Below are 576,716 nucleotides of genomic sequence, written 5' to 3' on the forward strand. Positions count from 1 at the left end.
AAGAATCTAGACCAGGAATCTGAATCTTTTGTCCAAACCAAGGGGAAGAAGTAGGAGTTATGGCACATGCCCCCCAAACTTCTAGAACCTGTAATACTGCCTTCTGGAGCTGAACCCAGGCAGTCTGCCATCTTCCATCAACAAAGCAGCAGCAGAAACAGAGCTCTGCCCAGGTTTAAATTGCCTGGCCCTCTAATATACTGTTTTCTACTGAAACATGAACTTCAGTATCAGTGTCTACTGCAAGACTGATTCATCTCTACATGCTTCTCCCATCATGGAAGTCAGTGCTACTGCAAAAGTGGATCACCCTGCATCAGTTTCAGCCGGCTAACCTCTCTGAATGAACGCACCATTGGACTTTCGATTCTGGACTCTGGATTCACACAAACCAATAATTCTAATTTTGTCTGCGGTCTCTACCCTGTACCTGCTACTTTCCCTCATCCTTCTTTTATTGTGTGAATTTACTGGGAGCTATACTGTGAACCCCCTTCCCATATTTTTGAGTGTGTAAAATAAACTAATGCTTTGATTTTACCCTATCTCCAGTTTGCTATGGGGTTATTAATAAAGGATTTGATCACTCCAAAAACTGAAGGGTTGGGGAAAATACACCACCACTCATAAAGGGGCAAATCAAAAATCAAAAACACCTTTCTGTTTATGGAGGGGTGTTGAGAGGAGAAATCAGGGCTGTTTTAAATCAAACCCCCTCCTATCTGTAATAATTGGCTGATATTTTGGGAAAATAGCAACACAGGATCAAGAGTAAGCCTTTCAGCCACTTGAGCCTGTTCCACCATTCAATTAGGCAATGGCTGATCTGAATCTTAACTTAATTTATTCACGTTGGCTCTACATCCCTTAACATCCTTGCCTAGTAAAAATCTATCAAGCTCTAGTTTAAAATTATGAATTGAGCTGGCAGCTACTGCTTTCTGTGACAAAGAACTCTTTGGGTGGCATTTTGGAGATGGAGTCTCACCCGCCAGTTGGAGAACCAGCAGGTGCCCTGCATTGTCACGGTTGGGAAAGGTCCACTGGAATTATTGCCTACTAGATGTTTAATTGGCCAGCATGAGGCTTTCCCTGGGTTTTAGGACCCCGGGGGACAGAAATCCTGCCCCTGAGAGTTGTAGGCCTATCAGAGACCAGCAGCTCTCCATTCCCCAGTGGCAGCTACCAGTAATACTGGTAATGCATCCACCTGAGGTCTAGAATCACTGAGGGATCCAGGCCACAGATGAGTAAGGCTGGGATGAGGGTTGCAGGGAGCAGCGTCACTTGCTGGGGTGGACGGGATTGGAAGAATATGAGATGGTGTCTCAGTAGGCCCCTCCCCCTTTCGATACTGGGTCCTTGGATCAAGCATTGAGTTCCTTTGAACAAGGGACACCCCCTAAAAGCCTGACAGGGTTTGCTTTTTAGGCTCCCTGCGTGGTGACTCCCCCACCCATCGCTGGTTGAGCATCAGCGGTGGTGCAATAACACTTAAAATGGACATATATTGCCCACTTAAGAACCTTAATTAAATTAACTGATAGGAAAACCATCCACAAGTTTTCCTGACCCAGACTTATTCGGTGGAGGCAAGAAGGCAGCAGGGTCCCCATCCTGTACCCTTCTGCCCAATTAAATGCCCCCTCTCCAAACTCACCACCAGGTGGTATTAAGTTCCACTCTTTGTGCATAAGTGTTTCCTAACATTTCTCCTGAGTGACCTGCCTCTGTTTTAATAATATTCCCCCTTGTCCCAGATTGCCTGCGGAAAATGTTTCTATCTATCCTATCAACCTATTTCAAAATCCTTAAAAACCTGAACCAAATCACCACTTCATTTTCCATGTTCCAGGGAATACAATCCTGCTTTTGTAAGCTCTTCTCATAATTGAACCCTTGTCACCCCAGTAACATTCTTGAAAATCTGTGCTGCACTCCGTCCGAGGCCCATTTATTTAATCTGAGGTGCAATGCACTAAACTGTACACAGTACTCCAGTTGCCAGGACCTCCACCTGCTCCTTCTAAGGTAAATGTTGGGGCAACACCTGTCAGTCAAGCCAATGACCGAGCGAGGACTCCCTACGCCAGGAGTTCCTGTTTCCAGGGCTCATTCAGAATCTGGTGTAGGCAGGGCCAAGGAGAGGAGGATGCAGACGGTACTAATCACCAGGTCCTGTTCCTCTAGGGGGCCCCGGGCTCATTGGCCAAGTATCCCGTCAATGTGGATGGTCGTTATCCAAACCAGCCAATTTGGCACATAGATAATCCTGATTGACAGGCTAATCAGCCAATGATTACTGTTGATCTGAACAATAGCAATCATTGCTTGGGTAGTAGGACGCGCCAGATTCCCCAGTCCTTCCTTGCCTATCTTGTGGACTTCAGTTTGAGTCTTGCTGTCATCGAGTGCTGCTTCCTTAATCTTCACTCTTCTGTCTTCAGATCTAGCTGGAGGCTGCTGGAGCGCAAGGTAAGAGATAAAGCATGTAGTGCCTCACATCTCTGGCCCTTGTCGACCCCCTCCAGCTACTACTCTTGATGCTAATACAGTATTCCTTCCACCACATGATATCATGTGAAAAATTCTGTCAGCTCCATCTCATCAATATCATGAGGCAGGTTCCAAACAATAATTGATGTCAGTCTGATTATCAGATTGTACAATGTATTTCTGTATCCTGTGGCTCATTTCACTGCGACCTGGCCTGGAGCCCCATGGTGGCACACTCTGCCATTCCCTAATTCACTGATCTGTTTTGTCTCTAGTTTGGATTGTGGTCTCAGGACTTTGACAACACGAAGTAGAATTCCAGTGGTGAGAACAATGGCACGAGCAAATAGATTCTTACTTATTCCTAAAGTCCTGGAATCCTCAGCTACAATGGGTGCTGGATAAGCTCGTGGAGAGGGTGAAGATTTTACCATAGGGTCTTCAGCAACTTTCACCTCCAAAACAGGCTCAGGCTTTACTTCATCCTTGGTGACACTGGTTCTGGTTCTGAATGCATACGTCTAAGGGTTCTATGTTCCCTCCTGACCTCAGTCCTCCCCTGATGGTGAGTACAAGTGTACATGTGCGTGAGTAAGAGAGTGAGAGTGAGAGCATATGTGTGTGTGTGTGTGTGTGTGTGTGTGTGTGTGTGCGTGTGTGCGTGAGCAAGTGTGAAAGAATATGAGAGTGTGTGAGAGTGAATTTGTGAGAGTATAATGTGTGAGTGTGAGACTGAGATAGTGTGAGTGTGAGAGAGTGTGTGGAAAAGTGTGTGTGAGAATGAGAGAGAGAGTGTGTGAGTGCGTGAGACCAAAACCTATCCACACATCGGGTGGGGAGAGGAGAAAAATCCAGGCTGAAAGGAAATTAGCTGCCAATCGCCAATTCTACATGAATTCCACCGAAGCCAGCTCGGTGTGTGCTTCACCAGATGTGAACGCAAGGTTGGTGTTAGTTAAACCCAACTCCTTAGCTCGGTCCCAGTCCCCTCCCCCTTCCCTGGTGACCAGACTATCTCTCTCAAGCTCTGCTTCCTAAACGCAAAGGCAAAAAAGACTTTATTAGTCATCCCTGCTGCTTGGCACTTTTTAATTGTCATTTTTGTTAATTACTCTTTTTTAAATGATCCATTTATTGCTTTGAAACTAATTTTTTTGACTCAAAAATACTGTATTTTTTTCTTCATGTTTAATTTTGTGCCAAGCCAGATCTCAGGCAGCTGCTGCTGGGTTTCTTGCTAAAGGGGAATGAAAGGCTCACAAGAAGATTGATTACTTTTTGGAGGGCTGGCAAAAGGGGTTATTTTTGTTCCAATAGAAATGGGAAGTGTTGGAAATGCTCAGCACATCTGGCAGGATCTGTGCAGAGAGAAACAAAGGTCAGTGACCCTTCATCAGAACTAATGTAGATCGTGGACCTGAAGTGTTGACCTTGTTTCCCTCTCCACAGATGCTCCCTGGCCTGCTGAGTATTTCCAGCTTTTTCTGTTTATATTTCAGATTTCCAGCATCTGTAGTACTTTTCTCTCCTATTATATGGTCCATACTGGGAATTTGTAACTATGGTTAGTTTCAATTTAAAATGAGAAAATATTTATCACTCAATGCAAAGTGCAATTTTTCTGTTTACAAAGCCCACTTGCGTGGATAGAAATAGCACTTTATTGTACGTGAATTAGCTAATACTAATTTACTGGAAGGTTTTGCCATTTTTAAACTTGGAAGTGAAACCAGGAGTCATGCAACAATAGAATATGTCACTGTTAGTTCAAGATATTTTCATTCATACATACGATTGCTGTTTGCGGTGCTTGGGAGGTTCAAGGCTTCTGGATGTTGCTGTCCGGGTATTGCACAGGGTCAGGTTCAAAGAAGTGGCGCTGGATGCAAAGTATGAACAACCAATTTGTGTGTAATTGTCTGAAAAAGATATGGTTGTAAAGTGCATCATGCTGAAACCTGAGCTTTCGATGGGTTTATAAATTGAGGCCATACAGTACAAAAGCCAAGAAGTTTTACTAAACCTATAGAAAACAGTTCAATCCCACATTATTATGGTTCCCAATTCTGGGCACCCGAGGGATGTGAGGGGGAACGGTTAAAAACAAAGAGGTGGTTGGGGGTGGGGGGTGGAATAAGGGGCCTGGAAACAGGAAAAGCACCATGGTCCATATTTTATCTCCCTGGCCCTGGGTGTAGGACTAGTGGCAAGTATACAGATGGAGATGAGGATTAGCAGCCTCCAAATTTGTGGGTGTCTGCCCCAGTTGTGGGTTTTGGCAGGGTAAGCACTGGAAGGCACCAGTGGGTGAAGTCTTTGTGTACTAGTCGGCATTACAGCCAACTGATTTTCAGGGACACTGAGTTTCAAAATCAAAGTCATTAATTTTAAACACAATAAGTAGGGATCCCAACATCAATTTCCCTGCTACTGCACTCAATATCTTTTTGAGACAGAGAAAACATTATAGACATGTATCTTGAGGAATCTACATAAATGCAGGAATTCACCAAGGTTCCTTCAACAGCACCTCCCAAACCCATGACCACTACCATCTAGAGGACAAGAGCAGCAGATAGATGGGAACACCACCACCTGCAAGTTCCCCTCTAAGTCACTCACTATCCTAACTTGGAAATGTATCACCGTTTCTTCACTGTCGCTGGGTCAAAATCCTGGAACTCCCTCCCTAACAGCACTGTGGATGTACCTACACCACATGGAATGCAGTGGTTCATGGCAGCTCACCACCACCTTCTCAGGGGCAATTGGGATGGGCATTAAACGCTGGCCCAGCCAGCGAAGCTCACATCCCGTGAATGAATAAAAAAAAATTATCAGAAGACTTACTGGAATCTGGTAAATAGACAAACATTCTTTCAAAAGCATATTCAGCAGTTTGCTAGTTCTAAATTTATACATTTATACACAAAGGGGAACTAATTATTAAAATAAACACATGCCACCACATTGTTTTCCTCACCTCTAATCCTAACAATTAAACTGCATCTGCCTATTTGCCATGAGTTACTTCTGTCTATTGTTGAATTTGCCAATGTACTCTATAAACCAGTACTGTCTTGTATGTCACTGCAAGTGAGCCAGATGGGATCATTTTCGAGATTTCTTTGCTGTCGCTGCTTAGTAAAACTTCAGATTTTACTCTTCAATCTGTGCCTATGAAGTAACTGATTTTATTCTCACTGACATGAAATGTTTTATAACCAGCTTTGCGGACTATAGTAATTACTTACTTTCTATTCTGTCTGATAGTAGGAGCTAATTTTCCAATAGCAGTGGTGACAGAGAATTTTGCCCATTGTAAGTCAATTTTGAAAATATGTTGATGTGCTATATCAATATGTATTGTGTACTATGTACTGAGACTATAACTCAGAAAAATACTCTATACTTTGGTTCAAATATACCCATCTTCCTGTTGCCTCTCAGAAAAATAAATGTTTATTCCACCTCATGTCCTGATCAGTCTGATGAGAATAAGGCAACTTACTCTCCACTCAACACTTCCGTAATTCTGTCAGTATGGCTGTCAAATGCAATAATATTAATTATTAAAGTGCTGAATGAGTTTGAGAAAGATGCACCAGGTACCTCAGAAACCATATGTCAGGAGATTACTAACAGGAGGGGACACAGTGGCTTTTTCGACAGTTCATGCTACATGTTGATTTTAAAGACATCAGATTGGTATTTATTAGGCCAGGTTTCAGATGAGCGAAAGGTACTTGTTGCATCCTGTGTGGACACCATGAGCAGCCTAAAGCAACTGATGTAGAAGCGGCTGTTCCTTGATTCGAGAATGATGCCTTCTCAGAGCTGCTTGTTTCTGCCATGGGTCTTCAAGTAACTGAACAAGCAGATTTTTGACTCAAGGATCTTTGGGCACATGGGGCAGGATATCCCATCAGGTATTGGGATCCAGAGCACAGGATTTGGTTCCTTTTCATTCTTTCTCTGCCACCATTCTGCCTCATCATTAAGGCGGTATGACTGAAAGCATGATACAGCTTGATGGATAAGTTGTTACCATTTTGAACAACTGGCAGTAAGCTCCTCCCAGTTGTTAATGTTGATGCTGCTGGGCTACAAGGAAAGCTTCAGAGTGCCTCTGAAGCTTTTTGTTTGTCCTCCCAGGATCCTTGGCCACTTGAGAGTTGAGAAAACGGGACCTGATGGAGGAGGCACCTTTAGGCCGTCCAGATAGCATTCAGTTTGCAGGAGTTTTGCCTGAACGTTTTTAGAGCTGACTTCAAGAAGGACACTAGCATTTGTTCAATAGTCCTTCCATTGAATCTGGAGGATATGGCAGAGGCAATGCTGATGCTCTAACCTCTATTGCAGTGCAGTGGTGCACATCTGACATCAGTGCGATCCTGTGGAAAGACTTTATGGAAATGCAGAGACCATGATGCATGTGCCATTGCCACAACACACTATACCGGAGCCACATAGCAGTACAGGAACATGCATAGCACAGGATTCTCTCATCACTGCTTTAAGTGGTGTCATTGACACTGTGGGAACCAAGCTACACAATTTGCCATTGCTAGGTTTGACAGACTGGTCAATCACTTGGATAGAGACAGGATGCCAGACTTCATCCAGAGACATGTACAGAATGCTCTTATGCAAACTGTTGACCATTCAACTGAGGTGCCCAGCACCATGGTTATAGCTGGCGGAGGAGTCAGTGATGCAGCTTCTTCTCAACATGGTCACATACCTTTTCATTCCAATCAGGCTTCTCAAATGAATGCGGAAGTAACCAAGAGCAGGCAGGTACAGCCACTACAACATCAGATGTGTATTTAACGGTTGCAGAGACATCGCTTAATCATACATTCAGAAGTTCAAGGCCATGACCAATGTTCCCTCCAGTTTTTTCTCTGTTGTTCATGGCTGGTTTGTTGCACTGCATGGTCCCCTTAAGACTGCAGTCACACTTGCATGTATCTTAAAGGGAATGTTGGTTGTGCACAGCTTGTTCGTTCCCTGCGTGGTAGGTTCCGGATTGCTGTGTAACTATGCAGCTAGTTGTAAGATGTGTGTAGTTCGTTAGGTCTCATGAAGAGGTTCTGAGTCTTATATACTTTAACAGTAAGTGTTTATTAACTACTTGTAACTATATATATATATATACACAGAATCACAGTGCAGAAGAGGCCCTTCGGCCCATTGAGTCTGCACCGACATGTGAGAAACACCTAACCTACCTCCTAGTCCCATTTACCAGCACTTGGCCCATAGCCTTGAATGTTATGACGTGCCAAGTGCTCATCCAAATACTTTTTAAAGGATGTTAGGCAACCACCCTCCCGGCAGTGCACTCCAGACCGTCACCACCCTCTGGGTAAAAAAGTTTTTCCTCACATCCCCCTAAACCTCCTGCCCCTTACATACAGTACAGTATATGCAGTATAATGTTTAAGCTAGGAACTGTCTCCATGCTTGCTTCTATACACATCTCTGTCCATTACAAGACTGCCTTCTAGACTTGGGTAATGTGTTCCTTTACATCACGGTGTGGGCAATACTGTACCCAATCTCACATTAACCCTGTCCAGGCCAGACCCTCATACCACATCTCCCCCAAGTCTTTATCTAATGTATTTACAATGCATTCCTGTTTACCCAACATATTTACATTACTTCTACTATCCCTTCTCCCCCTCTCAGGTCTCTATGTTTACAAGTTCAGGCAGTCTGGAGGCTTTATAGCTCTCCCAGATCTTGTCTTTACTACAGTTGGAGGAGTGGTAGACTCAGTTGTACTGGGTAAACTTTAATGAATAGGAGGTTGATTTGAATTTGGTCGTCTGGCATTTGGTCTGTTGATCTTAATTCTCTTTTCTCACGCCTTGGAGTTGAACCACTCCTCCTCAATTCCCCACCTGGCATTATCGACGGTCATTGGTTTATCCCATTCCTTATGGGGAGAACGAATTTGCAGCTCATCCATACTGCTCATTCTGTTTCTCTTCCTACATGTGGTTCGCTATGATGCACTTTGGGATAGAAGATGACTCTTCCTATTGTGTGGGTATGACTTATCAACAGATTAACTTTCTGTGCAACAATGTTCTCATTGGTTTGTTTCTTGCCTCAATAGGGTATGCTGCGGTCGATTGATGGATGCTTCTCTGATCCAGCATCGTCTGGCTAATGGTTGTACTAGCCAGAGGCGTCGTGTTGTCTTGAGGTATCTTACCAACAGATATCGGAGCCAGAGGTTAAGGCTCCTCTTGCTGGTAGTTCACCTTGTGGTTGTCTTCCACTCAAGGTGTCGTGGTAACCATCTGTGTGGTTGGCAGGTCTGACCAACGAGAAGCTTCTGGCACCTGCAAAGAAACTGGACAAACTAGCTCTGCAAAGAGTGAAGACAATTCAGAGCTGAAGTCCCAGTTGAGAGTCTCTTTTCTTTTGGGGCTCTCTTTTGGGTCAGTTCTGTGCAATTGATGACAGAAGTTGTTTTGATGTTTTCAGCCATTTTAAGATGATTCAGGGCAACACAGGCATCTCTGCTCAGAAGATTAAAAACACTGGTTACAGATGACGTACATGACTTCAAATATTTGTTGCCACCGTACCACAGTGGGTCCAGAATCATGCCCATAACTGGAAGTCGGATTCCTCCAGGCCCATAGAATAGTGTATCCATTGTTAGTACCTAGAGGTCTCTCACCCATGGTTCCAAGTCTAATATGCTGCTCTGGCAGTCAAGACACTGGCTCCACTTTAAAGTTTGAGAGATGACCATTAGCCGAGATGTCCACATTCCGGAATGAAAATCCCTGATCTTTGACCTCACCTAAAAAGCATGTTGTGTTTACCCTTGGTGTGGTACCGTGACGTCATGAATTGTCTTGAGATCATCTGTGCATCTGGTTATGTTAGCTTTGCATAGCTTTCCGAAGTGTCCTATGCGACTGCAATTAAACACTGTGCTGAGACTGTTGGACATTGATCAGCCTGTTGGGTCGCTTGGCTCCATTGCACTGGCATGGCCGCCCACCCTCTAGTGGTCAGTTAAGGTATTGCTTCCCTTGGCCTGCAGTGCCCCTGCCCTCTGCTGTTTTACTAGCTGGGTAGTGGGGGTTGCCCTGTACCACAGCTTGTTTTCGCCCCTTAAGACGGACCTGTGCTGTAAACAGATTTCAGTTTGCCTGCTAGTTTGAATGGCTTTTTCAAGGGTCAAAATTTCCTTAGCTTGAAGCATGGCTGAGGGTTCCTCATCCGCCACTCCAACAATAATTCTGTCCCCAACTAGTTCTAATTTCATGTCATTGTCATCACAGCCTTCAGCCATTCTGTGCGGCTCATTAATGAAGAAGTCAACACGTTCTTCTGGCTGTTCAACATGTTTGTTAAACTTTGCTCTTTAAAGGATCTTGATACTGCTCAAATTAAAATATGTCAAATGATTTTAAACTTCATCAGGTTTTGCTGATGATTAATTGATTACTTGTCCAGCTATTATATCATTGGCTATTAAACCCATTGTATAAAGCAATGTTCAGCTTCCATCTTTTTGTCTCGACCTGAAGCAATTGTGTATCAAAGGAACCTCTTTCTCCAAAATCACTGATGCTGTTTCTGGTCTTGGCCTTGGATGAGTCCATATTGGTCTGGTAAGGTAGATTTTTGATCCATGATCATTTAAAATTAAGAAATATGTACAGCTTTAAATCCTGTTAGGAAATCCAAGATGGCGCTGCCGTATGTTTCTTCTCTAGTATTTAGATGAACACTTGAAGCATCATAGCATCGAAGATTATGGGCCAAATGCTGGAAAATTGGATTAGAGTAGATAGGGGCTAGATGACCGGTACAAACACGATGGGTCGAAGGGCCTCTTTCTGTACTGTAAAATTCTATGACCCTATGACTTCCCAACGAGGTTTCCTACACTTGTCGGTTTTGGCAGGTCCTGCAGTAATGGCAGTGACGATTTCAGTGTTTTAAAATTTTTAGCATTTTAAAATTTTCAGCAGCCAATCCCTAGATCCACCTTTCTGGCTGTATAAAAACTTTGCAAAACTCAGACTGGCCAAGAACTTAAGACCAGCTAGGTCTTCTGACTCTGCAGTCTTTGGGTATTGAAGCTACACTTTCACAGGATTCACTGGAGTATTTCGCTGCTGTGTGGAGTTTTATTTCTGCCTTCTGCTTCCAATCCTGCTTTGGAGCTTTTCTCTGTCAATCTCCTTCTGCGCCTTCGCTTCTGGTGCTTTTCATCAGGTCAGGATGCTGCTTTTTTAATCTTCAAGGTTTTAAATTTCTTCTTCAGCTTCTGTGAGGCTCTGGGTTTTTCCAATAGCTGCCACCATGTTGTAAGATGTTGTGTGTAGTTCGGCAGGCCTCATGAAGAGATTCTGAGTCTTATATAGTTTAACAGTAAGTGTTCATTAACTACTTGTAACAATATACATATATACAGTATATGGCCTAAGCCAGGGGCTGTCTCCATGCTTGCCTCCTCACATATCTCTGTCCAGTACAAGACTGCCCTCTAGACTTGGGTCACGTGTTCCTTTACATTACAGTGTGGACGGTACTGTAACCAGTCCCATGTTAACCCTTTCAATACCAGACCCTTATACTACAAGCAGAAACTATGACCATGACCAACCCAACAAAAATACATCATTATTAGCCTCCACAGTTTTTTCTCCCACTTCGAACATTTTGATTAAGAAGTAGTACAAAGACACTTTATGGCAGGACCAAAGACAAATGAGAGAATAGAGTTTAACTGAAATGTGTTAGAATTCAGGCAGTGATTGCTGGTGCTGCAGCCTAGCCTTTATACTCTTACAACTTGTACGAATGGACCAAACGTATGGCTGCTAAATTTGCTGATGACACAAAGATAGATAGGAAAGTGAGTTGTAAGATGTCTGCAAAGGGACATAGATAGGTTAAGTGAGTGGACAAAAATTTGGCACATTGAGTATAATGTGGAAAATATAAACTTGCCCACTTTAGCAGGAAGAATCAAAAAGCAGCATATTATTTAAATGGAGAGAGATTGCAGAATTCTGAGATACGGAGGGATCTGGGTCTCTTGGTACATGAATCACAAAAAGTTAGTATGTAGGTACAGCAAGTGATTAGGAAGGCAAATGGAATGTTGTCGTTTATTGCAAAAGAAATGGAACATAAAAGTAGGGATGTTTTGCTACAGTTGTACAGTGTGTTGGTGAGTCCACATATGGAGTACTGTGTGCAGTTTTGGTCTCCTTATTTAAGAAAGCATATAAATGTGTTAGAAGCAGTTCAGAGAAGGTTCACTCGACTGATACCTGGGGTGGGGGGTACGGTTATGTTAGGAGAAAGGTTGGACAGGCTGGGCATCTAACCATTGGAGTTTAGAAGAATGAGAGGTAACCTTATTGAAACATATAAGATCCTGAGGGGACTTGACAGGGTGGATGCTGAAAAGATGTTTCTCCTTGTGGGAGAGACTAGAACTCAGGGATACAGTTTAAAAATGAAGGATCTCTCATTTAAGATGGAAATGAGAAGAATTTTTTTTCAGAAGGTCGTGAATCTTTGGAACTCTCTTCCCCAGCGAGCTGTGGAAACAGAGTCATTGAATATTTTTAAGGCCCAGGTAGATAGATTCTTGACTAACAAGCGAGTCAAAGGTTATCGGGGATGTGGAGTTGAGGCCACAATCAGATCAGCCATGATCTTATTGAATGACGGAGCAGGCTTGAGGGGTTGAATGGCCTACTCCTACTCCTAGTTTGTATGTTCAAATGTAAATGTTTACTAACAGAGACAAATATCACATATTGTGCACCTTTAATCCAACAACCGCAATTTCAGTTTGAGCATAGGTGAGTCTCCAATTAATGCACACAATATGAATACACTTAAACACCCAACTGATATACAATTAACAAAATTATCGTTGTAAATAACACTAAATGAATGCTGATCTTTTTAATATTCTCCTTCTTGTGGACTGTGATGTAGGGAGGGCTTTGGAAAGGTTGTAAGTGTTGAGAGGAGAGCAAAAGGCACCAGTTCAGCTTCAGCAGGGACAATGGGAGGGAACCTCCAAGAGTGGAAAGGGTGGTGTGCAGGGCGACTGAATTAGGCAGGAGCTGGAATTTTGATTTCCTGACAGCAGGTTGAGATGAAGAGATTAAGTCAGCGACAGGTTTGTTGATGCATGTCAGACCACACACCGTCCAGTGGTAGGATCCCACTCGTAATGTGTGCCATGAATACTCATTAGCATGAACCTTTCCTTATTTACAGTGTAACTTCAAGGTAGAGTCGGGGCACGCAAGAATCTTGTGCCACCAGGTTCACATTTGTTTAAAGGTGGTGTGCAACAGTCAATTTTCTGTGTTTGAGGTCAACAGTTTTCCTTGTTGAAATCTTTGGCAAAGGGGAGTGGAGCAGCAGAACGGCAGCTTGCATGGAGGCTCGGGATTGGCAAAGGTGAGTCAGTGGTGTGAGGGGGCAGTGTGGAGTGGAGCCAGAGGCATGGAGGAGTGGAAGAGGGAACCAAGGCAGGACAGAGGCCGGTTGTTAGGGGCGTGGAAGAGGGGAGGGCCTAGCATCCTGGGTGTGGTGGAAACAGTCAATCACGGTGAGAAAATGGGGGGACAAAGGGCAGTGTCAGTACTGTCCAAGTGTGTATCCATCTCAGGGTGTTGGCTGGCAGAGTCTTTACAAGGCTTTGAGTTCACCTATAACATTTCAATTATCCCTGCTGAGAGTGAATTCGGACAATGTCCTTCAAAATGTATGGAAGGGAGGGCAAGCTGAGCCTGCAAGTTCAGCCACGTCCCACAGAGTGACGACTATGACACTGGACACTAACATGAACAGTTAATGAGTGAACGCAAAAACACATTACTGTTTCTTCCACAATAAAGAAATGTCCCTAATTCCCATGTAGGCATCACTGTGTGCCAACCATGAGACATGCCAGTACATCTCTGACTAAGCTAGACTCAATAAATAACGATGAAGCACATATGAATAAAGTGAAACCAATATAATGTAAAATATTTGCAAGTGAAATTAAAATTTGAAAAATACCCATACCACCTTTGTGCTCTTAAGAAGTCTTATTTTAATGGCAGTAGAATTGGGCAGCAAAATGTGGCTGTGATGCAGAACCTCCCTGTTTGTCCAGGAGGCTCTTTTATAGCCTGCCCATACTGCTGCATTGCCAGCTAACAGCAAGTTTCACCATTAAAAGCTTCCCCTGCTGCTGGATTGTAAGTGCAATGCTTCCTCCGTGGAAAGAGTGGTGACTTTAATGGGGAGGCTCCTCCAGGAGAACAATCAAGGCTTCTTGGGGTTGCTCTCGGACCTGCAAGTCCTCACAGCGGCATTGACCTCAGCTGGTCAGTGTCAATGTGGGAGATGGATTGGGCACCCAGTATCCCAGCTAGGTGCCCATACATCAATGGTGAGCAGAGAGGTCTGAAGTGACCTCATGTTGGTGCAAGAGCTACCCATCATCTCTGCAGGCTCCTCTCAGGGCACTCTGGATGCAGGCAGCAGCTCCTCCACCCTTCTGCCATGGGATCCATGCCAGCTGTGCCGCTGGTCACTCCCTCCCAGGTGGGGCCTTCACAAGCTCCACCAGCCAGGGGACGTCCGCCAAGGTCATCAAGGCCAACAGGACACCAGGCTGTCTCCAATGCCAGCGCCAGCGAGGAGGGAGCACATAGATGCAGCACCCGAAAACATAAGCGTAAGGCACCTTAGGCACACCATGGGCTTCTCACTGGTGGTTTTTTGTTGCCCCGCTATTAGTTGATTATTAGTCAATGTGCAGCTCAACATATGTAAATAAGCTTTCTTTTCTGTTTTGTTTTATGAAATCATTAAATGCTTTAGTTCTGAACAAGGCCCATGGTGCTTCCTTACTTCTGCAGGCATACGGGTATCCATGAAGTTATGAGTAACTTGTTTGTCATTGAGCTTTATTGACAAGGAACATAGTTAATGTTCCTAACCAGGGAGATATTGCTCTCAGGTATCGAGTTATGGAGCCTGCAGCCCTGGCATGTGTTGAAGGCCCATATGTGGTGTGATGGTTGGAGGTTCATTGGATTAAAGCCTCCTGGGTGTCCCTGCCTCCTTTGAGGTTGCCCGGGTCAGCGTCTATCACCTCAGCATTCTCCTAAGCGTGCTCGTTCTCAGACTCGCTACTGGACTCATTGTGCACAGCCAGAGCATCTGCATCTACATTTTCTTCCTCCACTGCGTCCCTGCTTTCCAGCACCAGATTGCTTAAAGTGCAGCATGCAACCACCAACAGTGACACACGATCTGGTGGGTATTGCAATGCGTCCCCAAACGGTCCAGGCATCAGAAGCACATCTTGAGAAGACCGATGATTCTCTCTACCACAGCCCTTGTGGAGGTGTGGCTCCTATTGTACCACTGCTCAGCTTCTGTTCTTGGATGACGGAGAGGTGTCATGAGCACCTTTTGAAGGGATAGCCCTTGTTACCCAGCAGCCATCCATCCAGCCGGGCTGGAGCACTGAAGAGCCTTGGCACCTGGGAGTGACTGAGGATGTAGGTGTCATTGGAGCTGCCTGGGCACCTTGCACACATTGCAGAATGTACATCCTATGGTCACACACTATCTACACGTTCATGGAGTGGAATCCCTTCCTATTGACAAAGGCACCGTGCTGACCCGCTGACACCTTGATGGCCACATGTGTGCAGTCGATCACACCCTGGATGCAGGGGAAGTCAGCAATTGCTGTGAAGCCTCTGGCTCACTCTGCCTAGCAGGCCTCGTTCCAGCGGTAGCGAATGAAAGTCAATGTACACATGAACAGAGTATCTGTCACCAGCTTGACACAACTGTGGACAGCTGATTGGGAGACTTTGCAAAGATCACTCATTGACCCCTGGAAAGAGCCTGAAGCATAGAAGTTGAGGGCAGCTGGGACCTTCAACACCATCAGCAGTGGTGCCCACCCACACAATTGGAGCTGACCTCAGGGCCTATCATCTGAAAAATGGAGGTCACTGTCTCCCTTGAGAGATGGAGCCTCCTTCGACACTGCACCTCAGACATATTGAGGTAGCTGCTTCACCGCCTGTAAACCCTGGCAGCAGGAGAATGGCGTCTTCTAGGGCCCCTTCCACCTTGCACTTCCTGTTGACCCTGCGCCCCTTGTGCCTGCACCTGTCCTTCCAAAAGTGGCTCCCCTGGAGGCTGAATATGGACTCCTGGCCGCCTCCCACTTCTGGCCCTCTGTTCCTCCTCAGAGGAGGTGCTGCCAGTGGAGAGCACAACTCCCATTCCCAGGGTAAGGGAAGGTGCCTGAAACTTACAAGGCCCCAAGAATGATGTTATCTCAGAGTCCTGACCTGAAGCCTGTTAGTCCTGTACAAGCAGCCCTGAGAGGTTTGAAGTTTTCCAGTTCACACAAACAAGTAGCAGTAAGTTTAAAAAGTAAACGTCTAACAAATAGCACTCACGAGCCCACTCACCCCTCTTGTTCCACCCATGGATGTGGTTTTCAAAAATGTGGCCTACCCCCTGCCCCTTGCACCCATGCGATGCTCTGAAGATCGCACGGGCTCTGAAAAATCTCAGTCTATTAATGTCTCAAGGGCCTTAAGTGGCCCATTAATTAAGGGCTGGTGCGCATTGGAGCTCATAGCGCCCGCCCACCGAAATATCGTGATGGCGTGCAGTGACGTTGGGACACATGCCCGACATCACCGCGTGTCATTTTAATGTCGGCATGTTGGGCCCGCCCCCACACACCGATGTCAAAACTCTGGCCGTGGAGTTGACAGCACTTTTAGCACTACTCATCAAATCACCACTAGATTCAACTTTGCAAAGCGTAATCGGATATATATACCAGATTTCACACTGACTGTAAGGCAAAAGGAGTACTGGATGTCAAGCTTCAAACACATTACAAGGAGCAGCTCTTGGAGTATTATTGGAGGGGTTACTTCAGTGGCAATGTGACAAGCAAGGAAATAGAACGCCTATAAAAGCAAAATTTTCTGAGAACCCAGAAATGAGTAACATTCATAATCAAAAAAGAACATCTGGCCTGCCAAAAAAAGAAGCAGTACAAAAGCTTGTTTTCCTTCAAAATTTATGACCTGATAGGGATATTGTGAGAACATGTAGCTCTGAAGTATGTGAATCTTGTGAACGAATTTTATTCAGGAGAATGAGGATATAGTAATTAATAATGGCAGACCTATAGTAATGATCCTATAATGCTTCTCAAGCAGCAAACAAGCTGCTTAACTGAGATAAATGCTGAAAAGCTTGTTCATCCATTCGCGGACTAGTTTGTTGTTGATGGCTCAGTGGGATATGACAATTACCTAGTTTTCAAATCAGGTCTGGGTGCACAAGGAGTAGCTTTTAAAAGTGTCTCAGGACAGATTTTTATTGTACGAGGATGACCCCAAACTTATAAAATAGGCAGCAGATATGACAGTTGTCACAGAAAGAGTCAATACAGCTTGAGGTCCTGATAAAATTGCAATATTTAAATAGCTCAAAATTAAAATATGAAGATACTGTAAATTAGCAGCTCAGGATGTATATGCATTTGAAGAATAGGAATGCAAGAAATGGGAATGGCTATAGGCCGTGCAGCTCGTGCAGTCTGCAGCCATTCAGCATTGCCATCATTCAGTAAGATCCTGGCTGATCTTCCACATCAACTTCCCTTTTACGCACGATCACCATAATCCCTTGATTCACTTAGTTGCCAAAAATCTATCAATCCTGGTCTGAATATGCCCAATGTGCCCAATTTTAACTCTGTGCAACTGGATGCTTTTTGAGCGAATTAAAATCTTGCCCAATGGCTGAACATCCACTGATACCTGTTGTAAAAGATACATGAAAATCAATATTGTATTGACAAAAATATCAGCACAAATATAGCAAGGTAGTAAGAACAAAAATAGCAGTGTAATGGAAATTGTATTTTGCATGCACATTGAAAAAGTGGAGGTGCTGCATGAAGTACTTTTCATGAGCCAAATCATCATATCTCAATCCCCACTGCTGCTGTGTTGAAAAACTAAATTGTACAAAACTGATGACTGGAGTACAGGATATGAGTAGAATGGTCAAACCATAACCCAATAACACAGTGTCAGCAAGTTGCTGTAAATTTGTTAAGAGGGAGAATATAGAAGAACTGAGACTGCAGAGACTGAAGGAGAGCACAGATATCACTGATCTACTATGGCAGCAAATCCCAAGTTTGAAGCATTCACCAAAACAGAATCCTCTTGAAGCATTCACCAAAACAGAATCCTCACTTGAAATGGCATCAACTCAGATGTATGCACTGAAGGAGTAGTAGATAGTAATGTGGACGAATCATTGAGTGAATCACCAAGCACTGGTGAGGAAGGGTTAGTAGTGGTCATGGTTGATGCAGGACAGGTGGGGGAGTATCCTTCCTGAGTTGTTTACAGATGCAAGCTTACTAGGCAAACAGAAACTGCCATAGCAACAGGATTGATTGAAATGACGTAGGCCAGTCCAACACTCAGATATGTACTATTATCTCTTATGAAGTGAAGTAACAGAACACTAATTGTCTCCAATGCAATCTAACATTGAGCATATGGAAAATTCAGTGACATCTTCAGTAGCAGTTTCAATTATGTAGGCAATAGGTACAATAATGGCATTGCTCATGAATGTTTCCATTTCAGCACTGGAAGTTTTAGGGTTCAAATCCGAGATAGAGTCACAGCTACTTTCAATTCATTAGAAGAGCAGTCACAGGCAAACAAGAGGGAGGGACTTCACGAACTCATGGGTGCCCACTATCCTAGCTAAGATTAGCGGACCTCATTAGGAGCTGCTTTCAAGCACTGTAATGCAAGAAGTATTACAGTAGCAGCCACTGGCACTGATGTTAGCCCTTCACAACTGAAAATGCACAGAAAAGGAGACTCCTGACACTGGTACAAGAGCTTCAGCAGTAAGGGGAAGACCTTCCATGTTTGTTATAGCTTGCAGCCAAACACCAGTGCTACACCTACAATTCAAGAACATTTAGTACCAACAGCAGAGAAATGTTCACAAGCCCTACAAATTAAACAAACCACAAAACACAATAAACATGTACATCACTATCAATGTACAGCTGAATAATAATATTCACTTAGAGGGCAGTAGTGACTTGCACAGCCACTAGTAGCACACTGCAGATGGTGCGTCTTCCTTGCAGAGAGTGGTGGATTAGAACTGTGCACACCATGCAATTAGATGGCCTTGACCTTGAGATGGTCAGGGACCTGGGGTGGGATTTTTCAGCCCCGGTCGCCACCAGGATCATCCAGCCCTGCCAATAGTCAATGGACTTTTGGCTGGACCACCGAATCTCCCGCAGCAGGTCCAGCCATGACGGAACCAGAAAACCCCAGCCCCAGAGTGGAACCAGTTCCCGTAATCAACAGCTGCCACAGCACTTATCAGTCCAGACAGCTGAGCTCTCACAATCACATGCTCTGCTTCTGGATGAATGGTACAAAGAGGTCTTTTCCATTATTGATGAAGTCAGAGGTGGCATTAAGGTTGTGCAACCCACGAAAAAGCAGGCAGGGGCCCCAAATGCATTTACTTGCCGAACCAAATCTCTGTATAGGACCCCTGCAGGCCAGACATAAGCCCTGCTTACAGATCCTTATGGAGTGTGTAGGGGATACAGCTCAGTTACAGCCTGCCAGGTGAATGTGAACCTTCTCATGCTCTGCTGCTCCATGGCCAAGGAGCTGACTCTTTTGCTGTGTATAACTTTTTATTCAACTATACTTTTCTCAATAAAATTATCAAATAGAGGAAAAGGTAGTCATACAATCATGACTCAGCAGAAAGTAGAAGGATGGAGGACTGGTGCCAATGTAAGAGGGAAAGGAAAACAGTCAATGTAGGTTCTGTCTATGGAACTGAACTATTGTGTGACACCAAGAAATAGTTGAATGCACTGGACACAGCAAAGGCTATGCCCATGGCACTATCCCAGCTGTACTGCCAAAGACCAGTGTTCCAATACAAGCCACACCTCCGGTTCAGCTACAATGCTGTCACATACCTGACAATATGGGAAAGTACAAGCATGTCCTGTCAACAAAAACATGACAAGTCCAACAAGGCTAATTGCAATCCAGCAGCCAGCTCCCAATCATCAGCTAAGTGATGGAAGGAGTCGACGGAATACAGTGCTACCAAGTGACACTTACTCACCAATAATCTGTTCGCCGATGCTCAGTCTGGTTTCTCCTAGAACACGTGAGCTCCAGACTTCATTACAACCTTGGTCTAAACATAGACAAAAGAGCTGAATTCCAGAGGTGACAGTAACTACTTTACATTTAGGCATCATTTGGCTAAGAGTATATCGGAGAGCCCTAACAAAACTGAAGTCGATGGGAACCAAGGAGGAAAACTTGCAATTGGCAAGAGTCATAGCAGAATATGGTTGTGGTCGTTGGAGGCCAATCATCTCAGCCCCAGAACATTGTAACAGGAGTTCCTCAGGTCAACATCCTAGATCTTAACCATCTTCAGCAGCTTCATTAATAACCTTCCCTCCATTATGAGGTCAGAAGTGGAGCTGTTTACTGATGATGCACAGTGTTCAATCCCATCCACAATTATTCAAATAATGAAGCAGTCTGTGCCCAAATTCAGAAAGATGTGGACAACTCCCGGGCAGAGACTGATAAGCAACAAGTAATATGTGTCACTCAAAAGTCAAGCAATGACCATTTATAACAAGAAAGAGCATAACCACCTCTCACTGACATTCAACACCATTGTCATCTATGTTCTCCACAATCAACCATCTCGCCACGGACCAGAAATTGAACTGGATCAGCTACCTAAATGCTGTGGCTACAAAAGCAAGCCAGAGGCTGTGTATTCTGTGGTAAGTTCCTTTCCCAATTCTCAAAAGCCAGTCCACCATCTACAAGGCACAAGTCAGGAGTGTGATGGAATACTCACTCCTCACTTGCCTGGATAGGTGCAGTTCCACCAATACTCAAGAGCCTTGAAACTATCCAGGACAAAGCAGTACAGCTGACCAGCACGTCATTCAATAGTTAAAGGTCAACTCCCTTCACCATCAGTGCACGTAGGCTGCAATGTGTATGATCTACAGAATGCATGACAGCAACATGACAAAGTTTCTTTGCGGCACCTCTCAAATTCATGACCCCCACCACATATAACAAGATTGTCAGACTCAACTGGTGGGCCTAGTCCAACATGGTGACCCTTGGCTGTAAAATAAATGCAATCTATACAAACTTTGGAGCATGAAGTCCTGCATGAATATTTATTAGTCTTGGCAGCTGCCTGAAGTCAGCATTGGGTCAATTTAAATATGCAAAGAAGAGTCCTATATCTTTTCAGCACCTATTTGGCAAAATATGTGAGCATATTCTCTGACAATTTTTCCAGTCCTACAACAGTATAAACAGTAATTAAGGTATTGCTGAAGGAGTGCTTGTTAAATTTCTTTTATCTCCTTTCTGTGGAGTGTGGAGGGCCATTGCTGCTGATCCCAGTTCCACAATTTTACAGTGGGTAACTACCAGCCTTCCTGCATTTCCCTCATTCATGTATTGATGTTTGTGATTTTCCCTGACAACAATGCAATCCTCAGTCTCTGATCCCATATTCCCCATTCACCCATCAGTAAAATAACCTAACTTTATTAATGCACAGTTAGGTCCCAAGGTTCCACTCACTCCTTTACTAGCTGCACATCTCTAAGCATCACTCCCACTCAACATGTTGCTGTTGCTGTTCACATCTCTGCAGGAACTGTTAGGCCCCCTGCCCGCCCATCTCTCTTCCTGCTCCACCCACTGCTACCCCAATAACCCTGATCCAAAATTCCACTCTCTAGAGCATCATTCTCCCTGCCACCCTAATCCCAACATCCCAAAGCCCATGTCTCCTAGCACAGCCTCCCTATGTCTCAATCTCCAGATTCCCCATTTGCTTAGTCTCCTGATGTGCAGGCCCCTCACCCCCATCCCAATCTCTGTATCGCCCCCCCCACCGCCCCCGTGCTCCTGACAAACCACCCCCCATTCCAATCTGTGGCTTCTGATACCACTCACGCCCATCCCAATTTCTGGCTACTGATACCCCCACCCTCCACGTCCCAATCTCTGGTTCCTGACCCCATGCCCTATTCCAGTCCCTGATACCTGATTGCCTATGTCTTCTTCCCATCTTCTCGCCCACCACCCCCCACCCACCCGCATCACACCATCATTCCAATCTCTGATTCCCGACCCCACCCAGTTTCAATCTGTTTCCGTAACCCTACTTAGTCTTGATCTCTGTCTCTCAAATACCCTCCCACCCCAATAGCCCCCTCTATCTCTCACCACACACCATCAATCTCCTGCCTTCTAGTCTCTGGTTCTCTTGCAGCTCAACCTGGCTTAATATCACTCTCCCCTTCGCCAGCCGGTCCCATTTCCAGAAACTTTATGGGAGGGGAGATTGACGTCATGGAACACTGCACCTGGGCACTGCCTTTTAGGAGGGATTTGAAGGTATTGGAGGGACTGTAGAAGAGTTTATGAGAGTGATTTAAGGGATGAGAAACTTCAATTATGAAAATAGATTGGAGAAGTTGGGAGTCTGTTCCTTGAAGAATAAAAGGCTGAGAGGAGATTTGATAGAAGTATTCAAAATCGTGAGGAGCCTGGACAGAGCAGATAGGGATAAACTGTTCCCATTGGCGGAAGCGTTGAGAACGAGCGGGCATAGATTTAAGGTAATTGACAAATGAAGCAAAAGCAATATGAAAAAAAACTTTTTCACACAGGGTATGAAATGTACTGCCTGAGCGTGTGGTGGAGGCAGGTTCAATCGATGTATTCAAGAGGGAATTGGTGTTGGGCCAAATGGCCTCCTCCTGTACTGTAAAAATTCTGTGATTCTGTGAACAGGGGCCGATGCTACAGTGCAAAATTTAAAAGCACAGTTCTCCTGGGCTGTCAGAAGCAATACCCGGGAGATTTATACCTGATTTCAGGACACACGATTTTAAGCACAGCACACAGGGACTAGATGAAACTGAACCTTGGGCTGAAACTGTCTAAGAGCCATAAGCTTAACACTACTGATCTAACAGGACAAATTCATCAGATGCATTTGAACAGCATCACCTCCAAGTCATACACCATCCTGACTTGGACATATATTGCTGTTTCTTCACTGCTGCAGTGTCAAAATCCTGAAATTCTCCAACTGACAGCACTGTGGTAACACCTTACCCACATAGATTGATGTGGTTCAAGAAGACCCACCATCACCTGCCCACCTGCAACCAGGGATGGGAAGTAAGCACCAGATTCGGCACTGATGTCCATATCCCAAGAATGGCATTTCAAATATTAATAAACCATTTATTCAATCAATTAACAAGTATTTTGAGCTGAATGCTGCATCACCATTAGAGGTAAAAAGTGGTTGTTACTTCTTTTTAAATTCATTTCATTTGCAGCAAATAAAATTGCTAAAACTAGAATGACTATCACTTAGTACATATTTATGCAATATATTGTGCTGATTAAAGTTTATATTTATTTTGATATTCTGACTAGTTTGCTTTATTTTTATAAGTTTAATAGAATGCATACTAACATGAAGAGATCTTTTTTGTAGCTCACATAATGTTACTCTGTTATATAACTTCTGTTTGTCTTTCTATGTCCTAGAAAAACTTCAGCATATCCAACCTCTTTGTACAAGTTATGCTACTAATAGATTGAAGTTTTCTTTGTGAGCAGTGCCTCCATCTGTCGTTCACAAGCTTATCAATAATTAGCACTTAAAGGCCCTTTCACCACAAGATGAACTTCAACTAATATCTTCTGTCTGAATGGCAAATTTTCAATTGGCAAATTTTCAAAGGTTAGACATCAGAAGCTGCTAGAGGCAGGATGAAAGTGCAACAGGAAACAATTTCCTCTCTTCTATCAATCTTGTTTTCCTGCTATTAGAGTTTTCTTAAATTTGGTCATTTATTTTAATAGCACTTGTATCTATATTTTATATTATTATTTTGTAATGTTGTTAGTCTCAGTAGATTCCATCATATGTTTAGAAATTAGTTTTCACATTTTACTTCATACCAGAACATTTATTAAATGAACATTTTTCTTGCCATATACTTTTTGGCTTAGATTCGACATTCATAACTATCTTTCCCAAATTGACAACTTTTTTCTTGTACTCAATTTCTGCCATCTTGACATTGAGACACAGGGCAGAATTTTCCAGACCCACCGCCCCCCCACTGTGGCAGATTTAATGGCAGGCGGGAGGCAATGTGCGCTCCCACCCATCATGGCAGTTTGCCATTCCTGCCAGAGGTGAAAACACTTTGCATCCTATTAATGGATGCAGATGAAGGCCCAACTTGAATCATACCCCCCTGACCAATCATCCAAGTCACCAACTAGTTTCCACGCCGGTCCAGAATACGTATGGACCAATATGGCATGCAAATGTTCGACTTACATGCAAGAAGGCCTGGGGCAGCTGTGGACATCAGAAGGGAAGATAGAGTCCTCTAGTAGCCAGACCCTGGAACACCACGTGCAGCAGCAGGTGGGTTGAGCATCTACGACACAGACCTTCTGACTTCAGGAAGTCCACCTTCTATTTTAAACGGTGGATCAGTTGATGTCTGAGCGCCTTTTAAAAATGGTGCCCAGATATGATGGTGGGGCACGAGCCATCCAGCCCGCCCTGCCATGAAAAACATCGGGAAGCCCTGACTGCATAATTGACTAGGTAGCGTCATGCGATATGGCGCAAATTCCCAGTAGCCTTCGCGGACTTTCTGCCACCGGACTTAGTTCCGGAATGGAAAATTCCACCTATAAAATACAATCTGTAATTAAGACAATAATTACAGATTACTGCCAACCTTATATATTGGTGATAATTTCTGAGTTCACTAGCTATTTGAAAGTGTATTTTCAAACAAAATTGATTTGCCAATTATGCCATATACAGATAGTCCTAAGGCTTAAGTATACAGCTAAACTTTTGAATTAATTAACCTCATAAGCTGTGGTACGCAAACAGTGTATTTTATTACTGATAAACATAATTTTTAGAATGTTTCCATCGGTTTTGATCAATGTTTACTTCAAATCAGAAATGCTGAATAGAAAAGAAAACAAAGTTACAATGTTCTAATGAATTCTACTTCACCAAATAATTCTACCTTGCCAAAAAAGTCTCCCACTGTAGTGAGTTCTCTAGTAAATTTTCAAATTATCAGTTGTAAACAGTAGCATGGTTATAACAAGATCCTCTCCAAGGTTTTTATACTGCTCATTACGACTGAAGTAAATGATCTGTGAACCTCCTAAATGATTCATAAAATAACTGTCAGATATCAAGACTGGATGTTTGATGTGTATTATCGAATAAAAATTACATGGCAACTGCTAAGCTTCTTCCTATGACCACTCCCAGAAACTGGAATGCTGGGTCTATTCCTTTGCCTATTTCAATGTGAAACTATTGCAGTGTAATGGAATGGATCTTCATGAGAGTCCTAAGTGAAATTACTTAAGCAGTTTTAATCCTGTTCTCAGTGAACATAAATTCACATCACTAAACTGCCTACTCAGACAGCCGTAGAGGTGCATCGCCGAGGTCAGGGTCAAGATGCATCACTGAAGTGTGTACCTGCCCTGAAATTTGACTCATGCTATATCTAATCTGGCGGGGGGGGGGGGGGGGGGGGGGGGGGGGGGGGGGGGGGGGGGGGCGTCAGTTATTCAGTTGGCTAGGCAGCTAGCACTTGGGTGAGATTACACCTACATTGGAGGCTGTACAGCGAAGGCTCATTAAATTGGTCCCTGGGATGAGGGAGTTGTCCCAGATGAGAGGCTGAGTAAATTGGGCCTATATTCTGTGGAGTTCAGAAGAACAAGAGGTGATCTCATTGAAATCTACAAAATTCTGAAGGGGCTTGATAGGGTAGATGCTGAGAGACTGTTTCCACTGCTCAGGAAATCTAAAACAGTCTCAGAATAAGGGACCAATCATTTAGGACTGAGATGAGGAGAAATTACTTCACTCAAAGAGTTAAAAGCTTTGGAGTTTTGTACCCCAGAGGGTTGTGTTAGGTCCATCCCACCAACACTGGAATGAGCAGATTTTTGACCACTCAGGGAAGTAAGGGATTTGGGGAGCAGGCGGGAAAGTGGAGTTCAAGCCTCAAGACTAACCATGATTGTACTGAATGGCAGAGAAGGCTTGACTGGCCATATGGGCTACTCCTGCTCTTATTTCTTGTGTTCCTTGTGTTTAGATTAACAGCAAAAGCATGGAGTTTGAACTCTGTTCCAGGGACTCAGGGCCTACCTCCTCACCCTACCCATAGTAAAAAAAAATCACAGCACTTAGCCGTGACTTGGTGAATAATTGCCAAGGACCTGCCTTCGGGCAGAAAACTCAAAAGAAAATATTTAATCTAGGAGCGCTTGATACTCACACAAGGTGCAAACCCTGGAGGTTAAAACTTGCATCCTTCAACGAGCATTTTTATTACACTGGACATAAAAATTCAGAACCATATTTTTAAAGAATACAATTCTTGGATAATTTTGCTCATTAAAAATATCACATATCATCCTGGAACTCCTCACCTACCACCATCAGCAAAGCAATATCAGCAGAAGAACCACAGCACTTCAAGGAAAAGGCCTATTACTGCTGCCTTCAGGAACCTAGCAATGAATGCAGCCTCGCCAGCATCATCAACATCCTGAGAATAAATTTAGAAGGGACAATGTCCTAATGCATTAACCCTACCATGTAAGATTTCTGAAAACTGAAGCACATTCTCAATTTACTGACATTGATGCAGCTCCTGACAGCCCATGACTGTAACATTCTGCATTCAATATTGCTTCCTGACTGCAGGCCACTTAATTAATAATATATACATTATATAATGTATAGTTATGCAAATGTATTCAAAGCATGTATTTTACTAGGCAATTAACCAAATAGTATCAATATACACCTACAATAAAGACATTGGTTCCAATAGGGCCTCAAATGATTTTGCAAGCTCTTATTTTCTTAAAATATAGAAATAAGTGTAGAATTATATCTTAATATTTTGGCATTCCCCAATTCAGATAAACATCCTGGATAATTTTGAAAATCAAGAGCCTTTTCCTTTTGGACCCTTTTTACCACTAACCGAGGATTAATTCCACCTCAATAGTTTTACCTTAATTTATCCAAATAAAGAAATACTTCAGCTGGGAAAGTTATGGAACCATTCACCATTAGTAGTTTATATTACAGAATAAAACTGAAATTACCACTAACTGCTCTACAGAGTTTACATCATAAACACAAAAGTGTAGTTTAGTTCTCAGTTAAGATTTCTCAGTCATGAACTATTTTTTCACTGTAACACATTTACAATTATAAAAAATATTGTTTACCTGGCAACTAAAAAAATCTCCAACTATTCAACGTGGTGTTAGTTACTTTCTGCTAATTAAGGATTTTTTTCTCTCATATTGCTGAAGTATATAGTGGACAGGTATCAAAACCTGCAACATGAATGACTGCATCTGAGCACATTTCTGATTAAACTTCGTATGGCTATTATACAACGCTAAATTAAGTCCAGATGTATAACACGTTATAAATGCATGTTCATTGTCAATGTGCATATTTTTCATTAACAATGTTACATGCAACTTGAGTTCTTCATAAAATAAAATAGGATTGTATTTAATCATAGAAACATTTTACTAAACACTGGCTCAGTGTTTCAATATTTAAATTAAAAATATAGCTCTACATGTACACATATACACAACTTCATGGACCAAACCCTACTCTACTTAGAAATTAGTTTATAGCCTTGAAGATGAATATTAGCATTCCAAAAGTGTAATTGAGAATGCTCTTCATCAAGAGATGTGTTTAACATATACATTTTACCTTGACACCAGGTATTTTCCCTGTGACTGAAATAGATATGTTCATGCAAAGCAATGATGTTTACTTAAAAGGACAAAAACATACATCAACTGTGTTGATGAATTGTTTGGGTGAAACAAACAGTATGAGCCCTATGGGCAGAATTTTACACTGGTGGGATTATATGGTCCCTCCAAAGTCAATGGTTTTTTTAAATGGCTCGCCGCATATTGCAGCCCCATTCCCGCCATGACAATGCTGCAAAATTCCGCCTTATGTTTGGGCATTCTCCATAAGCTCCTAGGAACTTGACAGTGATGTTACTCTCATTTTTAATGAAAATCCTTTACATATTTCCACTATTTAGCAATTTTTGAATTATTTTTTATTTGTCAACTTAGCACTTGATGGTTATCAGTCCTTTCCAGTTTTAAGCCCGAGTGCATCACAGAAGACATATCCTCGGGGAGCATCTTGTTTTATTGAACTTAGGGTAAGTTTTGTTAATATTGGCTATAATTTCAGCCAATTATATTAGATTTCTATCTTCTCGGCAAATGTTTTTCCATTTTTAGATTATATGCATAAGTAACTTGCTCATTGTAGTCAAATGAAGCAGAAGATCTATTAAGGCCTACTGTGAAGAGACTTCATATATTCAAACAAAGTCAATGATTGCAGTAATTAATTTTAAAGAGGAATTGCATTGGTTCTCATACCGCAAGTAACAAAAAGTGTACACACCTGTAAGAAATCTACTAACGTTGTATGTAAGAATTCTAAAGTATACATATATTATCTTTAATTTAAATGTCTTATCAGTGAAACCAAGCTCATATTTTAGATCATGAAAGATGAGATCATTTAGTATGATATTCAAGCATTTATACAATTAAGAATGTTTTGCCTACCCTGAATAAGTTTAATGCCTCAGTTTTTATGTTGCAAAATTACGAGCAATGTCATCTTTCTTCCAGATTATTTTAACTATTCTGGTAAGAAAGATTCTATTAATCTGCAGGACATATTTAATGAGACTGCTACTCAGGCCTCTCCTATTCCATTCCTCTTTTCCTGGCCCTCTCTGCACTCGCCATCACACCCTGCTTTTATCTATGACACTTTTTGCTTTATTTGTCTGACTTTCTCCATCATTTTCACAGTCCTTGAACACTATGGCAGGTGCAATGTTGCATGACAGCTTCATCAACATCAGCCCTCTCTTACTGCACACCCAACCCCCTTCTAAACAATGCATTCTTGCTGAAAATAGGTCAAGTAATTTATTTCCCAAATGAAAAATACATAGAAATTCCAAAGTACAAAGGTTTTGATAAAATAAAAGGAGTGTGCAGTGCTAATTTACTAAGATAAGCATATTTCTTTTTTTATTCTTTCACAGGGTCTGGGCATCGCTGGCTAGGCCAACATTTATTGTCCAGTCCTAACTGCCCTTAAGAAGGTGGTGGTGAACCACCTTCTTGAACTGTTGCAGGCAATGTGGTGTAGGTAAACCCACAGTGCTATTAGGGAGTGCCAAGATATTCATCCAAATTATTAACTTAATTAATTGACTTAGCACCTTAAATAATTGCTTCTTTGACTAGTTTGCCATGAAGACTAACATCACTAACTGACTTATCACCTGGTAAAGTATTGTTGCCACTAGTCATTTGAGAGGTGCTGTAAATTCCTGCTTTGGGCAAATTCAGAAAACTGGGTGCAAACTGCACTTGAAATTGCCTTGAATAGGCTACTGTTCAAGTTCCTACTAAAATTAATTGTAATCACAAGTGAAAGTGTTTCCATTAACAGCGCAGTGTAACCGAACATAATCATTTTATTGCATTAAAAAATATTCATTGACTTATTTAAGAGTTATTTTTATTAAAACAGCTGATTTTCTTTTTAGAAAAGCATTTTAATAAGGGTGAAGTCCTCTATCAGTGACTACGCTGGCTTTAAATCACTAAAAATAACTAAAGAAAACTATACTGAATCATTTGTCAGTTTCATGGTGCCCATCATGAAGCTTTGCTGGTTCCCTAGCAAATTACATATTTTTAAATATGTAAAGCTTTTCAAAATATGCCTAATGATACCTTCAAGCCTAAAAAGCAAATCAATTTGAAGAGTCTCTTCGAATGACCACAATTCGCCATCCTCGTTATTTCGATCTGAGGGTGTGACCATGTTTGTGGGTGGGGTCAATTTCAGGCAAAATGACTATTAAACCGACACAGATCATGAAATACTGAACTACGTGTGACCTGGCTTAGGTTTAAAATTTCCCAATCTATTGTGCTGCTTCGGCCAACTTAACACGGATCGCACTGACAAAACCAGTACAAACTAGAGGAAACTCCGCCTTCACATTGACATATTTTCTGCGGGAAAGCAACATGTTTTTAACAAAACGTGTCCATTTGTAAAATAGAAATCATGCCCTCCTCCGAAGGAACTAAAGATGTGCAGTTATCTGTTGAATTATTCAATGGACCATCAATGGAATTGCAGTTTTATAAATATCTGATGACACTCATATGTTTTGCAATCATTCTTCTTTCAGCTCAGCTTTATTGAGAACGTTAACAAAATGAATATTCCGAATTATGGCCTGTTGATCCAAACCAAAAAAAAACACGGTCATTTTTCTCCCCCACACAAAAAGCAACTCAAATTTAGCATTTGTTTTGTTTGAAGCCTGCCCGTGCGTGTTATGAGAGGTAATTGTGCTAGAATTTTCTCGCTGCATCTCTCTGGATGACGATAGCATTTAAAATGTGATGGTTTCAACATTAAATAATGCACTTAACAAGCCCGCTTAAAAGAAAAAGGCGGTGAGGTCAAACACTATCCATCACGCCCAGTGTTAAAAGGCACATCATCCCAGCTGAGAATATCCTAAAATTAGAAAGACACGGTCCCACTTGATCCCAACTTTACACATTTACATTACCGCATGTCTCTCGGGAAACGCTGCCTTGTTCAAAAAATACTTCATTGCTTGTTTCGTAAGGAGACGTGTTAGATTTAATAATTGCTTTTGAAAGATATCATATTCGACATAGCAAAAGTAAATCGGCAAAGATTCACAATATTCAAACATCAATATAAATTCCTTCATACATGTTTTCTCGTCTTATTTATCCTATTTGGTCCCTGACCACGCCGACTTAGATAAACACCCAATGTTATTACTTCCAGGCTTCATGAATGGTTTCGTGCCAATTTGCCTAAATCATGAACCGAATCTGCAGAATCTTAACATTGCCTCAAAAACAGTGCACAAGAGAAGAGAATTATAGTATTTCACTGAAAACATACACCACACTAAGACAACCATACAGCTATGGCGAATAGCAACAATAAAATTCATCCATTACCTACAGACTGGGAGAAACATCTTCCATATTTGAGACAACTGAATTTGACAGTGGCGCTGAAAAAAACAAGGCGCTGTTTCACAACCTCGGGAACCTGACATCAAACGCGTGTCATCCCTGACCATTTTTTGCAAATATTTTGCCAACATAGTCATCCAAATGGTGGACAAAATGTACAACCGTGGCAGCTCATTCAGACTATCCGAGCGGCCATCTGACATCAATGGTGCTTCAGTGCTTAAACAAACCAAAATGACTGGAAGTTGCCAGCCTGGCTCACCACACCGGTAGAAAATATGTTTACCCTGCCCTGGTATGAAGCATCTGCCTCGCCAAGGTAAAGAGAGACAAGGATGGTCGCTGGGATTCAGAGCAAAATATTGATCAGTCTGCGGCACGATCGGCACGGGTCAGCGACAGGAAAACATCAATGTCCTTAATGAATATTCAATTCATTTGCATAAAGACAGTTGTTTCTGGGTTTTTTTCCTTACAGTTTGTGAAGCAACGCATGTCGAACAAGGCGTCGGTCAGCGGTGGCTGCTCAGGAAAGGGGGCAACAGACTGCAGCTGTCGCCATGTTTGATGGCTTCCCCATTTCAATCGCACAGTCGGTGCGTCTCCCTGCAATATCTCCGCCCCGTTTCATCCAGCATCGACTCGGCAGCTTCCCCATCCTACTACCCGCACACCCGCCCAAAAACACACACTAACACCCTCGATAAGTCACACAGGCAAGCTTTCATCCCTAATAACTTAAAAGTAGATTTATTTCCATCCATCATTAGACAGGAGAAACTCAGGTACATGAATTTGGTCATGAAAAGATTCAAATGCTTTAGTACGCATGATGTCATTTGTTGATAATCAAAACTATTGAGATTGTGATTTTTTTTTAGTTTTATTATTAGCTTGATTATTTCATGACCAAGTACCATACTATCATTGATTGAAATCCATTCTCTATACAACATAACTGTTAATCTATATGAATTTAATTTATTATTTAACTCCAATTCTATATGGCATATTGTATAATTTAACATTCAAAATGAGTCACTATTATGCTGTCGTTAGGTTAACAGTTAACTATAGATATTGTTTATTAACCTTGTTTAAAACTAGATACTTTATTGTTTCTTTATGCTATGATGAAAAGTTGTTCAAGTTTGCAAAAAAACAAGTGTGTTATTTAAAATAAACTATGTAAATCCTATGCATTGCATCCAATTATTGATATTACCTACTGAACTTACAAAAATATTCTATTTTTTGCCTCCGTATTTCCACTTTTCTGATTACAAGGCGCGATGCAACTGATTATTGTTATACATTACGATTTAATATTTAATAATATATTAATCCAATTATTGTCTGTCTTCCCAAAGAAAAAGACGGAAAGAGTATAAAATGCTATATGCTTACTTTTAATTTTGTGTAAATGACTTGCAGGCCCATCGTTCCATTAGTTATTTAAGTCGTTTTAAGATGTAAACCACTTTGCAATTTATATGCTGTAGTACTGAGGAACTCCAGGAAAATGCATCCCAAATGCAACAGAACTCTAACATGAGTTTATTTCTTTTAGATATAAAAACTTATGCGGTTATGGATTGTTGTCATGTTGCTTTTCTTTGACAATTACTTAACGGATATGGATACATTTTTTCTGGTATCTGCAAAATAGCTACAAGTTGAAATTTCCACCAGTGCTGTTACTTAGACTGTCCACAAGGGAAGCAGCGGCATTCTGAACTCATATCCAAATCATTCTCGAAAAGTCTCATTCAAGGGGGAAAACAACACCCAATTCCATAAAGCACTGATGAATGTACTGATTGTTTTACTGTCGAACTATATGCATTTCTGCTTTAACTGCATCGTATATTGCGTGTATTCGTGACAACTTGTTCTATTATTCCCTTCCTGCTTCGTAAAATTCTAATGCTGAATAAGCTCAACCCTAAGAACCACACACACCCAAAGCCAATCTGCAATGAAAGAAAATTAATCTTCCTTAATAAATGCCTAATCTTCCCTGTCCTGTTACCCCCTTCAACGGACTCACCATACTTCCCAATGTGTTTCTTCACGAAATTTACTGACGCAGGTTAGCTTCTGGTCTGCAATCTGTTAAAATTTTCTATGTGTCTATTTAATTTGTAAATCTGCCATCTTTAGCAAAGATGTACTGTCAATTTCATTTAGTCGACGATTGCATTTCATGCCAGTCTCTTCTTTAACATCCTGATCGCTTCCGGTCATTCATTCCTGGGTAACAATGACGCGGGATCCTCGAAGCTTTACACGCATCTCGTCCAACAGCCGTGAAGGAAATCTGCGTGTGATCTCCATGTCAACTCGTCTGGAACCTGCTTCATAAAATCCCTTATTGGTCCAAAGGACTGGGGGAGGATTGTTGAGTTACGTCCCAGTGACATAGAAGCCGTACGTCCGAGACATTTGGAGCAGGTTTCACTGTGTTCTGTGCTGAGTTGTTATCGTGGAGACGGTGCTGGTCCTGATGCTGGCGGCTGTTGGTGATGGTGAAGTGAAAACGAGATATATTTAAAAGGAATTACATTAATACACTGGGCGCCTTCTAACCCTACATCATTAGTCTTTGCAGAAGCATTGCAAACTCAAGTTCCAATATTTGTTTTAATAAGACTAACCCCTCCCACTTTTTTCAGTGCTCTAAAAGAAATTTGTTGTATCCTCCTCGAGGCATTTGTTCTAAAGATAGGTAGACCCAAGGGAAGCTGTGGAAAAATAAAAGCTACCTGACTCTGAGCCAGACAATGAGTAACAAAAATAAACAGAATCAAAACATTTATGAGTTGCAACAGCACACTCCCATCATTTGATGCTGACAGTACCTTTTTAAAGCATTATACAATTGAACAGTTCGAAATCATGAAATAAGAAGTGAAGAGTGCACTCAGCAGAGCTTATACCTCCACCCCACTTTGTTAACTCAATGCTATTACAATTATGCAGCTCTTCCTTGGGACTTTGCCCTGCCTGGTTGATGCTCTGTAACTACAAAGCTGAAAAAATAAATATTTTTATTGAGAACTTCCATCTCACTGAGGAGGCTACCGGCCAATCCATATCCAACAACCTGCTCTGAAAACTCTGCTCACATTTTGACAGCTGTGACAAATTCCACCACAGCAGCTGAGGCAATCCATAACTTTCTAAAACATCAACTCTCTTTAAAAAAAAATCAATTTGTTCTGTCTCCCAATGTTAAAGGATCCTTTATAAATTCCAGGATCTGGGTCTGGATCTGTATCTTCACCAAAAACTAATCAGTTCTTCCTTAGGCTATACCCTAGCTCTGTACCAGGTTTTGTTGAAATCTGTCAATTTGTTTTTGAGATATATTGTTTACAGACAGACTAACAGGGGTATAAATGTTATCTTTGCCCACCTTCAGTGGAGGATGTAATAAGGTAAGCCCTAGGTTTAAAAATATCTTCCTAAAGGCACACTTTCAGAAATATTTTGAACCTAATTTCTGTCATGCTTATGGAGAAGTAGGAGTCAGAAGGAACCCAGCATATTAATGTGATCTATTTGAACTATTTATTATTTTTACTTCATCCACTGCCAAACACTGCCACTATGAGGGCTACCACCATTCACCACCACAACAACCCAGCCAAGTATGCAGGAAAAGATTGAAATATTCCTATGCACAATAACATTTACATTATTATAAACACTGAAGTCAATATTCTTGTGCAGCTAAGAAGTCTCTTGCAGTTTCTATCGCTCCTAGGTGCTGGTACCCCTGTGGCTTCAGCAGAGAAAGATGAACACTGTTTATTCCCTTGCTCTGACAGTTTAGGTGCAAATAGTGGACATGCTCTGGATTTTGGAGCTCATGGGGGACTCTGTTAAAGACTGCACCAATTGCACTTGTGCAGGGACATATTTGATCACCAAGGCACAAGGCAGCATGTGGGGTTCTGTCTGGGGGAGGGCAGGGGGTCAGGGGATGAGAAATGCAAGTGCCTTGAGAAAAATCCCCACTTCTATGGCCCCTTTCTCTGTTTTTCCTCCCATGGTCCACCCACACTTCCCTTGTAGCCAAGAGCTGGAGAGCACGTTGCTGTCCTTCACTGAGGTACTGAATGGCCAAGGTGAGACTTTCCTTTATTCTAATTAAAGTGTCAGGCTGGTCATTGGGAAGAATAAGCATGCACTTGGTTGCCTGCTGCATTTGGCCACTCATTCCATGGAATTGGACATCATGACACTCATGGTAGAAATTGACTTCTCCAATCTTTCACTAAAGGTGTTCAGTGCCTCCGGAAATCTTGACAAAACCTAATGCATTTCCCAATGCTGCTGCAGAACTGTCCTCTTCATGGATGCTCAGCATGTGTGTCCAGCTGAGCAGAGTTTAGAGTGGCTTACATTCTCTGACGGGGACTCCCTACTGTGTTCCCTGTCTCCAGCACCTACTGCTGCTCACATGTGATGTGCAGCTCACCCTGTGGCAACCTAGCACCTTCCTTGGAGACCTCACCAACGTGTACTATATCTGCACTGGTGGAGAGTGCATGTGAGTCATTTGATAGTGCTTCGTCACTGCATGCATTCCTCTGAGGACTCCCTGCCACTTGTTCCAGCTCCTGCGTCACTCTTGAAGAACCTGTGTAATATAAAAGATATGAATTAGAACTGACATGAGGAAATGTTGAAAGTTAACACTGTGCAGATCTTCACATTCCAGTTAGTGGTGACAGCAGTTCAACGGGAGGGACTGTGATGCAACAGCTGGCAGTGTGATATCTAATTCTGTCACCAAGTATGTGGGAGACCCCCATCTCTCTATCAGCAATGTCTATTAAATCTCCCACCCTAATGATGACCAAGGCTTCCTCTTCTGCTGCAGTCAGAGTGGCCATAAATTTTGGGTTGGCATTGTTCCTTGTCTCTCACTGAGTTGTGCGTTTTCTTTTTCTGCAAGGAAAGTAGAGAGTTATCAGCGTGAGAAATGTAAAGTATGGAGTGAATAGAATGACAAGATTTGCCAAGGGTGACGGTGAGAGGTGGGTGTGAGATGACACTATGATGAGGGTGAGTGTGTGTTCATATGGGGATGTGAGGAGGTGCCTAGAGAAAGAGGATTGTGTGGAGCTGCATGGTGTGTTAGTCTGAGGGGTACAGCACAGGGGAATGTTGGGGAAGTGAGAATGTCAGGAATGGCACCTGCACTGGGGTACCTCTCTTCTCCTGCCATATGAGATCAATAAACTCTTGAGGCACTGTATCCAGGTTAGAGGAGACCATGCCTGCTTGTTCTATGAGGCTGACCTCTTCTTCCTGTCCAGGAGAAACAGCACTTTTCTGTGGGCCCTCCCAGCCTCCAGTATCACCTCCAGGGAAGAATCAGAGAATCAGGGAACAGCCTTCCCATGTCTCACTTCCATTCTTTTCCTTTTTGAAGTCTACGGGCAGAGTTTTACGGCATTGTTGCAGCGGGGGCAGGGCTGTTCAAAAGTCCATTGGCTTCGGAGCGACCGTAAAATCCCACTGGCGTAAAATTCCACCCTACAAAACCAATACAGGATTCAGCCACTCTGATACCTGCCAAGCCCCTTTAAATAGCATTGTTTCCATTGACAGGTGCCCACATTCTGATTAAACAGCTATGGCAAAGCTCACTCTAACAATAATTGCATTTGTGACTCACTGCTGCCTCCACCAACATCCCCCCCGCCCCCCCCACCCCCCCCCACCCTCCCTCCCTCACCACTGCAGGAAGATCAGTTTCACTGGGCTGAATTTTCTGGTTGGTGTGCAGCAGCGGGCCCAACACGCCGACATGTAAAATGATGCGGGCGTGCGTCCTGACATCGTCATGTGTCATCTTGATATTTTGTTCGGTGGGCATGCACTGGAGGCAACTGCGTGCCCACCGAAATGTCAACGGCCTATTAAGGCCATTAAGGAAGTAATTAAGGTAGTTCAGAACATTGCCCGCCCAACCTTAAGGTTGGCGGGCAGGCAAAAAGCCCAAGCAGCCTTCGCGCTTTTCAGGAAACCTCATCCACGGGCGGGATGAGGTTTCCTGAAGCTTTTATAAAATAAATACATAAATGTTCCCACCTTTACCAACACGTCCCAACTCATGTGCCTCAGGGAGATTGCTGTGCTCTTTTGTGCACAGGCCCCAACTCTCCCTCCTCTCCCCGCTTGCAAAGGTAGCACTGAGCACTACCGGCTGCGCATTACACTGGGTGGGCCTTAATTGGCCCGCCCGCGTAAAATAGAGGCACGCAGCTCATTGCAGGCAGCGGTCAGCTCCGCGACTGCCCCTGCCCACTCCCACCCAGCCCACCCGCCACAGGAAAAATCCAGGCAATTAAAATTCTGGCCAATATGTCCTTCTTGAAGTCTGATGCTTTGAACTGAATATAGTATTGGTGTAAATTTTCCAAAATTCGCTAGATTCTGGAAAGGTTGCATCAGACTGGAGGGTAGCAAATGTAACTCCTCTATTTCAAGAAGGGAGGGAGGCAGAAAAGAGGAAACTATAGGCCAGTTAGCTTGAAGTCTGTCATGGGGGCATTGGACACTTAGAAAATCTCAAGGTAATTGAGAAGAATCAATATGGTTTTGTGAAAAGAAAATCATGTTTAACCAATTTAATGGAGTTCTTTGAAGAAATAACATGCACTGTGGATAAAGGGGAGCCTGGAGATGTACTAAACTTGGATTTCCAGAAGGCGTTTGATAAATGGCCACTGCAAAGCTTATTGCAGAAAATAAAACTCATGGTGTAGGGGCTAACAATTAATATGGATAGAAGATTGGCTAACTGGCAGAAAACAGAGAGTATGCATAAATGGGTGTTTTTCTGATGGGCAAGATGTAACAAGTGGAGTCCCAAAGGGGTCTGTGCTGGGATCTCAACTTTTTACAATTTTTATCAATGACTTAGATGAGGGCAGCAAAGGCATGGTAGCTAAATTTGAGGATAACACAAAGATAGGTAGGAAAGTATATTGTGAAGCGGAATAGATATGGATAGGTTGAGTGAGCGTGCAAAAATCTGGAAGATGAAGTATAATGTAGGAAAATGTGAAGTTATTCACTTTGGCAGGAAAAATAAAAAAGCAGAATATAACTTAAATGGAGAATGACCGCAGAATTCTGAGGTGTAGTGGGATCCAGGTTTCTATTGCATGATTAACAAAATGTTAGTATACAAGTACATCAAGTAATTAAAAAGGCTAACGGAATGCTAGTCTTTATTACGAGAGGAATTGAACATGAAAGTAAGGATGTTATATGAGGCATTGGTGAGACCACATCTCAAATATTTTGGTCTCTTTATTTAAAGAATATACATGCATTGGAGATGGTTCAAAAGAGGTTTACTAGATTGATACTTGGAATGAGCGTGTTCTCTTATGTGGAAAGGTTGGACAGACTGGGTTTGTTTCCACTGGAGTTTAGAAGAATGAGGGGTGACTTGATTGAGGTATACAAGATCCTGAATGCTCTGGACAAGGTGGACATGGAAAGGATGTTTCCTCTTGTGGGTGAGTCCAGAACTAGGGGGCACTGTTTTAAAATTAGGGGACATAGATGAGGAGGAATCATTTCTCTCAGAGGGCCATGCGACTTTGGAACTCTGCTTCAGAAGGCAGTGGAGGCGGGGTCATTGAATATTTTTAAGATGGAGGTGGATAGATTCTTGTTAGGCAAGGGAATCAAAGGTTATCGGGGTTAGATAGGAATGTGAAATTCAAAAGGCAAACACATCAGCCATGATCTTATTGAATGCTTGAGGGGCCAAATGGCTTATTTCTGTTCCTATTTTGCCTGTTCGTATGTATTCCAGATGGTTTCAAACCAGAGGTTATACAACAGTAATAGAACTTCCGGTCCCTTGTATTCCAGTCCTCTTAAGATAAAAGGCCAGCATTCCATGAGCCTTTTAAATTATTTTTTGCACCAATACACTTGTTTTCAGTGCTTCTTGTACTTGGAACCCCAAATCTCTTTTCTCATCAACAGTCCCTATCTTCTCATCATTTAGAAAATATTTTGATCTGCCTTTCTTAATGGACGAACACACTCAGATTTGCCTACTCACCTAACCAATCAATGTCCTTTGCAACTTTATGCTTCTATCTTCACTACTTACTGTGCCACCTAACACAGTGTCATTAGCAAATGTGGACATAAGTCTCTCAATTCCTTCATCTAAGTGGAACCTTGTTGAATTCTTTCTGGAAGTTTATATAAGTGGCATCCAGAGATGCCACTTAATTGACCATACAAGTTACCTTCTCAAAAAAATCAGCTAGATTCATTGTATATGACTTCCCTTTAGAAATCCATGCTGGCCTTCTCTGGTTAGCTCATATTTGTCCAAATGCTCAGTTGCTCTGACCTCTATGACAGATTCGAGTAACTTCCCCACCATTTACATTAGGTCAATCAATCTATAATTTTCTAGTTTATCTCTCTTACATGTCTTAATTTGTGAAGTGACATTGGCAATTTTCCAATCCAAAAGAATAATTCTTGAATTGAGGGCTTTTTGGAAAGGTAATTATGTCTGAACAATTTCCTCACCAATAATGTTAATGCCCTTAGGTTTAAACCATTGAGTCCTGGAACTTTGTCTATCTTTAATACTATTTGGTTCTTCATCACCATGTTTTACTTACACAAAATCTATTTAGTACTTCCCATTGATTTCTCTGTTGTTTCCCTTCTAGCATTTTATCTTCATCCTCTACTGAGTAGACTGATACAACATAACTATTTAATACGCCTGCCATTTCCTGATTTCCAATTATAATATCACCTCTAATATAAAATAAAAACAGAAAATGCTGGTAAAACTCAGCAGGTCTGGCAGCATCTCCTGTTATGGCACAGCCAATGGTAAATGCTGAACTGTTCAAATCCCAAAGGGAAACTTGAAATAACTGTCACAACTTGTTTTGCAATTTGTATAAATTTTGAGAGGCGTGCTTTGAATTCAGTAGTAATACGACCACCAAATCTTATAAGTTTTTATAAAACTAGATTAGACATTTATTAACAAGAAAAATGATTTTTAAGCACATACATATGTCTACAAATTACTATTATAATAACTTCTAAATATCCTCCTTAATCTGATTCCCAGTTACACTTTTGTTAAAGCAACAGGAGGACACATAGATTTTAAAAGGCCCAGGCAAAGTGACACACAATACCCTGAACCAATTGAATTTGAAATGAGTTTTCTTAACTTCAGCTCTTTGAGAACAGCAGCTTGAGGCATAGATGCTGAAGGCTTTTCATACTTATTGAATTACACATGTAGAGCTCCTGCTCTTTAAGGTTATTGTTATGGCACAGTAGGTGGTAAATGCTAAGCTGCCCAAATCCCAAAGGGAAACTTGAAACAGCTGCCACAACTGTCTTGCAATTTGTATATTTATTTTGAGGTACATGCCTTGAATTCAGCAGTAATAAGACCACCGAGTCTTATCGGTTTTTCACAAAACTAAATTAGTGGTTGGCGGGCTAGTGAAAAAGCCAAGCAGCCTTTGCATTTTTTTGGAAACCTCATCCACAGGCAGGATGAGGTTTCCAAAAGCAAATAAAAATGAAGTAAAAGCTTTACTTTTTCATTAAAAATATGTCCCTGTTCATGTGACATGATGGGTCATGTTTCATTACATTTTTATGTTCTTTAATTTTTTAAATATCTCTTCAACCCCTGAGGCAGCTCCATGCCTGAGGGAGATTATGCAGTGCTCAGTCAAGTGCATGCGTGAAGTTCACACTAGGCCCACTCACCCTCCTCCCACCCCTGTACAACAGTGCTCAGTGCTGCCACTCTCGTATCATACTGAGCAGGCCTTAAATGGCCTGCCAGTGTGAAATTGTGGTGCAGTGCCAATCGCTTCCTAACTGTCCCCGCCCATTCCCACTGATCCCGCATACCAAGTGCAAAATTCTGCCCACTGTTCTTTAACTTCTTCTGGCTAGGAGTAACATTTCACCCTCTCTTTTGAATTCAAGCTACTCTGGTTTATTTAAAAATGCAAATGTTCCCTTTACACCACACATTCTAAAACTTCACCCATGTTTACCTATTTAGCATTTCAAACCTAGCTTCTCTTCTTACATCAAAGCTTTCAGACCAGCTGTCTTTAATTCAATCAAGTCCCCCCATACCCCCGTATGCACACAAACACGCGCACACACACACACACACACACACAGACACAGACCCCACTATTACTCTACACTAAATTCCAAATAACATTATGAAAATTATTATATCCTCTTTACAGTTATGTGCAGGCCTTGTATTTGACCAAGACTTTTTTTGGACAACTCCCACGGTTCATTCATAGTTTTATCAGTTAGTAGCTCTGCCCAGCTTGTTGTGCTCACTTTCTGCCTCATTTGTTCAAAGTCAGCCTTACTGATATGTAACTCATTGGTTCATGACTCACTTAACTCCTCAAACCTAATATTGAATTATATCATATTATAGCCAATGTTAGCGAAATGTTCCTTTACTGTTAAATTATTGACTACATGAGCACACTGCTCATTATTAACTCTAAGATGGCTTGATTTTTTTGTTGGTTCAAGAACGTATTGTTCTGGGAAATTGTTCTGAATACAATTGAGACATTTGTTGCTTTTGGGATTCGAGCTGTTCTGCTTCCTCCGATCTGTGTGAAATTTGAAACCTGGTCATTATATTACATTGCTGTTTTTGGTGCCTTTAGATGGTCATGAAAGGCACGATATAATTGTAAGTATTTCTATCTTTGATTGAGGGATAAATGTCTCCCCTGATCTTTTTAAATGGTAGTATGAGGTATTATATGTCCACCTGAGCAGAGTAGATGGGGTGTCAATTTAACATCCTATCTAAAAAATGGCACATATAACAATGCAGCATTCCCTCAATACTGAAATGAAGTGTCAGACTAGATTATATGTTCAAGTCCTGCAGCAATAATTAAGTTCATGACTTTCTGATTCAGAAGCAAGAGTGCTGTTATTGAATCAAGCTGATACCTGATAACATAATGTAAGCATGATACAATCCTTTGTCCATATAGGATCCGCTCCCTGGACACAAGCCACAGGCACTCTGCACAAATACGTGTTAAGGATCTACTACATGAACCAATAGAAGGTGGCAGTGCTACCTTCAAAATTACCACAATTCCTTTTTAATGCAAAGGATAAAAGTGTAGGCCAGAGTCAAGAATATTACCATACTGTTCACTTTTCATATTTCACAATTGTCAGAATGTTACTATTTTACAATTGTTCATGGCATAAGTTGATGGCCTAATCATAATTGATTGGATTTTAGAAGGACTGCAATTCTACGAGTCTTAATGGTCAATTGAAAGGAATTGAATGTTGAATTGATTAGATTTTTCTGTTGTTAATAAGTGATCGGAGTAATGTGGTCATGGAAACTCTGTCTTGTTTATTTGTAACAATACAACCACAAACCCAGCCTAATGGGCCAGCCTGATCCGGCAGCAGTCAATTACAAGCCATAGACCAGGGCAACAGAGACCAAGGTAAGGAATGCTTTGCTAGACATGCAGGTATCTCAAAACTAATAGTTCCATCAAACACATTTGCTAGGATGAAGGAAGGGGTTATCCCAAAAATCTGAACATCAGTGCTGAACATGAGCTGGACATAGGGCAATCTAATTATCAAATCAAGTGAGAAAAGAGGAATTGTCTCACCAGACAAGCAGGCATCAGGAGGAGCTTGCGAAAGGCAGGGGGATCAATATAAGAAGAGGATAGCCCAATGATCAGGGTGCAGTCAAGAACGGATAGTTAGTCAATCACCAGAAGATGCGGAGAGATGGGATGACAGTGGAGTGACTAACCGATGGAGTTTGTTCCCACACAGAAGCAAACTCAAAAGACCTGAGTAAGCAGATTGTTGTACTGCTAATTCGCTGAGTGACCACTAAAAGGGTTACTGTGTTTCACCAGAATACTTTGTTTTTGTCTGATTCATCATGGCCTGAACCTAAACTAATTGGGACCTTTTAAGGTCCTTACAAAGAGACTGTGCCGCCCTCCTCAGTTGAGATCTAATTGCCAGTGCTTGTCTCTGACGTGAATGGATGCTCAGACTGCTGCAATACAGGCCTTGAGCTGCTTTGTTCCCTCCTCAATGGAGATGCTCACAGAAGAGGTAGCTCAAGTCAGAGATGGAAATAGTGTCTGCCTTTGCACAAGCCACTCTTGTCATAGAGTATAAAAACTGGCAGATCTATAGCTCAAGAGGCTGGGAGAATTGTCTTAAATCTGTGCCATGGTTCCCGGCCATACTGCCAGTGGGAACAGTTACTCAGTTAGTTATTTACTCAATTAAAATTTGAATTTTAAGATTTTAAGAAGGGTCTTAAAGGAGGAAAGTGTGGTTGAGAGCTGAAGAGGTGTGGGTGAAGTCCAGAGCTTGGAGCTTAACTGAAGGCATGGCCACCAATGGTGGAGCAATTATGATTGGGATTGCATAAGAGGACAAATTTAGAGGTGTGCAGATATCTTGGAGGGTTGCGGGGTCAGTGGTGATTACAGATATAGGGAGGGGAAAAGTCACAAAGGTATTTGAAAACAAGGATAAGCATTTTAAAACCAAGACATTGCTTGACCAGGAGTCATTGCAGGCCAGCCAGCAGAGGAGTGTTAGGGGAATCAGACTTGCTGCAAATTAAGACAAAGACAGCAGAGTTTTGGATGATCTCAAGTTTATAGAGGGTAGAAAGTACATTGAAATAGTCGAGCCTAGAGGTAATAAAGGCATGGATGAGAGTTAAAGCAGGTGAGCTGAGACAGGGCCAAAGTCAAGCATGTTACGGAGGTGGAAATGGGTGGTCTTGGAGATGGCATGAACATAACATTGAAAGCTCACTTCAGGATCAAATGTGACACCAAGGTTGCAGACAAATTGGCTTAACCTCAGGCTGTTGCCAGGAAGAGGGATGGATTTGGTGGTTGGGAAACAGAGTTTGGAGTGGAGAACAAAATCGATGGCTTCAATCTTCCCAGTATTTAATTGGATTAAATTTCTGCTCATCTAGTATTGGATCTCAGATAAACAGTCAATTCAACAACAGCGGAGGAGTTGAGAGAGGTGGTGGTAAAGTAGAGCTGAGTGTGGTCAGTGTACATGTGAAAACTAACATCATGCCTTTGTTTGATGTCACCAAGGGGCAGCAAGTAGATGAGAAATAGGAGGGGCCAGATTGAACCTTGGGGGTCACCAGAGGTAACGGAGTGGGAACAGGAACACAAACCACTGCAAGTGATTCTCTGGCTATGGTTATTATATGAATATCAATGGAACGATGAGAGCAGTTCCACCTTGCTGGATGACAGTGGAGAGGCATTGGAGGAGGATGATATGGTCACCCCTGTCATAGGCTGCAGACAGGTCAAGAAGGATGGGGAGGAAAACATATCCCATTGTCACAGACACGTAGGATGTCAGGTACAGCCTGAAAATGAAGATAAAGTAATCTAGAAAGTGAGAATAAAAGAAAAATAGTAAAAAATAGTAGAAATAAATAAAAATATAATCATATGATGAAAGACAAAGCAATATTAGACTAAGATACGATTAATAGGTTAGTTTGATATTAAATATTTATGAAACTGTAGTATAGTTATTTTTTTGGTCAGGGGGAAGTTCCCAACATTGCTAAAATAGAATCATTGGGCTGTATTTAAATGTGCAGACACACTGGAAGTGCTGGGGGTGATGGGTAGTTTGGGGGAGGAGAGGTGGTCCTGGAGGTGGGGGAGCCTATAACGCTTCTGTCAATGATTTTTTTTTAAAGTAGTCACTTCATTTGTATTTTATTTCTGACTTTTCCATTCAGTCAGCATCAGCAGGCTTGATGACCACCTTTATAAAATGATCTCAAAGCCAATCTTTAAATGATCAATTCAAACATGCACATTGAACAAGTCGGAGTTGGAAGGAAGAGAGGAGGAAGGTCAGAAATGGAAGCAAGACAGTCAAAGGCTGCACCCTGGTTCACAGGTGCCTCCCTGGATGTGCTGCTGGGGACTGTGAGGACCCAAAGGGAGATACTCATCCTTACAAATGGGAAGAGAAAAGCTGCTAGGGAAACCAAGAAGATGGACTTGGGGTGACAAAAGCAGTTGGGTTTTCTCATGGTCTTTAAGACCCTAATGTCAGCATCAAATGGGGGCCTTCATTCGCAGCCTTCAAGCTCACCAGTTAAGGATGACAGGCAGGTTCTTGATTCAGCCAGCTCTAGAGCTTCAATAGCCCCCCAGGAGAGTTGGGTGCTGCTGAGGTAGGTTGGGTTCAGTGAGGGCACCTTAACAGCTCACAGGCTCAAGGTTAGTAAAATATTCCGAGGGGCCAAGGAAGTAGGCCCATTGGAGCATAAGGGAAGCCTCTCCAGGTAGATCATGTGGGCTGTGAATACAGTTTTTTTCTGCCTGTAGTTCCCTCTTTGTGGAATGGAACCTCCATTTCTGATGGACCCCTGGTTCTGCTGTAGGGAGGTTGCTTCCATAGAGCCTCTGAGTGACTGGGAGCTGCTCTGCCACTGGCAAAATGCCATCAAGGCTATAAATTTTCCCATAATTAGGGCCTTAACTATGTAAAGTAATACATATCTTTCACTCTTCCACATGTCTTTCATGCATCCAGCATGAGTTATCTGAGGCCATCAATAATGACTCCTCAGAGGGGCCCAATCTCTCTGACAGTGTATTATCACAGGATTTACACAGACTGTACACCAGCTCAGATACTCTCATTTTGCTAGGACCAGTTAGAGAGATAGTTGGGCTTTCACCTGATGACTCATACTTCAGAAGCTAGCAACAGCAGAAGTAGAGTCAAGGGCAGTAGTGGAAAGTTTGTATTGTAGGGCAAAGAACTCTAAGCTCTGCTCAGCTCAAAGGGGAAGCTATATCCCAAGAACCATCAATGAAAAGGAGGATTATTGAGCAGCAGCAGAAAGTGTGTGACATACTGACTGGTGTTCCAAGAACATTGTTCACTATTGCTGACAGATTGCAGGAAACTACCTCAATCATGAATGAGCCATTGCGATGATGTCTTCCTCCATGAATAGAATGGTCAACTGCATAGTGCATCAAACACAGCAATTGAAGAGCGCATGCAGTCCTTGAACAAGGACTTGAAGTCTGAATGCCACCTGAAATAAGATGAAAGATTCTCCAGCCTTGGCTCGGCAGCAAACCACTGACCTATCTGCAACAGGGTGCTCTCCAGCATGGTGGTAGTAGGGAAGTACAGCTGGGCAACAAGAGGGATGATGGTGAAAGGGGATATGGAAGTGGGGTTGTCGTTCAAAGCATTTCTCACCCATTGCTTCCACTCCAGTCAGTCAGTCAGTCAGTATCTGGCATGCTGCCTCATGTACCAATGGCCGAGTCTGTTCTTGTGCATGTGCATGTAAAGCAGTCTTTGAAAGCGATGTCATGGATTCCAAAACCCAGAGAATGTCATCCAAGAACAATTCAACAGTCAGGGCAGGGATGTGAGCAGCCTGCCTCAACCACTGCTGAAACCATAGGGGCTGGATCACAAAAAGCTATAGAAAAAGGAAGGACAAATATTTGTAGCTACATAAAAGTGTGCACATGGTGTGTTACACGTTTTGTATTATTAAGTATCCTTTCTTCTTTAATGCATCTGATGCACAAAATACCATGTTGGCTGTTAGTTGGCATCTTGTTTTTCATTTGTTGATGACGAATACAAACACCTGAATTTTCAGTGACCAGTTGATGCATGTGAAAGGAATGCTTGGTTATTTGCAGGAGTTTATTACATTAATGGCTTGGGTGGTGGGGTGGGGAAGGGAGTGCAGTGAGGAGGTGAGAAGTTGTTTTTGCAGGAGGTTGCAAGATAGGTGCACTGGTGGAACCTGGGAACCTCGAAATAATCATCACTTTGTGCAGCAAGGTACACCACTCATGATGCATTACCCTAATCATCTACAATCTCCTCAACTTAATGCTTGTCTTCCTCCTCTTTGGCATCCTCCAAAGAGACTTTGCTCTCTGCAGGTTCAAATTTCACTGTTGGGCAATGGTGTCTAGAGTGCAACACACCACAACCATTCTGGTGATCCTAGCTACTACTTACTGAAGAACATCTCCAGATCCGTCCAGCTACTTAAAGTGCATCTCTAGCATTCTGACTGCTTGATCAATGACATGGCTGGCTTTCATTGTAGCGATCATGGGCCTCATTCTTGGGTTTTAGAAAAAACAGCCAGTAAATCTGCTTCCAAGTGCGAAGATGTCTGGAAGGGTGGACTGCTGCATGACAAATGGGTCATGACATCTTCCTGGGAAACTTGCACAAATCTGCATAAAGATCTTTCTGTGGTGTCACACCAGCCATACATTGATGTTAATGAATACTCCAAGGTGATCCAAGGGTGCCTGACTTTCCATGTGTGTACCGCTGATGGTGCCCTCCACCTGTGTGAATTCAGCCAGAGCTGCAAATCCGAACACTCAATCATTCTGCATGGCGTAATCACAGGCAAAGTTGACTTTGCTTCAAACATGGACAAAATAGCTGAACCCCCGAGGTGAGGTGAGAGTGACTGCCCTTGACATCAAGGCAGCATTTGACCGAGCATGGCATCATGGAGCCCTAGCAAAACTGGTGTCAATGGGAATCAGGGGGAAAACTCTGCCTGTTGCAGTCATACCTAAGACAAAGGAAGATGGTCGTGTTTGTTGGAGGTCAATCATCTCAGTTCCAGGTCATCACTGCAGGAATTCCTCCTAGGCCCAACCATCTTCAACTGCTTCATCAATGACCTTCCTTCCATCATAAGGTCAAAAGTGGTTCGCTGATGATCACACAATGTTCAGCACCATTCACGACTCCTCAGATACTGAAGCAGTCCAAGCCCAAATGCAGCAAGAGCTGGACAAAGTCCAGGCTTGGGTTGACAAGTGGCAAGTAACATTCGCACCACGTAAGTGCCAAGCAATGATCATCTCCAACAAGAGAGAATTTAACCATCTCCCCTTGACATTCAATGGCATTGCCATTGCTGAATCCTCCACTATCAACATCCTTGGGGTTACAATTGACCAGAAACTGAACTGAACTAGCTATATAAATACTGTAGTTACAAGGGCAGGTCAGGGACTGGGAATCCTGGAAGTAATCACTTCCAGCGGCTCCCCACTCCACCCCAAAGCCTGTCCACCATCTACAAGGCACAAATCAGAAGTGTGATGGGATACTCCCCACTTGCCTGGATGGGTGCAGCTTCAACAACATTCAAGAAGCTCAACACCATCTAGGACAAAGTAGCTTGCTTGATTGGCACCCCACCCACAAACATTCACTCCCTCAAACACTGATGCACAGTGGCAACAATATGTACGATCTACATGATTCACTGCAGGGTCTCACCAAGACTACTCAGACAGTACCTTTCAAATGCATGACCACCACCAACTAGAAGGACAAGGGCAGCAGATACATGGGAACATCACCATCTGGAAGTTCCCCTCCAAGCCACACACCATCCTGATTTGAAAATGTATTACCATTCCTTCACTGCTGCTGGGTCAAAATCCTGGAACGCTCTCCCTAACAGCACTGTGGGTATAACTATACCACATGGGCTGCAGTTGTTCAAGAAGGCAGCTCACCACCACCTTCTCAAGTGCAATTAGGGATTGTCAATAAATGTTGGCCTAGCCAGCAAAGCCCAAATCCCATGAATGAATATTAAAAAAAAAATCACTGGCCCTGGCAAACACTTGTCAATGCATGTGTGTGTGGCAACTGGAAGATCCCACACCTGTCTTCAGCAGAACCATGGAAAGATGCAAAGGCAAAAAAACTGATGGTGCTGGTGACTTTGATAGCCACTGGTAAATGGAGCCACCAGGTCCAGCTGGCTGCAGGTCTGCTTCCAGTAGGCTGCAAATGTCTGTCACCACCTAATGCAACACCCAGGACTCTGGAGACACTGGTGTTCTGATATGTCAAGGAAGCGTCTTCTTTGCCTGGTTACTCTGTGTGCCAGTGATGGCCCCCTGCAAGTAGCTGCACACTGCTGTTCCCTTCTCATCTGTGAAGCTCCAGGTATGTGGCTAGTAGGCTGCTGCTAGCACTGTTGCTAGAGCTCATTGTTAATAGGATGTAACTTGGTTGGCAAAGTCAAAACTAAGACCAGAGCCTTTCTTTGCTGAGAGAGTTTATTGACTATGTTCAGTATCAACATCAGTATCAACACTCCTTACCTCTTCCCAGTGTCCCAGCCACCCACTATTTATATGTGTTCAAATGCTCATCACCTGTTTCCCTTAACAATGTAATTGACATTAACAAACCTTAACAACGTAATTGATAAGATATTGACACTCTTACCTTCGTGTTTAGATAAATCAGATCTCCAAACCTCCAGAGCGGTGAAGACCCCCTCAAAGTGTGCAAAGTAACCTGCCAGCAAAAAATTTTGAGCAAACTCTTTCCTGCAAGCAGGTCAGAAAGCAGGTGTGAGTACAGAGTGCTTATTGGCATATTTCCATGAAATTACTTTAACCCCTCAATCATTGGCTGTCTTGACACCTCGCTTTCCCTGGCAAGTTCCAAGAAGCTGGAGAATCCCCTAGAACCAAACTTAAAGTGATAAATTGGTATCAATATCACTCTAATTAAGCAATTAACATGTTAGTTATCATTGTCTCTCCCGAGGAGGTTGCACACATGCAGCCTTCCCATGCTGGAATGAAATGTAGAAGTGTGCAGGTTGGAACCAGCTTCCTGATGCGCTGTCAATATCAACAGTTTCAACTACCAGAAATGCTCCCAAACCCACATGGTCCTGCACAAAAAGGCCCAGCCAAAATTGTTTCTCATTACATTGTTATTATTCTGGATTCACATTTAAAGTGATTTACCTATCATTAAATATTTCTGCCTAATATGAAAATTTATAGTTTGAACAGCATTTTCTTTCAGTTATAAAAACAAAAAAAATGCGGATGCTGGAAATCCAAAACAAAAACAAAAACAGAATTACCTGGAAAAACTCAGCAGGTCTGGCAGCATCTTCTCCGCCGATGCTGCCAGACCTGCTGAGTTTTTCCAGGTAATTCTGTTTTTGTTTTTGTTTTCTTTCAGTTAGTTCATTAACCTTTTTTATCAACAGTTCTAATGCGTTATCAAGAGCAAATATATCCCCAATAAGTCTGAACATTTTTAAAAATTTTATTCACTATTTTCCCAAGAATTTGCTGCATTGCATCTGAACTCTTCATTCTGAGTGCCTCAGAATTATATTTAGATCCCATTTCATGTCCGAACTAATCGATGTCATAATTATTGCCCAAAAATATTTCCAGTGAACTGAGCAATTCCAAAACTGAAGCCATATGTCTGATTATAGTACTGGGCAACTTATAAAATAATTATGCTCACAAACAGTTCTTTAAACTTGATCTGTGAAGTTAGGATCTAATAATTGTGATTTATTTTAAGAGCGCCCCACACTCCAGTGTTATTTTGGAGTTAATACAGCTGGTTTGCTTCCTCCAGACAGTCTGGCCTTCTGACCTTGTTTAGGTTGATCCTACCCCTGCACAATAACACAGCGTCTATCCCAATCAGCTGTATTGATGCTACATGGATCTGTCTCTGTAGTTCAGTACCAGCTTGTCTCCTATTACATACACACCCTTTGGATGCATCAATATTAAAATTATTCTTCCTTATACACCATACTGCAATGATGATAAAACTCCAACTTTTTTTAATTCATCCAACATAGAACATCTGTCAATAAACATGCTACCCAGCTCTTTAGTTATTTTGTTTAGCTTTATCAAATCACCTCTGAATCTGCACTGCTTTAAAGTAAATAAATCAATATCATTGAGCCGATTGGAATACTGAGGTTCCTTAAGCTAGGAGTAATTCTTGTCACTTTCCTCTGAAGTTTAGTTATGTACGGCTGAAATATGTAACTAATACCCAATAGTTATGCATGGTTGGATGGCAGTGGTAATACTATTGCTATTGGTTCATCTCTGCTAGAAGAGAAGAAAACTGAGTGATGCTTCTGTTTATCAAATCTAAAAAAAAGCAGAAAGGTTTGTACTTATATAGCAACTTATAGCAACTTATATAGCAACTTATATAGCAACTTTCACAGGACGTTCCACAGTCAATAATGTACTTTTGGGCTGCACCCACCAGATGTGATTTCAGTGACGGGTGGGGGGGCAGCATGTAAAATAGGGCGGGTACCCATCTTCCTGCCCACTCCCATAAATTGGCAGCCTGCCTGCCATATTTAAATAAATAATTGGGAGTCATTGAGCTTGTTAACAAGCTAATTGACCCCCGATAATATGCTGCCCATGCCATAAAAACAATTGGTGTGGGCAGCCAGGCAGGAGTGTTGTAGGTCGCTTTATTAAAAAAGAGTGGGAAGGAAGTGGGGGTACCAACTTTGTCGGGGGGGAGTCTTTGTGCATCGGTGGGGGCAGCACTACCAAGATAGTATCCTCACATTCTTCCTACCTACCTGCTCTATAAAACACATCACCCCGACCACCCTGCCCTGCTTTCTAAAGTGCCCAAACCTTCCCTGCCCAGGACCCCGGACTTATTTAGCTCTGGGATCCGTGGACCACCTTCTTGTTCCTGTTTGCAGTCCCGGCAGTAACCACTAATGCGTTCTTGTCACTGTCGGGATTGCTGGAGCTTCCGGCCAATCCGATTGTTAATCTGCCAGCAGCTCCCAAGGGCAGGACTTCCTCCCCAGTGATGGGGGAGATCCCACACTGCCCAAATTCAGACCACCATGACTGCAGGGCAGGATGGCATGGAGCAGGTCAGCTCCACGTCGTCTTTGCTTCTGGTGGGGGGTGGGGGGTGCGTGGACAAGCTGTCCATATATTGCCCATTGTTGTAATATGGGAAAAACAGCAGTAAATTTGCATACAGCAAGCTTCCACAAAAAACAGTGTGATTTGATCAGATGATGTTTTTTTCTGTTGTTGATTGGGGGATTAATATTGGCCAGGACACCTGAGATAAACCCCTTGTTCTTATTTATAATAGTGCCATGGGATTTTCACATTCACCCAAAAGGGCAGAGAGGTGCCCTCTCCGCAGATGCTGTCAGACCTGCTGAGTTTTTCCAGGTACTTTTGTTTTTGTTCAGTAAATGTATCGCTTCCTCCTCATGAATTGTCACGCTGTGCAGGAAGAGTTCGAATGACCTCACCATCTCATCCAAAAAGATGGCACTTCCAACAATGCAGCACTCCCTCAGTACTGCACTGAAGTGTCAGCCTAGATTTTTACACACAAATCCTGGAATGGGACCGAAACCCACAACCTTGTGACCCAGAGGGGAGGGCCACTCCTGAACATATCAACATTAAAGAATACACATTTTTTGGCAAGATGCAACTGAACAATGCCACAATTAATGAAAAAGGAGAAGTACTGAGGATGGGGAGAAAGGGGTGAGCAGCAGAAAGGGCTATCAGGTTTGTTGATGCTTTAATGGAAAGCTTTGTAAAAGAAATATGTTAAGAAGAGATATTTTCAGTCTGAGAGCAAGAATGCCCATAACAGTGTGGTTTAAACTTAATGGGGGAAGGTGACAGATGCAGTAAATGTGAATGAAGATGACAGATGCAGTTCTGGTGAAGAGTCATACGGACTCAGGAAGTTGGCTGTGTTCCTCTCCGCAGATGCTGTCAGACCTGCTGAGTTTTTCCAGGTACTTTTGTTTTTGTTCAGTAAATGTATCGCTTCCTCCTCATGAATTGTCACGCTGTGCAGGAAGAGTTCGAATGACCTCACCATGTTGGTCACGGAAAATGAAGGTAATGTTCCCCATGAGCATTTGTAGGAATGGTAAAGGCATGATACACTTTCTTACATCTCCTAACATTTCAACCTCATTACCTTGGTGATAGGAAGACACCTTGAGAACTCACATTGAGTACCACAATGGGTTTTAATAATCTTGAAGGAGAAGTGTTTAAATGGAACCTCCTCCACCTGCAAGTCTGATACCAATGGTTATGCATGAAGACAGATGGTTGATAAGATTGGTTTTGTTAGTCACAATGCTTCAATTCTGTTGCATCATTCTGTTGAAATCATTGTTAATGGCAATGCATAAACTCAACATAGAAGACATAATGTAAGTGTTTATGCAGCAAAATAAGCTGTGCTTCCAACATCCCTGGGGATGACTTAGTGAATGAAGCCAAAATTCAGAAGATAGTTGGGATTATCCAAATTTGTAATTATTTCTCTTCCTTTAACCTCATATTATCTGCCCCAACAACAGCTCAAATACAGAAAGAAGTGTTAATTAGTCAAAAGGGTTTTCACTGGGTGTAGCATGCAGTGCTAGTGAGCATAAAGCTCAAAAGTAGAAGAAAGGAAGAATGTAATTCATTCGGTGAAGATAGGGAAACAATGAGTTTAAACTGAGGAGCCTCCAGTCAGGGATGGAGGAGGGGGCACAGAAGAGAGAGCAAGCTGGAGAGAGAAGAAAGCAGAGGAAGGGAAGAAGCATAGGGAAGAAGAGACAGCAGGGGATCTATCAAGTGATTAGTGGAGAACAGGAGATGGCAAACTGACAAATAATAATAGGGTAAGATAGAAGGAAGTAGGTCGAGATGAATTGAAAATTAAAAACAAGACACAGAGAATGTGTGAATAATTAATGCAGAGGGCTGAGTTGGAGAGCAGAAGCATGAGAACCTAACAAAGTCAGCAGGCTTCAGTGGCGCAAGAGTATAATGAAAGGAAAAGACAAGTAAGCAGCAGAGATGCAGCTGCGAAGCCAACGATGTATCAATGGAGAATTCCCATCCCAAGCATCAACCTGCTCCATTTCCATTCATGGAAGTGCTACTGTACCTGTTCTACATTATCAGTACCTACTGTCAGAGAGAAAATGAGAGCTGTTGTGTGAAGGTCTGAAGTTATTGATGATAGTATTAAGGTCAGAGTGTTGCAAAGTCAACCTAATGTTAATGGCAGAGAAACTCCTCGAGACAAAAATCTGAGATTGACATTTGGAGAAGCTTGGTCTAATTATGAAAGTAAGCATAGATTTGTTAAATGCAACTTGTATTTGACTAACTTGATCGCGTTCTTTGATGATGTAATGAAATGGTTCATGAGGGAGAATGGTTGCTTTGTGTACATGGGGCTGAATCGTCCCAGATTTGCACTAAGTGTGGTAATGGGTGGGAAAAAGAACGTTTTACCTGCTGATCGCAATGAAGGCCTTTCACACCGTTAAGTCCCAATCCTGCTTCATTAGTCATGCATTCATGGAAAACACGCTGTTTCGCTGGTGGGCGGCCTCCGATTCACCTGCCTTGTCATCACCTCGCTGCTTCTTCATACCAGGTGCCATATGTAAAGTGCAGCCACATGCACACTTCTCAGTGCTGCCAGCCCAGGACTGCTGCACAGAACACATGGTCCCAAAAGGCAAGAAGACTGCAGCCCTCTGATTCAGTGGCACATCCCTGGGATGCCTTCTAGATACCTTGGAACCCACCGCAATGTCCTCCACCCCCAACTCTGCCTGCAGGATGCCCATCAGTGTCACCACTCTGGCTTGGGAGGCGGTGGCAGAGGATGTCAGTGCCAACGCTGCACAGAAGAGATTTGCCATCCAGTTCAGAAAATGGATGAATGATCTCACCCGTGACACCAGGGTAAGGAAATTATCTCATCACTCTAAACTTACACGCTCACAAGCCCATCACACGTTCACTGACATCTCACTCACTGTCAGCGCAAGGGACATTGCCACTCACTCTCTCACACACACCCACCCTCACATGTCCATTTGGCCTCATCTCCTCTGGAAGCTGCCTCCTCAGCCCTCACCTTCTTGAGATCACTTGCACAGATCAACTTGTGTCCCCAAACACACCATGGGATACCCCACTTCCACAGTAATGCCACAGACCTGAAGCCTCTTCCCTTGCCTGAGGCCAATTCTCCCCCTTCCCCAAGCAAGCCCTAGCCCTGCAGCTGTTGAAAAGCCATCCCTGCCTTATAGCTGGTCTGGTGAGTAGACACCTGCCCGTAAGTCCCCCTAAAAATGATGAGATGCTACCTGCAAAGTCTGGCCCTGATGATCATGAGTGCTGCCCGAAGCAAGGTAGGCAAACAAACCTCAAAGTCTCGAGTGAAGTGCGGCTTGCCAGGTGCACATCGCTTATGTTCATTTGTGAAACACATCGGAGTACAATCACGCCGACATGCCCAGATGATCCAGTGTTGGGGGATTATTCCAGCAGGCATACAAAATGATGAGATGCAAATGCATTGAAATTAAGTTCCCAATGTTGGATGGTGGGAAAGGCAGCCTGCCATTGAAGGGCAGACTGGACAATCGCAAACTGGTTTCACGACGGCATAAAACCGATTTTTGGCTTTCTCCCTATATTGTCTGCTCATGCCCGCTATGACACCCAACGCCAACATGGGTGAAAAATTCCAGCCTTCATTTCACTGCTGGTGGATATATAGGCAGGTCCAGAGTGCAACAGGGTTTTGGTTATCTCCCTAATTTGACTTGCACACAAAAATCAAGACTCATACTCCAGTTCAGTACAGAGGGAATGCTGCACTGTTGGAAGTGCTGTCTTTCGGATAAGACGTTAAACCAGGCGGCATCTATCTCCTTATGTGGATGTAAAAGATCCTATGGCACGATTTTGAAGAATTTGGAGAGTTATCTGCTGTCCTGGCTAATATTTATTTCTCATCAACATCACAAAAGCAAATTATCTGGTCTTTATCATATTGCTGACTGTGCAAGCTTGCTATGCATACTTTGGTTGCCACGTTTCCTATATGACAACATTTCAAAATTACTTAATTGGCTGTAAAGCACCTTGGATGATCCTGAGGCTGTGAAAGGTGTTACATAAAAGCAAGTATTTCCAATGGGTATCGGGTATCTCCAATGTCACCTGCAAGTATCTTCTGCACAGAAGGTTGAGAGCAATGGTAACCTTCACTACCATTGGTAAGAGACTGCAGATGTTTGACCTACCTTCTCTCAACCTTCTGCACAGAAGATACTTGTTTCAAGGATCAGCAATGGAACTTGGTGGCGTCTCTCAAGCGGCAGTGCACTATTGTATATCCCAGGTCATTGTTGCCCTATTTATGAAAGCTGGGCAGTAAATACAATTTCAAACAGATGGAGCCTCACAGGCACAAAGGGCAGTGAGATTAGCTTCCATCACTGGATGTCCAAAGGCACAGGACATTATTAAATGTACAAATGCACTGAATGAGGAGCCAGATTCATCAAAAGGAAAGCTTCCACCCCCTAAATGTTCAGTTGGTATACAACCACAACAAGTGCTTTATACATGTTTGTGCTGACTATCCTGGCAGCTGCCATATTGCCTTCATCCTTTGCAATTCAGGCTGCCACAACCTTTCATTTGACTATCGAAATTCCATGGATTTCTGGGAAAAGGGGATATCCCTTGAAGAGATGGTTGCTCACACCTTCATGTGATCCCAAGACAGAGGTACAGAGGCACTACAACAAAACTACCTTCTCACAAGACCACCATTGAGCAGACCATCAGTCTTCTGAAGATGTAGTTCCATTACCTGTAATGATCAGGTGGTGCCCTGCAGTACACCTCTGCACAGATCTCATGCATCAGGGTAGTTTGCTGCACTCCCTATAACATGGCCCTTCAGAGAGATGTGAACCTTGATGAAGGTAAAGTGCTAGATCAACACAGTTCATCAGAGGAAGGAGAGGAGAAGGAAGATGCAAAGCAGAATAGTGCCCATGCAATGCAGAGAGGTGACCAGGGTCTGCTAATAAACCAAAGCTCTCATCAGGATGGTGTGAACAAGAGGACACATCTAACTGAGGCACATTTCACCTGAATGTTACTCATGCAGCAGGACTGCATGCTCTGGCACTCGCTTTGCTCTGATTGCGAGAACGCATACATTAAACGCAGAACTTTGAATAGCTCCATTCTTACTGCCAATGCGTGGCATACACCTCTCCAGCAGTCTCTGTTCCTCCATTCAAAGACCATTGCTTTCTTTCTCCACTTCTTCCCTCTTTTGCAGTTTTGCCAGTAAAAAAGTGGAAGCTCCCACATTTGGGATCATGGCTTAAGCTATAATGTTGTAATGTATAATGTATATGTATAATCTATAATGTGTAATATAATGTTAATTAACATCAATTAAATTAACAATTTAATTGAATTCTAACTTTTTTTTGAAAAAATACTTTATGCATAAAATATCTGAAAGAACGTTACAAAACATTTCTAAATCACCATCACAAAAAGTACAATCAGATTCAACTTTTACACATGGATCATGAGGTGCTTCAATATAATCAATGAATATTACAATCATTTGAATATGGTCATTACAGACAATTACACAAGCATAGTTGAAAGCCAACCAAGTGAACACCCAGTGCAAAGAATGACATGGTGGCTTTCGCTCTTGTACCCCTTTTACGTGGTGCTCCCCTTGTAGCCTCAGATAAAGTAGAGGCAAACGGCTCATGTATGCCTCAGCTTGCGGCTGAGGTACCCATGATGGCTATCCATTGAAGAGATGCCATCATAAGGCCCTGCTGTGTAGATGGTCCCTCAGTCAGAGGGGCCAAAGAGGCTGATGACGATAGTGCCCCAGGAAGGGTGGCACCCTAATCCTGTTTGGTGGCTGCCTCATCCCTTTGGTGCTTTGGATTGTTGGAATGGACTACCAGCTATCAGACAATTGACATCCTTTTCATGTGACTTTGTGCCATCAGCACCACTGACTGGTGAATGCTACAGCATGTCAGAGCACTGTTCCTGCATCCACTCAGAAAGCTGCCCCATATGTATCCCCATAAAGTTAGTCACTCTCTCAGTGGAGGAGTTAATGCACTAAAACTCTGAACCATAGCAGTTCACATAAGCTGAAAGAACTCTTCCATTCTCAACTCATGAGCCTGAACTGCTTCAGGGAACTCTGGCATGTGGGTGCCCAACTCATGCTGTTGGCCAAAGTAGAGCCAGATTGCTTGTGACTCCCATGCCCTTGCATCTTTGCTGGCTGAGCATGACTGTCTGCCCTCCATCCTCTGAGGGGGCTGCCCACAGCTGCCTCTGCCTCTCTCACTTGCTTCTGTTCACTCATGATGTGCTCTAAACCCAATGCCACCCTTTCTAATCACACTCGAGGGCCCATTGATCTGAGTGTAACTGCGCTGATGGAGGATGCCCTTATATGATGTGATGGTGCTGATGCTTTCATCTCCGCTGAGGACCCCAGTGATGTCACTGCAGCAATGGCATGTTCCCCCTCCACAATTGACTTTGTGGGAGACTTAAGAAGATCATGAGAACTCTTTTCTGGCAGCAGATTTCTTTGCAGAGCTGAGGCTTTCCAATGCAACTGCACTTTGGGCATGTTGTCAGGCTAGGGAGGAATGCACTGATTCCCTTCATCTAACAAATTCAATATCTCTTTATCCACTCCTACAGGTATTCCCATTTCTCCATCACCCACTTCCTCATGAGATGCCACCCTCACAATGTCAAAAGCCGCTTCCTCCAATTTAGTAAGGATGGTGAGCTGGGACACTCCTCCACTGTGCACGGCCTCTCCCAAGCATTGTACACCTCATATCCTGCAAGAACAAAAAAGCAATAAGGCAATGTGAGCCTCCCTCACTGATTCCAGCGGCTCATTTAAATAAGATGCTGTATTTATCAGTGCCATCAGTTCTTCGGTAGTGCTAGGGCTTTGAGCCTTGTTGACGGGTCAGCCATTACCCTGGGCATAAATTACTCCCATGTTCAGGAGCACCATGAACCCTCAGGCTGCTCAGCTGTTGTGTCTACTGATGGCTGCAGATCTGGAAGCCTGTCGTCTGGGTGTCATGCTGCACTCACTGTGCCAGAATGAAGAAGGTCGTTGAACTTCTTGTGGCAGTGCCAGGTTCTCCTCATAATTCTGTGGCTGCTCACATGTTCTGCCTGCTTGGTTAGGCTGCTGGCCTTCTCCTGCCACACTATGGGAACAAGATATTTCACTTAGCTCAGTACCAAATGCTGTCCTTGACAGCGATGCTCACATCCCATGAAAGAATAAAAAAGGAGCTCCAGCATTACCTCAAGAGTGGCATCACTGAACCTTTGGGCTGCCCTCGTAAGAGTATCTGGACTCTGCCTGTCCTGCAGCAGCTTCCTCCTATTGAAATGGCCACAATAGAGCTGTTGTCATCCCTTTAAATCAGCCCTGCGCTTTCAGCCTTCCACCTACTTCCCATGCCCTCAGCCCCCAATTGGCTGCCAAACCTGCCCACAATAGCTGAATAGAGCCAACTTCCTGCAACTGCTTTCTCCTTGGAGGGGGTTGGGCTGCGGAAATGGTGCTTTTCTTTAATTCATTCATGGGATGTGGGCGTCACTGTCTAGGCCAGCATTTATTGCGCATCCATAATTGCTCTTGAGAAGGTGGTGGTGAGCTGCCTTCTTGAACGTTGCAGTTCACAGTGGCGTTAGGGAGGGAGTTCCAGGATTTTGACCCAGAGAAAGTGAAAAGGTGGAGATATATTTCCAAGTCAGTTTAGTGAGTGGCTTGGAGAACTTCCAGGTGGTGGTGTTCCCATTCATCTTCTGGACCTTGACCTTCTAGATGGTAGTGGTCATAGGTTTGACGAGTTCATGCAGTGCATCTTGTAGATGGTGCACACTGCTGCCTTTGTGCATCGGTGGTAGAGGGAGTGGTTGTTTGTGGATGGGGTGCCAATCAAGTGGGCTGTTTTGTCTTGGATGGTGCCAAGATTCTTGAGTGTTGTTGGATCTGCACTCATCCAGGCAAGTGGAGGCTATTCCATCACACTCCTGACTTGTGCCTTGTAGATAATGGATGGGCTTTGGGGAATCAGGAGGTGAGCTACTCGCCACAGGATTCCTAGCCTCTGACCTGCTCCTGTAGCCACCATGTTTATACGACTAGTCCATATAAATGTTGATAGTGGGGGATTCAGCAATGGTAATGCCATTGAATGTCAAGGGGTGATGGTTGGGTTCTCTCTTGTTGGAGATGGTCATTGGCTGGCACTTGTGTGGCGCAAATGTTACTTGCCACTTGTCAGCCCAAGCCTGGATATTGTACAGGTCTTGCTGCATTTGGACATGCACTGTTTCAGCATTTGAAGAGTTACGAATGGTGTTGAACATTGTGCAATCATCAGCAAACTTCCCCATTTCTGACCTCAGGAAGGAAGGAAGGTCATTGATGAAACTACCCTGAGGACATTACCCTGAGGAACTCCTGCAGTGATGTCCTGGAACTGAGATGATTGACTCTAACAACCACAACCATCTTCTTTTGTGCTAGGTATGACTCCAGTCAGCGGAGAATTTTCTTCAGTTGACTTCAGTTTTACTAGACTCCTTGATACTACACTTGGTCAAATGCTGCCTTGACGTCAAAGGAAGTCACTCTCCCCTCACCACAGAAGTCCCAACCCCAAAATGGAAGTCCAGCACCAGGCGTAGGGGAGTAGTCTAAAAGTCTAAAAATCGAAGCAACTAAGGGATATGGGTCAAAGGTCGGTTGCAGATCAGCCGTGAATGGTTGAACAGGTTTAAGGGGCTAAATAGCCTACCCCTGTTCATATATACTATAGACATATCTCAATATAAGTGCGAGCCTAATTGTAAACTGTGTTGTTTTTCTACCTGGGTAATATCTCTGCTGTCTAAGGCAAATAAGTCAATGAATCCTGTGCCTCTATTCCTCTGTAGAGAATGCTCTTGTGATGTTTTAGTACATCAAAGACACTATATAAATCTAAGTTGTTGTTATTGTTGTTGTATACCTGGTCCAATTTTTACCTCCTGCACTTTCTACAAGAAATGACACAAAATAATGGCAAATCCATATTCTGTGGGTTGAGAGGTGTTCCCTGCTGTTGATTCTGTCAATGCTGTTATATTTCAAAATCTTGCCCTTTATTCAGTTAGCATCAAGAGCCATTTGTACATGTAGAACCACTGACTCCCTGAAAAACTGTGTTATGGCACAGCCGATGATAAATGTTGAGGTGGTCAAGTCCAAAAGGGAAACTTGAAGCAACTGTCACAACTGTTTTGCAATTTGTACAAATTTTGAGATGGATGTCTTGAAGACCACTGAGTCTTATAAGTTTCTTACAAAACTAAATTAAACCCTTATCAATAGAAAAAATGATTTTAAGTACACACATAGATTTACAAATTATTACAATGATAACTTCTAAATCTCCTAGTTAATCTAACTCCCAATTACATGTTCATTATGGCAACAGTAAGACGCATAGATTTTAAAAGACCCAGGCAAAGAAACACGATACCCTGAACAATCCAATTCAAAGTGAGTTTTCTTAACTTCAGTTCTTTGTAACAGCAGCTTGAGGCGTAGATGCTGAAGGCTTTTCACGCTCGTTAGATCTTAGAGTACCTTTCCTTGCACACAGCTTTTCTCCTTTATCCATATTTTCTCCTTTGAATGCAAATTCCCATTGTTTCACTATATCTTTGGGGCTTTACCTTTCTAATAATATAAATCTCTCATCGCACTAATTTTTTACACACTGTTTCTTAACTCTTCCTGGCTAGGTGAAACATTTCACCCCTTTCTTTGAATCAATCTAGTATGGTTTATTTAAAAATGCAAAGGTCCGCTTTACACCTATGTTTACCTACTTAACATTTCAAACCTAGCTTATCTTCTGACACATTAAAGCCTTCAGGCCTGATGCCTTTAATTCAATAAAGTCCCACACACACACATGCAGACCTAGACACAGACCCCACCAATAAATCCCAATAACACCATCACAATTATTATATCTTCCTGCCAACTGCATAAGTGTGTTTCCTGCTGAAGTTAGAGTTGGTGATTGGGAGGAGACCTGTGAATATCCACCTCCATTTCTCTTCCACCTGCACCCCCCCTCCACCCACCCCCGCAACTACCACCCCACCCGCCAAAACCGCCCGACAAAAAATTATGCATTGATTTTCTTGATTAACATGATCTGAACAAGCAATTTGTTAATTTCCGGGAACACATTTTAGGGTGGGAACACCAAACTAAGCACTACCAAAAAGCAAGGAATCTGGACTGTAATCTTCACTTTTTCATCAATATTAACATAGAGGAAAACGTTGTCTCTTGCAACTTAACAGGAATGACGGTGACACAACAACTAACTAAATTATCAGCAGTTACTTCCAGGATTCTTCAAATGAACTTAAAAGCTGTGAGGCATTTACTGTCAGTCAGACAAGAATAATTCCTAGGAGGGACAAATACCAGGACTTCCTTTTCCTCCTGCTGAATGAGAGATTTCAATGAGGCATCTCCTCAACAGCAAATAGAAAGGAAAGTTCCAAATTGGACTAACAGCATCAGTATCTGATGCCGCAATTTATCATTGAAAATTGCAAACAGGCATTTTTCCTACCATCCCCTCCTTAATTATTAGTTAAATTGACTGTCGGTAAGCATTACTGCTGATGATTAACATTGAGTAGAAGCTCTGACCGAGTGGTAATGAGCATACTCACCATCAATATTTTACTGCCACCATTAAACCTGGACAAAAGCCAATAGCAAAATCAGTGCCACTGAAGCATACAAAAAGTAGAGCATAAATAACAATTAATATTGTAACACTTGATTTTCATTAAAGATTGCAATGATTTGTGTGCAGTTAAATTACAAGAAAAAAATATATTTCATTGTCACCATAGTTGTAACGTTGACACAAATTTTGTGATATTCCCCAAAGAATTAATCATGCAAATGTTTTAAAATATCCAAATTGCAAACATTTATTTATGCAACAAGTTAATGAGAAAATTATGAAAATTGCATGTCTGCAGGACATTGTTATTTTCATAAAGATTACAATGGGAGTGATAATAATGGGTAGAATGTTTTCCTTGTTGGGCGGGCAGGCCTGGGAGCAGCTGTCGATCCGACTGCCACCCGCGGTCGGGCTCCGACCGCAATTTCACGCTGGTGGGCCAATTAAGGGCCGCCCAGCCTGAAATGTGGCTCTGCACTGGCCGGAAAGGGCCGAGAGGAGGCCTGTTGGCTGCCGGGTCCAATGCCAACCTGGCGGCTGGTTTATAAATGGCCTAGGCAGCCCCAGAAAGGCTGCCAGGGAAAGACGTTCGTCCGCCTTTGTAACGATGGACTTGAGTGCAGCCGCAAACTCCAGGTGGGTGGGCAGGCCGGGTGGGCACTCGGCCCCCTGCTTCTCTGGTGAGTGCCTCACTGACTTCCTGGAGGAGTTGGCTGCCAGGAGGGATACCGTTGTCCCCAGAGATGGGCGGAAGAAGCCACCGCACATCACAAAGAGTGCATGGGAGGAGGTGGCAGCCCTGGTTAGCAGCCATGATGTGGTGCAGCACACATGGGTGCAGTGCATGAAGCACTTCAATGACCTGCTGCACTCAGGAAGGGTGAGTACCGTGGTGGCATGAATCAGTTTGTCAGTGTGTTGAGGTGTGGCCATCCCCCCATGGACATCAGGGGTGCTAGAGCCTGAGTGTGAACTGTTAATGACATCGGAGCTGGCCAAGGGGGTGAACCCTGGCTGCTTGGACCGACTGTCTTGCGGTTGAGGGCCACGACTCAGATGTGCCCTGGGAGATGGTCCACAGCTGGAGTTGGCCAAGTAGCAATGGCACTGAACCTAGAAAGTGAACTAATCAATGCTCTTCTGTCCTTTCAGGGGAAGACAAGCCATAACCTAGCCGAGAGGGCACATACAGGCCCGTCCAACCTGCTGCTGCTCTCTCAGTTCAAACAGGATGCCCTAGAGCTGGAAAGCCGGCACGCTCCCTGTGCGACCGGATGTGGAGAGGTGGGTGTGCCAGACGAAGTGCACAGAGGTGAGACTTTTGGATTATGCAACCAATAGTGTAGTCTCCTCATTAATGGGAGCCTTGAAACTAGAGTCCCCAATGATCATTTAAAGACGATGGCACCATATTGCGGATCTCCACTGTCTCACCCGTGTGCCTGGCATGCACAGCGACAGTGTGATGACTTTAACGAATGACATTTCCTTCTCCCTTTTAGATTCGCCAGCAGGCATCTGATCTGCAGACCCCGAGAGGGCAACCTGATACTGGAGGACCACTGGGCGTCGCTTTCACCTGTGCCGAACCTGCTTTCGGAAGCAGGCACCAGCGCAGATACCACCACCTCGCTGGGCCTTAGAGTGGTTGCTAGTATCTTGGTGCACATTGGTGAGGGCACTTCACACTGGCTTGAGGTGCAGGTGGAGGCAGAGGGTGCCCAGGGCGCTGGCAGTCGGGGGATGATGAGCCTCTTGAGTTGTCCATTAAGCAGCAGATGCTGGATGTTGAGTGAGATATGCAGGAGGATCTGGCAGAGATCCATGAGTGTCTGCGTGCCATGGTCTCCGTGAAGGAGAAGTCCATGCGGAGCATGAGCAATGTGTTGATCGTCATGGGCAAGCGCATTGCCTCCTCCATTGAGAGAATGGTGGCTCTCAAGGAGAGGCAGATCCAGGTACAGAATCAGGGATTCCTGGAGTTGCGCTTGGACCTGCAAGCCCTCACACAGGCACTGACTTCAGGTGGTCAGTGTCCGTATGGTAGATGGATGAGGCACCCAGAACCCCAGCCAGGTGCCCATCCATGAATGGTGTGCATGGAGGTCCAGAGTGACTCCATGTTGGCGCACGAGCTGCCTGTTGTCTCTCAGGCTCCTCTCAGGGCATTCCGGATAACAGCAGCAGCTCCTCCACCTTTCCGCCTGTGACCGGGGCATCTGATGAGGCTGCAATGGCTGGGGAGATGCCAGGCATGTCACAGACCGCTCCCTCCCAGGCAGGGCCCGTATATGCTCCACTGGCCAGAGGACAACTGCCAAGTTCATCAACTCCATCAACACAGCAGAGTTAGCAGGCTGTCTCCAATGCTGGTGCCAACGAAGGGGGAGCACCCAGACAAAGCACTCGCAAACATAAGTTAAAGGCACCATGACCACAAAAGGTACAGGTCACGGGTGATTTTATATTCATTTATGTTTATTTTATCTATACTGGTCTTGGAATGAAGACCAGAGAAGTCTATGTAAATAGTTTGGAATTGTCCACATGAAATAAATTTTCTTTTTGTCGTCCTGGCCTGAGTGTGCTTCACCTTTTTATTTTATTGGTGCAGGGTACGCCAGTATGTAATGCTGGATATAAGTGGCTCTGAACTTTACTATACAGGCACTGACTGTTCTTTGTGTTCATATGAAAGCATCCTATCAGATATCTGGGATGGAGGCAGCAGCCCTGGCATGCGTTTGAAGCTGATCTTTGGTAACCGAGCTGAAGGAGTGTTGGTGTCCCTGCCTCCCTGCAGGTTACTGAGGTCTGGCTCCATGCCCTCAGTGTTCTCCTCACTGCTCATTTTCGGACACACTACTGGACTCAGCATCTGTGGCCTGTGCAGCTGCATCAAGATCCCATTTGCCATTGGGTCCCCCTTTGCCAGTGCCAGATTGAGGAGAGTGCAGCATGCAACCACGATGTGATACCCGCTCTTGGGGGAATTGTAGTGCTCCCCCTGAATGATCCAGGCATCGGAAGCACATCGTGAGAAGACCTATGGTCTTCTCTACCACCGCCCTTGTGGAGGCATGACTCAAATTCTAACGCTTCTCCACCTCTGTTCTTGGGTGGCAGAGAGGCATTATGAGCCACCTTTTCAACGGATAGCCCATATCACCCAGTAGCCATCCATCCAGTTGGGCTGGAGCACTGCAGAGCCTCAGCATCTGGGAGTGTCTGAGGATGTACATGTCATGGGAACTGCCAGTGTACCTTGCACAGACTTACAGAATCTGGATCCTGTAGTCACACATTGTCTGCATGTTCATAGAGTGGAAGCCCTTCCTGTTGATGAGTGCACCTGGCTGACCCGATGGTGCCTTGATGGCCACATGTGATCAGCTGATAGCACCCTGGAAGCAGGGGAACCAAGCAACCACTGCAAAGCCTCTGACTCGCTCAGCCTGGCTGGCCTCGTCCATAGAATAAAGAATAAAAGTCAGTACCCACCTGAACAGAGCTTCTGTCACCAGCTTGACGCAACTGTGTTCAGCTGATTTGGAAACTCCACAAAGATTCCCCACTGAGCCCTGGAAAGATCCTGAGGCATAGAAGTCGTGGGCCACTGTGATCTTCAGTGCCACTGGCATGGGATGTCCACCCACACAGTCGGTACTGATCTCAGGCCCGACCTTCTGGCAAATGGAGGTCACTGTCTTCCTTGAGAGGCAGAGCCATCTTCGGCATTGTACCTCCAACATATTGAGGTAGCTGCATCGCCGCCTGTAAACCCTGGCAGCATGATAGTGGCATCTTCTGCGTCGATGCAGCTACCTCAATATGTCCTTGGACTATCTGCTGGCCCTGCACCCCTTGTGCCTGCACCTCTCCTCCTACAGGTCCCTCCCCTGGAAGCTGTATTGGGACACCTGGCCTGCTCTCCCTTCTGCCCCTCTCTTCCTCAGAGGAGAAGGTGCCTCTAGCAGAGACCACAATCCCCATTACCAGGGTAAGGGAAGGCTGTCTGATACCTGGAAGGGCCCACATGGTCTGAATCCTTCAGGGGCCTGGCAGACGGCAATGGGTCCTGAAATGAGACCTGGAAATGCTAAGAATGAAGCCCTGAACAGAGATGAAGCAGTTAAATACCAATGAGCAAGCTATCTCCAAAACTGCTCATTACTCATACTAGCAATGCTGCTGACCCTCTTTATCCCGCCCTTGGATGAGGATTGTGAAAATGTCAGCTGGCTGCCTCCCTGTTTTTCCCATGCGACAAGAAAAAAAATTGCATGGGCAAGGAAAAATCACAGTCAATTGGACTGTTAAGGGCCTTAAGTGGCCTGTTAAATAATGGTGGGCACTGCTCCAGCACCCTTACATGCCCACTGAGTGAAATATTGCGCAAGTGCACGATAATGTAGGGACATTCATCCAATATCATCGCACACTATTTTACTCCTGTTTGGGTCGGACACACGCCCGCCTGCAGGATGAAAAATTCTGCCCAATATTTCAATAAAGAAAACCATGAGAGAAAATTGGCAAACAAATAACCTTATTAAATCCAACTTAAATGGAACTTTATTCATAAAAATGATGAGAAAAACAGTCTCCATCATATGAATTAAATATTGTGGTAAGGGATTATTTTTAATCTTTTATGTGCACAAACAAATACCTCCAATCCATTCTATGTATAATTGGTTTTCTGTGCAACAATGAAACAACAACTAAATACGTAGATTTAAATGCAAGAATTCAGCTTGATTTGTAATGTAATTAGCTGAATTCTAAATTGCGAAACGTTTGGGATGATATATCAGTTATGGTTTGGGATCATCATGAAATAGGCTTGAATTCCAGGTGAATTAGTGAAACTGGGATAAATCATTAATCTCTTTATGAGGAAGCCTGAGTTTAAGTGCCAGGTTCCATAGTTTTTGATTTATCCTGCCTTGCATAGGATGATCATACAATACCACTGCTGAAAGCTGTGAAAAAACTTTTGATACATATAATATTCAATGAAAAAGGAAGCATAGCAGCAGGCAGAACCAGCTGGAATAGTTTTGCAATGCATGGTTTTGTAACTTTCTTCAATGCAAGAGCAAACTAAACCTTTCAGGAAAGCAATTCTAAGGTGAATCCATCAATTATTACTTCATGATAACCTGATAGAGGTGTTTAAGGTGTATGTGATCGTACAGAGAAATAACATAAATAAATGTATTTAAAACTTCAGGAAATAGCAGATGGCAAGATTCAGTAACATTTGAGGAAGTTCATTTCAGGTTGAAGTCAGAGGGGAGATAAAGGGTTAAGGTGAATTCAGGATTAGGATATGCAACGGATAATCAGGTACTTCACAGAATTACAGAATCACAGTGCAGAAGAAGCCCTTCAGCCCATCGAGTCTGCACCGACACATGAGAAACACCTGACCTACCTACCTAATCCCATTTACCAGCACTTGGCCCATAGCCTTGAATGTTATGATGTGCCAAGTGCGCATTCAGAAACTTTTTAAAGGATATGAGGGAACCCACCTCCACCACCCTCCCAGGCAGTGCATTCTAGACCGTCACCTCTGGGTAAAAAAGTTTTTCCTCACATACCCCCTAAACCTCTACTCCTCACCTTGAACTTATGACCCCTTGAGACTGACCCTTCAACTAAGGGGAACAGCTGCTTCCTATCCACCCTGTCCATGCTCTTCATAATCTTGTACACCTCGATTAGGTTGCCCCTCAGTCTTCACTGCTCCAACGAAAACAACCCAAGTCTATCCAATATCTCTTCATATCTTAAATGTTTCATCCCAGGCAACATCTTGGTGAATCTCCTTTGCAATCCCTCCAGTGCAATCACATCCTTCTTATAATGTGGTGACCAGAACTGTACACAGTACTCCTCCTAAGGTTCTATACAACTCCAACATGACCTCCCTACTTTTGTAATCTATGCCTCAATTGATAAAGGCATGTGTCCCATATGCCTTTTTCACCACCCCACTAACATGCCCCTCTGCCTTCAGAGATCTATGGACATACATGCCAAGGTCCCTTTGTTCCTCAGAACTTCCTAGTGCCATGCTATTCATTGAATGCTTCCTTGTCAAATTACTCCTTCCAAAGTGTATCACTTTCAGGGTTAAATTCCATCTGCCGCTTATCTGCCCATTTGATTATCCAGTCTATATCTTCCTGTAGCCCAAGACACTCAACCTCACTGTTAACCACCCGGCCAATCTTTGTGTCATCCACAAACTTACTAATCCTAACCCCCACATAGTCATCTATGTCATTTATATAAATGACAAATAATAGGGGACTGAGCACAGATCCCTGCGGTACACCACTGGACACTGGCTTCTAGTCACTAAAACATCCTTCTGACATCACCCTCTGCCTCCTACAACTAAGCCAATTTTGAATCCACCTTATCAAATTACCCTGTATCCCATGTGCCTTTGCCTTCTTTATAAGTCCCCCATGTGGGACCTTGTCACAGACTTTGCTGAAATCCATATAAACTACATCAACTGCACTACCCTCATCTACACACCTGGTCACCTCCTCAAAAAATTCAATCAAATTTGTTAGGCATGACCTCCCTCTGACAAAGCCATGCTGACTATCCCTGATCAAACCTTGCCTCTCTAAGTGCAGATAGATACTCTCCTTCAGAAATTTCTCCAATAATTTCCCCTACCACTAACATGAGACGCACTGGCCTGTAGTTCCCTGGCTTATCTCCACAACCCTTCTTAAATAGCGGAACCACATTAGCTGTTCTCCAGTCCTCTGGCACCTCCCCAGTGGCCAGAGAGGAATTAAAAATTTGGGTCAGAGCCCCTGCGATCTCCTCCCTTGCCTCCCTCAGCAGTCTGGGACACAAATCATCCGGACCTGGAGGTTTGTCCACTTTTAAGCCTGCCAACACCTCCAATACCTTGTCACTCCCTATATCAATTTGCTTAAGAACCTCACAGTCTCTCTCCCCGAGTTCAATACCTTCATCCTCATTCTCTTGGGTGAAGACAGACGTGAAGTATTCATTCAACACCCTAGCGATGTCCTCTAGCTCCAGATTGCCCCCTTGGTCCCTTATGGGCCCTACTCTTTCCCTGGTTATCCTCTTCCCATTGATATACTTATAGAATATCTTGGAATTTTCCCTACTTTTACCAGCCAGAGCTTTCTCATATCCTCTCTTCCCTCTCCTAATTGCTTTCTTAAGCTCCACCCTGCACTCTCTGTACTTCATTAATGCCTCTGCTGATTTGCTTCCCTTGTACCTGCTAAAAGCCTCTCTTTTCCTTCTCATCGTAATCTGAATATCTCTGGTCATCCATGTTTCTTTGGGCTTGTTTCACTTCCTATCACCCTAGAGGGAACGTGTTGAGGCTGTATCCTCCCCATTTCCTTTTTGAACACCCCTCGCTGTTCCTCTGTAGATTTCCCCACAAGTAACTGTTCCCAGTCTAGCTTGGCCAGATCCTGCCTTATTTTATTAAAATCCACTCTCCCCCAATCCGAAACATTTTTTTGCAACTTAGCTTCTAGAGGAATCAAATGTCACTGGATGACAACACATGTACTTGTCCTTAATACTACTCCTTTTACCTTTCATAATAGAGTTTAACAAGGGAGGATTTGCTCCAATATAAAGGTTCAGGAGAAAAATTGAGAAGGACATGACAAAGTCTAGGGCAATAGCTTGGAGAAAAGGTGATTATGAGGGATTGAGAATAGTACTTTTCTATTCCAGAAAGCCAGTTGCTGAAGGATAGAACTGGAGCCCATAATACACACTTTTTGTAAGCATTTATATCTGGTTTTGCACATTAATTGTAGGAAGCTGATGGGAATTAATGGGGATTTACTTATGCCCCTATAAGTAGACACTGACTTAATTGCTGTTTGTTGGGTTAGGAGATGCTTGCTTGTAATCTGTAACTGTATAAATAATTGCATGTGAGAACGTGTAAAGTTTGGCTCCTGTTTTATCCTTCATTAACTGGCTTGCTAGATTTTTGGTTACAGCTAGGAGGAAGAGGTAGTATTAGCGACAAGCAATTAAGGGGCATAAGTAAATCCCTGTTAATTCCCACCAACTTCCTACAATTAATATACAATACCAGATTCCCTTTTTCCGTTTTTACATAAAGATTAGAAATTATATGTACAACTAAAATTTCAAAACAAATTAAATCAAATCCCTCCATATTCTGTATGAAGCATTACATTGCAATATATCCCTCCTCTAGGTATGCTATCAATTTATTTGTACATGAATTTCTTTTGGTAAAACAATTAGTTAGTTGAAGACTTGCATGCACCTATTTAATTTTAAATAATTCCTTTCTCTCCAGCATTTGTTTCAAGCCAGCAAGGTCAACAACAACAACCACAACAGCTTGTATTTATATTGCATCTTTAAAACATCACAAACTTTTAAATTTCAACATTTAAAAAGTTGGGGAGTTAGTGCCTCAAAATGGAAGTTCTCTCTCTGAGCAGAATTTTGCTCTTGGCACGCATGGGTGTGGGCGGGAAGCCAACCGCCACCTGTAATAGGCAACGAACCGTGATTTTACGTGGGAGGGCCAATTACGGAATGCCCAACATAAGACGTGGCTGCGGAATGAGTGCGAAGGGGCAGGTGGGAGTGAGTGCTCAATGTCCACCGGATCCAATGGCGACCCAACAGCCGATTCAAACGCGGCCTCGGCAGTCCTTGGGAGGCTGCCACCGAAGGATGTGGAAGTCGTGATGGACAGCGTTGCGGGTGGACACCGCAGGCGGGAGGGCAGGTCGGCAGGGCATTTGGCCCAGCGTTTCTCCGATGAGTGCCTTTCTGCCCTCCTGGAGGAGGTGGCAGCACGGAGAGAAACCTTTGTCCCCGAGAATGGGAGGAGGAGGCCCTCCACACCTCACCAAAGAGGCCTGGAAGAAGTTGATATCCAGGATCAGCAGCCACGATGTGGTGAGGCGCACATGGGTGCATTGTCAGAAATGCTTTGATGATCTCCTGCGATTGGGAAGGGTGAGTACCATGTTAGCATGAGTCACTTTGCAGAGCAGTTAAGAGCTGCCGATCCTGCTGTGGACCACAGAGATGTTAGAATGTGAGTAGAAAATGTCAATGAGGCAGCATCTGGCCAAGGGAGTGAGCCCTGGCTGCATGGACTGAGTGCCTTACAGCTCCAGAGTCATGAATGTGCTGAGCCCTGCGAGGTCTTCCTCAGGTGGGGTTGGCCAGGCTGCAATGGCACTGCAGATAGAGGGTGGACTAATCAATGCTCCTCTACCCTTTCAGGAGAAAACATCCCATAACAATGCAGAGAGGTCACAGATTGACGGGGTACTGCCATGCCTACTAATCCTCATTCATTATGAGCAGAAAGCCCTGAAGCTGGAGAGGCACCACGTGCCTAGGTCAAGCGGCTGGGGTGAGGTTGGGGTGCCAGAGGGAAGTAAGAGTGCAGTGCACTGAGGTGAGAATGTGGGTTTTTGCACCCATTCCAGTGTATGCTCTATATTGATGTCAGCCTCGAACCTGGGATCCTCACTGATAATGGAAAGACAAGCGCACCATGATGCACCCAGATCCCTGTCCCATGAGGCTGCCCGGCATGCACAGTAACAGTGTGACGACTTCAACTAATGACATGTCCTTGTTCTTCCTTTTAGGCTCACCAGAGCACGCCCAATATCAGGACGCTGAGGGACTGCCGCCGACGCCTGAGGGCACAGAAGTCATTAATGCACCAGTGTTACACCCTCTCAGCCAGGCAGACACCAGCGCAGATACCAACACTTCGGTGGGAATAAGATCGTCGGCTAGTATCTCGGTGCACATTGATGTAGGCACTTCACACTCGCTTGAGTTGCAGGTGGAGGCAGAGAGTGCCCAGGACGCCGACATTTGGAGGACTGCTTGGGATCAGAAACATGCGCAGTCAATGGCTGATGATGAGCCTCTGGAGTCGCCCATTAAGTGGCAGGTGCTGGATATCCAGTGGGGTGTGCGGGAGGATCTGGCGGTGATACATGAGGGAATGCATGCCATGGTCTCTATTGTGGAGGAGTCCTTGCGGAGCGTGAGCAATGCGTTGACCCTCATGGCTGAGCGCAATGGCTCCTCCATGGGGAAAGTGGTAACTCTTATGGAGAGGCTCCTCCAGGAGCTGAATTAGGGGTTCCTGGGGATGTGCTTGGGCCTGCAGCCCTCACACAGGCAATGACCTCAGGTGGTCAGTGTCAGTATTGGAGATGGATTGGGCACCCGATATCCCAGCTAGGTGACGGTCAATAAATGGTGTGCAGTGAGGTCCAGAGCAACCTCATGTTGGTACATGAGCTGTCTGTCTTCTCTGCGGACTCCTCTCAGGGTGCTTTGGATGAGGGCAGCAGCTCTTCTGCCCCTCTGCCAGTGACCGTGGCATCCGATGAGGCTTCTGCGACTGGGGAGATGCCAGCTGTGGCACTAAATGTTCCCTCCCAGGCTGGGCCAGCAGAGGCTATTCGGGCCAGAAAATGCCAACGCCATCAAGGCCAACAGGACAGCAGAGTGAGCAGGCTGTCTCCAATGCTGGTGCCAGTGAGGGGGGAGCACCTAGATGTAGCACCTGCAAGTGAAAAGTTAAAGCACCTTAATCACAACATGGCCTGATCACAGGTGATATTTGTTTCCTCCATTTTTCCATTCAGTGTTTATTGGTGTGATGGAAAACACTTGTCAATATTAATTTGTAGAATGTATGCCAGGCACCAGTTAAATGTTTTTTGTGCACCTGGCCTCTGGATGTTTCATTTGTTCTGCAGGTTCATGGTAAGCAATGATGTTATGATGGACACGTTTCTCCTTAAACCTTATTGCAAAGGCAAATAATGCATGTTGTTGACCAAGGAATTGGTCCTGTCAGGGATCGAGTATGGAATCTGCAGCCCTGGCATGTGCTGGTGGTTCTTATTTTGTAGGCTAGCTGAAGGAGCTTTGGATCAAAGCGTCCCAGGTGTTCCTGCCTCCCTGGAGGTTTCCCAGGTCAGTGTCTATGCCCTCAGCATTCTCCTGACCGTGCTCATCCTCAGAATCAATTTTGGACTCATTGTCTGTTGCCTGTGCAGCTGCATCAAGATCTTCTTCCTCCACTTAGAGCCCCCTTTCCAATGCCAGATTGTGGAGAGCACAGCACACAACCACTATCAGTGACACATGATATGTGGGGGTATTGGAGTGCACCTCCTGAATGATCCAGGCATTGGAAGCACATCTTGAAAGACCGATGGTTCTCTCTACCACCACCCTTGAGGAGGCATGGCTCCTGTCGTACCGCAGCTCGGCCTCTGTTCTTGGGTGCAGAGAGGGGTCATGAGCCACCTTTTGAGGGGATAGCCTCACCCAGCAGCCAACCATCCAGCTGAGCCGGAGCACTGAAGCGCCCCAGCACCTGGGAGTGTCTGAGGATGTAAGCATTGTGGGAGCTGCCTGGGCACATTGCACAGACTTGTAGAATCAGCATCCTGTGATCACACACTATCTGCACATTCATGGAGTGGAAGCCCTTCCTGTTGACGAAGGCACCGGGCTCACCTGCTGGCGCCTTGATGGCCACGTGTGTGCAGTCTATAGCACCCTGGATGCGGGGGAACCCAGCAATCACTGCAAAGCCTCTGGCTCACTCAGCCTGGCTGGCCTCATCCATACGGTAATGAATGAAAGTCAATGCACCCCTCAACAGAGTGTTTGTCACCAGCTTGACGCAGCTGTGGACAGCTGATTGGGAGACTCCACACAGATCCCCCACTGAGCCCTGGGAGGAACCAGAGGCATAGCAGTTGAGGGCCACCGTGACCTTCAGTGCCACTGACATGGGGTGTCCACGCACACAGTCGGAACTGATCTCAGGGCTGATCCTCTGACAAATGGAGGCCACTGTCTCCCTTGAGAGGCAGAGCCTCCTTTAGCATTGCACTTCAAACATATTGAGGTAGCTGCATCGCCACCTGTAAACCCTGACAGCAGGATACTGGCGTCTTCTGCGGCCCCTTCTGCCTTGGACTTCCTGTTGGCCCTGCACCCTTTGTGCCTGCACCTGTCCTCCCACAGCCTCCTTGGAGGCTGAATAGGGACACCTAGCCCTTCTGGCCCTCTCTTCCTCCTCAGAGGAGGTGCCTCCAGCAGAGAACACAATCCCCATTACCAGGGTAAGGGAAGGCTGTCTGATACCTGGAAGGTCCCAAGTGGTATGAATCCTCCAGGGCTTGGAAAAAAATACTGAGTCCTGAACTGAAGCCTCTTATTTCTGTCAATGCAGCTCTGAAGTGAAATGAAGATGTCCTGTTCACAGAAGCCACCAGAAGCAAGTTATATCCTAAACTACAAACTACTCACATTTACAAACCCACTGACCTCTCTTATCCTCCTGCCCGCGGATGAGGTTTTTGAAATTGTGGTCTCTTGCCTGCCTGTTTAGCCCATATGATGGCCTGAAATTCGCACAGGCTATGCAAAGTCTGAGACGATTGGTGTCTCAAGGGCCTTAACTGGCCACATAATTAATGGCGAGTGCGCCTCTGTCTTCATCGCCCGCCTGCCTACCAGAATATAGCAAGATTGTGCGTTAACGTCAGCATGCTCAGCCGATGTCAGCGCATTTTATTTCATACTCGGGAGTGTCGGGCACGCGCCCTCATGCCGAGCTAAAAATTCTGGCCTCTCTTTTTGTGTGTGTGTGTCTCTCTCTGTCTCTCTCTCAACTGATAGATGCTGCTTCTTTGGTGCTGGAGGGCACCACATCACTTTTAGGCGGGCTCAAGGGCAGGTCTTTACCTACCAGACAAGCCATAAGGTGGGGGTGACATTTCAATGGCTGAGGAGGCAGTCTCCAGAGGAGATGAGGCCAGATAGAGATCTGAGAGTGTGTGCAAGAGAGTGAATGTTAATGTTAGAGAGTGTGAGTGAATGAAGGAAAGGTCTCCTCTACATTGGAGAGACCAAACGTAAACTGGGCGACCGCTTTGCAGAACACCTGAGGTCTGTCCGCAAGAATGACCCAAACCTCCCTGTCGCTTGCCATTTTAACACTCCACCCTGCTCTCTTGCCCACATGTCTGTCCTTGGCTTGCTGCATTGTTCCAGTGAAGCCCAGCGCAAACTGGAGGAACAGCACCTCATCTTCCAACTAGGCACTTTACAGTCTTCCGGACTGAATATTGAATTCAACAACTTTAGGTCTTGAACACCCTCCTCCATCCCCACCCCCATTTCTGTTCCTTCCCCCTTCCTTTTGTTTTATCCATTAAATTATATAGATTTTTCTTTTCCCACCTATTTCCATTATTTTTAAATATTTTTAAATCTTTTCTGCACCCCCCCACCCCCACTAGAGCTATACCTTGAGTGCCCTACCATCCATTCTTAATTAGCACATTCGTTTAGATAATATCACCAACTTCAACACCTATGTGTTCTTTTGTTCTTTTGTCTGTGACATCTTTTGACGATCTACTTCTATCACTGCTTGTTTGTCCCTACAACTACACCATCCCCCTCTACTTCTCTCCCCCCACCCAACCACCCGCACCCCGCCACCCCCCACCCCCCACACACACACATCTTAAACCAGCTTATATTTCACCCCTTCCTTGGATTCACCTAGTTCTGTTGAAGGGTCAAGAGGACTCGAAACATCAACTCTTTTCTTCTCCGCCGATGCTGCCAGACCTGCTGAGTTTTTCCAGGTAATTCTGTTTTTGTTTTGGATTTCCAGCATCCGCAGTTTTTTGTTTTTATCAAAGCATTTAATTCCTGTTCTGATTGAGGTAGACTTGAGACCTGCCTCCTCACCCGAACCATAGCAAGAAAAATCACAACACTTATCTATGGTTCAATAAATGATCACCAAACATCTGTGTTTAGGGAGAGATTTGAAGAGGAAGAATTTTATTCTGGGCCCCATATTTTCAAATGAATGGACTTGAAAACATGCACTTCCATGCTTTAACACTAGTTTTTACATGTTTTATGTCTCCTGTTGGCATGTTTTATATCTGGTTCACACACGTTTGGTTAGGTATTTTAATGTTATTCTATATTCCAGAAAATTCTAAAATCCAGAAATGCCTTGGTCCAAAATATTCCGGACTGGACTGCTTCACAATGCATTATACAACCAGCTGAATTAGAATGCCCATTCCGAAAGTTAGCATGTAAAGTATCACTAAAATGACTAGCTTCATGTTCTTCGGCTTACCTAAGGATGGCAATATAAGTATGCATTTCTCCATGTTTAATGATTTTAATGTTTTATTTGCCTTTAAAACATTCTCTATTTTAGAATGTTTCATTGTTGTACTAAACTTCAATACATCAAAATTAGCATCGGGTCTAGTCTGGGCACTCAACCAATTCAATTGACCAATGGATCTTTCCAATTTCTCTGTCTCTTTTTTAGATATATCATCTTTCTGTGGTAATATAGCATGATTAATCGGAGTGGGAATAACGTTCTTCTAATAGAATAGTTGATTTAAAGTTATTCCGGATCTACACTGCTAATTATTTAAGTCAATGGTTGGGATTTTCCCGTCCCGCCTGCTGCAGGAATCATTGTGCATAGGATGGAAAATTTGATGGACCAGCAAAAGGACCGCTGACTTTGGGCAGGAATTTCCAGTTCCGCCAAATCCCACCTAATATACTTAAAAGCCCCACAAGCCTAAATCCCAATTTTAAATTCTAACTCAGTCTTAATAAGAACACATTTCATAAATTTTGCAACAACACCCCATAAGAAATCATCAACATGTTGTATGAAGGTGCCTGAATGTTTTTCCTGATGATACCAATTAAACATTGTGGGAGCTGCTTTTAATTGAACACAACTTATTTTCAGCAACCAGATCTCACCACATTTTGGAAGCATCAACCAGGCCATAGGTGCATTTGTCTCATTTCCATAGTGTTCCTTCTGCATCTACTGCCTATTTGGGCGGTTTCAAAAACAATTCTCTCTGAAAAGTATCACCCTGAAGAACAATGGCTTTTATGGTGGCTGATCTACATTCCCACGAACGTATGGCCAAATAAAGCAAAGTAAAAAAGACTAAAGATAGAGAATATGATGAAACCAAAAAGGAGGTTGTATGATGCATGACCAGTGAACTCTTCAATTGAGAGCCAAGTCAAATAAATAGGTTGAGAGAGTAAGTGAAAAGGAAATTAAAACTGGCAAAGTGAGAGTATGAAAAAACCATTGCAGTCAACATAAAATGAAATCCAAAAATCATTTTACCAGCATATAAATAGTAAAAATGGAGCAAGAGGTGGAATGGGTCCTTTTAGGGACAAAGCGGCTGATATATATATATATATATATATATATACTTAGAGCCCCAGGGCAAATCTTAAATACTTAATCAGTATTAACAGTTGTGTATGCATAATCGTCCCACACTGTGGCCACTGGCACACACGCAACTGATATTGATGCCTTTCTGTTTGGCAGCAGAAACATCAGAGGTGCATGTTCTCTCCAACAAGAGAGAATCCAACCATCGCCCCTTGATGTTCAATGGCTTTACCATCACTGAATCGTCCACTATCAATATCCTGGGGGTTACCATTGATCAGAAACTAAACTGGATTAGCTACATAAATACTGTGGCTACAAAAGCAGGTCAGAGGCTAGGAATCATGCAGTGAGTAATTCATCTCCTGACTCCACCATCTATGAGGCACAAGTCAGGAATGTGATGGAATACTCCCCACTTGCCTGAATGAGTGCAGCTCCCATAACACTCAAGAAGCTTGACACCATCCAGGACAAAGCAGCCTGTGGAGAAAGAAACAGAGTTAACCTCTGAGTTTTGAGTCTGCATGACTCTTCTTCAGAGCTCTGGTTCTATGATTCTTTTTTTAATTTACTCCCGAATACCAGGTTTCAATTTGCATCTCAAAACTTGGCTGTCTACTTGCAAATGACAAACTGATTCAAAGCACACATTCAGCAAGTGCTGCACCTAGTATTGTGGCAGGAATAAACACAGCCTAATCTTCTTATCTTCCCTAGATATGGGGACATGCCAAAAGGTTGGAGAGAGGCAACAGTGACACCTCATTATTCAAGAAAGGGTGTAAGGACAGTCCTAGTAACTGCAGGCAAGTTAGTTTAATATCAGTGGTGGGTAAGGTTTTAGAGACAATATTCAGAGAAAAAAGCAATTGACATTTAGAGAGGTTTGGGTTGATTAAGGATGGCCAGCACAGATTTGTAAGAGGCTGATAGGACTTGATTAATCTAATAGGATCCGGTCTCCTCTACATTGGAGAGACCAAACGTAAACAGGGCGATCGCTTTGCAGAACACCTGCGGTCTGTCCGCAAGAAAGACCCAAACCTCCCTGTCGCTTGCCATTTCAACACTCCACCCTGCTCTCTTGCCCACATGTCTATCCTTTGCTTGCTGCATTGTTCCAGTGAGGCCCAACGCAAACTGGAGGAACAGCACCTCATCTTCTGACTAGGCACTTTACAGCCTTCCAGACTGAATATTGAATTCAACAACTTTAGATCTTGAACTCCCTCCTCCATCCCCACCCCCTTTCCATTTCTTCCCCCTTCCTTTTGTTTTTTCCAATAATTTATATAGATTTTTCTTTTCCCACCTATTTCCGTTATTTTTAAATCTTGTATGCCGGGCTAGTCTTTACACCCCCACCCCCACTAGAGATGTACCTTGAGTGCCCTGCCATCCATTCTTAATTAGCACATGCGTTTAGATAATATCATCACCTTCAACACTTCTTTGTTCTATTGTCTGTGACATCTTTTGATTATCTGCTCCTATCACTGCTTGATTGTCCCTACAACCACACCACCCACCCCCACTTCTCTTCTCCGCCCCCCCCCCACCTTAAACCAGCATATATTTCACCCCTCTTCTAACATTCAATCAGTTCTGTCGAAGGGTCATGAGGACTCGAAACGTCAACTCTTTTCTTCTCCGCTGATGCTGCCAGACCTGCTGAGTTTTTCCAGGTAATTCTGTTTTTGTTTTGGATTTCCAGCATCCGCAGTTTTTTGTTTTTATTTTTGTTTTTATATATATTTATATATATATATATATATGCTGATGTAGCAGAAAAGGTTGATGAAGGGAATGCAATGGATGGTGTCTATATGGATTTTAAGAAAGCATTTAACAAAGTACCACATTAAAGACTGGTTAACAAAATTGTTGCTCATGGAATAGGAGGGTCAGTGTCGGCTTTGATTTAAAAAATGGCTTAAAGACAGAAAACAGCAAGTCATGGCAAATGGTTATTTTTCAAACTGGAGGACAATCTCTTATTTATATATATATAAAATATATTTTAAAAATGACTTGGATATTGGAATACAGCATAAAATTTCAAAATTTGCTGGTGATGCCAAACTTGGAGGTGTGGCAGAGAGTGAGGATGATACAAATAGACTGCAATAGGACATAGATAAGCTCACAGAATGGGCAGACAAGAGAATGATGGAATTTAATACAAGGAGGTGTAAGCTGATACATTTTGAATGAAGGGATAGAAAGAGGCAGCATCAATTTCATGGCATAGTTCTAAAGAGTGTGCAGGGAGAGAGGGACCTGGGGGGTGCATATTGTTATGACCAGGTTAGCAGGGGTGAACTAACCCCTCTCTTTGTCCCACTTCTGAGTTGGCCATAACAGAGCTTGAATTTAAAAAGGAGGGGATATTGCCAATTTAATATATATTTAATTGTGTATAGCTCGGTGAAAGGAATGAGCCATTAAGATCCTTAAGATAAGATCCTTAAGCTCACAAGTGAAGAGTTAGTTTTATTGCTAAAACTCACTGAGGTAAAGATGCAAAAATTATTAACAAAAGGTTTAAAATGTACAAACATGTCCAATTACCCCCAGTGCAAAAACAATACATACACACAACCAACTACCCTCCCACAAAGAATGCAAAAAAAAGTAAAAATCTGCAGATATTAAAAACTTGTCCAAGTAACAATAAAGTCAGAAAAATTATGTTCTCAGATTGCCCAGAGGCTGGTTTACACATCAACTGCAGGTACTTGGAGTTTCTCACTGCAGAAAGTGGTGTTGATTCAGGGAATTCCTTGAAATAGAATTTCTCCACAAATTCTGGAGAAAGGGTCATAAGCTCCATTTGCAATATAAATTATTCATATGGGTTACAGAATTAAAGAGTGTGTTGAAGGCAAAATAGTTAGTTTACTTTCTGTTTGGGAATGTCTCAAAGCATGCCACATTGTTATGAGGATGGGTTGTGGGGATTAGATGGTTCCTTTGTTTAATTTAGCTGGGGTTTTCTCGCAGGAAGCAGTTGCAGTTTTGATAAAAAGCAAAAACCGCGGATGCTGGAAATCCAAAAGAAAAATAAAAATAGCGGGAAAAACTCAACAGCATCTGGCAGCATCTGCGGAGAGGAACACAGTTAACGTTTCGAGTCCGTATGACTCTTCAACATAACTAAGTAAAAATAGAAAAGAGGTGAAATATAAGCTGGTTTAAGCGGTGGGGGGTGGGACAGGTAGAGCTGGATAGTGGGCCAGTGATAGATGGAGATAGCCAAAAGATGTCATAGACAAAAGGACAAAGAGGTGTTGAAGGTAGTGATATTATCTAAGGAATGTGCTAATTAAGGGTAGAAAGCAGGACAAGTAAGGTACACATAGCCTTAGTGGGGGTGGCGTGGGGTGAAGGGAAGGGATTGAAATAGGCTAAAAGGTAGAGATAAAACAATGGATGGAAATACATTTAAAAATAATGGAAATAGGTGGAAAAAGAAAAATCTATATGAACTATTGGAAAAAAGGGGGGATCAGAAAGGGGGTGGGGATGGAGGAGAGAGTTCATGATCTAAAATTGTTGAACTCAATATTCAATCTGGGAGTCTGTAAAGTGCCTAGTCGGAAGATGAGGTGATGTCCCTCCAGTTTGCGTTGAGCTTCACTGGAACAATGCAGCAGGCCAAGGACGGACGTAGGCATGAGAGCAGGGTGGAGGGTTGAAATAGCAAGCGACAGGGAGGTCTGGGTCATGCTTGCGGACAAACCGAAGGTGTTCTACAAAGCGGTCACCCAGTCTGTGTTTGGTCTCTCCAATATAGAGGAAACTGCATTGGGAGCAACGAATGCAGTAGACTAAATTGAGGGAAGTGCAAGTGAAATGCTGTTTCACTTGAAAGGAGTGTTTGGGCCCTTGGACGGTGAGGAGAGGGGAAATAAAGGGGCAGGTGTTGCACCTTCTGCGGTTGCAAGGGAAGGTGCCGTGAGAGGGGTAGAGGTATAGGGGGTGATGGAGGAGTGGACCAGGGTGTCCCGGAGGGAATGATCCCTGTGGAATGCCGTCGGGGGGGTGAAGGGAAGATGTGTTTGGTGGTGGCATCATGCTGGATTTGGCGGACATGGCGGAGGATGATCCTTTGAAGGCGGAGGCTGGTGGGGTGATAAGTGAGGGCAAGGGGGACCCTATCATGGTTCTGGGAGGGAGAGGAAGATGTGAGGGCGGATGTACGGGAGGTGGGCCGGACATGGTTGAGGGCCCTGTCAACCACCGTGGGTGGAAGTTTTGATCTGGTGTAGGCTGTAGCTCACTGGAGAAAGCAAAAGGAGATAAATGTTAGTCTAGCCTGCTCCTTAAGCTGAGAAAATACTAACATTAGGGCAGGCATTTTCCCGTTGGCGAGCGGGGGGGCAGGACCCACTCGCCGACACATAAAATGACGCGCGGTGATGTTGGGCAGGCCTGCCGAACTGTCAAAGATCTATTAAAGCCTGTTAAGAACTAATTAAAGTACTTAACTGAGCTGCCCCTCCAATCTTAAGGTTGGCGGGCAGGCAAAGAGCCCAGGCGGCCTTCGCATTTTTCATGAAACCTCATCCATGGGCAGGATGAGGTTTCATGAAGGATTTATTAAATAAATAAAAAAAATTGAAAAAATGAATTGTCATGTCCCAGCTCATGTGACATTGTCACATGAGGGGACATGTTTTAATTTTTTTTTTCCTTTTTTATATTAAAACCTTAAACTTATTTCCGTGAGGCACCTCCATGCCTCAGGGACTTTGCACTCTTTTGAGCGCATGCGTGAAATAGGCTTAATTGGCCCACCCACGTAAAATGGCAGCGCGTCCCTGATCAGAGGTGCCGATTGGGTTCGTACCCATCCCCCGCACAGCCCACCTGATGGGGGGAAATTTCTGCCCTATCATTCACTGCATGAAGTCCTGGTGAGGCCTTAAGCTCTGTTTGTTATTTGTGAGGGAGAAAGAAGCTGGAAGATTTGCCTTGTTTGAAACTAGAAGAAATCTTCAGTGGTCCTCGCAGAGCCTAGTGACAAAAAGCAATCAACTTGAACAGTTAGCTTGAAAAAAGCTGTACAGAAGCTGCGGTAGCAGACTAGGAAAAAGCAGTTTTGGCATTTCCATAGCCAGGAAAAGGAACTGAAGAGTCCACAGTCGCAAAGTCTCTAAAGTAAATTGGAGAATCACTTAGCGATGAAAACTAAGTTCATAGATTACCGAAAAATTGATTTGGAGGGGCTGAGAATAGAACTCGGGGAAAATAAGAAGGGCAACAATATTGGCAAACAACGATGTTGAGTAACAATGGAAAACATTTAAAATGTTATTCATATGAGTGCAGAAAAAATATATTCTGCTAAAAAGAAATAACAAACTAAACATTAGTGGGACTCTATGGTTGAATAAAGACATAAGGGAACAACTGAGAGTTTGGAAAGGGGCATACATTAAGCACATAGACAGCGGAGGAGTGTGCAGTAAGAAAGAATACAAAAAGATTAGGAGAGAAGTCAAAAAAAATTAGGAAGGCAAAGAGGAACTATTAACTTAAATTATCAAGGAGCATAAAACAAAATCGTAAAATATTTTGCAGGCAAATTAATAAAAAAAAGCAAGGCTGTGATGCGAATAGGAGCATCAAGGGATAGAAGGATACTACCACAGAGAACGACAGAGAGAAAGCAGAAATATGAACTAATTATTTTGCTTCAGTATTTACCAGGGATATGGAACGGGCAGACATGACATTGAATTATGAGATGAGTAATGAGATATGTGCATTTAAAATAAATATGGGGATGTGTCAAATAAACTAAACAAACTCAAAGAGGACAAAGTCCCTCATCTGGATGGATTGAATTCATACATTTTAAAAGAATCTAGGGAAGAGATAACAGATGCATTACTGCAAACATTTAATAATTCATTGGAAAAAAAAGTGTAGTGCCAGAGGACTGATAGACAGTTAATGTAATTCCTATATTTAAGAAGGGGGACAGAATACATCCAGGGAGTTATAGGCCAGTCAGACTAACATCATTGGTAGGAAAAGTAATGGCATTCTTACTAAACGAGACAGCAGAAGAAGATCTAGAAATGAGGAAGATAATAATGAATAGTCAACATGAATTTCAAAAAGGAAAATCTTACTTTATCAACCTTACTGAGATTTCTTGAGAAGGTAACAGAGAGAGTAGACAATGGCAATGCAGTAAATTTAATTTATCTGGATTTTCAAAAGGTCTATGAAAACACTCTGTCTGCTGCCAATGCAAGATGACCATGTAAGATGACCACCAACGCCTGTCTGTAAATGCGCATTTGGCTACACATGCGCAGGATCCTATGTCATCATTTGCAAGAGACATAATGTTAGCTGGAAGCCATTTACCCAGTTTCTGAGCCCTATGGCAGGTGAGCAGTTGGGGCGCAGCCTCCCCACAGTTTCTGGGGATCAGGTTGGAAAGGGAGAGGAGGCTTCTGATCCAGCCGGTGACGGCTGCAACTCATTTGCAGCTCCGGGGCTTATTCCGCCCAGCACTGCACATTTAAACACCAACATATAGGCAGATGATGAATGCAGGCTTAATTACACATCATCCCTTCCACACCACTGAGATGTGCTGCTGTGACAAGATGGTTTATTGAAAGAAAGGTGCCTTCCCAAAAAAATGGAGAAAGGCAAGAAAAATGTTAGGGAAATCAAATGGGATAAAGAAAACTGTGGGACCCCTGAGAGATTATGCTGATGACACTGTAATATTTGCAATTCCAGGGCCAGTGATCACTGCGCATGCGCATGCGCCTGCTGCACATTGTCCAGTATAATGATGGTGGATGTGCATGCAACTGCACATGCATGGCATTGGCAGCAATGCAGCCCTTTGAAAAAGTGCTCCATAATAGATGAATGAATAAGGTCAAAGAATGTGGAGTCAGTGGACAAATGCCAGAATGGGTTGTTAGCTGCCTTCAAGAAATAAAGCAGATAATGGGAGTAAAGGTCAGTTATTCAGAGTAGCAAAAGGTAGGATGTGGTTTTCCATAATGATCAGGACCACAATGCTAGGACCACTGCTGTTCACAATTCACTTTAACAATTTGGGCTTTGGAATCAGAAACACAATTTCTAAATTTGTGGATGACACCAAATTGGAGGGATTAGTCACTATTGAGAAGAACTGCATCAAATGATAGGAGGACATGAATAAACTTACAGAATGGGAAAATAATTGGCAAATGAAGTTCAACCAAATGTGAGGTACAACATTTTGGCAGGAAGATTAAGGCGGTCAATTATTACTTAGAAGGTGCAAATATAGGTGAGTAAGGCATCAAAGGAATCTTGGAATACAAATACATCAATCACTAAAAGTTGTGCCACAGATTAGCAAGGCCATAAAAAAAAAAGCAAACCAAGAACCAGGCTTTATTTCTGGGGGGGATCGAATTGACAAGTAGGGAAATTATGCTAAGCCTGCGTTGAACCTTGGTTAAACTTTGCTTAGTGTACTGTGTGCAGTTTTGCTTTCCATATTATAAAAAAGATATGGAGGCATTGGAGATGGTGCAGAGAAGATTTACAAGGATGATACCAGAAATGTGTGGGTCTACATAACAGGAAATGATCCACAGGCTGGGTCTTTTTTCTCTTGAAAAATCTCTTGGAAAAAGATTTTATTGCAGCAGATACACAGACAATGCTTCCTCTTGTGAGGAAGAGCATAGCTGGAGGTCATCAATATAAGATAGTCGCCAAAAAAATACAATAGGGAATTCAAAAGAAACGTTTTTACCCAAAGAATGGTGAAAATATGAAACTCATTATTACAGACAGTATAGATACATTTATGGGGACACTACAGAAGCAAATGCACGAGAAGGGAATAGATAGTTACAAAGGTAAGTTTAGATGAGGAAAGATGGGAGGAGCCTTGAATGGAGCATAAACACTGGTATAGACTAGTTGAACCGAATGTCCTGTTTCTCTGTTGTTTAACATACGTAACCCTATGTTTAGTCTGTGTCTATTTATCGGGGGGTGCAAGCAATGCCCAGTTCATGCCCAGCATCCGCGTACAATTAAATACAATTAACATACAATTCACAGTGTTGTAGAACAGCAATGAAAAACATTTGAAATGTTATTCAAAAGAGCCTAGGAAAAATATGTTCTGCTAAAAACTATGAAGAAATTAAACACTGATGAGAGACTAAAAGACTTAGGAAAAAACTGAGGGTAACAAAAGGGATGTAAACTAAGTATAAAGATAGCAGACGGGAGCAGGTCAAGGGGAATAAGGAGAGACAAGGAGAAAAGTCAGCGAAGAATTAGGAAAACAAAAAAAATGATATTAAATGATCAAGGAACTAAAACAAAATAGTAAACTATTCTACAGGCAACTTAATAAAAGTCCAGATGGGAATAGGTCTATTAAGGCACGGTCAGAATCACAGGAAGTGGGTGGAATTCTCCCATCTGAGACTAAGTCACATGGCGGGAGTGAGGATGGGGAGTGTTTCCCACTGCGGAGGTCGACAGGGAATCCTCCAGAATCTTGTGTCCCTGTCGTTATTAATTATGCAGTTGGGGATTTCCCAACATCTAGCGCAGTGGGGCGGGATGGATGGCGCATGCCCTGCCATCATATCCGGGTGCCATATTTACATGGCTAAAGGGAGGAGGAGGCTGAGCAGGGAAACTAACACTGCATCGGTGCAGGTGACAGATGCTGTAAGTGCTCAGGCTGTCCAGCGTAGGTCAGTCATACAATGCTGGAAAAGGATGAGTGACCTCATTCACTCCGCCAGATTAAGTAAAGCTTCAGCAGCTTGCACTAACCACAACGAAGCCAATGAATGCCAGGATATTTGGGCCTCAGTGGCAACAGCACAGTTGTGCCTCATTGCCACTGCAGTGCATCCACCCTGCGGGTGGAGTGACTACTGTGCCTCCTTCACCCTTCTACATAGAGAGATCGATGCTGTATGGAAGCGGGTGGAGGGGAATGGGCTCAGGCACAGGGGGCATCAGCAACTTCTGCAAATCAGATACCTATCTGAGCCTTATCCTTGCATGTAGATGGACTCAGCGCTCTGGAGGGAGCTTTCCCACAACCCCTTTGGACAACTTGCAGAGTATTAATGCCATCCCACACAATCCAATGAGTTATCTCTAAGAGTGGAAGTATGAGGAATGAGCATGAAATTGCTATGTACAGATAGATGCAACATACAATTCCTCTCAAACCCATCTATCTGTTGTCTTTGAGCAGGGGACGTTGAGGCAAAACTAGCGAGAATGAGAGAAGACGGGGGTGGGCGGCTCCCACATCTGAGGGCTCTCATGGAGTTTGAAGAGAGGGCAGCACATTCAGAAGGCAGGCATGGAGCATTACTGGGCAATTAGCATTGGGGAACTTGGACTTCAGCTGCCACCAGGAAAGGATCCATCCATGGTAAGGAAACCTGAGGACCAAGTATGCCTCCGTCTTGGAGGCAGCTCATGCTGTTACTCGCTCTCTCCTCTCTCATTTAAAGGTGCCACAAGAAAGAGACCAAGGCCTGAGGCACAGATCTCGCTGTCAGACCTCAGCAGAAGCCTTAGCCTGGAAGGGAGCCAGGAGAGCGGACAAGAGGAAAGATTTCCACCTATAGAGGCAACATAGCCAACACCAGCATCCTTCACCAGCCCAGAGACACACACCTCGGTGGGTATGAGCTCTAGCGTCGGTAGGGTTTCACACCCTGATGGTCACTGCATGGACACATGTCCACATCAGGACGAGGCAGGGTCAGCTGAGCTCACCAGTACCCAGAGGGCTGCTGGGGAAGAGGCATCTGCAAGGTCCAAGTCCGATGATGGGCCTCTAGAACTGGTCTTCCAACTAATGATGGAGAGTCAGGAAGAGGCAGGAAAACCAGACAGAGGTGTTGGAGGCCCTCAACAGGGTGGCATGTGAGTTGGAGGAAGTCATCCAACTGTGACTGATGAGGTGGTCCTGAGCTGTGCGTACGTTGAGGTCTCTATGGGGAGGGTGGCGGACTCCATGGAGATCCTAGTCCAGCAGGTTCTGCCAGAGATGCATGCAGACCTGTACTCCATCATGGTAGCCATGGGGGAGCTTCTGCAGTTGGCACACGAGAGGGCGACCTCCCTTTAAGTGCCCCTTCCCCTCAAGCAGTCAGGCCGTGGCCTTCAAACATCCAAAGGGAGGAGGATCGGCAACTGGAAACACCTGGGACAGCCACTTAGGATTCTCAGAGGTTGTCTGGACCTTCCGAATGCACTCTGACTGTGACCCCTTCAACCTCATCCTCTGTCACTGCAGAGGGACCAGCTAGCCCACAGGAGGGCAGTCAAAGGAAGCTGGGGCCCTCCAGGCCTCGGCCCTCCAGAGTCATCCAAGGCAAAAGGGCCAACTAGTCAGCAGGCTGCCTCCACCTCCCCGCTGTGGGGCAACATCTAGTAGAAGTAGTAGGCCATGGAAAATAAAGAAATTTTGATCACAACAAACTAAACAAAAGCTTTAAGCTGACTGAAGACATAATATGACTCATGCAAAAGGACATTTTTGACTCCGAACAGCAGTAACCACGTTATCTCTAAAGAGACGCTAATGTCCCTGTGACTGCAGGGATCAAATCCCCAGGTGCTAGACAAAGGCACTTCACACTTCTAAGATCCAGACCCCTGGCTAACTTTGACAATCTGTCTGTGAGGACAGAAGGACCCAGCGACCTCTGTTGAACGTATTAATGGGTGAAACATTAACCATCTCAGACATCTTTTGCCCAAACCAAGGTGGAGAAATGGGAGTCAGGTCACATGACACCTTCCAAGTTGCTGGAGCCTGTAATATAGCCTTGTGGAGCTGAAAAAGACAGACTGCCATTTTCCATCAAGCAGGCAGCAGCAGAAAAGGGCTCTGTGCAGCCTTTTGAATACCTGGCTCCCCACCTACACAGTTTTCTACTGGAACTTCTGAACTTCTGCACCAGCGCCTACAAGACTAATTCATCCCTACTGACCCTTCTCATCGTAGAATTCATCCCTCCTGGAAAAGTGAACTATCCAGCATCAGTCTTCAGTCGGCTGACTTGGAAAGAATACACCAGTGGATTTTGGGCTCTGGATTCTTGGGAAACAATCATTCTTACCTTCTCCGTGATCTTTACCCTATACCTCTTTCTTTCCTTTATGGCTCTTTCATTGTATGAATGGACCAGGGGTTATGTAGCAACAGCTCCTCCTGCATTTTGAGTGTGTGTAAAATAAACTAACCTTTTTAGTTCATCCTATCTTGAGTTTGTTGTGGGGTTATCAACAGAAGTTGGATCGCACCAAAACTGAGGGGTTGAGAAATACACCACAGCTTACAAATGGGGAAATGAAAAGTCAAGAATACTTCTCTGGTTGCGACAGGTGGTGAGGGGACAAATCAGGGTGGTTTAAATTAAATCCCCTCCAGTCCATAGCCAAGTATAATCACTTTCACTTCAATAATGTTTACTGCCTTGTTTCAGCGTGGTCCTTAAAGTTTACCAAACACCGCCCACCCTCCTTTCCTATGGACACCTGACCCCTCAGGTGAATCTGCAGCAAGTCAAGGGTCTTTGCAAGCCAGGTGCAAGCACTCTTTTCCGCATGCTGAGCCTTCATCCATCAAAGTCTCATATCCCAGGTCCCTAGCATGGTCAATAGTGCCTGCTGGTGTTACCTTTCAGTTGTCCAACTGAGATGACCTGCATCTCCGCCCACACACTGACCCAACTCCCATGCAGCACCTTGAGGCCTCCAACACAAGGCTCTGCTTAGTTTCTACTGGAGCAACAATAGTGGTTGTGACATTCTTCCTGTGCTCTGGCATCGTTTCCCCTCCCCCAGTCAACCACACCCTTTCCCCCATTACCATTGCACCTCCCCCACCGCCACCAGCATTACATTCGACTTCCCCACTGTTGCCCTCCAATCCACTTCCTTTTCCTTTTACAATGTCCAAGTCAACATACATGTATCCTTCCTCCCTGTGAATCCCACCCCCGTAACTATTGATCTGCTCCGCGTCTGTGTCTATCTACACATCCCTACCAACGACCCTCATGTGACACCATCATCCCCTCACCAAGGCCCGAACCAGAGAAATCCCTGTCAGACCTCAGCAGAAGCCCAAGACTGGAGAGGAGCCAGGGGAGAGGACAAGAGGGGAGATGTGCACTTGTAGAGGCATAGAGCAGACACCAGCACCCTCCATCAGCCCAGGGACATGCACCGCGGTAGGTATGAGCTCTAGTGTAGGAAGGGTCTCACTCTCTGGTGCTGACTGTACAGGCACGTGTCTGCAGCAGGAGAAGATGGGTCAACTGAGCTCACCGGGACTCAGAGAACTCTGGGGAAGAGGCATCTGCAAGATCCAAGTCCAATGTCAGGCCTCTGGAACCGGCCTTGCAACAGATGGTGGAGAGTCAACAACAGGCAGGGGAACATCATGCAAAGGTGTTCAGATGCCCTCAACAAGGTGGCACACGAGTCGGAGGAGGCCATCTGCCTGCTGGCTGATAGTGGTGCTAACCTGTGCATGCATTGAGGACTCCATGGCAAACTCCATGGAGCTTCTAGTCCAGCAGATTCTACCAGAGATGTGCGCAGACCTGCACTCCATCGCTGTAGCCATCGGGAAGCCTCTGCAGTGACTCCATGAGAGGGGGACAGGGCACTTCAACCTTCCTCCAGGTGCCCCTTCCCCTCAAGGAGTCAGGCAGGAGCCCTAGGGTAGCCAACGGAAGGAGTGCCAGCTGGACACCCCTGTGGCATCCACTCAGGAATCTCAATGGTGTCAGACCCTTCCTAATCCCCTTTGCCTGTGATCCCTTCAACATTGGCTTCTGTCATCACAGAGGCAGCAGTTGGCCGACAAGCCCCGCAGGCCTCGGCTTTCCAGAGAGCGGCCACCAAATTCATCCAAGGCAACAGGGACAACTAGTCAGCAGGCTGCCTCCATCACTGCTGCAGATGTCAGGGGAGTACCTAGAAGAAGTAGCAGGCCATGGAAAATCAAAAAATATTAAATCACAACTGGTTACATGGGTAAACAATTGAATGTTACAATTTGTAAATATAATCACTTTCGCTTCAATAATGTCTACTGCCTTGTTTCAGTGTGGTCCTTTAGGCTTACCAATTGAACACACCACCCACCACTCCCCCCTCCCCACCCTACCCTGCACCACACCTTTTCTCTTTCTGCGGACACCCAACGCCCCGAATGAGGCATCTGCAGGGAGTCAAGAGCATGTGCCAGGACCATTGCGAGCCATGTGCAAGCACTGCCCTGTGCAAGCTGAGTCTTTATCCTTCAAAGTCTCATGTGTCCCAGGTCCCTAGCATACATGCCGGGGTTCGCTTTCAGTTGTCCAGTTGAGATGACCTGCATCTCCACCAACAAACGAACCCAACTCCCATGCTGCATTTCGGGGTCTCCACCATGAGACTCTGCTTAGTTTTAACCTGACCGGCAATGGTGGTTATCACATTTTTCCTGCGCTCTGGCACCGTGTCCCCTCCCCCACTCACCTACACCCTATCCCCCATAACCATTGATCCCTCGGCATAATTTTTGACCTCCCCACCATTGCCCTTCAACCCTTTCCACTCTCCTTCGACGATGTTCAAATCAACATCCATGTATCTTTCCTCCCCAAGAATCCCACCTCCATAAGCATTGACCTGCCCACCCTTCTCTTGCCCACATCTCCCAGGTCCTCCGCATCCTCACTAGCAACCCTTGGCACTCCTTCATGCAACATCGTCGCACCCTCACCCTCCCACCCTCCAGGCTCCCCCCTCCCCTGTAACCCTCACTTTCCCTCATACCACAGCTACCCTTAATTTGCACCCCAGGATTCCACAATTGACTCCACTGACCTCCCCGCCCCTGTGAACCGCTTCACATCCAGCCCCTCCATGCCCCTTCACAACTTGACACCCCCCCATGCCCTTCACACCTCAACAACCCCCCCAAGCCCCTTCAAAAATGCACATAAAAGTACCCACCATGGCCCTTCCCACCCTCCCTCTGCGTTCCAAGTGCCGCCAAGTACCAACAAACGAACCCAACTCCCATGCTGCATTTTGGGGTGTCCACCACGAGACTTTGCTTAGTTTTAACCTGACCGACAATGGTGGTTATCACATTTTTCCTGCACTCTGGCACCGTGTCCGCTCCCCCACTCACCTACACCCTATCCCCCATAACCATTGATCCCTCGGCATAATTTTCGACCTCCCCACCATTGCCCTTCAAACCTCTCCACTTTCCTTCGACGATGTTCAAATCAACATCCATGTATCTTTCCCCCACAAAGAATCCCACCCCCATAAGCATTGACCTGCCCGCCCTTCTCTTGCCCACATCTCCCAGGTCCTCCGCATCCTCACTAGCAACCTTTGGCACTCCTTCATGCAACATCGTCGCACCCTCACCCTCCCACCCTCCAGGCTCCCCCCTCCCCTGTAACCCTCACCTTTCCCTCATACCACAGCTGCCCTTAATTTGCACCCCAGGATTCCACAATTGACTCACTGACCTCCCCGCTCCTGTGAACTGCTTCACATCCAGCACCCCCATGCCCCTTCACATCTTGACACCCCCCCATGCTCTTCACACCTCGACAACCCCCCCAAACCCCTTCAAAAGTGCTCATAAATGTACCCACCATGGACCTTCCCACCCTCCCTCTGCATTCTAAGTGCCGCCTTGCTACAGCCCTGTAATACCCTTTCCCCAGCATCCCCAACCACCCACACCCACCCTCCCAAGGTCTGAAATGCCCCAACACCTCTTCATTCCTCTCCACTCCTTTGCCCCACCCCCCGCAGACCCTCGCTGCCCAACAGTACCTTCTGCTGCCTTCCACCTACAGCTGGATAATCCGAACCCATGTCGAAGTCCCTGGAAGAAGGTCTGAAGCCTGAGTGAATTCCCTGGAAAGAGGTCCGAATCCTGAGTGAAATCCCTGGAAGAAGGTCCGAAGTCTGAGCGAAGTTGCTGCGCAGAGAATTCCCACCTTCTGGCAGCCACTTCACGGAGACCATCCACATGGTTGAAGCTCCATCTTCCCAGTGCTGCACATGTTGCTCCAAAGTTGATTGCAGAGGGCCTCCATCTTCTCCTCGGATCTCCACGAGCTGCCCAAGGCCTCCTTAAAGTAAGTCCCAACTTTTGCCTGCCATGTTGGTCAAGACGTGTTCTGGACTAGTGTGTTTTCCCGCTGGCGTCACAGATGATCGAGTATGGGGGGAGTATTCCATTTGGACCTTCATCTGCATCCCATTAGTGGGATGCAAATCAGAGTCACGTCATCCTCTGGCGGGAATTATGACCCGCCTTGACGGGCAGTAACGGAAGATCCCGCCGTCATTTCACGCCAGTGTGAAACCGACTTTTGGACCACCCACCGAATTTCCCACCCCTCCACCGCCTGCCGTTGATCCCGGCAACAGGGACAGGGGAAAGTTCTGCCATATGTTTCTAGTATTGTATCAAGAGTCTGCACTGCATTTTTTCTGTGAGTGAAATTTAAATTTGGTCTGTGAGGAGAAAGAGAGATTCTGAATGCTGGAGGTTACACCAGAGACCAACAGTTTTCAATTGTCATCATGCTAGAGTCTGAACATACAGTGAGATAAGTGCTAAGGACTTCTCTATTTGAAGGCTGTGATTCATGAGGGAGCCAGTGGCAGAATGTTGTATATTCTAAGCACTGACCTCCAACCAAATTGCTCCTCAGCATGGCACAGCCAATGAACGTCATGGTCATCAAAGCACTCAGCTTTCATGACACAGACTTATTTCAAGGTGTTACAGGGGACATAACAACATAAGTCAACCTTTTGTGCATTGTCATTATAAGATAACTGGTGTCTCATGTGACAGAGAAAGCTTCCATATCACCTTTCACATGGCCAATAGGCAACATCATGTGAGGGCATTGAGTGGGGTCCATTTTAACAATCCCTTCCTATCAAAAAAGCAGACACATGAGCAGTTGGAATGGATTGGGGACTTACCCACTCCTTTCCCACGCCATTCTGCCCAACTGCAATTATGAATTGCAAGTCATGCAGCCCACTTTAAGTGTGCAAATGGGGCTTTGATGATGTAATCAGGGCCTGATCTGCTATTTTAGTTTCAATCCTAAGCAGAGGAACAGTGGTGGTTACCCCAACAGGCAAAACCTGTCAGGAACGACAGCCAGGGCAAAAGAGTGTTTGTAGCATTTTTTAAGTTTCCTTGTGGGACATTTCTCCTGAGGTCAATAAGTTGGTAATGATACTTGACCATTAAAATTGACCAAGCCTCCTTGCAAACATACCCTGACAGGCCAGCCGCTAGTTTTCCTGTCCTCCTGCCCATTTTTTCAAATGGCAGGATTTCACAAAGCACAGGGCACCATTGATAACTCTATGGCTCTGTTATGGCACAGTGAATAGTAAATGCTGAGTTGTTCAAATTCCAAGGGGAAACTTGAAACAACTGCCACAGCTTATTTTTCAATTTGTATAAATTTCGAGATACGTGCCTTGAATTCAGTAGTAATAATTACTAAGTAATCAGTAATAATTAAGTCTTATAGGATTTTGCAAAACCAGACTAAATATTCATTAATAAGATAAATGATTTTAAATACATACATAGATCTACAAATTACTACTATGATAACTTGTATATCCCCTACTTAATCTGACTCCCAGTTACACTTTTGTTAAGGCAACAATAAGGCACATAGATTTTAAAAGACCCAGGCAAAGAAACATAATACCCTGAACGAGTTGAATTCAAAGTGAGCTTTCTTAACTTCAGTTCTTTGAAAACAGCAGCTTGAGACATAGATGCTGAAGGTTTTTCACACTTGTAAAATCTTAAAATGCCTTTGCTCCTTTATACATACTTTCCTCTTTGAATACAAATTCCCATTGTTTCACTATGTCTTTGGACTTTACCTTTCTGATGATAAAATCCTCTCATAGCAATAAGTTTTACCAGTAACCTTTGGGAAAAATAAACACAGTATTTCTAAACTTCACCTGGCTAAGTGACACATTTCACCCTTTCTTTGAAAACAAGGAAGTCTGGTTTATTTAAAAATGTAAACATCCTTTTACCTTACATTCTAACCTTACCCCATGTTTACATCAAAGCCTTCAGACCAGCTGCCTTTAATCCAATTAAGTCTCACAAATACAAATACACATACACTCACACACACTCACACACACACCACTATTACTCTATTTTACAATAAATTCCAAAAACATTATGAGAATTATATCTTCCTGACAGGCTCTTGCATACAGTAGTGCTGCAAACACAGTGGAGCTTGGTTACAATGAGAGATACGCAGCCACAAGAAGACATTGTGAGTATCCAGAGGGCTGCTTTAAATGTTTTGACAGGTTGAAAGCATGCTCCAATGCAATCCAGTTAGATCCTACCACATCACTATTGTTCACTGCATGCTGCACAACTCAGCTATGAAATCAAGAGAAATCACCCCATATTATATTTAGTAATGAATGATGAGCAAGATTTCATTAACAGCTTAATGGTATGTAAACGTTAATCTAGTTGCAATCATAATATGATTGCATTCAACATAATGTTTGACAGGGAGAAACATGAAACAGCTACTCAGATTGTAGATTTAGGTAAGGCTGATTTCAATGTGATGAAACAAAGACTGTCCACAGTAAACTTGGCAATTATTATTATCAGCAGGAGTTGTTAAAAAATTTAACGTGGTACAGAGTCAAGGGGCAAGAGCTCTGCTTGCCATAAAGGCAGCCATGGACAACTAAAGAGGTCAGAAACAAGAACAATGCAAATAAAAAATGCAAAGCGCTGCACAGATCTTGGTGACTGGGAAAGATACAAAGAACAGCAAAGGGAAGCAAAACAGATACTCAGAGCGATAAAAAGGGTATATGAAGAAAACTTTGAAAGGATATCAAAATCAATACAAAATAATTTACAATTAGAAAAACTAGGGTGGTCAGGAGCAAAGTGGACTCCTTAAAAATGGATAATGGTGATCTTGTCAATGAAAATAAGGAAATGGTGGACATGTGGAATAATTTGCATCAATATTTACAATGGAAGAAGAGCTCAGCAAGTCATATGCAAAGGAAGCTAATATTGAATCTGGGACAGGGACTCGCCCAAATTAACATAAGCAAAATAAGAATAATAAAAAAAAACAAAGGCACTAAAGAATGACAAAACCCCAGAACCAGGTGGTTTCCATTCCAGATTTTAACAGAAGTAGGTGAGAACTTTGCAGATATCCTAACTTTAATCTTCCAAAGTTCTCTCCATGTGGGAATCATTCTTTTAGATTGGAAAATTGTGCATGTCCCTCTGTTATTTAAGAAAAGTGAGCAAGACAAACCAGGTAATTCTGTTTTTGTTTTGGATTTCCAGCATCCGCAGTTTTTTGTTTTTAAGACAAACCAGGGATTTATTGACCAGTTAGCCAAACTTCTATTGTCAGGAAATTACAAGAATCTATGGGCGGAATCTTCCAGGCCCTCCTGGAGTGGAGAGGAAGATGGGAAGGCCAAAATTCAGGTTCCTGATGGCTGGTTCAACTTCTGGCATAATGATAGAAGAACCCTTTAAGTCAGTTGACCTTCCCGATGCTGATGGTTGGGAAGCTCTTTTGCATTCATTTGCATGTCATGCATGCTCATTAAAACCCAAGCCCGCCGGTATTACGTTCACAGTTGCAATCGTGTTAGTAATGAGCAAGAACAACATGCCTTCAGAAACCTGAGGTATGTAAGAGGCATGCACCAGGTGAGGTAGACTTCTTCTTGGACTTTGGAGTGAGTTGCCACTACCTTGCCCTCTTTCAGGAGCATTATTTGATTGGGTTCTGGTGTCAGTTGGTCCAAGGTGCGCAGAGGGTGCCCATGGGAGGGAGGTTGGAATCCATTGGGCAAGGATCAAGTAGGCTGGACAAGGGTGTCAGGAGCAGCAGGGAAGGGTGGAACTGAGCCCGGGCAAAGGTGCAAGGTCAACGGGAATGGGGGGGGAGGGTGTCCAGAGAAGGAAGCCAGGCTGCCAGGGCAAGGAGGGAGGCAATGAGGGAATGTGAAGGTGCAGGGACAAGGGATGGAGGGAAGGGCCTTGATTGTTGGGTCTGCGGGTGAGAGGAATTCTGGACAGGGATGGTGGTAGAGAGATGGTCCGAAAGGGCAGGGTTAGTGCTGTCTTTGGTGGGGTCCTGGAGATTGACCTGGGGGCACTGGGCAGTAAAGGGAATAGTCACAGTGAGAGGGTATAGTGGGATGCAGTAGGGTGGCAGATCCAGGATAATAGTTGGGTAGTTGAAGGTTTCGTGAGGGGGGGGTCAAGGGAATGGACAAAACAGGTGTCTTGGATAATTGGAAAGGTCACAGTCAGGATGGGCATGGGGATGGTGATGCGTGTATGCTCATAGGGGAGAAAACACATGCAGAGGGTGATAGTTTAGTAGGTTCAAGGGTAATGGGGGGAAGTTCAAGGGTGACAAAGGGGAGAGGAATGTTTATATTGGATGGGTCAAGGGTGATGAGGGAAAATTGTGGGTGACAGGGAAAGGGTAGAAATTGGTGGAGCATGTTTGAAACGTGACGTGCACCATTTTTTAAATGTCTCTTCAAAAACACAGTTGTTATGAAAGTGCAATCCTTCAAAATGGTAGAAGGTGCTTTTCAGATGGGTGGAATTCAAAGGTGAGCACAATTGACTGACTAAAAGGATACACTAATAATCACAAGGCAACTGGATGAGAACTATGTTCAGTTGTGTTCTCCTCTTTATGGTGAAACTCACACGACAGCAGGTTTGCTCCCTGACTCATGGGTCTTGTAACATCGAGATCCCAGCGAGGTCAGGAGCTGCAGTAATTTCATCTCATGGGATCATCCCCCAGTCCCTGGCATAAGTCTGGTGAACCTGGTTGCAATCTCTTTATGTGAGTTCTATCCTTCCAATGGTAAGGACATGAACAGGACAGACAATACTTCAGGTGAGGTCTCACCCAGGCTTTAGTCAACTGCTGCCAGAACTCTTTAATCTGATATTCAATCTTTTTTGCAATCAAGGGCAACTTGCCAGTTGCCTTCTAACTTGTTGGCTGCACCTGCATGTTAGCACATAGTTACTATTGAACAAGCCAGGTCAGTTTGGTCGTCCACACTTCTCATTATCTCACTGTCTAGAAAAGATTCTTATTTGCTATTCCTCAGACCACAGTGGAAAGCCTCATGCTTTTGACCCTCATACTTTAATTGCCATGTTCCTGGTCACTCAGTTGGCCTGTCTAACTCCCCTTGAGGCCTTTTCGCATCTTCCTCATATCTCACATCAAGACATCAGCAGGACCAACAATGACTTGACTGCAAATGCTGCACAGACAGCATTCTCAGAGGACACAAAATTGGGTGAACAATACCTGCTAGGTTGCCTGATGCGTGTCTGGGCTGCACATTCATGAATGATGGCCAAGGCTGAAACATACTCATGTCTGAATACTCAGTGATGACACAACTGATGATGTGCGACAATAAATTGTGTATTGTTAGAAACCCATCATTGGAATCTGATTGGGAATGAAATGCAATGCCTCCAATTCACTGTGATCATTGCAGCAACTAGCAGCATCATGAGAATACAGCAAACCTGAACACAGTGCAATTAAACATATATTTAGAAATGCAAACATATATACAGTGATTGGACACCTGAGCCACTTATGCACCTTCAAAAATTATTATCTTTTTTTTCTATTGCCATGCCTAGGTGCAGCCCCGATATCCATATCTGAGGTGGAGGCAGCCTGCGGACTGCTATGCCCTAAAGTGATAACTTTAATGGGCATTCTCTGCTGGCCCAAGGCCTAGAGGGCTCTGGCCTATTGAGGGTCTCTTGCACAGGTACCGGTGTGGTGCACCATTCCCCGCCTGGCCTGCTGGTGGCAATGGGGTGCTGGTAGTTTGAGGGGGGGCGGTGGGGGGGAGGTGGCAGGGCCACCCTTGGAATGCCCTGGAATGAAGCCAGCAGGGTGCCTGGCTGGTGTTCCTCCACTCTGTGGGTACCCAATGGCATGTTGCTGATTCCTTGAGGAGATGGTACACCTGGAGAGAGGTCGAGGTGCCTCGTCTTCTTCTCGTCTAGCCACTGCTGCACTGCACCCATGGTTGGAGCAACGGAGTGCAGGTCCCAACAGCCACTAGCAGCCACTATGTATTCTGATGAACCTGGGTCTCCAAGGCAGCTGCCAACCTTTCCCTGGAGGCAGCCAAGCACTTGCATGACACTGCCACAACATCAGACAGAATATGGATGGACTCCTCCAGCCTTCGATCCAGTCTGTGCATGACCTCTGGTATCTCTGCCTGATGTTCCCCTGCCTGTCTCTGCATCTCCAAGAGGTCTCTTATGGCCAAATCCAGAGGCTCATCATCTGCATGGGGCTCAGCAGGGGCTTGATCTCCACCTCCACAGCTGAGTGTCCTCAGCTTTCACTTCCTCTGCCAGCTGCAGGCCCATGTCAGTGACATGATCACCAGATATGTGTAACTGGGATTTCTTTGTCCTGTTTAAAGTATGCCACCTTTTTTGATTTCATCCTGTTCCATCTACACTTTGCTCAAAGCCTATTACATCTCAAACTTTTCATAGTTCTGATGAAAGGTCGCAGACCTGAAACATTAACTCTGTTTCTCCCTACAGATAGGCCCAACCTGCTGAGTTTTCGCAGTATTTTTTTGCTTTTATTTTAAACTCTAGCACAGGTGTGCGACCACTAACAATGCCGTGCAACATTCAGATTATTAATTAACTCACACACATTCAGCCCACATGATGCATCTAATGGGGATGTCTGCCATCCAATCTCCTGTATGACAACCTTCTGCAGTTGCAAATTTACAATGCTTCATGCCTCTATATGTGTGACTTTGCATTGAGTGGACAGTGGCAATTACCCTGGTGACATGAAGCAGATCATTCATCCTCTTGTGGCAGTGGAGCCAGGTACTCCTGTGGGCCCCACAGCCACTGACCTGTGCTGTTACCTCTGTCCAAGCTGCCTCGGTCTGGCGGGCTGGCTGCTATGGCCATCTCTGGGAAAGAAGACATCTTCCCTTTCCGGACTGCCTAGAGGAGGATCTGCAGTGAGGTGTCAATAAAACATGAGGCCACACGCTGTCTGGTGATAGACATCTATCTGCAGGGGTCAGGTGGCGGTGGGTGGGTGGTGGGGGGTGGGGGGGGGGGGTGGCTTTGGTGGTTGGGGGGGCGGGGTTGCTGGTGATGGTGTTCAACCTCCAAAGGTGGTGCTCGGTGACGAAGAGAAGATTTTCTTTGGTCACAGACAATGAATACCTGTCCCAGTGCTCTTTAGGTATGGCGCCTAGACCTTCAACGCTGTCAGTTGGGGGCTGGCATCGACTTTCTGCTCACCCCACTTCCAGATTCACTGCGTTTCACATTCATGAATAGATAATGAGCTGAGAGGCGTGTGATTGCAGAAGTTTATCACACCCACTAAGGAGCAGGCTCAATGCTGACTTCTGGCCCCATCTCCACACAAGCCTGAATTTTAACTTCGGCAGGCACGACCGATCAGCAGGCCCGGGAGTGGTTGGGAAACAGACCGCCGACTGCAATTGGCCCCCAACCACAATTTCAGCGGTGAAATGCTCAGTGCTGCCAGGGTGAGGAAAGAAAAGGGCGGGTGATGGCATCACTGTGGGCGCAGGCGAGCGCTGCTCGAGAGCTCCCTGAAGGCAATAAAATTCAGCCTTTAGAGCGAGGAACAGAAAACTTCACCCATTAATTAAGGACAGAGTGAATTAACGCCTTGAACATTTTCAGCTGATCAAAGTAAGCCAGGATGGATTTGTAAAGGGTAAGTCATGCCTGACAAATCTGATTTAATGTTTTGAGGAGGTAACTAAAGTAGTGCACAGGGGAATGTCAATGAATATTATTTATTATTTATAGGAACTTTTAGAAGATATTTGATGAAGTCCCTCAGATGAGACTGTTAGTTAAAGTTGAAGCACATGGAATTGAAGGCAAATTATCAACCTGTCTTTCTTTCTTATACTTTAGCCATGCAATAACCTCTTTAGACAACAGCTGGATTATTGTGAGCAGTTTTGGGTACCACATCTTGGGAAGAATGTATTGGCCTTGGAGGAAGTGCAGTGTAGACTTGCCAGAATGATTCCTGAACCCTAAGATGGAGCAAGATTACATAAAAAGATTGCATTTCCTGGACTAAAGGACATTAAAGGGTGATTTGAGTGAAATGTTCAAGATATTAAAGGGAATAGATAGAGTCATAGAGAGAAAAGATCTCCACTGATTGGGGAGCCTTGGATCAAGGAGCACAGTCTAAATATTGGAACCAGGGGCAAAATTTTGAGTTCAGCAAACGGGCGCTGTTGGCGGGCCTGGGAGAGGCTGGGAAACAGGCTGCCAACCATGATTGGCCCCCGATCGCGATTTCACGTTAGTGGGCCAATAAGGCTTGTCCAATCGTGAAACGCGGCTCCTCAATTGTCGGGAAGGGAAGGGTCCAATGGCGACCCGATGGCTGGTTTAAAAACATCCCAGGCAGCCCCTGGAAGGCTGCCACAGAAGAATATCTGTTCTGCATTAGCAAAGTGATGAAATATAGTGCAACTGGAGATACCAGGCAAGAGGGCAGGTTGGGTGGGCACTCGGCCCCCTGCTTTTCAAATGAGTGCCTTGCGGTCCTCCTGGAGGAGGTGGCCACTGCACCTCACCAAGAGGGAATGGGAGGAGGTGGCAGTCCTGGTTAACAGTCATGATGTGGTGCAGCGCACATGGGTGCAGCGCCGGAAGAGGTTCAATGACCTGCTGCGCTCAGGAAGGGTGGGTACCGTGTTGGCATGGGTCAGTGTGCAGAAGTGTTAAGATGTGGCCTTCCCCCGTGGACCTCAGGGGTGCTAGAGTGTGAGTGCCAACTGCCAATGGCAGCAAAGCTGGCCAAGGGATTGAACCCTGGCTGCTTGGACTGAGTGTCTTGCAGCTTGAGGGCCATGATTCAGGTGTGCCCTGTGAGGTGTTCCTCAGTTGGGGTTGGCCAGGCTGCAATGGCGCTGCAGGTAGAGAGCGGATTAATCAATGTTCTTCTGTCTTTTCAGGAGAAGACAAGCCATAACCAAGCAGAGGGATCATGTACAGGAGGAGGCCTGGAGAGCTGGCACACTCCACCTGCAACCGGGCGAGGACCTGTGGGGGTGCCAGACGAAAGTAAGGGTACAGTGCACAGAGGTGAGACTTACGGATTGTACAACCATTCTAGTTTAGTCTCTTCATTGATGGGAGCCTCAAAGCTGGAGTCCCCATTGATCATTGAAAGACGATGGCACCATGATGCAGATCTCCATTGTCCCACCAGGGTGCCTGACATGCACAGTGACAGTGTGATGACTTAAACTAATGACATGTCCTTGTTCTCCCTTTCAGATTCGCCAACATACACTCACTGTCTGGACTTCTGATGCCAGAGGACCACCGCATTCCATTTGCACCTGTGTCACACCTGCTCTTTGAACCAAGCACTGCCAAGGTCATCAAGGCCAACAAGACAGCAGAGTCAGCTGGCTGTCTCCAATGCCAGCGCCAGTGAGCGGAGGGAGGGAGGTGGGGGCAACAAGCAACAAGACATAGCAGTCATAAATGTAAGATAAAGGCACCATGAGCACAAGAGGGACAGTTCATGGGTGATTTTCTGTTCCTTTTTGTTGGTTTATATGCCTGCTGGTGTGGACATCAACACCAGTAATGGTAATGTCATTATGCTTTCAATGTGACAATAACATTAAATTTGCTTTGATTCTGGTGGCCTGAGTATGCTCTACCATTTTTCTTTCTGGTGCAGGGTATGCCAGTATGTAATGCTGGACCTGAGTCACTGGATATTTTATTGTACGGGCATTGAGTGGACTTTGGGTGCAAATGAAAGGGTCATTTCAGACATCCAGGATGGAGGTGGCAGCCCTGGCATGAGGTGCAAGCAGATCTTTGGCAGCCTAGCTGAAGGAGTGTTGGATCAAGGCGTCCCTGTTGTCCTTGGAAGTTACCTAGGTCTACCTGCATGCCCTCAGTGTTCTCCTCACCATTCTCCTCTTCTGACTCACTACTGGATTCATCATCTGTGGCCTGTGCAACTGCATCAAAATCCTCTTAGAACCATAGAACCATAGAACACTACAGCACAGAAAACAGGCCATTCAGCCCTTCTAGTCTGTGCCGAAATATTATTCCGCTAGTCCCATTGACCTGCACCTAGTCCATAACCCTCCAGACCTCTCCCATCCATGTATCTATCTAATTTATTCTTAAAACTTAAGAGTGAGCCCGCATTTACCACATCAGATGGTAGCTCGTTCCATACTCTCACCCCAATGTTCCCCCTAAACCTTTCCCCTTTCACCCTAAAGCCATGTCCTCTCGTGTTTATTTCTCCTAATCTAAGTGGAAAGAGTCTACTTGCATTTACTCTGTCTATACCCCTCATAATTTTGTAAACTTCTATCATATCACCCCTCATTCTTCTACGCTCCAAGGAATAAAGTCCTAACCTGTTTAATCTTTCCCTGTAACTCATCTCCTTAAGACCCAGCAACATGCTAGTAAATCTTCTCTGCACTCTCTCAATCTTACTGATATCCTTCCTGTAGTTAGGCGACCAGAACTGCACACAATATTCCAAAGTTGGCCTCACCAATGTCTTATACAACCTCACCATAACATCCCAACTCCTATACTCAATACTTTGATTTATGAAGGCCAGTATGCCAAAAGCTTTCTTTACAACCTTATCTACCTGTGACGCCACTTTCAGGGAACTATGTAACTGAACTCCCAGATCCCTTTGTTCCTCTGCACTCCTCAGTGCCCTACCATTTACTCTTCTTCCAATGGGAACACCCTTGCCAGTGTCAGATTGTGGACAGCATAGCATGTAGCCACTATCAGTGACACGCGCTCTGGGGGGGTACTGTAGTGCACCCCCTGAATCATCCAGCCATCGGAAGCACAACTTGAGAAGGCCTATGGCCCTCTTTACCACTGTCCTTGAGGAGGCATGACTCCCATTGTAACACGGCTCTGCCTCTGTTCTTGCGTGGCAGAGAGACGTCATGAGCCACCCTTTCAATGGATAGCCCTTTTTACCAAGCAGCCAACCATCCAGTTGGGCTGGAGCACTTAAGAGCTTCGGCACCTGCGAGTTTCTAAGGATGTAAGCTTCACAGGAGCTGCCAGCGTATCTTGCACAAACTTGCAGAATATGCATCACACTATCTTCACGTTCATGGAGTGGAATCCCTTCCTGTTGACGAAGGCATTGGCTGACCCGCTGGCGCCTTGATGGCCACATGTGTGCAGTTGATGATGCCCTGGGCATGATGGGAGGAACCCAGCAATCGCTGCAAAGCCTCTGGCTCACTCTGCCTGTCTGGCCTCATCGTCCAGTAAAAAATAAAGGTCAGTACCTACCAGAGCAGAGCTGCTTTCACCAGCTTGATGGAACCGTGGACAGCTGATTGTGAGATTCCACACAGATCCCCCACTGATCCCTGGAAAGAGCCGGAGGCATAGAAGCTGAGGGCCACTGTGACCTTCAGAGCCACTGGCATGGGATGTCCACCCACACAGTTGGAGCTGATCTCAGACCCAATCATCTGACAAATGGAGGTCACTGTCTCCCTGGAGAGGTGGAGCCTCCTTTGGCATTGCACCTCAGACATATTGAGGTAGCTGCATCGCTGCCTGTAAACCCTGGCAGCAGGATAGTTGTGTATTCAGCAGCCCCTTCTGCCTTGGACTTCCTACTGACCCTGCGCTCCTTGTGCCTGCACCTCTCTTCCCATAGGTCCCTCCCCTAGAGGCTGCATTGGGACACCTGGCCTCCTCTGCCTTCTGCCCCTCTCTTCCTCCTCAGATGAGGTGCCAACAGTGGAGATCACAATCCCCATTACCAGGGTAACAGAAAGCTGTCCACACAGTCTAAATCCTCTGGGGGCCTTGGAGACACCAATGAGTCCTGAAATGAAGCCTGGAAATGCTAAGAATGAAGCCCTAAACAGAGATGAAGCTGTCAAGTACCAATAAGCAACCAGCAGCAAACTATCTCCAAAACTCCTCATTACTCATACCGGCAATGCTGCCGACCCTTTTTATCCCAATCTTGGGTGAGGTTTAGCAAATTGTCGGCTGCCCACATGCCTGTTTTGCCCATGCAATGAGCTTAAAATCACATGGGCAATGTAAAATGCAGCTTAATTGCTTTTTTAATGGCCTTAACTGGCCTCGCAATTGATGGTGGGCGCGGCTCTAACTCTGACCCCCACTCATGCCCAAATTATATCGGGAAGCTCACCCTCGTGCCCGCCTGCTCAGCAAAAAATTCTGCCCCAGATCTTTCAGGAGTACAATTAGGAAACATGTCTACAGCTTGTACAACACAGTGTAGAAGTTCAGAGCTCTCTTCTGCAAACCTTCCTTGCATCATAAGGTCAGAAGTGGGGATGTTCACTGATGACTGCACCATGTTCAGCACCATTCATGACTCCTCAGATACTGAAACAGTCCATGTCCAAATGCAGCAAGGCCTGGACAATATCCAGGCTTGGGCTGACAAGTGGCAAATAACATTCAGGCCATACAAATCATACAAATGCCAGGCAATGACCATCTCCAACAAGAGAGAATTTAACCATCGCCCCTTGATATTTAGTGATATTACCATCGCTGAATCCCCCACTATCAACATTCTGGGGGTTACCATTGACCAGAAACTGAACTTGACTAGCCATATAAATAATGTGGCTACAAGAGCAGGTCAGAGGCTAGGAATCCTGCAATGAGTAACTCACCTCCTGACTTCCCAAAGCCTCTCCACCATCTACAAGACATAAGTCAGAAGTGTGATGGAATACACTCCACTTGCCTGGATGACTGCAGCTCCAACAACGTTCAAGAAGCTTGGCACCATCCATAACGAAGTAGCCCTCTTGAGTGGCACCCCTTCCACAGATATTCACTCCCTCCATCATGGATGCACAGTAGCAGCAGTGTGTACCATCTACAAGATGCACTGCAGGAATTCACCAAGGCTCCTTAGACAGCACCTTCCAAACCCATGACCACTACCATCTAGAGGGTCAAGGGCAGCAGATTTCCAAGTCACTCACCATCTTGACTTGGAAATACATTGCCGTTCCTTCATTGTCTCTGGGTCAAAATCCTGGAACTCCATCCCTAACAGCACTGTGGGTGTACCTACACCACATGGATTGCAGTGGTTCAAGTAGGCAGCTCACCATCACCTTCTCACGGGCAACTAAGGGTGGGCAATAAATGCTGGCCCAGCCAGCAAAGCCCACATCCCGCAAATGAATTTGAAAAAACAGTAATTGATGCGAGATCAATTGTTGATAAACTTAAAATTGAAATTGATAGGTTTTTGTTAACCAAGGGTATGAGAGAAAGGCAGCTGTATGGAATTAAGTCACAGATCAACCTTGGTCTCACTAAATGGTGCAACAGGCTTAAGAGGGTAAATGTCCTCCTCATATTCCTATGTTCCATGGAGGTATTCAAACAGGAATGGTAGCATTGTGGTTTTATTACAGGGAAAATAATTCAGAGGCCTGATTAATGACCTGGAGACATGAGTTCCCACAACAGCGCTGGAGAATTTAAGCTCAGTTAGTTTAATAAGTCTGGAATTTAAAAACTAGAATCTATAATGGTGACTATGTAACTCACGGATTTTTGTAAAATCTCATATGGCTCTTATGTTCTACATATGAATCCAGACAAAGTATTCTGGTTAACTCTTAACTGTCCTCAGAAATGGCCTAGCAAGCCACATAGTTGTCAAGTTGCAGTACCTCCTTCTCAATGGTGGCACCTTGCCAGTGAGACACACACTCTGAAAAAAATAAAAATAGGTGCTGGAAGATAACTCAATGTAAGAAAATGAAATAAAATTGAGCACCATGAATCTGTGGTTAAGCAACCTCTCAGCAGAGCTGATGGCTTCGGAATCATGGGACACAGAATGAAGCATATTCAGGAAATGCTGTATTTGCATCCAGACTCTGAGGTCAATCTCTGAGGATGCACAGCTGATAACTGTGACACTTGGAGTTTACAGTTTTCATTCATGGCAGCATCCACCTAAGAAGCAGCCAAGGATCATTCAGTGCTTCCGATTACACAGAGACATGGACTATAACTCTGGTAGTAATAGGGGAAAGAATCCCAGCGCCTGCTTAATAACCTCCAAGCCATGGTGGTCTCAGCACATGCTGCAACTTCAAGGTCTTTCAGGATCTGATAGCTACCGTTCAACCAGATATCCCACTGTTCAAGGTGGACATAAACTTAGGGCTCAGTGGATTGATGATGGCTGGTTTCCACCTGCCTGTAACTGTTATCAATCAAGGTGGCAACACATGGCAGGCCTCCAGTCTTTCCACCTAGAGCAGGAAGCAGTATAATATAGGAATTAACATTAGGCTACCCATGAATAACGCTCCAGAGATACTCCTCTGCCAGGAGCCAGCTGACATGATTGGAGGCTCATCTGAATCCCAATGACCCTTTTAACCCACCATGAGCAGCCAACCATCTATGCTGGCCCTCAGGTAGTACCAAGGAGAAGAACTATAATAAATGAAAACAGGACAGATGTAACCACCCAGTGGATGAAAAGTGTTATGAAAGAATAGTTTGACTTGTGTTCATTTATACTTTGTTTAAAGAAAATAGAATGTACACTTATGTTGTGCTTTATTATTCATGGAGATTAGAGTCACACAGGAAAGCGTGCATTTATTTGGTGCTGACTTATTCATCAGGTGATGATTAATGGCACGATCATGTTGGGACAATATTGGCTAATGGGCAAATAATCTTTGCAGTAAGTCATTCCCAGCTGCAGATATCACAACTGAAACTCTTCAGGCTCACAAACTCCTCAATTCCATCTGACTGAGCTGCTCTTGGCAAAAAGCTGTCTTGTGTTTCTCAGTCTAATTTACCTCTGGGAAAAAATTCTCCGAATGCAACTCAAGGTTTTATTATAGTGATAAATGGAGCATTTAAAGGAGAAATGATTTTTGTTTTCAAAAATGGAATAGCAGCCTTTGAGGTGCCATTTTTAAAATCTTATTTTAGTTTTTTCAGGGCTTCTATGATGCGCCAATAGTAGTGTAATGTAAAATTGTGGAAGGCTATTTGAAGATGATTTACTGAATTCTTACAATCCATTGTTTGAGAAAGACAGAGCATTAACACCCAGTGATAACTTGCACTCAGGTAAAGGTAGTTTGAGTTACAAAACATCTATAGCACATGATCAGGCTCATTTTGTCTGTGCAATTTGTGTATATTTCACATTAACCTTTCCCACTCAAACTACCTCTTCCCACCCTGCCCTGTTATCGCTTATGCATGCATCAAACCTCCCTTTAAATGCAACTTCAGCTGCTCTGTATGGCAGTAAGTTCCACATTCTCATCAACTATGTAAAGTTAACTGGCTGCAGCATCACAATCTGTGAGGGAGTGTTGATTACGTAAACAGATTTTAACTGATCGGAAAGAACATTAGTAAGGGTATTTGGAGGGTATTTCTGTCTCATTTTTTCAGTTACTTTTGTTTTTCCCTTATTGTTTGTTATAAAATTATTCAAACATTGCCATTTTGTAACTATCACCACACAGCTAAACAAAGGCAAAGGTTTTCAGGCCGCTTTGTGGACAGCTTTGAAGGTTGGGGAAGGAGGTAAAATCACATTGGGTGGTATCGCCACATCAAGAAACTGTTTTTATGAGGGTTAGACTGCTAGGATTTTTTGCTCTCGGGCGGGCTCACGCCCAACCCAAACAAGCGTAAAATGATTCGCGATGACGTCGAGCGAGCGTCCCAACATCATCGCACACTCTCACAATATTTCGGTCGGCGGGCACACGTGGGAGTCAGCAGTGTGCCCACCGACAATTAACAGGCTATTAAAGATCTAACTAAATGAAAATTTTCACTGCCCGTCCAACCTTACAGTTAGAGGGCAAGCGAAAAGGCCAAGCGACCTTTGGATATTTTGCAAAACCTCATCCATGGGCGGAATGGGGTTTCGATCAGTCATTTAAAAAATAATTTTTAATTTTCAAACTAATTTCTAACATGTCCCTGCTCAGAGTCACATGAGGGGACATGTTATTAACATTTTGAAAACTTTTATTTTTAATTTTCAAAACTCTTCATCTCCCTGAAGCAGCTCTGTGCCTCAGGGAGCTTTCCCTGCGCACACCCGCATGCACGCACAAACATCCGTGCTCGTCTTCCCCAACACCACACCCTCCCCCCACCCCCCACCCACAGGCAGCACTGGAGCGCGTGTTTCACGCTGAATGGGCCTTAACTGGCGCGCCAGCATGAAATTGCGGTCCGGCCTCAATCCCGGGCGGAAGTAGTTTTTACAGCCACTTCCGGGCCAGCCTACCAAGCCCACCCGACCACCAGAAAATCCTGGCGCAAGTCAAGTGGGAATGGCATGCTGAGAAAAGCTGCTTAAGGCAATTAAAGTGGCAATTTACCAGGATTTTAACAGCCTTTCCAGTTTTACACAAAGTGCACAGGGACCCATGGAGCATCAGACCCCGCTGGTACCTCTGGGTGGCAATGAGGTGACAGCTCAAGTCAGTGCTGCATCCAGCAGATGTCAGATGAGGCAGTGTGCCTTCACAGGAAGGCCAGGATAGCGGGGCCAGAATGTTTTAGAGAAAGGAGGGGGTGTTCCGATGCCAGGCTTGGAGCTGAGCCTCCATCCAGCTACTGGCATTGCGAGTGTATTGAAAGAGGATGAGAGGGGGTGGGGTGATTAAAGAACCAACTGGGAGGGGTGATCCTTGAAACCAGCAGTGTTTACCTGCCGTTGGCATTGTCCACTCAGGAGGCAGATCCTCCAGCAAGGGGGAGCCCACTAGAGAGAGGGAGCTGCAGCCACAGGACAACAGCAACCTTTTGGTCACCTGCTAGGGGCAGCCTCAGGGCATGGAAGCTGTAGAAGGCTGCAGAAGGAACTGTGAGCAGGCTCCAGCCCAGAGCAAAGGGTACCCTGTAGCAAGAGTGTACAAGACAAAGGATGAGCTACCTTCAATGGTAGAGCAGCAGTGTCGCTGGAGACTCCTCAATGGACATCACAGATCTTTGTACCATGATGACAGGCAAGCTGAGCCCCATAGGATGCTGGTGAAGCTCACCCAGGCCCTTAATTTCTACTCCTCCACTTAATTTCAGGAGCCCAGTGGAGACATGTGTGGCATCTCCCAGTCAGCGGTACATTATTCCATCAAGGAGATGATAAATGTCCTCTTCAAGGGGGCCAGCCAAGACATCCATTATCACACTGATCCAGACAGCCAGTCTGAGAGAGCCAAAGGATTTGGGCATCACTGGATTCCTCCAAGTGCAAGGCATGATAGACTTCACACATCTCGCCATCCCACAAGCCAACATCCTTCATTAACAGAGATTCCACTCCATTCACTGGTCTGCAACCACTAATGACAGATCCTACAGGTGTATGCATGTTACCTTGGAAGCAGCCACAGCACTTACATACTCAGGCACTCCTAGGTGCCCAAACTTTTCACTATTGCCCCCTCCACCCAACATCTTTATGGTTGCATTCTTGGCAATAACGGTTACCCTTTAAAGAGATGGCTACTGACTCCAGTGAGGAACCTTGGCACAGGAACAGAGTGAAAATATAACATCAGTCATGTGGTGACCTGAGCCACCATTGATCAGATCAGGCTCCTTTGCCAGTGCTCCCTGGTACTTCCACACAGTGAAAAAATATGACCACAAACACTATAGTCCGTCCCAAACAGCTCTTGGGGCAAGCCATGGTATTCCTGACCTTCCAAAGGGCCCCCAACAATAAATGGAAATGTCAATGAAATGAATAATGGCCTTATTATGCAAGTGGCAATACCTGTACTTTCTATTCACTCATGAAGCCCCAGTGCATCTACTGCTCTTTCTTAATTCTTTTATGAGGCAGGCTGCTGAGCTTGTTGCCCTGAGGCTGGGGTGACCTTGGCAGGCAATATCTGCTTGTTTGAGGCCTGGCAGGCCGCGGTATACCAGTGTTGGGGGGGGTGGGGGGTTGGGGTGCTCCTGCACAAGTTCAGGAGCCTCCTCTGTAATCATGGCAACTTGAGGCTGTGTGTATCACTGGCAGAGGGACTGAGAAACCACTGTCCACAGAATGAGTGCCCTGAAAGGAGCCACCAGATGTGGAAGGCATCATCTCCTCCCTCGCAAGGCACACTTGTCCCTCCCTGCTAACCTGAGATGGAAGAGGGGCTGTAGGAGACACCAGACACCTCGTCACCCTCTCACCTTGCCACTGCTGAATGGAGCTCATGGACAAAGCAATGTTTTCCTTGTCTCTGCATATCTCTGACATCCACTGACAGACCTTCAGGATCTGGCTTACCAGAAAAGTCACCAGTCTCTCAATGGAGAAGGCCAAACATGCAGACAAGAGAAAAATGGCAGCATTCATGGCCTGGATGGATTCCTCCATTTTCTGAGCTAGAACACACATAGCCCCTGGAATTTCCGTCTGACCTTCACACACCTCACGCTGAACTTCGAGCATCTTCTGCCTTACTGATGATTCCAGAGGCAAGTCCACAGTCTGGGACTCAGCATCGGTCTGGTTGCTCACACCCCTTTGAAAGCCAGTGACTTCAGCTGTCTCAGCCTCTGACAGCTGCGCAGGCCCATGTGTGATGTTCTCATCATGTTGTGAGCCCGCATTTAAATGCGAACACATACACACCGATGTGGAAGTATTTGCATTGGTGGAGTATTGGGGTGGGTGGAAATGATGTAACACTGCATCCTCTGAAGCACCTTCCTCCTGCTCAGAGATGGACAGCTGTCTGCAGGGGCACTGCTGCTCTCTGTTCCTGCGGCTGATCTGTGGAAGAGAACAGAAAGATCAAAGGATATTTCCCTTCCAAATATTATTCTCCAAAGTCACTTTGATGTACATACAGGGGAAGACACAGGAACAGCAAACCTCGTGCTGGCCCAAGCCTCCCTTGCGCCTGATCATGAAGCTATTCACCCTCTTGCAATTGTATTCCTACATCATCATCTGCAATGAAGCAGCCAACATGCTGTTTTGCCAACTCCAGAACCTCTTCTTCCATAGGCAGAATAGCAAGAAATGGCACCTTGCTGCCAGTTTGGGTTCTGTCTTTTACATTGTAGGCTCTCTTCTCCCTCAGTAACAAGGAAGAGAAATGTTAATTGCCCCACAATAACAGGCACAATGTTTAATCAGGTGGCACTCCAGCTGTTCACTTTGGGACCACTGGAATACAACTGTCATTAGATCACTTTGGAGCAATCTTGCAAGGGTCACCACCTCATAGGAGGCGTTCAGCCACTGACTGGGTGGGCGCTCCCTCCCCTACAGCTACACTCTCACACTTATCCATTTGTCAACCCCTAAGGGAACTGAGATGTGGGTTACTCACTTTGGCAGAATGGCAAAAGTCGTTGAAGTGCTTGTGGCACTGCAACCATGTTCTCCTGATGACCTTGTGGCTGTTGACCTCCTCTGCGATCTCTGTCCAGGCTTGTTTGATTAAGTAGGGGGATCTCCTCCTTCAGTCTCTGGGGAAGAGGACCATTCCTAAGTAGCCTGGGGGGGGTGGGGACGTACAGGGAATTATCACTGAACCTTGAGGTCACCCAGGATCTTCCTTCTGCCATGCCAACAAGTGTTTTGTTCCTCTGGCCTTCACTGTGCTTGCCTCACTAACAAAGCTCTTGGAACATCATTTTAAAAAACTTACTGTTGGGAAAAAAATAAATGGATATTTACAACATGATTTAGAAATGTGACAAAATAGTTAACATAACAATCCTGTGGATGTCACAATATGACACAACTTCTTGATGGTGGGGGTGGGGGTGGCAGGAAGACTGTGGTGAACGGGGGCATGTAGAAGGGAGAGAATGGAAAGAAATTTTAAAAATCTATTTCTGTTTCTGAGGTGGGACCAGGGAATTAAAGGTTCTTTTCCATTCTCTGGATCATTGCTTTCCCTGTATAGAAGAAGTTTGCTTGCTTACCAGGTCAGATGCAAGCTTAACAATCTTTCCAGGCTGAAAATGAAGATAAAAATGTAGCATGCCTTGATCAGAGAACTCCTCGGTGGTAATAGTGCTGCCCTAGTTCTTCCCACAGAAACTCAGCTACAAAGACTCACAAAGAAAGGACAGCAAAATAAGAAGATAGGTATGAGGCTGTGAAAGCTGGGCTGGCGAGAGTTGCCCATGAACTATGGATGTTGCATTTGCAATTAGACTTGAAGTTGAGGCTCAATGGACTCCAGAATATGATTGACTCCATCCAATGCTTGGTAAATAAATAAATAGTCACTTGATAGTACAGAACTTGAGTATTGCTGAGAAAAGAGACATGCTGTCGAAGCTTTTTGTCTTGCACTCATCAGGACAGATTCACAAGAATACCAAATGTCAAAGGGAACAACAATTAATACTGCATGAGAGGATGGTGTTGATTGATTGGCAAGTGGACTCTGATTGGTAGAATCATTGCCATGGAGAATGCACCAAGGAATAGTTAATTGCCAATGGTGAATCTGTCCAGATGAGGACTGAATAAACATGATTAAAATAAATTTAAAAAGTGAAGAGTTAATGGCAATAGTATGATTGATATGGTGTGACACTGTAGCATTACAAACAAATCATGATACAGGAACTAACAGTGATGTAAACAGGAGTCATGTGCCAGACACATTGGGGGTAAGTTAACCAAATTCATACAGTGGAAAATGGAAGGAATTGGGTTAGCTACCCAATTTACACCCTGCCCAATTTTTCAATCCTCAAAGGACCATTAGTCATGCAGGTGCCTGACTCAGACCTGCCTGATTTCCATCAGTTTAAAATTACCCCTAAAGCTTTTAATACATTAAACATAATAATAAAGACAACTCAGCTATGATTTTCACAGAATAATAGGAAGAGGTGTAGAATGTAATCCCAAAAGAATTGGTTAAATAGAAGTTCAGAATAACGTGTTATAAAAAGAATTCCTGACTGATTTACAGTTCACAAATCAGAACTGAGCATATTTTCCCCTTCGTTTTTTTCAAAACATTAAGGAAATTATCCACATTGCTGCCTAAGAGTGCAAAAACAATGCACCTCTAAGCCAGTTAGATTGCCCTTCTTCAAATGTTTTTAAACTGTTTTAGATACTAAAGCCACTTAGTAACTGTTATTTCTACTTTACCTCTGTCAGACATAAAACTAAAACATTTCAATACTAATTTTAACAGGTTTACTTTTTTTCAACATACCTATCAAGCTTCACTCATTTGGAATTATTTTCAGTTACTATGATTTAAAACTGTAACCCAGTTGGATATATCATAATTTTATAAGTCACCTTATGCTTAACAGATTTGTGATTTTCTTCTTAGAGACACATTGATCTTGCTCATATCAGTTTCCTGACCTTCTGTTTTACTGTGTACAAATTATATAATGTGGTCAACAATTTTATTTGGCTCAATTAATTTATCTACCTATGTATATTTGCACTGCTAAATATTGCAAACTTAAAGATGGTCAGAAGAATTCTAAATAGCTTTTACAATAGTGCCACCAACTGGTCTAAAACGCTTATGCAAACAATTATTTATTCAGCAGATTCTGTAACAATTCGAATTGTAACTCAGTAGCAGCATATTGGGTTCCCCAACCTCCTGCATTTGGTAGGAGTCCACTGGAAAGGATGATTGATCTCCCAAACATTGCTACTGGTGACTCTGAAGATATGGTCCTTGGATGTGTGCAGAACCCTGGCTTGCAAGCAACCTGTCTACCTGCAAGTCTGAAGCATTGATTTGCTACTGTTTCTGAATAGACGTCATTGGGGCCAACAGAAATCCCCTGGAAATAACCTGAGAAAGAAAAACACAAACTGGGGAAAGCAAAGAAAGATAAACCGACTTGAAACGTTAACTGTATTCCTCTCCGCAGATGCTGTCAGACCTGCTGAGTTTTTCCAGCTATTTTTGTTTTTAATTTTCGGGCTTCCTTCCTGTCCCTGAACTCCTTTTGCTGCCCTTAAAATTGAGGCTATGCAGGAAATAGCCTTTAAGTAGTCAATAAATAGGCCACTTAAGGGCCTCAACTGAGGTAAGGGCAGGCAGGGAGCTGGAGATTGAGAAACACAAACTGGGGAGGGAAAGAAAAAAAGACTGGGAGAGAGAGAAATATAAACTGGGGGAGGGAGAGAGACACACACACAAACTGGGAGAAAGAGGAAAAAAGCAACATAAACTGCAGGGGGAGGGTTCATACCAGTTCATGATGTCCATTGTTGTATAAAATCTGGCAAAACTAATGGTCTTCCAAAGAGCTGTGCCTACACTCACTTGGTTCCACATTTACTTATTCAATTGTTAAAAATGGCCTCCAAAAATAGCTTTCCTCTCTTTTATCACTGGAGTCATCAAGAATCTATCCTTGGTTCCTACATCTACCTGCTACTTATTGGTGACATCACCTGCAGACAGCAGGTCAGTATTTACATATATGCTGATGACAAGCAAATCTACCTCTCCACAAGCTTTTGCTCATTCTTTCCACCTGGTCTTGTTGTCAATCCACTTGTCGAACGTACAGACATGAGTGAACCACAACTTCCTTCACCCTCTGCAAACTTAAGCTCATCTGAAACTCAGCTACTTCTCCTATTCCAAATCACACTCACCTATCACTCCATTCTTTCTACAACTACAAAATTTCCATCCTTATGTTTAAATCCCTCATAATTCTGCCCTTGTTCCTTTTGACAGCTGTGTCCTCCTCCAGCCTTCGAAATCCTTCCGTCTCTCTGCTGCACCCAAATTATCCATCCCTTTGATCTTAACCTCTTATACATTTCTCTTCTACCTTCACTCCACCATGCCTTCTGCTACTTCACACTCCTCTTACCTCAAATTACCTCCGTAAGCCCCTCCACATTTCTATCTCCCTCTCCTCCTTAAAACCCATCTTTTTGACCAAGCTTTTGGACACCCTCCTAATATCTCCTTTTGTGGTTCACCTTTGTTAATTTTTTTCACATGTATCTATGAAGCACCTTGGGTCATTTTTTCTATGTTAAAGCTGGTATATAAATGCAAGTTTTCGAGTTGGAAAACATATAAGGAGTTAACAAAATTTAACAAAATATTAAAAAATGTCCCTGTTGCTACTATTAGCTTTTTATTTTGGCATTTCCCAATGTTGGACATTTAAAACCTAAAACAGGGACTAGTTTAATGTTATTCTGCCAACTATTGAATGCAAGAGAGATTCCCTAAAGGCATACGGTAGAAGTCATGTTTAAGGTAAAAATAGGGAGAGGAATTTAATGCAGCCTGTAAGAGGGCAAAATGTGGGGAGCAGGGGGGATTTAATTTGATGAGACTCAAAATCTCCATTTCCCGATGGTGGGTTGAGATGTAGAGATTAAGTCAGCGATATTGCGGTGGTCATTTAAAGGTGGCGTTCACCAGTTGTGTTTGTCATTTCGATCTGAGGTGAGAGGTTGTTCAAGTGGAAATCTGTAGCACAGGAGATGGGATAGGCAGTTTGGATGGAGTGGCAGAAGGGGCAAAGGCAATTTGTGGGTGGTGTGGGGTTGGGTCAGGGGCACCTATAGTGGCCAGAGGTCTTTGAGGAAGGTGGTGGTTGGGGTTAGGCCATGAAGGGGGAAAAGAGGGCTTTGAGGTAGGGAGTGGATGAGGTCAAGGTGTGGAAATGTGCAATAAAAAAGACTGTCATCTTGGGTGTGGTTGGGGGGAAGCAGTCAGTAAATGCCAAATGAAGAACCTAAAGGATGGGTTCTGTACTGCCCAATGTTGTGTTGAAGTGAGGAAGCTGTCTATCATGGGGAAGGATCACAGATACAGGCAGGTGTTCAATGCAGTACGAGGGCAGGTCCAGTCAGTGGTAGGGATAATGCAAGGTCTCAGAGGGATAGTCAAGGGATTGTAATGACATGTCAAGGATCCAAGGTCAGAGGAGGAATGTCAACAGTGAAGTGGGGTAAGGTCAATGGGAGAGATGGCATGTCCACTGTCACTGTCACTGAGTCAAGGAAGATGGTGAGAGCCTTGAGGGTGACAGACAGTAGGCACACAGTGTGTTCGGAGGGCTAATGAGGATGGGCTCAAACTCGAAAGTGACAGAGGGAGGGTGGATAGTGATGAGTTCCAATAGGGGGGTGATTCTGGTTCTGTTGTTGGTCTTTTCTCCAAATTCACTTTCAGCTGCAAGGAGTCCAGGCCTAGGTGGGAGGAGGCCAATGGAGGAGGGGGAGGCCAGTGGGAGGAGTTTTGGCAGTGGCCCGTGGAAGGATTAGAAAATCTCATTGCTCAGCAGCTAAATGAATAAAAGTCAGTGTACAAAGAGGTGCTCAAGGTGCTGACTTCTTTGCACAGTCAACTTGGTAGATTCACTATGAGTCTGATACGTTCAATATTCTTGCAGCTTCAGGAGCAGGAGGAGAGGATATAACAAAGGACAGCTATCACCAGCCTCAACAGAGGCCACAAGGCCAGCAGCAAGCAGTACCAGAGAGGGAGGCTGGTCAGGAGGCAGGCAGCCAGGGCAGGCATTGTAGAAGATAGGCACTGGCGTATAACAGCGCCTTCAGGTCAAGAACTAACTAATGTCTCAGAGGCAATGCCACGAAGCAGTCACAGGGATATGTGAGATCTTGCGGTAAGACCTGTGGCCTTGTGGATTTGATGGGAACCCCATTCTAGTGGCCCTCAAGGTGACTGCAGTGCTCAATTTTTTCACCAGGATTAATTAGATGAGCTTGAGGAGGGGGCCATGAATGTGCATGAACTTTGACTGGGTGTCAGGGCCATGAAGAGATGTTAGGTATAATAGAGACAATCTAATATACACCCAATTCATGCAGGAGTGAGGTAACTACATGACCATGTCCCATCACCAGAACTCCAATGCCTGCTTGGGATGTCTACCAAACCCTGTCAGCCTCCCTCCTGGAACTATCTCTGAACCTGCATCCTTTGCCAACTAGAAGAGCAAGAGGAGTGGTGCGTGCCTCACCATCGTATCCAGGCGCCATATTTAAAAGGCGCCTAGACATCAAATTCTTTGTCACATGCATTTGCCAGTGAATATTGGATCTCAGGACATCTGTTTTGTGTTTGAACATGTGTCTTTCAGCCAACCATGACTGAGAATTCAGGTCCTGCACCATTTTTACAGAGCATTGAGTGTACCTACAACAGTTCCAGTGGCTGGGAATTCGATTCTGGGCCTCAGTCCCAAGGTGGTGTTGGGTGGGATTGTTTCCTGCCATGGAGCCTGGTGGGAGTTTGCACCAAATTACACAATACTGGGCTCATTAGTTCTGCAGTCGGGAGTTTCCTGATGTATTGTGTGGCGGAGTGGGCAGGTGCCATATTTAAAAGGCGCCCGGACATCAAGTTCTTTGTCACGAACTCACCGTGGAAGGAGGAGATGATCTAGTGATCCCAGACATCTCTGGCCCCCAGATGCAGCGACACTTCCCTTAATGTGTTGCTCATGTAATGGGGGCTAGGAAGGGTATCCTGTAGCCCAAGGGTGGAAGAAGGAGGTCGAGCCGTGTGACCAACCCTGCATGGGAGGAAGTTGCCGGGGTTTCCACTGAAGGACTGCCCGTAGTGCCAAAAACGGATGAATGACGTCATCCATGCCACCAGGTTAAGAGACCCCTCAAATGTTCACACAACTCACTGAGCGGTAGGTGGGTCTCAGTGGCAAGGGCACCATCTGTGCAGCCCATGCATGAAAAAGCTACTCAACGTTATAAGTTGATTCCTCATAGCCCCACTGCAATCCATCCAGTCTGCAGGGGAGAGGCTACTGCGGGTCCCTGACCATTCCACACAGAGAGCTCAGATGCTGTCGGCAGAAGTGGCTGGGGGTGGGCGGGGCATCAAGAGAAGTGGGTTAGGCATTGAAGGCACCAGTAAGCACTGCTAATGACATGTCTCTGTGAGCCTTATCCTTCTATCTGCATAGACATACCCCTCTGGAGGGTGCTGCCCCAGAACCCTTGTGGGCAACCTGCAGTGCAACAATCACCACGCACACAATCCAGTAGGTTATTATCATGCGTTCCTCCAAGTTGGAGGCAGCTCATGCAGTCACTTGCTCTCTCCTTGCTCATTTACAGGTGTTGGGAAATAGATGTAGCTTAAGTAAGTTATATTGGTATTTGTAAGTGTTAGGAATGAATTTTAGCTTTAAAGTTTAAGTTTGATTTGTATTTCTGTATCTGTGTTCAGAAAGGTCAAATGGAGTTTAGTTTCACTTTAAAAAGGTACTTGCATTTTTAATTAGTTTTTTTTTAATGACTCGTAAGCTAAATTAAACAAACAGGAGTAGGAGAAAAAAACCAAAAATACCTGGAAAAGCTCAGCAGGTCTGACAGCGTCTGCGGAGAAGGATACAGTTCACCTTTCGAGTCCATATGACCCTTCATCAGAAGTAAGACATATGGAAATGAAATGAAATATAAGCTGGTAGAAGGGGGTGGGACAGGAGAACTCGATAGGGGGCCAGTGATAGGTGGAGGCTAAGATGTCATAGACAAAAGGACAAAGGGGTGTTGATAGTGGTGATATTATCTAAAGGATGTGCTAATGGGGACATTACGGGTAGCAAGCAGGACAAGCTAGTGGCAGATGGCTCTAGTGGGAGTGGGGTGGGGGGGAAGGGATCGAAATTGGCTAAAAGTTGGAGATGAAACAATAGATCGAAATAATTTTAAAAATAGGAGGGAAAAGAAAAAAAATATAGTTGTAAAAAAATTATAAATTATTGGGAAAAGGGGGATCAGAAAGGGGGTGGGGATGGAGGAGAGAGTTCATGATCTGAAATTGTTGAACTCAATATATTAAGTCCGGAAGACTGTAAAGTGCCTAGTCGGAAGATGAGGTGCTGTTCCTCCAGTTTGCGTTGAGCTTCACTGGAACAATGCAGCAGGCCAAGGATGGACATGTGGGCATGAGAGCAGGGTGGAGTGTTGAAATGGCCAGCAACAGGGAGGTCTGGGTCATGCTTGCAGACAGACTGAAGGTGTTCCACAAAGCAGTCACCCAGTCTGCATTTGGTCTCTCCAATGTAGAGGAGACCGCATTGGGAGCAGCGAATGCAGTAGAATAAATTGAGGGAAGTGCAAGTGAAATGCTGCTTCACTTGAAAGGAGTGTTTGGGCCGTTGGACGGTGAGGAGGGGGGACGTAAAGGGGCAGGCGTTGCATCTTCTGTGATTGCATGGGAAGGTGCCGTGGGAGGGGGTTGAGGTGTAGGGAGTGATGGAGAAGTGAACCAGGGTGTCCCGGAGGGAACAATCCCTGCGGAAAGAGTAGGAGAATTGGATTGTTACCTAGCAACAGGGTCCCTCTCACAGGCACACACAGAAGAGAAACAGCAGTTTTGTTTGGAAGCTGTTGGAGTTCAGTTGGTTTGAAGACAGCTGTGAAGCAGGAGCAGTCTAGAAGGGACAGACAGCCTGTCGCAAGCTAAAGAAAAACCCCAAAATCCAGGGGCGTGGAAGAGGGGAAAGTCCAAAGAAGACTTTCTAGTTAAAGGAAGAACAGGAACCTGGCAAAGGTCTGTTAAGTGAAGTTAAGAGTGAGGGGCAGAGAGAAAGGCTTCAAGCTTCAGACTTAAAGAGTCAAGAGCTGCAGAAAGTAGATTTAAAGCGAGAACAGTCTGCAAGAAGCAAGAAGGTCCAAAGAGACAACTGAAGGTCTATAACTCTTTGTTATTGGCATGTGAAGCAGTGGTACTGTTGAGGCTGAACTGGTGAGGGAGAGTGCATAGAAGACAGATTAAATGCATGTGGTGACCTGGGCAGAGGAACATCAGAAGGAGAGCTCGTAACCCTGGACGTGTACCTTTGTGGAAGACGTCTGAGAGAAAGTGTCGAATTGGGAGAAGATTCCAAGGCGGGTTCCTGGGGAGTGGAGATTGGAAGCTCTCATGTGAAAGACGGAGTTCGGTGTGACTGTTTGGCTCTTGGCGTGACAAGCGTCTGGGGGGAGTTGAGGAGAGATCCATAGTATCTGGTTGAGGTGGCATCTGTCACTTGGTTTCAGAGTGTGGTGTGTCTGACCACAAGGTGCCTCTTGGTTTGTATGGACTGTGTATTTACTATGAACATTAAAGTATAAGATAGCTTTTGTAACTTGTGTTATTCTTACAAATCTAAAGGTATAGGTGTGGGGGAAGGAGTATTGTAATATATTTAATCTTTTCTTGTTGAATAAATGTTTTATTCTTTTGATAAAAATTCATTAGCTGACTCTGGTTACTATTCAGTGGCCACTCTCCACGTATTTAGACAAACAAATAATAGTTAGGATCCATCAAGCTGGGTTCCACTCTGGGATCAGGCTTGTCTAGGGGTAACCTCAGCTGGGGATTGTAACATAGGAGCCAGCAGAAAGAGAGGCCAGAAGATGACCTGTCCAACAGTACCTCCAGCCCAAAGAAGACCGAGAACATTGAGGAGGAGGAAGAAGATGCACCTATAGAGCCATCACAGCAATCACCTGTATCCTCCAACGGCCCAGAGACACACACCTCAGTGGCTATTGGATCTAGTTTAGGCAGGGTCTCGCATTCTGGCGGTCACTGCACAGGTACATGTCCACAGTAGTAAGAGGCAGGTCAGCCAAACCTACCAGCACTCGGAGGACTGCTGGGAAAGAGGCATCTGCGACGAGCGAGTTGGAGGATGAGGCTCTGGGATTGGCCCTGCACGAGATGCTGGAGGTGCAGCCAGAGGCGGGGGAATATCAGGCAGAAGTGGTGGAGACCCTCAACAGAGTGGCACATGATGTGGAGGAGTCCGTCCACCTGCTCTCTGATGAAGTGGCACTGACATATGTGTGCATTGAGGTCTCCATGGGTAGGATGGCGAATGCCATGGAGAACCCCACTCAGCAGAATACCAAGTTTCTGTCAGAGATGCGTGCAGACCTGCACACCATTACTGTAGCCATAGATGAGATCTTGCTGTGACTAAGCGAGTGGGGGACAGGGCATCTCGACCTCCCTCCTGGTACCCCTTCTCCTCAAGGAGTCAGGCAGGGGCCCTTGGACACCCAAAGGGAGGAGAAGCAGCTTTTGGGCACCCCCGGGACCTCCAATAAGGACTCTCTTAAGGTGTCTGACCCCTCGGAAACCCCCTCACCGATGATCCCTCCAGCTTCATCCTCTGTGACCATAAAGGGAGCAGCTACCCCACAGCAGGACAGCCAAAGTAAGCTGCACACACCCCTGTGCACGTTCACAGCTGCACACACCCCCCGTGCCCGTTCATACCTGCACTCCCCTGTGCCCGTTCACACCTGTGCCCTCCCCCATGCCCATTCACACCTGCACACGCCCCCATGCCTGTTCAAACCTGCACACTCCCACCTCGCCTGTTCACACCTGCACACTCCCACCTCGCCTGTTCACACTTACACACTCCCCCATGCCTGTTCACACCTGCACACTCCCACCTCGCCTGTTCACACTTACACACTCCCCCATGCCTGTTCACACCTGCACACTCCCCCTTGCTCATTCACACCTGCACATTCCCCCAATGCCCGTTCATACCTGCACACTCCCCTGTGCCTGTTCACACCTGCACACACCCCCACTCACGTTAACACCTGCACTCTCCTGTGCCTGTTCACACCTGCATACACCCCCACTCACGTTCACCCCTGCACACTCCCCACATCCGCTAACACCTGCACACTCTCCCCATGCCCGTTAACACCTGCACACACACCCACGCCCATTCACAACCGCACACACCCCGTGCCTGTTCACACCTGCACACACCCCCAAGCCCGTTAACACCTGCACACACACCCACGCCCATTCACAACTGCACACACCCCGTGCCTGTTCACACCTGTACACACCCCCGTGCCTGTTCACACCTGTACACGCCCCCGTGCCTGTTCACACCTGTACACGCCCCCGTGCCTGTTCACACCTGTACACACCCCCGTGCCTGTTCACACCTGTACACGCCCCCGTGCCTGTTCACACCTGTACACGCCCCCGTGCCTGTTCACACCTGTATACGCCCCCGTGCCTGTTCAGACCTGTACACTCCCCCCATGCCCGTTCATACCTGCACACTCCCCCCACGCCCATTCACACCTGTACACACCCCCGTGCCTGTTCACACCTGTACACGCCCCCATGCCTGTTCAGACCTGCACACACCCCCTACGCACGTTCACACCTGCACACTCCCCCTTGCTCGTTCATACATGCGCACTCCCCCACTCCTGTTCACACCTGCACGCTCCCCTGTGCCTGTTCACACCTGCACACACCCCCACTCACGTTCACACCTGCACACTCGCCCAGACCCATTAACACCTGAACACTCCCCCACGCGTGTTCATAACTGCACACTCCCCCCATGCCCGTTAACACCTGCACACTCCCCCATGCCTGTTCATACCTGCACATACCCCGTGCCCATTCACACCAGCACACACCCCCGTGCCCATTCATACCTGCACTACCCCGTGCCCGTTCACACCTGCACACTCCCCGCACGCCCATTCACACCTGCACACTCCCCCACGCCCGTTCACACCTGCACACTGCCCTGTGCCCGTTCACACTTGCACATTCCCACTTGCTCGTTCATACATGCACACTCCCCCACTCCCATTCACACCTGCACACTGCCCTGTGCCCATTCACACTTGCACATTCCCACTTGCTCGTTCATACATGCACACTCCCCACTTCCGTTCACACCTGCACACTCCGCTGTGCCTGTTCACACCTGCACACACCCCTACTCACGTTCACATCTGCACACTCCCCCACACCCATTAACACCTGCACACTCCCCCACACGCATTCATAACTGCACACTCCCCCCATGCCCGTTAACACCTACACACTCCCCCATGCCTGTTCATACCTGCACATACCCCCACGCCCACTCACACCTGCACACATCCCCATGCCTGTTCACACCTGCACACACCCCCATGCCCGATCATACCTGCACACACCCCTGTGCCTGTTCACACCTGCACACTTCCCCCACACCCGTTCACAACTGCTCACTCCCCCATGCCCGTTCACACCTGCACACTCCCCCTATGCCTGTTCATACCTGCACATACCCCCACGCCCACTCACACCTGCACACATCCCCATGCCTGTTCACACCTGCACACACCCCCATGCCCGATCATACCTGCACACACCCCTGTGCCTGTTCACACCTGCACGCTTCCCCCACACCCGTTCACAACTGCTCACTCCCCCATGCCCGTTCACACCTGCACACTCCCCCTATGCCTGTTCACACCTGCACACTCCCCCTATGCCTGTTCACACCTGCACATGCCCCCCTTGCCCGTTCACACCTGCATACTCCCCCCACACCTGCCCACTCCCCCCACGCCAGTTCACACTTGCACACTCCCCCATGCCTGTTCACACCTGCACACTCCCTCCATACCTGTTCACACCTATACACTCCCCCTTGCTCATTCCCACCTGCACATTCCCCCCATGCCCGTTCACGCCTGTATACTCCCCCGTTCCTGTTCACACCTGCGCACTCCCCGTGCCCATTCACTCCTGCACACTCCCCTGTGCCCGTTCCCACCCGCACACTCCCCCACGCCCGTTCACACCTGTACACTCCCCCATGTCTGTTCACACCTGCACACACTCCTGTGCCCGTTCACACCTACACACTCCCCTGTGCCCATTCACACTTGCACACCCCCGTGCCCGTTCACACCCACACACTCTCCTGTGCCCGTTCACACCTACACACACCCTCATGCCCATTCACACCTGCACATTCCCCTGTGCCCATTCACACCTGCACAATTCCCCCTCATCCTGCCCAAACTCCACCATGGCCCTTTCCACCCTCCTGCTCCATAAACCACCTCACCCATTCCACAACCTCCACAACATCTCTCCCTTGCCTCAACCACTCCTGCCCCCATCAAGGCGTTCACGCCCACCCCAACTCTTCATTCCTCTCCTCTCTGTCTAATCCCTCCCAAGCACAGACCATCACTGCCAAACATTTCTTCATTCAGCTGACCATCTGCAGTGCGAAGGCCTACAGCCTAGAAGCTCCTGCAGGGCGAAGATCCACCTGGTTGATTATCTTGATTCTCCATCAATTCTGCTGCACGTGGTGTTCTAGGGTCCATGGTCATTGGAGGCCTCCATCTTCCCGTCTCCGCATGTTACCACACTGATCTGGACTTGTTCCGGACCCAATGTGATATTCTGCTGGTGGCACGGATAGTTGGGGGCGGGGGAGGCAAAATGGCTTCACACTGGCCCCTGGTGGGAATGGCGACCTGCCATGAGAGGTGGGGGTGCACATTCCTGCCAGCATTTCACGCTGATGGGAAACTGATTTTTCAGCTCCCGCCGCACTGCCCCCATACCTGCCATTACACCCACTGCTGTTGGAACTGGAACATCCCAGCCAGTATTCCTATTGAGAGTAATCTCAGACAATCTCCTTGACAATGCATATATGGGGTGGGTGGGGCGGGGCAAATGAGCCTGCATGTTCAACCGTGCCCTATAGACTGGCGAGTACGACACTGGCCACTAATATGCATATCCAATAAAGACTGAACGCAAACACATATCATTTCCTCCACAATTAAGGAAATGTCCTTAACTCCCCTGTAGCCATCAGTGCGATGCCAGTGCAACCACTAAGTGAACTGGACAGACGCCGGAGGTGGCAAGATTTGGGGGTGGGGGGGTAATTGACAAAAAACTGCCGGCTTTAAAAACGTCAGAACAGAAAGCCGACCGGAAGCCCATGAAGCTCAGTCCCATAACTCATCAACAGCAAAACAAAAACAGAATTACCTGGAAAAACTCAGCAGGTCTGGCAGCATCGGCGGAGAAGAAAAGAGTTGACGTTTCAAGTCCTCATGACCCTTCAAGTTCTGTCGAATGGTCATGAGGACTCGAAACGTCAACTCTTTTCTTCTCCGCCGATGCTGCCAGACCTGCTGAGTTTTTCCAGGTAATTCTGTTTTTGTTTTGGATTTCCAGCATCCGCAGTTTTTTTGTTTTTAACTCATCAACAGCAACCAAGGGGGAAAAAAAACTACAACTCCCATTAACACGAGGCATTGCCATGCGGTGACATCACATCCAACGCAGCACCGCCCAATGCCTCCTTAAACCAAAAGGAAGCCAGGAGGACTCCGGTTAACTGGGATCTTGGCAAGCTGTGATGGGATTGGTGGCGCGTCAATTTAATTGAGGGCTCAGCAGCCAGCAGCAAGTGTTAGTCCGCCTGCGATGGGTGTGAGTGGGGGTTTCAGACCACCACTTGTGATCGGGTCAATGATTTGTTTTTAAGGTTCACTGCAAATGTTCTCGCATTATTCCAATAAAGTTGTGACTGAAAGTTAAACAGCAGAGCTTTAACCCCCAGCCGGCTGTCTGCTTGTGCTTGTTCACACAGCAGGGAGTTGGAGTTCCTAACGTGAAGTCAGCCATCTATTACTAATTTAAATCCCAGAGGACCAACTTCACTTCACAACCAGAATTTTCCGAAGTGTTGAAAGTTGAGATTTCTCCAGTACAAAGTTTATCTGTGCCATGTTGTAACATTGCTTTTCTATTTTACAGCTAAGGACACAGCCAAAACCTACCGGTAGGTTTTCGGAAACAAAACATCTATTTCGGCGAGAGTGGGTGCAGTAAAGGGAACAAACTCGTGCTTGATTATGTACTTTAACATTTGCCTGCCAAACCAATAAATGCGTTTTCCCACCTGTTCGTATGAAATTCATGTACTTCTGTGTGTAATCTATTCGTCACAATGTCTGCTTTCTCGCACATGAATATTTAGAATCATAGAAAGTTTACAGCACAGAAAGAGGCCACTTGGCCCATTGTGCCTGTGCCAGCAGAAAAACAAGCCAGCCAGCCAGCCTAATCTCACTTTCCAGCATTTGGGCCATAGCCCTGCAGGTTACAGCACTTGAGGTGTATAATCTGGGCACCTTTTAAATCAGTTGAGGGCTTCTGCCTCAATTACCCTTTCAGGCAGTCAGTTCCAGACCCCTACCACCCTCTGGGTGAAAACATTTTTCCTCATCTCCCCTCTAATCTTTCTACCAATCACTTTAAATCTATGTCCTTACACTGATCTATCTGCTGAAGTAAATAGGCACTTCCTATCCAGTCTATCCAGGCCCCTAACAATTTTGTATATTTTCGGAGTTCTGTCGAAGGGTCATGAGGACTCGAAACGTCAACTCTTTTCTTCTCCGCCGATACTGCCAGACCTGCTGAGTTTTTCCAGGTAATTCTGTTTTTGTTTTTGTTTTGGATTTCCAGCATCCGCAGTTTTTTTGTTTTTAATTTTGTATATCTCAATTAAATCTCCCTTCAGCCTCCTCTGTGCAAAGAAGAACAACCCTAGCCTATCCAATCTTTCCTCATTGCTACAATTTTGCAGTCCTGGCAGCATCTTTGTGAATCTCCTCTATGTCGTCTCTAATGCAATTACATCATTTCTGTAATGAGGTGACCAGAACTGCACACAGTAATCAAGTACTAATATTTTATATAGTTCCAGCATTACCTCCTTGCTCTTATGTTCTATGTATTGGCTAATAAAGGAAACCTTCTTAACCAGCTTATTGACCTGTCCTGCTACCTTCAAATATCTGCGCACATTTCCCCCAACGTCTCTCATTTCCTCCATACCTCTCAGTATCCTCCCATTTACTATGTAATCCTTTCCCTTGTTTCACCTCCACAAATGCATCACATCACAGTTCTCTGGGTTGAATTTCATTTGCCCGTTTTCTGCCCAACTAATGAATCCATCAATGTCTTCCTGCAGTCTATAGCAATCCTCCTTGCTATTTACAGTGCAGCCAATTTTTGTGTCTCTGCAAACTATGTATATATAAAAACAGCTCAATAAAATGACTGGATATTTGGTATATGTGCAATTACATAATTAAACATTTCATGTGTAGGTTTATATAACTGCAAAAGATTGAGTGCTAGGGCTGCCATGCTGCCAACATCATTCACAAACATTACATGAGACACTGGACTAGAGGGCATGTTGGTGCAAGGTACTGATAAAAGCAGTGTTCAGTGTTATTCAGTGCAGGCAGTTTGTTTCTTTGGGTGGTTTTCTGGTAACATTTAACTTTGCAATATGTATAATACTTGTTATCATTTCAATTTTATTTAAATGGCTTGAATAAGGTTAGAAGTGGGGATGTTTGCTGATGATTGCACAATGTTCAGCACCATTTGCAACTCCTCAGATACTGAAACAGTCCATGCCCAAATGCAGCAAGACCTGGACAATATCCAGGCTTGGGCTGACAAGTGGCAAATAACATTCACGCCACACAAGTGTCAGGCAATGACAATCTCCAACAAATGAGAATCCAAACATCGCTCCTTGATGTTCAATGGCATTACCATCACTGAATCACCCACTATCAACATCCTGGAGGTTAGCATTGACCAGAAACTGAACTGGACTAGTCATATAAACATTGTGGCTACAAGAGCAGGTCAGAGGCTAGGAATCGTGTGACGAGTAACTCACCTCCTGACCCCCCAAAGCCTGTCCACTATCTACAAGGCACAAGTCAGGACTGTGATGGAATACTCCCCACTTGCCTGGATGAGTGCAGTTCCCATAACACTTGAGAAGCTTGACACCATCCAGGACAAAGCAGCCCGCTTGGTTGGCACGACACCCACAAACATGCACTCCCTCCACCACAGACACACAGTAGCAGCAGTGTGTACCATCTACAAGTTGCACCGCAGAAATTCACCCAAGGCTCCTTCGACAGCATTTTCTAAACCCATGACCACTGCCATCTAGGAGGACAAGGGCAGCAAATAGATGGGAACACCACCACCTGGAAGTTCCACTCCAAGTTACTCCCCATCCTGACCTGGAAATATATCGCTGTTCCTTCACTGTCAAAATCCTGGAACTCCCTCCCTAACAGCACTGTGGGTGTACCTACACCACATAGGCTGCAGCGGTTCAAGAAGGCAGCTTACCACCACCTTCTCAAGGGCAACTAGGGATGGGCAATAAATGCTGGCCCAGCCAGTGAAGCCCACATCCTGTGAATGAATTAAAAACTATGTTCAAATCCTTCTGCCTTTTAAAACTATTATTCTATTTCCATTCTTCCTTTCCTGTACTAAGGCCTTGAATGTGTGGTTGAGCTCCAGATCCATGCCCTTCACTTCCAAACTCACCATTAGAGCCTCGTGAATCACGATGCTGCCTCAAATGTCCCTAACTAAAATCACGACCAACATTCTCTATGACAAAGTGCATTACCTCACTTCATTACAGCCTTTGACATGATTGACCACATTATCCTTCTCCAACGTCCTCTCGTTCATTGTACAATGAAGTGAGACTGCCTTGCTTTGTTCTATACTTACCTGTATAGACCATCAATGATTTGTTTTCCCAGCCCAGCATCAGCATCTTGGAAGTCTCACAAGGATCCACCTTTAGCTCATCCTCTTACTCATCTACATGCTGCCTCTTTGCAATATTGTCTGAAGACGTGGGATCAGCTTTCAGATGAACAGTGATGATACCCAACCCTACATCAAGACCATTTATCTTAAAATCTCCAATGCCCCTGTGCTGCCAAGTTGCTTATCTGATACTCAATCTTGGATGAGCCACAATTTCTTCCGTTGAACACTGGGGAGCCCAAAGCATTATCTTTACAAACTCCATATCCTTGATGTGACTTGATTCCCTGTCCCTGGCCAATGTCTTGTTTAACCCTAAACTCAATTTTGAACCTACTCTGCCAGTAACAAATATTCAGTAAATGGGCACTAATGTCAGCAGTATAGTATACCCATTACACAATTGCTTTCTTAAGAGTTTCTTGTGCAAGTACTAATATATTCAAGACATTTGCCAGCCCATTAATCTTATTAAAACAAACAAATTAGGTGGGTATGAGGGTCATACTAACATCATTCATTCAGTGCATTAATTTCACTCAAAAGGAATAAGCATCACTCTAAGGGCACCTGGCTGATTGCCAGAAATTTAATTTTAAATGTATTCCTTTCCATTTTATTTTCAGATGCTAGGTTTTGTTGTTCTGGGGTAGCATTTAGTGCTCATAGCCCTCTGGTTTGATATCAGAGACCCAGCAAGAGAAAGAGACAGTTGTCCAGCAGCTTAGGTTGTTTACAAGATGTACCATCAAGTTCCATTGGTACACTACACAGTAGGTGTAATATATTAGGTGTAACTGCCTGGTAATTATAATGGAAATGTGCCTAATGAGGCTGAGATGTAGCAATAACTCCCAATCTGTTCTCTCCCACCCCCCCACTATTGCCCCAGGAACACATCAATACTCTCGAACCAAAATCAGCATTCACAGTAATGTTCCAGATCGAATAGTTCCACATCCCAACATTCCACCTGACTTTCACTCTCCCAATGTGATGTTCCCAAAGTCTGCAATTTGCCTCCACAACTTTTAAAACCAAGGCAGACCCTTCCCAATACTGCTACACTATACTACTCCACTGCTCCTGTCTCCCAAACCTCATGTTCTCCTCCAATTGCTGTCACACCACTGGATCACCCTCCCAACATGTGCAAACCATATCACTCCTCCGTCCCCACAACATCTCCTACCTACTTGCAATATCTTTCTTACCAACTTCGTTCAGATCCTGGACTTTAAAAAAGGTAAAACCTAAAATTGATTATATATCTAAACAAATTAATATTTACAATTGCTACAAAATGTAGACTTAATTATATAGTTTGTATCAAAAATACTACATAATACTAGCAATAAAATATAAATATATTACCATCCAATCACCATAAATAAGTCATGTTGATGAAACATTGTATATCACATTGATCAAAGCTAAATCCTCTAACTAAATATGCAGAAGACCAGGAGAGAGCTAAATAAAATTCAAAAAATTCCTTTGCATTACTTGCAGTTAAATAGCAACTAATGTTTATATAACCGGAATTTCTTCATAACATGTGCTTTATTGTATTTTGCAATATCCTAAAAATTTGTGTTTACATTAAGGTTAAAATTGTTGGCAAATGTACAGTAATAGGCATTCATGTCAGATGTAGCACATACATTACAAAATTCCTATCTAAAGATTTTTACTACTAATACATATAAACATATGTAGGAGTAAGATTGGTCATGTGGCCACTCAAGCCTGCTCCACATTCCGTCATATTGTGGCTCATTTCTACATAAACGCTACAACTGATCTTATCTCACATTCCTTGACACTTTTAGTGCCCAAAAATTGATTAATTTCATTTATGAATGAACTCAATGGCTGAACATCCACAGCCCTCTGAGGAAGATAATTCCAAAGATTCACAATCCTCATGTTAGCCCTAAGTGGCTGAACCCTTATTGTGTGACTCACAGTTCTTTGCTTTTCTCTCATAGTTCAAGATGTTCCACCTAGGAGAAACAGCCTCTCAGCATTTACTAGCACACTCAAAACATCTGACAGCCATTAATCTCATTGAAACTGACAAATTAGGTAGGCATGGGTATCATGCTAATGCATTGTTTATTCCATGTATTAATTCACTCAAATGAAATAAACATCACTGGAAGACACCTGTCTGAGTGCAGGAAATTTCATTTAAAAATGAGTGGCTGCTAATTTTATTTCCATATTTTAGGTTTTGCTGCACTATGGAGAAGTATTTGGTTCTCCACTTCCAGTGGCTTGACGTCAGATACCCAGCAAGTATAAGATGCGGTTGCCCAGGAAATTAGAGGGTATGCAAGATTTGCTGCCAAGTTTCACAGGTATAGTATACCAGTGGGTCTACCTTCTCAGGCACTGCTGCCTGGTAATAATCATGGAGATGTGCCTAAGGAGCTGGAGGTACTGCAGGTAGGTACAGATGTACCATCTCTTTTAGGATGTGCTCCAGGTAACAAGATACATCCATATGGCACTTTAGAGAACCATCAAAGCCCATGTGGTCTTCAGTTTTTTCTAGGTCTTGCCTTTTCTAGGACAGAACTAGGGATATATGCACAGTCAGGCATATTTCTGTGGAAGATGCATTAAAGATATGTTCTTCATCTGGGGTATTAAATTCAATTCTTTTGCCACTGACCAATGACTGCAATGTGGGAAGATATCACAATTCTACAAAATTGCTGGTTTTCCTAGATTCTATAGTGATCATTGATTGCGTCCATATTACCGTTCCAGCTCCAAACTGAAGAATCCTAATGTGCACAACCCCAGTGTAGAATGATCAAATCAATATCTCTTTCCTTGAAATTACTCATGAGGTTTTCCTTTTAAGGTGATCTGTACCATCTCTATTTGATGGGTGGGGGGGGGGGGGGGGGGGGGGGGGATGCTGGGGAATAAAGAATGGAAGCATAGCATCAGGGAGGCCAATGTTATTCCATGGACCCAAAACAATCATGCATACACAGCAAATTTTGGGAAAACACAGCAGGTCTGGCAGCATCTGTGGAGAGAGAAACAAGTTTCAGATCATGAATTATGCATATACCATGGCCTGAAAAAGGCATATGCACAAGAAAACTGCTGCTACAATGATAATTATGAAACATGCCAATCAGATTTTGAAGCAACATCTCAAATGTAGATCAATTGGGAACATCTTGCCTTATACAGCAATCCCAAAATACACTGTCATCTGCTGCAAGATCCATAACTTTACTCGACGAAAGACCTCAGCATGCAGGTGGTGTACGGAGTCAGAGATGAAGGACTAGCATCATTAACAGCAATACAAGAAAAGAAGGTGCACCGGGTATTAATTGTAGATGTTCTGATGAAGAGTCATGTTAAACTTGAAACGTTAACTCTGTTTCTCTCTCCACAGATGCTGCCAGACTTGCTGAGTTCTTCCCGCATTTTCTGTTTTTATTTTACATTAATTCTAGACATCTTTCAAATAGCGCCACATTTAATCACATCTGCCGGAAACTAGAAGCAATCATTTTTGCCCCTTTCTTCATTTTTTTCAAATTCTGGTTATTGCAGTTTTATCCTGGGTGCCAGTTATATTGTAACCAATAATAAATAAGCTTTCGACACAAATTTCAAATCAAATGCAGTGTAGGTAGTTGTACCTGCTGTCTAGTGTGAATGCTGGCAGTTTTTCACTTGGCGCTTGTGTTTAGCTTCAGATATATGACACTAAACCTATCACTCAATCTAACTGATTTCTAGGTGAAAAGATCAAGTGTGGTGTCAGCCTGCTGGGGTTCACTGGCAGATTGCTGATATTCAGGTGGCTTTAAATCTCTTGGAGCTGGGCATTAATGGGAAGTCCTGCCATGCCAGTCAGCACATTGTAGTTGATATGTAGCTTCCAATTCTGACCGAAACCGTTAAGAAATAATAACGCCATGACCAGAAATATAACTCCGTTTTAACATTGCTAATGTGGAAACTGCTCCTGATACTAGAAATTGTCCAACTCAAAAGCATAGATATGTCTAGCGCTGTTAACCGAAAAGTAAATTTGGATGGAAAAATACGACGATGTTTCTAGCAGAGTTCACACGTGAGGGAGGTGGGGTTAACTTCATTATCAATGTTCTTACATTGTAGTGGAATTAACCCCTGTGTTTAAAAGAAACATTGCTCCCACAGTATAAGTTTGGATGCTACTTTGTGAAAGAGAAACATTGTACTGCTCGCTGTCTTGGAATGATGAAGTTAGTAATTTTACATTGTATCCCTCACTTAGATCCGGGTGGCAGGGTCCGTTTAGAGGGGGCGGGTAAGGGAGGAGCTAAATTTCCTTATAAGGCTTTCATCCCGGCGTCCGTAAAACGCCTCCAACACAGCGGTTTAGCACGGCAGCTTCAACCACACAACCTTTTAAACTAAAAAAAACTCAAAGTATTCTTTCTTGTCTTCATGAAGGCACTCAACATGGGAGATGGAAATCAAGAGATGCAAGAAACCTACAGCGAGGTAAGGGGAAAATTTTCATTTTAAACACCCAATATTTGCATCTGCCATAAATACCACATAATACTATGTTGATCAGTGGTGTTGGATTGAAACAAACATTTACGGAAAAAAAACTTAATCTGTTAGCGCACAATTGAACGCTTCCGCAACGATTAATCCACAATTCAGAAACAAGTAAAATGTGAAGCATTGAGTAAAATATTGAATAGGCTGAACCAATTCAAATGCCAGTGTTCTGGAAAGTGTAATTCTGGTTTGTTTGCTAAAACATGAAAATGGGTGTGTAGAAACTGAAATAATTGGAATTCATGAATTCATCTTTTTGTTATTAATGAATTTTGCGCACCGGCTTTTCATAGGTGGTCGATGTGGATGATAAAAGAACGTTGGTTTTCAACGAGAACGCGACAGAAGGGGAGAAAAGCAACCTTTCATCAGCCAGCTTCAATTTCATAAACTCTATCATAGGCTCGGGGATCATTGGTAAATACGCCTGCTATTTATTTTACTTCTACTTTCATTAAAAGCCATTCATCCAAACAGCTAACAGCGAACAGAGTATATATACCTTTAGCCTGGAGTCAAGGCATCGGCGCCAGGAGTTTGATGCTGAGCAAACAATGCTCGAAGATTCCAAAATTAATAATTTATACCTTGTTTTTGTAAAAAAAAATCCAAGCGCTTTGAAGTGAGTGTTGAAAAGGTTTCAGTGGATTGATGCGTAGAGACAGAATGAGAAGTTGTCGAAGAGATCTACAAACCTACGTCATATGAATATTCAGTGAGACAGCAATTTTGCCATAGTTTCCCTAATGAAGGCATACATTAACAGTAGACAGCGGAGGGTTGTCGAAGTATAAACACTTCTTAGCAAAATTAAAACCCATGGGAGCAAGAGGGCAGTGACTAGCATGAATACAAAATTGGCTAATGGACAGAAATGAGAAAGTTGTGGTGAACAGTTGTTGGTGCTCAGTTTACACTACTTATGATAATACACAGACCTTGCTAAGGTCTGACAACAGGGCCTGGCATCCAATTGTCTTGGAACCCCTTTGACATTGGATCAAGTCCCTGCTCTGCTGAGACCCTGTGGTTGTCTGTGTGCAACGCCCACCCATCACAAAAAAAGTCATTTTCCACTCTCTTCTAAGAAGAAACATACAATGATGTTCCCCAGAGGTCAGTATTAAGACCATTGTTCTTTTGATATATAATGACGACCTGGATTTGGGTATACAGGATAAATCCAAAGTTTGCCGATGTTATGAAAATTCAGAAATGTAATAAACAATGAGGAAGATTGTAACAGACCTCAGGAAGTCATAGGCAGACTGGTAAAATGGGCCGATGCATGGCAGATCAAATTTAATGCAGAGATATGTAAAGTGATACATTTTGGTAAGAATAACAGAATAGTGAGGAATATATTAACTAAATGATGCAATTTCAAAAAGGGTGTGGGAGCTTAGAAACCGGGGGTGTATGTACACAAATCTTTAAAAGTGGAAGAACAAGTTGAGAATGATGTTTAAAAAAGGCGGATGGGCTCCTTGGCTGAAGTGTGACCTCAACAGAGCCCTGGGAGTTTGGTGAGTTAAGTGAACCTTAAATCTGTTTCTAAATATCTAATATTGTTAGCATTTAATATTTAACTGCAAATACTCTTTAAATTATAAATCTCATTCAGGGGTCCAAGCAGAGAGATAGAAGCCATCCATTAGTGTGCAGCTGTAGACAGTTAATTAAGGAAGCTAGCTTGAACTGTTTTTTTCTGTACCTGGGCTCAGCTAGTGCCTTTATTTTCAGTGCATCTAAATATTTCTGAAAGCAACCGAGCACTGGACTGTGACCTCAACTTAGCGCTGGGAGTTTGGTGAATTGAGGGAGGTGCTCGTTTGCTTTTTCTAACTTGTTCACCCTGTAGGAACTAGTTCTTGCTCGATTACAGGGGAAGAAGCTAGCTGTTTGGTGAGTATCTAGTATGTATCTGGTGAGTGGTTAAGGTCTATTCTATTCCTAACATTTAAAATAGTACAGGAATTTGTGGTAAGATTAATAGAATAGATAAAATAAATAATTGAACAAAATAATTAAGTACAAAACAAAAACAGAATTACCTGGAAAAACTCAGCAGGTCTGGCAGCATCGGCGGAGATGAAAAGAGTTGACGTTTTGAGTCCTCATGACCCTTCAACAGAACTAAGTAGAAATAGGAAAGGGGTGAAATATAAGCTGGTTTAAGGTGAGTGTGTGTGTGTGTGTGTGTGTGGCGGGGGGGCGGGGTTGGGTGGGGGGAGAGAATTGGAGGGGGGGGTGTGGTTGTAGGGACAAGCAAGCAGTGATAGAAGCAGATCATCAAAAGATGTCACAGACAACAGAACAAAAGAACACATAGGTGTTGAAGTTGGTGATATTATCTAAACGAATGCGCTAATTAAGAATGGATGGGGTAGGGCACTCAAGGTATAGCTCTAGTGGGGGTGGGGGGGAGCATAAAAGATTTAAAAATATTTAAAAATAATGGAAATAGGTGGGAAAAAGAAAAATCTATGTAATTTATTGGAAAAAAAACAAAAGGAAGGGGAAGAAACAGAAAGGGGGTGGGGATGAAGGAGGGAGTTCAGGACCTAAAGTTGTTGAATTCAACATTCAGTCCGGAAGGCTGTAAAGTGCCTAGTTGGAAGATGAGGTGTTGCTCCTCCAGTTTGTGTTGGGCTTCACTGAAACAATGCAGCAAGCCAAGGACAGACATGTGGGCAAGAGAGCAGGGTGGAGTGTTGAAATGGCAAGCGACAGGGAGGTTTGGGTCATTCTTGCGGACAGACCATAGGGGTTCTGCAAAACGTTCGCCCAGTTTACGTTTGGTCTCTCCACTGTAGAGGAGACCACATTGGGAGCAACGAATGCAGTAGACTAAGTTGGGGGAAATGCAAGTGAAATGTTGCTTCACTTGAAAGGAGTGTTTGGGCCCTTGGACGGTGAGGAGAGAGGAAGTGAAGGGGCAGGTGTTACATCTTTTGCGTGGGCATGGGGTGGTGCCATAGGTGGGGGTTGAGGAGTAGGGGGTGATGGAGGAGTGGACCAAGGTGTCCCGGAGGGAACGATCCCTACGGAATGCCGACAGGGGGGTGAAGGGAAGATGTGTTTGGTAGTGGCATCATGCTGGAGTTGGCGGAAATGGCGGAGGATGATCCTTTGAATGCGGAGGCTGGTGGGGTGATAAGTGAGGACAAGGGGGACCCTATCATATTTCTGGGAGGGAGGAGAAGGCATGAGGGCAGATGCGCGGGAGATGGGCCGGACACGGTTGAGGGCCCTGTCAACGACCGTGGGTGGAAAACCTCGGTTAAGGAAGAAGGAGGACATGTCAGAGGAACTGTTTTTGAAGGTAGCATCATCGGAACAGATGCAACGGAGGCGAAGGAACTGAGAGAATGGGATGGAGTCCTTACAGGAAGCGGGGTGTGAGGAGCTGTAGTCAAGGTAGCTGTGGGAGCCGGTAGGCTTGTAATGGATTTTGATGGACAATCTATCACCAGAGATTGAGACAGCGAGGTCAAGGAAGGGAAGGGAAGTGTCAGAGATGGACCACGTGAAAATGATGGAGGGGTGGAGATTGGAAGCAAAATTAATAAATTTTTCCAAGTCCCGACGAGAGCATGAAGCAGCACCGAAGTAATCATCGATGTACCGGAGAAAGAGTTGTGGAAGGGGGCCGGAGTAGGACTGGAACAAGGAATAATTAAGTAGTTGATTAAAACACATAAGGATGGCAGGACAGGTGATGTGTCACGGCATAACAGTGTGATCCAGGGAAAAATCATCTGCAATAAATGTCTGCAGCTTGAGCTCAGAGTCATTGAGTCATTACCAGACCAGGTAAGGACAGCAGATTTCCTTCCCTAAAGGACATTAGTGAACCAGATGGGGTTTTATAACAATCAACAATGGTTTTCATCAGGCTTTTAATTCCAGATATTTATTGAATTTAAATTGCACCATCTGCCATGGTGCGATGTAAACCCAATGCCCCAGGGCATTATCCTGGGTTACTAGAATACCAGTCCAGTGACAATACCACTATGCCACTGCCTCTCCAGCACAGAATTAGAGTTAGGATTAGAAATTAATGCTTGGCTCAAAGACAGGTCTGGGAGAAGTAGGTTCTGGTTTGTGGGGCACTGGCATCAGTACTGGGGAAAGTGGGAACCGTACCGTTGGGACTGTTTACACCTGAACAATGCTGGGATCAGCGTTCTAGAGAGCCGCATAACTAGGGAAGTAGAGAGAGATTTAAACTAAACAAGATGAGGTGGCTGCAGTGGAGGATCAAGCTTGGATAGATGAACCAAATCAAGGCAGGAGAGTAAAATAGTAATCTGGGAAATGAGGTTCAGAGAATGGCAGGAAGGAACAGAGAGAAAAATCATAAGAATGCACCAACAGTCAGGGCTAAATATTACAAAGAGAACACGAAGACAAAATTAAAGGCTCTGTACTTGCGTATAGCATTCATAACAAATGAGTTGATAGCATATATTGAAGTAAATAAATGTGATCTAATAGCCATTATGGAGATATGGTTGCAGAATGAGAAGGATTGGGTCCTGAATATTTTCAGGGGTATATGACATTCAAGAAGAATAGGAAGCTAGGTAAAGACGGAGGAGTAACATTGTTAATCAAAGGGGGCATTGGTGCAACAGTTAGAGATGACCTTGGTTCAGGAGATCAGCATGTAGAATCGGTTTGGGTGGAAATGAGGAATAGTAGGGGAAAGAAGTCACTAATGGGAGTGGTCTACAGGCCCCCTAACAGCATCCACAATGTAGGACAAAGTATACAAGAAGAAATATTAGGGCTTGTAATAAAGGGATGGCAATAATCATGGGTGATTTTAATCTACATATAAATTGGAAAAATCAGATTGCAGTAGGACCCTAGATGAGGAGTTCATAGAATACTTTCAAGATAGTTTCTTAGAGCAGCACATCCTGGAACCAACCAGAAAGCAGCATTAAACTTAAGGAAAGAGTATATAACTACGTAAAGATGAGTGGCAGGTCAGATGAATGATCAGAATATAAAGAACGGCAGAGAATGGCTAAAAGGTTAATCAGGAGAAAGAAATTAGAGTATGACAGGAAGCTAGTTAGAAATGTAAAAACAGAGAGCAAGAGTTCCAACAGATATTTAAAAAGGAAAAGAGTAAGTTAAGTGAGTGTTGGTCCTCTAGAGAGTGACAATGGGGTGTTAATAGTAGATAATAAGGAAATAGCGGATGAAATGAACAAATATTTTGCTTTTGTCTTCACTGTGGAAGATGCAAAAAACATTCCAGTAATTCCTGTAAATCAGGAGGTGGAAGAGAGAGAGGAACTTGGTGAAATTACAATCATTAGGGAAGTGGTTCTGAACAAACCGATGGAGCTGCGGGCTGACAACTCTCCAGGTCCTGATGGACTTCATCCTAGGGTCTTAAAACATGGCAAATGAGGTAGTAGATGCACTGGTGTTATTTTTCCAAAATTCGCTAGATTCTGGAAAGGTTCCATCTGACTGTTAAGTAGCAAATATAACCTTTCTATTCAAGAACGAAAGGAGGCAGAAAATAGGAAACTATAGGCCATTTAGCTTTACATTTGTCATGGAGAAGGGGTTAGAATTGATCATTAAGTAGATTATAGCTGTGTGCTTGGAAAAACTCAAGGGAATCAGGAAGAGTCAGCATGGTTTTGTGAAAGAGAAATCATGTTTAACCAATTTATTGGTGTACTTTGAAGGAGTACCATGCATTGTGGATAAAGGGGAACCTGTAAACATACTGTACGTGGATTTCCAGAACTTATTTGATAAAGTGCCACATCAAAGGTCATTGCGGAAAGTAAAAGCTCATGGTGTAGCAGGTAACATATATAAAAGATTGGTTGGCTGGCAGGAAACAGAGTATGCATAAATGGGTCTTTTTCTGATTGGTAGAATGTGACGAGTGGAGTTCTGCAGGCATCTTGTGCTGGGGCCTTAACTTTTTACAGTTTATATCAATGACTTAGATGAGGGAAGTGAAGACATGGTAGCTAAATTTGCAGATGACACAAAGGTAGTTAGGATAGTATGTTGTGAAGAGGACATAAGCAGGTTGCAGGCGGATAAAGATAGGTCAAGTGAGTGGGCAAAAATCTAACACATGGTGTATAATGTAGGAAAATGTAAAGTTGTTCACTTTGGCAGGAAGAATATAAAAGCAGAGTATTACTTAAATGGAGAACAGCTGCAGAATTCCAAGATGCAGAGAGATCAATGTGTCCTAGTGCATGAGTCACAAGAAGTTAATATGCAGTACAGTAAGTAATTAAGAAGGCTAATGGAATGCTATCCTTTATTAGGAGAGGAATTGAACATTAAAGTAAGGATATTATGCATCAGTTATACAGGGCATTAGTGAGACCACAACTCGAGTACTGTGTGCCGTTTTGATCTTCTTATTTAAGGAAAGATGTAAATGTGCTGGAGGTGGTTCAGAGGAGGTTTACTAGATTGATACCTGGAATGAGCAGGGTGTCTTATGAGGAAGGGTTGTACAGACTGGTTTGGTTCCACTGAAGTTTAGAAGAGTGAGGTGTAACTTGGTTGAAGTATATAAGATCCTGAATGCGCTCAACAAGGTGGGCGTGGGAAGGATGTTTCCTCTTGTGGGTGAGTCCAGAACCTGGGGGCATTGGTTTAAAATTAAGGGTCGCTCTTTTAGGGCATAGTTGAGGTGATTTTTTTTCTCACAAAGGGTTGTGCAACTCTGGAATTCTATGCCTCCAGAAGGTAATGGAGGCGAGGTCATTGAATATTTTTAAGGCAGAGGAAGATTGATTCTTGTTATGCAAGGGAATCAAAAGTTATCAGGGGTAGATGGGAATGTGAAATTTGAAACACAAACAAATCAAATGCTCATAAGGAGAACTTTGCAGGGTCGACAGGACTGGGTTTGCTGTTGTTGTTTCCAGTGCCTAGTTGAATGCCAGGTGGTCCGTCCGTCCTTTTTGTGGACTTTGTAGCTGTTTTGATACATCTGAGTGGCTTGCTATGCCCTTTCAGAGGGCAGTTAAGAGTCAACCACATTGCCGTACATCTGGAGTCACATGGAGGCCAGACCAGGTAAGGACCTAAAGGGCATTCCTTCCTTAAAGTGAACCAGATTGTTTTTTTACAACAATGACATTGGTTTTATAGTAACTATTACTGAAACTAGCTTTTTTATTCCAGATTTAACTAAATTTAAATTCTACCAGCCGCAGTGGTGGATTCAAACCCGCGTCCTCACAGCATTAGCCTGGGCCCCTGGATTACTAGTCCAGTGATGTTAGCACTATGCCATCAACTCGCCCTGTTGGAAGGAATAAATATTTGAACTTCTGCATGGGATGCCAATCAAGCAGACTGATTTTTACAATGCAGGCAGTAGAGAGGTTTTTGAAAGTCAAGAAGTAAGCCACACATTACAAAATACCCCGCCTCTAACCTGTTCTAATAGCCATGGTATTTATATGGCTGGTCCAGTTGAATTTTTGATCAATAGTGATAACCAGGATGTTGATGGTGGGGGATTCAATGGTGGTAATACCATTGAATGTCAAAGGGTAGTTGTTAGGCTCTTTTTGAAGATGCTTATTGCCTAGCAGTTCTGTGGCGTGAATGTTACTTGTCACCTTTCAGCCCACTTCTGAATACTCATCAGGTCTTACTGCATATGGGCATAGACTGCTTCAGTGCCTGAAGAATTTTGAATGGAAATCATCAGTGAACAGCCTCACCACTGTCCTTATGTTGGAGAGAACATTACTGAAGCAGCAGAAGGTTGTTGGGCCTAGGATGCTGCCCTGAGGAAATCCTGCAGTGATGCCTTAGGGCAAAGATGTTTGGTATCTAGCAACAACACCCATCTTCCTTTGTGTCAGATATGAGTCCAGTCAGTGGAAAGTTTTTCCTTGGTCCTCAACTACTTTTACAGAGGTCAGTCGTGTCACATTTGGTTGAATTGTGCCTTGATGTTAATTGCAGTCCTCCTAACCGCATCTCTAGAATTCAGCTCGTGTTAATATTTGGACCAAAGCCCTAATGAGGCCTGGTACTGCATGAACTTGGTGGAACCTAAGCTGAGCATCAATGACTGAGATGAGGAGAAATTTCTTTATCCAGAGAATGGTGAGCCTGTGGAATTCGCTACCACAAAGAGTAGTTGAGGCCAAAACATTGTGTGTTTTCAAGAAGGAGTTAGATATAGCTCTTGGGGTGAAAGGAATCAAAGGATATGGGAAGAAAGCGAGAGCAGGCTATTGAGTTGGATGACCAGCCATGATCATAATGAATGGCAGAGCAGGCTCGAAGGGCCGAATGGACCACTCCTCCTATATTCTGTGTTTCTATGATTCTAGGTTATTCGTAAGTGCTTAATAACACTGTTGAAAACCCCTTCCATTGCTTTGTTGATGATTGAGACTGTAACTCAGAAGGAAATTCCAGTAATACTGGTACCAGTTAGATCCAGTACTGAACTGGAGAATGGAAAACAGTTCTGAACTGGTGTTCCAGTAGAAAGTGCCAGTAATGCTGGTTATGGTGTCAGTAAAAATGATCATGGTGTCAGTAATACTGGTTATGGCACCAGTAATACTGGCAGACCAGTAGGTGGTATTACTAATGCTGGTCCAAACTGATTATATTTCCAGTTTATCTGGTGGCTTTCATTGCAGGTGCAATTATATGTATTGCTTATATGTTTACTCATTATATTTATTGCTGGTGCAGGCTCGAGCAAGCTTAAACTAATATCAAAAACTGGAAATACGCAGTTCCCTTCCAATGTATGTTTGTGTTGATGGAGGTGCTCAAGATTAATAAGTGTGATTCTGCAGATTTGGGGTTCCAGACAAAAAACTAGGAGTAAAAGTTTGCATGAAAACTGTGCTAATTTTATAGTGAAAAATGTCAACTAAACAAAATTGAAATTCGGAATTGACCCTGGGCAAAATAACTCTGAATAAAGGCTTCAGTCAAAGCTGCATGAATTTTATTGCTGAAAAAAGGGAACAAACACAAATAACTGCACATCATCACTACACTACACTGATTTCAGGCCGTGATACTGCAGATGGGGAAGGAAGAGGAAAAACATAAGCATCGGCTCATTGAAGTCGTTAAAGTCACAACTGAAGTCACAATTAAAATAGCAGCAACATCTATCGCAGGGAGAGATGAGACATTGAAACAGAAATAGATCAGAAATGTGGACATCTGCCTTTGACAGTGCTCATCTTCCTGGGTGAGAACAGGGGTTTTGCTGTGTGATGTGTGCTAGTGTTTGTAAAGCGTGGACTCACGCAATCATATACACAGCTGCCTCTGAGCACATCGGACCCCCATACAGCAGTAGCAGGGACTTAACAAATGAGGAGTTTGTCCTCTGGCCTGTGACGTTTGCCCACTGCTGCTCTCTGATCTCCAAAGCACCATGCAAAGGAAAAAAAATGAACATATCAGTAGCCAGCGTGCAAGATCTGTAAATATAGACTAAATTACTGTACATATACAGACTCTGAATGAATGCAGATGATGATATATATCATCACCTGTGACATCCATCACTTTTAAAGGTGAACCGGCACTGATTTTACCTGGAGTATTGAAATAATCATTCATTACCTTCCCATCCATTGGAGTGTAATGCCCTCCGTACATGCGCTTGCCTCCCCAACTGTCAAAATCGATGCGGGTGGGGCTTCAATCTGCGCAGGTCTGGGTGGGTTTCTCCGAGACGCATGGTCCCAGACTGCAAAGTCTTCACATGAGACTGCAATGGTCCTTGTGCTGCAACAGAAAGCAAGAAAAATAGTTAATCTTATTTGATTCATCTGCATTAAGATGGCTGTGCCATGTGACATATGGGTTGCCATTAAATAAACAAATATATTACTCTGCATGAAAGTAATGAGGAAATTCATCCTGAAGTCTGCAGTTGAGCCTCAACAGCTCCTCCAACATCTCCTGGAGACCTCGATTAATCACAGAAACCTCCTTCACCCTCCACTGGAGAGCTGCCTTCTCTGCCTCCAGCTACTGAATGGTCAGCAGCTCCGCCTGGTGCTGGGTGCATTCAGCAACAGCCTCCAGCTGCATTGGGGCCTGGGAAGTGCTAGCTTTATGTGTCCTTAATGCTAGCTGCTGATGCGTCAAGCTCCTCAGCTGCTTGCGTTGGGCGGCATCCATTTGGACATTCTTATCCTTCTGTCAGGAGAAAGAAATTAGATGTTAACAAGGTTGTTGGTATTTTTGACATGAGCAGGCATCCAAGTTCCAAGCACCATCCTCACATAATTGTCCATGCAGGTCTGTGAGAATACAATATTAACCAACACGATGAATAACAATGAGTAGCTAGCTGGTGGAGAATATGTACCCTGGCAACAGTAGATTTTCCAATGCCCACTTCACTTGAATGGTTGTCGACACTGCTGTCAGTCTCAACAGCAGTGTCCCAAGCCTTTGGGATTCAGAGGCGCCATGATGCCGTGTGCTCCTTGATGCCTTTGAGGGGCTCTGCAGACAGAGAAAGAATGCCTCAGTGTGCTTCAAAAACACATTTAATTTGCAATGGCCGGGAGCACAAATTGTCAGCTTTTTCATTGAGATTTACCTGCAAGCAAAAGGATCTGCACCTTAAAAAATATATCACCGTTTCCTGTCTTCCTTCCCTGAATCATAGTCGATGGAGCCGCCCACACTTGCATGGAGAGATGGATTGAATTGATTTAAGAAATTGATGTCAAAAAACAGCCCCCCACCCCCTCCACCCCAGTTGCAAAAAAAAAACTTCATTATCCCCACTCCACATCTCCTCTCAACCGCCCACCACCCCTAACTCCCGGCTTCACAGGCCATCTCCCAGCTTTTAAAATCTATTACCATGGCTCTTAAAATCTCTCACCATGCAGTTGTGAAATTTGAACAACCAGATCATTGTTAAATTCTCTTTCCCCCACCCGCCCTAACATTCAAGGCTATGGCCCAAGTGCTGGTAAATGGGATTAGGTCAAGTGTTTCTCACATGTCGGTGCAGACTCGATGGGCCAAAGGGCCTCTTCCGCAGTGTGTGATTCTGTGATTCTTTCCATATGACCCTTTGAAAATATCTCCTCCCCCCGGATTTTGCTTCTTCTTTGGCGCCAAGGTGACTTACCTGCGCCACTCTGTACCTTTACTTTACGAGGGAATAACTCCAAGTGTGCTCACCCTTGCTCATGGCCTTATTTTTAAACCCTGGTGACTGAAATGCAGGGTAACCAATCAGTGAGAAGCATTGGCTTCTAAGTAGGACAGAACTTGTGATTTTCACACATGGGGATGAAATAGATACCAAAAAATGGGAATGAAATCGGCGAGGGGATGACATCTGTGCCAAAAAAATGAAAAGCAATTAACTACCTGGTGCCATCTTGTAACTTGTGTTGGTAAAACTAGGAGTTCCACATTTGTGAAACTTCCACCTTGCTGCAATTAAGTTTAGCATTGCTGTTAATACTGACGGCACTTATTAAACATAAACTTTTAGAATTTAATTGCATGTGGACTTTTTGCCCCGACTTCATCCCGGGGGATCCCATCTCCTGGCCAGGCCTGTAGTGGGGATCCCCTGCCGGAGAGATTTCCCCAGTGTCAACCCGCTGAGACATGGGGATCCCCCAGCAGAGAAAGCAGTGGAGGGATTCCCTTCCGGCCACAGTTTCTCTCACCAGCCTGGGAATGCAGGGGTTTCACTCCAAGATGGAATTGGCATTAAAGGTAGATTAAGATTAAAATGGAAATTTGCTGAGTGCATTATTTTCCATATCCCACTTCAAATTTCAACATGGTTTATCGTGATAATCAAACATATCTTTAAATGTATTTCAATAATTTACATCATTGTATTTTGTGACATATATTTTAAATTAGGTTTTTCACGGAAAATTAGCATTAAGGCAGGTTTTCTGCACAGGCGTCAGGATCAAAGGGGGTCCCAAAGCCACACTTGCTGGAAGCCAGCCTGGCTATTTCCAGTGAGATGGCTCCCAAATGGCCAACTTCGAGCTTGATGTCCAATTAAGGACATCAGGCAGGCTTCCAGGACTGCTGTCCCAGTCACAGGGCTGGCAGCTCTGAACCCTCGGCATCAGCCGCCCAACCAAGCGAAGCAAGTGCTGCTTGCGGCAGAGGTGTCTTCTAAAGCAATATAAAAATTAAATTGTTTACAGGGACCTGGGAGACAGGCCCTGCTGATCCAGTGGCAGCGTTTGGAGTTGGTGAATGCTTCTTTATGGACTGGTGGACTGGAGCTTCTGGCTCTGACAACCACCCCCCCCCCCCCCCCCCCCCCCGCCCACCACCACCACCACCACCACCACCACCACCACCCCCCAAACGCCAGACCACCATAAGGAGGCCTTTTCCATTAAGTGGGAAAATGCTGGCTGGCTCTAAATTCCCACAATAAAAGTGTTCTTGTTCGAATCCAGAGAAGTTTGCCAAACTCAATAGCCTTGCATTGCCACTTCTTCAAACCACACATCACCCATCTGCCGGTTCCAACGAGATTGAATTTGACCAGCCATGGAGCTAAAGAGAAGACAAATTTGTACTTAAAGACAAAACATTATCTTGAGCCAGGTGGCAACATGCACAATTCCAGAATTGACTCTCTGGAGGTGGAAAGTGGCATGCCTGAAGGAAGAGCACATGCATAATGGTTATGGCCAGCCTGAACAGCAACATGGTGTGGCACAGCATGGGCTTGAAGAGGTAGACGTCCTTTCGCAGCAGCAGCAGGATGAGGTTCTGGATGATGATGCGCCAGACAGGGTGCATGGTGTCTCAGTGATATTGTCTGTTAAAGCAATGGGGATACAATCAGAGCGACAGCAGGATGCGGTTCTGGATGACGATGTACCAGACGGGGTACAAGGTGTCTCAGTGATATCCTCTCCTGAAGTGATGCACTCAGATCAACAGCGGGATGAAGTTCAGGATGGCAACATAGCACACCGGGTTCATGGAGCTTCAGAGACATTCTCCATAGATCTGGTAAGGCTTGAATCTCTGACACCAAGAATGACCATAGTAGCCTTGGAAGCTAAGTTAGCCATGGCTATTTCATGCTAATTATTCTTTTGAAAGGACCCCGAGGCGGAGGTGCACTGCATCACCAAGACGCTGTTGACGATCATGCAGCTTGTGAAGGGTCGGTCACAGAGGATCCAGGTACAGCTGTATGACTTCTAACGTGAATTAATCTCAGTTAAAATCTAAACACAGCCCCATCGATTGCAATGATTCATGCTATTGCCAAAACTGCCTGACCTCACCATTCATGACATTGTGGCCAAGATATGCCTGGGATGGTGTTCAAGAGTTTCCAACTTGCAACTTTCTGCAACAAAATCTCCATTTAGGTTCCTGAATTTGTGAATGTATCCTGAAATGAGCATTGAGAAGCTTCACACTGCTCTTGGACCCAGCTTCAAAGGAAGTTTTTAAAAAGCACTGGTACCGCAATATGTGATGGCAATCAGCCTTTAAGAGAAACTAAGGCAGCACCATTTTCCTGTCTTCATGAAACCATCTCCAACTCTGCTGTTTCACCTTCACCCACTGTTTTCCTTTGCAGGTACTGAATATACACACGGCTGTGAAGCCAAAGAGAGTCATCAAGATGAGGACAGCAAGGGGCCAGCAGGGCATTTATTCCATGAATCATTCAGTGGGCTACTCTTTCCCAGATGTCAATGTATGAAGGCAGAAGCAATGTTGTTGGTTCTAATGTTCACCATGTTTATCATCTGCTGCAGTGATTCATCTCTTGGAACTTGTAAATATGTGGGAGGTTGATATTTCACTCCACAAAGTAAATTCTCAAAAAAATCTTTTCCAGCAACGCAGTCAGCTCACAATTCCATTTCTATTGCCTGTGTTGCTATAGTTACGTCAGTTCTTTTGGAGCTCTTGAAGAAGAAGAGCTACCATGCCCCAATTGTGAGCAGCCACGTGTTGTTCAAAGCCTAACCAGTCGCAATTTGCTCGCCACTTCAGATCTCACCTCACAAGTGCAGACACTCTTCTGGAGAGATGAAATAAGAGAGAATCTGAAATATAGAGTAAACTGTAGAAATTTGGTAGAGGGAAATATCGAGGACATATGATGGAGCCTGTTACAAAAACATGTCTGAGGAAGACCAATCACTTAGTGATTGAAATAATTCCTCATACATAATCAATTCAGATGGGCTTCCAGTATTTAACTCTTTCAAATGCTCATTATGGCCTGTGTATTTAATCATCAGCAAGCTCCCCACAAAATTCAGAACCAGTAATCTTATTCCAGCTGGATTAAGGTTGTGAAAATGTGAACCTGAAATGGAATTATTCTTGGATAAAGTTGTCAATGGAATGAGGTGACCTTGGGAAGAAGGAGTTGAATGGAGTTGAGGGGTGGAAGTGATAACCAGCAGATTGTTTCCACATTGCCACTGCCTGGATTCTCCCACAGAATATAGTCAAAATTAATGGATACCATGGATGTGGCTTGTGCTGCCATCCTGGGAAGACAGTAGACTGGGTAGTGAAACACCTAATAGATGACTGTGAGTTTGAAGACAGGGCGGATAATGAAATACTTCATGACATGTCAAGGGCACTGGAAGAGGCAAGGGCAGTTTGAGATTTTAAGGGGCCTCGTACCTTTGTGAACTTGCCACATTTTCCATTATCTTGGGGATTTCCCACCAGACTTCATCAACTGCTGGGGGTTGTCAGACAGTTAAATGAACCCTGAAGTATAGCTGTGCTGAATGAGTGTCTGCATTTTATTAGACTGCCAAGTTTTGTAGCAAGGTCCTCGAGACTGTTAGCTGAAAAGAAATACTGGAAGGCCTCTGAATGATATTCTGTTGTTCTACAGCTTGCCATGTTTAAGCGGGATACTTTCAGATATTGATTTAAATCACTGGGTGTTGCTCGTACAGGCTTCTTTCCTCCTGTTAACAAAAATCAATTGCTTCTGATAAGGTAAGCAAATGTGATGTATTCATTTGTCAGCAGGAAGCAAATTCTGTATGGTGATGCTGCCATCACCTTTAATATTCACTTGTTGACACATTTTCCAAAAAACATGGAGTTGTGGGGGCCCTTGTGGACTCATTCATGCTTCCCCTTTGAGGCCAGCAATTGGTGGGTGAAGCAACAACTCAAAGGGCATAGGGGAATTATCTCTCAAGTGGTGCATAAGTTTCTCCTCATGCAAGATCTGCCACTCATGGTAGGTGAGTTTGCAAGCTCACCATTAGTTAGAAGATTCTGTTGTGCAAAACTAAGCCCAAAAGAGGGAGAGGAGGGTGTCCATGAAACCCTCGGAGAGGTAGACCATTTTGGCAAAGGTGATGTGCAGGCCTTCAATCCTCAAGAAGTAACAGCTTTATCTAGAAGCTATGCTGTTGCTAGGGATGAAATGGCTCCTAAATAACACAGAATGCACAAGGATAGGTTGTTATCTTGTACACCACAGTACAGAGCTGAAACTATGTAAAGAAATAACTTGCTTGGCTTTTCTGGCAACCAACAAATTGGACAGTTGCAAATCATCTTGACATTTCTAGGTGATGATCAAAGAACAATTGATACAAGACACTGCCCCATTCCAGCATCCGGGAACAGGGTGTATTGTGCATCTGAGGAGCTGTACAGGCATTTCTCCTGACATCCAATCAGTGCCAGCAGAAGCAGTTGTGGCCATCTGTGTTAAAATGGAGTTCAGTGATATTTGCCACATTTCATATTTTCCAAATTACATGGCTCTGAACTAGACCTCTGTTCGTTTGAACATTTTGGAACAGAGACCTAGTTGCTCTGTGCTGTGGGGTCCTACGTTCACATTTATAATCACGATGGAGAAATATGTTAATTAGGACGGCCAAGTTTTACAATGAAAGATGTACAAAAAACCTGGCGGGTGCAAGGGTTAATGCAATCCCAAGGAATTCTAATGGAATAAAAACAAAGTACATGATTGATGCTACTTATTGTCTTTGTTATGGTATGTTGCCAAGAAAAACAATAATACATCACTTCACAGGCAATCAGGGGTGTGGTCAGTGGGGGTGGGGGAGGTCAGGGTCAGGCGGTAAGTGGGGGTTTCAGGTGGTCGGAGGTTGGTCAGTGGGGGGGGGACCGGTGGTCAGGGTGGGTGCTCATAGGGGGGTGGTCACTGGGGGGGTCGGGTGGTCAGGGTGGGGTGGGGGGGGTCAGGTGGTCAGTGGGGGGGTCAGGTGGTTAGGAGGTTGGTCAGTGGATTAGTGGTTTGTGAGGGTTTGGGTGATCAATGGGGAGGAACAGGTGGTCAGTAGCGGGGTGGGTGTCAGGTAGTTAGTGGGGGGTGGGGTTAGGATGGTCAGTGGGGTAGCTAGGTAGTCAGAAAGCGTGGTCATTGGGGGGTTGAAAGGTCAGTGGGGGGGGGTTAGGTGGTTGGGGGTGTGATATGTTTGGGGATGATGATTTTGGAGGGTCGGGGGACTAAAGAGAGTGGAGGTCAGGTCAGTGGGAGTTCAAGGGGGGTGGTCAGTAAGGTCATCAGTGGGAAGGCTGGATAATCTTGGGGTGGGGTCTGGTGGTCAGTGGGTGATTCAGGTGGTCAGGTTAGGTAGTCAATGGGGGGGGTCAGGTGGTCAAGAAAGTGGTCAGTGGGGGGGGCAGATGGTACGGGGGTCAGGTGGTCAGTGGGGTCTCAGGTGGTATTGGGGATGGGGTTGGTGGGGTGGCTTGGGTGGTCAGTGGAGGTTGGCGGTCAGCGCATCTTTGGAGTACCTCTCAGTTACAATGTTCCGGAGCTTGGAAGTTACGGGCCAGAATATTTTGGATTCTGTTGAAGGGTAATTGATGTTGCCTGACCGACAGAGCAATTGCACCTTTTTCTGGTTTAATTCCAGATTTCTAGCATCTGCAGTTTTTAACATTCGTTCTGAACAAATAACAACGCCATTCTAATGTTTCCTTTCTAAAATGGAAACCTACAATAACCAAATGAACTAATGTTCAGTCTTATGTCCTGACATGCAGCCATAAATTTTTGGCGTACTTGGAAGGCTTTCCAAGTCATAATTATATTGGATATTCTCAAATGCCTTCTTTATTTGTGAGCAGTGCTTCATGCCCACTTCAGAATTCTTTTGCAAGGCAAAAATGCTCTCCCAATCTGCAATGCAGGCAATTTTGCTAAGTAGGTCAACTAAGTAAGTTATATTGGCCGCTATGCAAAATGCCATTTGTAAGTTAAACGAAAGGAGTTTTATGGATTTTTTAAATTCAACATTGCAGGGTGTGTCAGCCATTGCTCAGTGGGGAGCCACCTCACCTCTAAATCATATGGTTCTGGGTTCCTGTCTGGGGCTGACACTCCACTTCAGTACTGAGGGCGCATTGCACTGTTGGAGGTGCTGTTTTTTTGGATGAGATGTTAAACCGTAGCCCCATCTGCCTGCTTAGGTAGATTTTAATGGACCCTGTGGCACTATTTGAAGAACAAGGAAGTAATCCCTCATGTCCTGACCAAAATTTATCCCTCAATCAACATCACAAAGAAACACATTTGTTGGTCATTATCACATTGCTTGTGGGAGTTTACAGAGCACATGTCAGCTGCCACATTTCCTACATTACAACAATGACTACACTTCAAAAATATCTCATTGGTGTTTTGAGACGTCCAATATATGAAAAGTGCTATATAAACACAAGTTTTTTTCTTTCTTTTTAAATTGAAATATCTGTGTTTGAACTAAAAGCCTACAAAACATTCTGTGTTAGATTGCAATTGCCTTGTTCAAAATACTGAAAAATTCACATTTTTTTTCCAGAAAACAATTGAATTGGTGGACTGTAAAAACAAAATTCAGTACCATAGGAGGGTTGTGTTGCCTTTCATTCACCATGCCTGCATTAGAGCCAACCTCATAAGGGGGCATAGAAAGCTGGTCAGAGGATGGTGAGGGTGGAAGGTAAGGGGAATGGGGAGCATTATTAAGGGTGTTCAAAAATCTCCAGAAATTTTGATTTTTTTTTTGGTAATCAGCCAACTCCATCTTTTGAAAGAATGTGTCTTACATCACTTGATGGAATACAGATACAATGGGCTGGCTTTTATGGAGGCAAATTTGGCTGGTGTTTCCCTTGTGCCTTCATAAAATATGATGCAACTGGTCATCATCAAACAGAAGGTGAAGGGCTTCTGATGTTGGAAGCCCACCTTTGGAATTCAATTAATTTAAATATACTTAACTTTGTTATGAGCGCAATTCACTGCAATGTTACAAGGCTGTTCCATTTTACTGAGGTTGCGTGAGCAAAACGGTTTTGGGGAGAGGGAGGCTTTCCCAGCAGCATTTCATGAATAGCCTTGCAGCGGATAAAAAAAGGCTCAAATTGTTTGAACGGTGAGATGTTGGAATGCAGTAGGTGAATTTACTACTGAAGGTGAAAGTGGTGGGCTGTTATTTTCTTTGACAACTTAGTGCTTTTCAACAGGCAGAAAATCCATAAACAGGAGACTGGGAGGCAAGGGTGAAGGCTCAAACAGGAGTCCAGAGGTGACTGTCCCCATGAGGATTGTACATTCTGGATACGGCTCCTCCAGTGATGAGAAGGATAGGGGAAGAAGGCCCAGGAGAGCAGATGGTCAGGGCCCAGTGGAACATGAGGAATAGATTCTTGATGACAAGGGCTATCCACTGAAGAGATACCGAATTGCGTTACAATGAGAGTTGTGCATCGACCAAGGCCATCATTGAGCAAACCATTGGTCTACTCAAAATCAATTCACATACCTGGACCATGTAGGTATAACTCTACAATATGCCCCAGCTCAGGGCTCACTAACTGTCATGGTATGCTGCGCCCTACATAACCCGCCGAGCCAGAGAGGGGAGGCCCTGGAAATGGAGGATTTACTTGATTGAGCCACATCCTCTGATGACAAGTCAGGGAATATTCTGAGGATGAGCAATGGGAGCTAGGCCAGCCAGTGGCAAAAGTCAAGGGGCAACGGGCATTGGGTGTCAGAAAGACAGGGGAGTCTCTCATTCCCTGATGCTTCACTTGAGAATGTGGAAGACGTCCGTCAAAATGATGATCTTACAGACCTCCGCAATGTCACTGCAAGCTGTCATCACTACCAGGGCCTTTGTGCATATGTCAAATGCGAGGCAGACACTGAGGAAGGTCGCTGGGGCACATATGACTTCAACTACCTGGTTAGCAGTCCCTCAAGCTAGGTTGACTCCAGGGGCTCATCATTTAGCTGCCCTCTGAGACTCTTCCAACTGTCAGGAGCCTGGAATCAATCAGCCTCTGCGAGCTGGTCCAGAGCCTGTGATATGCTCGCACCAGTATGTGCTTCCCTCTCAGCAGATGCATGCAAACCCACCGAGGTGCCACTATCTGAGCTTGTGCTTTGCGCTGCGCAAGGATGGGATACCTCACCCTCTGAGGTTGCCAAGGCCAATGCCAGTCCCTCAGGGTTGGTGGTTGCAGGTGCCAATGGTTGACTTGTTGGAGAAAAAACAAAGATTAGCAATGACCACATCTTCATATATGGTCGCTTAACAGAATGCCACTTCTCGGATGCAAACCGTCACCATGGAACCCATTGAACAGGATTACACCCTCCCTTTTAGAGAAGGTACACCAGCATTCCTCCCTCTACAGTGCTCAAGCTGCAAGAATAACACTCCTTCACCCCTGCCCCCACCCAGCCCGTCTCTGTAATTTCTTCCCAGAGCGGGCTTGTGCCCCTCTGAATGAACATGTAAATCCTTCCAATATGCCTGTGCTAGGTGGTAAGAGCGGGAGTGTTTCCTTGTCAGCCAAAACTGTGTGGTAGCTGTAGGGCAACATCCTCCCCATGTTAAAAGATTCCACATACAAGCTCTTGCCACAGGCTCCATGGCAAGAATCCTTCTTGCTTTGAGGGAATAATAGAGAGAGGAATAAAAACAGAAAATGCAGGAGCAGGAAGTGACACTGATACAGTCATCGATGTACTGGAAAAAGAGTTGTGGGAGGGGCGTGACTATGACTGGAACAGGAAATGATCCACATACCCCACAAAGACAGGCATAACTGGGACACGTGCAGATACCCAGAGCTACACCTTGTATTTGAAGGAAGTGAGACAAGTGAAAGGAGAACTTGTTCAATGAGAGAACCAGTTCAGCCAGGCAGAGAAGATTGGTGGTGGATGTGGATTTTTTGGGCCTCTGTTCAAGGAACAAACGGAGAGCCCTCAGACTATCCTGGTGGGGGATGGATATGCAAAGGGCTTGGACATCCCATAGTGAAGAGGATGTGGTTAGGGCCAGGAAACTGGAAATTGCTGAAATGGTGTAGGGAGAGAATCATGGATATAAGTGGGAAGAGACTGGACAAGGGGAAAGAAAATAGAGTCAAGTTAAGAATGAATAAGTTTAGTGGGGCAGGAGTATGCTAAAACGATGGGTCTACCAGGACAGTCCTGTTTGTGGATTTTGGGAAGGAGGTAGAAGTGGGCTGTATGGGATTGAGGGGCTATGAGTTTGGAGGCTGTGGGTAGAAGATCTCCAGAGGAGATGAGATCAGTGATGGTCCTGGAAATAATGGCTTGATGTTAGATGCTGGGGCCTGATGCTCAGCCTCTGCAAATTAAAGGTCCTGCATGAGAGAGAATGATTTAAGACAGATTAGCACATGGTTCCAGAGACTTTGGTCTTGGAAAGGCAGAAGCAAAAGTGTTGTAATTGTTTTCTCAGGGTTCTGAAATGAGCTTAATACCATCATTTTAAAGTTAATCATTCCCTCTGGAACCAATTATTATGCTTCCTACTTTGTCCTGAGCTCACACCTGTAATGCACCATTGAGCATTCCGTTGTACCCTACAACAGCATTATTTGAGAAATTACCCAGTTAGTCTGGAAACTACCTCAGATCTATCGACCCCTTGACATAGAGGAAGGGATGCTTTTACAAGGAGATGCAGTTTTTCCCTTCCACCACGAGAATTTTGAGTGCTTCTTGCACAGATTGGAAACCAGGTGAATCCAGTATTCACCCATTCCCCTCCCCCACCTCCATGAAAGGCTTTCCTGAGCCCTTGGAATTTAAGGGTCTCTGCTTCTGTCTGTAAGTTCCTCAATTACTTTAATTAAATTAGTCAAGTATTATGGCCAGAATCTTTGGGTAGGCGTGGGGTGGTGGGCCCCGCTCGCCGATGTGTAATATGACACGCGGTGACATCGGGCATGCATCCTGACATCACCGCACATCATTCAGATCTTCAGTTCGGCAGGCGCGCAGCAGAGTTGGCAGCACACCCACTGAACTACCAAAGGCCTAATAAGGCCATTTAAATATCAATTTAAATATTTAACATAGCTGCCCATCCAGCCTTAAGAGTCCAGGTGGCCTTCGCGTTTATCATGAAACCTCATCCACGAGTGGGATAAGGTTTCATGAAGGTTTTTAAACTTCAGTTAAAAATTTTAATAAAATTCATAGACATGTCCCAGCTCATGTCTGAAATTTTTTTTCTCTATATTTAAATTTTTCAAAATGTAATTAAACTCACGAAAGAGCGCAAGCCCCGACTCAGCCTACTCCACCCTGCCCCCCCCCATCCCGCCCGCACAGGGGGCACTCAATGCTTCCGGGTGTTCATCACACTGGGCGGCCCTTAATTGGCCCTCCCACTTAAAATGGCGGCGCGCAGCCAATCGCGGGCGGTGATCAGCTGCATGTCTGCCCACGCCTGCTCCCGCTCAGCCCCCCGATGGGGAGAAAATTCTCCCCTATTAATCCCTTCAAAGACCCTTTATCCTTCTGTGCTTCTGGTATTTCTTCCTTAATATTCTCATATGCCTTCTTTAACTTTATTTTGGACATAATCTATTTATCTGCCAAAGTCTCGCTATTGCTTCAACCTCTTTTACTGCTGTTTAGGATGTATTTTATCTGTACCCTGCTCACCTCATTTGTCAGTATTCATAGCATCACAGAATAATACAGTTCAGAACAAGGCCATTCGGTCTGTCATGCCTGTGCTGGCTCCTTGAAGGAGCTTTAGTCCCACTCCCCCATTCTTTCCCCATAGCACTCCAAATTTGTTCCTTCTAGTACTTAACCAATTCCTTTTTGAAAGTTGTTATTAGATCTGTTTCCATCATCCTTTTAGGCCGTGTTTTCCAGTTCAGAATAACTTACTGCATAATTTTTTATTCCTTATGTTCTTTTACCAATTACCTTAAATTTGTTTCCTCTGGTTATTTAATGGTGCACTTTTTAGTTCATTGGTGGGATTGGAGCACCAATGACTAGGCCAGCACTTATTGCCCATCCCTAATTTCCCTTGAGAAAGTTATGGTGAGCAGCCTTCTTGAACCGCTGCAGTTCATTTGGTGTTTGTACTCCCACAGTTCATTAGGGAGGGAGTCCAAGGTTTTTCACCCATCGACAATGAAAGAGTAATAGTATAATTCCAGGTCAAGGTAGTGTGACTTGGAAGAGGACTTGCAGGTGGTGATGTTTGCAAGCGTCAGCTGCTTTTGTTCTTCTAGGTGGTAGAGGTTGCTGGTTTGTAAGGTGCTGTGAAAAGAGTATTGGCCAGTTGCTGCGGTTCATCTCATAGAAGGTACATGCTGCAGCCTTATGTGCTGGTGGTAGAAGTAATGAATGTCAAAAGTGGTGGATGGTGTGCCAAACAAACAAGCTGCTTTGTCTTGGCTGGTGTTGAGCTTCTCGAGTGTTGTTGGAGCTGCACTCAACCAGGAAAGTGGACAGCATTCTATCAGACTCCCAACTTGTGACTTGTAAATAGTGGACAGGCTTTCGGGAGTTAGGAGGTGAGTTACACGCTGCAGATTTCCCAGCCTCTGACCTGCTCTTGTAGCTATTGTATTTCTATCACTGGTCCAGTTAAGTCCCTGATTAATGGTGTTCCCCAGGATGTCAATGGTGGGACAGTCAGTGATCATAATATCATAGTATAATGTCATGGTTAGATTGGATCCTGTTGGAATTAATCATTGTCTGGCATTTATCCAGCATGAATGTTACTTGTCACTTATCAGTTCAAGCCTGAATGTTGTCCAGGTCTTGTTGTACGTGGGCACAGTCTGCTTCAGTCATTGGAAACAGTTTCTCCTTATTTACTCTGTCAGAATCTTTCATCATTTTGAATAAAATGATCTAATTTCTTCTTAACCTTCTCTGTTAAGGAGAATAATCACAGGTTCTGCAGTCTCTCCATGTTACCAGAGTCTTTCATCCCTGGTACCGTTCTACACCCTCACTAAGATCTTGACATCTTCCTAAAGTGTTGTGGCCAGAATTAGCCCCAGTACCCCAACTAAGGCCTAAACGGTGTTTTAGCACATTAGTTCACCATTACTTCTTTGATTTTATACTTTATGGTTCTATTAATAGAGCCAAGGTTCCTGTGTGTCTTAGCAACCTTCTGAATTTGTTCTCCCACCTTCAAAAACTTCTGAATGTGCACCTCAGGTTCTCTGTTTCTGCATGCCTTTTAAAATTGTACCAGGTTGCTTATATTGCCTATCCATCTTCTTCCAACAAATACATCACTTCACATTTGCCTGTATTAAAATTTCATCAGCTGTCTGTAACCATTTCCCAATCTGTCCTCCTGAAGTCTACCCCCTCACTGATTACTGTATTTTCAAGTTTTGTATCACCTGCAAACTTTGAAATAATGTCATGTATACCTAAGTCCAGGTCATTAATATACATCAAAAAGATCAGTGGTCCCAACACTGATCCCTGGGGGACACCACTGACAATTGCCTCCAGTCTGAAAAATAACTGTTGACCACTGCTCAATGCTTCCTGTTCCTTAGCCAATTACATATCCACAGAATCATAGTCTCTTTAAACCAATGGGCTTCAATATTTATATGATACTTTGTCATTTATTGCCCTTTAAAAGGCTATATCCACTGCCCTCATCAATCCTCTCAGAATCTCATCAAAAAACTCAATCTAGTTATTATTTTCTACTATTACTTTTTTTTTGACAGCCGATCCTTCTGATTAGTTTGGGTGAGGTGCCCTATATTTCTTTGCCGTTGAGAAGGTGGTGGTGAGCTGCCTTCTTCAGCCATGCACTCCACAGTGCTGTCAGGGAGGGGATTCCAGGATTTTGACCTAGCGACAGTGAAAGAACGGCAATATATTTCCAAGTCAAGTTGGTGAATGGCTTGAAGGGGAACTTCCAGGTGGTGGTGTTCCCATGCATCTGCTGCCCTTGTCCTTCTAGATGGTAGCAGTCATGGCTTTTGAAGGTGCTGTCTAAGGGGCCTTGGTGAGTTCCTGCAGTGCATCTTGTAGATGATACACATTATTGTCACTGTGTACCATCTACAAATTGCACTGGTGGTGGAGGGAGTGAATGTTTATAGAGGGGGTGCGAATCAAACTTTGTCTTGGATATCTCTATCCCACTAAAATAACTGATATAGTTCTTTTTATTTATCCTTCATGTCACAAGTTCATGATCATTGAGCCAACTATCCGGTCCTCTCTTGAGATCAACTCCATTGTCTACTTTTGCATCATATTGATCAATCCCTTCTCAACACTGAGTTGCTTCTTGAGCCAACTTATGCTGTTCATTTCATTTGGTATTGTATATTGTAACTGTAATAACCTGCTGCTTTAATCTGCATCACAATCTCCATTTTGTCAATACAGATTCCATATGTGTAGTATTATTACACCTTTAGGTTATGCTGTCATATCATTAGACATTGGGCAGTTACATAAGATGGTCAGACTGCGTAAGGGAATGGCTGACATGCTATCTAAAGCAGATCTAACTTGAAACAGTCTCCCCCACTCAGAGCTAGTCTATGATATTGCCTGCAAGGAATTATAGTGAGTGGAATATAGCATACGAACAAGAGGGGCAGAATTTTGCCTTAGGCGAGCAGGGGGGCGGGGCCCGCTCGCCAGTGCGTAAAATGATGCGGATTGACATTGGGGGGAACTCCCGATGTCATCCCGCTCCATTTAACTTCTCAGGAACGTGGGAGCACAGCAAAATCAGCTGTGGCCATTGACAGGTTCATTTAAACAATTAAAGGACCTGCCCGTCCAACCTTAAGAATGGCGGGTCGGCCAGGAGCCCCGGTGGGTTTCATAAAAAGCATGAAACCTCATTCACAGGTGGGATGGGGTTTCATGCAGGGTTTTAAAAAGCTTAATAAAATCTTACTGTAATTTATGAACATGTCCCATCTCATGTGACATTGTCACATGAAGGGGACATGTTAAGGATTTTTTTTTCTATTTTTTATCTTTTTAAAATTGTCAGCGATCTCCCTGAGGCTGCACTTAGCCTCAGGGAGATATGCGCTCTGTCCTGTGCTTGCACGAAAGATCGCACTCTCGCTTTTGGGGAACTTCCCCCCCGCTGCCCGCATAGGAAGCGCTTCCCATCAGATGTCACGCTGGGCGGGCCTTAATTGGCCCACCTGCCGGAGATTGGGTCAGGCTCGCCCGCCCAACAGGCCTGAGGGAAAGGAGCAGGAGCAGGCATTTAACCTTTAAATCCTGCTTCACCATTCAGCAGGATTATGGCTGATTTTCTACCTCAGTTCCATCTTCCCACACTCTCCCCATATCTGTTAATTACCTCAGTACCCAAAAATCTATCAACATCTGTTTTGAATATGCTCGACAACTGAGGCATCCACAACTCTCTGGGGTACAGAATTCCAAAGATACATTACACACAGTTCCCTGATCTAAATTATTAATATAGATCATAAATAATTGAGGCCCAAGCACTGACCCTTGTGGTGCACCACTAATTACAGCTAACCAACCAAAACATTTCCCATTTATTTCTACTCTCTGTTTTCTGCCCATTAACCAATTTTCAATCCATGCTAATATATTATTCTATTCTTAGCCCAGGGGCTAAGGTCAAGACTGGGGCCAGGAATCGAGGTCAGGCCTAGGAAATGGAATCAGGGATCGGTTCTGGGAATCATGGGTCTAGGGAATTGTGTGTTATTTGACCATGGGGCATCACAGCCAAATCCAATGCAGTGCTTTCTTTTTCTCTCAGCATCCAGATACAAGGGGCTAGGTTTTTGCCTTCGCAGTCTGACTGGTGATTTGGCAGGCTGGATCAGACACATTTAATAAAATCCAACTTATTTTCTTTCAACTTGAAATCAGACCGTGAAAGCGAAATTGCACCCTCAAGTTTCCAGCATGCGATGCTAGATAGAAATCAGGAGCCAACTTTACCCTTTCTAACCTTTTTATATAATTTGTTCAGAGGATGTGGATGTTGCTGGCTAGGCCAGCATTTATCCCTAATTGCCCTTGAGAAGGTGGTGGTGAGCTACCTACTTGAACCGCTGTAGTCCATGTGGTGTGGGCACACCCACAGTGTTGTTAGGGATGGAGTTCCAGGATTTTGATAAAGTGACATTGAAGGAACGGCAATATATTTCCAAGTCAGGATGGTGAGTGGCTTGGACAGAAACTTGCAGGCTCCGCCTGAGAGCACTAAGGCTGATTGCCCCACTGCTGATCCAGTTGCAAGCCAACTCAGTAAAGACTGGGTATTTGGTGTGGGGGGGAAGTGTGAGTCAAAACCTTGAACTTTCTCAGTTAATGTGACTCAGTTACTCAATGTATTAACCAATTGAAGCCTCAAGAGAGATTTAGAATTGATTTTAAGATAGAATCAATCAAGATTTTGAGGAACGTATATTTTTTCACAATGAAGTTGGGAAATACATTGATCACTAAAGTATTCCCCATAGATTCTACAACATTGTTCCTATATCCATATCATATGTGTTATAACTATATAACGGTTAAGGACAAATTAGATGAGTATTGAAATAGCATCTTTGTAAATTTGGTAATGTATGAATAATGTAGATTACACCATCAACATGTAATGATCCAATTTCTAACATGACAGTCATTTATCCTAATGTTTAAACCTAAATTGCTGGACTGAAATAAAGATAGTCCTAAACTTAAAGTGTTGGATTGCATTATAATACTTTTCCATAGAATAACATGAATGTAAATTGCTTTGGAAGTAATACAGGTTAATGATGCTATTCTTGAATATGCTTATTTTAAATGCTCAGAACAGTTACAGTGAGTGATTAGCAAGGGAAAATGGATTTTAGAGTAGAAGAAAAATTTGTTCACAGTGGAGATAAATTGTGGTTCATCCTTTATTTGCTATTTTTAAATATAGACTAAAACATCAGTTTTATTTTCAAAAACAGTTCTTGGATGTATTCATTTCCTAGTGCAAAATTAATTCACTACATTTTACATATGTTGTCAGGACTACCTTACTCGATGAAACAAGCAGGTTTCCCTTTAGGAATATTGCTCCTGTTTCTGGTTGCATATGTAACAGGTAATCTATTCTATGAATTATATTTTGAAGCAATATATTAATATTTAAAATATATTCCAAGTATAAATGATAACTGTTAAAGTTTAATGTGGCAAATATTTTAGATAAATGATAAATGTTCCATTCTTTTTAATAGATTATTCTATTATACTGCTGATTAAAGGAGGCAATGTGGCTGGAACAAGCACTTATCAATCTCTGGTGAACAAAGCTTTTGGTATAACAGGTTATGTGATCCTTTCATTCCTGCAGTTTCTGTATCCTTTCATTGGTAAGAATTTAATTTCGACATTATGTAACCTTTGAATTCCCTTCAAAGCCAGTAAAGATAACAACTGTATATATTTCCTGAAACGTTCAAATGCGGAATATTAAATAAGTAATTTTCTCTAACAAAATAGCTATAAAATGAAGTTTTGATTACACTACATTAATTATAAAGTATTGAATCATTACAACAAATAAAGTTAAGAGTTCAAATAGATATATTAAAAATTCTGAAAGGTTTCGAGAAGATAATTGAGGAAAAGATATTATCATAAGTAACAAAGTTTAGACCGTGTCATGCTGTACCTGAAGCAATTTTGGAAGCTTTTAAAAGGGAAGTGGATAAATATTCAAAAAAGGAAAACATTAAGATGTATGTGAAAAGTTTACGAGTAAGGGGACTAAGTGGATGGCTCTTTCAGAAAAGCAACACAGGTATGAGTGGCTGAATGACCCTCTTCTGTGATGTAGAATTCTATGATTCTAACATTAGATATAGAGTCCTATGTGAACTATTTGAGCACTCCAATGGATGACTCCCACTCTGGCCAAAGGAATTGTTTTAATAAAAAATACTGCAGAAATCAGACCACTTCCTAATTGGCCTTTATAATTGGTCTTTATAATTGTTTTAAAAGTAGAAAATCTGAAAACAGATGAATAATTCTGCTGACTCATCCCCTCTTTCCCTGCTCATAGGGACAGGTGTAGGCACCCCATCCATAAACATCCCTCCCCCACACCCCATCACCAATGAACAGTGGCAGCAGTGTTACATCAGTAAATTTCCCACTATCAATATCCTAGAGAGCACCACTAACCAGAAACTAAACTGTGGCTGGGTATGCTGCGATGAATGACTCATCTCCTGACCTTCCCACGCCTTTCCACTATTTGCATGGCACAAGTCAGAAGTGTGACGGAATATTCTCCACTTGCTTGGATGATTGAAGCTCTAACAGCACTCAAGAAGCTCAACATCATCCAGGGCAAACCAGCCTGTTTGATCAGCAGTCCCTCTACTACCTTAAACATTCACTTCATCCACCACCAGCACATCATGACTGCAAGTGTGCACTATCGACAAGATACACTGCAGCAACTCAGCAAAGTTTCTTCAACAGTATCTTTACCACCTAGATGGACAAGGGCAGGAGTCGCATAGACCCATCACTTCTAAGTTCCCCTCTAAGTCACATGCCAAATTGATTTGGAACCATATAATCATTCTTTCTCGTCATTGAGTAAAAATCCTGGAACTCCCTACCTAACCAGTGTGGGAATATCTTCAGTACAAGGACTAGTGGTCCTGGTGGGAACCAAAATGACTCAAACCCAAGCATCCAGCACAAAATCCACAAATATAACCAAGACTTTCCTATCACTATTTTTCAGTAATAATGTTGGTGAAAACCACCAGAACACGTCTAACTCTAAGAAAAATAGGACTGTACAGCACTGGAGAAGACCATACCCATAGTGGCTCATCTTTTCAGTCCCAATGTCCAGGAAATATTGATCCATTGCTCCCATTGTACATGGTACTCCTCTGTCAAAGGTTTTGACAGGTATTTATCCCAACTCTGTTGAATCAGCCTCTTTCATTCCTCTGAAATTGGTTCCAAAGTTGATTTTGGGGAAAACTGTAGACTTAATTTGACATTACATTTGGTCTTGATCATCCCTAACCTAAGCTTTTGACTTTGCATACAGGTACAAAATAGAAAAAAATAATTGCTAATATAATATGCATAGTGTACAAAAATGTTCAACAGAGATTTAATTTTCAAATGTGCCATCATAGGGTCATGTTCTGTGCTGCAGCTATTGTATGGATACTAATTCATTTTGTAAAATGCCATATTTAATTTTCAGCCATGGTAAGCTATAACATAATATCAGGAGATACATTAACAAAAGTGTTCCAAAGAATTCCTGGAGGTAAGTGATTGTTTTCTGCTTGTTTCATGAAGTACACTGAGTTAAGAACCAGGTTAATTCTGAAGTTTTAAGGGGTGAACTGAATAAAAATAAATCTGAACCCTTGCACTTCTTGCCAATTTGGTGAAAATGGTGACATTTTCATTCTTCTCAAACAGAAAAAAAGCTCATAGTTGCATTCTCGTGAACAAAACAGACATTTGAATAATTTTTAATATATTGGATGTTTTTCACCTTGTTTTGCTAGTGCTCATCATGTGCACAATTGCACAGTTAGGAGAACAGAGACAGACAACCTACTCCTAGCTCTCTTGCCAGTGTTGCTTAGAAACCCGCTGTTGGGAGGTGCATGGGCATGCAGGGTGGCTTATTTCCTGTAGGAAAATAAGTAGCCTCTGCTCAGACACCCGTTCACACCCCTCTTCTAGCATGACACATCTTTTTGGAACAGTAACATGCTATTCGTTTTTTTTTATATAAACACTAGATTATGTTAAATGTGAACACAAAGGTAATTTTCTGTTTTAAAATACGTGGCTGTAATTTGAAATAAATGCATTCAGAATGTAGGTTTCTGTGTATGTAATATATTATATATGCCTTGTCCTCTGTACATTTTAGTGTTTAAGACAAGTGTAAATATTACTGATCACCATAGTTCAATTACAAAAAGCTATGGTCTGAATTTTACAGTTGGTGTGCGGGGGCGGGCAAGACATGCATGTGTCCCGATGTCTCTGCACGCGTTGCGATGTTTCAGAAGTCGGGTGCGCTATGAGTTTGGAGGCGCACCCGCCATTAATTAACAGGCCAATTAAGGCCCTTGAGGCAACAATTGAAATCGATTTTGCGCAGTCCATGCGATTTTCAGGGCGTTGCACAGGTGCAACAGGCAGGCGGGTGGGCCACATTTTCAAAAACCTCATCCACGGGCAGGATAAGGGGGGTGAGTGGGCTCGCTAATGCAAATTGTTAGAACTTTAGTTTATTACTTACTGCTACTTGCTTCTGTGAACAGGACAACATCATTTTGCTTCAATGCTGCTTTGACAGAAATAACAGGCTTCAGTTCAGAACTCCAGAGGAGGCATAACACTTGGGGCCTTCCAGGTATCAAACAGCCTTCCCTTACCCTGGGAATGGGAATTGTGGTCTCCGCTGGAGGCACCTCCTCTGAGTAGGAAGAGAGGGCCAGAAGGGGGAGGAGGCCAGGCGTCCATATTCAGCCTCACAGGGGAGCCACCTGTGGGATGACAGGCGCAGGCACAAGGGGCGCAGGGCCAACAGGAAGTCCAAGGTGGAAGGGGCCGCAGAAGACGCCACTATCCTGATGCCAGGGTTTACAGGCAGTGATGCAGCTACCTCAATATATCTGAAGTGCTCTGCCTATCAAGGGAGACCATGACCTCCATCTGTCAGATAATTGGCCATGAGATCAGCTCCGACTGTGTGGGTGGGCACCCTATGCCAGTGGCGCTGAAGGTCACGGTGGCCCTCAACTTCTATACCTCCGGCTCTTTCCAAGGATTGGTGGGTGACCTTTGTGGAGTCTCGCAATCAGCTGTCCACAGTTGAGTCAAGTTGGTGACAGACGCTCTGTTCAGGCGTGCATTGACTTTCATTCACTACCGCACAAATGAGGCCAACCAGGCAGAGCAAGCCAGAGGCTTTGCCGCGATTGCTGGGTTCCCCTGCATCCAGGGTGCAATTGACTGTACACTCGTGGCCATCAAGGTGCCAGCGGGTGAGCCCAGTGCCTTCATCAACAGGAAGGGCTTCCACTCCATGAACGTGCAGATAGTGTGTGACCACAGGATGCAGATTCTGCAAGTCTGTGCAAGGTATTCAGGTAGCTCCCATGACACTTACATACTCAGACACTCCCAGGTGCTGAGGCTCTTCAGTGCTCCAGCCCAATTGGATGGTTGGCTGCTGGGTGACAAGTGCTATCCCCTCAAAAGGTGTCTCATGACTCTTCTCCACCATACAAGAACAGAGGCCAAGCAGCTGTACAATAGGGGCCATGCCTCCACAAGGGCTGTGTTAGATAGAATCATCAGTCTTCTCAGGATGTGCTTCAGATGCCTGGACTGTTCGGGGGAGCACTGCAATACCCCTCAGATCGTATGTTACTCATAGTGATTGCAAACTGCACTCTCCACAATCTGGTGCTGGAAAGGGGGGATGCAGTGGAGGAAGAAGATGTTGACGCAGCTGCTCTGACCACAGACGATTAATTCAGTAGTGAGTCCGAGGACGAGCACGCTCAGGAGAACACTGAGGGGATAGACACTGACCCGGGCAACCTCCAGGGAGACAGGGACACCCAGGAGGCTTTGATCCAACGCTCCTCCAGCTAGCCTACAAAAGATGAACCATCACCACATGCCAGGGCTGTAGGCTCCATACTCGATACCTGCTAACAACATCCGCTTGGTCAACAACATGAACAAAGTGCCATTTCAATAAAGCTCAATGACAAACAAGTCACTCATAATATCATGGGTTCCCCATCACCTCCAGAACTAATGAAGCACCCAGAGGCTTGTTGAGGACAAACACATTTACTGCTTTGGAGTCTGGCATACATAAAACAAGTAAATGAAAAGGTGTTCAACATCACACCAACTTAAAAATAACTTAAAATTGGGGCAAAAGAAAAACACTAGTGAAAAGCCCATGTTGTGCTTAAGATGATTTACATTTACATTTGCAGGTGCTCCCCCGTCGCTGGCACTGGCTTTGGAAACAGCCTGCTCACTCTGCTGTCCTGTTGGCCTTGATGACCTTGGTGGGTGTCCTCTGGCCCATGGAGAGTGTATTGGCCCCGCCTGGGAGGGAGCGGCTAGTGGGACGGCTGGCATCTCCTCAGTTGTTGCAGCCTCATCGGATGCAACGGTCACTGGCAGAGGGGCGGAGGACCTGCCGCCATCATCCAGAGCACCCTGAGAGGAGCCCACAGAGACGACAAGCAGCTGGTGCGCCAATGTCAGGACACTTTGGACTATGGACCAATGCTCACCATTGATAGATGGTCAGCTAGCTGGGATACTGGATGCCCAATCCATCTCTCCCACACTGACAGTGATCACCTGAGATCATTGCTGGTGTGAGGGCTTGCAGATCCAAGCGCATCCCCAGGAAGCCCTCATTGATCTCCTGGAGGAGCCTCTCCATGAGACTCGCCACTCTCTCCATGGAGAAGGCAGTGCGGTCGGCCATGAGGATCATTGCATTGCTCATGCTCCGCATGGACTCCTCCATCATGGAGACCATGGCACGCGTTCTCTCATGTATCTTCGCCAGATACTCCCACACACCCTGCTGGACATCCAGCATTTGCTGCCTCAGGGGCAACCCCAGAGGCACATCATCAGCCACTGACTGAGCATGTTCCTGGTCCCCAGCCGTCCTCTGACTGCCGGCACCCTGGGCACTCTCTGCCTCCATCTGCACCTCAAGCGAGTGTGAAGTGCCCTCACCGCTGTGCACCAAGATACTAGCCGACGATCTTATTCCCACTAAGGTGCTGGTATCTGCGCTGGTGCCTGCCTGGCTGAGGGGGTGTGATGCTGGTGCGTTCATATCATCCGTGTCCTCTGGGGTAAGAGGCAGTCCTTCAGGCTCCTGAGACCAAGGGTGCTCTGGTGAGCCTGAAAAGAAGAACAAGGACATTTGATTAGTTGAAGTAGTTACACTGTTGTTGTGCATGCCTGGAAGCCAGATCAGGGTGCCTTCATCTTTCCATTATCAATGGAGATTCCATGTTGGAGGCTGAAATAATATACAGAATGTGACAGACATTCTGGCCTCAGTGCACTGCACTCTTACCTCCCTATGGCACCTCAACCTCACTGTGGCCGGTTGATCTAGGCGCATGGTGCCTCTTCAGCTCCAGTGCCTCCTGCTCGTATCTGGTAAGGAGTAGAAGGTGGGGCGGTCCTCCGCCAGTCCGCAGCCTCTCTGCATTATGAGAGAGAAAGGAGAGAGGAGCATTGAGCAGTCTACCCTGTACCTTCATTGCCATTATAGCCTTGCCACCCTCACCTGAGGAAAACCTTGCAGGTCTCATCCGATTTGTGACCCTGGAGCCGCAAAACACTCATTCCAAGCAGCCAGGGCTCACACCCTCTTGCCCAGATGCTGCCTCCATGACATTTGCCATTCACATTCTAAGAACTCTGAGGTGCGGTGGGTGAGGGGGCCACCTAACTGCCGTGCTGAATGAGCCATGCTAACACAGTACTCACCCTTCCTAATCGCAGGAGGTCATTAAACCACTTGCGATACTGCACCCATGTGTGCCTCACCACATCGTGGTAGCTGACCCGTGATGCCACCTCCTCCCAGGCATGCTGGTTGTGGGGGGGTCTTCCCCCTCCCGCCCCTTGGGACAAGGCTATCCCGGTGTGCTGCCGCCACCTCAAGGAGGGCAGCGAGGCACTCATCGGAAAATCTTGATGCTGGCTTCCCCGCTGACCTGCCCTCCTGCCTGCACTGCTCGCCGACAACGTTCTCCATTGCTGATGTGTGAAGTCAATGGCAGCCTTAGGACTGCTCCCTGCGTCGTTTTTGAATAGGCCGCCGGGTCGCCATTGGTCCCAGCGCACATTGCCTCCCGCCCCTTCCTGCTTATCTTGGGAGCAGCATTAATTGGCCCACCCGCATAAAATTGGGGAGTGCACCTGATTGCGGGCAATAGTTGGGTTCCTGTAGATCCTGCCCGCCGACGGAAATATGTGTTTCTTGTTTAGAAAAAAACATAAAATGTGTAAATGTTCCTTGGATGCTGATCTTGTCAGTGGGTGCAACACAAAAAAATAATGAACACTACGTCTTAAAGTTACTGCTATGCCTCTTCACACGATATCTAAGCCGATGAGGAATATAAATGATTTCCTCCAGAGTTAGCTGAAGTATTGGTCCTTGACTCACAGCATGACATTGGAGGAGACAATGGTGAACAGAACATTATTGGGAAAAATAAAACTGACAAGACATGATCCAGAATTTTTAAAAATGGATAATCTAGGTGTTGCAGACTTGAAAGACTTGGTATAAAATTAACCACCCTCAAGCAAGATTTCAGATTGGTTTGTTTCTTTCCCTTCAGAGTACCAGGACCTGAATTTTTCAGTTGGCAGGTGGGCTCGGCGGTAGCGGGCGGGGGTGGTCATGGAGCTGAATGCCACTCACAATTGGCTCTGCGCCGCCACTTTATGCGGGTGGTCCAATTAAGCCCCGCCCAGCGTAAGACATGAGCGGTAGCTCAGCGCTACCTGCGCAGGTGGAGGGAGGAGGGAGAGTCGGGGCCAGCGCACTTCTGTGCATGTGCGCGAAAGAGCGTGTGCCTCAGGGAGATTGAATTGCTATTGAAATAATTAAATAAATGGGGGAAAAAAATTAAAACATGTCCCATCTCATGTGACAATGTCACATGAGATGGAATATGTTTTTATATTTCAGACAACTTTTTTATTTGATTCATAAAAGTTTTAGGGAACCTCATCCCACTCGTGGATGAGGTTTCCTAAAATCGTAAAGGCTGCATGGCCTTTTTGCCTGCCCGCCAACTTTAAGGTTGGATGGGCAGCATTAACAATGGCACTAATTAATTCATTAATGGCCTTAATAGGCCTATCAGTTTTCGGTGGGCACGCAGCTGACTCCGGTGCGTGCCTGCCAAATGAAACTTCGCGAGACAGCGCGATGACATTGGGGTGCATGCCCGACCTCATCGCATGTCATTTTACATGCTGGTGTGTCAGGCCCAACTCCACATGCCGACTGAAAAATTCAGGCCTGTGTGGAATAGATTTTGAAGTAAAAGCAATTAATGCTATGGCTGTTGCACCTATTGTTGTCTGCTAAGTGGGTCCCCAATCTTAGCTGCACCCAGTGTCAGATGGCAGGCGGGAGTCAGGAATTTCTCTACCAGCAAAGGGGGCTGTGGATAACAATGCTATGGGCCGCCCTTATACGACTCCTGAAAGAATAGGGTAAATCATCATTGGAGACTACCTCATGTTTAGCTTCTCATCCACAGTATGATCAATGGCCCATTGTGCCCCTAAGGAGTAAAGGAGACAGGAGGACCCGGAGACAGACAGCAACATCTAAAACAGGGGGAGAGAGGAGAACCTGGAGACAGACAGCAGCACCTAAAACAGGGGGAGAGAGGAGAACCTGGAGACAGACAGCAGCACCTAAAACAGGGGGAGAGAGGAGGACCCGGAGACAGACAGCAACACCTAAAACAGGGGGAGAAGGGAGGACCCAGAGACAGATAGCAACACCTAAAACAGGGGGAGAGAGGAGGACCCGGAGACAGATAGCAACACCTAAAACAGGGGGAGAGAGGAGGACCCGGAGACAGATAGCAACACCTAAAACAGGGGGAGAAGGGAGGACCCGGAGACAGATAGCAACACCTAAAACAGGGGGAGAGAGGAGGACCCGGAGACAGATAGCAGCACCTAAAACAGGGGGAAAAGGGAGGACCCAGAGACAGACAGCAACACCTAAAACAGGGGGAGAAGGGAGGACCCAGAGACAGATAGCAACACCTAAAACAGGGGGAGAGAGGAGGACCTGGAGACAGATAGCAGCACCTAAAACAGGGGGAAAAGGGAGGACCCGGAGACAGACAGCAGCATCTGCAAGAGCGGGAGAGAGGAGGACCCGGAGACAGACAGCAACATCTACAGGAGCGGGAGAGAGGAGGGCCCAGGGACAGACAGCAACATCTACAAGTGTGGGAGAGAGGAGGGCCGGAGACAGACAACAGCATCTATGAATGCAGGAGAGAGGAGGGCCCGGAGACAGACAACAGCATCTACAAGAGCGGGAGAGAGGAGAACCCGGAGACAACCAGCAGCATCTACAAGAGCGGGAGAGAGGAGGGCGGGAGACAGACAGCAACATCTACGACAGCGGGAGAGAGGAGGGCCGGAGACAGACAGCAACATCTACAAGGGGGTATCCAATCTATGGCCTGAGAGCAGACCGAGCGAGCTAAATCAAAGTGTGACATCATAGGAAAGCAGGTAGCTGATTTGGTTGGTGAGTATTTTTCTCATTTATCTTTTGAAACTCAGATAATTTTAGTTATTGTCAAGTTTTAGTAACTGAACTAAGAATTACTAATGGTAGTAAAGCTTATTAGATTGGCTGGTAAGTATTTGCTATTATCTTAACTAGGGAATTTTGAACAGGGTAAGTAGAACATTATTGAAATAATTGAAACATTAATTAAAATTTAATCAGTAAAATAATTAATTAAACATTATAAAGGTGGCAGGGCAGGTGATGTGTGGCACCTGCAGAATGTGAGAGCTCGTGGACACCTGTGTGATCCAGGCAAACACGTCTGCAGTAAGTGTGCAGCTGGAGGAACTTTGGCCCAGAGTCATTGAGCTGGAAACCGAGCTGCAGATGCTGTGACACATCAGGGAGGGGGAAAGTTACGAGGGCACTTTGTTCCAAGAGGCGTTCACACCCCTTAGGTTAGATTCATCTGATTTGGTCCGTGGTCAAGGACAGGAGAGTGTGACTGCAATCGATGCAGGTATGGGGATTGGGAAGGTAGAAGTAGAGAAGCCTCAGCCTTTGCAAATGTCTAACTGGTTTGAGGTTCTTGCAGCCTGTCTGGGTGAAAGTGGGGGTTGCAGGCTGGATGTGTGAACTGACGATGGCACAGTTGTACAGGAAAGCAGTCAAACAGGGCAGTTAATAGGAATGTAGTGGTAATAGGGAATAGTTATAGTCATGGGGATAGATACAGCCCTCTGCAGTTGAGAGCAAAAGTCCAGGTGGCTGTATTGCCTGCCTGGTGCCAGAGTTTAGGTCATATCTCTGGGCTAAATAGGGACTTGCAGTGGGAGGGGCAGGATCCAGTTGTCATGGTTCATAAAGGTACCAAAGACAAAGGTAGTATGAAGAAAGGGGTTCTATTCAGAGAATATGAGTCGCTAAGGGTTAAATTAAAAAGCAGAACCTCAAAGGTAATAATCTCTGGATTATTACCTGAGCCATGAACAAATTGGCGGAGGGAAATAAGATCATAGATTTAAATGTGTGCTTCAAGATGGTCTGGGAGAAATGGGTTTCGATTCCTGGGACACTGTGGAAAGTAGGAGTTGTACAGTTGGGATGGTCTTCACCTGACAGTGCTGCGACCAGTGTTCTGGCACGTCATACAATTAGGGCAATTGATAGGGTTACCAACCCACCCAGAAAGGCTGGTAGTCTACTACATTCAGCATCAATCTCCTGGTGGCTATTAAATGCAATCCAGGAGTTGTTGAAACAATATTTTAAGCAAATAAGTCACATAATTCATATGGAAGTTCTGTCAGAGCTTCAAGGTCATCAGAGCAGTGATATGATTGCATGATGACATGAAGCGTAATGACATGAAGCGTAAGGTTTTAGAGACGGATTTAGTCCAAGCTGATTTTTTTCAAAATGAAACTATGGTGAGAATTTGTATGGGAAGTTTTAGCTGTTACGTGGTGGATTTGGTAGAGTCTTCGTTGTGTTTTTCTCTCTCCCATTCTGTAACAGGCAGTGGGTGGGGTTTAATTTAAACAATCCTGATTTCTTCTCTCACCAGCAGTCCATAAATAGAAAGGTGTTTGATTTGCTTCCCCCTTGATAAGCAGTGGCGTGTTTCCCTCAGTTTTGGTGTGATCCAATTTTCTATTAGCAAACTTGGGATAAGGTAAACTCAGAGGGTTAGTTTGTTTACACACACTCAAAACACAGTAGGGGGGCGCCACCTAGCCCCCTGTTTACTCATACAATAAAAGAATGATAGAGAAAGAAAGATTTACAGGGCAGAGACCACAGAGAAAATAATAATTATTTCCTTTGAAAACATAAATATAAATTATGACCTGAATTTTTCACTTGTTGGACGTACGCAATTGGTGGGCCCAGGAACAGACGGGAAACGGGCCCCTGACCTCGATCAGCCCTCAACTGCTATCTACCCCCAACTGCGAATTCATGCTGGCTGGCCAATTAATGCGCTGAGAAAGGCTCAGGACTGCTGTTGAGGGTGGGAAGAGGATGCGCGCTGATGTCATCGCGGGTGCTGGTGAGCACTTCCAGTGAGCTCCCTGAAGGCAGGCAGCTGCCTCAGAACAGCAGACGTCCACAGAATAAACAAAGCAACAAAAATGCTGCAAAATATGTCCATGCAGCCACAATTAAGCACCTGAAAGCATACCTCATTAAAAAAAACAGTTCCCAGATATCTCTTTTTATTTTATTTCCCCATGGAGATTTCATCCCGTCCTGGATTGAGGTTTGAGCAAAAACGTAAAGGCACCCGACCGATTGGCCCATCTGCCAACCATAAAAGTGGGCAGGCCGTGAGAAATCCCTTTCAATTGCCTCCTTAATGAGCTTAATTACCCACTTAATTGTCAGCAGACGCATTTCTCACTGCTGCGTGTGGCAGCCAAATGAGATATCACACGAGTGCACGATAACTTCAGGATGCACACCCGACCTCATCTCACACTATTTCGTGGCCGGATGGGTCGGACACACACCCACCTGTAGGATATAAAACTCTGGCCTATATATAGAAAGAACCTTTTTGTTCTAACAATGGGCCAGTTGTGGGAAAGGTTTCAGCTGACTTCAAGGAGGTAATATAAGTGAAGAAAGGCTGTGTTGAGCTAAGTAATTTTCAAAGATCATCTGAAATTCACTTGCTTATGGTGTGGTATATTTTCATAGTCAAGATGGTAAATGTTTGCAGATTTTTCGGTAACTGAGTCTAATCCTATTTCTTGCACAATTTTCAGCAGGTGATTATTTTCTCCTTACTCCCTCATTGCCCAGGGACTCTGAGACCCATTGTAGTATTCCTGCTGCTGTGTCAGACTAGACATTAAATATGAGGCTTGTTGGCTCAATAAAAACATAAGATATGAGAACAGAAGTAGGTTATTTGTCTGCTGAAGTCTGCTGCGCCATTCAATAAGATCACGGCTGATCTGATCATGCCCTCAACTCCTGCTGCCTATAAACAAAGAACAAAGAAAAGTACAGCACAGGAACAGGCCCTTCGGCCCTCTAAGCCCACGCCAATCATATCGCCCGTCAACTAAAACATTTTGCACTTCCGGGGTCCGTATCCCTCTATTCCCATCCTATTCATGTATTTGTCAAGCTGCCTCTTAAACACCACTATCGTACCTGCTTCCACCACCTCCTCTGGCAGCGAATTCCAGACACTCACTACCCTCTGCGTAAAAAACTTGCCCCACACATCACCTTTATAGTTTTCTTATCTCACCTTAAATCTATGTCCCCTAGTAATTGACTCTTCCATCCTGGGAAAAAGCTTCTGACTATCTACTCTGTCCATGCCACTCATAATTTTGTAAACTTCTATCAAGTCACCCCTCAATCTCCATCACTCTAATGAGAACAATCCGAGTTTCTCCAACCTCTCCTCATAGCTAATAACCTCCAGACCAGGCAGCATCCTGGTAAACCTCCTCTGCACCCTCTCCAACGCCTCCATATCCTTCTGGTAATGTGGTGACCAGAATTGCTTGCAATATTCCGAGTATGGCCTAACCAAGGTTCTATACAGCTGCAGCATGACTTCCTAGCTTTTATACTCAATACCCCTGTCAATGAAAGCAAGCATGCCATATGCCTTCCTGACTACCTTATCCACCTGCATTACCACTTTCAGTGACTTGTGGACCTGTACACCCAGATCCCTCTGCCTGTCGATGCACTTAAGTGTTCTGCCATTTACCGTGTACTTCCTGTCTGTATTAGACCTTCCAAAATGCATTACCTCGCATTTGTCCGGATTAAACTCCATCTGCTATTTCTCCGCCCAAGTCGCCAACCGATCTATATCCCATTGTATCCTTTGACAATCCTCTTCACTATCTGCAACTCCTCCAACCTTGATGTCGTCTGCAAACTTACTAATTAGCCCAGTTACATTTTCCTCCAAATCATTTATGTATACCACAAACAGCAAAGGTCCCAGCACTAAGCCCTGCGGAACTCCACTAGTCACAGCTCTCCATTCAGAAAAGCACCCTTCCACTGCTACCCTCTGTCTTCTATGACCAAGCCAATTCTGTATCCATCCTGCCAGCTCACCTCTGATCCTGTGCAACTTTACCTTCTGTACCAGTCTGTCATGAGGGACCTTGTCAAACGTTTGACTCCCTTGTAGACCAATAGTCTATCTAGCTCAGCCTCAAATATATTCAATGACCCAGCCTCCAATACTTGCTGCAGTGGAGGATTCCAAAGATTAACAACCCTCTGAGAGAAGTGATTCCTCTTTCCTAATTGGGAGACCCCTTATTTTGAAACTGCTCCTCCTAGTTCTAGATTTCCCCCACAAGGGGAAACATCCTCTCAGCAACTACGCTGTCAAGCCCCCTCAGAATCTTATTTTCAATAAGATCACCTCTCATGAATTCCATTGAGTATAAGTCCAACCTGCTTGGTTGATGCTAGACTTGTAACTAGTCAATGCTAGACTCTTTAAATAGTAATCCATCTAGGAATTACAAAATTATTTCTAATCAGTTTTGTGTACTGCAGGCTATACTAGTGCAGTATAAGTCATTTGCAAATTTTCACTGGGTGAGGATCGGCTTATGATTACTATCAAAATTGCATATAAGGGTCATGAACTTGTTAAAAACCTTGCTGAGTTTCGACCAGCCTTCCATTAAAATCCTAATAGAAATGACATTAGCAGCCAATGTTTCCCAAAGGAACGCTGCAAATGTTTCACCAGAGTTACAGTGAGAAATCAGTGAAATCCCAATATGATTTTAAGGTTCAAGTTGTTTTGACTGGTGACTGGTTATAATAGTTTTCTTCCTTAGCCTAAAGCAATATGTATACCTGGCATTCTGAGCCATGTGAAAATAACCAACTGGTAGCACTACATTTCCCATCACCTAGAGGGCACCGTTTCGCCACCTTAACAATTGCATGCTGACTTCATTGGAAGGAGATTTCCATTAAAAGTCGCCACAGCTAGGATGCACTTTCCAGATAATTGGTTTGCAGAATAATGTTAGAATTTAGGTCTGGAAATAATGGGGCAATTTTGGAACCTTGTGAGATTTCCCAGATTGAATCTCAGAGTTTACCAATAAAGAGGGTAACAAATTGTAAGAGTGATCAGCATTTGGCAGCAGCCAACATTTAAATGATATGACCACTTAAAAGATGTGGCTGTGTATGGAAACAGTAATTGTTTCAATAGTTCCAAAGACAACAAACAGAAATACAGTTTTCAGCCTTAACAAAAATTGTTTTGGATGAGAACTATTTGCCAAAGTAGTCACGCCAAAGAAATGTTGATGCACAAAACTGAGCATCTGAAACCATTGCTTCATGCTGGCAAAGTGGAGATGCAACTATATGAGCTCTTTGCAGGAAGTGTTATTTTGTTTGCTACTCCAAGGCACTCTTCATGGAGACAAGAGTGTAGTAGGCCTGGCAGAAGGTAGTTTCCAGGCTCAGTGCAAGTTGTAAGCAAATGCAAGGAGGATGCACGTCCCAAGAAAGCTACTGAGGTAAAATTACCTAAAATAACAGTTACCATATGAATAGTCCAAATAAGCATGCCATCAGTGAAGTTCATCAATCTGTTCCACATTAATGATGACCTTTCCACAATTTTAAAGCTCTTCAGTTGCTGACCATATTCCAGCCACAGTTTATAATTGAAAGACACAAGGTGCCCATCTCTTAAAAGATTTTAATCCAGAATTATTGCAACACAACTTGGATGATACTTTCTGATACACAGGTTGTAGGTTAAGCTTATATCAGGAGGCTTTTGCTAGCACATGGCGTAAGTCAACACAGTCAAGATCCACAGAATACTGTTCTAGAGAGTACTAAACTTGGGGAATTTTGTGAGTGAGGGAACTTTAAGGGTTGTAATAGTTGATCTTAGAATAATATATTCAGGAACCAGCCAGGGAACAGTAATGTGTAATGGGACAAGATTAATTAATGACCTCATAGTAAAGGATCCTCTTGGTAAGAGTGATCCAAACATGATGAAATTTCACATTCAGTTTGAAGGTAAGAAATGTGAATCTGAAACTAGAGTGTTAAACTTAAAGGCTTTAAATAAATTAAACAAGAGTATGAAGATAGGGTTGGCTAAAGTGGACTGGGGAAATAAGTTAAAAGGAAAGCTGGTAGAGAAGCAGTGGCAGACATTTAAGGAGATATTTTATAACTCTCAACAAAGCTATGAGAAGAATGCACCATCTGTGGCTAACTAAGGAAGTTAAGGATTGTGTCAAATTGAAAAAAAATGTATGCTGCTGAAAAGATTAGTGCTAGACCAGAAGATTGGGAGAATTTTAGAAACAGCAAAGAATTACTTAAAAATAATAAAAAGGAAGAAATTGGAATATGAGAGAAAATGATCAAGAAATATAAAAACAGATAGCAAAAGCTTCTGCAAGTCTATAAAAAAAAAGAGTAACTAAAGTGAGTGCTCATCTCTTAGAAGATGAGACTGGGGAATTGAGAATGGGAAACAAAGAAACGGAGTACCTGTCTTCACAGTAGAAGACACAAAAAGTATCCCAAGAATAGTAAGAAAGCAGGGGTAGAAGGGAAAGAGGACGTTAAAGCAATCACAATCATTAGAGAAAAAGTATGAGGAAAACTAATGGGACTAGGGGCTGACAAGTGCCCTGGACCTGATGGCCTACATCCTAAACTATTAAAAGAAATGGCTGCAAAGATAGTGGACACATTGGTTATAACCTTCCAAAATTCCCCAGATTATAGAAAAGTTCCAGCAGATTGGAAAATCTCAAACATAACACTTCTATTCAACACAGGAGGGAGACAGAAACCAGGAAACTATAGGTGAATTAGCCTAACATCTGTCATTGGGAAAATGCTGAAATCCATTATTAAGTTGGAAGTAGCAGGATATATAGAAAACCATAATGCAATAAGGTAGAGCTAACATGTTTTGTGAAAGAGAAATCGTGTTTGACAAATTTATTAGAATTCTTTGAGGATGTAACAAACAGTGGATAAAGGGGAAACCAGTTGATGTGTGTTTGGATTTCCAAAAAGCTTTCGATAAGGTGCCACATAAAAGGTTACAGCACAAGGTAAGAGCCCATGGTGTTTGGGGTGATGTATTAGCATGGATAGAGTATTGGCTAACTAACAGAAAACAGCAAATTAAACAAGCCCAAATATTCTTGTGCTGTAGGGTTCACCATGGGGCCCCAAGTATATTGTTTGCATTTGTTTTAAAACCAAATTTGAGGGGCCAACTAGCGATGCATCTTAACTTGTTTTCCTTGGCTCTTTCCACTGCATTTGGCCTCCTGGAGGTCAAGGAGTTGCTTGGTCTATCCAGCAAGGCAGTGGCAGCTTCCAACATCTGCCCTTGCTGCTGGTGTCAAGCAGGAAGCTCCAGCCTCCTGAAGGTGCTTGGCTGCACTAATTGAGCCTCCTGCCCGATTAGGGTATTGGCATTTTAAAAAGCTCTGCAAGAGCAATGCAGCTGAGGCATGGGGTCGGGAGAACATTTTAGACCAGCCCAAATGATTTGGCTGGAAGATTACTTATGACGTAGGGAGTTCTGAATGAACTTCTGGCTCTAGATTACATATTCAACCAGCTGGCATTACTGGCCATGATGGTTAGAAAATTGTTCTTTGACCACTTTGACTTTGACATGAAAAAACAGTTGAAGTTACCAGGTTGGAAGAAAGGTGAATCATTGCTGCTGTTCATGTATTGAAAAATGGTTTGTTAAGGTTGCATTTCTCCACAATATTAGGCTAAATCTTCCGAGGAGTGGCAGTCATTGTTGGATTGACACTGCGCTCCTATTCACTTACCATGCACTGGAGCACTACATTTTTCACTTGGACTTCTGAACTTGGCCTTCTCAGAAATGTGGAGCATAGAGTCGATCCTTGTAGTGCAGGAGGGTCAGGGGAAGCCAAGCCATACTCCCTTTTTATCACACTACCTGTTGTATTCCAATAAATTCAAATGTCCCAAAGCCACTTTGACAAGCTCCAGAGAAAAGGTAAGTGGGTAAAGGGATAGGGTGGCAGGTGAGTGGTTGGGGGTTGGGGGGTGGGGTAGGGTGGGTTGGAGAGTGGGGAGATAGTGGGGTTTGGTGATTGGTAGTTAGTTGGGGTTTGGGAGGATAGTTGGGGGTGGGGAGGGGGTTGGGGTGTGGGGATATTTGGATGGTCAGGGTGATCTGGGAGGGTAGCTGGGGGATGTGGAGGTTGTTGGGGTGGGGGGGCAGCTAGTCAGGGTTGGGGGTTAGTTGGATGGTCGTGGAGTAATCAGGGGGTCGGAGGTAATCGGGTGGTAGAGGGGATAGTTGGATGGTCAGGGGGCTGTTGGGTCGGGAGAGGGTAGTCAGGTGGTCGGGAGTTAGCTGGGAACTTGGGGTAATCAGGGAGTCTAGTGGAGAGTTGGGTTGTCAGTAGTATTTGTAACCCAGGAGTTAGAACCTTAATCCTTCTAACTTTTCCTGGGTAACTATTCTGCCAAGTGAGTCAGAAACATCCAAAGTCTTTGATTCTAACTCAGAGTTTCAGAGGGTTCCCATAGAAGGATAATTGCCCATAAGAAGTTGAAACTTCCTGGGCAATTCCTGTGGAATCCTTGCATTGGGACTTCCAAGTAGTCCCCCAGTACATCTTCCGGGGTACCTATGGGGTATAACCACCTAGAGACCGAAGATCTAGGCCATTATTCCGCACATTTCGGAACTTTAGGCAAGTAGCTGTAGTTGTGTAAATTAGTTCATTATTTTGGTTCTTAATATTGGAAACTGCTTTGTAATATTAAATTCTAACATTTCATCTGTTTTTTTTTTCAGTCGGTCCTGAAAGCATATTAGCCGAGAGGCGTTTTGTAATTATGCTAACAACCATTCTGCTTATGCTTCCATTGTCCCTGTATCGTAACATTGCTAACTTAGGAAAGGTGACTATGGCTTTAGTTTTAACTAATTAGGGAATCTTAAAGTTCAAAGGATCTTGATCTATTTGTAAATAATCTATTCAATGCTGTAATCTGTAATTTGACTAAAAGAAAACCTAGAGCCTCAATTTTAAATACCAATGTGCCATTATATGTTATCCCCCTCTGGTGGCTGGGAGCCCTGTTTCCATATGGGTTTGGCCATTTTAGAATGGTTATTGTGCTGCTCGATTCCATGGTTGCATTAAAGCTCAAAGTTTTCATCTGATCACTGTTGATGTGATCCAGTTTTTGTGCCAACTTGAAAGTAAGCATAGCCTACTGGCATGGTGACACCTGTTGGAACATTTTCACACCTCACCAAAGGAAAAAGAGTGACCTTATGTGGTACATATCGATGGATATTCATCTCTACTTAGTGCACAGTATTGTGATACAGTAACAGCGGAAACTATGGCAGCCACGCATTGGGTACTGAAGCAGTTGTGTTTAGGGAAGATTGAGACAATCAATTGATTTGATCATTGGTGTCAAAACCTAATCTATACTTTGACACTTGATCCTAACTTTGCCCTCTTCCTCGTTGGTGGTTTCACCAGAAAGAAGAGAACCAAGACTAACACTCTTCATGGATTTAGAGACATAGGAGGTGATGGGACACACTGCTGAACAAAAGTCAAACTTATAGGACCTGATGCTAGGGCAGATAGTGAATTACTGCCCCATTATATCACACAACTCTATAGCCAAAGCATCAATGACACTTTATTTGATCTGACAAACCATCCGCCGGCATTATGGTTTCCAGACCATAGGTTACCAACTCTTAGACCTGACTGATTTCAGAATGCAGTCAGATGAAAGGTATAAAGATCTGAATCAATGTCTGATGGCCTTCTTTAAGGATAACTTCTTGCTGAAAGGTGGGTTCAGTCATCACAGTCTACCTCATGATGAAGATGAAGAGATGTCACCCTCACTGGAGAATATGGTGGTCCTATGTTGGCTAAAACTCATTCACCCTAGCTTACTATGTCTGGTGAAGCAGAAGTATGGCACCAAGCTCACTCATGCACCCTGGTATCTGCCAAGCCAGAGATCTCCCAAGCCTTGTATTTGCTGTTAGATGAGATTCATGCATCTGTTGATGCTAAGGCTCTCTGTACTGCTGCTTCCTCCTGACAGAAGTGTAAGACAGTTTCACCCTTGTTGAATAAGACCAGACCCAGTAACTCACTTCCTTCATACACAGGGTCACGGCCATTATGAATTCACTGTCTCGATCTGGGTCAACCAGATAAACATTTCCTCAGCAAATATTATTTTCTACCAGATCAAGACTGCCAATGTATGACTAAAGCTCGTAAGATTGTTGCTATCCTGGATAATGATGATGTCATCACAGTTGCTTGTTGCGATGAAGGGGATGAGGAACCTGCTGATGTTTTGTTGGAATCAGCTTCACCTCATGTACAGATTCGTTAGTCACCTTACTTCGACACATTCTTCGAGCACCATACTACTTGAGTGACCATTGACAGTGGAGCCACTGGCAACATGATCCATGCTTCCACAGATACGAGGCTCGGTGTGCCAGTCAGAAGTTCATCCCAATCTGATCACCAGGTTGATGGCTCATCACCAATACATGTTATTGGTGAGGCAAACTTCTCGTTGTCCAGGGACCATCACAACTTTGCCTTTGAAGGCCTGGTCATGGAGAACCTTGATGTTGCAGGCACTCTATTCACAATGCAAAGGTCACCTTCCCCAGTATGCCAGAGATAACCTTGTTGATTTGAACAAAAAACTGATAAACTTGGCAGCCTTGGAGTCTTTGCTCGACCTGAAGATGTGCAGGTATGACTCCAACCAGCGGAGAGTTTCCCACTGATTCCATATGTCTCCAATTTTGCTAGGGCTCGTTGATGCCACATTCAGTCAAATGCTGCCTTGATGTCAAGGCCATTGCCCAATTCCATCCAGGCCTGAATTCATCCGCTGCTGAGTTCTATGTCTTTGTCACCTCTTGACTTGACTATTCCAATACACTTATGGCTGGTCTCCCATATTTTACCCTCCACAAACATGATACGTTCAAAACTCTGCTGTTCATATCATAACTCACACCAAATTCCATTCACCCATCACCCCTGAGCTTACTGAGCTACACTGGCTGCTGGTCAAACAACGTCTTGATCTTAAAATTCTCATCCCTGTTTTCAATTCACTTCGTATTCTCACCCTTCCCATATCTCCTCCAGCCTCACTATCGTCCGAGATTTCTGTGATCCTCTAATTTTGATGTCATGTGTATCCCTGATTTTAAGTGCACCATTAGTGAATATGCCTTCAACTACTAAGTCCCTAAGCTCTGGAATTTCCTCACTAAACCTTTCAGTCTCTCTACCTCTGTCCATCTTCAAGGCACTCCTAAAAACCTTACTCTTTGATCATGCTTTTAATCATCAGGCTTAATATCTTCTTAGGTCGCTCAGTTTCATATTTTTTTTGTTAGCACTCCTGTGAAGCAACTTGGGATACTTTACTCCATTGAAGGCCCTATATAAATACAAGTTGTTATTGTTGTTACACATTTCTAAGAGCTTTTTTTTTCTTTTATGTTAACTACTAATATATTTTCATACTTTCTTTGCCCCGTTAATCTCTTTTTTAGATTTGCTCAATACTTTCTAAATTCAGCTTGGTAATTTATCCCATTACTACCTATGGAACTTATTATGTGGAAATTTACTGCTGCATTTCCCTATATGATAACTGTGACTGTACTTAAAGCATTCCTTTGGAATATTCTGAGGCCATGAAAGACATTATATAAATGCAAATACTTTCTTTTGGACAAATCAATGATCTTGAATTAGCTTCACCTTGTAATTAACTCACAGAAAAATCCATGATGTACTGAAATTAATCAGTCTCCAGGAAGTTCAGCAGATGTGAAGGACATTATAAGGCACAAATTCTTTTGGAGCATCAACTAAGCTCTAGCAAACTGTGAAAAAAAGTGGACCAAATATTCAAACTGTTTTCTTGCATTATGGACTCTGCTAAACACCCTGGCACCCTTGTCACTTTTCCAGGGCTTTTATTTTTGTAACTGAGATGCTTTCTGAGCTATTTTTTTTTCTTTGCACCATGCTCATAGATTTCAGGCCAGATCATTTTAACCCCTCAGTGGAAATTTGTGATACTAAAGGGTTAAGCTTTGGATTAAAAATCCTCTTCTAGTGCTAATTTTCTTATGTTCTGACATATTGTGGAAATTCGTTCGATAGTTTGACGTAAGATTTTGAACAAATGAAAATTCACTTGCTCTTTTTCTCTTTCTAGGTGTCATTGTTCTCACTTGTTTTAACCATTGCCATCTTGGCAATAGTCGTAATGAGAGCTGCAACACTTGGACCACACATGTAAGTGTTCTCATTTTAACATGGAGCAATACCAATCCTAAATAAAAGCCACAATACTCCAGTGGAAAAGCTATTGTTCAAGGCTTAAGTGTTTTTGAATTATGTCCTGATTCTATTGCTGATATTTATTCACAAGAGGCAATATTTTAGATCGGAGTTATCTAGACTGAATTTGATTCAGCACCACTAGTCTCTCCTGTAAGTGGATGCCATGTCTCTTACGGTCAGGTGTTTGCTATTTTACTGCCCAATGCTATTCCTATAATAACATGGAAGGTTTCAGCTGGATACTGAAATCCCCAATGTGCAACGTGTCAGAAGGTGTATTATTTAACAAATGTTAGTCAACAGGTGGATTTATTTTACTAATGTCAAATGAAAGAACAAAGTAATGATTCACATTGAATCATAACATATTTTATAATGATCTTTGTAGCATTACAGATTGTCAAACAAGATACATTCCCTGTTAGTGGACTAAGTATAACTTCTCTGACCTGTAATTCCTTTGAACGTGATTAAAACTTCATTAAGGGGAGCACTATCACCCACAATGTGTCTCTCCCTTATCAGTTCTTCCCTACAAATTCAGATTGTGTGCTTGTGTCTTCCTTGTTAGTAAAGTAATTTGCTAATATGAATGAACAAACTTACATTTACATTTAAGTAACGCCTTTCACGTCATCAAGATGTCACAAGCTACTTCACCTATTTCAATGGTATACTTTTGCTGTGTGATCACTATTGTCATGTTTCTGACTGTGCCAACTAAATTATGGATAGCAAGGCCACAAACAGTGATAAGGTGAGCAGCCAGTTAATCTGTGTTTGGTGGTGTTGGTTAAAGGATAATTTTTGATTAAGACCCTGGGAGAATAATGCCAAGGCATCTTTTTCAAGATGTGAACAGGCCGATGTGACTTCAGTTTATTCTTATTGAAAATATGTCATCTCCATCATTGAACATGTTGCCATCTCCCAAATCTGTGACCATCTCTCCCAGAGCTCCAAGCTTGAATCCCTCCAATCAAGTTTCTGCTCCTGTCACAGTACCAAAATGGTTCTAATCAATGTCATAAATGACATGCTTTGTGACTGTGAATGCAGTAAAATATCCCCCTTTATCTTTCTTGACCTATCTGCACCCTTGAGATGTTTGACATTATTTTATTTCAACAAGTCTTCGCTGTCATCGACTGGGCGGGACTGCACTTACCTGGTTACATTCTTATCTATCTAATCATAGCTAAATAATCACTGCAATGGCTTACCTTTCTACTCCCGTCCCATTACCTCTGTATCCGCCAAGGATCGAAGTCTCAATTCTGCACTGCCCCTCGGCAACATCATCCAAAAACACAGCTTTAGTTTTCATATATACACTGATGACATCCAGCTCTATCTCACCACCACCTCTCTCCACTCCTCCACTGTTACTAAATTATCAAACTGCTTGTCTGACTTCCAGCAGTGTATGTGCAGAAATTTCCTCCAATTAAATATTAGGAGGGCCTTTGTCATTGAATTCATCATCTTGAATCTCAGTTACAATTCAAAACAGGTGGAAACTCAAAAAACTCAGAACTTCCAGATGTCACATGAACAGGGATGTTGGTGTCATGTGATATTATTTGCATAGATAGGCAAGCAAGGCTCAGTACCCAAAAACCAAATGTTTACAACTTCCAAAGTTTTGTCTAGGAAACAGAGTAACTTGTTTATCTAACTTGGTTGTAATACATAAATGAGCAAATATGATTCGTTTTATTCATTCATGGGATAAGGGCATCGCAGGATAGGCCAGCATTTATTGTCCATCCCTAATTGCCCTTGTCGTGGCTGCCTACTTGAACTGCTACATTCTATATGGTGTAGGTACATACACAGTGTTGTTAGGGAGGGAGTTCCAGGATTTTGACCCAGTTACAGTGAAGGAACAGCGATATATTTCCAAGTCAGGATGGTGAGTGGCTTGGAAGGGAACTTCCAGGTGGTGTTCCCATGTGTCTGCTGCCCTTGACCTTCTGGATGATAGCAGTCATGTGTTTGGAAGGTGCTGCCTAAGGAGCCTTGGTGAGTTCCTGCAGTGCATCTTGTAAATGTTACATAATACTGCTATTGTGCATTGTTGGTGTGAGTGAATGTTTGTGGATGGGTTGCCAATCAAGCAGGATGATTTGTCCTGGTTGATATTGTGCTTCTTGAGTGTTGCTGGAGCTGCAGTCATCCAAGTGGAGATTATTCCATCGCACTCCTGACTTGTGCTTTGTAGATGCAGGAAAGGCTTTGAGGAGTCAGGAGGTGAGTTACTTGCCACAGGATTCCGAGCCTCTGACCTGCCCTTGTAGCCACAATATTTAAATGGATATTGTTGAGGACTTGTTGCATTTAGACATGGACTGCTTTAGTATCTGACGAATCTCATTAGCAAACATCTCCACATCTGACCTTATGATAGAGGGAAGGTCATTGATGAAGCAGCTGAAAATGGTTGGGCCTAGGACACTACCCTGAGAAACTCCTGCAGTGATGTCCTGGAACTGAGATGATTGACCTCCAACAACCACAGCCATCCTCCTTTGTGCTAGGTATGGCTCCAACCAGTGGAGAGTGTTCCCCTGATTCCCATTGAATCCGGTTTTACTAGGGCTCCTTGATGTCGCACTTGGTCAGATGCTGACTTGGCAGTCACTATCACTTCAACTCTGGAGTTCAGCTGTTTTGTCCATGTTTGGATCAAGGCTGTAATGAGGTCAGGAACTGAGTGACACTGGCAGAACCCAAATCTAGCATCAGTGAGCAGGTTATTGCCAAGCAAGTGCTGCTTGATAGCATTGTTAATAACCCTTTCCAAGACTTTACTGATGATCGAGAGTAGACTGATGGGGTGGTAATTGGCCGGATTGAATTTGTCCTGCTTTTTGTGTACAGGACATACTGGAACAATCTTCCATATTGCTGGGTAGATGCCAGTGTTGTATCTGTACTTGATCAGCTTGCCTAGGGGCATGACAAGTTCTGGAGCACAGGTCTTCAGTACTATTGTTGGAATGTTGTCAGGGCCCATGACCTTTACAGCACCCAGTGCCTTCACATTTCTTGATATCATGTGAAATAAATCAAATTACTAATGTTGAAAACAATTTCCTGTAAATCTCACCTTCTGTAGTCACTGGGGGCAGAATTCTGCACCCCCCCCTGCCGAGGGGAAGTTTAGGAGCCAGCGCGTGGAAGTGAGCTTCCAATCGGCGACCCCGATTGGGTGTGCGCCACCATTTTACGTGGGCAGGCCGATTAAGGGTCACCCAGTGTGATGTCTGCAAGAAAGCGCTATGCACTCCCTGTGCAGGTGGCGGGGGGGGGGGGGGGGGGGGGGGGGGGGGGGGGGGGGGGGGGGGGGTGAGGGGGAATTCCCTGAACTGAGAGTGCACTAGCGCACTGATCTCCCTGAGGCTAAGTGCTGCCTCAGGGAGATCGGCTCCTGTCCGGAAAAATTTTAAAACCATAACAGATAAATTTCCCTGACATGTCCCCTCATGTGACACTGTCACATGAGTTGCGATATGTCCATCACTTTCATTGACACTTTTATTAAAAATTTTAAAACCTACGTGAAACCTCATCCCGCCAGTGGGCAGGTCCATTAATTACATTAACAACTTTGTCAATGGCCTCAATTGGTCATTGACAGGTCGGCGGGCGCACAACTGATTCTGCTGAGCCCCCGCCGACCTGAAAATTGAAATGAGGCGGGGTGACATAGGGAGCTCCACCCAACGTCATTCTGTGCCATTTCACGTGTTGGCAAGGGAGCCCCCCCCCACCCCAATCGCTGACCAGGAAATCCTGGCCTGGGTATTTTGTTCTCCCCATTTATTCAAAAAAAATTAAAACCATCTATGAAAGTAACATGTCACATACATGTTTATGTGCACGTGCACCTGTTTCTTTGTCTATTTCCTGTGATATTACAAACGCGGAGTTAAAACTGTGGCCATGATTTTCCAGTCCCGTCCGCTGCAGGAATTGACAGGAAGGACAGAAAATTTAACTGAGAAACCAAAGGTCCGTTGACTTCGGGCAGGAATTTCTGGTCTCAAGGCAGGCGGGACCAGAAAATGCTGACCCAAATGTCATCTTCAGTTGAAGTGGGGTTAGTGAATTCAGGATTATTGGATCGATGGACAGAGGTGTAATTCAGTTCCTATTTTTAAAGCCATACAATCTGTCCTTACTTTAACATTTCTATTAAAAATTCCTGTGTACATTAATGGAAATTGTCTGTGTTGCAATTATTGCCTCCTGCTGGTGAAGGGGTAGGAGGAAGGGAGGAAGAAAGATAAAAATGCAGAGAACATATACAGGGACAGAATTGTTTCTAATATCAAGTTTTCATATAACTGTAAGAAATTAGGGGGAAAACTAGTTAAAAGATAAACTAATACCAAACACATTCAGATTCTCCTTTAGTTTTTCCACACGTTGCTATTGTTACGAGTGCTGAACTTATAATTTTGTTTTAAATTGTCTCCTTTAATTCAAGGTAAAATGGAATAGTTGGGGGAGGTGATGGGACCTCCTATGGGTTCTGCTCAGAGAAAAGGGGAATAGACAGAAAGAGCAGAGCACCCCTGTGGCTGTTCCCATCAACAATAGGTATACCGTTTTGGATACTGTTGGTGGGGACAACCTACCAGGGACAAGTTGTAGTGGTCACGTCTCTGGCACCGAGGCTAGACCCTCAGCTCAGAAAGGAGGGAGGGAAAAGAGGAGAGCAGTAGTGATAGGGGATTCAATAGGGGGACAGATAGGAGGTTCTGTGGGAGAGATCAAGAATCCCGGATGGTCTGTTGCCTCCCTGGTGCCAGGGTCCGCGATATCTCGGATCGAGTTCTCAGTATTCTCAGGAGGGAGGGTGAGCAGCCAGATGTCGTGGTCCATGTAGGGACCAATGATGTGGATAGGAAGGAAGAGGAGGTCCTGCAAAGAGAGTTTAGGGAATTAGGTGCAAAGTTGAAGGACATGACCTCCAGGGTTACGATCTCAGGAGTGCTACCCGTGCCACGTGCTAGTGAGGCTAGAAATAAGAGGATAATGCAGCTAAATACGTGGCTAAGGAGATGGTGCAGGAGGAAGGGCTTCATGTTTCTGGACAATTGGGCTCTGTTCCAGGGAAGGTGAGACCTGTTCCGACGGGGCGGTTTGCACCTGAACTGGAGGGGTCTAACATCCTTGTGGGTAGGTTTGCTAGTGCTGCTCCTGGGCGTTTAAACTAGATTTGCAGGGGGAGGGGAACCAGAGTGTTAGAGCAGATAGTGAGGTGGAGGAGGATAAAGGTCAAGCGAGGAATGCATGTATAGACAGAAATCAAGGGTCCGTAGGTGATAGAAATGTTCTCAGGTGCATCTATTTCAATGCAAGGAGTATTGTCGGAAAGGCAGATGAGCTTAGGGCATGGATTGGCAGGTGGGATTACGACATTATTGCTATTAGTGAGACTTGGTTGCAGGACTGGCAGCTCAATGTTCCGAGGTTCCGTTGTTTCAGACGTGATAGAGGGGGAGGGATGAAAGGGGGAGGAGTGGCATTACTAGTCAGGGAAAATATCACAGCTGTGCATAAGCAGGACAGCCCGGAGGGCTCATCTAAAGAGGCCATATGGGTGGAGCTGAGGAATGGGAAAGGTGTGACCACACTAATAGGGTTGTATTATAAACCACCCAATAGTCAGAGAGAATTGGAGGAGCAAATCTGTAGAGAGATAGCAGACCGATGTAAGAAACAGAAAGTTGTAATATTAGGAGATTTTAACTTTCCACATATTGACTGGGATTCCCATACTGTAAAAGGGCTGGATGGCTTGGAGTTTGTCAAATGTGTTCAGGAAAGTTTTCTAAATCAATATATAGAGGTACCAACGAGAGAGGGAGCCAGATAGGTCAGGTGACAGAAGTATGTGTAGGCGAACATTTTGGGTCCAGTGGCCACAATGTCATTAGTTTTAAGCTAATTATGGATAAGGATAGGCCTGGTCCTCGAGTTGAGATTCTAAATTGGAGAAAGGCCAATTTTGTGGAAATGAGAAAGGATCTAGGAAGAGTGGATTGGCATAAATTGTTTTCTGGCAAGGATGTGTTCAGTAAGTGGAAGGCATTCAAAGGCGAAATTTTGAGAGTGCATGTTCCTGTCAGGATTAAAGGCAAAGTTAACAGGCATAGGGAACCTTGGTTTTCGAGGGAGATTGGTGATCTGGTTAAGAAGAAGAGAGAGGTGTATAGCAGGTATCGGCAACAAGGAGCAAATGAGATACTTGTAGATTATAGAAAATGTAAGAAAATACTGAAAAAGGAATTCAGGAAGGCAAAAAGAAGACATGAGGTTGCTTTGGCAGATAATGTGAAGGTAAACCCGAAGGGTTTCTACAAGTATATTAAGAGTAAAAGGATAGTAAGGGACACAATTGGTCCCCTTGAAGATCAGAGTGGTCGTCTATGTGTGGAGCCTCATGAGATGGGGGAGATCTTAAACAGTTTTTTTGCAACACTATTTACTCAGGAAACTGGCATAGTGTATAAGGAAGGAAGGGAAACAAGCAGTAGTTTCATGGAAGATATTAAGATTAAAGAGGAGGAGGTGCTTGCTGCCTTACAGCGAATAAAGGTAGATAAATCCCCTGGGCCTGACATGATATTCCCTCGGATCTTGAGGGAGACTAGTGTAGAAATTGCAGGGGCCCTGGCAGAAATATTTAAAATGTCCTTAGCCACGGGTGAGGTGCCGGAGGATTGGAGGGTAGCTCATGTTGTTCCGTTGTTTAAAAAAGGCTCCAAAAGTAAACCAGGTAATTACAGGCCAGTGAGCCTGACGTCAGTAATAAGTAAATTATTGGAAGGTGTTCTGAGCGATCGGATATATAATTATTTGGACAGCCAAGGGCTGATTAAGGATAGTCAGCATAGTTTTGTGCATGGTAGGTCGTGTTTAACGAACCTTGTAGAGTTTTTTGAGGAGGTTACCAAAAAGGTAGATGAAGGAAACGCTGTGGATGTTGTCTACATGGACTTTAGTAAGGCCTTTGACAAGGTCCCACATGGGAGGTTAGTTCAGAAGGTTCAGACACTTGGTATCCATGGAGAGGTTGTAAACTGGATTCGAAATTGGCTGTGTGAGAGAAGACAGAGAGTGGTAGTGGCTGATTGCTTCTCAGACTGGAGGTCTGTGACTAGTGGCATGCCTCAGCGATCTGTGCTGGGACCATTGTTGTTTGTTATCTATATCAATGATTTGGATGATAATGTGGTGAATTGGATCAGCAAGTTTGCTGATGACACTAAGATTGGAGGCATTGTGGACAGCGAGGAAGGCTTTCAAAGCTTGCAGAGAGTTCTGGACCAACTGGAAAAATCGGCCAGAAAATGGCAGATGGAATTTAATGCGGAAAAGTGTGAGGTGTTACATTTTGGAAGGTCAAACCAAGGTAGGACATACACAGTAAATGGTAGGGCACTGAGGAGTGCAGAGGAACAAAGGGATCTGGGAGTTCAGATACATAGTTCCCTGAAAGTTGCGTCACAAGTACACAAGGTTGTAAAGAAAGCTTTTGGCATACTGGCCTTCATAAATCAAAGTATTGAGTATATGAGTTGGGATGTTATGGTGAGGTTGTATAAGACATTGGTGAGGCCAACTTTGGAGTATTGTGTGCAGTTCTAGTCGTCTAACTACAGGAAGGATATCAGTAAGATTGAGATAGTGCAGAGAAGATTTACTAGGATGTTGCCAGGTCTTAAGGAGTTGAGTTACAGGGAAAGATTAAACAGGTTAGGACTTAATTCCTTGGAGCATAGAAGAATGAGGGGAGATATGATAGAAGTTTACAAAATTATGAGGGGTATAGACAGAGTAAATGCATGTAGGCGCTTTCCACTTAGATTAGGAGAAATAAACATGACAGGACATGGCTTTAGGGTGAAAGGGGAAAAGTTTAGGGGGAATATTAGGGGGAACTTCTTCATTCAGAGAGTGGTGAGAGTGTGGAATGAGCTACCATCTGACGTGGTAAATGCGGGCTCACTGTTAAGTTTTAAGAATAAATTAGATAGATACATGGATGGGAGAGGTCTGGAGGGTTATGGACTATGTGCAGGTCAATGGGACTAGTGGAATAATATTTTGGTACAGACTAGAAGGGCCGAATGGCCTGTTTTCTGTGCTGTAGTGTTCTATGATTCTATGATTCTTAGTGCCCTACTAAATCTGTCCAGAAACAAACCTATGAGAGCTGCTTGTTAAGTGGGCAATTTGATCATTGTTCTTCAAGATACTTAGACAATTGCTGATGTTGGCAGGCGATGGGAATTTCCCTCCAAAAAAATTGCTAAATAAAAATGTATTTCTATGGGGTATTCATGGAAGTTGTTTATCTGCTCTGTTGTATAGAGTTAATTTAAAATTTGGTTTAATTTCTGGTCTTTTAATTGTGGGGATTGTGCCTAAGTTACCTACTAAAGGTGCCAATTTTCTATTAGGAAATAACCTAGCTGTTGATAAGGTATTGTCATCTCCAGTGATTTCAAACACACATGGTGATGCTGTTAAAACTGAAAATGTACAAGAGAAATTAAGTGATGTACAAAAATCCATGACTGTCTGTAATCTTGCTGTGAAAATTATTGTTTCAACTCAAGCTGTGTCCAAAGAGTCATAAGTTCAAAATACTAATGTTAAAAGGACAGTAGAACAGCAGACTCAAGGCAAAGGGTTAGTGGCAGCTGAAAACAAATTAAATCTGTCTGAACTAAAAATGCAGGTAAAACCTGAGCAAAAGGTGACAAAGCAGATAGCAAACACACTTAAAGCTGGTGATAAAACAAAGGAAAGTGGCTTGAGACCAAATGGATCTGCTGCAACCAATTCTGACATCATAGAGTTGCGATGAAGGATATGTATTCTTGGACATAAATTCAAACTTTCGAATGATGAGAATATTGCTCTTGCTGGAAAAGAACTAGACAAAGCTTGTGCTAAATGCAAAGATGGAAAGAAAAATAATTTTTTTTAAAATTGTGAACTGACTAGAAAAGAGTATCAAGATTTTTTTGTCTGATCACTGACATAGCCTAAACAAAATTCTTAAAACAGTTAAACAGGATTTTACTCAACAGAAGAATGAACTGCTTTCACAAAAGGAGACAGTGTTAAACCTGTACTTCCTAGAATAGAACACGGAAGATTTAAAACATGGACACAAACTTAAAGATAAAATGATCCTGAATTTAAACAGGATGAGGACAATTTGGATGAGTGGCTGGTTGAGAGTTTCTTTACAAACTTGGAGGTTAAAAAAAAAACAGGAGACATGGAAGAAAATGGAATGCAGGGGCAACAATCCCCCCTGTTGGCCGTTGCCATTTTATGTAGGTAGGCCAATTAAGGCCCACCCAGCATGACATGCGCCAGGAAGCACTATGCACTCCCTGTGCGGGTGGGTGGGGATTCCCTCAGCCAGGAGTGCACTCTTTCGTGCATGCACACAAAAGAGTGCACAAATCTCCCTGAGGCCAAGTGCTGCCTCAGGGAGATTGGCTCCGATTTAAAACTTTGAATAAAAATTTTAAAAAAATTCCCTGCCATGTCCCCTCATCTGACACTGTTACGTGAGCTGCGACATGTCCATAACATTTATTGTAAAATATTCTGCATTTTTAAAATCATTCTTAAAACCTCATCCCACCTTAAGGTTGGATGGGCAGGTCCATTAATGAGTTCAATTGGCTTTTTAGTAGGCCATTGACAGGTCGGCGGGTGCGCATCCGAGTCAGATGCGCGCCCACCAAAATGACAATCTAAATGACGCGGGGTGACATTGGGATGCACACCCGATGTCACTCCGCATCATTTTACGTGTTGGCGAGCGTCCCCACTCCCCGCTCGCCGACCAGAAGATGCTGTCCCAGGAGTAACAACCTGAAAAGGGTGGCTCAAAGACTGTGTTGAAAGGTCAACACCTTGATAATAATGTTGTTCTTGACAAAGTTAACCAGACCAAACCAAGCATACAATTTTCTAACTGAGTGCATGGAAAAGTTATAAAGACTGCGCAAAATGAGAAAAGAGATCTTCTGCGACAAGTGATGGAAAGCAAAGCCACTAGTAGTAAAGTGAATTCTCATTTGCAAGAGAGTTGGAACTCTAAGAACCCACACAATCTGCACTTTAAATTATAATTACCACAGTTGGTTGTTACTGGTTAAGCCAAAACAAAATGTTGCTGGTGAAGTGTGATTGAGGGGGAAAGAATCTTCCTTGTACTGTATGTAGTAAGTTGGTTGTTAAAGTGTTTACAATACTTATTTTTATAATGTTGTAGAAAACTAATTACTGAAATAATTTTTCATTTTTTATGTGGAGGAGATGTTATGAATGCTAGACTTTATGGGCTGAATCTTTGGCATGGTAAGCTTAAAAAGCCGAGCTGGCTGCGCGCCCGCTGAACTGTCAAGGGTCTGTTAAGGCCATTAATTAACTAATTAACCCTATTGAGAAAGCTGCCCACCCAACCTTAAGGTTGGTGGGTAGGCAAAGAGCCCAGGCGGCCTTCGCATTTTTCATAGAACCTCATCCACGGCAGGATGAGGGTCATGAAGAGTTTATAAATTAAATGTTTTTATTAAAGATCATTGACATGTCCCAGCTCATGTGACACTGTCACATGAGGGGACAAGTCTTAATTTATTTTTTCTTCATTAAAATTTTTAAAACTTAAAACTTATCTCCCTCTGTGCCTCAGGGAGATTTCTGCACACTTTCGTGCACATGCACGAAAGAATGCACTCCCGATTCAGGGAACCCCCACCCCCCATCCACCTGCACAGGGAATGCACAGTGCTTCTGCGTGCACTTCATGCTGGGTGGGCCTTAAATGGCCCGCCCATGTAAAATGGCGTCGCGGACCCGATCGGCTCCATGCCCGTTTCCGCACAACCCCCCCCCCCCCCACCCCGCCAATGGGGGGAAAATTCTCTCCTGTAAGATGGTCTCATTTAATTCAAGGCAAAGTGCAGTAGTTGGGAGAAGGGGATCAGACATCCTATTAAACTAAATCTGCCCAGAGACAAAGCCATGTGACCTGCCTGTTACGGAGGTAGCAATTCAAGTTGAAACTTATTCAAAGTCAGGTACAATTTTTAACACCTTGACACAAGGAAGCAGTCAGCTGGTTGTGCTGCCTCCCAGCCTCAGCGACTCTCAGGGTCAGTCAGATTAAGAGATTTGCGGGGAGGACACCAAAACCAGGTGCAGCTATGCCAGGCAGAAGTAAAGGGCTGCTTTTGAGTTCATCACTGCTGGTGAGGATGGGACCCCTGTTCAAGGAAACAAGGATTGTCAAAGGTTAAAAACCAAGGAATTGCAAGAGGGTACCTTGCTACTGCAAATCTATTCTGTTATGCTTCAAAGATTAAACAAATGGGACTTTGTTTAAAAGAACAATGGAAACTTCACTCTGGTGGGACAGGGAGAAAAGATCATGATAAAGCTGGGATGAGCTTTTAAGCACAAGACTACATTTCTGCCGAGGTAGTGGCATAACATATAGACATGGTGGATGATTTTTGGCTGTGTTAAGAAGTTAAGGGAAATACCTTTTCTGTAGTTTAATCTGTTAGTTGGCTACTAAATAATGCTTAGTTTATGTTGATTTTAGTGTATTTGTTGCAGTAAAAGTCTTAAAATGTGAAACTTTGGCCTAAATCTTCCATAGAGCGGAAATCATTGCCAGATTGCCACTCCGCTCAAACTTTTCCACAACTCAAAGCTGCTCCACATTTCTTGCTGGGTCTTCTGAGCCTGGCTTTTCCAGAATTGCAGAGGGCAGAGTCCTTGGAGAGCTCCACCACAGCACTGTAATGTTGGGGGGAAGACAACGCCTCTTTTTTAAAACACTAGCTGCCACATGGTAAGTTCAAATGTCCAGTGTGAGTATTAATGAATGAATGGCTGAATGGTTGAGTAGATGAATGACAGAATGGATAGGGTGGTATGTTTGGTAGATGGGTGAGGGAAATGTGTAGGGTGGCAGGTGGGTGAGGTGGTAGGTGGGTAGGGTGGCAGGTTGGTAGGGTGGCAGGTGGGAAGGCTGACAGGGGAATGGCTGGCAGGTGGTTAAGGTGGCAGGTTGGTGAGCTGGTAGGTGGGTAGGTTGGCAAGTGAATAGGATGGCAGGTGGGTAGGGTGGCAAGTGGGTGAGGTGGCAAGTGAGTGAGGTAGTCAGTGGTTAGGATGGTAAGTGGCATAGCAGGAGGGTGAGGTGGTAAATGGGTAGGATGGCAGATGGGTAGTATGAGAAGTAGGTGAGGTGGCAGGTGGGTGAGGTGATAGGTGGGTAGGGTAGGAGGTGGGTTGGGTGGCAGGAGCTAGGGTGGCAGGTGGGTCAGGTGGCTGGTGAGTTAGGTGGTAGGTGGGTATAGTGGCAAGTGGCTTGGGGGGTATAGTCAAGTTGGGTCAGAAGTGGTCGTCAGGTTAGGGGTTCAGGAGGTAGCAGTCAGGTGGTCAAGGGGTGTGGTCAGTGGTTTGGGGTGGTCGGGGGTGTAGGTGCAGGGTAAGACAAGGGGGTCAGTGTGAGTAATTGGGAGTCGGTTTTGTCATTACCCAGGTGTTAGACCAGGATTTTTCTGTCTAACATTTCCTGGGTAACTATTAAGGTAAGTAAGTCAGAACTGTCTGAAGTCTTCAACTTCAACTTTTGCTGAGGGTCCCAGGGAGCAGGCGAATTGCCCAGAACTGCCCAAAGGGGCGTGTATTGTCTTCCCCCCAATGCTTCAGTGCTGTGATGGAGCTCTCTGAGGATATTGCCCTCTGCAATTCTGGAAAAGCCGGGCTTGGAAGATCCAGCAAAAATGCAGAGCAGCTTTGAGTTGTGGAAAAGTTTGAGCGGAGTGGCAATCTGACAATGATTTCCACTCAGAAGTTCAGATTTCCGGGTCAATTTCCAAGGATTTCAGCACGGATTTCCATGGGGTCCTAATATTCATCTTGGATCATATATCTGGCCTGCGACGATCGGATCAGAAGATCCGGGCCCTTGTTGTGGGATCCTTGAGTCAGTGACTGGGAAATTCTTATCCCTTTTTAAAAGTTTTCAGTCTCTACAATGATCGTATTTCAGTTGCACCAGTTCTGAATTAACAGTACTATTTTACAAGGGGACAAAATAGTTGTTATTCGGAAATAAAGTTACAATGGGTGGAAGAAAATATGTTGCTATTTGAATGATCTCAAATTCTGAATACAGCAGAAATAGCACTTCTAGTGTTTTCTTGATTTTATCTCTGGCTTAACAAGTAGAAGTGAGCTCTGTTTTGCTAAAAAGCAACGAGTTTATTACTAATGGAAAACATGTTGCCTTCCAATTCCATTTTCTTCCATTAGTCATTTCAGCAAATCTATTTACAGAGCAAACATTAATCATAGCAAAAGCTATCTGGGATGCAAGAACCCTATATCATTAGCAGCAAAGTCTAACCCACTCTTTGTTGGTAGAAGTAAGCATATTTATAGAGGTGTTGTTTAGCAAGCATTCTTTAGTTGGCAAGAGCAAAGAGCCAAAAGATCTTTGCATTCACTTCACTGTGATTTAATGTATCATGTAGCTCAATTAAATAAAAGGTTCTCCACATGCCTTTTCATGAAGCCAGTACGACTTTAAAAGAATAATGGTTCTTGGGGATAAATATATAAAATTATACTGTCAAACTGTATATTTGTCAAACAGTAAGGTTTTGATATATATGTGTGGTCATATTGCAAACTAGCCATTGGTATAACTGTTTTTCACTGCTTGTGCCTTTAAAGATTGTCATATAAAGGGGTGAAAAACTCAGAGCAAAAGTATTAGCTGTGTCAGCTGGCAGCTTTTGTGTTATTTAAGGTTTCCTCCCCTGTGAAAACATAATTTGTTAGCACAATATTCTCCCTTTGTTTTAATATCCACTACTTATTAATGCAATTAAGGTTTATTTTGGATGCAATAAATTTTCCACTGGTTCCCACTATTCCATAAATATCATAGACTCAGTGATGAGTGGCACTTGATACAAGTGCAAGCCAGAGAATCATCACTACAGTGTTGTTGCATTATCTCCAATCTAATTCCTGTTCAATGGTAGATTCCTATGTGGAGTATAAGATTACTGAATTTATCCTTGTATTTCCAGGAAAAGTAAACATTTTGCAGTCAGCATCGCAGTTGAAATATGTAATGTTCTCTACCACTGCAAGAGGCAGAGAATAAATCAGAGGATTCAGAAAACTCAGGACCACCCAAAACTCCTAATGAATGTAAATAGGATAAGGAATACCTACATGTCACCAACAAATCAACAATGCATTCAAAACCTAAAATATTTCAGGGGATGCTTATTGAACTATGCCAGTTCCTGAACAGGGAGTTGCTGATACAGATTTCTGTTACTTTTGCTCTTCCGGTGGCAGATAAACTAATGATAAATCTCATTTCTGTGTCACTAGTGGCTTCTAGGTCTCAACTGAAAAATACAATGGGTGAGCTATCATTTAGTTCATAGAACCTAAAAGCCATGTACGCCAGTACAAGAACTTTGGAACAAACCAGCAACTGGAATCTCAAAAACTGTAGAGTGTTGAATTATAAGGAGAGATTATGCAAACTAGGGTTGTCTTCCCTGGAATTTAGACTGTTAAGAAAGATTTGATCAAAGTTTCAAAGATACTGTATTAAAGAGAAATAATAGGGTAGGTACAGAGAAATTACTTCTGTCTGTTCGTAAGTCTAGAACTAGGGGGCATTGTCTAATAATTAGAGCTAAACTTTTCAGGAATAAAATTAGGAAACTTCTACAGACAAAGGGTGGTAGATGTCTAGATCTCTGTTCTGTAGGTAGCCTTTGATGCTAGATGTTCATTTTAAATCAGAGACTGATAGGTTTTGTTAATGAAAACTATTAGGAGATATGGGGCAAATGTAGATTGTGGAATTAGGTTGCAGATCAGCCATGGTCACTGAATGGTAGAATGGGCCAGAGAGGCTAAATGGCTTAATCCTGTTCCCATGTTCCTATTCACATGCATAGTTCCTTAGGGATCCCTGAATTGCTGGCTTAACATTGCTGCTCACAATACAACAAGAATAACAGCAATAATAATTTACAATGATATTGCATGTTGAATTCTCCTTCAGCTGGTTCACCAGAAAGATTTTTCACTGGGATACAATTTTTGATAGGTTTACAACTGTTAAAAAGGAAGCGAAATTCAATTCTTATGCAGCCTTTAAAATGCTTCAGCCAAAGGACAGAATCATTTTCTGAACATCAGGAAGAAGAGAGACATCAGCAATATCTGAAGCATTTGCAGGAGTATCCAGAGTGGGGAAGGGGGAGGTGTCAGAGCGGCTGCAGTTGCAAAAGCCCCCAGATTCTCTGGTGTGTCTCCGGAGATGTTGCTGGCTAAAATAATGTTGCTGGCAAGAAGAGACAGATTGCTGGACACTGAAAATAGGAAGGCCCATAAGATGGTGATAAAGGCTGTCTGCCTCTTCCAGTTGGTGAATCTGCACCACCCTGAGAGCTGCTACACTGGAAGAAGTTCAATTACTCCTATGACCAAGGTAAGTCAAGGCACCAATGCCAGTAAACATGCAGCCGTCACTCAAATCCTCATGTATACTCTTTCTCTCTCAGAATCTTTTTTTCCTTTATTCTCTCATTGGATGTGAGTGTCACTGGCAAGGCCAGCATTTGTTGCGCTTGAACTGAGTGGCTTGCTAGGCCATTTCAGAGGACAGTTAAGAGTCAGCCACATTACTGTGGATCTGTGGTCACATGTAAAGGCCAGGCCAGGTAAAGATGGCAGATTTCCTTCCCTAAAGAACATTAGTGAACCAGATGGATTTTGACTACAATTGATGGTTTCATGGTCAGCATTACTGAGACCAGGGGTGGGATTTTCTGATCCATTGTCATGGGTGGAACAGGAAAAATCCCAACCTAGCTTTCAATTCCATATTTTCATTAATTGAGTTTAAATTCCAACAGCTACCATGGCAGGATTTGAACCCATGTCCCCAAAGCATTATCCTGGGCCTACTAGATTACCAATCCAGTGGCATTATCACTATGCCACCATCTCCCCATCTGGACGTCAGGGAAATTCAGTTCTGCAAAGGGAAACTTCTGCAACCTGTCAAGCACCTTCCTTACACAAAACTACTCCAGCAACTCATATAGCTGTTACAATAGCCACAAAGACACATAATTGAAGTCACAAGTCACCTCTATATTTCACCTTCATGGATTGAATGCAATCATAAGAGGGTATGTGTTATTGCTGCTTATATGCCCTTAATATTATTTTATTTTTGTTCCAGGAAGTAGGTGGTCTACAATCAGAATTTCAGAAATATAAACAAGGTAGAAGTAACAGCAATGAAAATCTTGAGTGCACGTGAAGAGGAAGCATTGAAAATTGTCAGCAGGCAGGCATGAAAACATATGTGAAAAGACGAGGTTGAAGGCACAGTGCCAACAGAAAGTTATTAAAAGCTGGGAGATGCTGCCTGTAGTCTCTGGTTTATGTGCTTTCTTAAAGTATTGAAATGCCCTTACACGTGGCCACTATTCCTTCAAGGGATTGTTACGATGTGCACAGCTAAACAAACTCTTCTGTGTTTCACATTATAGCAAGAATCTGACCATGATGCTAACCATCTTGATACTACCACTGGGGAATTTGCTGCCTGTTATAAAGCCTCAACTGGTGCTACTTCCTCACCAATTTCATCATGTCATATTGTGCAAACACTAGCACAGAGACACCCGCACAGGAGGAAGTAGCCAATAAGAAGACATCATTGAGTGAGGCATTAACCACTGTGAGCATGAAGTGCAGGGGATGGTTTTTCATGTGAGTCAAACAACTAGCTGACTAAGCAATACGTAATGAAAGATTGCTTCTAGTGGAAAGCATATTTTAGATGGAAGAATGTTCATATTATTAAAAAACTTCAAAATAGGTATTAACATTCCTGGCACCAAATCAGAAAAAATAGTCAAGCGCAACATAGGTCACAACTTGCAGTCACTTTGACTTTTGTTGTCACCTCAAAACTTCTTTCTCATCAGGTAAGTTAAATCAGTGGGATCTTTTCACAACATGTACCATAGTTGATAACATGCCATTCTCATTGCCTCTTCTCCACTGTCTAGCCCTGTGAGACTACACTTGTGGTGATACCACTCCTATTTAACCAGAAGCAGCCAGGCATCTCCAGAACAGGTTTCTCTTCTTTACACCAGAGACCCTCAACTCTTATTGGTCCCCTTGTTTCCTTCATTGTTATGCTATCCTTCATTAATATCTACAAGCAGAAATAATGTAAACTTACAAATATATGAATGAATTAATTAATTTTCTTTCTTCTTCTTTCCCTCCCTTCCTTCCTCTATTATGGATGAATCATAACTTCCTTAAGCTCAACATCAGGAAGACTGAAGCTATTGTCCTTTATGCCAACCTTAGTTAAACTCAGTCCCATTTCGCATGATCAGAGACACATATTCCAGATCATCACAGACTTTGATAAGCACCTACTTTGGACATTCCTCATTGCATCTATCTGCAGAGATGTTTATCTCCTGCACCCCTTTGTAGAGTGCATTATTTATAAACCCATGTTAATTAAAAAGCTGTTTTAACTTTTAAGTTTAACCAAGTGTGCACTGGTCTTACAGGCTAAATAGGTCAGAGGTACTCAGGTAGTGTGGACTCTTGTTCCCACATCACTCACTGAAATTTCACAAAATCATGCAAAATCTTGACACCCTTGGTGAGCATGAGAAGCTGGTGATGGTTTTTCATGTAAGTCAAACAGTCAGATGACTAAGCAAAAAGTGGTAGGGAAATTGTATTTTAGATGGAAGAATGTTCATATTATTAATAAACTTATCCTGAGCATCAGACCCACATCCTCTCTATTACCAAGACTAGTTAACTCCATCTCACTTGAACTTTACCCAGTTCTTGCCCCCTTTCGTCACTCTGGTGCTGTCCTTTCATCCTACAATTAGTGGCAGAGTTTTCAGCCAACCAGGCCCTGTACTTTGAAACTGCCTCCCTAACTCTTTCACATTACTGCTTTGCACTAGTCTTCCAATGACTTTCTCAAAATATTTTTTATCCTAGCCTTCTATCGCTCCTTCTAAAGTTTCTCCCCTGCTTCAGCATTCCATTCTCCCTATTACTAGCCTGCAAAGTGCTTTGGGACTTTCTGAACCCTTCTGTGTTATAAAAATGTAAGTTGTTGTTGCACAAGCCTCTGAAAGATATGGTAACATTCTCATGGATAGCAGATGGATATGCGCCATTCATAGTTAAACAAAAGATATACATTGTCAGAGCTGCCAGAAATCAAACGTAATTTATATTGAAAGAAAATTGACAAATTGGACTTTCCTTTGGTTTTACAGTTCATTCTGACATGCAGCTACTTGCCTGGTACCCAAGTGCTTAGATTGGAACCAAACCCAGGTACAAAATAGAATAAATTAGAGTGGTTTAGTAAAACAGTAGTGCTGCATTTCTAGGCCATGGGCAGAAAAAATAATTAAAAATACATGTGGGAGAAAACATTGCTTACAGTAATACTCATAGGCCCAGCAAAACTGAGGAAGCAGAACCTTCAGGGAGGAGGCACTAATTTAAGCCATGCAAAGATGACTAAGAATTTGAAATGTTACATGTCAGCAGCTCAGTTGAGTGGGAGAATGGAGAATGTCAATCTTTTCATGTTTAAAAGCTTTACAATTGCAATAACTTTTCAGAAATGATTCAGTAGTCTTTTCGATCTTTGCAGTTTCTGAATAGCATTAATTATGAAGGACTATTAGTTGTAAGTTCTGACATTTATACATTCAGCTTTGTTTTCTGTGGTTTTGCTTCAGATAACATCAGCTTAGCTAACTAGTGGATAAATGCTGTTCCATAATAGATGTTCTTTGTTTTCTTTTGAAAATCATAAAGCATTTAGGAAAACTGAAGTTTATAAAATAAAGCTACAGCAAAAAGTTTAGCTAACGTGGTATTCAGAGAAATTAAATAGCTCACACAAGTTTTAAATTATGTTTTTTTTCTTTCGAGTGTAATGCAATAAATAAATCATCTTTGCTTCCTGACGCATTTTAGTACCTCCCTGTTAAAATCTCTGGAATTAATATGTGGAAAATAGAGCTTCATCATTGTGATCTTGTAACCATAGCAACTGTATCTAGCCAACAGTTTTGTGTGGAGTGCAATGTAGGATACAGGTTTGAAGAATCAGTTGCAGGCAACATTTCTTCTTAAGAAGTGAAAAATCTGGTCTAGTATTGAAGATAAAATGGAACTCCATTTCGAGGTTTAAATCTTGCCAGATCAGTAATATACCTGAGAATGTCTAGAAGAATTATTTGTTAATATTTAATATTGGTATTTGTGTGAGTGCTGTGCTCACTTAAGTCATAGGTGCCATGATTTGATTTTTTTTTATTAAAAGGCACAGAGGTCAACAGCAATTCCCTGGTTTCTTCCATTTGGCTGAATACATATCAGTCACATATCCCAAACTGCACACATTTGGTTTTCTCCTGAACCCTGTTTTTCCTTCAATCACACAGGAGAGATTGCAATGGGGAAAAAGAAAATGGCAGAGACATTAACCAAACGTTTTGCGCCTGTTTTCACAATAGAAAACACAAAGAAGAGACTGGAAATTGTGGGGAACCAAGTGTCAAAGAAGAGTGAGGAACTGAAAGTCATTAATGTTAGTAAGAACAAAGTGAAGGAGAAAGTAAATGGACTGAAAACTATTAATTTCCCTGGGCCTGATAGCCAACGCCCTTTTAAAAGAGATGGCTGCAGAGATAGTGGATGGACTGGTTATGATCTTCCTGACTTCCCTAGATTCTACAACATTCCCCCTGTGCCGGAAGGTAGCAAATATATCCCAGCTGTTTAAGAAAGGTGGAAAAGAGAAAACAGTAAACCTGACATCAGTAGTGGGGAAAATACTAGAATTTATTATTGAGGACATGGTGACAGGGCATTTGGAAAGTTACATTATGATGAGGCAGAATCAACATGGTTTTATGAAAAGGGATTTGTTTTTTGACCAATCTGTTAAGAGTTTTTTGGGGGCATAGCCATCAGGGTAGATAAGGAAGAGCCAGTGGACTTAATGGGCAGAATCTTCTGGTCGGTGTGCGGGGGCTGTCCCCACACACCGATGCGTAAAATGACGCTCGGTGATGTCAGGCGTGTGTCCCGACGTCACTGCGCATCATTCTGATCTTCATTTCGGCGGGCGCACACCAGAATCAGCTGCGTGCCTGCCAAACTGTGAAAGGGCTATTAAGGCCACTAATCGACTAATTGAAGTAGTGGTCAGGGCTGCCTGTCCAACCTTATGATTGGCGGGCAGGCGAAGTGCCCAGGCGGCCTTCCAATTCTTCATACAGCCTCATCCACAGGTGGGATGAGGTTTCATGAAGGGTTTATAACTTTAATAAAAATTTTTGTTAAAATTCATTGACATGTCCCAGCTGATGTGACACTGTCTCATGAGGGGACATGTCTGAATAATTTTTTTTATTCGTTTTTTTCAAGTTTTCGTTATCAAATTATCTCCCTGAGGCAGTTCCGTGTCGCAGGGAGATTTCTGCGCGCTGAGTGCAGGCCCCAATTCTCCCTCCTCCTGCCCGCACAGGTATCGCTGAGTGCTTCCAGGTACACATCACGCTGGGTGGGCCTTAATTGGCCCATCTATGTAAAATGGCGGCACACAGCTGATCACGGGCGGCGATTGGCTGCGCGCCTGCCTGCGCCCGCTCCCTCCCAGCCCACCCAACGGGGTGAAAACACTCCCCAATATATTTGGATTTTTAGAAGGCATTTGATAAGGTGCCACAGAAGAAGTTGTTGCACAAGATTAGGGCTCACAAGATTCAGGGTAATATATTAGCACGAATTGAGGGTTGGTTAATGAACAGAAAACTGAGAGTAGGAATAAATGAGTCATTTTCAGGATGGCAGAGTGTAACTAATGGGGTGCTGCAATTAGAATCAGGGCTTGAGTTTCAGCTATTTACAATCCATACCAATGACTTAGATGAAGAAATTGAGTGGAATGTATCCAGGTTTACTGACGACACAAAGCTAGGAGGAGGATGCAAAGAGGATATATGCCATAAAATGGGGCTCCATGGTGCAAGGGTGCCATTTTGGTATCAAAATGGCATCTGTGAAACACATGCCTCTTCTGGTGCAGCATGTGGTGGATGCAACCTTGGTGAGAATATTAGCGCGGTGAGGAGTGTGCACCAAAAGTATGCAGAGTAAGCAGTTCATGACATCAGTCAGTGTGAACCACTGATTTGACACCAGAGCTGTCAGTTTTGACTTGCTGCTCCAGCTAACAGCTTAGGTTTAATCAGGGACAGCTGAACATGCATTGATTAGTAGGAAGGGTCCCACCCCTCCACCACCTCCAGCCACCCCCACCCCCTCCCCCCCATCCCAAACTCATGGCGCGGTTTAAAACCAGCTGTGTCTGAATTTCTGGAAATGCCGGTAATTTCCAGTCTTGGTTAAAGCCGGAGAGGTTGTCAGAGGGTGGTGTTACATTGGGAGAAGGCCTTGATTCTGACTTCTGGTCAGGCCACTTTCTCTCAGTCGGGGCAGCTGTAGTTGCCATTCTCCTTGATCTGCAGCATGGGAGGGAGTTGGAGCAGAGGCAGAACAGTAAAGGACAAGCTGCTTACAGAGGCAGGAGGAGAAGGGGAAAGAAGGGCTCGAAGCAGGAGAGCATTTCAAGGAATATTTAGCTGACCCAAGCAGGTGCAGGATATGCATCACCTGCTTTTTAGAAGGAGGTGCTCACAGAATTCCTCCACTTCCTGCAGCCAGACCTACAGCCTCAGAATAAGGTAAGCCTGGTGCTGGCAATGAAGATGAATGTAGCTATTAATTTTATTTTGCATTGAGACCCTTTCAGTTTGCCATCCACTGGTGCGTAAACGAGGTGACCGTTGCTCTTTATGGCGGGAATGGGGTTCATTGTGCTCTCGCTGACCAGAGAGAAGCAGGCAGAACATGCTCGTGGCTTTGCCAGGATAGCACGATTCCCCATGTTACTTTGTATGACTGTGCAGGTGCTGCATCTAAATGCAAAATGCAACTGCAAAGGCTACCACTCATTGAATGTGCAATTGGTGGGCAACAATGCTTAGCGTATCGGATATGGTTGAGAACCCTGTCAACTACAGTGGTGGCGTGTGGGGTATTGGGGGGGGAGGGGGGTGGTGCGAGGGGACAGAATTCTCCACTGAGATAAAGGGAAAACATCCGAAGCACTGGTATGGAAGATGGCATTGTCAGAAAGATGATTGAGATGGAGAAACTGGACGTAGTGGGGCATTACTTGCCCTAATATCTAATATTCTGCTCATTTCCACGAAACACACAGCAAATCTTTTTCCTAGCCCACCCCTGGGAAATTCCCCAGAAATAGGAATGAGTCTGGGCTGCCCCCCAACTTTCCCAGCTCCCCCTTCCACCTTCCCACCTGCCAACCTCACCTCTGGGGATGGGAAAATTCAGCCCACCGTCTCAGAGCGTGGGATTTGCCATTTAGTACGGAGATAAAGAGGAACTTTCTTTCATCAGAAGGTTGTGATTCTTTGGAATACACAATTGATGCATATATTTACCTGTAGGTGGAGGTAATGTTTTTTCCCATGCTAATAGTTATAGAGTCATAGAGGTCTACGGCACAGATAAAGGCCCTTTGGCCCATCAAGTCTGCACCAGTCAAACAAGTACCTAACTACTCTAATCCCAGTTTCCAGCACTAGACCAATAGCCTTGTATGCCACGGCATCGCAAATGCACATCCAAATATTTCTTAAACGTTATGAGGGTTTCTGCCTCTACCACCCTTTCAGGCAGTGAGTTCCAGATTCCCACCACCCTCGGGGTGAAAAAAGTCTTCCTCACATTCCCTCTAAACCTCCTGCCCCTTACCTTAAATCTATGGCCCTTGGTTAGTGATCCCTCCACCAAGGGGAAAACTCCTTCCTGTCTACCCTATCTGTGCCCCTCATAATTTTATACACCTCAATCATGTCCCAACTCTATCTCCTCTGTTCCAGGGAAAATAACCCCAGTCTATCCAAGCTCTCATCCTTCTTATAATGCGGATTCCAGAACAACACGCAATACTCCAGTTGTGGCCTAACCAGCGTTTTATACAGTTCCAGCATATCCTCCCTGCTTTTATATTCTATGCCTCGGCTAAAAAAGGCAAGTATTCCATATGCCTTCTTAACCACCTTATCTACCTGTCCCGCTACCTTAAGGGACCAGTGGACATGCACGCCAAGGTCCCTCTGACCCTTGGTACTTCTGAATGGGTCCTACCATTCATCGTGTATTCCCGTGCCTTGTTTGTCCTGCCCAAGTGCATCACTTCACACTTATGCGGATTAAATTCCATTTGCCACTGATCAGCCCATCTGACCAGCCCATCTATATTCTCCTGTAATCTAAGGCTATCCTCCTTACTATTTACCACCCCACCAATTTTTGTGTCATCCATGAACTTACTGAATCAACCCTCCTACATTCAAGTCTAAATCATTTATATATACCACAAACGGCAAGGGACCCAACACCGATCCCTGTGGAACCCCACTGGACATAGGCATCCAGTCACAAAAACACCCCTCAACCATCACCCTCTACTTCCTGCCACTCAGCCAATTCTGAATCCAATTTGTCATAGATCTCATGGGCTCTTACCTTCGTTATCAGTCTCCCATGTGAGACCTTATCAAAAGCCTTGCTGAAGTCCATGTAGACTATGTCAAATGCAGCTCTTCAAAAAATCCAACCAAATTGGTCAGACATGACCTCCCCTTAACAAAACCATGCTGACTGTTCTTGATTAATCCCTGCTTCTCCAAGTGTAGATTAATTCTGTCCCTCAGAATTGCTTCCAATAGTTTCCCCACCACTGATGTTAGACTGACTGGCCTGTAGTTCCCTGGTTTATCCCTTCATCCCTTTTTGAATAATGGTACCACATTGGCTGTCCTCCAGTCTTCTGGCATCTCTCCTGTGGCCAGAGAGGAATTGAAAATTATTGCCAGTGCCCCTGCTATCTCCTCCCTTGCCTCCCTCAACAGCCTGGGATACATTTCATCCGGGCCTGGAGATTTATCTACTTTTAAGCCTGCCAGACTACTTAGAACCTCCTCCCTTTCTATGCTAATTTCTTTAATTATATCACAGTCCTTCTGCCTGATTTCCATACCCACGTCATCCCTCTCACTTGTGAACACTGACACAAAGTATTCATTTAGAACCCTACCTACGTCTTCTCACTCCACACACAAATTACCATTATGATCCTTAATGGGCCCTACTCTTTCCCTAGTTATCCTCTTACTCTTAATGTACTGGTAAAATAACTGGCAAAATCCAATGCTTTTTCATGCCCCCTTTTTGCTGTCCTAATTTACTTTTTAAGCTCCGCCCTACACATTCTATACTCCTCTAGGGCTTCCACTGTTTTGAGCCCTTGGTATCTGCCATAAGCCTCCCTTTTTCTCTTTATCCAATCCTGTATATCCCTCGACATCCAGGGTTTCATGGATTTGTTGGTCCCACTTTTTATCTTTCCTGGAATATGTTGGCCCTGTACTCTCCCTATTTCCTTCTTGAATGAGTCCCGCTGCTCTGATGCAGATTTAGCTAAAAGTAGCTGGTCCCTGTCCACTCTGGCCAAATCATATCTGATCATATTAAAATCGGCCTTCCCCCAACTTAGAACTCTGATTTCTGGCCCATTCTTGTCCTTTTCTATAACAAACTTGAATCTAATGGAGTTATGAGTGCTGTCTGCAAAATGTTCCCCCACTGATACCTCTACCACTTGCCCGCCTTTATTCACTAAAATTAAGTCCAGGCCCACCCCCTCTCTTGTAGGACCTTTTACGTACTGACTTAAAATGCTCTCCTGAATGCATTTTAAGAATTCTGCTCCCTCTAAGCCTATCACACTATGACTAACCCAATTAATGTTGGGGAAGTTGAAATCCCCCACTATTACTACCCAATTATTTTTACACTTCTCTGAAATTTACCTACATATCTGCTCTTCTATTTCTCGCTGACTGTTTGAAAGCCTATAGTATACTCCCAGCAATGTGATTGCTCCCTTTTTTTTAAGTTCTACCCATATGGCTTCATTTGAGGAGCCTTCTAAGGTGCCATCCCTCCATACTGCTGTAATTGATTCCTTGATCAATATTGCGATACCCCTCCTCTTTTACCTCCTTCCCTGCCTTGCCTGAAGACCCTATATCCTGGGATATTGAGCTGCCAATCCTGCTCCACTCTCAACCGTGTCTCTGTGACAGCAATGACATTATACTTCCATGTGTTGTGTCCTCAACTCATCTGCCCTACTTGTCATACTCCTTGCATTAAAATAAATATCATCCAACCTTTCCAAACTCCCTTGTGCCTTAACTGGCCTATAATTTCTATGCCTTCCAAACTCATTTGCTCTCTCTCCTAATTTTGGCTGTACATCTCCCCCTGTTGAACCTCCCCTCAGGATCCCATCCCCCTGCCAGTCTGTAAACAATATATCTCAAAAACTAATGTATGGATTTCAACAAATCTTGGTACACAAATAAGATATGGTCCAAGGAAGGACTGATTAATTTTTGGCAAAGATGTGGATCCGAATCTGGATCTTGGAATTTTTTTAAGGATTCAGATGAATATAGGGTGGATTGACTTTTTTTAAAAGAATGTTGTGAGTTATTTGATTTAGAATGCTGTTGATTGTTTTAGAATGTTGTGGATTGTCTCAGCTGCTGTGGTGGAATTTGTCACAGCCGTCAAAAATGCAAGCAGAGTTTTCAGAGCTGGTTGTTGGATGTGGATTGGTCTGAAACGTCCTCAGTGAGATGGAAGCTCTTAACAAAAAGATTTCTTTTTTCAGCTTTGTAGCTACAGAGCATCAACCAGGCAGAGAAAAGCCTCAAAAAGAGCTGAGTAATTGTAATAACATTGAGTTAACCCAGTGTGGTATACACTCTACTGAGTGTCCTCTTCACTTATCAAGGCTGAGATTGACTGATTTTTAGACCCTAAGGAAATCAGTGGATATGGGGATAAGGCAAAAAAGTGGAAGTAATGTAGAAATTCAACCAAGATCGTATTGAATGGCAGAGCAGGCTTAAGGCACCATATGGCTGCCTTCTGTTCCTTTTTCTTATGTTCTTATGGAATGGAGTATGGAGAAAGAGAAACTGAAGTGAAGGAGGAAAGATCCATAAATGTGATTCAGTTAGCACAGAACATGCACTGGACTGCTTATGATTTTATTTTAATTTCTTTTGATATTTTTTATTATTGATCAGTGATTTTACCTAACTTTGACCAGAAAAGTTTGAGATAGATATTATGAGGTGGCACAGTCCCTGCCCCCTGGCTATAAAGACAGTAGTGGGGGGAATGTGTCCACGATCCCAAAAGCTGCCCCATAGCAACTTAACACTGGAAACTGTGTTAGTTGATTTCAAGGGACACCTCCATCTGCTATCCCAGAAGGAAGTCCCGTAGAAACCTGCCAGCCAATTGTTTTGGCCACTTAAGGGACTCAATATTCTCAAGGGAAGGTGGGCCATCCAATGCCTCACCCAACCCCCGAACAATTTCAAACAGGTCAGGAGTGGCAGGAAGGCTACCTGCTGGATTTTACATGTGCCCCGCTGCCACCTCCCACACCCCGCCCCCCCACCCCACCCCCCCAACTATCCATCCTTCAGATCTGCTGGCAGGAGAACGTAAAATCCATTCCTATAGGCTTAGTTATTGCTAATGAAATAAAACGTCACGTTATACAAAATATTGAAATCAGAAAATTCAAAATTTACCTCATCAAGTGGTGACTTATGATTCATGGAATAATTTTTAACTGTTTCTGAACTGTAATATCAAATAAGTTCTGTTCTCATCACATTCACATCAGAGAGTCATAGGCCTGAATTTTTCAGTCATTGGCCGGGCTCGGCGGGAGCAGCCATGGAGCTGGCCGCTGCCTGCGATCGGCCCCATGCCGCCATTTTATGTGGGTGGGCCAATTAAGACGTGAGCCGTTGTGCAGGCGGCGGGGAGGAGAAAGGAAAGTTGGGGCCAACGAATCTCCCTGAGGCAGCTCCGTGCCTCAGGGACAATGAAGGGCTTTTGAAATTATTAAATAGATGGATTTAAAATTTAATTAAACATGTCCCCTCATGCGATTGTGTCACGAGATGGGACATGTTTTGATATTTCGGAAAAATTATTTATTTAATTAATAAAAGCTTTAGGAAACCTCATTCCACTCGTGGATGAGATTTCCTAAAAAACTTGAAAGTCGCTCGGCCTTTTCGTCTGCCCGCCAACATTAAAGCTGGACGGGCAGTGTTAACAATTACATTAATTGCTTCCTTAATGGCCTTAATAGGCCGTTTAAATATCGCCGGGCGCGCAGCCACCGAACGAAATATCGGGGGACTGTGCGATGATGTCGGGACCGCACGCCCGACGTCATCGCTCGTCATTTTACGTGCCAGCGTGTTGGGCCTGCCCCTGCACACCGACTGAAAGGTCCTGCCCATAGAGTCAGATTTTACGTGGGCTGGCAGTTTTCATCATTGTTGATGGTGTACTCCTTTTACAATACCATGTGTTGAAAATCTATTTGACATTGCAAAGTAGAAATTACCATTAACAAATTAATTTGCAGCAGCTAAGTTAAATACATTTCGTTGAATTTTTATTTTGCTAAGTATTGTTTTAGGGAAAATTGCCAAAAATAATGTATGATATTAAAGTAGCTATATCCTAATTAATCTGGGGCCCCTGAAATATGGTCTCTGCCTCCTTCAATAATGGCACAGAATCAACTTTTCCATTAAGAAGTTATATTATTTCTAATGCTGATCTAATGTTTAATTTATTGCAAAATTCTATAATTGTATTGCCAGTACAATAAAGAAAATCTGAATGTCACTGCAGACAATTCTCATTTGAAATCCTCTATTTTCTATTAGAAAATCAGCATTGCAACTTGCAATTAATTTAGATAACTACACCATGGGCAGAATCTTATGTTCCCCACCTTTGTCGGTAAGTTTGAAAGTGAGGGGTGGGGTCTCATAAAATGCCACTCATGGCTTGTCTGCTGCCTACTTGCCTGCCCTGACCTGTCCCCATTTTATAGGGGGCAGTGGAGGCAACAGGTGGCTGCCTGCCCTTGAGTCTATAAAGGCCTTGAAGTGGCCAATTAATGACCGCTTAAGTGCCTCATTCTGCCTGCGCTGTAATTTTACCCACAGCAGGAGGAGATCCACAACAGGTGGGTATCCCGGCAGCTTTTACTGGGTGAGCTGGTGTCAGGCAAAGGTGGGGGAGACCTCCTTTTGGTGTTCCCTATGCCCATTAGAAGCATCCCCCCATAAGGCCGAACACCCCCTTTAACCTTGCCCTGGTCTCTCAAACCCGGCCCCCACCCCACTCACTGGGGTGAGAGCCAGGCCCTGCCGATACAGAGGACTTAATTGAAGTCTGGCCTCCATGAGCTCTTCTTCTCCTTTGGGAACTTTCTGTAGTCCAGGCAGTGGCCAGCACTCGAACCTGGGGCTGCTGAGACAACAAATGGGACTTTTTCCGCAGATGAGGACAGAAGTCTCGCCCTTAGCCAATTAACACCCCACCGAGTGTTAAGAAGTTGTGGGGCGGCCAGTATTGGTGGGATGTATTCCCTGTTGACCCTTTGGGTGACAGGGTGGCAAACCCCACCATCTGAAAAGGCCAGCCTCACATCATTCAGAATAGGATATTCTGTGAATAGCTGCAGTGAAGCCTGCCATAAGTATACATTTTGCATGACCACATTTGGTGCAGAGCTCCCCCCACCGAGGAACATACATTTTAAAATCAAGAGGCTTAACACCTGATGGAGTGTTCTGTGTCTTGCATTGAGGCAATTTGCCCATTTTATGAAGCATGTATAAATGTCATTAAATCTTTAAAAGTAATGTGTTACGATCTCTGAAGAGACCGATAACTTTTAAAAAGAGATGAATTCCCCAGTGACCAACAAAAATGACCAAAGGACACAATTTCACTTTTTAAAAATTTTACAGTAACAAACTAAAATCAACAAAGAATAAACACTGCTTAACAGGCAACTAATGCACCAAACTAAAGAAAAGTTACTTCCTCATTAACTAACTAATCCAACCAAAATATTCTTTGACATGTTTTCATGCTTGCAGCAGACATGTAGCCTTAAAGATTAAGTTCCAAGCCCCTCCCTGCCTTTCAAGAGACTCCTTTCTCCCTGCCACACCAGGTCAAGTTTTCTGGTGTCTTTCAAAAATCACTGCACTCAATGTTCTGAATATCCCCAAACCAACTTCCACCAACAAGGCCCACTTCAGTGAAACCTTGTTCCTTAAATCCACAAAAGTCCCTTCTCTTCAAATATGGAACCAGTTCTCATTAGCATCTTGCTTGATTGCCAAGGCAGAAACAATCTTTTCCTATGCTGTTCACAGCTGTTTCTGTCTCTCAATTGCTGCCTCTATGTACAGAAAAAACACCTGTTCTTCTTTTACATCAAGATGTGAAACTTATCATTTAACTTTCAATAGGTTTTGGTCACAGATCACATGGGCCTGTCTCAGGGCAGAGTTTAGCATGGTCACCATTTCCCCTTCACCTCAAGGGAAACATTTTTAAACATAATTGTCTTTTAAAGTCTTGTATTTGTAACACTAAAAATGGAAAAAAAATTGCTGTAATAATGAGTTTTCCATAATGCTTTTTCCATAGCACTGTCAAAAACTACAAATTACAACACTGTAAACATTTTAACAACTTGCTTATTACACACAGGACAGATAACATTCTTTCTTTTGTCACATTTAATCATTAAACATATTATATTGGCAACACCATGTAAGACTTAACCCATAACAATCAATTGCATATGATAATTAAGGTTTAAAGTACAGCTTGCATGAGTTTCTGGAGTCCCAAATTTTCTGCAAACAAGAGTTTCTTTTACTGCTAATATAAAAGCAAAATACTGCATATGCTAGAAATTTGAAACAAACAGAAAATGCTGGAAAAGCTCAGCAGGTCTGACAGCATCTGTGGAAAGAGAAACAAAATTGACGTTTCGAGTCTGTTTTACTTTTCTTGAAGACTCTTCTTGAAGAAGAGTCATACAGACTCAAAACATCAACTCTGTTTCTTGCTCCACAGATGCTGTCAGACCTGCTGCATTTTTCCAGCATTTTCTGTTTTTGTTTCTTTTACTAGTTGATTCACTTTCTTTCCATCTCTGCAAAGGATTTCCTTTTTCATTTTGTGTAATCTATATGGTGTTTCCATGTTATTGGTTAAAAGTTTGTTTAGTGGTTTTGCAGTCCTTGTGTTGCTTTTTAAAATCTGTATTGGATTTTACACACTCTAGACCCTGGGATATTGTTCTTGTTGGGTACAAAGATTTGGCATTTTGTTTGGTCCAGTCAACTTTGACAAAAATAACATTGCTCATTGCTGGCAAATCATTTGGCTTCAGCAATTTCATTTGTTCTTCTTTAAAGTCAGCCGCTAAATTATCACCAGAGTTTTCACTTTTTGAAACAGACTCTAAACCAATCTGTTCAGGTTTCAACTCCTAATTTCCATTTTCTCTCGTGTCTGCATATTTTTTTGATGTCCAAATCTGTGAAGAAACTATTAACTAGCTACACGTCCAAATTGCCCTGCATAAAAATTGAATTCATCTCATCCTGTTTAAATTCAGGATCACTTTTATTTTTAACCGTGTTTCCATGATTTAAATTGTTAGGGTTCTTTTTCAGGAGATGCCGATTTAATGCTGCCACATTTTGCATAAACAGTTGCTTTTTCTGTTGAGTAAAATCCTTTTTAGCTGTTTTAAGAACTTTGTTAATGTGACATTGATGCCCAGCCATAACATTTTGATACTCCTTGTTAGTTAGTTCACAATATTTTTAAATTTCATTTGTTTTTTTGTCCTCTTACGCAGTTCATTTGGTGAAGCTAATGATGAAGCATCACAAATCACAAGTTTGCAGGGCACCTCTTCCTTGTCATAGACTGATGGCCAATTTGTGCATTAATAAAGCCATGTGTCATTGGGATAATTTTCTAGAATTCTAAGGGTTGCCAGGGAGTGGGCTGGCAGTCAGGGGAGCCGTAAAATCGATTGTAATGGCAGCAGGCACCATGTCTATCACCTCCTCTCATATTTTACCAGAAGCAGGGTAGGCATCAGGCAGCCCACTTGTCATTGTGCCAATTGAGGCCCTTAAGTGGCCACTTAAGCGTCTCCTCTTGCTGCTACTGATATTTTACTAGGGGTGGGAGGTGTCCATGCCATGTGGCACCTGGCAGCCTTTTTGTGACATTGTGCCCAATGGAGCCTTCCCCCCCACAGTACTCCCCCTCACATGTTCCCTGCCTCTGTCTACCCATATCTAGTCCTCCAGCCATCTCGTTGAGTCTGCCAGACTGACCCCGACAGAAGACCCCAACAGGCCTTCCAATCCAGCTCCATTGACAAACCTTGTCCCAGCCCCAGCAGTGGTAGCCACTTCCATTGGCTGTAAAAGCAGCTTGGGGCGATGCTGCCAAATGGAAGCGGGATCGCCCCCGACTTTTCAGCCGGGAGCAGGGCCTCCACATCCACATAAAATTCTGGCCACTGTTCTTTGTCAGCAAAATCATGGCTATAATTTGTTGCAAAGTTTTTTTTAAAAATTTACTATTTAGCTTCGAATACACCCCTTGTACATTAATGCCTACTGTAATTTATGCTAAATTGTATGACCACATTAATGCAAGACTTTTAGTTACCATTCTTTTATCTACAACAGTCTAGCTTGCCGCTGAAATTCATTTTGCAGTAAACAAGGTTTTCAGTGTTCCAAGATTTGGAGGCAAAAATTCAGAGGTCAAGAGAAACAGGAGTCGTTACAGTCCAAGTTTTAGTTACGCACCTGTCCTTCCCTAAGAGCAAACATTTACAGATCAAGAAAGACCAACCTGGGTATCTTAGAAGACTTATCCATTACTTAGAAGAGAAGCTGTCACAGAGCTACACCATCTTCTTCAGGTTTGCAGAAACCTTTGACAACAGGAGCAGCTGATCTCAGCTGTGAAGGTTGCCGTTACATTAAATCTCTATGTAACCTTCCAAGGCTGAATAAACATTTGAAGTGGAAATCAATAAATACTTAGGGCAGCATATTTAGGATGGCGGGGTTTCCCGTCCCACCATCTGAAGAGTCGGCACTGTCTGCCCCGCAGTCATTTAACGCTCCAATGAATACTAATTGGCTGGAGGTGGGACTTCTGCCCTTCAGCCATTGCAGCCCCCTGGTCCCGCCAGCTCCAGCTCCAGGGTGGTGGGGGGAGCGCGGTTTGGGCTGTTGGGGAAGAAGCCTGGGTGGGAGGGAGGGATGTCCGGCAGTTACCCAAAGTTAAAAGGGCAATTCTGATGGAGGTGCTCCTCCCTTCCCGCCTGAGGCCTAAACCTTGATTATTTTTGGGCTTCCCCCATACCCGGGAATTCTTCCCCCCAGTTTAAAAATTGAGGCCGGGTGGGAAATGGCCCTTAAGTGGTCAATAATTGGCCATTTAAAGGCCTCAATTGAGGCAAGGACAGGTGACCTGTCCGAGGCCTCACCCTCCCAGCATAAAATTGCTGAGAGGTCAGGGTGGGTGGGAACCCAGCGGGAAGCCGATCCATGCTATTTCACAGTCACCACCCGGCCTACAAACCCGCCGGCGGGAGAGCATAAAATTCAGACGTTGAAGGAGAAACAATTGCACAATGATGGAGAAAGAGCAGAGGAGTGGGTCTATTTGGATAGCTCTTTCAAAAAGCCAGCGTACACACATGAGCCAAATGGTTTCCATCTGTGCTGTTCCATTTTATGATTCTGTGATGCAATAAAGTCCTTGTATGGGACATTTGTATTTATATAATGCCATTAAAATAGAAAAAAAATCCCACCTACAGTATTCTACCTGTAGATGAATCAAACAAGTAGCAAGTATTTGCAAGGGCCAACACCTTCCCTGTGGAAATGTACCAATAGCTGGACAGGAGAAAAACATGCCTGCAGTATTCTCTTCATTCCCGCTATTAAAAATCTATGCAGGTTATTATTAATTTATTCATATGTTTTACAATACTTATTATTTTATGTTTAATAAACATTGGATTTTCCAAGGAATCACAGTAGCAAGGGTTTTGTTTCATGGTCTTTCCATCCTGGATACAATAGTTTGTCTCTGAATGGTGTTTTTTTTTAATTCATTCATGGGATATGGGTGTCACTAGCTAAGCCAGCATTTATTGCCCATCCCTAATTGCCCTTGAGAAGGTGGTCGTGAGCTGCCTTCTGGACCCGCTGCAGTCCATGTGCTGTAGGTAAAACAACAGGATGGGTGGGGTGGGTGGGAACCCAGAGGGAAGCCGATCCATGCTATTTCATGCTCACCACCCTGTTAGGGAGGGAGTTCCGGGATTTTGACCCAGCAACAGTGAAGTAACAATGATATATTTCCCAGTCAGGATAGTGAGTGGCTTCAAGGAGAACTTCCAGGTGGTGGTGTTCCCTTGCTGCCCTTGTCCTAGATGGTAGTGATCATGGGTTTGGAAAGTGCTGTCTAAAGGGGCTTGGTGAGTTGATGCAGTGCTTCTTGTAGATAGTACATACTGCTGCCACTGTGTGTAGGTGGCGGAGGAAATGAATGTTTGTGGATGAAGTGCCAATCAAGCATCCTGGAAGGTGTCAAGCTTCTTGAGTGTTTTCGGAGTTGCACTCATCCAGGCAAAGGGGAGTGTTCCATCACACTCCTGATTTGTGTCTTGTAGATGGCGGACACGCTTTGGGGTGACTGAAGGTGATTGGGGAGTCACCACAGGATTCCAAGCCTCTGACCTGCTCTTGTAGCCGCAGTATTTATATGGCTAGTCCAGTTCAGTTCTGGTCAATGGTAACCCCCAGGATGTTGACAGTGGGGGACTCAGCAATGGTAATGCTATTGAATGCCAAGGGGTGATGGTTAGATTCTCTCTTGTTGGAAATGGTCATTGCCTGGCACTTGTGTGGCACCAATGTCACTTTCCACTTGTCAGCCCAAGCCTGGATATTGTCCAGGTCTTGTTGCATTTGGACATGAACTGCTTCAGTATCCGAGGAGTCGTAAATGGTGCTGAACATTGTGCAATCATCAGTGACCATCCCCCACCTCTGATCTTACAATGGAAGGAAGGTCATTGATGAAGCAGCTGAAGATGTTTGGGCCTAGGACACGAGCCTGAGGAACTCCTGCAGTGATGTCCTGAAACTGAGATGATTGACCTCCAACAAGCACAACCATCTTCCTTTTCCAGGTATGAGTCCAACCAGCGGAGAGTTTTCTCCCTGATTCCAGTTGATTCCAGTTTTGCCAGGGTTCAAATGCTGCCTTGATGTCAAGGGCAGTCACTCTCACTTCACTTCTAGAGTTCAACTCTTTTGTCCATGTTTGAACCAAGGTTGTAATGAGGTCAGGAGATCAGTGGCCCTGGCAGAACACAAATTGAGCATCAGGGAACGGGACACCCTGGTCCACTCCTCCATCACCCCCTACTCCTCAAGCGCCATCTATGGCACCTCCCCATGCCCACGCAAAAGATGCAATACCTGCCCCTTCACTTCCTCTCTCTTCACCATCCAAGGGCCCAAACACTCCTTTCAAGTGAAGCAGCATTTCACTTGCATTTCCCCTAACTTAGTCTACTGCATTCCTTGCTCCCAATGCGGTCTCCTCTACATTGGAGAGACCAAACATAAACTGGGAGATCGCTTTGCAGAACACCTGCGGTCTGTCTGCAAGAAAGACCCAAACCTCCCTATCGCTTGCCATTTTAACACTCCACCCTGCTCTCTTGCCCACATGTCTGTCCTTGGCTTGCTGCATTGTTCCAGTGAAGCCTAACGCAAACTGGAGGAACAGCACCTCATCTTCCGACTAGGCACTTTACAGCCTTCCGGACTGAATATTGAATTCAACAACTTTAGATCTTGAGCTCCCTCCTCCATCCCCACACCCTTTCCATTTCTTCCCCCTTCCTTTTGTTTTTTCCAATAATTTATTTAGATTTTTCTTTTCCCACCTATTTCCATTATTTTTAAATCTATATATTTTATGCCCTGGTAGTCTTCCCACCCCACCCCCACTAGAGCTGTACCTTGTGTGTCCTGCCATCCATTCTTAATGAGCACATTTATTTAGATAATATCACCACCTTCAACACCTCTTTGTTCTTCTGTCTGTGGCATCTTTTGATTATCTGCTCCTATCACTGCTTGCTTGTCCCTACAACGACACAGTCCCCTACTTCTCTCCCCCACACCCCCCCCCCACCTTAAACCAGCTTATATTTCACCCCTCTCCTAATATTCACTCAGTTCTGTTGAAGGGTCATGAGGACTCGAAGCGTCAACTCTTTTCTTCTCCGCCGATGCTGCCAGACCTGCTGAGTTTTTCCAGGTAATTCTGTTTTTGTATCAGGGAGCAGTTATTGCTAAGCAAGTGCCGCTCGCTAACACTATTGATGACCCCTTCCAACACTTTACTATCGACTGATGGGGCAGTAATTGGCTGGGTTAGATTTGTACAGCTTTTTGTGTACAGAACATAGCTGGGCAATTTTATGCATACCCGGTTAGATGCCAGTGTTGTAGCTGTACTGAAACAGCTTGATTAGGGGTGTGGCTAGTTCTGGAGCACAACTGTTCAGTACTATTGCCGGAATATTGTCAGTGCCCATAGCCTTTGCAGTATCCAGTGCTTTTAGCCATTTCTTGATATCACGTGGAGTGAATCGAATTTGCTGAAGACTGGCATCTGTGATGCTTGGGACCTCCAGAGGAGGCTGAGACGGATCATCCACTCAGCATTTCTGGCTGAAGATTGTCGCAAATGCTTCAGCCTTATCTTTTGTGCTGATATACTGGGTTCGCCCATCACTGAGGATGGGGATATTTGTGGAGCCTCCTCCTTCAGTGGGTTGTTTAACTACCCACCACCATTACACAGTCTGCCAGCTCGCAAAAATAGCTGGCAAAACTGATTGAGAAGCTTGCTGTAGTAGTCACTTGGTCTCATTGCTTTAATGCTTTTAGAGGAAATGTCTGCAGTGTTATTCAATAGTACAGGACTGTATCTGTGATTCATGACTAGTTGCTTCTGTGCTTCTCCATGTATACATTGCCAGAGCTTCTCCTCATGATGTCCACTGATCTGTCTGAATTGAATACCATGAGTTTTCTGAATACAGGCAAATAGTCTACTACTGCTTTATATATACGCTATATATTGAATGACTATTTGTGATTCTCGATTTTCACTGAAACTAATAAAGAAAGAAAACAATAGACTACTATTATCTGACTCTTATTTATCTTCCAGTCCATCCACAGAAAACGCCTGGGTTTTTGCACAGCCAAATGCAATACAAGCAGTGGGAGTTATGACATTTGGTAAGTCTTACGTATTTAGCACAGATCAATATAGATTCATTCTGTTGTTTATTTATCTATATTTCAACTTGTTATTGATTAATGACAATAGCTTTCAAAAATAATATAAACCGAAAGATAATGTTAATTATGTAGGGTTTGAAGAAGTATTTTACGTGTTTTTTCCTCAAATTTTGCGTTTCGCCATCAGTAGTGCAAGGAAATGGAAAATTTTGTACTTGAAACACATAGGGGTTAGATTTTCCTGGACCTATCAACAACATGAGGGTAGGGATTTTCATCAATCCATGCATTACCACAGCATCTTCTTTGTCAGAAGAACTAATTTAATTTGCTGGACATGTTTAAAATGGTAACCATGTACCTGACTAGTGCTCCACCACTGAGGAAGGTGGTTATTTGTAGTTGCTAAAGAACTGCTGCATAGCCTAGAAATCCAGACAGATATCTGGGAAAGAGGAAGTGAGAGCAAAGCGGAGAGTTCAAATGGCAGAATAAGGAGCAGCATGAGGTCCAGCATGTCAGCTGTGACCAAAAATTTGAAGAAGCGTCCATAATCGTAAAGTTCACAGGGATATGGGCTAGAACGACCCTTCTCAGTCACAAAAGACAGGAATCCCTCAAAAAGGGCGGTTCAGATATTTTGGAGAAAGTTGTCTCAGACAGCCTATGCCAAATCACCTGCACCACAAATAGCATTAAAGCACTAGAAACATTCAATTGAAGCCTCTATTTTGCACAAGGTAAGTGAATGTATAATTACTGGTGTAGATCTTGAAATCTTGAAGCATAATGCACTGCCAAACAAAAAGTGAAGTCTCCTGCATAGCCTGCACCTGAAATAATTATCAGATTGTAATGTCTAAAGATAGAAGTAAATTTTGGAATTAATAGTAGCCTGTTGAAATCATTTTCTTCAAATAATTGGAGGAATAATCCATATCATTCATAAGTAAGCACAGGAGGAAGCTCTGCAACTCCTTGACAGACGCACCAAGGAGAGTATGGATTTTGGTTTGGTGTCACATGTAGACCAGACTCAATAGGGGTTGCTGGCTCCCTTTCCTGAAACAGATTAATGAACCAGTTGAACTTCTATGACAACCCAGAAGCTTTCATTGTTATTTTCTTTGTTATAGCCCACTAATTATCAGATTTATCAGATTCAGTTTTCAAAACTTATCATGGTCAGATTTAAACTCATAGGGTGGAGTTTTCTGCTCTGGAGACCTGGTGGGGAGTTGGGCCAGATTGGTGGCGCGTTTCCCGCTGATTGGTGGGCCAGCAAATTGTTCTCAATCTTATGCTTGGAAGTTCATTAATTATGCATTGGCAAGCAGCTCTTCAAATCACATGTGGAGCAGACAATGATTTGTCCGCCCTGCTGTCATCTTGTGGGGGTCGAAGGTCCTGGCACCATTTCTAAACGCTAGCCGAACACAGACATTACTCTCTGCAACCCAGCTGCATGGGTGACCAAGGCTGAGATTGCCCCTAGCAAAAAGAAGGCAGCGCAAAGGTTCAGCAATGAATCACTTGAGGCCCTTATTCATAGTGTGCAGCAACACAATGATGTCCTCTACCCAAAGGATGGCTCCAGGAGGTCCAGCAACCTCATGTCGCCAGCCTGGGAAGTGGTTGCAAGGGTGGTCAGCTTCACAGGCACAGAGAAATGCCATCCAGTGCAGGAAGAGGATAAATGATCTCGCCCACACCGCCAGGGTAAGTCAACCTTCAGCTCACTCAAAATGCACTCTCTCAAAATGGCATTATACACACAAAGTGTCACTCAGCTTAGGGATCTCACAAAATATTAGCAGTGCAGATATCAGCATTGAAAGCCTATTCACCAGCATCTCATCGACCATCTTGCACAAACACCATCCTCAGCCCTTATTGGGCGGGCTCAGCACACGGAGCAGGCATGCAGGCTTCCCAACCTCTGCTCCACCCCTTCTCATCACATCCCATCCCATTGTCGTCATCCAGGCCAAGCCTGCACACAACAAGAGGGAGAGATCCCAGACTGGGAGAAGAATGGCGGACATCCAGGGTCTCTCCATGTTTGAGGAGGATGCAGCCGAGTTGGCGGACAAAGACAAAGATTGTGGGAAGGCGAAATCGGCCTCTCCCAGCAAGCCAGTACAGATGAGCCCCCCATGAGCTGATCACATTCTGACATTCACAGTGAGTGACATGCAATATTGTATTCAGCCTGTTCGTGAACTAACTTTATCTTCTCTCTGTTACAGGCAGCAGCAGGTCCAGACACACCAGCATAGGCAACAAAAGCCCCAGCCTCCAGGCCACCTCAGAGGAGGATGCTGAGGGTCCATCTGAAGAAGACCCATCACTGTGTTTGTCTGCACCCTCCACCAGCGCAGAGACACACCCCAGCCTGTGCTGGTGTGTCTGGACCTGCTGCAGCCTGTAACAGAGAGAAGATAAAGTTAGTTCACGAACAGGCTGAATACAATATCGCATGTCACTCACTGTGAATGTCAGAATGTGATCAGCTCATGGAGGGCTCATCCATACTGGCTTGCTGGGAGAGGCCGATTTTGCCTTCCCACAGGTGCGATCTTTGTCTTTGTCCGCCAACTCGGCTGCATCCTCCTCAAACATGGAAAGATCCTGGATGTCCACCATTCCTCTCCCAGTCTGGGATCTCTCCCTCTTGTTGTGTGCAGGCTTGGTCCGGAGTTCTAGATCAGGCTCAGGGGTCACATTCTAGGGAACGCCTCACTGACACATCTCCACAACATGCAAAGGTAGTAACAGCCCAGGTGTCTGGCACTCGGAGGACTGCTGGAGAACAGCCACCTGTTGAGTGCGAGTCAGATGATGAGCCTCTGTAAGCAGCCTTTGCTAACATGTTAGAGATGCAAAAACAGGCAGCGGAACATCTGGCAGAGTTGCAAGAGGCAGTCAACAGATTAGAGGAGTCCATCTGACTTCTGTCAGATGGCATGGTTCTGCCATGCAAGCGCCTCAAGGTCTCCATGGGAAGGTGGCGGCCACCTTGGAGACCTTGGTCCAATAAGTTCTGCTGGATTTGCGCTCAGACCATCACTCCATCACTGTAGGCATTGGTGAGATTCATCAGTGGCTAGGCGAGAGCAGGCATGGGCACCTTGATCTCCCTCCAGGTACCCCTTCTCTTCAAGGAGTCATACAGGGGCCCTCGGGTACCTACAGGGAGGACGGCCAGAGGATGCCTGTCAAGTTCATCAAAGATAACAGGGCGTCGCAGTCAGCAGGTTGCCTGCACCTCTGCTACAGATGTTGGAGATGCACCAAGATGTAGTAGTAGGATTTGAAAGATTGTGAAACCTTGATAACGCTTTTGGGTCATGGGTGTTCACTCACACTATATATCATGCACCTTTGTAAATACATTTGCTCTTCGTTCAATGGTCTTGTCATTTGAATGCGTCATGCATGTGTGTCTATGTGACCTCTTATTGCAAGGGTGACCCAAGCTCTCACTCTGTGATCACCTCCCTTTGTGAGACTCACATTCATGTGATGTCGTTATTTACTCGCCCCTTGTCTAATGTCAGGAAGATGTGTCAACCTCTTTTTTGAAAGTGACTGCAAATTGCATTCGGGAGTGATATTCATTACACCATGGAGTTATGTGTGCTCAATTGCATTGGAGGGTTACCACTCATGTTGTCTCATCATTAATTAGCTGTCTTCAATGTTAATGCCAAAGCACAAGACCTGCAGCCATGATGGTATCTCCAGCCATGTGCACATCCCTGTGGCAGCAACAAGTGTCTCAGTCAAGAGGCCATGACTGCATCGAGTCCACTTAATGCAGGCTTTATGCTGGTGCGCTGCCTTTCACTTCCCAGAGCGGCTACATACGGCTTTGGCTGCTGACCTTTCCAAAGATTAGGGTCTGGTCAAACATGAGGGTTGAGATCCAAGGCCCAATGCTGACATTGCTCTCGATGTTAGTGTTTGTAAAGGCCTTTCAGATCGCTGGCGGCCACTAATGCAAGGAGAAATGACTTTGAGTACCCTTGCCTGCAGTTTACTCCTCCTGGAACCTTGTGGCTATGCATATGTCACATGTCTTGTGGTTTCAATCACATCTTCACGAGGAAGCTTCCCATCATCACCCTCTTCAGGTTCCTGTACCTTCCAGTTCTTCATCATCTGAGGGGTTCTCAGCCTCCTCCATGTCTCCATCTGGCAACTGATCTCCCCTTTGAAACGCCAGGTTGTGAAGGGCTCAACATAACATGATTATGTGGGACACCCGCTCCGTAGAATACTGCAGAGACCACTTGAGTGGTCCAAGCAGCGGAAGTGCACCTTCAGGATGCCAATGCTCTATGATGGATCTAGTCGAACTATGTACCGTGTTGTATCTCTCCTCTGAGGCATTTTGAACGTGATGCACGGGTGTCATGAGCCATCACTTCAGCCTTATCACCCAACAGCCAGCCCTGTACGTGCCATGGCCCTTCAAATACCTGAGGCACCTGAGAGTGCCTCAGGATGTATGAGACATAGAAACCCCCAAGGTGCCTGGTACAAACGCGCATGATATGCTCCTGATGGTTGCACGCTAGCTGAACCTTTATTGAGTGGAACCTTTTCCTGTTAATGAACATCAGAGCTGCTGCCATGGAGCTCTCAAAGCCACATGTGTGCAATCGATCACACCCTGTACTCTATCGAAGCCAGAGATTGCAGCGAAACCCAGGAATCTAGCAGCCTGGTTAGCTTCATCCAGTGTGCATGTCACATAATGATTAGCCTTACTGTAGAGGGCATCTGTCACATCCTTTTTTTACTTTTCTGTGTTGAGGACTGAGAGATACAACATAGGTCCCTGTGGATCCCTGGAATGGACTGCTGGCAAAAATTCAGTGTGGCACTGACCTCCAGGGGCACTGGCAGGGGATGTCCTCCCAGCCCATGTGGCATTAGCTCCTTTCGCAGATGAATCACCACATCTCTTGATAAACATAGATGCACGTGGCATTGTTTCTCACCCATTTGCAGGTAGGAACGGCGTCTTCAGTAGACCCTTGGGTCGTGCAAATTGCCTCCGTGGGATGGGTCTGAACTCCTCATCCCCTGGGTGTTGGTGGGGCTCCCTGGACCATGGTCCTCAGGCTGGGCCTCTTCTCAAAGCTGTCCTCGGCAGCGCTGGGCCTTCTCTTCCTCAATCAGATGACTGCCATCAAGAGAACAGCATTGAGCGCAGGCTCCATTATTCAACCCAACTTCCCCCTGTGGACAGATAGATCCAACAGATTAATGAGTAATGAGCAACCATAATATATCTCCCAATTGCTGCCAGAAAGCCGCTGTCATGCCCTGGAGCTGCATCTGTGCTCCTCGCCTTCCGCTGATCCAGTGTTCCAGCTGAGGCACCACCTCACAGATTTAGGTGACCAAGAGGTCACCCCAGCTACTTGACATCTTAATCCCAGAGAGGTTGGAAGAGGCTTCAGCAGATCCTGGATATGTTAAACCTTACCTAATGCACTCCTACTAGGTCTGATCTGGTTGCTGATTACGCATAACCCACACTTTTGGAATGACTGGATGCCCTTTGGCCCGATAGCCATGCCAATTGCAGAAAGCACCTTAGAGGCTTTCATTGGTCATCTTGCAGATACGCAGCAGCTGCACTCCCTTCATGATTGGCTGCATCTCCCATTCTCACATTCCTTCCAGTTAATTCTCAAGTTGATCAACTTCAGTGTGAACCCAATGACTGCTGTAGTCCACGTTAAAGCGCTCCAACTATCAGTGGCTCCAATTACACCTTCTCAGTAAACTCTTCCTAAGTTCTGTCAGCTCAGGCTCCATTTTCATGTTGTTACTCTAAGCAGTGCGAGGGTGCCCCCTGTTAGGGTCCCTGAGTCCAGCTGTAGGCTCCTCCCACACTGCTCAGCCCCCTCCCGTGAAGATTGTTTTCCAGTTTCAATTTTAAACTGCGCCATAACTTCAGGGCCTCAAGACGATGGTCCTGCATTTCTACTTTGACACTGGTTTTGACCCTCCCCCTGCCAGAGTTTGGGTCCCCCCGATCTTCCTGGAACCTCACAATGTGCAGGTCGAACTCCCTCTGGTGACTCTCCAGCGTCCCCAATAACCCTAGATCCAATTGTCATTGTAGTTGACATTCCAGCCCTCCCCACTGAACCCATCACTGTTGATGTCCCCATGCCCCATGTGGACCTCAGCCCTCCCCAACTTGAAGCTATGTGCATGGTCAGATACAGAGGTAACCCAACCGCCTTCCGCCAGGAGAACTTCAAGTAACCCTCCCTGACCGTGACTATTTCATCATTCCATCTCCAGCCCAATACTGAGCCAGACAACCCCATTACCACCGACTGTGAGACTATGACCATGCCCTGCACACAAAGCTATGCCTGATCTGCATTGAACACACAGGCATTGCCCTTCCTGAGTGGCAACACAACCTGCATGCCATGCATAACCCTATTGCATGACCCACAGAGCCCTAGGGTACGTTTAGTCTCTCAGCCTGACTACAAGGTCCACAGAGCCCCAGGACTGCCTTTAATTTCTCACCCCAAACTTTTGTCATCAGTCCAGGGACTGTGACTGTCTTTCACTCAGCTCCCCGGCACCTTAATGAATGACCACAAGGCTATTTCCCTTCCCTCATGCCCCATGAGTCTCTGTGCAACAAGTCCCTCTTGTGCCACTGACCCCCCAGCCTGCATCCCCTCCCATTCATGCAAATAGAATCCCATCCACACCCTTCTGTGCCTGCATTCTACTGTTCTATGTCAGGCTCCACACTCAAATCTTCCCTCTGCCTACCATCACCCATGCCCCTCCAACCCTACCAAGCCCCATTCACCCTCATATCTCTGCCATCTCCCGCCTCCAACCCTATCAAAGCCCCTTCATCCTCATGGCCAGAATATTGCTGTCGGCGTGCCTGACACGCTGATGTGCAAAATGACACGTGGTGACGTCAGTCGTGTGTCCCGATGTCACCGCACATCATTTAGGCCTTTTGTTCGGTGGGCGCGTGCTGGAGTCAGCTGCACACCCACTGAACTATCAAAGGCCTATCAAGGCCATTAATAAACCAATTAAAGCTGTTTGCAACACTGCCCATCCAACCTTAATGTTGGTAGGCAAACGAAGAGCCCAAGTGGCTTTCGAGTGGGATGAGGTTTCCTAAAGCTTTTATTAATGAAATGATAACATTTTCCTAAATATAAAAACATGTCCCAGCTCAATTGACACTGTCACATGAGGGGATATATTTAAATAATTTTTAACTTTAAGTACATAATAAAAGTTTTTATATAATAATCTCCTTGAGGCAGCTCCGTGTCTCAGGGAGATTGCTGCACTTATTTGCGCGCATGCGCGAAAGAGCACAGGCCCTGACTCTCCCTCTTCCACCCGCCCGCACAAGTAGTGCTGAGTGCTACCAGCGGTGAGTCACGCTGGACTGGCCTTAACTGGCCCGCCCACGTAAAATGGCAGCGCACAACCGATTGTGGATGGTGGTCAGCTCTGCGCCCGCCTGACATAGGTAAGTTTCTGGCCCATATCTCTGCCATCTCCAACCTCGCACCCTCACCCTCAGTTGCCATGCAGGTCTGTTTTAGAATGTAGCCCTGCCTGAGACTCGCAGCATACCTCAAAGTCATGAGTGATGGATGGGTGAATCGCTGCATGCCACTCATATTTGGTCATAATTTAGACTGGTCTAATTTCCCACTGACATGGCATGTAATTGGGAGGGGGAGCATGATTCTGACAAGTTGCATTTTTAATGAATATTCATTACATGCCAATGCATGCAAATGGAATTCCCGACTTGGATTAGCGGGGAAGCCAACCCACCATCATCCTGACTTGTTTTTCCACTGCCATTAATCCGACTTTTGGCCTCATTCCGAATTTTCTGCTCCCGCCCGCCATGAAACATGCCATTGGCGGGACCGGAAAATTCTGCCCATAGCCTTTGGTGCCATGACCACTTGATGACCATATTTTGAGTTTCTTTGGAAGAGAGGTCAAGAGGAAATTTCAAAGTTATGTTTGAGAAAGTTGACTATTGTTGCCATTCTTTGGGACATCAAATAACAATGGAAGTTTCCATGTCAGTGCAGATTGTATTTGATTTATTGGAAAGAGCAGCCTTGATGAGCCAAGCAGTCCTTTTTATATATTTTATTATTTTCTTGAAAATAATTATCATTGAAGAGAATATTTTCAACTGGAAATTTTCTGTGAATTCAACATTTTTAATTTTCCTGATTTCTGTACGCTCAGAAAGTGCTATTCGTTCTCAGAAATAAAGTATCCTATATTGTTTTCATACTGTATTTCATTTCCTTCACATTAAGTGTGATTTGAAGCTTTCTTCCACCAAAGTGTGCAGTTGCCTTTGATTTATATAAATCGATAGCTAAAATCCATCAGATGTTAATAAAATTGGAGTTCCTCTGACCATGTTGTCTCCATCATATTGCTGACTTCTAAATGGAGGGAATAAAATATTCTAATATTTCAGTAAGACACTAAATTGTATTCATTCTTAAAGGACATCAGATGAGTCAGAAAATAATAAATAGAATTTTGAAGCTTAAGTAAAGTAAAACTTTCTTAGTGTGGTAGGTTTTCCACCCATTCATAGCCAATTGGCAAAAAAAACTAACCCAAAGCAATAAAGATCTATTTTACTGCATTACCTCTGGAAAATAACATTCTTCTAGCAACTTCCCATCAGAAAAAGCAAAGCTAAATGCCTCTTACAAGCGACTAAAAAAATATGTTTGTCCATAATAAGAAACTGCATAATATTAATTGACATCTTGTCCTGTACTTTCAGCTTTTGTTTGTCACCACAACAGTTTTTTAATTTATGGATCGCTGGAACAGCCAACAATAAACAACTGGTCTCGTATCACTCATGTGTCAGTGTTATTTGCCCTGTTTATCAGTATGAGCTTTGCTGTATGTGGATATGCAACATTCACAGGGTATACACAAGGTAAGGAAGCAGGTTAACTTAAGTATAAGTACAAGGGGCAGAATTTCTGCAGAAGTTTCCCGCTCTATTGCCATAAATTCGACAGAACACTGGCTAAAGAAACCCTGGAGAAAGAGCATAAATGGCCATTTACACTCACTTCTCTTGGGTTTCCACCAATTTTCCACAGAAGTTGCCAAGGAAGATTATGGGAGCCCCTGCAGGAATTACTGGTGCAAAAGTTGAAAATGATCTTCATTTTTTTTTCCCTTTATGAGTCTGGGTTAATATTCAGATATTGATAATGACCCAGTGGTCCAGCAGTCTAAATTAATATTTATTTCAACTATCTGTACACACTTTAAGTGGAGAAAAAACTGTCAGACTAACAATTTTAAAAAAAGAAGAAATGGAAGAAGTGAGTCAAGTGGTTGACCAAAGGGGATGAAAGGACATATGCAGCTAATGAATTAGTCAATGGCTCAAAACCCACTCAAAATGCTGAAAAAGCTGCAATAAGTTGGTAGACTAAAAAAAAGTAGTGGCAAAGGCAAGACAGCTCAAAATAGAATAAAATGGGTGGGAAGGGGGACATGGTTGAGAGATAAATTTTCCCAAAAAGTGTTTACAGAAGAAAAGATAATGGGCAGACTCTTGTCCTTGTTGGGCAGGCTCGGCAGGGGCGGGCGGGGCTGGTCTGGAAGCCAATTGGCGCCCGCAATCGGGCCTGGACTGTGATTTCACACTGGCGGGCCAATTAAGGCCAGCCCAGTGTGAGCCGCGAGCAGCAGTGCTCGGCGCTGCCTGTGCGGGAGGGGTGGGAGTAATGGTGAGGAGGGCGAGCGGGAGTGCGTGCTTGAAAATCTCCCTGAGGCACAGATCTGCCTCGGGGAGATGAGGAGTTCTAAAAAAAAATTTTAATAATGTTATAAAACTTGTCCCCTCAAGTGACTCATGTCACATGAGTAGGGATATGTTATAAATGAAATTTAAAAAATGTTATTTCATTTTGATGTTGGAAACCTCACCCCGCGCATGGATGAGGTTTCCAATAAAGTGCAAAGGCCGCTTGGCCTTTTCACCTGTCCGCCAACCATGAGGTTGGACAGGCAGCGAAAAGTTTGTTTCAATTACCTTGTTAATGGCATTAACAGGCCTTTTAATTGTTGGTGGACTAGCTGCCAATTCTCACGCGCACGCACCTGCCCACCAAAATATCACGTGGCTGCGCATTGACGTTGAGATGCTCACCTGACATCAATGTGCGGCATTTTACGCTTGAGCGCCTGCCCGCTCAGGTAAAAATTCTGCCCAATAGGAAGAAGTGATTAGGAAGGAAGAGGGAGATCAAAAAAAAACTTTGGCAACCATTGTTGGCCCTGCATTATTTATTTGTTCATATTTGAGAGCCTGGTGCAACCATGACTAGTTAACTCCTAGAATGCCAGCATGTATAGTGGTATTCCTTTCATTTTGGGCCAAACAGTTCTGCAAGTCTTCACATCACAAACCGTGATTCTGAAACAAATCTAATTGAGTCACGGTTAAAGTATTCAGATGAACTTTTTTGAAGCCTCTTCCTTGGTGGAGCCACAGTTAAAGGCCCAGATTTTCAGGTCCTACCTGCGTTGGGAGTTATCAAGGGTGGGACTGAAAATTTGACAGACCAGCCAAAGGTCCGTTGATTTCAGCTGGAAATTTCTGGTCCCACAGCAGGCAGGACCGGAAAGTCCTATCTAAAGTCTCTGTTGTGTGTTCTAATATTGCTATGGAGCCTGGTTGCGTACATGCATGGCTTTCTACAGTGCGGGCAAGGATGAAGTTATTATTTGGCTGGTCTTTTAGCTTGCCTTTTGTCCTTAGTTGCCTGTATTTGCTGTTTGAAGGAAACAATACCACTACTTGAGATTGCTCCCTTGGGTAGTTCTTTCTAGTATGTGCTAATATTGCTAATTAACATATGTTAAATGGCAATCCGCCTCTCCCCATGCATGCAGCCTAACGTGCTTGAGTTGAATGCAGAAGTTGGCAGGTTGGAGCTGGCTCCTTGACACGTCGATATTTTTCCCAGTTTTAATCCCCCACCTGCAACCAAACCCAGATGCTCATCAAAATATTTCTCTATACTATATCAAGGTAATTTTATAACATTGTGAATTCTGTAAGTCCAGAGATGATTGGAAATTATAAAGAGAATTTAATACAGAAAACTGCATAATTTTATTTCTTTCCATGAAAATATTTTTTTAAATACAATGAGTTACTTCAGAGTGAGAGCATATATTTTGTGAGGAAAAGTATTGGTGCTTTTAATATTTTTAATAGCATGAAAATTGACCTAGAATTTTTTGGTGTCTTTTTAACTAGGAGATCTGTTTGAAAATTATTGCAAAGATGATAATTGGGTTACTGCTGGAAGATTTCTGTATGGAATAACCATTATTTTGACATTTCCAATTGAATGCTTTGTTACTCGTGAGGTAAGTTAATCTTTGAGTAAATATAATTGTAAAACTACTTTGGAAATGTTTATTGATTTTACTGTGCGCCTTGGTGTTGATAAACTTTTTCAAGTTAACTTAGTAATATACAGTGCTTTTCCTTTTACCTCATTATAATGAGATAAAATTATACCTCATTATAAGAATTTGAATTTATACGTAGGGTAGAAAATAGGAGACATATGGTATATCCTCCTGCAGCATAAAATATAGTTATATTCTTACTTAATGTAGAACTGTATACTGTTTCTAATTGTCATTAATGCTGTCCTCAAAATATCTATTTTGTCCATGCCATTTTATACATTTTTATGATAAAAAAAAGAGTTGATGTAGTTAAAAGGCCATAATCAATGCTGCCATGAAATACAAGGCCACGTAATATCACCTGACTCCACCCATACTTTTGTGCATTCGTTACTGAAACTTTCATCCATGTTTTGTTACTTTTTGACTTGACTATTCCTGACCAAGTTCCATTCACCTATTACCCTTGTGCTTGCTGACTGACATTGGCTCTTGGTCAAGCAGTGCTTTGATTTTAAAATTATCATTCTTATTTTTAAATCCCTCCATGACCTCATCTCTCCCTCCCTCCATAAGCTTCCCTGATCTTTAAATTCTGCCTTGCTGTGCTCCCCAATTTTTATCGCTCCACCATGTGCCTACTCCCCAGACTCAAATTTCCACAATTTTGGCCTCTCTCTTTTCCTTTATATCCCCACAAAGCCTACCTCTTTGGCCCTGACATTTTTGGCTATAGTACTGAAGCCACATCCCTAGCCAAACTGCCTCAGTACAGTTACAACATTGTCAGTCTCCAACCAGAGAGAATCTAACACTCTCTCCTTGATATTCAATAGCATTACCATCAATAAATTCCCCACCATCAACATTATTGACCAGAAACTTAACCGCCATATAAATATTGTGACTATAAGAGCAGGGAACTCAAATGGAACATTGTCTAAGTATATCCTGTCTGCAAAAAGCAGGACAAATCTAACTTACCCAATTGCAGTCCCATCAATCTACTCTCAATCATCAGCAAAGTAATAGAAGGTGTCTTTTACAATGTTGCAAAGTTGCATTTATGCAGGAATAACCTTTTCACCAATGCTCAGTTTGGATTCCACCAGGGCCACTTGGCTCCAGATCTCATTACAACCTTGATTCAAATATGGACAAAAGAACTGAATTCAAGAAGTGAGGAGAGAGTTGACTTCAAGGCAGCATTTGACTGAGTGTGGTGTTATGTTCTTCTCTATTTGATGTAAACATACCAATCACAATAAGGATTGGTGAAATAATGATATGGCTTCTTGATTTTAAGATAAGACTACACACAGATAGAGTTAACTAGAGGTTAAGTAACTCTTTCGAGTACAAACCCGTTTCCATCTGTTTCAGATGAAGTTACATTGTTTCATAGTTTGCCATTGTGAGATCTGAACTCTTGATTTTGGGGTTACAAACCCAGTACCATAACCACTTGGCTATTTAGGCCAAGCCTAGAGGTTAAGTAACTCTTTCGAGTTAACTCTTTCGAGTACAAACCCGTTTCCATCTGTTTCAGATGAAGTTGCATTGTTTCATAGTTTGCCATTGTGAGATTTGAACTCTTGATTTTGGGGTTACAAACCCAGTACCATAACCACTTGGCTATTTAGGCCAAGCCTAGAGGTTAAGTATATGCATCTGACTCCTAATGCTGCTGATTGAAGACTGAATACAAGTTATGGTTCTAACATATCACATCCTGTTGAGGTGGTAGTGATTGACAGCAATTTAAGATACGCTTTCTTAAAGGTACGTGCACCTCATATCACAACATCATCAAGGTAGCACTTGACAGTGTGGCATCAAGGAGCCTTAACAGACCTGAAGTCTGGGGGAATCATGAAGAAAACTCTCCCTGAGTTGGAATCATACCGAGCAGAAAAGAAATTGGTTATGGTTATTGGAGGCCAATCAAACCATCCCCAAGACATCAATGCAAGCATTCCTCAGGGCAGTGTCCTAGGTCTAACCATCAACAGCTGCTTCATCAATGACCTTCCCTCAAAGATAAGATCTTTAATATGGTTGTTTGCTGATGATTGTCCAGTGTTCAATACCATTTGGAATTCCTCAGATGCTGAAGCATTCTGTGGCTGCATGCAGCAAGACTGGACAACATCCAGGGCTGCACTGACAAGTGGGAAGTAACATTCAGCCCTCAGAAGTGCCAGTCAATGTCAGTCTCCAACAAGAGAGAATCTAACACTCTCTCCTTGATATTCAATGGCATTACCATCAATAAATTCCCCACCATCAATACTATTGACCAGAAACTTAACCGCCGTATAAATATTGTGACTATAAGAGCAGGGAACTCACTTCCTGACTCCGCAAAGTCTGTCTACTGTCTACAAAGCACAAGTCAGGAGTATAATGGGATACTTTACACTTGTCTGGATGAGTGCAGTTCCAACAAAACTCAAGAAGCTTGACACCATCCAAGACAGCAGCCTGCTTGATTGGCACTCCATCCCCTGCCTTAACATTCACGACCTCTAACACTTGTGCACAGTGATTGCAATGTGTGTACCATCTACAGAATTCACTGCAGCAACTTGCGAAGGATCATTCAACAGCACTTTCCAAACCCATGACTCCTACCATCTAAAAGAACAAGAATGGCATGGCAACATCATCGCCTAGAAGTTCACCTTCAAATCATATACCTTTCTGATTTGGAACCATATCATCATTTCTTCACCATTGCTGGGTTGTAATCTTGGAACTCCCTAACAACATTATGGGTGTACTTGCACCATATCGACTGCAGCAGTTCAAGAAGGCAGCTCACTCACACCTTCTCAAGGGCAGTTAGGGATGGGCAATAAATGCTGGACTTGCCATTGATGCTGACATCCCACAAATGAATTTAAAAAATCTCCTGATGTGGCTCAGTGTTATGTATTGTTGCATAATACTCCTGTGATATGTTTTACTATGTTAAAGGTGCTATATCAGTGCAAGTTGTTGTTTAATGAAAAAGATCAAAACTCTCTGATTGAATTATGTGAAACTAATTTCATTGCCTTCATTCTTCTGTTTCTGATATCTTTATATATCAGACAAACTCAACAATAAGTGCACAACACATAAGTGATGACTCGGTCAAATTAATGTTTTATTTAGAATGTCACAACAGAGAAAGTCTAAACCCATGCACGCTTGGTGTACAATCTTCAATAGAATTTTGTACTCCGTATTCAGTTCCTGCTAATTGAGTGTTTGAAAATAATCTCATTAACTCATTAATCTGATTCCCTACCATAAAAAACGTAATAAATACAGCAAAAGTTTCCATAGGTCTTGAATACTAACAGTATAGAGGCTAGTGAATACGTAACTGTATGCTCACATGCTGTAATATGACTTGTGTTGCAGTTTATGTGACATCAACTGTTTGAGCTTACTTCTCTTGCTTTTTGGGTATTTTTTTGTGGACACAGTCCTAGTCCCTTATTTGCGTTTTTCTCTGATTTCACCAGCAGTTATCTCAGTGCTCAAAGTTTAGTGACTGCAAGCAAATAAGGTAGTTGTGGTCGTTTCACATATCATCAGCTCTCTCCTTTCACAGCTTACCACGTCATGTTGGGGATGCAAAGAATTTGTTTGAAGGGGACTGCAGGAAACTGAAACTGAATTCTTACTTCATATCCCTTATAGCCAACAGAGGGAGGCTGTGTGCCCTGACAGGAATTTTAACCCAGAACTTTATGTAACCTTCATAGTTCACAATGCAAGCTAGACTTCTATAAACACAATTTTATAATCAATCAGTACATATATAATGGAGATCCAGATGGTCTATGCCTTTTTGATTAAGGATTTTGAGCTTGAAGATGTTTACCATTCTTCTGACCTGCAGCTCACAAGCTAAGGTTATACATTCGATGATTGAAGAATCCTTCTTCGGGCACCATGAAGAAGGCTTCATAGTCCAGAGTATGTTAATAGCAAATCTTTATTAATGCCTCATTACTATGTACATATTTACAGTAAAGGGTGCAAGTATGGAGTTGACTCCAGTCTAGGCCTTTACCCAACTCTATCCATCTCTAGACTGACCGTGGTTCTGGGTCATGTGCCTTCTTACATCACTGTAATACTGTACTCAGTACCACATTAACTCTTTATGTACCAGACTGTACTCCTACATCTCCCAATTCTTTATCTCTTAGATAGTGTTACTTTAGTTTACTTCAAGTCTTACATTGTTATGTCTTGTGCATTAGATTTATTGTTACAATCTTGATGCTATTCTAACATTATTTCTATTACAGTATTAACATTAACAACATTAGCATTCTCACTACTTCATGTCCTCTTGAGGTCCTTGAAGTCAGAGGTTCAATTGGTCTGGAGGTCTTACAATCCTTCCACATCTTGTTCGCCGTCCTTTAGGGAGAGTAGTTTGCTCTGGTGTTGCTTGTTCTGGTCATTGGCTTGGAGGTTGGACTGGCATTTGGATACGGTTTCATCTGTTTCTTCCATTGCTTGATGTTAAACAAGGCCTGGCTTGTCAGGCTGGTTTTGCAGTGCATGGTTGTTGTTACTCTAGACCATTTCTTGTGAGGTAGACAAAAATGGCATTCATTTGCTTGGCAGTACTTTTTCTTCTTCCTTCTCCGTTTAGGCCATCTAGAAGCTCGGAGGTTGAGGAAGAGTGATCCTGTAGCAAGAAGATTGAGTAGCATGCTCACCTCTGATTTTTGTTGTTGATGATGCGCAACTGCTACTAGCATGCCTTGTGGTTTGGGCACGCTGGCTGGAAGTTGGTGTGTGTGCACCGTGGTTGATGTGTCTACTGACTGTAACCTTAATTGGAAGTAGGGGTTTCTTAGACTGTTGCTCCTTCTCTGGTACCACTTACACTGGAGGTGCTATGGTAATCTCATTTATGGTAACTTTGTCTGACCACTGGGGACTTTCCAGGAGCTGGAATGATGGACAAACCTGCTCCGCAAAAAGAGAAGCAAGATCACAGGTGAAATCAGAGTTTGAATACTCTTTAGTGTCTGAGGACTCAGCACCATGCTGTTCTAGCCCACTAATGACTGCAGTGGTCTTGGCATCTTCCGCAGGCTAGAGAAAATCGAGGGATATGCAGACACTTCTGCTCAGAAGAGAGAAAGGCTGTTTGTGGCTGACACACATCAGCTCAAAGATTTGTTTGTCACCATACCTCAGGGATTTAAGGATCATGCTGAGGACTGGGAGTCGGACTCACCCAGCTCCATAACGTGGTGTGTTTCTGTCGTTAGAATCCAAAGGCCTTGGAACCATCGTTCCTTGTCTGACAGGACTGTCATGCTGGCACCTGAATCTAATTAAAACTTGCTAGATGACCATTTACCAGGCTGTCAACATTCCAAAATGAAGAACTGTATTTTCAGATGTTCCCAAAGAAGAATGGCTGTGTGTCTTCTGGGCCTTTGGTCTCACCTCGTGGATGATGTTAGGGATGTTTGTGCAGTGCTGGGGTTTGACTTGCATAGTTTACCAAAGTGTCCTTATCACTTGCAGTGGAAGCATTGGGCAGTACTCGCAGGACACATCTTCCCTGTGAGGGCGCTTTACACTGCAGCACTGGCAAAGTTGCTCTGCTGGATGGTTTAGTGGTTGTTTTTCCTGACTTGGGTGGTCCCTGAATTTTTGTGACTTGATGTAGTGGACTGAGGGTTAGTTTTAGCCCTGTGAAGTGTTTTCTCCCCTTAGGATAGTCCTGTGTTGTTTCTGTAGCTCAGACAGCCTAGCTAGCTGGGTAGCCGTGTCGAGGGTAAATTATCTTTATCTTGTAGGTGGTCAGAGAGCAATTGTCTGCAAGACCACCATGATTCTGTCTCGGATGAACTCAGACTTTAAATCGCCATATTCACATCCTTATGCCATCCTATAGAGATCATTAATGAAGGAAACAACAGGTTCCCCAGGAGGCTGGACTCTTATTAAATTAGCTCTCTCCAGTATTTTATTGGATCTCAAGTTGAAAGGTTTGAAAACATCATCAAATTTGGCAGATGAATCATCAAAAGCTTGTCATGCAATGGTGTCATCTGCTATTGGCCCAGTCAAGTAAAGAAGTTTAATAACTTGTTCTGCCTCTGATATTTTACTTAGACCTGCAGCAACGCTGTATCTTAAAAATCTTCTTCTCCAAAGGTCCTGTTGTGTGACTGCACTGGGCCATAGCTGTGCAATTGCAATCCATTTTTGATGATTTTAAAAATGTGGGCACAGCTTTGAGAGATTACCTTGAGAGAGACTTCCAAGATGACGTTGCCAGTTACTGCTTAACAAAGGATCCTCCTGCACTTACTGGTTTTTGGCGGGCTTTTCAAAATGGCGATGGAGTGCTTCGGCCTGAAGAAGAAGGGACTGCAATGGTGCTGTAAGTTGGCTGGCTGCTGACTTAATTCATTCAGTGGTATCACATTATGAGTCTGGACTCTTGGAAAAGATCAGTGTTTACGATTCGGAATTTGGGAGCGGGTTTAGGGACGAGTTGCTTTCAAACAGCGATTCTGACTGAATGACTTAAAACAGGTGTCTCGGGACTAGCTGGTGTGGAAGTTACAAATTTTATCACATGCTTGCAGGCTGTGAGCTCTGCTTGCTGAAGCTGGAGTTTTCTGTTTGAGTAAAACTTCAACCTTCTCTTGTTTGCTTCCGTCTCTGGAGCTTTTTCTGGTGAGTTTTTTCAGCGTCTGTAGCTTCAGTTGGGAGTCAGGTTGATTGCAGAATTTGTTGAAGGTGTCCTATTCCTTAGTTTCTCTGCATTCTTGTGATGTTGAGGGTTTTGACCCTGATGCTGACACCCCAAAGAATCCTGCTTCGGACACCATGAAGTAGGCTTTGTGGTCTAGAGTATGTTGACAGCAAGTTTTTATTAACAACTCATAACTATGTACATATTTACAGTGGAGGGTACAAGTATGGAGCTGACTCTAGTCTAGGTCTTTACCCATCTCTTCCATCTCTACGCCGACACTGGCTCTGGATCATGTGTCTTCTTACATCACTGTGTGGGCAGTACTGTACTCAGTCCCATATTAACCCTTTATGTACCAGACCCTACCACTAGAATCATGCGTATCCATATTGTAATGTGAATACTTAAGCATTTGCTTTCGACTTTGCATAATATGAAACTTTATGATTGAAAATTATAAATTAAGAATGATTAGCATATGTGAAGCAAAAACAGAATTACCTGGAAAAACTCAGCAGGTCTGGCAGCATCGGCGGAGAAGAAAAGAGTTGACATTTCAAGTCCTCATGACCCTTCAACAGAACTTATTTTAACACTCCACACTTATTTTAACACTTGCCCACATGTCTGTCCTTGGCTTCCTGCAATGTTCCAGTGAAGCCCAACGGAAACTGGAGGAACAACACCTCATCTTCCGACTAGGCACTTTACAGCCTTCTGAACTGAATATTGAATTCAACAACTTTAGGTCTTGACCTCCCTCCTCCATCCCCACCCCCTTTCTGTTTCTTCCCCCTTCCTTTTGTTTTTTCCAATAAATTATATAGATTTTTCTTTTCCCACCTATTTCCATTATTTTAAAATATTTTAAAATTGTTTATGCTCCCCCCACCCCCACTAGAGCTATACCTTGAGTGCCCTACCATCCATTCTTAATTAGCGCATTCGTTTAGATAATATCACCAACTTCAACACCTATGTGTTCTTTTGTTCTGTTGTCTGTGACATCTTTTGAAGATCTGCTTCTATCACTGCTTGCTTGTCCCTACAACCACACCCCCCCCTCCACTTCTGTCCCCCCACCCAAACCCCACCACCACCCCCCCCCACCACCCCCCCACACACACACACCTTAAACCAGCTTATATTTCACCCCTTCCTTGGATTCACCCAGTTCTGTCGAAGGGTCATGAGGACTCGAAACGTCAACTCTTTTCTTCTCTGCCGATGCTGCCAGACCTGCTGAGTTTTTCCAGGTAATTCTGTTTTTGTTTTGGATTTCCAGCATCTGCAGTTTTTTTGTTTTCATTTTTGTTTTTATTATCTATTAGCATATGTGAAGGTTCCTTACAGTCTGCAGCAGAGTTTAAACCTCATTAATCACTAAATTAAAAAATGTTTTGGAGGAATCTGAAATAGTAACAATTAAAATTAATTGGATATTTTGACTGCCAAAGAATCAGATAAAGTTTTAAATATTTTCTCATTAGATTTGATGTAACATGTTGTGTACATATCTGGACCTTTTTAAAAAAATTGTTGCAAAAATCAGAACAAAAATGCTTTTAATCATTTAGTCGGGGGTCACAGAATTGTCTTTCATCTACAGGTTATTGGAAACTTATTTTTCGGTGGGACCCTGTCAACAATTTTTCATATTATTGTGACAGTCTGCATTGTTGCCGCAGCCACAGGCATTTCATTAGCATATGACTGCCTTGGAATAGTTTTGGAATTAAATGTAAGTAATAGTATTCTTTTTTTTGTCATCCATTCTTGGGATATGGACGTCACTGTCAAGATTGGGATTTATTACATATTCCTGAGAAGGCCTTGTTCTTCAACTGCTTTAGTCCATATGTTGAAAGTGCTCTTACAATGTTGTGTTACGATCAGGTGAGGAAGGGTGCAAGGACTTGCCCTTTCTTCCCACTCCTTGGTTGATCATAACAAGGTTTTGAAACATTTATAAGGATGGAAGTGCCGATTCAGTATTTACTTAACAGCTTATGTGCTGATTGCAAGAACTCAGTCAGACAGGCTTTCTTGAGTTTAAAGAAGTAAGGAGATAGTTTTTATTGTTCTAAAAAACAGCCAGGTAAAGGTATCCAAATATTTTTAAAAAACATATATTGTGACTATCGCAAAATAAACACACACACACACAAGTTACAAAGTAGAGGTGGTTAACTTGTGGCCAAATTAAAATTCAACAAAAGGCAAAGGTGCGACTGGAATCATATATAGGAGAGAGAAGAAAATGATGGCAAATTTCCTCCCCTAATCAGTTTGATTTTTCTGTCAACCTAACAACCTCATGATTGCTTTTCCTGATCTCAACTTTTTATTTAAACTGAACATAAATTCTAAAACACTATGATTGAATTTGAACTAATTTCTTTGAATTACTAGTCCAGCCCTCTGGATCACTATTCTAGTAATATAACTTCTGAACTTGCATACTTTACTGCTAAATGATTTCTAACAAAATGCCAACTTCTGCTCTTATCCATTTCTAACTCTGAACGGAACCATTGCTCTTTGCTTTAGTTCTTTTCCTGGCCTTCTCTCCATGCTGCCTCCTGGCTGGAGGTTTCCTTTTTGAAACAGATCCTCAGTTATCTTTCCTCAGAGCAGTCTCAATCCTGGGCAGCTCAGCCACTGGTCCATCCATGTAATCTAAGATCACACACTGCCCCATTCCTGTGCATTCCAAGCCTAAGACTTACAGTTCCACTTTTCCTTTTTGGTCAGCCTTGCTCAGCTCCACTTAATTGCATCCGGCCATTTTCCTTCCCCAAACATAAATCCAGTCACCCTATACTACTACTTAGCTTAACTGTTCTCCAGCTGCCATTCAGATTGGATTCTAGCCTTCCTTTCTGCTTCCAGCAACCTATCCTTCAATTTTAACATCCTCTCACCCTCTCTTTTGGCCTTTGAACTGCCACAGCATGTCAGTCATGTGGACCTGCTCAATTGCTTCTTCATCTATATGTTCAATATCCTATTTGTTGTCATAGTTACTGCTATGTATTGCTACCCTGACCTGTGGACTGTTGGTGTTGTCTTGGTCACAAGTATGCATGGCCTTTCTCCCCTAGACAGACTGGTACTTGATTTAAACTGGTTTATTAACACCATATATAAGGCAGGTTGCAGAGTAGGTATGTCTCTCCTGAGCACAGTGTGTTCTTTTCTCTCTTCCAAGAGTCTAGCACATGACCATTGATGTCAGTGATATATGATCATCTACATCACTCATTTGCATATCCATTCTATAACACATTACAGTACAGTCAGTATATGGGAGCTCTAAGATCATGCAGTTTGAGTCATCAAATCAATTTCTGTCACTACAATCAACTTAGCCACTTCATCTGCACCCAGCTTTCCCCACAACATCATGTCTGAATCCCTCCAATCAGGTTTCCATCTTGCCACAGCACTGAAACAGCTATTATCAAAGTCACAAATTAAGCGACGGGACTGTGAGCATGATAAACTTACCCCACCTCATCCTTCTCAACTTGATTTTAGGCTTTGAAAAGGTTGGCCATGCCATCCTCCTCCAGTGCCTCTCTTTCTCCAACTGGCTGGGATTGCTGTTATCAACTTCCATTCCTATTTATTCAGTCATGGCCAGAAAATCCCCAGAAATGACTCCTTTTCTCTTACACAATTAACTCTGAAGCTGTCAAGAATCTATCCTCGATCGCCTCCTGTGTCTTCTCCGAATGCTGCCCCTCAGCAATATCATTCAGAAACACTTCAGGTTGCAGACAGATGATAACCAGCTCTACCTCACCACTACCTCTCCTGACCGCTCCACTACCTAGGATTTTTTACGTTGTTTGTCTGACAGCCGATGGATGAGCAAAAATTTCCTCCAGTTGAATATTAGGATGACCAAAGCCATTGTCTATCCTCTTAGATATAAAGCCTAGTGCTTGGTTTTGTTTTTTTATGGCCTTGATAACCTGTGGCTCAACTTTTAAAGATTGATATATTGGTGCTCCAAGATCCCTTTGTTCCTCTATCCCACCTAGACTTGCATCTTCCAATAAGTAGCCTCCCTATTCTTCCTACAAAAATTCCTACCTCACATTTATCTGTGTTCAACTTTATTTGCCAATTATTTGCCCATCCTACAAGTTTATTAATACCATCCTGTAAGTTATTGCAGTCCTTCTCAGTATTAACTGTTGCCCCCCTCCATCCTCCAATCTGGAGTCATCCACAAATTTAGAAATTGTATTTTTGGTTCCAAAATCCAAATTGTTAATGTAAATAGTACAGCCAACCAATAATATATCCCATGCCCATGTCTCTTTATTCTGCCCTATTCCAGGGGATAACACATGGAGGCACAGGGGTAGAAATTAATCTTGGACTATTATACAAAACGATCAATGGCAAATGGGCTGCCCATTTTGCATTCCACTGACTTCAATGAGAAACAAATTTGGATGGAGTAAAAACGGTCATGGTTGCCTATTTTGCACTAAAATCCCAAAATGAACTAAAACCCCAGAAATATTAATTATTGGAAAAAGGGAGTGATACTGAAAATGGAATATAAATAAAATAATTAAAAACCACCACTCTGATGTTACAAGAGCTTTGACTATAAAAACTCAGTAAAAAGTCCTTCAATGTTATCATTTTATTTTCACAGGGTGTGCTTGCTGCTACTCCATTGGTTTTCATCATTCCAACAGCATGCTATCTAAAACTCTCTGAAGAGTCATGGTGTCATTGGAACAGCATTCAACCTTGTATGATCCTTATCACTGGTATATTGGTGATGATTGTTGGGTTTGTGATGGCTGTCATGTTTCCCCAAGAATGCAGTCATGGAAAGGAGATGTTTTACTGCATGCCTTCAAATTCATCTATATACAATATTACAGATTCTGTCAATGAGTTGATCAGTCAATCTCCAGTGTTCATTCCAAGCATCTTGTAAAATATAAGAGTATGTGCAGTGGTTTGATTGGCATATGTTGATTTCTGTTGCATTATAACAAATTTGCTGTTACTTTTGAGGAAATGTAAAATTATGTCCCATACTTCATTCCAAAGTTTGCAACCCATTTATTTGTGGCTGAATGCATTTATTTATTGTCAATATTTAAAGCAAAAAAACACTGGCTTCTCCGCTTATAAGTGAAGCAAATTGAACTTATACACTTTTGATTCATCTGTAAATGTTTGATTGCTTCAAAAAATGATACTGCTTTGGATGCATCAATAAATGATTATAACTAACGTACTTCACTATTAATTAGCTAGACCAGTGACTCAATGGGCTTATTTCATGAGTAACTGAGTGGGTACATACCAGGAAGGTTCCACGTTTGATCCCTGATCTGCATTGAACTACCTGATCTCAGCTCAGACAATAGGAGAGGCATTACAATGAAATTGTGTCCCGGCAGTAGGGATAGGACAATCAACCACTCCTGCTAGCTATCTAGTAACTGCTGCCTTTAAGGGTTTCCATGCTGGTAATACAGTATTGACTGATAACGTAGCATTGAGCAAAAAAAATCCAGCGGCATAAGATTCAATGTGTTGAACAATCCTGTGCACTTTTGTGAAACTGTTTATCCCATAAGGGAGAAAAACTTGATTAGACAATGATCAACATACTGTTGCTTTATTGCTATACATTAAACATTTACAAACTAACAGAATTCAGGAATGACAACTTTTCCAAAGTTGGAGTATGCCACCATCAACTCTTGCCATTTAATTAATCGTGTCTTCCACCCTATCACAGACTTGCCCTTTTGTCTGTCACTTCCCTTCGCCCTTTCTTTACCTCTATACTCATTTAAAACCTATTACACCTCTAACATTTTTCATTTCTGTTGAAAGGCAGTTGATTGAGAACATTGCTTCTCCTTCGATGCTGCCTAATCTGCTGAGTGCTTCTAGAATTCTGCTTATTTTCTTAAAAAATTAGTTTCCCTTATGCTGTCAGCCACAGGGACTACTGAAGAATCTTGGGTATGGCAGCCAACTGATTTCTGGATGACGTGCTTTAGACATTAAGCTTCCAACATACATATAAGCCTAACACTTGTTTTAGGAGTTTGTTCACCTGTGTGGTAATCTGAGGTGTAATACACTTTTAAAAGAATGTAAGCAGATTGACCACATGACTGTAAGATCCAATAGCTATGTAGTGCAGGCTACCATGTTAATGTTAGTCTAGAGTAGGGTCTGGTTGGAGAAGCACATATCACGTTAGTGCTCTGTTGTCTGTGTAAATAAATAGCATATGCTTCATTTCATATTGGTCTCTACATCCGCAGTATATTGTAATCGATTCATCTGCTGACAGATAAGCATGCAACTGGTTCGCGAGCTAAGCAACCCCATAGCAGAACACAACAGCCTGGGTTGCCTGAAAAAAGGCCTTACAAATTTAGCAGCGTGTCCAATGTGTGGCTGCCTGGTGCTAAATTGCTATGCTTTGCTCTCACTTTACACACACAAAAAAAAACAGATGCAATACATACTCATTTCTATCCCATTACTTGCCTTCTTGCTACATTTGGTCATTGCTAGTGACATTAGCCAGGTAGAGTTTGCTTATGAGGATTACTTGTCTAAATCACAATTTTAATGAGTACTGGAAAATAGTGAAAAAAATCTCTTTTCAGCAAAATTTTTGTTTGTTGTAAAGCCAAAAATTAAAAGTTGACATTTTAATCAGTACAAAAGTTCATTGTAATGGGGCAGGCCAATTTGATGCCATTTACACTTTTAATTTTGCAAATGACCTTTACAAAGAAAGGTCAATGCAATTTTATGAAAGGTTGGTTATGCCAAAAGATTTCTTAGATTTCCTCATAGATGCTGGTAATGTGGCTGATATTTAATACAGTGATTGTCAGAATCCGTGCTGATCGAATGGAGCATGGACTTGTGCTTAAAGTGAAAGCTTTTGAGATAAATGGACGTCGGAATATGTCACTAATGCTGTAATTTAACTGTAGAGCTTGGAAAGTGCCTTAAGGAATAGGGAATGAATATCTTGGAATCCAGGGTAAGTCAATCTCAAACTTTCTTTGTGGGGTCCGGCTTACTGCTGCTGCTGTTCCTGGCTCCACTGCCTCTTCTGGGACTGATCATTCTCTCCTGGGTTGACCTGACAGGAAGGTCACACTTACTTTCCCACTCAGGCCTGCATTAAAGTTATATCATCGGGATCCAACAAATTTATGGGGAGAACTTTCTCCCTGTCGGGTGGGCTGATCAGGAGCGGGTGTGGGTGGGCACGGAGCCGATCGTTGCTTTGCGCCACCATTTTGTGTGTGCAGGCCAATTAAGGCCCGCCCAGCATGACGCATGCCCGGCGGCACTCAGTGCTACCTGTGTGGGTGGGGCGAGGAGGGAGAGTTGGGGCCTGCACTTTTTCACGCATGTGTGCGAAAGAGCACAGAAATCTCCAAGGCACGGAGCTGCCTCAGGGAGATTAATTTCAGTGTTAAAGTTGGGGAAAAAAAAATTATTCAGACATGTCCCCTCATGTGACACTGTCACATGAGCTGGGACATGTTTATGAATTTTCATTAAAATTTTTCTTTCATTTATAAAGTCTTCATGAAACCTCATCCCGCTTGTGGATGAGGTTTCATGATAAATGCAAAGGCCACCTGGACTCTTCACCTGCCCGCCAACCTTAACGTTGGGCAGACAGCTTTCTCAATAGGGCTAATTGGTTTTTAAATGGCATTAATAGACCTTTTACAGTTCGGCAGGCGCACAGCCAACTCTAGTGCGCGCCCGCCAAACGTTAGATCAGAATGACGCACAGTATCATCAGGATGCACGCCCGACATTGCCCCGCACACCGACGAGAAAATTCTGCCCTATGTAAAGAAGACCCCCCAATGGCTTCTATCCTAGCCACTTGCTCAGGAGAGGAGGTTAAAATGGCAGACGGTAGGAAACTGGCTACTCCTAGGTGGGGAAATAACTCAGAGCATTTCAACTACCTAACCACTTTGGTTTCCACTCGGCAAAACAATGATTAACAAGGGTTAAAAAGCTCGAATAAGTTGCACCTTCCTCAGCTTCAACATCAAGTCCAAAGTCCTTACTTAAACCTTTACCTGATGGTTGCTGAAACAGATGCACTGTTTCATGGGATGGATGCAAAGACCCTTCTCTATCGGGACTGTTTTCCTCAGAAAAAATAAGGCTGAGGGGAGACTTGATCGAGGTATTCAAGATCCTAAGGGGTATGGACAGGATAAATAGTGAGAAGCTGTTCCCACTCAAGAGGGCATCAAGAATCAGACAGCACAGATTCAAAATAATTGGTAAACTGAGTAAATGTGATGTGAGGAAAAATGTTTTCACCCAGAGGGTGGTTGGAGTCTGGAAGGACCTTCTTGAGAGGGTGGTGGAGGCAGGTTTGATTGAGGTATTCAAAAGGGAATTGGATTGCTATCTGAAAAGAGGGAATGTGTATGTATCTCTACCAATGTATCATCAACTGCAGAAGTTAGCAGCAAGGCTGAATATTATATAAAGCATCTACAGAACTTGTGAACTAAGTGCAAGAAGATGACATACTTTAAACAACCGATCAAGATTAAACTATCCAACAGTATATATGGAGTATCATCTTTCTAGATTTTTGGCCATTTTCCAACAAAAAATATTAGAACAAAAGAACAACTTTAAATATTTTTAAAATTATTCTATATTCTCAAAAGCTTAAGACAAATATCATTAATACACTTGTGATGGAACAGAACCTCACTGTATATGTTTATAAAAAAAATCCTCATGGCTATTTTTTAATTTAAACTGGACCTTTTGGTTGACAAAGACCATTAAGATGGCAGACCCTGTGTCTGTGTGTGATTGGGTCTGTGACTCACCAGAACAAAAGAAACCACTTTGCAGTTTTGGAAATGTCACACCTCATTTTTTCTGAAGAGCTACTAACAGACCACCTGGGGATTGCACAGCCCAACTTCAAAGGGGCCATTTGTATTTGATAAACCAGGCCTGCCAGAGTCAGAAAGTCCAGAGACAATGACTTCCCAAACACCAGACCCTCAACAAATAGCATCTCTTTCAACCTATTTTGGCTGAGACGTTATCAGCCTGGAACACAAAGCCAATTAACAGAATTGGAATCATTAATCATTACAGTGCAGGAGGCCATTCAGCCCATCAAATCTGTGCTGGCTCTCTGAAAGAGCATTCTATCTAGTCCCACTCCCCTACTTTATCGCCGTAACCCTGCACATTCCCTCTTTTCAGATAGCAATCCAATTCCCTTTTGAATACCTCAATCAAACCTGCCTCCACCACCCTCTCAAGAAGGTCCTTCCAGACTCCAACCACCCTCTGGGTGAAAACTTTTTTCCTCACAACACATTTACTCAGTTTACCAATTATTTTGAATCTGTGTTGTCTGGTTCTTGATGCCCTCTTGAGTGGGAACAGCTTCTCATTATTTATCCTGTCCATACCCATTAGGATCTTGAATACCTCGATCAAGTCTCCTCTCAACCTTATTTTGTCTGAGGAAAACAGTCCCAATCTCGCCACCCTATCCTCACGGCTACAGTTCTTTAGCGCTGGAATCATTCTTGTGAATCTCCTCTATTCGCTCCAACGCCTTCACATCCTTCCTCAGGTGTGGCGCCCAGAACTGGACACAGTACTCTAGATGAGGCCTCAACATGATCTCCTTACTCTTGTACTCAATAATAAAGCCCTATATGCTATATGCTTTATTAACTGCTCTCTCAACATGACTTACCATCTTCAATGGCTTATGTACATATACACCGAGGTCCCTCTGTTCCTGCACCTCCTTTAGAGGCTCTCCCTTTATTTTGTTCTGTCTCACCATATTCTTCCTGCCAAAATGAATCAACTCACTCTTTCTGCATTAAGCTTCATCTGCCATTTGTCTGCTCAATCCATGAATGTGTCTATGTCCTTTTGAAGTTCAAGACTATCCTCATCACAGTTGACAACATTTCACCTCCCCTCTGGTCCTCCTATATTCAGCCTGTTCTCATCTGTCATATGCACACTTCTCCCTTTTCATCTTCACCTTTATCTCTCTCGTCATCCAGGGTCCTCTGGATTTATTTTTCCTCCCTTTCCCCTTTAAGGGAATATATCTTGACATTGCCTGCAATCCTGTTGCTTTGAAGATGGCCCATTGATCAGCCATTATCTTTTCTGCCAACATTTGATTCCAACTCACTTGACTCAGATGCATTCTCATCCCATTGAAGTTGGTTTTCCCCCAATTAATCATCCCTGCTCTGATTGTTCCTTGCCCTTTTCCATGGCCAACCTAAACCTCATGATACAATGGTCACTGTTCCCTAGAGGCTCTCCCACTGTTATTTGATCCACTTGGGCCAACTCATTCCCCAGAATCAGGTCAACAGTGCCCTCCCTCTCGTTGGATTGGAAATATACTGCTGAAGTACACATTTCTGCAACTTTTGCCTCTCTTGTCCCTTTACACTATTCCTATCCCGGTCTTATATTTGGATATTTGGATAATTGAAACCCCCCCCCATTACCTCTCTGTAATTTATTCACAAATTTGTTTCTCTACATCTCTTCCAATTTCCAGACACAGGACAAAAATCCTTTGTTGAAGGCATTGTGGAGAGGTAAGGTTGAATGACCTAAGACTCTGGCTTGTCGAACAAGTTGATATTGCCTTCCTGAGCTGCAAGCCAGTCTGCTGCTCTAACATCTGACTAGCAGGCCACACAGAAGGGGCTCTGCCCAGGTTGGACACCTGGCCCAATCTATCCTATCTCTGTTGGAAGTTCTGCACCAGCACCTACCAAAACTGTTTCATCTCTGTGTGCCTATTGCATCTTGTGAAGTCAACACCACCAGATAAAGCGGATTTTACAACACCAGTTTTCAGCCTGCCGATCTCTGTGAAGGCATTTCTCATCGGACTTTGATTCCAGACACTGGAATCATGTGAACCAATATTTATTTTCTCTGTGGTATTTTTCCAAAAAACCTTCTTTTCTCAATCTCCTTTTTTACTGCATGAGTGCGGAGGGGGATGTTGCGGACTCTCACAGTTTTTTGAATGTGTGCAATAAACTAATCTTTTTGAATTCATCCTACCTCAAGTTTGCTATGCGGCTACTGGTAGGATTTGATCACACAAAAACCGAGGGGTTTGGAAATACACCACCACTTATTAAGAAGGAAATCATTTAAAACACCTTTGTATGTGGATGGGTGGTGAGAGGAAAAATGAGTGCTGTTTGAATGGACCCCCCTTCCTGTCCGTAACGTTCTAAATAAAAGGTGATTTCCTGGAGATTAGACAATGAGACAAGGACACAACAACACAATTTGTTAGCATCTCCAGAAAATGAAAGAACATCTCACACTCATTGTACAGGAAGATTCTACGTTCACTTTCTGTTAACAGATGGAAGGTAAAAGAGAGTGAGAGATTGGCTTTCTGAAAGACAGGATAGCTGCACAGGCAGTGAGGCACCAAAATGAGAATCACAAAATCTTTACACAGACTCAGAATGTCAGAAATGGTCGAGGAACAATTAGAAGATACGTTGCTTAAGTCAAGTAAGACAACCTACTGAAGTGTGAAAACGAGGCAAGTTCTTGAGGCCATCATGGGAGGATCAAGGAGCATAAGCGCAGTGCAGGCGTGGAGAGAATGACAGCAATCATCACAAAACAACTACAGAGCAAAAAAGTGAACAAATTATATCACAGTTGAGGAGTGAGAGCTGAGCCTGAGGGAACTAAAATCACAATCATGGGTAAGTATTGAGATAAGCATTTGAGAAACTGGAATAATTAAACTGGGTTTAAAAAGTTCAAGGTATTCACTTTTAAATGTTATGAGTCTTAAGTTTTATTCCAGCTAAATTTCATTAGTTATCAGTAAATAGAGGCATAACAGGGCACCTTAGTCCTGTGCCATGTGGGAACTCTAGGATGCATCTCATATCCTGGAAAAAAAACATGCTCAGGAAGCTGGAGAAGCTTGAATTCTGAGTTTCAGAGCTTAAGCAACAGCTGGCAATACTGCGGTGTGTGTGTGAGGCTGAGAGCTACATGGATAGCAAGGTTCAAGAGTTGGTCACGTCACAGCTTGAGAGATCAGGCGCAATTGGAATGAATAACTTCCGGTCAAGGAGGACCAGGCAGGTAGTGCCGGAGTTGTCTGAGTGTATCTCACTCTCCAACCAGTATTCAGATCTGAATACAGGTGAGGATAATGGTTCTTTTCGGGAGCACATCCAGAGGCAAGTCCATGGCACCACGAGGGGCTCAACTGTACAGGGAGTGGTGGGGCAGGGGGAGAATGATTGGGAATACAGTAGTGATAAGGGAATTAATAGTTAGGGGAACAGTCAGGCATTTCTGCAGCCATGGACTTATTCCTGGATGGTATTTTGCCTCCTTTGTGCCAGGATCCAGGATATGATTGATCATTTGCAGAAAGTTCTGAAGGGGGACAGTAAACAGCCAGAGGTCATAGTCTAGAAATAGAAAGAGAGGTCAGGTCCTGTAATCAGATTTTAGGAAGCTGGGAAAGAGATTATTAAGCAGGACATCAAGGTTAGTAACCACCTGATAACTCCTGGTGCCAAGTGAGTATAGAAATAGGATATAGATAAACACATAGTGGGAGATGTGGTGCAGGGGGGAAAGGGCTTGAGATCTTGTGGGCCATGGGTTCAGTTCTGGGGGAGGTGGGACCTGTTCAGACCAGACAGATCGCACCTCAACAGAGCTGGGCCAATGTCTTCACATGTAGATTCAACATGCTATACAGGGGAATTTAAGCTAATTTGGCAGGGGGATGGGCACCAGGATGTAGCGTTAGAAAGGCAAAATAAAGTGCAAAGAATTGGGAGACAGATTGTACCATGGTATTCGATGGGATTAGACTAAGGAAGGTTTAATATAGGCTTGCAGCAGAAGTGGGTAAATGCAAAAAGCTTGATAAGGTTGGTGAACTGCAAGAATAAATAGTCACATAGGAATATGATGTTGTGGCAATAATGGAGGTGATTCAAAAAAGGCAAGATTGGGAACTAAATATTCCTGGTTACAAGGGGCAGGATTTTGCCCTTGGTGGGCGGGTGGGTCCCACCGGCTTGGCAGTGTGTGGACAGCCAAACCCCACCACCACGCCATTTTAAGTGGGCGGGCCAATTAAGGATCACCCAGCAGCCAGCGCTTCCTGTGCGGGGGGTGGTGGGTGGGGGGGTGGTGGGATTCCCCATCTGTCAAAGTGCGCTCTTTCGACACCAAGTGCTGTCTCAGGGAGTTTACTGACAGGTAAAAGAACCACCAAAAATAGCAACATATTAAAATTATTAACATGTCCCCCTCATGTGTCAATGTCACACGAGATGAGACATGTTAATAAGAAACACATTAACTTTATGAAACTTTTAAAAAACGGACATGAAACCTCATCCCACCAGTGGATGAGGTTTCATGTTTTTTCAGAAGCCCGCTGGGGCTCCTGGCCTGCCCGCCAGCCTTAAGGTTGGACGGGCAGGTCTTTAACAATCTTAATTAGCCTGTCAATGGCCTTAATTGGCCATTGACAGGTCGGTGGGCGGACAGCTGATTTTGTTGTCCGCCTGCCTTCCTGAAAATTTAAAGGGATCAGGATGACATCAGGGGTTCCTCCCGACGTCATCCCGCATCATTTTCCCGTCAGCGAGCGGGCCCCGCCCCCAAATCGCTGACAGGAAAATCCTGGCCAAGGTGTTCAGGGAACATAGGGAAGAATCTTCTGGTTGTCATGTGGGCCCCACCCCGCACGCCGATGTGTAAAATAATGCGTGCGTCCCGACACCACCACATGTCATTCCGGTCTTTCGTTCAGCAGGCATGCACCGGAATCAGTTGCATGCCCGCCAAACTGTCAAAGGTCTGTTAAGGCCATTAATAAAACAATTAACTAATTTATGAGGGCTGCCCGTCTAACCTTAATGTTGGCGGGCAGGCGAAGAGCCCAGGCGGCCTTCGCATTTTTCATGAAACCTCATCCACAGGCGGGATGAGGTTTCATGAAGGGTTTATTAAATTAATAAAATTTTTTATACATTTCATAAACATTTCCCAGCTCATGTGACACTGTCACATGAGGGGATGTGTAAATTATTTTTTACCTTCTTTATTAAAAATTCTCATCCTGAAATTAATCTCCCTAAGGCAGCTCTGTGCCTCAGGGAGATTTCATGCACGAAAGAGCGCAGGCCCTGACTCTCCCTCTTCCCTCTGCCTGCACAGATAGTGCTGAGCACTACCGGGTGCGCGTCATGCTGGTTGGGCCTTAATTGGCCTGCCCATGTAAAATGGCAGCATGCAGCTGATCACGGGCGTCGATCAGCTCCGCACCCATCTGCTCCCAACCGGCCTGCCCAATGGGGAGAAAATTCTCCCCATAGGGAAGGATAAAAAGAGGTATTGGGTGGGGGTTGGCATTAATAATTAAGGAGAATATTGCCATGCTGGAGAAAGAGGATGTCCTTGAGGGTTCAAGGACAGGATCTACTTGGTTAGAGTTAGGAAACAAGAGAGGTGCCGTTACACTACTGAGTGTATTCTATCAGCCACTAATCAATGGGAAAGATATAGAGGAGCAAATTTGAGGGAAATTACAGAGAGGCGCAAGAATTACAGAGTAGTGATAATAGGGGGCTTAAATTATTGTAATATAGACTATAATAATTATAGTGTGGGAAGAGAAGGGGAAGCATTTCTAAAGTGGATTCAGAGAATTTTCTTGATCAGTATGTTTCCAGCCCAACAAAAAAGGATGCGTTGCTGGATCTGGTTCTGCGGAATGAGGTGGAGTCAAATGGAGCAAGTGTCAATAGGGGGAGAGTAAGTAAACAGTGATCATATTATCATAAGGTTTAGATTAACTATGAAAAAGGACAGAAGAAATCTAGAGTAAAAATACTTAATTGGAGGAGGGCCAATTGCAGTGGGTTGAGAGTATTCCTGGTCAATTTAAACTGGAATCAAAGATTAGCAGGCAAAAATGCAATTTAACAATGGATGGTCTTTAAAGAGAAAGGGTTTGGGTACAGTCTAGGGCAACAAAAACCAGTGCTCCCTGGAAGACAAAAGAAATAAGAAAGATGAAGCAGAAAAAGGGGGCATATGAGAGATGTCAGGCTGATAATAGAAATCAGAACCAGGCTGAATATAGAAAGTTCAGAGGGGAAGTGTAAAGGGAAATCAGAGGGGCAAAGAGAGAGTATGAAAATAGACTAGCAGCTAGCATAAAATGGATTTCAAAAGTCTTCTATAAGCATATACATAGTAGATAGGTAGAAAAAGAAGGGATGAGGCTGATTAGGGTCCAAAAAGGAGACGAAATTTGGAAGTGTAGTGAACAGTGAGGAGGATCGTGATAGACCTCAAGAGGGAATTTAATGTAGACAAGTGCAAAGTGATACATTTTGGTAAGAAGAATGAGAAGGGAAAATAAAGGGTACCATTCAAAAGGGGTTTCAGGAACAGAGAAACATGGGGGTTTTCTGTGCAAAAGATGTTGAAGGCGATAGGCCAGGTTGAGAAAGGGGTTTAAAAAAGCATACAGGATCCTGGGCTTTATAAATAGAAGCATTGAGTACAAAGCAAGGAAATTATGATGAAACACTAGTTCGACCGGTGTCCAGTATTGTGTCCAATTCTGGGCACTGCACTTTAGGAAAGAAGTGAAGGCCTTAGTGCAAGTGCAGAAAAGATTTACAAGAATGGTTCCAGGATGAGAGACTTCAGTTATGTGGATAGATTGAAGAGGCTGAGTTGTTCTTCATAGGGCAGGGAAATTAGAAGGGAGATTTGATGAAATTGTTTAAAATCATGAGGGGCCTAGATGGAGTAGTTAGAAAGAGAAATTATTCCCATTGGTAGAAGTGTTTATAATTAGAGAACACAGATTTAAAGTGATTGGCAAAAGAGCCAAAGGGCACATGAGGAAAAACTTGTTTATGCAGTGACTGGTTATGATCTGGAATACACTGCCTGAAGGATGATGGTGGCTGATTCAACTGTGGCTTTCAAAAGGATAAGTACTTGAATGAAAAAAAAATGCAAGGCTCCAGGGAATGGGCAGGGAGTTGGACCAGCTGGACTGCTCTTGCAGAGAGCCAGCACCAGCTCAACAGGCTGAATGGTCACCTTCTGTGCTGTAACCATTCTATGAATCAATGATTTTTTAAAAATATTGAACTATTATATGAAAACAGACCAAATTGAACTAATTGAATATCACCATAGTTGTTGGTCTATATTTTCAGGCACTGATATAAAGAACCTTTTGTGGTTAAATAGGAAGGCAGCTGTTGTATGTCAGAGCACTGACCTAGGCATTCTCAATGTTTGGGAGCACTCAGATAGTGTACCAGGGCCTCATAAGAGTGAGGGATCTGCCAGAAAGAGGAAAAATCTTGAAGTTTTGAAGCAGTGGAAGAAAGGTCCCAAGCTATGTAAACATGTGCAAATCGTGCTAGTTGTGGCGCCTCTGTCCTGTACCCCCACATCACAAGAACTCTTTGATCTATTCAAATTACACCATGTTTCCCCCTGGACAATGCCAATGAACAACATCACAATGCCCTCTCACAATTTCTACATGGCACCTCCCTTTCTGCAACCCAGACCTGGAAATAATAGACTTTAGAAAAGGCAATGTCCTGGTATGTATGACCAAGATGTAGTTGAAATAATAAGTTAACAACAGTGAGAATTCAACCCAGGGGGCTGCAAGAAAATTGCACCTGATAATTACCTAAGAGCAGCAGCTGCAATCTATAATATTAAAGGGTAGAATAACTTAGATGCACAGCAATTGTTTTTTTGGCACAATACCAGAAATCGTAAAATGTTTCAAATGAGAGGATTATTAACAGCTGGTTTAATTTTCTGTACAGCCTCATACTTCTATATTATACAAAATTTCTTAATCTCAGGTGTTATATGACATCTAAACCATGGTTCCATGCATGTCCTTTTCTGGAATAAAAACAAATAAAAATGAATGGCATTTTTTATTACCACAAATAAATATTATTTAGAATCATTGCAGGATGTGAAATGGATGGGATCAGGTCTGCCACCTGTGACATACTTCTCTGGTTTTTTATTCAGTTGACTTCATTGGGAAGAAAAATCAGGAAGGATGTATAATGGATGGCTCATCTGTTCTTACCCATTTTACATGGTATTCTGCCCTTTATGCTGTATCAAAATGCATTGATTTCAGAACACAATTAAGTACTATATTAACCTATTGAAAGCGGACTTGCTGAACCTTTGCAATTTCTAAGAGATTAAGCATTTTACATTAATGTTGTAAATTCAGATAGTTTCACTAACCAAATTGGTAAAAAAAAATGTTGTTGAGGCAGTAAAGTTAGAAAATGCACATCTGACTGGTCAACAATTTTGATGAGCAGAATAGTCAGCATATATAAGGTATACTTATCCAAAACATTTCCCTAGGAACAGCCTACTTTATATTTCCAACATTTTCTATTTTAAGTTCAGACTTCTAGCAGTTGCAGTTTATCCTTTATATTGACAATGCAAGTCTAATATTTATTTGTAAATCAGAATAAACTGTCACTTAAATGTTAATAAAATATATATTGCAGTAGGTTGATTTTTTTCTTATAAACTAAGCTGCCTTACTTAGGTATTCCATTGGTTTTGGCTTTGTATTTCTAATGTGTCTTTTAGCTATTGAACAAATGGGATGAGAGTCAAACCTGAGTTAGCAAGTGCAAGCGTATGTGGCATAGGGAATGTTAAGGTGGCATGGGGTGTGGGTGGGGGGTGTGGGTGAAGGGTAAAAAGGGCGGCTTGTAAAAAATATTGGGAGCTGGGTTGCTGTGTTGAAGAACCAAGGCGGGCTTTCTAACTGGCCCGCCACCACATCTACACTGCTTACGTACTCTATCATGGCTTGCAAAGTGCACTAAGAACCCAACTTCTGTATGAAAAGACAAAAATTCCTCATAAAGTCACACATGGGTTGGGTGTGCATTTTGCAAGCCATGAAAGTGCGCAGGTCATGTTTTCCCAAGCCTAGATAAAAATTCGGCCCATGACTATGCAAAAATAGGATGTCAAATTGTTTCATAACAAACTATTCTTATCTTTTCCTTTCATTACTGGTCTTTCATCGCATTAGACCTAGGCAGAAAGATGAAGGTGATTTCTGCCCCAAAGTAAGAGCAAATTCCTTGCTTATATAAATTATTTGCACAATACCGATGTCAATTGTGTATTTAAAAAAATGTTTTGTATTTTGTAGAGACTTAGGTTTCCAAAATCCACACTTCCAGCAGTATGGAAGTGCATTACTATACATGTTTATCACTTTTAAATTAATGTTCTATGATCTTTAACAGTATTTCACATTAACTTACAGTATAACATTATCAAGTGCTACATTTAGGACTATAGCATTGCTGTTAAACTATTTTCTACTTTTATAGTCCCTATTCCAATTATTGCTTGTTGCATCTTAACATTTTACAAATGAAAGTGTTGTGCCTACATTGTAAGCACAGGCTCCAAATGTTGGCATTGTAAAAATATCTTTATGATACTTTTATAAATTTTTATGCTGCAGTTATATCATTCCAAGCAGCATGGCTAATGTCATTGAACTCAAAATATCATGTGATCTTGATGGGAACAAAATTGGAGAAAAGAAAAAATGTCACATTATGTAAATGAGCACAGGAAACCATGCTGCATCAAACAAAACAAATTTGACATCAAAATAAAGTTTGAAACAATGAACAAATGAAATCAAAAAGTACAGTAAACTCGTTTTTTCTTCAAATGCAAGTTAATTCTCCAAGTGCAGGAGTTTCCAAATCTAAAGTGATACCTCCAAATTCACTCAGTTCAAATCTATTTAATTTTCAAATGCCATCTCTATTTAATCTTTCGATTTCAAGTAATTACAATCTTAATATGTTAGTGATAGTCTTACATGCGGACATCATCAGACACCAATGATGATTTCTGGTCAACTCACCAGTTATGCAGTTGAAGGATATGGAAAACATGTCCATCTTAGTGTGATCCTCGCTTGTATTTTACTGATCAATAACAAGTTCTCTATTAGTTTGTTTTTCAGATTTTCAAATGTTCTGTTCTTTTTAGCTTGAACGTTGGACATTTAGACAGACAAACAAATTTGGTTTGCAAAATATAGACATCAAATATAGAATATTTGATCTGTAGCCCCAATTTCAAATATGCTGCCAATGGAATAATTTAAGGAGCTCAAGAATCTTCCCATAGGCCAAATTTAAATTCAAATAATAATTAGATTTGAATTTTGTTGACCTTGTTGACTGTTAAACATATGAACAGTGCAGCTGCCCAGTTACTCATCTGAGGTTTGTACTGAGGTACATTGTCATTGTAAAGTAACTAGAGTTGCATATGGGCCCCACTTACACTAAGCTAAATTGTTCTCAATTTTGTTACTACATGCAAACTAGAAGAATGTCTTGTTTTTTGTTGTTTTCAGTCCTACCATCCAATGTCTTGATAAGCACAGAAAAAGTAAAAAAGAAAAATCATTGCATCTTCATAAAGGGCATCAATATAGGTCATTGTTGCCAAGCCAATGATGTTTTAAAGTCTCCTTTATATTTTGCTTTTTAAACATTTAATACAGTATTCATGAGTTTTCAAATAATGTGAATTTCGAACTACAGCAGTATTCATCTGCAGCAATGATCAAGAGGCCAAGTTACATAATCTACAGATAATAATGAAGCCTATTTCCCAGGTAGAGAAACATTTCTAGTAGACAATGACTTTGAGAACTATCTATGTATCCATCACCTTAAGTGTCTTAAACCTCTCACACAATACCAGTTGCGAGATTTTTGTCTTGCACTTATTGACCTCAACCAAGTGTGTTAGTAGACCTATAGACCACAAGAAGAATATTGAAGCCTAAATTCAAATTGTGCATCTTTATGAGTCTGTGAAACAGAGGATATTTTTCAGACCCAAATCCAGAAATGCCTTCAGTCTTTCTACCGTTTTCTTTTGGCAAGCAGAGTTGCTGAGCTTTTTCCCCAAGATTTTTCCTTTCCTGCTAGTAATAGACCCAAAGAGTCCTTAATTACAGACCACTTGAAATTCTATATAGTTTCTTGCACACAAAACACATGTCCAAGCCTCAGCTTAAACATTGACAGTTACCACAGTGTCAGCAGACAGGCTCAATAGCAGTTTCCCTTTCATCGGACCGATATTAATCTGGTCAAATGTTTTAAAAGAAATTTAAATCGACCAGCCAAAATACCACAAAACAGAAAATGGTAGACAACTTCAACAACCCCTTATTACAACTGCTATGTAATTTGTTGCAGCAAATTGCAAGTGGTTGAAGAACAGTCAACTGGGGAAGGTAATAGCCCCTGCACCACACAAATCTAACGGGATGGAACATCACTGGAATTTATATTATTTCAAGCTTGCTTTCTTACGTAATACTCGCTGCTTCTTGCCTTCTGATTACTAGTCTTGACCTAAACTATGTGGCTTGAATCAGGAAGAGACAATGTGGAAATATAATTAAGTAACATTGAAGGTAAAGAATTAAGACACATTAGCATCAGTCTTGAATTTATGACATGGCTTGGTTCAGGATTTATTGTTTCTGCCTACCTCTTAAGAGATTGTAACAAGTTATTAGTAATTTAAGTTGTTTAACCTTGAGTAGAACTTTTCTATTAAGCTAAATAATATTCTTTACTTGTTTTTAGCAGAGGTAGAGCCAGTAGTAAAATAATAACAGATGCTTTAGAAATATAACATGAACCTTGGGATAGCCACAACTTTGAAACAGTGTTCATGCCCTGCTTTGCAGTTTCAGTCCTGGCACTGTAAATACCCTGTAAACATTAAAGCTGCAAATTAAAATGAAGAGTGAAAGAGAATGAGCGAGAAACCAAGTTAATATGGATAATTCTAACCCACATGAATGATGGGCTTGTTTTATGTGAGAAATTAACATTTAAAACATTTCAAACTTACCTAACTCACCCAACGCTGGTTTTAATAGATGGAGAATGGGGTCGGGGTTGGGGGTGGGGGTGGGGTGGGGGGCGGTGGTGGGCATTGATCATGTCTTCAAAAGGGGGCAAAAAGGCAAGGATCCTTAAGGTAAGGGCATTTACTGCACAGCTTGTGGGCCTGGCAAAGCAAGAATGTTTTACTGTTTTACTCTGTGGAGAGAGAAACAGAGCTAATGTTCCAAGTCCTTGTGACCCTTCTTCAGCTCTGAAGAAGGGTCATATGGACTCGAAATGTTAACTCTGTTTCTCTCTCCACAGATGCTGTCAGACCTGCAGAGCTTTTCCAGCATTTTTGGCTTTTGTTTCAGCTTCATGATCACTGATTTGACCTGCAATCTCACCTCCACACTCTTCTCTATGACCAAAAGATGGACCCATCAAATAAATGGTTATAGCGGTATAGCAGACAGGGAAGGAAGGATCAAACACCTGACAAAGAAGGCTCCCCTGGCCTGGATATGTGGCAGTAGAAAGGCAGGTACTGGTTGTGTACTGATAGGAGATTCCCACCCCAAACATCAGCTCATTCTTCCTCCATTCCCATAATATCTGGTGCAGCCACCCCCCATTACTAGCACCTGTAGTCCAGGAAAAAATGGTAGCGATGATTAGCGTTTAAAGTTGTTAAACCCAATGTTAAGACTGGACAGCCCAATGGAAAGATGAAGTGCTGTTTCTCGAATTTACATTGAGTTTCATTGGAACATTGTAGGAGGCCAAAGACAGAAAGGTCAGAGTGGAAATGGGGTTTCTTACTGATTCATCAGCTGCTACAAACCATAGACAATTAAGTAAAAACAAACTAAAAACGATTGAACATTTTGTTTTAAATGTTGGAAAGTTTAAACTTTTTCAACAACAATTACCACATTTCGGATAACTGACACTTTTCTACCTCTGCACTTTTTTTTCTCCCATAACTGTGCAGTTTTAATATGGACTATATTTCAGCTCTCTAACAGTATAACAGTTCTACAATGTCTATAAATTTGTAATTGAGTTATGAATGAAATAAAGTCAAAATTCTAATCCTAGTCTGAATTTAACTGACCCTATTCATTTGAACCAAACAGAGCAACGGTACCTTCTAAACTTAAAAAGGTATATATAGTTCCCACCTCTTAAATGGGTATGTTGGTGCTAATGGGATTTGCCCAGTGGACAGATTAAAGGGCAATGCTGCGGCCATCATATAACAAGTAATGGCTGTGCCAAAGAGAGTGAGTATTCAAGTGTGGAGTTATCAGTGTTCCCAGCTGAGGTCCATACATATGTACTAAGTAGCAGATGCACTACACAAGCACTACAGCAAAGACTTCCTTGGTCTGACAGCTAAGATCCCAACCACTGCAAGTTTGAGATGTATATATGGATTCCTATTTACTCACATGAAGATTTTGACCATGAAGTTATAAGCAAACACCTGAGACTGGAAGCACAATAGGCAACTGCACGTTGAGGAGGCGCAAAATACTCAGAGTGCCTGTGGGCAGCCGGTGCGCTTAACATGTCATAAATGGCTGCTTTGTGGATGGAAGAAACAGTATTAGCAAATACTTTGGGCTAGTTACCTGATTAAAACATGGTTGGTTTAACTGGTACAGACTGGACATGATTTTATTTCACATGCCATCTGTTCCTTTCCTTAGAAAACAGTGCATTTGAAGCTTTAGATGTCATCAGTGATGAAAATTAAAATTACCTTACAGAAATTACTGTGGGGTTTACTAAATCTCTGCACCTAAATTGTCAAGGTGCCTGCTACTCAAATGACTTAAATTTATTTTGGTTATGTTGAGTACTGAAAATTATGTGCTAAACATTTGCATTGCAGCATCCAGCTTCACTGAGATGATACTGTTGATGTGTAAATGGAAATTTCAAGATGCTGCAGATTTGAAACCAGAAGTGTTTCCCTGGTCACACTGTAGTCCCTTCAACCAAGGCCTCATTACTGAATGACTAGCTAACATAGGCATTTTCCATTATAAATATGAAAATAGAAATTTATTATGTAAATATAATGTAAAATATAAGGACAGCATAATGATTTATTAATGCAGGCTGAAGTATGTCTGCATGCTATGGTCCTATTATCCTACATCTTTTAATGCTTAATTTAATGATGTTTCACCTTCTTTACTCCATGTTTATAAGTGTTGACTAGAAATACATTAAAGTTGCGGGACTAATAATTAGTCCAAGCCATTTTTTGGGCACTGGGGTTGCAGTTCATGTCCTGCCCACACCCATTGTCATGGAAGGAGACAACACACAAACTTGGCACTGCCACCTCATTTACCTGATTGTAATGTCAGTTCAAACCTTGATGGCTGCATAAGCACTCAGCAGCGGGCCAAGCAGTGTTGCAAAGAACACATAATTCAGACAGCCAGCTCCTCTTAAAGACAGCCCGTCTCTTCTGAAGGGAAATTACTCTGAGTAACTGTTGCTGAGGCTGTTGTTGAATTGCTGTACTGCAATTCTAAGCATGGAAAAATGGAACACCAGGACAGAGAGAGAGAACTCACAGATACATAGATCACCACTGGAAACCTTAGTGATGGAGATGGATGGGAGGAGAGAGTCCAGGCTTCCACAAGGGTCAGGAGGCTCTCAAGGACCACAGAGTCTGGCCATGAGGACCTGGCAGTATTGCAAAGTAAAGCATAATGACTTCATGCAGGCAGTAAAGGACAGTGAATGTATCTTCTTAATATACCTCCTATCCACTGCTTAACCAGCCTCTTATGCTGCTCAATGTACCACACACCCAGCACTCAGCCATCAGGAATCCCTGAGCTCAAGACACAGGTCTAACTTCTAGATGCTCCACCTCACCATGCAAGGCCCAAACCTAGCTCCCGTTCTTTTCACTTGCCACAAGCTATTCACCTATAGCAGGCACATTTCCTTTTCTCATTTACTGCTCTCAGGCACCCAAGAACTGCCACCAATACAGCCACAGCACACCCAAAGAAAGAGCGAAGGCACCAGCAAAGCATTGATAAAGAAGTCCTATCACCTGATCTGACCCACATAGCCACCAGCTCAGATGCTGACACTGCATGTATTTTAGATGCACATAAAGAGTTGGGATCTGCATGTGGTGAGTCACTGGACAGAATTGGGCTGCAGCCAAGCTGGGGATAGCTGGGTGTGGTGAGAAGGTCACAGATGAGTTCCTCTAGGGGGATTCAAATGAGAACTTTGATCTGGTGGCATACAGGAGAATGCTAATGATGCATACTGAGATGTTGTGCATGGACTAGCCTGCCAGACAGCCTCTTATCACAGTGAAGGGACATGGTGGAGTCTGCCTCCAACTTGGCAAAGGGCATCACCCAGAACATGCCCTCTCCACAGCCTCACTCCATCTCTCGGTCAAGCTGCAGATGCAGGGGCACTGCAACTGCAGGCCCCATACTTGTTGGAGCCTTTGTGTGGTAACACAGCAAAATTCTGCCCTCCCTGTGGCTATGCAGCAACACTTCTTGTCAGATGCAGGAACTCACCTCGTCACCTTCAAAATCACCCAACATTGCTTCTAGAGACTTTGCAATAGCAGCTGCTATGCTAAATTACCTTATCTGCAAATTGAAAGTCTGGTCCTTTCATGCTGTTGCCAAACTCCTCGCAACTGAAAGCATGTTCTTTGCTGAGTGACAAGCAAGTACAATGAATGAACCTGCGTGATCCAAGTTTGCAAATAGAGCATCAAATCAGGTGTCTGTTGCATGTATGGGATGCCCATGTAAATGTCCTTCCCAGCAACGGGTGCCATGTGGCCAACAGCTGGTGGCATTGTGTGACCCATCCAGAGTGCCTCCAACTTCCATAGCCAGTGACTTTACTGATTTGAATTTTGCACTTTCTATGTCTGTAAAGCAATGTATCAACATATAATTCGTAAGTGCGGCCTAGTCATATCTGCAGTTGCACTCTTTACCACTAGGCAGAGATTAGGCTCTGGGAAGAGCATATGACCATATCAACAGAATCATTGTAGCATTGTGAGACAGACGTAGACAGCATTTTTTGAGGGGAGTTGGATATGAACTTGCCAGACCAAAGAAAACGAATTCAAAATTAGTTCAAATAGGAATTTTCCAAGAAAGTTTAATTTGCAACATTATGACTTCCATTAATCCGACAATTCAAATAAAAGTAAAAGCTCTGTTGGACAAAAATTCTAAAGCACGAGGTCCAGGCACTGGTCATATGTTATTACTGCATGAATAACTTGCTGCAGTTCAATGCAAAATCCCGCTGAACATTTAGAAGTGCCAGCCCAACTAATCAGTTTTCACTGGTCAAATTGCAGAGCTGGCTGGCTTTGAAGGAACATGTATCAAGTGATTCATGGCACATTCTTTCGAAAGAAGGAGCGGCCTGATAAAGAGAAGTGTACAGAAATACAGGGAGTGTTTAAACACCCTGGACACCCCCCAAAATCACAAGAAAAGTCTGTTCTCCCCAATTCCGTGAGTAAAGTCACGGGAGAAGCCGTGATATGTTGATACTTTGCTGCATGTTCACCTATATGAAGCACGGAGCGATAATCTACAGCACTGGGTGCTAAAGTGATCATTTTTCATCCATACTTTCAAGAAAGCATTTTCCAATTGACTGGGGGAAACAAAAATCGCCAACACCATAGGATGGCTGTAGACGTTTTATAGCTTAGGCGGTGGGGTTGGACTATTGAGGTTAAAGGCTAGCAATAAAATGGGACGAAAGTCCAATAAACGAGCCCTGTTTGTCAATAAAAAAATGTAAGCGGGACACATAAGGCAGCAGTGAAATTCTTTACGGTGACGATGAAAAGCTCTTGTTGCTGGAGAGGGTTTAAAAGCTGCTGGGCGCAAAGATAATTCCATTAAAGGTCGCGAACAAATGGTGTTTGAAATCCGAGTTAAAATGTTGAGCCTTATGATCAAATGTGCATCAAAATGCAAAACGTGTATTGCGACGTTTTTTGAGAGGTAGACCGTGGGGTGGTGTCGGGGAGAATTAAATGGTTTTTTTTTGTCTGCCTGGAATATCCATTTTTTTTTGGACAGTACACTAAAATTCTGGCAGGGTTCGGCTCTGCTTTAATTACAGGTGGAAGCTTCAATCCTGGCTGAAAATCTCCCGCATCCTAGTGGCAGGAATTGAAAAGCGCAGCCCGAGCCAAACAGAAACTTAAACCAGGAAAACAAAACGAGTTATATGTAGATATATGCAAATGCCCCTTTTGCCAATGAGTGGGTGCTGGCGCTCTGATTTTGGATGGTGTACAGTGTGTTAACCCAGTGCTGAGGAAGCAGGAGGGTGGGGACAGGAGGGAATGCTGAAATTGCCGTGTCCGGGATCGAGCCGACACACACACACACCGCCTGGAAAGTTTGATTAAGAGTGGGCAAGTTTTCGCACATGTCATGGCTTGAAAATGTTGCTGCTTGCGAAAGCAGAGCCGGAGCGATCGGCGACGCGCTGAAGGGGGGGCATTTGCTCTGGAGACTTCGGTTGAAGCCGGGCCGGATCAGAACAGAGAAAGAGAGAGCGAGATCCCACTGAGGTATGTAAAAAGAGAGGGAGAGGGGGGAAATTCAGCTTTCTTATATGTGCAATGCCATACGCCGCAAATACCTGAATTCATTGATGATTACATCGTTCCGTCTTCAAAATTGTCTCATTCCTTGCTGTTATTTCCTTTTACAGTTCAACAAAGGGAGGCAAAAAAAAAAGCTCTTTGCTGACGAGAACTTTACAAGGCTGAAATAGAACTGCTGTAAAACTTGTCCCTGTGCTTCCGGCGATGGAAGTACAAGTATTTGAGTCTGGCACTGCAACTTTGCCCACTTCGGGGTGAGTGCTACACCTAACTTAGTCTTGTGTACTGAGCAGTTGCTTTCCATCAAGTCCAGTTGTCACTAAATGGTTCTCCATTTAAATTAGAGATTTTTGGCTTTCACATCAAGAAAATAATGCACTTTTGTTTTCTGTTTGTAATTTGTTTCATGGAGACACTAGAAAACATGGCTCAACAAAGTACTTGGCTCCTTAATTTCTTCCATAGAGCCGGGGCATACATATTGCAAAAAGGGGGATTTTATAAGAGAAGATCAGCAAAATCAAAAAGGGGAATGAAAGCTTTTCTATAGGCAATTCAATAGTCAAAGTAAAACCAATAAGAGAGAAAGAGACTGTGTGCACATGGCAACATTGGTACTTAATGTATACTTAATGTTGGTTTTCAGATAAGAAACAGGAACCTTAGAAAGACAACCAACACCTTCGACACTGGGTTTAGACTAATAATTTAGGTCATAACTTATGAAATATGTTACTTAAATTACTAATTTAACATTACATTTCAAGGATGATTGCACCTCAAAAGTATTTAATTGTAAAATGTGTAAAGGATTCCTGAGGTCATGACAGATGCTATATAAATGCAAGTCTTTCTTTTAGCATAGTTATATCACAAAGTCCTGATGGTTTAAAACTGATCTTAAGGGAATCTGAAGAATAAATAGCAAAGGCTCTTGCTATTATTTGTCAAAATTCTGCAAAAATGAACATTTTATCTAAGAATTGGAGGATGACAAATATGAGCCCCTTTCTCAAAAATGGAGACAGAGTTAATTCAGGAAATAATAGGCCAATAGTCTGATGCTGGTAAACCACGAGAGTTCCTTATTTCCAACATCACCCACCACCCCCTACTCCCAACACCACTCCTTCTGCATTCACAACTAAAAGAAACTCTCTTACTCCCACCCCTCCAGTCACTTACCACTACGCTTTCAAACTTCCAACTGCTGAGCTTTCAATCTTCTGTTCATCATGATAGTTCTACATTTGCTGATTTGTTAAAGCAACCCCTCATCTCTGCCTTTGTCCGTGTCCCCAGTAAAATATACTCTTTCCTATCTGGTTGTTCCCCTTGGTATTGCTCCCATTTGCTTCAAGCACAAGGGACGCTAACTTGATGTGCAACTGGTTTAACATCCATCACCAGATCTAGCTGGACCATACTGACTACCACACTGTGTCTGGATTGTTCACTCCCAGAGAGTAAACAGAACTCCTTGTTTTTTTTCTACTACCAACCATTCCTTAAACCCCTTCCAACAAGTGCAAGAATCTCATGGATTGTCATGATGATTGAGACCGTTCATTTAGTTACTTTGACTGCTTTTTCCATCTTTTTGTTTATCCACAAAGTCAAACTTCCACCCTCTGCTAGACCTAGCCCTGATCCCACAGCTTCAATTTCTTTCCTGTCTCTTTTTCATGACTTCTTTGGCTCATCTTGTCCATGAGATCCACCGCCTGCTCCCTTCATCCTATTTCCACAAAACTACTGAAACCCAATTTTACTACTTGGTCCAATTCCAGTAGTTCCATCTCCTGAGGTACTGTTCCCTTCCTTTCAAAGCAGCTGTAGTCATCCTTCTAAAAAAAAACAATTCTAAATGCTCAGTTTTTGAAAACCACTGCCGATCTTCAGAGTCCTTGAATGTGGTGTTGCCCGCCAAACTGGTATCCATCTTTCCCACAACTCTATTATATATAAGACTCCATGATCTCTGCTCTAGCACTGATAAGGCCCCAATCAAAATCAAAAATGCCATCCTGTTATTGTGACCATGGCAACTTTTCCTTTGTTGTCTTCCTTGCTCTCTACAGCCTTTGATATGGTAGAGCACTCCATCGTTCTCCAACAACTTTCTTTGTTGGCCAGCTCAATGAGATGTCTTTGCTCGATTCCCTCCTATTTATCTAATCATAGCCAAAGCATCTCCAGCAATGGATTCTTTTCCCACTCTCGCCATTAGATCTAAGGTGCCTCAAGGATAAATTGTTGGCCTCTTCCTTAATTGCATGCTGTGACGGGATGACACATCGAAAGACACTTTCGCATGTGCACTGGCAAAACCCAGTGTTACCAGTCCACAACTACTCTGTCCTCTCCACTGCCTCTTTGCTGTCAGTCTGCTGGTTGGACATCCGCTCTTGGATGAGGGACAATATCGTCTAGTTAAATATTAGGATGACAAAAACCATCGTCTTCAGCTTTGCAACAAATTCTTTACCAACCCAAGCCACTGTCGCAGGTCAAATCAGACTGTTTACGCCCAGTTTGAATCACAGCTGAGCTACCAGCCCCATATCTCCTCCATCCTCTAACTGCCAACTTCCAACTCTGAAATTTTGTGCCAACCCAACCCGCCCCCAGCTCTTGACTGTTGCCTCAGCCCCTCTGATGTTGAAACTCTCTTCTATGTCTTTGTCACCTGCAGAGTATTTCAATGCTCTCTTGACCAGCCTCCCACCCTCCACAACAAAGTTCAGCTAATTAAAGCTCTGCTGCTTGTCCCAAGTTTTGCTCACCCATCACTCATGTTCTTGCTGACCAGCATTGGCTTTTGATCCCTCATGCCTCCAAGTTAAATTCCCCTTCCTCAAGCTTAAATTCCATCAAGCTCTACCCCTCCCTATCTTCAGAAACACCTTCCTTTGTACAATCTTTCCAGAACACTTTGTTCCCCTTAATCAAGTGCAATTCCCACCCCCCCCCCCCCCCCTCACCCTGCTAAACCCCTCCAACACTCCTTCCCCTTGAGCCCACCATTGGCTGTTGTGCTTTAACCTCTTAGGTCCAGGCTGTGGAATTCCTTCCCTAAAACCCACTATTTCTTGACCCCTCTCTCTCCTTCAACTTCTCCACAAAATGAACCTCCTGTACCAAGCTGTTGCTCACCCTTTCTAATATGACATCCTTTGGCTCAGTGAGACATCTTGATTTTTTTTTAATAAGTTAAAGTTGCTATATAAATGTAAGTTGTAGAGTTGTTAGTACTGGATAAAATTATTAAGCACTGGAGAAACATTAGTTAATCAAGGCCACTTAAGGATAGACGTCTAACAGGAAGGTTCTGCTTCACTATTCTCACAGAAGAAATAACAGGATAGATAAAAAGATATGCAGTGGATGTGGTTCATGAATTTTTAAAAGTCATCTGTTAAGGTATTACACAAGAGACTTTGGTAAAGATAATGGCATATGGAGTTGTGGAGAATATGGCCACATGAAGGCAGAAATAAAAGGGAGATTTCTTGGACTGGAAAAATGTGGTAAGTGTTGTTTTACAGGGATTTATGTTGGACCAGCTTTGAAAAACTACGCACGTTAATGATCCGGATTTAGTAATGAATGGAACAATAGTAACATTTTCGGTGATATGAAATTGGAGGGATAACTGGGTGAAAGCCTGTGGGAGGACATCGCTGGTTGGACATTTAGGTGGCAAATGTAGTTCAGTATGGAGAAATGTGAAGTAGTACTTTTTTGGAAATAAGGAAAAAGGAAATATATCTTGTAATCATATGTTAAATGGAATAGAGAGGCCATGTTGTGCAGATCCATTAAAAGTGGCAACAGAATTTTTTAAAAAAAGGCAAGGCAAGTGGAATACAGTAATGTACTTGAATTTAAATTTGAATCATAGGATACAACATCAGGATGGTGCTGTTGAACTTGTACAAGACTTTGTCTAGTCAGCAGTTGCAGTAATGTGTACAGTTTTGGAACACAATTAAATAAATTTGAAGCCAATCTGATAGAATAAAGGGGACTAGATTGGCCAAAAGAAACAATGAGATACTAATAAAAGGACACAAATTTAACATGATCCTGAAAAGAATTCAAAGGGATCTAAGAAAACATCCTTTACATAGAGGATGGTTAGAATGTAAAATGATCTGACAGAAACCATTTTTGAAGCAGTCTTTCAATACTTTTTTAAAAAAAAGAATTAGATAGTTCCTTGAAAAAGAATATTAAAGTTAGAAAGAGTGAGTAGAAAGCCCATTGGAGCAAAACATTGGCATAGACCCAACAGGCTGAATGTCCTATTTTTATGTTGAAATGTAATGATGCCCTCTGTAAAATGTTTCACAAATACATTATACCTTTAAATGCATGATCTTGAATTTTGAAAGTCATTTCTCAAAGCCCAGCCTATTGTATACTAGAGCATTTAGGTGCAACTAGAATTATGTATTGTGTTGTCCATCCACTGAATAGGCATATTACTGAAGGAATTATATAAAGTTTCTATTTTTTATCCTTCAGTGCATTAAATTGACAGGGAATTGAAAGTGTTCAAATTAGAAAATATACAAGATTGATATGTAAAGTGAACTAATTAGTTAGGCAAACTTACTTGGCAGCATTTCAATGATGACAAGTCACAACTGGTTAGACGACAACACCTTCTTTAGTTATTAGTTATGCAAGAACATTGTGAGCTTAATATGCCAAAAGATATTGATTATTTATTCCTTGTTCACATATCCGCACCATAACTAAGTCTGCCTATTTCTGCCTCTAACATTGCTGATTCCGCCACTGCCTCAGCTCATCTGCTGCTAAAACCCTCATCCATGCCTTGTATCTTCTAACTTGTGTCTTCCAACACACTTGGCTGTACTTCAAGCTACTAGTGTCCTAACTCTCCTGAAGTCCCATTCACCCATCACCCCATGCATGCTGATCTACATTGGCTCCCAGTTAAGTGACACCTTGACTTTAAAATTCCCATCCTTTTTATCAAATCACCTTTGTGCCCTCACCCCTCGCTACCTATAATTTCCTCCAGCCCCAAAACCCTCCTCAAATATCGACCCTCCCCCCTCTTTGATTTGACCTCTTGACTGTCCCCATTGTTAATTGCTGCACCTTCAGTTGCTAAGGCCCTAAGCTTTGGAATTCCCTCCCTAAACCTCTCCACTTCTCTCTCTGCTCCTTTAAGATGCTCTTTAAAATATACCTCATTGACCAAGCTTTTGGTCATCTGCTTAATATCTCCTCGTGTGGCTTGGAGTCAAATTTTGTTTTATGACACTCCTGTGAAGCTCCTTAGGATGTTATGTTAAAGGTGCTATATAATGCAAGTTGTTGTTATGTGATTGTTTTCAGTAATGATGAACATTTTTGTAATTAGCTTTTAATTTTTATATTCTTAGGTATATTTCAATTTTACAAGAGGTGGCAGAATACTCAACCGTTTACTTTTGCTTTTCTTGCTGGGGCAAGAATGCAAAATCAAAAAAAACTATTATGTTTCATATATATATTTTGTAAGAATTTGCTTGTTCTTTGTATTTTCACACCCTTCTGTTTGAGAATATTATGAAGTGGTGGAAGGAATCAGGCTGATTTAACAATTTGACAGGACACAATGGGAACATTTCTTCTGTGACCATAGTTACTTTTATACCAGCTGATAGGGTGGTTAGTCCTCCATAGTAGGAAGGTGTTACGGGCCCCTACAAACCATACAGTAGGGTGTGGGACCCCGTAGCTACAGCCATCGAACATGAGTATCCTGCTGGATGTCAATCCAGAATTCAAATTCGTAGCTTTGGTCTCTACTTGCTGGAACTATCTTGATCAGGGTTGAACCCTTCACCTCTGGCTCAGATTGACATACTGGCAGCAAGCCAAAGACTTGCTTATTATGCCGTTACTTAATAGAATTTATAGGGTGATGGAAATGTTTAACTTGATTCATTTTCAAATTTAGTTCATGAGCTGACAGTTGCTAATTTCTCAATGTAATTTTGGATGATTTGATCTCAAAGATCAGATTATTTTCACTGATGAATGGGCTGATGGAGAATTGTTGACATAGTTTGTAAAACAGCACAGATGGGCAGATGGTTTCTGCAGTATAATGTGAGTCTCCAGCTTGTAAACAAAACGTTAATGAAGTATTCTTATCTATTGGTTTATTTATTAAGATTCTATGTTAAATATTTAACCACAGTTCATTGTATAATTTGGTAGCGTAGTTTGGCTGCTACATATCCAATCCAAATCGCATTCAACAAAAAAAGAAATCTGAGATATTGCTGCTGTTACACTTCTGGGACTGATTAAAGCTTAGTCCCAATCTCATGAAACCACTACAAGCAACAGATCAACTGTTTCTACTGGCAAATCTTCCATATATTTGTTTCAATCCATGTTAACAGATTATCTATTTCTGCTGGCAGGTTTTAGGAAGTAAAAGTTTTTCATTAACAGTGCTCATATTAATTCTTGCTCTGCTGGGAACAGAGTGGAAGAATGGTTGTTGCTGGGGCTTTGCAAAGGCATGCTACATGAAATATTTCTGGACTCACTATGAGCAATGGTGATCTGCTGATTTGTAAATCATTTTGATATTCATTTGAAAAACTTGACTTCAGAGAGTATAGTGAATGTTGGTGATTGAGTCGTGGCACTACTGTTAGCTCCTGGTACAAAACCAGACTAAAGCTACTTTTGAGGTCTCTGCCTGGGGATAGGTGATGATATTGAGACTCCACTGACAATAATACAAAAAAAATCTTACTAGCAACCTCAAAAGTTTTATTTTTCAAATCTAGAAGAACTCTATTTCTTCAGAAATGTTATGGACTTTGCTTGTGATGTGATGCTGTTCATTTTGGTTTCATCTCATATACATACCATCTAGTAGTTGGTCGGTTTTTAAATTATCTATCCACAAATTAAATAGAAAAGTGGGTTTCTGTGGCTTCTAAAATGTTTTAGTTTATTATTCTCCCAGATCAGAAAATAAGTATCATAGTGCCAAAACTACACTTAATGCATTATGCAGGTTACCGCAGGGTGGATAATTATTAATTAAGCATGTGAAAATGTACAAGGGGAGGTTTCTTTAAAAAAAAGTGTTGTTTCCAGTTGGTAGGGGCTTGGCTTGCTTATGGGAATTGCCCTTGAGAAACTGCAATAATTAGTGGTAGCTTGATGGAATGATATTACTTGAAGATCAAAACGTATGTTTAAATTAAGCCAGCCAGAACCACAAAGGCAATACTTGCAGCACATATTGGTAAAAACTGTCAGACCTGGAGAAGCAAATGTGCACAAGAGGGGAAAAAGAAAAACTACCGATATCCAAATTAAAATGTACAATCCGTTTCCAATGAGAACGGATGCCAAACATGTTGGAGGTTAAGGAAAAGTAGGAGCAGCAGGAAGATGGCAAAAGGCAGAAGTACCAATAACTCAATTGTAAAGTAGTAGAGCTATACTTGGAGAAACATCTACAGTGGATTTCTTATTTTTATGAAAACATGGTTTACTGGTCCTGGGGTAAGCATTTGAATTATCTCAGAACATTAGTTTTAACTTTAAACACTTAGCACCAGTTAGAACAGTGTTTGCAAAACCATTTGAAAAACCAAAATATGAAGTTTGCAGCTCGGTCAGATGTTGATTGTCAAAGCAGTGGGAGTATGATCCTCATCCAGAAACTGTAATTTAATATCAGGAAAATGTGTGAATTATGGTCCCTCTTCCTTAACTAATGATGAGTACATGCATTACAATTGTAGCACTGATTTAAATCTGTTTTGCTTTTCACTAACACTGTAGTTACAATATAAACATAGTGCCTGGATGCAATCTGATACTCAAGTGAGGCAGGTAAGACTGTTTGAAGGAGGGAGTCCTGCTCCATTTTAGTCTGGAGTCATTTCAGGTTTTCACATCCAAATTATATTAGAAGTGAATATTTGGAAAGATACTCTGTAAGATGACACACACGAAAGATGTCTGGAGTAAATGGCATATACACAAGAATTGTTGAATGCAAAAAAAGGGTGATGGTCTATCTAGTTTGTCTCCTGGCATCCTGGTAGTTGTATGTTACAGCAACAATGAAATTGACATCAGTGAAGGAAGTATAAAAAAGTACAGACTCCCAACTTTGAGCCACATGTTATTTCACAATTATGTTTAGTACCATGTCAGTAATTAGCAACACAGGATTTGCTTTTCCAGGCTGTAAACATGCCAATTTTTTTCTGAGAAGCAGAACTTTGCAATGCTCCATCCAATGGTTCTGATTTACTGATATTTGCCTGGAGAGGCCCAAGAAGTTGAAATATTAGCCAACACTGGGATTTGAACTTCTGACCCTCTGTTTGGAAAACCAGCTTTCTTCCATAAGAGCTCTGGAATACGGAAGTGAGAATACTTTTTGTTCCATGGCCATGCAGGCTATGAATGCCAAATAATTACCCACCAAACTGTGCTGGATACAGGCAGTGTGCTACGTCATTCAAGGCTTACACCGTGGAATTAGTTGACCTCCTGTCAGCTGTTGATTGCAAAATGTTCACTTTCTTTTCTTTGTGATCCTGACAGTGAATTGTGAAACCTCACATAGAATAAAATTGACGAAACAGTGCAAATTATTTTACTGTTTGTGAACTAAATGTTTTCATTTCCAGAGTTTTACACCTAAAAGGTGCCAATTAAATAATCACATCTTAAATAAGATGACTAATTACTAGAAATGATGTTGAATCCTTTGAGAGCACTGGTAGTGTTTTATTCAGAATCAGTATGAAATTCTTTTCACAACAGAATATAAAATCTAAAATATGGATTTTGAAACAGCTAAAGAAACTTTGATGATGAAATACTTTGGTATTGTAAACTAATATTGTGCTGATTAATAGTTGCCTGACAGTGATATTTAGTAATTGAATATAGAGGCAATAAAATTAATATAAAATATAAATAACCATAAGAACATAAGAAAGCACATAAGGACTAGACCATGCGGCCAAGCCTGCCCCACCATTCAGTAAGGTCATGGCTGACCTGCCCCAGGCCTCTTTCGTGCCAGCTCCTCATAGCCCTCAACTCCCCAATTATTTCAAAAATCTATCTACCTCCTCTTTAAATACTTTCAGTGATCTAGCCTCAAACTCTCTGGGGCAGAGAATTCCAGACATTCACCCCCCTCTCAGAGAGGAAATTCCTCTGCATCTCAATTTTAAATGAATATCCCCTTATTCTGTAACTATGTCCCCCTAATTCAAGATTCCTCCACTAATGGAAACATCTTCTCAACACCTACCCTGTCAAGTCCCCTCAGAATCGTGTATGTTTCAATAAGATCACCCCTCATTCTTCTAAGCTCTAATGAATTAAGGCCTAACCTGTTTAGCCATTCTTGATAAGTCAACCCCTTCATCCCAGGAATCAGCTTAGTGAATCTCTTTTGAACGGTCTCCAATGCCAGTATATCCTTTCTTAAATATGAGGACCAAAACTGTACACAGTACTCCAGTTGTAGCCTCACCAACACCCTGTACAGTTGTAACAAGACTTCCCTATTTTTAAACTCCAACTCCTAGCAATACTGGCCAAAATTCTATTTGCCTTCTTAATTAATTGCTGCACCTGCATGCTAACATTTTGTGTTTCATGCACAAAAACACAGATCCCTCTGTGCTGCACTTTTTTGGAGTCTCTCGCTCCATTTAAATAATAGTCTGCCTTTTGATTCTTCCTACCAAAGTGCATGACCTCACACTTTCCTACTTTAAACTCCATCTGCCAAGTTTTTGCCCACTCAACCAGTCTATATCCCCTTGCAGATTCATTATGTCCTCATCACAGCATACCCTCCCACCTATTTTTGTATCATCAAATTTGGATACATTACACTCTGTCCCCTCCTCCAAGTCATTAATATAGGAATTAAATAATCGAGGCCGTAGGACTGATCCTTGTGGCACTCCACTAGTTACATCTTTCCAGCCTGAAAAAGACCCATTAATCCCGACTCTGTCTTCTGTACGTTAACCAATTTTCAATCCATGCTAATACATTACATCAAATACCGTGAGCTCTTATTTTGTGCAATAACCTTTTATGTGGCACCTTATCGAATGTCTTCTGGAAATCCAAATACACTGCATCTACTGGTTCCCCTTTATCAACTCTGCTTGTTATATCTTCAAAGAACCCTAGCAAATTTGTCAGCCATGATTTCCCTTCCACAAAACCATGTTGACTCTGTTTGATTGTGTTAAGCTTTTCTAAATGTCCTGCAATTTCTTCCTTAATAATGGACTCTAGCATTTTCCCGACAACAGATGTTAGGCTGACTGGCCTATAGTTTCCTGCTCTTTGTCTCCCTCCCTTCTTGAACAGGGGTGTCACATTAGCGGTTTTCCAATTCGCTGGGACCCTCCTGGAATCCAATGAGTTCTGGAATATTTTGAGCAATGCCTCCACTATCTCTGCAGCCACTTCCTTTAAAACCTTTGGATGCAGGCCATCAGGTCCTGGCGACTTGTCTGCCTTTAGTCCCATTAGTTTGTCAAGTACTTTATCCCCCGTGGTAGAGACTGTCACAAGATCTTTCCTCCCATTAGCTCCTTGCTTATCTGATATCTTTGGAATGTTTTTGGCATCCTCCACCATGTGGGCCGATGCTAAATATTCGTTTAAATTACCTGCCATTTCCCTGTTTCCTGTTATCAATTCTCCAGTCGCATCTTCCGAGGGTCCCATGCTCACTTTAGCCACTCTCTTTTTATATACCCATAGAAGCACTTGCTGTTTGTTTTTCTATTGCTTGCCAATTTACTTTCTTAGCCAATTTTCCACCTCTTTTTGCTTTTTAGTCACCCGCTGCTGGTTCCTAAAAAATTTCCCAATCCTCTGGCCTACCACTTGTTTTTGCTGCTATGTATGCCTTAGTCTTTGATTGGATACTATCCTTGACCACCTTTGTGGTTCATCCTTCTCATCGAGTCCTTCTTTTTGACCGGGATAAATTTTTGCTGAGCGTTATGAAATAGCTGCTTAAATGTCTGCCACTGAAAAGAATGTTGAGATAAATCCTAACTTTTTGTGATTTAGCAACAAATAGAGAATCTTATTCTATAAAAATCAAAATTGCTCTCAATTCAAATAAACTTAATTTTCTACTTTAGGCAAGTTTGAACTTTAGTTGAAATATGCTGCTGGGCTGGAAAGTGCAGGTTCAGAGATTTGAATATCTGAAAATAGTTGGCAAGGTAGGACAGTCTATTGACAATATGCAAATCAGAAAATTAGCTATTTGCTACCATTTGTGCTCTTAACAATGCTGGATGCAAAGGACACCTATGTATCCCTGGCATCGAGCACTTTCCTCACAATTGATGCACAGACTCCACTTGCAATTTAATGAGCCTCATTAAATGATGGAACCATTGCAAATAACTGTGAGAAGAAAATCAGGCCTAGCTGCAAGATTTAATAATGGGCCTCAATTTAAAGGGATAAGACTAATGGATTGCAGTTTTTCCAGAGAGCTGTGATCATCCATGCTACTTTTCAAATGCCAGTGTAATCATCTCTGCTTAAAAATCACATTGTGAGTCCCTTAATTAATTAAACTTGGTCACCAAAAAAAACAATGCAATCATCCCATAGAAATCATGTTGCTGTTTTAGTAACACTTAAATGATTTGCATTCCATCTACCTCCATAGTGCAGTGTCATCTTTCTGTTCCTAACAGGCCTGCTGTTGTCCTTTTGCTGGCTTGATATTCCTGCAAGTGGTCTGGTGTTGTTCTAGGTAGGACTAGGACTGTGAACTGAGCGGCATTGGTGAGGAGACTACCACAAGGCCTGCAGCATTAAGGAAGGGTTGGGCATGGAAATTAGTTGTGTGCAGTCTGTTGGCCCATGTGGGGAAGGGAATAGTTGGGGTAAAGGTTTGGAGTCTTCAGGTTTGTGATCAGGCAAGACTGTTTTCAATTTCCTTCCACAGGTGCCGAATTTCAAATTAGTAGCACTCAGAAACTGAGAGAAAACTGACACACCGAGTTTATTATATTAAAAAATTAGTCTCTGTATGGAATTTACAATGCAGAATTATGTATTGAAGTAAAATATGCATGTGATGAAATTTAATTTTAATACATAATTGCTGTGGGCAGGAATATGTCAGGACACTAATTATATAACTCAGTTTTACGTACATTTGTCTATTGGTTTATTTTATTGGGAATGTTGAATGCTTCTGGTTTTTAGCATAGCTCATTTTTCCAACACGTGACTGAACCTAATAATTTGGTTAAGCTTTATGGTTTTCTTGCATCAGTTGGCACCGGCTTTCCTATTAATATCATATTTTAAGTCCATGTGATTTTTTGCAGTCTAGGCTCTACAATGCAATTTACAATCATTTGCTTGGAAGTTTCTGAGTACATTTTCCCTCAGTCAGTAATATGCATCAAAACCAACAACTAGTTCCGACCACAAAAGTGCGTGTGAGCAGGAAGTGTAAATAAAAAGACTCGCAGAAGCTAAAGTATTTTCTTGCTGATATTTTGCAGATGTCCTCAAGTTAAGAAGCATTGGTTTCATCTGCTGTAAGTCCCCTCTACAACTCTCTTGTGCAATCACACAGGGAATGACATACAGCACAAGAGAAGGCATTTTATGCAGAGGATACAGCATTTAGTTTGCTGTGCAATGAAACTTTCATGATGTTTGAAACTAATTCATAACTCGAAACATTAAAATCCTTGGTTGTTGGGTTCGCTGCGTCCTGAGAACGCGAGCTGTACCTTTTGATAGCTACACACTAGCTGGTGCTTGAAACAACGTAGGCAGAGAGAGAGAGACTGATTTACTTAACAAAGGCTTGTGGTTTATTGAAACTAAGAACAAAGCACCAACACAGTATGTGTTTGTTCAATCACCTCCAGCTCTAGACTTCGAGTTACCAAAATAGCCTGTGCTGTATAGATTGGTCGATTAACTACATTCTCTTAAAGGTACATAACACTCCCCTTTACAACAAGGATGTACACTGAATTCAGAACTATCCATGCTATTTCAAATACTGAGGCCACTGCTGCATGCAGTTCCAGCGAGCTTTCGAAGGTATGCTCCAATGATAAATGTTGAATTTTTTTCCATCAGCTCATCTGCTGCTGAAGCCCTCATTCATGCCTTAGGTTACCTCCAGACTTGAATCAACACTTCTTCTGGCCTCCCATATTTTACCTGCTGTAAACTTGAGGCCCAGAACTCTGCTCTTGCCCTTGCGCACACCAAGTCCTTCTCACCAATCAACTCTATGCTTGCTGACCTACAGTGGTTCCTGGTCTGCTTCCCTTTGTTCCTTTAAGGTGGTCCTTAAAACCTACTTCCTTGACCAATCGTTTGACCATCTGCCATCATATCTCCTTAAGAGGCTGGTGTCTAATTTTGTACCATAACTCTGATGTTTAGCGTATTAGGACCTCGCAGGTGCTATACAAATGTAAGTTGCCATTTAAGTATGGGTGCACTTTTTAGTTAATTTTGTAACTTTTTTATTTGGTAGTGTTTTTAATTGGTTAAAAGAAGAAATATGGATTTATTGATGTTCAGGAAACTAAAAGGACTATTAAAAGCTTCCAGAAAAATACCTTCTGTCCTTCTTAAAAATATTCTCACCTCTTTTTACAGCGAGCCCCTCATATTTCACTGCGGAGTTCTTCCAAGTTTCAAAGATGTACTCGATCACTGTGCTCAATAAGACACTCTCCTCATCTAACTGCACCCCCGCATGAAGGCATCTCATAGCCTCAAATTCCTCCCCAACACAAATAAATGTTTAACCTTCCCACACCCTCCCTCCAGTTTAAAGGGAAGCACTGTTCCTCACTCATTCCAGGTTCTTGTTCAGGTTCCTACTCATTGGACTTGTTACACTCTCTGGTATTGGACAGTTTTTTGTATATGAAAACTACTGACCTGGCCAAAGCTGTGTGTTCAGGAATTCCCATTTATAAGGAATGTTAGAATACCACTCCTGAAATGAAACAGCACTGTCAACTGTGAGCTGCAGCTGGGAGAGGAGGTGGGTGGAACATCTGAGAGCAGAGTGCCAGTGAACTCCTGACTAGACTCCTTTGCCGTAGAACTTTCATTCTGGTGTGAGTTTGCATTGCCTATGCAAGTTAGTCATCCTGAAAAAAAATCTTTGTAATTATATACAATGCACAGTCCAACTCTAATACGGGAGGGGTAAAGGTTAAATGTTATCTTTGTAAAAATGTCATGTCACACTCAGTTCTCTGTTGTGTTCTGTTTATTTGATAGCTTGGGTCAGTTTTAGGGAATTTTATACTTGGAAGTTCCAGGCTGAAAAGAATGAATTGTCGAAGAGGGTGGTGAAGCGAACTATTGAAGTCAAGGGGTAGGACCACAGAAGTACGCGACATCCGGATGTAGTAATAAAAGAAGGAGTTTCTGACGTGTGTGGTGCAGAACCTTAAACTTTTATATTTAGCGAGAGCATGTGAGCAATGACATGGATGACTCGGGTGAGACAAGATACAGAAAAAGGTTTGCTGATGTGTGTCAAAGTGACTTTGAAGTCGTTGTAGGTTTGAAGCAACTTGATATTTGTTTGGTTCTGTTACTTTGTCATGATTTTTGAACTTTAATGTTTCTGAATGTGTCCTATAGAATGATGTGATCAGTGTGAAACCTACGTATGCAAGCAGCATGTTCCAGCACCTTTGTAAATAATTAATAGCAGGTGCTTTTGAATAATTGTGACACCATGGCCAGCATTTTCTGCTTGGTGCGTGGGGGCGGGCCCTGTAAGCCGGCGTGTAAAATGACGCGCAGAGACCTTGGGCATGCGTCCTGACGTCACTGCGCGTCATTCTGATTGTTCGCTCGGCAGGTGCGCACCGGAGTCAGCTGCGCGCCCGCCGAGCTGTCAAAGGCCTGTTAAGGCCATTAATAAATTAATTAAAGCAATTGTCAGGGCTGCCCGTCCAACCTTAAGGTTGGTGGGCAGGTGAAGAGCCCAGGTGCCTTCGCATTTTTCAAGAAACCTCATCCACCGGCGGGATGAGGTTTCATGAAGGATTTATTAATTAAGTAAATTTTTTAATGAAAATTCATAAACATGTCTCAGTGTCCCATAAACACTGTCACATGAAGGGACATGTCTGAATAATTTTTAAAAAATATTTTTTCCATCTTTAAAACTGATCTTAATCGCCCTGAGCCAGCTCCGTGCCCCAGGGAGATTTCTGTGCTCTTTTGCGTGCATGCTCCATGCCTGCTTGCGCTTGCTCCCCCCCCCCCCCCCCCCCCCCGGCTCGCCCAATGGGGGAGAAAATTTTCCCCCATGACATTCTCACTCTGATATGTGGACCATCGTCGTTGCAAGATGTTTTAGCGATCGTAAACTGTGTCCACCTATACATCTATTTAGAGCAGGTACATTTTGCTTCTTGAACATTGGTTTTTGTTTAGAGCTGCTTTAATTTAAAAAAATTAAGTATTGCTGAAAGAAAGAGACATGTCTAAGCTTTTTGTCTAGCACTCATCAGGATACGCGCAAGAATACCAATATAAGGGGGAAAACAACAATTTATGCTGTATGTGAAGAGTGCTGATTGTTTGGCAAGTGGCATTCCCATGTAGAATGCACCTCTGATGATGACTGACAGTCAACTGCCAAGCATTTTTTGAAATTTAAACCAGGCAGCTTGACCCTGATTGATCAAGGCATTGACCTAAGGAATGAGTCAGTGAAAGGCTGTCACTTATTTTGTTTAGCTGAAACAGGCACAACATTTTTCTGTCTGCAAAAAAAGGAATGGAAAATTGAACTGTAATTTAATGTTAATTAATTTAATTTTCACTGTCTTGACTATTTACTAGAATAAATACTAAACTTATTCAGGTGGATTCTAAGATTATTACACTAAAATGAAATACTTTATGTGCATGATCATTTTCTGATGCAAAATATGGCAGAAACACTTCTATCAATAATTATAACCTGTATTTATTGGAAACTTATTGTTAAAATTACAGATCTGCAGGCTAACATTCACAGAAATTATAGTATTACTAACCTTAAGCTGATCATTGATGCTATGCTGTTTAGACTGAAATGTGAAATTCATAGGAGATATGAGTCAAAAATAATGAGCTATAGTTTACATTATAAAAGTTCAGCTTTGAAATATAACAAAAATGAAACATACTTGATTATGTTGTCAGAAAAATAAAGTGTTAATTCTACTGAATTTTATTGACAATATTTTGAAAGCTTGCATTTGATGCCAGGTGTCTTTTATCAATAAAATATATAATATCCTGAGTTATTAATTTGAGAGTGGAGTACAAAATCATCTTTTTATCTCCTTGGGTGGAGAATACCACTGGGCTTAAGGAGTCCCTGCCTTAAATTATGAAGTAAACATAGTATATACTAATGAACACTTGGTTTATATGCAATATGAATAACACGATTCTGGCTTTTAAATTATGGAAATTTGAACTATTGCTGTTTTGTTCAAAAAAAATTGTTTCTTTTAACAGAATAAATTTCTGCTTCTGCTTCTTAACTTTCTTGCTGATCCAAGGCAAAATAAGATGACTGTTAAAGTGAAAACCCCAGTACTTGGAACATTTCATACAGCTGTACATGATCAATCATCTCTTCATTCAGGCAGTGCCTTTACTAATTTTGACAAATTCCAACTTATTAATTTAGTGCCCAGGAAGAAATTTGGACTGACTTGACCAGAACTTTTTCGAGTTATTAATTAAATTCTTAGTACAAGCCATGGTATAATTTTAGAAATATTGGAAATTTTACTAGTACATTCCATTCTAGTCAAGAGTACGGACCTTTTTTTGTTACCTGGACATGTATGGACTTGCATGAGGTTGAGTTGAATTATCCTCTCCAGGGTAATATTTACAAAATTGATTTTAATGGTGACTATTTGTCCATGTAAATTAAGAAAATTATGTGAGGCTCCTGTTTTATTGAGTGAAAATTCACTATGGAACTACATTTACAGAAACTTATGACACGATGTTTATGCCAGTACTTTATGGTGAGAAGTTGCCTGTTTTCAATGTTTCAGTATTAAAATAAGTAAATTTCTAGCAATTAGAATGTGTTGCGTATGTATGAGGAACATGTTTATGGAACTGCAGGTTTGCAAAATTGGAAATAGATTCTGTGAAACTGTACACTTATTCACATAATTAAAGTCAAATGGAAATGTTATGGTAATTGAGAAATACTTGCAGATATATTGGACATTTTAACATGTCTCTTAGAAATGTCACAAAAGCACTGCACATGTAACGGACTGTTATAAAGCATAGTGATGCTTACACAAACAGTTGCAACAACTTTTTTTGTATAAAACCCTAAAAACAGTAGTGAGATAACTAAGCAGTTGATCAGTTTTTAGTCATTTTGATTGAATGAGGGAAAACTGATTCATCAGCAGTGGAGTGACTATTACCATTGAGTAACTAATGGTAGGGACAGCGAGGATTCCACTAGGGTCTGGCTGGCATTGGAGCAGACGTATGATGAGTGCTAGCCCGGCAATTCCATGGAGGTGACTTCTTGTTGGTAGATTGGGATTCATTGGAGCCAGAGGCTCCATGCCATAATGACAGGGCCTCTGGATGAAAGGCCACATCTGAGGCTGAAACTAGTCTTCCGGAGGGGTTTCCACTCGATGGTCCCTATTGACTGCTGACTTCTTTGATCCTGAAACTTTTATTCACACACCTGAGGGAACCTCCATTTTGAGGTGCCCTTGCGTTTGACTTTTTGCCTGAGAGTGCTCAACTTTTCCTGTGAAAATTGAAAAGCACCATTAAAAGAAGAACAAGAAAGGCATATGTTGACCAGGTCATTTTGTTGCTAAAAATCAAATTTTATTTGATGGTTATGGTACAGATTAAATGATGTCTGAACTGTGAACTGTGATTTGATAGGAGTTTGCACAGCCAGACACTGGTAAGTAATAATGGAGAAAATGTGCTTTTATTACCATTGATGGATCAGAATTAGAATAGTGTATCACCTCAATAATTTTTTCCTTTTGTTTTAAATCCAGAAATTGTGCTACAATTTACTCAAGCCAAATTATTTGAGAACTAACTTTTTATTTGCACTAAACTCCTACTTGGTTGTGTTGCATTGTGCCATAAGTTAAATTACTCATTCAGCTCTTTTAGTGCAAAAATATTTCAGTTATATTAACAATTTGCTAATTTCGTTCTTGAGAAATTCTACTGTTGCATCATTGTGACGTGTAATTTTAAGTTCCATAATTGAAGAAAAGTGAAAATTTGATTTTTGTATTCAAATAGAAACAACTAATCAGGGATTAAAAGTCACAATCTACTGAAATATTTATTGGATTACTGAAAGTCGAGATTTTTTTCCATAAATATCAATGACTGATGAGTAATTTGCTTCTAGCACCAGTTTTTAATTGTACTCAATTTTTTTATGCAGCAAATTTGTTTGGATGCCAGTTTGATGATTCTTGGTGTATGATAAAGCACTTATTGCTCTGTGGCTATTATGCAAACATCAAGATTAGATTTTTATCATTGTCGGAGACATAGGTTTCATCACAACGTGTTGATAATGCTAATATGGTTTTAAGACTTAGTACTGTGTATTGAATATTTTATCATGTGACTTCAGTTCTAAATATTTTTGCTGTGCTCCTACTTTGATTTCCTTTGTATTAAGCTGTATCAGAAATGTTATACCAGTTTCCATATGGTAATTGAAAATAATACAGTAGTTATTGTAGACTGTAAATAAACTTGTATTAATATCAGGTCCAAATTGGTGGAATATTGTTTTTTGTTTTGGTGTGTTATAAAAACACACCTTGAGTGTAAAGCTCCATTTCAGAACCTCCATTGTGTATTCTATTTATACAGCTGGAGAGAGAGAATAATATTGTTCCAAGTAATACAACAGAACACTTAGGAGAATTATTACAAGCACTCTGGACACTCCATAGGGACAATGCCAACACTGAATTGCACTCGACAAATAATTCCAACAGTTGAGAAGTTGGGCCACAATAAAATGGAAGTGGATTGAAGGAGATCTTAAAAGTAAAAGCAGTTGGAATCTATTCAATCACAATTCAAAAATTCAACCGCCTTACATACTGACCAATTAAATTGATCAGACTCCAAGTGTGTACTTGATGAAATTATTGCTTGGAATATTTGAGTACAACAACATTGGAATTATTGTGTAATCAATTATTCAAGTTTTCGAACAGGGTTGTTTCTGAACAAATTGGATAAACAGCTTCAAAACTGTAAAAGGAAATTTATATGATCAGAGTTTTAAATTATCAGTATATAAACAAAGTGTAATCATATGGGTGACATTTTAGATTGCCAAAGCAAGAATTCCAACTGTAATTGCATTAATAATTGTTTATAGATAATTCAGCTGAAGGTCAAGTACACAGAAGAACTTCCTTTTGTTTTTCTTCACATATCAGAGCTGTTTACTCCAGTTACAGAATTTATCAGAAGGGCGTTGAACTTTGTAAATCTGCTTTTATACTAATATATGTTTGTGTTTGATTCTGGGAAACTAGTGTCTCAGCTAGCTCCTCGCTTTTACACAAATGAAGCAGTCTGTGTCCATATGCAGCAAAACCTGGATAATATTCAGGGTTGGGTTGATCAATGGCAAATAACATTCATGCCACACAATTGCCAGGCATTGACCAGCTGCAGCAAGAGAGAATCTAACTATCTCCTCTTAACATTCAATAGCATTACCATCGCTGAATTCCCCCATTATCAACATCCTGGGAGTTACCATTGACTAGAAACTGAACTGGACTAGCCATATAAATACTGTGACTACAAGAGGTCAGAGGAAGGGAATTCTGCAGAGAGTAACTTACCACCTGACTCTCCAAAGCCTGCCCACCATCTACAAGGCACAAGCCAGGAGTATGCTGGAATACTCTCCACTTGCCTGGATGAGTGCAGCTCCAATAACACTCTAGAAGCTTGACACTATGCAGGACGAAGTAGCCCACTTGATTGACACCCCATCCACCACCTTAAACATTCACACCCTTCACCACGATGCACAGTAGCAGCAGTGTGTGCCATCTACAAGATATGCTGCAGCAATTCACCAAGGCTCCTTCAACAGCACCTTCCAAACCTGCAATCTACCACCTAGAAGGTCAACGGCAGTAGATGCATGGGAACACCACCGTCTGCAAGTTCCCCTCCAAGCCACACACCGTCCTGACTTGGAAGTATATTGGCGTTCCTTCATTGTCGCTAAGCCAAAATCCTGGAACGCCCTCCCTAACAGCACTGTGGGTGTACCTACACCACATGGACTGTAGCGGTTCAAGAAGGCAGCTCACCACCACCTTCTCAAGGGCAATTAGGGATGGGCAATAAATGCTGGTCTAGCCAGCGAAACCCCATATCCCACGAACGAATAAAACAAAACTACATTTGGCTCCCTTACTCAGGCAGATTTGTAGAACTATAAATAAGGGCTCTTTTTCCCATTCATTCATGGGATGTGGGTGTTAATGGCAAGGTCAGCATTTATTAGCCATATTTGCCCTTGAGAAAGCAGTAATGAATCATTGCTTTGACGACTAAATGACCTGTCCTATTTCACAGGGTAGTTAAGAGTCAAACACATGGCAGCGGATCCAGAGTCACACATAGGTCAGACCGTATAAGGATAGCATATTATAGAGGCCTTTAGGGAACCAGATGGGTTTTTAATAACAATTGGATAGTTACATGGTCAGTATCCCTGATAGTAGCTTTTGATTCCAAACTGAATTTAAATTCCTCAGCAGCCACTGTGGGATTTGAACTCCTGTCTCCAGATCATTGGTTCAGGCCTTTACATTGCTAGTCCAATAATATAAAGACTGTGCTACTATTCCCATAAATGATTTTGCCTTCAGGATTAGGGATTTTATATAACGGTATGTAAAGGTAACTTAAAAGATTTTTCGTCTGGAACTCATGACCTGTTCTGCAAAACTACCTCCAAAATGGCCATTTCCTTCCTTCCTTCCTTTTTCCTTTCCTTTCCTTCTTTCCTTCTTTCTTTCCTTTCCTTCTTTTCTTTCCTTTCCTTCTTTCCTTTCCTTCTTTCCTTTTTTTTATGAAGTTTGCTTTGTATCCCTCTGATTTGGGAAGACCTCTAATTGCTACCTCCCAGCTTAATGACCTACCTTATGTCCTAGCTTGCGGTACAACTTTTCCTGTCATTATAATCAAAGGCATTATGAGATGACAATTTTGTTAGCACTTTTAAGCAATCAAAGAAACAAAAATTTCAGAGAGTTAATATATAGGTCAACACGGCTGAATAACAATAAACTATTCTATAAAAATCATAAAACTATCAAAAGTGAAGGGAAACTTTGATTTCCTTGTACCATGGGCCTTTCGCCCTATAATGGTGATACATTCAACAGATAAAATCCAGGAGCAAACTGACCTAGAAATTGGCAGTGAAGTGGGAGAGAGTGGGGGTGGGGGGTGTGGTGCTGGATGTGGGATGTTGTTACCCAGCAGCTGACAGTGGGCTGCAGTATTTTTGTGGGGCTAGGAGAAACACTGCTGCTACTCCTAGCCCTAGCAAAACCTTCCCCCAAAAATGGCCCACACTGCTCAGGTATAAGTGGGCAGTGTGTGTGCGCGCTGCACACTATATACTTATTTGTTCTTGAAAATTCCAAACAGGATTCTAGAATAGTGTAGGACCTCTTATGGTCTAAGGGTATTGAACAGTTGATTGGTGTTGCCTAATGGCAGATATGGTCCTGGGCTGAAAGACTAATGGTAGGGTACTAAACAATGTTTGTTTCAGGTAAAGGAATGATCAGAAATTCTGGAGAAATGGTCTTTTGTTTTTCCAGCCTCCCAGCCTATGTTATGTGAGATGTATCTTAATTTGAAGAATAGTGACTATATCCAAAGGTGTGCAGTCTACATTTTCATTTAGAGGGTATCAGAACAGTGCAGGCTGATTTGTAATAACTGACAAAACAATTGTTAGAATAGGTAGCTTTAAAAACTGTTTTCAAATCTCCATTACATGTTCATTGTATGGGGAAGAAGTATATATATGACTGTGGAGAAATGGAGGATGAATCTAGAATAGTGTTATCTTTTCTTAAGAATTTGTTGAGTTTGTTTAGTATTTCAGGAAAGGTAGTGAAACCTGAACTGCTTTTTTTCAGTTTAAATTTATTTAATTAGACTATGGATATTTGTTTATAATTTACAGAAGACTTTTGTAAGGTGTTTTGTAATGTTAAATAGATAGGAAAAAAGAATGACCTTTTGATTTATATGGATGGTGCCTGCATTATACATAGATCACTAAAATGATTATTTTTGTAATTGATGACTACAAAGAGGCCAATAGAATGTTAGCCTTTCTAATGCCTTTCCAACAGAAGGGCTCGAATATAAAGAGGAGGAGTTTTGCTATAGCTATACAAAACCCTGGTAGACCATATCTGGAGTATTGAGCACAGTTCTGGGCACTGCACCTAAGGATATATTGGCCTTGAAACAAGTGCAGTATAAGGTTAGATTGTGAGATTACCTAAAGTAGATTTGTATTATGTGGGATATGGAAGATTAATGGGCGATTTCATTGAGGATTTTAGGATCTTGACAGGAATTAGTAGAATAGGTAGGGAGAAACTTTTTCTGAAACAAAAACAGTAATATCTGAAAAAACTCAGAAACTTTTTCTGCTGGTTGTGGAGTCTAGGACTAAGGGACATAACCGTAAATCAGAGCCAGGTTACTCAGGAGAGAAATTAGGAAATACTACTTCTCTCAAAGTTAGCATAAGTGTGGAACTCTCTTTCACAAAAAGCAACAGATACTAGTTCAACTAATTTTAAATCTAGTATAAATGGGTAGTTTTTACCTAGCTAAGAGTATTAAGGGACATGGAGTTAAGATGGGTGGTGGAATTAGGATACAGACCAGCCATTGAATGACAAAACGGGTTTGAAGTGCTGAATGGCATACTTCTGTTCCTATGTTCATAGTGTTGACTGTCACCATCTATCTGTGTTTTGAAGGAAGGTTGCACAATCCTACCCTTGCAGCCAGCAAGTCACTCTTGCAGTGAGCAGAAGTGGGAGGTGGATGTAACACAATACTAAAAACGAAGTTAACGTTTCGAGTCCATATGACTCTTCAACAGAACTAAGGAAAAATAGAAAAGGGGTGAAATATAAGCTGGTTTAAGGGGTGGGGAGGGGTGGGACAAGAAGAGCTGAATAGAGGGCCAGTGATAGGTTGAGATAACCAAAAGATGTCACAGACAAAAGGACAAAGAGGGTTGAAGGTGGTGATATTATCTAAGGAATGTGCTAATTAAGGGTAGAAAGCAGGACGAGCAAGGTACAGACAGCCCTAGTGGGGGTAGGGTGGGGTGAGTTGAAGGAATCGAAAAAGTTTAAAAGATAGAGATAAAACAATGGATGGAAATACATTTAAGAATAATGGAAATAGGTGGGAAAAGAAAAATCTATATAAATTATTGGAAAAAACAAAAAGGAGGGGGAAAATCGGAAAGGGGGTGGGGATGGAGGAGAGAGTTCATGATCTAAAATTGTTGAACTCAATATTCAGTCTGGAAGGCTGTAAAGTGCCTAGTCGGAAAATAAGGTGCTGTTCTTCCAGTTTGCGTTGAGCTTCACTGGAACAATGCAGCAAACCAAGGACAGACATGTGGGCATGAGAGCAGGGTGGAGTGTTGAAATGGCAAGCGACAGGGAGGTCTGGGTACTGCTTGCGGACAGACCGAAGGTGTTCTGCAAAGCAGTCACCCAGTCTGCGTTAGGTCTCTCCAATGTAGAGGAAACTGCGTTGGAACATTGGGAAACCACCCCCCCCCCCCTCAACCGTTAAACCAGCTTAAATTTCACCACTTTTCTATTTTTCCTTAGTTCTGTTGAAGAGTCATGCGGACTCGAAACGTTAACTGTACTCCTCTCCACAGATGCTGCCAGACCTGCTGAGTTTTTCCAGGTAGTTTTGTTTTTGTTTTGGATTTCCAACATCTGCAGTTTTTTGCTTTTAACTTAGTGTTTAATTGACTGCCACTTCTCTTGAAGGAGTGCCTACCTTGAAGAAGTTTTGCTCTTCTCTCCGTCAGGATTTTCGTATCTCTCTTTTGCCTTGTTCACCTTCATTGCTTTCCATTTCTCTCCTGGTGTTTGACAAGGTGTTTACTAAATCCCACTTTCACAGCCATATCTCCTTTCTCAGTGACTGTCTCCGTCTCCGACTTACCCTACGTGGATTTCAACTGAAATTCCATCCCACATGTTTCGAACCCACCAGGATTACAGGTATCTCCGGGATATACAACACTTCTCGGACTGCTTTTTTCATCGCGTTCTGAGATCCACACTCAGTGCCATGCGCTGCCATATGAACACACTCGACCTCTCCCTCCAGCAGCACCGCCGCACTATTTTTCAAAACTGCGCGTGCCCCCAGTTTCATCTTATTCTTCGTCTCATCTGACGCCTCAACAAGAAACTTTGTCTCTTTCTTTCAGGTGCAAAGGAACTCAAGCTCCGACAACTCATCGACACCAACAACCATCCAGGACCCTCCACCCCTGCCTGTCCCTCTGTCCCCATCCCGTCTTCCAATCCCAGCCCTGACTGTGTATTCACCATACCCCCTGACCTTCCCCTCTCCAACGCTGAATGTTCATTGCTTAGCAAAGGACTTAGTTTCGTACCCTTACGCCCTCATCTCAATGAATTTCGGGCTCGGCAAGGTGCTGAACTCTTCTTCTGCCGCCTTCGTCTTCGGGCTCACTTCTTTGGGCAGGAGTCCTCTCCCCGTTCAACAGATCCTTTTACCCACCTCCAATATTCTCTCTCCACCTGGACCCCTCCCTCTGGATTCTTACCTTCTCTTGATCTTTTCATTGAGAACTGTCGGCATGACATTAGTCGTCTCAATTTCTCTGCTCTTCTCACCCATTCTAACCTGTCTTTCTCTGAACTTGGTGCACTCCGTTCTCTCAGGTCCAACCCTGACATTGTCATCAAACCCGCTGACAAGGGTGGTGCTGTTGTTGTCTGGAGCACTGACCTCTACCTCGCAGAGGCTGAGAGTCAATTCGCAGACACTTCCTCCTGTCTCCCCCTGGACCATGACCCCACCACTGAACATCAAGCCATTGTTTCCAGGACTGCTACTGACCTCATCTCCTCTGGAGATCTTCCTCCCACAGCTTCCAACCTGATAGTCTCCCAACCACGGATGGCCCGCTTCTACCTCCTACAAAATCCACAAACAGGACTGTCCCAGCAGACCGATCATGTTAGCCTGTTCCTGCCCCAAGGAACTCACTTCTTGCTATCTTGACTCCATTCTCTCTCCCCTTGTCCAGTCCCTTCCCACCTACATCCATGATTCCTCTGACACCCTACATCATATCTACAATTTCCAGTTCCCTGGCTCCAAACGCCTCCTTTTCACCATGGACGTCCAATCCCTTTACACCTCCATCCCCCACCGGGATGGTCTGATGGCTCTCCGCTTCTTCCTCAAACAGAGGCCTGAACAATCCCCATCCACCACTACTGTCCTCCGTCTGGCTGAACTTGTTCTCACACTGAACAATTTCTCATTAAACTCCTCTCACTTCCTCCAAATAAAAGGTGTGGCTATGGGTACCTGCATGAGCCCCAGCTATGCCTGTCTCTTTATGGGGTATGTGGAACATTTCTTGTTCCAGTCCTACTCCGGTCCCCTCCCACAACTCTTTCTCTGGTACATCGATGATTACTTCGGTGCTGCTTCATGCTCTCGTCTGGACCTGGAAAAATGTATTCATTTTGCTTCCAATTTCCACTCCTCCACTTTCACATAGTCCAGCAATGACACTCCCCTTCCCTTCCTTGACCTCTCTGTCTCAATTTCTGGTGATAGGCTGTCCACCAATATCCATTACAAGCCTACCAACTCCCACAGCTACCTCGACTACAGCTCCTCACACCCCGCTTCCTGGGACTCCATCCCATTCTCTCAGCTCCTTCGCCTCCATCGCATCTGTTCTGATGATGCCACTTTCAGAAACAGTTCCTCTGACATGTCCTCCTTCTTCCTTAACCGATGGTTAACCACCATCCACGGTGGTTTACAGGGCCCTCAACCGTGTCCGGTCCATCTCCCGTGCATCCGCCCTCACACCTTCTTCTCCCTCCCAGAAACATGATAGGGTCCCCCTTGTCCTCACTTATCACCCCACCAGCCTCTGCATTCAAAGGATCATCCTCCGCCATTTCCACCAACTCCAGCATGATGCCACCACCAAACATGTCTTCCCTTCACCCCCCCAGTGGCATTCCGTAGGGATTGTTCCCTCCCTAGTCCACTCCTCCATCACCCCCTACACCTCAACCCCCTCCCACGGCACCTTCCCATGCAACCGCAGAAGATGCAACACCTGCCCCTTCACTTTCCCTCTCCTCACCGTCCAAGGGCCCAAACACTCCTTTCAAGTGAAGCAGCATTTCACTTGCACTTTCCTCAATTTAGTCTACTGCATTCGTTGCTCCCAATGCGGTTTCCTCTACGTTGGATAGACCAGAAGCAGACTGGGTGACCGCTTTGCAGAACACCTTCGTTCTGTCCATAAGCATGACCCAGACCTCCCTGTCGCTTGCCATTTCAACACTCCACCCTGCTCTCATGCCCACATGTCCGTCCTTGGCTTGCTGCATTGTTCCAGTGAAGCTCAACGTAAACTGGAGGAACAGCACCTCATCTTCCGACTAGGTACTTTACAGCCTTCTGGACTGAATATTGAGTTCAACAATTTTAGATCATGAACTCTCTCCTCCATCCCCACCCCCTTTCCGATTTTCCCCCTCCTTTTTGTTTTTTCCAATAATTTATATAGATTTTTCTTCTCCCACCTATTTCCATTATTTTTGAATGTATTTCCATCCATTGTTTTATTTCTACCTTTTATCCTTTTTTGATTCCTTCACCCCATCCCACCCCACCCCACCCTACCCCCACTAGGGCTGTCTGTACCTTGCTCGTCCTGCTTTCTACCCTTAATTAGCACATTCCTTAGATAATATCACCGCCTTCAATCCTCTTTGTCCTTTTGTCTGTGACATCTTTTGGTTATCTCAACCTATCACTGGCCCTCTATCCAGTTCTTCTTGTTCCACCTCCCCCCCCCAACTAAACCAGCTTATATTTCACCCCTTTTCTATTTTTCCTTAGTTCTGTTGAAGAGTCATGTGGACACGAAACGTTAACTGTGCTTCTCACCACAGATGTTGCCAGACCTGCTGAGTTTTTCCAGGTATTTTTGTTTTTGTTTTGGATTTCCAGCATCTGCAGTTTTTTGCTTTTAACTAAAACGAAGTGCTGGAAATACTCAGCAGGTCTGGCAGCATCTGTGGAGAGATAACAAGAGTTAATATTTTGAGTTTAAAATGACCCTTCATCAGAACTGGGCTACACTCGACACGCCTGGTTCTTTGAAATGCACCCAGTGATTGTGGCTTCCTGTTGGCAGTATGGGGTCTCTGAATCAACCCTATATCTCATCTTTTACAAAAATGATATGTACAACAACCGGATTTATATTTCCTTTTATTGTTTTATATGCTTAGTGCAAATGCAAACTAATTTCCAGGCCACATGTATCTGGACACGTATTCTAAAAACCAGAATTCAAGCTGATCATGTCTACACATGTTTGCTTGTAAAAGCTCCTGTTAGTTCTACAATCTTCTCATAATCTTGTCGTTTTTGTTGTTTTCACTTTTACTTGGAACAGATCCATATTTGCCAATGACGTGCTGCTCTATTTCCAGTACCTTGCATCTATATAGCACCTTTCTAATGTAGAAAATATCCATGCTTTTTAAGGGGTTTCTTCAAGGATTAGGACCAAAGGCGTTTAGGTAAAAAATTCCATAGAGTTAGATTGGGTAGGTGAAGATACAGAAGCCAATAATTGAATATATAGTGTGGATGCACAAGGGACCAAAATAGAGGAATGGAGAGCTCGTGTGGGGAGGTGGGGTGGGGGGAGAGAGTGGGGCTGGTTGTGATAGGCATATCCAAGAAGAATCCCATTGGTGATGGATGAGCAAGATTAAGTGCAGGATGGGATATGCTCTCAAATAGAAAGTACTTTCAGCTCTCTCGTCAGCCAGTTCCAATCTGACCTCTGCCTCATCACTGTTGAAACTCTCACATGCCTTCATCCTTTCCCGAGTCAACCATTTCAATCATCTCCTTTCTGTCCTTCCTTCCTACACCACCCATCAACTTCAACTTGTGGTAAAACTTTGCCATGCTCATCCTGTGTAAGTTCTGTTCACCCGACATCTTAAGTTCATTGGCATCAGTAAAATCCCATCTTCTGAATACTTGATTTTGAGTCCTCATCTTCATCTTTCATTCTTCTATGACTTTTGCCTCTATCTTTCTCTGCAATCTCATTAGCCATGTCTCAGTTGATAGCACTCTAGTCTCTGAGTCAGAATGTTATGGGTTCAAACTCCACTCAAAGAATTGAACACAAGTGTCTCAGCTGCCAGTCCAGTGTGTTACTTGGGGTGTGCTGCACTGTCACTCTATACCCCTGATTCTGCACCCATGTGAGTGTGGCTTCTTGTTGGAAGTATGGGATCACTGAATCATCCCTATATTTTGAACCATCCAACTCAATAATAGCACTTGATGCGTCCAGTGGTGCAGTACAGTCAGGCTGAAGAAGACAGAAGCTGAGAATAAGTAAATGCATGGCTGTTGCAGCTGTTCCTGTGGATTGAAGATAGTATTGATGGAGCTGTGCTGTCCAGACTGAGTTGAGGAGGTTCTGCAGACATGTGCCATTTTTGGTGATGACTTTTCCTGTGGAACTTGGGTTGGTTGTGCTCTGCTGTCAGCTGGAGATCAGACTAAATCCCAGAAGGAGAGAACTGATTTTTTTTTTTTGTGAGTCAGACAGAGTTTTGAAGGTAAAAACAAAAAAACTGCGGATGCTGGAAATCCAAAACAAAAACAGAATTACCTGGAAAAACTCAGCAGGTCTGGCAGCATCGGCGGAGAAGAATCTCCGCCGATGCTGCCAGACCTGCTGAGTTTTTCCAGGTAATTCTGTTAGAGTTTTGAAGGTGTTTGTGATTGAATTTGTTGACTGGTATGCTGAGTAGATTACTGAGCTAAGATCTGTCTTAATTGTATCTGCCATTTAATGTGTAGCTTGTAGTTTTGATTTGACTGCAATTTGTCTGATAATTCATGTTTGATTAATGTTGATTCTGGATTTTAGAGTATGGGGAGTAGCTAAGAAAGTATTTAGTGTTTGCTTTGTTGACTCTTGTATCGTGAAATTTCTTCTGCTTTAAACCGTGGAATCTTGTGGCTTCATTCTTTCAATAAATAATCTGAGTTTTGGATGTTTGTTAAAGAAACAAGTTACTAGTGTTTAACCAAGATCGGAACAAGTGTTGATAGTTGCTGGTTAAAGGTTCTTAGCTTTATTGTTTTTCCTGCGCTTTCCAACCGCTCACACTTCTAGTTATGTTCCATTACCCACCCCCTCCCTGGTTGCATTTCTGGCCATGTGCTGTAGCTCACCTGTGCCTCTAGCCATGCACCATTGTTCACTCCCTCCCTCGCTCTTTAAACACTTGTCTCTCACACATACATTGTTCACCCTCCTTGACTCTCCCTATCAGGCTTGGCCTGAATTTTTCTATATGCTTCCTTGGGGTATCAGGATCTCTCCCTTGCATCCTCCATACCCTTCCCTGAACATTGTTCCATCAGGAACATTACAAAAAATGCGACTTTAAAAATTAAGTGGCAAAAATAACAAATCTTTTGGGGTAGGAATGGCAGAAGGCCAATCAGCCTCTTGAGTCTGTTCTGCCATACATTTAGATCATGGATTTTGTACCATAACCTTTTTTATGTCTCTTTCATAAAAAGAGCTCCCCATTTGGCCCCGCAGCTGCTGACTGGATGGCCAGGCAAACCTGCACTGACCATACACTGGATCCTAAAGAATGCTTGGGTCACAGGGACTCTGAGACTTAGTGTCCATCACCCAGCCTGAACTCCCTTGTATCAAAATCCTTGTACAGGGTATATATTCTACCATGGGTACTTTGGCATTATGCTGAGACATGGTGTAGCCTAGATCAGCAGTTCTCAACCAGTGTGCTGGGAAATCAGTTTCAAAATTATTAATACACGCATGTTGTTTGGAAATCCAGCTTACCTTAGTCTTGAGCTCCGAGGTTGGGACCCCCACGGCCTGATGAACCTTGGGCCTCCCGCACATGCGCAAGCTGGGAACAGGCTGCGCATGCATGGTTCTGATTCTTTATGTTCATCAGGCCCATGTGCAGGCCCCATGTGCCTGCGCATAGAGAGAAAACTGAAGAAGGGGATGAAAACCCAGGGACAAGTGAGGGGGACAGGAGACGTCCCAAACAGGGGAGAGAGGACAGGGAGAATCCCATAAAAGGAAATTCCAAGTAAGGGAAGAAGACAGGGGTCAGAAACAGGAACCAGTGAAGTTAAGAAAAGGCAAAACAGGCTCCAATTAGAGAAGGGGCTGTGGGGAGCATAGCTTAAATGAAGTGGGCTCAGGAGAACCCCTAGTAGTCAAAATGAAATCAAAAGAAGCCCCAAAGATCCAAGAAGGCAACTGAAGGTTGGTAACTCTGTGCTGTGGGGCTTTGGGCCAAGGGTACGCCTTTAAAGCAGTAGTGATCTGCGTGGCATGGCCGAAGAGCTGAAATTGTGCCTGTAGGATGCTTGAGGGCATTTATTGTATGGTGTGTTTGACCACAGTTTGTCAGTTCGTTCACATGTACCTCATACTTGCCCTGAATGAATCACAAGCATACAGTATATGATATACACAGGCATGGATAAGTTCTTGAAGAAAAATGAAGAATCCCACTCTGATTCAAATGTGGCTGAAACAACAGAACTTCGAGGGGAGAAAAAAGCAAGGTTCTTATGCAGACAGTACAGCGACAGCTACTTGGACTTTGGATGTTCATGGACTGGTGATTTCTCTTGCCCTGTCCCAGAACGCCTAATTTGCAAGGAGAAGCTCTCGAACATCGCAATAGTACCAAGTAAGTTGAAGCGCCATTTTAATACAAAACACTGTTCGCTCTCCAGCAAGGATATACAGTGCTTCAAGCACCTGAGAGAAGAAAATGTAAAGCAAAATCAATGTATGCTGGAGTGTGTGGGGGTCTTGGATAATGTGCAGGCGACAAGTTACCTGGTGGCTGAGCTTGTAGTGAAATTGAAGAAGCCGCACACCATTGCTGAAACCCTAATTCTGCTCGCATGCAAAAGTATTTTGAGTAATGTTGGGAGCTGATGCTGCCAAAGAAATCGACAAAGTTCCTCTTTCTGATAATACAATCAAACAGCGTATTGATGAAATGTCCGTTTAATTGAACAGATGCTTCAACAGAAATTAGAAACGAGTGGAAAATTTGCCCTGTAGATCGACTTGGCAGATAGTAGCAGACACTGCCAGCTCTTAGCCAATGTCAGGGATGTTGACGGGGACTCTCTTAAAGAGAATTTCTTCTTTTGCAAAGAATTGCCCGGTCATGCGACTGGAGAGGAATTCTTTTGTGTCACAACTACTTATCTGGAGGAAAACAACCTTCACTGGACCAAGCGCAATAGCATCTGCACTGATGGAGCAGCTTCCATGACGGGAAAAGTCGAAGGATTCGGGAGTAAGGTGGAAGAATAGAATCCTGACATGCGGGTCTGCCACTGTATGCTGCACCGTGAAACCCTTGCTGAGTTAACTGCAGTATTAGACCAAACAGTGAAAATAATGAATTATGTAAAATCATGTCCTTTGAAATCGTGCACTTATTTCTTATTTTGTGTGAAGAGATGAGAGATGAGTACCAGCACTTAATCATGCACACAGAAGTGCAATGGCTGAGTCGGGAGAAGGTGTTCTCCCATGTTTATGAGCTCCATAATGCGCTGAAATAATTTTTGCCTCTGCATGAAGATTTATTGCCCCACACAGATTTAATATGTGATGATTCTTGGTTTGCTAAGCTTGCATATCTTTCAGATATATTCAGCCATCTGAAAAAGCCGAATGTTAAAATTCAGGGGAGAAATGAGAACATTCTGATTGTCACAGATAAATTTCAAGGCTTCAGATCAAAACTGGCCCCTTGGTAGGAAAAACTGGCAAGTGGGTTGATCTGAGTTATTCAAGCTGGCATCAGCAAATCCTGCTGGCAAAACCGTACTCTACTTCATCTCCACACATCTTAAAACACTACAAGAGAAGTTCAAATGCTACTCCCCCTCCACAAGTAGGGAAAAGTTTGACAGGGTATGTGATCCATTTAGTTCACTTTCTTTTGAATCGTCAATGAAATTGTCATTAAAAGAATGAGAGGAATTCACAGAACTCAAGATGGATTGTACACTGAAACTGAAGCTTGCAGAGATGCCCCTGGGCCCATTTTGGTTGCTTGCGGGACAAGAATGTCTGTCTATTTTAGATTGCACAATCGCAGTGCTGTTACTGTTTTCCACAACCTACCTGTGCGAGTCAGTGTTCTCAACACTGGCTTATATAAAAAAAATTCAGTGGAACAAGATCTGCAAGTTGTCCTGTCGTGAGTTCCTCCCTGGATCAAGAGACTGCTCAGAGCAGCAGGCCCAGTTGTCACACTATCATTGCCAGTGAGATGCTGCTCATAGTATTTCCATCATTTGTGTCTTGCTCTGATTCATATACTTATAATTTCAATTTTTTTTAATGAATGAGAAGAAACGAAACTTTTTTTAATGAAAAAAAATGAAAACAATTGAAATCTTTAATAGGAAACATTTTAAAATTTTCTATAAAAAAAAGTATTTGACAAGCAACTGGTGATGGGGTTTTCATTGTAAACTGCTTAAAATAATGAAAATTGTATGAGATGGTGGCTTGACATGTTTTTAGAAGGCTTTATATATAACAGGCTTTTGCTAGTTTGAGAATAAAGTGTGCCTCAGTTTTTTTTTCCAGTATAAAGGTGTGCCATGACATAAAGGTTGGGAACCACTGGCCCGGGTTATACCTGGTCTGCCAGGAGTATGCTGGAATGGTTGCTGTTTTCTTTTGTTGCAGCTCTAATAGCTGAAATATCCCTATCAGTTAAAAACAAATTCCGATTACTTATTTAATAATCTGCCAGTCACAAAAGAGACTGAAAAATTGAGTTCCTAAAGAAATGATAATTCACCACTCCAACTGGCCAATAAGTATTTTTACTTCATAAAATCATTTGTGCTATCCAAATGTAAGTTCTTTCTTTTGAGAAATATCTTGCATTGATTTTGTAGATTGTAACTGATGTCTACGACAGGATCAAAGGATCAGTTTGCTTTCTGCTTAATAAATAAATGGCTAGTTCTCTTTTTTTATCCTTGTTCTTTGCTAAGTTTCAGTTTTTTCAACTTCTGTTGTTCACTGATGATATTCAGTCATTTATTTTTCCAATTTCATTTTTCTCCATAATCTTATTGCACCCAGCTTGCTCAAAACCATATAAAGTAAAATTTAATTTTTAACAAAGAAGTGAGTAATGTGTTTCCCTGTGGACAAAGTATGTTCATTGAGGGGACAGAAATTTGGCAATCTGTGGGTTTTCTCAGTAATTTTGTTTGGGAGAAATTAAACTTGGTGTGATGGGTTTCTCTATGTGTCTAACATCCATTGTCAAAACAAAAAATCAATTCACGGTTGCAGAACCAGAGCAGCTGCTGCCCATTGCTGAATGACTACTGACACCACCACAGGAAAGGATGACAGCCACAGGAATGACCAAAAGAGAGGAGTGCTTTCTGGCTCCCATTCTCCTATTTGTCAGGAATGTAAATTTAATTGCTAAAAATAACAGTGCTGAAAGCAATTGATGTTTTCTTTTTAACAATTACTGCCGTTATCTCCAACTGAGATATCTGGTTTTAGGTTAGCAGCTTGGGGAGAAAAAAGTACAGTGCCCTGAGAAGTTAGTTTGATGCACACAGTTTGTATAAGGAATGGTGCAGTTTGCAGTGGACCACCGGCCATAGCCAGCACGCTGACTTCAATATTCGAGTGTACGTACTCAGCCTTCACCTTCCAATCAAAACCTTTATGGAAATATCCAATGTTCCAAAAGTCATCTTACTTAAAATAAAACATTGTTTTCATTCATCCAGTTGAATTTCATTTTAAGTTTCCAGTGAAGTGGAAACAATTTTTGGTCCCCTGTATCTTAATGAATAAAATCTATGTGGTTCTGATTTATATCACATCTCTGCCATTTTAGTATGCAGCAATTTTGTTTAAAATGATAAAATGTTATCATTGCTTCTTTCACAACCAGTTTTCACAATCATAATTCTATTTGTAGGTAAAGATTTCATGTTCATCCATTCTAATTATTAAGAACTGCAACTTATGAATGAGGCACTTTTTAATTATAGTATCAGAGAACATTGCGATCATGGATTTATAATGGGACTGTGATTTTATTTCTTCCCTCTTTTATCTAGTTGTGATGGGTAAGGATAACATTGGTGTACTGGTTTTCGTTTATCCATAAAGAAAACTATGGGAGATTAGTAATATTTGGAAAGGATGTGCTTCAAATGACACAAAAGGTCGGGTAAAAGCAAAACACTGCGGATGCTGGAAATATGAAATAAAAACAGAAAATGCTGGAAAATACTCAGCAGGTCTCACAGCATCTGTGGAGAGAGAAACAGAGTTAATGTTTCGAGTCTGCACGAGTCTGAAGAGTCATTTGGACTCAAAACGTTAACTCTGTTTTTCTCTCCACAGATGCTATGAGACCTGCTGAGTTTTTTCCAGCATTTTTGTTTTTGTTATAAAAGGGAGGGATTCTTGGGCTGGTGGTCCTTTTTCACAGGATGTCTGCACGCACGTCAACATCCAACTGCAGGCAGGAGAATGTATCAAAGAAACAGCCTCCAACTGTACTGTACATGTTACGAGAGTGGTTGAGTTTCAGAAGTTATTCCAAAATAATAGGTCAACTGAAGTATTTATGAACATGATAATATCTTGGAAATGACCACATGTTGAATAAATCTGTCATGATAGTTCAGCAGTCATTTTTTAAAATATGAAAACACCACTAGCATGGTGGAAATGACGAGCTGTTTCTCCTTATTAATTTACTGAATGTTACACTTTCTTTCAAGTGGTGGCAGCTACGATAACCGGTAAAGCAGCTTTTCTTACGTACTTTATATAATATTGTATGGATTTGTTGGACAGGTTTTGCACCACACTTGAGAACTAAAACTGATAGTTTATTTGCACTGGCTAATTTTTCTGCCAACTCTATTTTCAGTTGCCCACATATTACGAGTTTTATCCTTTTTTTTAAATGACCATTCCTTTCCATTTTGGAAATTACTTTTCACTCTACACACTATTTTCCCTCCTTTAACAACAATCTCCTTTATGTATTGCTTTCTCTTTATCATCTACCTTTATTTTTCTCATTCTTGTCATTCTATTTTCCTTCCTGTTTTCTTTTCTCTGCTATTGACCTCTCTCTTGCTTGGGCTGTACAGTTTTAACTGTTCTGGTTTCCCCATGACTCATTTTGCTGCTAGTCCACTCTTGCACAGTGTGCTTTCTGTCTGGTTGTAACCACAGACTTGTGATATTCCCTAGAACGTTCCAGAAAAGACCTCATCTGGCAGTAATGTTGAGAGTCCTTTATTTTGCTCTGCGCGGGTGGTAATGGTCTTGTTACTGTTGCTAACTTATAATCATCATCTTTTCAGGCAGTAAAACAATGACTAAGGACAACTGCAACAACAAAAGACAGAAAATTATCTAAAAGGTTAGGGCAAAGCAGAAATTTAGTTTGAATACACGGCTGAATCTGTTCCTGCTGCACATTTTTTTTAGGTGGCACAAAATAAAGTCAGTTTATACTTAAACCAATTTTGAAAAATCGTGATAACCAGGAGATGCTCAGTAATTCTGCCCCCTCAGTTGACCCATACAGACTGTTCAACAGTAAGTCACTACAAATGAGGTTAATGCTAGCTGGGATTTCTATAAGTGGCTTTTAGCAGCAACCAAAAACCACATGGGGCTTGAAACCCTGTGAAGATCTGTCAGTTTGTTGTCATTCCTCTTGTGAAAGACTGGTTAAATTCTCTGAAACGGTAGAGATCTGTGCAACTAAGTCTGTCATTTTTTTTGGAAGTTTCTGATATGCCTTTTAAGTGCAGAACCTCTTATGAGTACCATAAATGTAAGTGAGGAGGGCAGAGCTAGGGGCAGTGAACTCATTACTGTTGGAAGTTCATGTTTGCCTGGCTTAGTCAGGACCCAGGGTAACTTTGAATGCTGTTAAGCTTGAGAATTGAGGCGTAGTAATCTATCAGTGAGGAGATCAGGAAACATCAGTGTTTCCAATCGGTTCCTTTCCACAAGAAAGTGAGTTTGGGGAGGGAGGAATGGGGCAAACATGAGTGGTGCCTCCTGCTCTCTCTCCAGTAACGGGCATCAGAGTTAATGGTTACATGGGGTAGACAGCTTTCACACGAACCCTTTAAGTTCTGGTGGAGTCAGTGTTGGTGAGCACTGGAAAGCATAATCCTGGTGTAACTGACATGATCCCATCCCAATGGATTTCCTATCCATTGGGGATCTGGATCCTGAGCATTTTTACGCCCAAGCACAGTCCTTAACTTCATGAGCAGCGCTGAAACACATTGCAGCATTCTGCTGGCACAGTAATATTTTAACTGTCCAGTTTCTGCAAAATCTACTTTGTTGTATGTTAACAAGGTATTGAACAAGACCTGGTGAGTTACATAGAACCTCAAGTGATAATAGTCTAGGTATTACTGCTTTCCGACAATGAATAGATGTAGCAAATCCTTGTTTTGTTAACCAGCCACCTGAGATTTTGATCAATGAAGTGAGCAAAAGTCCAATGAAAGGAAATTGCACCACTTTCCAGAATTTTGTTAGGCAGAAAGTGCAAATGCTGTCATAAAGTATAGGTTACCCATACATAGATATTAGACTTCAAGAAATTTACTAGTATGCAGTGCTATCATGAAATGGAAGCAATCAAGAGCTGGTTTTATGTTTTAATTTAGATTTTAGGAAACTGGTCTTGACAGTCAGTTCCTGGAATTTACACTGCAAAATATGGTTTGCTTATTATAGGCCCATGAAAACTTAGCTGATGATCATTTATTTACCAGAAAACTAATTTAAAAAGGCCAATATAAAAGCAGCTATTGATGTAAACACTTTTTAAAATGGTATGACCAGGATGGGAGGTCTACAGGAATTATCAAGCCCCACTACTCGGCAGGCTATATCATTAATTTAAATGTTTAATTTTCTCACCAAAATGGCCAATTGTGTACCTATACCTCTAGTGTTCAACAGAAAAGAGACTCTGACCAGGCTTCTTTCAAAAACTCAATGATTATTTTAAAACACAACTTTTTCTAACAAGTTGCAGCTACTGGTTGACATGCAATTGTAATCGGGTAGTGTAACTATCTATCTCTTCCTAAAGAATTCCCCCAACATGAACACAGACGAGACACACACATGTACAAAGAAAGAAAAAACAGAGTCACTCTGCAGAAATGGGCTTTCGAGGATGAGTGTTATAAAGTAAAAGGATAAAGTTCACAGGTTCTCCACACTGTCAGCCTGGAGTTCCCTCCATTTAATGTTAGGGCTGTGACATTGGTTGATTCGTCTTAAACAAAGACCCTGGCCCACTTTGCTCTGCTGGTGGATTCTGTGATACCAGCAAACTTTCAATTTCTTTGTAACTTTAACTTGGGACCATAGGAGTAATTTGAACTATAGGAGGCTTATCATGCTCTCCTTTCATCTGATTTCCCCTTTCAAGCAAATGATCTTCATGACCTTGATGGAGTCTCTTTCAGTCTTCACTGGATATGTGAATATACCTAATCTCTTTACAATAACTACAATCACATACTTCTTCTTGTCATCTCAGTGGTTTTTCACCATGACCTTCTGACCAGCACTGAACTCTCAAGTTTCATGCCTTGTGGGTCATTACCCATCTTTGTCTTGCTTTTCTCTTACTTTGTGATTGACATCAGGCTTAAGCAATTGAAACATTGTCCCAGGCACATGTTTAAACACTAACTTGCAAGGTGAGCAACCTGTTGTAGACTGTTGGTTTATTTTGTAAGAGAACAAAACATTGTCTAGCCTGTGTTGATGAGAAACATGGAGATTACTGTCTAGCTTGTCACCTAGCAAATATTTCTGCAAAACCCTTGTTACAATCTGTACAATTATGTCTGCAGCATCATTCAGTGCTGGGTGATTTGGTTGTACTGGAATTTGTTTGATTCCATTGTTACTTAGAAATATTTCAAACTCTTCTGATGTAAGCTGCGGACTATTATCTGACGCCCGACATCCCTGATCCATAAATTGCAAACCAACTTCTCAAAGCCTCAATAGTTTTGGCACTTGTGGTAATGGGCATTGACTCAACATTTATCCACTTGCTATAGCTATTTATCAAAAGAAGGTTCTTTTTCCCTTCCCCTTCAAAGAAATTACCATGTACTCGTTTCCATGGTTTTCTTGTGTTTGACCATTTAATGAGAGCAACTTAAGTATTTTCTCATTCTGAGATGCACTTCACATTTTATAACCAATTCTTCAATATCTCTATCTACCTTTGGATACCAAAATTAGTTTCTTGCTACTGTTTTCATATGGACTATACCTGCGTGCTGTTGAAGTTCCTTAAACAATCTCTCTCCAACCTTGGCAGAATAAAGACTCTTAAACCCCAGAGGAGACAGCTTTTGATCTACACTCGGTTCATTTCAATGTGTGAAATACTCCTGCAATTTCTCATCATCACACTCAGAGCAGCGAAATATGACATAATTGAGCATTTTATTGAACAGCACATCCCTGCGAGTTTCTTCATTAGTTTCTCTGGCACACAATAGCTTGTCATTTTTGCATGTAAAATATTTCACAGGTAACTCAGTGACTAAAAATGAATTGGTCTTCACAGGAAATCTCGAGACAACATTGATCGTTGCATGATCTGCTGACTTATGATATTTAATGTTGTACTGATAGGCCGTCAAAATCAACGCTTATCTCTGAAGCCATGCTGCTGTTAGGGCTGGTACTCCCTTTAAACCGAATTTGACTATCATTTAGCCAGTTAATAAAGTGAACTTCTTACTGTACAGCTATTTGTGGAACTTTGTAACATCATACGTGATTGTTAATGCCTCTTTCACAACTTGAGTAATTTTGCTTTGGCGTTAGTGTGTGAAGCATATGCTACTGGCTTCTCCACACCATCTTGCATTATGTGAGATAACACCATACCTAACTCCTCTGGGGAGGCATCATATGCTAAAATCGATTGTTCTTGGGATCACAATGAGTCAAAACAGCATCACTATTCAGTATTTCTTTACTACTTCAAATGCTTTCTGAATCTCCATAGACCACTGCTAAGCTTTGTGCAGTTGATACAATGGAGCAAATGAATTAACTAAATCAGGAATGAACTTGAATTTTACATGGCAATCTCTGTGAATGTTCTAAATTCTTCTTTGTTCTCTGGTCTCTTTGCTTTCAAAATCTTTTAACCATCCCCTGCATTGGGTGGATACCTTCATCTATTTGTTGACCCAGGTATGTTACACTTGACAGCATGAAGCAACACTTATGCTTTTTAGCTTTGACATGCTCTTGGAGTTGATCTAGGACTTCGTTCAAGCTTACAATGTGCTCTTTCTGTCTTGCTGCTAATTAAAATGTCATCTAAGAAGCAGCACACTCCTTTCATCCCACTTAGTACCTGATCTATGACTCTGTGGAACACTGTGGGATCAGTAAATGCCTCAATTGGTAACCTTTCGTACTAATACAACCCTTTGTGTATGGATGGTAATTGCTGTTGTCAGTTAATTTTATGCCTATTTGCAATTAGGATTATCTTACTGAACACCTTTCCATTGGCCAAATTAGAAACAAATCTTCACTGGTAGGCAGTGGATAAGTATCATTTTCTTATTTACCATCTACTTATAATCTCCCTCAAATCTGAATGGACCTCTTCACCTTCTAAATTGTCCCTATCCTTTCTAATCTATTCAGTTCCTTACTACTTCTAACTGTGCATAAGTCAGTGGCCTAGCCTTGCAAAATGTCAGTTGTACATTGTCCTTTTTCTTGACTTCAGCCTTGTGATTCCTACTATTATCATTTGGTCCTCATTGCTCGAAGTCCACTTTATGCTCTCTTCGCACTTTCTCAGTTTCAGACATACTCCTACTGATCCTGACTAGAAATAACTTGTCCCAGTTTAACTGTATCTTAAGCCAATTTCTTCTCAGCAGGGAGACTTTGTTCCCTCTTACATCTTGATATACTACCTACGGCAAGTAATGTCATATTCCACCTTAACATTAACTTGACCTAATACTAGAATACTGTTATTGGAATAACACAGAACACGTGTGAAGCTGACTAGTAAGGGAATGTGACTTAAGGGTTGCTTGTACTCTTCTTTCAAGATGACAGACACTAAGGTTGATTTCTACGCTCACACCATACCCATCGTGACAAGAAATTTGCTTTAAACTGAGAATGTAATCTGCAATAGTCTCACTTGGCAACTGTTTTGTTTGATGGAACATAAATTTCTGTACAATTTCATTATTAGTCATGCCGCAATATGAGTCCAGAATCTCATAAATTTCAAAATAATCCATAGTACTTGGGTCCCTCAGACAACACTGGTTGGACACCAATAAAAAGCATTTGGCCTTTCATGGGAGAAAACATTTATGCTTTCTGCCAATGTGTAACCTTCATTCATAATTATATCTGTCTTTGTTAGGGTTGAACTACCCTGTTGTCCCCAAATATGCCTTCAGTGCCATTTTTTCCATTCAATTATGTATTGTGCTGACTTGTGAGCTGTACCTGAACACCGTGACAGATACCATCTTTAAGTAGTCAATATAACAAAGGTAGGTGTTATACAACCACATGCACCCACATCATTCCCCTCAGACATGTGGTACTGCATGCCGTTCCAAAGTTGACTAACTTGGCCGCTGGTACATAGGATCTATTAGACCGTCATTCAATTGATTCAGCTCATTCGAATCACATTCACTGGCAGCTGTCTTCAATCCGATGTCCCCAACGATGGTTGTCACCCGAATGGCACACTCCTGCAGAATGTCCTTAGCTAGGTTCATGACCGTTTTGATGGCGTAGGTTACCCAAAGACACCTTATTCTAACCCCTTTAGCAAACCCCATCTAAATAGTCTGGTTAGCTTTGGTAAAACTAGAGCAGCAGCAGTTGTAAGATTGTTAAATTCACAATATCTGCTGTAACCCTGTGTTCAGCTTTCTGTCCTATATTACTCACGTGGCTCCTTGTAAGTATGCCTTCTCTGTTCTCCCCTCTGCTGTAGCTCTCCTTTGTTTGCAGCTTTCCTTTGTTTTGGTCACGCAGCTTCTGTCAATTAACTTTCTTCCTGTTGGTACTGCTTCCAGGTCTAGGGTCACCAGGCCCACGTGGAACAGTATTTCTTATTGCCAAGAAAATTACAATTGATCCCTTTTACAATTGATACAAACTCTTCAAGGTCCTCTTCAAAGATTCTTGAGCAGCTATATTTTCCACAGGCATTTTAAAGAAATTAGAAATTTTCCATGCTGTACTGCTTTGGGCCAAAAGTCATCAAAATTATAGATTTGCAGCCTGTTAACCCCTATGTATTTTCAGTCTTGTACATCAGACATCCAGGCGTACATGAAAATTCCACAGTAAATTCAATGAATTAAGGATCCAGTACGACTTCACACACAAAATAAACCTAATGTAGCGTTTTGAAATGTCCAACTTTAAGAGCTCATCAATCATTCTGTTTTTGCTTTTAAAATTTACCTTTGATCTAAAAGGCACAGAGTTTCTTTAGAATAACAAATTGTAATTGCTTTTCTATATCTTCCACCGTCAATTTTTTTTTAAAAGAAAAAAATCTGTATCCTAATCAGTCAAACAAAATGCACTAATATAACATGAAGGAGACTTAGCTCTATTCACATAGTCAGGCAATTTTCTCACCCCAAAAATGGGAAAAGTTGCAAATTAAGCTAACTCCATTATGTCTTTAAGTTAACTCTGGAGGAATGGAGGAACTCTATGGGAATGACAATATTGAAGTATGTGCAAAGCTGTTTGCAATTGCACATCTTATTCCTTGGCAGGATATTTTAGCCACGCTAGGGCTTGGAACGGAGATTGGTGAGCACTAAAAATAGCTCCACCACCTGGTGTGCCAGCTCCTTGGCTCCATCTTGCTCCCCCAGGTTGTTGGAGGTGATTAGGGGTTGGGTACAATGGCAACCTATTGAAGTAATTAAAATCCCATTGAAGGATTGGGTTTTTTCCTGTTGGCCTCCAGGATCCATGGGCAACAGGTAACAGTTTAGCTCCTTGGTGGCAGACTGGTGGTCCAGTGCCCCTGGCCCCTGCCAACATGGTGGCCCTGCTGCAAAGGCCTTTTTCCTCCAAATTTTAAAACTTTGAAGATAGGCCATTCCCTTTTTTGGGGTACCTTCTCTTTCACTTACCTGCCATGGCAGCCTGCTGCTGATTTCAAGTGGGAGAGCCTCCAGTTGGCTGTCTAGCTTTGAGAGTCTGGCTGCCATCGTTACTTGGACGGTGAGCCTGCTCTCTGGCCACTATTTGGCCATTTTGGGGAAAATCACAGGTGAGTAATTAATTCCCACACATTGTGGGTTTCTGACTCCCATTTGATCCTGACAGTGGAGTTCAGAAGCCTGCAGGAAAATCCCTAGATGTGGAATGATATAAAAGCAAATATCAAAAGAAGGACATTTATTGGTGGGTTGTAATCAGTTCCGTATTTAATCTGAAAGAAACCACAATCCACCAGAAAGCAGAAAAACCTGAAAAACTGGCTCTTGAACAACCTTGAAAATGAAAATGTGGGAAACAATATACACAACCTGCTTCAAACATAAACTGCAAATATTACAAGGAGGTTAAATTGTGGCTGCAACTGAGGGCAGTTAAGACCACTTTTTTTTCCCCCCTTCACATTTTTTTCCTATTCCTGAGTCCCCAGGGAACTCACACAATTGACTGATGGAGCTATTATCTGGAATATAATGAATAAGCTTAGCAAGAAGTTCCATTGCAGCCAGTATTAAACTTTAATATTTGCATCTTAATGCCAGGATCTGTATCCAGCACCAATGAGGATGCTGATTTCTAATCAGATAAATGACACTTTGTGGAGACGGATGCATTTGGATCTATTCAATCAATGGTTACTTCTGGCTTGCAAGTTCAATATGGTGGATCCCTGAGACCTTCTGGAACAGAAAGCATGGAAAAAAAAATTCCCCTTGCGTAAAGTTTTCCATAGCTTTCCCCTTGGTGTTTCTGAAAAAAAAAAGCACTTAAGTATAAAATGCATCCTTTGGGGTACTGCTCTCTTTTAAGGAAATCCAAAGCCATGCAACTTTATTTTCTGAAAGCGTTTTCCCATTTCTTTTGCTGTGGCTTCTATTCTGACTGCTGTTATTATCAAAATTAATAAGGCTGTTTCCACAGCAACGAACCAGCAAGTCAGATTGGCAGAATTGTTTTCTGAAGCAAACGGTCTGGAACTATCCATTTCAGCTGGACTTGCCATTGGTATCAAACTGACAATTTTTGCATCATGATATATTCTGTTGACGAGAGATAATGCTGTATCGATATATAAGTGGGGCATAAGAAATGAGATTCTTACGATGCACAGGAGCTGGCAATTTTTTAAATGCATTCAAAATCAGATTATGTTTATGCACTCGTAACATTTTAAACCCCCAGTTGCATTATTGTTGCATTTCTTGCTCTCTCAATTTCTCTAGCCTGCATACCCAGCCATGGGGGTAAACAAGCGAACTATTCCCAACCAGAAATAACAGTCCACATGGATTAGCTATTGTTTCCTAGAGCAGTGCATTTTGCCTTGTCCCACATAGTCCGGCTAATATCAGCAAGCTGCCATGCATAAATCTTGGGGGCATGTGTCCTACTGCTCTAAATACCAACATACTATGCATCTTGTATTGTCACCCAACTTATGTGCTGTTGAAATGTTCTGCTAGGCATGAGAAGTATTTATTTATATTTAACATTTAAAACCAAATTTTCATAGCAGTTGGAGACATTTTTGACCACTTTGCATTGAGATGCACTTAAAGAGAAGTTAATTTATGCTCAAAGGAAAGGAACAGAAGGCTGTGTTGATGAGGTTTAGACGAAGGGTGCAAGGAGACTTACAGAGCATAAAGACCAGCATGGACTTGTTGGGCTGGATGGGATGTTTTTGTGCAGTGTTATGTAACTGTGTATATGACATGGAGAGTGCCCATATCAGCATGCATTACTGAACTTTCATACACTTATTCCATCAGCTTTCAATATGACTGTTCTCCCTCAGTAGTCGTCTGACAAGAATTGAAAAAAAAAATACACATATATATATATATATATATATATATATATATATATATACACACACACACCGTATCAACATGTACAGGCCATGTACATCAGAATTATCCAAATGGAGACCAAATGTTATATGTTTTCATATTTTCTTTCTCGAATACAATCATGTTCAATTGATTCTGATTTTGGCTCGACATCAGAGCTGATCACTATCATTTTGAAATATTTGCAATTGACAGGGAAGAAAGGAGAGTGCGTTATTGTAAAATACAATATATCAATTTGTGACATTGTTAATCTTTACAATTATTAGAAGGAGGTGTCCATTGCATTTGGGTAGAGTTTCCACTTTGGGTGCAAATTGTACTTGCTATATTACAGTTCAAGTTTCTGCCAAAATGTATTTGCATATTCAGTCAGTCAGTATAATAGAATTTTTGTTCTTTGTAGAAAATATTCATTTTATTGGTGTGGTAACCTGGTGCAGTTTTAGTAATCCATCTGAAAATGGGTTTAACCCCAAAAAATAAGCATATTTAATAAGTGTCTGGTCCTCCACCTGTGAGTAACTTGATTTTTAAACGAATGCAAACAAGTTGTTTAAAAAACCATGCTGGGCTATTTACTGGTTTAATTATGTACACTAGTCTGTTTGTGAGTAAGTTGAACATTTTTTTTAACATCTTAAAACTTTTAAAATGTGCCTAGAATGCCTGTGAGCTTAAGAAAACAAGCTCAGTTTGAAGACCCTACTTGAACTGGTTGCATTCAGTGCAAGCTCACCTTCTACCTTATTTCAATTGGGAGTGTGGTAGGTTTTGTGGGTGGAGTCAAATTTAGGCAAAAAACTTTTATAAATTGGTGTTTAAAAATTGCAGAAACCTGATTTACAGTTGGACTTGTACTTCTAAGTTTCCGTGATCTTTGCATTGATTCTAGGGGTTTCATGAGGATTGAGCTGAGGAAGTTTGCGCAAATTAGCTGAAACCCCACCACCTGGATTTAAGTATTACTTAAGCACCAATGTTATGTCCTTGAATGGCTCCACACATGAATCGTGCACTAAGTGGTTATTTTAAATGCGTTACACAGTGATATTTTTAATATTTAACAAAAAGCTGAATTCTCTCTGATGTGACTATCCTTACATTTTCATGGAATGCTGTGAAATTTCCATTTATAATTAGGGCGCAGAGTATAAGCATACAGAAATAATAATAAATTGATACAAAGCTTTGTTAGGCCAGAGAATACAATTTGCAATGTTGAATCCCTTAAAGAGAACGAAAGCCCTCCAGAGCAAACAACATAAATTGTAAACTAGTAGGCTTGATTATTCTGCATTATTTCAGAAATAAACATTTTTTTTATTCATTCATGGCTAGGCCAGCATTTATTGCCCATCTCTAACTGCCCTTGAGAAGGTGGTGGTGAGAGCTGCCATCTTGAAACTCTGCATTCCATGTGGCGTAGGTACATTCACTGTGCCGTTAGGGAGGGAGTTCCAGGCTTTTGACCCAGCAACAGTGAAAGAACAGAGATATATTTCCAAGTCAGGATGTTGTGTGTTTTGGAGGAGAACTTCCAGTGGGTAGTATTCCCATATGTCTGCTGTCCTTGTCCTTCTAGATGGTAGTCATTGTGAGTTTGGAAGGTGCTGCTTAAGGAGCCTTGATGAGTTTCCGCAGTGCATCTCGTACACACTGCTGCCACTGTGCATCAGTGGTGAAGGGAGTGAATGTTTGTTTGTGGGGGGAGTGCAATCAATTGGGCTGCCTTGTCCTGGATGGTGTCAAGCTTCTTGAGTGTTGTTGAAGTTGCACTCTTCTAGGCAAATGGGGAGTATTCCATCACATTCCTGATTTGTGCCTTGTAGATGATGGACAGTCAGGAGGTGAGTTACTCGCCACAGGATTTCTAACCTCTGACCTGCTCTTGTAGCCACAGTATTTATATGGCTAGTCCTCTTCAGTTTCTGGTCAATAGTGACCCCCAGGATGTTGATGGGGGGATTCAGCGATAGTAATGCCATTGGCTGTCAAAGGGCAATAGTTAGATTCTGTCTTGCTGGAGATGGTCATTGCCTGGCACTTGTGTGGGGCAAATGTTACTTATCAGCCCAAGCCTGGATATTGTCCAGGTCTTGCTGCATTTTGGAATGGACTGCTTCAGTATTTGAGGAGTCGTGAATGGTGCTGAACATTGTGCAATTATTAGCGAACATCCCCACTTCTGACCTTATGATGGAAGGAAGGTCATTGATGAAGCAGCTGAAAATGGCTGGGCCGAGCACACTGCCCTGAGGAACTCCTACAGTGCTGTCCTGGAACTGAGATGATTGACCTCCAACAACCACAACCAACTTCCTTTGCGCTAGGTATGACCGCAATCAGCAGGATGTTTTCCCCAGATTCCCATTGACTCCAGTTTTGCTAGGGCTCCTTGATGCCACACTCAGTCAAATGCTGCCTTGATGTCAAGGGCAGTCACTTTCACCTCACCTCTGGAGTTCAGCTCTTTAGTCCATGCTTGAACCAAGGTTATAATGAGTCAGGACCTGAGTGATCCTGGCAGTACCCAAACTGAGCGGCAGTGAACAGGCACTTTTTAAGTAAGTGCCACTTGATAGCAGTGTTCATGGCCTCTTCCTTCTCTTTACTGATGATGGAGAGTAGACTGATGGGGCGGTCATGGGTGTGGTTGGATTTGTCCTGCTTTTTGTGGATGGGACATACTTGGACAATTTTGGGCACTGCCAGATAGATGCCAGTGTTGTAGCTGTACTGGAATAACTAGGCTAGGAGCACGGCAAGTTCTAGAGCACAAGTCTGCAGGGCTATTAGCGGAATATTGTCAGGGCCCATGACCTTTGCTGTATCCAGTGCCTTCAACCCTTTTTTGATATCATGTGGAGTGAAGCGAATTGGCTGGAGGCTGGTATCTGTGACGCTTGGGACCTCTGGAGGAGGCCAAGATGGATCATCTACTCGGCACTTGTGGATGAAGGTTCTTGTGAATGCTTCAGATTATCTTTTGCACTGATGTGCTGGGCTCCCCAAACATTGAGGATGGGGATATTTGTGAGCCGCCTCCTCCAGTGAGTTGTTTAATTGTCCACCACCACTGGATGTGGCAGGACTGCAGAGCTTAGATCTGATCTGTTAGTTGTGGGATCACTTAGCTCTATCTATTGCATGCTGCGTACGCTGTTTGGCATGCAAGTAGTCCAGTGTTATAGCTTCACCAGGTTGATGCCTCATTTTTAGGTATGCGTAGTGCTGCGCCTGGCACGCCCTCCTTTACACTTCATTGAACCAGGGTTGATCCCTGGTTTGGTGGTAATAGAGTGGGGAATATGCTGGGCCATGAGGTTACAGATTGTGGTTAAATACAATTCTGCTGCTGCTGATGGCCCACAACGCCTCATGGTTGCCCAGTCTTGAGCTGCTAGACCTGTTCAAAATCTGTCCCACTTAGCATGATGGTAGTGCCACACAATTCGCTGGAGGGCATGCTCATTGTGAAAATGAGACCGTCTCCACAAGGACTGTGTGGTGGTCATGGACAGATGCATCTGCGGCAGGCAGATTGGTGAGGATGAAGTCAAGTATGTTTTTCCCTCTTGTTGGTACCCTCACTACCTGCCCCAGACCCAGTCTAGCAGCTATGTCCTTTATGATTCAGCCAGCTCGGTGAATAGTGGTGCTACCAAGCCACTCTCGCTGATAGACATTGAAGTCCCCCACCCAGAGCACGTTCTGTACCCTTGCCACCCTCACTGCTTCCTCAAAATGGTGTTCAACATGGGGAAGCACTGATTCATTAGTTGAGCGGGGAGCAGTACATGTTAATCAGCAGGAGGTTTCCTTACCCGTGTTTGACCTAATGCCATGAGACTTTGTCACACACCACCTGGGCCTCAGTGTGCTGCCAATCTCTTCCTGCATGATCATCTGGTCTTGCACCATAAGAAGGGCACACAGAGTTACATTGTCTTTGTGCACCAGATGGCTTTGAATCAGCTGTATCCTGACGTCTGCTGTGTGATGCCAGTATTCCAAACTTGGACCATGCAGGCACCACACAGCTGTGCAGTTATCCGGAAATTCCCATTTAGACTGAACACAAGTTGGGCCCCTTGAATAGGCCAAGCACAAGAGAAAATTTAAGGGAACGTCACACACGGGCCCTGTGTAAATACTTGTTCAACACTCTCTTCAAGAACCCTGTGTGAGGCTGCAAGAACACCCTGCAAAACTCTTCCTTAAAAGGCCAGGAATCAATTTTTTTTAAGGTAAGGTAATTTTTGACAGCTGTTACACCTGTTACAATATGTCTGGAAGTATTCTGGAGAGTTTTCTGAGGATTTTCTGTTCCTGCATTTGCTGCAGAATGTTGCCCCATCCACAGGGAGGGCAGATCTGTCCACACAATGGCTGCAACAGGTTGGGAGGGGAGCAGCTGTGCAGAGGGAAAGTTCTGCGTGATGCCCTCTGCCAATTTGAAGCTGAATTCCTCCATACTCCTTGATAGTGACATGGGAGTGTTTGGAAGGCCAGCCAATCCACCGGCATGTGCAGCAGTGCTTTCTTGTATGCCACCCTGTCAAGGTCCTCATCTGGGCCCTCTCAGCATAACTTGTCTGCTACCTCACCTTCCAGTGAACAGGCAAATAAACCACCCTTTACCCGTGGCTGGCTGCAGCCCAGTCATGACTGGATGTCTCACCACATGCTCACTGTAACTTTGTAATAGTTTACAGGGTATGCGCAGTGCCAATATCTAAGCTGGTGACTGTAACGGGTCCCTCTTCGTCAGTTCTGTTTTGTTGCACTCTCTTCCTCCTTTTGGCTGAACCAGCCACCTCAGTTGTTTTTATGGGTCCGACAGCAGAAAATCCGAGAAGGGGAGGGCTGGTAGGACAGAAAGGTGGTGGGGTGTAGAACAAGAGGTCCGGGGTGACACCATCTGCAGCTTGCTCATCATGACATGGCAAGATGAGGGTGCACTGGGAGTTGAGGAGGGACCTAATGCAGGGACATGCTGTCATCCTCAATGTTCTCACTGAAAGCAAATGATGGGCCCTTTCACAGCCAGCCCCATGATGCTGCGAGTCATCTCTGGAGAGCACAGGAGTTGCAAGTGTCCTTGTGTCCCACTGAATTTGTTCTGCTCCCTTCTATTATGTGCTATCCTATCCTGCAAGTGAGAGAGGGCAGGCTATCAGTGATCATGTAGTTCTGTGATTGGGTGATGTGTCTGATATTGTTGGATAGCTGGAGCTATGTGGGGCAGTGAAAAATAGGCATGAGGCTAGCAGCATAGATAGGTAGGTGAAGTAGAGTATTTGCGTGTTAGATGTGGGAGCTGCTCGGTAAGTGATAGGGGTGTGGTGTATTAAGCAGCTTGAGAATTTGGTGGCCCAAATAACGGAGCTATCCAATTTCTAGCCCAAAGACTGCTTCAGGGAACAACTGATGCCACGATACCTGAGAAGGCAACGGGTGAACCTGAAATTATAACTCTGTGCATTTTTAGATGATGATTAATTTTACCTCTAATTATGGCATCTGACAGCCCAAGTTTAACTTGGTGAGAATGGGATGAGCATGTGCTTAAAATCGAAGCTTGTCACTGCAGGATTGCATCTCTGGATCCCACAAGGACACGGTCTCTATGCGTATTTCTTTCCCAGGGCCTCCCTCATAATTTCCCACTTGTGGTGGCTCAGGACCCCCCACCCCAACCACTTGTCTTATGTCAGGATCTGGACATTTGTGTCCCTGGCAGCAGCTGGCTTTGTAGCAATTTGTATTGTTTAAATGAAGCCCAGAAATTAAAATTTCCTAGGCCTTGCAATGTTGTGGGTGGATTGTTTGCCATATTTATGTCCAGAGCTAAAATCATGCCTAAAATGTTTGCCACAACTGAGGTTAAACTAACTCATCAGTAGTTACCCATTTATTCTTCTCTCTTCCAAACAGGGAAACTTCTGTCAACTAAAGATAAATATGCCATTAATATTTAACAGAAAACAAAGTTCACTAGAGATAAGGACAAAATCATATCCATTTTTATCGAAATGACCAGCACTTACTTTTTGAAAGAGAGGTATTTAGGTGCAGAAATTATCAATCTAAATTTAAAGCTGTATTCTGTACATACTTCATCGAGCAAGGACAGAAAAAAAAAACACAAGTATTGTTTGGAGAGCCTTGGAAGTGTCATTCTAGGATGGCATGGGGAGTCCATTGTGTAGTAAATCAGTCCAGCAAACAGGATCCTACTAGATTGTAATGTAATGGGCAAGCAGACTGCGACACTGTTTTATTAAGCTGATAGTGAGTACTGTCAGATGATATAGTGAGGTTGTAATTAAAGTAAAATGTGTCCATATTCAATTGCAACAAGGTGGGAGAACAGAGAGCCCGCTGTGATCCCTTCAATTCTGATAAATTTGAAAAGCTGCAATTTTGTAGGGTTCATTTGTTTAAAGTCCTCAAAGCCATCCTTCAAAGCCATTATTCTTAAAACAATTATACTGGGCTCAGATTTTCTTTATTGTTGAAATTAAATTCAGAATCAATGGAAATTAGTCTGGTTCGATATGGTCAGAATTTCCAAAGTTTTTATTACTAATCCTGAACAAAAAACTTGCACTTATGTAGCACTCCTTCCTCCTGTGTGGGAAGTCTTCATTGTTTTCAATTAAGAGGTAATGGCAAAGATTGACATGAGACTTGGGCAGAGGGAAGGAAAATTGGGTTTGGTGGGTGTGGGTAGGATATAGAATCAAAGATCTAGTCAAACATGAGACTTTGGAAAACAGTTTCAAAAGCAAGGAGTAATGTAGCAATGTAAAGAAGTAGAAAAGGTAGTTTTGTTGATTATAACCCATCTGGTCAGCACCATGTTAGAGAGCTCAAGAGGACTGGGGCATATGAACTGCCAATGGAGGGAGCAAGGAGCTGTTTTTGGAAGACCAGAAGATTTAATGGCTTTGCCCCAATCATTGAAACTTAAAAACTAGTGCTGCCAGTCAAAGTACTGTCCTTTTTCATGTTGTCAGACCCTTTGACCATTCCCCAACTCTTACTGCTAACACAATCAAGGATGTCACTGTTGAGGCAAACTCCACATTTCATCTTCATTAGAATTGAATAATCAAGGCCACTGGTTTCAGTTTTGACGGGAAAATCAAGTTTTGGAATTCCTTTCATTAAAATATCAGCAAAATTATTGATAATCGTGTAACAAAGCAGAATTAGACTTACTCAGTTGATATACAATGGCAACCCTGATAGTAGTACATTGTATATGACAACAATAGGGTGTTGTGCCTTATTATAGAACAATATCCTCTAACTCACAGTGAGCAACAACGTGGGAGATATACCAGTATATTGTAATACATGCAAATGTTTATTTTAAATCAAAATTTAATCCTGGGCTCCAAGGTGCCATTGTAACTTACTAAAGTAGACCACTACTTTTAATCCGCTCCCAGCTATTCAGTAATCATTTAGAACCATTGAATTCTAAATTGGGAATCAGTCTATTTCATATTTAAAGCCAGCGAGAGGTTGCAACATTCTATTTCAAACTGCATTTATAAGTCCTGTTTTGGGCTCTGTCTGTATCAAATTCTATTTCATGAATGTCAACATTTACTTGCAGTACATAACACTTTTAGGTGGCATGGTGATTAATATTTATAATCTTAGAAGACCTTTCACATAATATTAGCACTAAACCCAGCACTGAAACTGTGCACGAATTTGCTCACATATCTTGAAAGATTGAGTTCTAAGTGTATTGTGAGCTGCATTGGTTCTCTAAAATCAAGTAATTGGCATCTAAATTTTATTACCAAACCTATTACCTAAATGCAGCATGAATCTTCAAGTCACTGCCTATTGGAACCTCCATGCATTCTGCCCAATTCAGCCATATTTTATTTCCACATTCTCCACCCCCCCCCCGCCTCAAAATGCATGTGCGCGTGCACACACACACATGTGTGGGCACATTTCAGGCCTCAATAAGTTATGGAATCTGCTGTAACCTGTCAGGGGTCACTTGTTTTGGCTTGTATTTCTCTTCTGGTGTGATTAGTTGTTAAGTTCCAATAGTTGTTTGGAAATGTGGACCAAAACCAAGACTCTTTCAGGCAGACTTTTATTGCTTGTCATAAAACTCTCCACATCCAGCACTAGCCTTAGCTGTTACTCTTTTTATATAACCAAATGAGTACTTAGTTAAACAGCCTAATAATTAGCAATTGAACTTCTTTAACTGTTTCCTTCCTTAATAATAGTGTAACTACTAACTTTCATTAATGTACACCTTTCCCAGGGGACCTTCAGGACTTTGAACTTTACTTTATCTTTTTACTTTATTTTGTACTTTACCCTTCTTACAAGAACATAAGTAAGAACAGGAGTAGATTGTACAGGACCTTGAGCCTGCTTCACCATTCATTACAATCATGGCTGATCTTTTGCTTCAACTCCACTTACCTGTCTGCACCCCGTCTCGCTTGAATCTCTGAGAAACCAAAAATCTACCTATCTCTGCCTTAAATGTATTCAACAGTGAAGAATTCACAACCCTTTGGGGTAGAGTATTCCAAAGATTCACAGCCTAACTGAAGAAATTTCTCATCACCTCAGTCCTAAATAATCAGCCCCTTTTCATGTGCCCACGTGTTCTAGCTTCCCCAGCCAGGGAAATCAACCTCTGTGTCTACCCTGTCAAGTTCCTTCAGAATTTTCCTAATACCTCCTCTTTATCAATTGTTAGCCCACCTGTTGTCTTAACTACATCCTCTTACACCACAACTTTGGCAGCATCTTCCTTGCCAAAGACAGATGTAAAGTACTCATTTTAGTACCTCAGCCATGTCCTCTGTCCCCATGTGTAAATCTCATCTTTGGTTCCTAATCAGCCCCAATGAGATCACCTCTCATTCTTTTAAATTGAAGAGAATATAATCCAATTTACTCAAAGGACAACCCCCTCATCCCAGGAACATAAACCTTCGCTGTACTGCCTCTGATGCAAGTATATCCTTCCTTACATATGGAGACCAGAACTGTGCATGGTGTCTCCCAATACACACAAACACACACACACACACATTCTGTCTCTCTCATGCTTTCTGCTACTGCTACCTAATTATCCACTTTCCCTCCCACTTGTCCCATTATCCTTTCCCTGATATCACCTTTCTCTCATTCATTTGCTTTGCAATTCTTCTCTCAATCCTTGATCCTCTTCCCCTGCCCATCTTTTTGAAAGGCACTTCTCATGTTGCTAGTCCTCTCGTCTTAGCAACTTAGCTGTGGTGTAAATTAGGTGGAATTCTGCCGGGACATGACTTCAGCCTATTTTTCAATATCATTCATTTGATCTATGATATTAAATGGATGAAGGCAGGAGAAAAGATAGGCTTCACAATCCAAAAGTACTAATTACATTTCTTGTAGATGAAATTTTCCCTTTTCTTTGTTAAGATCGTGTATTTAGTATTTTTCACTTGTAAGCCTTGGGGTTTTAGGATGTCGGCATTATTTCCTGTCATTCGTTTCAGTAAATATCATTCTGACTCAAATCATCTAGACAGCAATGATTGAAAGAGTGAGTCAGGATGGGACTCATGTTTAAAAGTTGGCTAATAACTCGTGATAAATAGTTTGGAACTCTAGATTATTCCATATGTTCATAGAAGTTATGGACATTCTTTTCAAAAGCACCGTCATTCAATAGCCTACTATTTATCTGAAGTGCTTTTAAATTTCCTTTCTGGACAATGTGCAAGTTCCTGAACAGCATTATAATTTCTCAGAGCACAGTGATCTTGTTTCTGTCTCCTTGTTTTTGTTTTCTTTTTCATTCATTTAAGATAGGCTGCATAAGGCAGAAGATTACAACAGAACAAAAACAACAAATTAGATTTGATGCCTCTTTGAAAGCCTAGATTTGCATGCAGGTATTTACATTTTTGGGCCTGGTAAACTGTTGCCTTTCAGATTACAGAATTTCCTTTCATGTGTAATAATAACCTGCATCTCCCAGCCACCATTTCACACAAGGTCATTTCTGTTATTTGAAGACAGTTTATTGCCTTTGCTCTCAACCAAAGTCAATATTTGTTAGGTTTCTAAATTTATATCTTGTGACCTTTGCAAAATATGACTTACTGCATTGTACTGCAGGGACTCAATTTAGGCAAAAAAAACCCACTGTGGAATTTTTTTGTTGAAGATATATTAATACAGCATAGAAGTACTGGAAATTTCCACATCTCTGTACAGTCTTAGCGGGGATTGTAATAAAGGGTATCAGAAAAGTGGCTAGTATTTTTAAAAGTTGTGTAATAATTCCAGGGGCAAGGCTCTCTTAAATCTTGTGTAATTGGCTAACTCATAGATGAGATATTTTGCAGCAGCGGAGCTCGTTGTTTCACTTTATAAGAGTGGGTTGTTGGAGTGTAGGACAGTAGACTTTGGTCTACCTGCTCCATAACATTGGTATCAGTGACATTGGTCAACTTGGATGTTGATTGTCACTTCATTAAAACCATTATTTACCCCCAGTTTCCACTAAGCATTTGCAAGAACAGGGCAACTATTTGGAAGACACTGGAAAGAGTCCAGGCCTGGTAACATTGTTGCGCATTGAGACTATTGCCAGAGGATCCCCTGACCATATCAGTTCAAAATGATTGTACTCTGAAAATGGTTGAATACAGATTAGGGATAGTTGCACGGCGATCAGATTTAACAAAAATCGGTACTTAACTGAAGCCAAGTTATTTCCGATCTTGCCTAAAACCTATTACATTAAATGTAATGAATATTTTTCACTAATTCATGTAGAAAAAAAATAATATTCAGAAGGGTAAATTGAATTACTTTGGGCTAGCATCCCACTTTGATGCCTAAATATTTCTGGAAACCAATAAGCTGCATACTTAGAAGCCTACTAAAGTCTTCTATAGGGGTGTAAGTAGTAACATAAGGGGTAGAGCTGATTAGGGACCAAAATGGTGATTACACATGGAGGTATGGCTGAGGTACTAATAGAGTACTTCAGTCTGTGTTTACCAAGGAAGATGGCGTTAAAGTTGTAGCGAATGAGAATTTAGTTAAGACACTGGTTGGGCTAACAGCTGATGAAGGGGAGGCATTGGAAAGATTGGATGTACTTGAAGTTGCTCAGTCACCAGGACCAGATAGGATGCAGATAGGAGGGTACTGAGGGAGGTAAGGGTGGAAAGTACGAACAGAAACACGGGCCATAATCTTCTAATCCTTAGATAGAGGGGTGATGTGAGAGGGCTGGAGAATTGCAAATGTTACACCCTTGTTCAAAAAAGCTGTAAGGATAAAGCCAGCTACTACAGGCCCGCCAGTTTAACATCCGTGGTGGGAAAACCTTTAGAAATGACGACAAATAAACAGTCACTTGGACTAATTAAGGAAAGCCAGAATAATTTTTTTAAAGATTAAATCATGTTTGACAAACTTGTTTTGAGTTTTTTGATGAGGTAACATAAAGTGTTGATGAGGGTAATGCATTTGATGTGGTGTACATGGACTTCCAAGGTGTTTGATGAAGGGCCACACAACAGACTTGTCAGCAATATTAAAGCCAAAGAAATAAAAGTGATAGTGGCAGCATGGATTCGAAGTTGGCTGAGTGACAGGAAACAGATGATGAATGGTTTTTTTTCAGACTGGAGCAATCCATACATTTGGTTTTCACTGGGAAGTTTTGAGAACTGTGAAGAGGACAGAGAGACTTCAAGAGGACAGACTGGCTGGTAGAATGGACAGGCTTATGACAGACTGAATTTAATGTAAAGAAGTGTGACGTGGTACATTTTGATGGGAAGAACAAGCAGAGGCAAGATAAAATAAAGGATACAATTGATAAGGAGGTGCAGAAGCAGAGAGACCTGGGATATATATGCACAATTGATGGCAGGGAAGGTTGGGAATGTATTTAATAATGGATACAGGATTCTGGGCTTTATAAATAGAGGTAAAGAGTACAAAATGAAGGAATTTTTGGTGAACCTGTGTAAAATACTGGTTCAGCCTCAACTAGGAGTATTGTGTCCAGTCTGGGTGTCCCATTTTAGGAAGGCTTTGAAGGCCTTAGAGAGGATGCAGTAAAGGTTTATGAGAATGGTTCCAGGCATGAGATTGGAGAAGCTGAGGCTGTGCTCCTTCGAGAGAAGATTTGATAGAGGCACTCAAAATCATGAGGGGGCTAGACAGGGTAGATAGAGAGAATCTGCTCCCATTGCTAGAAGTGGGGGGCAACTATTAAGCTGATTGGATAAAGAATCAAAGCTGACATGAGGTATGTGGTTAGGACCTGGAACAACCTGAGAGTGTGGTGGAGGCAGATTCAGTCTTGGCTTTCAAAAAGGAATCGGATAATTATCTGAAGAGAGAGATCATGCAGGTCTACAGATAAAGGGCAGAGGAGTAGGACTAGCTGAGTTGCTCTTGCAGAAAGCTTATTTGGATGCAATGGGCTGAATGGCAGCCTCCTGTGCTGTAACCATGCAGTGTTTCTCGGGTTCATGTAGTGACGTGATTTTATCACAAACACAGGAAGTCTGGCTTCTCTTAAGCTAACTGCTCCCCCTGCTGACCAGAGAGTCAAGATACTTTAATGCTTTCTAATGTGAGGAAACATGGCATAGTGATATTTGTCACTTTTTACAAGTAATCCAGAGACACAGGGTAATGCTCTAGGGACCCAGGTTTGAACCCACCACGGCAGAATTCAATAAAAATGACTGTGAAACCATTGTTGATTGTCGTAAAGAAGGGAATCTGCCGTCCTTCCCTGGCCTGGCCTACGTGTGGCTTTAGATCCACAGCAATGTGGTTGACTCTGAAATGGCCTGGCAAGCTATTCAGTTGTATCAAACTGCTAAAAAAGCCTACAAAAAGGAATGAAACTGGATGGATCTAGGCACCAGAAACTACAATGGCAAACTCAGCCCCTTTGACCCTGCAAAGTCCTCCTTACAAACATCTGGGGACTAGTGCCAAAATTGGGAGAACTGTCAAGCAACTAGTCAAGCAACAGCCTGTCATGGTCTCAGAATCATACCTTACAGACAATTACCACCAGAAGATGTGGTGTACAGTTGGGAGAGTGTTGCCCTGGGAGTCCTCAACATCGACTCTGGACCCCAAGAAGTCTCATGGCATCAGGTAAAACATGGGCAAGGGAACCTCCTGTTGATTACAAAGTACTGCCCCCACCACCCACCCACCCCCGCTACACCAGCTGATGAATCAGTACTCCTCCATGTACTCTGCCCTTGACAGTATCGGTAGGAGTGACCACCGCACAGTTCTTGTGGAGGCTAAGTCGTGTTTTCACATTGAAGATACCCTCAATCATGTTGTGTGGCACCATCACTGTGCTAAATGGGATAGATTTTGAACAGATCTAGCAACTCAAGACTGGGCAACCATGAGGCGCTATGGGCCATCAGCAGCAGCGGAATTGCACTCGACCACAAGCTGTAAGCTCATTGTCCAGAATATCCCTCACTCTACCATTACCATCAAGCCAGCGGATCAATCCTGGTTCAATGAAAAGTGCAGAAGCTCATGCCAAGAGAAGCACCAGGCATACCTAAATATGAGGTATCAACCTGGTGAATCTACAACACTGGACTTCTGGCATGCAAAACAGCATAAGCAACAACTGGTAGACAGAGCTAAGCAATTTCAAAAACAACAGATCAGACCTAAGCTCTGCAGTCCTGCGACATCCAGCCGTGAATGGTGGTGAACAATTAAACAACTCACTGGAGGAGGAGGCTCCACAAATGGATCCCATCCTCAATGATGGAGGAGCCCAGCACATCAATGCAAAAGATAAGGTTGAAGCATTCGCAACAATCTTCAGCCAGAAGTGCTGAGTGAATGATCCATCTCTGCCTCCTTCCAGAGGTCCCCAGCATCACAGTCAATTCACTCCACGTGATATCAAGAAATGGCTGAAGGCACTGGATACTGCAAAGGCTATGGGCCCTGACAACATTCCGGCAATAGTACTGAAGACTTGTGCTCCAGAACTTGCCCTAGCCAAGCTGTTCCAGTACAGCTACAACACTAGCATCTACATGGCAATGTTTAAAATTGCCCAGGTATGTCCTGTACACCAAAAACATGACAAATCCAACCCAGCCAATTACCGCCCCATTGGTCTACTCGCGATCATCAGTGAATGGAAGGGGTTCATCAGCAGTGATATCAAGTGGCAGCTGATGATTGCACAATGTTCAGCACCATTTGCAACCCCTCAGATACTGAAGCAGTCCATGTCCAAATGCAGCAAGATGTGGACAGTATCCAGGCTTGGGCTGACAAGTGGCAACATTCGCCCCACACAAGTGCCAGGCAATGACCATCTCCAACAAGACAGAATCTAACCATTTCTCCTTGACATTCAATGGCATTGCTATCACTGAATCCACCATTATCAACTTCCTGGGGGTTACTATTGACCAGAAACTGAACTGGACCAGCCATATAAGTACTGTGACTACAAGAGCAGGTCAGAGACTAGGAATCCTGCAGTGAGTAACTCACTTCCTGACTCCCCAAAGCCTGTCCACCATCTACAAGGCACATGTCAGGAGTGTGATAGAATACTCTCCCACTTGCTTAGATGAGTGCAGCTCCAACAACAGTCAAGAAGCTTTACACCATTCAGGACTAAGCAGTCCACTTGATTGGCACCTAATCCACAAACATTCGCTCCCTCCACCACCAGCGCACAGTAGCAGCAGTGTGTACCATCTATAAGATGCACTGCAGGAATTCACCAAAACTCCTGAGACAGCACCTCCCAAACCCATGACCACTACCATCTAGAAGGACAAGGGCAGTAGACACATCAGTAAAGTGATGGAAAGGGACACCACCACCTGAAAGTTCCCCTCCAAGTCACTCACCATTCTGTCTTGGAAATATATCTCTGTTCCTTGACTGTTGCTGGATCAAAATCCTGTAACTCCCTCCCTAACAGCACTGTGGGTGTACCTCTACTATATGCACCACAGCGACTCAACAAGTTGCTCACCACCGCCTACTTGAGGGCAATTAGGGGATGGGCAATAAATGCTGGCCTAGCCTGCGATGACCACATCCCATGAACAAATAAAAAAATGAATAGAAATTAAGTTTGGTTAAGTAAGTTTGTGATGCATAAAGTAATTTGAGTTGTTAAGTTGCACCTCCAAAGGTATTTTTGTTTTTCAGGCAAAAAGTTCAAAGGGTTAATTTTTGGGGGCCCAATTTCCTCTGAAGGTTGTAAGTCAATGTAAATTGCTCACTGCTGCATGACTGGTTTGATAGGTAAGGCACAGAAAGCATTCCATTTTGGTATAACTCATTTACATAATTGTGCACCTGTATGCTGAGTAATCAGCTGGATCTAAGAAAAACAAGAGTATTTGGCGAGGAGAACAGTGTATAAATCTAACTTAAAGGAATGAGTACAATTAAAGCACAATATAATAGTAAGTAGGCAGAGGGCGGGGTGGAGTGCAAAAAAGAATCCGAAGGACCTAAGACTAAGAAGTAGCAGGCAAAAATGAAGAGCAAAGTTATCATAGATACAGGCATAAGTCTTCAGACAAGTGACTATTCGCCTAGTGCCTGTGTTATGGCTACTTAATTTGAAAGTTGTTGCATGAGGAGCCTGTGAGGAGGTTGACCCCCTGTACCATTCTCATAAGTCAGCTTTGTAAATTACCTGAAAGAAAGCGGGACCATGTTTTGGGCTATAGCTGACTATTGCCCTCAGTGCATGCCACGTGCCTGTGCTTTCATGCTAGCCAGTGGTATTCTTCAGCCAACGACACAGTTATGCATCAGCCAAACCCAGTTATCATGGTCAATAACAGGTAGGTGTGCCAGGCCTGCAGAAATTATTGATGGAATATTCATTGTTGATTGCCAATCAGGATCTTTTATACATTACCACAAAAAGCATGGCATGTTGTGTGGATGTTGCTGAAGAATAATCCAGCAGTCACCTCAGCTGTCATCATAACATCATCATGACCAATGGCACAGCTTACGGGTGAAGGATTTTGCCTTCTGCTATCGATCCCTCCAAAGGCTTTGTTTTACTTACAAATGGATGCCACCCATTGGGAAACTTGAAGAAAAGGAGTTGAGGGAAAAAAAATAATTAACATCAACTGTCACAGAGGCTCGTAGAAGATGAAGCAGGGAAAGAATTTAGAAAAATGCCCTGAAAACAAGTTTAACTTAGTTACTTGTTAAATTGCCTTGGCTTGGCATACAGAGCATATGCTAGCCAGTGATTTAGGTAGCAAATTTCAACGATCACTTTTGAATATGGAAATTAAGCTCTTGTCTTATTTAGTTGTGAGCATCCATTCCAGGTTAGATCAAAAACTGAGGCAGGGCCAAAAGTAGGTGAAAAGCTGGTGGTCATGGTTTCTGCTGAATTCTGTGCTTCATTGGACACTCTCTGTGCCCTTTTTAGGATGCATGATTTAGCAGATTACTCAGGATGACAGTAGGAGTGTTAGAATTGTCTTCAGCATTTTTAGGAAGGTGAAGTCCTTGACCCCTGCTAGTTATTGGATATTTGGTGGACATAAGCTTGGATTCAATTGTGATACCCGTCAGAGTTGAATTTCCTGTCAACATATGTCGAGGCTTACAAATATAAAAAAAAAAGGCCATTTAGGTAAGGCCTCATAGAGTGCTCAGTACCCATTGGATTGTGCCTACATTTTTAGCTTGCCTCTGGCAGTATAATGGCGACATTTTGGCACAGCTACCAGTCTCATTCCAATTTTCCATTTCCCAAAGTAATGAAAAGTTTTTCTTACTTTTGATTTAACTTCCTTTTGTACAACCCGCATAGGCAGCAGGACAGGTCGATAAGGGGTTAAGAAGGCATACGGAATACTTTCCTTTATTTGAAAAAGGTCTAATGTATAAGGGCAGAATATTGCGCTTGTCAGGTGGGCGCGCGCCCGACCTGAGTGGGTGTAAAATTACGTCAGGCGAGCATCTCGACATCATCACGCACTCGCGTGATATTTCAGTCAGCAGTGTGTGCGAGAGTCGGCAGCGCACCCACTGACAATTAACAGGCCTATTAAAGTCGTTAAAGTATTAATTAAATGAAATTTTTCACTGCCCACCAACCTTTGCTGCTCGTCCAACCTTATAGTTGGTGGCCAGTCGAAAAAGCCAAGCAGCCTTTGGATTTTTTAGGAAACCTCATCCACTGGAGGGATAAGGTTTCCAACAGCAAATAAAAATTAAATAAAAAATTTTAAATTTCATTCGGGAGCTTTTACTGTGTGTACCCACGTGCATGTGCGAACTTCAGCACTCGTGCTCCTCCCACCCCAACCCTGGCAGCACTGAGCACTGCAGCACATATTTCACGCTGGCTGGGCATTAATTGACCAGCCAGTGTGAAATCGCGGTTGGCTTCCTGACCACTCCCAGGCCAGCCTGCTGAGCCCACCTGACCACCAGAAAATCCTGGCCTAAGAGTATGGAGATTATGTTGGAGCTATATAAAAGACTGGTTAGGCTACAGCTTGAGCACTGAGTGCATGACTGGTCACCTCGTTACAGAAAGGATGTAATTGCATGAGAGAGGGTACTTAAGAGATTTACGAGGATGTTGCCAGGACTGAAAATTTGCAGCTATGAGCAAAGATTGGATAGGCTGAGGTTGTTTTCTTGGGAAGAGAGGGGGTTGAGGAGAGATTTGATTGAGATATACAAAGTTGCGAGGGGCCTGGATAGAGTAGATGGGAAGGATCTATTTCCCTCAGTAGAGAGATCAGTGACCAGGGGCATAGATTTAAAGTGATTGGTAAAGGATGAGAGGAGAGATTAGGAAATTGTTTTTCACCCAAAGGGTGGTAGGGGTCTTGAACTCACTGGCTGAAAGGGTAGGAGAGGCAGAAACTGTCAACTTATTTAAAATGTGTCTGAATATGCACCTAAAGTCCCATAAACACCATGGACCAAGTGCTGAAAATTGGGATTAGGCTGGGTGGCCTCTTTCTATGATGTAAGTTTTTCTACATTTTCTAAATATCTGAAAAGGGAGCATGTGCAGGGATGTGAGGAGAGGGTGGGGGAGTGGCACTATGTGAACTGCTCCTGAGGAGAGCCAGCATGGACACGATAGCCACCAAATGGCCACCTTCTGTGCTGCAATGATTCTGTGATACTATAGTTTATTCCTGGCGCCTCTAAAGGTCTCTAAGTGGTGTCTAAAGGTAATAGGCAATGGGAGGTGCAACAAATACATTTTTAATATTGCCAATCGACTTCTCATTTTCACTTAGACTCTATTTTGAACTACAAATTCATTTTCGTAAGGCAAACACTTTCTGATCTCCTTTGGCAAAAGAGGAGTAGATGTTTTTTCCCTTTGTTTTAAGGGCACTACCTTGTGGAGGCAAACATGACAGGTGGTACCAGTGGCAGCACTTGCTGGTAGGAATACCATTTGTTCAGGAGGATTGAGCTCTTGGGTCACCTGTCCAGGCCAGCTAAGTGATTTTCACATCAGAGAATCTCTTCAAACAGGAGTATAGCGTTGTCAAGCACAACCTTTTGAGGGATCTCTTGTGCACAGTAACTTTAAATTCACATTTATGGCTTTTCATCAATTAGCATGTAAAATGTTGCTTATGGGCAGTTGCAAGCAGTAAATAACTGCTTCTTACCATGAGAAGTTATGCTGTCAGAGGAAGCTAAAATTACAAAATCATAGGGTCAAAACAGGATGGGGTCTAGTTTTGTGATAGTAATGCAAGCCGTAAGTATTACATTTCCTCATTTAACTTGAGTGTTGGAGTTTACCTAACGCCAGAAATAGATCATTATCAGTTGAAAAAGAGACACTCGGGTGATGCAGCAGAGTTCATTATTTCCTGGTCCTTGAGGTCAATCCCGGTACTGCAACACAATCATCATCATATTTGTATCAGCAGGTTTAAGATAATTGTCAAAACTGTTAGGATTTACAAATGGTCATTTGGTAGTACAGAACTTGAGTATTGCTGAAAAAAGAGACATGTTGAAGCTTTTCGTCTTGCTTTCTTCAGAACACTTCAAGAATACCAATAAAGGGGGAAGATGACAATTTATACTGTATGTGAAGAGAGTGCTGATTGGTTGGCAAGAACTTATGAACGTTGAACTTATGAATTCGGCAACTCGTGTGCTTGAGTTCAGTTGTAATGACACCATGCATGCCCAAATAGATGGTGTTGCTATGGGATCTGGGATCCCCTCTCAACCCAGCTCTCTCAAACGTCTTTGTTGGGTCCATTGGGAAACATATCATTCGATGATATGACACCTAACCTCCTAACCGTCGCATATTTCTGATATGTGGATGATACATTTGCTATATTTAAGTCCGCAGCTGCATGTAATAATTTCCTTACATGTCTTAATGTGCTCCATCCTGTGCTCAAATTCACCATCAAAATGGAGCAGTCCTTGATGTACTAGTTGAGAAATCTGCCAGGAGGTTCTCTGCCATAGTCACCACAAGCCTATCTTCATGGTCAATATACACATTGGGATTCTTATAGTCCCACACTCTATAAGATTGGTCTTACTGGCAAACTTCTAAATAGGTCCTGAGCCATTTGCTCACCGTGCAAGCTTGATGCTAAAATGGGACGCATCAAGGACATCCTGCAGGATAATGGCTACCCTGATCAGGTCATGTCATGCTATATCATGCAAACTCATGAATGGGCCTAAGGCTGTCACTTTTGGCCCTGAGAAGTGTACCTCAGGTTACCCTGGAAGGGCAAGGTATCTCAAAAATTTGAGCAGCAGGTATTTCGCACTGCCACTATGTACTGGCAACACAAGTGGTATTCGCCACAACAGGATGCTGCCTTCAAGCCAAAACGTATCTCACAAATGAGTAATGTGGTATATGAATTTCAGTGCCAGTGTGATGCTAGGTAAGTGGGCTGTATGTTCCAAAGACTGACAGATCCCTTCAAACAGCATGTCCCAGTTGCTATTCACAATAGGCAAGGTACAGACTGTACCCAACCAGCCCATGCTTGCAAAACTCAAAATACCGTCTCCAACATTAAATGTGATTCTGCAATTTAATATTGTCAGTTGGGCTTGCAGTGTGGCATATTTGCATATACTGGAAGCTACAAATATTAATACACAGGGCTGTGTTCTTTGGAGACAGAAAGAACATGTACATACATTGCGCTTGTTTCAGCTAAACAATGACAGCCATTCGGTGACTCATTCCTCAGGGCAATGCCTCGATCAGTCGGGGTCAAGCTGCCTGCTTTGAATTTCAAACAATGTTTGACAGTTAACTGTTAGTCACCATCACTGATGCATTCTCCATGGAGATGCCTCCACCAATCAGAGTCCACTTGCCAACCGATCAGCACTTTCTTCACATACAGCATAAATTGTTGTCTTCCCCCTATATTGGAATTCTTGCAAAGTGTCCTGAAGAGTGCAAGATGAAAAGCTTCGCCATGTCTATTTTTTTTCAGCAATACTATTAAGATTACCATCCAAGAACAGGAGTGAAGCTGATCCTCATTGTATGTGGAAGATTCACACTGTTTGTGGCAGGCAGACTTCTAACAGGATGCTTTTGATCTCTGAAAATTTGAAGGAATTATAATGTAAAAAAAATGCTTTTATCAGAGTAGTTTCAAATTAGTTTGAATTACTCTCATTCAAAGAAGTCGTCTAATCATAAAAGCAAATTCCCTTTTCTCGTCTCTTTTGTAGCTTTCTTATTTTGTTCTCTTATTTTCTTCATCAATGTGCTTCTTTAAAAGTTTGATGTACATTATGTGGTATATGTTTATCTGTTATAGACATTTTTTACAAAAGTGAATATGAGAACACTGAATTTCAAAGGATGCACAAAACTGCTCTGTTTATTTTGTACATTCAGAGAGAGAGACCTGTTTTTACAAGTTATATATGTACACAGCCACATTGCCTAACCTATCATAGGATCTGTGACGTGCAAGTAAGCCATAATGCAAATTCCACAGTATCTATTTACATAATAGAGGAACAGCAGTGGTAGGGTGACTGTAATCACACATCTTGAGTTCATGCTGTAGCTAGATAGAAAGAAAATGGTTTGAAATCCATGTTGAGCAGGGAGATTTCATGTATTTTTCAGTTTGTTTGGTTTTAACCCTGTATAATCTTTATGTTAATTTAATAAAATAAAATTCATAGTTCCTTAAAGAATTCTGATTATACAAAATGATAATGCAAATTATTACATAATGTAAAACAACAATTTATTTGAAAAATCCCTTGCTGCTTCCTTCAGTATAGCTTCTCATGTGTTTGTGTAAAAGGCATGCAACTTAGGTGAGATTCCTCATGACTGTCCCCGATACTGCTCGCAAGAGGGAAATGTGATTCTAATTGGATGTGAGAGTTTGGTTGTTTTTTTTCACTTGTCAGGGCAGAAACTAATGAACTTGAATTTACTGGGAAAATAATGACAAGTAAAAACATATGTCATCGTTAGTGTGTAAAAATAATCCAATCATTTGTTGTGTCTACTAAGTGGCCTTAGTTGAGAATCACCACAAATTTCTGGATGATTTGGCCACTTGGTCGTTGGCCTCGCAAATCCAGATTTTGCTGGCCTGATGGCCTGGCATCTCCTATGAGTTTCAGGAAAATACTGGATGTTACTGGAGCTTGATTTGGGTCGCTGGAGTACCTGTTGGCTTTGGACCTCAGCTGTCCTATCAGAAGTCTGATAAAAATTGCTGTCATGGATTTGGGCAGCTTTCAGATGATGGCTCAGTGACAAGGAGCATTTTAAATGCCCTAAGATCTGGACATGCAATCTTCTATTTGTAGCAATAATTAATCCTATTTTCCTGGAACTCCCTGTATATTACCTACTTTTAGGAGAAATTGTATTTTTAAACAGATTGTAATTTTACATTTCCAATTTCTGTACAATAGCAAAAATTCAAGATGTTCCATATAGACAAAGATTTGTAAGGATGCAATTATCAAAATTTATACTTGTGTTTTATACCTGTAAAAAGGATGAAATAGAATTTATTACCTTATTACAGAGAAAATTTGAACTTTTATATTTTTGTGCAAATTGTTGTGAATTTAGAAATGAGGTGATAACATGGTATTTGGTGCATGAAAGATTTAAAATTTGCCATTTTCTGTCATTGCAGAATGAAATGATTATAAATATGGTTTATTTTCTTTTTCTTCTGTTAAAGCCATTATTGGGATGAGTTGTCCCTTAAGAATTTATAATGCTTTTATTGATCAGCTTTTCTTTGTAATGATTTAGTTGTGTAGTACTGGATTTGTATTATCATTAAGGTGATTTTGCTCTAGATGCCTGAGAAAAGCAGCATTAGTGGAAAAATATATTCATTGATGTTGAAAGTGCAGCCCTATCCCAAATGTCACCCTGTCCTTTCTAGAATGTGCAAGTATGTTTCACAAACACTTAGGGCAGGATTTTTCATATGGGCAGGTGGGCTCAGCGGGAGTGGGCAGGGGCGGGCGCAGAGCCGATCGCCGCCTATGTTTGGCTCTGCGCTGCCATTTTACGCGGGCAGGCTAATTAAGGCCTGCCCAGCATAATACGCGGCCAGTAGCGCTCAGTGCTACCTGTGCGGGAGGAGATGGAGTCAGGGCCAGCACTCTTTGACGCATGTGCACGAAAGAGCGCTTCAATCTTCCTGAGGCATGGAGCTGTCTCAGGGAAATTGAATCAATAATAAAATTATTAAATAAAAGCTGTAAAGAGTTGGAACATGTTTTTAAATTTATAAACGTTTTTAAATTTATAAACGTTTTTAAATTTATTTAATAAACACTTTAGGAAATCTCATCCTGCTCGTGGATGAGGTTTCCAAAAAAATGCGAAGGCCACTCAACCTTTTTGCTTGCCCACCAACCTTAAGGTTGGATGGGCAGCATTTAGAATAACTTTAATTAGATCCTTAATAGGCTGTTGATGTATCAGCGGGCACGCAGCTGACTCCAGAGCGTGCCCGCCGAATAAAACATTGCTACTGAGCGCGATGACGTCGGGATGCACACCCAACATCATCGCGCGTCATTTTACGCGTCGGCGTGTCGGGCCCACCCCTGCACGCCAACCGTAAAATTTTGCCCTTGTGTATTTTGAAAGCTGTTTATGGTTTAACTCCATGAAAATATTTTCAGCAGTAAGAACCAAGAAAAATGCAAGGCAAAGCTCCCACAGAGTAACTTAGATTAGCAGCTGAGGAAGGCTAAAGTTAAAATCTAAAGGATGAATTGCTGTGTTTCATTGTGCTCTTATACAGTTTGTGATAATGCAAACACCATGAAAGGATTAGTATCACTTATGTTCTGAAACTATTTAGTCACTGACCTTCAGAGACACAACGCAGACCAGGGATTGTGGCCTTTACCCACTAAAGCATGAAGGAATCACTAGATTAGGTGTTTTAGGTGTTTTTACCCATTGAACCTGCAGAGGGAGATTTAGACCAGTGGTTCTCAAAATTCGTTGGTTGAAGGAACCTTTTTTATATCGTTTATTTACCGTGGACCCCCATCCAAATTATATTTTATAATACATTCTGGTAAAATGAAAGAACAGATTAAACACTAGCAGGACTCCGTGGATGAATAAAGACATAAGGGACAAACTGAGGGTTAGGAAAGAGGCATACATTACATAGAAAGCAGAGGAGTGCAGGATAGGAGAGAATATGAAGAGTTAGGAAAGAAATTAATTTAATAAAAGGCAATTAGGAAGGCAAAGAGGAACTATGAAATTAAATTATCAAGGAACATAAAGCAAAATTAGAAAATATTTTATAGACACATCAATAAAAAATAGGTTATGGTAGGATTAGGACCATTAAGGGATAGGCAGAATACCACAGGTAATGATGGAGAGATGGTAGAAATATTAAATAATTATTTCACTTAGGTATTGTTATGATCCCCTTAAAGACCAATAATTGTTAAAAAGGAATTTGAACTACTGTGATTGACTGACAGGATCACATGACAATATTTCAAGTTTTAAGACTCATACTGTGACAAACTAAAGGCAACTTTGACAAACACATTTTTGTAGGCAACTTTACTCTAAACTAGAGAGGTTTCTCCATTTAACTTTAAAATAGCTGAAGGTCCCATGTTCCCAGGATTTATTCTCTACACTATCTCTTAAGTGGACACTTCACTCTCCAGCAATTGATTCTTAGCTCCCATGGGCTTACTTCCTTTCTTTTCCTTTCCAAGCCAGGCAACTTCTAATCCAGAACTGACTTTCATGGTGAGGGATGAATCGGAGTATCTTCCCAATAGCCTTGTTTAAATCCCAGCTTGATAATTTAATTTCATAAGCTCCTCTTTGGCTTCTTAATCTCAGTATGATCTCTCACTTGTGGTGATTGACAAGAGCCAGTATTTTCTCTGCTTTGAGTGTGGGACTAGCTGCCTCTATCTTTCTACATCCTCTCATTGGGAACTGTAGCAACATTCACGTTGATGCCTTTACCCATTCTGGATGCTCAGCAGCAACAGATTTGTTCCTGAAACTGTGGCGGAATTTAATGCCCTTCCCCTGTGCCGAGTTTGGTGCCAAGGGTTGGTGTGTGGTGGGGGGAGGCAGTGTGTTTAATCAGGCAGGAGGGTGGTGTGGCCCCCCAACTGGATTAAGTCCATGGTGGGAAGGCCCGTGTTCAGCTTTCCAACCCTGACACCAAGTGAGACCCTTAGATGGGCAATTAGTACCCACTTAGGCCTTATCCTCCCGCCACTGATAACCTAGTGTTGGGTGCTGGGTTAACCATGTGGGGAGCACGAAAAGCAATCCTAAAGTTGCTTGTTGACTTAGTGAGGGTCCCTCATTCAAGGACACTCGAGGGAACTGGCATTGGGAAGGTGTGTGTGTGTGTGTGTGTGTGTGTGTGTGTGTGTGTGTGTGTGTGTGTGTGTGTGTGTGTGTGTGTGTGTGTGTGTGTGTGTGGGGGGGGGGGGGGGGGGGGGGGGGGGGGGGGGGGGGGCGGGGGGGGGGTGGTGGGGGACGTTGCTGGTGAGAGCCAGCCTTAGCCCTTGATGCCGACCCCCTTCTTGCATGCGCGCGCACAGACACACGGCCTAGGGTCCAGCAATGATACGAGGCCTCGGGTGGGTGTTGTACCTGCAGCGGCCACCACCTCTGCTGCTGAAAAGAACTGCTGGCCTCCGTGTCATGGAGTGGGCCAGCCACTGTCCATCCAAAAGGGCCCTCCTTCAAAGAGGTGATGTGGGTCTCTCACTGGGTCTCTAGTCCATGGGTCCATGGGTGAGATCCCTGTCACCTGCATTATATACTGCTATTTGTCTTGATGAGTGGCCACAAGGCAATTTCACCAGCTCCTCTTCTATTTTTTTTAACTTAGGCAGCAAAAAAATATAGCCAACATTGAAAATGGATCCTGAACTCAATCGTACTATCTGTCTTTATGTTTTCATATTAAACACTGAAGTACACTGTCAATGTTGCAAGATGAGCAATGATCATTTCTTTCACACATTCTCCTGTCATTGTGCTTGCATCTCGAAACTCAGTCCGTAGTGGGAATGTATCTGAAATTCCATTACACAGTTTCGTTTTCCGAATCTCAGTCTTCTCCCTGAAAGTGGCAGTCTTGCCTCTCACCCCAAGTGTACTTGTATTGCTCCTTATATTTATAGATTCAACAGGTTAAAAATGTCAGCAAGGTGCGCAAGTTTCATTATGCATAATTGGTCAAGAAAGATGTTCAGCTAATGCAGTTCTGTGCACAGAAAAAAAGGCCAGCAGCTTCTTGAGGAGCTCAAATACTCTTTGTATGACTGCCGAGGGATAACCAACGTATTTCGGTGCAAAAAAATAATTTTTCATATTCTGCACTCTCTCTGAACTCAACTTTGCAAGCAGATGTGAATTCGCAGGTCTAGACATCACAAGATTCACAGCTGTCACAGCTGCATTTCACACAGCGTGTAATTCAAGTTCTATTCCTTTTGAAGTAAGGACATGGTGATACAGCACACAATTTGTCCTGAATTTCTGTGGGTTTACAGCTCCTATTCTCACAACACCAACAATCATATTGTCTGCCATAGCAGCAGCACTGTCTGCAAACAGCAACACAGTTCTCTCACTTAGGTGATTTCTGTTTCCATGAATTTACCCAGCAACTTGAATGCTTCCTTAACCATTGCTCATTCAGGTAAGATCTGTCCAAAGAAGAGAATCTTCTAAAATCTCCTCCCAGCCAAGCATAGCAAAGAAATAGTAACAAAGACCCATAACTTCCAAACTCACCGGCGCCATCCCAAAAATCCAGAAACCCCAGTTAAGAATTGCATGCCAATTTCCCAGGAAGTTCCAACTTCCGTGGGCCATTGCCCTGTAATGGGAACAATCTGAAAGTAAGATATAAATCGCAAGCTTCGGATGGTTCCAACTATGCTACCGTAATAGTTACCCAGAAAATGTTAGACAAATTAAAACCACTTGTAACTTTTGGGTAAGTATACTACTGACCCCACCCCCTGACCACCCTACTAACTAATCATCTCCCTGACCACCTAAATTCTCCTCCCTCCAATTCTACCCATGTACAAACTTACCTGGGTTCTAAAAATGGTTGGACCTTTAAACTTACCTGCTTTATGGCAGCCAGTGCCATAAAAATGGGGGCGTGGCTTTCTTACCTCTGACTCAGCTGCCCTTGACACAAGGCCATGGAAACCTGCTGCATTGTGCTGTTCTCACCTGGTCTGAGCTGGAAGGTCGGGCGAGAAAGGAGCGGCTTTATTTCCAGGTAAATAAGTAGGAGCGGAGTGGCAATCCGACTCCGATTGCCTCTCCATAGAAGTTATGGGCCAAGTGTGCTGCACTGCCAACATCAGCTGTCTCACAGAGCTTAATTGCAAACTACTCACGTTCACAGTTGTCTTACAAATTGGCGTTTTGTTCCTCTTCAAAGTTCCTTGATTTTTCTGTCAATAGAAGGTGTGACCTTCAACTCTTTACTGTGTTTTCACTTAGTGTCACTTTGCACATTTCAACAACAGCTGGAAGACTCAGTTCCTTTCAGCATTCTGCAACGCAGTTATGGATGCTTTCTAGGATTTCCAGAATCGATGTTTATGTTTGTCATTTGATTTTTCTGACAGTTGTGTTCTTTTCATTTAAGCAAGACCTTTAATTTTCTTTATATTTGAATGTCTTGTTGTGCAATATCACTTTAATTTTACAGACCTTGTTGCTTTTTTGGATAAAAATTTGCAGCAAACAACACATCACTGAGCTCCATAAATCGGAATTCTAAATAACTTTTCTCATATTTCCTGTTTTCCATTGTCTTTTGCTAGTGGACTCAGAACTGTCCATGGCTTCAGCTGAAGTTCTTGCTGTATGAGGCTGTTTTGAATTTTTTTTTCCATTTTGAAATCATTTGCTCCTATCTTATCATCAATCAACATTTTTATGGGTGCCTGAGTTTTGCAGGAGCATATAGTTGCCAGAATGACAAAAATGCAAATTGTGTTCTTAAGGTAATGTGTTTGTATTTGCATTTGATATTTGTTTAGTTTGCTCTGCACGGCAATTCTAATCTTCCCCAGTGGACATTTTTGGTATTTTTAGACAGTGAAAATTAAGGTTTTATGGTGCACCAGTTAACAGAGCTGGTCTGAGGGAAATGTTGCTCTGGGTGAACTTGTATTTTGGTGCTCTTTCTTTTAGTTTAAGTATGTAGCATTTAAAATATATTTTTTAAAAAGTCCCCCTCTTGAACAGGGCTTCAAGATACCTAGCGCCCACTGGAACCTCTGTAACCGTGGGTAAGCCAGCCCATCTTTGAGCTGCTCTCCTCAGCACTCCTCTGTACGCATTCCCCTCCAACGTGAGACAGCTAGCCCACTCTGCATTGTGCATGTGGTGGATACACTGTGCTCCTGCCTCATGGCTTGCACCAAGCCTACCTCTGGCTGCTGTGAATGACCTAGAAAGTCTCAGTGGGCTCCCAGGGCTCCACAGACCTAAATTTGAGAACCACTGGCTTGGAGTATCTGTCCCAGACACATGCTGATACTCTTCGCAAACTTTATCAATGTTTTATCAGCATGTGGTTTTGGTCAACAATCATACTACGCCTTTTATAGGGAGAGTTTTAGCATTTGAGACAGGAGGTTGTTGAGATGTCTCATCTTGGAGTGGTTTTTTTCTTGGTACCTTCTGTCTTTTTGGGTGGTAGTTTCTTACTGTCAGCTGCAGCCTTGGAGGATCAAACAATCTCCTTAGACACACCTTTCACTGTATGCCCTGCACATGAATATTTGGATGATCACCTTCTAATCCAATCCTAGATCATTGTTCGGTATTCAGTCTTTGGTGATTCGCTAAGCTTGTTTGGGATAGTAAATCATGAAGTGCATGAGTCATTAGCCAGACCGTTAGTGTGGTCGGGGCCATCTGTTTTTCCATGTTGTTATTTCCTTTGTTTCAGTCAATCTTGAGTTCGACTGATTTCTTATCTGACTTTGACCTCCTGATTGCTGTTAGCTTCTTACTGATAAACCAGTTCAAAGTGAATCAGTCCTTGCCATCAGTGACTTTGTCTTGAGGTTCTTATGCCAAATGAACTGTTGAAGAGTCATACGGACTCGAAATGTTAACTGTGTTCCTCTCCGCAGATGCTGCCAGACCTGCTGAGTTTTTCTAGATATTTTTATTTTTGTTTTGGATTTCCAGCATCCTCAGTTTTTTTGCTTTAACTTAAACTTTTACCAAGGATCCTTCAGTATTAACAAATCATTCAGTCATATCCAGCCACATGTCTCCAGTTGTGATCAGCTGACTCAAAATGGACCTGAAATCAAATGTCACCTTCCTGGTCTTATAAATCGGTTTGCTTGAAGTGATATAAATGTTTCATTTGTATTAAAACTTTGAAGGGCAACTCCACCTTGAATATGATTATAGATAAGTAGTTCAGCCAGTTCTGTGTCAGAAACTGCATCAGCAACAATATACTGTGTTTATGCAAGTATGCACTATTGAAAATAACAATTCTCGCATAGCAGAAGCTCTAACTACAATCTTTTAATCCTTCTTAAATATGGAAGTGGCACCAGAGGATTGCAAATGTTACATCTGTGTTTTAAAAATGGGAGGGGGTAAACCTGGTAACTACAGGCTAATCAGCCTAACAGAAAATGGTGGGGAAACCACTGGAGTCTATATTGTCAAGGGCAAAATTAATTCGCACTTGGAGAAGCATTGGTTAATAAAAGACAGTCAGCATGATTTGTTAAAGGCAAATAGTGTTGGACTAACTTGATTGCATTATTTAATGAAGCAACAGTGAGGGTTGATGAAAGTAGTGTAGTAGATATTGTGAATATTTGGATTTCTAAAAGGGAGTTGACAAAGTACATATGACCATCCTATTCAGAAAATAGAAATGTATGGTGTTCAAGGAATGATAACTTGGTATGTAACTAGTCAAGGGATAGGGGATAGAGAACAGTGATGAATGGATGTTTTTCTGACTGGAAAAAAGTATATGGGGTGGGGTAATTGAAGGTGGGAGGAATCCCTCAGGATTTGGCATTAGGACCATTGCTTTACTTGTTAAACTGCATTTAAATGACCCGGACTTGGATAAAGGAGTACAGTTTTGAAGTTTGTTAATGACACAAAACTTGGCAGCATGGTAAATAGTAAATGAGGTTTTCGGACTGATGTAGACAGACTGGTGAAATGGGCAGACACGTGACAGATGCAACTTAATGCTTTGTGTGAAATGATGTGCTTTGAAATAAAAACTTGGAGTGTCTTTATAATTTAAATAGCACAATTTTGAAGCAGGTGCAAAAGCAGAAGGCTCTTGCAGTGTATATACACAAAGTTTCCAAGGTTGCAAGGCAATTTGATAAAGCATTTAAGAAAGATTTGGCTTTGTAAATAGGGCATTCAATACAAAGACAATGAAGTTGTGTTAAACACATCACTGGTAAAGTCTCAGCTAGAGTATTATGTACAATTCAGGATACCACACTTTAGGAAGGATGTTAATCTCTTGTTGAAGGTACAGAAGAGGTTATAACAGGACATTGTAAAAAAATGAGGGAATTCACTAGTGTGGCAAGATTGGTAAAGCTGAGATTTTTCTCCTTAGTGCAGAGAAGGTGAAAGGAAACCTAATAGAGGAATCCAAAGTTACAAGGGGCTTTGATGGAGCAAGTAGGAAGAAACCTTTTCCTTTGTTCAGTGGCTCAATCACCAGAGGCCACAGCTTTTAAATAATTGGCAAAAGAGCTAAAGGGGAAAAACATGGTTTTTTATGCCATAGGTTGTTGTTGTGCTTATTATTATTCGTAAAGAGTTAGTAACTAATTGTTACGTCAGTGTACCTCCAGGGCGTCACATTTACCACTGCACTGCAGTTAGGTGCTGAGCAATAATGTATCAGTCTGCTAGCCACATGGAGAGCTCAGCAATTTCAAAGAGCTAGCATAGGCACGATGGGCCCAACAACCACTTTGTGTCATAAGATTCTATAATTCAAAAAATTACATAAGTGTTGCTTGGCAAGTCCGAATATTGTAAGTAGTGCATCAAAATTAATGTTCCTAGCTTAATCACAGTGGCTAATAGAAGATGCAGTTACAATGCCATTTTGCACTACTGCAAAACATGTAGATGTTTAATGTGTAGATTGACATAACTGTGTAGTGTAATTCTTGAATGCACTAAAAGCAAATAGTCTGCCCCTTAGGTAATTAAATTTGACATCTTGCAGAGTAATGCACCATATGACATTTAGGTGAGATTTTTAAAATGCTCATGCATCTCCAATATTTCCAGAAGGCATACATTTCTACCACTGTTTTCAAAAAATTGAAAAGCTCTAAAAGTCAGAATGTAAACCACAGTCAACTGCATAAAGCTTGGTCATCTAGACTGGTGTTGCATTTTGCATTACCAGTCAGAAGTTAGTAGCTGCATTCTAAATGTTAGACCTGGATGTTCTGTTTTCAGAACTCTTGAATCTGAAATTTGGATTTCTATTTTACTAATTTTCTACAAGATAAATTTAAATAATAAGCTATTTGTGGGTTTACCTCAAATGGCCTTATATACTACCTAAGTTAAACGAATCTGGACAGACATTTGAATCCAATCAATTTAAAATTTGAATCAATTGGAATTTGAAATTTAAATTGAAGACCACATCTGAAATGCACTTGTTTTCACTAATCAACTATGGATGTTTATTGAGTATAGAGAGAATGTGGGATGCAGTACCACATGGAGTAGTCCAGATGAACAATGTGAATGCATTTGAGGGGTAGCTGGGTTAAGGATTGCTGATGTAGAAAATGTTGCTGTGGTAGGGTGCTCCTGAGATTTTTATTTCATTTGTTCATGGGATTTGAGCATCGCTGGCATGGCCAGCATTTACTGCCCATGCCCAATTGTGCTTGAGAAAGTGGTGGTAAGCCATCTTGTTCAGGGCAGTCCATCTGGTGCAGGTAGGGAGGGAATTCCAGGTTTTTATTGCAGTGACAGTAAAGGAACATCGATACAGTTCTAAGTCGGGATAGTGTGTGACCTGGAGCGGAACTTGCAGGTTGTGGTGTTCCCATGCTTATGCAACCCTTGGTCTTCCACGTGGTAGACACCGTAGGTTTGAAAGGTGCTATCGACAAAGCCATAGTGAGTTTCTGCGTTGCATCTTGTAGATGGTACATACTGCTGCCACTGTGCATCAGTAGTGGAGGGAGTAAATGTTGAAGGGGGTAGATGGGATGCCAACCAAGTGGGCTGCTTTGCCTTGGATGGTATCAAGCTTCTTGAATGTTGTTGGGTTTGCACTATCCTAGGCAGGTGGAAAGTATTCCATCACTCTTCTGACTTGGGCCTTGTAGATGGTGGACAGGCTTCGGGGGAGTCAGGAGACTCGGTACTGGCTGCAGAATTGCCAATTATCTGACCTACTCTTGTAGACGCAGTATTTATATGACTGGTCCAGTTGAGTTTCTGATCAATAGTAAACCGCAGGATGTTAATGGTGTGTGATTCAGCAAAGGTAATGCCATTGAATATCTAAAGTGAGATGGTTAGATTCTCTCATATTGGAGATGGTCATTGCCTGGTGCTTATGTGGTGTGAATGTTACTTGCCATTTATCATCCCAAACCTGAATGGGTTTCAGGTCTTACTGCATATAGGCATGGACTGCCTCATTATTTGAGAGGTTGCAAATTGAACTGAACACTAGAATCATCAGCAAACATTCCCACTTCTGACCTGATGAAGGGAAGGTCATTAGTGAAGCTGCCAAAGTTGGTTGGACCCAGGATACTACCCCGAAGAACTCCTGCAGTCAACAGCCACAGCCATCTTTCTTTGTGCTAGGTATAACTCCAGCCAGTGGAGAAGCCCCCTCTCCCACCAATTCCCATTGACTTCAATTTTCACCAGGGCTACTTGTTTTTTTTAAGAACAGTCAGCAGTTTGCTTTTCATGGCACATTTCAGGATGAGGAGTGTGGACAGTGCATAAGGTAGCACCTTACCATTATCCAGGATGGCCATGGCAGCGCCAGATATCACTGGCTCTATACCATTAGTGCCCATTTATCCTGTGAACCATCCCGAGTGACCATAAGACATAAGAGCAGAAATTAGGCCATTCGGCCCATCGAGTCTGCTCTGCCATTCAATCATGGCTGATAAGTTTTTCAACCCCATTCTCCTGCCTTCTCCCCGTAACCTTTGATCCCCTTACGAATCAAGAACCTCTCTATCTCGGTCTTAAATACACTCAATGACCTGGCCTCCACAGCCTTCTGTGGCAGTGAATTCCATAGATTCACCACTGTCTGGCTAAAGAGGTTTCTCCTCATCTCTGTTCTAAAAGGTCTTCCCTTTACTCTGGGGCTGTGCCCTCGGGTCCGAGTCTCTCCTACTAATGGAAACATCTTCCCCACGTCCACTCTATCCAGGCTTTTCAGTATTCTGTAAGTTTCAATCAGATTCCCCCTCATCCTTCTAAACTCCATCGAGTATAGACCCAGAGTCGTCAAACGTTCCTCCTTTGTTAAGCCTTTCAATCCTGGGATCATTCTCGTTAACCTCCGCTGGACCCTCTCCAGGGCCAGCACATCCTTCCTGAGATACAGGGCCCAAAATTGCTCACAATATTCTAAATGTGGTCTGACCAGAGCCTTATAAAGCCTCAGCAGCACATCCCTGCTTTTATATTCTAGTCCTCTCGAAATAAGTGCCAACATTGCATTTGCCTTCCTAACTACCGACTCAACCTGCAAGTTAACCTTAAGAGAATCCTGGACTAGGACTCCCAAGGCCCTTTGCACTCCAGATTTCTGAATTCTCTCCCCATTTAGAAAATAGTTTATGCCTCTATTCTTCCTATCAAAGTGCATGACCTCACACTTCCCCACATTGTATTCCATCTGCCACTTCTTTGCCCATTCTCCTAACCTGTCTAAATCCTTCTACAGCCTCCCTGCCTTCTCGATACTACCTGCCCCTCCACCTATCTTTGTATCATCTGCAAACTTCACCAGGATGCCCTCAGTTCCTTCATCTAGATCATTAATGTATAAAATGAAAAGTTGTGGTCCCAACACTGACCCCTGCAGAACTCCACTAGTCACCGGCCGCCATCCTGAGAAGGACCCCCTTATCCCCACTCTCTGCCTCCTGCCAGACAGCCAATCTTCCATCCATGCTAGTACCTTGCCTCTAACACCATGGGCTCTTATCTTACTGAGCAGCCTCCTGTGCGGCACCTTGTCAAAGGCCTTCTGGAAGCCCAATTAGATAACATCCATTGGCTCTCCTTTGTCTAACCTACTCATTACCTCCTCAAAGAATTCTAACAGATTTGTCAGGCATGACCTCCCCTTGATGAAACCACGCTGATTTTGCCCGATTTTACCATGCACTTCCAAGTATTCTGAAATCTCATCCTTAATAATGGACTCTCAAATCTTACCAGTGACTGAGGTCAGGCTAATCGGCCTGTAATTTCCAGTCTTTTGCCTCATTCCCTTCTTAAACAGAGGGGTTACATTAAAGATTTTCCAGTTCTCTGGGACCCTCCCTGACTCCAGTGATTCCTGAAAGATCACCATTCACGCCTCCACTATTTCTTCAGCTATCTCCTTCAGAACTATGGGGTGTAATCCATCTGGTCCAGGTGACTTATCCACCTTCAGACCTTTGTTTTCCTAGCACCTTCTCCTTGGTAATGGTCACCATACTCACCTCTGACCCCGCCCCCCCCCGACTCTCTTGAACTTTTGGGATGTCACTCATGTCTTCCACTGTGAAGACTGACGCAAGGTACCTATTCAGTTCCTCCGCCATTTCTTTGTTTCCCACTGCTGCTTCTCCAGCGTCATTTTCCAGCGGCCCAATGTCTCCTTTTGCCTCTCTCTTACCATTTATATATCTAAAAAAACTCTTGCAATCTATTTTTTATATTACTGGCTACTTTACCCTCATAGTGGGGATGTGGTGCATTGAGCAGTATGTGAGGCAAGTGGTGTGGTGGATCTGAAATATGATGTGCAGATATAGTCCCTCTCACCTTGACCACCTGAGTGAATTTTGTTCTGGCATTGCTGCCAGGTCCTGGGAGTCATGCTCTCAGTATTGACCGCCCTTTCCACCTGCTCTCATTCCCTGCAGAAGTTCATTTTTGAGGGAATCCCACCAGAAACATGGCTTCCTTCCATGTCCGTGCTGGCATGGACTTGATGGGCTGAATGGCTGTCTGTGTTGTAAAAAACTCATATAGGGCTAGATTTTTGCAGAGTCAAACCAACCCTGGAGGCTTTTAAAATGGCAGCCAGAACTCACTTCCAGTAAACCCTATTTTTGCCAGCAGAGGGTAGGGGATGAGTGAGAATCTCACAGGTGAGAAACCCAAATTCAGCAGGGCTATTTGAAATTAGTGCTAAGTTCAAACAGACCCCATTTTTGTTATTCCAAGGGCCTTAACCCACAGTATGGGAGTCAGGAATTTATGGAGCACGTGTAAATGTTGGTGAAGGGCAGATAAGGTGTGTCTAGGTGTCATAATTTTTAGTTATTTGAATGCCCCGGTCCTTTAAAAAAAAACTAAAAATTGGCTGCAATTGTCAGTTAGAGTGAAAAAGCAGACACTTGCTGCTGGAGTGCATTGATTGACAGACTATCTGCTGTAGCTTAGAAAATCCATTAGCCATCTGTTCCTGTATTTTCAGTAGTCTTCATTGTTAACATTTCCCAAGGCCTATTATTACATCCTGAGCCCAATGTCTGCTTGGCTGAGTTTCAAAGCTCTGCAACCACTTAGCTCAGCAACGGGCTGAGTTCACATTTTTGTTGACCGTTTTAAAAGGCTGTTGAAGGATTAGCTGTCTTTGATGTGGTTAGTGAAAAAAAAATCATTTTGTTTTTAACAACCGATCGACCACTTGAGGGGATTTAACATTTTTGAATATTTCTCATGGATGAAAGTTTCGCTGAAAAAGGGACATGTCTAAGCTTTTCGTCTTGCACTCATCAGGACACTTTGCAAGAATACCAATATAAAGGGCAAACAACAATTTATACTGTATGTGAAGAGAGTGCTGATTAGTTGACAAGTGGTGTTGCCATAGTTAATGCATCACTGGTGCATTCTCCATCAGTCACCATCACTGGTACATTCTCTCTGGCAACACCACTTGTCAACCAATCAGCACTCTCTTCACATACATTATAAATTGTTGTTTTCCCCTTATATTGGTATTCTTGCAAAGTGTCCTGATGTGTGCAAGATGAAAAGCTTAGACATATCTCTTTTTTGGCAATGCTCAAGTTCTGTACTACTAAATGAAAGTTCTTTTCAGTATCAAGTTTGTATGTGTGAGAGCTGTATTAAATTGATAGAAGTTTAATATTTTCCATCTCCACATGGCTCCTGAGGTCTGCCCAAAGTGGATGCTGGTTGTGTGGCTATGGAGATGGTATGGGAGTATGAGGGGGCATGGGGGAGGTCGGTGAGAGCTGGAGGGCCTAATATAACTGGACCTTCAAGAACTGAGAGAGACCTTCTCACCAACTTGTTTTGGCACTCGCCTGCCTCTGGCTACCTCCCAACTGCCTCTTGATCACGCTTCCACTCCCTGTGAAAATCATGCATGCAGGGATCCTTTCTGTGGAGATAGGTCTGCTAACTTGGAAATTTCTTGCCTTTAGCTTCTGCCTCTATCCATAATGTGTCCAAGATGTCGCAATTAAAGTGGGAAACCCTATCTTTCTCCTGGTATGCCATATTCCTTGCCCCTCGATGGCAAAAGCTATTATTCAGCAGCCTGCAGTGCATTGCTGCAGCTTCCCTTTTGTACACAGTGTGCCTTTATGTAAAAAAAATGGTTAGTATGTCCTGAATACAATTGCTTCACAACACTGCTCAGCTCCCTGCAGTGCATAGAGGACATCGGCAGAGAAATGGAGTGCATAGCTGCATGGAAGCAGTTCGTGGCAATGCCACTATCAGAGAAATGAGATGGGTGCATGAATATCTCATTTCCAATAGGCACGCTCTCAATTCTGGCCCCATGCCCAAAAATCAGTGTGAATGAATTTTATACAATATGTTTTGACGGAGGGACTGATTTAGCAGCTATACATTTAAATTGCATGCACTCCCTTCCTATACACATTGTGAAGAAAACCAAAGTTGGCCTTTTGTTTTCTGACTTGGTTGTTCCATGCCTGAAAGGAAGCTTCAGCGACCTATTGTTCAATACAAGGTTAACGACTGCTTTAATTAGAAAATAAGCTGTAAAATTGCTGCAGTGACCAGGACTCTGATGAAATATGATAGGGCTTGTTGCAAAAATGGTTTGATTTTATTGTTTCTTCTTAGAAATTGTCAGAAGTAGGCTTTAAAAAAAAGAACAGTACATTTAAACACTGATATGTATCTAATATACATTTAGTATTACAGAAAATATATCAAGCACATTATTGGTACCAAGAGAATAATCTGAAGTTAGTATTTTTTTTTAGATTTTATTCATGCTGCTTTTTAAAAAAGCCAGAACAACCAATACTTAATGTATTTAATCCATGATGTTTTATAACTGGTTGTAACTAGCAGGCCTACCTGACAAACGTGTAATTGAACATTATTCTTAAATGCATTAACTAAATGTGTCTGTGTGTCTAAAAACATTCTGAGTTTTATTATTATAAAGTATTATATCAAAGTTTTTGACCTCCTGTTCAAAGGTATCTTTGTTATAGTAGATTAGTATGTTATCTTAAATTGCTAATGGACTTCTGATTTAAATAACAGGTTTTTCTTGATCAGTAGAACTTGTTTGTTCCATTATTTAAAAGTTGCAAGTTTGGCATAGGTGTGTAAAACATCAACGTTCTGTAAATTAAGGCTCATCTTTTGTTGGCTATCTTTATTTAATTGTATGTTCGGGCAAAGTAATTTTTTAGTAGTAATTTTCTGCTACAGGTATTTTAATTACAAAATTGCGCAAGATTTTTAGTCCCAAGTTTGTTAATTCAAGATCCTGACAGTACTGCTGGAATCACACTTGACAATGCCTTCGATTCACCAATTCTTTCAGAACGTGTGGGTTTGTGCTGACCATGTGTACCATCTACAAGATGCACTTCAATCGAGTTCTGAAGAAGGCATTTTGGATTTGAAACATTAACTATGTTTCTGTCTCCATAGATGCTCCCAGACCTGTTTAATTGTTCCAGCACTTTCTGTTTTTAATCCAGTCTAAGCTGTTGGCTAGTTCTCAGTGAACTACCTTGAAAATAATAAAAATAAGATTCCATTTTATTCATATATTGTACATTATCTGATCCACAATAACCATCTGAATATCATAAAATAATGCATTTACAATGAATGCATTAATTTTAGAAGTTGCTGTACATCAGTGGAATGTTAGTAAAACAAAAACTGAATTACCTGGAAAAACTCAGTAGGTCTGGCAGCATTGGCGGAGAAGAAAAGAGTTGACATTTCGAGTCCTTATGACCCTTCGACAGAACTTGAGTTCGAGTCCAAGAAAGAGTTGAAATATAAGCTGGTTTAAGGTGTATGTGTGTGTGTGTGTGTGTGTGTGTGTGTGTGTGTGTGTGTGTGTGTGTGTGGGGGGGGGGGGGGGGGGGGGGGCGGAGAGGGAGAGAGAGAGAGAAGTGGAGGGGGTTGGTGTGGTTGTAGGGACAAACAAGCAGTGATAGAAGCAGATCATCAAAAGATGTCACCAACAAAAGAACACATAGGTGTTAAAGTTGGTGATATTATCTAAATAAATGTGCTAATTAAGAATGGATGGTAGGGCACTCAAGGTATAGCTCTAGTGGGGCTGAGGAGAGCATAAAAGATTTAAAATATTTAAAAATAATGGAAATAGGTGGGAAAAGAAAAATCTATATAATTTATTGGAAAAAAACAAAAGGAAGGGGGAAACAGAAAGGGGGTGGGGTTGGGGGAGGGAGCTCAAGACCTAAAGTTGTTGAATTCAATATTCAGTCCGGAAGGCTGTAAAGTGCCTAGTCGGAAGATGAGGTGTTGTTCCTCCAGTTTGCGTTGGGCTTCACTGGAACAATGCAGCAAGCCAAGGACAGACATGTGGGCAAGAGAGCAGGGTGGAGTGTTAAAATGGCAAGCGACAGGGAGGTTTGGGTCATTCTTGCGGACAGACCGCAGGTGTTCTGCAAAGCGGTCGCCCAGTTTATGTTTGGTCTCTCCAAACACAAATGGCAAGCGACAGGGAGGTTTGGGTCATTCTTGCGGACAGACCGCAGGTGTTCTGCAAAGCGGTCGCCCAGTTTACGTTTGGTCTCTCCAAGACCAATGTTTGGAGAGACCAAACGTAAACTGGGCGACCGCTTTGCAGAACACCTGCGGTCTGTCCGCAAGAATGACCCAAACCTCCCTGTCGCTTGCCATTTTAACACTCCACCCTGCTCTCTTGCCCACATGTCTGTCCTTGGCTTGCTGCATTGTTCCAGTGAAGCCCAACGCAAACTGGAGGAACAACACCTCATCTTCCGACTAGGCACTTTACAGCCTTCCGGACTGAATATTGAATTCAACAACTTTAGGTCTTGAGCTCCCTCCCCCATCCCCACCCCCTTTCTGTTTCCCCCTTCCTTTTGTTTTTTTCCAGTAAATTGTATAGATTTTTCTTTTCCCACCTATTTCCATTATTTTAAAATATTTTTAAATCTTTTATGCTCTCCCCACCCCCACTAGAGCTATACCTTGAGTGCCCTACCATCCATTCTTAATTAGCACATTTGTTTAGATAATATCACCAACTTTAACACCTATGTGTTCTTTTGTTCTATTGTTGGTGACATCTTTTGATGATCTGCTTCTATCACTGCTTGTTTGTCCCTACAACCACACCAACCCCCTCCACTTCTCTCTCTCTCTCTCTCTCCCTCTCCGCCCCCCCCACACACCTTAAACCAGCTTATATTTCAATTCTTTCTTGGACTCGAACTCAAGTTCTGTCGAAGGGTCATGAGGACTCGAAAAGTCAACTCTTTTCTTCTCCGCCGATGCTGCCAGACCTGCTGAGTTTTTCCAGGTAATTCTGTTCTTGTTTTGGATTTCCAGCATCCGCAGTTTTTTTGTTTTTATCTCAGTGGAATGTTAGTGGCTTTTAAGTAATAAAGCGAAACATGAAACCTGCTATGAATTCTACCTGGTGACAGGCCTGTGTGGCTTGGTTACCATGGAGACCAGGGGCCCAGGTTGATTGTTGCTGAAATGCACGTGCCAAGTTTAACACCTGAAAACAAAGGCAGAGGCAGGTGGTGGCATTCCCATGCTTCTGCTGTTATTGCAGACTTTCTGTTTTAGAGACTTTAAACAGGATGAGAGAGGAGGGGGTAGGGGGTAGTCCTTTCCTGGACTCGAACTCAAGTTCTGTCGAAGGGTCATGAGGACTCGAAACGTCAACTCTTTTCTTCTCCGCCGATGCTGCCAGACCTGCTGAGTTTTTCCAGGTAATTCTGTTTTTGTGTTGAGAGAGGAGGGATTGGTCCAGGAGGGAGACAACAGCAGCAGAGGGAAAAAGCTTTCTCTGTTAGTTATCGGGTAGAATGCTGATGGCAGCTGGTCGTCTAGTTGGGAAGAGGGAACCGACAGGAATTTAAGAATTCTGAAAGATTTGTCCTCCCCTGGCCAGGGGAAGGAATCATTGGTGCTGCTGGAGGTTGTTTTGTAATTTCTCTGAAGACAGGACAGAAACGGTTTTCGATGGGTACTGGGCGTCACACCTCAGCAAAATGAGGAGAAATGAACCTGTTGGAAGTTAGGAGTGACTTTGGATTGTTTCCTGAGAAGACTGCAATTCTGCAGAATGATATAATGCATATGTACTGCAGTGTGGGGTGCTCAGTCATGTAAGATTATTAAGGATCATCTTTTCTGTAGCCTAGTGTATAAGTTGCCTGTTAAATAACGTTTAGTTAATTTTGCTTTTATTTGTTTGTTGTGGTAAAAGTCCTAAAGCGTGAAATCTTGTACAGTTCATTTAAGTGGGTCACTAGGAATTTAAATATAAATTTCAAAAGTTATTGGCCTCGACAGGGATCGTAACAGTAAGCAAAAGTATAAGTGCAGAACAGACATAAAAGATGCATGCTTGTAATTATTTAAATAATGTAACACTTATATCCAGTTAGCAGTTTGGTGGACAAGTACTAGCCTGGGAACCTAAAATAAAATCAAAGCTTATAATGTGGTATGATTATTATTGTTGTTTGATGGAAGCTTCATGGCACATTTTCCACCATGATGAGGATGAGATCAACTTCACATGTTTCATCAGTGTCTTCAAAGCATTGTCATGACATTCCAAAGTGTGTGCTGGAATTAATTTATTGGAGGGCTATTTATGTATTTGGCCTAGTATTGAGAGGGGTTTACTGCATATTGACTTAATTCAGTTTAAGTTAATTTTGTGTAAATTTGCTCTTTTTAAAGATGATATATGCCAGATATTCTGTGGTTTTACAGAGGATTATCTACTAAGTCTAATTTTGGTTCACCCAATGCTATTTTAAGTTCAGTAACTGAAATCCACTTGGTATTTTATTGTAGAGTGTTAGAAGAAGTCCCATAAATATTTTGTAAAATGACTCAAAGGAAAATAAAGATTAATTCAGTGAAAAGCTAATTGTACATGCTAGGATCCAAATTACTTAAATGTTAAGATTTCACTAGTTCAGAAGATAATTATGGATGAGCCTCCTTATGTTCATCCAGTGAGCTGTCTTGGAGACATATCCTCTTTGTCGTTGTATCATTCAATTGACACCATTTTTTTTTTTGTTTTGATCTGGAATTTTACTGCACATTTTGATTACCCTTTTGTGTGGGGAAGAAAATCTTTTGATGTTAGTTCTGAAATTCCTTTATTACTAATTTGGACACCTTTCCTAGTTAAACCATTGTTTAATGAATATTTTTTCTGCTTTTTGTTTAGTTGTCTATATCTGTATGGGACTGCTTCTTGGGTTCCTTCTTTCATTTGTTAGTGTTGAATGCTATGTATTTGCGAAATACTTAGATTTTTGTGAAACCAGACTAGTTTATTTTAATCCTATAGATTTTGACACTATTTTGGGTGTTAATTTTAACATGTACTATTTGTAATTTAATTTACAAGTAATCAATGAGTCCCACATAGTGCTGATTTTGCTTGACTTTATCACAACATGAAAAGGCTACTTGATGTGAGAATGCTGAAGTTGAGCATTAGTGTTGTTCAGCAAATATCTCTCAGCATATTATTTTAAATCTTGTTTTGACAATATTCCAGCGCTTTCCACTTTGGGCAAGTTGTGCCTCGAGAATGTTCAGTAGTAGTACTAGCACAACACTCATTTAATTTGTTTTATTCGCAGCAGATCATTAACAGAGAAAAGGAAATATTTCCCTCTGAGAACAGAGTAATTGAGATTTTTCATGGTGGCATAAGGGCAGACATGTAATAGAGCAGAATTTCAATCCATCCCAACAGATTTAGTAGTGACTGTGGCAGGTAATCCTGAATTTGGGATCTTGTCACAGGGTGTATAATGGCTGCTGCGCTGCAGATAATCTGACACCAGCTGCAATATCTGATTCCTGTAGCAGCTTAAAGAGGCAGGCACCACATTAAACATTCTGCTGCCTTGGGAAAACTGACCAGAGTATTTCAATCTCCATGTCTTCTAGGTTTGCCCCATATTAATTTACTTATATTCAATGTTTTTGATGCATTATGCATCATGTAGCAAAACTGAATAGCTATTCTGTTCTGACATTCCTAGTATCAGCATTGCTGAAGCAGTTATAGAAATCATAACATTGATGTTACTCCAACATTAGTTTATTGGAATCTGTCCACCTGTATTTGGGTAACTACTACAGTATCAATGATTAGTTCTGGAACAAAGATTTGGCACAGAAATTAGTGGAAATCCAATTTAATTTCTGATCCTTTCTGCCTCATGGGGGGGAAATGGCAGGAACATGTTGGCCAAAGGGTATGGGATTTGGTGTAACATTTGCACTAAAATTGGGTTGAGGAACATTAGGAGAAAGAGGCAGAGGGCAATCCATCAGGGTTAAGTACACTGTGCACACCAGATTTCACCAATATTTATGTTTGTTTTATTCTTTCATGAGATGTGGGTTTCGCTGGCAAAGCCAGCATTTGATGCTCATCCCCAATTGCCCATGAAGTGGCTTACTAGACCGGTGCAGAGGGTAGTTCAGAGTCAACCACATTGCTGTGGGTCTGGAGACACCTGTAGGTCAGACCAGGTAAGGATGGCAGATTTCCTTCCCCAAAGGATTTTTTTTTAATTTTAGTGAACCAGTTAAGTTTGTACAACAATTGATGATTGTTTCATGGTTACCATTACTGCGACTAGCTTTCAATTCCAGATTTTATTAATTAAATTTAAATTCCACCAGCTGCCATGGTGGGACTTGAACCCAGAGGCCCAGGCTAATGCCCATGTACCCAGAGCATTAACCTGTGCTTCTGGGTTACTAGTCAAGTGACATTGCCACTACATCATTATCTTCCCTTGCTATATTACCAGGGCAAAGCTCACTACAAAAAAAAAGAGAGGGATGGCCATAAGGAGTCACAGCTAAGTTATGAGTCTGTAATCAAATTCGCTAGTGGCTGAAGGAAGAAATGTAAATACAATTGAAAATCGGTACAGCAATGTCAGTACATTGAAAAGCCCCTTGGATCTGAATTTGAATTGTTTAGGTAAGCAGTGATAACATGTGTACTGTCAAAAAAAGTTGCGGTCCACAGATTTGCCACCAAGGTACCAGAATATTTTAGCAAAGCCAGAACGGAACAGTTATCCACTGTTGCTAGGTGATACATAATGCATCAAGGACTTTAAAGGACCTCTAATTATCTGACACAAAGTTCTGTGGAAATTGGGATAGCTTCCCTAAGCTACTGCATTTTTAAAAAAAAAACAATCTAAAGGGCGGTGAAGTGTTTTTACTGCTGCCAGTGCTCAAAAGCCCACCCTGTAACCTTGCCTTTTTCCCAACATAGCATACCGGGAATGTTGGGGTGCAGTCTACTGGATGCTGAATAGGTCTTGGCAACACTTTGCAAGATTAGTGGAGGAATCTATATTTCGCTTTATCTTTGTGGCTTGTATGTTTTGCCATTCATTTATGGTTGAATGGACAAGCCCTAATCATTTCTGGCATGTTTAATGGGTATTGAATGGATAAGTGCTCCAACTTCATGCGCTTCCATGTATGTAAATGCTGACTGTCTAATTAGATAGCGATGATACTACTGGGGGAGCAGGACAACTCTTGACACCAATGAGGATTTTCCAGCCCCTCCCACCGGTGGGATCTTCTGGTCCAATCGAAGTCAACGGAGATTTGAATGGCTTACCACATCTGCCATGGCGGGCTCCTCCACGGCAGGGCCAGAAAATTCCGGTCCAACTGCCTGAATTCCGTGTAATACTGTGCTTGTGTGTCTGCTGGAAGTTGTTGCCTGATTTACACTTTAATAATAGAGTGCCCTGTCATTTTTACAGCAAAATCCAGACCAACAAGACAATGACCTGCTAATTTTACTAATACATTCTGCAAGTAGTAATTTTTACAGCTCCACACCTTTGAAGCTTCTACTGGAAAAAGTATTTTTTCCTAATTTTTCTCTTACTCTTATAGGTGTATACTTCACAGGTATAATCAGCCCCCTGGTACCTTGCCCAAGTGACTTCCTTGTGTCAGCAGTGAAGAATATTAAAACCAAAGTAAACTCTGTTCACACATTGGTCCTTTCCAGAATGAGTCACTGAATAGTGATCAAAATTGGTTGTGACTAATGTAATTCTGTGTCTAATAAGAAAATCTCCTTCATTTTTTCACTTCAGTGTGTGTTTGTAAAATGGCTTCAATAGCTGTATCATTAAAAAAAATCCCTTTAGTCTATCAAAGTTGAGATGCATGAAACTGATCAGATTTATGATCATTTTCAGTGAGTCAGCTAGCCTTCTTTAGAAACACAACCTGTTCTTAGAAACTAATCACACCAAATGGAGGGGCAAGGTCCCATTTGAAATCCAACTGTGCATAAGTTTATAGTTTTGGAAAAGCAAATAAATTTGTTGGTTTGAGGTGAAGTTAGTTCATGTTTTCTCATTAACATGACCAGCCCTTTTTGGCATAAAGCTACTCTATCCATTCAACCTTAGTTGAGTTAGTTTGTGAAGTTGCATTTCACGAAGTTGACCAAGGATTGTGTGATCTGACATAAATCACTGCATGGCAGAATTTGGGGAAAAAAAAAACTATTTTACTTTCAAAGCTGCAGATTATCTGTTTAACAAATCCTTTCCAGAATCTGTATTTTGATTTTTTTGTCATCTAACTTCGTCATTTATTTATTTTATAAGCGGCTGTCCGACCTGTATTTTTCTGCCTCTTTTCTGTGTATTTTCCTAAATATAAATAATTTTCTTATTATTTGTTTTATTATATAGAAAAATATAATTTTGTGGGATTTACTACCTTTGAAAACAGACTAAAGATCTAATGATCTTCACTTTAAGCAATAATTGCCAGTCCTGTGCTATCATTGTGAATCAGAGTCATAGGAAGTCGCTTTATATGGAAACAACTTTTCTGATGCAAGTACAAGTTAAAACTGATGGAAAATTAACAGTGCAAATACTAATTAATTCCCCTTCTCTCACCACCCCCCCCACCCCCACCCCCGCTCCGGCAAAGTCTGCTGCACTAACAGTTATTGTACTTTAGCTAATTTCAGTTAAGACAATAACAATTTGTCACAGATAAGGAATCACATTTGGGAAATTTGCTTATATGAATCAGTGCTAACTGCTTTGCCATCCATTTAACCACTAGATTATTTTACATGATGCCTGTGCTAGGATTGTGATGCATGAAAACTAGTCATCTTAATAAATAGTATCTGTTCAATAGTTGATGTTCTTTCAATCAATGGTGGAATTGAAAATACCTTCTGCTATTTTTGAGTCAGCTTGGCTCATTTGTTAGAGTCCTGATTTTGAGTAGAAAGTTATGAATTCAAGCCTAACTTCATAAATTTAGTATATATTCTAGACTGACGATCCAGTGCAATACTGAAGGAATGTTTGTCAGATATGTCATCCTTTGAATAGGAACTTTTACCTCCTAACTACTAACACATTAATTTCTCATCTATATTTCTGAGATGTGCAAAAGGCTGCCATGTTTACTTACATAATTGTATTTTACAATAGTTTATCAGGTTGGAAAATACACTGTTTTATAATGACAGGTATAATGACATCTTGTACTGCGTAATACCAATGTAGAGCCGTTTGCTTATTACAGGCTAATTGCTTTTAGGCAGATTCTAACTCCAAATAGTAGACATTTGTTTCTCTGTAGATAGACAACTTAGAAATTCTTAGCACCACACGAAGGTAAGAAGAAACTAGAAATGGAATGATTACCTTTTTCTTGCATGCTTTCCTTAAATTAGTCAATTCCCTATGGTATTCCAATGCAGTACTTCAGAGAATGTTATCACTCTCATGTCTCCCGGTATCCCCATTTATTTCCTCCTTTCTAGTTTCTCTCTTTCCTGCATGCTGTTTATCTCCCCATTTCTCTGTCTGCCTTTTCATTTGAGTGGAAGGTGCTGGGTGGGCATGATATGTTCCAGCAGTCAAAGGAACCACCGGCAGGTGCAGGGCTGTGTTTGGGGTAGGGGGTTGCAGGAAAAGTGTAGTTCTCAGCAACTATCATGCCTCATTTCCTTATCTACCACCTTAATTTGTATGTTCATACATTGTCATCCCATCATTTTTCATGTTTTTTTTAGGAATAACCCGTTCAACCCTTTTATCCTCCCATCCCCATTGCTATACTGCCACTCGGTATTAATTATTAATTAAGTTAGGAAAAAAGGTTATTGGGGCAAGGTGGCCCTCTTAAACTGGTAACAGTGATATCATAAATTAAAATAAGGAAATAGTGGACATGTTGAATGATTACCTTACTTTGCATTGGTACTTAAATTCGGAATGCCAAGGAAACTATTGAATCTGATATTGAATCAACGATAGAGGCTCACCAAAATTAACAAAAGCAAAATAACAGTCAGGAAGAAAATAATGGCACCAAAGAGTGACAAAATCAGATGGTTCTTGGTATTTTATCCCAGGGTTTTAAAGGAAATAGGTGAGAACATTATAGATTCCCTAACCAATACTGACCACTGGGGAAACATACTTCCCTCCAATCTGAAAACAATCATTCATCAATACTGTTTTCTTTGTTCACCAATTTTGGATCATCACTGCCACTGCCCCTTTTCATCTCATGGGCTTCAATCTTGCTAACAAGCCTACTATGTGGTAGTTTGTCAAAATCTTTTTGAAAATCCATATACACAACACTGTCCGTACTACCACCACCACCACCACCGCCCCCCACCCACCCAGCACCACCACCACCACCACCACCACCACCACCACCCCTCCACCAACTCCACATTGCTTCATCAAAGAACTCAAATTAGTCAAACATGGTTTGCCTTTGTGCTAATTTTTTATTTATTAGCCAATACTTTTCCAGATGCCAATTAATTTTGTTCTGGATTATTGTCTCTAATAGATTTCTAACTATCAATGCTAGGCCGATAGACCTGCAGCTCCCAGTTTTATTATTCTCCCCATTTTTAAACAGGGGTGTGTCATTTACAATCTTACAGTCCTCTGGCTCCACCCCCATATCTAAGGAAGATTGGAAGATTGTGCCCAGAGTCTTCACAATTTCCATTCTTTGCTCCCTCAGTAACATAGAATGTATCCCACATGAACAGAATGAATTTTCTACTTTTGAGGAGTGCCACCCTTTTAAACACCTCCATGTCATCTCTTTTCCTCTATCCAGTATTGATATTACTTCTTCCTCCACTGTTACATTGACAGCATCCTCATTTCCAGTGAAGACAGATGGAATGTACCCTTTTAGTATCTTAGCTATGCCGTCTGTCTCCTCTTTGGTTTCTGATCGGCCCTACTCTTGTTCTGACTACCCTTTTACCATTTATAAGTTTATAAAAGATTTTTGGGTTCCTTTTTATGTTAGTTGCTAATCTATTCTCATACTCACTCTTTGTCCTCTTATTCTAGATTATTTCTGTAGTTTCTGAATTCAGCTTGGATCTCCACAGTGTTATGTACCTTATGTTTCCCAAAAACCTCCTCCTTCTATCTCATTTTAATCTCTCCATTTTGTTACCCGGCGAGCTCAAGCTATGGATGCCCTTTGTGGAAGTGCCTTTATTCTGTACCCAAACTGTCTTCTCTTTGTAGTCTTCCCCATTGTTCAGAATCCAGTTAACACTTGCCAGATCCCTTTATAACTCACCTGAAGTTAGCCTTCCTCCATTTAAGTAATTTCACACTTGATTGTTTTTGTTCTTCCCTGTAACTATTCTAAACCTGATTTTTATGACCGCAATTCCATAAATGCTGCCCCCCGCCCCCCAACCAAAAGAAAATCATTTTTCACACACTCCTGAAACATTCTTCACTTGCCCCATTTCAATCCCCAGAATTAGATCCAGCACTGCTTGCTTGCTTGTTGGGCTGATAACACAGATATCAAGAAAACTCTTATGTGTAAATTCTTTGCACTTTACACTATTAGTATCCCAATATTTATTAGGATAATTGAAGTTCTCCCATTCTTACTACTCTATGGTTTTTGCATATTTCTATAATTTACATTTGAACATACGAGTTAGGAGCAGGAGTAGGCCACACAGCCCCTCAAGCCTGCTCTGCCATCAATAAGATCATGGCTAATCTGAATTTAAACTCAATCCCACATTCTTGCCTACCCCCAATAACTTTTCATCCCCTTGTTAATCAAGAACCTATCTAGCTCTGCCTTAAAAATATTCAAAGGTTCTCCTTCCGCTATCTTTTGAGGAAGAGAGTTCCAAAGATTCACAACCCTCAGAAAAAAAATTCTCCTCATCTCTGTCTTAAATGAGCAATCCCTTATATTTTAACAGTGACCCCTAGTTCTAGATTTCTCCCACAAGAGGAAACATCCTCTCCACATCTGCTCTTTCAAGACCCCTCAGGATCTTAAAGGTTTCAATCAAGTCGCCTCTTACTCTTCTAAATTCCAGTGGATACAAGCCTAACCTGTCCAACCTTCCTTACAAGATAACCCGCCCACTCCTGCTATTAGCCTCTGAACTGTTTCTAATGCATTTACATCTTCCCTTAAATAGGAACCAACACAGTACATAATACCCCAGATGTGGCCTCGCCAGTGCCCTGTACAATTGAAGCATAACCTCCCTACTTTCATAATCTATTCCTCTCAAAATAAATGACAACATTCTATTAGCTTTCTAATTTCTTGCTGTACCTGCATACTAGCCTTTTGCAAGTTCGCTTCTCAATCTTCTTACCACTGTTCAGTGGCTTTTGGCATACACCCAGTTGTGTAAAGCTCCTTTGTTGTCCTTTAATTCCAATCAAATAGATTCTATCACTGATTCCCCACATACATCGTCCCTTTTTCATGCTCTAATAGTGTCTAAAATGGCCCAAGGTGCTTCAGAGGAATGTTATAAGCAACACACTGAGCCACATGGGATGATATTAGGACAGACGGCCAAAAGCTTGGTCAAAAAGTTTAAAGGAGCATCTTAAAGGAGGGAAGAGAGGCAGAGAGGGAATTCCAGAGCTTAGGTCCTAGGTAGCTGAAGGCATGGCCACAACTGGAGGAGTGATTAAAATTGGAGGTGCCCAGGTGGCCAGAATTAGATGAGCCCGGGTATCTTGGAAGGTTGTGGAAGATTAGAGATAGGGAGAGGTGAGGTGATGGAAAGATTTGAAACAAGGATAAGAATTTTAAAATCAAGATATTGCTTAAAGAGGAGCCAGTTTAGATCAGTGAGCACAGGTTTGAATGACCTCATGTTTTAGAAGGGAAGGATGTAGAAGGTTGGCCAGGAGTGTACTGAACTAGTCAATTCTAAAGATATCAAAAGCATAGATGAGCGTTTCAGCAGCAGATGACCTAAGGCAGGGACAGAGTCAGGTGATAATATGGACATGGAAATAAGCAGTATTAGTTCTGGCATGAATGTATGGTTGGAAGCTCATCTTAGAATCAGATATGACACCGAGGTTGTGAACAGTGTGGTTCAATCTCAGTTGCCGGGGAGAGGAATGGATTCGGCAGCTAGTTAACAGAATGAGGAGAGGGACTGTTACCAGGCCAATGCAAGATAAGGGGAGAGGGGAGCTGATCATGTGAGATCGCTGAATCTCTCCTTGCACTGGATCTAGGCCCTTGAAGTGACCCCACCATCTCTAATCAGGCTTTCTTTGAGAGGCAGTTGGGCATCTTCTTCCCACTTTGCAAGTGACCGCATTCCATCTGACTCTGACTGCTATCGGCAATGCCTCCCTGGAGGCATCTGAAAACTTTGGAGAAATCTATCCCACATCTTCCAGCCATCTTCAATATTCAGTACAGTGATAATTAAGGTTGAATTGAGTGTTAAAATGCAGTGAACATAATCATTTCAAAAGGTGCATTCACCCTTTCAAAATACTGCCTTAAGACTCCCATCAGAAACCATCAAGAAAAGGTGAGCGAGCATTTTGTTGCTCATGCCATTGACGGATCATGTTATAACAAAGCCTGGAAGTTAATATTGGCAGGGCATTGAGCCAGCTTTGGCTAACCTCCTACCCAACTGCTCATCAACCCCCATTCTCTCTCTCTCTCTCTCTCTCCCCCCCCCCCCACAACTATCACACACAAACACACACACTGACCCTACTCTGGGTTAAAAGTGACCCTAAATTTCAGCTGTAAATGTTTTTCATCCATTCATAGGATGTGGATGTTGCTGGCTAGACCAGTGTTTATTGCCCAACCTGTAATTGCTCTTGAGAAGGTGGCAGTGAGCTGTTGTCTTGAACAGCTGCAGACCCTGTGGTATAGGTACACCCACAGTTCTGTTCGGGAGGGAGAGCCAGGATTTTGACCCAGAGACAGTGAAGGATTGGCGATATATTCCCAAGTCAGGATGGCAAGTGGTACTTCCAGGTGGTGGTGTTCCCATGTGTCTGCTGCCTTTGTCCTTCTAGATGGCAGTGGTCATTGATTTGGAAGGTGCTGTCTATGATGTATGGTTGGAATCCCTTTTTTTAAAAAAAATGCTTTTATATAGCACTTTTCATGACCAACAGAGGCCTCAAAGCTCTTTACAGCCAAAGAAGTACTTTGTGAAGTGTAGTCACTGTTGTAATGTATCAAGTAGTGCTTTATTTTTAAACACATTTTGTATGATTTTCCATTTGCTGCCTGCAGCCCTCTTTTTAAAAACAAAAGGCTTTTCAGCAATGGTGTTGCATTAGAGGTGATTATCAGTGATCCTTAGTTGGTTTAGGCAGATATTTTATGGGTAAGTGCATGTACCTTAAGTACACAGTGCATATCAGGAGGACTGGCGAAAAGGAAATTACCCTGTCAGCTTAAGTTGACATCATGGTTTGGGAGGGGCAATAAGTTAGGTCAGCTGAGTGTGTTGGAAAAGCAATCATTTCCTCTTAACCACTCAATAGCAAGAAAACTTTGAGAAGGTTGAACAAAAGAAATACTGGCTGAGAAGTAAAGTAGCACAAAGGTAAATGTTCTTTATTGTTTTAAAATATATATAAATTAGATTTGGTTGTTTACTTCTCACTACATTTTGTTCATTTTTAAAAAAAAATCCAAACCAATTTACACCAGCATGTTCTAAATAAATATTGTTGAACTGGTCAGTAATTGTTTTTAAGCAGGCATAGATACATAAGCTATCATAGTTTGGCCAAACATACAGTACAGCATACTGTTTAGTACATTACAAAACTCACGCTGTAAGAACAGCAACTTAAACTTCCCCCATGTGTAAAAGGTTTGTGCCTGGATAAAGTTTTAATGGAAAGTCTGAACTCTGCATATAAATTTTATTCCAGGCTTTAGCAGTTGCATTGCGGGGGCGGGGTTGCTGAAATGGGTGAGATTTTTCACTTATTGGAAAATTAAGTCTGAATAACAGCACCAAAGGAGCTACATATTAACTTTTTAAGAATGTTAATGGACATTTGTACTAATGTAGCTATTCCCTTTTTAAAGTGCCAGTTGAATAGACCAATGGTTAGCTTTTGGACAGACCTACCTTTCATTTATCTTCTTGCAATGTGCAGCTCAATGAATCATTTAGGATTGATGTCCTATGCTTATGTTAATCACAGTGGTCAACATTATGCCACTTAAATTTAGAAAATGGTTTAATCAAATGATCAGATCTAAGTGAATGAAATTAGCTACTTTTTGCTATCTTTAAAGAAACAGCTTTATTTGAAAATATTTTGGGTGTGGTATGGGGTTCTTATTTATCAATGTATTTGCATTGTCAGCTTGCCTTCCACCCCCGCCCCCCAACACCCCAAGAGACTGTTAGACTTGACTGACAGTTTAGCTGTGAGACTTGCTGGTCCCTGCTGACAGGTGTAGTTTGTTATTATGCTTTTGTTCCACAGGCAAGTATGGTGACGATTCATACAGAGCGAGGTAGGAAATAAAAAGAAGTCAGTGGATGGTTTGGGCATAAGCTGTGACAGCTGAGAAAGAAGAGCAGAATATTGCAGTTAATGGGGTTATAGATAAAAAGAAAGATGTGGGATAGATGTATAGAAACAGAATTAAAATTTTACTCTACATTCCCTACACGTTTCTGTTGAGACCAGATGCCACACCTGACAGATGTTTATTTGCTCAGACATGAAGTATATTTTACACTCTCTATGGTGTAATATACTCCTCCTCTACCTCAGCCTATTTGCCGCTGACACCCTTATCCGTGCCTTTGTTACCTCGTAGGCTTGTCAATTCTAATGCTAGCTTCTGTTCTTTGTAACTTGAGGTCATCCAAAACTACTGCCTGTGGTCTAACTTGGACCAAGTCCTATTCACCCATCAGCACTGTGTCACTGATCTACAATGACTCCTGGTTAAGCAATGGCTCTTTTTTTATATTTTCACCCTTGTTTTCTTAACCCTCGTGGCCTCATCCCTCCTCAGCTCTGTAACCTCCTGCCCCACAACCCTATGAAGTATCTGTGCTCTTTTAGTTCTGGTCTCTTGAGAATACCTACTTTTAATCGTTAGACCATTGGTGGTCTTGCCTTCAGTTGCCAAGGCTCTAAGCTCTAGAATACCCATCCAAAACCTCTCTGAATCTCTACCTCGATTTCCTCTTTTAAGGCACTTGCTACAACCTTGCTTTTTGATGAAAATTTTGGCCGTCTGCTTATATCTTCTTATGTGGCTCAGTGTCATTTTTTAACATTTAACATTCCTGTGCAGCACCTTAGGACATTTTATTATGTTAAAGCTGCTATATAAATGCCCATTGTCATTGTTGGTCTCTCCCAGGGCATGTGTTGTCTGAGTTATTTTCTTTACTGGGAATAGTGCTAATTAATAGTGCTGGTTCAATGGTGGATCACCATCTCATCTGTCTTTTAAATTATTTGTATATTAATATTTAATTACTGTACCCTATTATTGCGCAGCTAACCTGGACATTGCATGTGAAGTGTGAAAAGTTACCAACTTGTGTTGTTGAAGCATGTAATCGACAAGTTTAAAGAAGTGTGAACGTTTTTCTGATAGTGACTTATTTTCATGTATCCTAGTTGTCCGCAAATACTTTTAAAACAATGAGATGATAAAGTCTTCCAATTAGTTTCTCAAGAAACAATAAGAAAGCTGGCATAGTGATAGGCTGATATTCTTTATGGCAGGGTCATTCGGACTCCAAACTTTAACTGTGCTCCTCTCCGCAGATGCTGCCAGACCTGCTGAGTTTTTCCAGGTATTTTTGTTTTTGTTTTGACATTCTTTCATGTCCTTGCCAGACTCCAAGTGAATGCACAGAAAGCTTGACAGACAAACCTTATAAACCACAATTCTGAAAAGTATTGAATAAAAGCTAAAGCTGGTAATATTTTTGATTAGCCACTTACCATTTGACTGTATTTGGCCCTGATTTTGGCAGGGAGGGAGCTGGACAATATATCCATGAGGAATCCATAAATGCTGGGAACGTGGAGATCCTGCCAAATTTAACGGTGGGACCGCAGTAGAAATGTTTTACTCTGTTTCCCACATGGCAGCCAGACCAATTGACAGCTGGTGGGAAAGCCTCCAGTAGAAGGCCATAGTCGGAGGCTGTTAAGATTGGTCCATGGCAATAAGAAATTAGGGGGTTTGATGGGGGGGTGTATTTTAATCGTGGCAAAGTCATCCTCGGGGAGACATCCTGGAGTGTTTTGAAGAGCATAGGGAGGGAATAATTTGACAGAAGGTGTGCTTGAGAGGCAGAGTAAAGAACTTGCTCCTCCTGGTCTATAAGCAGCACTTAACCGTTGAATCTGCCAACTCCATTTCAGCTGACCTGAGTCTTCGGTAACCCGACCTATAACCATTAACTTCAAATGGCTCCCAAAATCTGAGAAACAGTTAATAATTAAATATTATAGTTACGGACCCACCACTCCAGGACAGGCTACTCAGATGCCCCCAAACGCACCATTATTAAACCTGAAGTAGGTGCTGGTTTGTGGCAGATTGGGTTGAATTTCACATTATTACCAATTTTGGTTACCGATTCTGACCCACTCCCACTGTTCTAGAAATAGAATAGGCCATTTAGCCCCTCGAGCCAGTTCTGCATTTCAAAGAGATCATGGCTGATCTGCAATCTATCTTCGTATACCTACTTTTGCTCCATATCCCTTGATATATTTGATCAACAAAAATCTGTCAATCTCAGATTTAAAATTCACAATTGATTACACATCAATTGCCATTTGTGGAAAGAGTTCCAAACCCCTGCTGCTCTGTGTGTAAAGGTGTTTCCTAATTTCATTCGTGAAACGACTGGCTCTAATTTTTAGATTCTGACCCCTAATCTTACCGTCCCCAACCATCGGGAATAGTTTATCTTTATGAACCATATCTGTTGCCCTTAATATCATGGAAACTTCAATAAAGGTGACTCAGTTGTCTAACTTCCAGGGAATACAAACCTAGTTTGTGTAATCTCTCCTCGAAATGTAACCCTTGGAATCCAGGCATCATTCTGCTAAGTTTATGTTGCTTTCCATTCCAAGCCCAATATATCCTTCTTCAGGTGTGGTGTCCAGAGCTGTTCAAAGTACTCCAGGTGTGGTCTAACCAGGGCTTTGTATAGCTGAAGTATGACTTCTTGTAATCTAGTCCTCTAAATATAAAGGCTAGCATTCCATTAGCCTTTTTGATTATTTTCTGTACCTGTCCATGACACTTTAATCTATGTACACCGCCCTTCATGTCTCTTTGGGCCTTCACTGTTTCTAGCTTTCCGCTATTTCGAAAATACTCTGTTCTATGTTTGTTAGGTCCAAAGTGGATGAACTCACATCTACCAACATTGAAATCAATTTGCCGTAGTTTTGCCCATTCACTTAATCTATCGCTAGGTCTTTGTAATTTTATGCTCCCATCTACACTGCTTACAATGTTACCCATCTTTGTGTAATTGGAAAATTTGATACATCATTTTCTAGGCAGTGGCCTAGGGATGCTTAAAGTTACCCCATTGCTTCCTTCAAATATTTTGGTTCTATATCTCAGAAACATAGAATTGGTACAGCACAGAAGGCCGTTCAGCCAGTCTTGTCTGCACCAGCTCTCTGAGCAATGGACCTAGTGCCGTTCGCCTGCCTTCTTCCTGTAACCCTGCACATTTTTCCTTTTCAGGTAGGACCATATAAAGCATTTACAAAGCCCTGCATCCCCTGACGTTTTTGATTAATTCATGCAACCTTCTAGACATCTAAATCCTCTGAAAAAATTGATGAATTTCTGTGTGTTTCTCTAGAATAGAGCAAGTTAATTTATAAAATTTGAGTTTATTGACAAAGTACAATTTGCATCAGAAAGCAACCTTAATAGCTGCTGTAACATTTTATGGAATATAATTTACAAATGTCAGTGGCATTGTCCAACAGCATATAAATACTTACTTGTCCTCTTTAAAAATGTATATTTTATTCTTGAAATCAGTGATTAACATTTGCCAAATGGACTTTTGGAGTGTTTTTTTTATTTATACTGTATAACCTATTGATAATTTGCAGCATGAAATGCTTGCATTTTTATGACAATGATTTTCTTAAGCCAATTTTCCCTTTTCCTTGGGGTAACGGCTCCTAACTGTGCTCCATTCCGATATGTATTAGTAACTTTCTGGTACATTCCCTAAGACGCCATATTTATATGTAAAATTTGGTGGCGAATGTCAGCAAGCAACTTGACCACAGAGCTTATCACAACCGTAACCTGGCCCTCACTAGGTTGATCATGGGTATGGAGGAATTTTCTTAAGAGGAGAGTTTGAGTAGGTTGGGCCTGTACTCATTGGAATTTAGAAGAATGAAAGGTGACCTTATTGAAGCATATAAAATTCTTAGAGGGCTTGCAGGTCCAGCAGTGGGGTTGTTGGTTCAGTAGAGGAAACCATGTCTGATTTTCACCTTCCGAGGTCAAGGACACTGAATCTAAGTTTAGGAAAGAGCTGTGTGCAATGTTTCAGGTGCTTGATGCCGAATAAAGCAATGGCTTAAATTTATTTAGCACTCAGTGTGCAGTGTGGCAATCGGGCTGCTATGTGCAGATGGTGAAAAATGACAGGAGAAAGGAAAATTGGAAAATAGCACTCGCAAGATGGGGGCTTGGGAAGTACAAATAGATTAGAGAATGAGGTCAGCAGATTGGTGCTCAGGTAGCGTGGGGAAGGAGAGGGAAACTGGTGGTTGAGAATTTAGTGTTGGAGGATTGAGGACTAAGCAATGGTCTGGAGTTGGGTGGGTGTGAATCTCAGCATTTCCTGGAGAGCTGGGAGCAGCAGTAGTAACGATCTGGTGAATGGAAATGGTGCCAAAGGAGGTGCAAACCAGTGAAGGGTCCAGTGAAACCTTAAGGCTTTATCATGGATAAATAGCAAAAGATTGTTTGCCACTGATGGGTGACCAGGGACTCAAAGATAGAGACTGCATGTGTTGATAGCTGCATGGCCTGATTTTTTAGATCACAAGCTTAACCTCCTCCATTCATGTTGGGCTGAGAAAGATGAGGAGCAGCACAGGCTGCAGCCCCGCTCCCTTGGGTGCACTCTCAGGGCAATGAACTACATAAACAACCTTGTGACAGATGCTCCTGCAGCAAATGTTGGCTCCTCGCTTGGAACCTTGCAGAGTTTGTAACCAAACCTCAAGATTCAATCAACAGCTCGTGAGCGTCTGAAAAATGAGATATGAGAAGAAGATCAATTGTTCATTTTTCTTTTGATTACATTGTTTTTGTTTGGAACGATATCAGTTAAGGTAAATTGAATATGTTTCTCAAAAATGTGATGTGGTGAGTGGGCTTCGTTTTTAATCTCTTATCAATACTTTGTCAACCCTGCACAGTCCATTTAGAAGATCAAATTAGACTTTGTTCTGGGTTACTGCCTTGTTGCATCCAGATGTAAATTGATTTTGGTAGAGTTGATTAAAAATATGAATTCCATGGTTAAGTAACAAGATGTTGTGGAATATGTCTGAGTAGCGACACACCTCACTTGGAGGCCCTTACTTTGCTTTTTGGTTTGATTTGGAGGAGTAAGGAATGATACATTTATGAAGAGCACACAATTAGAGGAATTTCAACATTTTCATAATTTCACGGTGCAATCATTGATCGCATTTGAAAGTGCTTTGAAGTATGGAAACTACAGAAGTTTATAATTAAAATTTTGCATATTGGGATTACTTAGAATTGATTGTGAAATTAAATCAGTAAACCTTGTAAATAATTTTCTGTTTAATTTTATTTTCATGCATATTTTCACATGGTCATCCAGCCTAGAATTTATCATGTGTTTGTATATTTTTATGTTCTGTTGTCAAGTTATTTCTTAGCACATCAGTTAATGGTTTATGCAGCTGATGCATTGCATGGAAATTGATCATCATTGGTATAATGATTTTTTTTGCTATTTAAATGTGCATGAGACATTTAACTAGCATCTACAGTTATTAATAGTTATACTACTTTCATACTTCAGCTATTTTGCTATGACAGTTTTATACATTGGTCAAAGTAATTTCAAAATAAATGAATTGCATTTAATTGGTGCATGAGCATGGATGATTTTTGGTTTTAAGTGTGTGCCTCATTACTAAATGATAATGTACTTCTCAATTATAGTTGCTACGCTTTCACTATTGTGCTCGTAACTCATCACCTGATACTATTGGTACCTGTACATAAGCGGTTGTATTCTACCTGTTACAGTAGCTGATCTAGGAATATTTGATGAAACTAAAACAAGGCAGGGCAGGTCTTGTTTAGATCAAGGTCAGTATTGATGATATCTGGAAGAAATGTACCTTCGTTTCAGGGAAAAAGATAACTCCATTGCTTCATTTTGGTCTTCAACTAAGGGCATTTGAGTATAGGAATAAGGATGTCTTGCTGCAATTGTAATGAGTCTTGGTGACACAGCACCTGGAGTATTGTGTAAAGTTTTGGTCTCCTTATCTCAGGAAGGATATCCTTGCTATAGAGGGAATGCAATGGAGGTTCACTCGAGTAATCCCTGGGTTGCTGGAATTATGAGGAGAGACTGAGGAAACCAGCCTCTATTTTCTAGAGTTTTGAAGATACAGTCTCAAGATAAGGGGCAGGCCATTTAAGACTGAGATGAGGAGGAATTTCTTCACTCAGAGGGTGGTGACATCAAGGGATATGGAGTTGGTGAGCAAAATGGCATAAAGGTAGATGATTAGCCATCATCTGTTTGAATGACAGAGCAGGCTTGATGGGCTGAATGGCCTACTGCTCCTATTTCCTAAGTTCCTACGGGAATGCAGCATATTCTCTGAATATGTATTCCATTCTCTGAACTTTCTTATTGGAAGACTGACCATAAGTATAATACAAGTTTTACGCTTTCATGATTAACAGCTGCAGTGTTGATAACTAAGAGTTTATGGTAACTATTTATCATAGCAGAGTTATAATTAGCTTAAAGTTATTTTTTTTAATCATTTGGATAAAAGTAATAGTTTTTCTGGCATATTCTAATTCAGTGGGAGAGTCTGTCTGCCGGTAGATTAGCTGGCTGGATAAATGTGCCAGTGAATCTGACAGTGCACCTAGCGGCTGGTGATGGAGTCTGACTTCAGGTGAATGGAGCAGACCACAGCAATCGGTTGGCCAATGAAACTGTAAACCCCGACCTAGCTGATCAATTAAGTGTTGATCAATTAAGCGTATCATACACAGTGCACCATTGCTTGTACCACTGAGATATTGTCAAACTGGACATTAGTTGAGAGCTTTTTCTCACCTGGGAATACTTCTTGACTTGGGGAGGAAGTTGGTGATCCAGTTGTTCAATGTGGTAATATCCATGCCGTATTTGAAACTGTGATGCCAGTTGGCTTATTTTGGGGCTGAACAGAAAAAGAGATTAATTTGTTGAGCTGTAAAATACGAACAATATTGTGAGGTTACTTGTTTCTTTCTCCAGAAACATTCTACAAAATTAACATACATTGCTAATTTTAATTATTCATCCCTCAAGGTAGAAAAAAGGCTTTGAACAAAAAAAAACCCTTAATTACTTGTTGGGTTGTAGAATTCTATGCTTATATTGCAAGAAATTGAGACTGAATTTTGCCTTAAGACGATGAAAAAAAATGTGTTGTGGTACTTTTCCTTCCAAATATTTAGCAATGTTACATGAGAACTTAGCACAATTATCTACACACTCCACTATTTGGAAGCTATTTTACTGCTATAACACTGCTATTTGAATTTAGTAAAGCTCCCTGTGGTGTAGCTTTTCTAGTGCCATTAGAAATTCAAGGAAGAATTCTTCATCCACATTCTACGTGACAAGGTGCATTCAGAAAGTGGTATGCTCTCGGTTAAGAAAGTTGAATTAGTTAATATTAGGAATTTGCAGTGACATATGGGTGCCAGCCATAATACCCTGCTCTTAGATCGTTCACCTCTTCGAGCCCGCTCTTCCACTCAATCAGATCTGCTCATCTCTACCTCAACTCCATTCACTTACCTTTACTTTTTATTCCTTGATATTCCTACCTAACAAAAATCTATCAATCTCAGTCTTAAAAGTGTCAACAGTCTTTTTAGGGGCAAAATTTCTAGATCTCCATTATCTTTTGTTAGAACAGTGTTTCCTGATTTCACTCCTAGATGGTATAACTCTAATTTGAAGATTATAGCCCATTGGTCCACTCCAGTTTTGCGACTGCCTTGCTTTCATGTCAAACCGGATGAATTTCCCAACTTTCCAAAAAAATAAGTGGATCAATAACCTGACAACTGCATCCTGTATGACACTACACAGATCTCTCCCCCCACCCCCTCTGCCCAACCTGTGACTACCTAAGAAAAACCTGTGGATAAAATTTGAGTGCGATTGTGACTTTCACAGCCATAGACACAGCTTCCTTGGCTGGCAGGTGAACCTGGCCTCAGGTCTTCATGTAGCTGACACAGATGTCCTATTACATAATTGAAGCAGAATGTGAATAGAGAACTCCTTGCTAAAATAGTTATAGAACCTGCATGGCCTGTACATTTTTTTGGGGGGACAGAATAATATCTTGTCAGACACAACCTCCTTAAATGTTGCCCCACCTTCCTTCTCCCATCCTACACTGTTCCTCCTCCTTGTTCATTAAAATTGTACACTAGGGAATTCCTTAACAAAAACAGAATTACCTGGAAAAACTCAGCAGGTCTGGCAGCATCGGCGGAGAAGAAAAGAGTTGACGTTTCGAGTCCTCATGACCCTTCAACAGAACTGATATTCCTTATCAGAACAGGGAATTCCTTACCTGGTGTTCAGAACTTCATGTGGATGCGAGAAAAGTTTCCGTAGGCTACTTGGGCAAGTACAACTCAACCTTGTGAGAAAAATGCTTTAGAGGCTCTCTGTAACTGTAGCAATCTCTCTTGAAAGTTCTTTAGCCACAAGCTCCAGACTAAAGCAATTTGACTGAGCTGATGTTAGCAACAGGTGCATTTTATTTTATAAATACCCCTGATGTAATAGAAGCACAGGTTATGGCATTGGGGATTCCAACACTATATTGCTTTTCATTTTGATATGGTAATTAACTACCAGAGCATTGGTGAATGCACCATTAGAGGCTCCTGATTTATGTCGTGAACTATAATGGGCTGGATTTTATGGCCCCCTGCAGGCATACTTGAAGGCGGGGGCTTGTAAAATACCATGTGTATCCTTTCCACTTCCTTCCTGCCAACACACCATCTGTCTTCCTTTTTGGGGGGCCCAGTGAAGGCGTCAGGCAACCCACCTGCCCTTGGGCCTATTGAGGCTATTAAGTGATGAATTAATGGTCACCTAAGTGCCTCATCCCGCCACTATTTTACCCATGGACAGGTAGGTCCAGGCCAAGTGGGTAGCCTGGCAGATTTCACTGTGTGCACTGTTGTTGGACAAGTGAGGGGGGAGGGGGTCCCTATGCCCATCAGAGGCGCACTGACCACCCCCCCCCCCCCCCACCTCCTCAAGGTCAACCCTTTCATCCTATTTCCTCCCCCCCCCAATACAATAGCATAACTAGCTTAATTTTACTTCATAAAATAAAATACTGCAGATGCTGGAAATCTGAAACGTAAACTGAAAATGCTAGAAAAGCTCATGTCTGGCAGCATCAGTGCAGAGAGAACCAGAGTTAACGTTTCGAGTTTGTAAGGTCCTTCTTCAGATCTTTAAATGCTTGAAAAGCTCACTGTAACTGTAGCAATCTCTGTTGAAAGGTTCTTTAGCCACAGGCTCTGAAGAAAGATCATATGGACTCAAAACGTTAACTCTGTTTCTCTCTCCACAGATGCTGTCAGACCTGCTTAGTTTTTCCAGCATTCTCTGTTTTTATTATTAATGTTGCATCAGTTCAGTTTCTGTATGTGTAACTCTTTAAATTACATTTGTAGTGAGCCCAAATGCTGTGCTTGAAAATGCAGATTCTCTCCTACAGTCTTTTCAATCTCCATTGCCATCTAATGGAGGTCAGTCACTTCCAAGTCAGGAGGAAAAGGAAATTGTGCTGGGTGAAGGTTGTGTACATTTTCCTGGGTACTAGTACAGGGCATAGGAGCATTCTATAGCTTGGAAATGAACAACTATCCTGAAAAGTTATAATTGCAGCAAATTCAAAAGTGGTGGTTTCTATTTTAGCACAAATTGTGAATAACTGTTTAATTCCTGATTGATCTGGTGCCAAAAGAGAGTTATTAACTGGACAGACTTGGAAAGTTGTATTGTTTGGGCAGTTGAAATCCTCTTTTGTTTGGGGTTTGTTTTCAAAAGCCGATTCTCTTTTCCCAGGGGAAAGGGTGTGGTGATTAGTGGGAAAAGCTGTTCTAATTTCACAATTTAACACAAAATATGTCTACCAGCTTTTTTTTCTAAACTTGGGTGAGAGGCAGGTACAAAGGCCACAGTTAGAAGTATTCCATTTATTAACAGATTAACCTTTTGAGTACTAAATTTATGTGCAACATAAACTTGCTCATGTGCTTAAATTAGAATACAATTAACTTTTGTTTCTATAATTGGTTGAGACAAGGACACTTTTATGGTGCCAGGCTTTAGTATAACTGGTTCATTATCAGCTATTTACCAACATGTGGCCCTGACGGGCATTAATCTCCCATTTTAGCACACAACATTGGATTGCACAAATTTCTAATGTCAGAATCAAATAGGTCAAATCAGATCACTTTCAGTCTTTTGCATAATGTTAAGAATACCATGTTAATCAATTTGTAAACTGTATTCTTTAAAGTAATATTTTCCCCTTCTCCTTTCCCACCAGAGCAATAATGCTCAAATTATGCTCAACATCCAGTTTAGTATGCGGATTAATGTACATGTGACGGACAAATCTCCAGGTTCATTCCATTTGAGTTACAATCCTTTGGTAACCATGGCAATTTCAGCTTTTTGTTCTTTTCATGCATTGTTTCATGTTAAACAGTTCTAAAACAAATATAAAATTAGCTTTTTTAAAAATATATTTAGCATACATATGAGGAGAACATTCCTCCTTACAGCATTGCTAATACTTGGGATTTTATCTCGCTGTTCTTATTGAACATGTTACCAATATTGTCCTTTATTGTTTTTAAATGTCACTGCAATTATTGCAAGTGAAGTCGTGATTTTGATAACTTTAAACATTGGTTGTCCTCAGTTCCAATGGAATTATTTTGTCAATCTGTGCGAGTGTTGTTCTTTTGAACCATATGCCTCTAAAAAGGAACAATCCAATTTCATGACTAGGTCAATACATACGTTGAAGGCAATATTCCTTAGTATAACTCCTGTTATTCATAGTTATTCAATTACCGCACATTTGGGGGAATACATAAGACTGTCTTTGTTTTGTATATGCATGTAAAAGTCTGCAGTGATGGCCATGATTATGAATATGCATTTTGTTCTGTGCCTACATTCCAAAGGCCACATGTTAGGCACTTTGTTAAAGTCACATGCTCAATATTTGATGTAGGAAAAAATGTAGTGGAAAAAATGTCACAAGATGATAATCATAGCTTGAGCGTATAAAACTGTGCAACAGTAAGGGTACAAACATTCCACACTTCAAAACAGAAGATACCCTGTGTCCCCAAGAATCATTAAATTGTAAACACCAATCGCCGTCATAGTAGCTTGCATAGTACTAGTGACTCAGGAAATTAACTGGTTGATTCCAAGACTTCAGACTGAATGTTGAAAAAACTATTTCATAACTGGGAAGGTTTTTTTTTTTACCAATTAGTAAACTGCTTATAGCTGTGTGCATATTTACAAAGAGGGTAGAGTTTTGTATCAGGTATGAACGATCGCTGGAAAATTTCAGAACATGGAAAATTGAGCTGCCGTTGGAGTTTAGTTGAAATGGTAGGTGTTAAAGATCTGTTCTTACATGTGTGATATCCTAGAAATTGAACCATTTTTGGATTATTAACATGTTTCTGTGATCTAACTTTTTAGTTTCATAGTTAGAGTAAGTTTGAAAATATTAGCAGCCCCTTATTGTATATTTAAGCTATGAATATCTTATTTTATCCCTGGCCAATCCTCTTTCTGTTTCACCTGATGGGTATCCTCTGTTTCTCTGTCAATTGCCCATAATTCACAGGTCAGCCTCAAGTGATTTGTTCGAAATGTCAACTCTTTTCTTCTCCGCCGATGCTGCCAGACCTGCTGAGTTTTTCCAAGTAATTCTGTTTTTGTTTTTGTTTTGGATTTCCAGCATCCGCAGTTTTTTTGTTTTTGTCAAGTGATTTGTTGGTAGCCAGTGAATTGCCAGGAACAGCACAGCCGAGCATAGTGCTGTTGTCACCCGATGCCTATCCAGGCAATGCTGTTATTTCTTTGCCACCTCCTCCCTTCTCCCTCCCACCTTGTTCTGTTCTCCACCAGCTGGTCTTGGCACTTCTTTTGCCAACTCCTGTTTAGATCATCCACTCAGCACAGGCCAGGAACTGAATCTGGGATAAGCCAGCTGAGTCATTTGGGAAACCTTTTTCAAAAAAATTTGTGGAAGATACTGACTGATGAAATTGAACATAATTAACTTGATACTTTGAAGGTAGCAAAGATTTGACTTTGTGAATTGGTATGGTATATTTGTGGTGAACTGTACTGCCAATGCCTAGGTTAATCATCCCAAAGGAAGTTCCAGTAATGCTGGCACCAGTAAATCCAGTTCTGAACTGGTAATTGAAGACCAGTTATGAACTGGTAGCCCAGTAGCAAATGCCAGTAAAACGGCCCAAACTGATTAACTTTCCAGTTTATCCGGTGGCATTTATTGCTGGTGCACTTATGCTGCAGGCAAGAATGAGGGGTGTGTGTGTGTAAAGAGGACAGACACACACACACACACACACACACACACACACACACACACACACACACACACACACACACACACACACACACACACACACAAAATTAAAATGCAGACACTTTCTAGACTGCTTGTAATTGACTCCAGACAAAACACTCAGAATAAAGGTTTGAGTAAAAGCTACTCCACATGCACACTTTCCTCCCCAGACGTGACAGCCATTGCGAGGGCTGCACTGTGTGCGCACCTGGTTGGTGCTGTCACGCCGAGAGGCATAGTCCTGGGCTGCGCTGTCTACATTGAAAGACTGGTGCGGACCTCTTGCTGCAACCGGAAGCAAGGAAAATGTTTATTATTTTTACATCAGGGGTTGGAGGAACATTTGCACAACCCAAATAAATCTATCATCTTTTTCTGACCAGAGGAATGCTGCATTAGTCATCATTGAAAGAGATGTGGTGGGTAACTTTTTAAATTACAGTTATATAAGCAAATGTATGACCCTGCTTGAAGACTGCAAGAATTTCTTCTGAGGCAGCCATTAAGCCTAGAAATATATTCCACCTTTTTCTGGAGGGCTGCCTTCTTTGCTTCCAACTCCCAATCTTGCCTCGCAGCGCTTCCTGGCATGGGGCAGATTCTGATATCTGTTGCCGGGAATACAAGTTGGGAGGTGCTGGAGCCGGGCTCCACCAATAACAGTACTAATTGGGCGGGAGCTGGGTGGCTGTCGTGCTGCTGACACCATCTTGCCCAGAGCCTCACAGCTGGACTGGTTATGTAGCTGCTCCCAGTCTCTTAATGTCTCCTCGCTGTCTCTGTCACCTCAGCCACTTCTGTTGTCACTGCCTCCACACCACCTCCACTGCCTTCTCCCCCACTGTTTCTGCCCCCTCTGCTGTTGCCACCGCCACCTCCTCAGCCTCATTTACCACGGTTGCTGCTGCCATTGCCTCCTCTGCTGCTGTGGCCTCCACCCCTGCCAGCTCCACCACTGTTGCCGCTGCCTCCTCTGCCTCTGCTTCCTCCTCTGCTGTTGTTGCCGAATGTACCACTGGTTCTGCCGTCTCCACTTTCACTGCTGTTGCCACCTCCTCTACCATTGCCACCTCAGCATCGTCTGGCGCTGCTGCCACCTCCTCTGCTGCTGCCACCTCCTCAGCCTCTTTGGCGCTTTTGCCAACTCAGCTGCTGCCTCAGCTGTTTCCTCCGCCTCTGCATTGGAGTATCCTTTGCTGCTTCCACCGCCATTGCCTCAGCCAATGCCACTTCCTCAGCCTTTGCTGCTGCCACCTTCTTTACCTCTGCCGCTGTTTCTGCTGCCATTGCCAACTCTGATGGTGCTATTTCCACCGCCTCTGCTGTTGGAGTCTCCAGCACTGCTGTTGCCACCAACGCTGCTACTCTTTCTTCTTCCAATGTTGCCAACCCTGCCGCTGCTGTTTCTGCTGCCTGCACTACTGTTTCCCTTGCTGCCGTTGCTGACTCCGTCAGGGCGATCAACTTTTTGGTGGAAAAAAAGAGACATTTCACCAGAGGAATGGGTGCAAGGAGTGGAGAGAGAACACTTCCAATTCTCCGCTGACCACACTTCCCCTGCTGGGAGTTGGGACCACCTAACCCCCAGGCTTGCCTGGACCCCTCCCCTTCGGTTCAGACCTGTTCAAAACGTACCTTTTAGAATAATATTGCTGAAGAGCTACATACTTTTGTACAAATATCTTGTTACTAATAGACTGGTTAGTCAGTGTGCACTAATGTTTCCATAACTATTGTTGAACTGATGCCCAGTTGAAAATATCTTGAAATAGATATCACACTTGATTTGTCTCAAAATTTATTTGAAAATGGTTTGCAAAATTTAGATTCAAATTGAGTTCCCAGCTTGAAATTTGACTGGCCTGGGCCTGTGCTGGACCCAATCCCTCCCTTGCCAATCCACACACCCCCCACCGCCACCGCCCCACAATCTTGGGCCTAGCTGCGCAGCTGCTGCAGGAGCGACCAATCCTCTTGTTGGGCCTGAGAGCCGCCACCGGCCCAGACCTTCCTCCGTCACTTTTAGTTCCAACTCCTCCCCCAAAGGTGTCGCTGTCAGGAAAAGAGTCCTCCCTCAGGGGGTGGGGGGCAAAGATTAAGGAGAACTTGCTGCAATCTGGGTTGGTGGAGGGGCCAGATTGTTGGGGAACGTGCTGCAATCTGGAGGGGGAGAGCTCCCTGCAATCCGGTGGGGGAAGGGGGAGGTTGGAGGGAACCTGCTGCAATTTGGGTTGGGGTGGAGTGAACTTGCTGTAATCAGGGGGCTGGACATCGGAGCGGGGGACCTTGTTGCAGTTGGGATGGGGTTGCTGCTACCAGGGGTTGTTGGCATGGGAGGAGGGATTCAATGCATATGGTTTGACAAGTTGTCGAAATTTGCAAATGTCTGGCTGGTGCCAGTGTAAATCCACTCCTGACAAATAATAATGGAATAAAAGGGTAACAAACTCCATGATTGAGAGCATGCAATAATCATCTTATTGGTTTTGTGATATGGAATATTGCAAATGTATTGATTATCATAAAGAGAGTTTATTCTCAAGAGCCCCCCCCCCCCCCCCCCCCCCCCCCCCCCCCCCGTAAAGAGCAGGTATATGTTTCTGAACCATTTCCAGCTGAAGTCGCCTGAAAAGTACTGGAACTCAGCAACAGGGAGTCCCTACTAGATTTTTTTTGAGGAGTCCAGTTAATTGGTCGCCTGCAATGAAGTCCAGCAGAGACCTGTTCAAAACCAATTGAGGCCAGTTCAATCTTGAACTGGTCTGAACTGTTTTTTTTCCCCCCCTTCTGAGGGTGTGCATACGTGTTAGTGGTTTATTGATGGACAGGAAATGCAGCTAAAAGGGGCTAAACTACACTTTTTAAAATAGTAGACTGGGCTTTTGTCTAATGGCTGGAAATGGGGTGTTGCAGCTCTATCGTTGTTTTACTCATGTGTGATGTCTCCATGCCTTATTATTCTGTTCACTGCCCAGCCCAAATTGGCAACAATTATTCAGATCTTATCTTTCTCCTCTCTCAACTTGTTTATTTTCTACACAAGTTTCAATCAACACTATAATTCAGGAGTGGAGGGAGTGGGTGGTGGGGGGCTGGTGGTGGTTTGTAGCTCCAGTATTGAAAAAAGTATTGTTTCATTTTTTATTAATTATGAAACCAAAACAACAATCAGCTTTCCTTGCTTCAGGAATGGTTTATTTCTATGGAATTTCACTCCCTTCTTTAAGAACTGAGAGTTCTGCATAATCTAGACTGGAAGGTTTGATTGATCTCCTTACATTGTTAAGTAGGTGCTTCTATTCTATCACTGCTGATAATCCACTGCATTGATTTATGAATTATAGGCCTCCTGTTCCTCTGTAAGGAGGCACAGTTTTGTTAAGGACCTAGATTGGAAATTTTTCGATGTTGTTAAGTTTCAATTGGTCTTAATTAAAATGTGCGATTCATAGTGTGTGCATAGTTTTTATGATAGAAGAAGCTATGATGTTCTCTGCAACAGTAAAATTTCTGATACAGCTGCTTTTCTATCACGTGATTTAATTGTGTACATCGTTTAGTGATATCATCTGGGAAGGAAATAAAATCACATACATATAGCGCAGAATAACACTAAATGTAACATTCCCCAAAGGTTGAACATTAGTTTGACATGCTCTTGTGACCTTGAATAACTAGTACAGCATTTTAAAATGCAGACTGTAATTTATCTTGCATCTACTTTTTGGTATAGATTCCCATAGTTTTCAAAGGGGTGAAACAAAGAAACATATATGGATTGGATTTTCCTGGTCCCTTGTTGGCAGGCCTGGAGTCAGGCTAGGAAAATTGTGGGGAGCCGGGTCAGGGTGGCTTCCAGATTCATTGATGGGCTGGGAAATGAATAGGCTACCCACTCCACTGAGGCAGACAGCCAATTATGGTAGTTTGCACCTGAATTAGAGGCAATTTTTGTTATGTCGATGGCATTTGCTGCCGGGGAGCAATCCTCTGCCATATGCAGCAGGCCAGGGAGCTATCAGAACTGCAAAGAGCGGATTGTGTTCACGAAAGGGAGCAATTGCTGCTGAGGGTGCAGCAGAGAGGGCTTCCACTCTGCTCCACCTCACCTCACCTACTGGTCTAGACCCCAGTGACTTACAGGCAGGCCAGTAGGAGTGGCTCCAATTTGAGGTGCCCTTGTGTTCTGTGACCTTCCTCAGCAACACTAACTCCCCCCTCCCCAGAGCATTTTGACATGCTGGCCCTCTTATTGGTTGGCATCATTGAAAGCCTGCCTGACATCCTTATTTGGATGATGAGCACGGAGACAGCCGATTAGGAGGTCGCCTCCCAGAAGATTGATCCATCGGCTTTGCTATCAGCAAGTGTGGACTCGGGACCCCCATTTTGTCCTGATGTCCTAAATTCCAGGGCAAAACCCCAGCAGGTAGTGTGTCAGTGGTACCGGTGACATAGCATTTACCTTCAATTCATCTGTTGGCTTTCACCTACTTTGTTGCATTTGAAATTCTAGAATTCTTTTCTACAATACCAAATTAATAATTGACCTTTTTATGCTTGTTCTGATCCCCATAAAGACTGATAACTTGTAAAAGGATACTTAAATTTCCAATGTCTGACTGGAAGGATCATGAACAAGGTTTCAAATTGTAATACATTTGCTGTAATAAACAAGCTAAGAGCAACCTTGTCTAAACACTATTCAATAAGCAACTCATACTGTAAACTACTGAAAATTTCCCCCATTTAATTTTTTAAAACGCCTAACAATCCCCCTCTTTGGTTATACTTTATTTTGTCCCTTGGTGAACAGTTTCTTATCCACACCCAAGTTTTGCCCTGAAGCACCACAGCTTTGAGTTTAAATTTCCACATCAAAGAGTACTAATTATCAAACGCCTTGTGACAACTTACCTACAATTGTCATGTTTACTGTAGTCAATTTTGATTGTTGCTTTCTCATGTAATTCAAGGAAGTTGGTCAAGCATGATCTTCCTTGCCTAAAACCATGTTGACTGCTGCTAATGAAGTGGTTCTTGTACAGATGGTTCTCAACAATTGATTCCATTATTTTACATGTATTGAAAGTAAGCCAAATGGCTTTATTGTTATCTGTGTCTATTTTGATACTTCTTCTAATATACATCCTGCATTAGCCTGTTTCTAATTTACCGGTACCTCCTGTGTCCAATGACTTCCTCACAATGATTGGCGGTGCCTTTCAAACCTCTTTGCTATCCCAACACCTTGGGGTGAATACTGTAAATCTTTGCAAATGTCTTTCTTTAAAACCTTTAAAGCCTGCCTAGTAGTTACATTTCATTTCTACTTAAGTTCTGAATTTTGCCTTGCCCTTTTGTAAGGGGCAGCATGTTGTGCATCTCGTTCCTTGTTAATACTTTGCGGAAGTAATCATTTGGTATATTCAGTGACCTGGATCATCTAAGGAGCGGCTTTCATCTTTGGATTGCCGCTCCACTTGAAATTTCCCCCCCCTTGCACTGCTCCGTAATTCTTGACAAGTATTCAGAGCCCTGCTTTACCAGAAATGCGGAGTCCAGCGTCCCTCCGAGTGCACTGCCAGATGGAAGACATGCCCCCTTTTTACAGCACTAATTGCCGTATGGTAAGTTTAAAGGTCCAATTTGAATTTTGGTGAATGGGTAGGGTGGTAGGAGGGTGGGGTGGCAGGTAGGTGAGTGAATAAGTGAGTCGGGTGTAGTCAGGATGGGTAGTCATCTCGGGGGATATTTGGGTTTTATCGGGAGTGCATCGTGCAGTCAGGAGGTGTAGTCGGATCGGGTTTGAGGGGGTATTCGGGTGGTTGAGGTGTAGTTGGGTGGTCGGGAGGGGTGGTTGAGCGGTCAGGGGGGTAGTCGGGAGGTCAGTTGTGCGCTTACACAAGAATTAGACTAGGTTTTTCCTCTCTAAAGTTTCTTGGGTAACTATTCAGGTAAGTACTACGGAACTGTCCAAAGTCTCCAACTCTAGCTCAGAATTGGAGCCTTTCTCGGAGGGTTCCAGGGAACAAGGGAATTGACCATTGGAAATGGAAACGTCCTGGGCAGTTCCCATGGAGGTCCACACATCAGGACTTACACAGGGTCCTGATACGCACCTTGGGTTGGACGTCCGGTCTCCGACGATCCAGAGACTGGAACGTTTGGGCCAGTATCTTTTCCTCATCTTCCGTTTCAAGCTATTTGCATCTTTTAATGCCCTCACTTCATTTGTAACAGTTGTTTTGTCTTTAAGTTTGCCTCTTCAGCAATTTTTTGTTTTGGCCCACAGATTTCTCTTCACCCCTCTGATCATCCTTTTCTTTTATATCTGTATGATATTTTCACCCAGTCAGCCCCTCTTTGGCCTTCTGTCACTGAAGTGTTTGTCAAGGACGTTTTCCCCTCTCTTTTACTTTGTCGATCTGTTTTGTGTCATGCTGGCCTAACCAGGGCTTTGGTGATTTTAGTACATTTTTGTTACGTCCAGCATTACTTTTTTTTAAAGCTATCCAGTTTGTCTTTTATTAAAATGTTGTTAAACATCCTCTTTTGTTCCATTTGTTCTAACTGCTTCCTCATCTTTTTGAATTTAGCTTTTGTTGCTGTTCTTGGGTTTAATTGAGTCCCAACTCATGTTAAACTTGATCTTTCTGTGGCTGTTGTCCCCCAAGGGTGATATGACTTTGATTTTTCTCTATATTGCCTGTGCCATTTACCAGGTAACAAATGAATAGTATTTCTCTTGGCTTCCCTTAAGCACTGAATCATGAGCCAGTTATGCATTACATTGACCAACTCTGGCACTAGATGACTTTAGACTTTTCAATTTACTGGTAAGTTGAGTTGATTTGAGTTCTCCCAAAACAAAATGCCTTCATTCTCTCACACCCTTTTTTTTCTCTCTTTGTAAATCAAACTGTCTTGTTTCTTGTGTCGATCTGGTGGGTTGTCTCACATCTGTAGAGTTAGCTTGGAAGGTTTCACTTCTTTTTGTTGCAAAAATGCACTTCATTCATAATATATCTATAAGAACATTACAAAACATTTCAAAATGGCCATCACAGTGCAATAATATTGGCATTTTCTACATCGATCATGTTGCACTCTGAGGTGCTTCAATACAACAAAATGAATCATTTTTTCACATTACAGATCTCTATCCAGTGCAATTTTTTCTGTACTTATCCTCTCCCACATAATTAATATTACTTGCTGCCTTGAGGCATGCACCCCAGGGTTACCGTGGCCATATCCACCTGCTAACTACCTTTCATGATATGATGTGCCCTGTTTGGGATTGGTTATCAACCAATCCACCTGTGCCTCCATCTAGTTTAAATGAATTTCAGTTGCTCCCTGGTTTTATTTGTAAGTCGCTTGTTCCTAATTAATTAATGTGCAGCTTATCTCCAGTACTCATCCTTTTTATAATAGTGTTCTTTCCCATTTATGATATATTAATACTTTGACATCAGTTTGTCGACCATTCATTTTTATCCATAATGTGAGAGGAAGGGATAGGCAGTTCAAATCTAAGAGTAAATCAGCAGACAAGGCTAGATGCTACAAAATTAATAAAAGGGCAAAACTAAAGGCTCTGTATCTAAACGCATGTAGCATTCGAATCAAAACAGATGAACTGATAGCGTAATTAGAAATAAATAAGTACGATCTGATAGCCATTACAGAGACATGGCTACAGGATCATCTAGATTGGGAGCTGAATATTGAAGGATATGTGAGATTTAGGAAAGACAGGAAGTTAGGAAAAGGTGGGGGGTGTCTCTGTTAATTAATGATGCTATTAGGACAGCAGAGAGGGATAACCTAAATTCAGGAAACCAAGACGTAGGAGCAGTTTGGGTTGAAATGAGGAATGATAAATACAAGAAGTCACTTGTGGGAGTGATGTACAGGCTCCCTAATTGTAACTACACAGTAGGACAGAGCATAATACACAGTAGGACGAGTATAAAAGAAGAGATAATGGGAGCTTGGCAGAAAGGTACAGCAATAATCATAGGGGATGTTAATCTATATATGGACTGGAAAATTAGATGGGCAAAGGTAGCATAGATGAGTTCGTAGAAGGTTTTCGGGATAGTTTCTTTGAACAACACTTTCTGGAGCTAACCAGAGCGCTGATATTGAGCCTGGTATTCAGTAACAAGATAGGATTAATTGATAACCTCCTAGTGAAGGCATCCCTAGGTAGCATTGATCATAATATGATTGAATTTTGCATTCATTTTGAAGGAGAAATGAGTGCATCCAAGACTAGTATTTTAACCTTAAATAAGGGCAATTATGAAGGCATAAAAGCAGAGCTAGTTAAAGTGAACTGGCAAATGAAGTTCAGGGATATGTCAAAAGAAGTTCAGTGGCAGGCATTTAAAGGGATATTTCGGAATACACATAATATATATATATACATTCCAATGAGAGAAAAATTCCAAGGGGAGGGCCCACCATCCGTGGCTAACTAAAAAAAGTTAAAGACAGTATAAAACTTAAATAAAAAGCATATAATTATTCAAAGATTGGTGCCAGGCCAGAAGATTGGAAAGAATATAAAGAACAGCAAAGAATGACAAAAAGATTAATAAGGTGGGAAAAATTAAGAGGAAGAGAGAAAGCTAGCTAGTAATATGAAGATGGATAGTAAGAGTTTCTACAGATATTTAAATAAGAAAAGAGTTAACAAAGTGAGCGTTGGTCCTGTAGAGAGTGTATCTGGGGAATTGATAATGGAAAGTAAGGAGATGGCGGATGAATTAAACAGGCATTTTGCTTTGGTTGTCACCATATAGGACACAAGTAGCTTCCTGGAAATAGTTGTAAATAAGGAAATGGAAGTGAGGGAGAAACTTGGGAAAATTACAATCACCAGGGAAGTGGTATTGAGCAAATTGTTGGGGCTGGGGGCTGACAAATCCCTGGGTCCGAATGGATTTCACCGTAAGGTCTTGAAAGAAGTGGCTAGTGAGGTAGTTGATGCACTGGTTTTAATTTTCCAAAATTCCCTAGATTTGGGGAAAGTTTATTTAGATTTGAAAATAGCAAATTTGACCACATTATTCAAAAAGGGAGGGAGACAAAAAGCAGGAAACTATAGGTCACTCAGCTTAACATCTGTCATGGGGAAGATGTTACAAGCTATTATTAAAATTCAAGACAATCAGGCAGAGTCAACATGGTTTTGTAAAAGGGAAATCTTATTTAACTAATTTATTGGAGTTCTTTGAAGGAGTCAAGTGCTCTGAATAAAGGAGAACTGGTGGATGTACAGTACTTAAATTTCCAGAAGGCATTTGATAAAGTGCCACATCAAAGGTTATTGCAGAAAATAAAAGCTCGTGGTGTAGGGGGTAACATATTGGCTTGGATAGACGATTGGCTAGCTAACAGGAAGCAGAGAGTTGGGGTAAATGGGTATTTTTCTGGTTGGCAGAACATGATGAGTAGTGTGCCACAGGGATCAATGCTGGGGCCTCAATTTTTTACAATTTTAAATAAATGACTTGAATGAAGGGACTGATGGAATAGTTGCTAAATTTGCTGACGACACAAAGATTGGTAGGAAAATAAATTGTGAAGTGGATGTAAGCAGGCTACAAAGTGACATAGGTTAAGTGAATGGGCAAAGATCTGGCAAATGCAGTATGAAATGTGAAATTGTTCATTTTGGCAGGAAGAATAAGAAAGAAGCTTATTATCTAAATGGTGAGAGATTGCAGAGCTCTGAGATTCAGTGTCCTAGTGCATAAATCACAGAAGGTTAGTTCGCAGGTACAGCAGGTAATTAGGAATGCTAATAGAATGTTATCATTTATTGTGAGGGGAATTGATTACAAAAGTTCAGAGATTATGTTTCAGTTGTGCAGAGCATTGGTGAGACCACATCTGGACTATGGTGTACAGTACTGGTCTCCTTTCTTAAAGAAAGATGTAAATGCATTAGAAGCCGTTTAGAGAAGGTTTACTAGAGTAATACCAGGAATGGGTGGGTTATCTTATGAGGAAAGGCTGGTCAGGTTAGGTTTATATCCACTGGAATTTAGAAGAGTAAGAGGTGACTTAATTAAAAATTTTTAAGATCCTGAGAGGTCTTGACAGGGTGGATATGGAGACAATGTTTCTTCTGGTGGGAGAATTTAGAACTAGTGGTCACTGTTTAAAAATAAGGTGTAGCTCATTTAAGATGGAGATGAGGAGAACTTTTTTCTCAGAGGGTTGTGAATCTGTGGAATTCTCTTCCTCAAAAGGCGGTGGAAGTAGAGTCTTTGAATATTTTTAAGGCAGATTTGATTCACAAGAGGGTGAAAGCTTATCAGGGGTAGGCAAGAATGTGGGATTGAGTTTACATTCAGATCAGCCATGATCTTATTGAATGGCGGAGCAGGTTTGAGTAGCCTACTCCTCCTAATTCATACCTTCATACATATGTTGGAATTAACCCGCAGATTTCTAGAGGCCATTGGGCATTTTACTGCACCGCAGCCAGCTTCTTGAGACAAATCCATAGCTGCTGATCTCTGCTGCACCCTTCATCCAGGCTGCTTTTGTCTTCCTGTCTGCCAGCATGAAGACCTCTCATCTATCACAAAAGGCCTGGAGGAGGACTTTCAGGGAGTCATCATCAAACCGTGGGGCCATCCCGAGTCTGGGCCCCTCAGTAGCAGCTGGTGGGTCCATTCCTCCATCTGTGGAGAGACAAAGAGTGTTAAAGTGTTGAATTTGAGTCTTTTCTGAGACACTTGCCTAGGGGAGTGGGTCAGCTGTATGCAAATGTTCTTTCCTCCCTGACATGAGTACTGAATGATTCACTGCTAGCACAATAGTCATCCACATTTAAAACCAATCTCTTACCTGCACGCACTTGCAGCGGTTCAGTGGGCTTAAGAGTCTTGTGATTTCAGCCTCCCATTTCAGGGGTCCCTTTTAAATGGGTGGCTGTGACTGACTTCCAGTTCACAGCCTGCCCCTTCCGCCCCCCATCTTTCCATTCCCAATTGGGCGGGCTGCGCACTGTTCCCATCTGCTTTTGGCCGGCTTCCTGCCAGCCAGCTATTAATTGGCTGCATGAGGCATTATCAGTTATCTTTCAAAGTGGGGGTGGGAGTCGGAAATCCACACACTTCCAGTCAGACTCTCACCCACTGCCGAGCAGTGTAAAGTTCAGCCCCATGAACCTATGACATTGTGTCGGGCAGTGCTTGATCTCTATTTTTTTAATTGAAATACCATGGGTATCTTTGCAATTTTCTTACCACTATTGCTATTCCTAATTTTAGTTCATCCAATTTCCCCATTTCAGTTCTGCACTAGGTACGATATTTCTTAAACTGGTGTTCAGTCCCTCATTCTATTGGTTCTCTCTCAGCATCTCTATTTTTATTTTTATTTTAATTCATTGCCACAGAAGGCTGTGGAGGCCAGGTCATTAAGTGTATTTAAGACCGCATTAGATAGGCTCTTGATTGGTAAGGGGATCAAAGGTTACAGGGAGAAGGCAGGAGAATGGGGTTGAGAAACTTACCAGCCATGATTGAATGATGGAGCAGACTTGATGGGCCGAATGGCCTAATTTCTGCTCCTATGTCTTATGGTCTATGCCTGGCTATGTCAATGATCTGTAATTGTTCATTCCTGGAGCCTTAACATCCGATCATTGTTGAGCGTCATCATAAATTCCTGTTCCATATTCTCAAAGGCCATTAACCTACCCTATGGCACGATTTGTTCCTCTTGGTCTTCAAAGTTGTTAAAAGTTTTCAAATCTAAACTCATTTGGTAATAGGAGCTGAACAGATGTGGCCAACGGTTGGGGCTGGTGCAGTTGTAAAAGGAGAAATATGACGAAGCCTCAATTCAGAAAACTTTTTTAAAAGCATCTTGTAAATTTGGACGGAACATTGTGGAAAGGGTTTTTGACTCTGTTTTGAGATGTATGGCTGAATTTTCATCAGTATTTTAACTGGAACGATATGGGGACCTGCTGGCTGACCCGCAGTTACCCTGCCGCATTTCCTGGGTCATGGCTGATGAAGTATTCAGGTCAGGTTCCCATCACTTGTGCACCTTCTTTTGGGAGTCTGCCACTGCGTGGGAGAGCTATCTTGTGCAGCTGTGGTATTTCACTTTCAACAGTCCCTTCAACAACTGCAAAAAATTGAAAAGCCTCCAAAATTAAAATCCCTGGACTGAATTTCCCTCCCATGGGGGTGGGGGGGGGTGGGCAGAGAGAGAGAGTTGATTGCCGGGTGCGCTTCCAGTCGGTGCCCCCATTTTACATGGGCAGGTTAATTAAGGCCTGCCCAGCATGATGCCCACACAGAAGCGCTGTGCACTCCCTGTGCGGGCGGGGGTTCCCTAAAATTGAGTGTGCGCTCTTTCGTGCATGTGCATAAAAGAGCGCACTCATCTCCCTGAGGCTAAGTGCAGCCTCAGGGAGATTGGCTGTAAATGTGAAAAAGCTCAAAATAGAAAAATAAAATTTCCCTAACATGTCCCCTCATGTGACAATTTCACATGATTTGGGACATGTTCATAATTACCAAAAAAACTTTATTAAAATTTTTAAAACCTTACATGAAACCTCATCCCGCCGGCGGATGAAGTTTCATGTTTTTTTCTACTTCCCGCCGGGGCTCCTGGCCAACCTGCCAACCTTAAGGTTGGACAGGCAGGTCCACTAATTTCTCTAATTGCTCTGTCAATGGTCTCAATTGGCCAATGACAGGTTGGCGGGCGCGCAGCTGATTTTGCTGCGCCCCCGCCTTCCTGAAAATTTAAATGGGGCGCAATGACGTCGGGAGTTCCACCCGACGTCACCGCCTGCCCCCACTCACCGACTCCAACTCCAGCCCCCTGATACAAAGAGTCATAACGAGGAGGGCGGGAAGTAACAGGAGAGTAAAAAAGAAAACAATCAAAAGTCATTATCATCCTTACTCTTTAGTTCCTGTCATAAAAGTACTCTGAATACCACTTCATGTCAGACCTTGTACCTGGAAGGCAGAACTGGAAAATGGGAATTTGGATCAAATCCACCCTATCTGTTGTAAATTGCATGCAACAGGGCAGGCAAATGATGGGAGGAAATTCCTGCCCCCGAGATGGGTGGAAATGTAGAAACATTTTTCAGTCAAAAGACTCCTTACCTGGTATGTTCCTTCATTAACAGCCCTTAGATGTAAGGTCAACAGAATAAAGTTTCTCTTCCCTTCCTTTTTAAGTTCTTTCAAGTACTTTATATACAATTGTAACAAAAAAGTATAATGGAAATTTCAGAAGTGGCAATTTTGTATTTGAATGGTAGAGGATTTTTTTCTATTTTGTTACATTAAACTAAATACATTATCAGCTTATTTTAGCATCCTTATGTTAGTCTGAAAATGCTGGTGTGAAGAAAGATATCCTCTTTTTAAAATTGTAAAGTATAACTCAACTTCTAGCTTCACTTTTACAAGCATAATCTTTTGCAAATTTGAAATTGAAAATGATAGCTACTGTACGAGCTGCTTTTTAATGGGCTCAACTCGAGTCACATGCTTTTCTTGGTATGCATCAATTGGGTGGATAGGGCACAATTTCAAAATTTGCAGAAAGGTGGATAGTGATATACTTCAAGAGGCATAGATAGGCTAGTGGAATGGGCAGACCCGTGGCAGAGAAGATTTCAAGCAGAGAAGTGTGAAGTAATACACTTTGGCAAGAAGAACGAGGAGAGGCAATATAAACTGAAGGGTACAATTCTGAAGGCGGGATGGATGGCATGGGAACAGAGAGACCTGAGAGTATATGTGCATAAATCATTTGAAGGTAATGCAGCAGGTTGTGAATGTGGATTAAAAAGGCAAATGGGATCGTGGGCTTCATAAATAGTGACATAGAATATAAAAGCAAGGAAGTAATGATAAATCTGTATTTTTAAAAAAGAACTGGTTTGGCCTCAGCTTGTGTATTGTGTCCAATTCTGGGCATCACACTTTAGGAGGAACGGGAAACTTTAAAGAGGGAAAAGATTTGTGAGAATGGTTGCAGGGATGAGGGACCTCAGTTAATGTGGACAAATTGGAGAATCTGAATTGTTGTTCTTGGAGCCGGGAAGGTTGAAAGGAAGTTTGACAGAGGTGTTCAGAATCATAAGAGATCTAGTCAGAATAGATGGAGAGAAACTGTTTTCATTGGCAGGAGGGTCAAGAACCAGATTTAAAGTGATTGGCAAAAGAATCAAAGGCATTGTGTCAAAGGCATTGTGAGGAAAATCATCTTTAAACAGCAAGTGGTTACAATCTGGAATGCTTTGCCTGAGAGTGCGGTTGTTGCAGGTTTAATCATGGCTTTCCAAAGGGAATTAGATAAGCACCTGAAAGGAAAACATTTTCAGGGTTGGGGAAATGGGCAGGGACTGGTTAAGTTGCTCTTGCAGAGAACCAGCACAGACTCGAGGGCTGAATGGAAAACTACGCCATAACTATTCTAAAATGTTTGATTTCTCTTGCCTTAAGATGGTCAACAACAATTTGAGGTTTTAATATATAAATGAGATTATGAGTCTTCAATAATTGGATATTTATTGTTGTGGTGTGGGGTGATGTTATGAATCATGATGATAAAGGCATCACCACTGTGTGGGCCAGGCTTGATGGACCAGCTGGCCTTTTCTTGTCCATTTTTGTTCATATGCAATTTAAATCAATTTTCAAAAAGTCATTAGTTTTTTTGCCTAATATTTTATGGGATTCAGGAGTGAAATATAGCATGTTTAACAAAGCTATTTGTGATGTCTCCTGCAAGATTTAAACTTATAGGTTGTTTTACAAGGCTGAAAAATGGGCTGTACTTTTCTAATGCCCTCTCAAACTCGCACTTTTTTCATTTCCAACATTTTGCTTCCCTTGAGGCATCCACTACACTGTAGCTACACAACAGCAGTTTGCATCTGCCTTTGATGTCTTTGTCCCATTAAGTCCCAAATCTCACCGTTTGCAGGTGCAATTCTGTTTCTGTGCCATTGAAGCACAACTGGAGTGCACTTGGCCTGGTTGTTCACTGCTAGAAGCAAATGGACGCTGGAATGAACCACAAAGAATGGCTTTGGTTTTGTTAGCATTGAGCCGAAGGAAACATCGCCTGATCAAGCAGTCCAAAAGTACAACAGCACTTCAGAGTCAATTAAATTTAGGTGATATGTGAAAGCTGATCCTGTTTCAATTAATGCTGAGGGTTACATGTAAACATTGAGCTTTCAGATGTATGAGAGAAGGAAAGGGATAGAGGGAAGGGCAGTTGATGCAGCCATTTGGCTGGCCTCTTTTTAGAGATAAATATGTGCATAAACTACAATCAAAGCAAAATATTGCAGTTACTGGAAATCTGGGCGAAAAAGCAGAAAACTCTGGAAATGTTCAGCAGATCAGGCACCATCTGTGGAGGGAAAAACAGAGGGCTGGATTTCAGGGAGGCGTATTGCTTGCACGCCTGTTGCAAGAGTCAGCTGGCAGCCAGTGCATCCGAATGAAGCCCGGCCCACAGCCATAATGCGCTGCCAGTGGGCTAAACGAACAGAGAGTGGGGCGAAACGAGTGGAGAGTGGGACTTCCACTCCTCAGTGGAGGGGAAGACAGGCTCTCAAGCTGCTGGCCAATCTGATTGGCTGGCAGCTCTAGCAGAGCCAGTCCTCAGTAGTGGACTGCAAGGAGGCCCCTGGGTAAAGAGGGCATGGATCCTGGAGAGAGGGATGGCTAGGATATTGGATGGGGAGGGAGCAGGGAGTCGTTGTGGGGGGGGGGGGTCAGGGGTTTGGAGGGCAGCTGGGTAGGAACAAAGAGCTAATCATCATGGGGGGTGCCCCAATGCACACAGGGCAAAACCCCCCCCCCCCGCCCCCGAAAGATCTGCCCCCCCTCCCTTTTTCTTCCCAGATTTTAAGCAGTTTTCTTAAAGAAAATGGCCTACCTACTACCGCCTGCCTGTCCATGCCTACCATTTTATGGTGTGGGCAATTTATTATTTCAGTCACTTGGCTTAGTAACAAGCTCAATTGGCCATTGGTTATTTATTTAAAAATGGTGGCCCACCCACCTACTGTATTATGGGAGATATATGCAAGGTAAAAAAAACATAACTACAATCATCATGCAGTAGGTTTGAGTTAATTTCTCCACGTGAGCTAATTCTGTAAGGCAAATATGTTGGAAAAATATTGTCAATGTTTTTGTAAATATGGTGGATAAATTCAATTTTTGGACTATTTTTTAATGGTTTACCAGTGTGCTCAGTCCATTTTCTTTCTCCTCTCCTTTCCTTTGGGCCAGAATTTTCACATCAAGCGGGGGCTGGCCTGGCACGCCGATGCATAAAAATGACACGCATTGATGTTGGGCACACATCGTTCCGATCTTTCATTCGGCAGGCGCACACCAGAGGTGGCTGTGCGCCCACCAAACTGTCAAAGGCCTGTTAAGGCCATTAGGAGACTAATTTAGATAATTGACAGGGCTATCCATCCAATTTTAAGGTTGGTGGGCAGGTGAAGCGCCCAAGTGGCCTTCGCGTTTTACAGGAAACCTCATCCACAGGTGGGATGAGGTTTCCTGAAGGTTTTATTAAATAAATAAATATATTTTACGCAATTCATAAACATGTCCCATGGGTCGGCATGCTGGACATGTCCCAGTTCATGTGACAGTGTCACATATGGGGATGTGTGTAAATAATTTTTAACTTTGTTTATTAGATGTTCTCAACATGTTCTTTCTCTCCCTGAGGCAACCCGGTGCCTCAGGGAGGTTTCTGCACTGTTTCACGCACATGTGCAATGGAACTCAGGCTCTGATTCCCCCCCCCCCCACCCGCCTGCACAGGTAGCACTGAACACTACTGTGCGTCACACTGGGCTTAATTGGGGCGCCTAGGTAAAATGGCGGTGCTGAGCTGATCGTGGGCGGCGATTGGCTCCATGCCCACTCCTGATCGGCCCGCCCGACATGGGGAAAATTCTCCCCCTGGGGCCCCTCTTCTTTCGCTTGTTGATATATAATTATCTTAAACAACTAGCATTTTGTAGAGGATCACAAGTAAGGGGTCTGAGCTTCAATGGAGTCCGTAGGATAGCTACTGCTGTTTTCAGCTGAGGAACCATCTTGTCCTGGAAACATAGTACAAAGGCATTTTGCATTTGTTATGAAATTCTTTTTGATGCAGACTATACCAGAAAGTGTCAGAAAAATTAATATTCATGCATCATTTAAATGTATTTCTGGCTTTGTGATACTTATGTTTTTGAGCATAGAAGAGGAAATTTTCTTGTATAACGTGGTAACATTAAGGGCCATTTCCTCCACACTTCTATGAAATGATCATAATCAAATATAATATAAAATGCCACCATGTCAATGCAAGACTTACCATACCACTGGTATCCACTTGTTTAATATGATAATAACTTAATAAGGAAAGAATGCAAATCTGAAACTGGCTATAGGTACTACATTTACCAACAGGATGTGTTTTCATTTTTACATTTAAGAAAACGCAATTGGACCAGCAATGTTCAAACTGAGGAAGGCAATAAGAATGCCACAGTTAGCTCGAAGAAGCTGGGCATCCGAATTTACATTGCATGTTTTCTCCATTCATTATAATTGATTCATTCATTGGCATATTTGATATTTTTCAGATGAGAAATGTTTTTTTCAAAAAAATATAAAGCAAGCAGTGATCAGTTTTTTAGCTTTTTCTTTCCTCCTCGCTCTTCTCTTTTGACCATTTCCCCTTTTGAAGTGTTGATGCCTGCGAGGATGCAGTGTGCAATGGACAATGTGAGCCTTCAGTACCTTCTATAAATGACCATTCTTCTTATGTCAGCTTAGAGGGTCTGTATTTAACAAGTTACTTGACCAGCAAGAGCATCTTAGCCAAATCCGAATGGCCTTGGCCAATATCCACATGCACTTCCAGCAAGAATCTCTGAGGAGAAATCACAATTGCAAACGCTGACTTTTTTAAACCTTCCCATCCTATTCTAGTCATGGATGCTAAGACCAATTGTAGCATTTGTACTCCACGGATATTGTGACCTCCTGATATTGTTCGGCTTCATGCTACTTTGGATAATATTTTTTATCCTCTAGTTAACTGGCAAAACTGTTCTGTAACTTATATTTTCAAGATTTAAAAAAAAAAATTATTCTGTTCAATATGCTTTCAGTAATAGATTTCTTGTCCTTTTTACCAATAGCAAAAAATCCAAGCCAAAAGCCCCGGCACCACCAACATTCTCCAAGCATGTTGAGAGTTCTTCAACAGCCAAGAGCCTAGAGGGTGAAAATAAAACCATGGAACAGAAAGACAGTGTCTTGAATACATACATCGATTTGACAGTGGTTCTGCCAGGAGGAATGGAGCAATCAACCAATATAAATGAAACGTTGGTGTTTTTGTACCTTTCCCACATTCACCTATAGTGAATATTTTTAAAACTTGGTGGTTTGTATTTCTACTGAGACACTTTTTCTAAAGCTTCTTGTCTCTCTTCCAATCAACATTGTGACTATAAATCATATAATCACTGTGGCTATTAAAGATGTGACCACTAAATTTATCACATCAATTAATGTTAATATGTTATGTATGTGATTGCACATGCAATGTCTCCACATTAATTCTTAGCACAGATTGGTTGGGTGCAAGTTTGAAAAAGATTGTTTACAAATAGCTCCTTTTGATGCATTAGACTTAATATAATTTTCTACCAACTCACTTCAGTTTGCAATATACAGAAGTTTCGAGGTGTTTTAAAGTACAGATTTCACGTGCTATCTTAGCTCATGGCATGTCCCAAGTTTCATTGCATTTGTGGATTCATGTATTGACCATCTGATGTGGTTTAGGACACTTCAGTATTGGTGACTGCTGGGGCTGAGATCAATTCTCGAAGGATGGTGGGACAGAAGTTATTGGACATGGATTGAGTGACGTGTGGTCTGAGAAAATTTAAGAGGCCAGTGAGCTGCTGCATCCTTCATTTTCTTTGATTTTAAGGCCAAATTATGGAATTGTAGAAGTTGGTTGCTAAGTTTTGCTAATGTGCATGAAATACTTCTAAAAGTTTATCTTGCAGGGATTTGTGAAATATACTTTTAACTGAGAACAGTTGGCTGATCATTTAGCAAATAGTTCCAGGTTTAAAAAATTGCTCCAGTAAATCTTTCCATTGAGATGGAATATAGATTGTGGTAGCAATAATTGGATAGCTCTTTCAAATAGACTAAATAACCTCCTCCTGTGATTCTGTGAAATAAATTCACTGTTAAATCCAAATGTAATTGGAAAGTAGCTACCGTGGAAAAAAATCTGATAACATTGAGCTGAGGAGGATACATTATCGTCATCAGAAGAGTCCCAGGACAAAGAGGCTACCAAAACCAGATGAGACTATTAGGCATCAGCTCATAGACCACCAGTTGCAACGAAAGATCAAAACCAATCCATTCACATCACCTTTGCAGTAACAGTCCTCGAATACCAATCCATCTTTACCCTCTATACTGCAAGGAAAATCCCCCAGACTCAAAACAATATTTGCTCAAGTGCTACTTAACATTGATGGCTGATGGCCTCACCATATCTCATTGGAAAAAAAACTCACATTGTTCAGCTATTATAATTTTGAATGTCTTCACAGACTGGTATCACAGAATAACTTCACTCGGCATGCTACCTAGAGTTTATTTGCACCCCCTTTACAGTGTTTAGCAGGGGGAACGAGTACTTTATTCATATCAGAAACATTTAAAAAAAAACTATTTAAGTGTACTTTAAATCTTCTATCTTCAGATGCTTGCAATATTACATTAGGTTAGTAATGGCGTAAGTCCTGTAATTCAGTGATGATTAAAATTAGCATGCCCTCCCATTATACACTTCATAGAATCATAGAATAATGCAGCACAGAAGAAGGCCATTCAGCTCATTATACCTGTGCCAATTCTTTGGAAAAGTTATCCAATTAATCCTTTCCTCTGCATAGAGCAGTTAGTAGCTCAGTATTCACTTTTATAAAAAGAAATGTTTTAATTTCATCTCACTTGCAAAATTCAAAAGTAGCTTTATGTACAAACAGAAATTTGTGGGAAGAAAAAGAAAGCAATCTTTTTGTTCACATCTATTATTAGCACAGAATTTAGCAGGACAGAGTTAGTGTAAGGTTAATATACTTCACAACTCACCAATGCCAGAAGTTAAACCCAATAAAATTCCCAGAAGTATAATAAGCTCATAGTTGCTAACCTTCAAACCCCATTTGTGTACTTTCCTGAGAGCTGAGAACAGCTGGTTGAATTTGCTTCATAAAGCATTGTCTGTGCTTACATTGAAAAAGCATGTATGTGTAAAAGAGATGACTGCCAATGCAATATGGGACAATCTGTCATATTCCAAAATAAGCAGATGTTTGGCCCACCCACAAGCAGCACAAATGGAGGCAATAAATACTTAAGTCTTCATGAAAAGCAGTTAGCAACTTTTAATATGATATATGACAGTCACTTGCTTTATTTGATCAATTTTTTTCTCAACTGACCTTTTCTGTTCTAGACATGGTATATTTGTCCTTGTTTTTGATTGTTCTGTGTCAATGACCAGACTGATCTGAGATTGTCTGGATAGGTTGTTCTGAAATGAACTCTTTCAGTGGCAAAACTGTCCATGATTTATAAATAAAGATCAAAGTTCACTAAAGGATTAAAATTCAAAATGGAATCATTTCCCTTTAAGCTTAGTTACGAAGTACCTCAGCCCTTGATATGTCTACTGTAATGATTAAGCATTTGGATTCCTGCTGACCATTCCTGATCTGAGACCAACTCCAAACTCTTACAAAGCATTAATTGGTTTTAAAATGTTTGTCAATATATGTTTTCTTTAAAGCAAGTTACCATTGTGTAGCCATTCTTGTTTACATCAGTGTTAATTATAGCTTTCTATTCTTGTAGGCTATTAGACCAACTGGTGCAGTCAGCTTGACCCATGTAGTTGTGATGCTTTATTCTCCACAATTAAACACTCCCAACCCACCAGAAGCCATGCAAACTGATGAGGGAAGATAAAATAAACTACAGCCAATTAGAAAAAATTATATCAAGGGGACACCCCCCACTGTGCCACTCCACCCTCTGCAATCAAAACTAGCCCAGGAGATCTCATTGCCCATGACTTTTAATACTTAGCATGTACATCTTGTATAACATGATCTCTGCCCCAGGCAGGAATTGTGTTAGCTCTCCTTTGAAGGTACAAAGCATCACTCACCACTCCAGTCTACACTTTATTCCAAAGTTCTGTTAACCTTTGGTAAAACTAGATCCATAATGCATTGATCAGTGACAAAAACATCTCCGTCTTGAATGCCCCTAATGTTTTAAACAATTGTAAACAGAGCTTTATTTATTATCATCTATCCTGGCTCTCATGCTTAGTGTACTTTTTTTTAAAACAGTCAAAATCTGTTGAAATCTGACCACATCCAATTATCAGATCGAGTCACAACAGTGGTAGTGTGGGCTGGTTAAATCTCTTGTTTTGCAGTTTGTTTGTAACAATGAGCTGTTTAACCTGACACAAACATTTGTTTTCTTTCTAGCACACCCATGATGGATTTGCTGATTTTCCTCTGTGGCAAATATCATTTGAATCCATCAAGTCATACTATAGAATTGGTGGGAAGAGAGAACAATCAAATCCAATTCAAACCCAACACTTTGATTGGGACATTGGAAGTGGAGAAAGTTATTCTAAGGCAGAAAAATGTGGAAGAAAAAAAGAAGCCAATTTCAATGATGCCTGAGGTTTGTAAAGTTGGAATGGCAATAAAGCGTGCAAATAATTTTAATAGGGAAAATTCTGGAATTTGTAATAAATATGTTTAACTGAAAGTATAAATCCTGCAGAAAATAAGCAGCAATATGTAAAGCGAGAGTTTCTGCTCAGTTGTGTTTAATTTTTTTTTAATTGAATTGAAATTTTCTGAAATTGAAGTAATTCGTACAAAATATCATGGCATTGTAAGTGCAATTTATCAAGTTTCACCAATCTTCTCCAGTTTAAAAAGAATCGCACTAGAAGCAGGCTCTTTTACATAAAAGTAGCCACACACCCAGGGTGAATTAATTGCCATTAGAAGTTTCTGTTAATTGGGCTTGCTTGAGGGCCTTTGAATAGGATTTAAAGATTAAGCTTTTTTTTTTGGGTGCAAAGACACTAACAGGTGTGTTTTAGAAGCTACTTAATCTATTCTTTTTAAACTCACTGTGCCCCAATATAAGTGGCAAATAGTTTGTATATTTTTAAAAATTCGTTTTCAGTAATTCAAAATCTGGTTACCCGGGTGGTGGATTGTCACTGTGATTTCAATGATTATTTTTGTGATAAACCCATTTTCAACCATGTTAACTAAACTACATCACATGACCACTCTTAACTGAATCAAGGGATACGCAACTTTATAAAAAGAAAATTTGGTCCCTGGCAGATTGTACATTTGGTGACATGCAAATGTGTTTGAGCAGAAACGCAAAGGAAAAGAGACAGTTCTCATAGCGAGTGCAAGTTTGGGTGCAATTTACATATGGATCACTGGTGCCTAAAGTGAAAACTCTACCCCCCGAGTATTTGATTTTATATTTAAAAGGTGTATGTGTACACCAGAAAAGTGTAAAGTTTATGTGAATGGCATTTGGTGGAATAGCGAAAATCCTTTTTTATAATGAAGTATAAAAGATGTAATTAATTCTACTTCAAATGATTTAGGTATGTAAACCTTCCTTCTTTGCATTTTCTTCATCGCGGATAAAATTTCCTTCTTTCTTTGCCATTGATTTTCCTTCTATACTGATCCAATTTGAAAATAATTCTTATTTTAGATTCAAGATTTCTCCTTTTGTCCAAATGGTCTATTTTTTTAAAAATGAGAATGGACAAGTGGATGAATGAGTGAATGGGTAAGCTGGCAGGATGGGTAGGTGGGTGATGTAAGTGGGTAGGGTGGCATGTGGGTAAGGCATTGGGCGAGTGGATCAGTGAGTGATTTGGGGTCTGTTCTGTAGTTACCCAGGAGTTGGACAGAAAATCCTAGTCTAACATTTCCTGGGTAACTATTTAGGTAAGTCCCATGGAACTGTCCGAAGTCTGACTCTAGCTCAGATTTGGAGATGTTCATGGAGGGGTCCCAGAGAGCAGGGGAATTGCTGTCAGGTGTTCAAACTTCCCGCAATTCCGACCGAGGTCAGCGCATCAGACTTCTGCAGTGTCCCATCACACATCTTTGGTTGTACCTCTGGTCTCTGAGTCCAGCTGATGTGGGCTATCCATTCCAACTTCTCACTAGTTTCAGCTCTGAGCCAGCTAAAGCTAAGTGATTGCAACCAACGGATCAGGTCAAAGCTCTGAAATCTTGCCCAGTCCAGTTGTGAATGATGGTGGGCAATTGAATAACTAACTGGAAGAGGAAGACACTCCATGAATATTTCCATCCTCAATAATTGTCGATCCCAACATGCAAGTGCAAAAGAGAAAGGTTGAAGCATTTGCAACCATCTTCAAATGGATGATCCATCTCGGCTCCCTGCTGTGGTCCCTGCTATCATTGAAGTCAGTCTTGAGTCAATGAGATTCATTCCATGTGATATTAAGAAAAGGCTGAATGCACTGGATATAACAAAGGCAATGGGCCCCACCATTTGCATCCCAGCTGTTGTGCTAACGGCTTGTGCTCTCGGATTAGCTGTGCCTCTAGCCAAGCTGCTTGAGTACAGTTACAACACTAACAACTACTTCACAATATGGAAACTTGTCCAGGTTTATTGTGTTCATACAAATGGCGGACAAATCCAATCCAGCCCCATCAGTCTACTCTAAGTCATCAGACTTCTTTTATTTTTATTCTTTGATAGGATGTGGGTGTCGCTGGAAAGGCCAGCATATGTTGCTCATCACTAATTACCCTCGAACTGAGTGGTTTTCTAGGTCATTTCAGAGGGCAGTTAAGAGTCCAACATTGATGTAGGTCAGGAGCCACATGTAGGCCAGACCAGGTAAGGGTGGCAGATTTCCTTCCCTAAAGGACATCAGTGAAACAGATGAGCTTTTATGACTCTCGACATTGGTTTCATTTCCACTATTACTGAGGCCACCTTTCAATTCCAGATTTAATTAATTGAATTTAAGTTCCACCAGCTGCCATAGTGGGATTTGAACTCATGTATCCAGAGCACTAACATGGGTCTCTGGATTATTAGTTTCGTGACACTATCACTACACCACCATCTCCTCACTGTCATTGACCGTGCTGTCAGGAACACTTGTTTATCAATGAAGTGTTCACTGATGCTCATTTTGGGTTCCAGCAGGACCACTTGTCTCCAGACCTCATTACAGCCTTGGTCCAAACATGGATCATCAGATAATGAAGCAGCCTATGCCCACGTGCATCAAGATGTGGACAACATTCTGACTTGGGCTAAGTGGCAAGTAAAATTGGCAACACAAAAGTGCCTGACAATGGCCGTTTCAACAAGAGAGTCTAATGATCTCCTCTTAATATTCACTGCAATGGCACTGCCAAATCCCCACCATTAACATCTGGCAGTCATCATTAACCAGAGACTTAACTAGACCAGTCATATACATACTGTGGCTACAAGATAAAGTCAGAAGCTGGGAATTCTGCATTGAGTGACCCTTGTCCTGACTTTCAAATCTAACCTCCATCTCCAAAGCTCAAATCAGAAGCCTGATAGAACACTCTTCAATTGTCTGTATGAGTTTAGCTCGACACCATGCAAGACAATGCAGCCCACTTGATTGACACCCTATCCAGCACCTTAAGTATTTGCTCCCTCCACCATCAACACAAGGTGTTGTAGAGTGTATCACCTATAAGATGCTCTGCAACAAATCACCAAGGGTTCTTAGCCAGTATCTTCCAAACTAGAAGTCTCTGCTGCCAAAGACATTAAGGCAGAAGGCGTTTGAAAACACCGCCATCTGCAAGCTTCCCTCCAAGTTGCATACCACCCTGGCTTGAAAATATATTGCCATTTTTCCATTGTCGCTGAGTCAAAGTCCTAGAACTGCTTGCATAACAGGACTGTCGGAGCACCTTCACTACACCGACTGCAGAGGTGGCTAATCACAATGTTCCCTCTAAGCTGCTTGGTGGCACAGCAACTGGAAGGTTACCACACAGGGCCGCGTACAAGTCAGCCTTTTAAGTTACCATGCATGCGCTGCCATGCAAAAAAGTTTAAAGGGCCCCTGAACTTAAACAGATCAGCTGCGCACTCCAAAAGAAAACGATGGGCATTGCCCTTGAGAAGGCGGTGGTGAGCAGTTAGGGATGGACAATAAATTCTGGCTTTGCCAGCAATTCTCATATCCCATGGACAAATTCAAAACGAAAATTCAATATAATGGGCTTAATTTTGCAGTCAGCAGCAAAACAATGTTTTTTCAGATTTTCAGCATCAGCAGTATTTTGCTTTATTCACAAGTGCTGGAAAAATAAAACAGGTCTGGCAGCATCTGTGGAGAAAGAAACAGTTAACGTTTCAAATGGAATGTGACTGTTCTTCAGCACTTCAGTGAAATAATGGTGCTTGCTGCTGACCTCAAAAAGCTGCCGACAAATATGTAATGATCTCTGTGGTGCTGGCTTTCCCTTTCCTGATGACAGTTTAAGTCTGGTGCCGAGTCAAGAGATCTCCATGAGTGCAGGAATAGATATGTCCACACAACTGTCATTTGAAGTTTTCTCAAATATCAGACCAGAAAGTTAAAAACACCAGATAATTGGATAATTTAGATAATTAAATAAATCATTGTTGTTGGATTGAGATGGAAGCTAAAAGATCAATATAAATAAACTTAAAAAAAATATTTTAAGTGATTTTTTTAAAAAAACATTATGGAGAAATTTGACATTTCACAAATATAGAATTAGCGCTTCAGGGCCATTAAGCATGCTTGGCAATGATTATGAAGTTAGTACACATTAAAAAATCCAGTTATACCTTATTCAACAAGATTTTAGCTTTTTTGAGAGTTTTTACGGTGAAACTAACAGTATAAGAGTGGAAATTTTCACGGATTCACTGAGGATTAGGGCTCGCACTTGGGCAGCAGGGAAGAAATGAGCTGGAAGACATCAACACCTCGCCGTCTGGAGGAGGGTTAAATCACTGACGACAATGCCTGGATTTCCACGGTATTTTGCACAGATGCAGGCTTCTGAAGTTGCTGTCAGTTTCAGTGGAGTAAGAATGATAAACATCCACCATTTTGCTGTCCTTACGACCACAAAATTTGGGCCAATCTGCCATTAATGAACTGTTTACTGGCAGTCACTACTACTTAAAGTAGAAAGTCGAAATGTTATGAAGAGTTAATATCTTAGTCCCGAGTTTAAAAACTTAGAAAATAGTGTTCTTAGTTTGACAGAATAACTATGGCCAGAATTTTACTGCCTGCGGGTGCACGCTCAACCTGAACGGCATGAAACTGCGTGCGATGACGGGCAAGCGTCCCGACCTCATCGCGCACTCGCGCAATACTTTGCTCGGCGGGAACGCGTAAAAGAGCACCCGCTGACAATTAAGAGAGCAATTAAGCCCATTAACAGCCCAATTGTCAGCAATTTTTCGTGGCCTGCCCAACCTTAAGGTTGGCGGACGGACCAATTGGCCAGTTGGACTTTACGTTTTTGATGAAACCTCATCCAAGGGTGGGATGAAATCCCAGTTGGGATTTAAAATAAAAATAAATATCTGGGGGATTTTTTTTTAACGAGGTCTGCTTTCAGGTGCTTGATTATGCTGCAAGGGCATTTTTTTGCAACCTTTTTTTGGCTTTGTTTTCACATTTGGAGGTCTGTAGCTCCCTGAGGCATCTGTCTGCCTTCCGGGCGCTCACCAACGCCCGCGGTAGTATCAGTGTCCACACTCTTCCGTCCCTAACAGCAATGCTGAGCAGTTCTCTCGTCATGTTTCACGCTGGCTGGCCATTAATTGGCCAGCCAGCCAGCGTGAAATTGTGGTCAGCAGCTGATCACAGGCGGGAGCACATTTTGTGTCCGCTTCCGGGCCCGCTGATTGCATGTGCCCGACCATGGGAAAATTCAGACCTATAAATAAAACGGTATCCCAGTTCCTTGGTCTCAGTAACTGGGGAGCAGTTGTATTCCATCAAGCATTTGATTATCGGCGGAGAAGAAAAGAGTTGACGTTTCGAGTCCTCATGACCCTTCGACAGAGTCATGAGGACTCGAAACGTCAACTCTTTTCTTCTCCGCCGATGCTGCCAGACCTGCTGAGTTTTTCCAGGTAATTCTGTTTTTGTTTTGGATTTCCAGCATCCGCAGTTTTTTTGTTTTTAAGCATTTGATTATCCCTTGCTATATTAACCCTTATAATTTCCATCTTGTTAACCAGATATTCGTCCAGATTTTTTTCTTCTGAAATTCAAAAATTTGTTCAACATCAATTGCCTTAGTTCTGAGTTTATTCTGTGTATTCTTTGCTTTTTAATCTCAAGTCCTACTTGAGGCTTGTTAGATTTTACACTGTTATCCACTTGTCTTGTTCTCAGTCCACAGTAAATTTACCTGTTTACATTTACATTTTCAATTCAAATTGACATTTTCAAAATCTAGCCATGCCTCATCTTAATCTTATATTCAGTTGAAAACAGTTGATGTTTTTGATGTCCTTGTGTAAATTCAAATTAAAGACTCATGCATCACATTTCTGGTCTCCTAATTCATCAAAGCGGAATGCCAAAAATTGCACATACTATTTCCATTATTTCCTCATCAATGATCTACATGACATCAGAATAAATTGTCTTAAGATACTGATGCATTAATGACTCAGCTTTTAATATTCACTAGCCAAAACTTGAAGCGTCACCTTTCCATGATCTTGTAATACAAATGATATTTTATACTTTTAAATCCCAAAAGCCTGAGCTTGAGGGAAAAAAATGGTGGCCCTGAAATATAAGCTGTATAAGAACACTGAGATGTACCTTGTATGGGATATTAATCAAAGAGCAACAGATCAATCCCTTGCTAGTAGACATCTTGAGCTTCTGTACTTAATCATCTTTCTCTTGTTTTTTCTCCTCCATGTCTGCTTTTCTCTTGAATTTTTCAAAGTATTTTCTTTGTTTTCACATTTTGATCTCTTGTGATAAAACACCATCTTTCATACCTTGCATTCTCAAAGTGAACTCCTTTGATTTATTTTCAACCAACCCATGTATTGCACCTTGTTGCAAGGTTACCCTTATGACCGACACAAGCCAAAAGCTTTTATTCAGCAAATTTTTAGTTAGCTGAGAAAACTAAATTCGGTTCATTCCTTGGAATATATTTTACTTTCGCCTGCTTGAAATTAATAATGATAAGACAATCGTGGTAAGGATTAGGTTGCTCCCAGTTTACAAACATGTGAATTAGGAGTAGGCCATTCGGCCTTTGATCCTGCTCTGCCATTCAGTAAGATCGTGGCTGATCTGGCAGTTGCCTCAATCTATATTCTCACCTATGCCAGGTATCCTCAGATTTTTGACCAACAAGGGAGGCAATCTGCCTTAAAAGTGTTAATTGACTCTGCCTCCACCACTCCCTGGGGAAGAGCATTCCAAGGTTTCTTGACCTTCCAAGAGGAAAAATTTCTTCTCACCTCCATCTAAAATGGGAGACCCCTTATTGTTAAACTGTGGGCCCCCAGTTCTAGTCTCTCCCAGAAGGAGAAGCATCCTTTCAGCATCCACCCTGTCAAGTTTCCTCAGAATCTTCTATGTTTCAATAAGACCATCTCTCATTCCTCTAAACTCCAGTGGATACAGGAACAGCCTGTCCAACCTTTGCTCGTAAGATAATGCTCCCATCCCAGGGATCAGATGAGTGAACCCGCTCTCAATTGCTTCTAACAGGTCTATATCCTCTCTTAAATAAGGAGACCAAAACTGTACACAGTACTCCAGATGTGGTCTCGCCAACACCCTGTACAACTGTAGCAAAACATTCTTACTTTTATATTCCATTCCCTTTCCTTCAGAGGTCCCCAGCATCACAGATGACAGCCTTCAGCCAATTTGATTCGCTCCGTGTGATGATGGCTGAAAGCACTGGATACAGCAAAGGCTATAGGCCCTGAAAATATTCTAGTAATAGTACTGAAGTTGCTCCAGAAGTTGCCACGCCCCTAGCCAAGCTGTTCTAGTACAGCTACAACTCTGGAATCTACCCAGCTATGTGGAAAATTGCCCAGGTGTGTCCAGTACAAAAAGCAGGACAAAACTAACCCAGCCAATTACTGCCCCATCAATCTACTCTCGATCATCAGTAAAGTGATGGAAGGGGTCATCAACAGCGCTATCAAGCGGCACTTGCTTAGCAATAGCCTCACTGACAGGTTCTGCCATGATGACCCAGCTCCTGACCTCATTACAGCCTTGGGTCAAACATGGACTAAAGAGCTGAACTCCCAAAGTGAGGTGAGTGACCTGCCCTTGACATCAAGGCCGCATTTGACCGAGTTGTGGCATCAAGAAGGCCTAGCAAAATTGGAGTGAATGGGAATCGGGTAAAACTCTCCACTGGTTGGAGTCATACCTAGCACAAAGGAAGATGGTTGTGGTTGTTGAAGGTCAGTCATCTCAGCTCCAGGCCATCACTGCAGGAGTTCCTCAGGGGAGTGTCCTGGGCCCAACCATCTTCAGCTGCTTCATCAATGACCTCCCTTCCATCATAAGGTCAGAAGTGAGGATGTTTGTTGTTGGTTGTGCAATGTTCAGCACCATTTGCAACTCCTCAGATACTGAAGCAGACCGGGTCCAAATGCAGCAAAACCTGGACAATGTGCAGGCTTGGGCTGACAAGGGGCAAGTAACATTCATGCCATGCAAATGCCAGGCAATGACCATCTCCAACAGGAGAGAATCTAATCATCGCCCCTTGACATTGAATGGCATTACCAATCACTGAATCCCCCACTATCAGCATCCTGGGGTTACCATTGACCAGAAACTGAACTGGACTAGCCATATAAATTCTGTGGCTACAAGAGCAGGTCAGAGGCTAGGAATCCTGTGCCAAGTAACTCACCACCTGACTCCCAAAACCTGACCACCATCTAAAAGACATAAGTCAGGAGTGTGATGGAATACTCCCCACTTGCCTGGATGAGTGCAGCTCCCACAACACTCAAGAAGCTTGACACCGCCCAGAACAAAGCAGCCCATTTGATTGGTACCACATCCACAAACATTCGCTCCTTCCACCGCCGACGCACATTAGCAGCAGTGTGCACCCTCTACAAGATGCACTGCAGGAATTCATCAGGGCTCCTTAGACAGCACCTTCCAACCCACGACCACTACCATCTAGAAGGACAAGGGCAGGAGATAGATGGGAACAATCCCACCTGCAAGCTCGCACCCCCCCCCCCAAGTCACTTACGATCCTGACTTGGAAATATATTGCCGTTCCTTCACTGTCGCTGGGTCAAAATCCTGGAACTCCCTCCCTAACAGCATTGTGGGTGTACCTACGCCACATGGACTTCAGCGGTTCAAGAAAGCAGCTCACCACCACCTTCTGCAGGGCAGTTAGGAACGGGCAATAAATGCTGGCCCAGCCAGCGAAGCCCACATCCTGTGAATGAATTTAAAAAATTCCATTTGCCTTCCTAATCCTACCTGTACACTAACATGTTGTGATTCATGTATCAGGACACCCAGATCCCTCTGTACCTCAAGAGTTCTGCAATCTCTCTCCATTTAAGTAATATGCTACTTTTCTGTTGTTCTTGCCAAAGTGGACAAGTTCAAATTTTCCCACGTTATACTCCCTCTGCCAATTTTTTGCCCAATCACATAACCAGCCTAGATCCTTTTGCAGGCTCCTATATCCTCATCACAACTTACTTCCCTGCCTATCTTTGTTTAATTGAGAGACTCCATCTTTTTTTGGCTGCAAATAATGACAGAATACAATATAAGTTGGAGGTTTTAGATCATTTTGGGCAATTTGTTTCTTACTCAGAGAGTCCTTCATTGAATCTTGAATCTGGCCACTAATGCAATCTTCAAATTGTGAAGGATCTTTTAATCCCCAATCTACTATGTTGGATATGCCCATGATTCTTAGCATTAACTATTGCTGGAAACTCTATTTTGAGGAAGGCATTGGACATTTTTCCCACAGCTATGAGGCTTTGAGGGAAAACATGGTCTCAGAAAGTTGGGTTAAATGCAACTCATCCCAAGTTTGCTCAACAGTGGGTCAGTGCTGAAAGTAACGTACATTAAATTGTAATTATGTCAGCATTTTCAACCAAACATGTTCATATACATTCTGACTAGCTTTCTTTTTATTTTCAGCAAACAGTACGCGTCGTAGTAAACTACAAAAAAACCCAGAAAACCATAGTACGTGTTAGTCCCCTCGTTCCTCTTCAAGAACTGGTTCCAATAATCAGCAACAAATGTGAATTTGACCCAAAGAACACCATTCTTGTTAAAGACTTTGAGTGTCAGGAGCCCTATGACTTAACAAAATCTCTGAAGGAGCTTGGTTTACGGGAAGTGTATGCATTGGACACTAGCATAGGTAAGTACCTGGCTGAGGCCACTGAATGTTGTAGTGCAATAATTTCTAACACAACTTTGATTGCTGTAGCACGATAATCTAAAAAATATGGAGCAGTAAAATTTGAAATGTAGCACTTTAAATCTGTACGTCAAGATTTTATTTAAGATATACCTGTTGCCTAACTTTTTATTTCTGATCTAAAAATAAAACTGTATCAGAGAGACTGAATTGTCATCACAACTGACATAGATGAGTTTAACAGTTTTGACAAAAACTTAAATATCTATAGCGCTTTCCATGTAGATACACATCCCAAGCTGCATGAGAGCTTTAATCAGGCAAAAATAAATGCTGAAACAAAGAAAAAGATACTAGGAGGAATGATCAAAAACTTGGTCAAAGGGATTGGTTTTATGCAGACCTTTAAAGGAGAAGACTTGCCTAGGGAGACAGAAAAGTTCAGAGGGAAATCCAGAGGCGAAAGCACTGAAAGCATGGCCACCAATGGTGTGACAAGTGAGTGGGTATGAAAAAACAAGTCAGAGAAACAGTGCTCCTGGAATGGATTTGTTAGAGATTTTTGTGTTGGGTGGTGGTGCCATGCAACACTTGGATGAGAGTTGCATTCAATTTTGTAGCTTTTGGGACTCTGAGCCAATGTATTGTCGGAAAGGACAACAATGAGCCCTCTACATTTTCTTTGTTGTGCATGGTCTGTTTATTTAAGTGCACAGAAACTTTAATCATTTTTGTGTGGCTGTGCAAGGAACAGCTTGTGAGTGGGCTGTGCAGTACCTTCATGGTTGTGGAACAGCCATGTGCATCCACAGCTTAGCGGGAACATTGAAGGATGGGAGTGATGAGTGAGTAGGACAAGCTGAATTTATGATGATCGGAAAATTGAAAGCTAGCCAGAAGAGTATTGAAGTGGTTGATGATGAAGGTAGCAAAGTCATGGATGAAAGTTTCAATGACCGATGGACAGAGGCAGGTGATATTATGGAGCTGAAAATTTCTTCCTTTGTGATGGATGTATGTGTGAGGTCAGAAGCTCATTTTGGGGTTGAATAGGATAATGAGTTTCCGAATTGTCAGGGAGGAGGAATGTGATCAGTGACAAGAGCTAGGTGTTGTCAACATATATGTGTGAAAGTTGATCCATATCTGCAGATGATATTGCCAAGGGAAAAATGTAAGTAACAGTTATTGTTATAAACTATATTTCCATAAATGAATAATATTCTGCAAAGTAGTAACTTTATAGATACTGGAAATTGGATAATTAAAGATGTGACTTCCAACTTTTTTAGGATGTTCCCAGGGTAATTTTCAAGGTGGATCCATTCAGCAAGGTAATGACTTTTCTGACTTAAATCCAGAGAATTTTGTAAAGTATTTAGATTTTCTATTGCCTTAACTCACGCTGAAGTTATGCCTTACACTCGTGTATGTGTGTATCTCTCAATTGCTCTCCTTCTTCTGTTTCCTTTTCTTTCTCGCTCTTCCCCACCCCACTTGTTTTTTTACCCTCTTCCTCTTTCTCAATTCCTTTTTCCCCATTCCCATCTGTTAGCCTGGGTGTCTGTCTGCCTCTATCACTGCAATTTGTAAAAATCAGTCCTATTTAAGTGCAATCCATAGCTATCTCTTGTGCTGTTGTATTCTTTACAGTGCATAACCTAAAGATATATTAGAAGTGTTTATTGAGAAGTGTTTTCTTGATGCAGCACCTAGCTTAACTGGAGCGGGGAATGCTAATTGTAATAGACAATTATGGACAATTGTAAAATAAAAGTGCATTATTTGTTGTGTTGTACTATTCGTAGACACAACTAAGATATGTACTGTGCAACCAATGTTTACTGCCTTCTTTTCTAACTTCCTACAAACTTACTCTGTGTTTAGGACAACCTCAGATTCCTGAAAATATAACTTTGGAGAAGGAAAACAAAGGTTTCTTCAATATTTTTAGACTGAGCAAGAAGAAACGGGAAAAAGTAAGCTTCTTACAAGGGTTTTAATAATTTTTCTGTATTTAGTCTGTCAAACTTTAGGTGGCTAGTGCAGAGCAATAGGCATTCTCTGTACATGCTAAATAGCCTTGCTTTTTGAATAATTGTGCACAATTCCACATTGGTTTAAGAGAAGGAAGTTACCCTCCAGTACAGGAACAAATAAATGTAGTTGCTTTTTTAAAAATTGGAGCCAAGAACATCAGTTTACGTTTCCGTTTCTAAATGGTCCAGCTTAAATTCTGAAAGTACAATTCCATTTTTAGAAAAGATCCTAATTTCATTGATAACATGATATTAGACTTGATTTGAGTAGTTCAATTAAATTTTCAATTGAGTTAATTGAACTCAAACAGCCAGAGTGTAAAAGGATAACATTGGTTGATGTGTGATGCTAACACTTCAACTTGACCTATCTACTTTAATCTGATTTACATACTATTTCTCCATATCTGTTTTATACTTTTTAAATATGTAACCATTGTGCATTGTAGCCTAGTGGTTTTGATGCTGGACTGGTCACCCTGAAGTTTAGGCTAGCAGAACTGACTGTTGTAAAAACACTGCTGCTCTATTGATGTTCTTCAGGGAAAGAAACGCTCCCCTTAACCAGTTTGGCCAACATAAAACTGCAAAAGCACACTATGTAATTGACTCATAATGTCCTCTGATGTGACTTAGCAAGACAATTCTTGTAAAACAGCCATATCAGAACCAGAGACATCAGACTGACCTATCAGCAACTACCCAGGCAGTGAATTAGCCCGTTCAACCCTGCAACTTGCTTTTCATCAATCATGTTAAAAGCAATAGAAGAAATAGTTGATGGTACCATAAAACGATACTATTCACCAATAATCTGGTTACCCACTTTCATTTTGGGTTTTGTCAGAAGCACTTGGCTCCTGGCTTTGTCATGATCTTAACCCAGACTTGGATGCAAGAGCTGAAGGTCACATGCCAGAACATCCTACGCCAAACTGATCGAATAAGTGATTGGAGTCAAGGAAGACGATCCAGGTTTTTGGAGGCCAGTCATCAAGAGCCCAAACCATTCTGTTGTCCTTGGCTCAATCATCTTCAGCTTCTTCATCAATTGGCTTTCCTTCCATCATATCATCAGCAGTGAGATTATTTGCTAATTGTTCTAAATTGTTTGACTCCAAACACAGCTTCAGATAATAAAGTAGCACATACCAGCCTATAGCAGGAAAATACTGTATTCTAGAAATACTCAGCAGGTCAGGCAGCATTTGTGGAGCCTGAAACAGTTAATGGCTGGTCCCACCAGTGGCAGGAATTGACGCCGGTTTTCAGTTTTTATTTCAGAGTTCCAGCATCAGCACTATTTTGCTTTTGTAACTGAGTAACATGACCCGTGTGAGCAACAACAAATTTGGATACCAGCAGGATGTTTAAAATCAGCTACTAGCTCTTTGTTCTTTGACTCCCTAGTAGCACCATTAATACTGAAAATGTTACAATTCCTCATGATTGCAGTAACTTTTAATGCAGGAGAGCATTTTTAAAAAGTAAGCTTCTACTCTCATTTCTAGCCAGCAAGTGCCCCTGCAACTCCACTAGTAAGTCAACAGAGACCACTTGGCATGAGCAGTTCAAGTGCTTATTGCCCAACGTATGAATCTAATACTTTACCTTCAGATCTGCCAAAAAAAAGACGAGCACCTGCACCACCCTTATCTGTTTCACAGAGTTTTCCAAAAGATTTAACTCGGCAATCATCGACTAGGACTACATCCTGTATTTTTCCAGATGATTCTGTCAATGATACTGCACAGGTCAGTGAAGTAGGTGCTACTTTTAATATAACTAGTAGCAATCTTAAAACGGTATTTTGTATTGTTACTGTTTAAGTTTGGATTTCTGCATCTAGCTTTTATGTTTCAGCCCACTTTGGTGGATTAATTGGGCTTTAACCCTTAAGATATGTTTTCTGTAACCAATGTAAATTACACTAGCTTGCCATGTATTTGATTGACTGCACATCTGCAGAGCATTAGTTTCATCTTTACTGTCCTTTGTTTCATTTTCTGGTTGGTTGAATTGCTGTTACTCCCTCGTCTGATATCTAGTTGGAACTGTAGAATATGTGCTTGCTCATAGCTTTTTGCATTAATTATCAAAATCTTGATTGTCCACCTCCTCACTTAAGTAATCTTGAACTAGGTTTTCCTTTCAGATATGGGATCAGAGAATGAAAGAATTTTGTCAACTGCAGATTGAATGGATAACAGCTTTATTAATACTGCCTGTCTCATTTCGCAAACCTCAAAACCATGAAGTAAATTAGGAGTTTCAATCTTCCATTTTATAGTATTCCTAGCTTCCCTCACCATTTAATATCAGAAATAAGAATGTGAACCTGTAGAAAATGCAAGAGTCAGTCTTCTGTACTGAAAACTCAGCAATATTGTGGCCATCACTAGCGTTTGATGCTGGTTGACTAGATAGTATTGAATCCCTAGGGGAACTGCACAATAGATGCCTCAGTGCCGAATTTTTCAGGGAAAGTGAAGAACAGTGAGATTCAGGGTTATATGTGTTTTCAATTCTTATCCACTCCCCCTCAGCTTCATGCTATTCACCACAGCAGAACCAAAATCTTGTTCTCCCATAACCTCACTTTCAGTCTGTGGGGTTCTTTCCAAGTAAAGGAAGGTTTAGGGGGCTTACTTTCTGTTCAGTGCCAGTGCTTCCTCAGTGTCTTAAAAAAAAGAAAGAAACCTTCAAACCAAAACTAGTTTGGTCTTCCTCTCCAACACAGCACAGATGATACCAGGGGAGCGATGGTGTAGTGATATTACTGATGGACTAGTAATCCAGAGACCTAGGGTAATGCTCTGGGGACCCTGGTTTGAATCCTGCCACGGCGGACAAGTGGAATTTGAGTTCATTAAAAATCTGGAATTAAAAGTCTAATGATGACCATGAAACCATTGTTGATTGTTGTAAAAACCCATCTGGTTCATTAATACCCTTTAGGGAAGGAAATCTGCTATCCTTACCTGTCTGGTCTACATGCGACTCCAGACCCACAGCAGTGTAGTTGGCTCTTAAATGCCCTCTGAACAAGGGCAATTAAGGATGGGTATTAAATGCTGGCCCAGCCAGCGATGCCCACATCCCATGAATGAATAAAAACAAACACTGATGGTGAGAAGCTCTGTTTTCACTGGACATTCATCCTCACACCATTCTTGGGAGCTGAGCAAGTGCTACTTGATGCATTTAAAAAAGAACATATTTTATTGCATTGTTGTAATTTTAAGAATGGTTCCTTTGCTGTCTTCACAACATACAATATCTTTAGAAAAAGAAAATTAAGGACAAATTCCATTCCTTCAACCCTGTCCCCACATGCCCTGCAAATTTCTTCCTTTTGTAAAGACAATAACTCATGCTGGGGTAACATTTTGCAGGTACCATAAATTGTGGTGTATAAGTCTCTCTGGTGTACAAGACAAATTCATTTTTTTCAGCCCCAAAAGTCATGCTTGTCATATAAGTTGACCCCCCTTTTACATCCATGACATGCTATACTTGCATCAGTCGTCGACCTCAATTTTTTACCACACAAATGGATGTTTTACTTAGCATCTTATAACTGGGTGCAAGGGATCAAACAGTTAATACAACTGTGTTGCATAGATACACGGGAGTTTAAGACATCCCCACGCAGAGCAGATCCCACATGGCAAACGACAAAGATGGCGAACATCCATACCCATGCTGGCAGTTCACTTTTATACTCTGTGTATAAGTTGGCCCCCATTTTCAGAGGGATTTATTGAGGCTTCAAAGGTTGACTTAAATGGTGACATCTGTGGTACTAGCAACTCTCTAATACCCTGCCTAAGTAACTATTCTTCTTATAAACCAAGACTTAAGTGAGAGCACAAGTATTAGAAGAGCAAATACAGTTGGTAGGAATAAAATAATTCTCTCTAGATAGTAAAGCCACTTTAAAGTAAATTACTTAAACTTTTAATTAGTCAATATTTAATGTATTACACTGTTCAAATACAGTAGATCACGTTTTTAAGCATTCTTGATACAAAGAGCTTTTGAAATGTCTGGAACTGTGTAAGGTTATTTGGTTAATCTAAAAATGTAGAAATTTGCATGGGTGGATTTACCACAACGGCTATTTTAACAAAGCTCTTGCTTCAAAATATTTCACTGTAGCACATTGTATGATGAGGTTTCTTTGTGTGATTGTGGTTCCACAACCCAAGTTTTGTCCAAATGATACCTCAGTGTAGGAGTCTCCTCCTAACCTATAACCCTTCACTTGGCTTCAAACATGAGTGAACCAACTTGAATTTAGTTACATGATTCAATTGATAAAATCAAAGGTCACTGTGCTCTGTTTTATAAACCTCTTATCTACCTATTCTTTATGCAAGTCTGCTGAACTTGGAGTGTTTTTCTTAAGCTGGCATGTTTCTACTTGTAATTGAACCATTTGCTTTTCACACATTGGTCAAAGGTACTGACCTCCTGCAGTGTTTGGAAAATAACTGAGAATTTATATCTGTGGTACAGATCAAGTAAGGATGCGGTGGACATGTTATTTGTCCTGACTGCCAGTTACATCAGGAGATCCAATCAATTTTAGTGGTTGGATCTCATTAATGTACAACAAATGAGTTGCTACTGGTAATTGTGCCCAAAACAAAAACAGAATTACCTGGAAAAACTCAGCAGGTCCGGCAGCATCGGCAGAGAAGAAAAGAGTCGACATTTCGAGTCCTCATGACCCTTCAACAGAACTGCTGCTTACAGGTTGCTCGATGTTTGGGAGAATGAGAAATCGGGGACCTGCAGCAGCATCTTAAAAGGGGTATGTGGCAGCATGGGGAATGAAATGGAGTACCAGGTTTCAACATCAAGAACGTTTTAAAGCAGTATCCACATGTAATCCTTTAAGACTCAACGCATTTGAGACCAAATGAAAATAAAGCACAAGAGTTGCATCCAGCTTTCCATGACTCCAGCTGAGGTCACTTTAAAGATCATCGTAAATAGTTGCCTGCCAACATATAGTGCGCACAATTTCTGAATGGTGTTGAGGAAGTAGTGATGGCTGAGCTGGCTGAGACAGAAATGGTATTGAAGGTCCTGACAATATCAGATGACCCCTTGTGTCATGAGTGCTGGCTACGTAAACAGAAGTCCACCCGAAAATTGGAACAGGCAAACTTTGTTTGTCATGTTTTTGCCAAATTTTTATCCTGCTGCCACCCCACTTACAGCTGTAATTTTGAGTCTATGCTGCTGGTGTAGGGAGTTACATCACTTGGCAGCAAAAATCAGAATTTAAGGTCTCCAGTGTTCAATATTTTATGACCAATAAAATGCCAGAAAGTTATGGGAACTGGGCACATAGATTCCAGGATTATGCGGTTGACAGTCAGTGACAGCACGACTTATTACATGCCCCCAATTTAAACTAGTCATTTTGGCTGCCCTATTTTCTAATTAGTTTTGGTTAGGAAAGTAGAGTGTTTAGTTTTGCTGGGTTTTGCCTCCAGGAATCCAAACTGAGATTTTGTTTTCCTGGACAATGATTTTCAGTTTTGCATTTATCTTGAATGGCTGAAAGTGTATTGAATGTCATATCTTGCATTGCATATCAGATTAAGTGCAATATGTAGGTCAGCTCAACAGAATTTTCTTAATTTTGATCAATTAAGTATAAGTGCTTTAAACAAGTTGTTATAAAGTAAAGGAGGATCAATATGTACCAGCACGAATAAGTGTTGCACAGCAAGGACTTTCTCTTGTTTTGTATGTATTTTAAAATTCTAGATTCTCGTACCTCAAAAAGCTCCTTGATTTTGTTTTATTTTAATATTCTGATTAAACCAGAAATTATAGCACAGTAGGGAAGGATTTTTCTTATTTCTACTATGTCCTATTACCATAATCATGCTCATGGACAGAATCATAACAAGTGAGGGTTTCCCCTTAGGATAGTTCGTGGACCTCCGGAATTATAAGAGCAAAACGCACACGACACAGAGTTTGGCTAACCCTAGATTCATTCACTTAATGGACTTACAAACTTCCCTCCCCAGTACAAATCCTGCTGTGACCTATCTGGAATTTAGACCAATCCCACAACACAAAACCCCTATACAAGGTTGACTGAAACATACACAAATTACCACTGCTCAAACCCCTCCAAGATTTGACTGCAACTTACAAAATTACCCCAGTACAAATCCATCTACGATTTGACTGGACCTTACAATCACTCACACAGCTGGTTACCAGTGTTGATTGTAGGCCTGGATCTAGGGATAACCAATCTCCGTCCTTCTCCTTCTGACTGCAGTAACCGCACTCCGGTGTCGTCCTCCTTTGATGATAATTCATAACACAATGTCACAAGCACATCTCCTATTGCCATCCTGCTGAATCGTCCAGTAGTTAACACCTTTCTATATCTTTAGTTTATTCCATGACCTGATCTAGAGCAGACTGGATGGACAAAATCAGTTCACATGTTTTTTCCATAACAAAAAACAATACAATCTCTACCCCAGTGAAGGATATCTGGCTCCAGGGTTGACGGATGTGTGAATGCACCTACCCTTCCTGGCAGGGACTAATGGCCATTGTCCTGGGCTGTTTTTTAAATGATTATAGCATTCTCAATTTCTTCATCGAGTTTTACAGTGGCAGTTGTCCTGTACCATTGTTTATGATCAAAACTCTTCCAGTCTCATAATTGCATTAGGCAATGATGTTACCTTACACCATTGTTTGTGGTAATGTTTTCCTCCAGTCTCTGAATGAGACAGTTTCGGCTGGCTGTGATGTAACAGTTAACCCCTTCATACCCGTATAGCTCACCTCTGTATGTTGTGTTGAGGTTTTGCTATTTATAATTTACAGTCGAGGTCATATTGTGGTTTTTGGGGTTTAATAACATATGATTTTACAGTTCAGGGTGGTCATATCCTTCATACCTTAAGGACAACGAGCGGGATTTTCCACACCCACCCACTGCCGTGGTCTTCTGGTCCCGCCACAAGTCAGTGGACTTCTGGCTGGGGTACCGCCTCGACCGCAGCGGATCCCGCCCACGACAGGGCAGGAAAATCCCGGCCCATGTCCCAGACGTCACCATCACCATCCCTGGATATGCCCTGTCCCACCAACGGGACAAACCCACCAGAGGTGGCAACACAGTGGCAAACAGTCAGGAGGGAGTTGCCCTGGGAGTTCTCGACATCGACTCTGGACCCCATCAAGTGAGCGAGGAAATGTCCTGCTGATTGCCACCCCCCCTCCTCTCCCGCCAGCTGATGGATTAGTACTCCTCCATGTTGATCATCACTTGGAGGAAGCACAGAAGCTGGCAGGGCACAGAATGCACTCTGGGTGGGGGACATCAATGCCCATCACCAAGAGGGGCTTGGTAGCATCATTAATGAATAAACTAGCCAAGTCCTGAAGGACATAGCTGCTAAACTGGGTCTGCGGCAGGTGATGAGGGTAACCAACAAGAGAGAAAAACATACTTGAGCTTGTCCTCACTATTCTAGCTGTTGCAGCTACATCTTTCCATGACAATATGGTAGGAGCGAAGGAGCGACCACCACATAGTCCTTGTGGAGATGAAATCCCATCTTCACATTGAGGATACCCTCCATTGTGTTGTGTGGTACTACCACTGCGCTAAATGGGATAGATTTTGAACAGATCTAGCAACTCAAAACTGGGCATCCATGAGGTACTGTGAGCCATCAGCAGCAACAGAATTGTATTCAACTACAATCTGTAACCTCATGGACCAGCATATCCTGCACTCTACCATCAAGGCAGGGGATCAACTCTGGTTCAATGAAGAATGCAGGAGGGCATGCCAGGAGCAGCACCAGGCATACCTAAAAATGAGGTGTCAACCTGGTGAAGCTATGGCACAGGACAGCTTGCATGCCAAACAGCAAAGGCAGCACAGATAGATGGAGCTAAGTGATTCCATCACAAACAGCCCAGATCTTAGTCCTACCACATCCAGTCATGAACGGTGGTGGACAACTAAACAACTAACAAAGAGGAGGCTCCACAAATATCCCTATCCTCAATGATGGGGGAGCCCAGCACAACAGTGCAAAAGATAAAGCTGAAGTATTTGCAACAATCTTCAGCCAGAAGTGCTGAGTGGATGATCCATCTGGGCCTTCTGTGGAGGCCCTTAGCATCACAGAAACCAGGCTTCAGCCAATTCAGTTATTCCACGTGATGTCAAGAAATGGCTGAAGGCACTGAATACCACAAAGGCTATGGGCCCAGACAACATTCCAGCAGTACTGGAGACTTGTGCTGCAGACCTGGCTGCGCCCTTAGCTAAGCTGTTCCAATACAGCTACAATACTGGCATCTACCTGGCAACATGGAAAAAACTGCCCAGGTATGTCCTGTCCATAAAAAGCAGGACAAATCAAACCCCGCCAATTACTGTCCCATCAATCTGCGCTCAATCATCAGCAAATGATGGAAAGTGTTGTTGACAGTGCTATCAAGTGGTACTTACTCAGCAATAACCTCACTGACACTTAGTTTGGGTTCCGCCAGGGCCACTCAGCTCCTTACCTCATTACTGCCTCAGTTCAGCCTCAAACATGGACAAAAGAGCTGATCTCAAGAAGTGAGGTGAAAGTGATTGGCCTTGACATCAAAACAACATTTGACCGAGTGTGGCATCAAGGAGGCCTAGCAAAAGTGGAGTCAGTGGGAATTGGTGGGGCGGATAGCTCGCCACTGGTTGGAGTCATACCTAGCACAAAGGAAGGTGGTTCTGTTTGTTAAAGGTCAATCATCTCAGTTCCAGGACACCACTGCAGGAGTTCCTCAGGGTAGTGTCCTAAGCCTAACCATCTTCAGCTACTTCACCAATGACCTTCCCTCTATCATAAAGTCAGAAGTGGGGAAGTTTGCTGATGATTACGTAATGTTCAACACCATTCGCAACTCCTCAGATACTGAAGCAGTCGATGCCTATATGCAGCATGATCTAACCAACATTTAGGCTTGGGCTGATAAGTGGCAAGTAACATTCATGCCACACAAGTGCCAGACAGTGACCACCTCCAGCAGGAGAGAATCCAAACATCTCCCCTTGACATTCAATGGCATTACCATGGCTGAATACCCCACTACCAACACCATGGGGTTAACCATTGACCAGAAACTGAACTGGACCAGCCATATAAATAGGGTGACTACAAGAACAGGTCAGGAGCTGGGAATTCTGTGGCGAGCAACTCACCTCCTGACTTCCCAAAGCCTTTCCAACCTCTAAGGCACAAGTCAGGAGAGATGGAATATTCTCCACTTGCCTCGATGAGTGCAGCTCCAACAAGAGAAGCTCGATACCATCCAGGACAAAGCAGACCGCTTGATTGGCACCCCATCTATTACCTTCAACATCCACACCCTCCACCATTGAAGACAGTGGCAGCACTATATACCATCTACAAGTTGCACCGCAGCAATTCGCCAGGGCTCCTTTGATAACACCTTCCAAACCCATGACCTCTACCACCTAGAAGGACAAGGGCAGCAGATGCATGGGAACACAATCACCTGCAAGTTCTGCTCCAAGCCACACACCATCCTGACCTGAAACTATTTTGTCGTTCCTTTGCTGTTGTTGGGTCAAAACCCTGGCACTCCATTCCTAACAGCACTGTGGATGTTCCTGGAACACATGGACTGCAGGGGTTCAGGAAGGCAGCTCACCACCACCTTCTCAAGGGCAATTACGGATAGACAATAAATGCTGACTGAGCCAGCGATGCCCACATCCTTTGAAAGAATTAAAAGAAACATGTATAGTTTGGGGCGCGTTGCTTTGATGGTTGTCGGTGAAAAGATTCTGTCACTTAGACACTAATCACTTCCCAGAACAGTAAGAAGAAAATGTCAAATGTTTGTTTCAAAATCTAAATAGGATGAGAGAATGTGCTATCATATTTAATGCAAGAAACAAAATACTGCTTTTTAGGCAATTCTGTTGAGATCTGATTCAATTATGAAAACTTCACAGAATCACAGAATGGTTACAGCACAGAAAGAGGCCATTCGGCATCTTGTGTCTGTGGTGGCTTTGTGAAGGAGCAATTTACCTAATGCCTCTCCCTAGCCTTCTCCCTGTTGCCCTGAGGATTCTTCATTTTCAGATAATAATGCAGTTCCTCGTAAATGCCTTGATTGAACCTGCATGCTCTACATTCTTAGGCAGTGCTTTCTGGATCCCAGTTACTCACTGTGAAAACAAAAACAGAAATACCTGGAAAAACTCAGCAGGTCTGGCAGCATCGGCGTAGAAGAGCAAAGTTGACGTTTTGAATCCTCATGACCCTTCAACAGAACTAAGAAATAGGAAAGGGGTGAAATATAAACTAGTTTGGGGGGGGGGGTTGTTGGGACAGGCAAGTAGTGATAGGAGGAGATAACCAAAAGATGTCACAGACAAAAGAACAAAGAGGTGTTGTAGGTGGTGATATTATCTAAAAGAATGTGCTAATTAAGATTGGAGAGCAGGACAAGCAAGGTAGCTCTAGTGGGGATAGGGTGAAATAAGACTAAAAGGGCATAAAAGGTATAGATTTAAAAATAATGGAAATAGGTGGGAAAAGAAAAATCTATATAAATTATTGGAAAAAACAAAAGGGAGGGGGAAGAAACGGAAAGGGGCTGGGGATGGAGGAGGGAGTTCAAGATCTAAAGTTGTTGAACTCAATATTCAGTCTGGAAGGCTGTAAAGTGCCTAGTTGGAAGATGACTATCTGTACCTTGCTTGTCCTGCAATCCTCTCTTAATTAGCACATTCTTTTAGATAATATCACCACCTTCAACACCTCTTTGTTCTTTTGTCTGTAACATTTTTTGGTTATCTCCTCCTATTACTGCTTGCTTGTCCCAACAACCCCCCCCACACCCCCACTTAAACCAGCTTATATTTCACCCCTTTCCTATTTCTACTTAGTTCTGTTGAAGGGTCATGAGGACTCGAAATGTCAACTTTGCTCTTCTCCGCCGATGCTGCCAGACCTGCTGAGTTTTTCCAGGTATTTCTGTTTTTGTTTTGGATTTCCAGCATCCACAGTTTTTTGTTTTTAACTCACTGTGAAAAGTTTTTCCTCATGCCTCTTTTGCTAATTACCTTGAACCTGTGCCCTCCTCTTGTCCTTCTACAAATATCTTAAACCTTGTTAATCCTGATCAGGTATAAAATATGAATCAAAAATGCAAATAAGCACTTTTCTATTATTACACTGCTGAAGTAACGATGTTATCATCACACCTCTTGGCAAGTATATGCTATTGCAGCAGCTGTAGCATTACCAGCCAGTAGTTGCATAAAATCACTCAACCACAAGAGGACACTCTTGAACAGAAAACCATATTTGTAAGTTTCCATTTCAAGTTATCAAAAGCTACAATTTTTTTTCCAGATCCTAATTTTTTTATTCTTTCACAAGATGTGGGTGTCGCTGACCAGGCCAGTATTTTTATTTCCTATCCCTAATTGCCCTTGAGGAGATGGTGGTGAGCCAACTACTGTTGTAGTTTTGTTAACTTAGTGACAGCTGCATATAGCCGTTACAGTCAAAACAGACAGAATAATTAATGTCACATGCAGTATGATTGATTTTACTCTTTGATGGTACCAGCAGTTACTTGGAACTTTATAACATTGGCCGGAATCGCCGCACCCATTGGCGGTGGGTACGTTTGGTGTGTGAGCGGACAATATGGCGAGAAGGCCAAAATCAGTTTTACGCCGTCATGAAACCAGTTTGTAGTTGCCTGGTCTGCCCATCAAGGGCAGGGCGTGATTCCTGCCATCCAACATGGGGAACTTAATTGTAATGCATTTGCATCTCAACATGTGCCTGCATGCTGGGTTCATTTCACCGCCCCCCACCCCGATGTCAAATTTATCTCCCACGTTGGCATAACTTCAGAACGTGATTTACAACTGCCTTTAAAAGGTGACCTTAACTTCAAGGGGAACTTGGAGGTGAGTGCACACAACCACACAACCTTGTGCAGCACTTGCAAGCATCACCTATAGAACATCAAGGAAGAGGGGTCACAGGCAAGTCTCTCTTTCCTGGCTGGTTTTCGGTGCTGGGCTGCGGCAACGGCTCCAAGTTTGCGGGGTGGCAAGGAAGCACAGACTGATGGAAGGACAAAGTGCAAGCTGGGGGTGGAAGGGGGTGGTGCGTGGTGGAGGGAATGGGTGAGGGAAGCAACCACACACTTGGAAAGCTTGTCAAAAGTGAGCATTCTTCTGCAACTGAGACCAATAGCAGCAGCTCCATTGCCATGCTTGGAGTCAGGCCTCTGAAGCTTTTCAGCCCACTCAAGCAACACAAAAGCATGAAAGCGCCACCAAATGCCCCAGAACGTTTCACTCCTCGGGTGCAGACTGCAAATCAATGTGCGTTTTAGGGGGAAGCAGAACGATTGGATGACTGGGCCAGTTGTAGAACCCCCTTATGAAAGGTGGCCATGGGGCAGTCACTGGTGGAGGAGTTCAGAGCCCCTTGCAATATCTTTATTCAGGTTTGGACCAGTGTCCATCATGGTTCATCACAGCCTTGCAGTGTGGGTTGGGAGAATACCTGTGCCTGAGCTGAAAGAACAGCATACAGTGGAATGGCCGAACCTGCCGCCAATCGGTCAAGTGGAATGGGGCAGAGGTGGATGGGGTTTCGGACAGCTAATGAGCACACTACACACTGGCCATCCAAGTAGTGGTTAGCACTCTCTGGCATGCACGGTGGGGCCTTGAGATGCAGCTATAGCTGGAGACTTAACCAAGAGAGGTCCTTAGAAGACATATGCTAACCCATTCATTTCTCGTAGATCCTGCAGGAGGAGAACATCAGGATCATGGAGCCTGGTGATATGGTGGTGTGCCTCATGGCTTCCAGGGAGCAAGAAGGAGAAGAGTGTGACAGAGGCATCTGGCTCACCTATGGTACAAGCACCACCCTCAAGATGAGGGGCGGCAAGGCTTCCTGTATACGCAGCTGAAGACCCACTGCGAGCCATTGCTCATAGGCGCCTCGCTAGACCCAAGGTCTATGGATATGCCGCCTTTCATTCCTGCAGATGACTGACAACCAGTGTCGCTGAAGATTGCACATGACTAGCGAACTGGTCAGTCACTTGCCACCTTCTGCAGGATTTGGTGCCAAGGGCACGTGGAGGCATCCACTGCCAGTAGCTGTGAAAGTTACTGCGGCTCTCAATTTTTAGACCACTAGCTCCTTCCAGGGCTCCACAGATGACATGAGCGGGATCTCACAAGCTTCCATCCACAGCTGCATTTAGGAGGTCATGGATGCCATCTTTGCAAAGGGCCAGAACTTTGTGAATTTTGACTGGGGTCAGACAAGCCAGGAAGCAAGATTGCTGATATTTGAGCAGATCTCTGATTTTCCACAGGTGCAGGGCGCCATCAACTACACTCATGGAGTGTTTAGATCTCTGTGGCAACAAGCAGTCCACTATGTCAACCGCAAGGGCTTCCCCTCGCTGAATGTTCAGCTAGCGTGTAACCACCACAAACACATCCTACTGGTCTGCGCACAATTCCCAGGGATCATCCACGACTCCTACGTCCTTAGCAGGTCTCAGATCCCTGACATCTTCCAGGGTCCAGAGAGGCTGCAGTGTTAGCTTCTCGGGGACAAGGGCTACCCACAGAAGAAGTAGTTGATGATGCCCATGCGGCGGCCTCAGACTGCAGCAGAAAGACGGAATAACAAGACTCCTGCAACCCAGACATTGGTGGAGCAAGCAATAGGCATTTTGAAAATTAGGTCCTGGTGCTTCGACAGGTCCGGTGGAGCACTGCAATACAGCCCCCACAGGGTGTCGCACATCCTCATAGCTTGCTGCGTGCTACACAACCTGGTGCTGCAACAGGGGGGGACCTGGCTCAGAAGTAGATGGAAGAGCTGCACGTCTCCTCGAATGAGGATGTCAAAGGGGATGAGAATGATGAGGTACTTGCAAGTATCCTCGCCTTCAGTAAGTCCATTGCACTGGCCAGGCAACGCAGGTGCGCTCGTGAGGCCCTAATAGCCACAAGATTCATGGAGGAAGATGCTGAGATGCACTGAGGATAGTCCTGACATCCTCACTTGCATCTGTGAATGTTTGACTCCTGTGTGGCTGATGGCAGCGCACATACCCTCAGTGCTCAGGCTCATGTCATGGAGACGCAGTAGAAGCGCAAATAGTCACTAGATTCCAGGAGGATGAAGCCAACATGCATTGAGGACACTCCATAGATATTCACATTTCCTCTATGAACGCCTGTGTGGCTGAAGGAAGCTTGCTTGTGCTCTGTGATCAGGGTCATACCATGGAGTCACAGCTGTGAAACTTTAAGTTCACCTGATCCTTTGGCGGCCTTCATCACCTGTACCCTTCAGGAGCACACCCTCACCGGTCACAGGTGCTGAAGAGATGGGGGCCAACCCCACCTCAAAGGTGCTGAGTGCACACAGAGAGAATGATGGAACTCTGTGATGCCTGCCCACAACATTCTGGCAGCAATGACAAGCACCATTGAGGTGCAGGTAGCACTGATAAGTCCAGTGAATGTGAAGCTGGACCATCACTTTGTCCTGAAGTTTACACACTGCACAGGGAAGAGGCCCTGGACTGAGACACCTGCCTTTATCTTGTGCAGGAACCAAGGTTTCACATCTGATTGATATGAACGCTGCTCATCATAACAGGTTGCCTATTGGCTTACATGGACTATGTACTTATTGTGAACATGAGAGTGTAAGATAGCTTTTGTAACTTGTGTTATCCGTATGAATCTGTATATATATGTGAAGGTACAGCTGAGGGTGAAGGAGTATTGTAATATAGTTCATAATTTCTTGTTTAATAAATGTTTTATTCTTTTGTTAAAAGTTCATCAGCTGACCCCTGTGACTGTTCAGTAGCCACTCTCCATGTATTTAAACAAAAAATAAAAGTTAGGATCTATCAAGCCAGGTTCCACCCTGAGATTTCACTTGTTCAATGGTAACATCAGCTGGGATCATAACAAGTAGACTCAGAGTAGCATTGACAATGGAACAATCTGGTGCAGGATCCTCACATGGGTGCTTGCCACCGACCTCACGGTTGCCGTAGGAACGGTCCACGTCCTTTACAACCAGCTCCAATGCAGGGTTCTCCAATCGAGTGAGGACCTTGATGTCCGGCACTCCACATCTGGTCTGGGACCTTTCCCTTTGAGCGTGATCTTGACCTGCATAAACACAGGTGGACAGAGGTGTGAGCAAGGCACATACCAGACCAAATGAGAAGGATGCCAGACGTGCATGTGTGATGAGTGGAGCCATAGACAGGATGAGAAGGCAATCTCCAGAGGGGATGAGGCCAGATGGAGATGTGAAGGGGCATGAGAGAGTGAGTGCTGATGCACCTTGAGCTGGCAGCGAGAGAGGTGCCAGTGAATGTGTGATGGGCTTGTGAATGGGTGAGTTGAGAGTGATGAGATGAGTCATTCATCTTTTTTCTGCACTGGATGGCCGAACTCCTGTGTGCCGTGTTGGCACTGACCGCTGCCTCCCAAGCCAGAGTGGTGAAACTGATGGGCCTCCTGCGGCCAGAGCAGGGATAGAGGACATCGTGGCATCAGTTGGTGTGGAGGAGGCTCGAAGCGGAAAATGACCAACCCCAGCTCCTATTTGTTATTTCCTTATGTAACTTACATCATCAACCACTGTATCATCTTTGTTTCACTAATATAATGTTTATTGCTCAAATATTGTACATATTTGCCTGAAAATCTGTGCTGGCCAGAATTTGAAACATTTTGCCTTCTAGTTGCAGCTTTGATTTGCAGTGCCAGAGCAGGGTATTGATGGGACTGTATCTTTATAATTGCCTTGTTCCTCAAGGTGCAAGACTTGCCACATGGATCCCTACGTAAAGATGCGGTTAATCTGCCAAGCCACCACCATAGCTCATGGCACATCCTGTGAACAGTCCCTCTAAAGAAGCTAGATCTCACCTCAAAATGATGTACTTGGTAACAGGAACAAGCTTTAAACCTTGCTAATAACTGTTTAATTACAGATCCAACAGTCAACCTGCTGGTTTTGACCTTCCATGCCATTTGTTGGGAAAGCTCAATCACTTCAAATATGGAGTGATCAGATGTCTGCAAATGACTATAAGCTGGGCTTTTCCTCTCTCTCAGCAATATCAAGCTAGTTAGTAGGAATCTAGTTCCAGACCTACCCAGAACATCAAAACAAGCCTCTTTCCCAGGAAGAATGTGGTCAGCTGCCAGTCAGATCACATGGATAGGCATAAATTGCAACCCATCATTTCATCAGGCCCAGGAAAAACCTTAATTTCTTTCATTGAGGTATTATACTTGAACAGAATGAATATTATTCACTTAGTGGATGATTGACATGCGGTTTAATCTCATGCGCGTTTTCTAAGGAGAATGTAAAAAAAAAAATGGGCGTCTGATCCCTGTATCAGTGTCACAGTATCTTTACAGTGCAGAAGGAGGCCATTCAGCCTGTCTGCACTGGCTCTCTGAAAGAGCACTCCACATAGCTCCGCTCTCCTGCCTTATCCCCGTAACATTGCACGTTCCATTTTTTCAGGGAGCAATCCGATTCCTTTTTGAATACCTTGATCAAACCTGCCTCCACCACCCTTTCAGGAAGTTTGTTCCAGACTCCAACTGTCACAAAAATATAATAATTTTCATAATATTATTTTGATTTATTGTAAAAGTGGGTTAATAGTGGGATTTGGATTAGTTTCTCTGTGTGTGTGGGATTTAATTGAATTGAAGACAGCTGGTCTGGATATTTTTGAGCCATCAAACAAGAAGCTAGGTTTGAAATGCTAAATACGAAACATGGCTGAAGTTTTAGAATGTGAGGTGTGAGGAAAAATTTGCATTTAAAGATAAATTAAGTTAGCCTGAATTTCAAAGAGATAGTAAGATGTTACACCTAGCTAAAAGGAGCTAAGTCAAACAGTGTGTTTATTTTTCCCAAAGGTTATTGATAAAGTTAGTACTATGAAAGGTTTATATTATGAGAAAAGTAAAGTTGCAAAAACTAATGGGAACAATAGAATTTGCATTAAAAGGGAGAAACATGTATAAAGGAGATGAGGTTATGTGTAAGATGAAGGAATTTTAAGATCTAATGCAAGTGTGACAAGCTTCCAGCCTCTGTGCATCAAGTTGCTGTCTAGAGGAACCGAAGCTGAGAAAACTAATTTTGAATGCGACTGTCCAGTGTTTTGTGTTGCTTTGCCTGGGTCTGTTTAAATCTACTTGTCTTTACTGTTGCCTTAATGGAGGTGTAACTGGGAGCCAGATTAATTTGGGGTTTTAGGAGTTATTATAGTAGTAATTTGTAGACCTATATGTGATTGAAATATTTGTTGTTAATAAATGTTTAACTTAGTTGTAAAAAATCTCTAAGTCTGGGTGGACTTATTACTACTGAATTTAAAGCACGCATATTGAAATAAAATACAAATTGCAAAATCATTGTGACCGCATGGTCACGTTTCCCTCGTGGATTTGATTCGCCTGGCACACACACACGTCATAACACCTACCACCCTCTGGGTGAAAATTTTTTATTTATTTATCTCTTTACTGTTATCTATTCTCCACCTGATGGGAGCTGTTTAAGGGGGAAATAATCCTCCACATGTATTACTATAGCTACAAACAAATTTACCAAATTGGTTCTAGATTGCATGTATCCAAAAGGTGTTTGATAAGGTACCACACATAAGGCTACTTAATGAGATGAGCCCATGGTGTTGAGGGTATTATATTAGCATGGATAGAGAATTCGCTAACTAATAGAAGACACAGTGTTGGGATAGGGAGGACATTTTCAGGATGGCAACCTATAACTAGTGGAGTGCTGCAGGGATCAAGTGCTGGAGCCACAATTATTTACAATATATATTAATGACTTGGGTGAGGGAAATGAATGTACTATCGTCAAGTTTGCGGATGACACAAAAATAGGTGGGAAGGCAAGTGGTGAGGATGACAAAATGTCTACAGAGGGAGATAGACAGGTTAAATGAGTGGGCAAAAACTTCGCCGATGAAATATAGTGTGGGAAAATGAGGTTATGCACTTTGGCAGTAAGAAAAGAGCTGAATATTATTTCAGTGGAGAAAGACTGCAGCACAGAGGGATTTGGGGGTCTTTGTGCATGAATCCCAAAAAGCTAGCGTAAAAGCTCTACAGGTAATAGGGAAGGCAAATGGAATGTTGGCCTTTATTTCAAAGGGAATGGAGTATAAAAATAGGGAAGTCTTGCTTAAACTATACAAGGCACTAGTTAGACCACACCTAGAATACTGTGAACAGTTTTTGTGCCCTTATCTAAGGAGAGATATACTGGCATCGGAGGCAGGCCAGAGAAGATTCACTAGGTTGATCCCAGGCATGGAGGCATTTTCTTATGAGTAGAGGTTGAAAAGGTTAGGCCTGTACTCTTTGGAGTTTAGAAGAATGAGAGGCAACCTTTATAAGATTCTTAGGGGTCTTGACAGGGTAGATGCTGAGAGGTTGTTTTCCCTTATGGGAAAGTCTAGGACTCTCAGAGTAAGGGGTCGCCCGTTTAAAACAGAGATGAGGAGGAATTTCTCTCGAGGGTAGTTAATCTGTGGAATTCTTTGCCACAGAGGGCTGTAGAGACTGGGTTGTTAAGTATATTCAAGGCTGAGATAGATTTTCAATCAGTAAGGGAATCAAAGGTTATGGGGAGAAGGCAGGAAAGTGGAGTTGAGGATTATCAGATCAGCCATGATGTCATTGAATGGCGGAGGAGACTCGATGGGCCGAATGGCCTACTTCTGCACCTATGTCTTATGGACTTATATTTTGTACTTTGGGAAAAGTGGGGAGAAGCCTAAACTGTAACCATGGGAACTTTACAGTGTCTCCATAATGCATGTTTCTAAGGTACTGAATTTTCAGTTGTGTAATTTCTAGCTTTTAACCAGGATGAATATTAGTTGAAATGATTACATTAAGAAATATTTGTACATAATGTTGAGTGAAATGACAGTGAGATCCCAAACCTCTCACTTCCTCCTAGTTCTATATGTCCTAATTGAGCTAGATGATTTAGCTCAGCACAAAATGGGGCTGATGAGCATTGGTATTAGGCAGTCAACACTAGCTTGTAATGGGGTACCATTACTCCATTAGCCAGAATGCTGTTAAGTGCATGTGAAAGTTAGAAATTGGAGGAATAGAAAAAGCATTTGAAATAAGTCTTGAATTCTTAAAACTGCAGCCACTAAGTATGTTTTATTTTCATTCATACATTGCTAAATTTATATGGCGTGCTTTTCCTTGTATAAGAAAGCTCTCTAAATTTTGGATTGTGGAAATCTTATACATTTCATACATCACATTACCATTTGAAATTGTACAGGTGAATAACAACTTGACTGCTCAGTGTTTCCCTAGCGACGGCTTTTTGTTTGTTTCTTGCAACTAAATCTTTATGTGCAAGGAGACTTGTAAGTTCCAAGAAGAAATAGTGTTAATGTTTAAGTAATTAAATTGAAAACTTAGCAAGATTAAATGTTGTCTCTATGTCGAAACCCACAAAGCTACCTGAGCAGCAAGACTTATCACTCCTACATTTTCATCATGGTTTGTGATGGCTAGCTTCCCCAACTTGCAAGTGAATATGCTGCCCATTACGACCTGTCGTGGTACTTTCATTGTACGTAACTTCGGTAATGCAAAGTTACTACTTGGGAATTGGCTGAATAGCTGGATGGTAAGGCTTACCTCTTCCTGTAGTGGCTGATGACGTCTTTTTACTGTTCCATGGACCAAAGCTGAGGAAAGGTACAATAAAGTACATGCATTCACCAAGCAGATGGTTCAAAGTAACTGATTCGAGTCCTTGGGTGTTCTCCACAGTGTAGCAAGGATAATTCCCATAGAGATTTCAACCAGAAAAAAAAAACAGAATTTTCTTTAACTTCAGAGACTGTTTGTTTGATTATTTATATTAAAGATTTATTAGGTTCAATTTCAAGTTGTTACAGATAAAAACAAATATTGCCTGAAAAAGTTTTATACTGAAGTACAAGAATTCGGAGCAGAAGTAGGCCTTTTGGCCCCTCGTGCCTGCTCTGCCATTCGGTAAGATTAAGACTGATCTGATTGTGGCCTCAACCCCACTTTCCGGGCTGCCCCCCATAACCCTTGACTCCCTTATCTATCAAAAATCTGTCTAACTCAACCTTCAAGATATTCAATGACCCAGCCTCCACTGCTCTCTGGGGAACAGAATTCCAGAGACAAAAACCCTCTGAGAGAAAACAATTCTTCTTATCTCAGTCTTAAATGGGAGACTCCTAATTTTTAAACTCCAAACTCCCCCACAAGAGGAAATATCCTCTTAGCATCCAGCCCATCAAATCCCCTCAGGATCTTATGTTTCAATTAGATCACTTCTCCTTCTTATAAATTCCAATTGGTGTTGGCCTGACCTCTGCTCATCCTTTCCTCATAAAATAACCCTTCATCCCAGTAATTAGTCAAATTAATCTTCTCTGAACTGCTTCTGATGCAATTATATCCTTTCTGTAAAAACTGCCATTTTCTTCTTACTGCCAAAGTGGACAAATGCATATTTTCCCACATTATACTCCGTCTGCCAAAGTTTTGCCCATTCACTTAACCTATCTAAATCCCTTTGTGGATTCTTTATACCCTCTTAACAACTTACTCTCCTACCTATCTTTGCATCATATCTTTTCATCCAAGTCATTGATATAGAATGTAAATATTTAAGGCATCTGTTTCAATAAATTGTTAACTTATTGGCAGTTTTGAATTACAGACCATGGTTTTAATGCAATGTTAAAAGTTTTTTTTAGAAATTTGAAGAAGAATATACCTTTACTAAACAAAACCTTGGGAACCATTGGAAATCTGAGTTACACTAATGTGAATGTTAGAAATTGCTACAACTATTGCAAATTTTAACAAAAAAATGTAACTCTTTGAATCAAAAAATTCTTAATAAGCAGCGATAAGACATAAAAAATAAAATCGTTACTGAGCAAATGGAGAATGCGCGTAACGTTTACAATGTTGCAACCAGGCAGTAAAACCTAGAAGCTTTGGCATTTGTCATACAGTCTGCCATCCAAAGACTCAAGTGCAGAGACCTGAGCTTGCAGCAAGGTGGAAGCTCCATCTGCATTGATTCTCGCAGGTTTAACTTCGCCTGCACAGTGTTGGTTCTGACAATTACAGCAGACTCGGAGACCACACCAGCCTGTGGCTGACCTTTAACTGGCCTCTCTGGGGAGATGGTGGCATGCTGCATTTCCTCATTTCCCTAATCCATGAAACTGGCATGCAATGCTGGAGAGCTCATCTGGCCTTGCTCAGTAGAATTGCTCTACACCAGTACCCAGCTGAGAGTTGGATTACTCTGATGCTGCTTGGGAGTGGCCTGAAGGGGAGGAGGACAGAATTCTCTCCCAGGAGAAAAGGGAGATTTGAGGGTTTGGTGTCCTCTCATCCAGCAGCTGATTGGGAACAAGTCCCACAAATAGCTTTTGTCCAAGTTCTCTAGATGTTCCCCCACTTGTTCGTCCTTTGCCATCTCTTCCTCTTCATTCCTCTCTACTTCCACAGTGACAGGCTTCAGTCATCTTGAATGATCTTTGGGAATAAAAAGCAGTGGTTTAGAATTGTTGCCTTTGTCAGTGCTGATGGGGTTCATGGGAAATGAGTTGGTGAGACTGGACCCCTGTCGAGATGCATTTAGAAATAAAAAGTGAACAGATACTCACCAGGCACTAGATTTACCCCACCTTTCTATTTGACCTCCATTGTGGGTTACAATGGTGCAGCAGTTCAAGAGCTGCTTCGCCCTCTCCTTGTAGGGATCAGGAAGCAGAAGGTTGAGTCCTCATCTCCCTGCTCTCTCCTAATGTTGTGCACCATCTTGTCCTGCAAAGACAAAAAGGGAGATCATTTAGGCTTGAAGTCACTACATGTATAGAATAATTGAAGGTGCAACTGGACTGCATCTTTCCCAGCACTGTTGCTGTATGGTCCTTGCTCAATGACTTATGCTTCAGATACTCGAGAGGCAAATGGTCTTCTGCAAACTCCATATGCTGGTGTAATAGGTGCCATATGGCTTCACAGAAAAGATATAGAGGCCAAACTGCGCACAGTACTCCAGGTGTCATCTCACCACCTGTAGCAAGACTTCCTTACTTTTACTTTTAAGATGCCTGGTTTTACCAACATTGCTTTTGTTTTCTCTTTCTACTCTTTTTTCAGAATATGACAGGTTCCAGCAGACAAAGGACGGAGTCACTGACACTTGTTGGAGTTGCTACATCAAGTAACTCAAAAAAGACCAAAAGAAAGGCCCCTCTGCCTCCGAGTAAAATAGAAGACCAAAAGACCCAAGATGATTCAACAGGTTATTATATATATTTTTACTTATAACTTTTCTGTAGCAAAGTAATGTAGTGGAGCTTCATTAAGATGACATTGCTATTGTAGATTAAGTAACTGCAAATAAGGAAAGAAAGTATATTCCTAAATACTGTGGGTTCAGTTTTTTTGCTGAAAGAACGTGTACTCTGAAAATTGTTTCCAATTTTTAAGAAGTTAAAGAGCTTCTTTGTTTTTGGAAAAATATATATGATGATGTTAATGTTGCATTGAACTAATTTCTAATTGATATTTACAAGATCAGAATAATTTTATAGAATGGTGCATCACAATGTGCAAGTTAAGGGTTCATTGAGCTGTAGGTAATATATTACCATGGATGGAGGATTGATTATTGGACAGCAAGCAGAGAATAGGAATAAACAGGGCATCTTCTCTTTAGAAGGCTGTAACTAGCTGAGTTCAGCAAGAATCAGTTATGAGACCTCTGCCATTTTTAATTATGTTAATGACTTAGTCAAAGAGGCCAAGGGTAATTAATGAACATTTGCTGATGCAAAGCTAGGTGGAAATGTAAACTCTGAGGAGGTCACAAAGAGACTGCAGATAGATATAGACTGGTTAAGTGGGTGGGCAACAAAGTGGCAGATGGAGTATAATGTGGATAAGTGTGGTAATAAGAATAGAAAAACAGACTTTTTTAAAACGTGTGAAACTTTTAAATGTTGATGTTCAGAGAGACTTAATTGTACTTGTAAAATGAACACAAAATTAGCATGCAGAAACAGCAACCAATTGGGAAGGCAAATGGCATATTGACCTTAATTGTAAGGGGATGGAGCATAAGAGTAAGGAAGTCTTGCTACAGTTGGGTGTGAAAACACCTGGAGAACTATGCACAGTTTGGTCTCTATATCTAAGGAGGCAGTACTGCAGTGGTTTACTCGATTGACTGTTGGAATGAGAGGGTTGTCTGTTGATGAGAGGTTGAGTAAATCTGGAGTTTAGAATAAAATACTGAAGGAGCTTGACAGCATAGACACTGAGGATATCAAGAACATAGAGACATTGTCTTAGGATAGGGAACAATTATTTAGTATTGAGATGAGGAGAAATTTCTTCATTCAGAGGGTTGTGAGTTTTTTGGAATTCTCTACCCCGGAGAATTGTGGAGTGTATTCAAGGCTGAAATAGATTTTTGATCTCTCGTGGAATCAAGGTTCTGGTCCATTGGTAGGGACACTACCCACTGTGCCACAAGACCTCCAAATATATGCCTAGTAACTTTATATGTATTCAGAAAAATAAATTGCAAGATAGAACTCGTTGTTCAGTCAAAATACACTACCTGGACTTTGTTGTTTATTGTATCCTCTCAACCAACTTCTCAATGGCTTCCTGACTTTTGACATGTTACAGACTGTGTATATTAACTTCTATTTGCACATCTAAATGGAAGGAAATAGTCATTTGTATGACACAATGGCCCCTAACTTCAGGTGGAGTTGCAATTGAGTCGGATTGCCACTTTGCTCCGAGTTTTTTATTTTGAAACCCAGCCAATTCTATCCTGCCCGACCTTGCTACTCAGGCCGGGCGTGATCTATGTAGCGCAGCGGGTTCCCAAGGCCTACAGTTGTAGGTAAGTAAGCCATGCCCCCTTTTTTTTTAAACAGCTGCTGTAAAGCAAGGCAAGTTTAAACGTCCAGCCACTTTGATTAGCCAGGGAGAAGGTAAGTGGGTAGGATTTTGGGAGGTGTGGGGGTTGGAGGTTTGGTCGGACAAGGCCTGAGGGATATGGTTGGGGGTTGGTGGGGTGGGTTGGGTTGGGTCAGGTCAGGCCTGGTTGGGGTTGGGGTGGGGGTGTGGGGGGTGGTTTGAAGGGGTGAGGGTCGGTGTTAGTTCGGCAGGTGGGGAGGGTAATTGGGGGGTGAGAGAGTCCTATGGCAGGGTAGTCAGAGGGGGTAGTTGGGAAGTGTACTCGATAGGTAGAGTCCCATTTGCAGGGGGTGGGGTGTAGTTGGGGGGTTGGTGGAATCAGGGTGGATCGGGGCTATAGTTACCCAGAAGTGGTTTTAATTCTTTTGGGTAACTGTGGCTGTATCTATAGTTTGTGATTTAAATCACATTTTCAAATTGTTCCCTGTGCAGGGCAATTTCCCAAAGAAAATTTGAACTTCCTGGGCAATTACCCTGCAAATCTGACTTGGGAACTTCCGTGGGGATGTGAGGGTTTCTCCAATGCACTTTGGGGTACCCCCCCACCCGCCCCCCCCCCCCCCCCCCCCCCCCCGGCCTTCCCCCACCACAGGTACACTGCCCTGGAGCTTGGAAGTTACAGCCTGATGGGCAGAAACTTCTGCTCTCACAGGTGACAAGCTTGAAGGCGGGAAAGGCTTTTAAATAGATGGGATGGTGGTGTGCTGGAACCCTGTCACCTTCTCACCTCTGCCAGAATTAAGTTCCAGATGGGAAGACCCATGCTCGACCTTCTCACCCTGGCACTATTTGGGCCCCTTAAGTGACCATCTAATGATGACTTAAGGGCCTCATCCTGCCGTGGCTGTGAGTAACCCAGCTGCAATCAGCCTGTCACCATGCAGTGTGTATGACAGGTGAACCTGTGTGGGCTGCTTGCCACCTCGGGGAGGTGGGGGTCACTCGATCAAAGGCAATCAGTCCCTTTTGCGGGATTGGACATCAGGAAGGGGGAGGCCTACTGAGTGCCATCCCCATGCCCTTGCTTCTGATCCTCCCCCCACCCTCCTCTTCCTATCATCCCCCCACCCCCCTACAGTACATACTCGTAGCCTGGGTCCTCTGCAATCCTGGGACTCCGGAGGGTGTCCTTCCGACAACAGCCAGAGCCTTCTCCGTAGTGGTGCTGAGTGCAAGATTTGCTGGCCTCTGATTGGCCAGCAGCGCTTGCTAGGCAAGAACGCTACCTGGGGTCTCGATTCCAGGGGATGGTCCATGGTGACCTTACCACTTGCCTGACTGGTATGAGGTTCAGCGGGCCTTTCTTGAAAAGAGGCACCACGCGTCTCTCACCGGCACCCAGCCAGCAGGCGAGACCCCTGGTGCCTCAACGAGCTTCTGTCCAAAGATCCTAAATGAAGGAAATTATTTTTCACTTTTTTATGTCAACATATTCAAAAGCCCCAATTTTAACTCAGGACTGCATGAGCAGCAAAATTCCATGAATGGCATCATCAGTCTGTGGCTGGCGATTCAAACTCCCAGATCACATTTCAGTATGACTGACAGGTTTCCCACTTGATCGTGTCAAAAAGTGAGCAGCCTGCCCATCCTTACAGCTCACTTTCTGGCAACCTCTTAGAATGAGAATGGGTTTCCTTCTGCCTGTTCATGTGTTAAACTGCTGCAAAAGGACCAAATAGGAGAATAAGTTCCAGGGCCGTTGCCAGGTTTTCAGTTGGCTTGGATAACAGGTTCAACAGAAGCCATAGCTGCCCTCTTGAGTTGATATAAAAAATTCCATGTCAGGGGAGTTCTCCTGATGCTTTTGCCTTAACTGCAACCATTGCTGTTTGTGCAGCCATGCAATAAACCAATTGCTGCTGCATTTATCCATAAAAATATCGTGACTGCACTTAGAAAGCAATTATCTGGCTATTAAGTGCTTTGTGACATCCTGAATGTGTGAAAGGCACCAAATAAGGCCTACCTCCTTGAAGAAGTTCTGTTCCTCTCTGCGACAAGATTTCCGGATTTCTCTGTTGCCTTGTTCACCTTCATTGCTTTCCATTTCTCTCCTAGTGTTTGACAAGGTGTTTACTAAAACCCGCTTTCACAGCCATATCTCCTTTCTCAGTGACTGTCTCCGTCTCCGACTTACCCCACATGGATTTCAACTGAAATTCCACCCCTCATGTTTCGAACCCACCCAGGATTACAGGTATCTCCGGGACATAAAACGTTTCTCGGACTGCTGTTCCCGTCACATTCTGAAATCCACTCTCAGTGCCATGCGCCGCCATATGAACACACTCGACCTCTCCCTCCAGCAGCACCGCCGTACCCTTTTTCAAAGCTGCGCGTGCCCCCAGTTTCATTTTATCCTTCGGCTCATCCGACGCCTCAACAAGAAACTTTTTCTCTTTCTCTCAAGTGCTAAGGAACGCAAGCTCCAACAACTCATCGACACCAACACCCATCTAGGACCCTCCACCCCTGCCTGTCCCTCCGTCCCCACCCCATCTTCCAATCCCAGCCCCAGCCGTGTATTCACTATACCCCCTGACCTTCCCCTCTCCGATGCTGAACGTTCAGTGCTCAGCAAAGGACTTAGTTTCATACCCTTACGCCCTCACCTCAATGAATTTCGGGCTCGGCATGATACTGAACTCTTCTTCCGCCGTCTTCGTCTCCGGGCTCACTTCTTTGGGCAGGAGTCCTCTCCCAGTTCAACGGATCCTTTTACCCATCTTCAATATTCTCCCTCCACCTGGACCCCTCCCTCTGGATTCTTACCTTCTCTCGATCTTTTCATTGAGAACTGTCGGCGCGACATTAGTCGTCTCAATTTCTCTGCTCCTCTCACCCATTCTAACCTGTCTCTCTCTGAACTTACTGCACTCCATTCTCTCAGGTCCAACCCTGACATTGTCATCAAACCCGCTGACAAGGGTGGTGCTGTTGTTGTCTGGCGCACTGACCTCTACCACGCGGAGGCTGAGCGTCAACTCGCAGACACTTCCTCCTACCTCTCCCTGGACCATGACCCCACCACTGAACATCAAGCCACTGTTTCCAGGACTGTCACTGACCTCATCTCCTCTGGGGATCTCCCTCCCACAGCTTCCAACCTGATAGTTGCCCAACCTCGGACGGCCCTCTTCTATCTCCTACCCAAAATCCACAAACAGAACTGCCCCGGTAGACCGATCGTCTCAGCTTGCTCCTGCCCCACAGAACTCATTTCTCGTTATCTTGACTCCATTCTCTCTCCCCTTGTCCAGTCCCTTCCCACCTACATCCGTGATTCCTCTGACACCTTACGTCACATCAACAATTTCCAGTTCCCTGGCCCCTACCGCTTCCTCTTCACCATGGACGTCCAATCCCTCTACACCTCCATCCCCCACCAGGATGGTCTGAGGGCCCTTAGCTTCTTCCTCGAACAGAGGCCCGAACAATCCCCATCCACCACTACTCTCCTCCGTCTGGCTGAACTTGTTCTCACGCTGAACAATTTCTCCTTCAACTCCTCTCACTTCCTCCAAATAAAAGGTGTGGCTATGGGTACCCGCATGGGCCCCAGCTATGCCTGTCTCTTTATGGGGTATGTGGAACATTCCTTGTTGCAGTCCTACTCCAGCCCCCTTCCACAACTCTTTCTCCGGTACATCGATGATTACTTTGGTGCTGCTTCATGCTCTCGTCAGGACTTGGAAAAATTTATTAATTTTGCTTCCAATCTCCACCCCTCCATCATTTTCACGTGGTCCATCTCTGACACTTCCCTTCCCTTCCTTGACCTCTCTGTCTCAATCTCTGGTGATAGACTGTCCACCAATATCCATTACAAACCCACCGACACCCACAGCTATCTCGACTACAGCTCCTCACACCCCACTTCCTGTAAGGACTCCATCCCATTCTCTCAGTTCCTTCGCCTCCGTCGCATCTGTTCCGATGATGCTACATTCAAAAACAGTTCCTCCGACATGTCCTCCTTCTTCCTTAACCGAGGTTTTCCACCCACGGTCGTTGACAGGGCCCTCAACCGTGTCCGGCCCATCTCCCGCGCATCCGCCCTCACTCCTTCTCCTCCCTCCCAGAAACATGATAGGGTCCCCCTTGTCCTCACTTATCACCCCACCAGCCTCCGCATTCAAAGGATCATCCTCCGCCATTTCCGCCAACTCCAGCATGATGCCACTACCAAACACATCTTCCCTTCACCCCCCTTATCGGCATTCCGTAGGGATCGCTCCCTCCGGGACACCCTGGTCCACTCCTCCATCACCCCCTACTCCTCAACCCCCTCCTATGGCACAACCCCTTGCCCACGCAAAAGATGCAACACCTGCCCCTTCACTTCCTCTCTCCTCACCGTCCAAGGACCCAAACACTCCTTTCAAGTGAAGCAGCATTTCACTTGCATTTCCCCCAACTTAGTCTACTGCATTCGTTGCTCCCAATGTGGTCTCCTCTACATTGGAGAGACCAAACGTAAACTGGGCGACCGCTTTGCAGAACACCTGCGGTCTGTCCGCAAGAATGACCCAAACCTCCCTGTCGCTTGCCATTTTAACACTCCACCCTGCTCTCTTGCCCACATGTCTGTCCTTGGCTTGCTGCATTGTTCCAGTGAAGCCCAACGCAAACTGGAGGAACAACACCTCATCTTCCGACTAGGGACTTTACAGCCTTCCGGACTGAATATTGAATTCAACAACTTTAGGTCGTGAGTCCCCTCCCCCATCCCCACCCCCTTTCTGTTTCCCCCCTTTTTTTTTTCCCAATAAATTATAAAGATTTTCCTTTTCCCACCTATTTCCATTATATAAAATAAAAAAAAACCCACTAGAGCTATACCTTGAGTGCCCTACCATCCATTCTTAATTAGCACATTCGTTTAGATAATATCACCAACTTTAACTTTAACACCTATGTGTTCTATTGTACTATTGTTGTTGACATCTTTTGATGATCTGCTTCTATCACTGCTTGTTTGTCGCTACAACCACACCAACCCCCTCCACCTCTCTGTCTCTCTATCTCTCCGCCCCCCACACACACACCTTAAACCAGCTTATATTTCAGCTCTTTCCTGGACTCGAACTCAAGTTCTGTCGAAGGGTCATGAGGACTCGAAACGTCAACTCTTTTCTTCTCCGCCGATGCTGCCAGACCTGCTGAGTTTTTCCAGGTAATTCTGTTTTTGTACCAAATAAGGTTATTCCCTATTATAACCTCAGAATAGTGCCATCTGCTGATAGTATGGCAGAATGCAGGGACTTGGCATAAACTTGTGTTTAAGCACAATATAATCTGACATGATCAAACACCATATTGACATGCTCCAGTTGACTGTTGGATTTTGAGATGCATAAAAAAAAGAGAGGCTGGTGTATTCAGCATGACCCATTCAGTCATATTGCAACTACTCATCCTGATGTACAAGGGTTGTCCTATGATGAGAGGCTGGGTAAATTTTGCCTATAATCTCTGGTTTAGAAAAATGAGGCAATCTCATTGGAACCTACAAAATTCTGAAGGGGCTCGATAGGGTAGACACTGAAGGATTGTTTTCACCAGCTGGGGAGTCTAAAACATGGGGGCACAGTCTCAGGATAAGGGCAAATAATTTAGGACTGAGATGAGGAGAAATTACTTCACTTAAAGGGTTGTGAATCTTTGGAATTCTCTACCCTAGTGGGTTGTGGATGCTCCATCATTGAATACGTTTAAGGCCAGGCTAGGCAGATTTTGGGTCTCATGGGTAATTGAGGGATATGGAGAGTGGGGTAAGGGAAGTAAATTTGGAAAAAATCCTTTCTGGCCCTCAAAGGTGATTAATAATGACTTCCAGGAGATAATGCTGACTATGAGTTAACATCACCTAGCATCCCACTTACCATATTGTACATTACAATATCGGCCTTCTCCAGGAACTTGCCCACCTCTCCTTTGAATGGCTGCAGCAAATCCACATTTGCTGCACAAGCCAATAACTTATTCCAACGGTGGTTGTTCCTCTGTGAAAAGTAAAACCTCCTGATATCTTAAGTAGTTCCATACTTATGTAACTTAAATGCTTTTCCCTCATTTTTCCTAACTTACCTCATTCAAATGTTCTGTTCAGATACATACAATCTAGTTCCATCATCATTTAAATGCTTCTGTCAAATCTACCAAAAGCCAAGAATTAAAAGATCAAGTTATTTGAGTATCTCGTAACCAAGGGCAGGATCTCCTGGTCCCGTCCACCACAGGACCGGAAATTCCCACCTAAAGTCTGATCCTTTTGCTGGTCCATCAAATTTTCCATCTTGCATGTGACAATTCCCATGGCGGGCGGTACTGGAAAATCCTGGCCTAAGTGTTTTAAACTAGGTATTAATCCAATGTCTCTCCTCTGCGTTTCCCATCATGTGAGGGGGAAGAAACTGATCAAAATATTCCAAAAGGTGCTGAACCAAAGTCTTATACAAGGACACCATGAGTCTTTTGTGCTTGTCTTAGCTATACACTCTAATAGTCCATTTACTTTCACTACATTTCACTATATTTAGCTGATGTGCTTACCGTAGCTGAATGGTTGGAGATATATGGAGATAGCGAGAGGTAGGTGTGAGGCTGGCATCGTTGAAAGATGTTAGAGGGTGAGGTGGATTATCTGAATGTTAGGTGTGACTCCTGAATTCTAGGGACTGCTGATGGGTGAGTGATGGGTCTGTGGCATATTGAACAGTGTGGGAGGCTGGTGGTGCAGTGGGTAGGAGATGTCCCGTGAAGATGCAATCGTTTACCTTGACCACTCGGCACATGGTCGTTAAACTTCTTCTGACACTGCTGCCAGATCTTCAGGCTCAGACTCCTGGAGTGCACTGCCCTGGCCACCTGCTCCCATTTCCTTCAGAAATGACCTTCTGCCCCCACCCACCCACCAGCACACAAAATATGGCATCTCTGCTCCATGACCATGACCTCCACTTTTGTAATTATCAAAAGGGGCTTCTGCTCTGTTTTGCTACCTGCATCCATGTTATAGACAACTTACGAACATCTTTTCAGCTTTCACTATAACAAGTCAAACAATGGAAATGGTAACTATTTATAAGTGTAAACGGTTTCACCAAATTAAATGCAACATTACTCATAAGTGATTATATTTATTCTGATTTTTGGATGAGTCTGAACTAGAGGGCATTTAACCCTCTAGTGTTGGCTGTCAGCTGTAAGTGTGTAATATAATGTGATTAAATGTACTTGTTACTATTTGGAGGATAAATACTGACATGGACTGGTTGGGCAAAATGGCCTGTTTCTGTGTTGTGTATTCCATGTACAGTGGAACACCTGTATTGTACTGAAGCGAGAACTGAACAGAAAAATTTCTCACGAGTTTGAGATCCATGTAAGATTTGCCAGATTAGCTCGGTTGTTAACACTTGCATCCCAATCAAAGGCTGTGGACATGAGTCCCGTACTAAGAATGTGACCACCTAACCAAAGCTCACATTCCGGTGCAGAGCTGAGGATGTTTTACACTCTGAGGTATTACCCTTCATATGACATGTTGAACTGAGCTCATCTACTTGTTTTGGTTGATGAAACAAATATTTAAGTTCCCATTGCACTATTCTACTTCAACAACAATAACTTGCACACTCAAACTGATTTCTAATTGTAAGATGTCTTTGAGCTTACTAAAATAAAGAGGAAAGGGAGATGGTAGATGTGGAGCAAGGGAAAAGTGGAGGGGAATCTGGTGGCATCGTTGAAAGAAGAGAATTTCCTCAGGTTTTTAGAGGGGATGATTTAACAAGATAGAAGAGAGTTGAATAGAGTGTTTCAGATAGTAGTGGTATGCAGGCTAAAAGCGTGGCAAAGAGAGTGCAGCAAAAAGAGAAGCAGGGAGTTGTACTTCATTGGCTGTAAAGGGCTTTGAGATATCCCAAAGTCATGCAATCGCTATAAAGACCCAAGTCTCTCCTTCTAACTATTCACTTAATCAAAAGGCCTATTTTTGTTCTTGCTGCATACTTTGGGCTGTATATTTTATATGGTTTTGAAACATTATATGCTGTTTTGTTTTAGAATAGAGCTGTGTTGAGGTACCCACTCCCTCCAACCAAGGACCATCCAAATCAAGAAAAATTAATTTAATTCTATTTGTGAGATTTTGCTGCACACTGCGTGTGTGTGTGATGTTTACCTACACAACTCAATGCATTTGCAGTATGTGAATTGCGTTGAGATGTTTCTGACAAATGTGAGAAAGCAGTTGCTAAGTTCATGTCTTCTCTTGCCTTCAAGCTCTAAATGTAGCACTTTCGGCACATGTACAACAAAGCCACCATTGGAATCAGGGCACTCCTTGGAGTAACATTTGGAGTGCTGCAGCAATGTTTACAATGTTCTTTTACCTCCAAAGCATTTCACCATATGTGAAGGTGTTTGAGACTTGATAATGTGCCATGTGAATACAGTAAGATGTAAAATAGGACTTGAATTTTTAGATTTAGTAGCTCTCCTTTGTTTAAACTAATTTTAAACCGATTTCCTCAGAAGTGGATGATTGAATTATATACATTAGAAAAAGGTACGAAGACTTGGATAGTTTAATATTGTGCATCTGGTATGGCTTTATCAAACATTTAAAGAAATTTGTTAATTCTTACCATTTGAGGATGAATGTGATGCAACTCTTTTCAAGGGAGATGTGCTTATTTTAAGCAAATCAATTGATACAAAGTCTATGTTTGTCCTGATTAAAGCATTTGGGTTTAGGATTGAGGTACATGTCTTTTGAGCTGTTCTAAGAATTCCGAAATAATCACTGCCATGATACATGTACTACAGAGGTATCTCAAAAATTTCAATAGAAATAACATAAATGGAAAAATGGTATTCCTGTCTTGATGAAGATGATGATGATGTTTTTTTCTGCCAGATTCTAATCTTGTATCAGTGGACTCATGCCCAAGTCCTGATGCTGCAGATAAGGCTGTCGCTATTAAAATATCCTCCACACCAGCTGATGATCAAGGTAAATATGTTCCTCAATTATAAGCAATTATCATTTCTTCCCCAAGAAGCATTTGTGTATAATTTTCTTAAATGAAAATTCTGATCAATTTCACTATTTTTAAAAAAAACAGAAGTTATATATAACACAAAACCCTCTTCTAAAACAAAACAGCATATAATGGTTCAAAACCATGTAAGATATACAGCCCAAAGTATGCAGCAAGAATAAAAGTAGGCCTTTTGATTAAGTGAATAGTTAGAAGAAAAGAAAGACTTATGTTTTTATTGCGACTTCATGACCTTGGGACAGACACCTCAAAGCACTTTACAGCCAATGAAGTACTTACTGAGGTGTAGTCACTGTGGTAATTATTACAGCCTTTTCTTAAAATGTACAAATTTATTTATACGTAATGGGCTGGAAATTAAGCTTGGGCAGTAACACAGAACTGTTGATGGCAAATGGCCGTCTGCCTTACATTGGATAAATGGAAAAGAAATAAGGTGAATTGTAAAATGTGTTGTCAATTAATTATCGCCTGACTGGCATTCCTAGCCAAAATGGCTTTCTACACATATAAATTTCCTTTACATTTGGAATAGATAAACACAGAAGAAAGTAGAATTCTGTTTGAAATGTAGTTGTTTACGTGTCCATTCGGCAACTTGTGATGACTTTAGGTTTCATGCATATAAGTGTATGTAGCTCTTAAAAAAAAATCAATAAAATTCATCTTGCATCTGGTTAGGTATCTGTTCTCGAAAACATCAAATGAAGCCAGGGCAGTAAAAAAATGCAGTGGGCTATTTAGAGCAAAGGCTCATTTTCCACTGATTTAAATTAAGCCTTTTCAAAAAATGAAACTGAAATAAAACTGAAATTAAAATGGCTGTGATACTGTAATGTACTGCCTGTGGCAAAAATGATGTACTCAGTCTGGAAGTGTAAGCCACAGAGTAAACTAGGTAACAAGTGTAGTGAAATATTTTTGTGAAGGGAAGAGGGTTGCAATCTTAATGCGCGCCCCCCCCCCGGCCCTTGCGCCCCCATGGCCCTCGCGCCCCCCACCCCAGCCCTCGCGCCCCCCCGGCCCCGACCCTCGCGCCCACCCCCCCCAGCCCTCGTCCTCGCACTCCCTTGGCCCCCCCCGGCCCTCACGCCTTACATTTGCAGTTTTCCAATCTGCTGGCAGCTTTCCACAATTTTGGAGGATTTCAATCTCTGCATCCACTATGTCTGCAGCCATGTCTTTTATGACCTGAGGATGCAGGCCATCAAGTCCAGGGCATGTCATCAGCCTTAAGTTCTATTAATTTTCCCATTTCTTTTTTCCTAGTGATAATTGTTTTAATTTTCTCCCTCCCTTTATTCTCTTGATTTTCTACTAATCTTGGGATTTTTTGTGTGTCTTGCACTGTGAAGATACAAAATACTTGTTCAAAGCTTCTACCATTTCCTCATTTCCCATTATTAATTCCTCCATCCCGCACTCTAAGGGGCTACTCTTTTCCTTTTTATATACTTGTAGAAGCTTTTACTGTTTGTCTTTATATTTCTTGCTAGTTTTCTCTCATGCTCCAATTTCTCCCTTTTTTTTAGTCATCCTTTGCTAAAACTTTCCCAGTCTTTTGGCCTACCACTAACCTTCGCAGCATTGTACACATTTTCTTTCAATTTGATAGCACTCTTAACTTCCTTAATTAGTTACAGACGGTGCATTCTTCTAGTAGAGTCTTTCTTCCTCAATGGAATATATCTGTTGAGAGCTATGAAATATCTCCTTAAAAATCTGCCATTGCTTCTCTACCACCTTCCCTTTTAACCTATTTTCCCAGTCCACGGTAGCTAACTCTGTCTTCATACCCTTGTGATAGCCTTTATTTAATTTTAAGACACTAGTTATGTACCCACATTTCTCATGTAGGACTTTATCAAATGCCTTCTGCAAGCCCCTATAAATGACACCCATAGACATTCATCAATCTTACATTTCATTACACATGTATCAGAAAACAGTTGAATTCTTAAAACCTAAACTGCAAATTAAGGGTGTCATTTTTCATGAAGCCTTGTGTACTTTTTATCTCCTCCTTAAAGTTCAACCTAAATTGAAAGGGCTCTCTGAAATTATTGTGTTTTTTTTTACAATTAAAAAGCACATAATTTCATGCATTTAGACATCTGGGCATAACATTCATTTTCTGCTTTCTCTTTATCTGTTGTGTGGTGTGGTGAACAGAGAGGCTGTTCCTGTCAACGCAGAAAATTATCAGCACAAGTAAAGACCATTTAGCCCATCTGCCATATTCTTTCAAGAATCTCCACACTCATTGGCTGTACCCAACCCATTCAATTTCCTGAGGATGGGGCCTGCAAGTATTTCTCCACATTTCCACCCCCACTCCCCACCCCCTCCAGAAAGAGGGACAGATAGTTATCTCTAAATACTTCGACCTTACAGTTTCTAATTTGAACTCATGTTATTATAAGCAGCTATCGGTATGTTGAAGTTTAAATTATGTCTCAGATGAAAGAGATTTACAAATGATTGGCCACGCCCATCCAGCAATAGCTCCTGTGCCCAGATTTATTAAAATAATTTTTCCCCACTGTAATTATTCCAAAGAGAGCAACTTACAGAAGAACAGCTGAAGTAATTGACCACTTTCATTCTTGTCTACAGATGTAAAAATCCAGTTCTGCTGAAAGAATGAATTGAATGGACTGTGATTGTTCTGTGAACTACATCATCTCCCTTCCTGTCTCAAGTCTGCAGTCTCCTTGACTGATGTCTTTTTCTTCAGCTTAATGAAATGATTTCTGTTCTATTTCCAACATATCTGTTTTCGTGCATCAGAGACAATATTTGCTCTCCTGAATTTATCATCTTAACGTGATTTATCTCTCTTGTGTCCTAAGGTGTACTCTGATAGTAGATCCTCTAATGAATTCTGTGTACACAACTCTGGGCTGACATTTTTATGTTGATCAAGTTATATAAAATGGGAGTATACTATGAAGAGTGGTAGAATTTTGAAAGTTGAGCAGTTGATTAAACAACTGTCCTCTGAGCATTCCTGCCACTCAAATTGGTGTTAAAGGCCTCTAGAACATTGTTGGGGGGGGGGGGGGGGAGTCCAATTAAGCTTGATTAACCTCCACTTAGTTAAATGCTACAAATGTGCAATTTATGTGAGATTTCGCTGTCATAGGAGACCCATGAAAAGGTAAACTTTATAGATGTTAATAGGATTATGAATTCAAGGAACTAGAAATACCAGCGAAATGTAACTAATCTGAAGTTTCCTAATTGCGCCAAAATATTTCCTAATAATTTTACCCACCTTTCCAGAAGGAGGTCCAGAAGCACAGGGCTTAAATGCTCACAAGTTGTAGATGGGCCTACCTCAGCAGTCTGTTGTCCGGGCAGCAGGAGTGTTTTGAGGAGGGCCATGTTTATCAAGTGTAACCTGGGCCTTTGAAGACCTGCGGAGATAGCCAATCATCTATGGTTCAGTGATAAGATGACAATGAAGCTCACAACTGCCTTCACTGTTTGTTACAAAGATATGAGTGTGCAAATGTCTCTATTGTTAAGAACCATGTAGTTTGACACTAAATATGTCCCAAAGAAAATTTATAGGTGTGAAATTGTTAATTGCCGACCCATTTTTTTTGTGTACTGCATTTGTCTTGTTTGGCTTTTGGACAACTAATGGTCCAACTTCTGCACAATGAGAGAATAACAGACTACAAGATTGAATAACCGAATTAATTTCATTAAGTTCTACAATTCTAGAGATTTATGTACTTGATTTGTCTCATTTGTTGTTTGCCCTTGTGTCCCATGAACTTTTCTGAGCTGGCTTTGAGTGTGCTGTTCGACTAATTTAGTTGATGAAGTAGCAATGATGGATGATTGCATAACCATTGTAGGGATTAAAGAAGGCCTTTACCCATAACTCTTATGTGTCACAGATGGACCTGCATCAGTGGTAGGGACATTAGTGCTGTAGTCACTGTGGGCTGTACTTGAGTTAGTGCCTACAGTCACTTTGTGTAGGTTTGTTGTTGACATGAGTGCTGACTGGCTGTATCTGGAAATCCAAGCTTCTCAATGGTGAAAGCATTTCACTAGGATGCCATGTGAATGTGGTATGGCGGTCGTTCCATTAGGGTTTAGAATGTCCTGTCCTGGCTACGTTGCTGTAACAAGTTGAAGCTGACCATGGCAGCATTTTTGGAGAGTTGATTCAGTGGATTCATAGTGAACAGTCATGAGGAAACTTATTTTTGTCTTAAGCACTGATCCTGTGATGTCCAATCTTGTGATTTTAATTCCCCTGTAGTTTGCTGTTTTCTTTCTCAGGCGGAGTGGAAATAGACTATTTCTTTTGCACATGAAATATTACACCCCAATTCCAATTTAAGCTGGATCCACTCAACATTTCTGCATTCAGTCCATATATGGAACATTCCTTAGTCGGACATCCAAACACACGGCTTCAGTGCTGTAAATGGGGAACACTGGGTTTGAAAAATTGTTTTGGCAGCTTCACTATCAAATGGAAGGAGGAGGAGGAATGTAGCTGATCTATTGGCTGGGATCTGGCAAGCTAAGCCCTCTGTCTGAAGGCCAACATTTGAAATATCCCTCAAACTTCTCCAGCAGTCCTGTGCATCAAGTGCAGATTCAATTCTCAGATGGAAATCCGTTGAGGTCCCAACATTAGTATTCACTTTGGAGTGGATGGCTGCTATGGGAGGTGGTGCCAATTATGTACTTAGGCCACTGGGAGCTTAGAAAGGAATATGTCCCAAGGGAGGTGCAGTGAAACTATTGGGATTAACTGAACTCTGTTATGGGTCGCTGCAGGTTTTGACAGGCAGGGAAAGTCAGGATGGCATCCTGTTTGCCATCAATTATTGATGTTAGTTCATTCCCTTAATTATATGTACCTTAAAACAGATAACTTCAGGATTCACCAGCACAAAAGGAAATAGCATCAATTAATGCCACAACCCACCCAGTAGCCAGAGTCTGCAAGTTCAGGCAGAAAGTACTAGGTTAAGAAGAGTCCTATTGGACTTGAAACGCTAACTCTGTTTCTCTCTCCACAGATGCTGCCAGACCTGCTGAGTTTTTCCAGCATTTTCTGTTTTTATTTCAGATTTCCAGCATCTGCAGTATTTTGCTTTTATTCTAGAAAGTAGTGGGTTTTTTGCTGGTAGACCATATATACTGTCACCATATAAGTCAAATATGAAGTAAGCTGCCATTAATGTTAGGTCAGAAACATTGGAAACAAATGTGACAGTGCATTGCAGGTAAACTTTGATACTTTTGTAATGGATGTCGTCAGCAGCAGGCACTGACAAGTTTTCAGTACGTTTTGAAGTTGAATATTGTGGACCACACAGCAAAGGAAAATGTGTATGTTGCCTGTTTTGTTGCCTGCTGAATTTGAGCAGGTTTACTATCTGATGAATAAATTATTTAGAAAGCATATCTCTTGCTGCAGATTTTTTTTGTTGAGGTTTTCTTTTGAGGTTTAATCCTATTAAAATACAAATCTGAAAGATGTGTGTTCAGTTGTTGAAACTTTTAGTTTGATAACCCGCTTTGTAAATTGATGAAGTACTGCCACTTGATCATTAATTCACATACTTGACTCTTGTTTTCCTGTGGGTGCAGCTGGCATTGGATCTGAACATAGCCTTGGAGAGATTGTTGAAACGGAAGAGATAAGAGCTCTAGGCAATGATGATGCAGAAGGTGCTATTGTTCAAAAAGGAAAAACACCACTCTGCGCACAGGTTTCCATAGATGTTCCATCCAATTCTGAAAAAGCACAGACTTCAGAACCTGGCAACTCAGATGTGCATAGTTCCTCTATTGTGACAGATAAAGAAACTGATACCAAATTTGAGGGCAAGTAAGTACTGGTTAATGATATTGTTGGTAGCTCCTTGTGCACTTTGGATGACTGTTTTAAAACATTGTTTAAACAGCTCCCAAAATATTGTCTGCTCGACTTACTAAAGTCTAATCTTTTAAGTATTAAATTACTATTGCACTTAGTGGGGTTCAAGCTTTTGCATGCTGTTGCGTATGATTATGAACAGCAGTATGGACATGAGGTATAATGTATTATGACATTGTTTTCTATTGTCTAGAATGTAAAAATTCCAGAACAAATATAAGGCAAAAGAGTCTTTTAGTGATGTAAAATATTGAATACTTAAAGCCTGCTGCCATTTACTAAGCAGTATTCAACCACTGGAAACGTATCGGCCCAGACTTTCAGCACTTACTGTCATTACCCAGTGAAAGTGACAGCAACTTGTGGATTCTGCATATGTATAGTTAAAGGCAGAAATCCAGAAGTTGCTGTCAGTGATTCACTGTTCCTCTGCAGGATACGCTGTTGAAGTCCTCACTGAAGATTATAAATTAGAAATCACTGAATTGATGCAACCTTGCACTTTTTATGCTTTTATTCACATTAAATAAACACTTGAAATGATTATGGCTTTTTGAATGAGATATAACTGGGCTTTCAAAACTGTACTAAATCATAATTACTGCTGAGCAACTTCTTGCCTCTACAAAGCTAATTTTATATTTGTGGATTGTCAAATTTCTCCAGTCCATAGATTTTTGATTTATTTTGTTTGTAACATTTGTTGATATTTCAGCACACACCACATGTGGATTCCGTTAACCCTCCATTTGTTGAAAATTTGAAGCCAATTTACATTGTCTGTACATTTTATCATTGTGCATGGATCCAATAGTGATGCTTTAATTTCGGAATGATTTTAAAGCTTTGACATATATCAATTTGTTCTCTCTATAACACCATCACAATCCTCACTCCCCACCCCACCCCCAATTTTTTTATAGTTATTAAACATTTTGCAAACTCAGTAAACGAACAAATACAAGCCCACAGTTGCCTCCACTTTATAATTATTTTTTACTTGTATTTCAACAAAGTACGACTGAAGATGTCTGTAACCAACATGCAATGGAAAAGGATGAAAATTCGATGATGGCAGATATGGATAAGGATCTGTCAGTGGCAAACACATCTGGTAAGTACCATATACAAACAACAAAGAAATAAATATTCCTGGAATTCTAACTCTTCAAAATTAGATTAACATTTGAAGCAATCCATAAACTGGATTATCCTCAATTTTCTTGTTTAAAAATCCATGCAGGTGTGTTATTAGTATTTACGCTTGCCTCAGGATGTAGGTGACACTTATTGCCACCTTGCTGGACCACTCCATAGGGAATTAAGAGTCAATCACATGGTCTGGATTGGAGGCACATAATGATGGAGGATGTACATAAATCAGTTGTGATTTGAATTAATCCCAGATTGATAGGATTTATTAATTTAGTCTAACTCTTTCCTGGAGAAGCTATGAAAATTACGAATGTAGAAATGGACTAAGAAAATACTTGCTGCTGTAGGAGGCATTCTTGTAGGTTAAAGTTAGGCACATAATTGCAAAAAAATCAAAGAAGCTGAACCCTGCTATGTTGTGCAAGATGTGGAAATTCTAGATGTTGACACTGAAATGGGAATTATTCCATTTCTCAGCTTCGGCATTCCTCTCCTTACTGTAGGAAGAAATAAATGTTTTATTTTTACTCTATGTTGCAGCCTCTCTCCTGAGAATGCCCTGTATTGCATTTTCACAGACACTGTAGCATACTGTTAATGTTACCAAATGAGTAGTCCAGAGGCTGGGACTAATGATCCAGAGAATATGAGTTCAAGTCCCAGTTTAGCAGTTAGAGAATTTGATTTCAATTTTTATAAAAATCTGGACTTAAAACTCATTTCAGTAAAAATAACCATGAGGTGTCAGATTGCCTGTTCACTTATGTACTTTAGGAAAGGACTATGGTTTGACACTTCCAATGTGATTAACTGTCTTCTGAAGTAGCATTGCATGTTCCTCAGTTCTCGGGTCAATTGGTGATCAGCAATAGATGCTTAGATTTAATAAAATAATGCTTTGAGAATAATTGTACCAGTTTAGCACTATTCGTATTTTGTTTAATTTGCTTGTGGTTAAGTTCAAAGCAATTGTCTATGAATGTTCACCTGATGGATTTTTAGGTGCAAATCTCCTTTTAAGATTATAATATAAAGTAACCAACATGCCTTGTGATCACTTGGCTGGTAGAATTGTAAAGACATATCACAGTTGTGCAGAGAAAATGCTAAATAAATTATTCAAAAAAGTTTAACCACTGTTTTATGTTAAACTCTCAAAACAGAACAGAGGGTGATAGGTGTGAACTGTAAGAGGAAGTTCTGTGCAGGTGCATTTCCATGCAAAATGTGAAGCAGAACCTCCAGACATTCAAGGAGGCTGATGCAATATTGGGCAATGATACATTTGTATGGAAAGATAAACTGCTTTGCCAATGCTGCCTGAAAACTGAATTGAGCCAATGCTATCGGACCCAAGGACGTACTCCCAAATGCACCTAACTCGCCTGATCCCAAGACCTTTCCCAAATGTTCCTAGAAATTCTCTTTCTAATATCCCTAGAAGCCTCAAATCCATCTCCCAGACCCTGTGATCCCCCTCAGAATTGTCCCCAAGTCCCCCATCCATGAACTGTCAGAGCGAGGGCTTCCTTTCCAGTACTCCCAGATTCCAGAGCTGTGTCCAATGCTGTTAAGTCAGTGTAGCTGGGAAGACCCCCTCTTTTTAAATCTGAGATGAATGAGGATCTGTTATTGACATCAATTGCTCCCATAACCAGTTTGAGCATTTTTAACATGGAAATTACATGATAACAGGTCATCCCAACAGTTCTGCGCTGCTGTTTATGCTCCACCCAAGCTCCTCCCCACTACGTTTAGAGTGGTTGAATCACGCTACCCAATATCTATTTGTAAAGCAACAGGATTTGGAAATGCAACTGTGAAACTGTCCTGCAGTCTGGACTGCATCTTTGTCTTATGCACATGTACATTTATGAAACTCCAGGAGAGATTGGTGCAATCAGAATCATACAGTTCATTGGGTACAACTAAGTATTTGTGTACGTGATACAAAATAAAGAACATGGGCAGGATTTTCCTGTTGGCAAGCGAGGGGCCGGGGCAGGGCCTGCTCGCCAACGTGTAAAATAATGCACGGTGACATCAGGTGGAACTTCCGACATCACCGCACCTTATTTAAATTTTCAGGTAGGCGGGGGCGCAGCAAAATCAGCTATGCGCCTACCGACCTGTTAGTGGCCAATTGAGGCCATTAACAGAGTCATTAAACTGATTAATGGACCTGTCCATCCAACCTTAAGGTTGGCGGGCAGGCCAGGAGCCCTGGCGGGAATTAGAAAAAGCATGAAACTTTCATCCACGGGCGGGATGAGGTTTCATGTAGGTTTTTAAACATTTTATTAAAGTTTTAAAAAAATTATGGACATGCCCCAACTCGTGACAATATCGCATGAGGGGACACGTCAGGGAATCTTTTTTTTCTATTTTTAATATTTTTTAGCGCGCACGCAAGTTTAGGGATCCCCCCCCCCACCCACCCACACAGGGAGTGCATAGCGCTTCCTTGCGGACATCACGCTGATCAGAGGCTTGCCTGTGCGCACCCACACTTCAACTTCACCTCCGGGGGGATAATCCTGCCCCATATGATGCTACTCTTGATCTGGTGGATCATCTTTACTTAATTTAAACAGAATAATTTCTCTGACCCCTGACTTAAAGCCCAGGACAGAATATTCCACCTTACAATCTCCTGTCTCTTCAACCTTCATCTGGCACCTTGATGCTTGACTGCCATTTGCTGTCCATGTCTCTTCTTTCAAAAACCTGATTCAAGTGTCAGCTTTTGGTCAAAAATGACTACACCCCTTGTCCTTGGTGGAATCCACCAATTTAACTGGTCAGTGGCTCTACTGAGTTCAAGTTACGAGGATTGCCTTATCAGTGAGTGCGACTGATCACTTGGATTGCAAACTATCCCTTTTATCCCCAGGATATTAATTTCAGATGCCCCATCACAACCAAGTACACATCTGAGGGCCGTGCTGTCTTGTGATTTTCATCCCTTAAAGCAAACTTAAACTTAAAACACCTTTTTAAACATTACCAGTTCCTCGACCCTTACAAGGAAAAGTGGTCACAGAATTCTGAGATATGACACTCATCACGAGGAAAGCCATGGGAGGCTTGCTTGCTTAGTGAATGACCAAATGATCCCAATAGATCTTTTGCTGAACATTTCTCTATTTTATGCCTGTATTATAGTTGAAAAATGCTTGTGGAACTTATTGGGCTGAATTTTGCCCTTGACGAGTGGGCAGGCGGCCGATCGCAGCCGCCAAAACGGGCCCCGCCGCCATTTTAAGTGGGCGGGCCAATTAAGGCTGGCCCGGTGTGACTCCCGATGAGAAGCGCTATGCGCTTCCTTTGTGGGCGTGGGGGATTAGTGGGGGGATTCCCCAAATGCGAGAGTGCGCATGAAAGGGCGCACATCTCCCTGAGGCTAGGAGGTGCTGAAAGGGAGATCGCTGAAAGGTTTTCAAAGTTTAAAAATAGAAAAATTTAAAAATCGTTAACCTGTCCCCCTCATGTGACAATGTCACACGAGAAGGGACATGTAAATAAATTTCACTAAAACTTTATTACACTTTTTTTATTGCCGACATGAAACCTCATCCCACCCGTGGATGAGGTTTGTTAAAAAATCACTTACCCGCCTGCCCTTTGGGCCCGTGCACCGAGCCGAAGTTTGCACGGGCTCCTCAAAATTGGGGTCAATTGCTGAGTTAAGGGCCTTAAGGCCTTTAAATAATGGCGGGTGTGCGTTGCGCTGCATAGTGTGCCCGCCCACCTAAATATTGTGATCCCGCACGCTGACATTGGGACGCTCGCACCCGCGTGTCAGCCAGAAAATTCAGCCCATTATTGATGGTGATTATTTATTGATGGTGATTTTTCTCATGCGAGTAAACTGATCACATTCTTTGCTTACATTTTAGTTGGAGAACCACTAATTTCAGAAAATACAAACAGTGAGACATATCAGAGAGATTCTGATGGAATGCCAAGCTTCAGTTCAACGTTACCACCAGATAAAGTAATAGCAGAAAAGTTGACTGAGACTTCAGAAGTGGTGAGCATTTCAAGAAATACAAGAACCAGTCCTGTGCCAAAAGATGTTTCCAGTGATCATTTGATCAAAATGGAGATTAAGGCGATGAAAATTGAAGAAATTAATTCTGAAGAAACACTGGATTTTCAGAATGCTCCATGTACCAAGATAACAGAAGGTACCATTAGCCATGATACGACTTTGAAAAATAATTCTGAAAATGTACAACCCCTACTAGCTAATAATTTCATTTTGCCCGTGTCTTCTGAGCAACAGTGTGTATCTGCTGCAACAAAGTCCACAGATCCAACCAAACAGGGACTCACTGGTAAGCAAGGTATAATGTCTGCTGTTAACCAACCAGCAACAGAATCTTTAGCATCCACTGATTCCCATGGATCATTGTCAACCAAAAATACAATCAGAAGTCCAGAAAGTCCAACAAAGATTCCGATGCTATATAAGAGTGAATCTGAGCCTAAGCCTAAGCCTTCGAATGAAATTACAAGAGACTATATACCAAAGATTGGGATGACTACCTATAAAATTGTCCCTTCAAAATCTTTAGAAAATGAAGCATTTGTCACATATGGAATCATGCCGGAAACTGAAACAGCAGATCAACAAACGTCTTCTCACGATGTTGTTCCAGAGTCTCACACTTCAAAAAAGTCAACAAAGCAGCCTGATACATCAGAAGAACCTCTATCAAATGTTATAAGAGAACTAACTGCTTTTCACCAAGGGGCTCACTTGAATACAAGTGCAAAAGGTTTGCCTGTTAATCCTACAACTCAATCCCATCACCCAGAAACAACAGATTCCAAATTGTTTGCTGACAGTGAAGCTGTACAACCCAAGCTAGTAGTTAATAGAAGAGCCCAGAGTGTTTCAGACAGAAAAATGAAGCCCGGATCCATCTTCCTCCAGCTGCATAAAAGGAGCTCAGGACAATATGTTACCTCTGCAGTTGCTAGAAGTTCAAGTTTATCTTCTCAATCCAGCTTTGATACAGAGAATACCTTCTTAAAGGAGGAAAATGGAGTGCCATTTCAGGAAGTTGGTCCGACAAATACGGATGGTCTAGATGTTATAATTCCACCACCGCCAGAATTTGCTGCTGTTTCTGAAGGGAATGCCCAAAAAGAAGTGTCCAAATCTAGTGGGACAGCTGCATCTCGACCTTCAAAACCTCCCAAAGTTCCAAGCAAACCATCCGTTCGTGTAAAACTAAGTGACACAAAAGCTCTTGGAACTACTGTAGCTGCTACTTACACCCCTACCTCACCATCACCTTTTGCTCTTGCGGTGTCCTCAGCAGTCAAGAAAACACAAACAAGTGCAACATATTCCCTTAAACCCAAGAGTGTTGGAACGGATTCATCAACTCTATCTTGTTCCACTAACTATGCAAACAGAAAATTGCATCTACCTTCATCAATTCCAAATGAGTCCAACCACAACAATATATTAAAACAGGTAACAACCTTACAACAATGTAAAATTATTTTCTGATGTTTGACTTGCATCAAATCTATTGTAGTTTTACGTGTACCTTTATTCCTCTTATAAATTGCCATGCGCGTATTAAACTCAGACAAGTGCCTAATCAGTAATGTAATTAAGTTTACAGCCAGATTATTCGGAGAATTTTGATTCAAGTAGGAAGCTTTTTTTTTAGAAAATTTGTGTAAATACCAACATGTGCCATGTAATTTTAAACAAATGGGGCAGGATCTTCCGGTTGGCGAGTGGGGGCAGGGCCTGCTCGCTGACATGTAAAATGACATGGAGGGACTCCCGATGTCACCCCATGTTATTTCCATTTTCAGGTCAGTGGGGGCGCAGCTGAGTCAGCTGTGCGCCCGCCGACCTGTCAACGGCCTATTGAGGCCATTGGAAAAGTAATTAAGGTGATTAGGGGACCTGCCCGTCCAACCTTAAGGTTGGTGGGCAGGCTGGGAGCCCGGGTGGACTTCGGAAAAAGCATGAAACCTCATTCCCGGGCGGGATGAGGTTTCATGAGGGTATTTAAATCTTTATCACATCTTTCAATAAAATTTATGGACGTGTCCCAACTCATGTGACAGTGTCACATGAGTGGACACGGCAGGGAAATTTTTTCAACCTTTTTATTTAAAGTTTTAAATTGGAGACAATCTCCCTGAGGCAGCACTTAGCCTCAGGGAGATCTGTGCGCTCTTTCGCGCGCCAAGAGTGCATTCCCGGCTGAGGGAATCCCCCACCCGTACAGGAAGTGCATAGTGCTTCCAAGCGGACGCTACGGTAGGCAGGCCTTAATTGGCCTGGCCATGTAAGATGGCGGCATGCCCTCAATCAGGGATGCCAATTGAAGGTGCGCCTGCCTGCTCCCACATTTCTCCCCCCAACAGGGGACTTTTTCCCATGATTTCCTGTGATAGTGCTCAGTTTAAATCCTATGCACTGTTGTATAATAATAGGAATGTTCTACAATGTTAAGCACAATTTATTACATTATTTATAAGGCTATAAGGCCTAGTTGATGTAAATAGCATCCTGAGGAAAATGTTGGCCCGGATTTATTTACGAAAGACAGCTCATTCAATCGTTGACCCAACAACACGCCCGAGCACATACAAGTCCGGCATGAGATTTTGAAAGATTACCAGCCTTTCAAGAGTTTAAAATGTCATGTCATCTCTCTACTCCTGGCAACAATATCACAGTTGCCTATTTTGACAACAGTGGTCACTTTGACACAGGTAATGTGGACAATTACGGCAGGTGCTTGTAAAAGAGGTTGACGTTTAGCGTACTCGGCTGTTCTCTCAATTCCAGGACTTCACTGAACTGACATTAAAGGAAATTAATTTGAGTTATCATGGCCAGTGACACTCTGAGGAGCAAATGATCAACAAATCATTCAAAGCACTAACCAGCAAAAAGTGAAATGAGAATGGCAAGTGCAAGACAACTGATTAAGGGGTAGACTTACAGCATCTGACACAGGCAGCTATCCTTTATAGTTTATTGGCTTATATTTAAAATGGTTGTGCGCAGCCGATTGCGAGCGGCTCTGCGCCTTCTCCCACCCAGTCTGTCCGACATGGAGAAAATTCTCCCCTATGAAATCAAGACTATTACTGAATATCAAGAAATTTCAAATAAATGTCAAGAAATTCCAAGTTTTCAACTTCAGGACAAACTCCTTAGTCTAAATTTTGCATAATGCAGTGCTGCTATCAAAGGGCTACTACCACAAGTATCTAAATTTGCATGATCAGTATTACTAAAGGGACCAGAAGCTCAACTGGACTTGCTTGTAAGGATTGCAATTAGTGGCCCCATGAGGTCGTGGAGTGAAGGCTCTTGGAGATAATTGTACCATTTCAAAAGAAATCTTTGTCTTAACTAGTTAGTCACCGCCTGTTCAAGTGGAATCCACCCAATGGTGAATATTCAGGAAGAATGGCGTAGAAAATTGTACCTATCGTCTCCATCTTTCATCTCCTAAAAGCTATGTCTCCATAACAGTTGGAGTATTCCTTTGCAATGCAATCAGTTTATCAGGTTCCAGCAGCTGCACGCAAAAAAACTAACAAAGCAGAAAGGAAGAATTTTAGGAAAGATAATAATTGTGGAATTTATTAAATCTTAAATCTATAAATAAATGCTGCTTTTTTTATATAAAAAGACAGAAGTTTGATTTTTTCTTTAAAAAAAAGACATACCACATGATCTCAAGGCCATAATTTGTAATAACCTAAAGATAGCTTTTAACGTGACTTAGAATCATGGAATAGAACCATAGTGGGTGAAAGGTTACCGGGGTAGGTGGGAATGCGGAGTTGAGATTACAATCAAATCAGCCATGATTTATTAAATGGTAATATGTCGGACGCCTACTCATAAAGTGAGTGTATGCTGCTCAATGGGAAGAAGAGGCAGGCAGTTCCTAATAAATTTGGAACTGAAAGAAAAATTCAAAGGTGCATCTGACAGGTTGCTCTGACAACTATGCCTGCTTATCTTTCAGTTGGGAAATTGTGCAGAAGATGCAGGGAGACAGAAGGACTAAAATCTGGTTTTAGACTCCACCCATGCAGAATTTGTCATGTTTAGCTGTATGTTGATGCATTCTGAATTTCAGGTGTCTTGTAATCTTTTATAGACTTCTCCTGAAGAAGAAACAGAGAAAAATCGCTACAAAGTGGCAGGAATACAGACACAGCACATACAATCAAAGTTGCCATCTCCTTTAAGAGAATCAAAACCTACTTTAATTTCTCAAATGAGTGACCCAGGAGAAATTCATCAAGCTGTACTGGATGCTATTCGCTCAGGAGAAGGAGCTGCCAAACTTAAAAAGGCGGACACACTTACTACAATGTAACTACATGCATTAATAATTTACTAAAACTAAGTTGATCTACTATATTTTGAAATTTATTGAACTACAACTGAGAAATTGTTCAACAATTATTAACCTCTCAAAGTACACAGTCATCAGTATCTTCTTGCACTACACATTGCAATTCACTGGAATATTAGGGGTCCTGTCTCGAAATAGACTTGATGTGATAACTCAATTATTAATTGTGAACCTGAAAATGCAAATACTATATATGTTTTATGTGAAAATTATGTGCACTTATAATAAACCAATCACAATTTCACACCTTTTATAATTTCAGTACAAAATCTACATTTTTGCATACAAATTTTATGCTGTACATAAAAGGATACAATAATAGTAAAAACACATTTTTGTAATAAGGACTAAAATATTTTAAATGCAATTGAAAATATTTTGTCATATTTTTTTAAATCCAATTACTGTCTTTACCCTTTCTGGCTTTTATAATTTAGTGATATGCCTTCCAATTGTTCAGCAACGAACCAACCAATATTTTTGGTTTTCTGGTGAACATCCAGCAGTGTTGTATTTCCATGTTGTCATTTCAGGTCTCTGGTTCCCAAAACTATGGGCTGGATTTCCCAGCCCCATGGTGGCGAGACTTAGGTGGGAAGGGATTGTGGGGGTAGGGGGAGGTGGGAGGGCTGACAAGATGGAGGAAAGCCACCTCAGGATAGCTTACCATGCATTCTCGCCACTAGGTAAATTTTCCATGGATAAGCGGGGACCCAGATTGGCTGCCTGCATGTCAGGAGCACCTATAAGGGGTGGTTTATGAGGCATGGCAACATTGTGGCACAGGTGGAGAGGCACTTCTCTGTCCCCGCCACATGTGGAGGCCTCCATTTCGATGGAGGTGGTGTCCCTGCGGCAAGCCAGAGGACCATCAAAGCCAAAGGCTCCATCCCCCAAAGAGGGGGATGCTAACAGGATTGGCCCCTCTCGTAGCCTAAATGCTCCACTTGGAGGGCTTTCCCCTCCACTCCAAAGAGCTTTGCCCCCTCAGGATTTTAAATTTAAATTGACCCCCCCGAGGGCACCTTCACGTTGAAGCATCCTCTCAGTCCCTGACCTGGCTCAAGTGCCCACTTTTCCTGGTGGCATGCTGCCCTCTGATTGGGCTGCAGCATTGGGAGCCTGTCTGCTGCCCTTAATAGGGCAGAAGCAGCCAATTATGATCCCATGCCCAGGAAGATTGTGCCTTCAGCTCACTGCCAGCAAGTGCGGGCTTGTTGACCCCCATTTGGTTCCAGCATTGGGGTCCCAAAGTCTGCTGTAAAATCCAGCCCTGTGTCTCCCAATGAAAGCTCTGCAGTGAATCCTTTAATTCTCCACCAAGTAGAAGCATTTATGGGACCACTTGGCTTGCACTTTACTGCCAACTTAAAGCCAAATCAATAGGTACGTGATTGTGTAATAAAAATTTTAACATTTTCAAATATTTGGTGGAAGCTTTCTGTAGATAGAAACTAGCCTGTTCTGTTACTAAACTGTTACAAGGATATCTGTCATATAAAGTGTTATGCCAAGGAATATATGCAATGGATTAAAATTGATATATATCATCTGCCTTTAATGTTTCAAAGGTTAGTTTGATTCAGAAATATCAATTAATTAATTATTTGTAAAGAAATTGTTAGCTCAGATCAATATTTAATTTGTTTTGCTTCTTCATGTGAAAGTAAAATGAAATAATTGAAAATAATATATCTAATGTCACTCTGAAGCAATTCATTCAATTTGCCTATATTCAATGCTTTACTCAATTATTAGAAAGCTGTGGGGTGGGGAAGGGAATTCTAATGTATAAAATGGCTTAAGTTGGTTGATATATAATTAATGCTTGTCTTTGCAAAAATTGTGCAATATTTATGTTAAAGTAAAAACGCTGTCAATATTATTTGGGCTTATATAGTTGGATACGTCCACTTTCAAATTTGAACATATTTTCTGATTTAGCACTGTATTTAAGAATTCACAACTTCATAAGTCCTCCAATATTCAATGTTTCCATTTCTGTACACTAACAGCATAGATAATACACAATTTGAAGCTTTAAATTCTTTACCCTCTAAATTTTCTTTGAGAATGTAGATTTAATGTTAAACCAGAGAGAGATCTATTTCTACCTGGTTTGTTAATAAATTGTTTTTAAGCAGCAACTATTGGAGATCTGAAAGATTATAAATAAATGGAAGCTGATCCAATCTCCTGGATTAAGAGTAATGTACTAATTTTGAAACTATTACTTTCCTACTTAACCGTATGTGTTCGTCTCAACAGTTGAGTAACAGGAGATAAGACTGTTGCAGTCTTTTTGTAGACATTCAAATCCACTATTTAAAATTCAATTGAATTTTGTAGGTAATGGAGTTTTACTTTCCAACAGTATACAAAGAGTCACATCTCCCAACACCAACATCATTGCCTTACTCACAGGATCACTGAGTATTGTTTCTCTATATCGCACCACCGTGGGCTGTTATCTTATTAAGTAGCCTTATGCACGGTACCTTATCGAATGCTTTTTGGAAATTCAAATATATTACATCTACTGGTTCCCCTTTGTCCCCTTATCACTGCAAAAGAAACAGGCCAAACCTCAACACACACACAGGCTGTACTGCATGGGGTTAATTTTCAAAGCATGTCAATACCAAAACCAAGGCTATACTATATAAAGACGCTGGGACATTATCCTCTCAAAGACACAAAGCAGGTGCCATCAGACAACCCAGTTAAAGAAACTGGGAGACCATTCCAGCAGCTGGCCCCAGACAATGGCCATTACATAAACAAACATTGACAACAGCTAAGGAGAAATGGACTTTATCACATGCACATCAACTAGGGAGCCAGAGATATCACATCTGGATGGAGGTCCACTGTTTCCATCATGGAAATAACATCGCTATGAATGGGTTTGTCTGGACCAAAGCAGGAACCGAACTAAAGAGATTAAAAGGGTGCGAAGCACTGACTATCCAAGCTGCATATCTCCGGGAAATATCCTTTGATGATGTTGATAACTTTGTAATAAAAGGCCAAAGTCGTAGGGTCTGGCACTGCAGTCACCAAGGAGGATCAGGAATGGTCAACCTGATTCATGGACCTACAGCCCGCACCAGAACACCAACCGTGTGAGGAGTTGTATCAGCCAGATCCAAGGGATATTGGTGCTAAGGTTTAAGGATAGTTTTAAGGGTAGCAACTAAATCCTGAGGGGTTTTGATTTGGACCGAGTAAGCCTTGGGGCAGAAATGTGGGATTTTGCCTGTGGGCTTTTCTTTGGAGGCTTTTATTAATAAGTCATGGCTTTGAGTGTTGTGTGGCGTAGTTACACTAGTTTAGAGTTCTTGTATTAGGCCATTGGGGATGTTTTGTTAATAAACAAGTTTGTGGTTGAGCTTAAAACTCTCTGACCGTGTAAGTTTGTCCTTTATAAAATCCTAAAGTCAAGAGCTAATAGTAAGGGTGCACCAGCTCGCAAAGAACCCTTACAGTTATGTATCATCAAGAATATATGATGGTAACCCCTTTTCCATGTTGAAAAGTCTTTAGTTGCTGTCTCTTGTCTCAATCACAAATTGGGTTTCAAGGCTGGATGTTTTAGAACTTCATGTTTTGAATTATGAGCACTGAGTTTTGAGTCGTCTTATCTCCTTATACTGTTCCAGAAAGTCTGACTTCTAGAGGTACTTATTTCAATGTTTTATTCAGTACTGTATTGCAGGAGCTATTTGTCCCAAAGCCTCTCAGGGTCATCTTACTTGGCCCAGATGATTGGTTTAAATGGGTGAGTACACTGTAAACATCTTGAATTGCAGAGTAGTTATTTGATTATCTGCTTACACCTTTAACAAACATTACATGGCAAATACCTGGGAACTGGTGGTGCCGAGTAACCCACGCCCTGATTACAATGTGTTCACAGCATATTTGGGCACTGCGAGTTCCTCGATACTGGGCAGATGAAGTGAGCTTACACTACAGTTTTTGGCCAGCTAAACAGGCTATAAGCACACTGTCCTCTGCCAATGTACTAGTGCCTCTAATAATTCCAATATTAAAATCTAATCTTTAATAAGCAATACAACTTGTATTTACAACCTGACTTTAACAGAAAAAAATCAATATAGAGTTAAAAGATATGATCAAAGGCATTGTGGAGGAGATGGGTTCAGATGAGTTTGAAGATGGAGAGATTAGATTCGAAGATTTTAGTTGGAAATTTGAAAGTTGGCCTCGCATTGTTGAAAGCTCTGCCAGATAGAGTTGGGGGAAGCAGGAATGCAGTCAGAGGACAGGAGCATAATTGGGGACGTAGGACTGATGGGAGCTCAATGTGAAAGGCCAAGGAAGGATATCTATATGAGGATGATTCTCAGTATGGCACAGAGTCCTGAGTCTGCTAATAGGTGCCACGTTAAAGCTCTGGAATGCTTTCACCAAAGACATCTGAGGTCCATTATGAGGAATTTGCTTGCAGGACAAAATCACAAAGAACAAGGCCCTTCATTATGCTGAGCTCAAGAGCATGGATACCACTGACCATAAAATTCAACTTAGTTAGGCAAGCAATGCCTCCTGCACGGATGACTACAGAACCCCCCACTCCCCCCAGCAGATGATCTATCAGGAACTGTCTCAAGACAAACAACATCAAGGTGGTCAGAACAAACAATACACGGCTCCCTAAAAAAGAGTCTTACATACTTCTACATTGCAGACTCCGTCTTTTGGGAAAACATTGCAGCAGACCAGCCCACATGGAAGCATGCACTGAAATTTGGTTCAATAACCTTAGAGGACCACCTATGCCAAACTTGCAACATCCAACATGTCCAGAGAAAGGCCAGAGGTGGCGTAACTGCAGAAGCACCCCCAAGTACCAGCAATGATATTATGATCTGCCAGTTGTGTGGACATGCATGCCAATCTCGCATTGGACTCCTCAGTCATGAGAGGATCCGCAGAAGATGATGAAGTTACTCACAGCTTGGATATATTTGAATAACGAGGAGACCACCACCAATGAGTATTTTAACTTCACTATAATGGCAAAATGGATATTGGCTGAGCAAAGTGAGGGGTTGTATGAGCTGCAATTTAGGTGAAGTTCAGGAGGATGTTGAGGAGAGCCCTGAAGCAGTCAAACCTGGATATACCTAAACTATGGGTGTTTGTGTTGGTGGAAACCAGGTGAGTACAACAACCAATGATATTCAAGAGTTGTAAGTAAAATGTTCTCTAAATAAATAGGATAAATGGGTTGGAAGCTGGGCTAGTTGGGGAGACAGTGGAAATGTCACTGAACTATTAATCCAGAGGCCCAGGTTATGTTCTGAGGACATGGGTTGAAATCCTACGATGATAGCTGGTGTTAGAATTTGAATTCAATCTGGAATTGAAAGCTAGTCTAATGGTGACCACAAAACTATCATCGATTGTTGTAAAAACCCATCTGGTTCACGCAAGTCCTTTACGGGAGGAAATCTGTCATCCTTACCTGGTCTGGCCTACATGTGACCCCAGGCCCACACAATGCAGGGACCTAATTTAACGTTCTTCTGTCCAGTTTCCTTCTCCTTTGTGCCCTGAACTATGCATATTCTGAGCATACAGCAGAAGAAAATGTGTTCTGTATGTTTTCTTAAAATAGGTTTTTATTAAGCAATTTTTAATGACCTAAAGTTTTAACTGTTTGCACAGGTTCTAAGTTTTTGTGCAAACTAATGTTTTAAGCCGGTAAAAAGAAGTCATTTTGGGTGTTTAAAAAGTAAGTTTCTAAAATGAAGAGGGGAAGAGCTTGGTGTATAAGCAGCTCAGCAAAGGCACCCCAATATTCAAACTGGGAAAAACAAATTGAAATAATCAGAAGTTGATGGAGAAGATGATGGCAAACACAATCCTTCAGCAAAACCTACTAATTAATGCTGGTACATCCTGTCAGCTATATAAAATCAGAATATTGAGGTTCAATTGACAACTCTCCAACTATTCTGTTAAAAAGGCATTTTGTTCTGAAGCTAGATTTTTCAGCAGCTGGGAACTTCAAAGATTTTAATAGATGGGATGAAAAGACAAGCAGGAAAACCATATGTGTAAATGGAATTATATTATTAAATATGTTACTTGTTAAATGCCCTTATTTTTAGCACAAATTTAAGTTTGCCTTCTGTCTTATAGGGTCCCCTCACTGGTCATTCAAGATCTGTTGGGCAGTATTTTTCTGTCGGCGTGCGGGGGGAGGGGTGGGACCTGCGCACCGATGCGTAATATGACACGTGGTGACGTCAAGCACATGTCGCGACAACACCGCGCACCATCACGATATTTGGGTGGGCGCGCGCACGACTGCCATTAGTTAACAGGCCACTTAAGGCCCTTGAGGCTCCAATTGACCTGGATTTTAAGGCACCCGTGCGATCTTCGGCTCATCGCATGGGCACAACGGGCATCAGAAATTTGCACGAAGCTCATCTACATGCAGCAGAAGAGGGCTCAATGGGGTCGCGAATCCAGAAATTTACAAGTCATTGCTCAGAAGTTGGTGAAACTTGCCTGTGTGAGGTGGAAAAGTTGCAAACACATAGCAGCTGCTTGGACTGGACTCATAACCTTCAGGTCAGCACTTTTCAGTGAGGATTTGTTTTGGACATGTAGGTTTAAGCAAGCCTCCCTGAGCCTGGTAATGGGAGGTGATCTGATCACTGGAGGTACCTCATCTGAGGAGGAAGGGAGGGATACTAAGGGGAGGAGGCCAGGAGTGCACATTCAGCCTGCAGGGGAGCCACCTTTGGGAGGACAGGCCCAAGCACAAGGGGTTGCAAGGCCAAGAGGTAGTCCAAGGCGCAAGGGGCCACAGAAGACGGCACTATCCTGTTGCCAGGGTATACAGAAGATGAACCACCTACCTCAATATGTCTGAGGTGTAATGCTGAAGGAGGCTCCATCTGTCAAGAGAGACAGTCAACAGTATTTGTCAGATAATTGGTCCAGAGATCTCCGCTAACTGTGTGGGTGGACACCCCATGCCCGTGGCTCTAAAGGTCATAGCTGCCCTCAGCTTCTATGCCTCCAGCTCTTTCCAGGGGTCGGTGGGTGATCTTTGCCGTGTCTCGCAATCAGTTGTCCACACTTGTGTCAAGCAGGTTACAGACGCTCTGTTCAGGCGTGCATTGACCTTCATCCATTACCGCTGGGATGAGGCCAGTCAGACAGAGAGAGCCAGAGGCTCTGCAGCGATTGCTGGCTTCCCCCGTGTCCAGGGTGCAATAGACTGCACACATGTGGCCATCAAGGCACCAGCAGGTGAACAGGAAGGGCTTCCACTCCATGAATGTGCAGATAGTGTGTGATCACAGGTTGCAGATCCTGCAAATCTGCTCAAGGTACCCAGGCAGCTCCCACGACGCCTACATCCTCAGACACTCCCAGGTGCCAGGGCTCTTCAGTGCTCCAGCCCTGCTGGATGGATGGCTGCTGGATGACAAGGGCTGTCCCCTCAGAAGGCGGGTCATGACACCTCTCCGCCATCCAAGAACAGAAGCTGAGTAGCGGTACAATAGGAGCCACGCCTCCACAAGGGCTGTGGTGGAGAGAGCCATCAGTCTTCTCAAAATGTGCTTCAGGTGCCTGGACTGTTCATGGGGTGCAATGCAGTACCCCCCAGATCGAGTGTCGCTGATAGTGGTTGCATGCTGCACTCTCCACAATCTTGCGCCGCAAAGGGGAAATGCTGCGGACGATGAAGATGTAGACGGAGTGGTTGCAGCTGAAAAAGATGAGTCCAGTAGTGAGTCCGAAGATGAGAACGCACAGGGAAATGATGAGGGGGCACCGCTGACCCAGGCACACCACAGGGAGGCAGGGACACCCGGGGTGCTCTAATCCAAGGAACCTTTACCTAGCATAGCACGTATGGGCCTTCAACACAAGCCTGGCATGTAGTCTCCATCCTGGAGACCTTATTGCAAAATCTGCCTGGATAGGAGCATTGACGATGGGCCCAGTCAATAAATGTAAATGACACATAAATCACTCATTAAATCTCAGGAATCCATGCACCTGCCCAAGAAAAGAGGCACCCCCAGCCATTTTAGATGACATAAGTTTAATGCTGTAACAAAAGTCTCTTGATATAACAAATAAAATGGTGTTGCACTTCATACGCAATCAGAAGGAACTCGGGGGGGCCAAACAAAAAAACCACCAGTAATGAACCCAGGATGTGCCTAAGGTGCCTTCATTTTACGTTTGTGGGAGCTATGTCTTTGTGGTGCCCCCTTGCTGGCACTGGCATCCGAAACAGCCTGCTCACTCTGATGTCCTGTTGGCCTCGATGACGTTGGCGGACGTTCTCTGGCCCATCACGTCTGTGCTGGCCCTGCCTGGGAGGGAGCTGTCAGTCGTTGCAGCCTCATTGGGTGCCGCATTCACTGGCTGAGGGCCGGGGAAGCTGCCACCCTCATCCAAAGCGCCCTGAGAAGCACCCACAGAGATGACAGACAGCTGCTCCGCTGACGTGAGGTCCCTTCGGCCCTCCCTGCTCACCGTAGATGGATGGGCACCAAGCTGAGATACCTGGTGCCCAAACCACCGCCCACACGGACACTGATCACATGAGGTCAATGCCCCTGTAAGGACTTGTAGGTCCGAGTCCATCCCCAGGAACCCTTGACCCTGTCCCTGGAGCTGTCTCTCCATTAGAGTCGCCACTCTCTCCATTGAGGAAGCTTGGCGCTCAGCCATGAGGCTCAATGCATCGGCTATGGTTCGCGTAGACTCTTCCGCCGCTGACACCAAGCCAAGCACAGCCTCATGTATCTCCACCAAATGGTCCCGCACACCCGGCCACATCTTATCAGTTGGCTGCATCACCACCAGCTCCAGAAGCTCATCATCAGTGACGGACTGAGCATGTGCCTGGGCCCCTGCAGTCCTCCGACTACGGGCACCAACGGTGCTCCCTGCCTCTGCCAGCTCCTCCAGCGACTGTGAAGTGCCTTCACCGCTGTCACTCAGGACACTAGCCGAAGATACGATGCCCACGGAGGTACCAGTATCTGTGCTGGGTCCTGCCTGACAGAGATGGTGTGTTGCTTCTGATGGTGCAACTTCATGCCCCCAGGTGTCAGAGGGGGCCTCTGCTGCTCCAGGTCTTGGCCCCTGCTCCAGTGATGCTGAAAGGAAGAGTAAGGACATTCGATCAGTTAGCCTGCGGGCAATGACAATGTACATGCCTGTCCCCCGGATCATCATGTGCTCATCATCCCACAAGCAATGGGCAAGCCATGTTGGTAACATCACTCACTCAACAATCAGCAATGGCATGGATGTTGGGAGAATACTGCTGACATGAGCGCTGGCCATGCATACCTGCCCGCGGAACCCCAGCCTCTCTGGCTCCAGTGGACCTGGACATGTGGTGCCTCTGCAGGTCGAGGACTTCCTGCTCAAAATGGCTAAGCATCAAAATCTGGCCTGGCCAACCACCAGTCCTCAGCTGCTTGGTGTCATTATGAGAATTTTTCTCCTGGGAATGAAAAAAAGCATTGATAAGTGATACATGTACCGTCAATCTCCTGGCGACCAGCCCATACCAAGCCCAGTTGCCCATTGCAGGCATGCATTGCATCCTTACCCCCCCTTGCTGGCCAGCACTCTCACAAATATGCCAGGTGTGTCCTTCGCCCCCTCCCTCCTCTGCCTTGGCCACATGCTGCCTTCATCACAGTTGGGAGCGCATAGTTGAACCAGCCATTGCAAGGAGGCACAATGACATGGAACGCAGAGGGCAGCAGATCCATTTGTGCCACGCCACCTTGAACATCCCCTCCCACCATGTCATCACCCTGACTTCGACATGTCCTGGAGTTCGATCAGTGCGCCTGCGTGCAGATCCTTCAGGTTGCCCCCACCACAGCCATTTGGGTATCAGTCCACCACATGCTGCAGGTGCAGGACCCATCTCATCACAACCCTCTCAGGCTGACCAATGCATAGGAAATATCTGCTGGGCCGCCCAGCTAGGGACACATGCCGACAATGACTCATTGCACTCGGGCCACCAGCGGGGGAGAAGCTTACATGATGGGTGAAGTGATCAATGCCAACATGTTACTCATCCTTCCTGTGTGCAGCAGGTCATTGAAGTGCTTGAGGCACTGGATCCATGAGCTCTGCACTGCGTCGTGGGAGCTCACAGCCTCCGCTACTTCCTCCCACACACGCTTGGTCAAGTGGGGTGGTCTCCTCCTCCCGTTCTCGGGGACAAGCACTCCCGCCGTGCTGCCACCTCCTCAAGGAGGGCAACAAAGCATTTGTCTGAAAACCTGGGCACACAGTGACCACCCGCCCTACCCTCCTACATGGCTAGCCTCGATGTGCCTTGGCCCCAATCTCTGGCCATGTACAGCAGCCTTGGAGCGGCTGCAGCTTGGCCTTTAAACAGGTCGCCAGGTCGCCATTCAACACGGCGGCGTTTGCCGATCCGCCTCTGCCCGCCCACTCCCGCTGTCCCCGGAAGTCGCCAAACATGCTGGGTGGGCCTTAACTGTGACCAACCGCGCCCGCTCCCGCATGCCCCGCCCGACGTAGGGAAAATTCTCCCCATTGTTTCCATAAATCCTTATGGGCACTGTTTTCCTCATTAGTAGTTGTCTAGTCACTTTCTTTTCATTTGATTAATATATTCCCAACTTTTCAGTTCTGATTTGTTTAAACTAATCAATGAAGACTAATGGTAAAAGTATTACAGGAAGTAACACTTAAAGAAATTATGTGCTATCTTCAGGGTGTTGTTCACAGTGACTTGGAAGATTATAGGGAGTCATTTTACCTTGTGATAGTCTAAAATGGGTGATACCAGATTAGTTGCCCACTAAACGCCTCTCCCAATTTTACCTTCCATTGAAATCAAAAGTTTAAAAATTTCTGCTTACTGTTTAATTATACACAGGGCCAGGTTTCAGCTAATGAGGCAGGTAGCTTGAGTTGGGAAATTTCTTGACTCACCAGACCTGCCTTGGTAATAGGTACGCCGAAATGCACAATTTTCACTCAGGTTTGGGGTGGGGGGTGGTTGTTTGCGGATGTGGGATAAGGTCAAGCCCGCCAACCCCAGAAAAAGAGGATAGCTGGCCACAGGGTGGACAAGTGCTGATGCAGGCTGCCTAGAAGGCCTGCCTCAGCATTCTGGGACTTGGTCCTAGTTCTTTGAAAATTTGTTAGGCCCTCCAACCCTCACCCCTCACAGCCCCTCACCACCACCCACCCCTCATGCCAACTTATCCTCTCCATGCCACCTCCATAGCCAACTCATCCACCATGGGCAGACTTCAGGAGTCGTGGAGATAAGAAAAACTTCTAAAAATCTAACATAGCTCTCGCACCTACACAGGTGAAAAAAATCCCAATTCATATAACCCATTAAAGCTTTTAAATCTAATGTGTTTGGTCTCTTATAAGAATAAACAAACTTATATTCAGACCCTACATCAAAGAAAGCTAATCCTTTCATAGACTCTAAACTGTCAAATTGTGAACTCAGAACCCCCTGCTGAGATAATTGTAGTTTTTGAAACTTAATGATAGCCCTTGGCGAAATGTCATCAGAGTTCTATTGAAATTGCATGACCAGATGCTACTTTTTTTTCTCTAACTTACACTTATTAAAGCAGTACAGCAGAGAGTTTTTCAATTCTCACTGACAACTGCAGCCTTTTTTTTAAGTTTAAAGAGTGGGGCATTTAAAAATACTTCAGATCATAACAGTTATAGAGACCTTATCTACCATTCAAGAGCATTTATATCGATTCCATCAATTTGTGACTCCCACACTGTGAGTTAAGGACCTTGCAACAGTTAAAATGGGGTAACTTTGAACTTAGCACTGAGTTCAAATGGACCTGCTGAGTTTGGGTTTCCCTCCTGTGTGATTTATACCCAACCCCCTCCCTGCTGGCAAACTTTGATCTGTTGGAAATGGGGGTGAGACTTCCACATTAGGGTCCTGCCCACCATTTATAAGGTCTCTGGCATCGCCCCGATTCTGTGAAAATCTAGCCCAAACTATCAATACACCGTCAGCATTGCTGTTCAGGTCACTGTTTACAGTTGCAAATAACTAACCAGTAAAGCAACTTGGGAGGCCCTCCTCCCATTGTAACCTTTAACAACCAAACCACCCAGGCTTCTTGTAAGCAGAATTCAGAACAGGGCACATGACCTAAGACATAATGTTTTGGAACCGTCTTCCTGAAAAGGCGGTGGAAGCAGAGTCTTTGAATATTTTTAAAGCAGAGGTGGATGGATTCTTGGTAAGCAAGGGGGGTTGGGGACAGGGGTGATAGGTTGGCGGGGGTAGGTGGAATGCAGATTTTGGGTTACTATCAGGTCAGCCATGATATTAAATGGCAGAGCAGGTTCAAGGGGCTGAATGGTCTACTCCTCCTTGTTTGTACGTATATTCATATGTACCTCTTCATGCCTCCATTTTACCCTAAATCAAACAGTTTAAAACAAAATAATCTTATAAAACATTGCACTTGTAACTGTGGTCACAATGTGTAAATGGGACACCCTTCTGTCAAAATCCCTTCTTGGACATTATGAGCCCTTTACTCCCACAAGGACAAAGGAGATAAAATTAGATGCTACTGAATTTCATGGCCAATGCTATTGACTCATTGACATAGGAAGCTGCATGCATCAGTGTTGGCAGGTCCTCAACAGTACCATGAGTATGAGCATTGCTGAGGAGTCAAAGTACCCTGGACACACATTCTTCCCATGTTCAGAAGCAGCATGCACTCTCAGACTTCTCAGTTGCTCTGTCTGCTGGAGGTTGAATGCCAAGGGGGCTGCTAAAAGGATCTGGTGTTGCAATCATCTTTCCAAAGCAAATAAGGTTTTCTGTTACTGACCCAGTTTCTACCCTGCAGGTTTGTCAGCTGACAGTCTCAGTTACTTCGATCCATGCCTGCTGGGTTTAGAAGACTGGCCTTCTCCTGCTGCCCTGCAGAAAAAGGAGCTCCCTCCTTTCCCTCAATGCCCTAAGAAGGACCCACCAGGTCAGCATCTGCAAAGCAAGGAGGTCCCAGTCCTCTGCCTTTCTGTTCCATGACTGCTGCAGACATTCAATGAGTTAAATGAGAGGCATAGTAATGGTTGCTGTGGTGTGTTTAAATTGGACTCGCTCAGCAGCTCCCCCCACCCCAGCCCACCCCTCCGCCCTATGTTCCTGCCTCCACAGCCATGACTGAGTGTCCCAACATGCCATCCAGCCAATTAACAGGCCAACACCCATGAATATCGGGGTGTGTGACTGCTTCGCTTCTAGGGTGGAATTGGGACCCGGAAGCAGTCACAAAGTTGATTTCCCAACCTCGGAAGGACAATCAGGTCTAGGGAGGTAAGAGTAACTATGCTCAAGGTTAAGCCATAACAAAAGTGGGTCCTGACTTAAACATCTATTGTAGGGGCTTCTGTTGAGTGGCTCACCTCCTGCTCCCTCAAAGGCACTTCATGATCTAGCAGATCTAACAGGGATGAAATAATCATGGTGCTTACCTAGTTCAATATATGTTTATAAATATGAATTGAAATAGCATTCACACCCCCTTGCCATAGTCATCAAAGATTTAGTTGGACAAAACATAACTAATATCATTACAAGGTTAAGCATTAAAGATTACAGTAGACACTAAAACAGAAGTTACTTATTGATGTATTTAAGTAATTATATGAACAAATGTAACCATTATATTACAACATGCCTGTTGCAGCTGGGTTCTCTTGTTGAAATGAGGAGGTCACAATATGGCTTGGCAAGGTTATTATTCATGTTAAACATATTGCTGACAAGTTAACTGCTTTGAATGTACACTATATCCACAATATGGTAAGTCTTTTTACTAGGTTTGTTTTGTGGCAGCAGCTGTTTGATTTTCCCTTGGAATCTCAGTTTCACCCTGTGGACACCAGCAACGAATTGCTATCTATAGCGATCTGTCCTTGATTATTGTCTTGCTCTGGCTTAGTTAACATTACATGTACATGCTTCTTTGTACTGCTATGCTTTCCGGTTTACTGAATTGTTGTCGATGCAAGCAACCTAACCTGTAAATTAACCTCTGGGGTTTACTATGCCCAAAGATGTAAAATGCATTGCAATTGTATCACAGGTTCACTTCAGTCAGATTAAACTCCTAGGAAAGGATTTTCAGGTCAGCGAGCTGGGGTGGGGCCTGCTTGCCGATGCATAAAATGATGCGCGGAGACGTCAGGCATGCGTCTTGACATCACCGCACGTCACTTAGATTGTCAGTTTGGCGGGCACCCAGCCGAACTGTCAAAGCCTATTAAGGCCATTAAGAAAGTAATTGAAGTTGTTAAGAAGGCTGCCCATCCAACCGTAAGGTTGGCGGGCAGGCAAAGGGCCCAGGCAGCTTTCACTTTTTAATGAAACCTCATCCACGGGTGTGATGAAGTTTCATGAAAAGTTTATTAATTAAATAAACATTTTTGAAAAAATTCATTGACGTCCCAGCTCATGTGACGCTGTCACATGAGGGTTCATGTCTTACAATATTTTCTTCATTTAAATTTTTAAAACTTAAACTAATCTCCCTGAAGCACCTCTGGGAATCCCCCCCTTCCACTCGCACAGGGAGTGCTCGGCGCTTCCGGGCGTGTGTCATGCTGAGCGGGCCTTAATTGGCCCGCCCACATAAAATGTGGGCGAGGCCCCGATCAGGGCTGCCATTTGGGTTAGCACCCACCCCCACACAACCCCCCCAACAGGGGGGTGGAATTTCTGCCCCTAGTATTTCTTAATCCTACAACCTTTCTTTGAATAATTTCACTTTGCTTCTGCAGAATTACTTTGAATACTCTTTACAACTTCTGTTGTATGTTTCCCTTTCTAGAGAATTCCCCGACACTTTTATTGGAATCTTTTTTCCTTGCCTGTCCTTCCTGGGGAAAAGCCTTCATAGCTTAAATTCTAGTAGGTCAAACCCACATTTGTGACTATCTTAGTGGCCAAAAAAGGATGAACTTTGCCACAAGAAACCTTGCCAAGAGATTTTTCAACCAAACAGGCATCTCATCGGTAATTATGGCGGAGATGTCGGGCGTTTGTCCTGACATCTTCCAAATATCCTGAAGGAAAGCACATATTTTAGAACTGTGCTAAATCGCTTAGCTTTTCCAGCACCTAATCTATAACAAAAGGGCCATTTCATGACCCTAATATCTTAAAAGCTTTTCTGTTTATTTAACAGTTGTTTAAGCAAATGCCCTAACCTGTCAGTTAGCCTCTTAGTAAACCTGTCAAAATAGCAAACGTAGCTTGTGGTTCCCAGTTTAACTGGAAACAGCTGTTGTTGAAACTCATGTGAACTCTCTTGATCTCACACTGTACCTTTGTCAGAAATCTTGGAGAATCAGTTATTTATGGCCATTTTCAGTATTCTTCCAGACTTTCTGCCAAAGTTATGGTGGAAGATCAGGAAAACTATGGAAATTCTTATGCAGCGGCTGAGAGTATATGTGTCCATCCTTTTGTTTCAGTAATTTTGTCTCAGTTCTCTGTAAGACTTTTAGGTGTCCCACAGTTTCATTCTTAATATTTTTACATTTTCTACATTTCAGTAATGTAGGTTAGAGTGGCATATTCCACAAACTCTTGCCCATGGCTCAGTGAGTTTATCTTCTCAATACCTAAAGTGTAGAGAGAGGAAGGCAACGGGTTGAATTCTTGATCTGTGTTGAGCAATCTCAGATGGGGGAATGGTAATGGTACAATTTGCCTCAATGCTGCTGGGATATAGAAGAAAGTAATGCAAATAGATGTCTTGTAGGTGATGAGGCCTTCCCCCCTGCTCCAATGCATAATAACATGTTGCATGAGTAGCACCAGAGGAACACTACAATGAGGCACTTCGCTTTAATAAAGTGGTCATTCAGAGGGCTGTGTTAGAATGGTTCTTTCCTTACCTTGACAGATCAGAAGAAGCTCTGCAGTAGGTTCCAGCTCAATTATCCCCCAAAGTTATTGTCTATTTCTGCCCAACCAGAACAAACAGCTCTATCTACTGTGTCAAATCATTTTAAATGCATCATGCAAAAAAACTTGAATGTGGACACTTCTAAGAGGTGACCCTAACTGCTGGGAGACAGACGTATCTGAATGAAAGGTTAAAGGTCTTCTCTGTAACTGTTGACATTGAACACAACTGACCACTGATGTTTTCTCTCTAATTAGTCACTTTGGAAGTTGCAGTTCGCCCAAGATTGGATATTGGACAAGCAGCCTGACAACACAAAGGGAGTGTGAAAGAGAAGTGGTGGAGTGTTACAGCTGGATGTCATCAGCATACATGTAGAAGCTTCAACTTCTTTTGGCAGTACCTTTAGAATAAAGGATGAATTCTTCATTCCAGTGTTACTGGAAGGCCATAGAAGTAGGAGCAAGCCATTCACCCCAACCACATCATGGTTGATCTGGAACACAGCTCTATTTACTGACCTTTGTTAATTCTGTTTCTCTCTGCACAGAGGCTAGCTGACCTGCTGAATATTTCCAGAATTTTCTGTTTTAATTTGAGCTGCAGAAATAATAGATTGAATTTTCCCACCATAGGTTTATTTTCTCAACAGCGGGACTATTTTCAGGTTGCGAGCCTGAATGCCACAGCAGCAAGACTGCCAGTACAATCTTCCAGTGGGTGTATAATTAAGAGGGTGCCTCTGAGATCACTGTCCAATTAGGGAAGTTGGTAGGAGGGCAATTTGACATGTGCAATTGCAAGGGCGGTTGACAGCCTTCACTGCCTGCAATGAGTGCGCTGCTCTTGTGAATGGGATGAGAGAAGGTGAGATGAAAAGGAGGTATGAAAGTGCTGGAGGAAACAGCAGCCATTTCTAAACCATCAGCACAATCTGTGACAGCTCAAGGGGATAATGGTGCAATTACAAGTGTTTGCCTGAAGAGGACACCAGGCTTACTGATTTGCAAATTTAACATGCAGATTGCACATTATTTTCATGGTACTCTGACCTCCTGGGCACTCTGCCCTCCAACTGTGCACTCGCCTTCTGTGAATTGATGAGCTGCAGACACAGCTGGGGTCCCGTGCTTTGCCAGTAAAATTCCATTGCCCTCAGGAAATACCTGCTACTTGCTCCGCTTACAACCTCAATTGGCTTCCAGCTGCTGTTAGGAGGGTTTCGGTCAGTGCACAGAACCACCTCCAGGAAAAACAGGACAAAGTTGGGACATGTCAGCATTCCAGTCCAATTTCATTTATGCACTAATCTTCCTAACACCCACCAGCCCCCCTTCCCACTCACCATCGTGCCTCCATGGACTTGGTAAAACTCCCCCAATGTGACCAGATCTATTTCCAGCCATTAACTGATATAAGTGTCAGAAGTAACTTTGTGGTGGCACTCTTGCCTCTGAGTCAAAAGTTTATGGGTTCAAGCCCCCTGCAGACATTAGAGCATAAAAAACTAGCCTGACTATCCAGGGTGGTGCTGAGTGAATGCCGCACATTTGGAGGTGCCATCTCTCAGGTGAGATGTTAAATCCAAGTTCCCATCTACCTTCTCAAGTGGACATAAAAGATTCCATGACTCTATTTCAAAAATATGAAGGATGTTATGCCTGGTGTCCTGGCCAATGTTTATTCTGCAAAACTATCACTCTATAGAGATCGATAACATAAAAAGAGAGATTTGAACTCCCAGTTATTAGCTGAAAGAATAACATGTCAAGATCTCAAATTTTAAAACTTTTACTGTATCAAATAATGAAAAACACTTTTGACTAAATATTATTTTATTTGTAGGAAATTCATACCTTAAACTATAGAAATAAACGGTCCCTTTTTACTTATCAAACAAAGCACTCACTCTCCAAAATTAATTCATATTGAAGAAAGTTCACTGTTGCTTCCCACTTCCAAAGGGTTGCTTCTTTTTTATTTTCCTAACCAGGTAACATCTAATCTCAGAACTCTCACTGTGAGGGTTACACAGTAGAATTTCTTCTGTAGCTCCAGCCTAGGCAAATCTCCCAACTTCCTTTAGCTCCTCACAAACTTGGTCTTCAATCTCAGCATGAGCTCCCACCCACATTCTTTGCTTAAGGTGGAGGCCTGGCTGGTTCTACCTCTTGTTCTCTACCTCTCAGTTGGCTACAGACCACACAAGACAAACTACAACTGCTGCCTGTCTATGATATTCCTGGGTTTATAGGGAAACCTTGCCTCAAAATAGCTTCCTCTACCCTCTTCCCCATGGAAATGGAAAACACATTAGCTTTGTATCTAAGTAGAAAAGCTAATTAGTTAAATTTTATCTCAACTCCCTTTCATCTTAGAAATAAAGGGATAGTTTACAACACAACTTTTTACAACTTGATACAACAAATTTCTGGAATTTTGGGAGACTGGGTTGAGAATTTTCTGCTTGTCGGCCGGGTAGGCCCAACCCAATCGCCTGCAGGCGGGGAGCCAATCCCCGCTGGAGAAGCAGGCCCCTCCGCCATTTTACTTTGGCCCACCCAGCGTGACGTCCAGTGGGAAGTGCTATGCGCTTCCTGTGCGGGGGGGGGGGGCCATTCCCCAAAAGCAAGAGTGCGCTCTTTTGCGCATGCGCACAAAAGAGTGCACATCTCCCTGAGGCTAAGTGCTGCCTCAGGGAGATCACTAACACTTTTAAAAATATGAAAAATAGAAAGAGAAAATTTCCTAACATGTCCCCCTCATGTGACAATGTCACATGAGATGGGACATGTTCATAATTTACATAATAAGTTTATAAAACTATTTAAAACTCTGAATGAAGCCTCATCCTGCCACTGGATGAGGTTTCATGTTTTCTCTTGTTGCCGCCGGGGCTCCTGGCCTGCCCGCCAACTTTAAGGTTGGACGGGCAGGGCCTTTAATTGTATAATTGATCCTGTCAATGGCCTCAATTGGCCATTGACAGGTCAGCGGGCCCGCAGCTGATTTTGCTGCAGGCCCTCCTTCCTGAAAATTTAAATGGGCCAGGATGATGTCGGGGGTTCTGCCATCATCCCGCCCCATTTTACGCATTGGCGAGCGGGCTGGTCTCCGCCCCCTGCTCGCCGAAGGCAAAATTCTGCCCTGGGCCTATTCATTGTAAAACTGCTGCCATTGTCTCCAAACATAAATATCTTGCACCTTTCTCTCAATAAAACAATCTGAGTCTTCCTTTGATCTCTAACAATTAAACCACAAGGTCTTGCTGTCAGAAAGAATGCAGAACAGGTCACATGACCTCTTCACCTACCCTATATTTAATGCTACAGCCACAAACTATAATTAACTTATAAACCCAAAGATACAGTGCTAAAACAGAATAATCTTACACAAATCACAATCATAACACCTTGAGCAGATTGGGGTGGGCCTTCTGCTTTGAATGAAATTGACAAACTGGGTAGAAATTGTACTTTCTTAAAAAAAATTGAAGTTACAGCTCAAGTTTCAGCTGTAAACTTATTTTCATAATCAGAAACATAAACCTTTCCATGAGCCAGCACAACTGAGCAGTGCAATTGATGTAATTGTTTATGATTTTTCCTTGCATTATGAAGTATTCATTGATATACTTAATAGTGGTAACTTGGCACAGTTTTATTCATACAGCTGAAAATGCGTTTATCACAAAAAATAAGCATTCTAATAGATAGCTGTCCACTATCTGATTTGAAATTACTGTGACTTTAAAAAAAAGACTATACTGAACCATTTACTAGTTTAATTGGTTTACACTTCTCAATTTTATTAGCTAATTAAATACTTTTAAATATTTAACTTTTAAGATACAAAGGCATTGATAGGCATTATTTTTAAAAAAGCTTAACTTGAAGACCCTTCTCAAGTGATCACAAATGGGTGCAAACAATGGAAAATCACCATTCTCATTATTTCAAACTTGGGACATGGCCAGTTTTATAGGTGTGCTCACTTCTGGCACAATGCCTTTTAAACCAGCATTGTAGATCGATTCACATAAATGCTTAAAAAGATTTTTAGGCTAGTTTGGCCAATTTCAGGCTACTAGCAAAAACTGTCAGTCTTATCTGGTCAATATCACATTGCCGTTCATGTGATCCTGATGTATGAAAATTGCTTGTGACATGTCTTACATTACAATAGTAATTACACAAAGCACTTCATTTGCTGTAAAGTCTTTGGAATATCCTAAAGTTGCGAAGGATGACACATAAATGCAAGTCTCTCTTTGTAAAATTCACAAGTATAGTAATGGCAGTATTTGTTCTTAAATATTGGCTTCATGTCATCAGCTAGTAAAGGCTGGGGCTAGTTCAGCAGCTGGCTTCCTGCTCCAAACCTGTAGCTCTCAGTTTATAGGGAGTCCTCATCTTATTACTGTCAGAGTCCTGGGTGATCTATTCCACATACAGATATGCTCCTCTCCAATGTTGCTAGATTCCCATTACTTCTCTCCCCATTGCAACTAGCTAGTTGCACCCCGGGACTCTCTTCTTCCTGTACTGTTAGAAACTGGTATCTCCTTCAGTGTTTCCAAATAAAGAAACATTAATGCTACCAGATCGAGGCAGCATCCCAACAATCTTGCAATTTCTCTCTGATGTTGACAGATTCTCGTATTTTTAGGATATACTTGTCTCCATTTTCCCACAGTGCTTCCAAACCTTAGGAACTACTCCACTAATCCAGACACCAGGGCCTAAATTTTTGTCCATGCTTCGGGTGAGCAGAGTTGGGTGAATTCCCAGCTCCGCGAACCTAACTTCTAAAAATGTCTGACTAAACGTCAGATTTTTGGTCCGGAGGGCAAGCTATGTTAGGGGTCGGGGCGGTGACCCTGGAAGTGGGAGTGGTCAGATGCAGGCCGGCGTGGGTTGAGCAACTTGGACGTAGGTAAAAAACGGGCCCTCCAAAAGGCCCATTTGAGAGGTTGGTCGTCCATGTGCCTCAGAGGAGACGTGTTGTCCAGCTGTTAGCTGACCCTGGAACAGACAGCCCATTGTGGGCTTTCCCTTGAAAGAAATTGTCATTGTTACAGCCTATTCATAATGTACTATACTGAAGCACTGAAAGCATGGAGTGGATTCACAAGACACAGTCACGGGAATGGCATTGTCTTTTCACCACTACCTGTTACAGATATTCTGCAGTCATGTAGTTAGCCAGATGAATGCTGAACAGTGCCAAGGACATTATCCCATCCACTTCCCCTCTTGCCATCCATCTTTCAGGATGTGCTCACACAGTTGAGCCTTGACCAGGTCCCTCACATTTGTATGTACTGAAATGGTCCTTCCTTCTTGGGCTCTAGGGGTGGGACTTGGCTAGAGATGGACTAAAAGCAAAAATATACTCTGGTACCTTCTGAATGCTTGTTTACTAGTACTACATCTAAACAGGTTACAGAGTAGGCATAAAAACAAAAAACTGCGGAAATCCAAAACAAAAACAAAATTACCTGGAAAAACTCAGCAGGTCTGGCAGCATCGGCAGAGAAGAAAAGAGTTGACGTTTCGAGTCCTCATGACCCTTTGACAGAACTAGGTGAATCCCAGGAAGGGTTGAAATATAAGCTGGTTTAAGGTGGTGGTGGGGCGGGGGGGGGGGGGGGTGGGGGGGCAGAGGGAGAGAAGTGGAGGGGGGTGGTGTGGTTGTAGATCCAGACACCACTTCCCTCTCCCCCCACCCAACTCCCCCTCCCCCACCCCACCACCACCACCTTAAACCAGCTTATATTTCAACCCTTCCTGGGATTCACCTAGTTCTGTCGAAGAGTCATGAGGACTCGAAACGTCAACTCTTTTCTTCTCCACCGTTGCTGCCAGACCTGCTGAGTTTTTCCAGGTAATTTTGTTTACAGAGTAGGCATGTTGCTCCTAGGCATGATTTCAACCTCTCTCTTGAGATCCTAAACCATGACTGAATGATGTCAGTGGTACACCATCATCTATGTCTTCCATCAGCATATCCCATCTGTTAACCCATTATACTACACTTCCACCCTAGTATTCTATCCTATTTTTAACAACACAAAGCTATATCTTTAATTCTTTACATTGCATTTTTGTAACTCCCTTTTTACAGCTACAAAATCTACCCAAATTCAACTCCTACCCTGCCCCTCCCCAGGTCACAGTCCTGGGGGATTCAATCTCCCACAGTAGTCTCAGCCCTTAGGGAAGACATGTTGAAGGCATGAGAGCTTTCTACTGCATCTGGTAGGACATCATAATCTGCAGTATAGGACAACACTTTAGCAGCATAGCTGGGAATCAGAGTGTAGGTTACAGGATGAATGAACTGCAACAAAAGACTGATCCAAGAGAGAAGACTGCAGAGACTTGACCTTTGAACCCTCTGGGACTAGAAGAAAAGAACTCAGGACACTCTGGAGAACTTGTTGTTCCCTCAAAGCACACAGGGAAAAAGCTTCAGAAGAGGAATGATCTTCAACTTCAGGGAAGACTGTCACAGCTGTATCATCCACTGCAGTATTGATGATTGAAAAGGCATTGAAGTTATGAGATTCCAATGATCTTAGGCGACGGAGGAAAAAACAATCAAATTCTTGCAAGACTGTCAGGGAAAGAAAAAGAGATTATTTGTTTAACACTTGTTTATTAGTATTACATCTAAATAGGTTACAGAGTACACATGTTGTTCCTAGGCACAATTCCAACCACTCTCTCAAAAGTCATGACTGACCACCGATATCAGTGTACATCATTAATCATGTTATACATTAGCATATACCATCTGTTAACCCATTATGCTACACTGTATATTGTCACAGCATAACAGTGTGTCTACAGTGTGTCTAAGAGAGAGTAAATCAGTAGAGCTGTCAGTGATCATGGAGCATGGCATGCTACCTTGGAGCCACAGCTGTAACATACATGGCACCAAGCATTTGTGCAGAGCCATTTTCTCCAACACATTTCAACAGTATTCACTGATGATATTGTGACATTGGTTAGTGCATTTAAGCACACAAAAGTGAATGAGTGCATTGTAATCTAAATGGATCACAACATTTTCCACCTTACATTTTTATTGAAAGCATGCCACACAGTGAAAATGCAGGGAAGTCCAGCTGCCCCGCGCGTTTTTGATCAGAACAGGCCCTTCAAGTTTTGGTGGAAGAGCTCCAGAGGAGGAGATCTGTCCTGTACCCTACTAGCCGGGATAATCACCTGCAACAACTAAAAAGGCCCGGTTTCAAATTGTGGTGAGCATAGCAGGAGACTATGAACACTCATGGATTCAGTGCAGGAAAAGGTACAATGACCTGCTGCTTGCCAGAAAGATAAGTAGCTTGGCTCATCCACACTGAGCTCCAAGGGAAGGGTCACATTGGCAGCTAAGGTGTGAGACCTGGTACATGTCTCTGCTTCAACATTGAGACTTGTATGTGTAAGCAGCTCATGTTGGTGTCATCACCTTAGAACACTTCACCCTTTTTAGCTGCAATGACAACATGATTTCAATATAGCATGGTATATAACGCCTGCACTGTCAATATTCCTGAGCAGCTGTCCAGTGAATCACCGATAGCAGGTGATAAAGGCGGTGGTAAATGCGCTGTGGAACATGGTAGTAATGATGGAGGTAATACTGTCACTTCACTAAGCATAAGGGGACGTTGGCATTAGAGGGAGCGAAAGGATGGGGTTGTTTCATAAGGGCAGCATGAGCATAGTTAAGGCAATGCGTATCTTCACAATGAGAAGGGCTATTCTTAAATAACTCCTCTGTTGTCTCACACAGATTCCTGCTCCATTCCCTTACCTCACCACCTCCCCCCCACCCCCACCACCCCCCCCCCCCCCCCCTCCCCCCTCTCCCAACCCCAGGCCAGATCATCCTTGGGCTTCAAGAGGAAGAAGAGATGTCAGCGGAGGCAACGTCACACCGGACTAGCCCACACTCTGCCATCTCAGGTACAAGCACTTAAGAGAGATGTAGCACATGTGCAGAGTTGGTGGCATAGGGTGAAAGTCACCACTAAAGGGTGAGGTGTCAGAGTTAGAGACATCTGTGCACTGTCCTCCTTGGAGAAGGAAGGAATATCATGATGATGCTCCAGTGGGCAGGAACCGTGGAGCCTCAAGAGTCCCTTTTTGGGACATAACACTCGGACAATCAGCATGTGTGGACATCTGGCAGAGCTCCAAGAGGTATTGGGAGGTCTAGGACTGCGAATGGAAGCATCCATCGCCATCATGAGCTCCATATTGTCCCAGGGGCTCAACTACATGAGCTCCGACCATGAGAGATTGGAGACTCTCATGGAGAGATACATGCAGCAACATTTGGAGCAGATGCAAGAGCACTGTCTCAGCCAAGAAAATGTGCAAAGCTCACCCAGTAGCCCTGCATCAGTCTGCTCAGATTATGAGCACCGACATCCACAGAATACACGAGGAGCTGTGTTCCCTTAACAGTCACACTGTTGGTCCAGTGGTTGCTGGAATGGACAACTGCTGCACACCAGCAGCCAGCCCCATCAACCCCACCTGAAAGCCAACCTAGGGTTGTGGAGATCACTGAGGAGCTTCTCAGCACCTTCATCATCTTCCACCTCCACGGCCCTTCCCTGGCCATTGTCTGCTTCACATGTGCCAATGACTACGGTTGCCCATGCAGAGATGTAGAGGCAGCAGTCTGAAGGAGGTCACCAATGGGTGCCTGTACAATGAGGCTGGCCACCAAGCTCCTCATTGCTGTATGGGCCGTGAAGTGAGTAGCCTGCCTTTCTTTCCTCCAAGGCAATATAAGGAGCACTTTGTAGGAGTATGTGTGAGCACAAGGCACTGTCTCACCTAGAGTACTAATGGGTTCACCATGGTTAAACTTTTCACATTGCGTATATAACATTTCAGCACTTTTTGAATATATTTACATATGCTTGTAGATAATTGTGTGTTTGTACATGACAGAAATCAAGAAGAATAGTAACATTATGAAGGGCGTTCTTACCAGATAATGAAAGCGGTATACCGAGGTCCGTCTCAAGGTGAAACCTTCAGGAACAAGGGTATGAACATATTTGGGAGGCATTGGAGGGCTTCTACCTTCTCTGATCTATCACAAGAATCCAGTGTTCAAAAGTTCAAGTGCTGAGATGCTCCTTGTATCTTTTATTGTCCATCCAAACTTTACTTTAAGGGAGGCCCAGTGATCAGACAGCACAAGGAGATGCTGGACAGCAGCTGCACCTCAAGCATGCATGCTGGGGACAAGGCATTCATCCGCACAGCACTGTCATACATTGGCCTAGGTGTTGGCATTGCAGCTTGACATGTATGCTCCAGAGAACATTGTTCATCTGCTGTCCCCACTACTTTGGCAGCGTTTGCATGACAGTTGGCAGAGGATGTGCTTTGTGAGGGTAGCAGAGGTTTATAGAATTAAAAACAAAAAACTTCAGATGCTGGAAATCCAAAACAAAAATAGAAATACCTGGAAAACTCAGCAGGCCTGGCAGCATCGGCAGAGAAGAGCAAAGTTGATGTTTCGAGTCCTCATGACCCTTCAACAGAACTAAGTAGAAATGGGAAAGGGGTGAAATATAAGCTGGTTTAAGGGATGGGGGGGAGGGGGGGGGTGGTGGGAAGAAGTGGGGGGGCAGGGTGGGTTGTTGGGACAAGCAAGCAGTGATAGGAGGAGATAATCAAAAGATGTCACAGACAAAAGAACAAAAAGGTGTTGAAGGTGGTGATATTACGTCACATCAACAATTTCCAGTTCCCTGGCCCCAACCGCCTTCTCTTCACCATGGATGTCCAATCTGTCTACACCTCCATCCCCCACCGGGATGGTCTGAGGGCTCTCAGCTTCTTCCTCGAACAGAGGCCCGAACAATCCCCATCCACCACTACTCTTTCCATTTGGCTGAACTTGTTCTCACACTGAACAATTTCTCCTTTAACTCCTCTCACTTCCTCCAAATAAAAGGCGTGGGTACCCGCATGGGCCCCAGCTATACCTTCTCTTTATGGGGTATGTGGAACATTCCTTGTTCCAGTCCTACTCCGGCCCCCTCCCACAACTCTTTCTCCGGTACATCGATGATTACACCGGTGCTGCTTCATGCTCTCGTCGGGACCTGGAAAAATGTATTAATTTTGCTTCCAATCTCCACCCCTCCATCGTTTTCATATAGTCCATCTCTGACACTTCCCTTCCCTTCCTTGACCTCTCTGTCTCAATTTCTGGTGATAAACTGTCCATCGGTACAAGCCTACTGACTCCTACAGCTACCTCGACTACAGCTCCTCACACCCTGCTTCCTGTAAGGACTCCATCCCATTCTCTCAGTTTCTTCACCTCCGTCGCATCTGATCTGATGATGCTACCTTCAAAAACAGTTCCTCTGACATGTCCTCCTTTTTCCTTAACCGAGGTTTTCCACCCACGGTCGTTGACAGGGCCCTCAACCGTGTCCGGCTCATCTCCCGTGCATCCACCCTCACGCCTTCTCCTCCCTCCCAGAAACATGATAGGGTCCCCCTTGTCCTCACTTATCACCCCACCAGCCTCCGCATTCAAAGGATCATCCTCCACCACCAAACACATCTTCCCTTCACCCCCCCCCCCCCCCCCCCCCCCCCCACCGGCGGCATTTCGTAGGGATCGTTCCCTCCGTGACACCCTGGTCCACTCCTCCATCACCCCCTACTCCTCAACCCCCATCTATGGCACCTCCCCATGCAAACGCTAAATGTGCAACACCTGCCCCTTCACTTCCTCTCTCCTCACCGTCCAAGGGCCCAAACACACCTTTCAAGTGAAGCAGCATTTCACTTGCATTTCTCCCAACTTAGTCTACTGTATTCGTTGCTCCCAATACGGTTTCCTCTACATTGGAGAGACCAAACGCAGACTGGGTGACCGCTTTGCAGAACACCTTCCGTCTGTCCACAAGCATTACCCAGACCTCCCTGTCGCTTGCCATTTTAACACTCCACCCTGCTCTCTTGCCCACATGTCTGTCCTTGGCTTGCTGCATTGTTCCAGTGAAGCTCAATGCAAACTGGAAGAAGAGCACCTCATCTTCCGACTAGACACTTTACAGCCTTCCGGACTGAATATTGAATTCAACAACTTTAGATCTTGAACTCCCTCCTCCATCCCCACCCCTTTTCAGTTTCTTCCCCCTCCCCTTTGTTTTTTCCATTAACTTATATAGATTTTTCTATTCTTTACCCACCTATTTCCATTATTTTTAAATGTATTCCACCCATCGGTTATTTTACTCCACCCCCATTAGATCTTCCTTGCTTGTCCTACTCTCCACTCTTAATTAGCACATTCTTTTATATAATATCACCACCTTCAACACCTCTTTGTTCTTTTGTCTGTGACATCTTTTGGTTATCTCCTCCTATCACTGCTTGCTTGTCCCAACAACTCCCCCCTCCCGCTTCTTTCCCACCCCCACCCTTAAACCAGCTTATATTTCACCCCTTTCCCATTTCTACTTAGTTCTGTTGAAGGGTCATGAGGACTCGAAACGTCAACTTTGCTATTTTCTGCCGATGCTGCCAGGCCTCCTGAGTTTTTCCAGGCATTTCTATTTTTTTTTTGGATTTCCTGCATCCGCAGTTTTTTGTTTGTATCTCTGTGTTTAATTGACTGCCACTTCTCTTCAAGAAATGCCTACCTTGAAGAAGTTTTGTACTACTCTCCGTCAGGATTTTCGAATCGCTTTTTTGCCTTGTTCATCTTCATTGCTTTCCATTTCCCTCCTGGTGTTTGACAAGGTGGTTACTAAAACCCGCTTTCACAGCCATATCTCCTTTCTCAGTGACTGTCTCTGTCTCTGGCTTACCCCACGTGGATTTCAACTGAAATTCCATCCTTCATGTTTCGAACCCACCCAGGATTACAGGTATCTCTGGGACATAAAACGTTTCTCGGACTGCTGTTCCCGTCGCATTCTGAGATCCACACTCAGTGCCATGCGCCGCCATATGAACACACTCAACCTCTCCCTCCAGCAGCACCGCCGTACCCTTTTTCAAAGCTGCACGTGCCCCCAGTTTCATTTTATTCTTCGTCTCATCCGACGCCTCAACAAGAAACCTTTTCTCTTTCTCTCAAGTGCTAAGGAACGCAAGCTCCAACAACTCATCAACGCCAACACCCATCCAGGACCCTCCACCCCTGCCTGTCCCTCTTTCCCCACCCCATCTTCCAATCCCAGCCGTGTATTCACTATACCCCCTGACCTTCCCCTCTTCGACGCTGAACGTTCAGTGCTTAGCAAAGGACTTAGTTTCATACCCTTACGCCCTTATCTCAATGAATTTTGGGCTCGGCGCGATGCTGAACTCTTCTTCCGCCGCCTTCGTCTCCGTGCTCACTTCTTTGGTCAGGAGTCCTCTCCCCGTTCAACAGATCCTTTTACCCACCTCCAATATTCTCCCTCCACCTGAACCCCTCCCTCTGGATTCTTACCTTCTCTTGATCTTTTCATTGAGAACTGTCGGCATGACATTAGTCGTCTCAACTTCTCTGCTCCTCTCACTCATTCTAACCTGTCTCTCTCTGAACTTACTGCACTCCATTCTCTCAGGTCCAACCCGCTGACAAGGATGGTGCTGTTGTTGTCTGGCGCACTGACCTCTACCTCACGGAGGCTGAGCTGAGCATCAATTCGCAGACACTTCCTCCTACCTCTCCTTGGACCATGACCCCACCACTGAACATCAAGCCAATGTTTCCAGGACTGTCACTGACCTCATCTCCTCTGGAGATCTTCCTTCCACAGCTTCCAACTTGATAGTCGCCCAACCTTCGACGGCCCGCTTCTACCTCCTACCCAAAATCCACAAACAAGACTGTCCCGGCAGACCGATCATGTCAGCCTGTTCCTGCCCCACGGAACTCATTTCTCACAATCTTGACTCCCTTGTCTCTCCCCTTGTCCAGTCCCTTCCCACCTACATCCGTGATTCCTCTGACACTTTACGTCACATCAACAATTTCCAGTTCCCTGGCCCCAACCGCCTCCTCTTCACCATGGACGTCCAATCCCTCTATACCTCCATCCCCCCCAGGATGGTCTGATGGCTCTCAGCTTCTTCTTCGAACAGAGGCTGAAACAATCCCCATCCACCACTACTCTCCGACGTCTGGCTGAACTTGTTCTCACACTGAACAATTTCTCCTTTAACTCCTCTCACTTCCTCCAAATAAAAGGTGTGGCTATGGGTACCCGCATGGGCCCCAGCTATGCCTGTCTCTTTATGGGGTATGTGGAACATTCCTACTCTGGCTCCCTCCCACAAGTCTTTCTCCGGTACATCGATAATTACTTCGGTGCTGCTTCATGCTTTCGTCGGGACCTGGAAAAATGTATTAATTTTGCTTCCAATCTCCACCCCTCCATCATTTTCATACGGTCCATCTCTGACACTTCCCTTCCCTTCTTTGACCTCTCTGTCTTAATTTCTGGTGATAGACTGTCCATCAGTATCCATTACAAGCCTGCCGACTCCCACAGATATCTCAACTACAGCTCCTAACACCCTGCTTCCTGTAAGGACTCCATCCCATTCTCTCAGTTTCTTTGCCTCCGTTGCATCTGTTCTATGATGCTACCTTCAAAAACAGTTCCTCTGACATGTCCTCTTTCTTCCTTAACGGAGGTTTTCCACCCACGGTAGTTAACAGGGTCCTCAACTATGTCCGGCCCATCTCCCGTGCATCCACCCTCACGCCTTCTCCTCCCTCCCAGAAACCTGATAGGGTCCCCCTTGTCCTCACTTATCACCCCACCAGCCTCTGCATTTCAAAGGATCATCCTCTGCCATTTCTGCCAACTCCAGCTTGATGCCACCACCAAACACATCTTACCTTCACCCCCCCGGCAGCATTCCGTAGGGATCGTTCCCTCCGTGACACCCTGGTCCACTCCTCCATCACCCCCTACACCTCAACCCCCACCTATGGCACCTCCCCATGCCCACGCAAAAGATGTAACACCTGCCCCTTCACTTCCTCTCTCCTCACCGTCCAAGGGCCCAAACACAACTTTCAAGTGAAGCAGCATTTCACTTGCACTTCCCCCAACTTAGTCTACTGTATTCGTTGCTCCCAATGCGGTTTCCTCTACATTGGAGAGACCAAACGCAGACTGGGTGACCGCTTTGCAGAACACCTTCCGTCTGTCCGCAAGCATTACCCAGACCTCCCTGTCGCTTGCCATTTTAACACTCCACCCTGCTCCCTTGCCCACATGTCTGTCCTTGGCTTGCTGCATTGTTCCAGTGAAGCTCAATGCAAACTGGAAGAAGAGCACCTCATCTTCCGACTAGACACTTTACAGCCTTCCGGAATGAATATTGAATTCAACAACTTCAGATCTTGAACTCCCTCCTCCATCCCCACCCCTTTTCTGTTTCTTCCCCCTCCCTTTTGTTTTTTCCAATAATTTATATAGATTTTTCTATTCTTTTCCCACTTATTTCCATTATTTTTAAATTCCACCCATCAGTTATTTCACCCCACCCCCACTAGAGATACCTTGCTTGTCCTACTCTCCACTCTTAATTAGCATATTCTTTTATATAATATCATCACCTTCAACACCTCTTTGTTCTTTTGTCTGTGACATCTTTTGGTTATCTCCTCCTATCACTGCTTGCTTGTCCCAACAACCCCCCTCCCTTCTTTCACCCCCCCCCCCCAATTCTTAAACCAGCTTATATTTTACCCATTTCCCATTTTTACTTAGTTTTGTTGAAGGGTCATGAGGACTCGAAACGTCAACTTTGCTCTTCTCCGCCAATGTTGCCAGGCCTGCTGAGTTTTTCCAGGTATTTCTATTTTTGTTTTAGAGATTTATGGAAGCCTGGAATATTGAATATGGCACCCACTTCAGAAACTGGACCATTGGCCAGAATGGATAGTGTGCAAATTTTTCAAAGAGTTGGTGTTGGAGAGTTGTGTGCTGTGTGCTTATCCTGTGTAATGTGCCTTAGTTGCATGTTTTTTGGCACATATAAGCCTATTAGCATGTAGAGGGTATAAAGTTTCAAGTCATAACTCAGCATTGTGGGCATGGTTTGATTATGGACAACGTGGCAGCATTGGTGCCTCATTTACAGGCACTAATGTTTATGGGAGGGGACTAGGTTGTGAAGGACATTTTACCATGAGTGTTTGTAATATGTTGAGGCCCATGCTTATGATGGTGAGGGTTTCAGCTATTTTAATGTAACTAAGTCAAACTCATTGATGTTGATTCTCTCCTTTGTGGGGGATGGGCATTTCCCTGAGTAATTGCAGCATTAATGTAAAAGGTTCTTTACTCAGAAGTTGCTCACCGGATACAGGCTGGTGGCAATTGTGAGATAGGAGGACTCTATGTGAATTGATTTTGCATACGGACATGTCTGGCAATGATCTCTTCCTGAACAAAGTTAGTCCTGGGTTACATGGCCATGTCTCCCAGCTGCTCAGCTATTGGCAGCCTCCTCTATTTGGGAATCATCAGGATGGACAGGGCTTCCTCCTCCTCCTCATCACCCTCATCCTCCTCAGAGATTGGAGCTCTGCCCATGGCATCATCATCATTGATTTCTAGGCTCGTCCGCTGCACATTGTTATGCAGCATGCAGCACACCCCTACTATTCTTGATACCCTTGTAGAGGCATACTGCAAAGCTCCACCTGAGGGATCGAGGTGCCTGAAGCTCATTTTAAACTGCCAATGGCCTGATCAATTGTACATCTTGTGACAACACAGTTGCTGCTGAAGCTGTGCTCTCCCTCAGTTTGAGGGTCCTAAAGGGGGTCATTAGCCAGGTTCTTAATGGCCCTTGTTGCCTAGAAGCCAATCACCGATCTGCAAGGGTGGCTGAAATAGCTGAGGGAGTTGGGAACTCCTTAGTGTGAAGGAGTCATGACAGTTGCCACAAAACCTCACACACACTTGAAGGAAAACCTTGTCTTGATCACAAATACCTGTACATTGAATGATTGGTAGGAGTTTCAGTTGATGACGGTGTCCAAATTATGAGTTAGAGCCATTATGACAACATGGTTGCAATCGATAACAGCCTGCACCTGCGTGAAAATTGCTAACTGGGCAAAGGCCATGGCTCTCTGTTTCTGAGGTGCCAAATCTACAGGGAAATTAATGTGATACCCCACACAAGCAAACAGGACATTAGTTACAGCCTTACTACAGCTGTATGCCACTGACTGTGATATACCAGACAGGTCTCCTGCTGAGCCCTGGAAAGATCCTGGGGCATAAAAATTGAGAGTGACAGTTATCTTTACAGTCAGTGGCTGGAGTAAGGTTCCATAAAGGGTGGCTCAAGTTGTTGCTGGACCATGCGATGTATGTCTGTCGCCACCTCACAGCTTATGATGTTCTAGGTCTGTACATCCTTCCCACAGAATAATACTTGGTTGTCCTGCCCCTCCTCCTCCTTCCTTGTGTGTGTGGTGTTGCCACTTCCTCTGGACCGCTGGCCCTCCCTCTGTCCTCTGGCTACTCACGTGGACTGGTTTCTGTGGTGTCTAAGTGCGTCTATCATGCCCCTATCATGCCCATCTTGTGTCTTGCTTCCTTCAAAGCGCAATGTGCGCTTCTCAAGCACAAAATTCTTCCTGACACCTAGGTGTATAAGTCAGCAGAGGCAAAAAATTACTGCCCTGAGTCCAGCAGGCCCTCCCTCGTATGTCCTTGAGTTAAAGCAAGACATTTGAATTGTGTTTCTTTGCCAATTCTGGGGCAGGTTAAGACAAGTTGAAAGCTGCAGGGGTACAAGTTCCTCTCCAAAGGGGTCCCCTGGCTATCCAAAGAAATGCACAGTGTTCAGACCTACTCCTACCAGATCTAGTCTGTGCACGTCAAGCTTCAGACACCTGAGACCAAAATCTGACTTGAGTGGAGACAGCTGCAGATTTATATGGACAGCTGCACCCATGAAATATGCATGTGCAAACCCTGACCCAGACCATTCCCACCCCCACGAGAAAGGTTGGTGCCGTGTTCAGAGATGGGTCTTCCGATTTCTGGCTGTGTCCACCATTTCCGCTAGAGAGGAGTGGCTCTTCATCATTGGAAATTCAAGGCCCAGGAATCACCCAGTAAGCCCACACTCCCTGTTCTTTATGCCAATGCTACAAAAGTCCAGCAGCACACCAAACCCCCTGTGCCCACTGCAAAAATTTTGCAAACTTAACTCTGATATGCTAGGTGCTGCCTATTATCTTCCAGTCCGCCCTGGACTTTTGCAGGAGTTAAACATTAAAAAGGATAGTGAGACCATAATGGACAGGATTTCAAAATACCATGCCCAAAACAAGCAAAAGGACCGTATCTTGACTCGTATAGCGTAGAGATTGATAAACAATTAAATCAGAGCTTGAACTGTTGAGAAAAGAACATAAAGTGCTGAAAAAACTCAGCAGTCCTAGCAGCATCTGTCGAGGGGGAAACAAGAATTAATGTCCCGGCCTATCATGACTGTTCTTCCGGTCAGTTCGCCCGCTCTTTAATATCATAAATCTACAAACAGGTCAACTGATTTATCCGAGGGACTGTGAATTTGCATAGCAACTTGCTGCAAAAGTCTTTTCAAGTTTTCCTCTGATGATCAATAGCGCAGGAGGGATGGTGCATAATGGTGTAAGTGATATATTGCAGAAACTATGGGTAAGATGGTGCAGGTGAGGGAGTGGACCAATTGCGTCAGGTCTTTACTTATGCTCGTTGCAATTGACGAGCTTTAGCTGAGTCTTAGCGTTCATTCATTGAGCTGCAGAGCTTCTGCGACAAGGTGAGCAGCTGGACTGTACTTCCAGGCGCTCGAAGGTCAGTATTTCCGTGGCTATTTGCTTTCCAATGAGCTGAAACAAAGTGCGCCTAGTTGCTACTGACTATTCGAAGTTCAAGTGTTTCCACCCAAGTCGCTGAGCGGAATTTCGAGGCTTCGTCGTTGCAGTTCTCGGTCTGCCGGCTTGTCTTATGACAGGTTTAGCTCTCATGTTATTGGTTGATTCTAGTTCGAAAAAATCGAATGTACACCTTGAACTTGTGATCGTCCGAAATAAAACGGTGTTGAATGCGACGTTTTAAAACGAAGCAAACTTTCATTTTTTTGTGATGTTGTATTGTGAAAATCAGTTCCCGTGTATATTTATATAAATATTTGGTATCAAGTGCACGACTGATAAGACTTGCAATTTTAACTCGTTAACCTTTAGTGCAAATGGCTTTAATATCAGGATTTTGTTTTGTTTCCTTTGATTGTTGAAGCATGTAGACTTGTTTTAATGGGGGGTGATGTGTATTCTGCCCTCCTCACGCCCTAATTTTCCTTTTATCACTTTTTCACCTTTCTAGTGCAGCGTCGCCTGACTGCAGGTGCCATCTTAAAGGGACTCCCTTTTTAAGTTGAAATACCTTAAAAGATGCTTTGGGTTGTGATGGTCTTTATATCGCTTTTTTGAGTTCTTAAACAAAATTTTGTTACAGCTTTTTATGTTAGATCTGAAAAGGGTTTTGTGTATTGCCGTGTCATGTGAGTTTAAAACGCTGTTTCAGGAATTGAATTCGCCCTAAAAGAACTCCCACAGGATGCAACCATGTCCTTTTAATCCTCAATAATGCCGGACTGCTTTGCTGGCATTTGCCTTATTTATATAACACAATGTAGCGCAGAGCACATTATCCTCAATCATTTCTTGCAGATATAAAGCTCAGTTTTTCGCAGTTTTGTCCTTTTTATATGTTATTTCCCAATCGGGAAATTAGTATCGCACATAAAATGAAATATCCTTTAACTCATTGAAAAAGCTTTCCACTTTTAGAATGTCAGGAAAGAACTTCACAGATCGTTTGCAATGCATGGATGTCAAGTAAACGTTATCAGACATCACTTGCCTTTCAATTTATATTCACTTTATAAACAATCTACAATGTAAACATTCAGTAAGTTTAGTGGTGCTCCATAAAAGACTGGATGAGATGGGAGAAAATTCATAATATTCATCACAAGCTTTCTCATTGGGAGTAAATTGCAACTTGGTTTGATCTGAAGCTTGGTCGGTAGTTGGGTCTAATGCAATACATTTTACATTTTGAAGGATTCTGGGTATGTTTTTAAATTTAGTTGCATTGTATACAATATAATGAGAAACACCTGCTTATGTTAATTCTGAGATCATGTTATTTATGGAGTTTTAAATTATGTGCTGAATGAATGGCTGTTCAATCACTTGTGGAGGTGGGAGATTCCTCTTCTATAGAAATGTAAATAGAAAAGATGTTGATAAAGGCCACTAACACATGGCATTTTCCTGTTGATGTTCACCTTGATTCTGATTCTTCTAGCTGGTAGAATTTGGAAACTGAAAATGTTATCATATGACAGGTGATGTGTGCCAGGCGGACCAAATGCATAAGGGAAACTTGGTCGTGCTATCACAACGTTTCTGCAATTTGTATTTATGAGATGTGTGCACAGAATTCAGAAGTAATAACTCCACCAAGGCCTTGAGATTTTAAAAATTAAATTAATATGTATTAAAATAGGATTTCAAGTACATAAGACCACAATTATTTACTACTGTAACAAATCCTAAAATTCCTAATTGACCTGACTCCCAGTTACAGATCCCCTTTAAGGCAACAGTCCAAAATAGACTTTAGATTTAAAGCAAAACCAGCAAGTTAACACAGTACCCATTTGACAGTGGAATTCCAAATGGATTTTCCCCAACTTCAGTTTCTTTATATAGCAGATTTATGCACAGATGGCTGGAAGCTTCTTGAAGGCTGTTTCTCGCACTCCTGTTAGATCTTACATGGCCTTCTTTACATAGCATTTCATTCTCCTTTATATTTGTTTCTCTTTTTAATATGTAAAGTCTATTGTTCCATATGTATTCAAAACTATATCTTCCTCATAATATAAAAAACGTTCATGTTGCCAATGTTGTCAGTAACCCTTGGGAAAAATAAACACACCCCTTAGCCTTGCTTATCTGGCTAGTTGTAAACAGGCTAAGATCCCTTTGAAATCCAACAATCCCTTAATTTATCTAAAATGCAAATTCCCTTCACGCCGTACATGCTAAGCCAGCATCCATATTTACTCATTTGCATGTCAAGCACATTTCTATACCTAGCTTCTTTTGATGATTTTAAGCTCAGTCTACTTGACTCCAAATGTAATTAAATCTGTCAGACCCAACTATAATCATGCCCCATAAACCTACTTCACAATAAACCAGAAAAATGTTATGGTCATTATTATACTTTTGTCATTGAAGTTAATGTGACAGGACTGCAATCTCTGTATGTTGTCAAGTTCAACTTGAAATGTCCAAAGATCTGTATTATAAATTGCTTTAATACCACAAGCAACTTGATTAAAATAAGGTTGTCAAGACATTTTTGCACTGATTAGGAGGAACTAATTTTTAGAAATTAGTAACTTTTGAACCCTTTACCCCACTCCAGTGTACATGTGTGAATAATGAATCGAGCACCTTATTTAATCGCTGGCCTGATGTAATAACGTTTTAATGGGCAATGGATAACGTAAATCACTTCAAAGTAATACATGCATCTGGAGGGTTCCAAATCTGTAGAGAGGGTGTTAACAGTCAATCTAAACTAACAATTTTCCTTTTATCACAATATCTAGTAACTGTGTAATATTGTTTACTAAAGCACACCTCAGTGCTTCTAGTAAGACACTGTTCAGTAATAGCAGATAACTGCATGATACTTTCTATCCAATATGCTTCCAACTGTTTGCCTATTCCAAACTGATCTTATTGAGGCAGCTTCATATTATATCTTGTCTTTTTCATTTTGGTACACAATATTGTAGCTTGTTGCTTCATTTTATATTGAAACACAGGACACTGCTAACATTTTATTTGGTTCTGGTAGAGGTTACTAGGGATCCTGGTACTTAGGAACAGATGTACCATTACAGTTAGTTTAGATTGACTGTACACACCCTCTACAGATTTGGAACCCTCCAGATGCATGTATTACTTTGAAGTGATTTACATTATCCATTGCCCATTAAAATGTTATTATATCAGGCCAGCAATTAAATAAGGTGCTCGATTCATTATTCACACATGTACACTGGAGTGGGGTAAAGGGTTCAAAAGTTACTAATTTCTAAAAATTGTTTACTGGCCACCTCATCACAAATGTTTTTTAGTCAGTTTTCAGTATTTAGTCTTTTAAATTATAATATTCACAATTTAGTGTGTTTAGCATGTCAAGCATATAACATGTTCAGGAGACCAATTAAACCAATGAACATTAATCTTGTGCTATTCATAAAAAACCAAGTTGGTCCTCCTGGCATCAGTGAGTGATTTGTTATCATCAGCAATTTGCCCTAGTGTAGAGCAATGCTATTTTTAGATGCTTTATTTGTTTTGAAGCATCAAGCCAAAGGTGGTCTTAACAATTTATGCAGACATGGTGTGAAAAAGCATAACCACCATTTCACTACAAAATAATCACGGAAAGCAGTTCATAATGCTATTGTAGGAGGTAATTTGATAAAAGTTCATACTTTATTGTACCCATCAGAGGGTAAAATTATAAATGGGTGATGGTGGATTATTTGTTTCTGCTGCTAATGGTAAAATTTCCAAGTCTCACTCCAATGAAGATTTGTGTTGTGATGAAGTTAAGGTACATTGCTGTCCACCTGACCTATTATTGTTTCTTTTGCCATTAGGTGCTGAAGATACTAATTTAGGCTTGGTAGCACACTTGCCTCTGAGTCAGAAGGACATGTATTCAAGTACCACTCTAGGGCAGTACTGCAGAAGAAAACTGCTCAGTCCTTTGTCATCTGTTAGTGTGCATTTCATCTGCTCTGATGGATATATACAAGAAAAAATAATCTCCTGAAACTAATCAAAGAAGAATAAACGATGAATAAGGTGCACAAAGTGAAAGTGTTGGACAGTACTAGAGGAGGGTGTAATACCATATTAGATAGAAGCGGACTAAGAAGGATTACGAGGAGTGCAAAGACAGTTTTACAATTTATGTATGTAATTGTACAAAGTGTGATGAATAAGGTTGGTGAGCTACAAGAACAAATAGCAGTGTAGGAATATGATGATGTGTCAATAATGGAAACATGGCTCAAAAATGGTGAGGACTGCCCATGAAACAGTGATTTCAAAAAATTGGATGGTGCTTGAAGGAAGTAAACTTGCAGGGTTACAGGGACAGAGTTGGACTGACCAGATTGCTCTATGGAGAGCCAGCCTGGACTTGGTGGGCCAGATGGCCTCCTTCTGTGCCATAAATGAATGACTCTTAAGAGAAGGGGAGTTCTCCCAGTGACCAAGCTATCCATTTACCCTTGACCTACGCCACTAAACTATTTAATTTGGCAACTTATCCCATTGCTGTCGGAGGACCTAGTGCCAGTTGCTTACATTAAAGTAGTGACTACACTTCAGAAGTAATTAATTGTCTATGAAGGGCTTTGGAATGTCCTGAAATTGTGAAAGGCACTGTATCAATGGATAAAAGCAAAAAACTGCGGATGCTGGAAATCCAAAATAAAAATTCCTGGAAAAGCTCAGCAGGTATTGCAGCATCTGCAGAGAGGAACACAGTTAAGAGTCCATATGACTCTTCAACAGAACTAAGTAAAAATAGAAGAGGTGAAAAATCAATATATCAATGGAGTTCCTTACTTTAAAGGCAGTGATCTGAATATGGTAAATTTCCATGTCTTGTTTTTAATAAAATTTGGGTTTTATAATGATGGCTGCAAGGTTTTATTTTAGACCCAGGCAAGGGCACTCATTGACCGATTGAGAGAGAAGTTTTTTTTTAAAAGTTTTTCTTAAAAGGTTAAGGTCAGAATATGATACTGAGAATTAAAGACCAGATTTGAAACAAAGCTGCTTATTAGATGAGTTTATTTTCTTGGATCATGTCCTGGGTAGTAGATTCTCTTGACTTTCCCTGGATATGGCAACAACAGAAAGTGTTGGGTGAATTTGTGTTTTATAATAAACTTGTGGAGAGCTAAAGTGTTAGCTATGAAAGAAAGATTAGCTTCATGGAGGCGATTTCAGCAATTGAAATGAGGTTGGAGGAGATGGCAAGGTGAAGATTATTGGCAGGACTGAGAGTTGATTAAGGGGTAGTTAGAAGATAGTAATTAGTTAGATTAGTGACATAGGCCAAAAGCCCAACTCCTCCTATAAACAGTTGTATTTTATTAGCCGTAGCAACTAAATATATTTAACAAACACTTTTTTGCACTTGGAGTCTTTAATCAGTTTTAGCCTAGAATAATGGTATGAAAATTTCTCTTCCCTGCTGATTGTAAGAATCTGTAATAAAATTGGTTTGCTTCGTCTTATCCTAGTACATGGTAATTCCAAACTGAGCAGTGGAATGTTTTTAATTTAGCTCTACATTGTCAAAGACCACAGGATGTTAAAAGAAATGCTTGATACTGTTGGCCCAACTTCAGAAAAGCGCTGTTGACATGTACTGTGAATGAGTGGGCTGACGTGCTGCCTCTAACATGACCAAAGGAGGTTGGAGAGGGGATACTCCATTCTTCAGAATCATCTTAATCGAGTAAGCATGAGAATCCTTCCCTTCAAATATCAAAAAATATGGACACAGTATAGATCTTGATTCCTTAATTTGTAGTGGCAGTTATGAAAAAACAGCAGTTTCTCAAATCCCACTCTTTAATGTTCCTCGTGTTCTGAAGATGTTAGGTACATCATTTGTTCTTGATGTTGACAATCATATTTAGGAGAGAAAATAATTTTACTAATTGGAATTATTGACCATAGGCTTCGCAAGTGTCCGAAAATGTGGCCAATGCATAATAAACTTTTTGGAGGTGATGTTGACTGGGCTGCAGCATCAGCAATGTCTGTCCAATACTAACTACACAACAATCTCTAAACCTGAGTTAAATTGTCTTTATGGGCAGGTTATATATAATAGAGTGAGAGCCAGTAGAGGAGGTGAGAGCACAGTGAGGATAAAAGGAGTGGCGAGAGAGGTAAGAGCACCACGAGGATTAAAAGAGCAGCGAGAGACAGTCATTGTGTGACCAGTGGGAGAGGCGGGAGCACAGCGAGTCAGAGACCAGGGGGAGAGGTGAGGATAAAAGCAGTGGAGAGAGAGAGAAACACGCTGTGAGACCAGGGGGAGGTCTCCAAAGAAAATCTAAATGTGACATCACAGGAAACTGGGTAAGCGATTGGTTGATGAGAATTTTTCTCTTTTCTATTGAAACTCTGGTATTCGTTTCAAATTTAAGAGCTGGGAAATGAAGAATTTAAATTGGATTACTAGAGTAATAAGTGAATTAATGAAGTTATAAGCTCAAAACATATCTAGAAGTTTTAATTGAAATTAATAGTTCAAACAGGGCACTAGCTAGATTGTTATAGAGGATTTTTTTTTTTTTACATTATGGTTGGGTACCTGTGACCTGTTGTTGACAATTCCTGTGCAATGTGAGAACTTTAGGACACCCAAGACACCTGTAGGAAGTGTCTGCAGCTGCTTGAGCTCAAGCTCAGGGTTTCCTAGCTTGAGGGGCAGCTGGAATCACTGTGGGGCACCAGGGAGGATAAGAGTTTGCTGGATCATATGTTCCAGGAGGTGGTCACTTCAAAGGCAGTAAGAGTTCTGGATGGCTGGTGGGTGACCAGCAGGAAGAGTAGGAAAAAGCAGAGAGATTTGCGAGAGGTATTCAAAATCGTGAAGGGCCTGGACTGAGTAGCTGGGGAAAACTGTTCCACTGGTGGATGGATCGAGAAAAAGAGATTTAAGGTAATTGACAAAAGAAGCAACAGCGACATGAAAAACTTTTTCATGCAGTGAGTGGTTAGGATCTGGAATGTACTGCCTGAGATTGAACCTGCCTCCACCACAATCAAGGCATTTGAGAGGGAATTGGATTATTATTTGAAAAGGAACGTGCAGGGCTATGGGGAGAAGGTACAAGAGTGGCACAGGATAAATTACCCCTACAGAGAGCCGACACAGACACAACGGGCCGAGTGGCCTCCTGTGTTTCAACAACTCTTTGATTTTTTTGATAATTCCGTACTTTCTCAAATTTTGGAAATTATAATCAATACTTCCAAGGGAGACAGTTTCCTGTGAAACTTAGGCATCAATTGATTAAGATGGAAAATATATCCTCAGCATTAACAAAATAGAAGCGTAAAGAAATTCTTCACTGCATCACACATTTAACAATTCTATGGAATTTCAAAGCTTCGTTAGAAAAAAATTAAAAGTTCAGGTTGAATTGAATATGCGCGTAGTACTCACCATTCTGATTTATACCAAGGGATTGACATCCAGTTTTGGGAGATTTATAATTTAAAGTCTAATTCCTATTTAATGTCTAATCCTCTCCATGGATTAAGTGACATTTTTTGGGTTTTAATCCCATTGGTTTGTCTATTATGTTTTCTGTTTATCCTAGTTCCTGTGAATTTTTCTTCCTTCATAGTGTCTAGTTACCTTTTTAAACAAGTGACTCTTTGTGCTAGTATTACTGAAGCATCAGTTTTGTAATGGTGGGAGGAGGTGTTGAGGTGTGAATGAAAGTACTTTTCCTACAAAAGGCATGGGATATTGAATGCAGTTATTGCCAAGCTTCTGTCACAGCTCCATAAATGGTTCACTAATGAACAATTTGAGAGACAGAAGTATCTCTACCTACACAACAGAGAAAAAAACAAGTGAAAAAATATCAAAAATAAATTGCCTTTGGTTTGATTAAACTAGGTCAAGTCATCAGGATCAGAACTAAACTTAGAAAATTGCTGCGCTCTTTTGTTTAAACCCATACCTGTGTTAAAAGGATGGTTGCTGCAGTTACTTTTAAAATACATGTTGGACTTAAGTGGATATAACATTTCCCTTCTTGCCTATGCTTTCTTAATGAACCTGTTGTTTCTTGCTTCCTTTATTATTGTGCTCGCTATTATTATTCCACTTTTATTCTAGCTTTCACAATTTGGAGTGCAAGACACAAATCTCTTTGTCAAATATTTTCTTTAAAAAAATTAACAAATCAGATAAAATACTTCTATGGCTGCAAAAAATGGTATAATTTAGTAATATAAATATATAGAACTTTTAAAGTTAGTATGCAGTACACCAAGTAATTAAGAAGGCTAATGGAATGCTATCCTTTATTATGAGAGGAACTGAACATAAAAGTAAGGATAGAATTACCTGGAAAAACTCAGCAGGTCTGGCAGCATCGGCGGAGAAGAAAAGAGTTGACGTTTCGAGTCCTCATGACCCTTCGACAGAACTTGAGTTTGAGTCCAAGAAAGAGTTGAAATATAAGCTGGTTTAAGGTGTGTGTGTGGGGGGCGGAGAGATAGAGAGGTGGGGGTGTGGTTGTAGGGACAAACAAGCAGTGATAGAAGCAGATCATCAAAAGATGTCAACGACAATAGTACAATAGAACACATAGGTGTTAAAGTTGGTGATATTATCTAAACGAATGTGCTAATTAAGAATGGATGGTAGGGCACTCAAGGTATAGCTCTAGTGAGGTTTTTTTTTATATAATGGAAATAGGTGGGATAAGGAAAATCTTTATAATTTATTGGAAAAAGGGGGAAACAGAAAGGGGGTGGGGATGGGGGAGGGAGCTCACGACCTAAAGTTGTTGAATTCAATATTCAGTCCGGAAGGCTGTAAAGTCCCTAGTCGGAAGATGAGATGTTGTTCCTCCAGTTTACGTTCAGCTTCACTGGAACAATGCAGCAAGCCAAGGACAGACATGTGGGCAAGAGAGCAGGGTGGAGTGTTAAAATGGCAAGCGACAGGGAGGTTTGGGTCATTCTTGCGGACAGACCGCAGGTGTTCTGCAAAGCGGTCGCCCAGTTTACGTTTGGTTTCTCCAATGTAGAGGAGACCACATTACATCTCCTCTACATTGGAGAGACCAAACGTAAACTGGGCGACCGCTTTGCAGAACACCTGCGGTCTGTCCGCAAGAATGACCCAAACCTCCCTGTCGCTTGCCATTTTAACACTCCACCCTGCTCTCTTGCCCACATGTCTGTCCTTGGCTTGCTGCATTGTTCCAGTGAAGCCCAACGTAAACTGGAGGAACAACATCTCATCTTCCGACTAGGGACTTTACAGCCTTCCGGACTGAATATTGAATTCAACAACTTTAGGTCGTGAGCTCCCTCCCCCATCCCCACCCCCTTTCTGTTTCCCCCTTTTTCCAATAAATTATAAAGATTTTCCTTTTCCCACCTATTTCCATTATATAATAAAAAAAAACCCCACTAGAGCTATACCTTGAGTGCCCTACCATCCATTCTTAATTAGCACATTCGTTTAGATAATATCACCAACTTTAACTTTAACACCTATGTGTTCTATTGTACTATTGTCATTGACATCTTTTGATGATCTGCTTCTATCACTGCTTGTTTGTCCCTACAACCACACCCCCACCTCTCTCTCTCTCTCTCTCTCTCTATCTCTATCTATCTCTCTCTCTCTCTCTCTCTATCTCTATCTCTATCTCTATCTCTCTCTATCTCTCTCTCTATCTCTCCGCCCCCCACACACACACCTTAAACCAGCTTATATTTCAACTCTTTCTTGGACTCGAACACAAGTTCTGTCGAAGGGTCATGAGGACTCGAAACGTCAACTCTTTTCTTCTCCGCCGATGCTGCCAGACCTGCTGAGTTTTTCCAGGTAATTCTGTTTTTGTTTTGGATTTCCAGCATCCGCAGTTTTTTTGTTTTTATAAAAGTAAGGATGTTATGCTTCAGTTATACAGGGAATTGGTGAGACCGCATCGTGGATATTGTGTGCAGTTTTGGTCTCCTTATTTAAAGAAGGATCTAAATATGTTGGAGGCGGTTCAGAGGAGTTTTACTAGATTGATACCTGGAATGAGCAGGTTGTCTTATGAAGAAAGGTTTGACAGACTGGGCTTGTTTCCACTGGAGTTTAGAAGGGTGAGGAATGACTTGATTGAAGTATGTAAGATCCTGAATGGTCTCGACAACGTGGATGTGTATAGTGAACTCAATGTACTGGACAGGTTTCTTACTTGAAACGGCTTCTAAAAGAGCTCTGTAATAAAGCTATATGCTTGAACCAGGTCCACAACTAGAAAGCTCTGCACCCGCCCCCCCACTTCCCGTGCTTGGGGCTCTTTCATCAAAACAATCTCATGACCCCTAATAGGCAGTAGGAAAGGTTATACCTTCAAGCATTACATTTCCTCACCCTTTTTATTACATTTCGTATTTGCAAAGAACATTTTAATCCACAACCTACTCATATATACACAGGTCAGGTAATTAAAGATTAAGTCTCTGACTTGTTTTTCTAATTCAGTTAGAGAGGCATAACTCTAGCACTTGAGATTGTCCCACTGGATCGACATGATCAGGAACTGCAGCATCAGGTACATCCTTTAGAAAGTGGCAGTTCAGGATTAGGCAATTCAACAGACGTCAGGTATGTCTATTCTAGGTTGGTCTGGGATTAAAGATTCAAATCAATTACAGGTGGAATAGTTGGTTGTCGGAATATCTCTCTACTCCTTAGATGATCCACATGTCTTCGAACAATCTGCCGTTTGGAATGACAAGGCTCCAGCTTCAGAGACAATTATACCAGGAGCCCTAGTAGTCCACTTCCAAAATTCCGCATGAAAACTATCTCCTACAGAAAATCTTCAAGCTTTGCTATATCGTGATTCAATTTTTGGTTACTCTGATTCTTCTCTACCTTCCCCTCTAAGTTTGGAAACACCAGACTTAACCTTGTATGTAGGCAGCGCTTCATCATTAATTCAGATGGTGTTGAACCCATAGTTGCATGAGGAGTCATGTGATATTTGAGGAAAAACAGGAAAGTAGAGTTTCTGGAGTACATCTTCATTCCTGATTTGAAAATTTGCACTGCTCTTTCAGCTAATCCATTTGATGAGGGGTGATATGGTGCTGTTTTAATATGTTTAAATCCATTTTAAACTGAAATTCAGTACTAGTGAAGATAGTAGCATTACCCAAAAGAATGACTTCCATGTATAGTAAAACATTAGCGCAGCTTTTCAGTAGTTGAAGTTAGTTGATCTAACTTCATGCACATCCATCCACTTAGAATGCTCATCGATGATCAATAAAAACATGAGTACCTAAAGAATGGTCCTACATAATCATGTAGTCTGACCCAGGGTCAACCAGACCACTCCCACGGATACAATGGAGCTGGAGCGGGCAACTTCTGTTGTTGCTGACACTTGTGCCAGTGTTTGGCCATGCTTTCAATGTCACTGTCTATGCCTGGCCATCAGATGTAGCATCTTCAATATGCCTGGATGTGCACTGTGAAACTCTGTCAAGAGTGGTTCTCTTTCTTGCGAAGGGACGACAACTCTTGATCCCCAGAACAAGATTGAATCTTGACAACTTATGGGCATGGAATGGTCCCATCTCTTCAGACACAGGTGAATTCGACCACCCTTGCAATACAAGGTCTTGGACTTTCATCATAATTGGATCTCTGTTTGTCCAATTCCTTATTTGCTTTGCAAACACAGGCGAAGAGTCCAAGAAATTCAGTACAAGCTCAACATCTTGAGATATGTGTACAATACTATCTGCTAACGGAAGATGACTGAGTGCATCTGCATTTGCAATATGCAAGCCAGGATGATGCATAAAGGTATACTCATAGGCAGATAATATCAAAGCCCAACATTGAATTCTTGCTGAGGCAATTTGCAGAATGGCTTTGCCCTCACTGAATAAACTCATTAATGGTTTATGGTCTGACACAATGGTGAAATGTCATCCATGCAGATGCTGGTGAAATTTCTTCACTCCAAATATTACTGATAAACCTTCCTTTCCAAATTGTGAATAACCCTTCTTGGCTGCAGAGAGGGTTCCGGAGGCACAACCTATTGGTCTTTCGGAACCGCCTTCCATTGTGTGTGATAACACAGCTCCCACACTAAGGAGACATATCACAGGTTAATAATTCTTTTGATGGGTCATAATCTACCAGTAGACATGATGACTGTAATAGCTTCTTAACAAGAAGCAGCTTTTGTAAAAGTTGTGAATTCCATGAACAACGATGATTCTTTTTCAATAGCAAGTGCAATGATGCTAGCACTGCTAACAAATTTGGCAAGAGGCAACTATAATAATTAATTAATCAAGCCTAAAAAAAGCCCTGAGTTCAGAGACACTGGAAGTAGAGGGCACCTCTGATTGCCTTAACTTTCTCCTCTACTGGATGCAATCCCTGGGCATCCACTCAGTGACCCAGGTAAGTGACTTCTGGCACTTGGAATGTACATTTCTCTTCCTTTAATCGTACACCAGCTTCCAAAAATAATCTTAAAACCTCTTCTAGTAGGTTGGCCAAATGTTCGGCTTCCATTGACCCATACTACTACTTGGGGAAGTCCTTGCAGTAGACTTTTAACGGTCCTTTGGAAGATTGCACATGCAGACGATACACCAAAGGGTAGGCCTGTATATTGATACAGGCCCTTGTGCGTGTTGTTGGAGACATACCCGCTAGATGTGCTATCCAACTCCAGCTGTTGGTATGCATGGACATGTCCAGTTTGGTGTAGAATTTGCCTCCAGCTAGCTTTGCGTACAAGTCTTCCATCCATGGGCCAGGATATTTATCTAGTTTAGCTGCCTTGTTCATGGTTAATTTGTAATCCCCATAAATGCGAATAGTTTGATCAGGTTTCAACGCAGGGTTTATGGGTGCTGCCCATTCCGAGAATTGGACTGGCTGGATGATGCCTAGCTTTTCTAACCAGCATAGTTCTGCTTTCTGCTTCTCCTCCTGTGGTTATTTCATTCACCACCAAATAAAAACCTAGGCACTCTAAGTACTGGCTCCAATCTTCCATGGACACGTTGTAAGGGTTAATTCTGCCAAAGAGTGGCATGATTGGTGAGTATATTTTTCTTAAGAACTGATGTACTCAAATTCACAAGGCAAGGTGCAACATCGGAGCTATTATACCCTCGTTGCCAAACATGATGTACCGGACAGGCTTCTTACTTGAAACAGATAACTTTTTATTACAGAGCTCTTGTAGAAGCTACATGCTTGAACCAGGTCCACAACGAGAAAGCTCCGCACTCGCCCGAATCACCCCCAATTAGGGCTCGTTCTTCAGAACAATCGCGTGACCCCTAATAGACAGTAGGAAAGGTTATACCTTCAATCACTACAACATGGAAAGGATGTTTCCTCTTGTGGGTGAGTCCAGAACTAGGGGGCACTGTTTTAAAATGAGGGGTTGCCCTTAAAGGACAGAGGTGAAGAGAATTTTTTTCTGAAGGTTGTGCAACTTTGGAACTCTCTGCCTCCAAAGGTAGTGGAGTCGGGGCTCATTGCATATTTTTGAGGTGGATAGGCAAGGAATCGAAGGTTATCGGGGGTGGATGGGAACATGGAATTTGAAACATAAACAGATGAGCCATGATCTTATTTAATGGCGGAGCAGGCTCGTGGCCTACTCCTGCTCCGATTTCGTATATTCATAAAGAACATCCCTTCACAAATGAGCATTGATTTACCTTATACCCCAGGAAAGAAAATTTAGCAGGAGTGGCCAAAAACTTGAAGACATGTCTTTGAGAAGATCTTCTAAGGAAAAGAGGCAGAAAAGTATGGGGGGGGTGGGGGGGGGCAATTCTAGACAGCTTGTCCAAGCCAACAAGATGTGCAGCTTGGAGGGGAGGTTAAAGGCAATGGTGTTAGCATAGCATTGCTACCCGCTTGAACCACAGGGAGGGAGGGAAAGTATGGTGCTGTTGATGTAACCATAATGAATTACTGCTGTGCATCCTGTGGATCATGCACACTGCAGCCACAATGTGCCACTGCTAAATGAGATGGATATTGAGGGCACTGAAAAGAACACTAACCACTTACTTGGGTGTTATGACTCCATCCATTAAGGTGAGTCATATGTGATCCATCATGCTCACAAACTTGAATCTTTGTAGATGTTGGATAGATTTTGATGGATCATGAGATGAGCTATTCATCACAGAGCATCCAGCTTCTGCCCTACTCTTGTGACTATAGTGCTGCCATGGTTGTGCTAGTCAAGCTTCTGGTCAGTGTGGTGATCTGAGATGTAGATAGGAGTTTTGGTAATGGTGTCATTGAGGGTCAAGGAAATGGCTGCATGTTCTTTTGTTTAAGATGTTAGCTTTCTGTTAGCCAAAACTGGATGTTTTCTAGGTGCTGCTTGTCAGCTGAATGGACTGCTTCATTATCAAAGGAATTATGACTAGAGATAAATATTGAAGTAGCAGGTAGTCTCAATCCTTGAGGGAATTATTTTCCCTGAGGGTTATGTGACTTTGGAACTCTCTGCCTCAGAAGGTAGAGGAAGCAGGTCACTGAATATTTTTAAGGCAGAGGTAGATAGATTGTTAGGCAAGGGAATCAAAGGTTGTCAGGGATAGATGGGAATGTAGAACTCGAAGCACAAATGGATCAACCATGATCTTCATTGAATGCCGGAGCAGGCTTGAGGACCGAATGGCCTACTTCTCCTATTTCATATGTTCGTATGTACGTATATATCCTAAGATGGCAGAGAAAAGATCATTGGTTAAGCAAGATGACACTTGAGCTGAGGACACTTTTCTCTAATTTCTACAGTGATGCCCTGGGCAGTGATAACATTTCCCTTAATTGAGCATGACTCCAGCCACTGGACAAAAGGTTTTCTCTTTTGAGCTCCATTTGACCTTCATTTTTCAAAGGCCTCTTCATGCTGTATTTATTTGAATGCTGCCTTATGTCAAGGTTGACTATTCTTGCTTCCTGTGAGAGCACTTAAAATTTTTATACGCATAAATGATCTGAGCCCAAGAATTAAGGGAACCATATTGAAATTTTCTGATGATTGGGGTATGTGACATTGTGGAAAAACTGCAAGGAGATATAGATTGGAATGGGCAGATGTGTAGCATATATTTTTTAATATAAATGTGAAGTGATAGCAAATCTGAAGAGGTAAGGCATTTTACCTGAAATAGGATTTTAAATTGAGTAGAAGCTCAGGAATACCTCAGTGTTCAGATACTTGTGGTGTTAAAAGTGGCTGTGCAAATAGTTAAAATCATAATAAAATGCTGATGGAATGCTTGGATTTTGTTCTGAAGATGACAGAGAAAAATCTTGAATTTGCACAAGATCTTGGGATGCAGTTGATGTATATGTACAGATTTTGGGCAGCCTGTTACAGGAACAGAAAAGCAATAGAGAGTCTATATTTGCACTGGGATGTTTCTACAGGTAGAAGTGTTAGAATGAAGATGAGAGATGTGAATAGTTTGGCCTTTTTCATTTAAGTTAAGCAGGGTGACCTGATAGAGGCCTTCAGGGTTATGAAGATGATCAAAGGTGATGAAATGGATTATTTCAACTAATTGGTGAAACAGTCATAGGGCCACAAATGTAAGATTCACATATAATGGGTTAGGATATGGAATTCTCTGTCACAGTTGGAAATGGCATGTCAATGAAGTACAGTCTGCCAATTTTTATTTAAAAGTAGATTGGATAGTACCTTGGAAAAGAGAAAAATTAGGAAGTTCACTGTCGCTGAATTCAGATTGCTTAGGCCAGATTTTATTGTTGGCTTGGGAAAACTTGACCTACATATTTTGCCTCTTCCCAAATGCACACTCAACCCATCTGTGACTTTGTTTGGGATTTTTGTTTTTTCACACATGGTTCGGGCTTTCAGTGCATTTTGTGAGCTGCAGTAGAGTGCATGAGGACTGTTGGGTGTGGAGGCGAGCAGGTTAGAAGGCCCACCTCGGTTCTCCAATTCAGCAGCTTCCAATGTTGTTTTAACAGCCCCCTTAACCTAACCCCACCGTGCCATCTCCACGCACCATCCATTGTCACTCACCCAGTATCCACTAGCAATGGGAATTATTTTAAAATCATAGTAAAGAAATAAACTGCTAACAATTGCATGTAAACCTAAATTCAAACACATTATAATTGATCCTGAAAAAAAACTGCTCCAGTGCAAGGAAAAAAAATCATTTAAGTAGCTATTAGGTTTGTAAACAAATAAGAAACCACATCAAATGCATTTTCTGTTATTATAGACTCTTAAAAGTGCTAATCATTCTTTGATAAATAGACCACCTGCTCATCTGAAGCCAGTTTTAACTTTTGAAAGCCAGCCAAGCATTCAAAGGAACTGCAGCTGTCTTAACAAAAGCATCCAGCTACATTGCCTGATACTGATGGAACACAATGTTGTCCCATTTCCATTTCAAACAGTGCCTGTCAATCAATGGAGGGAAATAGGGAGAGAATTTTTTTCAATTTTCAAAAGCAGGGTTTTTTAAACAGCTAGAGCTATCAGTTGATTTAAATCACAGAAGACATGACGGCTGAGGTTGAAAGAACTTATGTAAAACATTTTTTAATGCATTATGGCACTTTCGTCAATGGCAAAAGTAATGAAAACACTTAGACAATGGTGGCCAATGTACCTTTGCAGGACAGATTCCTATGGCGAATCACTCTTAAAACACATCTACGTTACATTACAGCATCTAACAATGACATTTGAAAGCGTGGAAATATTTTACCCTTACCTTTTGGAATATTTCAGACTCCTCAATAATGTCCCCAGACACAAACTCTTCAAGGAGATGCTTTTTCTTTAAGGCTTCCAAAACCTGTATTATCACATGAAAATTGCATTTCCTCCAGAACACAATTTTTCTGTGGTCCTCCCTATGGGGACTCTAACTTTGAAAGAGGTGCATGTGCAATTTGTACCCAAGGGCTTTGAAACCCGTGAAAAGGCCACATGAAATTGCCTGGGGTTGTGTAAGAGGAAAAATAGTTTTTTCTTGCAGGAAAAACAAAGTTCAGTATTTCATGACTTGCTTTGAACCTCCGTTGGGAGACAAAATTCTGGCATCTAGTCTAACATCCAGTATTAGATGAACAAGTTTCCTCCCAACGAAATATTGAGAAGATCAAAGCCATTGTCTTTAGTGCCCACTACAAAATCCATCCCCCAGCTACCAACTCCATTTCCCTCCCTACCATCTATATGAGGCTGAATCTTGGTGTCATATTTGATGCCAAGCTGAGTTTCTATGTCCATGCTATCATTAAGGCCGCCTTTTTGTACCTCCATAACATTACCTGAGTATACCATGTTCTTGGCTCATCTACTGCTGAAATCTTTGTCCATGCCTTTGTTACCTCCAGGTTTGATTATTCCAACGCACTCTTGGCTGGCCTCCCACAGTCTACTTTCTAAAACTCAAGTCGTTCAAAACTCTGCCCATGTCCTGGCACGAACCAAGCCCCCTTAACCCATTATCCCTGTGATTACTAACATACATTGGCACTTCGTTAAGCAATTCCTCAATTTTTAAAGTTCTTATCGTTGTTTTTCAAGTCCCTCCATGGCCTTGCCCCTCCCTTTCCCTATAATCGCCTCAAGCCCACAACCTGCTAATATACACAGGGTGACCAACCGTCCCACATTTTAAGGGATTCTCCCTTATTTTTACTGTTCATCCCACATCCCTTAAGGAACGCCTTTCAGTTCTTTATTTCTATGACAGCCTGTGGGAGACTCCAAGTTAGCAGTCTTCTCATGTATTTGCCCCTTTTTTTGTGTGAGCCTGCACACTGGCCATTGACCACAAAGAGGTTTTATGGTCACACCCCCTCCCTGCTGTTATGGTTGCCAGCATCTGCCCCACGATCTTGTGGTCACGAATGCTCCAGTTGAAGTCTCTTATTTTATTTCATAGTAGTTGGTCACCCTGAATGTGTATGCTCAGCTAATTCTGGCCTCTTGAGCATCCCTGATTTTTGTTTTCACTGCTCCATCACTGGTGGTTATGTTTTTAAGCAGTCCAGGCCCTAAGCTCTGGAATTTCCTCACATAAACCTCTTTGCCCATTTACCTCCTTTTAAGACTCTCTTTTAAAACCTGCTTCTATAACTACATTTTTGACCATCTGTTCTACTACCACCTTTTGTGACTCATGTCAAATTTTGCTTTTTAACATTCCTGTGAAATGCCTTAGGACATTTTATTAGGTTAAAGGTGCCATATAAATACTGCATTTGGGGTTGGTGAGGCAGGTTCCATAAACATTTCTTTGAAACATATCTAAATACTTGCTTGAAAAAACCTATACTGCCTTGGGGATGCATAGCCAGTTTGCGTTGTAATATTTCTATGATTCGGTACACTTTATTGGGCCTGGATTTCCACTGTCAATGATAGAGTAGTTAAACTTCTGTAGAAAAATACAACAGGTTTATTTTTGACGATGTAGGCATTTTATGTGCATTTCGTTTGATTTATGTTAACATAGTTTGCTGTCTAACCAATAATTTTAGACGTTTGTGATATGCTAAAATTAAGGGGTCTACAGAGTGGGTTGGAACCACTTGCTTCCATTAGCAGAGAGGCCTTTAACCAGAAGGTGTAAATTTCAATTAATTGATGGAAGAATTGGAAGGGAGTTGAGAAATCATGGATGGTGGGAATCTGAAATTCACTGCTTGTAAAGGTGGTAGACGCAGAAAGTCTTTTATAGCATTTTAAAAAAGACACTGGAGGTGCCATTAGCTAATGGGCTATGGGCCGAGGGCTAGAAGAAGATGATTCTAATTCAGATTGTATAATTCTTTATTGGCTGACACAGACACCATGGGCTGAATGGTCTCCTGTGTCGTAAATCTTTTTATGTTCTATAATGAATGACAATACTTTCGGATATTTAATGCAGCTTGCTTTTGCCTTTCTTTTCTGCAAAATTGCATTTAGAAAGTTGTGTAAATTTTTAAACTTCATTACTTTTTTAACTTGCAAAATATTTTTAAAAAAGCATTTTAAAAACCCACCACAAACAATGACAAAAATTCTATACCACAGGACCAGTTTATAAGGGTTTATGATGATTCATGTTAACTTTCAGCAATAGGATTTATTCTACTGGAATTGGGGGGGCGGGGTGGAATTAGCCTTTTCAGTTTTAGGCACATCACAGCTGTTCAATAATTGCATTATCCAATCTAAACCCTTGTGCAAAAGATATGTTAAAAAAAATTGTCAATAAGCATGTTAAATTTAGCAACTTGTGATAATATTTCTAATTCCTAAGTTACATAATTTAAAGTAAACTTTTACATTTTGGCAGGTTAAGGTTCAATTAATAAGTCTTAGCAAAGTCCGCAACAAAGAGCAGTTGGGTTTCGGTGCAGAAGATTGCCACACCTCATTACAGGGCTGAATTGTGTACCATCATCAAGAAACCTTTTGTATTCATGCTTTGTGTATTGATTCCAAGTACTGTTTTAGAAAAGTGCCTGGAGCACATGCAACCAATATAATATATTTAAGGTTTGATGTAAAATAAATATTTTACGACGTTTGTGCACAAATGAAGACTTCTTCTGATTTTAGATTTAGTTACATTTTTAAAAATTACTTCTGCCGTGGTTCTAACGGTGCTAGCAGGTGAATGCAGAGTTGGATTGCATGAACAGTATATGTGGTTTAATGCATCATCAAAGAATTGCACAGTTGCAGAGACAGTTAGTGATTGCAATTGCTGGTGGTGAGTGAGTGCAGTTTTCTTTATGGTTAGATGATACTCTTTATCAGTGACCCCGTGGAATAATATGAATACTTTACTGGATGATTTACAAACTATTGAGAGCTTGGGAGAAAATTCAGCTCAAAATGACAAGAATACCACAAGCAATTGGTTCAATCCGGCTCATTTCTCAACAAATAACTTTAGCATTACCAAATATTCAACCCCAGACAGTTCAGCAACAGAGAAATAGGTATGCTTGGATTGCTGCATTTTCTTAAATTATTGAAAATTAATTTAAAACCTTCAATGAGTAACTTTTAATGTAGGTCATTATTAAATGCCGTAAAACTATTGCCATTTTACTTTTTGGTTATTCTCCTCTTGTGATATATCATTCAATGAGGAAGTCTGCCTGTAGTTAGCCATTTTTTCCCCTCATAACACTTGCACTATTTAGGCTGCTTTAAACAAAATATCTCTACAGGACTTTGAACTTGTAAACACAGTTGACAAAAAAGCCTTTATTTGTTGAAAATTAATTGAAGCATATGATTGTGACCATTTAAATATTGTACACAAGCGCTTGTAAGAATTTATTTTCCCCTCACATCAAGAAAAACATTCTGATTTTGTTCATGAATACTTGAGCTAATATAGCATATACCTTAAACATGCGTATTATTGAATTATGTTAATAAAATATTTCAGTAAAGCAATGATTTTTAATAAACTGATTTGTAGAAATGTTCACACTAGTGGATTTCACAGCATTTGGAATTCTGTGGTTTGTTTTGCCTTCATAATTTTACGATCCAATGTGACGTAAGGAATGTATCAATAGAAATAACTTGTTTTGCTTAAAGGTGAAGCACATTTGCGGACCAGTTAGAGAAAAAAGGAAACTTTTTTTGATATTCACTCATATGTTAAATAAATATACACTCTTCATCTCTAATCTCCCACTCACTTTGCACAGGCAGTAGAACAGAAAATAATAGCTATGCTTTAAACTCAAATTGTCTGCATTGGCTTTATGCACTATTGCAGAATGACTCTCAAAATTACAGAGTATTTAGTGATAGAAAAACAAATCTACAGTTGGAATTGTTAATGCCGTTTAAACAAATTGATATGAGTCAACAAATTTTTTTTAAGTACTTTGAGATTATTAAGAACACATTAATGGTTCTAAACAAACAAAGTCGACTTTAAGAAAAAGTAAAGATGTGTGCAACACAGTGAAGTGACTGAATGGAAGACCAAAGAGTGTCTGTCATATATCCTGCTTTATGAAACGACGACTTGACATCCCAGTTTAACCAACCTGCATGTTGCATGTTTTATCAAACTTCTGTTCCTTTACTATGCACGTAGGAGTGCCATTGTTGGACAATATGTAATTATGCTTTCATGTAAATGGATTCTTCAGCCTTAAGCAACTGGTCAGCATAAGCTTACACTTGTCAGTTTTTTGATCGAAAAGATCCTACAATATCTACTAAGATAAAGGCAGATGCTGGAAATCTGAAATAAAAACAAAAAGTGTTGGAAAAACTCAGCAGGTCTAGCAGCATCTGTGGAGAGAAGGACAGAGTTAACGTATTGAGTCCGTTTGACTCTTCAGAACCCTTCATTTTGGCTACCACAACAAGATTAGATGTGCTTTATAAGATTTAAGGATATGTTTAAGAGAACGAGTTTCCTGCAAAATGTTTTGTAATATTTTAGGTCTGTTTCTTGGCAAGTTGCTTCTGCTTGATGCTGATATTTTGAGACTCTAAATTTCCTCCAAGCCAGGTCAGTTCAGAACTTGGTCTTCAGTTGATCCTATTGTCTTGAGAAAATTGTGGAATCATCCAGTGGTATGAAGATGACCAAATCTTTGAAATCTGAAACCTATAAACATACAAAAATTGTGAATTCTGTAACTTCACTTTCACAAAGTAAGCACCTGATTGACTTTAAAAGTAGTTGATGTTGAACTGAATTATATGGTAATATTTTCATTTTTGAGGTCAGTATTGTAAATAACTAAATGTTAATTTAAGTTTTCCTTTTGCAATTAAAAGATTTCTATCAATTACTGCTTTGTCTCATCATATTTCTTTTTGGCTTTTCCTGTGCATTTTCTGCATGTGAGCATAAATTTCAAAGCACAACCTGACGTGCAATCTTCCCTCCATCTAGCACTCAAGTCTGAAAAGAACTCATCTGGATAAGGATTCTACAGTGTTTGCCATGACACAGATACCTCATGATGAAAATTCTAATATGCATGTGTTTTTTATTGTTCACTTGGGTCACTGGCAAGGCCAGCATGTATTGCTCTTAAGGTGGTAGTGAGCTGCTGCCTTGAATTGCTACAGTTTGTGAGCCGTACCTACAGCCATGGGAAGATGTTTTTGGATTTTGATCCAATGGCAGTGAAGGAGAGGTGATTATAGTTCCAAGTCTGAACAGCATGTAGCTTGGAGGGGAACTTGCAGGTGGTGTTACCAGGCATCTGCTGCTCTTGCCCTTCTAGGTAGTAGGGGTTGTGGGTTTGGAAGGTGCTGCAGTGTGTCTTGAAGATATTATACACAGCAGCAGCCATTGTGCTCTGGCAGTGGATGGGGTGCAAATAAAGCAGGCTGCTTTGTCCTGGATGGTCTTCAGCTTTTTTGTGTGTTGTTGGAGCTGAAATCACCTAACGACATCCTCCCGATGTATGCCTTATAGATGGTAGGAAAGGCCTTTTGAGGTCGGGAGGCGAATTACTTATGGCCGTATTCCCAGCTTCTGACCTAGTCTTGTAGCAACAATATTTGAGTGGTCCAGTTAAGTTTCTGGTCAGTGGTAACCTGGAATATATTGGTGGGGGATTCAATAATGGCAATGCTGTTGAATGTTAAGAGATTGTTGGACTCTTATTGGGGATAGTCATTATCCAGCACTTGTCACTCAAGCCCAAACCTAAATGTTGTCTAGATCATGCTGCATGTGGGCTTGGGCTGTTTCCTTATCTGAGGAATTGCAAATGGAACTGAACACTCCACTTACTGGTGAACATCCCCACTTCAGAATTTATGGCAGAGGGAAGTCATTGATGAAGCAGTTGAACCTGTAGTGAGTGGCCTCCAACAACTACGACCATCTCCCTTTGTGCCTGGTATGACTCCAATTAGGGGAGAGTTTCTCCCCCCTCATTCCCACTAGCTTCAATTTTGCTAGGGCTTCTTGATGCCACACATGGTCAAATGCTGCTTTGATATCAGGGGCAGTCAATCTTTCTCCTCACTACTGGAATTCAGCTTTTTTGTCCACATTTGGATTGAGACTGTAATGAGGTCTTGGGTTGAGTATTCCTGGCAGAACCCAAACTGAGAAGCAATAAGCAGGTTATTGGTCAGTACATGCCATTTGATATTGTCGACAACACCTTCCAGTTCTTTGCTGATGATTGGGGAAGACTGGGGCTGTAATTGGATTTGTTCTGCTTTTTTTGTGGGCAGAATGTACCTGATCAATTTGCCACTTTTTTTTGCTAGATGTCAGTGTTGTAGCTGTACTGGAACAGCTTGGCTAGAGAAGTGTGAATTTTGGAACCCAGAACTTTAACATTACAGCAGAAATAGTGTTGGGCCCATTTCCTTTGCTGCATCCAGTGCATTCAGCAGGTTCTTGATATTATGTAATTGATATAACCGATGCACTTGGTAAGCGGAGTTATTTTTAAAAAAAAAATCCGAGGGCAACTTTAAAGAACTGTCCTAACCAATAATTTTAAGTGTTATGTTTGAGATGCGACTCTAAACTCAGGAATCAGACCACTAGTTCTTGAGGTTTTACGTTGAACTAAATGAAATATTTTATTCATTTACACAGGTTAAAATATATGTACATTTGGCTGCAAATTACTACTATCATAACTTTTAACAAATTCCCAAACTAATCTCCTTAACGCAACAGCAGCCCATAGAATTAACCAAACACCAGGCAAAGCATTTTCACCGTACGAATTCAAAATGAGGTTCTTTTCACTGTGGAGCCAGTTGGAGGCTTGCAGCTGCCTTTTGATCTTGCATTACCTCTGCCTGCACACTCAAGCTACTGAAGCAATACATACTAGCCTCATTGAATGTTAATTCTCATTGTATCAACAACCTCTTTGAACTTCACTTTTTAATAATGAAACCCCTTTCATAGTACCAATTTTATTTGTAATATAAACATATGGCTTGGTATCTGCTAGATAGGCATCAATTTTCACCCCAGTTCTTGAATGCTGTTCAAAAAATGCAAATGCACCATTCCCCTTACATATCAAAACTAGTACATATCAAAGCACCCAGACTAGCTGGTTTCAATCCAATTATGACAGACCCACAGACCAAACCTCTATTTTGAAAGAAAAATATTTTCCAAAATATTATATACATTAGTACTAATGACAGTAATTGACTGAAGACTGGCATCTGAGATGGCTGGGACCACCAGGAGGAGATAGATTGATCATCCATTTGGTTTCCTTGACCCCACTCTCAACTGCATTTAACTATCAGTGACTCCCAGGGTTTTTTTTTTTTAGCCCTAACCTTTTCAACAGCATGGAACTGCCAAACAGCTCCTGGGCCTTCTCCTGAGTCCGAACTACGCAATCAGCTCACAGCGCATTCTTTAATTTAACTGGAGCTTCTGCCTGTGGCCTGGCTGTAACACTTGCAGGCTGGCTCCCTGAAGCTGACTGCCTCTGACTGACCCTTGAACTGGCCTGGGGAACCGATCAACACACTCTCTGTGGGTCCCACCCTTGTTACTTGGCCAGAACCATTGTAACAGCATTGGAACATCCAGTCTCTTAATTGTTGCAATATCCACAGGGGCATACAGATCAATGGATTTCCTAACACAGTCTTGAGGAACAGACAGGAATTGTCAACCGAGACCTGCCCTTTTGATTTACCACGTTTTTTGTTTGCTTCAGAACACGTTGGAGAATGCTGTCAGTACTTTATACTTAATGAAGGAGCCCATTGGCAGAATCTTGTGCCCTCCCCCAAGGTGAGATTGGTGGTCATGGGCATTTAATTGGACAGGAGGATGGCGGCTGGGGACCCTGCTCCCTTCCTGCCTTCACCCCGATTTAAGCAATTAATGCCCACATAAGGGCCTCATCCAGGCACTGCTAGTATTAACCCAGTGTGGGTGCCTGAGGAGGGGGGAGCGCATGGTGGTGCCAGGGAGCTTGCCATGCCAGTTGGAGAGTCAGGGGTGCTTGCCTTGATGCATTTGCTTTCAGGCTCCCACAGCGGTTCCCTATTCAACCCTCTCACCTTTGCTAATCTGTACTGAGTTCCTTCCTGATCTGAGGCCTTGGGTGGGTGTAGGACCTGCAGCAGCTACCACCTCCATGATGCTGCTGCTGAGTATAAAAGACCCACTAGCCTCTGGCTGGCTGGCGAATCTCAGAGCATAACTTCCGCCCCCGGTTCCTTGATCCCAGGGGAAGGCCACTGGCATGTCAAGTGTCTGAGTGGTACAAGATGTGGTGGGCCTTCCCAAGAAGAGGTGACATGGGGTTTTTGCCAGCTATCTAGCCAGCAGCCGAGACCCCTGTCATCTGCACACAAATCGCTTGTATTATCGTTTGTAAGGGACTGTGCAAATAATACCTCCCATAATGTGGGGGGTAGGATTAATAAGTTTGCGGATGACAAAGATTGGCTGGGTGGTTAACAGTGAGGTTGAGTGTCTTGGGCTACAGGAAGATATAGACGGGATGGTCAAATGGGCAGATAAGTGGCAGATGGAATTTAACCCTGAAAAGTGAGCTGATACACTTCAGAAGGAGTAATTTGACAAGGAAGTATTCAGTGAACAGCATGTCACCAGGAAGTTCTGAGGAACAAAGGGACCTTGGCGTGTATGTCCATAGATCTGAAGGCAGAGGGGCATATTGGTGGGGTGGTTTTAAAAAAAAAAAAGGTATATGGGGCACTTGCCTTTATCAATTGAGGCATAGATTACAAAAGTAGGCACGTCATGTTGAAGTTGTATAGAATCTTGATGAGGCCGCAGCTGGAGTACTGTGTGCAGTTCTGATCACATAGGAAGGATGTGATTGCACTGGAGGGGGTGCAGAGGAGACTCACCAGGATATTGCCTGGGATGAAACATTTAAGTTATGAAGGGAGGTTGGATAGACTTGGTTTGTTTTTGTTGGAGCACAGAAGACTGAGAGGGCGACCTGATTGAGGAGTACAAGATTGCGGGGCATGGACAGGGTGGATAGGGAGCAGCTGTTCAACTTAGGATCAGTCACGAGGGGACACAAGCTCAAGATGAGGGGCAGGAGGTTTGGGGGGATGTGAGGAAAATCTTTTTTTATGCAGAGGGTGGTGATGGTCTGGAATGTGCTGCTTGGGAGGGTGGTGGAGGCGGGTTGCCTCACATCTTTTAAAAAGTACCTGGATGAGCACTTGGTATGTCATAACATTCAAGGCTATGGGCCAAGTGCTGGTAACTGGGATTAGGTAGGTAGGTCAGGTGTTTCTCATGTGTAGGTGCAGACTCGATGGGCTGAAGGGCCCCTTCACTGATTCTGTGAATGATGCTTTAAGAGAACACATGACCAAGAGTCAGCAGGAGAATTGTTCCTTGCTTCAGTGAAACAAAGTCATGTGCATCTTTACATAGCTCAGTTTTATCTAATATGCCAGTTATTGTTTAGACATATCTATGTCTCAGCAACCATTCCTCAGCTGGACCAACCAACACACATCAGATTCCTCCCCATGTTTAGTAACCTTCCTCTCCTCACCCTCCACCTCCACACAACCCTTTTCTTTTACTTCACATTAGCTATATGGCAAGATCCAAAGAGCCACAAGTCCATTTAGCAGCTGCTGATTTCATTCTCCTGTTTTGCTCCTGAGCCACTATCTAATCCTCGACTATAGAGTAGGAATTCTTGCCTCTCTGATCAGCAGCTGATGCCAGCAGGAATACAAATGTACAGTAAGTTTCAGTCAAGCTAATGCCCCCTTCTATTCCTGTACTGCCATTTCTCCATGCCTACATTTTCCCTCCTTGATCCTTAGGTACTTTTTAGCACAACAATGCTACAATCTCACCTCCTTCTAAGACACAGCAAAAAAACAAGACTGGTTGTGCCAATTACATATCTGCTGTAGATATTGTTGGAAATACTCTAAGCTTCAGAAAGCTTATGAAGGTGTGAGTAATAAAGATAATGTTCATCCTAATTTGTTATTTTTAGAAGTTGAATTTTGGAAACAAACCGGGGAGTCTATCGCCTGTTTTGTTAGAAAATGTAATCATGTCAGTCAATTTGTGTGACGAGTGTGAATGGCAGATGGAGACTACAATACACTTCCAAGAACAAATAATTCCAAATGTAATGTATGCAGAGATCTCATAGAAAGTTTTCAAAAAGTAGTCACCAGTTCTGCCAGAGGTGTGGCCCTTTCTGCGCCCCTCGTCGCAATCGACAGACGACAACAACTTCATCAGTGAGTTAAACCCCATATTTCGAGAGTTTTTTTACTTTTGTACAATATTGAGTATCCTTCAGTTTTATAGATTCCTGTTTACATTTGGATTAGTGTTGGGTTCCTCCAACAGGGAACAGAAAACCCAAACCTGTATGCATTTAATAACTTTATCCTTATTACTATTTCTTTTTTAAACTGGACTTCTCTGCTGGACAAAGAGAAAGAAGATGGTTGACCCTCTGCCAGGAAATTATCCCCGGCCATCCCCAGAACAAAAGAATTCTCTTCTCAGTTTCGGGAATGTCACACCTCATTAGGTCTATGGAGCTTCTAACAGATGACCTGGGACTGTACAGACCAATTTCAAAAGGAGCTACAGGGATGCCATTTGCATTTGATGAGCCAAACTTTCTAATGGAATCCATGGGTCTGTTGCGATTATGGTTTTCCAAATACCAGACCCTCAACTCAAATGGCACACCTTTCAACCCATAATGGCAGAGACACTTTGTCCTGAAAACAAAGTCAATTTCCAGGTGCTGGATAATCATTCTTTGCTGAATTCAATTTGGAGAAGGAAGGTCACATGAACCAAGACTCTGGCCTTTTGAGCAGTTTAATATTGCCTTTCTGAATTGTTTCGCCAGTCGATTATTTAACATTCTTCTGGCAGGCCACACAGAAGCAAGCTCTGCCCAGTTTGGACCACTGACCCACCTACCTTGACTCGAACATAAAATTTTGTATCATTGCCTACAGAGCTGATGCCATCTGCGTGCCTACTTCATCTTGCAACATTAAAGCAACCTGAAATGTGAATCTTACGACACTGGTCTGCAGCCAGCTGACCATCAAATGCCAATGTGAAGGACTTCCTCATTAGACTCTGACTTTGGGACTCTGGAACTCATGTGAACCAATATTCAGTTTTTCTGGTCCTTGTACTGTAAAGCTCCTTTTCTCTACCTTCTCCCTTTACTGTGTGAATGCAGAGTGGCAAGTTGCGAACACCCCTTTTCATGGGTTTTTGAATCTGCAAAATAAACTAACCTTATGAGTTAATCCTAACGCTTTGCAGGGGGTTCGCCACAAAAACCATGGTGTTCAAAAAAACATGCCATAGCTTATTCTTTAAAACAAACTAATTCAAAACACCTTCTGTTTGCCGACAACTGGTTAGAGGAAAACAAGGCTGTTTGAACTGATCCCCTTCCTGTCCCTAATATTAGAGACCAAGTAAACTTGTACTACAGTAATTATGACCTCTCAGCAAGATTGATCTTGTAGTGCCTCACTTCACTCAGTTCGTTAGCCTGTTTGGCAGTCAACTCATTGTCAAATTGATGCAACCGTTCTCAAAATATTACATGAAAATAATGAAAGCAAGTAAGACAACATTATGTTAAAGACATTATGAAATATCCCCAGGTGCTTCATAGGAGCATTATAAAACAAAATATGATACTGAGCCACATGAGAAGATATTAGGTCAATGATTAAAAAGCTTGGCCAAAGACACAGGTTTTCAGGATGTCGTAAAAGAGGCAGGCAAGATTGAGAGACAGTGAGGTCTAGGGAGAGAACTCCAGAACTTGGGGAGCTGGTTGCATAGCGGTATTGTCACTGGACTAGAAATGCAGAGACCCAGGACAATGCTCTGGGGACCCAGTGGGTGAAATTTAAATTCTAGAAAATTCTGGAATTAAAAGTATAATGATAACTATGAAATCATTGTCAATTGTTGTAAGAGCCCATCTGGTTCACCAATGCCCTTTAGGGAAGGAAATCTGCTGCCCTTACCTGGTCTGGCCCACATGTGATTGACTCTTAAATGCCCAGCAAGCCACTCAGTTGTATCAAACCATTAAGTCTAAAAGGACTGGAACTGGACAGGCCACACGTAGGCACTGGAACCGATGACAAACTAAGCCCTGTTGGCTTTCCTTACTAACAGTCCTCGAGTCCTCCTTACTTACTTCTGGGGCTGATGCCAAAATTGGGAGAGCTGTCCCACAGAATAGTCAAGCAACAGCCTGACATAGTCATCCTCACTCATGCAATCATACCTTTTAGACAATGTCCCAGACATCATCCCTAGGTATGTCCTGTCCCATTAGCCAGACAGACCCAGAAGAAGTGGCAGCACAGTGGCAAAGAGCCAGGAGGAAGTTGCCCTGGGAGTCCTCAACATTTGAATCTTGACCCCATGAAGTCTTTTGGCATCAGGTCAAACATGGGCAGGGAAACCTCTTGCTGCTTACCACATACTGCAGCATCCCCACCTTGCGCACGCACACAGACACACAACCCCCCCTCCCCCCAGCCCACTGACTGCCTACAGCTGATGAATCAGTGCTGCTCCATGTTGAACAGTTGGAGGAAACACTGAGGGTGGTAAGGGTGCAGAATGAACTCTGGGTGGGGGACTTCAATGTCCATCACCAAGACTTTGTAGCAACACTGCAGACCGAGCTGGCTGAGTCCTAAAGGATTTAGCTGCTAGACTTTGGTTCTCTGGCCACCTGCCACAGACAGAAGGAGGGAAAGAACATACTTGCACGTGTCCTCACCAACCCGCCTGCCGTAGATGCATTTGTCCATAACAGGACATGGTAGGAGTGATCACTGCACAGTCCTTATGGGGATGAAGTGCTGTCTTCACATTGAAGATTCCCTCCACCACGTTGTGTGGCACTACCACTATGCTAAATGGGATGGATTTCAAACAGATCTACCAACTCAAGACTGGGCAACCATGAGGCACTAAGGGCCATCAGCAGCAGCAGCAGATTTGTACTTGACCACAATCTGTAACCTTATGGCTCAGTGTCTCTGCCATTCTACTATTACCACCAAACCAGGGGATCGACCCTTATTCAATGAAGAGTGCAGGAGGGCATGTGAGGAGCAGCACCAGGCATACCTAAAAATGAGGTGTCAACCTGGTGAAGCTACGGCACAGGAATACTTTTGTGCCACTAGCATAAGCAGCAAGTGATAGACGAAGCTCAGCGATTCCACAACCAAAGGATCAAATCTAAGCTCTGTAGTCCTGCCACATCCAGTCGTGAATGGTGGTGGACAATTAAGCAACTCACTGGAGGAGGAGGCTCCACAAATATCCCCATCCTCAATGATGGGGTGAGCTCAGCACATCAATGCAAAAGTTAAGGCTGAAGCATTTGCTGCAATCTTTATCCAGAAGTGCTGAGTGATTGATCCATCTTGGCCTCCTCCGGAGATCCCCAGCCAATCTACTGTAGAGCTTCTACAGTTGCAACAGGGAATGGAATATGTCTGAAAGAATTTATTGGGTCTAACAAAACTCAGTAATTTTCAGAGGCTGGATCCCACAGTTCATTACAGAACTACATAATTCTAAACAGTTAAAATATGAAAAATACCAAAAATGGAATTTGTTCTTGGGACTCGGCGGGGCGGGGGGGTGAAGACCTGATGTAAAAGCAAAGTTCACGTTTTCTTTCACTTGACCCACGAGTACTAGTTCAAATAATGTGGGAAGAGGAAAAGATTAAAACATTTTAGGCATTTATTCTATTAATCTGTTCAGTAGCAACAAGTTTGATTTAAAAAAAAAAATGAATTGCTGGAAATACTCAGGCCTGGCACCATCTCATGTTTCAGGTATTTCTGTTGAAAGGTCATTGATCGGAAACGCTAACCACCATTTTTGTCACAGGTACTGCCTGAACTGAGTATTTCCTGCATTTTTATTTCAAGATTTCCGGCATCCACAGGGTCTTGTTTTTTCCATCAGCAATTTTATTGTTGTACTACATCTAACTTTGAAGTACTCTTGGAGCATTCATTGAGCAAAGTAAGCAAGGGAGCAATTATATAGCGTTTTGCATTGCTCCAAAATAGAAAATAACGTAGGGTCATTTGGTTATGGAGTTCTGATTATTGATGCTGCATGAGGATCAAAAGTACTGACAATTTCATTTTGGAGCACATTTTCGTATTGCAAAATCTGCCGCAGTATAGAACAAAGGTTGATAAAGCTCATGCTAATATTGTCAGTTTCTTTTATTTGTTCGTGGGATGTGGGCATCGCTGGCAACAGCATCATTTATTCCCCATTCCTAATTGCCCTTGAGAAGGTGGTGGTGAGTTGTCTTCAGTTGCTGTAGCCCTTGTGGCGATGCTATTCAAGAGCCTGCATACTCCAGTTAAAGTTGGTGGATTCTTCCTTTCCACTGGCCCATATCTGTAGAAAAGAGTACTGCTTCCATTCTAAATTGGCAATTTTGGGAAAAGCCAGTTGTGTACTTTGTGTTTTCGGCAGCAATTACACGGGTAAACTCCAAGCTGTTGAGTGCGGGTCTAGTTGGATCTCCACCTGTGTTTCTACAGATCCAATGTTCTGGTTAAGTTGTCAGGTGTTTTGGTTTCCTCAGCTCTATCATCCAATAGTCCTGGTAAACCTCTGAGGTAATGATTGAAAGAGAGATCATATCAGCATTAAATTTGACGAGTAAAGAGATGGCAAACAACTGAAATGGCATTTGTGAATAAGAGTATTGCTGATATTTCTGTGTTGGAATCCTGTGAATGTATTTGTGGATTGAGTGCTAATCTCCATTTGGATGCTCTTTTTGGGGGAGGGGTGAGGGTTTTTGGGCCATTTTCCAGGTCTGAAAATTGTCTTAAGTTACTCTGGGGGGAAAAGTAATTGGGAGACAAGTCCTTTGGCCGTATGAATAATTTAGATGAATTGGTAATGTGAAACAGTAAAATAGTTAATTTTAATCAAGAATTTTGTATAAATGTATACAACCTTAAAGTAGAAATTGCTGATTAACATTATTTCACTTTGCCACTCTTTCTCTCTCTTCAGTATCGTCTATTCCTCCATTAATTGATGGCCATTCCTTTTCGGACTACCATCCAAGCACCACTTCGTTGTCATCCATTTCTAATTGCTTTTATATGATCATTCTGTCTTCGTCCCGCAATTCCTTCTCCTGAGTTTGGTAGCTAATGCATCGGGGCAGATCTTTCTATCTTGTTCACAAGAATCCCCCTCTATAGTATGTAGGGGGCAACCATCCTACCATTACCATTGGGATTATGATTGAGACAACAGAAGGATTTGTTTTGGTGCATTCGCTGGAGTTGGGAGAGGAATGGGATGGGAGCAAAGACTTGGATTGTTTCTTTTTAAATATCAGTAAATGCAGAATGGCCCCCCAAAACACTGACTCGATGTAAAATGCCTATTCTTTGTTTAACATGCACTTGATAAGCCATATTCCCAACAAGGTTGTATAAATCCAAGGAGCGATCACACCTATATGTACTACAAAGGCATATTTCTGCAGAATTTAAGAATATTTAGATTTTACTTGAATTTTATTTCAATTTTATTATACTAAATACTGAGTGGTATTTATAATAATTAAAAACATGTTGTTCTTGGTTAATATAGGGATATAAAGGAGAAGAATAAAATGTTGCCTTTGCCATCCATCCCGAATCCTTTTCCTGAGCTATGCATTTCTCCTACTTCAGTACCAGCTGCTAGTTCTTTGCCTGGGACCACACAAAACAGTTCTTTGGTAAGCATGCTATCTTTCATATCCTTGATGTGGGTATTTTGTACCTAGATTTATAAGCAACATAAATAGTTTAATTTAACCTAATTTAATGTTGGGTTTTCTGGGGCATTTATCATTTTGGGAAAAATATTGTTGCTCATTAACCTGACCTATGGCAAAATTCTGTTGACCTTGTGAGAGTACTTAATGCTGCATGACTCAAAATAGATTTTAATAAATATGTTAACACAAGTAAATAGCACATATTTTCAAAATTATTAATAATTTGACTTTATTAATATATTTTAAGTAATGAGCATTTGGAAGCACTTGTGTGTATTAGAATTTGTTGGATATAATGGCCCAGATTTTGCAGTGGTAATGATGAGGAAACTGTCAGAGTTTACTACCGTTAGTCCACTGAAACTGGCAACAACTTTGAGTTCACATGTGTAAAATAACACACAACTGCAGAAGTTGCTGTAAGTGGCTTCCTGCTTCTCCAAAGGATATGCTGTTAAGGTACCCCGCACCTCATCCCCACTCCACCCATCCATCCCACAACCCCAATCAGTGGAAATCAATTGAATTGTTGAGCACTTCCACAATTATATACTTGGTCTCACTATAAAAAACCTTTAAAAAGTTACACCTTATTGAATGAGGAGTTACTGGGTATTTGCAGTGTAATTGCTGCTAAACACCTTCGCTGGCTCTGAAAGCTAAATTTATATTTAGATCGTCAAATTTTGCCACACACAATTCCACACATTTTAAAGAGATGCAATTGTTTATCCTTATTTTAGCTTGTATCTTATTCCAATCCTACTCATTTATTTTGCTACCTGAATGCCTTGTTGCGATAATACTAGTGTGATGGGTTTCATCTGTTTCCTGACATCACTGCTGCTGTACGCAAAGTCATTTCCTTCAATTGGTGTCACATTTAAACCGCAGTTGGGAAGGGGAGAAACCATGTTGGGGATCTCTAGAACTTTGTGAGCAGCCTTCTTTGAGGTTAGCAGTGAGCGTTGTTTCTTCATTGCGGACCACAAAATTTGGGCTTTGTATGCATTGCCATGTTCAAAGTAGTAGTAATGGGAGAAGTTACTTTGAATTTTGACCTGTTAATTTTTTTGTGTTTTGTATAAATGTTCTTGCAGAGATGAAATGATGAAAGCACTGTATTTTGCAAAATGCAAGTAAAACCCTTTATTTCTGTGGCAATAGGTGATATTCTTGCTTACTTCATATAACGGATCAAAAAATAGACTATGCAAAAGATATTGGCCTTGGTTTTGCTTTAGGGACATCAGTAAAGCTAACAATACTTACTGTTATTTAAAGTGTAAACCAGACAGCAATATCTGGATTACGCACATGCACAGTTAAACATGGTTCAAATTGCCTTGCTCCTCTGTGGGCTGAACTCTAACAGTACCACAGCTTAGATCCAGCATTATTGACAAGGAGATGGTGGTGTAATGGTAATGTTACTGGACTGGTAATCTATGCTCTGGGGTCATGGGTTCAGATCCCACCATGTCAGCTGGTCCAATTTAAACTCAATTAATGAATCAGGAATTATAAGGCTAGACCCGGACATGAAACTATCATAGATGTGGATGAGGTTTCATGAAAAATGTGAAGGCTGCCTGGGCACTTCGTCTGCCCGCCAACCTTAAGTTTGGACGGGCAGCCCTGTCAATTTGGTTAATTACTTTTATCAATGGCCTTAACAGGCCTTTGACGAAAGATTGGAACGATGTGCGGTGACGTCAGGATGCACGCCCAATGTCACCACACGTCATTTTATGCGCCAGCGTGCAGGGCTTGCCCCCACGCGCCGAACAGAAAATTCTGCCCCTAAACTGCTCACTACTCACATGGTAATACTGCTGACCCTTTTTATCCCACCCTTGGATGAAGTTTCGTTAAAAGTGGGCTGCTCATTTTGCCCATGTGACAAGTGCAAAATCCCATAGGCAATGTAGAATCGGGATCAATTGCCTTTTTAATAGCCATTAGTGGCCAGTTAATTATCGTTGGCCATTGCTCAACACTCACATGCACTTACCGACCTGAAGATTGCTCGTGTGTTGGATGGTGTTGGGACGCTTGCCCGACGTTATCTCGCGCTAGGGTTGGGCGTGTCTGCCTGCGAGTCGTAAAATTCTGGCTCATGATTCTTTCATGTAATCATTACTTTTGTTTAGATCTTGTGTGCTCAGTACAGACAACTATTGTTCCACTTTCACTGCAATGCATGAATCCCTGCATCTTAATCTAATCCTATACACAGGGCAATTAAAATATTGTTTATTTCAGTTAATCACATACTGTTTCCATGACAAGTAAAAACGAGTGAGATTTAATTGTAATAGTGTTATAAATACGATGGAAATAGTTGAATGATGTAACAATATAATGAAATGGGCATTAACAGGAAAGTGTTACAGTAAGCATTATATAACATGAGTGCCCATATGCAAGACCATTCATGTTCTACAGATACATACTCGTTCAGCTTATTCTAACTCTAACCCTTTCTTTATATACTGTTTTCTGATTAGAATGCACCACAGTGTGTTTGGCGAATAAATAGCTATAATCTTTGTGCCATTTCTTTGTTATTGTAATATTGGCACTGTACTCAACAACAATGTTTCAATAAAATTAAGTCCTTTCTAACATAAAGCTACAACAATGTAGCTTTCTCCATTTAACTTTTACTAAGTCCAGTACAAACCTTTATCAATCTGTGATGCATTCAGTAACAATTCTATAGTTTATAATTGGATACATAAATTCCACAATATAAAATAAGCACGTGAGTATGTAAAATCTATTTAAATCTGCACAAAGACAATTCATATTTTGAAATTACTGTGACATGCATATTGAAAGAATGAATCCTGATAATGACTGCCTGTTGCATTGTTTCGATGTAGTGTCTGAACATACCTGTACAAAGTAGTCTTTCATCTCAGAAGATGCTTTGAAGCACATGTTGCATCAAAGAATAGGTGCTGTTCTCTGAGGATTAAACAATAGTTGTTCCTCATGTGGAAATGGATAATAAAGCAGCTTACCATTTATACATGGATGGTGTTGCACAGCTGTACATTAAGACGGTTTCTTCATTAATTTGCTTATGTTCCCATTTTTCCCCCTCAACAGTAACTAGTTACTTAGCTAAGGTTTTAATCAGTCTTATTGTATTATATTTGATGTGGTTATGGTGTAGAATAAGAAACAAGAGGGTGGATGTAGAAATATATGTAATGTATGCGTAGTATTTGAGGAAAGAGATGATGTGTGATAAGGATACTGCACTTATTCTGGTTTTACCTGATTTGACGACTCAGTAAAGTGTTCTCTGCAACTTCCTCACACGCACCTGCATCTGAAACCTGCCTATGGAGTCCTTGCTTGTGACTTGATTAAATTATTCTGGTTTACTAGTGCTGTGGGCTTTCAGATGGCCGTAACTTCTCTCATAGTAGATCATATGTATACAACATGAATTGTACCTGATGTTGTGATGTTCTTTCAGGGTAATTGATACTACAAATTATTTTTTTCTCTACCTGATCGGATAGAAATTCTGTCCCTGTGTCTATGCATTAGCAGTTTATTTTCTAACATCTCTAATTAGCTAATGGAACAGGCTAGGAGAATAATGCCTCTGTCTTAAACCATATGCCTAAGATACATTCATTGAAAGTTGTGGGCTATTTAGAGGCTGTTTGTGCGAATTGAATGGTTGATAGATCCTAGAAATTCATAAATTACATTGCTACTTGATGACTAGCACCCTTATTTTCCAGTCTAAATCACCATTGATTTTAATTGTAGTGGGAGCAGTGGTGGTGGGAGTGGGGTGGGTACTGGGGAGGAAACAGTGGTTAATTTCTGTATACTTCAGTGAGGGAAAAAACAGTGCAGATGCCCAGGAAATTACGAATTGTTCAAAGTAATGGCGTAAGTCACTTGTTCCATAAGTTTCCTTTTCATGCTGTGTAATGTACATTTGCTATTAGAATAATTTCCAGGAAGATCATATCATAGCTGGCCAAACATTTTTCTATTGCGTTATTATAGATTTTAAATTTGGGCAGAAAACCCACTTTGAAACCTCTGATCCAGTTGGTACCCTTTGCTTATCTGAGCCTTAGTACTGTTTGTCACCAGTGCAAGTTCGAATGTCACAAAGAGCTATGAAATAATCAATTGGTATAAGTACTTAATATAAGATAATTATTTAATCTGCCTAAGTTTATGATGTCATAGTTGGAGGCAGTTCTAAAAATGTTAAATATTCCTTATTCAAAAATGTGGCAGGGTAGCAGAAAATGGTTTCAAAGATTGTTTCAGATCTTTTGTATAATAATTGAAATCTAGTTCTGTCATATGTACAATTAGCTGCAAAAGTTTGCCTGTTCTCAGTTTGGACCACTAGGTGGAGTGTTTCAATATATTTAGCTCAACTCACTTCCAGAAAGAGAAGTGGAAGAAATGAAGGCTGTGCTGTTATGGTTGGCTTAGAATTTTTATTTCCACTAATGTGCTCAAGTCCTGCAAGGGTCATTGGATAGGATTCAGGAATCTTGCTGAACTTTTTCCCTCTAGCATGGGAAACTGAGGCCAATTGCTGCATGCCAACTGCTGCTCTGGCCAAGATCAGCTAACTTAGCACAAACTGTATCAAAGTTGAGATCTTCTGGTCTGTATAGTTTAGAATTTCATCAAATGATGCTTTTTGCTTGCTTGGGGAAAAAATGGGGTCAGCTACGTGAACGTTGTTTTAGTTTTAACAACTATTTCTGTACCTAAGCAGTGGTGGCCAACATGGAGATAAGCCACTGTGAAGTTGGGTGAGCTAGCTATAGGCGAGCATGACTGGGTAATAGAAGAAGTGACCATGTTTTATTCTGTCCTGCCAGATCATCAAACTATTCTAAGCAAATAAGGTAGCATTGAATCTGGCTAGATCATATAGTGTATCTGCTATCCAGTTCCACAGTTTGAGGTATTTATACACTCAAAAAAAAAACCCCCCACAAATCCAGTTTAAGTTCTAAATGGCATTGCAGGTTAGCTGTGTTGTCAAAATATATTTGAGCGTTTCTGGGAATTTAATGCAATTTCAAACATTGGTAACATTTTCCCTTCACTTTTTAATAAGCAGTGGCAATAATGTGTTTTGCAGTGTGAGTAGCTAATGAAATTCAATGGTAATAGCTAATCACTGAAGATAAATGTTGGCACTCCACAGAAAGAATGAATTTACTTTGTGCCCAGGCTTTGGAATGAGACTTGAACCCACAACTCCAAAGTGAGAATGCTACTATCTGAGCCTAAAGGACACTGACAGATATTTCAGGGCTAGATTTGTTTGCAAAAGAATTTGTGTCAAACAAGGAATTAATTTTGCTCCAATTATGAAAGCATTCTGTTTGAGTACAGCTGAACAAGTAGAGATGATATGCTGCTTTTAGAATATTAAAAAAAATTAAGCTAATTATTTTAATTGCAAATGTGCTTCTATTGTTTGACAAGAAGGAGAACGTTACTGGGGTAATTTTAACCTAACCTGCCTGGCAGGAAATTGACTGGATCAGATTGGATGCGATTTACTTTAAAGGGAAATAAATTCTGTGGGATGTGAAATGAATGGTTGATCCGATTCAGTCGCTTTCCTGCTGAGTGGGTTAAGTTAAAATTACCTCCGTTGTTTCTGAACTGTGCAGGATTGAATTCAGAATGTTAGCTTCTCCTCAGACCCATATTTACGCTGAATTTCATAAGTATGTGATCATTTGGCTTTAATAATTACTGAAACAAACCTCAATTAAATCACAGCACAGAAAAGCCTTTAACCTCTAATGCTATTTGCTAACATATGTAAACGGTGTTCCACGTGGTGTGTAAAATGGCTTCTGCCCTAAAACCTTTTAGTTACAAAAATTACATCAGAGGTCACATGAGTATGGCAAGCCACAGTGTACAAAGGTCTTCCTCCAAACAAACTGCTTGCATTTGCATAGTGCCTTCCATGTAGGAAAGCATCCCAAAATACGTCACTGGAGTGTTATGAGGCACATATTGACTCCAAGCCCAAAAAAGGTATTGGGAGCGTGGATTAAAATTTAGATTTTAAGGAGATCCCTAAAGACTGGGAGAGAAGTGTAGACCTAAGGTTTTGGAAGGCAATTCAGAAGGGAAGGGCCTAGGTGGCCGAAAGTATAGTTGTCCATGATTGTGGGATGCACAGGAGGCCATTGTTAGAGGGATGCAAATTTCTTGGAGGATTGCATGGCTGGAGGAGACTACATGATGGGGTGTAGCGAGACTATTGAGAGATTTGAACACACACATGAGAATTTTAAAGTCGGTGAGCTGGTAGGCTGTGAATTGAATTGGTAGGCCAGGAACTGACTGTAGATCACCAAGCACGAGATCATGGGTGAGTGAGACTTAAGGCGGAATTGTCCAGTTCCGTTGGTTGTCGGTGTCATGGCGTGGGGGGAGGGTAGAATATGGTGAGAAGGACAAAAATCAGTTTCACACTGTTGTGAAACCAGTTTGCAATCGCCCACTCCACCCGCCAATGGTGGGCTGCGTTCCCTGCTGTCACACATTGGGAACCTAATTTCAATACTTCAGCATCTCATTAAAAGCCCTGCTTGCCGGAATCATTCCTGTTGGATGGTCTGGCCAATCATGCTGACATATTTCACAACTGTACAAAAACAACGTGCGCTTGGCAAGCTGAACTACGAGGTGAACTTGGAGGTGAGGGCACACAACCTAGCGCAGTGCTCATGAGCATCACCCATAGGACATCACGGAAGAGGTGCCACGCATTCAGTTGGGGGGTACAGGTAAGTCGCTGTTTCCTGACTGGCTTTCAGTGCAGTGCTGGGGCAAGGGCTCGAGTGCAGATCAGGTCGGTGGCTGTTGGGCAAGGCAGCACAGACTGAAAGAAGTACACAAGCACATGCCAGGTTTGGGGGTGGGGGGGGTGGGGGTGGAGCGAGCAGGGTGGCTGGGGGAAGCAGCCACACACTTGGAAACGCTTGTCAAAAGTGGGCATTCTCTTGCAGCTGAGACTGTTCAGCTGCAGCTCCATTGACTTGATTGGAGTCCGGCCTCTGAAGCTTTCCTGCCCACTCAAGCAACATAGAAGCATGAAAGTGCCACCAAATGCTCTAGAACTTTTCATCCTTCAGGGGCAGACTGCAAATTAATGTGCGTTTTAGTGGGCAACAGAACAATTGACCGATTGGGCAAGTTGTACAATCCCCTTGAGAAAAGTGGCCATGGCGCAGTCACTGGTGGAAGCACCCACAGTCCCTTACAATGTCTTTATTAAGATTTGGACCAGTATTCATTATGGTTCAAGCTAACAGTGCAGCCTTGCAGTGTGGGTTAGGAGAATTTCTGTGCCTGAGCTGAGAGCACGGCATGCAGTCCAATGGGCGAAGCTGCTGCCAATTGGTCAGGTGGAGTGGGGCAGATATGGGTGGGGTTTCGGACAATCATGAAGTGCACTACACACAGGCCATCCAAATGGTGGCCTGCGCTCTCTTGAATGCATGAAGTGGCCTTTAGACTTAACCAAGAGAGGGTCTTAGGACACACATGCTCACCCGCGCATCTCTCTCTAATCCTGCAGGAAGAGAGCATCAGGATTATGGAGCCTGGTGATTTAGCGGTATGCTTCATGGCTTACAGAGAGCAGAGAAGAAGAGAATGGCGAAGGTGCCTGGCTCAGCAAAGGGCGGAGCACCTCCCTCAAAATGAAGGGGCAGCAGAGCCTGCTGCGCACACAGTTGAAAATCCAGAGTACTGTTGCTTGTAGGCACCTTGCTAGACCCAGGGCCTTGTCATTCCTGCAGGTGACTGAGAACCAGTGCTGTTGAAGACTGCGCATGCCTAGGGAACTGGTTGGTCACATATGCCTACTGCAGGATTTGGCACCACAGGAATAATAGAGGGCATCGACTGCCAGTGGCTGTGAAAATGACTGCAGTGCTCAATTTTTTTTATGTCTGTGGCCCCTTCCAGTTGACCTGTACAGAATCTTGCAAGTCTCCATGCACAAGTGTATCCAGGAGGTTATGGATGGCATCTTCGCGAAGATAGAGAACAGGTGCACTTCGCCCTGAATCAGGAAAGCCAGGAAGCAAGAATATTGGGATTTGTGCAGATCTCAGATTTCCCACAGGTGCAGGGTGTCATCGCTCACATGGTGCTCAGATCTCAACAAACAAGTAGTCAACTATGTCAACCACCAGAGGCTCCACTCGCTGAATATTCATCTTGTGTGTGACCACCACAAACGTATCCTACAGGTCTGCACATGATTCCCAGGGAGCATCCACAACTCCTACATCCTTAGCAGGTCTCCGATCCCTGACACCTTCCAGGGTCCATAGAGGCTGCAGGGTTGGCTCCATGGGGACAAGGGCTACCCACAGAGGACGTGGCTGATGATGCCCATGCAGTGGCCTCAGTGTAGTAGAGCGATGGTATAACAGGGCTCATGGCGCGACTCGGATTTTGGTGGAGCAAACAATAGGCATATTGAAAATGAGGTTCAGGTGCCTTGACAGGGCTGGTGGAGCACTTCAATACAGTTCACTGAGGATGTTGCACATCATCATTGTTTGCTGCATGCTACACTCCCTGGTGCTGCAATGGGGGGAAGACCTGGATGAGGAGATGGAAGAGCTGCATGTATCCTCCAATGAGGAGGGTGTCAAAGGTGTTGAGGTCCTCAAAGGTGGAGATGTTGGCAATGAGGCCATGGCTCTGGCCAGACAAGGCAAGCGTGCTTGGGAGGCCCTCAGAGCCACAAGATTCATGGAGGCTTATGACGCGATGCAGTGTGGACAGTCCTGATGTCCTCCCTTTGCATCTGTGAATATTTGACTCCTGTGTGGCTGATGGCAGCGCGCTCAGGCTCATGTCATGGAGACAAAGTAGAGACCCTAATATTTACTCGAGCCGTGAATCTTTAAATGCACCTGATCCTTTGCCAGCCTTCAGCACCTGACCCCTTCAGGAGCACATGGTCACTGATCACAGATGCTGAAGAGATGGGGGTCAGCCCCACCTCCAAAGGTGCTGAGAGCACACAGAGAATGATGGAACTCTGTGACGCCTGCCCACGACATTCTGGCAGTAATGACCAGCACCATCGAAGTGCAGATATCACTTATGTATCCAGTGAGTGTGAAGCTGGACCATCACTTTACTCTGAAGGTTACTCACTGCACAGGGAAGAAGCCCTGGACTGAGACACCTACCTGCGTCCTGTGCAGGAACCAAGGTTTCATATCTGAGTGACATGAACACTGCTCATCATAACACAGAACCATAGGAGACAAGGGGGCATTTTTGGGACTTTACCAGCTGATCCTCCTCCCTATGTATGCCTGATGGCCCCAGGCTGACTCCTTGAGAGGGGGTAGCTGGAGTGAGATCGGGCTGCTCTGCACCCCACTTGGGTACACACTGTTGGAGGCCAACTATGGCGTCGGTGATGGAGTTCAGCCTGCACAGCAGTGCATGAGTGATGTCCTGGCCTGAGGTCTCCATAGCGGCCTCCATCCTACCAGTGTTGACTTCTGTGCGTTGGCATGCGGGTGCTATCACCTCAGCTTGATGGCTGACTATTGTGCCTTGCAACCTGAGGAGTGCAATGGGCATAGCTTCCTGATGTTCCCGAGCTTGCCTTCGCAGCTCCAGCAACTGAGGTGTGGCCGAGTCCAGAGGCTCCTTGTCTGACTCGGACTCAGTAGATTTCTGGCCTCCAACAGTCCACCCGGTGCCACTATCTGGGAGGTTCCTGCCTCCACCTGCTGTAGATCAGACTGTGCAATATGCTCACCAGGTTCTGACCCTGAGGCTGCTCTCGAGGTCTGTGTCTCTGCACTGATGGAAGGTGTGGGTGAACACTATGACGGGTCTTCAATTTGGGTGTCATCAGATTCTTCCAAGGTGTCTTTGGTGCTTGAGTTGAGGACCTGGCTCGTGGACCCCCTTGACTGCTTCCCACATCTGCCTGCAAAAGCAAGGAGAGATAATTAGTGCATGGCAGGGGACTGTGGAACAGGGAACACTCTCAGCATGGTTGTCTGATGGATGTTGCACAGTAAGCACCACCGACCTCACCCTCAGCACAGGAACGGTCCAGATCATCACTGGCCAACTGAATGACTCTATTTTCAAAGTCTGAGAGGACTTTGGTGTTGGGCATTTCTCCAGTCTGCAACCTCCTTTTTTGTTGTGCGCCAGCTTATCCAGCATGAAGACAGATGGAGAAAGTGTAAGCAGGACCTCTGCCAGGCCAGATGAGAAGGATGCCTGGCATGTGTGGGTGGTGAGTGGTGCCATGGATGGGATGAGGACACGATCCGCAGGGAAGATGGTGTATGTAAGAGAGAGTGAATGGTGATGTTCCTTGAACTGGCAGTGAGAGAGATTCCTGGGGATGTGTGATGGGTTTGTAAGTGTGAGAGTTGACAGCGATGTGAAGAGTGAATTACCCTGGTGGAGCGGAGGAGATCATTCATCCTCTTTTAGCACTGGGTGACTCTCCCCTTTTGCAGGGTGTTGGCACTGACCGATGCTGCCACTGCCTCCCATGCTGGATTAGTGACCTTGCTTGCTGGTCTTTTCCCAGAGCGGGCGTTTGAGGACTTCACTGTGGGCCTCCATAGCCTCCAATCGGCACCCAAGGGAAGTTTTGTTAAATTTGGCAGCAGTGTGTTTCCTCCCTTTGGCAACCATGACTTTCCAGCAGCTTCCAATTCCTTAAAGATTGCTAGCTCTGTGCAGGGGTGCCCTTTAAATATGGCATCTGGGTTACTGAAGGCCTGAGGTGATGGAAGGGAAGGCGAATCAGAGGCCGATCTGCCAGCGATCCGGCATGTTTACTGTGAATGCATTATTAATGGGGCCAAGCGTGCTGGTAATGGGGCAAACAGCGCAAAAACATGCCACTGTGGCAGGCGGGTAAAACTACTTCTTTCACGAAGTGCTCGTGCAAACCTGGGACGATTCTGTCCTTCGTGTTTTCAGGAATTGAGCAGCAGAGTTTTGGGTGAACTCTAGTTTATGGAGGGTGGAAGTTGAGAGGCAGATGGGGGAATATTGAGGTACTCCAATCTGGATATGATAAAGGACTTGATGAGGGTTTCAGTGGCAGATAAACTGAGGCAAGGTGGAGACTACCTAGGTGGAAATAGATAGTCCAGGTGATGAAGAGGATATCTGGTCAGAAGCTCAGTCAGGGATCAGATAGGTTTTCAATTGAAACTTTTGTCAATTCAACCTGTCATCCTTGCTGTACACAGTACCCCAGATAATCTGTCCAAGACCTGATACAACAACCGTGAAACTTCTTTACATTTACAGTTTATCCATCTCGGGTTGCTAAGGTGTTGAAAGTCGGCATTTGTTGTGCTGGAGGGGGAATGGGGGTGGGCAGGGGTCATAAGCCTGCCTCAGGAGACAAAAAGGATAAAAAGGTTGCAAATAGTCTGGTTTCATCTGAGACAATGGCAAGGAAGAGGATAGATTTGTTAACAAGGTAACTTGTGGCACATCCTGAAGGTGATGGGTTCCGTCTTCCTCAAGTTTAATTTGAGGAAATTGCAGCTCATTGGGACTCCAGATGTGGAGGGTTTGAGTCATGTGACATTTGCTAATTCTGTTCTTCAAGTCAGATCTAGATTGAAATATTAAATTAAATGCAGATGATTTCTTCCTTTGTGATTTTAAAAACCTTGTTCCAAGAAGGTGAACCACGGTTTAGTGGACTTGATGCATTTTATTTCATGCAACCCTTTGATTTTTTTTCCCTTATTCTTCCAATTTAGAGCTATATTTTTCTTTACCTCTTTGTGTCAGTGAAATACTACTGATCTAGGCACAGAAATCTTTGTAGCTGTCGTTCCTTTTTGGTTCAGCCATGCCTGTTTTGTTTCTTGTACAAGAAAATCTACTTATTGGGCATAATCTACCTATTCTGAGGAAACACTTTTTCCATTTTTAATTTCCATAAATTCACTATCGGAGTAAGAAGTAACTTTTTGCTGCAAAAAATTCAACTGCTGTCTAAGTGCCGGGAGCCCCAGAAACAGATAGCAGTGGGGATTGGAGGGGAGGCCTCGTGGGGGGCATGGAGGGTCAGGCTGGAAAGGCCAGGGGGTAGGGAGGGCAGATCTGTGAGGTGTGGGGGGTGGGGGGGGCCGCAGCTGTGGTGGGTGTGGGAGACCCGTATAGGGGATACTTCTCCCTCCATCCCCCACCTTGCCCCACTTGAGGCCCAATCAAGTTAATCTGCCAGATATATTCCCCTCCCACCCCACCCTGACCTCTGCTCGCTAGCCTCAGAATTGCACCTGGGTAGGAAATAGTCACTTAATGGCCTCAACTAAGTTTAGGGTGAGCTGCCCTAGGCCTTGCCTGCCTCCCTGTAAAATTGCAGACAGGCCTGGGGCAGGTGAGCAGTGGGAAGGGCACCTGGGCCATTTTATAGGCTCTTCTGCCTGCAACCCCTCTAACAGGAGCCTGTGAATTTCTGCCCAAGAAATGGCCTCCTGCTTCCCGGAGCTTTCTTTACTGCCAGGCCCAGTCCACTCATTCTAATTGGAAATTTACTAGTGTTCAGCCTATCCCCAAGAAAGAAAACTCTAATCTTTCTAATTTATTACCTAATATCCTTGCATTGGTATTTCCCTGTGTCTTCCCACAAAACTATTGCTAGGCACCTCATTGAACTTCAATTACTTCTACCTGTCATAATTGTCAGAATCACTCCTTGTTTATGCCAAATTTCCATTGAAATTATGGTGCAGAAGAAAGTGGATGTGCTTCTAATTTCTGCTTAAATCACTCTCTGCTCTAGTTGATCATTTATTTTTTTCTATTTGATTAGGTGTTCGCCAGGCTGTTCTTCCACCTTTTTGCCTCTTATTCTGTTCTTCATTAGATGCATTAATTGACTCCTTTCGCATTGCATATCTTTAAGATAATCACAATTTGTGATCCAGACTTTTGTATTTCAGGAAACCAATATTTTGGTTTCCTCCACAGTTCTTCTTGGTCAGTCCTTTCGGATCGAGGATGACTTTCTTCTATTCCAATTCGGAGTTCTGAAATGGCTGTTAAGTCTCATACACAATCTGCAAACTCTGCCACATTTGGGACAGGTGGTGCTTGAAGAGTTGGGTATATGGGTTGTTTAGAGATTTGTGTCCTTCCTCCGATGCCTTGACTTTGCCTCTGCATGTTCATGATGTAGCCTCTTGATGTGCTAAGTGCCTTCTTGAATGATCCTTCTCCATTTTTGTTGGTTAGAGCCAGAGCCTCCCATGAGTCGGCAGGTATATTTGACCTCTTTAACAATGCCTTGATATCCCTAAAGCCTTTAAGCAGCCCTCCCGAGGGTCTTCTGCCACAACCGAGTTCCTAGTGGAACAGTTGCTTCGGGAGTCCAATGTCAGGCATATGAACATCATGAACAAAAACAATTACCTGGAAAAACTCAGCAGGTCTGGCAGCATCGGTGTATTCAATAAGGCAATTAAAATCATGTTTCTTTTCATTGTTCAGTGTACTTCCTTTACATCAATCTTGTCTTACCAACCTTTTGTCTTTGAATAACCTAGAAATTACAACTTGAAACAGGCCTTTGGTCTAAATGAATTGTGTTGGGTGTTTATCTTCCATATGAGTAGTAATTCTAATTCCATGCCCATGTTCATGTCCTGTTCCCATGTCCCTTTAAGCCCCTTTCCTTCAACTATCTATCAAACCTATTAAATGTTGATGTAGTCTCTGCTTCAATCGCTAACTACAGTAATGTATTCCACAGAACTCTCATCCCTCAGTGTAAAAGGAATTGGTTATCCTGCTCTCTGTCCCAAATCTCTTATGTTTAATCTTGTATCCATATTGGAAGCAGACTATTTCGACCTACTCTGCCCCACTCCATCATAATGTTTAAACACTATCAAAGCACCACATAACCGCCTTTGTCCTAACAAAAACAACTTGACTCTTACCCTTTGCCTATTAATGTTCTTAGCCCCTTATTCATAGCTCTGCAATTGCTAAAATTGCTTTATTCTCTCTGTGCTTAATGTTTCTTTTCCTCTCAACAGTAGTTCTCACCCCCATATTTGGGAGATTCTTCTGTACTCAACAGGATGCAAGGAAAAGTTTGCAAGACACACTACTCTCTTCTCCAGCCTTTTTCAATTTGTCTTGACATTTCTCAAGTTGCTGCCTTTTATTATAGTAAATTTTGCTATGATGCTTCCTCTCTTAAGCTGCAAATAAACAGTGCAGTATTCATTCCCTCCTCCAAAGTTCTCACTATTTCAAGATCTTTGTTGTTCATTCCTTCCCAGAATAGACATGTTGGCCTGATGGTCTTTTCCTGTTCTTAACATTGTGTGTTATTATGTAGCTCTTCATCTTTTGAATCCTGTTCTTTAAAAGGAGGTGCAGCTTTTTAAAATTTGCACATGATGAGGACTACATCATATGCCTCAGAAACCGTTTTACTTGCAATCACTACTTGGCTTGGCAAAGATCATTATCAATGTTGCCAGCAATTTCAAAGCCAACAAGAACAGGACTGGTGAGATATGGTTGTTCATTGACTTATCTGAGTTTAATAAAACACAATTCATTGATATTTAATAGATTTGTGACCATTGCACTAAAAATAGGTGGACCTTTAGACTCCCACCACCAAGCCATTTAATGTTTGTAGCTTCAGTTAATCATAGCAATTTGTAATATAAAATGCATCCAAATTACATTGGTTAGGTTAAAATTCAAGTTTCTGAAACCTAAAATCTTCCATCAACCAGCTCAAATCGGGCAATGCAATAAATTGCAGCATCTTTTTGTTTGCATTAAAATTATGTTCATGTATTCATGAGTGTAACCTGGTGCAGTGTGCAGCTGAAAATGGGTTTATCATAAAATAAGCAACTTTAATGGTTCTGATCCACCAACTGTCAGTTAAATAAATGAAAATACTTTTCAAAAGCAAAACTTTATTGAAAAATTTGCTGCTTTTATTCGTGTATTTTTTGGATGCATAGAGCTTTGAAAAACATGTCTTCTAGTGCCCTAGTGCTGAAGAAAATGAGCTCAAATTTGAAGAATCTCCCCAAACCTCAAATTGATTAACCTGGAGGCATGACCAGTTTGTGGGAGGAACCTGATCAGAACAAACTGAATCTTAAAACAGCATAAAAACTTGCAGGAAATCCTACATTACTTGGTTTAGGGGGTCACTTGCTTCTGTTGGAAATTCACTGACGTTTTTGCATTGGTTTGACAGATTATCCTGGAATCTGGGTGCAAAATTTGCAGAAAGAAGCTGATACTGTACCGCAATGTATTATTGTAGAATTGTAAAGTGTGCTTTACATTAGGTGACTTGGAACAATGCTTACATGAGGAAAGTTCCAACAGAAGCAAGTGACCCCCTGAACCAAATAATGTAGGATTTCCTGCAAGTTTTTATGCTGTTTTTTGTGATAAATCCATTTTCAGCTGTACACTGCACCAGGTTGCACTCATGAATACATGAACATAATTTTAATTTGGTCCCATAAAAACAGAAATTCTTGGAGGGAATGGAGAAGGGAAACTGCATTGAGAATAACATCTTTTTCTCCACTTATTTTACAACACAGCAAAATAGAGAATGCTGTCCCTGTGGTTTTCTGCTACAGGGTTATTCCCGTTTGTCACGGGACATAATTCAGCTCAATCAAACAATTGCACTCGAATGTATAAAATAAGTGACACATGGGTTGGTTTCTAGAGTGGAGATTTCTTTCCCATGGGCATCAGGAGAAGGTAGTATAAGAGTGTTAGGATTTCAGAATGCCCAAGAAGTCACCAAGGGAGAGATTTGGCCCTCATGTCTGTTTAGCAGATGAAAATTGCAGGTGGAAGGGACCAATTTCAGAGTGCAAAGCCGTATTCCCTATCTGCACTCATGATGGGGCTACTACCCAACATAACATTTGGTAAAAGTGGCTTTCCAAGTATACCTGCTGCTGGCCTTAAACGGTCACAAGGCCCTCTGCATGAGTAAATAACTGACTTTGCTCAAGGGCTCCAAATGCAATCTGACTTAGCTTCCAAAAGACCCTCAAAAATGTCTTATGCTTCACTTTATAAGGACAGCTGGAAGTAGCACTACTTGCAGGCCGCGAAGACCAATTTCTATCCTACTGATTCCACCTACATGGCCCTACTGACTTTACTCCATGGGCAAAATCTTCTGTTCCTTGCTCGCCAATGCGTAAAATGATGTGAGGTGATGTCGGGCAGGCCAGGGGATCCCTGGCGGGCTTCTGAAAAAGCATGAAACCTCATTCACAGGCGGGATGAGGTTTCATGAGTGATTTTAAAAATCTCTGGATATTTCAAAATAAAAGTTATGGACATGTCCCAACTCATGTGACAGTGTCATGGCAGTGAAACATTTTTCTCATGTTTATTTGAAGTTTCAAATCTGAGCCCATCTCCCTGAGGCAGCACTTTGCTTCAAGGAGACCTGTGCACTCTTTCGCATAGTGCTTCCTGGCGGACATCACGCTGGGTGGGCCTTAACTGATCCACCCATGTAAAATGGCGGCACGCCCCCGACTAGGGGCGCCGATCGGGAACCCACCTGCCCACTCCCGCACATCCCCCGCCCAATGGGGAGAAAATGTTGTCCCATGCTGTACCTTAAATTATAAGAGAGAATTCTATTTTCCCAATGTGCAATATGTTTGCAGTCATTACAGTTGCATCATAAAACTGAATACTTTTTGTAATACGTTATTTATAATGGCATTTTATTCAAGAAACACTTTCATAATCTGAAGGCTGAATTGCAGTGTGACTTGCATGAAAAATTCACACAAAGACTAAGTAATCGGGTTAAAAGTGTCCAAATATATGATCATGTAATAACAAAAAATAGATAGACAAACCCAGGGAAGTGGTGGACAGAATATTCAAGGATAAAGGAAAGGTGATGTTGAGTTAAAATTATTTAAAATTACAAACCAATACACATTTTCCACGTTACATTTGTATGTGCTTCAGTGGCTGTAACCATTTAAGTACTTTTATTGAGGATCTGAACCACGGGTAAGTAATCCTGAGTGTTGCTATTTAGCCTTTATTTTAAGGCATTTTACCATGTTAGCATTTTTTGAACCAGATAGGCAAGTCTGCGGATGGCTTCTGGAAGATTGAAGTTATTCTCTGCATTAATAGGTATTAACACCAAATGGCAACCTTAGTTTTTTTTATCATTCATTCATGGGATGTGGGCTTCACTGGCTGGGCCAGCATTTATTGCCCATCTCTAGTTGCCCTTGAGAAGGTGTTGAGCTGCCTTCTTGAACTGCTGCAGTCCATTTGCTGTAGGTACACCCACAGTGCTGTTAGGAAGGGAGTTCCAGGATTTTGACCCAGCAACAGTGAATGAACGGTGATATATTTTCAAGTCAAGACGGTGAGTGAATTGGAGGGGAACTTACAGGTGGTGGTGTTCTCATCTGTCTGCTGCCCTTGTCCTTGGTGGTGGTGGGTTTGGAAGGTGCTGTCCAAGCAGCCCTGGTGAATTCCTATAGTGCATCTTGTAGATGGTACACACTATTGTGACTGTGAGTTGGTGGTGGAGGGAGTGAAAGTTTGTGGGTGTGGTGCTAATCAAGGGGGCTGCTTTGTCCTAGATGGTGTCAAGCTTCTTGAGTGTTGTGGGAGCTGCAATCATCCAGGCAAGTGGGGAGTATTCCTGATTTGTGCCTTGTAGATGGTGGACAGGCTGTGGGGAGTCAGGTGAGTTGAGAGCTAAGTATTGTATGGTGAAGTTTGTTCATGCACAAGAACAATGATTGTGAGCACCATTGGCATTTTGAAGGTACTTTATGTATTTGAGTTGACTTGGCGGCCATCCTGTAGTATAATCCAACAATGGTCTTCAGGCTCATGGATATATGCTTTTCCCCTCAATGAAACAAAATCATACCCTGTGGTAACCAAAGGAGCAGCAGAAAAATGAATGAGGTTGTGTGGGAATAGCCATTCTCAGCTGCAAATGACATTCATTCAGTTTTACAGGAGACTTTCTCTTGCCTACCATTTCTTGTGCTAGTACATGTTCCACTTTTCCTCCACAAGTACTTCATCTACAGACCGCCTGTGTGTTCAACACACAAATCATTAATTTATGCCATCTGATGAATACGCCTCTCAATATGTTTGGGGGTATTCATGTCAAGAAAATGATAGGAATAGGTCATGTAACATCATTTCTGACATTTACACTCCAACAATGCTGAATGCATGTCCTTGCATACAGCATTTCTACAAACGGTGAAAGAAGATTTAACAATTAAAAGGTCGTCTTGGTTTGTGCAATCGATTGCATGTGCTAACACATATTTAAAATAAATTGAAATCATGCTTTTCAGGAGGTCCAGAAGCCACCAGCTTTGCTGTACTGGCCTTGGAGTGCATGAAGGATAGTAACGGCCCTCTGATTTCCACCAGGGAAGTTACTTGCAGAGAGCATGCCACAACTGGGAAAAGAGCCCAACCCAGAAAACCAGCCTGGATCAGATGCACATCTTTTTGCCAGACAGAAATCTTGCCCCAACCATATACTTCAATTTTGCCAAAACCCTGACTATGTCTTCTCTAAATACTGAACTGAATCAGGCATCAAGCAATGGCTTTGTCATGTCAGCCTGCTGGGCAAGAACTGCTGTTTGTATTTATATAGCATCTTTTAGTGCACTAAAACATCCTGATGTGCTCCATAGGGGTGTTAACCAAATTTGATCCGAAGCCACATGAGATATTAGGACCAGGAGAAGTAGGTTTTAAGGAGCATGTTAAAGCAGGAAAGCATATTGGAAATGTTTATGGAGGGAATTCCAGAGCTTGATGCTCAAACACTGAAGTCACAGCCACCAGTGGGGTGGAGCAGTTAAAATCCAGAGGTGCAAGAAACTAGAATTGGAGGCGAGTTTCAGGGCTCCAGGGCATTGCAGACAGGTGTTCCACAAAGTGGTCACTCAATCTGGGTGAACAAATGAATACAGTATACTAAATTGAAAGAAGTACAAATAAATTAATGTTTCACCTGAGAAGAGTGTTTGGTGAACAGGTGGAAGGGAAGTGGTAAAGCAGCAGAGTAGCATTTCCTGTACTTGCAAGGCAAGGTGTTGTGGGAAGGGGAGGAGGTGCTGGGGTTATTGAGGAGTGGACTAGGGTGTAATGGAGGGAATGTCCCCTTCAGGATGCTGAAAAGGAAGGGTAAGTGAAGCTGTGTGGTTGAACAATGTTGGAAGTGGCGAAAATGATGGAGAATGTGCAGGCTGGTGGGGGAGGGGAAAGGGTGAGAGCATTAGTGTAGGAAGTGGAATGGACACCGCTGAGGACCTTGTCGAGCATGGTGAGAGGGAATTCCTGGTTGAGAAGAAAGGAAGACATATTGGAAGTGCTGCAATGGAAAATGCCATCGTGAGAACAGATGCAATGGAGCTAGCAAAAATGGGAAATGAAGGTGGAAAAGTTGAGGAAGAGATGAGTTGGTGATTCACTGTATGAAAGTGAGGCAAGGGTGGAAATTGGAAGCAAAGTGGATGATTTTCCAGTTTGGGTTGAGAGCAGGAAGCAGCACAGATACAATCATAAATGTATTGGATAAAGAGGTGAGGGAGGGTCCTATATTGGACTGGAATAAATCCCACAAAAAGGCAGGCATAGCTTGGACCCACATGGGTTTGCATAAGTTTGGAGGAAGTGAGTGGAGTTAAAGGATAAATTTTTCAATGTGGGAAGTTCAGACAGGTGTAGGGGAGGGCACTGGTGGACAGGGACTGGTTGGGCCCCTGTTCAAGGAAGAAACAGAGGCCATCCAGATAGTGGATGGAAGTGAAGAGGCTTTGAGCATCCATTGTGAAAAGGAGACTGTTAGGGTCAGGAAACTGTTAAAGTGGCCAAGGATATCAGAGGAGTTGCAGATGTAGCTCGGAGAAGGTAGGACAAGTGGGGGAGAAAATAGTCGAGGCAGAGCACTTTGAGAAAATCTGCTTAATAAAATATAATGCTGATGCAAAAAGTAATACCAATAGAAAATTAAAATGACTGGGATTTTACAAAGAAGCATGCTCTCATGAGGCTAAGTCATGCTTAATAACAAACTAATGGACATCAGTGTGCTCTTTAGTCTCAAATGGGCCAAAGAAAGCTGCTTGGACTCGAGACCTATTTGGATGCTGTAGATGTGATTTTCAATTCACTACTGCTCCATTTACTTTTGAAACAAAGTGGTGGATAAACTAAATGGTTGACAGGTCCTGCAGTTTTAACATCCATTCCACACATTAGGGAAGCGGCCACACATTAGGGAAACCTTGTATAAAGTGACCATTCCTCTATAGCTGAGACAGTTCAGACGCAACCATATTGACATACATGGTGTCGGGCCTCTAACTTATTTGCCCACTCAAGCAACGCAGAGAAAGTGCCTCCAATTGTTCCAGAGCTTTTCATCCCTCAGGCACAGACTGCAAACTAGTGAGCGTTTTGGTGGACTGCAGAACAGTTGGTCGACTGGGCATATTGTACAATCTCCTTACTAAAGCTGGCCATGGAGCAGTCACCGGTGGAGGTGCTCACAGCTCGTTGCAATGTCATCATCCCGGTTTGGACTAATCTCCCCCATGGTTCAAGCCAACATCGCAGCCTTGCAGTGCAGGTTAGGGGAATGCCTGTGCCTGAGCTGATAGCACAGCATGTAGTCCAATGGGCTGGTAGAGTGGGGTGGCGGTAGTTGGGGTTCCGGGCAGCCTTGAACTGCACTAAACTCTGGCCTTCCAAGTGACGACCAGCATTCTTCAGGATGCATCAAGAGGCCTTCCGAATTAACCAAGAGAGGTTCTTAGTACACCCAAACTAATCCACTCATTTATCTCTTTCACCCTGCAGGAGGAGTATATTAGGAGCCTGGTGAGCTAGCTGTATTCCTCATAGCGTACAGAGAGCGGAGATGACAGAAGAGAATGATGAGGCACCTAGATGTGCACAGAGGAACAGCACCCTCAGGAAGAAGGGGCGACTGGGACTCCCGCACTCACAGCTCAGCACCTAGCTAGACCCAGGGTCTATAGACGCCTCCTTTCATTCCTGCAGATGACTGACAACCAGCGTTGCTGAAGACTGCGTATGTCTAGGAAACTGGTTGGTCACATCTGCCAGCTACTGCAAGATTTGGTGCCACGGGGACTTGGAGGGCATCCACTACCAGTGGCCATGAGAGTGACTGCGGCACTCAATTTCTACACCAGTGGCCCCATTCAGGGCTCCACAGGTGACCTCTATAGGATATCACAAGCCTCCACCCACAAATGCATCCATGAGGACACGGATGCCACCTTCGTGCATTTCATCTGGGACCAAGAGAGCCAGGATGAAAGGGTGATTGGATTTGCCCAGATCTTGGGTTTCCCATAGGTGCAGGGTGCCTCACTCATGTGGTGCTCAGATCTCCGTCACAACAAGGGGTCAACTATGTCAATCGCAAGGACTTCCATTCATTGAAAGTGCAGCTTGTGTACAACCACCACAAATGCATCCTGCAGGTCTGGGCATGGTTTTCAGGGAGTGTCCATTAATCCTTCATTCTCTGTTGGTCACAGATCCTTGACATTTTCCAAGGTGCACAGAAACTGCAGGGTTGGCTCCTGGGGCCAAGGGCTACCTGCAGAGAACATGGTTGATGACACCCATGTGGCGGCCTCTGACTGCAGCAGAGTGAAGGTATAATGAGGTTCATCCTGCAACTCTCCAATTGGTGGACAACTTTATAACCTCGCAATGCCAAGGGGAGAGTTGCATGTCTCCTCTGATGAGGAAGACATTGATGGTGATGAGGGTGAGGAGGTCCTCAAAGGTGATGATGGGGATGAGGTCCTCACACTGGCCAGACAAGGCAGGCGTGCTCGGGAGACCCTCATAGCTGCTAGATTTGTGGATGATGATGACGACATGCAGTGAGGAGACACTATAGATCCTCATATTGCATCTATAAATGTTTGACTCTAGTCTGGCTTATGGTAGCGCACAGTGTCTGTGAGAATGCTCTTGTCATTAAGATGCAGTGGAAGCCCTAATAGTCACCCAATTGCAGGTGGATGATGACAACATGCAGTGAGGACCCTCCAAAGATGTTTACAGAGCCTCTGAATGTCTGACACCTGTTTGGCTGAGGGCAACTTGCTTGGACTCTGTGATCAGAGTCATATCATGGAGACGCAGCCATGAAGCCAAGTGCACCTAATCCTTTGCCTGCCTTCAGCACCTGACCACTTTAGGAGCACAGCGTCACCGGTCACATATGCTGAAGCGATGGGGTCCAGCCCACCTTGAAGGAGCTGAGAGCACACAGAATGATGGAGCTCTCTGATGCCTGCCTACAACATTCTGGCAGTAATGATCAGCACCGTTGAGGTACATGCATCACGAGTGTCCAGGGAGTGTGAGGCCGTATGATCACTTTGGTCTGAAGGCTACACAAAGCATAGGGAAGAGGCCCTGGATTGAGACACCTACCTTTTATTTTGTGTAGAAAGGTTTCACATTTGAGTGACACAAACATTGCTCATCAGAACAAGGAGCCCTATGCAGGGAGACATTTTTGGGAGTTTACTTACAATAGTGAACATTATGTACAAGCGACTAACACCTGTGCCCAGGCTCCTTAACTTTCTTAACCGTGTGAAGTGCAAGTTCTGACTTGCAATGAACGTTTTAGCACTGATACAACCTGTCTTCAAAGTCAGCAACCAAAATTCCCAGCCTTCTCAGGATGACTACAGCTGCTTACCAGGCAATGCAAGTAAAAGCACCATCAGCTGTTTTCAAAACCTGTTTTTTTTGGATATGGATCACATCCTCTCTGTGTGCACGTTCTCAGTTCTACACTCACCTTCAGGAGTAGGATTATGTCTTCAATCCAACATTACCGGGTTACATTGGCAAAGCTGCATGCTCCAAGCCGATGTGTACATGGGAATCAAGTCCCAGCCACGAGGGTGATAAATAATGGCAATGAGCTATGGCCTCCTACACCTCTTACCCCTCCCCCTCTTGCCAGTCTATACAATTCCTCCTTCTGCACTTTTCTCTGTGGTCTCTGATCTGCCTTGGCACTTACAAATGATGCTCTCCAAACCGTGACACCCCTGCTCTTGAGACCTTGGGCTGACCATTCCCAGCACAGATTGTGCTAATCTCACAAGGTTAGAATCATTGTGTCCTTTAGCTGTGAGTACTCATTAAAGTTAAATGACGGGTACATCTTGAATTAGAGGTAATTAATACTGAACTAATTCATCAGGTTTTAATTGTTTTTACCAGACTCAGAAATGTTTCAGAAAAAATTGGTAGCACAGGCGCTTTGTTGATTGCGCTTTGCTTTTGTTTTGATCATTCAGCAAAAATAGGGCAATACCTATGTTTGCATGGCTTAATGTTTATGCAATGGAAAATGTGTTTTCCAGAAGTAGATGGCTTAAGTTCTATGTTTTTGATCATTTACCAGTAAGTCGATTGTTGTGTATTGCACTGAGTAATAACACATGCTGAACTGTGAGCAGGCATTATTGAACTAGCTTTATTTATACCTCCCCAACAGAGAGGGCAACATAACAAAAAGCTCAGATCTTGCAATATGCTACATCAATGTGCATCAACTTTGTAAAATGTCATTATTTTAAATCAGATGGGGCACAAATCAATGCAAAAATAAAAAAAAGTTCATTTCATGAATGTAATTAAAATAGAATGTTATACATTGCCATTAATAGTTAAAATTACTGCTTTGAGTTTTTTTTTGGCTCCACAATTTTATTCTTCAGACATCTAAATATATTCAGTGTTATTTTCTCAAGGCCATTATGGTTAATAATTTCTACTGAGTAGATTCATCCTGGAGGAAGATTTAGTCTACAGGGATAAAAATAGAAATGATTGATTAAGAAGAACAAGAACAAATGGATATAAAGAAAAGATAAAATTTTTCTCTAAGAATAATATGTTCTTTTCCTTGAAACTTTGTTTTTCATATCTTCTTTGAAGTCCATTTCAAGGAAATCTGTGGCTCCAAAGTTGCCTTGAGCTACTTGAAATGTGAAACAGTTGTTGAAGTATCCTTGAACAAAGAAACATATGGCTATCAGTTTGGAACAAAGTGCACAGTCATCATATATGGATACTAAAATATATTATGGGCTAGTACTGTTCAGGTGCTCCATGTGCCTATTAACTAGAATGAGCTGAGTTCACTCTAATGAAAGGTCAATTCATTTAAATATTTTGTGGTACTGTTGATTTTGCTCATCGTACAATGGGAGCAAAGCAAGCAGTTGGTGAAGGGCTGGCAGATTTGCATGAGGTGGAGAGATGGGAAGGAGAAGCAGAGTGGATGACCATGGCAGGGGAAGTGAAAAAACAAATTACAGCCACTCCATCAAATGGTAGCTGGGTGATCAGCGCACTGCTCGAGCATTCCATGGGTGCTTTGGCCAACATGGATTTGGTACGAATCCAGAAATTTCAACTTCAGCAAGGGCAAAGATCAGGCAATATCTGATTGGCACATGAAAGTCAGATGATGTATAATGGATGACCAATCTAACGTTAGCTTTTTAACGCCCTTGACGGTATTGGAAGTTTTGGTGTACATTTGTGTGTGGGTAAGCTGTTAGTCCTGCTTATTGCATTCAGTGTTAAATTACAGGAACTGAAACAGTGCTGAGAATTAAATTACAGGAAAAGCTGCCCAATATATTCCCAGAACAGGCTGTTAGGTTTATTTTAAATTCCAGATACTCCCTCTGGGTCAGCACTTCAGATCAATTCCGTAGATTCACCCTCACCCCCAACGAATCTGTGTGGCTCTGTTTCAAATTTTATTTTATAATGTACTTGTAAAATGTGTTGGGCCATTTTACTACATTAAAGACACTATTGTAAATAAAAGTTGTGTTTTTTTTATCTGCTAAAAACCAAGGCTTTTTTTTTTTAAAAAAAGCACAGGGATTATCAAGGAATCCTACTTACTGTACTTCAATTTACTACATAGTTCACAACCCTCCCACGACTTTCTTTGGCTTTGGAAGATGGTAGAATTGACAGTTTATTAAACTGTGGCTTGGCAAAAAGGTTTTGTCCTCTCTTTACTACCTCTTTACTACCTAAATTCTGGTACTTTTATGTATCAAAACAAATTAGGTAAATTTCTAAGACTAAGCATGGCTTTTACAGATCATGGCAAAAGAAGCTAACACATGCAGGGTGGTGCAGTGGCAAATATGGTACTTCTGTCCATGACAGAGGAAAAGTGTACCAGGAATTCACAGACCAGGAGACCAGGGATTCTTACCTTGTTTGTTAGGGACCAAGAATTTGCATTGTTGCTGAGATGGGAATATTTCACTTCACAGGGCTGGAATTTAGAATTCTAATCGGTTTAAGCCAAATTTCCATTTCAACAATTCAGCAAAACTTCTAGTCACCTTGGATAGGTCAAATTTTTCTGCCTGAGCCATTACCAATGCACACACATTCTATGGGTGACATAAGGTGTCAAAATTCCTAGCCATTCCATCTCCACTAGATATCCTTTCTGCTGGTGTAACTTACAAGTGGATAAGAGCTGTAACCTGGTCAGAAGCAGATGTGCAAGGTGGACATATTCCATTGAAAGGAGTTCACTTTTTGGATAACTTTTGACCATTTCAGGTTTGCTGACATCTTTTGAAATCTTTTTTTCTTGTTGCCCTAAGGAACTTGTGTTTCTGGACTCCAGTGAAGGGCTGTTGGATCAGCAGCATGTTTGTGGCCTACATGCACAGTAATGGGTACTGTTGAGTACTACAGGCTCTTCAATGGGAATTTCTTTGTTTGCAAACTTGATCGAGGAGTATGAAGAGAACAGGAAGCAGCACTTGAGTCAGATGACCTCAAAGGAAGATGAGGCCAATGTGCTGTTATTCCCTCTTCCCACTATGGGTTTGAGCCCTGCAGATCTTGTCATTTTGCCTTAGATCGGTATTTTCCTGCCTCGTTAGCATCATGGCAGGTGGGGGCAATCTGGTGAGATGACCAACAATTGGTTTAATGCAGTTGTGAAACCAGTTTGCGGTTGTCCACTCCACCCATCAATGGCGGGCTCCATTTCCCACTGCCGCACATCTGGAACCTTAATTCAATACTTCAACATCTCATTATAAGCCCTGCTCACCAGAATCATCCCCCCATGCTGGATCATCCAGGTGTTTCACAACTGTGCAACAGTGATGTGCAGCTGGTGAGCTACACTTTGCTCGGGAATACGAGGTTTGTTTGCCTATCTTGCTTCGGGCAGTCATCAGCGCCAGGATTCACAGTCTCTACCACGTCACTTTTAGGGGGGTTCATGGACAGATCTCGACCTAGCAGACCAGCCATAAGGCGGGGATGGCTTTTCAAGGGCTTCAAGGCTAGGGCTTGCTTAGGGAAGGGGGAGAAGTGACCTTGGGCAAGGGAAGAGGCTGCAGGATGAGGGCTGTACTGTGGAAAGGGGAGGGGTAACCCATGGTGTGTGTAGGGGCACATGTTGATCAGTGCAAGTGGCCTTAAGATGGTGAGGGCTGAGGAGGCAGTCTCCAGAGGAGATGAAGCCAGATGGAGATGAGGGTTTGTGTGTGAGATTGAGTGATGTCCCTTGAGCTGGCAATGAGTGAGATGTCAGTGAATGTGTGATGGCCTTGAAAGTTGAGATTGATGAAATGGTTACCTTACCCTGGCGGCACGGGTGAGATCATTCATCCATTTTCTGCACTGGATGGCCAACCTCTTGCGTGCAGCATTGGCACTGACCACTGTGCCACTTTCTTCCAAGCCGGAATGGTGCGACTGACAGGCCTCTTGCGGCCATAGAGAACATAGCGTGATATAACTAAACCAGGGCTTCCATGACATCCAGAAGGTGTCCTAGGGACGTGTCACTGAATCAGTGGGCTACACTCTTCCTGGCTTTTGGGGTCATGTCTTCTCCGGAGCAATCTTGGGCTGCAAGCATTGAGAAGTGTACACGCGGCTGCAGTTTAAATATGGCACCCTGTGTGAGGAAGTGGCGAGGTAGTGGCGTGGCGGGCAAATGAGGTGCCCACCAGCAAGATGGTGTGTTTCTTGTGGCTGCATAAATGATGAGGCAGGAATGGGATGATACAGCGCAAAAACCTGCCATTGCGGCTGGCGGGTAAAATGACTTTTTTCCTCGCCCACTACCGTACTTTGTGCAAACCCAGGACAAGTGCACCCTCTGATTCACGAAGGAAGCCCTGGATTAGTTATATCAGTCTCTACATGACCTGCAGCTGAGATCAAGAAATTAAACTAATCTGCCAGTGGTGGTTGAAGCCTGCATAGCTCTGAACTTTTAAATCACTGGCTCCTTCCAAGCTGTAGTGGTGATGGTGGGGGTTGGGGGAGAGGGCAGGGGTACTGGAGCAAAACCTCTTCAGCATTACCTCTGGTATCATCTGGTGCCACCTATGCAATCTTAAAATACTGCAGATTTGTCCCACCTTGTGATTATTCTTAGGCAGCAACATAATAGAATCTTTCAGCTGTATCACATACCTGATTTCCCAATGTTCAGGGAACAGTGGATGTATTTTGTAATGTTGGCACGTCGACTTGCCCCTGGAGGACTTTGACCGTGTGGACCCTTCCAGGTAGCAGACAGCCTTCTGTCACCCTGATAATGGGGATTGTGCTCTCTGCTGGCGGCACCTTCTCTGAGGAGGAAGAGGGGGCAGAAAGGAGAGGAGGCCAGGTGTCCCAATGCAGCTTCCAGGGGAGTGACCTGTGGGAGGAGAGGTGCAGGCACAAGGGGCGCAGAGCCAGCAGGCAGTCCAAGGCAGAAGGGGCCACAGAAGATGCCACTAACCTGCTGCCAGGATTTACAGGCAGCGATGCAGCTACCTCAACATGTCTGAGGTGCAATGCCGAAGGAGGCTCTGCCTCTCCAGAGAGACCGTCACCTCCATTTGTCAGATGATTGGGCCTGAAATCACCTCCAACTGTGGGGGTGGACACCTCATGCCAGTGGCTCTGAAGGTCACAGTAGCCCACAACTTATATGCCTCCAGCACTTTCCAGGGGTCAGTGGGGGATCTTTGTGGAGCGTCCCAGTCAGCTGCCCACAGTTGTGCCAAGCTGGTGACAGAAGCTCTGTTCAGGCGGGTAAATTCATTTCTGTATGAACAAGGCCAGCCAGGCTGAGCGAGCCAGAGGGTTTGCAGCGATTGCTAGATCCCCCGCATCCTGTGTGCAATCGACTGCACACACGTGGCCATCAAGGCGCCAGCGGGTCAATTGGGAGCTTTTGTCAACAGGAAGGGATTCCACTCCATGAATGTGCAGATAGCGTGTGACCTAAGGATGCAGATTCTGCAAGTCTGTGCAGGGTACCTTGGTAGCTCCCATGATTGAGGCGGTGGCATAATGGCCTAGTAATCCAGGAACCTAGTGTACTGCTCTGGGGACCCGAGTTTGAGTCCCACAATTCCCAATTCAATAAAAATCTGGAATTAAAAGTCCAATAATGACCATGGAACCATTGTCAATTGTTGTAAAAACCCATCTGGTTCACCTAAGGTCCTTTTTAGGGAAGGAAATCTGCAGTTCTTATTCTGGTCTGGTCTGTTTGATTCCAGACCCACAGCAATGTGGTTGACTCTTCAGTGCCCTCTGAAGGGCAATTAGGGATGGGCAATAAATGCTGGCCTGACCAGTGATGCCCGAATCCCATGAATGAATAAAAAAATGATGCTTATATCCTCAGACGCTCCTTGGTGCTGAGGCTATTCTGTGCTCCAGCCCGACTGGATGGATGGCTGTTGGGTGATGAAGGCTATCCATTGAACCAGTGGCTTATGATGCCTCTCTGCCACTCAAGAACAGAGGAAGAGCAGCAGAATAACAGGCTGTGCCTCCTATAAGGCTGGTGATGGAGAGGACCATAGGTCTTCCGATGCCTGGACCACTACAATGCCCCACAGAGCAGGTGTCGCTGATAATGGTTGCATGCTGTGCTCTCCTTTTTGGCCCTGGCAAGGGGAGACCCACTGGAGGAAGAGGATCTTGAGGCAGTTCCACAGACCACAGAAGATGAACCCAGTAATGCATCAGAAGAGGAACACAGTGAAGAGAACGCTGAGTATGTGGAAACAGACCTCTGTATCCTTCGGGGAGGCAGGGACACCTTGATCCGATGGTCCTTCAGCTAGGCTGCCAAAGATCTGCTACCACTTCATGCCAGGGGTGCCACCTCCATCCCGGATGTCTGAAATTACCCTTTTATTTGAACTCAAAGTCCGGTTAGTGCCTGTGCAATAAAGATTAGAGCCACATTACATACTGGCGTACCCTGCACAAAAATAAAAAGGTGAAGCATACTCAGACCATTAGCACAACAACAAAATTTATCTCATTTTGACAATCCAAAAAAATTAACATAACTAGTCTGGGAATGAAGACCAGAGAAGGTTAACACAAGGAAAATATTAAACAATAGAAGATCACCCCTGCCCAGTCCCTCTTGTGCCCATGGTACCTTAAACTAATGTTTGAGTGCTATGCCTTGGTTCCCCCAGACCACCCTTGCTGGCAGCAGCACTGGAGACAGCCTGCAACTTGGTGTCTTGCTGGCCTTGGTGACCTTGGCGGTCATCCTCTGGCCGGTGGAACCTGTGCTGGCCCAGCCTGGGATGGAGTGGCCAGTGCCATGGTTGGCATCTCCCCAGTCATCACAGCCTCATCAGATGCCATGGTCACTGGCAGAGTGGCAGAGAAGCTGCTGCCGTCATCCAGAGCGCCCTGAGAGGAGCCCACAGGGATGACATTCAGCTCATGCGCCAAAGTGAGGTCGCTCTGGATCTCTCTGCTCGCCATGCCATTGGTGGATGGTCTCCTAGCTGGGATACTGGGTGCCTCATCCATCTCCCACACTGGCACTAGCTACCTGAAACCATTGCCTGTGTGTATGTTTGCGGGTCCAAGCGCAACCCCAGGAACCCCTGATTCTGTGTCTGGAGCTACCTCTCAATGGCGGAGGCAGTGTGCTCAGACATGAGGGTCAAAGCAGTGCTCGTGCTCTGCATGGACTCCTCCACAACAGAGATCATGGCACACAGACCCTCATGGATCTCCACCAGATCCTTCCGCACATCCTGCTGAACATTCAGCATCTGCCACCTAATGGATGACTCCAGAGGCTCATTATCTACCTTAGAGCATCGTCCTGGTCTCCAGCAGTCCTCCAACTGCCTGCGCCCAGTGCACTCTGCCTCTGCCTGCTCCTCAAGTGAGTGTGAAGTGCTCTCACCACTGTGCACTGACATTCTAGCCAAGGATCTAATGCCCATTGAGCTGCTGGTATCTGTGCTGGTGCCTGGTTCAGAGAACGGGTGTGATGCAAGTGCATGTGAATCTTGGCAGCTACTGGCATCAGGGGTGGCTCCTCGGGGTCCTGCAATTGGATGCATGCTGGTGAATCTAAGGGAGAATAACAACATGTCATTAGTTTCAGTCATCACACTGTCACTGTGCATGTCAGGCACCCTGGTGAGACAATGGTGATCTGCATTATGGTGCCATCATCTTTCAATGATCAATGGGGAATCCAGTCTTGATGCTCCCATCAATAATGAAACTACACAAGAACATTTGCATGATCTGAAACTCTCACCTTTATGCACTCTTAACTTTGTTTGACACCCCAGCCTCTCTGCGGTTGATTTGACCGAGGTGCGTAGGGTCTCTCCAGCTCCAAGGCATCCTGCTCGAATCTGGGTAGGATTAGGAGGTTTGGGGGGCCTCTGCCTGTCCGCGACACCTCCATTGTTGTTATGGTTTGTCTTCTCCAGAAAGGACAGAGGAGCATCGGTTAGTCCATTCTCTGCCTGCAGTGCCAATGCAGCCTGGCCAACCCCACCTGAGGAGCACCTTGTAGGGCACATCCGAGTCATGGCCCTCGAGCCGCAAGGCACTCAGGCCAAACAGCCAGGGCTCACTCTCTTGGCCAGCTCCGGTGTCATTGAAAGTTGGCACTCAGACTCTAACACCCCTGAGCGCCACGGAGGGGAACAGCCATACCTTAACACTTCAACATACTGATCCATGCCAACACAGTTCTCACCCTTCCCAAGCGTAGCAGGTCATTTAACCTTTTGCGGTACTGCACCCAGGTGCGCTGCACAACGTCGTGGCTGCTGACTAGCATTGCCACCTCCTCCCAAGTTCTTTGTTAGGTGCAGTGGCTTCCTTCCATCTCTGGGGACAAGGGCATCTCTCCTGGCAGCCACCTCCTCCAGGAGAACTGCAAGGCTCTCGTCCGAAAACTGGGGCCAAGTGCCCGCCTGACCTGCCCTCCTGCCTGTCTTCTCCAGCTGCACTTAAGGCCGTAACTTCAGTGTTCAGAACACTGCAAATATGTTCTTCCCTGGCAGCCTTCAAGGAGCTGCCTGTTCCATTTCATCCGGCCTTCCCGACCATTGGCAAGATGTGTTTCACGCTGTGCAGGCCTTAATTGACCAGCCAGCGTAAAATCGCGGTCGGGGGCCAGTTTCCTGACCGGTCGCGGACCTGCTGATTGCGCCTGCCCACCAAGGGTAAAATTCAGGCCAAGAGTACATTATGAAAATTGCATGGGTGTGTAATTGGTACATGAACTTTTATATAGGTATGTGTGAGGTGGTACATTTTGATAAAAATAGGAGGCCACACACGCTTTGGAGAATGGCAGAGGGAGCTGGGGAAATCGGTGGACAAATCACTTAGCAATGGAGTTTAATAAAGCAAAAAAAAGCACTGGGTTCCCTTTCTAGAGGGATACAACTGGAAAAAAAAAAACAGAACTTCTATTACATATGTATTGGTTAGACCAGACTTGAGTACTGTGAGCCATTCTGGTCTCTGTATTCAAAAAATGGATCTGGAGGCACTGGAGAAAGTGCTAGAAGATTTACTAGAAAGATACACAACCTCTTAGTTGCCATGCAAGAAAGACTGTTTAGGCTTGGTCTCTTTCTCTAGGATGACGGAGGGACTTGTTGAATGTTTTTGAGATTATGAAAGTGTTTTGGTAGACGTAGCGAGGAAGTCTCCACTTGCAGAGCAGACCAGACTAGGAATCCTGAATATATAATAGCCACTAATATTTCCAACATGAATTCAGGAGGAAGCTCATTCCCAGACAGTGATTAGAACATGGAACTTGCTGCCAGAAGGAGTAGTTGAGGCGAAAAGCATAGGTGCATTTAAGGGCAGTTAGATAAACATGAGGAAGAAAAGAATAGGATGATATGTTGATGGGTTGGATGAGGTAGGGCAGGAAGAGGTTCATGTGAAGCATGAACACTGACATAAGCTGAATGGCCTGTTCTGTGCTATTTATGCTTATGTGATGATAGTTCATACTCATCAAGCAGCAAAGCCAATCAAAGTGCAACAGCATATTTTTACAGAAATGGTTCAAATCTACTGATCACCACGATTCTCTTGGGTGCCATAAATATGCTTTTCAAATGGTAATCGTGGTGTTTTGTCTATGTGCCAAATCCATTATGCCACTGAGTTCACAACCTATTCCAGGATTGGAGTAAATGATCTGCGTTGCAGCACTGACGGAGTGCCACATCAGCATTACTGTAACATAAACAACCCCTCAGATTTTTGCACATCGTAAGTACAATCGCAAACTGAACACTTTAATGCATGACTTTTAATAAGAAACAAACTAAATTTATTTGAGGTGGACATAATTTCTACAAAAATGTTGTAATTAAATTAGTAAAATGTAAGTATTGATGAAGGGAATGTGGTGAATGTTGTACATATGGATTTTCAGAAGAGATTTACTAAGATAGCTGCATGGAAAGAGGCATGTAAGGGCCAAAGCAAATAATCCAGGTCAATGGGTATCAAAATTATGGTGTGTAGGTCCAGAATTCCAACATCTCTTGTCTTACAATTGAATTAACAGAATTTTGCTGCTGATAAATTTTAGGCATGGCAAATTGAGTAAGAATTCAGGAGATTATGGACAGTCAGGGACAGGTTAGTTGTGTTTGCACATGGGGGCAGATGCAGTTCAATGTGGAGAACTTGTGAATTAATATATTTCAGTATCAAAAGGAGAGTGGAGAAAGTGAGAAAAATTAGAGCTCAAAATAAACAGGTTAAATTTGAAGACAATCAGTATTTTCTTTGCTTGAGGCTTAGTGAGACATGAAGATGTCATAATTGAGCTAAGTGACAATCCACAACCATTTACACAGTTCACAGACCACTTCTGTAAGCCTCAAAGGCTGGTCCAAAAGTATTGTAATTTTTCATCATCAAATATTGTGAAGCTACTTTAGCAGGACAGTACATGTATAATATTTACAAATAGACTGTCAATATGTTGACTGCTAAAATCATCCAAATCTCTGCCAGAAATATCTGCACTCATCTGGCCTCTTAAGCTTTTTGTCTTAATTGCTCAACAATTGGCGACCGTGCCTTCAGCTGCCAAGACCCTAAGGCTTGGAATATGCTCCATAAATCTTTTTGCCTCTCTACCTACATCTCCTTTTTAAGATACTCCTTTAAAAAAAATACCTGCTTTTGGTCATCTGCCCTCATCTCTTTTTATGTGGTTTGATGTCAAATTGTGTTTGATAACACCCCTGTGAAAGTCCTTGGGATGTTTTATTATGATTAATGTGCTACATAAATACAAGTAGCAATGGTATCAGCAGATCGACACCATGTACTTTTGATTTAGTCTAACCAAATGAAGTAGTTGCTGAAGATTAATACTTTAGAAAGGCTATGAATTGTGTATTGTGATCACTGTTTCAGTCATAAACTGTAGTCATTATGAAGGCTCATCAATCTATCATTACATTATAGATGCAAAATGCATACATTTCAACACCAGATTTTTGGGTTGGAAAATAATGGAAAATTTCAGGATTTGTTTCTCTTAAAATTGAACAAATCAGTTTCTACTGAATTTTGACCCAATAATTTGAGAATTATTGGGAATTTGCAAAATATTCTTGGCCATAAAGGAAGACTGCAAAAAAATAGCTTCATTGGAACCAAGAAAGTTAAGGGGACTCTAATTTTTTTATATATAATTAGGAAAATCTATGAGTAATTGTTCCATATGTGCATATGAACATACAAATTAGGAGCAGGACATTTGCAACGGCATGCTCCTTTACTTCAGACACTAGTTCACTTCTCTGCATGTTTCTGATCTTCTACACTAAGACTTTACAGTGTCCAAATTTGATATTGAAAAGGTATCTCTGTCCCTTGTGCTGGCTACCAAGTGCTTGCTCTACTTAACAACAGTCTGTAGACACTATGCTTGATCACCACCTCATCTTGTGCTCTCTCTTCATAGTTTCATCTACTCATAGTTTGGATGGCTCCTGCTTGATCATTATGTGACAGCACAGAAGCCCATAGCAATCACTCTTACCTTTTCACCCAAGCTCAACAGCTGGTCTGTGCCAGCTCTTTTTGCTGGGATTGCTTCACCCACTTCCAAACAATACCTGTTGGGAACTTCTGCATGGCAGCTGGCCAATTTCTTACCCTCTCACAATTGGCAAGCTGCAGTAGGCCCTGACAGCATTTAAGTGGGCTTAAAAGCTGAGAAGGTGGTAATGTAGTAGATACTAGAGTAGTAATCCAGAGGCTCAGGTTAATGCTCTGGGGACATTGGTTCAAATCCCAACAGAGCAGCTGGTTGGATTTAAATATGATTAATAAACCTGTAATTGCAGAAGCTTTTCTCAGTAAGGGTGACCAAGAAACTACCATCAACTGTTGTTTAAAAACCCATCTGGTTCATTAATGTCCTGTAAGGAAGGAAATTTTCCACCCTTACTTGGTCTGGCCTACATGTGACTTCAGACCCACAGCAATGTGGTTGGCTTTTAACTGCTGTCCAGGGCAATTAGAGATGGGAAACAAATTCTGGCCTTGATGGGGATGCTCATATCCCATGAACAAATTTAAAAAAAAAAAATCTACTGACGTCCCAAAGCTGACATTGGGTAGGTGACAACAATCTTCAGTCAGAAGTGCCGAGTGGATGGTCCATCTCGGCCTCCTCCGGAGGTCCCGAGCATCACAGATGCTAGTCTTCAGCCAATTCGATTCACTCCATGTGATATCAAGAAACGGCTGGAGGCACTGGATACTGCAAAGGCTATAGGCCCTGACAATATTCCAGAAATAGTACTGAAGACTTGTGCTCCAGAACTTGTGGCACCCCTGGCCAAGCTGTTCCAGTACAGCTACAACACTGACATCTACCTGGCTATGTGGAAATTTGCCCAGATATGTGCTTTACACAAAAAGGAGGTCAAACCTAACCTGGCCAATTATTGCCCAGTCAGCCTAGTCTCCATTACCAGTAAGGTGATGGAAGGGGTTATCGACAATGCTATCAAGCAACACTTGCTTAGCAACAACCTGCTCACTGACGCTCAATTTGGGTTCCACATGGTTCATTCAACTTCTGACCTCATTGCAGCCTTGATTCAAACATGGACAAAAGAGTTGAACTCCAGAGGTGAGGTGAGAGTGACTTCCCTTGACATCAAGGCAGCATTTGACCGAGTGTGGCATCAAGGAGCCCTAGCAAAACTGGAGTCAATGGGAATCAGGGGGAAAAATCTCCACTGGTTGGAGTCATACCTAGCACAAAGGAAGATGGTTGTGGTTGTTGGAGGTCAATCATCTCAGCTCCAGGACATCATTGCAGGAATTCCTCAGGGTGGTGTCCTAGGCCCAACTATCTTCAGTTGCTTCATCAGTGACCTTCCTTCCATCATCAGGTCAGAAGTGGAGATGTTTGCTGATGATTGCACAATGTTCATGACTCAGATACTGAAACAGTCCATATCCAAATGTAGCAAGACCTGGACAATATCCAGGCTTGGGCTGACAAGTGGCAAGTAACATTCATGCCAGGAAATGACCATCTCCATGAGAGGATCTAACCATCGCCTCTTGATATTCAATGGCATTACCTTCACTGAATCCCCCACGATCAACATCCTGGGGGTTACCATTGACCAGAAACTGAACTAGACTAGCCAACAAAATACTGTGGCTACAAGAGCATGTCAGAGGCTAGGAATTCTATGGCAAGAAACTCACTTCCTGATTCCCTAAAGCGTATCTACCATCTACAAGGCACAAGTCAGGAGTGTGATGGAAGACTCTCCAGCTGCCTGGATTAGTGCAGCTCCAACAACAGTTATGGAGCTTGACACCAGTCAGGACAAAGCAGCACACTTAATAGTCACCCCTTCCACAAACCTTCACTTTCTCCACCACCGATGAATAGTAGTAGCAGTGTGTACCATTTACAAAATGCACTGCAGAAACTCACCAAGGCTCCTTAGGCAGCACCTTCCAAGCACACATCTAGAAGCCACAACCATCTAGAAGGACAAGGGCAGTAGATGCATGGGAACACCAAAACCTGGAAGTTCCACTCACCATCCTGACTTGGAAATATATTGCTGTTCCTTCACTGTTGCTGGGTCAAAATCCTGAAACTTTCTCCCTAACAGCACTGTGGGTGTACCTACACCGCAGGGGCTGCAGTGGTTCAAGAAGGCTGGCCTAGCCAGTGACGCCCACATCCCATAAAAATGAATAAAAAAACTTAATGTTTGCTTTGAGTAAAAGCTGCATATAATGCCTATTATGTTTCAAATAACTTCTAATTAGAAAAGAAAAAAATATTTAATTTAAACTTTATTTTAAATGGCTTGCATACTACAATTGTAATTGGCCCCATCAAGTTTAGAATAATAGAAGTAAATTGATGGATATGTTGACACTTAACATGTGGATTTATATTTTTGAATAGGGGATTTTTCAACATTCTCTATTTTTATCCAATTTTGTTCCCTCACTATTTTGCTCCCTTCCATCACCCCCACCCCTCCCCCAGCCTCTTCCTTTTCAGAAGGTGTTGAGTCTCCTCTGGATGTAGTTCCACAGCCAAGTCACCAGGCTTCACATTGGTGTCAGAGAACTGTTCAGTCACAGTGGTGTCAGATCATAGTCTGATCCTGGCCCCATTCAACATGCACACTCACTGCATAAGTCACAAGGATAATGATCAAGATTGGGGACATTGTTTGATTTATTTCCCTCCCTAATTAGTTGACAGTGGAGTCAACTAAAGTAATCCTACCACTTGCAATTAGTTAACTCAATACCGATTTAGGATTGAACTGAAGAACTTCTTATTCTAACTATTTATTGGTTTAAGCAGCTGAGCCATTAGGTAGTTAAAAGCAATTTTAAAAATTGGCTTCTTGTTCGATGTACATGTATTGCCATAAGTAAAGCGTCTGCTTGTCTACATGTTCTGTATAATCATATAATTAGGGATTATTCTGAAGAATAAAAATAATTAGCTTTCTAGCTATTATACTGAATGGGGTGTGGTCACTGGATTTTCTTTTCCCAATAGCAGTCCAAGAATGCAATTTGAGATTTTACCTGGGGTTATTTTTGAATTGTCTTATTAACAAAAATCTGCCTCTTGACTTATTGTGGCATGTAACTTATATTTCTGAGATTCAAATTTCAGTGGGAAAAATGTTGATCTGGTTTTGGAGCTAGTCACAATTAAACTAAATGTTCTCTTGACATAATGCTCTGATTATGTGATTGTCGTTCAGTGCAAGAAGCAAAGGGCTAACCTGGATTTTATCCAGGTTTAAATGCTGCCAAGATGGGAACACAAAGGTGTACTACCCAGATCCCTAAATAGTAATTTAGTTTATTCAGCCCTATACTTCTGAAGAGAATATTTGGCTTTCTTTTTTCCTAAAAAAAAAACTTGAATAAGTGCCAAATAAAAGTTAGGCCTGCTACTGGCTTCTCGTGAAGTGAGTTGAAAGTTAACTTGCGTAGTTTGTGCTTTCTGTGTGAAAACTAGGCTTTGACCAGGACATGAGTAATATATTTCTATGTTAAGCAAGCTTTCCTTGCTGCAGTATGCCCACTCTTTGGCTACCCAGTGACAAATGTGATTTTATTTTTGTTTTTTATAAAGTTTCTTCAGCGCTGTTTCACTCCCAGCAAGCATCAGTCCACTGTGATTATTGAGCTATGTAATATTGGGTTGATTTTAAATACACAAATTGTACAGAATCCTAAGTTTAATTACTGCCTAAAAAGTAGAGACAAATATAACTCAGTACTTTTTTCACATTGAGGTTATAATGAACCTTGCAACAGTAATTTCTTTAAAGGCAGTTTGTTTCTGTTGATATTGTATTTATCAAAACATTTAATTTTTTAAAGTTGTTCACAGAAGCCGCATGTGTCTGTTTTCTTGAAACAACAGCTTGCAATTATATTGTGCCTTTCACATTGCAAGTTGTTTCACAGGAGATTAATCAGTGAAAAATTGATGCCAAGTCAAAGCAAGATATAGCCGGATGGTGTGATCAAAGCTTGATCAAAGAGGTGGGTTTTAAGGAAAGTTTTAAAAGAAGAGAGAGAGAGGCAGAAAGGTTTAGGGATGAATTCGTGTTTAGAGCTTAAATAGCTGAGAGTCTCCTTTGGAGTCTAGAGCTGCAAGAGTTAGAGATGGGAAGAGATGAGACCATGAAGCGATTTAAATATGAAGATGAACATTTTAAATTTAAGGCATTGGAGCAAAATGAGCCAACATAGGTTAGAGACCACGGGGGTGATAGGTAAGGGAAGTGTTGTCCGATAGTATGTGTGCATCAATGTTGTGGTTGAGTGGAAGTTTGTAGAGGGTGGGAGGTGACTTTGTGATTGGGAGTGACAGACATGAAAGAGGGTTTTGGCAGAAGATTGGCAGTGACTGTGTATTACAAAGGTGGCGCTCTATATCTTTTGTGATTCTGAAGATAAGGTCAGAAGCTCATTTTGGGTTAAGATGGAATGCCAGGGTTACCATCAGTCCAGTTCAACCTGAGATGGTGACTGGGAGATGGGTGAAATTTGTGATGTGGGGCCAAAACTGATGGCTTCCATCTTCCAAGTATGAACTGAAAGAAGTTGTGGCTATTCAAGGAATGATGGTCCAAAAAGTGTCCTGGTATGTGCAGTAGATTGGTTGAGAGAGGTGGTAACACCACAAGGGCAAGGTGTTGTCGTAGCACATGTACCGAGCCCACGTCTTTGGATGTTGTTGGCAAGGACCAGCAAGTAGAGGAAGGGACCTTGTATACACCTTGAGGCACATTGGAGGTAACAGTACAAGCGAAGTCATTACTAGAGATTCTCTAGGATGGATCACCTGGCATCAGATAGGCATCTGATATGATAAGTGCACAGCCAGCTCAGTCGATCTTGCAAAGTCCTCCTCACTCACATCAGGGTACTTATGCCAGAATTGCAAGAGCTGTCCCACAGACTAGTAGTCAAGTAACAGTCTGATATAGTCATACTCTCAGAATCATACTTTTCAACCGATGTCCCAGACACCACCATCACCATCCCTGGTTAAGTCCTGACCCATTGGCAGGATAGAATCATCAGGGATGGCAGCATGGTGGTATACAGTTGGAAGGGAGTGTCTCTGGGCAGCCACAGCATTGACTCTGGACCCCATGAAGTCTCATGCCATCAGGTCAAACATGGACAAGAAAACATCCTTCAGATTCCAATTTACCACCCTCCCTCAACTGATGAATCAACAATACTCCATGTTGAACATCGCTTGGAAGAAACACCGAGGGTAACAAAGGCACAGAATGCACCATGAGTAATGTCCTTTACCAAGAGTGGCCACTGGCTGAGCTGGCCAAGTCCTGAAGGACATGCCTGCCAGACTGGGCTTGCAGCATATTTTAACCTCTGTTTTCTCACCACCTACTTGAACTCATTCTCATCAATTTACCTGTCACCGTTACATCTATCCATTACACTATTGGCATGTGTGACCACCACACAATTCTTGTGGATAGGAAGTCCTGTCTTCCAACCAAGGACATCCTGCATGATGTTATGTGGTAATACCATTATGCTAAATGGAATAGATTCAGGTCAAATCTATCAGCTCAAAATTGAGCATCCACTAAATTCAGTGGGGCATCAGCGGCAGAATTTTATTCAACCACAATCTGTAACCTGATGGCCCGTATGTTCCCAGCTTTACCATTCCCATCAAGCTGGGGACTTGGAGTGCAGGAACACATCAGGAGCAGCACCAGGCACACTTAAAAATGAGATTTTAACCGGGTAAAGCTACAACACAAAACTACAAACATGCTAAACAAAATGCTGTAGACAGAGCAATGCAACCCCACAACCAAAGGATCAGATCAAAGCTCTGCAGGTACAGTCATGGATAGAAATGTACAATTAAATAAGTAATGAGAGAAGACTCCATAAAACATTCCTGCCAGCATGTCAGTGAAAAAGACCCAGCTGAAGCGTTTGCAGCCATCTCCAGCCTGACGTACTGAGTGGATGATACATCCCTGCCTTTTCCTAAGGTCCCCAGTTTCACAGATGTCAGTCTTCAGCCAACTTGATTCACTCACTCGAAACTAAGTGCACTGGACACAAGGGCAATGGGCCTTGACAGTATCCTGATGTCGTTCTGAAGACAATGAACCCTGACAATATCCTAGGTCTCATTCTGAAGACCTGTGCTTTAGAATTAACTGCAGACCTAGCCAGGCTGTTAAAGTATTGGTATTTACCCAATAATGTGAAAAATCGCCCAGACATTTACTGTCCACAAAAAGTAGGACTAATCCAATGTAATTAATTCCCACCCACCATTCTATTCTCAATCATCAGCAAAGGTGATATTGACAGTTCTATTACTCAGCAATAACCTACTCACTAATGCCAGGAACACTCAGTGCTAAGACCTCATTACAGCCTTGGTTCAAGCATGGACAAATAGCTGAATTCCAGAGGTGAGAGTGACTCACCCTGATATCAAGGCAGCATTTGACCGAGTGTGGCATCAAGGAACCCCAGTAAAACTTAATTCAATGTGAATCAAGGGAAAGCTCCATGGCCTGTAACTTGCAAGCTCCAAGTCAGTGCATCTGGGGTATCACCTTGCCCGGAAATTTTAATTTGCAAAATTCGGATGGTTCCAACTGTTGTACAGTAATTGTTACCCAGAAAAAAAATTGAAGAATTAAAATCACTTCTAGCTTCTGGGTAGCTATAGCACTGACCACCCTCCCACCCCAGGACTCCTGGATTGTGCTCCCCACCTTCCCGACTGCACTTCCCGAATGCTCCCCGCCAGCAAAAGCCCCCCACCCCCTCGACTATGTTCCGCACCCTGCCGACTGTGTTCCCCACCTCCCGACTATACTCCCATCCTCCAACTATTCTCTCTCCATTGACCAACCCCCTTCCACTGACCACGCAAAACCCCACCCCAACCCATCTTCACCGCCCCCCCCACCCCCAACCAAATTTTGTCCACATACCTTATAAACTTATGCTCCCCCTGGCTGCTCAATGGTTGGACCTTCAAACTTATCTGCTTTATGGCAACTAGAACCATAAAAATAGTGAATTGTCCTCCTTCTCTCCAATGCTGCAGCCCCGGACAGAAGGCCATTGAACAAAAACAGAAGTTGCTGGAAAAGCTCATCAGGTCTGAGCATCTGTGGAGAGAAAGACAGAGTTAACATTTCAAGTCCGTATGACTCTTCAGAACTAAAGAGAAGTAAAAACGTGGTGAAGTATATACTGTTTAAGAGGGGGGCGGCAGGACAGGTGAAGCTGGATAGGAGGCAAAGGAGAGACTGCAAAAGATGTCATAAACAAAAGGTCGAAGGGGTGTTGATGATGGTGATACTGGCTAAAGGAGGTGCTAATGGTGACATTAAGCGTTAGAAAGCAGGATGAGCAAGTGACAGATGGCCCTAGTGGGGGTGGGGTGGGGTAGGGGACGGTGTGGCGAAAAGATCGAAATAGGCTAAAAGGTTGGGATAAAACAATGAATGGAAATAAAGTTGAAAAATAACAATAATAGAAATGGGTGGGGAAAAAATATATATATAAAAATTAAAAAATAAATATTTGAAAAAAGGGGTGAGGCTGAAGGAGAGAGTTCATGATTTGAAGTTGTTAGAATCAATGTTAAGTCCGGAAGGCTGTAAAGTGCCTAATTGGAAGGTGAGTTACTGTTCCTCCAGTTTGCTTTAAGCTTCACTGGAACATTGCAGCAGGCCAAGGATGGACATGTGGGCATGAGAGCAGGATGGTGTGCTAAAATGGCAAGCGACAGGAAGGTCTGGGTCATGCTTGCGGACAGACTGAAGGTGTTCCACAAAGCGGTGACCCAGTCTGCGTTTGGTGTCTCCAATGTAAAGGAGACCGCATTAGGAGCAGCGAATGCAGTAGACTAAATTGAAGTGCGAGTGAAGGTAAGTAACTACGAGCGGAGCGGCAATACAACTCAATTGTCATTCCACTTGGAGGTTACGGCCCCACAGATTGAATTCATATTTAGTGCAAATGAAGGCGGTTGTGGTTGGTGGAGGACAGTCATCTCAGTCCCAGGATATTGCTGAATCGGTCCCTCAGGGTAGTAGCCTAGGACCAAACATCTTTAATTGTTTCATCAATGGTCTTCCCTCCACTATAGTCAGAATTGAGGATGTTCACTATTGGTTGCACAGTGTTCAGTCCTATTAACAGATACTGAGGCAATCTATGCCCACATGCAGCAATACTTGGACAACATTGTGGCTTGGGCTGATAAGTGGCAAATAGCATTTATGCAACAAGTGCCAGGCAATGGATATCTCCATTGAGAGAGAACGCAACCATCTCCCCTTCACATTTAATGGCAGTAACATCACTAAATTCCACGCCATCAATATCCTGGGGGTTACCACTGATCAGAAACTGGAATGCTGTGGCCACAACAGCAGGCCAGAAGCAGGAAATTCTGAGCTCGTTCAGTGAGTAACTCACTTCCTGCCTCACCAAAGTCTGTCCACCATTGACAAGGCACAAGTCAGGAGTGTGATGGAATACTCTCCACTAGCTTGGATGAGTACAGCTCTAACAAAACAACCAACAAAGATAAAGCAGAATGCTTGATTGGCACCCCATCCACCAACTTAAACATCCATTCTCTCCACCATAGGCACAGAGTGGCACTAGTGTGTACCATCTACAAGATGCAGTGCAGCAACATGCCAATGCTCCTTCATCTGTATCTTCCAAGCTCATAACGTCTACCACCTAGAAGGACAAGGGCAGTAGATGCATGGGTATTCCCTGGATATTCACCTTCAAGCCACATATTATCCTGGCTTGGAACTATATTGCCGTTCCTTCACTGCCACTGTCAAAATCCTGGAATTCCTTCCCCAGCAGCAGTCTCGAGGTCTGCAGTGGTTCAAGAAGGCAGCTCAGCACCACCTTCTCAAAGACAATTAGGGTTGGTCAATAAATGTTGACATTGCCAGTGGTTTTCACATCCCATGAATGAAAAAAGCCACAATCAGACATGTAAGAGTGGAACCAAATGAGGGCCTGTACCAATGAACTGGACAATGGAGGAGAGGCCCTACAATAAGCGTGTGGTCAACTGTATTAACGTCTGCAGTCAAAATCAACTGCATGTTCTTTTTGAAGAGTAGAAGGCGATCAGTTATTAAAGATGGGAGAGAGAAATAGAGCTAAACACAACAGCTGTACTTGTTCACACAGACTTCCATTCTCAAGTAATTTTCCATGTGTTTTTTAAAATAGCATTTGGTTAAATTGTAGAATCATAAAATTTAGGCCTTCCAATTTTTAAATCTGAATTTTAAGGCAGCAACTCTAAATGTCTTAACAAGGTTACTAAAATCTTGTTGCCCTTTCTGCATGGTATCACTAACCTCCAATTTTTTAAGCTGAAACTATGGGGAGACTTTGAGGAAATGCTCTTGCTTTAGAAAATCAATTGAAGAGAACAATGAAATATTTGAAAGAACACCAGAGAAACCTTCAATCTATCCCAGGAATGACCCTGCTCTCCAAAGTTTATTTGTTATCCCAAAGTCAAAGATGGTAAGTGGCATTTTCTCATAAACACATCAAATGTAGCACGACAAATCTTTCCAGTGGTGGGTGGGGTGGGGTTGGTGGGGCAGCTGGGGGTGTGTTGGTAGCATGTGTGGGAGGGGTTCGGGAAGTTCTTTTGTTCCCATCAGTTCTTTATCTTGAAAGACATTTGACATTTTGAGCCTGATCTATTTATATGACTACTTTAGAACTAGAGAACAATTTATCATTGGACCAAGAAATGTTGCTCTTGATGCTGTATATGGAGTTTAAAACCAGCCCAACCCAAGCCAATGTGAATTTGGACGTGAGTTAGACAATAGAGTAACTTTTGGTCAGCCATAGAGTTCCTGGGTTCAAAATTCTTTAAATTGGTGTGTGCCCTGTTGCCGCCTGGCATCCACCTGGAATTAGCTGAATTGTTTTGGCAGGCAATGAAGGTCATTTGGCTATTGAAGAAGCACAGATATTATGCGGAGGGCAAGGGGAAAATCAAAATTTGTGGCTATGATTTCTTCAACACTTTTTGGTTGGTTTGAATTTTAAAATTCCCTCCACTGCCAATTGCATTATTGAACACAGTGCCAAGTGCAAATGATATATATCATACGACATATTTCCTGTCATTTTTTTCCCATTCTAGTATTTGTTTTCCAATTTTGGGTGGTCATTGTAAGAATAAGCATAAGAAATAAGAGCAGGGCTAGGCCATTCGGTCCCTTGAGCTTGCTCTTCTATTCAAAAGGTTCATGGCTGCTCTGATTGTGGCCTTAACTTCAATTTCCTGCCTCACGCAACCCCTTCCCCACAACCCACCCAATCCCCTCCATATCCCTTTTCTCTCTTTTAGATCAAAAGTCTGCCTAACTGAACCTTGAATATATGCAAAAACCCAGCCTCCACTGTTCTCTTTTTTAGGGGTAGAGAATTCCAAAAATAAACAACTTTCACAGAGACGAAGTTCTTCCTTATCCCCATCTTAAATGGGAGACTCCTTGTATGCTCCCCATTGTATATGCTCGACCCTACTGGCAGAAACTGTTGGAAATAGCGAGGGTGATTGGAGAGCTGGTGTAAGTTGAGCAGAAGATCTAGGCCAAAATCTAAATGCACGAAGTATCAGATGTCAAAAATAAAGGTAGTTGGTCTTTGATGCAATTAATAACTAGCTGCAAATGTGGTCAATAAGCTGCTCTCTTGCCTTGTGGATATGAACTGTCAACATTGCTGTTTTCTATCTATCAATTCTGTTATTTGTTCTGTTGTATTCATGCAAGCAAAGCATTGCAGGGTTAGCACAAATTTTTAGCTTGATTTCAAAATGAATCAAATTGTACCTATCTTAAAGCAAACTAGATTTATTTCCCATACTCTGGCAAAAATTCTTCAGGACGCAAGTCTGCCAAATACATTCTTGAAGTGTGTTCTTTAAAGTGGTTAGTGGTTCCACCATGTCTCTGGATGCAAAGCTTCTTCCAAATCCGTAGTTAAAAGAGAGTGATTATTACTCAAATAATGAGCTCGATCTTGGTTCTAATGGACTTATTTTTAACCCGGCTCTTCCTTGCAACCTCAGTGTCTTTAACCACATGTTCAAAAAGGAATAATTGAAACTGCCAAACCCCCAGAGTTCCTCTTAACTTTCTATTGCTGGCTTGACTTAAAAATAACATGTTGCTGAAGCTGACGATCTTCATTCAGTGAATGTATTTCAATGTTCAAGATATATTGGCTGTAATAAAAATTAGGGAGTGGCATTTTATGCTGGTTGTGGGAGTGCCTGTCGAGACATGGAGGGAAGGAATGGATAGAAATCCAGAAATTCTGAGGTCAAATCCCATTATGGTAAGTAATGATATGGAATCAATTAAGTCTGGTTATTGGTGGCCTAGTCCCAGAGGGAAAAAACAAAGTAACAGTTTGAAAATTTAGCTGGGGTTTTGGCATTCCGACTCCCTAATGTCCTTCAGGGAAGGAAACCTGGATTCCTACCTGGTAAGGTGCTTGTAAATCCATCCTCACGTAATACTATTCATCCTTGATTCCCGCAAGATAATTGGGGATGCACAATAAATACCACCACCTGAATGTTGCCCATATCCCAAGAACCAATTACTTTGTGCCAGACACTTGCATTTTTGATGAAAAATCAGACCAGTTTTCCTGAAGAGCTTGCGATCCTGACATTATTCTCAGGCAAAGCAACTGGAGAGTCTATCCCATGGCATTGTGATGTGGAAATCCGATCTTTCAGAACAACAGTTTTCTCAATACACTGTCCCTGATACTAATTAGTTATAGCCCTAATTCTCCAAACTTCAGTAGTTCTAATTTTAATATTCTACAGCATCCTTGCTGCTCGCTGCAGGTTTGTTCCTTCCTAACGTCTCTCCCTTTGCCCTTGGCCCTGAGTTTCTAATACCTTCCCTCACACTCTCCCAGTGTGCTCTGACCTTGCAACCTCTTTCCCTCCTCTCCCTATGGTCCACCGGAGCCATTCTAAACACCATAATTGTTTTTGAGACTACCTCTGTAAGAGATTGACTCATAGCTCTTCAAATATTGTGAAATTGGACAACAACTTGTATGTATATAGCACATTTAACATAATGAAACATCCCAATGCTCAGATAAGGAGCATTATAAAACTAAGTTTGACACCAAGCAACATAGGAGATATTAGGTCAGATGACTGCACGCTTGGTCAGATCTGTAGGTTTTAGGAAATGTCTTAGAGGTAGGTGAGGCATAGGGGTGTAAGGGGGGTATTTCATAGCTTAGGGACGATGCAACGGAAGGCAGGGCCACCAATGTGGAACAATTAAAATTGGGGATGCATAAGAGGCCAGAATTAAAAGAGTGCATACATCTGAGGGTTGTGGGGCTGGAGGAGAATACAGAGATAGGGAGCGGCAAGCCATGGATTTGAAAGCCAGGATGAGAAGTGTGTAACCTCAAGATGCTGCTTGACTGGAAGCCAATGTGGGAAAGTGAGCACTGGTGATATGGTAATGGGACTTGCTGTGAGTTAAGACATGGGCAGTAGAGATTTAGATGATAAGTATATGGAGGATAAAAAATGGGAGACCAGCTAGAAGTGCATTGGAATTGCCAAGTTTTGAGGTAACAAAGGCTACGAATGAATATTTCAGCTGCAGATAAGCTGAGACAGGGGCAATGTTACAGAGGTGGAAATAGATAGTCATAGTGATGGGATGAAAATAAGATTGGAAGCTCATCTCAGGATCAAATGTGAGATCAACATTGTGAACAGACAAACTTAATCTCAGGCTGTTGCTGGGATGGAGTTGGGAGCTAGGAATGGAGTTTGGAGTGGGACTAAAAACAATGTCTTCAATTCTCCTAATTTTTCCTTGGAGGAAATTTCTGCTCATCAAGTCCTGCATGTCAGTAAGGAGTCCTATGATTTAGCAGTAGTAGAGGAGACAAGAGAGGTGGTGGTGTTGTCAATATCACTGTGTTTTTGGGTGATGTCACTGAGGTGCACATGTAGATGAGCAATAGGAGGTGACCAAGGATTGATCCTTGGAGACACCCAGTTATCGATGAGGGATCAGGAAACAAAACCATTCTCTGGCTAGAATTAGATAAGAATAGAACCAAATGAGGGCAGGCTCACCCAGCTGGACAACAGTGGAGGGGTGCTGGAGGAGAATGGTGTGATCGTGTGTTAAAGGCTACAGGCAGTCGAGAAGGAGATCATATAAAAGCCATAAGCATAAAAAGTGCTGTGTAATTGCAACTCCCTCAGGCATGAAGGTAATCGGTAGAGAATTGTATGCCTTCTATGAACTTTTCCATAGATATATGGTCCAGTTTATGAAGTACTGGACTTCATGCAATGTATTCATACAATTGTCTTGTTTTAAACAATTACAATTGGTATTTTCTGCTACTATTAAGATTTTAGCATTTCAAAGCTGTCTACTTTGTCATAAAATTGAATGCCTCCCTGATAACTTTCCTTCAAGCATCTGATTAGTTTGTGTTTATGCCAAAGATTATCTTCCAAACACACATGCATTTGCTACATTGAAGTTCATGTTCTAGAACATATATTTGGAAAGCTTGCTGCCATGTGCCTGAATAACATGTTTTGCTCAGTGATACTGTATTTTTACAAGCATTAAATAGTGTTCGATGTTCCATGTTGACCCTCATAATTAGCAGTATAATCCTGTCATTTGATATCTATGATGGATTTGAGGTGACGCAGGTGAAGTTTGTTTAGCTCATTTTGACATGAAAATGGCTGTATGGCCAACTTTCATAAACATAAATGAGTCTTGATGTCATAATCATGAGACAGACTTTGTGTTTCATGTGTAAACTGTTCTCATACTGATCCCAGATTCCCTCTTGCGCACAAACTAGCCCTTCTGATGCAAGCAAGCACTTCTTGGTGAACAGCAGCAATGTTTGGCAGCATACTTTCTGGATGGGTTACCATCAAAGCTGATGGGTGGTTTGATGTACTGTTCTGGGTGTAGTATGTAGGTAATGAAAAAAAAAACTAAACAGTAATATTTAGTTCAAAATGTTATCTTAAGTATCACTTTACGTGCTGTGAATTATTTTCTCCCAAGGTGAGTGATACCAGTAAAGTATAGTTAAATATGTTTTCACTTTTGCCAACTGATATAAGGTTCAGTCAAACCAAGGTCAGGTATAAATTAGGCTGGATTTAAAATAAATCTCTCTGCACTTTGTCTCAATGTATCTTCACCCTAATATCATAATATTCCCGAGTTCATTTTCCACAACTTCACCTCCTACCCCCTCCAAATTGGATTGATATTTAGTGGTGCTTATACCAATTTGTGGTTAATTGGGAACAACTGTTGGAAAGCAATGCTATTGCTTTATTTTGGGTTGGGTCCAGATCCAAATTTAAGTTCAAATCCAGGATGAAAAGGTAGTTTGCTAACTTAACCACATCTTATAGCATATATGATGGTACCTCCCAATACACATATGTAGGTGTACAAATCATAGACCGGCTTACTTTCAAAACAAGCCTTTAGTAGGTATATAATTAGCTGAAGATGAGTTGGAGACAGCTAGTCATGGGCTTTCATGTACTTTCCATAGACTCTAACTGTAATATAAAAGTGTCTTAAGAGAGAAACCTCATTGTACCAAAGGGTACCCATGCCCTGTTGTTTGCTAATTTGAATGACCTGTTAAATGTTAGTGTGAATAAAGAAAATATATGCTTGAAATCAATTTCGTTAATTAAATTATAGATGTAATTTTGTTTGACAATAACCATGCTTTATTATTTGAGTGGTGTGGGCTGTGATTTGTCATGCACTAGAATGTGAGCTGCTATTCTTGTTTGCAAACAGCTGGACTGACTCAGCTGTATCTTTTTCAGCACCAAAGTTTGTTTTTAAATTCTTGGGTTGTGGAAATATGTCAGAATGATTGAATGTACTGTTATGATTTAAGTATTTTAAGGAATGTCTTTTATATTGGATAAACAAAATAATAGCTGCCCAGTTCTAATTTTTTGAGGTGAGGGTGGGGTGGGGAGATGTTTCTATTATATTAATCTAACAACACTGTACAATATAAACAATGTACGGATTATTACATCAAAAAAGTCAACAACTATTGTTTTAATGTTGATACTTCCTTTGGTAATTTTCCATAAAGAGTTTAACATAGTTATGAAGTGAAATATTGCAACCAATGTAGAGAGTTTGCAACATGGAATAGTGCACATCATTCAGTCTATTTCACTATTTCTGTGTAACACCTCAGTGTACTTCACGTTACAGATGGGTATTAATTTTAACCAAATACTAGTCAGTCTCATGTGCCATTGCAAGTAAAGCCCTAGCACCACAGACATGTCAAGACAAAAATTTTTGGGTGGGGGGGAGGGGGTGGTGGTGGATTGTTGAACCAAGGAAGAGGAAGAGAGAATGAAGAAGGGAGAGTGTAGTGGGATGCTGTGGAGGGAGAGATGAGAACAATGAAGAAATGAGGGCAAAAAGGTTGGCTCCAATTAACTAAATGAGAGCAAAGGGGGAAGATGTGCCCCAGTGAGGAGGCTGGATTCTGTTACCAAATACAATGTTCAGTGGACTGGGTATTGTTTGGCTGATGATTGATTGCCCAAGTGATGGTGGATGTTGAGGAGGAGCAGATATTCTCTGTTGAGGTGTGTAGGCTTTCATTTCAAAATAATGGTCAGTGCTGGAGGGGGTGGATTCCAGTCAGTGTGTCATAGAATCATGGGTGAAAGGTTGGGTGATGCATTTGGAAGTGTGCCATTTGCAGTTTCATTCCAACTATTTCTGTCGTTGGGGAAACTGGTAATTTATTTTTTTTAGAAGTATTTGAAGCATTACAAATATAGCGCTTTTAAAATAAATTACTGATATCCCAGGAATAGGCAAGTGAAGGTGACAGGGAAGGGTTGGGAATTGTACAATGAGGGATATAGTGTCGAGGGAATAAGGAGCAAAGGACAAGACCTGTAAAATTATTACCGAAAAGCTTTATGCTGGGGGAGAAACCCTTCTGGATATTTCCTCATCCCTACATTGTTAATTCAGTCTTCCTGATCATTTAAAAAAAATCACAAGTATTCAGTACAAATATGTCATGCTTTACCTATCCCTACTTCATTGTAGAATCATGCATTATAAACACAGTTCTCAACTGTAACATGGATAATACTGCATCCTAGTGTAACATACAAGTGGTAATAGATGACGGCTAATCCATGCCTATACAGCAGTTTACTGAACTTAAAAGCTTCTAATTCTACATCAATATGCACCCTGTGAACCTGTCACTGCTTAAATCAGGAATATTTCTTTCAGTACTTCACTAACAACTAATTCAGTCCTGATGACTTATAGTCAACAGCACCACCATTTCCAGTTTTATTGCCTACGTTGACTCAATCATCTGTTTTCTGAGCTGAATTCAACTGTCCTGATCATATTTTTTTTTGAAGTACAGGACTTGGGTCAGTGCCATTGATTTAGAGCCCAAACTACTGTTGCTGTTAAGTCCACTGGCTTGATGGCCATGCTGGTTTTAGTCCACCCGCCATAAGTAGATGCAATTGTTTGTTTTAAACAGCTACTTTCAGAAAAATCCAAATTTCCTGTAATTGAATCAAACATTTAAATTTGGTTGCATATTTAAAAACAATAGCAATACCAGCTAGTAAAAGTCAAGACTGACATTAAAGTTAGGTTTTAAAATATTCTTTGTGCAAGACATTTGAATTTCCATGAGTATGTTAAGAGATAAAGTATTTGCACTGAGGTGGAGGCATTTTATATTTTGTTAATGACCACTGTTTAGATTTCATTTAAATGTTAGTATTATGCATGTGTAATTCAAATTAATAACAGTCATTATACGTTATTGATGAAGCTTATTCCAAAATACAATAAGAGCAATCGTTTTGAACCTTGCTGCAAGCCAGCTCGAGATCAACTTGTTCTTATGATGTAATAATATCATGTGCCATATGTTGTTTGGAAATCACAAGATTCAAACCATGCCAATGGTTTGTATCTATACTTATGTTTTGTGAATGCCTAGATATGAGATTAGCATTACGTTGAGACTTCTGTCCTGCACTTCAGCTTTCTCCTCTTTCGTTTTTAATTATGTTGCCGTTGTTTTCTCATACTTCATTTTTCTACCTGATGTAACAAAATTGTTAGAATAGTATTCAAAATACTAATACAAAAGCAAAATAGTGCAGATGCTGCATATCTGATATAAGAATGAAAAATGCTAGAAAAATTTGGCAGGTCAGGCAGCATCTGTGCAGAGAAACAGTTAACATTCAGGTCAATGACCTTCTCAAAATATGAAATATTGTACAAATTATTTGTGAACTGCGTTTTTAAGGAAACCAAGGTTCCTTTTTATACATTTGGGCACATTGTTTACATTTTCCCAAGTCAATGGCCCAGATTTTGCAATAACTATAACTGAAGTTCAGTGCTTGGCCTTATTATGGTGGAAATCAGATTTTTGACATCCGTACGTGCACAGTAAAACATGGAAACAAGGAATTTATGATTCCATTTGCCCTACACCTCTATTTGCTTCACTATACTGGCAACCTGATGATAGACTTGGGTTTGAAATACACATAAGGGCATGAACTTAAACACTAGATACTCACTAAACACATTAGATAAAGTTTGTCCATTCAAATGTATGTTTTGTTTATGGCATGACAAGTCTTGATTATTTCCAAATGACATCTCTGGCACTAAAAATTAAATTGACTTTTTAAAAAGCTTGGAGTCTCATTCCTTCAGATCTTAATTATTGTTGGAAATTTTTTTTCAATTATAGTAAGTCTCTTTTATATCTCACCCTCTCAATCTCATATTTCATTAC

The 576,716-nt window shown here is 42.7% G+C and overlaps 2 protein-coding genes across 3 annotated transcripts; both read left to right on the forward strand.

The window, feature by feature from the left end:
* The first annotated feature begins 161,741 nt into the window (after nucleotides 1-161,741).
* slc38a11 (solute carrier family 38 member 11) lies at nucleotides 161,742-243,405 on the forward strand. Its single transcript, XM_041201494.1, has 10 exons — nucleotides 161,742-161,811; nucleotides 161,948-162,082; nucleotides 163,954-164,019; nucleotides 179,927-180,033; nucleotides 183,382-183,461; nucleotides 220,098-220,168; nucleotides 229,029-229,190; nucleotides 231,537-231,649; nucleotides 240,046-240,177; nucleotides 243,115-243,405. Exons 1-10 carry the CDS (start codon nucleotides 161,751-161,753, stop codon nucleotides 243,403-243,405), a joined length of 1,218 nt encoding a protein of 405 aa, XP_041057428.1. The 5' UTR covers nucleotides 161,742-161,750.
* A 21,432-nt stretch (nucleotides 243,406-264,837) lies between these two features.
* Nucleotides 264,838-457,552, forward strand: cobll1b (cordon-bleu WH2 repeat protein-like 1b). 2 transcript variants are annotated; one of them, XM_041201523.1, is made up of 14 exons: nucleotides 264,838-265,160; nucleotides 265,304-265,450; nucleotides 393,040-393,228; nucleotides 396,442-396,646; nucleotides 406,242-406,470; nucleotides 407,763-407,804; nucleotides 408,358-408,449; nucleotides 410,021-410,272; nucleotides 430,891-431,035; nucleotides 441,659-441,754; nucleotides 447,432-447,672; nucleotides 448,737-448,834; nucleotides 452,775-454,366; nucleotides 457,041-457,552. In XM_041201523.1, exons 2-14 carry the CDS (start codon nucleotides 265,401-265,403, stop codon nucleotides 457,260-457,262), a joined length of 3,453 nt encoding a protein of 1,150 aa, XP_041057457.1. In that variant the 5' UTR covers nucleotides 264,838-265,160; nucleotides 265,304-265,400; the 3' UTR covers nucleotides 457,263-457,552. The 2 variants fall into 2 exon arrangements, with proteins under 2 accessions (XP_041057457.1, XP_041057458.1); XM_041201524.1 differs by having other exon boundaries at nucleotides 264,839-265,160; nucleotides 410,021-410,263.
* Nucleotides 457,553-576,716: the final 119,164 nt, after the last annotated feature.

This window comes from Carcharodon carcharias, chromosome 12 (assembly GCF_017639515.1).
Source record: "Carcharodon carcharias isolate sCarCar2 chromosome 12, sCarCar2.pri, whole genome shotgun sequence".
Taxonomy (NCBI): domain Eukaryota; kingdom Metazoa; phylum Chordata; class Chondrichthyes; order Lamniformes; family Lamnidae; genus Carcharodon; species Carcharodon carcharias.

Coding starts and splice junctions, on each gene's coding strand:
- slc38a11 (XM_041201494.1), top strand. CDS start 161,751: ATGAAACAAGCAGGTTTCCCTTTAGGAATATTGCTCCTGTTTCTGGTT. Junction 183,462..220,097: donor GCAACACTTGGACCACACAT/GTAAGTGTTCTC, acceptor TTTATCTTCCAG/TCCATCCACAGAAAACGCCT. Junction 220,169..229,028: donor AGTGGGAGTTATGACATTTG/GTAAGTCTTACG, acceptor CTGTACTTTCAG/CTTTTGTTTGTCACCACAAC.
- cobll1b (XM_041201523.1), top strand. CDS start 265,401: ATGGAAGTACAAGTATTTGAGTCTGGCACTGCAACTTTGCCCACTTCG. Junction 396,647..406,241: donor CAATTTCAATGATGCCTGAG/GTTTGTAAAGTT, acceptor TTTTATTTTCAG/CAAACAGTACGCGTCGTAGT. Junction 410,273..430,890: donor ATACTGCACAGGTCAGTGAA/GTAGGTGCTACT, acceptor CTCTTTTTTCAG/AATATGACAGGTTCCAGCAG.